Source organism: Bos mutus, chromosome 9, assembly GCF_027580195.1.
Source record: "Bos mutus isolate GX-2022 chromosome 9, NWIPB_WYAK_1.1, whole genome shotgun sequence".
Taxonomy (NCBI): Eukaryota; Metazoa; Chordata; class Mammalia; order Artiodactyla; family Bovidae; genus Bos; species Bos mutus.
Window position 1 is genome coordinate 41,073,984 of NC_091625.1, and position 530,685 is coordinate 41,604,668.

The 530,685-nt window shown below is 40.7% G+C and overlaps 3 protein-coding genes across 12 annotated transcripts; 1 reads left to right on the forward strand and 2 right to left on the reverse strand.

Moving 5' to 3' along the window:
* Window positions 1-9,008: 9,008 nt before the first annotated feature.
* On the reverse strand, window positions 9,009-107,822 carry CEP57L1 (centrosomal protein 57 like 1). 7 transcript variants are annotated; one of them, XM_070376502.1, is made up of 12 exons: window positions 107,673-107,822; window positions 92,478-92,547; window positions 46,178-46,343; window positions 44,443-44,622; window positions 41,770-41,891; window positions 34,297-34,413; window positions 33,081-33,158; window positions 32,498-32,584; window positions 27,513-27,590; window positions 27,156-27,397; window positions 26,011-26,155; window positions 9,009-23,873 (listed from the first exon to the last, which is right to left on the reverse strand). In XM_070376502.1, exons 3-12 carry the CDS (start codon window positions 46,338-46,340, stop codon window positions 23,655-23,657), a joined length of 1,431 nt encoding a protein of 476 aa, XP_070232603.1. In that variant the 5' UTR covers window positions 46,341-46,343; window positions 92,478-92,547; window positions 107,673-107,822; the 3' UTR covers window positions 9,009-23,654. The 7 variants fall into 7 exon arrangements, with proteins under 7 accessions (XP_070232603.1, XP_070232605.1, XP_070232604.1 ...); XM_070376504.1 differs by lacking the exon at window positions 107,673-107,822 and adding an exon at window positions 107,452-107,469; XM_070376503.1 differs by lacking the exon at window positions 92,478-92,547.
* A 767-nt stretch (window positions 107,823-108,589) lies between these two features.
* On the forward strand, window positions 108,590-235,962 carry SESN1 (sestrin 1). Of its 2 annotated transcripts, none has more exons than XM_070376499.1 (10): window positions 108,590-109,218; window positions 206,249-206,314; window positions 207,188-207,388; window positions 208,267-208,449; window positions 211,333-211,575; window positions 213,560-213,707; window positions 216,074-216,186; window positions 218,532-218,722; window positions 220,509-220,653; window positions 221,325-235,962. In XM_070376499.1, the coding sequence occupies exons 1-10, from the start codon at window positions 108,940-108,942 to the stop codon at window positions 221,409-221,411; spliced, it is 1,656 nt and encodes a 551-aa protein (XP_070232600.1). In that variant the 5' UTR covers window positions 108,590-108,939; the 3' UTR covers window positions 221,412-235,962. The 2 variants fall into 2 exon arrangements, with proteins under 2 accessions (XP_070232600.1, XP_005905904.2); XM_005905842.3 differs by lacking the exon at window positions 108,590-109,218 and adding an exon at window positions 199,336-199,556.
* Window positions 213,495-355,366, reverse strand: ARMC2 (armadillo repeat containing 2). 3 transcript variants are annotated; one of them, XM_005905837.3, is made up of 20 exons: window positions 355,084-355,357; window positions 349,854-350,114; window positions 349,309-349,381; window positions 339,782-339,953; window positions 332,637-332,841; window positions 319,306-319,382; window positions 315,518-315,616; window positions 309,889-310,064; window positions 305,201-305,303; window positions 303,644-303,867; window positions 284,285-284,430; window positions 277,738-277,837; window positions 263,416-263,731; window positions 249,932-250,054; window positions 249,507-249,620; window positions 247,676-247,808; window positions 247,183-247,343; window positions 235,692-235,960; window positions 215,780-215,836; window positions 213,495-213,656 (listed from the first exon to the last, which is right to left on the reverse strand). In XM_005905837.3, the coding sequence occupies exons 2-18, from the start codon at window positions 350,069-350,071 to the stop codon at window positions 235,803-235,805; spliced, it is 2,598 nt and encodes an 865-aa protein (XP_005905899.2). In that variant the 5' UTR covers window positions 350,072-350,114; window positions 355,084-355,357; the 3' UTR covers window positions 213,495-213,656; window positions 215,780-215,836; window positions 235,692-235,802. The 3 variants fall into 3 exon arrangements, with proteins under 3 accessions (XP_005905899.2, XP_070232598.1, XP_070232599.1); XM_070376497.1 differs by lacking the exons at window positions 215,780-215,836; window positions 235,692-235,960 and having other exon boundaries at window positions 355,201-355,358; XM_070376498.1 differs by lacking the exons at window positions 213,495-213,656; window positions 215,780-215,836; window positions 235,692-235,960 and having other exon boundaries at window positions 247,223-247,360; window positions 355,201-355,366.
* Window positions 355,367-530,685: the final 175,319 nt, after the last annotated feature.

Below are 530,685 nucleotides of genomic sequence, written 5' to 3' on the forward strand. Positions count from 1 at the left end.
GTGCAGCACTTTACAGCATCCTCTTTTGGAATTTTAATAGCTCAGTTGGAATTCCATCACCTGCACTAGCTTTGATCATAGCGAGCTTTCTAAGGCCCACTTGATTGCACACTCCAGGATGTTTGGCTCTAGGTGAGTGACCACACCATCATGGTTATCCAGGTCATTAAGACATTTTTGTATAGTTCTTTTGTGTATTCTTACCACCTCTTCTTAATCTCTTCTGCTTCTGTTAGGTCTATACTCTGTTCTTTATAGTGCCCATCTTTGCATCAAATGTTCCCTTGGTATCTCTAATTTTCTTGAAGAGATCTCTAGTCTTTCCTATTCTATTGTATCCCTCTACGTATTTGCATTGTTAAGAAGCCTTTCTTAACTCTCTCTGCTATTCTCTGCAACTCTGCATTCAGATGGCTATATCTTTCTTTTTCTCCTTTGCCTTTTGCTTCTCTTTTCTCAGCTATTTGTAAGACCTCCTCAAACAACTATTTTGCCTTTTGGCATTTCTTTTTTCTAGGGGATGATTTTGATCACTGCCTCCTGTACAATGTTATGAACCTCTGTCCATAGTTCTTCAGGCACTCTAGCAGATCTAATCCCCTGAATCTATTTGTCACTTTCACTGTATAATCATAAGGGATTTGATTTTGGTCATAACTGAATGACCTAGTGCTTTTGCCTATTTTTTTCAATTTAAGTCTGAATTTTACAATAACGAGCTCATGATCTGAGTGACAGTCAGCTCCAGGTCTTGTTTTTGCTGACTGAATAGAATTTCTCCATCTTTGGTTGCAAAGAATAAATCAATCTGATTTCAATATTGACCATCTGGTGATGTCCATGTGTAGAGTTGATTCTTGCATTGTTGGAAGAGGGTGTTTGCTATGACCAGTGTGTTCTCTTGGCAAAACTCTGTTAGCCTTTGCCCTGCTTCATTTTGTACTCCAAGGCCAAACTTGCCTGTTACTCCAGGTATCTCTTGACTTCCTACTTTTGCATTCCAATCCCCTATGATGAAAATGACATCTTTTTTTGGTGTTAGTTCCAGAAGGTCTTGTAGGTCTTCATAGTACTTGTCAACTTCAGCATCTTCAGCATTAGTGGTTGGGCATAGACTTGGATTACTGTGATGTTGAATGGTTGTCCACCAAGATGGTGGAGAAGGACGTGTGCTCATCTTCTCCTGCAAGAACACCAAAACTGCAGCTAGCTGCTAAGCACAATTGATAGGAGAATGCTGGAACCCACCAAAAAAGATACCCCATGTCCAAGGACAAAGAAGAAGCCACAAACAGACGGTAGGAGGGACATAATGCTGTTTAAAATCAAAATACCTGCCAGAGACTCTTAGAGGACACAGACAAAACCTTGTGTGCACTAGGACCCAGGGAAAGGAGCAGTGACCCCCCAACTACAGTCTGAGCCAGACCTGCCTGTGAGTGTTTGAGGGTCTCCTGCAAAGGCATGGTCAGCAGTGGCCTGATACAGGGACAAGGCCACTGGCAGCAGTGGTCCTGGGAGGTGCAGCATGTGACAAAGTCCTTTGGAGGAAGTTGCCATTAGTCCCATCATAGAGCTGCCGGGCTGGCGATCCACAAACTGGAGAACAATTATACCAAAGCAGTTCTCTCACTGTTGTGAAGGTTCTAGGCCCCACAACAGACTTCCCAAGCTGGGGAGCCAGCAAAGGGACTGGGAATCCCCACAGAACCTGACTTTGAAGGTCAGTGGGATTTGGTTACAGAATTTCCACAGGACTGGGGATAAAGAGACTCTTGGAAGAACAAAACCTTGTGTGCACTACAACCCAGGAGAAAGGAGCAGTGACCCCATTGAGTTAGACTTGCCTGTGAGTGGAAGTCTCCAGCAGAGGCACAGGTCCATTGTGCATGGCTCAGGGTCAGGTTCACTGGCAGCAGCATTCCTGGGAGACATGGTGTGTTGGCATAAGTCCTCCTGGAGGAGGTTGCCATTAGGTTTAGCACAGAGACTATAGCCCTTCCATAGAGACTACGTACTGCAGAACTGGGCTGCCTCAGGACAAACTACACGAAGGGAGCACAAACCCACTCATCAGCAGAAGATTATATTAAAGATTTGCTGAGGATGGCCTTGCCCACCAGAGCAAGACCCAGTTTTCCCCATAGCCAGTCCCTCTCATCAGGAAGCTTGTACAGCCTCTTATCCACAATCATTACAGGGCAGATGGAATGAAAAACACAATCACAGAAAACTAACCAAAACGATCACATGGACCACAGCCTTGTGTAATTCAGTGAAACTATGGGCCATGCAGAGTGGGGCCACCCAAGACAGATGGGTCACGGTGGAGAGTTCTGACAAAATGTGGTTCACTGGAGAAGGGAATGGCAAACCACTTCAGCATTCTTGCCTTGAGAACTCCATGAATAGTATGAAAAGGCAAAAACATGACACTGAAAGATGAACCCCCCATGTCAGGTGTTCAATATGCCACTGGAGAAGACTGGAGAAATAGCTCCAGAAAGAATGAAGAGGCTGAGCCAAAGCAGAAATGACACCCAGCTGTGGATGTGTCTGCTGCTCAAAGTAAAGTCCAATGCTGCAAAGAACAATATTGTCTAGTAACCTGGAATGTTAGGTCTATGAATCAAGGTAAATTCAGTTCAGTTCAGTCGCTCAGTCATGTCTGATTCTTTGCAACCCCATGGACTGCAGCACGCCAGGCTTCCCTGTCCATCACCAACTCCCAAAGCTTGCTTAAACTCATGTCCACTGAGTTGGTGATGCCATCCAACCATCTCATCTTCTGTTGTCTCCTTCTCCTCCTGCCTACAATCTTTCCCAGCATCAGGGTCTTTTCCAATGAGTCAGTTCTTCGCATCAGGTGGCCAAAGTATTGGAGCTTCAGCTTCAGCGTCAGACCTTCCAATGAATATTCAGGACTGATTTCCTTTAGGATTGACTCGTTGGATCTCCTTGAAGTCCAAGGGACTCTAAAGAGTCTTCTCCAACACCAAAGTTCAAAAGCATCAATTCTTCAGTGCTCAGCTTTCTTTATAGTCCAACTCTCACATCCATACATGACTACTGGAAAAATGATAACTTTGGCTAGATGGACCTTTGTTGGCAAAGTAATGTCTCTGCTTTTTAATATGCTATCTATAGGTTGGTCATGGATTTTCTTCCAAGGAGCAAGCATCTTTTAATTTCATAGCTGCAGTTACCATCTGCAGTGATTTTGGAGCCCCCCAAAATAAAATCTGTCACTGTTTCCATTGTTTCCCCATATATTGTCATGAAGTGATGGGACTGGATACTATGATCTTAGTTTTCTGAATGTGAGTTTTAAGCCAACTTTTTCACTCTCCTTTTTCACTTTCATCAAGAGGCTCTTTAGTTCTTCTTTGCCTTTTGCCATAAGGGTGGTGTCTTTGGGGATCTGAGGTTATTGATATTTCTCCCAGCAATCTTGATTCCAGCTTGTGCTTTATCCAGCCTGGTCTTTTGCATAATATACTCTGCATATAAGTTAAATAAGCAGGGTGACAATATACAGCCTTGACATACACCTTTCCTATTTGGAACCAAGGTAAATTGGAAGTGGTCAAACAGGAGATTACAAGAGTGAACACTGACATTTTAGGAATCAGTGAAGTAAAATGGATTACTATCATGTTGAATGGTTTGCCTTGAAAACAAACTGAGATCATTCTGTCGTTTTTGAGATTGCACCCAAGTACTCCATTTTGGACTCTCTTGTTGACTATTTAGGGCTACTCCATTTCTTCTAAGGGATTCTTGTCCATAGTAATAGATAAAATGGTCATCTGAATTAAATTCCCCCATTCCCATCCATTTTAGTTCTATTATATCTATTATACCATTATATCTATTACACCATTATATCTATTACTATGTACAAGAATCCCTTAGAAGAAATGCAGTAGCCCTCATAGAGAGTCTGAAATGCAGTACTTGGGTGCAATCTCAAAAATGACAGAATGATCTTGGTTCATTTCCATGGCAAACCATTCAACATCATAGTAACCCAAGTCTATGTCCTTTCTCTAGCAGGAATTTATCTCTTCACCATGAGACTGCAGATCTTATTATGCCTTTCTTGGACAGTTCTCCAGTTTATTTTATACTCTAGCATTCAGCAAATACCAGTCATTACTTTTCAGAATTTAAATCAAATCTGTCATGTCTGTATCCACGACCTTCAAAAACTCCCCTGGGTTCTCTTTGTTCCAGGAGAGTATCCATGCTAAAAGCAGGGTCACTGTGACCAGAATTGGTAAATGCTCTAAGAAATAAAACAGGGATTGTCAAGTGACCCAGGAAGGGACTTCCCTTTCTGGAATTTTCATTCTTCTAGTTTTCATTGTGTCTATAATTTTCAAATGACTTTAAACATATGACTTTGTAATTTATCTGTTTTAGTGGGAGTGTGGCCTTTCTAAATCTTACCTGAAGTAGAAATCTCAATACTTACTTGAGAACAAATGTATTTTGATATTTTGTATCCTATGTCATTAAATCAAACTTTTAGTCACAACCCACTAGTAATCAATGTTAGGAGCCACTAATGTATCATAATCTGCATTTGGAGAAAAACTGCTCTAATAGATCTCCAGGAAAAACCAAGATGTCTGGCTGTTTGGAAGAGTTCATCTAATAGATATGGATTAAATGGACTTCAATCCTCCTTAATATTACATAAATTCTTGAAGTGTAGAATTCTGCATGTATTTTTCTTTGAAGTATGACAAGGTCGGCTTTTGCATAGAATTAGCCTTCTCACGGAAATATTCTGCAAACGTAATTTTGTTCTACCCCTTCTACATTCTGCAAATGTAATTTTGTTCTACCTCTTTTTTGTCAAGGAAAATCAAATTCTATGATTTGTCTTAGTCATTAGTATTTTAACCCCCTACATTCTAAGTTTCCATTATTTTGTCCACAGGATGACAACTTCTTTCAAGAAAAGAGATCCCTTATATCTAAAGCACCTTCCCTCAAACTTTGGCTTTCCTCTCTGTATTACTGTCTTTCACCTTAAGTAATAATAAACCACCTCATTACTTGTTCATGAAAGGATTTGTAAGTACAAGGACCAGGCAGAAAGGAAGCACGTGTGGAAGCAAAATTGACAAAATGCTTTGCTGCCATTATCAATAAATTTGTACATCATAATCAGAAAATAAAACAACTTGTACCCTGAGAGAACTAAAATAAACAAACACAAACAGGGTCACTGTGCCTAGTTCAGTTTCGCAAAACAAAAGAATCCTTAAGTGAAAGTGAAGTTGCTCAGTTGTGCCCGACTCTTAGCAACCCCATGGACTGCAGCCTACCAGGCTCCTCCGTCCATGGGATTTTCCAGGCAAGAGTACTGGAGTGGGGTGCCATTGCCTTCTCCATCCTTGTCTTTTAGCCACTGCCATTTTGGACTCCGTTTCCCTATTCTAACTACCTAACATTCCCCCCTCAAGAGATGGGAGGCCCAATTCTTTGGGAATAGGGGCGTCGAGGTCTTTCTGGCTACTTCCTGCTGAACTGGGATGGCGAGGGCTATTGGGCCTCCCCCTCTTGCTAGTCTCAGGCCTCAGAGTCCTCATAGCGGTGTCCATCTAAGGGTGAGTGTTATTTTCCATGGTAGGCTGTAGTTTTGTATCTTTGTTGAACTGGGACCGCATGTTGTAGCTTGTTGACCTTAACTGGAGGTCAGAGCTGCATGAGCTTTCTGCCGAGTTCGTTTTTCGCTGTCCTGGTCTCCAGCATGATAGGCCTCTTGTCAGTTCCCTTGCACTGGGTTTTCTTTGCGTTCCGCGCTGAGTTGGGCTCCTGCTGTGCTTGGCTTCCTCCTTGCAGGGGCTGTGCGGAGGTTGTTTCAGCCAGGTTAAATCCGAGTCAGGGCACCAGAGATGTCAGGAGAGTGTATGGTTCTCAGTTCTTGTCTCGTCACAACAATGATTTGGAGCAACGGACATTAAAGCCCTCGGTGCATCACAGCTCTCGGGTCTTGGACAAACCATGTCATAGCTCTTAGACAAATCAGTGTTACAGCTCTATTTTATCTAGAAGATAGCAGGAGAATCCATCCCCGAAGAAGAGAAGAGAGTGGAGGAACGTGCCAGCTTGTGTGCGGGGTGGGGATGGGGGGCAGGGGTGGGTTGAGAGAGAGAAAGAGCCTACACATGGGAGAGAGAGTGAAAGAAACCTTAGGTTTGGTTTATAAGAACTGACTTCCTAATAATAGTAACTTTGGGGACTTTCCTGGCAATCCAGTGGTTAAGACTTTGCTTTACAATGCAGGAGGTGCAGGTGGTTGGGGAGCAAAGATCCCACATGCCTTGGGACCAAAAAACCAAAACATTAAATATAGAAGCAATATTGTAACAAATTCTATAAAGACTTTGAAAATGGTCCACATCCAAAAAATCTTAAAAAAAAAAGTAACTTAGTCACCAACTTTTTGTAATATTGATAGTTGAAGATCTGTGATAATCTTTGTGGCTTTAACAATGGTATGAGAAAATTTCTGTCTTTTCTACCATGGACCGACTAATTGCAAACTTGGTAATGTTGGTAATTTTGTGGAGTTTTCACCCTCTTTTTTGTATATTTTAATTTGACGAACCAGTTTTTCTAAAGCTTAAGAGTTTTGGACTTCCCTGATGGTCCAGTGGTTAGGAATTCACGTGCCATTGTAGCAGATATGGGTTCAATCCCTGGTCCAGGAAGATTCCATATGCCGTGGGGCAACTAATCCTGTGCGCCACCACTACTGAGCCCATGCTCCAGAGCTTACACATTGCAGCTACTGAAATCTATATGCCCTAAAGCCTATGCTCCACAACAAGAGATGTCAATACAATGAGAAGACAGCACACCACAACTAGAGAAAGCCTGTGTGCAGCAACAACGACCCAGTACAGACGAAAAAAGAAAAAAAAGAAAAATCCTTGGAGTTTCTTGCAAACTTTTCTTGGAAGTAGACTTTTCTAAATGCTTGTATATGACTATTCCTTTGACAATTCTAGAGGTTCTGTCAAGATTTTATGTATTTATCTACCAGAGGTGCATTCATCAGCCAGAGCCAAGTAAACTGCACTGTCCACGAGGAGCAACTCAAGGGTTCTTTGAGGTATATTGTTTTTCTAGTTTTAGGGTGAATCTCCTGTGGGAAAATATTTTTTTTTAATTGAAGAATTGGTGAATTACTATACTGAGTTAGTTTCAGGTGTACAGCACAGTGATTCAGTTATACATATGTACATATATTTTCAATTTTTTCCATTATATGTTATTACAGGACATTGAATATAATATAGTTCCCTTTGCTATAGTAAATCCTTGTTGCTTATCTATTTTATATATGGTAGTATGTATCTGTTGGGGGCTTCCCAGGTAGCTCAGTGTTAAAGAATCTGCCTGCTAATACAGGAGACACAGAGGTGCTAGTTCAATCCCTGGGTTGGGAAGATCCCCTGAAGGAGAAATAGGCAACCCACTCCAGAATTCTTGCCTGGAGAATTCCATGGACAGAGGAGCCTGGCGGGCTACAGTCCAGGGGCTGCAAAGAGTTGGACACAACTGAGCAACTAACACATAGAAGCACCTCAATATATAAGGCAAATACAGACATAAAAGGTGAAATTGATAGTAACACAACAATCGTAGAAAACTGGACAGCTATGTGTAAAAGAAAGGGATTAGAATACTTCCTAATACCATACACAAAGATAAACTCAAAATGGATTAAAGACCTACATGTAAGACCAGAAACTATAAAACTTTATAGAGGAAAACATAGGCAGAACACTCTTTGACATAAATCACAGCAAGATTCTCTATGACCCACCTCCTAGAGTAATGGAAATAAAAGCAAAAATAAACAAGTGGGACCTAATTAAACTTAAAGCTTTTTGCACAGCAAAGGAAACTACAAACAAGGTAAAAAGACAAGCTTCAGAATGGGAGAAAATAATAACAAATGAAACAAGTGACAAAGGATTAATTTCCAAAATATACAAGCAGCTCATGCAGCTCAATAAAAGAAAACAAATAACTCAATCAAAAAGTAGGCAGAAGACCTAAACAGACATTTCTTCAAAGAAGATATACAGATGGCTAATAAATACATGAAAAGATGTTCAACATCAATCAGTATTAGAGGAATGCTAATTAAAACTACAATGAGCTATTGCTCAAAATGTTCATCATCAAAAAATATACAAACAATAAATGCCAGACAGAGTGTGGAGAAAATGGAACCCTCTTGTACTGTTGGTGAGAATGTAAATTGATGCAGCCACTATGGAGAACAGTATGGAGATTCCTTAAAAAACTAGGAATAAAACTACCATACAATCCAGCAATCCCACTACTGGACATATACCCTTAGAAAACCACAATTCAAAGAGACACATGTACCCCAATGTTCACTGTAGCACTATTCACAATAACTAGGATATGGAAGGAACCTAGATGTCCATTGACAGATGAATGGATAAAGATGTGGTACATACACACAATGAATATTACTCAGCTATAAAAAATAATGCACTGGAGTCAGTCCTAATGAGGTGGATGAGCCTAGAGCCTATTACACAGAGTGAAGTACGTCAGAAAGAGAAAAACAAATATTGTATCTTAACACACATATATGGAATCTAGAAAAATGGTACTGATTAACCTATTTTCAGGGCAACACTAGAGATGCAGACATAGAGAATAGACTTGTGGACACAGTGGGGGATGGAGAGTGTGGGATGAATTGAGAGAGCAGCATTGAAACATATACATTACTATATGTAAAATAGATAGCCAGTGAGAATTTGCTGTATGACAGGGAGCTCAAACCTGGTGTTCTGTGACAACCTAGAGGGGTAGGATGGGATGGGAGGTGGCAGGGAGGTTCAAAAGGGAGGATACATGTATATACCTACGGCTGATTCACATTGTTGTATGGTAGAAAGCAACACAAGAATGTAAAACTATTTTTTTTTCCTTTGTAAAAAACCAACTTTAATTTCTTTTAATTATAGTTTTTTCCATTTCTTGTTCCATGACCATATGGTAATTTTGTCTAGGTAGTTTCAGTGATCAGTTTCAGAAAAAAATAATGATATTTTCTTTTATTAGCACTGAAAACAGATAGAGCTTTCTTTTCAGTTTTGGACAGCTTGGACTATAAGAAAAATTTACTATAATTTAATAAAAAATAGCTTATACATCTAATTTATTTATAATCTCCACCTTGACGTCTAATATTTTTGTATTCCAGTCATCAGAGGGCAATGCTTCTCTTCTATGCAGAGTCCTTCAATCTTGTCAGTCAATTATATAATATCAATGAATGCACCATGATTTGGTGTTGGAGAAGACTCTTGAGAGTAGCTTGGACAGCAAGGAGATTCAACCAGTCCATCCTAAAGGAAATAAGTCCTGAATATTCTTTGGAAGGACAGATGCCAAAGCTGAAACTCCAATGCTTTGGCCACCTGATGCGAAGAACTGACCCATCCGAAAAGACCCTGATGCTGGGAAAGACTGAAGGTGGGAGGAGAAGGGGATGACAGAGGATGAAATGGCCGGACGGCATCACCGACTCAATGGACATGAGTTTTATCAAGCTCCGAGAGTTGGTGACGGACAGGGAGCCTGGAGTGCTGCAGTCCATGGGGTTGCAAAGAGTTGGACATGACTTAGTTACCATACAACAACAATTGTATCAGAGCTTTTGAAATTGCCAAAGGGCATCTCTTGAACGCTCTACAAATACTTGAAACACTTCTTTAAATTTGAGTTATAAAAATACAAATATGATATACAAAATCACTAAACCCATATTTTATGGCAAAATTTTACATAAACTTAAACTAAGCATCCCGAACATGGTGTTTCCACATGGAACTGGCTATATCCTAAAGAATGTGTGCTAAACCTATTTCCTTCTTCCTCTTTCTGTGCCTCAAATGTGAATCCTACTGTATCTTATAAAATTGTATTTTCACTTTCAAAAAATCATGGAAGATTTTCATTTTGGGGTTTTATTTCTGTCTCTACCTATTTCTGATCTTAACTCATAGATATGAACCCATATTGTTACTCATTTCAGCATATGGTGTTTCTTTTCCTACCAGGCACTGCAACTCTCTCTGATCTTGTAACTTCATGATTTCTACTCTCAGTATCAATAGAAGTGTTTCTTATTCTGATATTTACAGCAAGAACTTTATACTGATAATTGTTTGAATGAATCTTTCAACGGACAGTGAAGGATTCTCTGTAAAACTTCTCTTTGTTATTTCTAAATATCTTCCATGTTGAAATATATATATATATATATATATACACACACATATACAATTATGATGGGTCTTCATTGCTTTCAGTGGGCTTTCTCTAGTTGCAGAGAGCAAGGGCTACTATCGTTGCACTGTTCAGGCTTCTCAGTGTGGTGGTTTCTCTTTTGTGGAGCACTGGCTCTAGGGCCTGTGGGCTTCGGTAGTTGCAGTGCATGGGCTCAGCAGTTGTGGTTCCCGGGCTCTAGAGCACAAGATCAGTAGTTGTGGCACATCAGCTTAGTTGCTCCGAGGCATGTGGTATCTTACAAGACCAAGGATGGAACCCACTTCTCCTGCATTGGCAAGAATGTAAAACTATTATCCTCCAATTAAAAATGAATAAATTTTAAAACATTCAGAAAACTAAGATCATGGCATCTGGTCCCATCAATTCATGGCAAATAGATGGGAAAATAATGGAAATAGACTTTTTTTTTGGCTCCAAAATCACTGCAGATGGTGACTGCAGTTATGAAATTAAAAGACACATGCTCCTTGAAAGAAAAGCTATGACCAACCTAGACAGCATATTAAAAAGCAGAGACACTACTTTGCCAACAAAGGTCTGTCTAGTCAAAGCTATTGTTTTACCAATAGTCATGTATGGATGCAAGAGTTGGACCATAAAGAAAGCTGAGCACCAAAGAATTGACGCTTTTGAACTGTGGTGCTGGAGAAGACTCTTTAGAGTTCCTTGGACTTCAAGGAGATCCAACCAGTCCATCCTGAAGGAGATCAGTCCTGAATAATCATTGGAAGGACTGATGCTGAAGCTAAGCTCCAATACTTTGGCCACCTGATGCGAAGAAATGATTCACTTGAAAAGATCCTGATGTTGGGAAAGATTGAAGGCAAGAGGAGAAGGGGACAACAGAGGATTAGATGGTTGGATGGCATCACTAACTCAATGGACATGAGTTTGAGTAAACTCCGGGAGTTGGTGATGGACAGGGAGGCATGGTGTGCAAGCAACTGAACTGAACTGAACTGAAAAAAAAAAAAAAAAAATCTAGAGACTACTTATTGCCTACTCTGTCCAGAAAAAATCTAGAGACTACTTATTGCCTACTCTGTCCAGAATATACATTTTCTCTCAAGGTGATAGTTAAATAAATCTTCATAACATGATTATGGGTTATTTCAGGAAAAAAGGGATTTTATTCTTCATTAATTGATCATTGTTGGCTACTACAAATTAATATGAGTCACTGAGTCTTCTCCAGGCTTCCCTTGTGGCTCAGCTGGTAAAGAATCTGCCTGCAACGTGGGTAACCTGGGTTCAATTCCTCTGTTGGAAGATTCCCTGGAGAAGGAAAAGGCTACCCATTCCAGTATTCTGGCTTGGAGAATTCCATGGACTGTATAGTCCATGGGGTCACAAAGAGTCGGACACAACTGAGTGAACTTCACTTTCACTGAGTCTTCTCCATAGACAGTTTCTGCTTTTTCCTTACATTTGCCTGGTCTGAAGTCCCTATAATGAGCTACAAAGACCAGAAATTGGGTGTTCTGGCAGAAACATGAAAACAGTGAAAGCCTCAGTAAAGACTTTTATCATACTCATAACTATTGACTCTACAGGGAGTAGACTATGGAAACAGACTTTTCAGTGTAAGCTGATATCAGGATGACAGACAGATACCTGTCAGACTACCAAAAGATTAGAGTCAGGATTTCTAGGACTCTTTAAATCCAGAAGCAGATGACTTTGTGAAACTGATTGCTTCACCCCAAATCAGAAAAACAAGAATTTTTTACCCAGGACTAAATTAGTTAATTATGACTAATGTCCTGTATCTAATGGACATATAAGAAGAATTCCATTCTTCTTTATTTCAAACTCTTATTTGGCCACACTTGTATAAACTGGAGGCATTGTTCTAACAGAAGTTTTGGAATTCAGAAAAAAAAAATCTGTGGAAATCTTAATATAGCTTATCAGTAACAGATGGTTCAGTTCAGTTCAGTCGCTCAGTCCTATCCAACTCTCTGCGATCTCATGGACTGCAGCACGCCAGGCTTCCCTTTCCATCACCAACTCCCGGAGCTTGCACAAACTCATGTCCGTAGAGTTGGTGATGCCATCCAACCATCTCATCCTCTATCATCCCCTTCTCCTCCTGCCTTCAATCTTTCCCAGCATGAGGGTCTTTTGCAAATGAGTCAGTTCTTTGCATCAGGTGGCCAAAGTATTGGAGTTTCAGCTTCAGATCAGTCCTTCCAATGAATATTCAGGATTGATTTCCTTTAGGATGGACTGGTTGGATTTCCTTGAAGTCCAAGGGACTCTCAAGAGTCTTCTCCAACACCACAGTTCAAAAGCGTCAATTCTTCAGTGCTCAGCTTTCTTTACAGTCCAACTCTCACAACCATACATGACTACTGGAAAAACCATAGCTTTGACTAGAGGGACCTTTGTTGGCAAAGTAATGTCTCTGCTTTTTAATATGCTGTCTATAGGTTGGTCATAACTTTTCTTCCAAAGAGCAAGTGTCTTTTAATTTCATGGCTGCAATCACCATCTGCAGTGATTTTTGGACCCCCCAAAATAAAGTCTGACACTGTTCCCATTGTTTACCCATCTATTTGCCATGAAGTGATGGAACCAGATGCCATGATCTTAGTTTTCTGAATGTTGAGCTTTAAGCCAACTTTTTCACTCTCCTCTTTCACTTTCATCAAGAGGCTCTTTAGTTCTTCTTCGCTTTCTGCCATAAGGGTGGTGTCATCTGCATATCTAAGGTTATTGATATTTCTCCCGGCAATGTTGATTCCAGCTTGTGCTTCATCCAGCCAAGCATTTCTCATGATGTACTCTGCATGTAAGTTAAATAAGCAGGGTGGCAATATACAGCCTTGACGCACTCCTTTTCCTATTTGGAACCAGTCTGCTATTCCATGTCTAGTTCTAACTGTTGCTTCTTGACCTGCATACAGATTTCTGAGGAGGCAGGTGAGGTAGTCTGGTATTCCCATCTCTTTCAGAATTTTCCACAGTTTGTTGTGATCCACACAGTCAAAGGCTTTGGCATAGTCAATAAAGCAGAAGTAGATGCTTTTCTGGAACTTTCTTGCTCTTTTCGATGATCCAACGGATGTTGGCAATTTGATCTCTGGTTCCACTGCCTTTTCTAAATCCAGCTTGAACATCTGGAAGTTCACTGGTCATGTACTGTTGAAACGTGGCTTGGAGAATTTTGAACATTACTTTGCTAGTGTGTGAGATGAGTGTTAATTTGTGGTAGCTTGAACATTGTTACAGAAACATAAAAATTATGATTCTGGAGAATACATATAAAACTACCCCAAAATAGTTTAAATGGTTGAAATTACACAAAATACCTTTACTTAGCTCCTTTACTTTTCCTGGCCATGTAGCTGTTTTACATTGTTGCTGCTGTTCAGATGCTAAGTTGTGTCCAACTCTTTGCCATTCCATGGACTATAGTGCACATGTTTCCTTGCTATTTTACACAGGTTCAGTAAAAAGATTCTCCTTTCTGTAAGGCAGTTATTTAGTAATTGCTTTTGTAACCATGGTCATGCCTCAAACCTCATTAAATTACATACAGAAAGCCCATTATTAAACAACAAGGTCCAAGCAACTTGCTTGAGGTGAACTGGATGGTTGTTGGTTTCTTGTCTTTGTATATGAGCTGATAAGAGTGATATTTTACATGTAAAAATAATGACAACCTTATGAACTTTACAAAGTTTCCAGATAAAGATAACTCCTAAATTTTAGTGTCATGTGACTTTAATTTTATTAACCAAATTACAAGAAGGTTTTTTGTATATATGTGTGAACTTTCATCACATTTACATAATAAAAACAAAATATCCAAGTAATGATACTGCAGTAGAAAATCACTAAACAGGTTTATGCAGTCAAAGTCATGCCTTAGGAGGAAATTTGAAGGCAAAATTGACACTGTAATTAGAGTAAGAAATGCACATCACATTCCAAAGTCAGAAAATGGAATACAACAACCGTGTGTTGTAAAGGATTAACCTTTCACATTCCAAAGAAAGGTTTTACCCTTGCTCAGCTCCTGGGAGATAACCTCTAAGACCATGGAACAGCCTGCCTGATAAAAACACTTTTAGTTTACCTAGGAGCTTCATGCTCTGCAAGATAGTCTTCACTAACAATGTGATTTATGATGGGGCTTTCAGCCATTTGGTACCAGCTTTGGTGGCTCAGACAGAAAAGAATCTGCCTGCATGCAGCAGTCCCGGGTTCAGTCCTTGGATTGGTAAGATCCCCTGGAGAAGGGAATGGCTACCCACTCCAGTATTCTTGCCTGGAGAATTCCATGGACAGAGGAGTCTGGCAGGCTACAGTCCATGGAATGCAAAGAATTGGACATCACTAAGCGACTATCACTTTCACTTTTTCAGAGGGACTGGAGACTGAAGGTCAGTCACATGGGCAGTCAGCCATGCTATGTGACCAGCCCACAATAAAAAAATTGGACACCAAAGCTCAGAGGAGCAATACTCCAAGCATATCATACATCATTGCTAGAATTGAGTGCTATCTGCATGACTTCACTGGAAGACAAGTTCTAGTTCATGCCTGGTGTTTCCTGGACTTTGCTGTGCTGTGCTTAGTTGCTCAGTTGTGTCTGACTCTTTGTGACCCCATGGACTGTACCCCACTAGGCTCCTCTGTTCAGGCTCCTCTTGTTCTCCAGGCAAGAATACTAGAGTGGGTTGCCATGCCCTCCTCTAGGGGAATCTTCCCAACCCAGGGATCAAACCCAAGTCTCCTGCATTGCAGGCGGATTCTTTACTCTCTGAGCCACCAGAGAAGCCCAAGAATACTGGAGTGGGTAGCCTAACCCTTCTCCAGGGGATCTTCCTAACCCAGGAATCGAACTGGGATCTCCTGAATTGCAGGCAGATTCTTTACCAGCTGAGCTACCAGGGAAACCCTAGACTTCCTGAACTTTACCTTATGTCCTTTTTTGAGTTGCTGATTTAAATTTGTATGTTTTTGTTGTAATAAACCATGAGTATAATAGCTTTTCTGAGTTCTATGTATTCTTTTAGTGAATCACTGAGCCCAAAGGTGACCTTGAAAATTTGCAACCGAGATAAAGTAACATCAGCAAAAACAGTCAATTTGTCTGATTCTTGTTCCCTCAGTAAATGAAACCTTGAGTCTTTCCTATAAGATATTCCCCGATAGAAACAAATATATCCCTGATTTTGACAATGCCAATGTCTGAAGATATGTGATGATCTTTTTGGATATGTCATATCCAAAAGCTGTTTTCTACCTTAAAGAGATTAACAGTAAACTTGATGACCTTGGTATATTTGTAAGTTTTTTTCTTTCAAATACTTGTCATATCTTTAATTTGTGAAAGCTATCCTTTTATATCTTGGACTCCCTCACAAATCTTGTTGGCATATAAACCCTTTTCTTTTTAAATGCTTTAATCTCTGAGTGGTTTATGTTTTACTTCAGCCAGTGGTAGTTTGTATCAATAATATTTTACTAGACTGGTTAAGAATCAAACTCCACTATTTGTGGCATATCCATAGAAATGCTCAGAAGTGGATCTGAGAATTAGAAACCACAGGAAAACATTCTATTCAAATAGCAAAGGCAAAGCTCTCACTCTGCTTAAGAGCTATACTATAAAAGAACAAAGAGAAAATGACCCTCTCTGAAAATTTACTTAGGCTTAGGTGTCCAATATTTAAATCACACCACAAGAGAGAAGCAGCATATATAATACTGATATAAATTCTTTCAAGTTTATCAAATCAAAGAGTTATATACATAAAATCACAGAATAAGCTTTTAAAAGACAAGTTCATTTTGAAATTAAAGTAAAAGTAGAACTTCTTAACCCAGAAATATTTCTTTTAATTCTGATACTGAATTTCCCAGTTTTAAATTTGTGGCTTAGCTTATTTTGGGGAAAATGAAGGTAATAATTTTGTGCTATATTCAAGCATTCAATATTTTAAAATATTAATAGTGCTATTCTTTCACATGTATTATTACAAAGTCTGGGGTTAGCTATCTCTGAAAATACATTTTTAAGGTATTAAAGGTACTTTTTCTTTTGCTAGAAATTATAAAACCAAAAATGTTCCATAGAATTCTCAAGAGTGTTTTAAAATTTAATTTTAAATGGGTTTCCTGTGTACCAATAGGATTTATGTTTTAAATAACACACTTGTGAAGTTAAAAGAACCTACAGTGATGAAAAGCGAAATAGTTTCCAATTTAATGAGAAGATTCTGGACAACTGCCTTGTAAACAACAATCTTATATTTCAGGCAAGAAATGATTCACATTCTGTACTAGTTCAGTAATAGATTTTTCTAAGAAATATCCCACAAGTCATTGTACATTTAACTTTAAAGAAAATTAACCAAAGAAAAACTTTCAAGGTTTTTCAAAACTTATCCTAAAATTTACTTGATCAGATTAAGCAAAATTAGGTCAAAAGAATATTTTAGCTATGACTAGAAGGTCTGGCTCACTTTATAATCTTCTTTTCATAAGGACTAAAATCTATTTAACAATTTAAGCACTTTTAATACTTTGTAGTGGTGAACAAACTTTTACAAGTGAGTAGAATCCTATTATAATGAACATCACCCTGATGTTCGCTTCCTTATGGCACTTCTTCCTATGTTCTGCTGCTGCTAAGTCGCTTCAGTCGTGTCTGACTCTGTGCGACCCCATAGACGGCAGCCCACCAGGCTCCCCCGTCCCTGGGATTCTCCAGGCAAGAACACTGGAGTGGGTTGCCATTTCCTTCTCCAATGCATGAAAGTGAAAAGTGAAAGTGTTCTAACCACAGCCAAAATCTGACACGGCCTGAAGAAACATGTTGAACAGGATATCAAAAGTCACAGAACCACAGCCTGTCAGTTGGCAATAATTTCATTTAATGAAGCTGTTTTTCAGGTAAGATATTTATATACTCCATTCACTCTTTTCAAAATATTTTATCAGTTCAGTAAAATGACATGTCTTTAAAGACTGTCCTGTTGGTAGTACATCAGGTTTCAAACTTTTTTAGTGTTGTTGACTGCTGATGCTCAAACAAATAGGGTTTCTCACAGGATAAATCTTTGCTCATTTCAGATTCAAGACATGCACACAGTTTTTCCTCTCACAAATCTCACTTCTTTATGCATTTTAAAACTGTCTCAAGCACCTACAGAAATGATTTTTTTCCTAATCATAAAACCCCTGCTTGATTAGATTCCACACAGAGGCAGTGACAAGACAGAAACAATGGCTGAGGAATAATTGAGGCCTTTTGTTAAAGAATTCATGGTGAATATATTTATTTGTATCCACATTAGAAAAGTAACACTCCTCTAATGTAGGTTGGCTAGTGTTTGAAAAGAGTATTCTATAGACCAGCAAATGTAAAGGTATTGACTAAAGTGGGACTTTTACCTGTAGAACATACAAAACACATTTGAAATGGTATTTCTGGGATCAACAGTAGACTGCACAAGTCATAGTAGGGAACTTGAGAGTATTCCTATTTTATACTGGCTATCTCACTGTCCTCCACAACATTTTTCAAATTCATTCCCTTTGAAAATTTATTAAAAGCTGGCTTTTACTTTTCCAAATAACATTTAGAAATTATAATTTTACATTTTAAATTATAATTTTGCATTTTAAATTATAATTTAGTACTCACAAAATTTCATAAAACAGCACTACCTTCTCTATGTGTGAAGTGCTCTGACAGTTTCAATGCTATTCTATATTATTTTTAAAAATGTTGACAGTGATCCACTAAATTGATTTCACAATCCATTAATAGGATATGATCTACAGTTTGAAAAATACTGACTTGGCCTAAGTGATAAAGAAGATGAAGTATGAGGAAATTGAGAGGGTTAAATTCATAAGGAAAGTGACTGGAAATTATTTGCATAATTCTGTGAAAATCAATAATTGGCCTTTAGTATATAATTTGCCACTATATTATTTTTCTGTTGCAGTGTAAATCCTTGTTGTTTGACTTTTGCCCCAATTACTCTCCACTCTCTTCCCATATACTTGTGTTTCATACCATTCTTTTGACTCATGTCTTTGAATTTGGTGCTGGTTATGTGACAGTACGTGTTTGAGACTACTGGGTGGACTGGTTTCCTCAATCAATAAGTTATGGAAGATTAAGAATCTGAGACCAATTCTGCCATGAGGAAATAAAGCAGAGGAGAGCCATATATATATCAAGATAACAAATGAAGAAATACAAACAGGCTGACTTCATCTATGAATGGATGAAAACAAAGGTTTGGTAGACAAATATTTTTTGAGCATCTGCTCTATGCTGATCATTATACCTCTGTGCCACCTACTGTTTTCTTTCTTATATGTTTATGTATGTCTTATCTCTACTATCAGACTATAAGCAACTTAAAGACATAATCCATGTATAATTTCTTTGAATCTTCTATAGCAACTAACACAGTATCCTAGGATCAACAAATTCTTGATTATTAGAGATCAATACTTGCTGAATGAACATGTCAAACACACCAATATACAAGTAAAGAACTACCTTGATTCTCAAACCTCTTCCTCTTAGCATCATAATATCAAAGAAAGCAACATTCTGAGTGCCTGTTGTCTGTGTTGCCCCCCCAAAAAATAATAAAATACTTAAATATTCTTAACTAGTGGTTATATAAAATATGGTCACATATCCTTAAAAGATGAAACAACAGAGTAGTTGAACTGGTGCCTGAAACAACAGTACTTGATCCAATATGCTCATTCCAAATGAGTTCACCAAATAAGGTTAATGTATTTCCATGCAGTATAATTATTAAATATTTACTGAGAGGCCACTTATGGGCCAGGTACTATGCTGGGTTCTTGGCTACAGCGGTGAACAAGGAATGATCTTGCCTTCAGGGAGCTTTCAATCTATGGGAAGACAAACAAACAAATGATAACAAGAAAATGTGCGAAGTGCAAAGACAGAGCAAGTACCTAGAAAAGGCAGCTAAGCCAGATTTGGGAGCAGGTAGGGATGTGAAGAAGACGCTTAAAGAGGGTTTCTTAGAGGCTGCAGTAAATTGAGATCTGAAGAATTAAGGGAAGCTAGATAAGCAAAATCTAGGCAGAAAGTATGGTGGATAACATCATACTTATTTTAAAAGATTATTCTAGAAAGCTGATTATACCAAATAACTTTTTCTGTCTTTCTTTGATAGAAAATTCATCATGCCCAGCATTCTGCCTACAGCCTGGATCCAGTCTCTCAACATTACAAAATGATGAACTGGCATTTATAAGTCTTACATGGTTGAAAAACAGAAACAAAAAATACCTCAGAGTGTAAAGTAACAAGAGATCAGTTTACTTCTTTTCTGTTAAAACTGTTAAACAGATATAATACAAGGAATACAATAGATCATGCATATATAATAAAAAATACATTTCTTCAGTGGGGGTATCCTAGTTTATAATTTTAATAATTGTCTATGGCATCTAATAAGCTTTTGAGAATGCAATGACACTATACTGGTATGGAGAACATGCTCAAAAACCCATCAGGAGGGTTTTCCTGGTGTTTCAGCAGTAAAGAATCTGCCTGGCAATGCAGGAGACACAGGTTTGATCCCTGATCTGGGAAGATTCCACATGCTGTGGAGGAACTAAGCCCAGGCACCCCACAACAATTGAGCCTGTGCTCTAGAGCCTGGGAGCTACAACTACTGATCCATATGCCACAATTACTGAAGTCCATGTACTCTAGAGCCCATGCTCTGCAACTAGAGAGCAGCCCCCACTTGCTACAACTAAAGAAAAGCCCTCTCAGCAATGAAGACCCAGCATAGCAAAAACAAACAAACAAAAAAAAAACCCATCAGGAGAAAAAATCGACCTGATTCTTTACGTAAACACTTCATAGCTATAATCAAAATAAACTCTGGTCTAGACAATATTTTAAACTTTAAACTTTACCATTTTGCTATATCTAATTCTCTCTATATAACAAAACACCAAAAAAAAAAAAAAAAAGGAGGAAAGTTAAATAAGTACACAGGTTATGAAGAATAAGGCTGAGGTACTGGCAAGGTCTATTTACCAAGAAGTGAATTTATTTTCACACCGGTGACAGTCAATTATTATTTTTATTTATCCTCGTTTTACTTTAATTAAAAGGTGCCATGGCACCCATAAAGAGTTTTTTTTTTTAATCTCAAGATGCTATGCTATGCCTTAGATAGGTTTGTATTGTTGTACATCTGGGAGTCAGCTTATACTTATCTAAACTTCACATACAATTAAATTAAATGTTCTCTGTAGGTACAGCTTTAGTTACAGATGAATAGAGTTCCAGGAAAACTCCATTAGGAGTTTCACTATTTACACTATACCAACAATGGCAGCTGGTGCATTTTTGGCCACACTGAGCACTCCTTCCATTGCTCATGACCAACCCACCCTTTCCCCCTAGTTTGATATCTCACAAGTCAAGTTTTGATTTACATTTTGATGTCTTATTATGGATTAAGAATACTACTCTACAGTTAAAATTTTATTTTTAAAGGAAGAAAGCTTTATACATAACTAAAAAATAAGTTTCAAGCATACCATCCCAGCCAGTTAGCACACTGTATTAAATATTTCCTTTAACCTTGTACTGTTGAAAATAGGGCATTTCCCTCTAATCTTCCTATCTTTAGCTACAACTTAATAAAAATGGTCATATTCCAATGACCCACACAAATACAGTTAATTCAAGATTCCAACTCCTATTTCCAGGATTAGAATAGTCACTACTGCTTCAAACACTCAAACTTTCTAGTTTCATAGTTGCATCAAAGTTGAGACTTGTCTTGGATAAAAGTTCTAATTTCATTTTTTTCAATTTATGATTAAATAAACAAGCAAACCTGTTTTTCACTTAAGTGAACAAAAATCTATGATATCCTACCGAGTTTCTGCTAGGCAGAGCACAGCTGCGGGGTTGCTACAGCAACTCTTGTACACTGACCATAGACAGCCCCATCCAGGAAGGAAATCGTTTGCTCCACCCCCTGAGGAGTCAAAGGCAAGCAGCAGTCTGTGAGCAGAGACACATTTTCAGTTCAGTAATTGTGATGGAGCAACAGGAGACCATTCTTTATCATCTTTCCTAATACATGTCACCCCAACAACCCAAACAAACTTCAAATCAAGTTGCTATGAGTACATATTTCCACATCATGGTAGGATTATATTCTTTACCCAACCCCCACTAGAAACCTGAGCCAGGGAACAAATCAAAGCAATTTCATCCTAGGCATATAGAAAAAGAAAAAAAAAAGTAAATTTAGAATATTCTCACTTTTATGAAGAGTACCTTTTGGTTCTTGCTTTCAGGCTTTAACCCCTGCAACTCAGGATCTATGACAATTTTTTCTCTTTTTGGCTGCTCAGATATAACATTTACTGAGTTTTTATTCAGTGCCAACCCTTCTGCTGGGTGCTTTGACATGTTATTTCAGTTAATCTCACAACAACCCTATGAGGTAGGTAGTAATACAATCCTACTTTTACAAATGAGAAACAGAGGTTCCAAAAAGTCATTTGATTGTCTAAACTACTAAGTGGCAGAATCAACATGAACCCAAGTTTCCTATTTCCGAGATCTATGTTTTTTCTACTACATTGCACTGGTTTTGGAAGAAAATTCACAATTCTTAGTTAAAATATTCAAGTGTTCCTTAAGTGATTTTAATTTTTTATGGTAATTTGTTTTAGTAAAACATCTCCACAAGTAATGACTTTACTACTGGTAAATTAAAAATATTCAGCCACCATCTTAAGTGCATAGAAAACAAAGGCATATCTGGGTGAGTTTTTTGCCAAGTATAAACTACGGCACTCACATTCTTGAGAAAAGATAAAGTAGAAAAATAGGTAAGGTGATGAAACTGAGTTTAGATGAAGCAGTCTGTGGAACATCTCTTGGGTTGAAGGAGCTGTAAGGGGAGAGGGAGTGAAAGTGGGTGAAGGACAACATTTAAACCAGAGGCAGAGAAACGTTTATTTCAGTCATTAGTTACTTTCAAGGACAATTCCAAGTATAAATCTGCCCATTTTCAGTCATATCTCCACTTCAGGTATGGAAAGGTCTTTGAGAAGCACCTCTTTTTCTCTTCATAAGAATGAATTATAGTTTTTCTCTTTCCTCCACAAAGAGCCCACAATTACTCTCTTTCTCCTACATATAATCTTTGGGATTTCCTAAGAGGATATAAAGACTATCTTTAAAAAAAATTGCATTTCCTAGCTCCCCAAGATCTTGATCTTTTTATTCTTTCATACCTATAGCTTGAATATCCCCCAGCTATAGATAAAGATGTACCTCTAAAACTGTCCCTTTGGAATCACCATTTTTTAAATTGCTATCCTATCTTCTGAGCTCCTCCCTTCTGTTATGCTTTTTGTGTCAGTCTTCTAGTTCTACATCAGGTGGTGACTCCAATTCTCTAGTTGCCCCAAAGGATTCTGGTGAGAAACAAAGTAAGTTCAGTAGAGTTGTACTAGTTTCCACACGTTTCTGGAAAGACAGGTCAACAAATGGAAATTCACTATAAAGCATATATGTACAAAGAAATATCTTATGGCATCACTAATCAAAGCATAAAAATATAGTTATAAAGGAGTCAGATTAAAAAAAACAAGAGCTAGATTTATAAAAGAGAATGGGAATAGCAGAGAAAGGCTTTCACAGTTAGATTACTGTCATCTAAGAGTTAGTTAACTATGAGTTCCTATTTGTAATTGTCACATTAAAAAATGGACTAAAGGACTCTTCACAAAGCTTTTCCCTTTCCAAAAAAGAAAAACATTCCCCAGCTCTAAAACAAGACAGGGAAGAAGCACAAGAAAAGTTAAAAGGCCTGTCCATACTCTGTTAATTTTATATTTGTTCTTTATAATCTTCTTAAGGTTACAAGCCTACTAAATGAAAAAGTGGAATGGCACTTATATCTCAAATTCAACTCAATTTTAAATATCATCAGTCTAGTATAATGTTTTAAACTTAATGTATCTGCAAAGTGAACAATGTTTCTAAAACATGGTATGCTGAGGTATTTTAGTCAATAAAAAAGAACAGGAAAGCAATCATTTATTATTTGGGTTTCTTAGGAGGTCATTAGGCATTCATTTAAAAATACTACAATTTGATACTTTATAGAGGCTAGAAACATAATGCAAAATTTCACAAAGGTATATTAAATTAAAACCACTTTAGACAGTTCAAGATCTCATTGACAAAGTTCATTCAAGATGATAGTTTTGCTATTGTGTTACTGTTCCCACATAATATCATCTCGTCTCAATTTCATCTGAAGATTATGGACTCGTACTGGACGACAGTTGTTGTTCTTTTGAAGAGAGTTAGTTAGCAAACATTTTCTGGAGCTATTTTTTATATTCTTCGTTCCTTTACAGTTGCTATCTTCTTGCTGAATAGCTGAAGTTTCACTCATCTTTGAATTCTGAACTTTTTGCTGCAGTTTGCGGACCTGGAAAGAAAAAAATCTAATATTTCAGTCAAAAATATACTCAAAATATACCTTATAATAGAGGATTGGATTGATGGTTTAAAGATTACATGAAATTAAAAAGTTTGGTAAGTCTTTATTTATTGAATCCTTATTGCATACCTAACACTGTGCTATTTACACAGAAACATAATGAATAAAACAATCATTGCTTTCAAGAAGCTTATTGCTCTTATTATTAGAGAAAAAAAAGCATATATGTGACAACTAGAGAATAATTCAAGCCAGAATAACTTTGAGTAGGACAAAAAGTGTATGTCTAAGAAGGATAAAGAAGGACAAGATCGATATGGGCTGGAGAAGCTGAGAGAAAGAAATGTTTGTTTTTGTAAGATAAGAAACGGGAAAAATCAGGAGAACATGGAGAGAGAAGGACCTTTCTGGTGACATTAACAACAAAGCAAAAATTTGGTTCTAGGAGTGAACATCACGTTTATAGAGTCTATATTTTTTCTTTAAAGTATTCCTGAATTTAAAGCACTACTGAATGCCAGTTTTGTTTTGTTTTTAAAGGCAAAGGAATAAATAACCTTTTCTCATTGAGGAGTTTCTAGTAATGATTGGGTTGACAGATTTAAACAAAACAAAATCTATAAACTTGATAAGCCCTTTTCTTCCAAGCCCAGTCCATTACTGAATCTTTTAAACAATTATTTATTTTGGCCACATTACATGGCTTGTGGGATCTCAATTCCCCAATCATGGATGGAACCCATGTACCCTACTGAGGAAGTGTGGAATCCTAACCAATGGACCGCCAGGGAATTCCCCACATTACTTAATCTGTTTCACTTAAGCATAGCCTGATTTGTAGAGCTGGTCCAGACACTGGCTAAGTATCTGGTGTTCTGTTTACCTAAAAATTCTTAAAAATTTTTACTTTATAAGCTATTATATATATATATATATATATATATATATATATATATATATTTTTCAAAATATAACTTATGTACATACTGCCTAAATTTTAAAAATATGACTACTCTTCTATTCCTTTCAGGTTTCTCCTATGTGATTCTAAGAAAGTATACAAGTTACATAATTTTCACCCTAACACAATCATATAGAAAGTTTACTTACTATAGCTTTAAAAGCCAGTTAAGTGAAAATGTTTGCTTCAAAATTTCATTTCCTTCTGTCTTTCTTTATTGGCCACAGAGGAACAAAGGCAGTAAAATTCTGCATTCTTTATTACTTTCCTATAAAAGTGGGGAAGGCTTAATTGTGAGGTTAATATATTACCAACTTATATGAATGCTGATTAATCCATTAGCAGATAGCTACATGATATGACCTGAAGGTTCCTGGAAAGATTCCCTCTGCTTTCTGTTTCAGGAGCATAATAGTCCTAAGAGTGAATTCATTGTCTTGGGATAAAATGTAATATTCCATGATTTTTTTTGTCAAAATATTAAGACTATTATGCCATTCTTAGTTACTACGAATTTATACACAAGGATAGAGTCCTCCTCATCACCTCCACTAGAGTGAGCTAAGCATAGGTTCCCAAGGAATGCAACACAGCATGGCTTGTTCTGAGAACCTGGAAATAGTGGTTTTAGAGATGGGGTATGCTTTAGACACCTGTTGACATAAGGGGCTTCAGTAAGGCATTAGGAAAGAGAGGGATAAGAGGAAAGAATGCTAAATGGACAGCTGGGAGAGATGTAAAGCAAATTTAGCCTACCTCTTAATTTTCCCAAAGTTACTTCTGAATACATAATTAAACTTTCTCTGTTTTTTCTCCCTTTGGCTGTGCCGTGTGGCTTGTAGGATCTTAGTTCCCCGACCAAGGACTGAACCTGGGCCCCAGCAATGAAAGCATAGAGCTCTAACCAACTGGACGGCCAGAGAATTCCCTATAACTAAATTTCTTTGTTCTCTTTTCTTTATATTATATTAAGAATTATGTAGCAGACCATGTTATTTCAATGTACAGATGACTCTATTTTATCATAAGTCTAAGTGACTCCTATCTATCATCTTTTCACTAAGCCACACATACAGGCCTCAAATTTGGAAGGTCTAGAGAAACGTAACATTGAATCCAGATCTATTATCTTTTTATTAAAATTTTTTACTAAAACTTTCTTACGCTTTCTTGATGCTGCATTAGTTTGGAAATTTGTTCTCCTTTAATTTCCATTTTCTTGACTAAACGCTCTAGTTCACATTCTATATCTTCACAGACTGATTGGCTTTCAGTTTCTTTCATTTGATTCAGCAGGTCTTGGTACCCCCTTTGAAAGAAAAGCAAGTATCAAGCACTATTACAGTTTATAGTATACAAACTATATATATATATATATATAATATATATATAAACTATATATTAATCTTTGTCACAATTAAGCAATATTCTGCTCAATCATAAACTTTAATCAGAGTTAAATATTAACCTTCAAAGACAGCTTCTTTTTGTAGAGTTATCAAATTAAATCTATGGTCATTATAAATAGGCTCTTATGATTTGAGATTAGATATATTTAGAAATATCTCAGACTTAGGATCTCAAAGAATCTTAAAAAATGTCTGAATTCTTAGTGTTCATAGTTAAATGTAGTAAAATATTCTGATGTCCTTAGCTAGAGGCATTAAGGGACTCTTTTTCATTCCAAGTTTGGAATTCTTAATGTAGAATCTTTGGAAGAATTCCAGCTATAGAAGTATTTGCCTGAGAAATTCCTAGATTTCGTGAATGCCTGCTCAAAAAAACTACTGCTAATAGAACTAGTTATATCTTCTACAGAGGTCTTAGTTCAACTGATTGGCCACCCAAGTCACATATTTTCTGGAATATTTGTTGAAAAGATATTTAAACTTGAAGCTTAAAATATGTATCCCATACAGAATCTTTGAAGCATATGGATGCTTCAAACATGCAATGCAGACAAGCCAGAATGGAAAATAAGAAACTGCATTCCTATTTGTCTAATGAAATCATTCACTTAACTGAAAAGATTATAAAAAGCAGAAGGAGCATCTTAGAAAAGCATTTGTGAATTATAATTTAAGGTCACCAGACCCCATTTGTTAGAATGACAGAAATATTTGTCTATCAGTTCAGATCTTGGGAATACAGAAACACTTTAAATAGAAAAAAGTAGTAATCTTCAGATCAAAATAAGTTCAAAAGGCTAAGTAAGGTTTTTACGAATTTGTAAGTGACATTGTTTGAAAGACTGAGAAGAAAAAAAGATACCTAAATTTGTCTTGCTACTTCTTGTGATAAATACTTACATAGTCATTTGGTCCAGCTCATCTTGCATTGCCATCAAAAGTTCAGACAAATTGTGGCAAATAGAAATGGACTTTTCTGAGTCAGAAGGTACAGCTTTACATTGAGAAGTTGTTCTAGAAGGCTTGTAGAGACATCTAAGCTCAGTAACTTCAGCCGGTTTCTGAAGGATATGTGGCCCAGAATGTTGCACTGTTTGGAGGCTATGTGTACTTGCATTTGCAGAATGGCTTGCACTGGCAGACTTTGGGGGAAAAGAAATAGCTGAGAACGATCTGAAATAACTGATGGCATTTAAATAGCACTTATACCAAAGCATGAATTTATCTGAACAAGTATCCTCATTTTTCCCTTCTCACCTTCTCAGCCATAATAGGCAGTGTTTCAAATTTTGAACAAATTTGCTGAGGTGGTCTTCTCTTTAAACATTTAATTTTCTAAATATTGACAAGGAAAAAAGTAAACAAAAAATATTTTAAAAGACATTTATCAAATTAACACTATTACACATTAAGATATGCAAGTTACAAAGAAATATCACTATAACCTGTTAGAATGGTTAAAAAAAAAATGTGACAACACCAAATGCTAACGAGGAAATGGAGAAGCCAGATTGCTCATACACACAAAATAATGCAGCCACTTTGGCAGACAGTTTGGAAGTTTCTTGTAAAATTAAATATTTATTGATAGCTATCATATGATTTAGAGATTTCACTTTTAGATATTTACCCCAGGAAAATGAAAAATATGTTCACACAAAAACCTGTACACAAAGTTTATAACTGCTTTATTTGTGATAGCCTAAAACTGAGGCAGCTTCCTTTGTAGCTCTGTCAATAAAGAAGCTGCCTGCAGTGCAGGAGATCCAGTTCAATCCCTGGGTTGGGAAGATCCCCTGGAGAAGGAAATGGCAACCCACCCCAGAATTCTTGCCTGGAGAATCCCACGGACAGAGGAACCTGGAGGGCTATAGTCCATGGGGTCGCAAGAGTTAGACACGACTTAACGGCTAAACTACTACTGCTGCTGCTAAGTCGCTTCAGTCGTGTCCGACTCTGTACGACCCCATAGACGGCAGCCCACCAGGCTCCCCCGTCCCTGGGATTCTCCAGGCAAGAACACTGGAGTGGGTTGCCATTTCCTTCTCCAATGCATGAACGTGAAAAGTGAAAGTGAAGTCACTCAGTCATGTCCGACTCTTAGCGACCCCATGGACTGCAGCTCACCAGGCTCCTCTGTCCATGGGATTTTCCAGGCAAGAGTACTGGAGTGGGGTGCCTAAAACTGAAATCCCATGGACAGAGGAGGAACCTGGTGGGCTATATAGTCCATGGGGTTGCAAAAGAGTGGGACACAACTTAGCAACTAAACAACAACAACAAAACTGAAAACAACCCAAATCTCCTTCATCAGGTAAATGGTTCAACTGTGGTACATCCCTAGCATGGAATACTACACAGAAACTTTTAAAAATGCATCAATACTTAGATGGATTGGCTGAATGAAACAAGCCTCTCAAAAGGTTATATACTGAGTGGGTTGCCATTGCCTTCTCCGAAAGGTACACTGTACCTCCCTTTATATTTTTTTTTTATCACCTCTAATCTATAATTTTTCAAAATAAAAAGTGAAAAACAAAAAACAAAAAAAGACACATGGTTAGGATATGGAACAATGGTAATTGCTGATTGGAACATAAACTGGTCTTATAACAATATCTTATAAAGCTAAGGTGCATGACACTTATGGCCCAGTATCTCAGAGAAACTCCTGAACACTTACACCACGAGGCATGTACAAGAATGTTCATAACAGTGTTGTTTATAATAACAAAAAGTGAGAAACAAACCAAATGATCACTGAAAGGAGAAGGGAAAAAGAAATTTTTAGCAATAAAAAGCAATGAACCATTCATATATGCATCAATTGGAAGAATCTCATAAACTTAATGTTGAGTGGAAAAAGAAAGCTGCTGAAGAACACAAATACAGTAAGTCCATTATATAAAGTTCAAGTGTAAACCCAACAAATATATTTCTTATAAATACTTATTTGGCAAAGCAATTTTTTTTTTAAAACCAGGAGAATGATAAAAACAAAATCAGAATTGTGGTTACTCCTTGGATGGAGGGAATACAATTTAAGAAAGGTACACACTGGGCCTTAACAGTGCTGGTAATGCTCTATTTCTTAAGCTGTGTGGCAAGTACTCCAGTGTTAATGTCATTATTATCCTTCGAGCAGACATTTTTTGTTATATTAGGTTGGCCAAAAAGTTTGTTCAGGTTTTTCAGTAACATTTTATGGAAAAACCCAAACAAACTCTTTGGCCAAACCAATATGTACTCCTCTGTGAATCATTTTTAAAAAGACACTGCTAAGCTACATTCTTAAAAGTAAATGATTTTACTATTTTTGTTAGATGGATTGAACTAGGGTGACCAATTGTCTCAATCTGCCCATGATACAGGATCTTTAGTACTAAAACCAGTTAAGTCATAGGCAAACTGGGGTGTCTTGGTCACTCTATTTAACACTTTAGCAAGAGAATAATCAATAAGATGAGGATATTCCATAATAAAAAGAAAACAAAATATTCCCAATTCTAAAGGAAAATTTAGATATCTTAACTATCATAAACATTAATTTTTTTAAATTAAAAAAATTAAGTTGCTTAGAGGTAGAGATATCACAAGTTTGTGAGTCAGTTCTTATTCACTCAGATTTTCTTGGTGATTCTGGACAATCATTCAAGCTCTGTACCTTAGGAATGATAATTTCAAGTAATAAAAATGATGATTTGATCAAAGTCTATTTTAAGCAGTTAAATTAGAACAAAAGAAATGTAATTTTTTTCAGTCACTATACTGAATGAGATTTCTGACTGATAATTACATCTATCCTTTCAAAAGAATAATGAAAACCTCACAGGACAGGCTTCTATTATCTTGCTTACAATATGCAAACAGTCTGATTCTTTACTTCCAAGCTCACCTTATGCTGTTGTTGGTCATTATCTAGAAGTATAGCTCTAATCATGTCTCTATAAGCCTTCAATGGTTTGCAATGATTTATAGAACAAAAGTTCAAATTCTTAACATGGCATTGAAGATCAGTCATAATCTCACTTCAAGCTATAGTTTCAAGTCTCACATGGTACTACTGCTACTGCTGCTAAGTCGCTTCAGTCGTGTCCGACTCTGTGCGACCCCATAGACGGCAGCCCACTAGGCTCCCCGTCCCGGGATTCTCCAGGCAAGAACACTGGAGTGGGTTGCCATTTCCTTCTCCATCATATGGTACTAGTACTGGACAATTATTTACAGTTTCATGTAAAAATCAACTATACTCTCAGACTGTGACACACCTTGCCTCATCTCTATCAATACTTACTCATTTTCCAAGTCTGCCTTTACTACTTCTTGTGTGATCTTTTCACATATTCTTTATGTGTACAGCACCAGAATACTTTGTTTATACCTTTATTAAATTTTTAGTACACTCTGTCTTATATTTGTATTTTTATCTGCTTCTCTGTAAATTCCTGTGTTATCTTTTTAATACCTGTGAAGTGAAATCACTCAGTCGTGTCCGACTCTTTGTGACCCCATAGATTGTAGCCTACCAGGCCCCTCTGTCCATGGGATTTTCCAGGCAATAGTACTGGAGTGGATTGCCATTTCCCTCTCCATCTTCTCCTGGAATCTTCCCAACCCAGGGCTCGAACCCGGGTCTCCCGCATTCTAGACAGATGCTTTACTGTCTGAGCCACCAGGGAAGTCCTTTCAATACCTAAAGGTACTAGTATCTGGGGTTTTTTGTTTGTTTTTTAAGAGACCTTTGTGAGATTCCTGCTTGTCTCACTGACACTTACTCCATATCCTGGACATAGTTCATTCAACTCGATATGGAGTAAGTGTCAGTGAGACAAGCAGCAATCTCACAGAGGTCTCTTAAAAAAACCCAGATACTACCTTCAGCAACATTAGTGCTCCTGTTACCTTTAAAAGGAAGCATTATTACTTACAGATCTATGAACTTGGAACTTAAGCTAACTGCTTTTATAAAGTGGTTTTTGCTGTCAATTATTTTTTCTTTTCTTCCAGGAGCTACCTTTTCTTTCCTTCATTTCTTTTACTTTGTTTTTCCCTGTACCTTATTAAAAAATCTTTTCCACCAGCTCTTCAAAGGATGTCATAAAACATAACTACAAAAATAAATCAGTATTTTTCCACTTGTATAAATTACTTATAGTGATTCTCTATTTAGCTTTGCAGCTTCTAATCTTATTGTGGAGATAAGACACAAAACATACTTAAGGAAGGAAATAAACTAAAAAAATATAAACAGCATTGGGAAAATATTCTTCATTACTATAGTTTGCAAATTCTTTGAAAGAAAAAAATCTGTGAAAAATGCATCCAAACTACTGAATTCTTATTTATGGAATAAACAACTAGCTAAAGTTAAGTATAATGTTTCCTCCATTATTGTATCCACAGGGTGAACCTATGGCAGTGGCCAGAATTCACAAATAGCATGCTTGGTTCGTACAGCAAATAGCACATAGAAACACTACATGCATATTGAATAAATAGTAATAATGGTCATCAAAACTATAATTTCAGAATCATAAGATTAAAAGGGACTAACATTTTCTTTACCATTATAAATAAAAAAGTTTAATATAATAAATCCAAAACATCAATTTAACAAAACAAATTATTATTGGTAAAGCTATAAAGTACTCATTCCCCAATCTTTAGGCAAGTCCAAAGGATATTAGTATAAAGAAATAAAGAATTTCTCTAGAGAAATGACTATAATTTAATTTAATATTATAATTTATAATACAATATAATTTAATAGTATATCTTGTCTTTTTATTGTGCATGCATTATATAAAACTGCTTCCAGAATCTATTGTGCTGTATCTATTGTACTGTTTAGTGCTTCTTTTAAAAAGTATCCAAAATGCATTTCTTTAACAGTTTAGTACTAGCAATATGTTTGCCTTTCTAGAAAAATTAGAATGCTTATTGTTATTTCACAAATTTAGATGTATTGCCCATTATATGTTCCTTTTTGCTTTGGATGTCAAGCAAACTCAGAGCTAGGTTTTGTGCTCAAATGCTGCTACTTTAACCTAGGTTTTATGGAATTTTCTGTCCTCACACCCCAAATCATCATTACTTGACTTATGTTTTTAGGTCCATTTCATAGAATTATTTCATGTCTTATATTATAAATATCTTCAAATTCTTTTTAAAAAATGCACAGGTATAATTACTAAAAGGATGAAGAAATAAGCACTAGAAATAAGAATAAAGTATTTGCATACCTTTGAAGATTTCTTCTTTTCCTTGAAGTGCCTTGGATTTGTTACTGAAGACATTAAAATTCTACTGATTTCAAGTCCAGTCTGAAGCTATAATAGTGAAAAAAAAACCTTTACTATTACTTGACTTTTAACAAATTTCTTTTTCTTCAGAAACATTATAATGAGGGATCATATATCAGTTAATAAAGATAAAAATGTTTTTTTGAAGAAGAAAAGAAAATCCAAAAATTTATTTTTTTGTGTTAAAGTCACCAAGTCTACTGGTAATTACAATCATTTTCTGTTTATAACAGAATGAGTTATTTTATATATCTCAAACTGAAAACAATTGATAGCATGAGTTCTTTCAACTGAGAATATATGCATGTTTCTCAGAATTTCAAAAGACCAAAAGATCTTTGGCAATACATCCAAGTCTATGAATATACTTGCTGACTTATTGAAATTTCATTATTACAGCAAAAAGAGACAAAACTGATAAGTTAGGAAGCATAAATTAGAGTCTAGAGTAAGGCTTCAGTTAATAAAGTATAATAAAACATATGTGATTTTAAAGTGCCAGATGATACAGTGTTCTGTTTACCTGAGAAGCTTTATCTTGAAAAAGCTTACGCTGATGTTCTTCTTCCTTTAGTTTTTCCTCTAAATGTTTAATCTTGTCCTACAAAAGAATTGAAAAACCGAGATTATTATACAAAAACTAGAGCTAAATATCTTTTATTCCTTTTCCAAACAAATAGAGCCCTCAGGGTCTTGATTCTTAATAGTTTGGTAAATTAAAGCAGAAAATAAGAAAACGGAATGGCAAAAGATACTAAGTTTTCCTTGGCTTTCTTCATATGATTCTTTACCTACTTTATTTAAGAAAGACAAAGGAGAAGCAAAGAATTTATATGCATAGGCTCTATTAATGTTCATTAACAAAATCATAATACTGAAAATTTGGGAGGTTTTAAAGGTCTAGAAGGTCAAACAATATAGTCTTGGGTCTCAATGTTTCATTCAAAATATAGACAACTTAGAATAAAAGACCATGCTGTACTTAGGGAAAAGTGAAAGTGAAATCGCTCAGTCATGTCTGACTCTTTGTGACCCCATGGACTGTAGCCTGCCATGCTCCCCTGTCCATGGGATTTTCCAGGTAAGAATACCGGAGTGGGTTGCCATTTCCTTCTCCAGGGGATCTTCCTGACCCAGGGATCGCACTGTAGGCAGACTCTTTACCATCTAAGCCACCAGGGAAATAAGACTAATATATATGAAACAATATGATTTGACCCAGGTCATGAATATATATGTATAACCTTATACACAAAAGTATTTCATTGTATATCCATGGTATAGTTTGGAATAGGAAGACAGTACTATCTCAAAGGGAGAACTTCCTGAGTGTTCAAAACCTCAAGGAAGGCTTCATAGAGGAAGCAGAAATGGGAGAATCCTACAAAATGGATAGGATTCACTTGGAAAAAGAGAGGGCATTTCAGGATAGGATCTAGAAAAGGCATAACTTACTTGCAAGTGGTGAAAGGCTACCTTTTCAATATCCTTTAGGTAAATCACCTAACAAACGAAAATATTCTACCACTGCAGAAGAAGGTAAACTACAATTTCACATCAAAAAGCAAACTCATTTATGCTGTGGTCTATAAGCAATAACTCATATCTGGATTACTAAAAGCTATTAATGAAGTTTTACAAATCTAATTTTATTGCATATTCATATACAGGGTAATTACACAAAACATTAAAGATTTATTCCTGGTATCACCACTTCAAAGAAATAAGTTGAAGCTTACCTCAGCAGTTTTCTGAGTTGTTGTAAGTTTAAAACATTCTTTTTCTAAGACATCAAGCTTTGCAAGTTTTGCATGAAGCTTCATATGATCCTGTTCTTTTTCCCTTTGAAGCTGGGCCTGGAAAAGAAAAAAACAAAACCTAAGTTTGGCAAGTGAAGCCGATTGCTCAAGAATAATACAATTTCTGAGAATTCAAAGCACAACATAAATTGTCATAAGAAACACATAACAAACATGCACATACTTTAGGTACTTTGAAAGCAAAAAAAAAAACAAGAGAAAATAAAATCCTTTTCAAAAACAAAGAAACTGTGCAAAAAAATATATTAGATCAATGGAACAAAATCTTCTATGTATCTTTATATAACATTTCTACTATGGAAAACATCATCAGTGAAACATAGTAAATAAACAAGGTGTTATCACAAGGTGATCAAACCTACTTATTGACTTACCCTCTCTCTAACTATAACATAGAAAAGCAGCTATCAAAGGACTAAAGCATACAGAGAACTTGAAGAAAAGGAAAGTTATACATATATATTTACTGGTGTTGAGTTGCTAAGTTGTGTCCAACTCTGCGACACCATGGACTGTATAAAGACTGCCAGGCCACTCTGTCCATGGGATTTCCTAGGTAAGAATACTGGAATGAATTGCCATTTCCTTCTCCAGGGGATCTTCCTGATCTAGGGATTGAACTTGTGTCTTCTGCACTGGCAGGTAGATTCTTTATTGCTGAGCCACCAAGGAAGCTCTACACATATATATGCATACCTACGCATTGTCTTGTAATGGTATTTATTACCACACTAATGCAAGATGTTAATGACAGGGGCAACTGTGAGGGGGCAAGAAGTATATGAGAATTTTCAGTATTATCTGACAAATCTTCTATAAACTTAAAACTGCTCTAAAAAATAGTTTATTAAAAATAAAAAAACTGAAACAACAAATAAATAGAGTTTTGGTGACCTGTGGTCTAACATTCTATTGGAGTTACAGAAGGAGAAGAGAGAGAAGTCAGACAAGAATAATTATTTGAAGGCTAATACCTAAAATGTTCCAATTCTGATGAAAAATATTAACTGACAGATTCAAGAATCTAAAATGAACAAACAAAATATAACCCAAGCAGAATGAATACAAAGAAAACCACATTTGGGCATATTATCAAATGGTTGAAAACCAGTGATAAAAGGGAAAAAACAGCCTAAGAAATAACACACTATACACAGAGGAATGAAGATAACAATTCTCATTAGAAACTATGAAATCAGGCCTCTCTGGTGGTCCAGTGGTTGAGGATCTGCCTGCGAATACAGGAGACGTGAGTTCAGTCCCTAGTCTAGGAAGATTCCATATGTCACAGAGCAACTAAGTCCATGCACCACAACTACTAAGCCAGCGCTCTACAGCTCAAGAGTCACAACTTCTAAGCCCATGCACTGCAACTACTGAAGCCTGTGCACCCTAGAGCCTGAGCTCTGCAACAAGAGAAATTATCGCAATGAGAAGCCCACAAACTACAACTAGAGTAGTCCCCACTCTCCACAACTAGAGAAAGGCCGTGCACAGCAATGAAGACCCAGCACAGCCAAAAGTAAATAAATAAATCTTGGGGGGAAAAAAAAAATCAACTAGAATTTTATACCCAGTGAAACTATCCTTCAACAATGGTGGTGAAATAAAGCCTTTTCCAGACAAATACATGCTAAGAGAATTCCCAGCATACTTTAAAAAGCACTAGAAATAGTAAAAATGTGGATAAATATATATTACTTCTTATTTCTTAATTTTCTTTAAAGGAAAATTGATTATTTAAAGGAGAAACAGAAACAATGTATTGTGAGCTACATAACACACATAGAAATAAAATGTATGAAAACTGTAGCATAAAGGGGGACAAATGGAATCATTATGTAGTAGGATCTTGTATTACATGTGAAATATTTTAATGCTAATTCACGATAGACTGTAGTACATTAAGAATACATAACTTTAACCTATACAGTAGCTACTAAAAAAGAGAAGGGGAAAAATACCTGGAGAAAGAGAAGTCAGCAAAATCTAAGAAGAAACCACTAGGGAATAGGGAACTTAAAAAATATTTTTGGTTGAAAGAATGAAAATACAAAATGTCGAAATCTTTGGGATGCAGGTAAAGCACAGTTTAGAGGGAACTTGATAGTTTTTAATCACAATATATTACATTTAAAAAGAAATAATAAAACTTCAGTTATTCAAATTGCAGTTATAATTTACTTTCAGATCTATCAATAAGAATTAGAATATTTAGTACAGCTTGAGTTTGAGGTTCTTTGCTTAGTAATTATATAACACTGTCTTTTCACAGGCCATTTAAAAAAGTTCATCTTCATTTCCCAGCCCTCTTATCCTATTAACTGGAAGCAGCCAAGACTAAAGCAGTTCTTTAACTGAATAAACTCTCTAACAAAAAAAAAAAAAAAAAAGGAATAATAAAGTTTTAAAATCAATAATCTAAGTTTCCAACATCCAAAGCTAGGGAAAAAATAGCAAATTAAATCCTACATTAGTAGAAGGAAGGAAATAATAAAGATAAAGTGGAAATCAATGAAATAGAAAATAAAAGTTTTTATAAAGATTTATTTTTTAAAATCTATAAAATTTATAAAGTGATATGTAGGTTGATAGTTTTAAAAAGAGCACAAATACAATTTACTAGTATCAGGAATACAAGAGGGAACATCTCTAAAGACACAAGAAAAACAGATAATCTGAGTAGCCAAATCTCTGTTATAAATAAACTGAACTTATAATTAAACACTAGATATTTAAAGAAAACTTCAGTCCCAGATAGCATCTATCAAATTTGAACTCTATCAAACATTTAAGGAGGAAATACAACTATTCTTATACAAGGTCTTTCAGAAAATAGAAGGAATCTTCCCAACTAATTTTATGAGGTCAAACAAAATCATAATACCAAAATGAGACATTGTGAGAAAAATACAAACGAAGATGGCTTAAGGACGAAGTCACAAAAATTGTTAAGTGAAATCTTTGCAAGCTGAATCAAGCAATATAGAAAAATGATACTACATCAAGATCGATTGAGGCCTATATCAGGAATGCAATGTTGGTTAACATTTGAAAATCAAACAATGTAACTTACCATGTTAACAGAAGAAATGAGAAAAATCATATGACCCTTTCACTAGATGTATAAAAAGCAAATCGCAAAATCATTCACAGTAAAAGTTTCCAGCAAACTAAGAATAGAAAGTAATTTCCACATTTGATAAGGGATAACTATGAAAAACCTAGAGATAATAGTCTAGTGAAAGACTAGCATCTTTCTCCCAATGACCAGAAACAAAACAAGGATGTCAGTCTTTACCACTTCTAATTAACACTGTACTAGCCACAATAACCAGTGCAAGAAAGTACAAAAAACGAAAGCCATAAAAATTGAAAAGGGAAAAATAAAACTTTATTTATTCATAGATGACATGATTATGTATATAGAAAATCCCTAGAAAATACTGAGTTCCAGAAACAGACTTGATCTATCTTTGTCAACTGTTTGTTGACCAAGGTGCCCAATCAATTTAATGGGAGAAAAGAAATCTTTTAACAAATGGTGCTGGGACAATTGGGCATCCACATGGAAAAAATTTAACCTTGAATAATTTTTTCTCACTATACAAAAATTAATCCCAGATGGATCATAGAACAAAATGAAAATTAAGAGCTTTTAGAAGAAAATATTTTGGAAAATACTTTGATAGTTTCTTATAAAAATACACCTACCCCGTGGTTCAGTAATTCTACTATAATTTCTCTTTATCTAAGAGCAATTAAAACATATGGTCACAAAAAAGTTTGTACAAGAATGTTTGAAGTATCTTTACTTACAACACCTCCAAACTGGAAAAAAGGTCAAATATCCATCAAATGAAAAATGGATAACCAAATTGTGGCATATCTATATAATGAAATTCTACACAGCAATAAAAGGAATGAACTACTGATACATGTAACAACATGGATTAATCTAAAAAACTGTATGTGAAACCAAAGAACCAGACACAAAAAGAACATTTTCTATCATCCAATTTATATGAAGTTCTAGGACAGGTAAAATTAATCTGAAGCAAAATAAATCAGAATAGTAGTTGCATTGTTAGGAGGTGGGGAGAGAGCAGGGAATAACTTGGCAGAGATATAAGAAAATTTCTGGGGTGATAAAAATGTTCCTTTATTTGGTAGCACTGCAGATTACATTAGCATATTCATTTATCAATAATCACTGAACTACTGTATATTGTCAACCTTGCTTATTTAACTTATATGCAGAGTACATCATGTGGAATGCCAGGCTGGATGAAGCACAAGCTGGACTCAAGGCTGCCAGGAAAAATATCAATAACCTTAGGTATGTAAATGACACCACCTTTATGAGAAAGCAAAGAAGAACTAAAGAGCCTCTTGATGAAAGTGAAAGAGGAGAGTGAAAAAGCTGGCTTAAAACGCAACATTCAAAACACTAAGATAGTAGCATCTGGTCCCATCACTTCACAGCAAACAGATGGGGAAAAAGTGCAAACAGTTGACAGATTTTATTTTCCTGGGCTCTAAAATCACTGCAATGGTGACTGCAGCCATGAAATTAAAAGACACTTGCTCCTTGGAAGCAAAGTTATGACCAACCTAACAGCATATTAAAAAGCAGAGACCTTATTTTGCCGACAAAGGTCTGTCTAGTCAAAACTATGGTTTTTCCAATAATCATGTATGTATGTGAGAGTTGGACCATAAAGAGAGCTGAGTACCGAAGAATTGATACTTTTCAACTGTAGTGTTGGAGAAGACTTTTGAGAGTCCCTTGGACTGCAAGGAGATCCAACCAGTCCATCCTAGAGGAGATCAGTCCTGGGTGTTCATTGGAAGGACTGATGTTGAAGCTGAAACTCCAATACTTTGGCCACCTCATGCGAAGAGGTGACTCACTGGAAAAGACCCTGATGCTGGGAGAGAATGGGGGCAGGAAAAGGGGACGACAGAGGATGAGATGGCTGGATGGCATCACCAACTCGATGGACATGAGTTTGAGCAAGCTTCAGGAGTTGGTGAAAGACACGGAAGCCTGGTGTGCTGCTATTCGTGGGGTCGCAAAGAGTCGGACACGACTGAGCAACTGAACTGAACTGAACTGAACTGAACTGTGATTTCTTTTATCCTGCAAAATGCCTCTTCATAACTTTGCCCATTTTTCTACCACTGCTTTGTACTTTTTGTATCTTGCTTAAGAAATCTCTCTTAACTTCAAGGTCATAAAGGCATTATTCTGTATTTTCTTATAAAAATTCTAAAGTTAACATATAAGTCTTTAATCCATCTGGAATTTATTTTTGTGTACAATGTGTGGTAGGGATCCAATTTCTTTCTTTTTCTCTCACATAGATAATCAATTTCCCCCACATATTTACTGAAGTCTAGAATTTCAATAATGTTACGCAATGGCATCCTTGTTTTATATTGTCTTTCCATATAAACGGGTCTGACTATACCCTAATCCTTTATTCTGTCAGTCCACACAAATATCATGCTAATTTTGACAGTATCAATATGTCATAGGGCAAGACCTCATCTTATTCTTCTTCAGAATAGCTTGGCTACTTTTGGACCTTTCCTTTTCATATAATTTTAGAATCAACTTTTCTAGTTCCTTGAGAAACCTATTAAATACTTGGCCCATTAAAATCCAGTATTGACTGGTACTTCTACCCATTTTTAACATAAAGCAAAGATCTTAGAACACTTAAACTGTATTTATCAGTTCTAATTTATAAGTTACTATTCTCATTAATTTTAATCCTTTATATATATTTAAATATATAAAATAAAACATAATTATTGCTGTTATATATTTATTTACCTATATATTTACCATCTTCATTGTTCTTCATTCCTTCCTGCATCTCTGACCTTCTATCTAAGATACTCTTCCTTCTGTCTGAATGATACCTTCAGTGTTTCCTTTAGAATGTACTTCCTAGTAACAAATTACCTCAGATTTGGTCAGTCTTAAAATGTCTTCACTTCACCTTTATTTCTGGAGGATATTTTCACCAGGCATTGGACTCTAGACTGACAGTTATTTTCTTTTAATATCTTAATTATAATCAGTTGTTTTCTTCCAGATTCAGTATTTTCTATTGAGAAGTCAGCTGTCAATTTAATTGTTGTCCTTTTGAACATAACCCTTTTATTTTCCCCAGCAGCTTTTAGGATTTTATTCTTGTCTTATTATTTATTTTATTTATTTTTATTTTTGCTGCTTTGGTTTTATAGGGTTTCTTAAATCTGTGGTGTGATTATTTTTTTAGTCAATTTTTTAACTTCCCAGCCATTATATCTTCAAACATTGTTTCTGTCCTATTCTCTCTCTTTTCCTTTTGGAATTCCAATCACACATAAATTTGACCTCACTCTAACTTATGTCTCTTGTTCTCTTTTCTAAGCTTACCATTGTTTTGTCTCTTCATTGATCTGGATGGTTTCATCTGCTAATTCACTAATTATCTCTTCTGATCTGCTGTTAGATGCACCATTAAGTTCTCAATTCCATTTAATGTATTTTTTTACAATATTGCAATTTTTATTTGGTTCCTTTTCAAATCTGCTGTGCCATTTTATGGTTTCTAATGTTCTGTTGAAAATTTTGATTCTATTTTCTATCTCCTTGATTATATCAAGTGTAATTATTTTAAAGTCTGTATCTTCTAGAGCCAGGATCTAGCTGGAGCTAACTTGTGAGAGTGTTTATATATAGTCTGTTAAGTATGCTATTTCTTTTGATAGTGTTATCTCCTTCTGCCTGGTCATCTTTCATTGCAAAGTTTCTCACTGTGTAGAAGAAAGGTTTATAGAAATAATTTGAGGACCCTGGGAACATTAGCCATTAAGGATCACTTTAATCCAATTTCAGGGACTAAGATTTTCTAGATTACTCTGATAATCTAGAGCTGAGCTGTAATCTATCTTGTTTTCCTTTTTGTTCATCATTACAAAGCATTCAGAGCACAGAATATTTACCAGGGTTCCTACCCTTGGCAGATCTTGAACTCTTAACTTTAACTTCTTTAGCCCCATAATGAGGCTTTCAAAAGCACTATTTAGCCTTTCAACTGACTCTTCTGGAATCAAAAATGTCCTAAAAAGGAAGGGACCCAAAGCCAACCACTCTGGAGGTCAACTTCTTTGAATTTAACTATGCACACATACTTCTTTTCTTTTTTAATATTCTGTCCAGTGTTTGTGTTTCCTCTATAGAAAAGTTGGTTCAAATGACTTAGTGTGCATCACTGTAACCGGAAATTTCCTACATACAGCTTTATATCTTATTTAAATTACAATATGACAATTTTCCCATGACATTAAATATTCTTCAAAAACATATTATATTACTATAGAAAACATAGTCACCTGTTGTTCTAGGATCATATTCTTCTCTCGTTCTACATTGAGAACCATTCTCTTTGTATATTCTAGTTGCTTCTCTAGGAGGATGCAGCGAGACTGGGCTGAGCTTAACTGCATACTTATATCTATGAAAAAGAAAAAGTAATAATGAATCATATCAGAGAGTTATCACAAGACATGTATTATATGAATTCAATCAAAAGTCAGAAGTTCAAAACTTCTTTACTTCTAAATAATGAGTCTCCGGAAATTAACATAAAATTTGTGAATATCTCATTAATTATATATAACTAATTTAACGCTGACTCATAAAGACCCAGAGAGTATACTTCTGAAAGGGAAGGATGTCAGTGACTTGTGGGATCACAAAAACCTGGCTATTCCTGGGAAATAATATCATCTGGAAAATAGAGGACCTAAGGGAACATTTCATATAAAGATAGGCACAATAAAGGACAGAATGGTAAGGACCTAAGAGAAGCAGAAGATATTAAGAAGAGGTGGCAACAATACACAGAAGAACTATACAACAAAGATCTTCATGACCCAGATAATCATTATGGTGTGATCACATACCTAGAGCCAGACATCCTGGAATGCAAGGTCAAGTGGGCCTTAGGAAGCATCACCACGAACAAAGCTAGTGGAGGTGATGGAATTCAAATTGAGCTATTTCAAATCCTAAAAGATGTTGTGAAAGTGCTGTACTCAATATGCCAGCAAGTTTGGAAAACTCAGCAGGGGGCATCGGACTGGAAAAGGTCAGTTTTCATTCCAATCCCAAAGAAAGGCAATGCCAAAGAATGCTCAAACTACCGCACAACTGCACTCATCTCACACACTAGCAAAATAATGCACAAAATTCTCTAAGTGAGGCTTCAACAGTACGTGAACCATGAACTTCCAGTTGTTTAAGCTGAGTTTAGAAAAGGCAGAGGACCCAGAGGTCAAATTGCCAACATCTACTGGATCATCAAAAAATCAAGAGAGTTCCAGAAAAACATCTACTTCTGCTTTATTGACTATGCCAAAGCTTTGACTGTGTGGATCACAATAAATTGTGGAAAATTCTTAAGAGATGGGAACAGTAGACCATCTGATCTGCCTCCTCAGAAATCTGTATGCAGGTCAAGAAGCAACAGTTAGAACTGGACATGGAACAACAGACTGGTTCCAAATTGGGAAAGGAGTATGTCGAGGCTGTATATGATCACCCTGTTTATTTAACTTATATGCAGAGTACATCATGAAAAATGCTGGACTGGATGAAGCACAAGCTGGAAGCAAGACTGCTGGGAGAAATATCAATAACCTCAGATGTGCAGATGACACCACCCTTATGGCAGAAAGTGAAGAAGAACTAAAGAGCCTCTTGATGAAAGTGAAAGAGGAGAGTGAAAAAGTTGGCTTAAAGATCAACATTCAGAAAACGAAGATCATGGCATCTGGTCCTATCACTTCATGGGAAACAGATGGGGAAACAGTGGAAACAGTGGCTGACTTTATTTTTCTGGACTCCAAAATCACTGCAGATGGTGTTTGCAGCCATGAAATTAAAAGATGCTTACTCCTTGGAAGGAAAGTTATGTCAAACCTATACAGCATATTAAAAAGCAGAGACATTACTTTGCCAACAAAGGTTCATCTAGTCAAGGCTATGGTTTTTCCAGTGGTCATGTATGGATGTGAGAGTTGGACTATAAAGAAAGCTGAGCGCAGAAGAATTGATACTTTTGAACTGTGGTGTTGGAGGAGACTCTGGAGAGTCCCTTGGACTGCAAGGAGATCCAACCAGTCCATCCTAAAGGAGATCAGTCCTGGGTGTTCACTGGAAAGACTGATGTTGAAGCTGAAACTCCAATACTTTGGACACCTGATGCAAAAAGCTGACCCATTGGAAAAGACCCTGATGCTGGGAAAGATTGAGGGCAGGAGGAGAAGGGGACAACAGAGGATGAGATGGTTGGATGGTATCACCAACTCAATGGACATGGGTTTGGGTAGACTTCGGGAGCTGGTGATGGAGAGGGAGGCCTGGTGTGCTTCAGTTCATGGGGTCACAAAGAGTCGGGCACGACTGAGCAACCGAACTGAACTGAATAATACGTGAATTTTGTTGGTATTCTGAAAATACTATAATTCCTAAATACAACTTGTGTAAAAACTTAATTTTTCTTTTAATCTCAATAATTTATGAACTGGGATAACAGATAATATACAGGCAAGTTTAAAATTATATCCATTTAGTGCAATGGCACCCTACTCCAGTACTCTTGCCTGGAAAATCCCATGGACGGAGGAGCCTGGTAGGCTGCAGTCCATGGGGTCGCTAAGGGTCGGACACGACTGAGCGACTTCACTTTCACTTTTTACGTTCATGCATTGGAGAAGGAAATGGCAACCCACTCCAGTGTTCTTGCCTGGAGAATTCCAGGGACGGGGGAGCCTGGTGGGCTGCTGTCTCTGGGGTCGCATGGAGTCGGACACGACTGAGATGACTTAGTAGTAGTAGTAGTAGTAGTAGTAGCGCAAATATCAAAATATCTGAGAACAAGCCCACAAGGTTTGAACACATATAAGAACAAAGATATTGAGTAAACCTTAGACTGGGCTTTTTATTTTCAAGTTGTAAACTTTGGTAACCTCTTCCTTCTGAGAATTATTGAATTTTCTTACCTTTTTTCTGCTTTATCAGTTCCTCGTGTGCCAGATTTCTCTCACTTGTTTCATTCTCCAAGGCCTTTTTATATTGTGCCGCTTCTCTGGAAAGAATGTTCAGGTTATCTTCAGCTTGTGTTCTCTCTAACTCTAAACGATGAATCTTTTCCTGAAGAGTTTTTAATGCTAAAATAAGAGCTGTTGAAAAAATTGTCTTGATATTTTAAGTGAGAATTTTTGAGCACTTATAATCATAGCAGCATATAAAAGTGAGCAGTATATTTTTATTACTTAAGTAAAAAAGAAAAAGCAATTTATATTCCTTATAAAAAAGAAAAATGACTAAAATTCTAAAGAGGGACAAATTCTAACACGTCTTATAAAATAATATATTTATGATTATATTTAGTAATTTTCTAAGTTTGAGATGTAAGAAAGCTAATAATCACATTTTAATTTAAGAAAGCAAATATGTTCAAAACATATGCAAAAAAGATATATATGTATATATGTGTGTGTGTATATAGAGAGAGGGAGAGAGTGAGAGAGACAGGAGTGTGGGAGGAAGGGAAGAAGCAGGTGAAGAAGGCAGGAAGAGAGGGAGCATGGGAGAAAGGAGGGGAAATTTGAGGCATACAAGTCTGAGCATGGATAAGGAAAATTAAAATATGCTGTTCACTAATTAACAAGGAAATTTAGGTTTAAAGTTAAAAATTTTCTCAGTTCTTGATGTATTCAGTTTCAGTCAAATCACATTTATTGTTTCTTTGTCCAAGATATTATGTTAATTATTAGGACATATGAGGTAGAACATTGCTTCTTCCATCAAGAAAAAATTACAATCTAGTGGTTTAACTGATGTCAGGCTTGAAAAATTGTGATACACATGTACTACTATAATTATTATTCAGATACATTAATATCTTCATAATTCAGATAAGCTCGAGTTATAAAATTTTCAAATATTATCTTATATGTTCTTTTCAGTTACAACTTCAAATTGTAAAACTAGAGATGAATGGAATATAAATAAATGTTCAAGATTAACTTTCATATAGTTCATATCCAATTAGAAAGATGTTTGTTAGAGATTATTGTTTGATTTGGATCAATATTTCTTGTAGTTGCTTTGTCCACAAAGCTATAGTCTATTTATAATGGCAACCATTATTATAAAAGATTAAAAAACACGACTATCAGCATCTTAGAAAGTAATGTATATGGTACAGATATGCCTGGAATCATAAATGTTTTTCTAATTCAATTTTAAGATTCTCCTAAACTTATATTTTAAAAGTTATAATACTTGTATCTTATAGTTACTCCAATGAACTGGATTCATGAAGAATTTTCAAGGGTAATTTTGGATGCAATTTCTGAATTTAATCCTTGAATAAGATTAAAATCAACTTAATTCTTTAATATTCTAACCATCTTATTCATTAGAAGGATTCTCCAAATCTGACCTTTTATTCTTCAGAATATTTTCCTATTTTTAATGACATTTTAAAGATAAATCTGCAATATGTGCCTAGCTGTTTATATTAATCTTCATCTTATAGCAAAGAAGCCAAAATAAAAAATGTTAAGTAACTTAAATTTAAAGAAACTTTAAGCAACAGAGTCAAAATTAGCATTTTACTAAGATTAGTTAAACACACAATCATCTTATTTTCTACATAAAAATGAAAAGTTTTATATAACATGCTTCCTAATATCCCTAATTTTAAATATGATTTTTTATTAGCATTACCTTGGCTATTTGGACTACGAAGCATTTTAGAAGATGTAAGTTCTAAGTTCACAGAGTAGTGAGTCTGAGATGATTCATCACTCTGAGTGATGGATGGAACACACACTCTTTCTGGAGGTTTAAGATAGCTTCCGACTATACTATGCATTAATTCAGAATCCATTATCTGTAGAGAATAAAGGAAAGATATAGTATAGCATCATTTTTTTCCTATGTGAATAACAAAGATATCAGAAAAAATTCAGGTGGAAGTTTTAACATAAATATATAGTCATATACTGTGGAATTGTGTTTTTATAAAGTTTATTATCACAAGTTCAACCATAATAAGTTCACTAGTAAAAGAAAAAAATGACGATTTACTCTATAAACAGTATAGACAATTCTGCCTGATTCTCAAAGAGTATATGCTCTGAAGTGAGCATTACATGAGTGGTGTGAATTTGCTGGTTTCTCACTTGATTGTAAGATCATCATCTGAGCACTCCTCTACAAAGTTTGACTCTAGCATTCAAACATAAAGTACATATTCTAAAAGACATAACTTTGAAACAGAAGCCACTCATATAATGATTCTCTAGACTCCAATATGACTTCCTAAGGCATTTTTAAGCGTAATTTTGGATATATCAATTTCTGAATCTAAGCCTTGAATTCTACAACCCTATTTAATGCACTAGCATTCTAGTCAGCTAGTTTTGAAGGATTCCAAATCTAAAAATCTAAAAGAGCTTTATCTTGCCATTTTGAGTTTTTTTTGTATGTTGGCTGGAGAGCCATTTTAAATATCTTAGCAGGTAACTTTTAAAGTTTCCTAAGTCATTTTATTTTTCTTTCTGTAATTTGAATATTTTAGAAATGTATTATACTTAATAGATTATAGTCAATGTTAATAACCACACTGAAACAGAAAATTGTTTATATACAAAACAATTCACCAGCACAATTTTTTTTTGCTGTTTCTTTACTATTGTTTTATTTTTATTTTTTTTAATTTTTTTATTATTTATTTTTTTATTTTTTAAACTTTACATAATTGTATTAGTTTTGCCAAATATCAAAATGAATCTGCCATAGGTATACATGTGTTCCCCATCCTGAACCCTCCCTCCTCCTCCCTCCCCATACCATCCCCCTGGGTCGTCCCAGTGCACTAGCCCCAAGCATCCAGTATTGTCACCAGCACAATTTTTAAAAATAACGTTGCTTTAAAGCGGATTCATTTCAATATTTGGCAAAACTAATACAATATTGTAAAGTTTAAAAATAAAATAAAATTTAGAAAACACTAAAATAAATAAATAAATAAAATGTAAATTTATAATTTCTTTATATAAATTAACCTACTTTAATTTTTGAGAATTGCAAATTTTCATTGATTTCACTACCTTCCCAATTCACAAGGCAAGGGAAGACACTTCTATGACTGTGTTTCCTGTGATGGCAGGAAACATACTTCACTCAACAGGGTTTTCTGCTTAGCCACTGCCATGATGTGTTGTCATCAAGGACATTCTTTATCAGTCTAGATTACAGGTTACATAGCCTAGGAAGATTTGCCAGAATACTTGATGCTCTTAAATCTTGAAAGGCAATCATTTTTCTATTGTTATCAGCACTGGCTACCATTTACTAAACGTATCTCTGTCTCTCTGGGTTCTTGCTCCTCAGACACTGTCTGCTCCCCATGGGAGACTGCATCTATCTAAACTGTTGTTCCCTCAAAAAATAAGAGAGCAAAGTTAGGTAGAGCCCCAAAGGGCAGATGTTCTGAACATGATTGTACATCTTCAGAGAGAGGGATGTGTTTAAAGCTATCCAAAGAACCTTGGAGTTACTCAAGATACTTGATTTAGTTTTCAGCTCCTGTTGAGTCTCTCCAATAATGAAAAAAATAAAATGTTGGATTAGTCACTATACACTGAAGTCCTTGGGAAGAGTGTCTGCTTCCTCTGTCTCAAATATGGTATTATTTTACTAGACGAATTTTTGCATGAATTAAAAAACAATTTCAAATTAAAAAGTTTTAATATATATGAAATGATTACTCAGAAGATACCAATAAATTAAAAATTAGACCAAAGTTTATTTAAATTAAGTGTGTAAACACATCTGAAAGTAGGCATAAGCAGAATAAAAACCCACTAGAGGTTATGATGAAAAGAAAAAGGAAACAATAAATGAGAGAAAAGTGCCATGAGTTCTCACAAACTTGGGGTTCCAGCTTAAGCCTTATAACCTAGTCCTATATTGTAAGTGAGTGCTTAAAAACTGTTGTTCAGTTGCTAAGTCATGTTTGACTTTTTGCAAACTTCTGGACTATGGCATGCCAGGCTCCTCTGTCTTCCAATATCTCCCTGAGTTTGCTCAAATTCATGTCCATTGAGTCAGTGATGCTATCTAACCATCTCATCCTCTGCCACCTTCTTCTCCTTTTGCATTCAATCTTTCCTAGTATCAGGGTCTTTTGCAATGAGTCAGTTCACATCAGTGGTCCAAAGTATTGAAGCTTCAGCTTCAGCATCAGTCCTTCCGATGAATACTCAGGGTTGATTTCTTTGGGACGGACAGGTTTGATCTCCTTGCTGTCTGAGGGACTCTCAAGAATCTTTCCCAGCACCACAATTCGAAATAATCAATTCTTCAGTGCTCAGCCTTCTTTATGGTCCAACTCTCAGATCCATACATGACTCTGGAAAAACCGCAGTTTAGAACATACAGACTTTTGTCAGCAAAGTGATGCCTCTGCTTTTTAATATGCTATCTAGGTTTGTCATAGTTCTCCTTCCAAGGAGCAAGAGTCTTAATTTTAACGGCTGCAACCACTGTCTGTGGCGATTTTGGAGCCCAATAAAACCTGTCACTGCTTCCACTTTCCCCCCCCTTCTATTTGCCATGAAGTGATGGGATTGGATGCCATGATCTTAAGGTTGTTTGAATGTTGAGTTTCAAGCCAGCTTTTTCACTCTCCTCTTTACATCAAAAGGCTCTTTAGTTCCTCTTCGCTTTCTGCCATTAGAGTGGTATCATCTGCATATCTGAGGTTGTTGGTATTTCTTCTGGCAATCTTTTTTTATTTATTTTTATTTTATTTTTAAACTTTACAATATTGTATTAGTTTTGCCAAATATCGAAATAGATTCGCCACAGGTATACATGTGTTCCCCGTCCTGAACCCTCCTCCCTCCTCCCTCCCCATACCATCCCTCTGGGTCGTCCCAGTGCACCAGCCCCAAGCATCCAGTATCGTGCATCGAACCTGGACTGGCAACTCGTTTCATACATGATATTTTACATGTTTCAATGCCATTCTCCCAAATCTTCCCACCCTCTCCCTCTCCAACAGAGTCCATTAGACTGTTCTATACATCAGTGTCTCTTTTGCTTCTGGCAATCTTTATTCCAGCTTGTGATTCATCCAGCCTGGCATTTCACTGATGTAGTCCGAATAGAAGTTAAATAAGCAGGGTGACAATGTGCAGCCTTGTCATACTCCTTTCCCAATCTGGAATCAGTCAGTTGCTCTATGTCCAGTTTTAACTGTTGTGTTTTGACCTATATACAGATTTCTCAGGAGGCAGGTAAGATGGTCTGGTACTTCCTTTTCTTTAAGAATTTTCCACAGTTTGCTGTGATCCACACAGTTAAAAGTTTAAGCATAGTCAATGAAGCAGAAGTAGATGGTTTTTCTGGAACTCCCTTGCTTTCTCCATGATTCAACAAAATGTTGGCAATTTGATCTCTGGTTTCTCTGCCTTTTCTTAATCCAGCTTGAACATCTGGAAGTTCTCAGTTCACGTACTGCTGAAGCCTAGCTTGAAGGATTTTGAGCATAATCTTGCTAGCATATGAAAAGAGTGCAATTGTATGGAAGTTAGAACATTCTTTGGCATTGCTCTTCTTTGGGATTGGAATGAAAATTGACCCTTTCCAATCCTGTGGCTACTGCTGTTTTCCAGATTTTCTGGCATATTGAGTGCAGCACTTTAATAGCATCCTCTTTTAGGATTGGAAATAGTTCAGCTGAAATTCCATCACCTGCGCTTGCTTTGTTTGTAGTAACGCTTCCTAAGGCCCAGTTGACTTCACACTCCAGGATTTCTGGCTCTAGATGAGTGACCTCGCCATTATGGTTATCCAGGTAATTAAGACATTTTTTGTACAATTGTTCTGTGTATTCTTGCTATATCTTCTTAATCTCTTTTGCTTCATTTAGGTCCTTACCGTTTCTGTCCTTTATTGTGCCCATCCTTGCATGAAATGTTCCCTTGATATCTCCAGTTTTCTTGAATAGATCTCTGGTCTTTCCCATTCTATTGTTTTCCTCTATTTCTTTGCATTGTTCATTTAAGAAGGTCTCTTATCTTTCCTTGCTATTCTCTGGAACTCTGCATTCAGTTGGGCATATCTTTCCCTTTCTCCCTTGCCTTTTGCTTCTCTTCTTTTCCTCAGCTATTTGTAAAGCCTCCTCCTCCAATCACTCTGCCTCTGTGGATTTCTTTTTCTTGGGGATGGTTTTGGTTACCACCTCCTATATAATATTATGAACCTCTGTCCATAGTTTCTCAGGCACTCTGTCTACCAGATATAATCCCTTGAATCTATTTGTTATCTCCACTGTAATCATAAAGGATTTGATTTAGGTCATACCTTAATGCCCTAGTGGTTTTCCCTACTTTCTTCCATTTAAGTCTGAATTTTGCAATAAGAAGTTCATGATCTGAGCCAGTCAGCTCCAGGTCTTGCTTTTACTGACTGTATAGAGTTCTTCCCTCTTTGGCTGCAAAGAACATAATCAACCTGATTTTGGTACTGACTGAAGCTGAGGTACCACTGCATAAAGAAACTATCCCCCACCTGGAGAATGTGTTAGACAAAAAAACTTAACTGCAAAGCATTTTCACTTGCTCTTGAGGGAAGCAAATGTTCCCAAATGGTCTGTTTAAACAACCAATGTCTATACTTGCTGGTGGCTGACTGTGCCATCATTATTGCATAATCCCAAAGGACTACTAGGGAGACAGCATTTAGGAGGCAATCAGAGATACTACAAGAGGGTCTTGAAACAGAGGACTCTCTGTTTGGTATTTCGCTGGTAATACTTGGTAATTTGCTGGTAATTCTTTCAGTTTAGATTTTTCTTTAGAGAGACTGGAGAAAGGTCAATAGTTCTGTTTCTTTTATCTGGTTTTCTTTGTGTATGCATATAGGAAAAGGCAATGGCACCCCACTCCAGTACTCTTGCCTGGAAAATCTCATGGATGGAGGAGCCTGGTGGGCTGAGTCGGACATGACTGAGTGACTTCACTTTCACTTTTCACGTTCATGCATTGGAGAAGGAAATGGCAACCCACTCCAGTGTTCTTGCCTGGAGAATCCCAGGGACGGGGGAGCCTGGTGGGCTACTGTCTGTGGGGTCACACAGAGTCGGACACGACTGAAGCGACTTAGCAGCAGCAGCAGCAGTATACAACCTGGAGAAGGCAATGGCACCCCACTCCAGTACTCTTGCCTGGAAAATCCCATGGACGGAGGAGCCTGGTTGGCTGCAGTCCATGAGGTCCTTAAGAGTCAGACACGACTGAGCGACTTCACTTTCACTTTTCACTTTTATGCATTGGAGAAGGAAATGGCAGCCCACTCCAGTGTTCTTGCCTGGAGAATCCCAGGGACGGGGGAGCCTGGTGGGCTGCCGTCTATGGGATCGCACAGAGTCAGACACGACTGAAGCGACTTAGCAGCAGCAGCAGCAGTATGGGTTAACTTATCTAAAGAACAAACACAGTAAAGGTTAGCCTAACTTTATTTTATTGTTAATGTATATTATTATACTTTAAAAAGTACTCTTACAACTGAGTAGAAAAATCTGTGGTTAAGAGATCTGCCTTACAGGTTCTCTAATAGATATTACAATCTATTATTTATAATATGTAATAATTAAAGTGTTAAGATAGTGATATAAAAATGAACTGGTCAATAGAAATTAGTAAATCTAAGAACTTCACATAAACACTTCCAGAGGATTCAACAAATGATTCATTTGTTGTTTGTTCAATAAATGATGTTACAAAAAATAGGGGGGGAAATCCAGTTAAACATTTACCTGACTGAACAATCAGTATAAAACTTCAGATACAGTACAGAGTTAATTTTCTTTTATTAAAAAAAAAACTGGATAGTTAAAATAAACTTAGAAGAGGGTAAGACATTTTATGTTTAAAAGCAGGGAGAAAATAAAGATAAAGATGTAAAGCCTACATTAAAATTCATACCACAACATATAGAAATTATGAACAAAATTGAAAGACAAAAGGAAAGCAGAATATGTTATTTGCAATGCAGCATTCTGTCCAGGAATGTGTTACCTGAATAGCACATCACATAAGCCCCAAATGAAAGACATTCTATTTTTACAAAGGGGGGGACTGTTTTCTTAAAAAATGTCAATGTCATAAAAATGATGACACTTCTAAGTATATATATCCAAAATAATTGAAAGCAGGGTCTCAAATAGATATTTGTACACCCATATTCATAACAGCATTATTCTCTACAGTCAAAAGGTAGAAATAATCCAAACATCCATCAATGAATAAACAGATAAACAAAACATATAGACATACAATGGAATACTATTTGGCCTTAAAATGAGAGGAAATTCTAATACATTCTAAAACATGGATGAACATTGAGGACATTATGCTAAGTGAAATAAACCAGTCACAGAAAAACAAATACTGTATGATTCCACTTATATGAGGTATCTAGAGTTCAGTTGGAGAAGGCAATGGCACCCCACTCCAGTACTCTTGCTTGGAAAATCCCATGGATGGAGGAGCCTGGTGGGCTGCAGTCCATGGGGTCGCTAAGAGTCGGACACGACTGAGCGACTTCACTTTCACTTTTCACTTTCATCCATTGGAGAAGGAAATGGCAACCCACTCCAGTGTTCTTGCCTGGAGAATCCCAGGGATGGGGGAGCCTGATGGGCTGCCATCTATGGGGTCGAACAGAGTCGGACATGACTGAAGTGACTTAGCAGCAGTAGCAGCAGAGTTCAGATCAGTTCAGTCGCTCACTCCTGTCCGACTCTTTGCGACCCCATGAATCGCAGCACGCCAGGCCTCCCTGTCTATCACCAACTCCCGGAGTTCACTCAGACTCATGTCCATTGAGTCAGTGATGCCATCTAGCCATCTCATCCTCTGTCGTCCCCTTCTCCTCCTGCCCTCAATCCCTCCTAGCATCAGAGTCTTTTCCAATGAGTCACCTCTTCACATGAGGTGGCCAAAGTACTGGAGTTTCAGCTTTAGCATCATTCCTTCCAAAGAAATCCCAGGGCTGATCTCCTTCAGAATGGACTGGTTGGATCTCCTTGCAGTCCAAGGGACTCTCAAGAGTCTTCTTCAACACCAAGGTTCAAATGCATCAATTCTTCGGTGCTCAGCTTTCTTCACAGTCCAACTCTTGCATCCATACATGACCACAGGAAAAACCATAGCCTTGACTAGACGGACCTTTGTTGGCAAAGTAATGTCTCCGCTTTCCAATATGCTATCTAGGTTGGTCATAACTTTCCTTCCAAGGAGTAGTCAAACTCATAAAAACAGAAGTAGAATGGTAGCTGAGGGGAGAGGTAAATGCAGAGTTGTAGAGTTCCAGTTTTCCCAGATGAAAAAGTTCTGGAATATTAGTTGTACAACAATGTACAGGCTGTACAACAATGTGTGGTAGGGGAGACAAATTAAAAACAAGATATGATTCAGTGGGATCAATTCCATAACAAAAGCATACATAGAGTGTCACAGGAGCACAGAAGAGACATTATCTAACTCTCTTTGCTAGACAGAGAGATAAGTAAAGCCAGAAATAATTTGGCATTATGAACAGTTTGGAAAGAGTAGTTTAGGTAAATATGGCAGAGTGAACATATACACTGACTTTTGCTTCCTCTCTAAACCCACTAAAATAATATTAAAACTTTAAAAAAGTTATAAACCTACAAGGACAAAGAAATCAGAAAAGGTGACAACAACACAATTTTGGAAAATGGAAAAGAGATGTACAAGTAATAACAGACTTAGCTAATGCAAAAAAGGCAAATTCCTAACTCAAGTAAGACTCTGATGCTGGGAGGGATTGGGGGCAGGAGGAGAAGGGGACGACAGAGGATGAGATGGCTGGATGGCATCATAGACTCGATGGACGTGAGTTTGAGTGAACTCCGGGAGTTGGTGATGGACAGGGAGGCCTGGCATGCTGTGATTCATGGGGTCGCAAAGAGTCGGACACGAGTGAGCGACTGAACTGATCTGAACTCTGCTGCTACTGCCGCTAAGTCACTTCAGTCATGTCCGCTCTGTGCGATTCATGGGGTCGCAAAGAGTCGGACACCACTGAGTGACTGAACTGAACTGACACATCCAAGTGGAGATGGGAAAATCCTTATCAAGGAACTATGACTAGCCCAAGGTAACTAAGATACTAAAGACAATAAAATGAATGGATTGGATAAATTTGGAGTTTTCAATTTTTAAAAAATTATAATTTTTTTTAATCTTTGGTCATGCCATGCAGCACATGGCATGTTAGTTCCCTCACCAGGGACTGAACCTGCACCCCTTGCATTGGCAGCACAGAGTCTTAGCCACTAGACCACCAGGGAAGTCTCCTAATCAGTTTTTTAGTGCTCCATTATTAAATGGAGGTTAAGTTGTTTAACCAAGGCTTACCAGACATTGAGGAAAGATATGAAAGACAGAGATCAAAACAAGCAGACAATAAGAGGCTTAACAGGAATATAAAATTTGCAAATACGTAATTATTGGAGATAGAAGTATAAACAAGGAGGGACATGGTAGATCCTAGTGAATTTGGTTGGAGCACACTAAATAAATGTTGGCAATAAGAGATGGCTAGAAGCTCTTAGAGGAAAACATAGGTGATACACTCTTTGATACATATCCCAGCAAGATCTTCTTGGAACCACCTCCTAGTGTAATGGAAATAAAAACAAACGTAAACTAATGGGACATAATTAAACTTAAAAGCTTTTGCACAGCAAAGGAAACAATAAACTAGATAAAACAAAGATAACCTTCAGAATGGGAGAAAATAATTGCCAATGAAACAAGTGACAAACAACAAAATATACAAACAGCTCACGCAGCGCAATAAAAGAAAAACAAACAACCCAATCAAAAAATGGGCAGAAGACCTAAACAGACATTTCTCCAAAGAAAATAAACAGGTGGACAACAAGCACATGAAAAGATGCTCAGTATTAGAGAAACGCAAATCGAAACGACAATGAGGTATCACCTCACACCGACCAAAATGGCTATGATTAAAAAAATCTACAAACAATAAATGCTGGAGAGGATATCGAGAAAAGGGAGCCCTTTGCACTGTTGATGGGAATGTAAATTGATACAGCCACTATGAAGAACAGTATGGAGATTCCTTAAAAAACTAAGAAATAAAACTACCATATGACGCTACAATCGCACTAGTAGGCATATACCCTGAGGAAACCAAAATTGAAAGAGATACATGTATCCCATTGTTCATTGCAACACTATTTACAATAGCCAGAACAAGGAAGCAATCTAGGTGTCCATCGAAGGATGAATGGATAAAGAAGTTGTGGTACATATATACAATGGAATATTACTCGCCATAAAAAGGAACGCATTTGAGTCAGCTCTAATGAGGTGGATGAACCTAGAACCTATTATACGGAGTGAAGTGAGTCAGAACAAAAAAGATGAATACCATATTCTAACACATATTTACGGAATCTAGAAAAATGGTACTAAAGAATTTATTTACAGGGAAACAATGGAGAAAGAGACATAGAGAATAGACTTATGGACATGGGGAGAGGGGAGGAGGGAGTGAGATGTATGGAAAGAGTAACATGGAAACTTACATTACTATATGTAAAATAGATGGCCAATGGAAATTTGTTGTATGGCTCAGGAAACTCAAACAGGGACTCTGTATCAACCTAGAGGGGTGGGACGAAGGTTCAAAAGGGAAGAGATATAAGTATACCTATGGCTGATTCATGTTGAGGTATGACAGAAAACAGCAAAATTCTGTAAAGCAATTATCCTTCAATAAATAATAAAGAAATTTTTAAAAATGGGCAGAAGACCTAAACAGACATTTCTCCAAAGAAAATACACAGATGGCCAACAAACACATGAAAAGATGCTCAACATTATAGAAATGCAAATCGAAAAGACAATGAGGTATCACCTCACACCGACCAAAATGGCTATCGTTAAAAAATCTACAAACAGTAAATGTTGGAGAGGATATGGAGAAAAGGGAACCCTCTCGCACTGTTGTGGAAATGTAAATTGATACAGCCACCATGAAGAACAGTATGGAGATTCCTTATAAAACTACCATATGACCTAACAATCCCACTACTAAGCATATACCCTGAGGAAACCATAATTGAAGCAGACACATGTACCCCAATGTTCATTGCAGCACTTTTTACAACAGCTAGGACATGGAAGCAACCTAGATGTCCATCAACAGATGGATATGGAAATTGTGGTACATACATACAGTGGACTATTCAGTTCAGTTCAGTTCAGTTCAGTTGCTCAGTTGTGTCCGACTCTTTGAGACTCTTAGTAACAGTGGACTAATAGTAACAGTGGACTATTACTCAGCTGTAAAAAAGAATGCCTTTGAGTCAGTCCTAATGAGGTGGATGAAGCTAGAGCCTGTTGTACGGAGTGAAGTAAGTCAGAAAGAGAAACACAAACATTGTATATCAACGCATACATTTGGAATCTAGAAAGATGAACCTATTTGCAGGGCAGCAATGGAGACACAGACATAGAGAACAGACTTGTGGACGCAGCAAGGGAAGATGAGGGTGGGATGAACTGAGAGAAGAACATGGAAACCTACACATTACCATATATAAAATAGACAGCAAGTAGGAATTTGCTGTGTGACACAGGGAGCTCAACCCAGTGCTCTGTGACAACCTAGAGGGGTGGGATGGAGAGGAAGATGGGAGGGGGATTCAGGAGAGAGAAGACATATGTATTCAGTTCAGTTCAATTCAGTCGCTCAGTTGTGTCCGACTCTTTGCGACCCCATGAATCGCAGCACGCCAGGCCTCCCTGTCCATCACCAACTCCCAGAGTTCACCCAGACTCACGTCCATCAAGTCAGTGATGCTATCCAGCCATCTCATCCTCTGTCGTTCCCTTCTTCTCCTGCCCCCAATCCCTCCCAGCATCAGGGTCTTTTCCAATGAGTCAACTCTTTGCATGAGGTGGCCAAAGTACTGGAGTTTCAGCTTTAGCATCATTCCTTCCAAAGAAATCCCAGGGCTGATCTCCTTCAGAATGGACTGGTTGGATCTCCTTGCAGCCCAAGGGACTCTCAAGAGTCTTCTTCAGCACCACAGTTCAAAAGCATCAATTCTTCGGCGCTCAGCCTTCTTCACAGTCCAACTCTCACATCCATACATGACCACAGGAAAAACCATAGCCTTGACTAGACGGACCTTTGTTAGCAAAGTAATGTCTCTGCCTTTGAATATACTATCTAGGTTGGTCATAACTTTCCTTCCAAGGAGTAAGCGTCTTTTAATTTCATGGCTGCAGTCACCATCTGCAGTGATTTTGGAGCCCAGAAAAATAAAGTCTGACACTGTTTCCACTGTTTCCCCATCTATTTCCCATGAAATGATGGGACCAGATGCCATGATCTTCATTTTCTGAATGTTGGGCTTTAAGCCAAATTTTTCACTCTCCACTTTCACTTTCATCAAGAGGCTTTTGAGTTCCTCTTCACTTTCTGCCATAAGGGTGGTGTCATCTGCATATCTGAAGTTATTGATATTTCTCCCGGCAATCTTGATTCCAGCTTGTGCTTCTTCCAGTCCAGCATTTCTCATGATGTACTCTGCATATAAGTTAAATAAGCAGGGTGACAATATACAGCCTTGACATACTCCTTCAAAGATAGTGGAGGTGATGGAATTCCAGTGGAGCTATTTCAAATCCTGAAAGATGATGCTGTGAAAGTGCTGCACTCAATATGCCAGCAAATTTGGAAAACTCAGCAGTGGCCACAGGACTGGAAAAGGTCAGTTTTCATTCCAATCCCAAAGAAAGGCAATGCCAAACAATGCTCAAACTACCACATAATTGCACTCATCTCACACACTAGTAAAGTAATGCTCAAAATTCTCCAAGCCAGGCTTCAGCAATATGTGAATCATGAACTTCCTGATGTTCAAGCTGGTTTTAGAAAAGGCAGAGGAACCAGAGATCAAATTGCCAACATCTGCTGGATCATTGAAAAAGCAAGAGAGAGAGTTCCAGAAAAACATCTATTTCTGCTTTATTGACTATGCCAAAGCCTTTGACTGTGTGTATCACAATAAACTGTGGAAAATTCTGAAAGAGATGGGAATACCAAACCACTTGATCTGCCTCTTGAGAAATCTGTATGCAGGTCCGAAATCAACAGTTAGAACTGGACATGGAACAACAGACTGGTTCCAAAGAGGAAAAGGACATATGTATACCTATGGCTAATTCATGTTGATGTATGGCAGAAGCCAGCACAATATTGTAAGGCAATTATCTGCCAATTAAAAAAAAGAGAGAGAGAAATGGCTAATAAGTATATGGGCCAAACCACAAAGGATCTGTATAACACAAAAGGAGTTTGTATTTTATAGGATCAGGCAGTGGGGAGGTAAGAAGGGATATAAAGTGGAACAACATGGTCAGGTTTGTATTCTGACAAGTTTATTCAGACAGCCCTGAGTGGGAAGAAATTACAGATAGACAAATTAAGAGGTTACTGAAGTAAGTAAAATGAGGAAAAATATAAGGCCTGAATGAAGACAGGAGTAAGTGAGATCAACATGAAAGATTCTTGGAAGATACAATCAAAAGGACATAGGAACCAACTAGATATGCGAAATGGAGGAGAGGAAAAAATCAAAAACACTCTCTAAAATTTTACTTGGGCAAGGAAAGAGATAGTAGTGGCATTAACAGGAATAAGGAATAATATAAAATGAGATACAAGTCTGATGAAAACAACAAACTCTGTTTTAGATATAGTTGAATTTGAGGTGCTTACAGACAAGAGCTATCCACCAAATGAATTGAAATACAGGTTTGGAGTTTAGGTGAGCAGTCTAGGCTAGATCTAAAGATATAGATTTGGTTATCCATTAGATTACCCAAGGAGAGCATAAAGATTAGCATGTGGGTATGCATGAAAAGGGTTGGCTAAGATTCAATGCCTTTATTCATTAGAGAGCTAATGTTATCTGTCCACTGTGGTGCCCTTCAGACATGTTGAGGCAAAAATTTAAAAGGTCAAGAATGACAGATTTAGGAGAAAAATGAGTTGAGCTCAAAATGCTGATGACCACCTAGCATTTAGAAGACAAATGAAGAATCAAAGGAGATCAAAGAGGAGGGAGCAAAAATGGAGGGGGCGGGGAGAAGCTGGAGAAAGTAGTAACAAAGTCAAAGTAAGAACAGGTAATTGTTTAGTGTCTACATGTAACATGCTATGCCTTGTAGAAAAAAACAAACAGGGCATGGCTTCTGCTGTCAAGTAGTCTGCAATCTCACTTTTGAAGAAAGATGAGTAAGAGACAATGAGAGCAGGGCAAAACATAGCGGGTAAGTTCGATAGCAGTATATCCAATAAAATCAGTTTGCTTATTTCATAATTATTCAAATTTTATTGAGCATTTTTCAACTCTATTATCCTGCTGCTGCTGCTGCTGCTGCTGCTGCTGCTAAGCCGCTTCAGTCGTGTCCGACTCTGTGTGACCCCATAGATGGCAGCCCACCAGGCCCCACTGTCCCTGGGATTCTCCAGGCAAGAATACTGGAGTGGGTTGCCATTTCCTCCTCCAATGCATGAAAGTGAAAAGTGAAAGTGAAGTCGCTCAGTCGTGTCCAACTCTTAGCGATCCCATGGACTGCAGCCTACCAGGCTCCTCTGTCCATGGGATTTTCCAGGCAAGAGTACTGGAGTGGGTTGCTATTGTCTATTATCCTAAATGAGTCTAAATAGAAGAAATATGATTACATTAGTACAATACCCAGTTTTTGAAAGAGTGCAAAGCAATGCCAATCTTTTGTAAATTATAATACAGCATCTAATTGTTATGTGCACAATTAATTCTCACTGCCATGATATAAGTGTTACCTAATTTCCAAGCAAATGTAACAATTTGTAGATTTAAAAATCTAGACTTACAAACATTTTATTTAATAAGTAGAAAGTTAGATTTTTCCTTACCGAATTTGAATACAGCAAGTTTAAAACAATGTCTGAGATTATGTAAGTGATTAGACTCTCCATCACCTTTACCTGTACTTTATCTTGAATATTCAGTTTGGAGAAATGTTCTTGATTTAATATAAAGTGAATAAAGGACATAAAATTATATAATTATAGCTCGATTTTTATGAAAGACAAAGATAAACATAGATAAAAGACTATAAATGTACTGCTGCTAAGTTGCTTCAGTCGTGTCCGACTCTGTGCAACCCCATAGACGGCGACCCACCAGGCTCCCCCGTCCCTGGGATTCTCCAGGCAAGAATACTGGAGTGGGTTGCCATTTCCTTCTCCAATGCAGGAAAGTGAAAAGTGAAAGTGAAGTCGCTCAGTCGTGTCCAACTCTTAGCGACCCCATGGACTGCAGCCTACCAGGCTCCTCTGTCCATGGGATTTTCCAGGCAAGAGTACTGGAGTGGGGTGCCATTGCCTTCTCCATAAATGTACTAAATAATAGCAAATAATATCCATTATATTATATAATAATAATAATTGCAAATATATTAAATGTTACTAGAGGGACAACAGATTTTTCTTTTGTTATTTTGACAGAGGATGAGATGGTTGGATGGCATCACTAACGTGATGGACATGAGTTTAAGTAAGCTCCAGGAGCTGGTGGTGGACAGGGAAGCCTGGTGTGCTGCAGGCCATGGGGTTTGCAGAGTCAGACACAACTCAGTGACTGAACTGAACTAACTGATGTCTACTTTCTTACACATTCTCTACAATAAATAGATATTAGTTTTATAATAAGAAACAAAATTTCCTAGTTTCTTTTTAATTAGATTTCTGCAAAGGTAGAAAACAGCGGAAGACATACAGAATCAATGGTTTATATTGATATTTTTAGAGGCACTTATATCTTTTCATTTTTAAAGGTCTTCAGTTCAGTTCAGTTGCTCACTCGTGTCTGACTCTTTGCGACCCCATGAATCGCAGCATGCCAGGCCTCCCTGTCCATCACCAACTCCTGGAGTTCACCCAGACTCACGTCCATCAAGTCAGTGATGCCATCCAGCCATCTCATCCTCTGTCGTCCCCTTCTCCTCCTGCCCCCAACCCCTCCCAGCATCAGAGTCTTTTCCAATGAGTCAACTCTTTGCATGAGGTGGCCAAAGGACTGGAGTTTCAGCTTTAGCATCATTGCTTCCAAAGAAATCCCAGGGCTGATCTCCTTGTAGTCCAAGGGACTCTCAAGAGTCTTCTCCAACACCACAGTTCAAAAGCATCAATTCTTTGGCGCTCAGCCTTCTTCACAGTCCAACTCTCACATCCATACATGACCACAGGAAAAACCATAGCCTTGACTAAATGGACCTTTGTTGGCAAAGCAATGTCTCTACTTTTGAATATGCTATCTAGGTTGGTCATAACTTTCCTTCCAAGGAGTAAGCGTCTTTTAATTTCATGGCTGCAGTCACCATCTGCAGTGATTTTGGAGCCCAAAAAAATAAAGTCTGACACTGTTTCCACTGTTTCCCATCTATTTCCCATGAAGTGATGGGACCGGTGGTCTTATGCCTCTTAAATCAACATAAATTCAGGGAAGGCAATTATGTTATTTCTTCTGTGAGTTCCTACAATCTAAACTTCTATGCTCTGCAAGAGGGCACTGTATTCTCAGGACCTAATCCAAAAAATACTTGTAAAATGAATTCCCTGAAACTAGTTTGGTAGGTCAACAACTTTTCCCTACCTTCTTACACTAACATTTGTCATAGTTAAACCGAACAATTCTATAAATACTGCCCTACATTTTAAAAAAATCACACATTCAGTTCAGTTGCTCAGTCGTGTCCAACTCTTTACCTTGGTATATACTTTTGCATACAGTGTTTAATTTAATATCATTTTATTTAAGAAAGTAAATAATAATTATTAGAATTTTAAAGTATTACTGATATTTCTTCAGAAAGTTTTCATTTAAAAAAGTGATTTTGAAAGAGTTTCAACATTCTTATGTTTATTATATTTACCTGTTGAACTTTGTTTCTAATCATTTGTCTTCTAAATAGTTAATTAACAGAAACTTCAATTAAATAGAGTAGAGAGATCAGAAGAGGGAGCTCTCACGCTCTGTGACATGGCTGAGTCCAACAGGAAGAAAAATTACTCTTCTTTCCTGGCAAGGATTCAGCCAATGAAAAGCCACAGACTCTTGGTTTACTACAGCCCTCCCAACTTCCCTTTCTCCTCTATAAAAGAGTTTTTCCCTTGCTCTGCTGAGACTTGCACAGGGCCTACCACAACTGAAGACTCCAAATTGTAATTTTGTGCTGATCCCAAATAAATCCATTTTTTCTGGAGAAATATCTGGCAGTCTATTTTTTTGGGTCAACACCCTTTAGAATGATTGATGGCAAAGTTATTAAGTGTATAAAGAATTTAGAAATTGAGTCAACAAATAACGAATTTTAAAGTTAACAGTACTCAGGTTAGTTGCTATAAACCTTCCTTGGCTTTTACTTTATTTCTCTCCCACAGATTGAGCACACTCAATATTTGGAATTAATTATGGGAGTACCGATTAGTCACACAACCCAAGGGGGAATGAGGTGATGGACAATGATAAATAACTAAAGTTTATCTATTTAATTGCCAAATTTTATTTCAACTAGTTTTAAAAGAAATATTTCTAAAATGTTTAACCTATTTTTCTTCCTTTCAGGCAGAGTATACTCAACACAATTTAACCTTTGGGATGACTTAAGGATATCATAATAGCATTTTAATTATGCATGATGGTACTTGAGAATCACACTGATAACTGTTGATTTGCCTGCCTTTTTGCTGGAAAGTTCCAGAGTGTTACAGACTTTGCTTTCTGTCTTTTCACCTCTTGCTCTCTCTTCCCTTCCTGTCGTTTCATGAACTACTTGATGCAAGCAGAATATCCTTTCCCTAATTACTTTCCCAACCTATAACAAATAAGAAACAATAAAACAATCACATTTCATTTATTAGCCATTCAAAGATGAAAAGCATAGTCCCTGGCAGTCCTTAAAACATTAACAGTTTAATTATACTAAAAAGGGTGCCATGAGAACCCAGAGGATGGCCATCTAAAAAGTTCGGGGGTTTCAGAGATGGCTTCCTGGAGGATCTAGTTCTTAAACTGAAAAACAAAGGATGAGTAAGTAGGATTTGACAGGCAAAAGAAAGTGAGAAAATGGATAGAGAGGAGGATCAAGTGTACAAGCAAAAGAAACAGCATGGTAATAACAAAAATAATGATACCTCATCTTTATTACTGGAGGGGTTAATTTACTAAAATCCACCTAACAACTCTATGAGGACAATTATTTTCATTTTAAAGATGAGTAAACTGTGGCACAGAAAAACTGTTTTGTGCAAGGTAACACAACTAAAGTAGCAAAGTCAGAACTTGGGCGGCTTGACTCTAAAGCTCACACTTTTAACCACCATGCTTTATTGCTTATTTATCCAAAGTTATGAAATCTAGAGAGAATGTGATGTTTTGGGAGAGCTACTACAAGAAATGTTGGAAGATTGCAAATGTGCCTAAGTATTGCAGAAGAGAGGGCAGAAACCAGATCTGAGGAGCCTAGTAAGCCAGGCACAGGTGTTTGGATTTTATCCCATGGGCAATGAGAGTCACCCAGCAGAGGAGTAGCAGTATCACATTGCCTTTGATAAAGATTTCTGAGAGTCAGAACAGAGAAAAACAACCAGAGGTTAGACTTCCAGACAGGAGACTATTCTAGAATGCTATGTGTGAAAATAAAGATCTGAACCAAAGCAACAGAAGTGGGAATGAAAAGAAGGGGACAAATTAGAGATAATTAGGATATTGAATTTATAGAATGTATGACTGGGATGAAGAAAATTAATAATAGGGAGAAATTAAATATAGCTCTAGTCAAAGCAGAAAACAGATTTTGAGGGGTGTCAAGGTTAATATAAAAGGTTAACTTTAGACATGTTTGAAGTGTTTGTCGGACAATGTATATGTGTGTGTGTGCACATGCTTAGTTGCTCAGTCATGTCCAATTCTTTGTGACCCCATTAACTGTAGCCCACCAGGCTCCTCTGTTCTGGCAATTTTCCAGGCAAGAATACTGGAGTGGGTTGCCATTTCCTACTCCAGGGGATCTTCCCAACCCAGGGATCGAACCCGTGTTTGTACCTTCTGCACTGGCAGATGGATTGTTTACCACTGAGCCACCTTGGAAGCCCTCTTTGTAGGACAATAGGAAGAAAGTGAAGGGGCTCAGTTGTGTCTGACTCTTTGAGACTCCATGGACTGTAGCCTACCAGGCTTCTCCGTCCATGGAATTTTCTAGGCAAGAGTACTGGAGTGGGTTGCCATTTCCTTCTCCAGGGTATCTTCCCGATCCAGGGACTGAACCTGGGTCTCCCGCGTTGCAGGCAGACACTTAACTGTCTGAGCCACCAGCGAAGCCCTTGTAGGGCAATAACAACATAAAAACAGTTACCACTTACACTGAGCTAATACCAGCCACCGGCCAAAGATAATTTACATATGTTGATCCACAGAATTGCCAAAGCAACCCTCTAAAGTATTCATATTAATTTCATTTTACTTGAGGCAACTAAGAGGTTAAGTAACTTTGCCAAAGGTCACACAGTTATAAGTGGCTGAGCTGGGACTTAAGCCCATGTACCCTAGATCAGAGTGTATTCTGCCTTTAATAGAGCCATCAAAGAAGAATGGCTTAGACTAAAGATAGGATTTGAAAGTCATCAGTATACATAGACAGCAGCTCAAGCCATGAATTTTCATTTAGATACAGAGTGTGCAGTTTTTCTCCAAGTATGGTCCTTCAATCACTTAGGTATAAACACCTTGAGGATATTTTATAAAGTGAGGATTCCTGGGCATCCCCTAGGTCTATGTAAATAATCTCTGGGATAAGATGCAGAAATATGTAATTTTCACTCTCTAATTGATTCTTATGCAAAAGTTTGAAGATCACTGATAGGAATGAGCAAAGAACGGAGTAACAATGACATTGAATTTATTAGAACTATGTCCACAATGGAAGCAAACAAGTTCTGAAGAAGTATAGTAAGGGCCTAAGCAAGCATCTGGAGAAGGCGATGGCACCCTACTCCAGTACTCTTGCCTGGAAAATCCCATGGACGGAGGAGCCTGGTAGGCTGCAGTCCATGGGGTCACCAAGAGTCGGACATGACTGAGCGACTTCACTTTCACTTTTCACTTTCCTGCATTGGAGAAGGAAATGGCAACCCACTCCAGTATTCTTGCCTGGAGGATCCCAGGGATGGGGGAGCCTGGTGGGCTGGCGTCTATGGGGTCACACAGAGTCGGACACGACTGAAGCGACTTAGTAGGAAGCAAGCATCTGATGGATTTTTTAAATCAAATCTAAGCTACCATGTATTATAAGATGCACTAGTCTCTTTTATACCACAAGAAGAGAAAAATAGGAAAGCTCTCATGTAAAGCCGGAACAACAGAAGAGCTAACAAATACAATGTAGAATACATGGAAACTAAAACCACAATGCAAAAAGAGACAACAAGAAAACTTGCAAGTCTCTACCTTTTAGGTACTGGGCACCAGCTAGAGGGAATTTTATCCAAAAGACAGTTCTTACACAGGTTTATGATCTGAATTCACACTACCAGCGGGGTATAAAACAAAAAAACCTGTAATGCTCAGAGAATTTAATTTAAAACGGTCTCAGGTAGCAGTGCAAATGACTGCTAGAGGCAAATGCAAGTCCTTTCTGAAGTAATCTGATTTCAATCTAGGACAATAATGACTACAAGATGTACCCCTATTTTGGAAGTGTTTTAAATGTGAAAAAAATATGTTTTAGAATTACAAAAATACAGTAAATGGCATGTAAACCAAGGAGTATTCTGAATACCCAGACACTTTGGGATGGAGTGTCAGTGGAGTGGCTACTTTCTGGCTCTTGAGCATACTTCACACATAATTTCATATAGGTGTTGATTTATTTGTAAAAGAACTACCAAAAAAGATTATTAAAAATTATAAAAATCCTTTTCCTCCCCATCACAGTAAACATTTTAAATCATCTCTTTAAATATAAAAAGTCTCATCCATAAAAAAATATAAACCAAACACAAACAAAACAACCAACAAGTGAGATCAGACAACTTGTACCCCAGAGTCCATGTAAATGCTTCAACATTCTCTGGAACTTTGAGAACTAGATTGCAAAATTCACCACAGGCCCTGGTAACTGTCCAGACATGACAGGAGGAAGAGAAAACTTTGCTCCTGCCAAGGAAGATGATTTACTGTCCCAGTCCAACACTTGGGGTTCTTTCTTTCACTCACAGGCCACAAACATACTAACTTAATATTTTCATTATATCCAGAATATCCTGGCCCCTTTTAAGAAAAGCTGATCACTTCTCAACAAAGCCACCATGAAAAAAAATTTCTTTAGCGCTTTCATAATTTTCCAGAAAAGGAGTGTATTCCTGGTTCAGACAATGCACTTTTCATCTTTTCCAAGGGTAGTATAAAGTGAAGTTGCTCAGTCGTGTGTGACTCTCTGCGACCCCATTGACTGTAGCCTACCAGGTTCCACCATCCGTGGGTTTTTCCAGGCAAGAATACTGGAGTGGGTTGCCATTTCCTTCTCCAGGAGATCTTCCTGACCCAGGGATTGAACCTAGGTCTCCCACATGGTAGGCATTGTAGGCAGATGCTTTTACCGTCTGAGCCACCAGGGAAGACCAAGGGTAGTATAAAACATTGCACAAATCACTTGCCATGACTGCTCTGGGATCTTATAGAACTGCAAGTTCACTGAATAGAAGCATATCATCCAAATAGGTTGTTAGAGGACTAAATGGCTTTAGAGTGAAAGTTAAGCACTAATTGATCACTGTGAGAAGTCCCCCAATTCAAAAGTGTGACTTACAAATATACTAATTATATAGCCAAACTGCTGCCTTCTCCCTGCTTTTAGTAGACAAAGGTCCTCAAAATCTCTCTCAGAGTGCAATCTATCTAGAGCAACTGATAAAAGAATTCTAATCTGATTCTCTTGCCACTCCCTACCACAGTACTTTCACTAAGGAAAGCTACTTCCTTTCCCAGGAGCAAATGTATACATATACGTATGTACACGAATACAGGGATTTTCTAAGACTGCAGAAAGTGAAGTTTCCGACACCCCTATCTGCAACTTAATATTAACTTTCCCACAGAAAAAAGAGAATAATGGTTTTATATAGTGCCACTACTATTCCAAGCATGTCATAAAAATAGTTTCTACATCTATCTGTTGAAATGTGTTTTTGTGTGTGTGTATGTGCAGGAATTGTTTCATCCTCAAAACAATCCTCTGAGCCAGAGGCTATTTCTCTCTCTCTCTCTTTTTTAATATAAATTTATTTATTTTAATTGGAGGCTAATTACTTTACAATATTGTATTGGTTTTGCCATACATTGACATGAATCTGCCACGGGTGTACATGTGTTCCCCATCTGAAACCCCCTCCCACATCCCTCCCCATCCCATCCCTCTGGGTCGTCCCAGTGCACCAGCCCCAAGCATCCTGTATCATGCATCGAGCCTGGACTGGCGATTTGTTTCACATATGATAGTATACATGTTTCAATGCCATTCTCCCAAATCATCCCACCCTCTTCCTCTCCCACAGAGTCTAAAAGACTGTTCTATACATCTGTGTCTCTTTTGCTGTCTCGCATACAGGGTTATCGTTACCATCTTTCTAAGTTCCATATATATGCGTTAGTATACTGTATTGGTGTTTTTCTCTCTGGCTTACTTTGCTCTGTATAATAGGCTCCAGTTTCATCCACCTCATTAGAACTGATTCAAATGTATTCTTTTTAATGGCTGAGTAATACTCCATTGTGTATGTGTACCACAGCTTTCTTATCCATTAGTCTGCTGATGGACATCTAGGTTGCTTCCATGTCCTGGCTATTATAAACAGTGCTGCGATGAACATTGGGGTACACGTGTCTCTTTCAATTCTGCTTTCCTCAATGTGTATGCCCAGCAGTGGGATTGCTGGGTTGTATGGCAGTTCTATTTCCAGTTTTTTAAGGAATCTCCACACTGTTCTCCATAGTGGCTGTACTAGTTTGCATTCCCACCAACAGTGTAAGAGGGTTCCCTTTTCTCTACACCCTCTCCAGCATTTATTGCTTGTAGACTTTTGGATAGCAGCCATTCTGACTGGCATGAAATGGTATCTCATTGTGGTTTTGATTTGCATTTCTCTGATAATGAGTGATGTTGAGCATCTTTTCATGTGTTTGTTAGCCATCTGTATGTCTTCTTTGGAGAAATGTCTATTTAGTTCTTTGGCCCATTTTTTGATTGGGTCATTTATTTTTCTGGAATTGAGCTGCAGGAGTTGCTTGTATATTTTTGAGATTACTTCTTTGTCAGTTGTTTCATTTGCTATTATTTTCTCCCATTCTGAAGGCTGCCTTTTCACCTTGATTATAATTTCCTTTGTTGTGCAGAAGCTTTTAATTTTAATTAGGCCCCATTTGTTTATTTTTGCTTTTATTTCCAATATTCTGGGAGGTGGGTCATAGAGGATCCTGCTGTGATTTGTCACAGAGTGTTTTGCCTATGTTCTCCTCTAGGAGTTTTATAGTTTCTGGCCTTAAACGTTTAGATTTTTAATCCATTTTGAGTTTATTTTTGTGTATGGTGTTAGAAAGTGTTCTAGTTTCATTCTTTTACAAGTGGTTGTTCAGTTTTCCCAGCACCACTTGTTAGAGATTGTCTTTTCTCCATTGTATATTCTTGCCTCCTTTGTCAAAGATAAGGTGTCCATAGGTGTGTTGATTTATCTCTGGGCTTTCTATTTTGTTCCACTGATTTATATTTCTGTTTTGTGCCAGTACCATGCTGTCATGATGACTGTGGCTTTGTAGTAGAGCCTGAAGTCAGGCAGGTTGATTCCTCCAGTTTCATTCTTCTTTCTCAAGATTGCTTTGGCTATTCGAGGTTTTTTGTATTTCCATACAAATTGCGAAATTATTTGTTCTAGCTCTGTGAAAAATAGAATTGGTAGCTTGATAGGGATTGCATTGAATCCATATATTGCTTTGGGTAGTATACTCATTTTCACTATACTGATTCTTCCGATCCATGAACACGGTATATTTCTCCATCTATTAGTGTCCTTTCTTTCACCAATGTTTTATAGTTTTATATATACAGGTCTTTTGTTTCTTTAGCTAGATATATTCCTAGGTATTTTATTCTTTTCATTGCAATGGTGAATGGAATTGTTTCCTTAATTTCTCTTTCTATTTTCTCATTGTTAGTGTATAGGAATGCAAGGGATTTCTGTGTTGATTTTATATCCTACAACTTTACTATATTCATTGATTAGCTTTAGTAATTTTCTGGTGGAGTCTTTAGTGTTTTCTATGTAGAGGATCATATCATCTGCAAACAGTGAGAGTTTTACTTCTTTTCCAATTTGGACTCCTTTTATTTCTTTTTTTGCTCTGTTTGCTGTGGCCAAAACTTCCAAAACTATGTTGAATAGTAGTGGTGAAAGTGGGCACCCTTGTCTTATCCTGACTTTAGGGGAAATGCTTTCAATTTTTCACTACTGAGGCTAACGTCTGCTGTGGGTTTGTCATATATGGCTTTTATTATGTTGAGGTATGTTCCTTCTATTCCTGCTTTCTGGAGGGAAATTTTTTTTTTTTTTTTAAGTAATACTATTCACAGGTCAGGAAGCAACAGTTAGAACTGGACATGGAATAACAGACTGGTTCCAAATAGGAAAAGGAGTTCCTCAAGGCTGTATATTGTCACCCTGTTTATTTAACTTATATGCAGAGTACATCATGAGAAACGCTGGACTGGAAGAAACACAAGCTGGAATCAAGATTGCTGGGAGAAATATCAATAACCTCAGATATGCAGATGACACCACCCTTATGGCAGAGAGTGTAGAGGAACTCAAAAGCCTCTTGATGAAAGTGAAAGTGGAGAGTGAAAAAGTTGGCTTAAAGCTCAACATTCAGAAAACGAAGATCATGGCATCCGGTCCCATCACTTCATGGGAAATAGATGGGGAAACAGTGGAAACAGTGTCAGACTTTATTTTTCTGGGCTCCAAAATCACTGAAGATGGTGACTGTAGCCATGAAATTAAAAGACGCTTACTCTTTGGAAGGAAAGTTATGACCAACCTAGATCAGATCAGTCGCTCGGTCATGTCTGACTCTTTGTGACACCATGAATCGCAGCACACTGGGCCTCCTTGTCCATCACCAACTCCCGGAGTTCACTCAGACTCACATCCATCGAGTCAGTGATGCCATCCAGCCATCTCATCCTCTGTCATCCCCTTCTCCTCTTGCCCCCAATCTCTCCCAGCATCAGAGTCTTTTCCAATGAGTCAACTCTTCACATGAGGTGGCCAAAGTACTGGAGTTTCAGCTTTAGCATCATTCCTTCCAAAGAAATCCCAGGGCTGATCTCCTTCAGAATGGACTGGTTGGATCTCCTTGCAGTCCAAGGGACTCTCAAGAGTCTTCTCCAACACCACATTTCAAAAGCATCAATTCTTCGGCACTCAGCCTTCTTCACAGTCCAACTCTCACATCCATACATGACCACAGGAAAAACCATAGCCTTGACTAGACAAACCTTTGTTGGCAAAGTAATGTCTCTGCTTTTGAATATACTATCTAGGTTGGTCATAACTTTCCTTCCAAGGAGTAAGTGTCTTTTAATTTCATGGGTGCAGTCACCATCTGTAGTGATTTTGGAGCCCAGAAAAATAAAGTCTGACACTGTTTCCACTGTTTCCCCATCTATTTCCCATGAAGTGATGGGACCAGATGCCATGATCTTCATTTTCTGAATGTTGAGCTTTAAGCCAACTTTTTCACTCTCCACTTTCACTTTCATCAAGAGGCTTTTGAGTTCCTCTTCACTTTCTGCCATAAGGGTGGTGTCATCTGCATATCTGAGGTTATTGATATTTCTCCCGGCAATCTTGATTCCAGCTTGTGCTTCTTCCAGTCCAGCGTTTCTCATGATGTACTCTGCATATAAGTTAAATAAACAGGGTGACAATATACAGCCTTGACAAACTCCTTTTCCTATTTGGAACCAGTCTGTTGTTCCATGTCCAGTTCTAACTGTTGCTTCCTGACCTGCATATAGGTTTCTCAAGAGGCAGATCAGGTGTTCTGGTATTCCCATCACTTTCAGAATTTTCTACAGTTTATTGAGATACACACAAAGGCTTTGGCATAGTCAATAAAGCAGAAGTAGATGCTTTTCTGGAACTCTCTTGCTTTTTCAATGATCCAGCGGATGTTGGTAATTTGATCTCTGGTTCCTCTGCCTTTTCTAAAACCAGCTTGAACATCAGGAGGTTCACAGTTCACATATTGCTGAAGCCTGGCTTAGAGAATTTTGAGCATTACTTTACTAGTGTGTGAGATGAGTGCAATTGTGTGGTAGTTTGAGCATTGTTTGGCATTGCCTTTCTTTGGGATTGGAATGAAAACTGACCTTTTCCAGTCCTGTGACCACTGCTGAGTTTTCCAAATTTGCTGGCATATTGACTGCAGCACTTTCACAGCATCCTCTTTCAGGATTTGAAATAGCTCCACTGGAATTCCATCACCTCCACTAGCTTTGTTCATAGTGATGCTTTCTAAGGCCCACTTGACTTCACATTCCAGGATGTCTGGCTCTAGGTCAGTGATCACACCATCGTTTTTATCTGGGTCATGAAGATCTTTTTTGTACCGTTCTTCTGTGTATTCTTGCCATCTCTTCTTAATATCTTCTGCTTCTGTTAGGTCTATACCATTTCTGTCCTTTATCGAGCCCATCTTTGCATGAGATGTTCCTTTGGTATCTCTGATCTTCTTGAAGAGATCTCTAGTCTTTCCCATTCTGTTGTTTTCCTCTATTTCTTTGCATTGATTGCTGAAGAAGGCTTTCTTATCTCTTCTTACTATTCTTTGGAACTCTGCATTCAGTTGTTTATATCTTTCCTTTTCTCCTTTGCTTTTTGCTTCTCTTCTTTTCACAGCTATTTGTAAGGCTCCTCAGACAGCCATTTTGCTTTTTTGCATTTCTTTTCCATGGGAATGGTCTTGATCCCTGTCTCCTGTACAATGTCACGAACCTCATTCCATAGTTCATCAGGCACTCTATCTATCAGATACAGGCCCTTAAATCTATTTCTCACTTCCACTGTATAATCATAAGGGATTTGATGTAGGTCATACCTGAATGGTCTAGTGATTTTCCCTACTTTCTTCAATTTAAGTCTGAATTTGGCAATAAGGAGTTCATGGTCTGAGCCACAGTCAGCTCCTGGTCTTGTTTTTGCTGACTGTATAGAGCTTCTCCATCTTTGGCTGCAAAGAATATGATCAATCTGATTTCAGTGTTGACCATCTGGTGATGTCCATGTGTAGAGTCTTCTCTTGTGTTGTTGGAAGAGGGTGTTTGTTATGACCAGTGCATTTTCTTGGCAAAACTCTATTAGTCTTTGCCCTGCTTCATTCCGTATTCCAAGGCCAAATTTGCCTGTTACTCCAGGTGTTTCTTGACTTCCTACTTTTGCATTCCAGTCCCCTATAATGAAAAGGACATCTTTTTTGGGTGTTAGTTCTAAAAGGTCTTGTAGGTCTTCATAGAACCATTCAACTTCAGCTTCTTCAGTGTTACTGGTTGGGGCATAGACTTGGATTACTGTGATATTGTATATTCAAAAGCAGAGACATTACTTTGCCAACAAAGGTTTGTCTAGTCAAGGCTATGGTTTTTCCTGTGGTCATGTATGGATGTGAGAGTTGGACTGTGAAGAAGGCTGAGCGCCGAAGAATTGATGCTTTTGAACTGTGGTGTTGGAGAAGACTCTTGAGAGTCCCTTGGACTGCAAGGAGATCCAACCAGTCCATTCTGAAGGAGATCAGCCCTGGGATTTCTTTGGAAGGAATGATGCTAAAGCTGAAACTCCAGTACTTTGGCCACCTCGTGCGAAGAGTTGACTCATTGGAAAAGACTCTGATGCTGGGAGGGATTGCGGGCAGGAGGAGAAGGGGACGACAGAGGATGAGATGGCTGGATAGCATCACCGACTCGATGGACTTGAGTAAACTCCAGGAGTTGGTGATGGACAGGGAGGTCTGGCATGCTGCGATTCATGGGGTCACAAAGAGCTGGACAGACTGAGCGACTGAACTGAACTGAACTGAACTGAATTATCATTGATGTCCATAATACTGAGAAACCACATAATCCAAAAATCGGTCTTAACTATCAAAACCTAAACTATATCCATCTTATCCTAATATTATGTCATACTATGAAGTTTGCCAACAGGTACTCTATAAATGGTATATATGATGACTTTTCACAAAGTGAACTCACAAAGTGAATTTCCCACAATATTTAACTTACTTATAGTAGTAACTTTACAATACTGCTGTACAAACTCGATTTTCATACCTAAAGCCTTCTCTACATTAAGTCCTCCTCAAACAACAATATTACTTTGGGGGTTGTCCTAATATATTTGTCTTTTATTTCTACTCAAGATGATAATTTATTTCTTATCAAGTACTGACCACCATTTCTCTGAATTTTAAGAGTTCAAATCTACCCAGATGTCCCAAAGGCACCTCAAATTCATATCTGATACTTAGTATATCATAATTCCCCTGAAAACTTTTTCTTTTATGTTTTTAATCTCACTTAACGGTACCATTCTCCCTACCCCTCAACCCTCAAGTCCTGAGGATTTCAACACCTTAAACATTTCTTGAATCATCTATACCATTGCATTCTTACCACCACTAATTAGGTGTCTTAGCCTAGGCCTTCATCATTTTTTTCCTGGACTACAATGGCCTCCTAAAGTGATTTCCCTGTCACTGATCTTGTTCCACTCAAGCTATACTCTTCTCTGCCTCTAGAGTGACCTATCTAAAATTATAATCCAGTCATGTCACTTAAGAGAAGGAAATGGCAACACACTACAATATTCTTGCCTGGGAAATCCCACAGACAGAGGAGCCTGGTGGGATCGAGTCCATGGGGTTTCAAGAGCCAGACATGACTGAACGATTGAACCACCACCATCACCATGTCACTTCAATGTCTAAAACACTTCAGTGACTCCTCACTGCTTTCAGGATAAAGATCATACATGTTCTCAGGGCATATAGGGCCCTCCATTACCCATTCTCTGTCCATCAAGTTCTTTTCTTCTGCCTACACTGCGTGAACATATGTTTCTAGTGTTCATATTGTCCTTTTTCCCTGGAATAGTCTTACCTATTATGCAAGACATAGTTTATCAGTTAATCTGTCCATGAGGCTTTTCCTTTGCATACCTATATGCTTAATATATTATATTGAAATAATCTGATTATGTCCTCCCCATTAAACTGAAAACCAAGAGGACAGGGATCAAGTCTCATTCATCTTTATGACCTTAGTACCTAATTCAATACCTAATAAATGCTTACTAAACTGAAATGAATTAAAAGCCTAAAAGCCATGCAGAGTTTCAAGATAAATCCTACTGACAGGTCATCTCAATATGAGGTAAAAGGACGATGTCTATACCACTGAGACAAAAGAGGGTTTGAATGACTAACAGGAATGCCTGAGTTATTCTTTCAAAAAGCAACACACCTAGGATTGTCTCCTTAGCATCCAGAGCTCAATATTCATAATTCTAGTTCTTTTTCCTATTAGCAAGTTGCAGTATCTTAACCACATCGACTTTTAACCCATATGCCTGAAGTGAACAACTGTTCTAAAGGGCTGAAGTAATCTATTGATGGACAGAGTTGTTGACAGGCTAATCTGTAAAGAGACACCATTAAGCCCTTATGTTTTTTTCAAACTGGATTTGTTGGCACAACTGTTAAGGTCTTAACATGAGAAATAGCATATGTTATTGAATAACACAGAGGGCAAAAGGACAAAACCAGATTTTCCTGCCTAGCTGAGGCAGAAGCTTAGTTAAGATGTCAAAATACATTTTACTTAAAATGCATCTGTGAAAATTTATATTACCCTCCTCTTAAATTTTCCAATTCTTCATTAGTTTTCAATGTGTATACTTTATTCTAGCTAACTATATATATCATTCTAGCTAACTATAACTATATAGCCAAATGTAGATGTGCTGAGGGTCTCTCAGTGTTTCACTAGCAGCCAAAGTACAAGAGGCATAGAGAAGACCCTATTATGATAGCTAAACATAAGATAGCTTCATTGTTCCTAAGAACTTTTCGTGCATCCAAACAGCCTACTTCTGTGACTGTGTCTACATAACTCACTTAAGACTCAGATGACTTTTTAGTAAAGCTAATGCTAGGAATCTGCATAATTTTCAGATTTCATTCCACTTCAGTTCTAACACCATTTGCTGAGTGCCTAAATGTGCCAGATTTCATGCTAGACATGGAGGTAGAAAGAGAAAAAGGCCACAGTCTAAGGGGAAATAAATTCAATGTCTAACCAACATGGGCCTTTGAACTTACTCTAAGCTAGTACGAAGCTGTTGTTGTCGTTCAGTTGCTAAATTGCGTCCAACTCTTTGTGACTCGGTGGATTGCTGCACACCAGGCCCTTTTTGCCTTTTCATACTGTTCATGGGGTTCTCCTGGCAAGAATACTGGAGTGGTTTGCCATTTTCTCCTCTAGTGGACCACATTTTGTCAGAACTCTTCACTATATAGATCTATCCATTTTGGGTAGCTGTACACAGCATCGCTTACATCTTCATTTAATTACCCAAGACCCTTCGTCAGACAAGGGAAGTACTTCCCTTGTCCCTTCCCTTCCACGAAAGGAAGTACTAAGCTGGCGTCCCACAAAACATGGGGTTGACCCTCCAATGCTGCTTTCATTGTGGTAACTGACCAGGTGTGCCAGTCCAACTCAAATGAGCTCTAAGACAGACTCAATTTCCTTTAACATGACTAACTTTCATCTTTGAACTAAAAACTTCCTATTGGCTGCAAACTAGATTTCACTGAAAGATATACAAGTGGTGCAGCACAGCAAAACCAAAAGGCACAGCCAAGAGTATCTGCAATGATAAGTTCAATAATTAATAATATCATTCTTATGTACATGAATATAGCTAACAACTTCTTATAATTACATTATATATAAATCCATGATACTATGCTAGCTGAGAGATTAGAGTATTTCGAAAGAGGTTTGACAAAAAACCAAAAACAATAAACTGTTTTATCCCCCTGATTACAAGAGTAATACATGCTCATTCTACAAAATTTGGAAGTCACAGAAGAAAATAACAATCACTATAAACTCTAGCAGTCTAAGACTGTTAAGGTATTTATATATCATTTTGGAGAAGGAAATGGCAGCCCACTCCAGTGTTCTTGCCTGGAGAATCCCAGGGACAGGGGAGCCTGGTGAGCTGCCGTCTATGGGGTCGCACAGGGTCAGACACAACTGAAGCGACTTAGCAGCAGCAGTAGCAGCAATGTATATGTTTCAATGCTACTCTCTCAATTTGTCCCACCCTCTCCTTCTGCCGCTTCCCTGGTGGCTCAGATGGTAAAGCATCTGCCTGCAAGGCGGGAGTCCTGGGTTCGATCCCTGTGTTGGGAAGATCTCCTGGAGAAGGAAACAGCAACCCACTCCAGTATTCTTGCCTGGAGAATCCCACGGACGGAGGAGCATGGTGGACTACAGTCCATGGGGTCGCAAAGAGTTGGACACGACTGAGCGACTTCACTTTCACTTTGGTATCTACGGTAGCTCAGACAGTAAAGAACCTGCCCGCATTGCAGGAGACCTGAATTTGATCCTTGGGTTGAGAAAATCCCCTGGAGAAGGAAATGGCAACCCATCCAGTATTCTTGTCTGGAGAATTCCATGGACAGAGAAGCCTGGTGGGCAACAGTCCAAGGGGGTCTCAAAAAGTTGAACACAACTGAGCGACTTTCACCTTCTTTGGTATCTATCAAATCAGTTTTTATTATTTTAACCAAAGTTCAGTCAGTTCAGTTGCTCAGTTGTGTCCTACACTTTGAGACCCCATGGACTGCAGTTTGCCACCAGGCTTTTCTGTCCATCACCAATTCCCAGAGCTTGCTCAAACTCATGTCCGTAGAATTGGTGATGCAATCCAACCATCTCCTCCTCTGTTGTCCCCTTCTCCTCCTGACTCCAATCTTTCAGCATCTGGGTCTTTTCTAATGAGACAGTTCTTCTCATCAGATGGCCAAAGTAGTGGAGATTGGCTTCAAGCATCAGTCCTTCAAATGAATATTCAGGATTGATTTCCTTTAGGATGGACTGGTTGGATCTCCTTGCAGTCCAAGGGACTCTCAAGAGCCTTCTCCAACTCCACAGTTCAAAAGCATCAATTCTTTGGTGCTCAGCTTTATAGTCCAACTCTCACATCCATACATGACTACTGGAAAAACATTAGCTTTGACTAGACAAACCTTTGTCGGCAAAGTAATGTCTCTGCTTTTTTAATATGCTGTCTAGGTTGGTCATAACTTTTCTTCCAAGGAGCGTTTTTGAATTTCATGGCTGCAATCACCATCTTTGGTGATTTTGGAACCCAAGAAAATAAAGTCTCTGTTTCTATTGTTTTGCCATCTATTTGCCATGAAGTGATGGAATCAGATGCCATGATCTTAGTTTTCTGAATGTTGAGTTTTAAGCCAACTTTTTCACTCTCCTCTTTCACTTTCATCAAGAGGCTCTTTAGTTTTTCTTTGCTTTCTGCCATAAGGGTGGTGTCATCTGCATTTTTGAGGTTACTGATCTTTCTCCCAGCAATCTTGATACCAGCTTGTGCTTCATCCAGCCTGGCATTTCACATGACATACTCTGCATATAAGGTAAATCATCTGGGTAACAATATACAGCCTTGATGTACTCCTTTTCCTATTTGAAACCAGACTGTTGTTCCTTGTCCAGTTCTAACTGTTGCTTCTTGATGTGCATTCTGGTTTCTCAGGAGGCAGGTCAGGTGGTCTGGTATTCCTATCTCTTTAAGAATTTTCCACAGTTTGTTGTTATCCATACAGTCAAAGGCTTTGGTGTAGCTAATAAAGCAGATGTTTTTCTGGAACTCTCTTGCGTTTTAGATGATCCAACAGATGTTGGCAATTTGATCTCTGGTTCCTCTGCCTTTTCTTAATCAAGCTTGAACAACTGGAAGTTCTCAGTTCATGTACTGTTGAAGCCTCACTTGGAGAATTTTGAGCATTACTTTGCCAGTATGTGAGATGAGTGCAATTGTGCACCAGTTTGAATATTCTTTGGCATTGCCCTTCTTTGGGATTGGAATGAAAACTGACCTTTTCCAGTCCTGTGACCACTGCTGAGTTTTCCAAATTTGTTGGCATACTGAGTGCAGCACTTTCACAGCATCATCTTTTAGGATTTGAAATAGCTCAATTCGAATTCCATCACTTACACTAGCTTTGTTCATAGTGATGCTTCCTAAGGTCCACTTGACTTCACACTCCAAAATGTCTGGCTTTGGTGAGTTATCACACCATCGTGGTTATCTGGGTCATGAAGATCTTTTTTGTATAGTTCTTCTCTGTATTGTTGCCACCTCTTCTTAATGTCTTCTGCTTCTGTTAGGTCCATGCCATTTCTGTCCTTTATTATACCCATCTTTGCATGAAATGTTCCCTTCATATTTTTTCTTGAAGAGATCTCTAGTCTTTTCCATTCTATTGTATCCCTCTATTTCTTTGCAATGATCACTGAGGAAGGCTTTCTTATCTCTCCTTGCTATTCTTTGGAAGTCTGCATTCAGATGGGTACACCTTTCCTTTTCTTCTTTGCCTTTTGCTTCTCTTCTTTTCTCAGCTATTTGTAAGTCCTCCTCAGACAACCCTTTTGCCTTTTTGCATTTCTTTTTCTTGGGGATGGTTTTAATCACCACCTCCTGTACAATATCATGAACCTCCTTCCATAGTTCTTCAGGCACTGTCTATCAGATCTAATCCCTTGAATCTATTTGTTACTTCCATTGCATAAATGTAAGGGGTTTGATTTAGGTCATACCTGAATGGTCAAGTGGTCTTCCCCACTTTCTTCAATTTAAGTCTGAATTTGGTAATAAAGAGTTCATGATTTGAGACACAGTCAGCTTCCTGTCTCATTTCTGCAACTGTATAGAGCTTCTCCATCTTTGGCTACAAAGAATATAATCAACTTGATTTCAGTATTGAGCATCTGGTGACGTCCACTTATAGAGCTGTTTTTTGTGTTGTTGGAAGAGGGTGTTTACTATGACCAGTGCATTCTCTTGGCAAAACTCAGTGAGCCTTTGCCCTGCTTCATTTTGTACTCCAAGGCCAAACTTGCCTGTCACTCCAGGTATCTCTTGACTTCCTACTTTTGCATTCCAGTCCCCTATGATAAAAGGACATCTCTTTTTGGTGTTAGTTCTAGAAGGTCTTGTAGGTCTTCATAGAACCGTTCAGCTTCTTTGGCATTAGTGGTTGTGGCATAGACTTGGATTACTTTGATATTGAATGGTTTGCCTTGGAAACGAACAGAGATTGCACCCAAGTACTGCATTTTGGATTCTTTGGTTGACTATGAGGGCTACCCATTTCTTCTAAGGGATTCTTGCTCATAGTAGTGGATATAACGGTCATCTTAATTAAACTCACCCATTCTGGTTCATTTTAGTTCACTGATTCCTAAAATGTCAATGTTGACTCTTGCCGTCTCCTGTTGACCACTTCCAATTTACCTTGATTCAAGGACCCAGCATTCCAGGTTTCTAGGCAATTGTTCTTTACAGTATCGAACTTTACTTCCATCACCAGTCACATAAACAACTGGGCATTGTTTTTGTTTTGCCTCTGTATTTTCATTCTTTCTAGAGTTATTTCTCCACTCTTCTCCAGTAGCATATTGGGCACTTACTGACCTGGGGAGTTCATCTTTCAGTGTCATATCTTTTTGCCTTTTCATACTGTTCATGGGGTTCTCAAGGCAAGAATACCGAAGTTGTTTGCCATTCCCTTCTCCAGTGGACCATGTTTTGTCAGAACTCTCCACAATGACCTGTCAGTCTTGGGTGGCCCTACACAGCATGGCTCATAGTTTCAATGAGTTAGAAAGGCTGTGATCCACGTGATGATCACTTTGGTTAGTTCTCTGAGATTGTGGTTTTCATTCTGTCTGCTCTCTGATGGATAAGGATAAGAGGCTTGTGGAAGCTTCCTGATGGGAGAGACTGACTGTGGGGAATCTGGGTCTTGTTCTGATGGGCAGGACCATGCTCAGTAAATCTTTAATCCAATTTTCTGTTGTTGGGGAGACTGTGTTCCCTCCCTGTAATCTGGCCTGAGGCCAAACTATGGTAGGGGTAATGACAGTAATGGTGACCTCCTTCAAAAGGACTTATGCCCACACTGTTATATTCAGTGCCTCTGACCCCACAGCAGGCCAGTGTTGCCTCATGCCTCCGCTGGAGACTCCTGGACACTCACAGGCAAGTCTGGCTCAGTCTCTTGTGAGGACATTGCTCCTTTCTCATGGTGCACCCAAGGTTTTGTTTGTGCCCTCCAAGAGTCCATTTCCCCAGCTCTGTGGAAGTTCTGTAGTCAAATCCCACTGACCTCCAAAGTCAAACTCCCTAGGGGTTCTCAGTCCCTTTGCCAGATCCCCAGGTTGAGAAATCTGTTGTGGGTCCTAGAACTTTCTTAACAGTGTGAGAATTTCTTTGGTATAATTGTTCTGCAGCTTATGGGTGGCTGGTGGTGTTCTGCAGCTGCTTGGTGGCTCTATGGTGGGACTAATCGCAACCTCCTCCAAGAGGACTTATGCCACAGGCTGAGTGTCCCAGATCTGCTGCAGCCAGAGTTCCTGTCCCCGTGGAAAGCCACTGCTGACCCATGCCTCCGCAGGAGACAGTCAAACACTCAAAGGCAGGTCTGGCTCAGTCTCTGTGTGGTCTCTGGGTTCTGGTGTGCATAAGGTTTTGTTTGAGCTCTCCAAGCATCTCTGGAGGGTATGGGGTTTGATTCTAAATGCAGATTGCATAATATAAAATGTTTATGCAAACTGCCTTTCTACTTAATAATATATGATAAATATTTTCTTGTATCATTAAATATTCATTTAAAGTATATTTTTTTAGTAGCAGTAGATAAATATTTATGTAAACTACCTTTTTTTTTTTCATTAAGATACAGTCTAGAAAATAGTATTAAGTTAAAGACAGTTTGATGCTTCTGATACACACTGTCAAATTGCCTGGGGTTATTTTAGATGAAGAGGTTACTGTTGCTTAGACTGAGACAAAGTCTTACAGTTCACAATTCTCACCATGTCTTGAGACTATTTCTCCAATTTATAATATTCTATTTTAGGCAAAGTTTCTATTAGCTTCTTATTAAAACTTTACGACACATCAGATTAATAAAAAAAATAGAAACTATACATATGTAGAATTCAGTTCAGTTCAGTCACTCAGTCGTGTCTGACTCTTTGCAACCCCATGAATCGCAGCATGCCAGACCTCCCTGTCCATCACCAACTCCCGGAGTTCACTCAGACTCACGTCCATCGAGTCAGTGATGCCATCCAGCCATCTCATCTTCTGTCGTCCCCTTCTCCTCCTGCCCCCAACCCCTCCCAGCATCAGAGTCTTTTCCAATGAGTCAACTCTTTGCATGAGGTGGCCAAAGTACTGGAGTTTCAGCTTTAGCATCATTCCTTCCAAAGAAATCCCAGGGCTGATCTCCTTCAGAATGGACTGGTTGGATCTCCTTGCAGTCCAAGGGACTCTCAAGAGTCTTCTCCAACACCACAGTTCAAAAGCATCAATTCTTTGGCACTCAGCCTTCTTCACAGTCCAACTCTCACATCCATACATGACCACAGGAAAAACCATAGCCTTGACTAGACGGACCTTTGTTGGCAAAGTACTGTCTCTGCTTTTGAATATGCTATCTAGGTTGGTCATAACTTTCCTTCCATGGAGTAAGCGTCTTTTAATTTCATGGCTTCAGTCACCATCTGCAGTGATTCTGGAGCCCAGAAAAATAAAGTCTGACACTGTTTCCACTGTTTCCCCATCTATTTCCCATGAAGTGATGGGACCGGATGCCATGATCTTTGTTTTCTGAATGTTGAGCTTTAAGCCAACTTTTTCACTCTCCACTTTCACTTTCATCAAGAGGCTTTTGAGTTCCTCTTCACTTTCTGCCATAAGGGTGGTGTCATCTGCATATCTGAGGTTACTGATATTTCTCCCGGCAATCTTGATTCCAGCTTGTGTTTCTTCCAGTCCAGCGTTTCTCATGATGTACTCTGCATAAAAGTTAAAGAAGCAGGGTGACAATATACAACCTCGATGTACTCCTTTTCCGATTTGGAACCAGTCTGTTGTTCCATGTCCAGTTCTAACTATTGCTTCCTGACCTGCATATAGGTTTCTCAAAAGGCAGGTCAGGTGGTCTGGTGTTCCCAGCTCTTTCAGAATTTTCTATAGTTTATTGTGATCCACACAAATGCTTTGGCGTAGTCAATAAAGCAGAAATAGATGTTTTTTTGGAACTCTCTTGCTTTTTCGATGATCCAGCGGATGTTGGTAATTTGATCTCTGGTTCCTCTGCCTTTTCTAAAACCAGCTTGAACATATGGAAGTTCACGGTTCATGTATTGCTGAAGCCTGGCTTGGAGAATTTTGAGCATTACTTTACTAGCGTGTGAGATGAGTGCAATTGTGTGGTAGTTTGAGCATTGTTTGGCATTGCCTTTCTTTGGGATTGGAATGAAAACTGACCTTTTCCAGTCCTGTGGCCACTGCTGAGTTTTCCAAATTTGCTGGCATATTGACTGCAGCACTTTCACAGCATCCTCTTTCAGGATTTGAAATAGCTCAACTGGAATTCCATCACCTCCACTAGCTTTGTTCATAGTGATGCTTTCTAAGGCCCACTTGACTTCACATTCCAGGATGTCTGGCTCTAGGTGAGTGATCACACCATCGTGATTATCTTGGTTATGAAGATCTTTTTTGTACAGTTCTTCTGTGTATTCTTGCCACCTCTTCTTAATATCTTCTGCTTCTGTTAGGCCCATACCATTTCTGTCCTTTATCGAGCCCATCTTTGCATGAAATGTTCCCTTGGTATCTCTAATTTTCTTGAAGAGATCTCTAGTCTTTCCCATTCTGTTGTTTGCCTCTATTTCTTTGCATTGATCACTGAGGAAGGCTTTCTCATCTCTTCTTGCTATTCTTTGGAACTCTGCATTCAGATGTTTATATCATTCCTCTTCTCCTTTGCTTTTTGCTTCTCTTCTTTTCACAGCTATTTATAAGGCCTCCTCAGACAGCCATTTTGCCACAATAAAGGACAGAAATGGTATGGACCTAACACAGCAAACAACATTAAGAAGAGGTGGCAACAATACACAGAAAAACTATACAAAAAAGATCTTCATGATCCAGGTAATCATGAAGGTGTGATCACACACCTAGAGCCAGACATCCTGGAATGTGAAGTCAAGTGGGCCTTTGGAAGTATCACTTTGAACAAAGCTAGTGGAGGTGATGGAATTCCAGTTGAGCTATTTCAAATCCTAAAAGATGATGCTGTGAAAGTGCTACATTCAATAGGCTAGCAAATTTGGAGAACTCAGCAGTGGTCACAGGACTGGAAAAGGTCAGTTTTCATTCCAATCCCAAAGAAAGGCAATGCCAAAGAATGCTCAAACTATTGCACAATTGCACTCATCTCATACGGCAGCAAAGTAAGGGTCAAAATTCTCCAACCCAGGCTTCAACAGTACATGAACTGTGAACTTCCAGACATTCAAGCTGGATTTAGAAAAGGCAGAAGAACCAGAAGTCAAATTGCCAACATCCATTGGATCATTGAAAAAGTGAGAGAATTCCGGAAAAAATATCTATTTCTGCTTTATTGACTATGCCAAAGTCTTTGACTGTTTGGATCACAACAAACTGCGGAAAATTCCTCAAGAGATGGGAATACCAGACCACCTTACCTTGCCTCTTGAGAAATCTGTATGCAGGTCAGGAAGCAACAGTTAGAACTGGACATGGAACAACCGACTGGTTCCAAATAGGAAAAGGAGTACGTCAAGGCTGTATATTGTCACCCGGCTGATTTACTTTATATGCAGAGTACATCATGAGAAATGCTGGACTGGATTAAGCACAAGCTGGAATCAAGACTGCCGGGAGAAATATCAATAACCTCAGATATGCAGATGACAACACCCTTATGGCAGAAAGCAAAGGAGAACTAAAGAGCCCCTTGATGAAAGTGAAAGAGGAAAGTTGGCTTAAAACTCAACATTCAGAAAACGAAGATCATGGCATCCGGTCCCATCACTTCATGGCAAGTAGATGGGGAAACAGTGGAAACAGTGACAGACTTTATTTTTCTGGTCTCCAAAATCACTGCAGATGATGACTGCAGCCATGAAGTTAAAAGACGCTTGCTCCTTGGAAGAAAAATTATGACCAACCTAGATAGCATATTAAAAAGCAGAGACATTACTTTACCAAGAAAGGTAAACCAACAGTTTTACCAACAAAACTAGATTTACCAACTAGTTTTACCAACACAACTAGACATAGTATCTAATCAAAGCTATGGCTTTTCCAGTAGTCATGTATGGATGTGAGAGTTGGACTATAAAGAAGGCTGAGCGCTGAACAACTGATGCTTTTGAACTGTGGTGTTGGAGAAGACTCTTGAGAGTTCCCTGGAAAGCAAGGAGATCCAACCAGTCCATCCTAAACGAACTCAGTCCTATTAACTCAGGACTGATGCTGAAGCTGAAACTCCAGTACTTTAGCCACCTGATGCAAAGAACTGACTCACTGGAAAAGACCCTGATGCTGGGAAAAATTGAAGTCAGGAGGAGAAGGGGACAACAGAGGATGAGATGGTTGGATGGCATCACTGACTCAATGGACATGAGTTTGAGCAAGCTCTGGGAGTTGGTGATGGACAGGGAGGCCTGGTGTGCTGCAGTCCATGGGGTCGCAAAGAGTCGGACATGACTGAGCGACTAAATCGAACTGAACTGAATATTCCATTGTGTATATGTACCACAAGTTTCTTATCGATTCATCTGCTGATGGATATCTAGGTTCCTTTCATGTCCTAGCTATTGTAAATGGTGCTACAGTGAACACTGGGGAACCTGTGTCTTTTTCAATTCTGGTTTTTTCAGGTTATATGCCCAGTAGTGGGACTGCTAGATCATACAGTAGTTTTATTCCTAGCTTTTTAAAGTAATCTCCATACTGTTCTCCATAGTTTTTGTATCATTCTGCATTCCCACCAACAGCACTCTTTCCAGCATTTATTCTTTGTAGATTTTTTGATGATGACCATTCTGACTGGTGTGAGAGGATTCCTATAGAAGACACTAATGAAAGAAATCAAAGGTGACACAAATAGATGGAGAGATACAACATGCTCTTGGATTGGAAGAATCAACATAGTGATAATGACTATACTACCCAAAGCAATCTATAGATTCAATGCAACTGCTTTCAAACTACCAACAGTATTTTTCACAGAACTAGAGCAAATAGTTTTACAATTTGTATGGAAACACAAAAGACCCCAAATAGCCAAAGCAACTTCGAGAAAGATGAGGGGAACTGTAGGAATCAACCTTCCTGACTTCAGACTGTACTACAAAGCTTCAGTCATCAAGACAGTATGGTACCAGCAAAAAACAGAAATACAGACCAATGGAACAAGATAGAAAGCCAAGAAATAAATCCACATACCCATGGGCATCTTATCTTTGACAAAGGAGGCAAAAATAAACAATGGAGAAAAGACAGTCGCTTCAAGTGGTGCTAGGAAAATTGGTCAACTACATGTAAAAGAATGAAGTTAGAACACTTTCTAACACCATACATGAAAATAAACTCAGAATGGATTAAAGACCTAAATGTAGACCAGAAACTATAAAAACTAAGTCTTAGAGAAAGACACAGGCAGAACACTCTCTGACATAAATCACAGCAAGATCCTCTATAGGACCCACCTCCCAGGGTAATGGAAATAAAAACAAAAATAAACAAATGGAACCTAATTAAACTTAAAAGCTTTGCACAATGAAGAAAACTATAAGCAAGGTGAAAAGACAACCCTCAGAATGGTAGAAAATAACAGCAAAGGAAACACCTGACAAAGAATTAATCCCTAGAATAAACAAGCAGCTCATGTAGTTCAATACCAGAAAAACAACTCAATCAAAAAAGTGGGCAGAAGACCTAAATGGACACTTCTCCAGAGAAGACTTACAGATGGCTACTAAACACATGAAAAGATGTTCAATATCACTCATTATCAGAGAAATGCAAATCAAAACTACAATGAGGCAGGAGGATTCCTTCCCACTGTGCCATCTAGGAAGCCCCTTGGAAATCACCTGGGAAGTCCCTGGGAAATCCCAAGAGCTGCAAGAGACATGGGTTCAATCCCTGGGTCAGGAAGATCCCCTAGAGTAGGAAATGGCAAACCCACTCCAGTATTCTTGCATGGAAAATTCCATGGACAGGGGAGGTTGGTGCGCCTACAGTCCATGAGGTCGCAAAAAGTCAGATGACTGAGCATGTACTCACAGTAAAGCTCATATTGTTATTCAGTCGTATCTAACTCTCTGCGACTGCATGGACTCATAAATACAGATAAATTGAAACTGCTAAACTCAATTCTGCAGAATATTTATAGTCTTTTATAGCATATTCTTCATATCTGTACTAAAAGGCAAAAATCTAAAAATTATCAAGCAATACTTGAAAAGTATTTATAATAATTTACAAAGCCTTTATACATCAAATCTTGTTCTAACAAGTTTAAAAAGTGGCACTACTTTTATTACAGTTATTTTTTAACACATGAAGAAAAAAGCAAGATTAAGTGACTTGTCTAATAAATGGTAAAAACAGTATTCAAATCAGGTCTCCAGACTCTAAATATGGTGCCCTTTCTGTTTCTGTACTGCTTTCAATAAATCATAGAGGATCTAATTTTCACTATATTTGTCCTCAGATCACAAATAATATTAACAGATTTATTTTCCTAATGTTATTTGTTTGAGCCAATATTAAAATAAGTTTGCACTCCCTGAGTACACACACTGATAATGGAGGGGGCAGTAACTAATACAACTGTTGAGAGCAGAAAGATGCAAGCTTAAGGTTAACACTTTGCCTTTGTATAAATCCACACACAAACATGTCTGACTGAGTATAATTCAATTTCCAAATTCTTTTCCAAAGAAAACAAACATTTTATCTAACAGAACTATTTTCTCTTCAAATATACCACTATGAAGATAACAACGGAGAAAAATATATCTTTTAAGTAAATTCTATTCTCGCCTTTAAAAAAAAGCACACACATATACTCAAAAATAAATATTTCCTTCCATTTTTCCCTCCTACCCACCAAGCCCCCAACTGCCTCTAACAATGAAAGAATAAAAAAATTAACAATAGATGGGTTTAATTGGTGATTTTCAACTTTAACAAAGCCATCAATTGTCATTAATTTAGCATTATCTTTAACACACTTGTTAATTATAGTTTGTGTAATTTGGACGTCAGTTTGAGTGAACTCTGGGAGTTGGTGATGGACAGGGAGGCCTGGCGTGCTGCAATTCATGGGGTCGCAAAGAGTCAGACATGACTGAGTGACTGAACTGAACTGAAGAAACTTAGCTTTATTTTAGCAAGATTTGGACATACCTGCCTTCCTTTATGGAGAAGGCAATGGCAACCCACTCCAGTACTCTTGCCTGGAAAATCCCATGGATGCAGGAGCCTGGTAGGCTGCAGTCCATGGGGTCGCTAGGAGTTGGACATGACTGAGCGACTTCACTTTCACTTTTCACTTTCATGCATTGGAGAATGAAATGGCAACCCACTCCGGTATTCTTGCCTGGAGAATCCCAGGGACGGGGAAGCCTGATGGGCTGCTGTCTAGGGGGTTGCTAGGAGTCGGACACAACTGAAGCGACTTAGCAGCAGCAGCAGCCTTCCTTTATAGTTCCTTAAGAGCAGAGACATTTTATTTTTCTATTATCCACTGACCTATTATAAGATAGTCATTCAGTAAATATTTGTTGCAGTGATTCAATTAATGTAGAAATACATAAAATGAAACACATCTAATAATTTATAAACATTTATTAATATATGTAATGCATATATCCTACTACTCTGAAATCAGGATTTAACCTTAAATTGTATTTGGCTTTTGCACAGCAAAGGAAATCACTGACAAAATGAAAAGACAGCCTACTGAAAGGGAGAAAATATCTGCAAATGATATGACCAATAATATCCAACACATATGAACAGCTCATACAACTCAACACCAAACAAACAACTCCATTAAAAAATGTGCAGAAGAATGAACAGATATTTTTCCAAAAAGGAAGACGTTCAGCATAGCTAATCATCAGGGAAATGCAAATCAAAACCATAATGAGATATTACCTCACAGTTGTCGGAATGGCTATCAACTAAAAGAACACAAAAAACAAGTGTTGGTGAGGATATGGAGAAAAAGGAACCCTCATACACTGTTTATAGGAATGTAAATTGGTGTAACCACTAAGGAAAACAGTATGGAGGTGTCTCAAAAAACTAAAAATAGTACTGCATATTCCTATATCTGAAATATATATATACATCATATATATCTGAAAAAAATAAAACAAAAGCACTAATTCAAAAAGATGCATGTATCTCAAGAGAAAAACAAGTATTGTATGATATTACTTACATGTGAAATCTAAAAATTACAACTAGTGAATGTAAGAAAAAATAAACAGCTTCAAGATACAGAGAACAAAATAGTGGTTACTAGCGGGGAGAGGGAACGGGGGAATATCAAGATAGAGGATTAAGAGGTAAACCTATTATGTATAAAATAAACTACAAAGATATATTGTACAACATGGGAAATATAGCCAATATTTTATAATAGTTAATGGAGTATAACCATCAAAAATATGAATCACTATACAGTACACCTGTAACATATAATATTGTACATCAACTATACTTCAATAAAAAAAGAAAATAAATAAATAGATGAGGCGAGCAACAAGCAAATGAAACCAAATGTTAACAAATTTTTCATTCCAGGAGCTAGGTGAAAGGGTTTTATTAATATTATGCTATTCTTATTTTTTGTTTGAAATATTTAGTTTTTAAATGACACAAACTTTTAATAGCTTATCTCTATATATGTATATATTCACATAAAATATGTGGATAAGGAAAACAAGAATAGAAAAAAAAATGAAACCAGCATTGAAATTTGTTTATAAAATTTGTCATAAATTGTGTGTAGCTGCCTAGTGAGTTGATTCACAAATATTTCATTAAGGGCAAAGTGAATATAGATTTTTAAAAACCATAATTTAAAAAAATCTATTAAAGTATGCCAGAAATACAGGCGATTTAGACACTTAAAACATATTGCAGTAAATTCGGTAGGCTTTCCAATGGCTCAGTGGGTAAAGAACCTGTCTGCCAATGCAGGAGATGCGTGCTCAATCTGTGGGTCAGGAAGATCCTTTGGAGAAAGAAGTGGAAACTCACTCCAGTGTTCTTGCCTGGAAAACCCTATGGACAGAGAAGTCTGGTGGGCTACAGTTCAAAGGGTCACAAAGAGTCAGACACAACTAAGCACGCATGCATACTGCATAGTAAATTTGGTAACATCAGATGAACTAGAGAAAAATACTAAAAGGGAAAAATTTACTAAAATAGTAAATCTGATTTAAGTGGTTCATTCATTCTTGAAAAATAGGAACAAAATAACACAAAAAAGAAAAAGAAATGCTTTTCTAAGAATAGTATGTATGATAATGTTTTAGGAAATAGGTGTTTTAAGGGTGAAAAGAACATAATTCAAATCAGTCTTGTTAAGGGAACAATTCAAATCAATTTTGTTACAAACACCTTAAAAATAAAATCTAAAGATTCAAAATTTAAAAACCTTTATGATCCATCTGGACAACACACACACATACACACCAAGGTACACACATACTAAATAAATGGTTGATAAACTATTTTTCTACAAGCCAAAATTAAAAAAAAAAAAAAACACCTAGTATTTGGAAGTAAATCTATTTATGTTACTAAATGATAGATGATTAGGAAAATTTCCTTTAAAAACATAAATTGAAGTCAGTCAAAATATAGAGAGATAATATTTAAGGTTCAGACGGCTTCAATATTTCACAGTATAAAAAGGTGAAAATACTGGAGAGAAACCACAGGTGGGCTTTTGCAAGCCTATATGACTAGGCAAGGGCTTCCCTGGTGGCTCAATGGTAAAGAATCCACCTGCCAATGCAGGAGACATAGGTATGATTCCTGTGTTGGGAAAATCCCCTGGAGAAGATATGTTTAAAACAAGACTGATTTGAATTATGTTCTTTTCACCCTTAAAACACTCCAGTATCCCAGTGACAGAGGAGCCTGGCAGGCTATAGTCCATGGAGTTGCAAAACTTAGCAACTAAACAACAACAACTAGGCAAAGTTGCAAAGAAATCTCAAATGAACAAATAACAGGGGGTTTTGATTGAAGCAAAATATTCCTAATTGTAGGCAGTCTTTCCAAACAATCTGCGCATATACCACTCAGCCAGCTTAACAATATATAACAGTAGAGTACTGAAATGGAGCTGTTAGTCCAGTCTCCTGATTGTTCCAGATAAAGCTCTCCCTGACCCCATCTTTGGGTTGACTTCAAGTCTCTTGCTCAAGGAACACTTTGGAAGAACAAAACTTACATAGTGGTAAAGATTCAGCATATGATTTGTTCTTTCTAAATTTCTGTCACCTTTTAATATTATTGATCAAAATGAATAATTTCAGATCAGAAGGAACTTTATTAATAAAAATATAAGTGCATCAGACACAGATCTTATAAGAAAAAAAAAGTTGCTCAGTTGTGTCTGACTCTTATATCTTTCACCAAAAACACTCTACCTCGAAACATAAACCTGTAGCACAAAACACAAAGCTATAAAACTTCTAGAGGGTAACACAGGAGAAAACCTAGGTGACTTTGAGTTTGGCAATGACTTTTTAGATACAACACCAAAGGCATAATCCATGAAAGAAAAACTGACATGTTTGCCTCTATTAAAATTAAAAACTTCTGCTTTGCAAAAGACACTGGCAAGACAATGAAAAGATGAGCCACAGACTGGGAGAAAGTATTTGAGAAACATATCTGATATAGAACTTGTGTCCAAAATATACAAAGAACTCCTAAAACTCAACAACAAAAAATCAAACCAATCAGTTTTAACACTAATCTTTAAAAAGACCTGAACAGACACTTCACCAAGAAGATATACAGGTGGCAAATGAGCATATTAAAAAATGCTCAATATCATATTTCACTAGGGAATTGCAAATTAAAATGAGATATCGTTATTTACCTACTAGAATGGCTAAAATCCAAAACAATGACAAACACCAAACGCTGAGAAGGATGTAAAGGAAGACGAACTCTCATTCATTGCTGGGGGAATGCAAAATCGAAGAGTCACTTTGGAAAATAGCTGGGAAATTATTACAAAGCTAACCATAAGTGATCATGGTGTGGCCTAGAGCTAGATATCCTGGAGTGTGATGTCAAGTGGGCCTCAGGAACCGTTACTACAAACAAAGCTGGTTCACGTGATGGAATTCCAGCTAAGCTATACCAAATCCTAAAAGATGATGCTGTAAAAAGGCTGCACTCAACATGCCAGCAAATTTGGAAAACTCAGCAGTGGCCACAAGACTGGAAAAGGTCAGTTTTCATTCCAATCCTAAAGAAAGGCAATGCCAAAGAACATTCAAACTACCATACAATTGTGCTCGTTTTACATACTCACAAATAAATGCTCAAAATCCTTCAGGCTAGGCTTAAGCAGTATCGAGAACTCCCAGATGTACAAGCTGGATCTAAGAAAAGGCAGAGGAACCAGAGATTAAATTGCCAACAACCACTGGATCATAGAGTGAAAAAAAGGGGGGGAATTCCAGAAAAACATCTATACCTGCTCCACTGACTACACTAAAACCTTTAACTCTGTGGATCATAACAATCTGGAAAATTCTTAAAGAGATGGGAGTATCAGACCACCTTACCTGTCTCTTGATAAACCTGTATGCAGGTCCAGAAGCAACAGTTAGAACTGGACATAGAGCAACTGACTGGTTCAAAACTGGGAAAAGGAGTACTTCAAGGCTGTATATTGTCACCCTGCTTGTTTAACTTATGTGCAGAGTACATCATGCAAGATGCCAGGCTGGATGAAGCACAAGCTGGAATCAAGATTGCTGGTAGAAATATCAACAACCTCAGATGATACTACTCTAAGGCAGAAAGCAAAGAGGAACTAAAGAACCTCCTGTTGAAGGTGAAAGAGGAGAGTGAAACCACTGGCTTAAAACTCAATATTCAAAAGCTAAGATCATGGCATCCAGTCCCATCGCTTCATGGCAAAAAGATGGGAGAAAAGGGGAAACAGTAACAAATTTTATTTTCTTGGGCTCCAAAATCACTCCAGATAGTGACTTCAGCCATGAAATTAAAAAACACTTGCTCCTTGGAAGAAAAGATATGACATACCTAGAAAGCATATTAAAAAGCAGAGACATCATTTTGCCAACAAATATCTATATAGTCAAAGCTATGGTCTTTTCCAGTTGTCATGTACGGATGTGAGAATCAGATCAGATCAGATCAGTCGCTCAGTCGTGTCCGACTCTTTGTGACCCCATGAATTGCAGCACACCAGGCCTCCCTGTCCATCACCAACTCCCAGAGTTCACTCAGACTCACGTCCATCGAGTCAGTGATGCCATCCAGCCATCTCATCCTCTGTCGTCCCCTTCTCCTCTTGCCCCCAATCCCTCCCAGCATCAGAGTCTTTTCCAATGAGTCAACTCTTCGCATGAGGTGGCCAAAGTACTGGAGTTTTAGCTTTAGCATCATTCCTTCCAAAGAAATCCCAGGGCTGATCTCCTTCAGAATGGACTGGTTGGATCTCCTTGCAGTTCAAGGGACTCTCAAGAGTCTTCTCCAACACCACAGTTCAAAAGCATCAATTCTTCGGCGCTCAGCCGTCTTCACAGTCCAACTCTCACATCCATACATGACCACAGGAAAAACCATAGCCTTGACTAGACGGACCTTTGTTGGCAAAGTAATGTCTCTGCTTTTGAATATGCTATCTAGGTTGGTCATAACTTTCCTTCCAAGGAGTAAGCGTCTTTTAATTTCATGGCTTCAGTCACCATCTGCAGTGATTTTGGAGACCAGAAAAATAAAGTCTGACACTGTTTCCACTGTTTCCCCATCTATTTCCCGTGAAGTGATGGGACCAGATGCCATGATCTTCGTTTTCTGAATGTTGAGCTTTAAGCCAACTTTTTCACTCTCCACTTTCACTTTCATCAAGAGGCTTTTGAGTTCCTCTTCACTTTCTGCCATAAGGGTGGTGTCATCTGCATATCTGAAGTTATTGATATTTCTCCCGGCAATCTTGATTCCAGCTTGTGCTTCTTCCAGTCCAGCATTTCTCATGATGTACTCTGCATATAAGTTAAATAAACAGGGTGACAATACACAGCCTTGACGAACTCCTTTTCCTATTTGGAACCAGTCTGTTGTTCCATGTCCAGTTCTAACTGTTGCTTCCTGACCTGCATACAAATTTCTCAAGAGGCAGATTAGGTGGTCTGGTATTCCCATCTCTTTCAGAATTTTCCACAGTTTATTGTGATCCACACAGTCAAAGGCTTTGGTGAGAATAGGACCATAAAAAAGCCTTAGAACCAAAGAACTGACTTTTTGAATTGTGGTGCTGGAGAAGACTCTTGAGAGTTCCTTGGACAGCAAGGAGATCAAACCAGTCAATGCTAAAGGAAATAAACCCTGAATATTCACCAGAAGGACTGATGCTAGAGCTGAAGTTCCAATACTTTGGCCACCTGATGCAAAGAGCCAATTCATTGGAAAAGACCCTGATGCTGAGAAAGATTGAGGGCAGAAGAAGGAACAACAGAGGATGAGATGGTTGAATGACATCACCTATGCAATGGACATGAGTTTGAACAAACTCCAGGAGATAGTAAAGGACAGGGAAACCTGGCATGCTGCAGTCCATGGGGTTTCAAAGAGTCAAAAATGACTTAGTGACTGAACAAAAATAACAACCGTTAAGATTACCATATAATCTAGCAATCATGCTCCTATTTATCCAAATAAAAACTTATATCCACAAAAAAACCTGCCCAAGTGAAAACTTATGTCCACAAAAACCTGCACAGAATGTTCACAGCATCTTTACTCATGACTGACAAAAACTAGAAGCAACTAAGATGTCCTTCAACAGGCAAATAGATAAACTACAACCACACAATGAAATATTATTCAGTGATAAAAATAAACAAGCTATCAAGCCATGAAAAAAACATGGAGGAGCTTTAAATGTAGTATATTTGCTAAGTGAAAGAAGCCAGTTTGAAAAAGCTACATACTGTATGATTCCAACCACGTGACATTTTGAAACAGCAAAGCTATACAGATAGTATAAAGATCAGTGGTTGCCAGGGGTTCAGGGAGGGAGAAAGTGTTAGTCGTTCAGTCATGCCCGACTCTTTGCAACCCTATGGACTGTAGCCCACCAGGCTCCTCAGTCCATGGGATTCTCCAGGCAAGAATACTGTAGTGGGTTGCCATTCCCTTCTACCAGGGGATCTACCCAAGCCAGGGATTGAACCCAGGTCTCCTGCACTGCAGGAGAGAGAGGGAAGTGTGAAAAGATTGGAGCACAGGGAATTTTTAGGGCAGTGAAAGTATTCTATATGATACTGCAATGACAGATAAATGACATTATGCATTCGTCAAAATCCATAACATGTACAAGTGTGAACCCTAATGCAAATTATGGACTTTGTTAAGAAAAAAAGAAAAAAATATATAGTCCATCTCCCCTCATTTTACAGCCAATGTCTCTGAGGCCCAGAAAGACCAAGAGACTTGCTAAAAATTACACAAAAAAAGAAGAGCTCAGGCCACAGCTGCGATCTGTTTTTATGGATAAAATTCAAAAACTGCACTGTGATGGATATCAGGAGTTGTTAATTCAGCCCTGTTAAAGCTTGAGCTGGGCTACTATTAAAAGTTAAGACCCTTGAGGCTTTCTGACAGTGAGATATTAAACACAATAAGGGTACAAAGGATAAAGAATTCAGCTTAAGTTATGATTCTTTCATTTTAAGCATAACTGTAAAGAAGAGGCTAAACAACTGGAACTGATGAGGTGGCACCTCAAGAAAGTAGAAAGCTTTTCTTTAGGGAAGGCTGAATGAACATCTGAGCTCTAATTTGGTATTTGAGCTCTATACTTAGGACCAAAAAAAAGAAAAGAAAAAAATCTGCAATGAGAAAAAAGTTACCACTAAGTTCTTTATCAGGAGGCAGATAGGTATGGATTCCAATTCTGGGCCTGCCATTTATTAGCTGTGTGTTATGGGGAAAGTTATTTCAACTCTCTGGACTGAGCCATCAGGGAAACCCAAGAATACTGGAGTGAGTAGCCTATCCCTTCTCCAGGGGATCTTCCCAACCCAGGAATCGAACCGGGATCTCCTGCGTTGCAGGTGGATTTTTTACCAGCTGAGCTATCAGGAAAGCCTATGCTGCTGTATACTCATTGCCAAACATAGAGTGTGGCCATACTAGGTTTTCAATAAATACTGAAGTGCTGTTTAGTCACTAAGTCATGTTGACTCTTTTCGACTCCATGGACTATAGCCCACCAGGCTCCTCTGTTCATGGGATTTTCCAGGCAAGAATACCGGAGTGGGTTGCCATTTCCTTCTCCAGGGGATCTTCCCTATCCAGGGATCGAATCCTCGTCAACTGAACAAATGAATGCAAATACTGGGCTTTCATTTTTCCATTCCCCAACAATGAAAAAGGTCACTGATGTAACTGATGAAGGAAAATGGCATTGCTTTCTTTAATAAATAAAACTGAGATCTAAGGTTGACAATGAAAGAAGAATCTCTACACACAGAAGGGCAATTTATGAGTTAAATCCATGAGCTCCAGTTCTTGTCTTCAATATTGACTTTCCCCTTGGAGATCTCATTATCACTGTCCCTCCTCACTGGCTTTGTTGGGAGAAGAGTGTTGCTCTCCTTATAATGCTCGTGCCTTGTTAGATCTATAATTATGACTCCCTTATATATCTTGATACAGCAAAGATAAAGTTATAATATTTAAATAAAACTTTACCAAGGCCAGAAGATAATAAACTAGAAGAAAACACAGACATCAAAACAGAAATCAGGCAGTGAATCTTAAAAGTTAGGATTTTTCTCTCTGGGGCTTTTAGGCCCTATTCTATGATAGTTCCTGATCTACCCACAACTGGTAAATAAGAATCCATGCTTACCATAACCCCTCCTTAAAGACTAAACCTATGAAAGAGAAGCCCAGAAGGATCCAGGGTTACCTATCCCCACCTAGTTAAATCATTTTACCCAAGCTGTGGTTTCCTGATCTGGAACCTACATTTTTGGAAGAGCTGAATAAGAGAAACGTCAGTCCTTTAGGAGAGACTCTCCTATATTCAGAGAGCTGCTATGGTTTTATACTATAGGCCATCCTAAGTCAGTCAATCTTTATCTCAATTCAGCATGCGTGCGTGCTCAGTCACGTCCAACTCTTTGCGACCCTAAGGGATTTTCTATGCAAGAATACCAGAGTGGGTTGCCATTTCCTTCTCCAGGCAATCTTCCTGAGCCAGGGACTGAATCCGCATCTCCTGTGTCTGCTGCATTGCAGGCAGATTCTTTAGCCCTGAGCCACCAGGGAAGCTCAATATTTCTTGAGCTCAATATTGAATATTAATAATTCAATACTGATATGGGAATATATGCCAGATGCATACACTGCAGGATAACAGAGACTGCCTACTGTCAAAGTGAAAGTGAAGTCGCTCAGTCGTGTCCAACTCTTTGCGACCCCATGGACAGTAGCCTATCAGGCTCTGCGGTCCATGGGATTTTCCAGGCAAGAATACTGGAGTGGGCTGCCATTTCCTTCTCCAGGGGATCTTCCCAACCCAGGAATTGAACCCGGGTCTCCTGCATTGCAGACATGCTCTACCGTGTGAACCACTAGGGAAACCTACTGTCAAACCATTCAGTAATTTTAGCTCTCTAGAAATGTTAGTAGCATTCTACAAGTTGACTAGTCATTTCTTCTTGAAATTTGCAAATTCCTGGTTGCCCATTTCTGGGTTATTCTCTTTCTTCTCTGGTGAGTTTCAGACTCTCACTCATGCTTGTGTCATGCTCAGTCATGTCTGACTCCTTGCAACCCCATGGATTGTAGTCTGTCTATGAATACTGGAATGGTTTGCCATTTCCTCCTCCAAGGAAGAGTCAGGGATTGAGCCCATGTCTCCTGTGTCTCCTGCATTGGCAGGCAGATTCTTTACCACTGAGCCACCTGGGAAGCCCAGTTTCAGACTATCCTGGCTCTTATTCTACATTTTCACCATAGCCAATTGAGTTGTTCCCATGGTTAGAGTATAACACGGAATTGATGCTTTTGAACTGTGGTGTTGGAGAAGACTCTTGAGAGCCCCTTGGACTGCAAGGAGATCTAGCCAGTCCATTCTGAAGGAGATCAGCCCTGGGTTTCTTTGGAAGGAATAATGTTAAAGCTGAAACTCCAGTACTTTGGCCACCTCATGCAAAGAGTTGACTCACTGGAAAAGATTCTGATGCTGGGAGGGATTGGGGGCAGGAGGAGAAGGGGACGACAGAGGATGAGATGGCTGGATGGCATCACTGACTCGATGGACGTGAGTCTGAGTGAACTCCGGGAGTTGGTGATGGACAGGGAGGCCTGACGAGCTGCGATTCATGGGGTCACAAAGAGTTGGACATGACTGAGCCACTGAACTGAAACTGAAACACAATGGTTATGAGTAAGCTTTGGATCAACTCTAGCATTTTTTTTTAAGCTATGCAAGGGTAAAATAATACATGTGCAAAGCATTTAAGAGAGTGCCTGAAACACAGAAGCACATAGACATGGTAGGTTAAAAGCAAAATAAAACAAAATATTCTAATAATTTCCAAATATACATCTCTAGCTCAGACCTCACTGCTGAGCTCAAAATGTATCCCCATATGAAACATGGGGCCTATGAAAACTTAGAAATAAGATTACCCTCTGAAGGCTAAACTATCAATCCGTACATAACGGACCAGAGCAGATATATGCAAAGTTGGCCTATACAGACAGAATGGCTCCAAGACTAGAGACTAGGTTACAATATAAATGTTTCAATATATTTAAAGACAGAATGTTTTCATCAAAAAGAAGAGTTGTCAAAGAATGGAAAAAGCAGCCTAGAGAGGCAAAAACTGGAGGCAATCTGAAGTTCTGCTGTAGAGGTTCTCATAGCTTAATGTTACCAAGTGACCACAACATATATCTAATTTCCTTTGTTCCGATTCTAAGCTCCTAAGCAACCTGGTGATTTCTCATATAATTTTCCTACAGAGAAAACCCCTTACTCAGAGAATCAGTATGCTATCTACTTGACAAATATCTCAAAGTATATCAATAATTTGGCATCCTAATAAATTCATCAGTCAAGTGTGTATATGTATCTCACAAACTCTGGTGCACTTACCAAGACTGTGTTTGTAAGTGCACAAGACTTAGGAGCCTTGTATAAAGCCCAGAGATAAATCCATGCACCTATGGACACCTTATCTTTGACAAAGGAGGCAAAAATATACAATGGAGAAAAGACAATCTCTTTAACAAGTGGTGCTAGGAAAACTGGTCAACCACATGTAAAAGAATGAAACTAGAACACTAACAACATACACAAAATAAACACAAAATGGATTAAAGATCTAAATGTAAGACCAGAAACTATAAAACTCTTAGAGGAAAACATAGGCATTATACTCTCTGACATAAATCACAGCAAGATCCTCTATGAACCACCTCCCAGAGTAATGGAAATAAAAACAAAAATAAACAAATGGAACCTAATTAAACTTAAAAGCTTTTGCACAACAAAGGAAATGATAAGCAAGGTGAAAAGGCAGCTTTCAGAATGGGAGAAAATAATAGCAAACGAAACAACTGACAAAGAATTAATCTCCAAAATATACAAGCAGCTCATGCAGCTCAATACTAGAAAAATGAACAACCCAATCAAAAAGTGGACCAAAGAACTAAACAGACATTTCTCCAAAGAAGACATACAGATGGCTAACAAACACATGAAAAGATGCTCAACATCACTCATTATTAAAGAAATGCAAATCAAAACCACTATGAGGTATCATCTCATGCTGGTCAGAATGGCCACCATCAAAAAGTCTACAAATAGTAAATGCTGGAGAGGGTGTGGAGAAAAGGGAACCCTCTTACACTGTTGGTGGGAATTCAAACTGGTACAGCCACTATGGAGAACAGTGTGGAGATTCCTTATAACACTGGAAACAGAAATGCCATACAACCCAACAATCCCATTGCTCAGCATATACACCGAGAAAACCAGAATTGAGAGAGACACATGTACCTCAATGTTCATTGCAGCACTGTTTACAATAGCTACGACATGGAAGCAACCTAGATGTCTTGTCCATTGACAGATGAATGGATAAGGAAGTTGTGGTACATAAACACAATGGAATTTTACTCAGTTATAAAAAAGAACACATTTGAGTCAATTCTAATGAGGTGGATGAACCTGGAACCTAGTATATGGAGTGAAGTAAGGCAGAAAGAGAAACACCAATAGAGTATATTAACGCATATGTATGGAATTTACAAAACGGTAATGACGATCCTAGGTGCAAGGCAGCAAAAGAGACACAGATGTAAAGAACAGACTTTTGGACTATATGGGAGAAGGCAAGTGTGGGATGATTTCAGAGAATAGCACTGAAACATGTATATTACCATATGTAAAACAGATGGCCAGTGCAAGTTTGATGCATGAAGCAGGGCACTCAAAGCCTGTGCTCTAGGACAACCCAAAGGAATGGGGTGGGGAGGGAGGTGAGAGGGGGGTTCAGGACGGGGGGCCAATGTGCACCTGTAGCTGATTCATGTCAATGTATGGCAAAAACCACCACAATATTATAAAGTAATTACCCTCCAATTAAAATAAATAAATTTATTTTAAAAAAACACTGATCACAGATCAGAATAACAAATATAATAATAATGATTTTAAATACTGCAACAATTACCACAATGTGACAGAGACATGAAGTTAGCAAATGCTGTAGAAAAAATTGTGCCGATGTACTTGCCCAATACAATGTTGGGCAAGTATATAAATGTCCAATTTGTAAAAAAAATAAATAAATAAAAAAGCATTACTTGTGAGGAACAATAAAAACAGGTATACCTGTTTAAAAAAAAAAGACTTAGGAGCCGTGGTTTTTTAATGAATTTCATAGTGAAGGCCTCTTGTTGGAGTACAGCCATTCAGCCTTTTCCTTGACTAGAGTACTGTTCATTTAAAGCAGGAACTCCTCTACATATCCTCTACTTTGTGTTCAGTCATGCCGGACTCTTCGCGAGCTCATGGACTGTAGCCCACCAGGCTTCTCTGTCCATGGAATTTTCCAGAATACTGGAGTGGGTTACCATTTCCTACTCTAGGGGATCTTTCCAACCCAGGGATTGAACCCACATCCCTTGTATCTCCTGCACTGGCAAGAGGATTCTTTTCCACTTAGGGCTACCTGAGAAGCCCCATCCTCTACTCTATACTATAAATACATGTGACTATCTTATAACAGGATGAGATACGTAGGAACATGGTAAAAATTATTACCAAATCCAATTTCAGGAGGGTGAACACTACAATTTACTAGCAATAAAAGTTTGCTCTGTTAAGACTACTTTTCTAAAATGTTGCATTATAAAATACCTTCTTCCATTCATTAATTATCTCATGTTTTTGTGAACAGATAAATATGCAACACCTTTGAAAATTCTGACATTAACATTTTTCTTCCATTCTTTTTTTTTTTTAATTTTATTTTATTTTTAAACTTTACATAATTGTATTAGTTTTGCCAAATATCAAAATGAATCCATCACAGGTATACATGTGTTCCCCATCCTAAACCCTCCTCCCTCCTCCCTCCCCATACCAGCCCTCTGGGTCGTCCCAGTGCACTAGCCCCAAGCATCCAGTATCGTGCATCGAACCTGGACTGGCAACTCGTTTCTTACATGATATTTTACATGTTTCAATGTCATTCTCCCAAATCTTCCCACCCTCTCCCTCTCCCACAGAGTCCATAAGACTGTTCTATACATCAGTGTCTCTTTTGCTGTCTCTCGCATACACGGGTTATTGTTACCATCTTTCTAAATTCCATATATATGCATTAGTATACTGTATTTATGTTTTTCCTTCTGGCTTACTTCACTCTGTATAATAGGTTCCAGTTTCATCCACCTCATTAGAACTGATTCAAATGTATTCTTTTTAATGGCTGAATAATACTCCATTGTGTATATGTACCACAGCTTTCTTATCCATTCATCTGCTGATGGACAACTAGGTTGCTTCCATGTCCTGGCTATTATAAACAGTGCTGCGATGAACATTGGGGTACACGTGTCTCTTTCCCTTCTGGTTTCCTCAATGTGTATGCCCAGCAGTGGGATTGCTGGATCATAAGGCAGTTCTATTTCCAGTTTTTTAAGGAATCTCCACACTGTTCTCCATAGTGGCTGTACTAGTTTGCATTCCCACCAACAGTGTAAGAGGGTTCCCTTTTCTCCACACCCTCTCCAGCATTTATTATTTGTAGACTTTTGGATCGCAGCCATTCTGACTGGTGTGAAATGGTACCTCATAGTGGTTTTGATTTGCATTTCTCTGATAATGAGTGATGTTGAGCATCTTTCCATTCTTTCAAATATTTAGTAAGTTCATTCTGTGAGGTACTGTACTCAGAGCTGGAGGTGATTTGCAAAAACTGGCACAGCTGCTACTCCTGCTTGCTAACACTTAGAAGCAGACATATTTCAATCAAATTATCATACTAACAACTTTAAAACTACATTTGTAACTTACTAGCAAGTAAAGGTGGAGAAGGAAATGGCAACCCACTCCAGTATTCTTGCCTAGAGAATCCTATGGATGGAGGAGCCTGGTGGGCTGCTGTCCATAGGGTCGCACAGAGTTGGACACAACTGCAGTGACTTAGCAGTAGCAGCAGCAAGTAAAGGTATAGGGCACAATAAGAGTATGTAATAGGGGCATTTAATCAAATAAGGTAAATTTCCTGACCCAAGGATCGAACCCAGGTCTCCCACATTGCATGCAGATTCTTTATGGTCTCAGTCACCAGAGAAACCCCAAGATTACTGGATTGGGTAGCCATTCCCTTTCTCCAGAGGATCTTCCTGACTCAGGGATCAAACCCAGGTCTCCTGCATTGCAGGCAGATTCTTTAGCGTCTGAGCTATCAAGGAAGCCCATAACCTTCTCTGAGAAAGTGATATTTCACTCCAGATCTAAGCACAGGAGTCAGAGAGTCTTTGTTGCTGGACAAAGAAAATGGTACCAGAGATGCTGCATCCATATTCAGTGTCTCTAGCTCTTCTCCTGAAAGTTGCTCAGTTGTGTCGGATTCTTTGTGACCCCATGGACGATAGAGTTCATGGAATTCTCCAGGCCAGAATACTGGAGTGGGTAACCTTTCCCTTGCTCCAGGGGATCTTCCCAACCCAGGGATTGAACCCAGGTCTCCCACATTGCAGGCGGATTCTTTATCAGCTGTGCTACAAGGGAAGCCCAAGAATACTGGAGTGGGTAGCCTATCCCTTTTTCAGTGGATCTTCCTGACCCAGGAATCGATCTGCAGTCTGCCGCACTGCAGGTGGATTCTTTACCTACTGAGCTATCAGGAAGCCCAGCTCTTCTTCTATTCTCTCTTAAATAAAACACCCTTCTGGCTTTCAAGATCCTCAGTGAACTCCATGTTGCTGTATGCAGGGATCAGTTATCCTTATACCACTTGACTTAAAGCAGCATTTAACATAGCATTCCTTCCTCCTCAGCCACTTTCACTTGGCTTCTAGGATGTCATGCTCTAGGTTTTTCTCTCTGTTCACTGGCCACTCTCGCATAGTCATCAGTTGCAGGTAACTCCAAATTGACCCAGACTCCATGGAGTGCCTTTCTGTGATATCAACTATTCTCAGTCTTTATCTACTATCAAAACACTACTGGGGGGTGGGGGCAGACGGGCAGGGAACTACTGTGAAATCCAAAATTGTATCTACAGCCAGATCTTTACCCTCATCTCCAGACTCATTTACCAAACTGACTACTCCATATCTCTACTGTAAAATCTTAGAGTCATCTCAAACATAAAATAGCCTAACTAAACTCCTGATCTACCCATTTACCCCCAAACACAAATCTGGAGACTTTCCCATTACATTGGCAATTCCTTCCTTCTAGTTGCTCAAGCTAAAAAACTGTAATTATCTTTGACTCTTTTACTCTCAAAACCTCATAGCCAATCTGTCAGCAAACCTGTTGGCTCTACTTCATAATACATCCAGACTCTGGCCTCTTCCCTCTGCCTCTACTGTTACTACCCTGGCCCACTACTACTGACATTTTTCACCTGGACAATTATCTTAGCTTACTGTTAGTGTCTCTGCTTCTGCCCTTGCTTCTCTGTGGTCCACGATCAACACAATTTAAAAGAAGTAATCAATTTAAAAAGTCAGATTATGCAACCCATCTGCTCAAAACGTTCCAACAGCTTCCTGTCTCAATCAAACAAGTCAAAATTTCTTTCAGTCATCTATATGACCTCCTTCCTCTGTGACCTCATGCTATTCTCTCTTGCCACACTGCTATTTGTCAAATGCGAAGACCTGCACGTCTTTGTACTGGCTGTTCTCTTCATAGAAACATTCTTACTTCAGGCCTCTGCATGACTTTCTCCTCCTATTTCAGATCCCCTCAAATGTCTGCTTCTTGATTAGGTCTTCTCTGACCACCTTATTTAAAAGTGAAACTTGCCCCCCAAAACCTGGCACTCTCCATTCCCCTTCTGAGTTGGTTCTTCTTTTTCTCCACTGCATTTGTTTTCACTCCCAATATGTCACATATTTATTGTCTATATCTCCTTACTAGAATGCAAAATTATGAGTAAGGACTTTTGTACATTGTGCTCAGTAGTATAACATCAATGTCCTATTACATAGTAGGTACTCAACAGATAGTTGTTGAGTGAACAAATGGATAAAAAGGAATAGGAGAACCAGCGACTGAAAGATCTGTATGACTGAAGCACATAAAGTTGGAGAGTGGTATGCTAGGTGAGGTGGAAAGGGGCCAAATGACATTAGGCTTTATAAAGAAACTTTGCCTTTAAGATTAAAGTAAGACATCACTACATAGTTTTAAGAGAAATTTACATTTCAAAAAGATTATTCTGGCTGCTGTGTGGAGAACCAATGGAGAAACCCCAGGCTGAATAATCACTATTGCAATGGTTTTGGTAAGAGATTATGGCAGTTTAGAAAAGACTGCTTATGTAGATGCAGGGAAAAGGATGGATTTGACGGGTGTTTGGGAGATAAAATCGATAAGACTTAACAATAATCTGGCTACACATGTATGAAGGTGTAGGAGCAAATTAACCAAGATGGTGGTGGTCAAGCTCTCTTGCCTCCACGGCCTCTCGCTATTGCCCCATGTTTCGTAAATACATGGTTATGTAACAGCTGAGATCACTTACAGCAGTGCACATGCAGGTCAAGATGTACCCGCTTGGCCACCAGCCACTTTTTGCTCTGTAAACACATATAAGCTCCATCTGAAAAGCCGTTGCAGCTACATTATAGCTGTGTCCACCGGGTCAACCATGAGAGAATCCAGTGCGTCTGCTGTTATGGTTGCTACGCCAGTCAGGAGAGAATAAACGTATCTGTAGTTTCTATGGCTCCTTGAGCTTTCTTCCAGCTTTCCTGCTCGTGCCTTGCCTACCCTGGGCTCAATGAACAGTGTAAACAGTGAGGCACAGTGAGGCAGAAGCACATTAAGAAACCAAGAATAAAGATTAGATTTCAAATTTTCATCACAAGTGGTTGGAATTATCCTAAAGCGAAATATGGAACACTGGAGAACAATCAGAGGTGATAACCATGCATTTGGTTTTAGGCCTGCTGAGTTTGAAGTGCTTGTGAGCTATCCAAGACCTATCTTGGAAATGCATATAACAAAGCTCAAAGGTAAAGCTGGATGGAGTTATACATTTAAGAGTCATAAGTGGTGGTGAAACCACAGCTACGAATGAGATCATATTCAATTACACAGTAAAAAGGAGACTTGGACTTAAGAAACTACCCTACACTTTGTGGGTTGAACAAAGGAGGATGAGTCCGTCAAAAAGAAAAGAAAAAAACAGCTTTTTTGGATTCTGAACCATACTCATAAGTTCTCTTTTTTAAAAAAATTTGATTTAAACCAGTAATCTCAGAATGTTGAAGGCTTCCCAAATTAAACCAATTCATCAGAACTCTTTTCAAAGATAGGTCACTTTCAGAAACCATCTGGAAAATTCACAGTACCATTCTACTTGCTGCTTGAAAATACATCAATATACAAAAAGATATCTATTCCAAAATATATACGACCTCGGCTTATTGCAGTTTCCTGAAATTACCTTCTCTCTCTTTTGCTCAGGGCTTCACCATATGCTGTTCTTCTGGCCCTCTTTCCCCGCGATGAAGATTTCCCTAACTTTCCAAAACTTGGCTAAGTGATCTTTTTTCTGTCCATCCCAATAATATGTCATAGTGCTGTATGTTTAATGTGTATACTGTGTGTTTAACCATTAATTAGATGTCTTTTCCACTGTTGTATATTTAGTACCTAACAAGGCTAAATTTTTAGAGATACATCTATTCTGCAACTTTAAACAGTTAAAATCTAATTTGGTTATCAGTCCATTGCCTGGCGTGCAGCTGTCCATGGGGTCGCAGAGTCAAAAAGACGGAGCGACTGAACAACCACTGCTGCTGCTGCTGTAAGTCGCTTTAGTCGTGTCCGACTCTGTGCGACCCCTTAGACGGCAGCCCATCAGGCTCCTCCATCCATGGGATTTTCCAGGCAAGAGTACTGAAGTGGGTTGAACAACCACTGACAACCGTTCAAACGTTGACCTTCCTCTAGAGGAATGACTCAAATGGTAACTTGTAAACAAACGATTGAATCTTTAAAACATACTCAATTTTGGAGATTATTTTCATACGGTATCCTTAAGGCCTGCAAAAATTCATATTTAGGAATACCAGGGATTCTTTCCCATTGAGTCTCATACAAAATGGATTTGACAGCTCTCTTTGAATGCCTGGCTTGGGATGTCAAAAATTTCAGCAAGTAAAGCACAGAACACCCCTGCACAATGGCAAACAAAGCCCGCAATTGCACAGGGATACCCAGTCCATCACGCGCGAGCCCGCTTGGCAGGACGGAAGCAGAGGCAGCAGCGTGGAGCACCGGTTTCCACAGCATCCCCCTTGTCTGGCCTTACGCCGCACCCTCCGACCCTCAGGGTAGCGACCATTCCCAAATTCTCTCCTCGACGCGGGAGAACTGGGCACCCGGACTAGTCCTTCCCAACGTAGATTACTCATAGAAGTCCCTGGACTAAAGCTTACAGTCCTAGATGGCTCGGTTTCTAAACTAGAGGAAATGGAGGAAGGGAAAAAATCTGTCAAGGAAAAGTGGCAGCCAAGCCCACAGTGCTCACCAAGCCGACGCTCTCAGTCAATCCTCGTCAGCGCTAACCGTTGGCTAGCAGGCCGCCAAAGGCAATGTCGCAGTGGCTCTTGGGGGCTGTAGTTTTTGTCGCAAACGAAAGGCGCAGACAGCACCCAAACTACCTTTCCCAGAAGTCAATGCGAGCACGCCCTGCTTCTTTAAATCTGGGGTTTGGCGTAATAAAGACAGCGTTCTTATTTTTAGACTGACCTTAAACTTAGATTCAGGCACTTCCAGGTGTACGTCTGTGCACACTTTCTTTTCCCTGTTTGTGTTGTCTGTGATAGGTACTTCAACCTCCCCTTACTTTCTTTTTTTCCCCTTTTTCGGTCCAAAGAAGCCAAACGCCAGGGGATTGAAAACGCTGCCCGGCGCAGATTAAGTGCCTATTAAAGCGCATGCGCCTTGCTTGCTGTCACGCTTGCGTAGCAACCGGCAGCGGTTGGCGGCCGCGCGCGGACCTGGGGTCTGGAGGTAGCCTGTGGGTGGGCGGGGCTTTTTCCAATGGCTTTGCCTCCGCGGGTCGCGTCTACTAGGGCGGGGAAGAGGGCGCAGGGGCAGGGGCGGCTCCTGGTTTGTGCCGGGAGGAGAAAGGGGAGGGGCTGGGGGGTGAGGACCCCATCTTCCCTCCCCGCTCCCGCCCTCTGGGCCGAGCCCCACAGATGAGGCTGGGCGAAGGGGCGGGCTCTGCGCCGCGGACCCCGCAGCTCCGCCAGCTTCGCGGCCCAGCCCTGTGCTCGGGGATTGCGGGGCTGCCCTGTGCCCGTCTGGCTTTGGAGGCGGTGGGCGGTGGACGCAAGGATTGGAACAGAAGCGGCGTCTGTCCAGGGCACCCGGAACCGACAGAGCAGGAGACGCTTTTCCTCCAACGCTACAGAGACAGCGGCTGCACAGGGCTGCCGCCCCCCGGGAGCGTCAGGGTCTCTGGCCGTGGCGGCCAGCGAGCCAGGGTTCCGCAAGCCTTCCCAGCCAGCGCCCGGCCGAGAGGGAGGAGCTGCAGAAGGCGGGGACTGGTGCCGGAGGAGGGGCGGGGTGGGAACGCTCCCGAGAACACCGTGGCTGCACTGACAAAAAACACCGAATGGCTGGAGAGCGTTCAACTGTTACCAGCCTTTTTGGGCAGAGCACGGGTTTGACAGCTCCTCAACGTGAGGATATCCGCTGACCCCGCGGGTCGCAGAAGAACACTTTCCCGACACTGGCTGTGCAGCAAAGCCAGCGCTGTAAGGTTTCAACTTGCCAACTTTTTTTTCCAGTCTCTGGCCAGAAGACTGCCCCTCTGGGTAGGAGAGGGCGAGCTCTGTCTTGTAGCTCGAAGAGACGCTTCTGGTTCCAAATGTCACCCAGACGTGTTTTTTCATGACGATTCTAGTTCTCTGATTTCATTCTTATATTTCTCGTTTTAAAAATATAAAGTGCTTTGGGGGGCATGCTGAAAGTTAACTGAAGACGGCAAAGAAAAAACTCCACGGTTGTCATGGCTGAAAGAGAGAATGAAGTGAGATGGGATGGACTGTGCAGTAGAGATTCAACTACTAGAGAGACAGCTCTGGAAAACATTAGGCAAATCATTGTGAGAAAAACCGAGTGTCTTCGTTTGGTGAAAGAGACACCTTATCGTCCAGCAGACGGCCTTTCAAATGCGGTTTCTTTGGATGGATTGAATAAGCTTCTTGCTCATCTGCTTATGCTTTCTAAGAGGTGTCCCTTTAAAGATGTGAGAGAGAAAAGTGAGTTCATCCTGAAGAGCGTCCAGGTAAGAAAGAGCATTTTAAGTACAACTGTTTATCTAGTACAGTGACGTTTACTTGCAGATAATCACTTTGTAATTGCTTCAAGTAAGTTGTTATATTTGAATTACCTTAAATTTAGAGTGTTCTGTAAAACGTTTAAATTGGGGTTAAAATTGGACAAGGTGAACTAATTTTCAAGTACAACTAAATAAGTATTGTCTTTCTAGAGAGTTTTAGCAGAAATGCATTCTTCCTGGGAAAAATACGTGAAAATTACAGTTAATTACAAGTAAATACTTGCATTTCTTTACATTCATTTTTACATGTTGTTGGAAACTGTAGCCAGTATGCTTTTCATATTGTTACAAACAATGTTCTATGTGGAAAGTTTCACGTTATTAAAAGCTTCTAAAATGATAAAGGATATTAAATGTTTCCTAGTCAGCTTGTTCAAGATAACTGGTGAAACAATTTTCTCTTGTTCTTAAAAACAAAACAAAAAACCCCAGAATCTGTTTCCTAAATGCAACCTTTCTTTTCTGAAAGAAAGAATTATATAAATAATAAAAGCCCATGTTGTAAAGGAGCTGACATCTGCAGATTGAAAAATTGGATCCAGGTTGAGTGACTGATAGACTCTTATGGTCAATTACTTAACTAGCTTTCTCTGTGTTTGCCTAAGTTTGATTCTTTTCTTTCTTACATACATTTCTATTTAAGTTGTAAAAGATTAAGAATGTTTCCTTCTGCTTGTACATATTGAGTTTATCTTTTTTTATTTGAAGGTTTTTTTTTTTAAATAAGGTTTTTTGGAAATTAAGAATGGTCAAAATGCTCTTTATGTTTCTCTGTCTAAATTACTCAATTCACATGTGTTCAAAGTCATGGTACGAGAAGTTTTTTAAATGTATGATTTACTTGGGTATATATATATATAAGCTAAGATGAACAGTTTTTCTATTCTGGTTTGAATTCAGTTTAAAGCAACAAAAAAATAATGTGCATAAAACAAAGACTCTTTAAAATCTTAGATATTTTTTTTCACAAACAGTGGAAACAATTGTTACAATTTACATTTATCCAGAGTTACTGCTGCTGCTGCTGCTAAGTCGCTTCAGTCGTGTCCAACTCTGTGCGACCCCATAGACGGCAGCCCACCAGGCACCCCTGTCCCCGGGATTCTCCAGGCAAGAACACTGGAGTGGGTTGCCATTTCCTTCTCCAAATCCAGAGTTACTAGAGAGGAATTATTATTCCAGCACTTGAAGTTTACCCTTTTAAGCATCAAGTTATTTCTCTATCTTAGTGACGACAACAACCATTTCTTTTTTCATAATGGGATCATCATTTTGCATATCAAGTACGTACTGTTGTACAGTTGAGGGTGGAATATATGTATAGGACTCTGTGATCCACTTTGAATTTGTGTGTTCAATTTTTATAGTTTTTCTGTCCCTTCCCTTGCTGTCAGTATTCTTCATTTCAGCCTCTTCTTGAATGCTTTATTTTGCTACTTTTAAAAAGTACTAGAATGGGAAACCAGATAGCCAATTTTGTTAAGAGTTAGATTGAAAACTGAAGTAATTAGGCTCTGGAGATTACAAAGTCAAAGGACAGACATAATGGTAAGTAAATGGGTACTGGTATTAAACCTGGGCTCAGATTCTCCTCCTTTATTAATATACTATATAACCTTGAATGAGTTATTTGACCTCTCTTAGCTTGGATTTCCACATCTATAAAATGGGTATAATAATACAGAGGTGTGTTATTATAGTAAATTAATATTATAAAGGAGATGTAAAATGCCCTATATGTAATGTATACTCTTGTCCTCTTCCTTATTTCTTAAAAAACATTTATTTATTTGTCTGGATGGGTCTTCATTGTGGCACTCAGGACCTTCAGTCTTCCTTGAAGCATGTGGGATCTAATTCCCTGAACTGGGACCTAAACCCAGGCCCCCTGCATTGAGAATGCAGAGTTTTAGCCACTGGACCATCAGGGAAGTCCTTCCTCTCCCCTTTCATAAATGAAATACATGGACTATGTGATATGTATTTTAAGACTCATTCATTCTGCAAAAGGAAGCAAGAATCTCTACTATGAAGTTTTCCTGTCAGTTTATACCTTCATTTTCATCTCTGCATCTATTGTACGTCATTCCAGCCACAATTCTAACAGGCGCTTTACTTATGTTGGGTTATAATCACATATTTATGTGTCTGTCTCCCCTAGGAGGGCTAAAAGTTCTCACGAGTATTGACTGGGACTTGCAAGCTACTAAATAAATATTGTGTCTTAGTCTGAATAGGTGAAGTTACTATTAATAGATATGGGATTTTCCATCCCTACATCATTCATTGCTGCCTTCATTCAACAAATGTTAATTGAACCCCTGCTAAATACCATTCTAAGAACTGAGAATCAGTGGTAACAATTTTGACATTCTACTGAAGGGAAACTGACCATAAAGAAGTAAACAAACAATGTAATTTTAGATAATATAGGAAGACTTCCCTGAAGAGATGGCATTTAAGCAGAAATGAATAAGTATTATCTAGGCAAAAATGAGATTATGAGGGGGACATTCCAGATGTAGGGAATAATATATGTGAAGGCCTCATGGTAAAAGAGATCAGGTGAATTTAGGAGTGGAAAGTAATGCAGTTTGAGGAGAGTGTGAAAGTTTAAATACATGCTTAGGAGTCAGAGCTGACTCCAATACTTTATTAACTCTACAACCTTTGGTAAGTTACATAATCTCTCCTTGACTCAGTTTTCTTATCTGCACAATGAGGATGAGAATAGTTCCTGCTTAACAAAGAGAATAAAATGAAATAATGCTTACAAAGCATAGCACAGTGCCTACTGCTAAGTCGCTTCAGTCGTGTCCGACTGTGTGTGACCCCAGAGACGGCAGCCCACCAGGCTCCCCCGTCCCTGGGATTCTCCAGGCAAGAACACTGGAATGGGTTGCCATTTCCTTCTCCAATGCATGAAAGTGAAAAGTGAAAGTGAAGTAGTTCAGTCATGTCCGACTCTTAGTGACCCCATGGACTGCAGCCCACCAGGCTCCTCCATCCATGGGATTTTCCAGGCAAGAGTACTGTGCCTAGCAAATAAGAAACACCATAAAGCTAGGAATTCTTACTGTTTTTAGGCAGGAGCCAGAGAACAGACCATGTTAAGAGTTATAGACTTCATCCTAGGAACAATGAGAAGCCACTGAGGGACGCTGAGCAAGATGGTGACATGATACATGGTGTATTAGAAGCATCACTTTGGAAGAAATTTGGAGAATGGATTTCAGGGGTCAAGACTGAATGTGCAACAGTAAGGAGGTTGTTCACTGCTGCTGCTAAGTCGCTTCAGTCGTGTCCAACTCTGTGCCACCAGGCTCCGCCATCCCTGGGATTCTCCAGGCAAGAACACTGGAGTGGGTTGCCATTAGTCCAAAGCAAAAATGGTGGAGTAGGATGTAGTAGACAAAGTGGGAAAAGGTGACTAGGTTTGGGAAGTAGTTAGGAGTTAGAAACCATTGGATATAGTATTTAATTGGATATAGGAGATAAAGTAAAATGAAGGATGGCTCTAAAGTTTCTAGCTTAAACTCCTTGGTGAATAGTTAAGTCATTTCAGGAGACAAGAGTGGTAGAAGGTTAATTTAGGGGAGTGATGAGTTCTGTTTTACACAGGTTGAATTAAGTTGCCTTTGATAAATCTGATTAGAAATAGCTCTTAAAGGGATTTCTGCCCCTGACACCACTGTTCTACTTCTGACATTGATATCTCTCACTTTGCCAGACTTAACCTGTCCTCCACCTTTCTATCCATCCTCTCTTTAATTGCAGAGCTCTTTATCTAAAACAGAAATTTGACCATGTTTCTTTCCTCCTGAAAACCCCTTAGGTTAGAATCTAAACTTCTTAATGCCTAGCATCATCTGGTCCATACTTGATGCTGCACCTTCACTTCTCCACACTAGCTTCACAAGGGAAACCAAGTAATGTAGTGCTCCATAATACCTTCTGTTGTTTATTAGTAAGCAGCAAAAGCCGAACTGTATTTGCAGTTTTTGCAGCTATTCCTGATGGCACCCTTAATTGCTATAGGTCATGTTGTCAAGGAGACATGGTAGGATGGATTCAACTCAAAATGATTAAACATGTAAAAATGGGCACTTTGAGAGGTAGCATTCTCTGTTTGTATTCCTATTCTCAATTTATTGATTTCAAATCAACATACTTAAATCTGTTCAACACATTTTTGAGAGCTCTTCTTTGCTAAGCAGTGTACTCAGGAGTGAAAGATCAATTAGATTTATTCCCTGCTTTTGAAGAAGGTCTTCTGTTCTCATAGAAGGAGTTGTGCTGTTGTTAAACCTATAATACATTTTGGATATGCTTGATTCCCTAAGCAAAGAAATGGACTGGCCCATTATACTAGTATAGTCTACCTGTGAGCTATGGTCTTTATGATGCAGGAAATTAAGGGAGAAAATGTGTGTGTATATATTCATCAAAACATCATGAGGTGTATCTGGAATAGCCAAGTACTTTTTCAAGAATAGTCATTTGATCCTTTTCATTTCTGTACCATGACAAAAGAAAACTTAGACTTTCTTATATGTCTGCCAGCAATGAACATTGTCTGAAAGTAACTTGGCTTAAGGTAGAAAATTTAGACCATGCAACAGAGTATTTGTCTTTGTTATGTGGGATGGAGGAGACTTTCATTTAGTGACGTGATTGTTAGCAGCATCTCCCCACCTGCCCAGGGAGAAATGAAACTTTAACTGTTGGGTATGGTGCACATTTATAGTTGTTAAAGTTGCAGTTGAAGTATCCAGTTGGTATCCATTGGGTAATATATAGTTTGTGGGTTTAACAATAGAGGTTAATAAATCTCTTTTTCACATGGTGAGTCTGGAGGTTGGGCTGTTTCAAGCTTGAATGATTCATTAGCTGAACTACATTACCCTTTTGCCTTTTATCATTTTGTTCACCTTTGCTCAGTGTAGTAAGGGCTGTCTTAGCTCATGGTTGCAAGGTTGCTACAGCAATTCCAGGCAGCATGTGCAGTCATTGAACATTTTCAGCTTAGGAGGAAAAGAGTTTTTTCCTGTATATCTATCAGGGAAGAAAATTTTTCCCCAGAAGCCCTCCAGCAGTGTCAAATGCCCTTTACCAAGCCAGTAACTGGCAACGAAACTGGGCATTTATGTTTTTGGTTTGGATTAATCCACATCCAGCCTCTAAGAGCCAGGAGAGCCCCCATCTTGAGAACAAAGATTCCTGTTGTTGAGGAAAAAGAGGGATGGAAGATAGGTTTAGTTAGAGGCTGTCAATAAAACTTATATTTAACTAGATAATATATTGCATTGGTCAAGTTATAATTTAGATTCTGTAAGATTAGGAACATAACTAATTTATAATGATTCTATGAAATACAACAGATTGGGAACATTCTAGAAACAGATTTGGCCTTTTAAGATGATTTTGTTTTTATTTCTGTTTTACTGCTGTGACTAGTCAAAGTCACACATTTAAGGTAGTCCATCTGAAACATTCACTGCTGACTCTTATGTATCACAGCAGATATGAAAGTGCTCTTTCAGTATCTACACTGAGTTTCTTCCATATACACTGGTTTTTGGCCTTCCTTACTTTACTGATACACTGAGAACTCAATCCCTTTCCCTCAGAAAGCTTACTGGCTTGCTTCTCTCCTCTGTGCTTCCTCTTATTCCTATCTCTGACCACTTTCTTTGCTTTTGAGCACAGAGGAGAATACTATCTACCCTCAGGTTGTCCGGACTTCTTTGAATGAAAAATGTAAAGAAATTGAAGCAAACCTTTAACTTTTTCCCCTAAATGGTTTGAAAACAAAGTGAAGAGCCTGTGTTCTTTTTAGCCACTGGCTTACAAACATGAATAGTAGCTACGCTCTCTACCCTCAGTGTCCTCTTGAAATATATAAATCATCCTGTCCTCTTTCTTTGATTTGACTTTTAAGAAAGATTGAAACTAACAAGGATTCTTTTTTTTTTAAGTTTTCAGATTTCAAATATTTTATTCCTGTTTTAGTGTCCCAGATGGTCTCTAGCATAGAAACAAAAAGGCAGAATGATTAGTTCTTAGAATAGTTTTTTAATGTAGTTATTGTTTTGTTTATAAATGGGATATAATGTTTGGTAGGAAAATGGGATGTTAAATATTTGCCTATTAGATTTCAACTTAAGGTCTTGGATAGTCTGTATTAGGAGGACTCCCTGAAAAAATAGTTTAGCTTAATTAGAATTATTTTATCTTTAACACTTTGTGCCCTTAAAGTACTATACAGATCATTCATGGAGTAAAAGACAGCAAATAGATGTGCTGGTCTTTGTTTTAGAGTTATATTAATTTTCTTTTTGGTAAGCCATTAGAAATTTGCAGGATATCTTTTAACTATTTGAGTAGATAATAACTCAGACAGCCAATTTAAAGATTCGTTGAAACTTTGATGTGACAGAAAATAGCTGCAGACTCTTGGGTCTAATGAAGAGTTAGTGATCAGAGCCCTATTTGGTGTTATGTCTTCAGTTCAGGTCAGTTGCTCAGTCGTGTCCACCTCTTTGCGACCCCATGAACCGCAGCACTCCAGGCCTCCCTGTCCATCACCAATTGCCGGAGTCTACCCAAACCTGTGTCCATTGAGTCGGTGATGCCATCCAACCATCTCGTCCTCTGTTGTCCCTCTCTCCTCCTGCCCTCAATCTTCCCCAGCATCAGGGTCTTTTCAAATGAGTCAACTCTTCGCATCAGGTGGCCAAAGTATTGAAGTTTGAGCTTCAACATCAGTCTTTCCAATGAACATCCAGGACTGATCTCCTTTAGGATGAACTGGTTGGATCTCCTTGCAGTCCAAAGGACCCTCAAGAGTCTTCTCCAACACTACAGTTCAAAAGCATCAATTTTTTGGTGCTCAGATTTCTTTATAGTCCCAACTCTCACATCCATACATGACCACTGGAAAAACCATAGCCTTGACTAGATGGACCTTTAATCATAAATAATTTCATATCTAAAAACAGTGTTTATAAGTAGCAAATTAGCAGGTACTGGAGGAACCAGAGACATGGGAAATTTTAGAATTTGTGGAAGGACAGGGGAGATACTGGTGAAGGGAAGGCAGTGCCTAAAATTCATAAAGAGATGAAAGTTACGCTGGACGTATGTCAGTTCGTATGTCCAGCTCGTACTAGCAAGCCTCACCAAAAGTTATAATGTTCTTTGTCACAGTTTCTCAAATCAGTCTATTTTTTTCACACCATGGTAAAATATTTTCTTTTTAATTGAAGTCAATGGAAAAAAGGATTTACTTTAACCCAGCTTTTCTAGATCATATTTATTACATTAAGAGAGAAAGACCTTAATTAACCTTGATGATATGACCTAGTACTTCAGTGACACTGGCACAGTATACTCTGGGGCACCTGAGGATTCTTCAGAATATTTGATGATGGTATTACTGCCTGCTGCTGCTAAGTCGCTTCAGTCGTGTCCAACTCTGTGCAACCCCATAGACGGCAACCCACCAGGCTCCCCCGTCCCTGGGGTTCTCCAGGCAAGAACACTGGAGTGGGTTGCCATTTCCTTCTCCAATGCATGAAAGTGAAAAGTGAAAGTGAAGTCACTCAGTCATGTCTGACTCGTAGCGACCCCATGGACTGCAGCCTACCAGGCTCCTCCATCCATGGGATTTTCCAGGCAAGAGTACTGGAGTGGGGTGCCATCGCCTTCTCCGGGTATTACTGCCTACAAAGGGCAAACTGGAAATTTAAGTCACACTATGGCAACACTGGGGCTTCCCTGGTGGCTCAGAGGTAAAGAATCTGCCTGCAATGCAGGAGACCCGGATTCGATCCCTGGGTCGGGAAGATCCCCTGGAGGAGGGCATGGCAACCCACTCTAGTATACTTGCCTGGAGAATCCCATGGATGGAAGAGCCTGACAGGCTACAGTTGTAAAGAATCGGACACGACTTAGTGACTAACACACAAACATGGAAACATTATTTTATGCTTTGCTTTTTTTCCTGTTGGTTACTATACCAAGTTAAACTAATGTCATTAAAGATACATTTACCATGACATTTGTGTATAGAGTAAAAAGTACTTTAAAAGATTCCAGGTTTTTTTTTTTTTTTTTAATGGTTTTTCACTGAAGATACTTAGGAAGTTTTTGTAGGATGACTGCTAGGACCATTTATTGGATTTTCACAGTAGCCATTTTTATTGCTGAAAGCATGTGCACTACTAATGGACTGTCACCATTTGTGACATGAAAAGTTTATATGAAAAAAACTTGTGAAATTTGGCTGTGAAAGAATTGTCTTCTCATATTCTAATCTCTCATATAATTACTTAAAAGAATCTAATTCAATTGCAATGAAATCTGGAATTACCTTAGGAAAAAATGAGATACTTTTAGTGTTATGCTTTAAATTTTACTCTTTTTTAATTTTAAAAGGGAAAGGTCTTCATAGGTTTATAAATTATTACTTATAAAATTACCTTCAAACTACTTCCTAAACTTTTAAACCATACTAAAGGAAAATAAAGTTTATGAAGTGAGTTTTGTTAGTCTTATTACCCAAATAAACTTTCATATATACATATTCATTAAATGAATAGTATTAGTGTTTTAACTTAAATATATGTATGTTTTTTTAAAAAGTTACCTAGGATAATTTGTCAGTCCTGTGTGTAATGGTTCAGTAAAGTCTAATTAGAATCTTAGTTTACTCTTTCTCTAATTAGAATTTTAGTTTACTGGTAAAAATGAGCATTTACTGTTCTGACGCTTTAGTGTTTGACAGGCATTGCACAATCATCTTTAAACTTTACATGATTTCATTTTCTAGCAAGTTGGCAGGTGTTAGCTGTCTATAATTATAACTGAGTAATTTTTCAAATGCTATTCATAGCCTAAACACAGTAAGAAATTCTTCCGATCATGTGATAAAGACCAAGCCTTGCAAAATAGTGGTAGGGTGATATGTTCAGTGGTACTAAAGGACATATTTAAGAGAAGCCTTTCAAAAGTGATTTAAATGATAGGGAGATGGGTTTTCTCAAAAAATAAGATCTCTCAAAGTCATTAATAGTGATTATACCTCACCAAATTAAGGTGTGTCTCTTTTTTCATCTAACAAGTAATGCATAATTTGACAGACTTAAAGGATAAAATCTATATTCAGTTTTGTTGATGACAGAGATTGAGTATAAGAAATAATTGAAATTTTATTGAGGCAGTATAGATTTTACCATTGAACCTAGGGACTGATGTCTTTTCAGTTTATGCATGAGGTATTTACTCTGTACCTGCTATATGCCAAGCACTGCGCTTATATATCTTTTGACATATCAGAGGAAAGGCTGTAAGCTTCTCTTAATTTTAATAATGATTCGACTTTAAAAACAAGGGAAGCTATTGCTTTCTTTTCCTTGATTTTTTTTCTTTTCTTATCTTCTATTTTAAATATACAAGAGTTTCACTTTGACCAGAGATGCTACTTCAGAAGGTTTAAAGATCGGGGATGTGCTTTACTAGCTATACGCTCATGAATAAATTAACCTCTGTAGTCTGTTTCTTCATCTGTGAACTGACATAATTTTAATAATATGCCTCATGATGTGATTATAAAAATTAAAGATCATATTGGTAAAGCATTTTGTTAACTTTAATATACTGTACCAACTTAATTACAAATAAATTTTGAGATTATTCATCTGCAATATGTGGGTAATAACAATACCACTCTCATAGGGTAGTTTCAAGAATTAAGTGAACAATTAAGTGTGTAGAAGTGGGCATGGTTCATAGTAAGTGCTCAGTAGATATTGGTGATGGTGAATACTGATGATAATGAAGGTGAAGATGATGAACTTATCTAGGTCTTTTAACATGAATCAAACTCCAAACTGGCATTACTTTAGGATTATTATGTCATATATCCCACCTTTTGTGTTCACATGTATTTACACCTCTAATTGCCTTTTGTATGGTAAATTTTAATATATTAGCTGATTAATGCTGACCTCCACTTTACCCAAGAGTGCTTCTAACCAACCACTGCACAGGGTAAGTGGTAGCCTTACCCAGAAGCTTGCCTTATGAGTGAGGCAGATCTGTGGCATCCATCCCCTCCTTGGAGTTGTCTCCCTTTCTAGTTTGTCAGCCTGGCACCGGTAGGGAGGGGCTGCAGGCAGTTACACGTGTCATCCGGATGCTTCACTGCCAAGGCCTATGCTTTAATTATCTGTACAACAATAGGAGAGAATGGTCAAAACCATGAGCTTTGGAGTTAGTCAGACCTGGCTGTAAATCCTACTCTGCCAAACTTTGTGACCTTGGGCAAGTTATATAACCTCCTTAAGCCTCAGTTCCCTCCCAGAGTTGTGAGGATTAAATGAGGTAACATGTGCAATGTTTACTGTAACTCAGTAAGCACTCAGTGAATATTAACTATTAGTCTTCTGATCTGCCCTCACAGTGTGATTGGGGGAGCAGAGATGGGAAGTTGAGCCCTCTGGTACCATCTGTCCTTTAGGGGACCAAGTCTCTGGGATACTGGAAAAGTTTTAACCTGCTTTCAGGGCCCTTGGCCCTATAGAATAGCAACTTAGAAGAAATAACACCTCTAGGAACCAAGGTAAGGGTTTTGTGAATATTGTTTTAGCACTCTTGGAAACTGATTTCTCCCCTGAGATCATGCTCATTTATTATTCCACTTAGGAACATTTGACTTTCCAATGTATCTTCAAGGATATAAAATATAGAAAAGCAAATGGTGGCTTGTCAAGCAACTGAATCCTCTGTGCCTCGTCCATTCACGTCTGATACTTCAGGCGAGTTTGCTGCAGAGACTGCTTGCCTTGAAGGTCTACTGAGGAGATTAAAGCTGCACCATCAGTGTTCCTGCTCTGCATCCCTCAATGGGAGCTTGAGATATTAACCAAAAAGTCCCCAAATGGTCCTTTCACTCTTGTGGGATAACTGGCCTGGCCTAGACAACTTGATATGATTTTAGAAACAGAGTAACTAAGCAAAGATTACATTGCCCTAAAGATACCCCAGAAGTGACAAGGCTTGAAGAGATTTTGTACCATGTTTGATTTGAATTTGCTTCATTGGGTGTGGCAGGTGTCTTTCAGGTTCCTGATCTCCCATACCTGCTCCCTGCCCACGCTCTGCCACACATTGATACAAAGTTATCTTTTCTTCAGCAATCTCAATCTTTCTAGTTTTGTAGAATGTGTATTTTTGAATGTAATAAGGATAGGCATTCTGTATGTGAAACCTAGTTCTTAACTCTCTTCATATATTCTTAACCCTTTTCATTTAATCTTTACCACACTGTAAGAGTAGGTATTATTATCCCCATTTTATGCATCAGGAAAAAAAAAAAAAATCAAGGCTCAGATAGGTTAAATAACTTGCCCAAAGTATCATAGCTTAGTAAGAAGAAGAGCCAGGTTTCAAACCCAGGCAATGAGACTCCAGAGTCTAGGCTTTTCAATGTTATACTGCATTATCTGAATAAAACTTTAATATCAGCTTCCTAATAATGAAAATATATAATGTTTTCTTTTCCAAATTATTTTTCCTTCAGGATGAAATGTGAAACCACATTTCTCAAGTATTATTGAATTGCATATCAAATTCCTTTTAAGCCCTGACCCATCTTGAGATTGTATTTGAATCCTGATGAATCTTTGTGTTTCACTGTGGCACATAATTTTCATTATGTCGTCATTATAAATTTCAACTGATTGCAAGAAGGTGCTAGACTGTGATCTTGGAAATATGATATATAAAAGGCTTATCTTTACATTAAGAGATTACCAAATAAGATGATTTCTTTAGTGAACTGCCTAAAAGAAAATTTGGTATATTTCCATGGGTAATAGACTCAAGATTAGCTTTGAATGTTAAAAGAGCATTCTCCTAGCTAGTTCATTGTTGCCATGACAGTGCTGGCAGTGCAACTGTTGTAGTAACTCCTTGCAATGATCTTATTTTAGACCCTAATGTTTGCAGTGCTGAACATCCCCTTCCCCGCCCCACAAGTAACTAGTGGAAAAGTACTGGTTTTATAACTGGCTTATGGCTTTGTAGCTGAAAGACTGCACTATTGTGGGCTTAAAAAAAAATAGTGTAGGAGTGTTGAGTGTTTTTCCCGTGGATTATAAATGTTTGAAATTTCCCAAAATATGGTATTGCATTACATGTCATACAGCAAGTTGTTTACAGCTAAAAAGAAAAGGGGCCTCTATTGTCTTTTTAAGAAATCGAGCCCAGATTATATCATGACTTTGAGCTCGTGTATTAATAGAAATCATTTTTCCATTTGTATGTTTCATGTGCATATTTTAAAGTCTTTAGATTGTTTTATTTAGTTATTTTGGAAAATTATCATTAGAATCATAAAGGATTATGTTTAAATAGTGTAAAAGGTATTTTCTTCTTGTCCTTTCCATAGTTCAGCATTTATCTGATTGAATTGGAACATTTTAATCTTGATTTCTCAAATTATGAACTAGAGTTATGAAATGATTTTAAGAAATTACCCAATTTGAACTGTGTACTTAAACTAACATAATTGTTTAGGCATTCTTAGCTTTGTTGCCTGTAAGTTATAAATTCGATTTTTAAATATTTCATTGATATTTTCTAATTGTAAACCCCATTATAACTATACTTTTAAGCACAAAATATTTTCAAACCTGTAATAGTAAGTGCCATTTTGTATACTTTTGCATACCCTTTATTAGGTCAGAGTTTTGGTATCCATGGCATGTGCACTAAAAATACAGTATAGCATGATGAAAATAATAATTATGGCAGTAAATCTTATCAAAGAAGATGAAAAGTCTAAATATTATACTTCTTTCATTGGTGTGACAGCTATAAACAAATGATTACATTTGCTTTTTTTTCCCCTAAATGCTGTATTAAAAGTTTACTTCATCTTCCATAGATGCTGAAAGTTTAAACAAATCTTGTGTGATTGGGCCTGTACTGAGTGTTGGAGTATGGGTGTCTGGCAAGCCCTTTTCTTTTTTCATTCTAACATACACATTTCTAAACAAAAACTTGACTCCAAGCTAAAGTTGTGTTTGGCTCTTCCATCAGGCAATCAGTATTTTAACCTTTATTTTATTATTATTAGTTCCTTTAGTGCATTTTATTATTATAAATAAATCCTTAGTGGTGGTTGTTCTGATTAAGATTCTAATTCCAATTTATACCGGTGTTTGGCTCCTTCTTTGAACTTGGAAGTGGTTGTGTAGTCAAATGTGAAGTCAAACCTGTACTACATATTTGTATTGAATGCTTTTTATTTTTGGAACAAAACTAAATTATAGTTCTTTTTCCTTTCACAAAATAATTAATAGCAGGATTTTTTTCCCTGAACCTCAGTATACCTCTAGCTGACCTCCCTCTCCATTCAAAGCTGAAATGGAAATACTTTTTTAAAGTAAGAATTCATTTAGAATTTTTCTTTGTGCCTAACACTGTTATGAGATATAAAGAGAAGCTGAAAACATCACTACTATCAAGAGTTTTGCAGTGATTTGGAGAAAAGAGATTAAGAACAAATCAACACTTTCACTAAAAATGTTAAATTTTATGATAGTGTGTTGACAATAGTGTGACGACAATAGTGTGACTCTTAATGGGATTGTATGTGCATAGTAACAATTCCACATCTAAGAAATCATCTGAATTAAGATTTATGTATAATAATCTCTATAGTCTCATTTATGATATAAATGTGTTGTATTTATCCATTATTATATATAAGTTGGTAACCTAAATATCCAATAACTGTTATTAAATTATGGTGCACTATATAAAGGACTTGAACAGTTATTGAAAGTTGTTTTAGAACGTATAAGAAAAGAAAATATATACATATATTTAAGTCGAAATGCAACTTTTAAAATAACAGACCACACACACACATATATATATATATTTATAGAGCAGGGAAATGTCAGGAAACCTGCTTGTACTAAAACAATACTGAAAGTCTGGTTCTCTTTTAGAGGTGGGATTGTTGGAGATTTTAATTTTTCTTTTTAGAATAATCATTAATAAATACTTAATTTTATTGAGTGCTTACTATATGCCAGCCTTTGTTATTAGCTTTTGGCATACAACATTTGCAAGATTTGCAAATGGGTTATGGGTTTTTAGGAAGCTATCTTCCCAAAACAAAACAAATATACAAATATGGATACCCTCCTTGCTGGGAGATTAGATTAAGTTTCTGCTTTATTTAGCTAAGGAAACAGGAACATCTCAAAAGCTAGGCTGTCTCATGGAGAAGAAGCATTTAGAGCCGGCTTGGGTGCTGCTTTCCCTGCCCCTGATGCTCCTAAAGATGGTGCAGCTGCTGGTGACACTGCCTGTGTCAAACCAGATCTGCAAAACTCACTTTTTACTGTATTACTGCCTTTTTGTATTTGAAGTTTACATTTGCATTCTGGAAGAATTTTTACAAACTACCCATGCACTTCCCTTGAAGGCCCGTTTCACTGCAATATCTAGTTTTGTAGATACAGCCATTCTCTGATGTGAGTTTTACATTTTATAGATGAGGAAACAGATTAAGCAACTTAACTCAAGTAGTGAATACTGAGAGTCAGGAAGTGAAGTCTTACTCTTCATCCTCAAGCACTAATCTGTTTTCCTATAGCTTTTTGTTTTTGTTCTTGAGCACACATTACTTTCATATTAGAAAATGACTTAAAATCAATGTGAAAAAATTTCGTGACATATAAGTGTTAAAGCAGTTCAGCGCAAGGAAAGATCAGAATGGGTTGGGTCATAAAGACAGCTTAGTGGAGCAAATAAATTTTAATGTAATAATTAACTTTTCTTCTCAGCTTATCTGTTTGTTTACACAAGTACACACTGCTGCTATCCCCAACATGCCCAAACCAAACCTCTCATGACTGGCTGTAACTAATGCTCTGTTGTTCTTTCCTACAGACTAAGTTTTGGCCTCATTTTTGTTTCCTTTTTGTGGCTCCCCCACTCCTTTTTTCCTTTTGCTGTCTGTCAGTGCATGTAAGAATATATAACTATGACTTTTGTCGAAGCTTCTTCTCACTATACTGTTGGGCATTATAAATAAAACCCCTTTAGCTTGGCAGTTTCCATGTGGTGATACTATCATAAAGACTGAGCTGGCTAAAAGGAATTGTAAAAATTACATTAACTATGTTTAAAAACTCATTGAAGGAAATAGAACTAAGATCTTAAATATTATCTGATGATCTAACCTTACAGCATAAACTAGAGCTGATAGCCAGTTTGCGCTGGCACAGCAGTACTTGTCAAAACACTAAAGTATTTTCATACTAGTTGGTAAATAGTAAACAAATTCCAGAAAGCAATAAAACTAATAATTTATAGTCAGGATGAGTGTTTGTCTTAGAAAACCACACATGCACCTTAGATTCATAGTCTGGTCACTAAAACATGGAGCTAGGAGTTTTGCTCAGGTGTTCTGTTATTTATTTCAGATGTTGAAGGTGCAAAAGCCCTTGGGTAGGAAGGAGAGACCAGGCAGGTGAACTGAGGAGAACCTAATCTGTAAACCCACAAAAGAAATGGCCAGTTGTGCCAAGGGGACAAGCCAGGTCCAGGCTTTTGTGTGACTAGCGAGGCTGCCATAAGCCAGCGACAGAGACTCTCAGGGTATAGTCTCTCAGGTGGGCCTGAGAAGTCTCTTTGTGTAACAGCTGAATTAGTTATCTATTGCTTCATAACAAGTTCACATGCTATGGGAAGGATTCAGTTCCTTGAGAGTTGTCAGATTGAGAACCTCAGTTCCTTGCTGGTAATTGACTGGCAGCTCTCTCTGTTCGTTGCCATGTGGGTCTCTCCACTTGCTTCTGCAGAGAGAGCACCTGAGAAGAGCCAGAGACAAGGTACCAGCGAATGAATGCCAGCGTGGTCTTTTGTAACCAAATCTTGGAAGAGACATGTCATCACTTCTACCTTAATCTGTTCACTAGAAGCAAAACACAAGTTCAGCCCATACTCAAGGGGAGCATATTACACAATAGAGTGAATGACAGGAGACAGGGCACAGATCCTTGGGAGTCATTTTAAAGCAACTTACCACAACAACTTATCTCCTAAACTAGGTGCTGGGGAGAATTGACCTCCCTGCCTACCATGAAGAGAGTTATGCGTTAGGTTATATGTCCAGGAACGTAATTAATGCCTGGAAGAGAGTGCAGTCCAGCAAGTGATAGTGTGAGGCCAGGCTCTGCCCCTCTCCTCAGCCTTGCAACCAGTCTCCAGATAAAGGAGCCTCACACCAGGGCCCACCAAGGTTCAGTTGGAGAGGCCCGTCCACCTCTCTCTGGCAGCTTCTTGGTCTTTTTTTCCTCCATCTTCCCCCATGACTCTTCTGACCCTGTTATTCCCATGTGATCCTAGGAAATTCCCTGATTCCCACTCTTTGTCCCAATATAAAAACAGCATTTGTCCAAAAGGTAGAAAGTGGCAGACAGCTTTCTTTTCATCTTTCAACGACTATCTAATAAGTTATGAATCAAATCTCAGCTGTATCTATGATTTGAGGGGAAAGGGAATTAAAGCCAAAAACACTTATATTGTTGTCCAGTCGCTCAGTCATGTCCAACTCTGCGACCCCATGGATTGCAGCATGCTAGGCTTCCCTGTCCTTCACTGTCTCCTAATTTGCTCAGACTCATGAACATTATGGTGTTGATGATACCATTAACCATCTCATTCTCTGTTGCCCCCTTCTCTTCTTGCCCTCAATCTTTCCCACCATCAAGATCTTTCCCAATGAGTTGGCTCTTTGCAATAGGTAGCCAAAGTATTGGAGCTTCAGCATCGGTCTTTCCAATGAATATTCAGGGTTGATTACCTTTAGGATTGATTGTTTTGATCTTGCAGTCCATGGGACCCTCAGGAGTCTTCTCCAGCTCCACAGTTTGAAAGCAGTTCTTCAGCGCTCAGCCGAAATGGCAACCCACTCCAGTATTCTTGCCTGGAGAATTCCACAGGCAGAGCCTGGTGGGCTGCAGTCCATGGGGTCGCAAAGAGTTGGACACGACTGAGTGACTAACACACCAGCCTTCTTTATGGTCCAGCTTTCACATCTGTACATGACTACTGGGAAAACCATAGATTTGAGTATGCTGCTGCTGCTGCTAAGTCACTTCAGTCGTGTCTGACGCTATGCAACCCCATAGACCACAGCCCACCAGGCTCCCCCGTCCCTGGGATTCTCCAGGCAAGAACACTGGAGTGGATTGCCAGTTCCTTCTCCAATGCATGGAAGTGAAAAGTGAACGTGAAGTCACTCAGTTGTGTCCGACTCTTAGCGACCCCATGGACTGCAGCCCACCAGGCTCCTTCATCCATGGGATTTTCCAGGCAAGAGTACTGGAGTGGGGTGCCATTGCCTTCTCCAGATTTGAGTATACAGGACCTTTGTCAGCAAAGTGATGTCTCTGCTTTTTAATATGCTGTCTAGGTTTGTCATAACTATTCTTCCAAGGAGCAAGCTTCTTTTAATTTCATGGCTGCAGTTACCATCCATGGTGGTTTTGGAGCCCAAGAAAATAAAATTTGTCACTGTTTCCATTTTTTTCCCATCTGTTTGCCATGAAGTAATGGAACCGGATGCCATGATCTTAGTTTTTTGAATGTTGAGTTTTAAGCTAGCTTTTTCACTCACCACTTTCACCCTCATCAAGAGCCTCTTTAGTTCCTCTTTGTTTTCTGCCATTAGAGTGATATCATCTGCATAGCTGGGGTTATTGATATTTCTCCTGGCAGTCTTGATTCCAGCTTGGGATTTATCCACCCCGGCTTTTCAAATGATGTACTCTGTATATAAGTTGAATAAGCAGGGTGACAATATACAGCCTTGGTGAACTTCTTTCTCAGTTTTGAATCAGTCTGTTGCATGTCTGGTTCTGACTGTTGCTTCTTAACCTGCATACAGGTTTCTCAGAAAACTTTTATGAGCATTCTCAAATTGAATAATAATAATATTGTTATTGAATATTATTTAGTTGAATAACAAATAATTATCATTTAATTTAATAACAAACATTATGGCAAACCTAAATTTTTATTCAAATATCCCAAATCCAAATTGGTATGCTTTACTATCAATTTTGTAGTTTCTAAGACAGAAAAGATGAAATAATTTCTTTTTTCATTTTATAAGCCCCAGTTCTTATAGATTTTGACTATTGTAAAACCGGACCAAAATGATTATATAACTGAAAGCAATTTTAAAAAATTGTACTCCACTGAATACAATGTTAAGTTGAGGCTAGGTTTCTTTTTTTTTAATTGTAGAGAAATCTTTTAAGTTTAAAAGATTATTTATAATTTTTATCATATTTAATTTTTAGTATTTTGGCCAAATATTTGGTGAAAATTAAAATATTTTCCATGTATATTTTAAATCAAGGATCAGTTCAGTTCAGTCTCTCAGTAGTGTCCGACTCTTTGCGACCCCATGAATCACAGCATGCCAGGCCTCCCTGTCCATCACCAACTCCTGGAGTTTACCCAACTCACGTCCATCAAGTCAGTGATGCCATCCAGCCATCTCATCCTCTGTCGTCTCCTTCTCCTCCTTCTCCCAATCCCTCCCAGCATCAGGGTTTTTTCCAATGAGTCAACTCTTCGCATGAAGTGGCCAAAGTATTGGAGTTTCAGCTTCAGCATCAGTCCTTCCAATGAACACCCAGGACTGATCTCCTTTAGAATGGACTGGTTGGATCTCCTTGCAGTCCAAGGGACTCTCAAGAATCTTCTCCAACACCATAGTTCAAAAGCATCAATTCTTCAGGGCTCAGCTTTCTTCACAGTCCAACTCTCACATCCATACATGACCACTGGAAAAACCATAGCCTTGACTAGACGGACCTTTGTTGGCAAAGTAATGTCTCTGCTTTTGAATATGCTATCTAGGTTGGTCATAACTTTCCTTCCAAGAAGTAAGCGTCTTTTAATTTCATGGCTGCAATTTTAGATATTGATATTTCTCCCGGCAATCTTGATTCCAGCTTGTGCTTCTTCCAGCCCAGCGTTTCTTATGATGTACTCTGCATATAAGTTAAATAAACAGGGTGACAATATACAGCCTTGATGTACTCCTTTTCCATTTGGAACCAGTCTGTTGGTCCATGTCCAGTTTTAACTGTAGCTTCCTGACCTGCGTATAGGTTTCTCAAGAGGCAGGTCAGGTGGTCTGGTATTCCCATCTCTTGAAGAATTTTCCACAGTTTATTATGATCCACACAGTCGAAGGCTTTGCCATAGTCAATAAAGCAGAAATAGATGTTTTGCTGGAACTCTTTTGCTTTTTCGATGATCCAGCTGATGTTGGCAATTTGATCTCTGGTTATATGTAAAATCTCCAAATGCTAACAATAGTTACCTCTAGGCTGTGGTTCATACTCTTTTACACTTTTCCAAAATGTTTATGATGGATACTTCTGTTTCTTCTCATAAGACCAATGAACATATCCCATTGAAAGGAAAACAAGCTCAGTGCACCCCTCACAGCAGGATGACCTTTATGGTATGTAGAACTTGAGCATACTCTCTGAAGTGTTTCTTCAAATATGGTATATACTAAGTTTTACAGATTTAATTCTTTAATTTTCTATAGAAATACCTTTCTTTTAAAGACCTTGGCTGTTGATAAAGCAGATTTTCTTAATGAATTTTGCATTTATAGGGTTTTTTGTCTTCACACTGAAAATTTACTCTGAATTTTCAGCTTGTTGTAGCTTTTATGAACACTAGATGGCACTCTTACTCAACTGAAATCCAGCTTATCGATCATATTTTGGTGCTGTGAGCCTTAGAAGCGTTGGATGTGCAACTGAAGAATGCTTGTTTCCCTTTTGTTTTTAGAGGGAGGGAGTTTGGGGAGAAGGGGAAATTTTTCAGGTTTAAGTAGCTGAGCTTATATGGTTCCGTTTTTTTTTTTTTTCATCTATCCAGAAATCACCATGTTGATAATAGTGGTATCAGTCCTTCATTCCACAAATATTTATTGAGCACCTGCTGTTTTTAGCACTATTCGAAGCACTATGTACTGGGGAAGGAAATGGCAACCCTCTCCAGTGTTCTTGCCTGGAGAATCCCAGGGACGGGGGAGCCTGGTGGGCTGCTGCCTATGGGGTCACACAGAGTCAGACACGACAGAAGTGATTTAGCAGCAGCAAGCACTATGTACATCAATGGGCAAAAGAGATTTAAAAAATCTCTAACCTCATATAGCTTACATTCAGTGCTTGGACTGTTTCTTCGTGTGCCATTCTAAGTACTGTGCTTGTATTCATCCATTACCTTACCCATTTAATAAGAGGAAGCTTAGGCACAAAGAGGTTATCTAATTTGTCCCTATTCACCTGGCTAGTTGTATACATGACAAAGCTAGAATTCACATTCAAGCATTTAAGTCTCTGAAGTTTATTCATTGTAACACTATTCTGACTCCAAAACCAAAGAATATTTTATGATTGATTCTGTTGAATGTAAATAATATAAATTTACCTGTTTATATTTGTCCTCTGCCTATGGAATTGTCTGGGCAAGAATACGGGAGCGGGTAGCCATTCCCTTCTCCAGGGGATCTTCCCAACCCAGGGATCAAATCCAGGTCTCCTGAATTGCAGGCTATTTGGTTTTATATTTTAGTTTTATATTTTAGTAGTACTGTGTTTATAAAGAAAATAGAGTAAGGCCAGTAGTACGCTATGAAAGTTTGATGATTTGGGGGAGGAGTGGGCAAATTTACCTTCCTCTAATAAAAAAAAGTTTTATGTAACTTAGGATAATTTATAATTATACTTGTATTTCTGAAGGACCAGAGTTGTATTTAACAACATACTTATTGTAAGCCACTAAGTGTAGAGGGAAAGTTAGCCACCACAGAATAAAAATATTGATGACTAATTCATATACAGATAATTGATAGTAAAACTTGTCTTCAGGGAAGTGGAAATAATTAGTTCTTAACAGCTAGCGAGGTGCCTTTTGTTTTTTTGCTGCAAAGCTGTATTAGATTACAAAACTGTATTTTTGATTTGATTGGGCTTCATGGGTGGTTCAACAGTAAGGAATCTGCCTGAAGTGTGGGAGACTTGTGTTTAATCCCTGGGTAAGGAAGATCCCCTGGAGAAGGAATTGGCAACCCACTCCAGAATTCTTGCCTGGGAAATCCCACGGACAGAGGAGCCTGGTGGGCTGCAAGAGTCGGACACGACCAAGTGACTAATGATAACATGTTTTTGATTGCTAATAATTAGAGTTCATGTTCTTTTAATTAAATGAAATAATTAGTAAAAGAGAATCACTGTTGTTCACCAGGGAATAGATAGAAGTTTTTGCACAAGAGATTGATTTTGGCAGATGCTACAGTTTACAGATTCTTAAATTGGGAATTTTGGCTTTTCTAGGGCCCTGTGTAGCCTATAGATTGAATGCAAAGCTGTGTACACTGATGAGCTTTATTTCTTGGGGGAGAGCCCAAGTTTTATCAGATTTTCCAAGACGTTATAACCCTAAAAGATTAAGAACTACTGCAAAAACTAAGTGACCCACTGCATATTAAACTTGCTTTTCTTAAACTTTAGAGATAAGTTCAAGTGATTGAAATCTGGGAGTTTTATACCAACAAAGGGAAAATTTTGCTGATTCAATGTTAGCTTATCCCTCTTGGTCTGCTGATCCTCTTGTGGTATATCTGGTGATATTGGTACTTGAGTTACTTATGTTTGTCATAAACTGGGGCAGGCCCACACCTGGCAGTTTAGATATTAAAAGTTCAAGTCTTGCTTCAAGACTGTTAAGACCCAGAGAGCCCAGCTGAGCACAGCAGCACTGCCAGCCACTGAAATTTGGGGGTTGTGGTTTTCCTCAGCAAAAGTTCACTAATACAGAAGTTGGAAATAGTCATACTGGCAGGGTCCATATCCTGGTTCTTCTAGCTGTTTAACCTTGGACAAGTTACTCAACATCTCAAGTTTTCAGTTTTATTACCAGCAAAATAAGACAATAGCGCCTCATATCAGTGAGATAATAGCACCTTTATCTCTAAGGTTCTCAGCATAGTGCCTACCTTGGTACTTAGTATGGCAAAAACGTTAAATCTATCCTTGTATATGACTCAGTTGTCTAAAATAGTGAGTCTTCTTACCTGCTAGCTCCTTATGTTGATTTATTTTTCTTCTTAGCCCCAAACACTACCTGACATTGTTACTAACTTAAGCTTACTTTTTGATTCTATCTGCCCTACTAGGTTGTAAGCTCCTTGAAGATGGAGACTTTTTCTTGTTCATTTCTAGGCTCCTTAGGATAGTGCTAGCAAATACAAACAGATGTCCAATTAACTAGCAATGTCCGTCTACCCTCCCATCTGCCTGTATCAACTGCAGCTTCAAAATGAGGTAGGTAGACCAGGAGGAATGTCTCTTTCCCTAACTGGGATAGCTGAAATTATAACTTAAAAAGAAATAGTAATCTCTTTAGGCCCTCTACTGCGGCCTATAGACCAGTAGCATCTGTGTCATCTAGGAAGTTGTTAGAAATGCAGAATCTCATCCTCACCCTAGTCCTTCTGAATCAGATTTGAATCCCCAAGTGACTGTAATGCACATTATAGTCTAAGAAGCACCGTGTTGACCATTTTAAGGATTTTGGATTTTATCTGAAAAATAATGGAGAACCCACTACATTTTAGGTTGGAGATTACATTTTCAGATTTGTCATTTAAAATGATCACTCTTGTGTCAAAAACTGGTTGTCTTTGGAAAGGGAAACCTTTTGACTGGGGACAGAGTTGGGACTGATGCTTTTTTCAGTGTACTGTTTCCCAGATTCACTCTGATACAGCCAGCACATAGCCTGCTTACCCTGTCCTCCTATTCCAACCCCACTCTTTTGACTTATACCAAGAAGGCTAGACACCTGCCCTCATATCAGAACTCTATGCACACCACACATATAGCTACCACTTGCCCACTTCCTGGACCTAGAGATGTCCTGATGGGCCCTGTGTTCAGCCAAAAGGAGGACAAGCCATAAAGCCTTGGAAGAGGGCTTAGCCCATTTGGGTGGAGAGTCCCAGGATTCAAGTACTTGGAACATGATCTGGATGAATATGTCCTTGACTCTGTGTATAAGTGTAAGTGTAGTTGCTCTGTGGTGTCCGACTCTTTGCAACCCTGTGGACTGTAGCCCACCAGGCTCCTCTGTCCATGGGATTCTCCAGGCAAGAATACTGGAGTGGATTGCCATTTCCTTCTCCAGGCGATCTTCCCGATCCAGGGATCAAACCTGGGTCTCCCACATCACAGGCAGATGCTTTACCCTCTGAGCCACCAGGGAAGTGCTCTTCAGCTATTGGAGGGGTGCACCTGAAAGAGGCCTGTAATGAGCCCTCTAAAGTGCAGGGACACCACTGTTTAGGTCTCAAAGATGTAATGCCTTTTTGTACCTTCTATTTTCAATGTATTTTTTAATGTGAATATATTACCTACATTAAAAAATAAGATATAATATTAAATCATAATAAAATTACATGGGCTCCTGTGTGGGAATGGATAAGAGGGGTACAGCAATGCAAGCACAAAAACCAGTTAAAAAGCTATTGCAGTGTTTCAGTAATAATTGATACAATGTTTTGGACTAGCAGGCTTCTCTGATAGCTCAACTGGTAAAGAATCCACCTGCAATGCAGGAGACCCAGGTTTGATTCCTGGGTTGGGAGGATATGCTGGAGAAGGGATAGGCTACCCACTCCAGTATTCTTGGGCTTCCCTTGTGGCTCAGCTGGTAAAGAATCTGCCTGCAATGCAGGAGACCTGGGTTCGATCCCTGGGTTGGGAGGATCCTCTGGAGAAGGGAAAGGCTACCCACTCCAGTATTCTAGCCTAGAGAATTCCATGGACTATACCCATGGGGTCACAAAGAGTCAGTCAGACATGACTGAACGACTTTCACTTGACTTAGCAGGATAGTAATGAAGATGCAGTTTCAACTGCTTTTTCATTTGAGTATTTCACTGCTAGGTTGCTTAGATTGCATAAACTCAGTATAATTTTTTCTTCAACAGTATGTGGGATTTAAGCATTTGACCCTTGGTTATTTGTGTTTTTACTCTGCCCTCAGGTTTTATTATGGTTCATTAAAATTCCAGACTAAAATCATTTTCACAGAACTGTGGAGATGTTCCATCATTTTCTAGCACCAAGCCACTCCAGTATTCTTGCCTGGAAAATCTCATGGACGGAGGAGCCTGGTAGGCTGCAGTCCATGGGGTCGCTAAGAGTCAGACACGACTGAGTGACTTCACTTTCACTTTTCACTTTCCTGCATTGGAGAAGGAAATGGCAACCCACTGCAGTGTTCTTGCCTGGAGAATCCCAGGGACGGGGGAGCCTGATGGGCTGCCGTCTATGGGGCTACACAGGGTCGGACACGACTGAAGCGACTTTTATAGTGGAGAAGGCAATGGCACCCCACTCCAGTACTCTTGCCTGGAAAATCCCATGGACGGAGGAGCCTGGTAGGCTGCAGTCCATGGAGTCGATAGGAGTCGGACACGACTGAGTGACTTCACTTTCACTTTTCACTTTCATGCATTGGGGAAGGAAATGGCAACCCACTGCAGTGTTCTTGCCTGGAGAATCCCAGGGACGGGGGAGCCTGGTGGGCTGCCGTCTATGGGGTCTCACAGAGTCGGACATGACTGAAGCGACTTAGTAGCAGCAGCAACAGTGTTTATAATGAGAAATCTTATGTCAGTCTGAGTCTCATTCTTTTTTAATGAAACCTGTTTTTGTTTGTTTTATTTTACCTTTCTCTGGGAACCTTTTCTTTTGCTCCAACTTTAAAAAAAAAAAAAAAAAAAACTCTTGAACAGATCAATGAATAATGTAGTAAATACCAAGTATCCTTAATTCATAAATTAACATTTTGCCACAGTGCCTTTCTCTAATTTTTTTCTCTCCTTTTGCTGAACTTCTTGAAAGTTACAAGCACTTCTCCTCTAAAATACTTTATCCTATATTTTCTAAGGACAAGGATGTTCAGGGAACTTAAGATTTTTTTTTCATCCTTAGAGTTTTGAAATATTGTTAGTATGTGTTAGAGTGTGTGTGTGTCTCTCTCTCTACCTATCTTTTATTATTAATCATTGCAAGGGCTTCCCTTGTGGCTCAGCTGGTAAAGAGTCCACCTGCAATGTGGGAGACCTGGGGTCAATCCCTGAGTTGGGAAGATCCCCTGGAGAAGGGAAAGGCTACCCACTCAAGTATTCTGGCCTGGAGAATTCCATGGACTGTACAGTCCTTGGGGTCGCAAAGAGTCAGACATGACTGAGTGATGTTCACTTTCACTTTCTCCTTCTTGGTTATATATACCCTCAAGCAAATCTCTCACGTGTTAGAGTGTGTGTGTGTGTCTCTCTCTACATATCTTTTATTATTAATCTATTGCACTCCATGTCTTTCAATATAAAGATTTGAATCTCAAACTATTCTTTTTCTTCATTATCTCTGTTATATCTGTCCTTTTGGACCTACTGTTAGGTGAGTATTAGAGCTCCATCTTAATCTTTTCCCATATGTCCTTTTTTTTTTTTTTTTTTTGTCTTTTTTACTCTACACCCTGGAGAGTTCCCTCAAATTTGTCTTCCAAATTATAAATTAGCTCTTCAGCCTGGTTCTGTTCTTTAATGCTTCTGCTGATGTGTTTATTCAGTGGTGGTGGTTTAGTCCCTAAGTCGTGTCCAACTCTTGCAACCCCATGGACTGTAGCCTGCCAAACTCTTCTGTCAATGGGATTCTCCAGGCAGGAATACTGGAGTGGGTTGTCATTTCCTTCTCCAGGGGATCTTCGGAATCCAGGAATCAAACCTGGGTCTCCTTCATTGCAGGCAGATTCTTTACCATCTGAGCTACGAGGGAAGCCCTGTTTATTCAGTAGTAATGTTTTTAATTTTCAAGAACTCTTTCTTATTCTCTGATTGTTCCTTTCTCAGAACAACCAATTCTTGTATTATGAATATTTCATTCTCTGTAATCTCTCTAAGGATGCCAATATAATTTTTAATTAGTTTCTTTTCCTCCCTGCTGAATCAGCCAGGATTCTGGCAGGAAATGATGGCACACTCAGATGGGGTGTCTGAAGAGAATTTAATGAAGGTGTGGGCAGAGTTAAGGGAAACCAACAAGATAATAATCATTTTGAACTAGCTATGAACGTAAAGGGACAAGGTCTGGAAGAAGTTACTGGAACTCCATGAAATTTACAGCTATAGGAAAAGTCTGCCCGCTTAACAGGAATCGTGGCCTTCAGTAGAGGAATATATTCATTGCTAGCCCTCAGCCTGGCAGAGAGTAAGTGGAAGAATAAATACCCTGACCTTCTTCCCCCTGCCTTTTAATTTGTTAGTGCCTCTCACTGGAAGAGTGAAATTATAAGCCAAATGGCAAGGGAACCCCAGTGATACAGTCCATAGGTCAGAGAGATGATTTAGAGAGGCAAATAGAGAATATATGACATGCCTATATTGTGTCAGTTTCACGGTGTTTAGGAAGACATCTTGATGGGTGGATTGGGCTGTGAAAAGAGTAGCACTTTGGGCTGATGTGGTGTGGTAGAATATCAGTCAGTCAGTTCAGTCACTCAGTCATGTCTGACTCTTTGCAACCCCATGGACTGCAGCACCCCAGGCTTCCCTGTCCATCACCAGCTCCCAGAGCTTGCTCAAACTCATGTCCATCTAGTCAGTGATGCCATCCAACTATCTCATCCTCTGTTGTCCCCTTCTCCTCCTGCCTTCAATCTTTCCCAGCATCGGTCTTTTCCAGTGAGTCAACTCTTCATATCAGGTGGCCAAAGTAGTGGAGCTTCAGCTTCAGTCCTTCCAATGAATATTTAGGACTGATTTCCTTTAGGATTGACTGGTTTGATCTCCTTGAAGTGCAAAGGATTCTCAAGAGTCTTCTCCAACATCACAGTTCAAAAGTATCAGTTCTTTATAGTCCAAGTCAGACATCCATACATGACTACTGGAAAAACCATAGCTTTGACTAGATGGACCTGTGTTGGTAAAGTAATGTCTCTGCTTTTTAATATGCTGTCTAGGTTGGTCATAGCTTTTCTTCCAAGGAGTACACATCTTTTAATGGTAGAAGATAGAAGGTAGCAGCAAGAATAAATTGTTTGGGTGAATAGTCAAGGTGAGAGCAGTTGGGAGCATTATTATTATTATTATTTTTAAAGATTTGAGGATTCAGAAACAAGGGAAGAGAGGGAGGATAAGATTGGAATATAGCTATTGGAATGAGAGTCTGCCGGTGAAATGGATCCCTTTGAAGTGTTTACATTCATTCTTATTTGCATTTGGAGAACAATCATATTTAGCATTTAGTTTTAGGAGAACTTCTCGATTCTTACAAGACTTTTACACTCAGTGACTATCTGTTAGTGATGCTTTGGAGATTGATGGTGGGGTGGGCACTGTGCAGGGGGAATGCCATGAGAGCTCGAGGAAGTGTGTTACAGTGTGGAGGAGCCCACAGTAAAGGTGACACAATTCCTTTGTGCCCAGATAAACTGGATCTCTGTGTTTAAGAAGCAGAAGTTATATAGTTTGAGATTCAAGTTTTTGTTGAATAATAAGGGCTGCAAGACAGTGGGACATCCAGAATGCAGGCTCTTGTGGCCATATGATCTTTTAGTCATCAGAAAAGCAGCTAGATTAAATGGTATTAGGATGAAGATTTCAAATAATATATTTTAAGTAAATCTAAGGGAACAATTGCTTTTCTTAATATTGCACCAGAATAACTGTGTCCAAGGAGGTGAGATGATAATAGCTTTTTGTCCTCCCCACCCCACCCCTCCCCCCACCCCCACCAGATCTGTTGGTTTTGTATTCTGGTAGTCCCTTGGACTTCAAGGAGATCCAACCAGTCCATTCTGAAGGAGATCAACCCTGGGATTTCTTTGGAAGGAATGATTCTAAAGCTGAAACTCCAGTACTTTGGCCACCTCATGCGCAGAGTTGACTCATTGGAAAAGACTCTGATGCTGGGAGGGATTGGGGGCAGGAGGAGAAGGGACGACAGAGGATGAGATGGCTGGATGGCATCACTGACTCGATGGACGTGAGTCTGAGTGAACTCCAGGAGTTGGTGATGGACAGGGAGGCCTGGCGTGCTGCGATTCATGGGGTTGCAAAGAGTCAGACACGACTGAGCGACTGATCTGATCTGATCTGATCTCTTTACTACTTCATATGTGATTTATGTTAGCTGTATTGCAGGTCTTCATTGATGCTTGACCCAAAGAAATCAATTTTTCTCTGCATGGACTCTCAAACTTTTAACAGTTTTACTGTTGTAATGTGTTTCCTGTGAAAGCAGTCACTGTTTCTTCTTTTATCCTTTAAAATAGTTGATTTATATCTATTGGATATTCAAGGAGTTTAAGAACTTTCACCATTTTAGATGTCTTCTTGGACCCCTTGCAACCTCTACTCCCCTTTTGGTAGTTTTTAATACTTGTTCCTTAGACTTAAGTTAACTTTAGAGTTACATTGTTGTTGTTCAGTCACTAAGTTGTGTCTCTGACTCTTTGCGACCCCATGAACTGCAGCACACTAGGCTTCCCTGTCATTCAGTATTTCCCTGAGTTTGCTCAAACTCATGTCTATTGAGTCAGTGATGCCATCCAACCATCTCATCCTCTTTCGTTCCCTTATCCTCCTGCCTTCAATCTTTCCCAGCATTGGTCTTTTCCAGTGAGTCAACTCTTCATATCAGGTGGCCAAAGTAGTGGAGCTTCAGCATCAGTCCTTCCAATGAATATTCAGGGTTGGTTTCCTCTAGGATTGACTGGTTTGATCTCCTTGCAGTCCAAGGGACTCTCAAGGGTCTTCCCCAGCACCACAGTTTGAAAGCATCAATTCTTCAGCTCAGCCTTCTTTATGGTCCAGCTCTCACATCCATACATGACTACTGGGAAAACCATAGCTTTGACTTTTGTCAGCAAAGTAATGTCTCTGCTTTTTACTATGCTGTCTAGATTTGTCATAGCTATTCTTCCAAGGAGGAAGCATCTTTTAATTTCATGGCTGCAGTCACCATGTTGATTGGAGCCCAAGAAAATGAAATGTGCCACAGTTTCCACTTTTTACCCATCTACTTGCCATGAAGTGATAGGACCAGATGTCATGATCTTAGTTTTTTGAATGTTGAGTTTTACTCTTATTTCTTCTTCAGAGTTATATGATATTCTTAATTTTATCTTGTTATGTTTTGGTCTGCTTTTTATTGATTCCGGTAGTTTGGTTGTTCTATGATAGATTTTCTAAAAGTGAACATTTATTATTCTGTCATCTTCCTAGAAATCCCACTGGCTCTTTAAAAAATTTTTAATTGGAGGATAATTATTTTATAATATTCTTATGGTTTTTGCCATATATCAACATGAACTGGCCATAGTCATACATGTGTCCCCTCCCTCCTGAACCTCCCTTCCCACCTCCCTCCTCACCCCATCCCTCCAGGTTGTCACAGAGCACCAGCTTTGAGTTCCCTGCATCACACATCAAATTCTCATTGGCTTTTTTTTTACCCCTAAAATTAAATAACTATTTGATAATTTTCTTGGGTTCTAGTCTGCTGCTGGGTTATTTAAGCACTTTGAATCTTTTTTTTTTTTTTTTTTTTCATTAATGGCTCTTTCAGAGCTCCCTCCAAGATAAATTCATTTTCTTTACATCATATCACACATTCCTGAAAATAGAAGACTATCTAGTTGACTTCTTTGGCTTCATTTTTTATTAAATTTAAAGGCCATCAGATAATCTCAGTACTATGATACATGTCCAGATCTTAGTTACCAAATTGGTTTAATTTTCCTAAGGGAAATAGAATAGACCCACATATGAATAATACCTATTTTCTTTTTCATCCTATCCCAGAGGGTTTCACATGACTTTCTTATCCTCACTACAGGGAAGAAAGAGAAGTAGTAACCCTACCCCTTCCAAAAACAAAAACAAAACAACAACAACAACAAAAAACCATAGTAACTAATCTGTGCTTCCTAAACAGGCTTATGCTTGTTTTTCCCTTTATTAGGAAGCTACAGCAAAGGATCTAGGGGGAAAGAGATATGAACAGAAATTGTAGGTTTGTGTCTTTTTATTAATTTATAGATATATTAACCTAAAAATCAAGATATGATATCTAACAAAGTATTACCTGTGAATATGAATATTAGAATTAATTTGGATGTAAAAGCAGAATTTCTAGAGTATTATCTTAGTTTCATAATTTTACCTTCCACTCTGTATATATTAGTAATTGTTTTATCTGTTTGGAAAATGTCTTGTTCAGAATTTGAGGGGCAATCTCATTCTTAGCTACCTTAGGCTCTTTACCTTACATTAGACTAAAAAGAGTTCTTATAAGAAACCTTCAGTGTTTTGGTTTTAGACTATAATTATAGGTAGTATTTTGTATTATAATAGAAAAAAAGGTATTACTATATTTTAAAGAAAATAAATTATATTTTTAAGTTTTGTTATTAATATTTTTATTTCTTTAGTAAATGGACACTATTTTGTGATGCTGAGAAAATTACTGTCACTCTGTCCACACATGTCTGAAAGACAAATGTGTGATTCAGAGCCTTTCTACACCTGAGTACACAGGTACTTTATTTTGGCTTGTAAGCCTTGTCCCTGTTAAGCCCAGTAATCTTGTTTTTTCTTTTTTTCAATCCTCTAGTCATCTCATATTACCTTTGAAGCCACTTTAGAAAGAACAACTCTGCTTCAGAATTTCCTCTCCTTGTCTCCATGATCATAGAGAAAGGAATGTGTGAGAGGGTCAATTAAATGATTTTAAAAACTTAAGTGAGTTTGTATTTTAGTTATTTAGAGCACAGTAGATTACTATTTTTAAATTGAATAATAAAAAGAAACAAGTCTATGAAGATTGAATGAGTAAGTGGAAATAGGAAAAGAAGTTACTAAATACCAACATTCTTATAAAGCTGAGAGAGGCACTATAATAATAACAGTATCGGGGAAAACAATATTTTTATAAACCTGGAAGAACACTGATAATATTGGATTGGCCAGAAAGTTCTTCAGATTTTCCCATAAGATGGTACAAAAACCCTGAATGAAGTTTTTAGGTAACCCAATAATGATTCTCAAATATGCCTATACAGTTAAGGAATATAAAAGTTTATGAAAATTAAGGCAATTGATGTGAAAATTAGGGATAATAGGGAAAGAAAATTTTAAAGGGTTAATTCTCTATTAATTGGGGGGACTGAAAAGGAAGAGAGATTGAAATAAGTATAAAATACTAAGTTTGGCAGCTCAGGAAGTTGGTTCAATAACAGAAATTGTTGGGATACATATTAGGGTAAACTACCCAAGTTAATTCATATGTCTTATTCAAATAACACAGTTTCATATGTGAAAGGTAACTGTATGTCACAGTTAATGAAAAAACTAAGAGCATACAGTACTGTTATTGGTAACTATTTTTATATTGTTACAGCATATTTGGTAATCTGAAGGTTTGCAGATGATAGATGGGTGTATAAAGTACAAAAGAGAGGCCAGTTTGTTGTTTTGCCTCTGTTACATAAGTAGAGAACAAAGTGTCACTAGTTTATGAACACAGATTTTGCCAACATTATATTATCAGTGATGCATATTTGTTACATTCGATATACTCTCTATGGTTTTCTTTTTTCCTTTGCTTTCTTTTCCTTTCCTTCTCCTTTTCTTTCTCTCTCTCCCTCTGCCTCCCTCCCTCCTTTCCTCCTTTCCTCCCTCTCTCTCTCTCTTTCTAATATTTGATATTCTCTAAGCTTGTCAAAAAACTAGCTGGTTATGATCCATGTTTTGATTTGGTGATTGATGATGGCTTGTGGCTTTCAGATCTTGCCTTTTGTTCTCAAGTACTACATGCTGTCCTTAAATCACTTTCCATTTTGTTATCAATTAGTATGTCACGGGGCAGAATATTATCTGCATAGCTGAATCCATGATGCTTTAGGGTCAAGTATACTAAGGCAATGGCACCCTACTCCAGTACTCTTGCCTGGAAAATCCCATGGATGGAGGAGCCTGGTAGGCTGCAGTTCATGGGGTCACTAAGAGTCGGGCACGACAGAGAGACTTCACTTTCACTTTTCACTTTAATGCATTAGAGAAGGAAATGGCAACCCACTCCAGTATTCTTGCCTGGAGAATCCCAGGGACGGGGGAGCCTGGTGGGCTGCCGTCTATGGGGTCTCACAGAGTCAGACATGACTGAAGCGACTTAGCATAGCATACTACCTCCAAATATAGCCTTATATAGGGCCTGAATCACCTTTAGGTTTTTTATTGACTCTAAGCATATAATTCAAGAATATAAAGGTATAGCTGTTTAATTATTTGGAATGTTCATAGCCTATAGGAAAAAAGGGGGTTGGGAGAGGAATCCTAAAAGTTTGCAGATATCAAGCCAGTTTAATGACCAGGCTAAATATTAGTTCACAAAGATCCTAAGACTATTTCATGATGATCTGACCATTTGTTGTTAGTTTCCATGTTGTGAATTTCAGTTAATTCTTTGGATCCAAAATTATGCACATGGCTCGGTCTTATTCTATTTAGTTGAGCATTGATATAGAGTCAAAGGTTGAAAGTTAGGGTGAAATAGGAGAAAACCTAAAATTTTCAAGGTTTTTTTCCTTTAAAAGTATAACTCTTTTCAGGTATTTTTAGATACCAGATGTGAAAGTTTCTTTTTTCCCCTCCATAAAATGCTTTATTTACTTCACAATATACAATGAATATCTTTCTACACAAATGTCTAAAGCTCCCCTGATAAGGGATTTATAGACTGGAGGGAAGATAATCAGATTAAAAGGTGTAACACAAGACTCACCCAATGAAAAGTATATCAAAAGATTAAATCAGCAAAGGTACACCCAAAAGATGCAAAGGGAAAACAGCAGTGGTCACAGAATTAATCTCAGAGACCTCAGGATTCAAAGATTAGGCAAATGGCAGGAGAGTGAGGAGGCATAGAGAGTTCCTTGGTAGTACTATCCTAAACTTTCTCTTGATAGTTCTCCTCTCCTTCATGAACATTTCCACATCCTCTTCATCCCCTCCCATTCATCATTGTCATTGAACTGCATGCTGGGAAAGGCCCATGGGGAATTTGGGGCAAATAATTGGTCTACTTCCTGCAGCCTACTGGCCTTTCCCTACCCTGGTGGCTCTGGGTAAAGCGGTAGTAGTATCTTTACTACTACTAAAGATGGTAAAGCGTCTGCCTACAATGCAGGAGAACCCAGGTTCAATCCCTGAGTTGGGAGGATCCTCTGGAGAGGGAAATGGCAACCCACTCCAGTATCCTTGGCTGGAAAATCCCATGGACGGAGGAGCATGGTAGGCTACAGTCCACGGGTCGCAAAGAGTCGGACATGACTGAGTGACTTCACTTTCTTTCCGTTAATGTCTGTCCTCCACTAGTGTGAGGCTTCCTGTAGGTAGAGATCCTGCCAGGTTTTATCATCATTTATTTCTCTATCACTCAGTTTTTGTTGTTGTTCAGTTGCTAACTCATGTTTGACTCTTTGCAACCCCATGGACTGCAACACACTAGGCTTCCCTGTCCTTCACTATCTCCCTGAGTCTGCTCAAACTCATGTCCTTTGAGTCGTGATACCATCCAACCATCTCATCCTCTGTCACCCACTTTCCTCCTGCCCTCAGTCTTTCCCAGTATCAGGGTCTTTTTCAGTGAGTCAGCTCTTCACATCAATCAGGTGGCCAAGGTAGTGAGCTTCAGTATCAGTCCTTCTAATGAATATTCAGGGTTGATTTCCTTTAGGATTGACTGGTTTGATCTCCTTGCAGTCCAAGGGAGTCTCATTAGTCTTCTTCAGCACCACTATTCAAAAGCATCAGTTCTTTGGTGCTCAAACTTCTTTATGGTCCAGCTCTCATATCCATATGTGACTACTAAAAAAACCATAACTTTGACTACAGGGACCTTTGTCAGCAAAGTGATGTCTCTGCTTTTTAATATGCTGTCTTGGTTTGTCATAGCTTTCCTTCCAAGGAGCAAGAGTCTTTTAATTTCATGGCTGCAATCACCATCTGTGGTGATTTTGGAACCCAAGAAAATAAAACCTGTCACTGTTTCTCCATTGTTTCCCCATCTATTTGCCATGAATTTATGGGACTAGATGCCGTGATCTTAGTTTTTTGAATGTTGAGTTTTAAGGTAGCTTTTTCACTCTCCACTTTCACCCTCATCAAGAGGCTCCTTGCTTTCTGCCATTAGGATGGTATCATCTGCACATTTGAGGTTGTTGATATTTCTGCTGGCAATCTTCATTCCAGCTTGTGATTCATCCAGCCCGATATATCAAATGATGTACTCTGCATATAAGTTAAATAAGCAGGGTGACAATATACAGCCTTGAAGTACTCCTTTCTCAATTTTGAACCAGTCCATTGTTTCATGTCTGGTTCTAGCTGTTGCTTCTTGACCTGGATTCAGGTTTCCCGAGAGACAGGTAAGGTGGTCTTGTATTCCCATCTCTTTAAGAATTTTCCACAGTTTGTTGTGATCCACACAGTCAGAGGCTTTAGCCAGTGAAGCATAAGTAGATGTTTTTTCTGGAATTCCCTTGCTTTTTATATCCAATGAATGTTGCCAATTTGATCTCTGGTTCCTCTCCCTTTTCTAAATCCATCACTCATTAGGCACATAGTAAAAGTTAAATAAATATTTGTTAGATTAATTAATTTGGAAGAGAAAGACAAAGTCAAGTTTACTACGTAGCCCAAAATATTTAGGGAAAATTAATTCTGATATATCCACTTAATTTTTAAAATAATGCATTTATGTTTATAATTGAAAATGTCCAAAATTTTAGAATTTTTGTTATATATAAATAAAAAGTTCTAAGACTTTAAATTTATTGGAAAAAACAATTTTTGGTTCAAGACTGTTTCTTTTCTTATATAACATGCCTTTCAATTATTTAGGTTTAATCTGTGCCTTCAGATGTGGCTCACAAGTCTCTGTGTAACTAGTTGGCTCATTGTCCTTTTTTTCTGAGGGAACTTTAAATTAAAAAAAAAATTATTGTTGCTTTGATTTTATATTCATATTTTAAAATCAGTTACACATCTGAGTTGTGAATAATATGTATAAAATATTTCAGAATTGATTGTATTTCAAAGAAAATGTTAACTTTCTATTATTGTTATAGCAGTTTTAATCACATTAAATCAAGGCTCATGCACATTTAGTGAATCAACCATTTAAATTTATTTGATTTGAAGTCAGTCTATCCTGATGGAAAAATTGGGAGGGGAAGTTAGTATATACTTTCCCTTTTGAGACATTCAAAGTGTCTGGCATAAATGTAATGAAGAGGGAAGGAAAAGCATGTGATTATTTTTTATTATTTTGGTCACATGTCTTGGGGGAAAAATTGTTACCTTCCAGTAACAAATTTTTTGAGGTTTACTAAATTTCTCCATGACACAGTTAGTACTGATCTCATTTAATCATAATTTAAATAAGATAATTTAAAGTATTCTATGTAGTTAAAGTAGGATGGAGCATCCAACAGATACTGTACTAATTATAGTCATTAATGGCCTACTTTTTCTGACCTAAAAAGGTAAGGAGGGAATTGTCTTTGTTTCAGGGATTTTCCCTCTAAAAGATATCAGTTCACTGTTATTGCTCTTTATTTTCACATGATGCTTATCTAAAATCCTTCTAAAACTCCACAGTACTGAACTAATCCATGGCATCTTCTCCTATAGAAAAAGGCTTGGCAGGTCAGACTTCTCTCACTTGGATTAGAAATTGTGAGGTTTAGGGAATTTCCTGGCCGTCCAGTTGTTAGGACTTCACACTTCCACTGCCAAGGGTCAGGGTTTGATCCCTAGTTAGGGAACTAAGAAACTGTGAAGTTTTATAAACAGGCTCTTTATTAAAAGAATGTAGATGTAGATTGGATCTATGAATCAGCAATCCACACATAAAGTGTTAGTATGAAAATGCTATTACAACTTTCCAGGAATAAAAAAAACTCAAAAAATTACACTTTGTTAATGTTTTATTTAGTAGTGTGAGCTTTTTCACAAATTAGGTGATATTTACTCCTTAATATAAATGTGCATGTGTGTTGTTGTTGTTCTCTTTTATTAATGTGCAATGCTTAACTGAAACCTAGCTTGGGTGCTTTTAGGCTCAGAACTAAAGGGGTGATTTGTAGAAAGCCAAAGTACATCAAAGAGTACCATGGTAAAGCAAAGGGGAAGTCCCCAAGCTTACTCATGTTGTCTTGCCTCTGTTGGAGTTCACTTTCATTGTTATGGTCTAGATCTGTCTTCCTGTGAATGGAAGAAAAATCAAACTGAAGAAAAATCTCAAAACAGTATCATAAGTAACTTTTTAGAATAATATGTTATTAGTTATTGGCAGGACTGGTGGGGGCAGCATAAGTGGGAATGAAAATTAGAACTGAGTTTAACCCTAAATTTTACAGATCAACAGCAATAGTATGCATAAATAGATAACTTCTCTAAGTATAATACAAAGAGTGCTGTGTGGGTCTTTGTGGAATGGAAATTATTAATAGTATTTCAAATTTTGCCAGCCGGTTCTGCTTTTTTACATGTTGTAGAAATGACCATGTTTTAGGATGAAGGAATCAATCCATTTCATATTAGTTCTGAACATATGCAATTGAATGAACATTCTAGGCAAGTCTACTGATCATTGGAATAGCAACTATCACATGTCTGTGAAACACTATTTTGTGCCTGCTTTACTTCACTAATCTACTGTTAGAATCTAGGAATGTACTTCAGCTAGCTTCAACCATCCTAGAATGCTTTTTACATCTTAGAGTGAAAATGAGATTTCCTTAAAATTAAATTTTAAGAAATTTGGGAAACTAAATTTGGTGTTTCCTCAAATGTAGTATGCTAGTATCTTGGATCATGTTTTCTCTTACAGTAGAAGATTTCTTTTCTGGCTAAATTTCCTTTCTTGGGTTCTTCCCCTGCTTTACCTTTTTTAAAGGCAAGAGACCTGTGAAAGCTAAACCTTTTAGAGCTCAGAGTTGTTGAATGTACTTTCTCCCATCCAAGTAACTAACCAGGCCTGACCCTGCTTAGCTTCCAAGATCAGACGAGATCGGGTGCGTTCAGGGTGGTTGGCCATAGACGAACTTACTTTCTGTGCTTATAGTTGCCAAGAACTGCTGACAACTTAAAAGCTATCATATGAGTGAATACCAGTTGTCTGGTTTTTTGATTTTTGGACAAGTGTGAATCAGGATTTCCTGTAATTTTTCTTCCTCTTCTGGGGCTGTGTTGCCTCTATCTCTGAGCAGTTTTACACTTGGAAAGAAAAAGCAAGGTCACTGGATCTAAATTACTTTTACTTCTGTGCCAGATGAAACTTTCCTTCTGTTATGTGTTACAGTTTGGGTATCTTTTGGCATCTAGAGAGCTTACATTTGGAAAGGGGAGCATGGGGGTGTTTAGGAGAGGAGTTTGTTGTTTTAGCTTAATCCTCACTTTTTCTGTACTTCATTCAGGATAGACAGCCAGTCCCTGCTCTTTGGCTGACACATGGTCCTAGAATCCATATGATAAAGCAGAGCATCCTAAGAGAAACCAGTGTTCCTGTGGATTATAGAATCCAGCAGTATAGAATCCATTCCTGAATTCTCTGTTTTGAAGTGTAGCTGAATGGATTTTTAAAAAGGATCCATCAAAAGAAAGATTTATTTGAAGATTAGGCATACTACTTAAAGAACTGTAATTACTGCCTAAGTGAAGGCGGTAATTCTAACCATTGCCTTCAGATATGAGGAGTATCTGCTGTTCAGTCTGGATATTTTTTCTGGATCAGAGAATGAACAGCTGGGTTCCAGAAGATAAGAGAAGTATGAATTTCTGAGCAGAGGCATAACTTTGAATAAAAGGAACCTCTCTTTGAAAATTATAATTGGGTTTGGGGCAGTGTTGAGTGTGTTGCTTAGGAATGTGTTTGGCTGCAGATAACAGAAAACTTTACCATGTGGCTTAAACAGATGGAGGTCTTCCTCTGTAGGAAATCTTAATTGAAGTAGTTCAGAGCTGATGATCATGCTTAACTATATTAATATTGACTTTATACCATCTATAGAATGAGGTTCTCATCCTCAAGGTCACCAAAGAGCTATTATATTTTCAGTCATCACTGTGTTTTTTAATCTGTTGTCACATAACAAATTACCCCAAAGCATATCTTAAAGCAACAAACATTTATTATCTCATACAGTTTCTGAGTGTTGAGAATTGAGAGTGGTTTCTCTGGGAGGTTCTGGCTCAGGGTCTCTCATGAGGTTGCAGTTCAGATAACAGCTGGGACTATCATCCAGTTAAGGTTTGGCTGAGCTGGGGATCTGCTTCCAAGCAAACTCACATGACTTTTGGCTGGAGACTTCAATTCCTTACCACGTAGACCTCTCCATAGGGCTGCTCATGACTTGGCACTGGGCTGTGCTGTGTTGTGCTTAGTCGCTCAGACATGTCTGACTCTTTGTGATCCTATGGATTGTAGCTCGCCAGGCTCCTCTGTCCACGGGGATTCTCCAGGCAAGAATACTGGAGTGGGTTGCCATGCCCTCCTCCAGGGGATCTTCCCAACCCAGGAATTGAACCCAGGTCTCCCTCATTGCAGGCAGATTCCTTACGGTCTGAGCCACCAGGGATAGTGGAGTGGAAGCCTATCCCTTTTCCAGGGGATGTTCCCAACCCAGAAATTGAACTGGGGTCTCCTGCATTGCAGGTGGATTCTTTACCAACTGAAGTACCAGAGAAGCTCTGGTAGTGGGCTACCCCAAGGCAAATGATCCAAAAGGGAAGGGGAGCAGTCTTTTTATAACCTCAACTTGGAAGTGAGATATCATCACTTCTGCCTTATTCTGTTGGTCACACACCCTGATACAGTATGGGAGGGAACTACACAAAGGTGTGAATAAATAGAAACAGGAATTACCGAAGCTGCCTATTACACATCACAAATATGTTCCTGTCAATAAAAAGTAAAGGAAAGAAGCAATGCTAACAGACATCTATTTGTGTCTCACTGGCCAGAAATGTGTAACAGGTCCTCTCAAGGGAGGCCAAGAAATCAAGTGTTTAGCTCTTGGAGCCTCTGTTGTAGAGACAGCTAGGGGAGAAGTGGGTGAGAAATGGAATTTGGGCTGGCCTGATGTCCATTGTCTGCCACTACTGGAGATTTAAAGACTATAACTACTTTTAATTGGTCTGTATTGCCCATTCTAAGATTTAACAGTTTCCCAGGAGGAGATTTAATCAATAAAAGTGTGAATAAGTGGCACCCGGAAAAAGTTTTTTGAACTTTTTAATTGGGGTATATTTGACATGCTATGCTACTGCTGCTGCTAGGTCGCTTCAGTCGTGTCCGACTCTGTGCGACCCTGAAGACGGAAGCCCACCAGGCTCCCCTGTCCCTGGGATTCTCCAGGCAAGAACACTGGAGTGGGTTGCCATTGCCTTCTCCGTGACATGCTATAGTAGTTTCAAATATACAGTGTTATGATTCAGAATTTGCATATATTACAAAATGATCACCACAGTATATTTAGTTAACATTCATCACCATACAAAGTTATAGAATTAAAATTTTTTCTTTTTAATGTAGTGATTCCTTTAATTTTACAGAAATAAAGCTCTTAGTGGTGGCTTGCAACCAGAAATTATCAGCCATTTACTTAATTATGAATCATAATGAAGTTTATTATGAAGAAATTTTAGGTTATTTTCTCCTATGTATTGTTTTTTATTTGTTTGAACAGAATGTTCTGACATTAAAAGTTCTGAAATTTGAAATTATTCCTGGTGTCTGTATTTTCAGACCTAAAAAGATAAATGTTTCCCTTCAACAAACATCCACTGAGGGCTTATTGTATAGCATATATAATTTGATTAGTAACATAAAATTTTTGGAAAATCTGAAGTAATCTCTGCCAGGCACTGTTTCACTGGGTGGTCTTTTCCTTTTTATTGGTTACTGAATTGGGGGAACCATTTTGTTGATTGGAATAACCATGTTTGTATTTCATATATTCTTTCAGTGATTAATACCAATTAAACACCTGAAAAACGCCCTACAACTTGAAAACGTGAGAGTAGAATCTGAACTTAACCCGGGGACCCAAGGAGGACTGGAGAGGAAGGTGGAGGAAGCTGGATGCCAAGAAAATTAAAGGGAGGTTAGGAACAGAGTTATCCTACGCTGTTTTACCCAGAGACCTATTTTCTCTCTTCAGAAAATAGGCTGTAAAATATACTGTAAAAATCTAATGGATGAATCAAATCTTCATTGTAAAATTTATGGTAAAAGAATTTATTTCAATGAAAGTCATTTCAGGAAATTGAAAAAGTTGGGTAAAATGTAACTATCAGTTCAGTTGCTCAGTTGTGTCCAACTCTTTGCCATGGACTGTAGCACTCCAGGCTTCCCTGTCCATCACCAACTCCCGGACCTTGCTCAGACTTGTGTCCATCGAGTTGGTGATGCCTTCCAACCATCTCATCCAAATGTAACTATACTATATAGATAATTGTTCATAGACTTTAGTTGCTTTAGAAAGTATACTCTAGATGAAATTGATTATCATCATAATTAATAAAAGTTCAGAAGATAGAGTCAAAACATTCTGAACCTATGGGATCCAAAGGACTATGTAAATGAATATAGCAACTAATCTACATGTTTATGGCGATTACAAAAGATTTATTATCCAAGGGTCAAATTCATTGAAAGTAACATAGTTTCTATATGCTATACAATCTTGTTATATTAAGATTGTTGGCATATAAGGAGCTATAAATTTTAAAACTTATCTTGGAAATACCTTTTACATTAACTTTCCCTTTACCCTACTTCCCACAACCTGATGAATAGCCCAGGTTTTTCCAGCCTATTCTCAATGGTATGTTTCCATTTTCATAATTTGGATACCATCATTTCTTGACTCTATTAAGTCTGAAATCTGTGTCAACTTTTCCCTGCTTCTAGCTCAGACTCAGGGCCTCCATATGCCTCTGTATTAAATATCAGCTGACTGACCCTCATCTATTACAACCTAGACCAGAGCCATTTTCTAGTAGTATCTCTTTATAAAATTCTTTTCTTTAGTTGTACATCAGATGCAGAAGGAAAAAAAAACAAACCTCTTTTAGATTTGTCCATATTTTAGTTTATTTTTAAAGGTATTTAAAAGCCTACTTTTGTTCCTAAAGTATTTAGACTTATTGATACAGATATGATAGGTACCAGAAAATATTTTTAAAACTGAGCAGATCTTTGTCCTTCTGTTCCTTCCTTCATTAATCCAGCCTTTGTGAATTTTCCACCTTTAAGTTTTTAAGTTTCAAATAAAAGAAATAAAAATGTCTTGTGCCTTCTCATAGCATTTAGGATTAGAGCCAGTATTCTTAATGTGGCCCATGAGGGCTTTCACTGCCTGGGTCCTGCCTATTCTTCCATCAGGGGCTTATTAGTTGTTGCACATGGGCCCAGACTCACACAACATGTGGAATCTTCCCAGACCAGGGATCAAACCTGTGTCCCCTGCACTGGCAAGTGGGTTCCTATCCACTGCACCAGCAGGAAAGTCCCTGCCTATATAAAGTAAATCATTTGACTTCTCCCTGAGACTCAATTTCTTTATCTGTAAAATGGGGGAAAATAATTGACTCATAAGGTATTATGATTATTAAATGAGAAAATGAGAATAGCCATGCAATGTACTCAATTTAGGGCCTAACATTGAATAAAGTACTCAGTAAATGTAGATAAAAGTATTCCCAACCCACCTTCAACTCCCAGTTCCTGATACATACACACATATTACCAAACAGTCTAGGCCAACTCTTTTGCTATTATGTAGAGACATGTTATATTCGTCTTATTCCTAACACTTAAAATTCACCACCACTGTGTTTTTAAATTCATTTGTTGATTGGTTAATTAACTAGTTTATAAGCTCAATGGGAGCAGTAACTCTAGTTTTGCTTACTGTATCCTTATATTACTGTTTTTGTTCAGTCACAGAGTCATGTCACACTCTTTGCAACCCCACAAACTGTAGCATACCAGACTTCCCAGTCCTTCACTTTCCCAGAGTGTGCTCAAACCCATATCCATTGAGTCAGTGATGCCATCCAACCATCTCATCCTCTATGGTTCCCTTCTCCTCCTGCCTTCTGTCTTTCTCAGCATCAGGGTCTTTTCCAATGATTCAAGCTCTTCACATCAGGTGGTCAAAGTATTGGAGCTTCCGCATTAGTCCTTCCAGTGAATATTCATGGTTAATTTCCTTTAGGATTGACTGGCTTGATCTCCTTGCCATCCAAGGGACTCTCAAGAATCTTCTCCAACACCACAGTTCAAAAGCATCAATTCTTTGGTGACCAGCCTTTCTTTATGGTCCAACTCTCATATCCATACATGACTACAGGAAAAACCATAGCTTTAACTAGATAGTCCTTTGTTGGCAAAATAATGTCTCTGCTTTTTAATATGCTATCTGGGTTTGTCATAGCCTTTCTTCCAAGGAGCAAGCATCTTTTCATTTCATGGCTGCAGTTACCATCTGCAATGATTTTGGAGCCCAAGAAAATAAAGTCTGTCCCTGTTTCCATTTTTTCCCCGTCTATTTGCCACAAAGCGATGGGACCAGATGCCATGAACCTAATTTTTGAATGTTGATTGTTAAGACAGCTCTTTCACTCTCTCCTCTTTCACTTTGATCAGAGCCTTCTTTAGTTCCTCTTTGCTTTCTGTCATTAATATGGTATCATATGCATATCTGAGGTTGTTGATATTTTTCCCAGCAATCTTGATTCCAGCTTGTGCTTCATCCAGCCAGGCATTTTGCATGATGTACTCTGCATAAAAGTTAAATAAGCAAGTGACAATATACAGCCTTGACGTACTCCTTTCCTAATTTGGAACCAGTTTGTTTTTTCATATCCAGTTCTAACTGTTGCTTCTTGACCTGCTATACAGGTTTCTCAGGAGGCAGGTAAGGTGATCTGGTATTCCCATCTCTTTGAGAATTTTCCACAGTTTGTTTTGAACCACACAGTCAAAGGCTTTAGTGTAGTCAATAAAGCAGAAGTTGATGTTTTTCTGGAATTCTCTTGCTTTTTCTATGATCCAACAGATGTTGGCAATTTGATCTCTGGTTCCTCTGTCTTTTCTGAATCCAGCTTGTTCATGAAGAATTTCTTGGTTCACATACTGTTGAAGCCTAGCTTGAAGGATTTTGAGCATTACTTTGCTAGCATGTGAAATGAGTGAGAATGTTCTTTGGCATTGCTCTTCTTTGGTATTGGAATGAAGAAAACTGACCTTTTCCAGTCCTGTGGCCACTGCTGAGTTTTCCAAATTTGCTGGCATACTGAGTGCAGACTTTAACAGCATCATCTTTTAGGATTTGAAATAGCTCAGCTGGAATTCCATCACTTCCACTAGCTTTGTTTGTAGTGATGCTTTCTAAGGCCCACTTGACTGCACACTGCAGGTTGTCTGGCTCTAGGTGAGTGGCACCCCACTCCCAGTACTCTTGCCTGGAAAATCCCATGGACAGAGGAGCCTGGTGGGCTGCAGTCCATGGGGTCGCTAAGAGTCGGGCACGACTGAGCGACTTCACTTTCACTTTTCACTTTCATGCATTGGAGAAGGAAATGGCAACACACTGCAGTGTTCTTGCCTGGAGAATCCCAGGGACGGGGGAGCCTAGCGGGCTGCCGTCTATGGGGTCGCACAGAGTCGGACACGACTGAAGCGACTCAGCAGCAGCAGCAGCAGGTGAGTGATATCACCATCTTGGTTATCTGGGTCATTAAGCCCTTTTTTGTACAGTTTCCGTGTATTCTTGCCACCTCGTTTAGGTTCATACTGTTTCTGTCCTGTGTTACGCCCATCTTTGCATGAAATGTTCCCTTGGTATCTCTAGTTTTCTTGAAGAGATGTCTAGTCTTTCCCATTCTATTGTTTTCCTCTATTTCTTTGCATTGTTACTTAAAAAGGCTTTCTTATCTATCCTTGCTGTTCTTTGGAACTCTGCATTCAGATAGGTATATCTTTCCTTTTCTCCTTTGCCTTTCACTTCTCTCTTCTCAGCTATTTGTAAGGCCTCCTCAGACAACCATTTGGCCTTTTTGCATTTCTTTTTCTTGGGGATGGTTGTGATCACCACCTCCTATACAATGTTACAAACCTCCGTGCATAGTTCTTCAGGCACTCTATCAGATCTAATCCGTTGAGTCTGTTTGTCACTTGCACTGTATAATCATAAGGGATTTGATTTAGGTCATACCTGAATGGTCTAGTGGTTTTCCTTACATTCTTCAATTTAAGTCTGAATTTTGCAGTAAGGAGCTCATGATCTGAGCCAGTCAGCTCCCAGTCTTGTTTTTGCAGACTGTATAGAGCTTCTCCATCTTTAGCTACAAAGAATATAATCAATCAGATTAAGCCAGTAATAAATATTTGTTGAGTGGATGAACAGATGAAAGAACGAGAGATATATCGTGTCTCCTCTCAAAACAGCATGCTACTGCTGCTGCTGCTAAGTCGCTTCAGTCATGTCCGACTCTGTGCGACCCCATAGACAGCAGCCCACCAGGCTCCCCCGTCCCTGGGATTCTCCAGGCAAGAACACTGGAGTGGGCTGCCATTTCCTTCTCCAATGCATGAAAGTGAAAAGTGAAAGTGAATTTGCTTAGTCGTGTCTGACTCCTAGCAACCCCATGGACTGCAGCCCACCAGGTTCCTCTGTCCATGGGATTTTCCAGGCAAGAGTATTGGAGTGGGGTGCCATTGCCTTCTCCCAAAACAGCATACTAGATGGTAATTTTTCCTGTAGGATAATCTTGCTTTTAAGCCCATAAATCACAAAAGTCAACACCAATGACTAGAGAATAAACTAGTACCAGTACCTTACATAAAACTTACTTGTCACTAAAAAATGTATTCTGTTCTTTTTGAATATAATATTTTAAAAATATTAAAGAAGACCCTTGTTTTCATCATTAGAAAAGGCTTACAAAAATGTAAATGTACAATGAAGGCTAGATCAGTTCAGTTCAGTTGTTCAGTCGTGTCTGACTTTCTGCGACTCCATGGACTGCAGCATGCCAGGCCTCCCTGTCCATCACCAACTCCCAGACTCATGTCCATTGAGTTGGTGATGCCATCCAACCATCTCATCCTCTGTTGTCCCCTTCTCCTCCCATCTTCAATCTTTCCCAGCATCAGGGTCTTTTCAAATGAGTCAGTTCTTCACATCAGGTAGCCAAAGTATTGGAGTTTCAGCTTCAGCATCAGTCCTTCCAATGATATTCAGGATTGATTTCCTTTAGGATGGACTGGTTGGATCTCTTTGCAGTCCAAGGGACTCTCAAGAGTCTTCTCCAACACCACAGTTCAAAAGCATCAACTCTTCGGCACTCAGCTTTCTTTATAGTCCAACTCTCACATCAATACATGACTACTGGAAAAATCATAGCTTTGACTAATCAGACATTTGTTGGTTAAATAATGTCTCTGCTTTTTAATATGCTGTCTAGGTTGGTCATAACTTTTCTTCCAGGGAGTAAGCGTCTTTTAATTTCATGGCTGCAGTTACCATCTGCGGTGATTTTGGAGCCCCCCAAAATAAAGTTTGTCACTGTTTCCACTGTTTCCTCATCTATTTGCCATGAAGTGATGGGACCAGATGCCATGATCTTAGTTTTCTGAATGTTGAGTTTTAAGCCAACTTTTTGACTCTCCTCTTTCACTTTTATCAATCAAGAGGCTCTTTAGTTCTTCACTTTCTGCCATAAGGGTGGTGTCATCTGCATATCTAGGTTATTGATATTTCTCTCATCAATCTTGATTCCAGCTTGTGCTTCATCCAGCCCAGGGTTTCTCATGATGTACTCTGCATGTAAGTTAAATAAGCAGGGTAACAATATTACAGCCTTGACGTACTCCTTTTCCTATTGGGAACCAGTCTGTTGTTCCATGTTCAGTTCTAACTGTTGCTTCCTGACCTGCATGCAGATTTCTCAAGAGGAAGACTAGATAGATTAGTTTAAATAATGTTTGATCTCAACTCTAAAAATATGCATAGGAAAAAGAGCTGAGAGTAAATATATCAGTATGTTAGCAGCAGCTTTGTTTGAGTGGTAAAATTGTGATCAACATGCAGGTAACTTTCTATACTTTCTTACAGCAAAAATATTAGTTTTACATTAACAAGAGTTATCTTTAAAGCTTCTTAAATATTTCTGAAATGTGTAGAGGATTACTTTTCATTCAGTTGTTTATTCAACAAGTATTTATTGAGTTAGGTGCAAAGCACCAAGCACTGTTCTAAGCCAAGTGGATGAGCTTATAATAGAATAAGCAAAAATCTTTGTGGAATTTCCATTCTGATACATCGCAGCTATCTGTGTGGCTTTGGTTTGAAACTTATTTTTCCCGTCTTTCCTAAAAACTTCTGATATCACATTAGTGATTTATCATTTTCATCCTGTATTCAGGTACAGAAAAAAAAAAAGAAAACCATAACTGCAGTTTCTAAACTTTTTGCAATTCTTCAACCCTTGTAATGTTTTTCATACTTTGGAATGCTATCTTTGACATAATAATAGTCCTGTGTAAAGTTGATAAGAAGGACCCAATTTAAACATTCCTTAAAAGGTTACCTTTTCTCTTTCAAAGAATCCATTCAGTTATTAGCATACACTGCTGCAGTTTATCTGACTTCTTTAATGTTAAAAATAGTCAGCTGATTTGTTATATCATCACTAAAGTAGCACTGAAGTAGCCCCATTATAGTCTGACTCAGTTCAAGTGTTCAGTAAATAAAAAACTATTAAATCTAATTTTCTTTGAAACTTCTTGAAACCCTGCTACTACGTAAAACCAACTTTAAAGCTACTGATACAAAAGAATTTTAAACTGTTAAACTAATCTCTGAAATGAATTCCTCTTTTTTAACAGGAACTAGTTTGTAAATCAGCTATTTAGGACTCACCTTATATTTCTGTGTATAAGAGGTATTAATACTTGGTGATTAGTTTCAAGGATCAGCTCACACAAAGTGTTCAGCCCATTCTTACTTGAAAAGTTATGATAATTGAACAGTTTTTACCATAGCAAACTACCGCTTCCATTATTCCTATGGAAATGGATGTTTTGAGGAGCACATCTCCCCTACCCAGGCAATAGAAGCTGTCCTTTTGCTTCTTCCGTTTCCTTTCTAGACTGGGATACAGAGACATGAAAGAGGGTTTGGAAAAGAAGGGAGTCCAGTGGTGAGTGATTATTTGTTGACACTAGTATTTGGTTAATTCCACATGCTTACTAAAAGAAGATAGCTCTCTTGGAAAGTTGCTTTTCCTGTGGTCAAACTGGAAGACAGAGCATTTACCCTTAGGCCTAGAAACCTTGGTTAAGGGTTGTGTATGTCTGCTGTTGGTGATTTGGGAGATGGGAGGGAACTACTACTGTTGCAGGAAGGGGGACCCCTTCCAGGGCCCGAGGGCAGGCAGGCTTTTGTCCAATGCTCAGAAATGAATTGTCTGAGGAGACACGTGCTGACAAAGCAAGAGACTTTATTGGAAAGGGGTGCCTAGGCAGAGAGCAGGAGGGTAAGGGAACCCAGGAGGACTGCTCTGCCATGTGGCTTGCAGTCTTGGATTTTATGGTGATGGGGTTAGTTTCCAGGTTGCCTCTGGCCAATCATTCTGACTCAGGGCCCCTCCTTGTGGTGCATGCATTGCTTAGCCAAGATGAATGACAGCAAGACGGATTCTGGGAAGTGGTAGAACACATGGCATCTCCTTTTGACCTTTCTCAAACTCTTCTGGTTGGGGATGGCTTATTAGTTCCTTGTTCCTTATCTCCTGTCATAAAATAGCTCATGCAAATAGTTACTATTCGTGCCTGGCCAGGGTAGGCAGTTTCGGTCAGTGTTTCACCTAACTCTACTGCTTGCCCACTTGCATAGGCAAAGAATTTGAAAATTGGAAACTGCTTTGGTATTTGTGTGCCTCCCTTAGGAAGTGAATCTCATCAATCTTTTAGATCATTGCAACCAACTTGATTCCTCTTGCAGTTTAAACTCTGCTTTTTAATATTTAAAGGCTTGCCATACTGTCTCTATTCTTTAGCAAGATGGTAAATCTATGACTATAATTGAAATGATTTTTTTTTTTAATCCATTTGTCTTTTCTAGGCTGGGGATGTATTCACTGCTACCTAAGGTACTGTTGCAGACAGACACCACCTCAGCTAATAGCACAGTTGATCAGTCTTTGGGCAGACCAGTTATTACTCTTATTTGGACACATTTAGATTTGAAGTTTCTCCTTTCCACTGGCTGTCTCTAACATGTGATTAGAAAAAGATTGTGACATGCCACAAAACCTGTTGAAAATTGAAAAAGTAGTTAAGTCAGATGCCTGATAACCAATTTCACTTTGTCACTGAACTGGCCAATATTTTTACTTCACATATAGAGAGGCTTAATGGGGATGCAGACATGGAGAGCAGACTTGTGGACACAGCATGGGAAGGAGACGGTGGGGCAAATCGAGAGAGTAGCATGGAAACATGTACATTGCCATATGTAAAATAGATCAGATCAGATCAGTCGCTCAATTGTGTCCAGTTCTTTTCGACCCCATGAATCGCAGCACGCCAGGCCTCCCTGTCCATCACCACCTCCCGGAGTTCACTGAGACTCACGTCCATCGAGTCAGTGATGCCATCCAGCCATCTCATCCTCTGTCGTCCCCTTCTCCTCCTGCCCCCAATCCCTCCCAGCATCAGAGTCTTTTCCAATGAGTCAACTCTTCACATGAGGTGGCCAAAGTACTGGAGTTGCAGCTTTAGCATCGTTCCTTCCAAAGAAATCCCAGGGCTGATCTCCTTCAGAATGGACTGGTTAGATCTCCTTGCAGTCCAAGGGACTCTCAAGAGTCTTCTCCAACACCACAGTTCAAAAGCATCAATTCTTCGGCGCTCAGCCTTCTTCACAGTCCAACTCTCACATCCATACGTGACCACAGGAAAAACCATAGCCTTGACTAGACGAACCTTTGTTGGCAAAGTAATGTCTCTGCTTTTGAATATGCTATCTAGGTTGGTCATAACTTTCCTTCCAAGGAGTAAGCGTCTTTTAATTTCATGGCTTCAGTCACCATCTGTAGTGATTTTGGAGCCCAAAAAAATAAAGTCTGACACTGTTTCCACTGTTTCCCCATCTATTTCCCATGAAGTGATGGGACCAGATGCCATGATCTTCATTTTCTGAATGTTGAGCATAGCCAGTGGGAATTTTCTGTGACACAGAGAGCTCAACCCAGTGTTCTGTGACAACCTAGAGGGGTGGCAGAGGGTGGGAGATGTAAGGGAGGTTTAAGGAGGAGGGGCCATATGTACACCTGTGGCAGATTCATATTGATGTGTGGCAGAGACCAGCACAGTATTGTAAAGCAATTATCCTCCAATAAAACTTTTTTAAAAATCAGTTTTTCCTATACTTACCTTTCTTGCTGTTGTTGTATTTTACAACACTGTTTTATTTATGAATCATCATTTCAAATTTTCATTTAAAGCTGTTGCCTAGGTTTCAAACCAAAGTCAGGCATGTAGTTTTATTTATATATGTACGCTTCTCTGGATATTTATGTTTTTTAAAAAAAATTTATATTGGAATATAGTTGATTAATAGTATTGTTAGTTTCAGGTGTATAGAGAGTGATTCAGTTATATGTATATATGTATCTATTTTTTTCAAATCCTTTTCCATTTAGGTTATTATAGAATATTGTTCCTGGTGCTATACAGTATGTCCTTGTTGTCTATTTTAAATATAGTAGCGTGTACAAGTTACTCTCAACTTCTCAATCTACCCCTCACCCCTTATCCTTCCCCCTAGTAACCATAAGTTTATTCTCTATGAGTCTGTTTCTGTTTTATAAATAAGTCCATTGGTATTGTTTTCTTTTTTAGATTTCACATATAAGCAATATCATATGGTATTTGTCTTTCTTCACTTAGTGTGATAATCTCCAGGTTCATCCACGTTGCTTCAAATGGTGTTATTTCATTCTTTTTAATGGCTGAGTAATATTCCATTGTATGTGTGTGTGTGTATATATATATATGTATATATATATATAAACCATATCTCTATTCATTCATTTGTCAGTGGACATTTAGGTTGCTTCTATGTCTTGTCTATTGTAAACAGTGTTGAAATCAACACTGGGGGGCATGAATCCCTTTGAAATATGTTTTTCTCTGGATATATGCCCAGGAGTGGGATTGCTGGATCATGTGGGAGCTCTATTTTTAGTTTCTTAAGAAACTTCCATACTGTTCTTCAAAGTGACTACCTACTTACATTCCCCCCAACACTGTAGAAGGGTTTCCTTTTCTCTGCACCCTGATGATGGCCATTCTGACCGGTATGAGGTGATACCTCATTGTAGTTTTGATTTGCATTTCTCAAATAGTTAGCAATATTGAGCATCTTTTCATGTTCCTCTTGACCATCTGTATGTCTTCTTTGGAGAAATGTCTATTTAGGTCTTCTTCCTTTTATTTTTTGCTACTGAGTCACATGAACTGTTTGTAAATTTTGGCAGTTAATCATTTGTCAGTTGCATCATTTGCAAATATTTTCTCCCATTCTGTGGGTTGTCTTTTCATTTTGTTTATGATTTCCTTTGTTGTACAAAAACCCTTAAGATTAATTTAGTCTTATTTATTTTAGTCTTTATTTCCATTACCCTAGGAGATGGATTGAAAAGGATATTGCTGCAATTTTATGTCAAAGAATGTTCTGCCTATGTTTTCCTAGTTTTATAGTGTCCAGTCTTATATTTAGGTCTTTAATCCATTTTGAGTGTTTTTTTTTGTATGATGTTAAAGAATGTTCCAATTTCATTATTTTACAGGTAACTGTCCAGTTCTCTCAGCACCATTATTGAAGAGAGTGTTCCCTCCATTGTGTGGTCTTGCCTCCTTTGTCATAGATTAATTGACATAGGTGTGTGGGTTTATTTCTGGGCTTTCTATCCTGTCCCATTATTAATGTGGCTGTTTTTGAGACAATACCATATTGTATTGATGATTGTAGCTTTGTAGCATAGTCTGATGGAGAAGGCAATGGCACCCCACTCCAGTACTCTTGCCTGGAAAATCCCATGGACAGACCAGCCTGGTAGGCTGCAGTCCATGGGGTCGCTAAGAGTTGGACATGACTGAGCGACTTCACTTTCACCTTTCACTTTCATACATTGGAGAAGGAAATGGCAACCCACTCCAGTGTTCTTGCCTGGAGAATCCCAGGGACGGGGGAGCCTGGTGGGCTGCCATCTATGGGGTCGCACAGAGTCAGACACAACTGAAGTGACGCAGCAGCAGTAGCAGCATAGTCTGAGGGAGCCTGATTCCTCTAGCTCCATTTTTCTTTCTCAAGATTACTTTAGCCATTCAGGATTTTTGTGTCTCCATATACATTTTAAGATTGTTTGTTTTAGTTCTGTGAAAAATGCCACTGATAATTTTATAGGCATTGCGTCTAATCTGTAGATTGCCTTGGGTAGTATTGTTGTTTTGACAATATTGATTCTTCCATTCCAAGAATATGGCATATCTTTCCATCTGTTTGTATCATCTTCGATTTCTTTCATTAGCATCTTATAGTTTTCAGAGTAACACTCTTTTTTTTCCCTAGGTAGGTTTATTCCTAGGTATTTTATTATTTTTGATGTGATGGTACATGGGGTTGTCTCTTTAATTTCTATTTCTGATCTTTAGTTTTTAGTATATAGAAATGTAACAGATTTCTAGATATTAATTTTGTATCCTGCAACTTTATCAGATTCATTTATGAGCTCTAATAGTTTTCTGGTACATATTTAGGATTTTCTATGTATAGTATTATATCATTTGCAAAACAATGACAGTTTTACATCTTCTTTTCCAACTTAGATTATGTTTCTTTTTCTTCTCTGATTGCCATGGTTAGGACTTCCAAAGGTATACTGAATAAAAGTGGTGAAAGTGGACATCCTTGTCTTGTTCCTGACTTTAAGGAAATGCTTTCAGCTTTTGATCATTGAGTTTGATATTAGCTATAGGTTTGTCATATATAATCACTACAGTATTCTGGCCTGGAGAATTCCATGGACTAGTCCATGGGATCACAAAGAGTTGGACATGACTAAGTGACTTTCACTTTCACATTCACTTTGTCATGTATGGACTTTATTATGTTGAAGTATGTTCCCTCTATACCCACTTTGTAGAGAGTTTTTATCATAAATGTGTGTTGAATTTTGTTGAAAGCTTTTTTTGCATCTAATGAGGTAATAATATAGTTTGTATTCTTAATATGGTTGAGTGCTGTGTCACACTGATTGATTTATAGATACTGAAAAATCCTTGCATTCCCAGAATAAAATCCCACTTGATCATGGTGTATGATCCTTTTAATGTATTGTTGGATTCAGATTGCTAGTATTTTGTTGATGATTTTTATGTCTGTGTTCATCAGTGAAATTGGCCTGTAATTTTCCTTTATTATGGTAACTTTATCTGATTTTGGCATCAGGGTGGTGGTGGCCTCATAGAATGAGTTTTGGAGTATTACTTCCTATGCAGTTTTTTGGAATGGTTTCCAAAGGATAGGTTGGTTGACTCTTCTTTAAATGTTTTATAGAATTTGCTATGAAGCCATCTGGTCCTGGACTTTTGTTGGGAGTTTTTAAATCACAGTATCAATTACATTACTTCTGATTGTTCTGTTCATATTTTCTATTTCTTCATAGTTCTCAGAAGATTATATATTTCTAACTGCCCATGAATCCTAGGTCTCTTTGCCCTCGCTGCCAGAGAGGATATCATTGGGCGAGGGACTGTAGGTCAAGATCTCATAAAAATGGAACCTTTTTAGGCCCCGACCAGCACTCGGGAAACGGGTTGAGGGGCTGAGGCTGCCCCATCTAACGATTTGTCTATTTCTTCCAGGTTGCCCATTTTACTGGCATGTAGTTGCTTGTAATAGTCTTTTATTATCCTCTGCATTTCTATGGTGTCTGTTGTAACTTCTTTTTTTATTACTAATTTTATTGATTTGAGCCTATGGTCTTTTTCTCTTGATGAGTCTGTCTAAAGGTTTATGAATTTTTAAAATCTTTTAAAATAACCAGCTTTTAGTTTCATTGATCTTTTCTGTTGGTTTTGTTTGTTTCTATTTCATTTATTTCTGCTCTGATCTTTATTATTTCTTTCCTCCTACAAACTTTGGATTTTGCTTATTCTTTTTTCTAAAACTGCTTTAGGTGTGAGGTTAGGTTGTTTATTTGTGGTTTTTATTGTTTCCTAAGGTAAGATTTTATTATTATAAACTTCCCAATTAGAACTGCTTTTGCTGTGTCCCAAATGTCTTGGATCATTGTGCTTGTGTTTCATTTGTCTCTAGGTATTTTTGATTTCCTCTTTGATTTCTTCAGTGATCCATTGGTTGTTTACTAGCATATTGTTTAGCCTCCACATGTTTGTGTTTTTTTACAGTGTTTTTCTTGTAGTTGATTTCTAACTCATGGTGTTATGGTCAGAAAAGATGCTTGATAAGATTTCTGTTTTCTTTAATGACTGGGCCTTGCTTTGTGGCCCAGTATGTGATCTGTTTAAAAGAATGGACATGTGCGCTTTAAAAGAAAAGCATGTGCATTTGCTGCTCTATAAGTTAAGTCTATCTTGTATAATGTGTCATTTAAAGCCTGTGTTAACTGATGTTCTTTCTGGATGATCTGTCCATTGATGTAAGGGGGGTGTTAAAGTCCCCCAGTATTATTATGCTACTGTCAATTTCTCCTTTTATGGCTCTTAGTATTTGCCTTCTATATTGAGGTGTTCATATGTTGGGTGCATATATATTTACAACTTACAATTCTCATCTCTTCTTGGATTGATCCCTTGATCATTGTGTAGTGTCCTTCTTTGTCTCTTGAAACAGTCTTTATTTTAAAGTCTATTTTGTCTGACGTAAGTATTGCTACCCCAGCTTTCTTTTAATTTCCATTTGCATGGAATATCTTTTTCCATTCCCTCATTTTCAGTGTGTATATGTCCCTAGATCTGAAGTGGATCCCTTGTAGATAGCATATATATAAGTATTGTTTTTGTATCTATTCAGCCAGTCTCTGTCTTTTGGTTGGAGCATCTAATCCATTTACATTTAAGGTAATTATTGATATATGTATTCTTATTGCCATTCTGTTAATTATTTTGGATTTGCTCCTGTAGGTCCTTTTTCTTCCTCTTTTGTTCTCTTCTCTTGGGATTTGAAAACTAACTTTAGTGTTGTGTGTGATTTCCTCTGTGTGTGTGTGTGTGTGTGTGTGTGTGTATCTGGTTCCTGCCCACTGATGCCTGCCCACTGGTAAGTTGACTTGGATCTTATCCCTCTGCTGGGCAGGACAGTGCTCAGGAAGACTTTAAGCAGCCTGTCTGCTGTTGCGTATAGCTGTATTTCTGCCCAGTTGGTGGTTTGGCCTGAGGCATCCCAGCACAGGAGCCTGCAGGCTGTTGGGTGAGGCTAGGTCCTAGGGAGAAAAATGGCACCTTCAGGAAGGCTTATGCCAATGAATATTCTCCAGAACTGCCACTGCCAGTCTCTTTGTCTCTGCAGTCAGCCACAGCTGCCCCCTGCCTCTGCAGGAAACCCTCCAACACTGGCAGATAGGTCTGGCCCAGTCTCTTATGTTGTTCGGTTACTAAGTCATGTACAACTCCTTGTGACCCCATGGACTGCAGCATGCCAGGCTTCCCTGTCCTTCACCATCTCCTGGAGTTTGCTCAAATTCATGTCCATTGAGTCAGGGATACCATCCAACCATCTATCTCATCCTCTGTGGCCCCTTCTCCTCCTGCCCTCAGTTTTTCCCAACATCAGGATCTTTTCTTATGAGGTCACTGCTTTTTCCCCTGGGTCCTAGTGTGCATGAGACCTTGTGTGCATCCTCCAAAAGTAGAGTTTCTGTTCCCCCCATCCTGTGGAATTCTTGTGATCAAACCTTGCTTTCACTCCTGTGGGAGAACTTCTATGGTATAATTATTTTCCAGTTTACATGTTGCTCACCCAGTGCATATTGGATTTGATTTTATCATGATGGCACAGCTCCTACAGTTACATTGTGGTTTCCTCTTTGTCTTTGGATATAAGGCATCTTTTTTGATAGGTTCCAACATTTTTTTGTCAATGGTTATTCAGCAGTTGTAATTTTGGTGTTTTCATAAGGCATGAGCTCATGTCCTTCTACTCTGCCATCCTGAGACTTTCTCCCCTTTATGCTTGATTAGATATTAATTACTATGATGGAGTTTTCTTCTTGAAAAAATAATTTAAAAGTTCTTATGTAAGTTAACTTCCTTTCAGTTCTATATTTTAAAAATATTTGTTAATATATATAATTGACTTCAAACACTATATATTAAATACTAGTGTATAGCATGTTAATATAAATAATAAATATCCATTCTTCTCTGTTTCCTGCTCTGATGTGCCAAGATGTTTTCCAAGTTTTACAGAAGTTTTGGCTATCATTCACTTATTCATTCAACCATTCATACATTCTACAGATGTTTGTTGAAAGGCAACTCTGAGAAGTATGCCAAGTAAAAGGAAGGGAAATACTATGTCCTAGCTCCTGTCCTCAAGAGACTAGCTATTTAGTGGAGGAGATAAAATAGTAAACAGTTAAAATGTTTAAAGTACTCACCCCCTCACTTTTTATAGTTCTCAGCTTCACAAATTGGAATATTATTGCAGCCTAGGATATGTGGCTGTATGTCTGTGGAGTAAATATATGACAAGTTATAACTTGAATCTATTGCCTTGCCTTTATTACATGTAAATTTTGAGTTACGTGACCAGTGATGTTGGTTTTATTTTGTGTTTATAGGGTTTTCTATTAATAATTAATGCACCTCTTATAGAATGCTTCTATTTGTATGTCAACAAATGCAAATTTTTCTCTTGTTTAGCCTACAACCCTTTTGGTACACTTAGCAGTTGATTTCCGTTGATGGTTCTCTTTCTTAGTGTTTTAAGTTGGAATCTAGTTTGCCTCATGAACATTTAAATTATTATTTTAAGTTTCTCCCAGATGAAGTACTCTCATCTAACATATGCTTGGAATTGTGCCACTTCCAGTCATATGCCAGCTATACCATCCTCTCCAGTATGATATTTCTGTTGCACCTTGTACTGAAATCTGCATATCTTCTTTCCCACCTAGAATAAATGCAATGTATCTCCCTGGAATTTAAAGTGGGATGGCATTTACAGGGGGAACTAGAGATAGGTAATTTAATTGTTAAGTAATTTTAAACATTATTTTAGGTTAAAAATAAGAATGGCTATATTAGGGACTAAGATACAAAGTTTGACATAAGTAATTATCCTGCTTTGGGCCAACTCCTCCTGTGTTGGTCACTGGTTTATCCCCTGTGGAAAGAGTTCTCGCCCCTAAAAGATTAGAAATGCCTCTGTGGAAAATTTTGAGAGGCTCTTCCTATCTGATGTTACAAACTTGTTGGTGTTAAAAGGAAAGGCTAGAGAAGGTAGCTGCCTTTTCAAAGCCTTATTTCTTTGATAGTTGCTACATTTTAACAGCTGTCCTATAGAAGCAGTTCCACTGCTTTGTTGACTAAATCCAGTGGAGCAGTACTGATGGTGCAGATCTCAAGCTGAATAGGCAAGGTAAGCAGAGGAATGTCTATGGTAAACTCCTGCACTACCTATGAGCAGGGCCAGTTAGGGGCAGCTAAAGGTTTATTTAAAACAAAAGATGTGGGGAGGCTGTTTATAATGGACATTCTTCTTATCATGGTCTCAGTGAATTTTGAGAACAAAAGTATTCCATCAGATTTTTTAAAGCCTTGTAACTATAACATTTTTTACTTATGTTCCACACTGGATGAATTATTGAATGTTGAGGCACTGGTTTTTCTTTTAGAGCAAAGGATGGGATACACTTTCTTCAGTCCATACAGATTCAAAATCAAATTCTCATTTTAATTAGGATTTTTCTACATCATGCCTCACATGAGTTTATTTATTTAAGAAACATTATTGAGTATTTACTCTGTGTACTGGGAAACAAATAAGGCAAAGGCTTCACTCTCAGGGAACTCACAGACAGGTGGGAGAAGTGGACAGGTAAAAAGCAGTTGCAATACATAGTGGCAAGTGGTCTGAAGGAAGGTAATCATCCAGGAAAATGACTAAGAGGGGCAAGACCTCTGGTGGTGCTGTGGTGTGAACATGTGCTCGACCCCAGAAGTATATGGGTAGTAGAGGAGGCTTTGGATGATTGAAAATGAGGGGACTCAGATGAAGAGTGGTCAGAGGAAGGCCCTATGGAAGAGTATAGCCTCAACTAAAGCCTGACTGAGGAGTACCTAGTTGAAGAGGTAGGAGATAGGGTGCTCTCATCAGAGAGATTAGCATGTGCAAAAGCACAGAGTCATGAGAGTTAGCATGATTCAGAAGGCAACTGTATTCGATGGGAGGAATCTGAATCTCATTCTAAAAGTTAAGGGGGAACCTATGAAGGACTGTAACATCATCAGACTTGCAATTTAGAAAGACTTTTCCAGGATGGAGAATAGGCTAGAAGGTGGCACAAACAATGAGACAGAAGGCTGTTGCTGTAACAAAAGAGAGACTGGAGGTAGAAGAAGGCAGCCATGGAGTAGTGAGAAGAGGAAACCCCTGAAACAGCTGACAGATATTCATTGGGAAATGTGGGCAGGCCAATCTGCAAACAGTAGCTGAAATTGGGAGGAATTTTGCTTATTCCCAAAGTAGATGAGTGCAAGAGATTCACTGTAAGAAGAACTGAAGAGGCTGGAACAGCTTTTATGAACTCTTAAAACCAACCTTTCCATGACTTTTTTCTAAAACAGAGTCCCCTATTGAAAAATAGTTGCTAGGAGTGGGATAACAATTAAGCAGAATAGGGACAACAGAGATGAAAGGAAAAGAAAGTCTATGAGAGAGGAGAATGGAGCCCCCAAAATTGCAGAATGCAAGTTGTCACACTACTCAGAAACAACAGAAAATTCCATATAGTTAGAAAATCAGTTCTGAGCCTGTCTCATTCAAGCTTATTTCACATAAAAATGAGCAACATACAAAATTATAAATGAGAATAAGGAGTTGAATATTATCTACAATGAAAGCATACTTGAAAGATTAGTCAAATACTGTAACCTGCTATTTAAAACAAAAGACATTAGGAAAACAATAAATGAAAGAACAACAAAAACCAGAATTAGAAAAACTCATAAGTGAGGTAATATAACGCTGCAAAAAAAAAAAAAAAGAATCATTTGAAGTAACGCATTAAACTGGAAAGAACATAAATCCAAATAAATAATACCATAAGAAAAATAGGTGAAAAATAAGCTTTAAAAATATTAAAGAGATGAAAAAAATTTTTAAGGATTTTTGAAAAGTGACAGATATGAAGAGTAGACAGAAGAGCCAACATAGATAACAGCCACTAGAAAAAAATCAGAAGAAGGGGAAAAAAATGAGTACTAAACAGTACAATTCAAGAAACTATTCTTGAAATTAAAAAGAAAGAAGCTACATATTGAAAGAATATATTGCATGCCTAACAATATTAACCCAGAATGACCATTACCAAGACATAGTCATACTAACTTATAAGGGAAAAGTTACATTATCATCAGACTTTTCAATAGCAATATCAAAAGAAAATAGAGCAGCATATTTAATATATTCTAGGAAAGAAAATGTGAGCCAAGGATTTTCTAACTTTCAAGCATAAACAACAAACATTTTCAGTATTTCAGAGCTGGAACTTCCCTGGTGGTCTAGTGGTTGAGAATCCACTTTGCAGTGCAAGGGGACGAGGATTTGATCCCTGGTTGGGGATCTAACATCCCACGTGCTGTAGGACAACTAAGCCTGCGTACCGCAACTACTGAGTCCACATGATGCAAGGAAAGATCTTGCATGATGCAGTGAAGATCCCACATGCTGCAGCTAAGACCTGTCACAGCCAAATAAATAAATATGTAAGGGAAAAAAAGCTCAGAGAATCTATTTCCTGTGGTCACTTCCTATAGAATCTACCTAAGAATGAGCTTCAGATTATTAAAATGACCAGAGAGACATCAGCAAGATGTGCCTATTGCTACTAGGGTGTCATTCATTGGTTTTAGGCCCTCTTGGCAGACAGAGCAAGGAAATATATATGTGTGCACACACCTGTATATGTGTGTTAGTCACTCAGTCCTGTCCAACTCTTTGTGACCTCCTAGACTGTAGCCCACGAGGCTTCTCTGTCCTTTGAATTCTCCAGGCAAGGATACTAGAGTGGGTAGCCATTCCCTTCTTCAGGGGATCTTCTGACCCAGGGATAGAACCCAGGTCTCCTGCACTGCAGACAGATTCTTTACTGTCTGAGCCACCAGGAAAGCCCTATCTATATACATCTATAAATACTTCTGTATATAACCATCTGTATCTGTATTAAGCTAAACATGAGTTTGTAGTGATATTTCTAACTCTAATCAGTTACCACATGGACCATTCTAGATTTCTCCCCTTATCTGTAATTTCCCTCCTCCAACAGTGGGACATTTGGCTCACACCAGTCACAATTCATTTACTTATTCAATTGTAGTATATATGTATAGCAGTATAGAATTGTTGACCCATATTATGTGGAAAACAACTTTAGCAATGACAGTACAGTGCTTACATACAATTCCTTTTGCTTTAGTCTTACAGACTCTTACTTGTTTTCAAAGTTACTTAGGTCAGCACATTTTTTCCTGTTATTTAAAAAATAATCTCAGTGCTGTATTGATAGATTTTGTTATGAAGTTTTTAAATAGTTCAGGAATTATGATATGGTTTAAGGGAGAAGAAATCCCAGTATTCTTAGTTAAGCAATCAATTCTGAACTTATCAGTGCTAGATTATTAAAGTATTTTATGTTATTCACATATTAATTATGGGTCCTATTGTTTTCCCATGACATGAGGAATTTTGTGATTGAACCTTTATTTCTTATGTTCTGAAAACTTCTACTATGTCTTCATTGCCCTCAAAATCCCTCTTTTGGATCATTAGTTACTTGTTAGTGGCACAGGTACTTGTACAGATAAATGCTAGGTTGTCCTTGGAGGGAAGAAATTGTAAAATGTTTGAGATTGTTATGTTTCTTTTTTTTTTAATATAAATTTATTTATTTTAATTGAGGCCAATTACTTTACAATATTGTATTGGTTTTGCCATACATCAACATGAATCCGCCACAGGTGTACATGTGTTCCCCATCCTGAACCCTAAGAGATTTTTAAGTTTCAAATTAAAATGAACACTCTGCAAACTTAGGATATGTTATTTTAAAAAAATTTATACTAGTTTGCCATTTAGGTGGTTTTAACATTTCATTTATTTATTTATTTTAAATTAATTTTTTATTAAACATTTTAAAAAGTGCTTATTTATGTGGCTGCGTTGGGTCTCAGCTACAGCACCTGTCTCTCTACTTGTGGTGCGCAGGCTCCAGAGCTCACAGGCTCAGTAGTTGTGGTAATGGCTTTAGTTGCCCTGTGACTTATGGGAGCTTAGCTCTCTGATCAGGGATTGAACCCTTATCCCCTGCACTGGAAGGCAGACTCTCAACCACTGGACCACCAGGAAAGTCCCCACTTTTTTTAAAATTTATTTTTAAGAAGCTAAAATAAAATCAAGGAAGTGATACCAAGGACTTCTGTTTTAATTTAATAATCGTAGCAAAACACCTAATGTAATTTGCTGGAGTTGCCTTAAGAGTCCTTGGACAAATGTTTACATGAAGAATAAAGTAGCACTACTAAAGTGATAAATTTGTAATAACTCCTCCTCACTAAGTTGACAGAGAAATCAGAAGTCTGAACATTAAATTCAACCCTTTCATCCTTTCTGAAAACCCATCACAAAAAACCTTCAGTTTAATACCTTTGTGCCTAATTAAAGAAGTTCATTTAAGTACAATTAAAAAAGGATATCAAATAAGAGATCTGCCAAATTATTTCTTTTGTGGAAGGGAGAGTTACTTTTGTTGCTGAAATAATTTTCATTAGTGCCGTAGCTGCTGCTGCTGCTGCTGCTAAGTCGCTTCAGTCGTGTCCGACTCTGTGCGACCCCGTAGACGGCAGCCCACGAGGCTCCCCCGTCCCTGGGATTCTCCAGGCAAGAATACTGCAGTGTGTTGCCATTTCCTTCTCCAATGCATGAAAGTGAAAAGTGAAAGTGAAGTCGCTCAGTCGTGCCCGACTCTTAGTGACCCCATGGACTGCAGCCCACCAGGCTCCTCCGTCCATGGGATTTTCCAGGCAAGAGTACTGGAGTGGGGTGCCATTGCTTTCTCCGAGTGCTGTAGCTAAAGACTAGCAATTCAAACAATAATCTCTAATCCCAGAACTGGGGTTTTCATGCTAAAGATAACACCTGGTATCAATTGGTCATGTGTTTCCAGTAGTTATTTTCCCAATCATGGTTCCTAAGTGAGCTCAGCCATATGTGGTACATACACATTTGTGAAATCCCAGTCACAGCCATGGTGCAGTGTGTGGCCACAAAATAATCCCTCTCATTGTGTTTTCTCCTCTCACCCATCCCTGTTTCCTTTGGATTTATTTATTTATTTATTTATTTTTGGCTGTGCTGAGTCTTCGTTGATGTGTGTGGGCTTTCTCTAGTTGCAGTGAATGGGGGCTGCTCTCCCGCTGCGGAGTGCAGGCTTCTGATTGTGGTGCCCTGTCTTGTTGTGGAGCACTGGTTCTAGGGCACACAAGCTTCAGTAGTTGCCTAAAGCACAGGCTCAGTAGTTGCGGCACATGGGCTTAACTGCTCCACAGCATATGGAATCTTCCCAGACCAGGGATGGTAACCATGTTCCCTGCATTGGCAGGCAAACTCTTGAATATTGGACCACCAGGGAAGTCCCTGTTTCCTCTTTAGATTTGAAGCCATAATAATCCACTTGACTAGTATATCTTCTACACGAACAATAGTTTAATTAGGAAAAAAGAGGACTATCAACAAGCTTCTTAAAGAACTGAATCTGTGGCCAAAAGAACTCTTAATAGAAACTTAGTTTGTAAATTCATGAAAATACTTGTTCCCATTTCTGTCAACTTCATTTTGCTCTTTGGGTCAACCAGTTTAGAATCTGTACATGTAAACTGTCTTTATCTAATATGGTAACAGGATTTTTACTATTAATGATAGGACTATGATCCCTCCACTTCAGACACTTTAGCAGTGGTTAGCTCTCAGCAAGAAGCCAGCACTTGCTGGCAGTACTCAATAGAGAAGCCACAAGACAAGATAACACTGTGACTTACAAACTTGATATTCTCACCTCCAAGTTCTATTTTTTAAATTGGACCTCATCTTGAACGGAAAACAGTAAAATATAAATATTGATGTGTGTGTGTCCTTAGTTGCTCAGTCTTGTCGGACTCTTTGTGACCCCATGGACTGTAGCCCACTAGACTTTTCTGTCCATGGGGATTCTCCAAGCAAGAATACTGGAGTAGGTTGCCATGCCCTCCTCCAGGGGATCTTCCCAACCCAGGGATCGAACCCAGGTCTCCCACATTGCAGGCAGATTCTTTACCATCTGAGCCACCAGGGAAGCCCCAGTATAAAGATGATATTTTCACACTAATAGCTACTGTGTGCACAAATTCTCTGTAATCTATCATGTTTGAGAATATTGGATATTATGGTTAATAAGCTCTTGTGACTTACAAGCTTTATGCAGCATATGTGTACCTATATTCTAAACAGATTTGTGAAGTAGGCAAAATTTACCTTCGACTGTGGTAGATCCACAGTCAAAGGAGTAGATCCTCTGACTACTACTTCTAAGGAGTAGATCCACCCTCCGTGAGATCTTTCGTTGTTCACAAAGAACTTGTTCTTTTCTCTGTTGCTCTAATAGGCCGTCAAAACCTGGTCTTAAGGAAAGAACTGACTGTTAAAATAGCATTACATCCTTCATACATTTAACTTATGTAAATTTAACTATTCTTACTCATCAAAAGAGTTTTCAGTGTGAGGCAGAATGTATTTTAATATAAATATCATGGGCAATTCTGCCTAACATTATACTCAGTGAGCATCAGCTCCTGAGTGAGTGTTAAATAAAAAGTGGGAATCTGCTATGTTCTTCCTTGGTCTGAGTTCCTGCTCACTTCTTATAGAATGACCACCTGATCATTCTGAGGGTGTTTCAAGTGTTAAAGATGTATGTTTTACACGAGGCTTTTTTTATACAAGGCTCCTAAACACAAACCAATGACTCCAACAGATGTTGAACCAAATAAACAGTCATCAGCTCTAATGCTGAGGGACACACTGCCTGTTTTGGACTTAGTAAGAAGTGGTTTAATCTGTCTTCAGTCTGGTACCTTCTAAAGAGATTTTCAATGATAATTTTACCTACATGATTTTCATCTTACATGTCTGTGTAAGGTTTGAGTCCATTACATGGTTTGAGTTTTTTCTTTTGTATGAGTTTTATATTTGCATTTTAATTGAATTAATAGAACTGATCTGCTTATAGAATTATTAAATCTCAACTAAACATGAAAAAGAAAGATAACTAGATATCATTTTACTGTTTTCATCTTGAGGGAGAAGTTGAGTGACACATTTTTATGTGGTTGGGGTTTTTGATTTTTTGTTTTTTGGTAATAGCACTTCTAAAATTACACCAAGTAAGCACTCATTTACTCTATAAAACCCAAAGACCAACCCTGATTTTACACACAGGTGCCCAATTTTTTCCAAAACTATAATATGATAAATACCTCAACATTAAAACTATGTATTTCGCCTCTGGTTCTCAATTTTTGCATTTATAGAATGAAAGCATTTGTACTTAGACACTTTCCAAATTCCAATTCTAGCTTCAGTTTATAATTATTTTACCTCTGAAACCTATGATTATTACATCAGATGTGGACTAGATGCTGAATACAATTGTGTTGTTTAATCAGAGGAGATTTTTAACATCTTGTAGTACTACAAAATCATCCTCATGAATTAAAGTTGCCATAACTTTTGCTGTGCAAAGATACCAATTAGTAGAGATTTATAGTTTTTAAAGCCTAATGAGGTTTACTGTGTGAAATAAAAACGTACTTTTTTCTACTCCCTAAATCCAATTTGAAAGAATAAAAAAAAAAAAGCTAGATTTTTAAAACTTTTCTGTCCAACATTTGAGCTGAGATTTTCATTGAAAGAATACATTTTTATAGAAAATAGCAGTGCACATCACAGAGTCTTAAATAGCATGGTTCATAAACAAGGAAACTTGTTTTTCTGAACTTATGGTCCATTGGGGAAGAAAAGACTGTCTTTACTACTTAGAATGTTTTCATGCTTTTTTATGCTGTATCAGGAATATATTAATAACAATCGTTATTTTTTGGCTGCATGTTATGGACAAGGGCCCTGTAGAAAAAGGCAAGGGACCCTGACCAGTAAGAGTTTCCTGACTCAGGTGCTAAACAAAAGCCAAAGAAACTTTTAAAGCATCCTATAAGCCTTTTGCTAGTACTTGTGGAACAGTGTTCCTGTTTTTCTCTGTTTTAGATTTATAATTGTTTCATTATTTTACCATAATTATTTCATATTAATTTTTATATACTGTAAAAAATTTTATTAGGTTAGAGAGTAAACATATGATACTTTACTAATGGAGAAATATTGAGAATAATATTGCTCAAGTGGAAACAAAAAAGCTAAAATTGTGGTAGCACTTCCTCCAGGTATTTAGCTTAAGCTTAAGCAGAGTTGTCTGAAAAGTTAACAGGAAAAGAAACTACTTGCGAAGTGTTAAAACCACAATCTAAGAAAAAAAATTCATAAAGTTGTATTATAAAGTATTAAAACTAAATGTCACAAACTTGTTTAGTAGTATTTAATAAATATACTTTTCCTTACCTAAGATAACAACAGCAACAAAAAGCACCAAAATCCCAACATTGGTGGCTGCGTTTGGTGTTTTGTTTTTGTTTTTTCATTTTTCTGGAACCATGTGTCCAACAATAGTACTATCTTATATTACAGGCAAAGAATGATTTTCAGGTTTTCTGTATCTGACTGTAGGGTGACAATCCTAAGGTAAAATTCATATTAATTATTTGAAACTTTGAACTTATTTTTTCAGTCTGGCAAATCCTAAAGACAACCCATAAAAGCCAATTTTAACTGCTTTATTGCCAGACAAAAGAGTTGGTAACAAAAATGATATTTACATTCTATTTTAGCAGTGTTTGAATGAGAAAACCAAACCTAAATTTTCACTGGGGATTTCAACAGTATTTCCTCCCCATTCTACTGAATCGCTTCTTCCCTCAGGAGACCCTGGCAGAAGAAGGTTCCAGAGAGAAGTGAGAAGGGGTAGAAGTTCTAAATAGGTTGCTGGGATTGGGAAACAATAATGGAGAACCTTTTGAGGATTTCTGAAGGTCTTTGCTTTAGCAATGCACACAGCAGATATAATAAGGACAGCAGTTGCTATGCTCTAAAGGTTCCAGAAGTTTAACAATAAGCTTGTCCCTGTTAATCATTAACACATGAAAGAGGTTGTGAGGGTATATGAAGCCCCGTAAAATTCAGTGCATGTGTGTTCCTTTCCCTTCTGCCTTTGCTGTACAGTTACATCTTTGCCTTTGTCCCCGAGAATTCTCCTCCATCCCTCCCTATTTCCTGCTCCCTCTCCATATATCTGCTTTCTCCCTATCTTTTACATTTACTTATCTTTTTCACTTTGATCCTTTGTAAAATTTGGGACCATAGAGGTATAATACATAAATAATAAAACAAAGTTCAATCTGCATTTTAAGATATTGCTTGACTTAGCTCTCTGAAGTCAGGGTCTGTTTTATTCATCAATTAACAGAATACAGTAGATACTCAAAATTTGTTGAGTGGGTGGTGAACAAATAAATGCTTTTTCTGAGGACAGTTCTTTAATGGAGTTGAAATTCTAGGATGAAGAGGAAACTAGACTCTAGAGTGGATGGAGGTAGACTAAAGGTAGATAAGGAATATAGTAACTGAGAGTGGTGAAAAGAAGGTGGGCTTCCACACTAAAGGTCAGGTTAGGAATAGAACAACTGGTGGTGGTGGAGCAACTGAGAACTCACTCTCTCTCCCTCCCTTAACACCATGGAAATGAACCAAAGGTAATATTTACACCATGGAAATGAACCAAAGGTAATATCTACAGGGGTCCAGGAGTTTACAGAAGGAATAAGAAGAAAAAGGGTATAAAAAGACCAGGCATGTATAAGATGAGAACAAATTTGTTAAGGAAACAAGTGAGTTTAAATCTTGACTTTCATTTTGTCTGTATTTTTTAGGACTTGATTACATTACGTTGCCAGTTTAGAAAATTCAATGTAAGACTTCTAATATGAGACAGTTTCTTACTTTCTCATATAAATGATGGTAGTCCAGGGCTGATTTAGAAGCTTCATATAATCATCAGGTGCCTTTTTCATCAGCCTCAAGACATGGCTTCCATCTCTAAGACAGATGTCCAGAATGGCTGCCCTAGCTTTAAAATCACATCCACGTTCCAGACAGAGGGAGAATTTACCAAGAGGATAAGCATATGCTTCTTCACTTTAGTGACATTTATTGTGCACACTCCATTTTCCTTTATAATCACATTGGCCAAAACTTTCCAACTCAGTCACACCAAGGAAAACTGGATAATTTACTTTTATTCTGAGTGGCAATATACCCAACTAAAGACATGGGTTTTTATTAACCATAGAAGAAGCAGAGAATCCACACTAGGAACAACTAACCATCTCTACCACATTGACCAGTGGATTTTCTTGGAAGAATATCAGTAATAAAAGATGGACAAAGAGTTGTTAAAAGAAGCACTGTATTGTTTTTAGAATATAGGTTATCTTTTTTAAAATTTATTATTTATTTTAATTGGAGGCTAATTACATTACAGTTTTATAGTGGTTTTTGCCATACATTCACATAAATCAGCCATGGGTATACACGTGTACCCCATCCTGAACCCTCTACCCACCTCCCTCCCCATCCCATCCCTCAGGGTCATCCCAGTGCACCAGCCCTGAGTGCCCTGTCTCATGCATCGAGCCTGGATCGGCGATCTGTTTCACATATGATAATATACATGTTTCAATGCTATTCTCTCAAATCATCCCACCCTCGCCTTCTCCCACAGAGTCCAAAAGTCTGTTCTTTACATCTCTGTCTCTTTTCCTGTCTCATATATAGGGTCATCATTACCATCTTTCTAAATTCCATATATATGTGTTAATATATTATATTGGTGTTTTTCTTTCTGACTTACTTCACTCTCTATAATAGGCTCCAGCTTCATCCACCTCATTAGAACTGATTCAAATGCATTCTTTTTAATAGCTGAGTTAATATTCCATTGTGTATATGTACCGCAGCTTTCTTATCCATTCGTCTGCTGATGGACATATTGGTTGCTTCCATGTCCTAGCTATTGTAAACAGTGCTGTGATGAACATTGGGGTACACATGTCTCTTTCAATTCTGGTTTCCTCAGTGTGTATGCCCAGCAGTGGGATTTCTGGGTCGTATGGGAATTCTGTTTCCAGTGTTTTAAGGAATCTCCACACTGTTCTCCATAGTGGCTGTTCTAGTTTGCATTCCCACCAACAGTGTAAGAGGGTTCCCTTTTCTCTGCACCCTCTCCAGCATTTATTGTTTATAGACTTTTTAATAGCAGCCATTCTGACCTGTGTGAGATGGTACCTCATTGTGGTTTTGATTTGCATTTCTCTGATAATGAGTGACATTGAGCATCTTTTCCTGTGTTTGTTAGCCATCTGTATGTCTTCTTTGGAGAAATGTCTGTTTAGCTCTTTGGCCCATTTTTTGATTGGGTCATTTATTTTTCTGGAATTGAGCTGCAGGAGTTGCTTGTATATTTTTGAGATTAATTCTTTGTCAGTTGCTTCATTTGCTATTATTTTCTCCCTAGATTCTCTTTTAATGTGTAAAATTGTTGAGGATAGGTTGTGCTTGATGTTAAATTATTTGCAGATATTTAGTAAACATTGCAATTAGAAGAAACATAACATTACAGATACTAAATTTTAAAAGTGTATCAATACCTAGTAATTTTAATCTTAAATACACATTGTTCTAGCCTAGAACACCAAAAGGAGGAGTAAATTTGAGTATTTCACAAATGCCATGCTAAAGAATGATTTAACTAATGATTTACCTTTAAAAACAAATTTTGGCCACATTGTGCAGCATGCAGGATCTTAGTTCCTGAATCAGAGATTGAACCCATCCCCCCTGCAGTGGAAGTGTGGAATTTTAACCACTGAACCACCAGGAGAGTCCCTTAATTTATATTCTCAATAAGACAGGGCTGCTGGTAGTTCTTACTATGTAGTTCTCAAAGCAAATATTTACTGACGATTTACTATTCCAGTCACTGTTATGTGATTTCATGTAATCCTCTGGCCTTCTAAAGTCACTGAAGTATCATTCCCATTATACAGATGAGGACATCAAGGCTAAAAGAGATTTAATTTTTCCTTGGAACCCAGGGTTGTTGGACTCTAATGCCAGTGCTTTTAGTCATTATACTTTACTGTTTCTTCTTTATAAACGTTTAATAGTATAATTTGATGGTCATCTTTTATCTACATAGAAAAAGATCTCATTTTAAGTATTCTTTTCACTTAATCATACTGCTTTAAGTTCTAAAGATAATTGCAGAGGGACATTATGGAATAAAAACAGCTGCAGGCATTTGTTCATAAGTGAACCATCACAAATAAAAGCAACCTCAGTATCCTATCCATAAGCGTCTCATCAAAACTGTCTTAGAGAATGCCACCTTTGTCTTATATGGTATTTGCTTAGTTATAAAGTGGAAAGAAGCAAAGGTTTCTTTGGAGATATATTTTCTTTCCATAAGCCATTTTCTTTCCATAATCCAGTTTTGAGGAGGCATCATCTTAGGGATGACCCCCTAGGTAAAAATCTCAATTTTTACCTGCTAAAAAATTCAGTTCACATTAACAGTAAGGATTCAGGCATTACTTTGACTCATTTTCCTTACTCATAAGTTTACGACATTCATAACCAATTTTTAAGAGTCTGCCTTCTTGACTTTCAGAATGTTTCCTACATGCATTTCTACCCTCATCATTCTGGCTTATGTGTCAGTTACCCCTTAGCTATACCATTACACTGTCTTCAAGTCCACCTGCCCTTAGCTTCTCCTCACAATTCACTATCTTAGAGGCTTCTAATCTTCTAACATTGAAGACCAATCATCTCTTCTCCCTGCTTGACACACTTTTTTATGGTCTCTTGACTTCTTCCCCTCATCTGAATCTATAGCACTACTTATACTTTTAACTAAATTCCACCTTATGTAGTTCTTTATTGGATTATAAAGCTCCTTAGGGCTGGAATTATGTTTCTTTCATCTTAGTATGCTCAGAAATACCTTGTGTGGGTTCTTGCAAAGCACTGTGCTCCCTGTAGAGAGCTGTTAAATGAAAGTTGTTAAATTCTTTGCTCCCTTTAAGGCCAAAATGTGGTTTAAAAAAATTACAGCCTGTTTCCCTCTAGCAGTGGTTATAAAAAGTATATCTTCTTCCTACCTTTGTCCTGACCCTGATTCAACCCTCCCCTTCCTTGAGGGGTTTAGGTAGATAGAAGAAAAGAAGGCTTGGAATGTCTCTTTTATTGAGATTGAAGTCATCTTCCAAATTACATTCTTCCTTATTTAAGCATGCCTATACATGTATCTGTCTTTTTACTTGTTCATATAACTTTAAGGATATGTATGTGTGTTAGTTGCTTAGTTGTGTCCAACTCTTTGCAACCCCATGGACTTGGTAGCTCACTAGGCTCCTCTGTCCATGGGATTCTCCAGACAAGAATACTGGAGTAGGTTGCCATTCCCTTCTCTAAACTTTAGGGACGGTAAGCCCTAATTCTGTTTCTTGATCTTATATCCCTCCTTTCTTCCTCTGATTCACTCATTATGTGCCAAAGGACTCAGTGCTGGACAACATGGGTCATTTCTTACCCTTGGAACTTTCAGTTTCATAAGAGAGACTGGCTAACCCACTAGGAATTACAATTCAGAGATAAGTGCTTTAACAAGGGAAATATTTAAGGGAGATATTTTACCCCAGGCATGGAGGGGTCAGGGAAGGCTTCTCCAAGGCAGTGACTTCTAACTTCAGACTAATGGTGAGAAGTAGGCTTGGATTAGAGGAAACAGAATTGTAGTCAGAGGTAAGAGCCTGTGCACAAGTCTAGGAATGATCCCTGTGGGCAGACTATGAAGTTTGGTAAAGTCGTAAGGCTGAAGGAGGGGAATGGTTAGTCTCACTATCTCTTCCTTAGATGTGCACAGGTTTCCTTTGCCTGTACTCATTTTGTACACTTAAGAGAGACACTGCTTTCACCACTTTATGCCACCACTCAGAAAGCTTTTAGGGCTCCATTATTGCTTTTTGCTTTCTCTTGTTTTCTCTTTCACTGGCTTTGTAGGCTCCCTAAAACTGACCCTAACTTATTTCTCACTGCTTACCAACTCATATCCCCTGCCAGGGACAAGACAGTCTCCTTATAGTCTTCAGGAGTTCATCAAGCTTGTTCTCTACCCTATGCCATTCCCCTCTACCCATCTTTCAAGACTTCACTGACACTCTTCCTGCATATTTCTAGTGTTGGCCTCATTGTTTCTGAGTCTTTATCATCAACTGGATTGTAAGCTCCCTGAGACCTGGCTCAGAAGCTACATTTTAAACTATTGAGTAAGAGAAAGGAAGGGGCATTGCACCTGAAGTCAGACAGACCCACCTCTGACTCTATCTCTGCCACTTAAAGGTTGGCTGGTTCCTTGTTGGGTAATACAAGAATAATGAGCTCCATTTCACAAGGTTGTTGTGAGAAATTGCACAAGTCACTCCATGTGAAATTTATAGACTATAACACTCTATATACACTTGCATTTTGTTTCACAGTTCTATAGAGTTATAGTCATTACATAATGTGTGATTTTATGGTTCCTTCCAAGACTGGATCTTGAGAATTTCAGACAGTTATTTTTCCTTTGTGACATGAAGGAGTGAAGTGAAAGTCGCTCAGTCGTGTCCGACTCTGTGACCCCATGGACTATAGAATCCATGGAATTCTGGAGAATTACTGGAGTGGGTAGCCTTTCCCTTCTCCAGGGGATCTTCCCAACCCAGGGATCAAACCCAGGTCTCTCGCATTGCAGGTGGATTCTTTATCAGCTAAGCCACAATGAAAGCCCAAGAATACTGGAGTGGGTAACCTATCCCTTCTCCAGCAGATCTTCCCAACTCAGGATTCGAACCGAGTCTCCGGCACTGCAGGCGGATACTTTACCAACTGAGCTATCAGGGAAGCCCGGATATGTCCTTTGTGACAGATTTCTTTCTAATCCAGGTCCTGGTCATTTTTATTTTTTCTCTTTTTCACCTGTTTCTACCCTGTTCTCAAACTTATGGATGAAATCACTTTAGGCAGCCAAGAAAATAGGTTGAGACATGAAAAAGTTCAGTTTCCTAATTTATCAATACACTGATGAAATCTACTGTCTTCTTCCCGTAGCATACACTGCATGCATAAGAACCAATTACTTAGCATCCACACCTTTATGTGAATGCTCTGGACGTAAAACACTGCTCAGGCCACTGTGGGCATTTGTAGTCCTAAGTAGTTTTTCTGATATCCCTGCTTCCCCAGGACCCATTATTCTTATTTTTTATTTTTATGCCTCTCCTCAGATGATTCTCAAATCAAAGGGTTCTATCAGTAACTTCTTGTCAGGTACTAAAGCTCAGATTCTGAGGGTTCCAGAGCTAGGGATCTTGTTTATGCTTTTGCAGGACCAAAGAATGAGGAAACCCGAGGAAGCAGACACATGCCTCTAATCCCAAGTGTCAGGGAAAGCTATGGCCAAGTTAAAAGGCCATTTATTAATTTTTACCTTCCACAATACTAGAGGGAAAGAAGGGACCCAACATACTGATGTTGGTTACCTTACTAAGAGCTTATATTTTCTGTCAGTCTTTGACTATATCTAAGAACTTTACTGAGGGGATTGAAGAAGCTCAGGAAAATAGACTTTAATTGAATGCAGATTTATATAGGAAAATAATGAACACTTCCTTCCTTACTAAAAAATCTGCTTATTATTGGGGAGAAGGAGTGTTTCAGTGGGATAGGAGGTGGTATAAAAATGGCAACATCTAAAATTCAGCATTCATGGCATTTTAGGCAATAATTCACCCTCAGGAAAAGTATTTAATAAAGCAGAATCAAACCTGCTGCTCATAAGAATTTTTCTGAAAAGTAAAATTGCCCTGAATCAAGTGCACTTAGTCTGGAGACCACCTTTTTGGTACAATTATTGTATTTTAAACCATGGTTTCATTGTTCCTAATAGTGTCTTTAGTCATGAACAGCTAGGAAAAAAAAATATTTCTAGGACATGGAGCTTTGCAATCTTTAGGAAGTGTAGCCCTCTGAAATCCCTCATAGAACTCAAGACCATTTTTGCCACTTTAGTCCCCCATTTACTGCTTACATTATTGCACATGTTTAAGAATAAATAATTTTCTTAAGCAGAGAGGATAAAAAGTATCTTGAGTTCATCATTTTCATATGCTAAATGTGTTTGAGTAATCATGAAACTGTAAGAAAGTGAATTTAGACTCTAAATGTATAGACAGTGTACATTTTCAAGGTAATCTTCACACCCAGTTCAAAGATGCCTTCTCTCATGCTGCCAATAGGCACCACTGTGCCATTCCAGTGCCATTTTTTCATTTCTTCATCTGCAGAGTTTTTTGAAATATTTTTGGTGGTATTATTTTCTGATACAAATAACCATTGTTTAGGGACTGTTAGTATCTCTTTGTTCAACATACTGCTTACATGCCCCGGTGTTTGTTCTGTCCCAGGTCCTAGGCTTAAGGGAATCATTTTTAATTATTAGATTCTTTGTCCCTGTGGTAGGTGCTACCCAGTTTTCCATGTGTTATCAACTAATACTGCGTTTTAGGAAGTGCTTTTTTATGACCCAAGGATTTTAAAAGCAAAACTGTGTTACTTAGCTCAATCTTACTCCAATTTCTGCCTGCTCTAGTCTCTGGAAGAAAGATCACTTTACTTTTTGCCATATTGAGTTATTGAATTTTGATGATTTGAGAAAATCATCAAAACAAGACATAGACTGAAAGAAAGTATTTACAACACATATATCAGATAAAGCACTTGTATACAGAGTAAAGAGCACTTTCAACTCAGTAACAAGACTCCCAGCCAAATTTTTAAAAAATGAACAAAAAATTTGAACTGACACTTCATGAATGAAGATATATAAATGACCAATAAGCATATGAAATGATGTTCAATATAATTATCCAAGATATGCCAATTAAAACCACAATACATTTTAATTTGCTTTATACATAAGGGCTTCTCAATTTCAGCACTTGACATTTTGGGCCAAGTAATTCTTTGCTGTGAGGGGTTGCCCTGTGTGTTGTAGGATGGTTTGGCAGAATCTTTAGCCTCTCCCAAGTACGTGTCAGTGGCAGCCCATCTACCTACCAGTTGTGAAAACCAAAAATGTATCCAGACATTGTCAAATGTCCTCTAGCTGGGCAAAATCACCCCCAGTTAAGAACCATTGCACTACATCCATTTGATTGAAATGAAAAATATTGACTATGCTAAAGGTTGGTGAAGACGTGAAGCCTCTGGAACTCTCTGGTACACTGCTGGCAGTAAAATCTAAAAATGATACAACCACTGTGGAAAACAGTGTGGCAGTTCTTGCATCCCCGGTGGCTCAGAGGGTGAAGAATCGCCTGCAGTGCAGGAGACCTGGGTTTGATCCCTGGGTCAGGAAGATCCCCTGGAGAAGGGAATGGCAACCCACTTCAGTATTCTTGCCTGGAGAATCCCATGGACAGAGGAGCCTGGCAGGCTACGGTCCATGGGGTTGCAAAGAGTCAGACACACTTGAGTGACTAACACATGCTTATTATATGAGCTGGCCACTCCACTCTAAGTGAAGAAAATGAATACATACATTTATACAAGGCTATTTCAGATCTTTAAGGAATATACTATCCTACTTGGGTGAAAAGCTTTTCATTTCACAGGTTTTTTCTTTGTTGACATATAGTTTCCATACTAAGATCATTTGGCTTACTAGGATCATTTTGCTTCTTTGTGAACCAAAGCTCCTTCAGTGAGGATCTACTGGTGTAGATTCTTACTTTTTTTCTTTTAAAATGTGTTTCTTCCATTCAGTTTCTTGAAAGATAGTTTCATATGTGAATATAATTCAAGAATGTACATTTTCTCTCGGTGTTTCAAAGACACTATTTCCCAATTTCTGACTTCCATTGTTAAAATTAGGTTATTGGTTTAGTTTTTCCTTTGTAGGTAATCTGACTTTTCTCTTGGATAACCTTTAAGATCTTTCCTTTTTCTTGGAATTTTTCAGTTTTACTCTGTCAAAAGATATATATTTCCTTTCAGTTACTCTGCATGGGATTCATTATGCTTCCTGGAAAAATGAGGATTGGTGTCTTTAATCAGTTCTGGAAAATTCTCAACCATCATCTCTTAGAATATTGCTTTTCTCCTTTAAGAACTCATTAGATTTATATTAGACCTTCTATTCCATCTTCCATGTTTTTTAATTTTGTCTTTCATATTTTCCATCTCTCTGTGTTATGTGCTACATTCTGGAATATTCAGATTTTCTAGTTTATTAATATTTTTCTCATCTATGCTAAATATGCTGTTTATCCATTGAGTTTTGTTTCAGTTATAAAATCTATATTTAATCCATTTTTAAATCCATCTTTTTTTATGGTTTATTGTTCCTCACCCATACTTTCCATTTCCTTTAAAGATTTAAGAAATGTATTAAACTGGTATTCTGTATCTATAATTCTAATACCTGAAGTCTTGAAAGTTTGAGTCAGGTGATCATTGTTTCTTCAGACCTCAGTAATGTTGTTTTTTTCCACAGTATGTTTTATTATCATAAGATCATATTCATTGGAATTTTATCTCCTTCAGACATAATCTGCATTTCTGACTGGAGCCTGGGGGACATAACCAGTCCACTTTAACTGAATCCTTGCCTTTTTTGATCGTTAGTTTTCAGTCCAGGTAGGTAAAGGGATTTTAGGCCCCAGCTCCTTACGTGTGAGCCACTTTGTGTTTGAAAGTTTTCAGGGGAGATTTCATCCCTTCAACCAAGAACAAAAGTTGAAACAGGAAAATTTTCTATTTCCTTTTGTAGCTGAGGTGTTTTTCCTAGCTTCAGTGATAGTGTAGCCCTTTGAGGTTGGCATTATGATGGGGTCTCTTGCCCACCCTCCAGTTTCCCAAGTCCTAGGCTTTGCTATCTGTTCCCAATGTTGCTGCTCTGGGTTACTGGGGATTTATAGCTCCCAGCCTATGAATAATCCCTACCTCCTTGGATTCCTTCTATTGGTCATTTTTTACTTCTGAAGATTTCTGTTACTTTGCCAGTTCAGCTATACCTTTTAAATTATATTTCTTACAGAAATATTTGTAGGTGTTTTGTACAACATGAGAAAGAATCATTATTTTGGAGGTTAGTTATTACCCTAATCTGTCAGAGAGTGGTGCTATTAGAGTTCTTTAAGGCTTAGGTCAGAGTGCACTTTTAGTAAACGGCTTGCTACTGTGCTGTCCACATTCTTATTTCTGCTTTTTAGAATTTTTCTGACCGTTTGCTTGTGATCAAATGATTGACTATCATTCTTTTTCTGTCAGTTCAAACAGTAGTCCCTACTTCCTTCTAAATTACTGTGGACTTACAAACTAAATAAATAAGCTAGTTATAATTTTGTACAAAATAAAAGTAAATTATCTCTAAGGTAAACCAAAGGTTTTCCTCTGAGTGCAGTATGTACTCTTTGGTATTAATATATATATTCTGTGGCATCTGTTTAACTTTTTTTTTCTTGCTTATTCTGGATTCTCAAGCTTGTCAAAAAAAAAGTCAATTCAGGTATAAAGAGATATTACTATATTAATAGTCTATAATAATCACCTATTTGGCCAGAATTACTGATTTTCAAATGTAGAAGAAAATATTTTAAGGGATTTTAATCCCTTAAAATATGTATGTGTAAATACATACATAAAATATGTATAGTGAAGTCACTCAGTCGTGTCCGACTCTTTGCGACCCCTCAGGCTCCTCAGTTCATGGAATTTTCCAGGCAAGAGTACTGGAGTGGGTTGCTATTTCCTTCTCCATGGGATCTTCCCTACCCAGGGATCGAACCCAGGTCTCCCGCATTGCAGACAGACACTTTACCGTCTGAGCCACCAGGGAAGTCCAAAATATGTATGTGTATGTGTAAATAATCACTAGATATAATCCTACTAAATAAATCACTCTGAATTCTATATTTTTTTTTCAGTAGGCAATATGATATTTAGCCACTAAGAAAAGTTACCATGTTTTCTTATGTTTGAAGTCTTTCATACTGACTGATGATAATTGTGTGCCAGTTTGTCTTCATTTATGTTTTCCTTTTTCTCTTTTATATAAAATGTAATGTTTTCTAGATGTTATAGAGCATTTTTATTCTGGCAGTAGCATCAATGGAGAGTCAGTCTAGATTTCCTGGAAAGGGATGATGTTCTAATGAATTGGGTGGTCACAGAGAGTGGGCTGAACAGTCAGTTATACAAAAGAGATTGCAGAGAAAATAGAACAGGGAAGATAGGAAGAGATGAAGAGGAAAGTTCATGGTCCATTGACCTCTTTCCTAATCGACATGCAATCACTGGAATATTAACAGTGAAAAGAATACTAAATCTATGAGATCATCATGGTATAGTAGAAAGAACATGCCCTTGGAGGCAGACAGACTTAAGTTCTAACCTTCACTCAAGCCCCTTGTTTGCTCTGTAAACTTAGGTATTTAACCTCTTTGTCTCGCAGTTTTTCATTTCTGAGGGGCATCCCTGGTGGCTCAGTTCAGTTCAGTTGCTCAGTCACGTCCAACTCTTTGTGACCCCTTGGACTGCAGCATATCAGGCCTCCCTGTCCATCACCAACTCCTAGAGTTTAATCAAACACTTGTCCATTGAGTCAATGATGTCATCCAACCATCTCATCCTCTGTTTTCCCCTTTTCCTCCCGCCTTCAATCTTTCCCAGCATCAGGGTCTTTTCAAATGCCAGCTCTTCACATCAGGTGGCCAAAGTATTGGAGTTTCAGCTTCAGCATCAGTCCTTCCAATGAACACCCAGGACTGATTTCCTTTAGGATGGACTGGTAGGCTCTCCTTGCAGTCCAAGGGACTCTCAAAAGTCTTCTCCAACACCACAGTTCAAAAGCATCAATTCTTCGGTGCTCAGCTTTCTTTATTGTTCAACTCTCACACTCATACATGACTACTGGAAAAAACTATAGCCTTGACTAGACGGACTTTTGTTGGCAAAGTAATGTCTCTGCTTTTTAATATGCTGTCTAGGTTGGTCATAACTTTCCTTCCAAGGAGTAAGCGTCTTTTAATTTCATGGCTGCAATCACCATCCGCAGTGATTTTGGGGCAAAAAAAAAAAATAAAGTCTGTCACTGTTTCCACTGTTTCCCCATCTATTTGCCATGAAGTGATGGGACTGGATGCCATGATCTTAGTTTTCTGAATGTTGAGCTTTAAGCCAACTTTTTTACTCTTCTCTTTCACTTTCATCAAGAGGCTCTTTAGTTCTTCTTCACTTCCTGCCATAAGGGTAGTGTTATCTGCGTATCTGAGGTTATTGATATTTCTCCCAGCAATCTTGATTCCAACTTGTGCTTCATCCAGCCTGACATTTCGCATGATGTACTCTGCATATAAGTTAAATAAGCAGGGTGACAATAGACAACCTTGATGTACTCCTTTCCCAACTTTGAACCAGTCCACTGTTCTATATCTGGTTCTTACTGTTGCTTCTTGACCTGCCTACAGCTTTCTCAGAAGGCAGGTCAGGTGGCCTGGTTTTCCCATCTCTTGAATTTTCCACAGTTTGTTGTGATCCACACAGTCAAAGGCTTTAGTGTAGTCAATGAAGCAGAAGTAGATGTTTTTCTGGAATTCTCTTGCTTTTTTGATGATTCAACGGATGTTGGCAATTTGATCTCTGGTTCCTCTGCTCTTTCTAAATCCAGCTTGGACATCTGCAAGTTCTTGGTTCGCGTAGTGTTTAAACCTGGCTTGGAGAATTTTGAGCATTACTTTGCTAGCATGTGAGATGAGTGCAATTGTGCAGTAGTTTGAACATTCTTTGGCATTGCCCTTCTTTGGGATTGGAATGAAAACTGACCTTTTCCAGTCCTGTAGCCACTGCTGAGTTTTCCAAATTTGCTGGCATATTGAGTGTAGCACTTTCAACAGCATCATCTTTTAGGATTTGAAATATTTCAACTGGAATTCCATCACCTCCACTAGCTTTGTTTGTAGTGATACTTCCTAAGGCCCGCTTGACTTCACACTCAGAGATGCCTGGCTCTAGGTGAGTGATCACACCATCATGGTTATCTGGGTCATTTTCTGTACAGTTCTTCTGTGTACTCTTGCCACCTCTTCTTAATGTCTTCTGCTTCTGTTAGGTCCATACCATTTCTGTCCTTTATTGAGCCCATCTTTGGATTAAATGTTCCCTTGGTATCTCTAATTTTCTTGAAGAGATCTCTAGTCTTTCCCATTCTATTGTTTTCCTCTATTCTTTAGCAAAACCTAGAGTTAGTCTCCAAATATATTTTAATTTCTCTCTAACTTCCTAGGGATGTATAGAATACAATGAAATATTGAGAAGAAGTATACATACATGTATACATTTTTTACAGCACCCTACACTATTGGTAGGAAATCTCCCTATGTTTAGTACATGGTAAGTTCAGGAGACAACTGATATGGCAAGTCAAACTGATGTATTTAAAGTAATTATCTTTTTAGGGAGCTAAAACTTGCAAATGATTTAAGCAGTACTTAAAAAAACAACAAACAAAGTTGTTCTTGAAGATTTTTAGGGAAAATATTAGAAACTGCTTTAGAATACTTTATAAATTTGGCAAGCCAAAAACAGAATGAAGAAAATTCTTCACTATTGTTTCATTGTGTTTTTATGTTTCTACTTCAAGTAACTGTCAATTTAAGCAAATACTTAGGTTTGAGCTAAACATTACAATGGTGAAATCTGTAACTCTGAAAAATTTCTTCTAAACCCTCAAACTTTCTTCTCTCAAGGATATGTATTGAGTAATAGAAATGAAAAAATTTTACATAGAATGACACTGTACAATTTGTTGTTTGCTTGCTTGTTTCAAAGATTATATTTGTATGTGGTTGTTTTTAATCATATTTTACATTTTTGGAAATGGACTGCAGCATTTTCTTCTTTGGTAGGTACCCCCTCTCGAATCCCCTCATGAATTTTAGAACCAATATTAGGGAATTTAAAAAGAGAAGAATCTTATACATATTCTTACCCTTATCCTCCATCCACAAATAAGAAAGAAAATTTCCCACAAAATTCTATATACTATTACAAATACAAAAATATTTTCAAGATAACTTTAATGTATACAGTGTCTGGCACAATAAAAATGAAAATGAAATTATCATGACATTATTAAAATTGGATATATTTTGTTAAAGGTTGATGAAAGGATTTTATCTTTCTTTATGTTACTTTTAACCCAGGACACTCTAATCTGTTATATAACTTGTCTCTGCTCTGACTCTGTATAATTTAAAAACAAAAAAACACACATTGAAGGTTGGACTTCTTTGGTATGTGGAGTGGTTGAGGCCTTACCTCTTTGTCTGCTTTCTGATTGGCTGAAAACTGTTGCTAAGCTTGTTTCTTTGTTCTTTGGGAAAGTCAAAAGTTGAGTGTGACCTATTTGAACTGTATCCTGCTGCTTTTGACTCTGCTTTTGCCTTCCTCCTGATCCATATGCTTTTTTCTGATATTTTTTGAAGTTTAGATTTTTTTAACCCATCAATTTGTAAATTTAGTGTTCTATATTTTAAGGTTTTAAGATTTTAGTTGTACCTTTATAATGCACAAATTACTATGGTTTAATTTTTAAAAATCTGGTTGAATACTTGAAAGTTGAATTTTCTGTCAGAAAGCATGTTCTCATTGTAAAGAGTAAATAGACTATTTAAAGACCTGCCTGTCACAAACACAAAAGATTAGCTTGGAGATCAATAATATCCTTATTGTTAATAGAAACAATTCCAAAGATCATCATTGAAAAATTTAGTAGGTCAACTTTTTGTGTTTTAGGTTAAAAGCTACTATTGATCATATTGGCATGTATGTTACTGAAGGATAAGACTGACTTTATTCATGTTTCTGGAGAAGGGCTAGAAGAATTGATAGTCCTTTCAGTTATAGACCAAATCCAGGACAGCTTAAATAAAAGTTGTACTGGAAGACAAGTTTGGTTTTTCATTCAGTAAACAATAATCAAATCATTGTGGTTATAAGAGTCTTTCCTCTAAGGCTCTATTTGGCATTGATGGGAATGAGACTTTGATCTAGATTTTCCCTAGCACTCCTTTAGAACCAGCATAAATCCTAGGAACATTCTCTGAACCTTAAAGCCTGACCTAAGCCTTGGATGAACAACATTGGGAGCTACAGACTAGACGGATTTTCTAAACCTACTGGGAGTTCTAGTGAACAGAACAGGAGATGTGGCATGTATATAAAAGTAATATTCACGTCTGATTTTTTTTTTTTGTCAGCATAGTCTTTAGTGAAACAATATTATCAGGATTCTGATTTATATACAATATCTAAAACTGGTGTTTTACTAATAAATGATCTCTTTAAAGTTCATATAAGTTATATTATTAAGCCAATTAGTGAGAACAATGAGGCTATCTTATGTTTTAAGCAAATTTGAAATAAAGGGGTTATGGATTATAGTTACTGTATTTCTGTATTTTCTTATATTCATAATATCAGAGAAGTCTATATTCACACAGCAAAGTACCTACATGCTGTGGCAGCCCACTCACTACTATAATTTTACTCATTGAGCAGAGGCAGACAGGCATGAATTTTTTTTAAAGGAAAGAACACACAAACTATACCCTTCCTTGTCACTGACAAATTTATAAGAATGTTCAAACGTGTACTCACAGAGAAGATGGAAAAAGTTTTATTTACTCCAGTATCTAAATTATTATTTTGATGGTTTCCAGTGCATTTAATGTTTATATATGTTTGTAGGTTACCTTGAAAAAAAAAGCTCAAAACTAATGTTTCATAATATCTTTAAAGTACTTGCAAGAAATACAATTCTGAAATCACTAGTAATGTACAAAGAAGCCTGGTATAGGAGGAGGCCAGGATCTGGTTAGCTTAAAGCATATAGTTCTTGATAAAATCAGGAATTATATTCACAGAGTAGAACTTTAAAGCTGAAGTAAAGTTTGAGAGCTCAAGAAGTTCAGGAACCCTTCATTTTAAATTTGAGGGGATTAAAACTAGAAGGGTTGTTAAGAAATTGCCATACCTTCTGGGTTTTTGTTTTTCTTACTTGTTTGGTACCCACCCCCCCCCCCGCCTAGAGTTGGACAGTAAAGTAGATGATTCCCTATTTAATGCTCCCTGACAGAATCCCAAGCTATCTGCCAATCTGTGTGACTTACACAAGAGGTTTAAGTCTAAATAAAATAGATGTCCAGTCTCAAATTAAGATATTTCTGCTTGCCCATAGATTTAAGAAACTAAATGCATATAGTTGGCATTCAGTAAATATAGATAATTGACTGAATACTAAGTGTTTACATAGTATTAAGATTTCTGTTAATTGGTAAAATAACAGCACTGACATCCATACATAAATCTATGCCCAAATATATTTTTTTAATTAAAGATATAATGAGTTTAAAAAGAATACTACCTTCTCCAACTTGTAACGTCTGAATAAAATCCTATTTTTGTATTTTTCAATTATTTGCCAAAAATTAGGAAAATCAGATTTTTCTATCACTACAAATGAAATGATCTTGAATTCTGTTTAAACTTAAACTCATGTAAAAAAAATAATTTTTAAAGTTGCATTATTCTTTTTTTGAGTATTTTTAGCTAAACAGAAAGATAGTAGTAACAAGTGAAAATAAATTTATATGTGAACTATGATGTCCTGAATGTACTCACATCCTTTGCACAAAGGGAAACGTGGCCTGCAGAGGTGCAGTGAGGGTTTTGGAGGGCAGAAGAACAGATGAGAAAGTACAGTGAAATGCCGTTATTTCTGAAACACTTGATAGCATGCAAGTAGTTTGTAGATGTGGCCTTGTACTTTGTGACCAAGTTAAAGATCTACAACTTAATACCCTCTTGAAAAACAGGAGATCTCAGGAGGTGGCAAAGAAAGAAGGTGATTTAAAGGATTAAAGGACCTTCAACTAAAGATTGTCACAAAGGAACTGAGGGTTCTTTGAGCTATGTTAGAAAAACATGTATTATTGAACTCTATTCACTGCTTGGTAGTACTAATCATGGTGAAGGGGCATGGATAGAGAGGTCAGGATAGCTGTTATAAACAAAAAATAACTTGCTTAAAAGATTTAGAACATTGTCATTAGGATTTTGTTTCTTTGAATGAAAATGATCTCTAGTATGAATGAAACATTCAAAATTCAGACATGATTAAGCTGATGACTTACTAATATGCATTTAGCCTAAACTCTTTAACTATGGGTAAATTCAGTTCTATAAAGTCTGTGTGGGCTCAGGATAAGTTGAAGACACTAAGTTTGATTTTATTCTGTTTTGGAAAGACAATTTTTTAATATTATGCCAGACCAATATATTCCTTGGACTTAAAATTATAGGTTACATATGTAAACCAGTTATTGCCTAGTGCCCACAAAGAGAAGCATTTTGAGAATTTAAAAATATTTTCACATATGTTTTTAGGTAGAGATTAAATCTGGCCCCTCCAAAACTACTTTAAATATAACATATATGCATAGTCTGAGAAATATTTCTACGTGAACATGTCATACATTAAGTATCTTCCATTACTTTTTTTTTTAAGTTGGTATCTTACCAACTTAAGTTCATAAGTTGAACTCCTAAGAACATATGGGAAAAAGTCCTAACTCTCAACTTCCCACTACACTCACCTTTTTCCTGAACCTTGTCCTATTCCAAGTTAAACCTTTTCCTTCTTATTTACCTCAAAACAATGCTGAAAAGTAATTAGCCTCTAAAAGTTGTAATGAATAAATTCTTCCATTTAACTTTGGTATCTCAACTGTCACTTTCTTTCCTGATATTTCACTTTAGATAAGCCTGTGGATGTTTAAGGCCAGACTTGGGCTTTAAAATGTTCGTAAATTTGTCAAACAATGGTATGAATACAGGCAGTGTCTGACTTGTAAGTACCTGCCTGACTTAACAAGTGAGCCATATGTACCATTGCCCAAACCTTTATAGCCTCTATCTTGGCAGTATAGGAGAACAGGAACAGAAAAATCAAAGGAGCTTGGGAATACCTGGGGTTCCTGATGAGAAGAGACAATGAAAAATAGAATTAGCTTGTTAGAGCTGGAAAGGACAAGTTGATTCCTAAGCAGAGCCTGCCTGCCTGCCTAAATAGTGACCGCAAAGCCTCCAAGAGTGTTTGTCTGGATGGCCCAAATCTTTTATAATATGAATGTTGAAATTCATTTTTAAGCTTTCAGTTGAGTTAAACTTCTTTTTCAATGGAATCATCTCTGTGGTGTTCATTCATTACATTCTTATTGAAGGTCTACTGTGTGCTGGGCACTAAGACATTGGAAATACAGCAGTGAACAAGACAAATATTCTGATATTACATTCTATTGAGACAGACTAAATTAGCATGAAATGTCAGTCCCTCATACAATAATAGGTATGAGTTAGTTTAAGAAACCTATTCTCTTTCTAATACCTACCAGTTATTCTAAGAAAAAGAGTGGTAATGTGAGGAGCAGGTAGGAGGTTGGGTAGACTCAGGTGAGTTATGTAATAGGGGAGTTTGGGGTAGCATGAAGTCAGCAAAGGTCTGGGAAGACACTGAGGAATGATAGGGATAGAGAAATAGAAGAAAGCAGCTCTCAAAGACCAAGACCACTGATTGCATGATTGCTTTTTACTTTTCTTTTTTTTTTAAACCAGATCTCACCCTGAGATAACTAGATCTCACAAAAGGGATACATTTTTCTTTCTTCCTACCTTCTTCTCTTGCTATCAGAATCAAGAACTTAGGCTAACACACAATTATTCTAATTTTTAAAATATTCATTAAAAGCAGCAGCCTAGCTTATGCTGCTTTGGATTCAGACAGACCTAGGTTCTAAACTCAGTCTACTTTTACAACTTTGGATGAATTACCAATATTTTACATTTCTGTTTTACAGATTTTTAAAATAGAAATAATTGTATCTGCCTTACATGTGTAAAATCCTTAGTGTCTGATATTTTGGTCTTATTATCATTAGTCTGGAAAGCCTGACCATGACTTAGCATGCTTATTCTTTTAGGAAAGGGATTTTCTAATTTAAAACTACTGACACTATTTGGAATATTACTTGTTTACAAATATGAGTGCTGGTCTGTTTCTAAAACCCTATATAAAAATTTAAAACTGTTCATTTCTAAAAGAAGAAACCCTGAAGGAGAAAAGAGAGCAAAAATTTATCAACATTCTTGCTTCTTTATAAGTAACATAATTCTAAAAATTAAATTGAAGAAGTGAAAAAAGTAGAGGACAAATAAGAGAAACGATCTCAATGTACCCAAAACATGCTGTTGAAAGGAAAAAAGTGCTTAGCAGGCAAGCTATATATAAGAAACAGGAAGATATCAACTAGAGGAGGAAAATCTAGGCAAAATTAGTAAGCAGAAGTAATATTATAAACCAGAATTCATTCCAAATAAAAAATGTTTTAAATGACAATAGGGCATTTTTTTCAAGAAGCTTAAACTACATAAATCTAACAAATCCCACTCCCATTCTTAAAGGAGTTGTTTGGTTTAATGGCTGAAATCATTGTTATGTGTGTCTAATCAATTATTAAATATTTCTATTCTGAAGAATAGATCTACATATCTACAGTACTTTAATTCACTTTCAATTTCTTTAGTTAATAAAAAAAAATTCAAGGTTTAATATGTGGCCAATGAAAGTGTAATTACACCTTTTGCCCTGACTAGTATTCTATTAAAATATATCTATTCTTTTTCATGAATTGACTATATTTTTAAAAGTCTAATGGGTTTAGGGAAGCCACTTGGTCAAGAGAGCATACAATTTGAGATTTATCTCCTGAATTTCAAAAACAAGAGTATAAGGCATCATTTCCTTTCTCAAGTGCATGGTGGTTGCATGCTTAGTCATGTCTGACTCTTTGTGACCACGTGGACTATAGCCTGCCAGATTCCTCTATCCTTGGGATTTCCCAGGCAAGAATACTTGAGTGGGTTGCCATTTCCTACTCCAGGGGATCTTCTCAACCCAGGGATTGAACCCATGACTCCTGTGTCTCTTGGATCAGCAGGTGGATTCTTTACCACTGTATCACCTACGTAGCCCCAAGAGAGACAAATCCACCTTCATCCCTGCACTTTGCTTCATTTCCATTGTTCTTCAGAACACCATCTTGCCTTTGCCACAGTTACCTCAACAATCTTCATAACACATCTTTGTACCTCTAGTTTTGCCTGAACCTTAGCTGAAATGCAAATTTGATGTCATTACATTCTTTAAAACTTTTAGTAACTCCACAGTACTCTTAAGAATGAAATTTATTGTCTTTAATGAATCTTAAACAAGGTCCCTCCTTACTGTTTGACCTAAACTCCATCCATTACTCTCCAAACTCTCTGCTCTAGACACCAGTGAGTGAGTGAGTGAGTGAGTGAAAGTTTCTCAATTATATCCAGTCTTTGCTTCCCCCATGGACTATACAGTCCATGGAATTCTCCAGGCCAGAATACTGGAGTGCGTAGCTGTTCCCTTCTCCAGGGGATCTTCCCAACCCAGGGATCAAACCCAGGTCTCCCGCATTGCAAGTGGATTCTTTACCAGCAGAGCCAGCAGGGAAGCCCTCCAGACACCAGTTGTTGTTGTTGTGTTACTCGCTCAGTCGTGTCTGATTCTTTGCGACCCCATGGATTGTAGCCCACTAGGCTCCTCTGTTCATGGGATTCTCCAGGCAAGAATACTAGAGTGGGTTGCCATTCCCTTCTCCACCAGACACCAGTGAACTTCCTTTATTCAGCTTCCCTCTCCCCTGCCTCTGGGCCTTTGCACAGTGCTAGTTTCTTTGCGTAGAACTCTGTCTTTACTCTCCCAAACACTCCACCAATTTTCTTTCCAAGGCCTCTCTATTAATCCTCTAAGCCCTAGCTCAGATATCACTTACTTCAGGAAGCCCATCTTGAACCACCAGTCCAAGTCTGGACTCTAATGCTTCATGGGTCTCTGCTCAGATCAAGTCATTTGACACCACTCTTGTTTTTCACATGGGCGTACCATGGGTTTCCCTACTAGCTCAGACAGTAAAGCGTCTGTCTGCAATGCAGGAGACCCAGGTTCGATCCCTGGGTTGGGAAGATCCCCTGGAGAAAGAAATGGCAGCCCACTCCAGTATTCTTGCCTGGAAAATCCCATGGACTGCGGAGCCTGGTAGGCTATGGTCCATGAGGTTGCAAAGAGTCCAACACGACTGAGCGACTTCACTTTCACTTTCACCATCTTGTTCTGGGGCAATTAGCATTGAGATCATTATTATTAATGTCAAGTGCAAAAACCTCACTTTGATACAGTTGAGTTGGGTAGGTTAACCCCCAACATTTATGTATGTGTGTGCTCAGTCCGTCCAGTTGTGTCCAACTCTTTGTGACCCCATGGACCATAGCCTGCCAGGCTCCTCTGTCCATAGGATTTTCCTGGCAAGAATACTGGAATGGGTTGCCATACCCTCCTCCAGGGGATCTTCCAGATCCAGGGATCAAACTTGCTTCTCCTGGTCTCCTGCATTGCCAGGTGGATTCTTTACCACTGAGCCACAAGGGAAGCCCATTTATGTATGTATGTATGTATGTATGTATGTACGTTTTGGGCCATGTCTCATAGCTTGCAGGAGCTTAGTTCCCCAACCAGAGATTGAACACACATTCTCAGCAGTGAAAGCATGTGGTCCTAACCATGTAGCCACTAGGGAGTGCCCAGAACATTTTTAGAAGAAAGGAGAAATTCAGAATTACTATTACTTCTTGGATTAGATGTCAGGATTCTTCATTGAAGAAATAAAATGTTGAAATGAAATGTTTAAATAGCAGACTTTGTAAATAGCTGCTAGCCTATAATGATAGCCTATGGTAAATATCAAAAGCATAGTCCTTTCCAATTACTAATTGGTGTTCAGGAGATTTATTACATGCTTAGCACTGGAAGTTCATTAAGAGAAGCACCTTCAGGATATCTGGCCAACTCAAGTAGTGAAATCTTTGGAAAATACAAACTCTTTATTAAATGATTTGTAAAAAATCTCAGAAATGAGATCTGCATAATATTTGCAGGTCAATACAGTTGTTGGAACTCTTGGTTAATAGATTTATTTGGAGGCAACCTTTTTATGTTATAGAAGAGAGTGACTAATTCAGTTACTGCTCGATCAAAAAGCAAAAATTAGTACTATCTAATGACTTGAAGGGCCTCGATAGGACTGAAATAGAATATATTAAAATTAATTTTTTTTTATGTAAGGCAGCATCAAAATAAACTGAAATTTTCTTAAAAAAAAAAAAAAAAAAAAATCCTAATGGGAGCTTCCTATTAAATTTCAACATATGTATCTTCAAAATTTATGAATCATGAAGTATCAGATATGAACATATATATATATACACACATATGAATATATACACATGTACACACACAGTTTGCAGTTCTAATTTGCATTTAAATGTTTTAAACCACTTTTGCATTGGCTAGATACATGCTTTTCCCTTGCCTCTCATTAAAAAAAACAGTAAGGCAAACCTTCTCCATTTTGCAAATAATATAATTTTAATATCAGACAAGGTTATGCCCAACTAGACAACTAACCCTCACTGCTGTTTTCTTTCCAGAAAATAAAATCACAGCTCAACTCTTCTAGAACCAGAGTCATCATTTTTCACATACTTCCCTCATTAAGTAGCTTTATCGCTCACAACCCTTACATCAAGTCATTTATGTTTCCAAGTTACTCATGTACAATCAGTTTATCTTGGAAGGTATGTCATATAGCTGCAAATTGGATGATTTTCTGTGTTTACTTTTGCCTGTTTGTGGCTGAGTGGGCATTAGATTATACAGTTTTGTTGTTGTTGTTTTGTGGCTCTGCTCAGAGAAAGAGCACTTGGACGTCTCTGTAGCCTTATTCTGTGTTAATTATTAACCTCCAATTGCTTTTCTTGACCACGTATTTGGGTGCTTCAGCAATTTATAAAAAGTATATTAGAACATATAATCTTATTTATCTGGAGACGATAAATAAAAAGTAACCATTTTAACATTCTGCTTTTAAAATGTGACAGTTTAAGAGCTAAAAAAGTAACTCAGTTTTCTCTGAGACATTGTAACCTCTAAGACTGAAACTTAATATTCATCTATGAGCCCTGGTCCATATTCATTGACTTAAACTCCACTTGTTTCTGATAGAATGTTCCTACTTTTTTTTTTTTTTTAACCTGAGCATGTAAGGTTGAAAATACAGGGCAAACATGCAAAAAGAGATCTAATTTAGGAGTTAATTTATTTTTTTTTAAAGAAGTTAATGGAGCCCTAAGCTAACAGTTATGACAGAAGACTTGAGAGATTTGTGTTTCAGATCCAACAATGTCAGTTGTGTTCCTTTATGAGTTGTTTTTTCAAGTTCCTCATCGGGTTTCAGAGAGAGATTCTTTCTTTAGATCCAAGGTACTTATGAGGAAACATTAGAAATTTAAATGCTTTCGAATATACTTGGGAAGAAGAAAATTTAGAGATCTGCTGCCAAGGCTTATTATCTGTGTAGGAGAGTTGATACTTAGTTTCTACATAGTTTACCAAAAATAATTTTTAACTGAATGTAGGTCATGGTCTCCTGCTTGTTTCTGTATTTTATGGTCCAATCAGCTTTGTTTGGGCATTTTTTGGAAAGAAAGAAGGGAAATTTCAAGACTTCATAAAATGTGAAGCAAATTTGATTTCCTCCTAGTGGTGTCGGAGTCAGCCTAGAGGTTGGTTGCCCTTTGGCAGGTAATTGGACCTGAACGGGTGGATGGAGGGCAGGCTCTCGGCTGCTGATGCTGGGACAGGGGTACACATTTGCCTTTCACTGAAGCCCGACAGTTCAGGGTGCACCTTCCAGCCACACTGTAGGCCCACATCCCGGCAGACCAAGCCCACTAGGGACCAGAGGATTGAGCTCCTTGGGGGAAGTACAGTCCCTCTACGGTCCCTAGAGGTTGTTTTTTGCCGGGCCGTACTGACTGCCCCCGCCAGGGCCCGCCCCTCCGCGCCGAGGAGGCGGGGCGCCGCGGCGCTGAGGGCCCCCACTGGCTATCGCGGCCGCCGACTCAGCTGAGTGACGGCAAGGGCGGGGCCGCGTGGCTTGTTTGTTTGCGCCGCCCCGTTCCGCCCCGCGCGGCCTCGGCGGTCAGCGCTGACTGAGGCTGCAGCTCATATGTAGGCTGGCCGCCAGCCCAGCGCTCTCCTCTGCGCTGTTGCGGTACCTCTGCGCATCCGCCACTGTCCCTGCGCCGACATGCGCCTGGCTACAGCCGCGAACGAGGCGTATACGGCGTCTCTGGCCGTCTCGGAGCTGCTGGGCTGCAAGCAGTGTGGTGGAAGCCGCGGCCAGGACGAGGTACCCGGGCGAGGGACCGGGCGAGAGGGCGGGTACCCAGCCGACTGTCTGGGCTGCACAGAGTCGCGTCGCTTCTCTGCCCTCGCACCCTAACAGCTTCGGAGAACGCTCCCCAGGGAGGGCGCCTCTGGAGCAACCGCCCGGCCGGCGCCCTGCCCAGCGGGGCGTGGCGGGCTGGCCCGCGCCCCTCAGGTGAAGGGGCGGCCAGTGGTGGGTTGGGGGGGACGTTTGCCACTGCGAGTCGTCTCCGGGCAGAAAGTGCCACGGCTGGAAGAGAAAGCTGTCTGGATCATTTAAATGGAAGTCTCCAAAACGTAAATAACGTTGTCTTCTGTACAAGTCTCCACAAGTCAGAAACCAAACAAACTCTAGTCCCCGGGTGGAACAGCCTATGGATTTTTTCCCCCTCAACGTCTTGTCAAAACAGATTATTTGGTGACCCTCACTCTTTGCCTTTTACTTTAAAAAAGAAAAAAAAAAAATGCATCTCAGTCAGTTTTGCCTAGAATAACTATGTTCTGCCAGCTCTATGACGTTATGCACAGCGTTTACTCTTGTTTATTAATATTTCTTTTGTGTCTGAATTGGCCTTCGGAAAGAGCTATTTAATTGTGACATTTTGTATTTTTACCAAGTGGTTACAAAGAGGGCACCAGTTGAATATCCTGCTGCATGCAGGATCTAGTTCCCTGATCAGGGATTGAACCCAGGGTCCCTGCATTGAGAGACCAGAGTCTTAGCCACTGGATCACCAGGGAAGTCCTGTAGGACCCCAATTGAAAGTTACGAGTACAACTTTAACTCAAATTTTAGCCTTTAATTCAAATGGTAGCAAGGGAGAAAGAGAAATAGTAATTAAAATTGAATTGAAATCAGATTGTTTTAAGTATTGACTTAGTTCAAGAAATGTAAATACCAGGTAATTTCTTTGCACTATTGCCCACTAAAATGACTGTTAGTTTTATATGTTTTTTTGTAAATGGAGTCAACACTATGAGTATACCACATATATTCAATATAAACATAAATGAAGAACACTTTCTCCTGAAGGTTGTAGAACACCAAACACTTCTGTATTTTAACATTCATGTTTACATAGCGTGCTCCTTGTTTTCAGATAATACAGCAACCTAAAAAGTGTCTCATGACTGTTGCTTTGAAACTTTACTATAGAGGGAAAACGGTTCAAAAGTGTTGAAATAGCATTTACAATTTCTGTTTGCAGGCCATAACAGATCTTTTGTCATTTTGAGAAGTGAGCCTCATGATTGTGCTTGAATCTGTTCTTTCTTAGTGGTATTTGTGTGTAGAATCCTGGTTCTTGCCCAGATCTAGAATCTCTAAATATAGCCATGTAAACTAGAAGATAAAGAGATACATTTTATCTTACACATTGATTACAGAGCCTATGGGATTGTGTTCAGGAGACCAGGCAGCTTTGTGTAGTTGTATTTCATTTTTGAAACGTCCAACATGTGGGAAGATAAATTAGGAAGTAGTGCTTTATAAGAAAACTATTCACTTTACAAAAGAATTAATAACAGAACTCTTTCAAATAGCAAACTTCCACAGTGCCTTTAAGTTAAAACACCTTCCAGAAATGGAACCCTGACTAAAGTGTAGGGCACACATAAGAGCCTAAGTCAGCCTTATAAATCCAGTACTTTGAAGTCAGTTGAGTTATTTTTCTAGGATGTAGTTCATAGAATACCAGACACTGGGAAAAGAGATACCTGAACTTTAAATATTTCTAAATTCCCTATAAGAGTTAGTGACAAATTTAGAAGAAGCATTAGTACATTTTGTTTTAGTACATAGGAAGATTTCTTTATAAAGCCTTAGGATTTCTTCATTTCTATTTAAAAATTTCAAATGTCAAAAGGCTAGCACCCAGCTATAGGCAATGATTCTCATAAACAAGGGAGAGTGGGATGGGAACTCTTATTTTTTTACACAGTATATTTTTGCCTTGTTGAAATGTGTTTCAAAAAGAACTGCTTTTGTAATGTTTTACAAATCAAAGTTAGCATCATTGTTGCTATTACCAGTATTAAGAGATCTAGATAGTTTTAAAATGCACCAAGTGCAGTGAGAAAAAATAAAATGATTCAAGAGATCTGATTGTTGTTACTTTTCAAATGGATAGATGTGTAAGCCAGTAAATGCTCTCATTTTGCGTTTGTGACAAATTGTCCATTCCTTTGCTAAAAGATATTTATATAGATTCATAAGTGTATCTGACGAACTTGAAAAATCTGATTAGAACAATACATTCAGTACATAAACAGATTTACACAGTGAATATATTACAGTCATCAGTCATTCTGTGGTATTGTCAACATTTGCTGAGAATTTTCATGTTGTGAAAATTAGTATGTTAGTATCATACACTGGAGAGGAAACAGATACCACGTCAGAGATTTGCAGAAATGTTGTGATAGCAGAAGCTGTTGCTGTCTCTTTCAAAGATGCTGATTAGGAGGACTGTTGAGAGGAGAACTGTTAGTTCCCATGTTAGATTTCCCAGCCACACTTTCACCAAGAACCAGTGAGGTTTTGTGCTGTGATTAGCATATACATCTGCTTCACAAGGTCATTAGCCGTTGGCAACTTCTGCCTCCTTGAGTCTAAATTGGCCAAAATTTGTTCTAAATCTGTAATTCAGTTTCTTAGATACGTATGAAGGCACAATTGAAGTAACCTTTAGGAAGTTATGAAAGGCACTTAGTTTGGCTTTCCATAAGCCAACTATTGAATACCCATAGTGCCTTAAAAAAAAAAAAATCAACACCTGCTAGAAAACAGGGTAGCAACTATTTTGTCATGTGACTAGGAAAAGAAGTGTTTCAAAAGTGAGTTTTCCAGTAAATTGAAACTTTTAACCCTTTAGAAGTTGAGAATGCTATTGTATAACAACAGTGGTATCTAAAAGGACCTTTAAGTATCAAAAACTCTTAAAGAAACTCTTGAGAGTAATTAAAGACAGGAACTCTAGAAAACAGACTTCATGGATGTTTTCAAGATAACTGTCACCTGTTTACTTTTTCCAGAAGTTAGAGAACAGTTTGTGTGCAATGGGAAGCTAGATGGAATCAATTATCTGCTTTCTGATAGAATCTGAATTAGGATAAATTGAGATACAGCTCAGAGCTCATATAATTGTTTTACCTAGAACTAGCCTTAAGTAAAATAATGAAATTAGAGTATTGAATATCAGAGACTCCTTTCCATTCCTTTCCTTCAGTTTTTCTTTTCTGTCCCCTGCTTTCCTGTTAGACTGGTACCTCATCAAGGAATGAATGTGATCTTAACACTGAGAGGTTATTAGCATAAAAAGTGAAAGTCGCTCAGTCAAGTCTAGTTCAGTCATGTCCGACTCTTTGTGACTCTGTGGACTGTAGTCTGTGGAGTTCTCCAAGCCAGATTACTAGAGTGGGTAGCCTTTCCCTTCTCCAGGGGATCTTCCCCACCCAGGGATGGAACCCAGGTCTCCTGCACTGCAGGTGGATGCTTTACCAGTTGAGCCAAAAGGGAAGCCCGGTTATTAGCATAGTAGGTCTATAATCCATTCCTAAGAATGTTTGCTTTTTCTTAACATCCTGTTTTAAAACAATTTTTCACTCTTAAAAAAAAAAAATTTGTAAAGGAACTGGGAAGGAAAGGTTTGACCTGTGAAGGCAAAGAAGAGGGGAAACAGTGATACCAATATAGCTACTAAATTTGGCTATAGGGATAGACTTTCAAAGACTTGAGAATTATGTAGGACCCCCTTGGCATACCTATAGGAAAAGATTCCATTTCTGAAACATTGATAGGCACTTGCTTAGAATTATAAAGCTGTTGTAATATTAATAGTTTGATATATAAACTATTTGGTATAGAAATAAAACCAAAATAATATACTTCAATCCCTTTGTTTTGAAGCCTGTGTACTAACAATCTGGTCTTATTTTTAAAAATACACACATACACACAATCCACATACTGCTAATGTATGTGGTAAGATAAAGTCCTAGAAATGGAATTTCTAATTTTTTTCCTTTCCTCACAAATAGTAATATATGCACTTTGCCTTTTTCCCCCCTACATAATATATCCTAGAGATCTTTTAAAGCCAACTTGTATACAGCTGCTTCATTCTTTGTAAGGACCTCATGCTGTTCTAGTCTATGGTCATACTAAACTTTATTGAAACAGTCCTCTATTGATGAGCACTTAGGTGGTTTTATATCTTATATAATTGTGAACAGTGTGACAGTGATTATACTTTTACATATGACATTTCAAAAATGTGAGCATAAGTTAATGTCTAGGATGGAATTGTCAATTAGGGTATGTAACTTTTAAATTTTGATCAGTATTTCAGATTGCCCTCCTGGAAGTTGCAGTAATTTGTACTTCTTATATATTTCTTGATCTTTTTTCCTTACATTTCAAAACAGTCCCATCAGAGATATATAAGTGTTGAATAGCTCTTTCTCTACCCCTTCTCCAACATAGTCTATCATCAAACTTTTTGATCTTAAGCAGTCTTTTAGGTGAAAAATTGTATCTCAGTGTAGTTAAACAGCAGTTGTTTTGTGAAGATGGACCATTTTTTCAGACGTTTATATTTCCTTTTCTTTGAACTGTTCATGTCCTTTGTTCATTTTTTTCTATCAGGTTCTTGGGGGGTTTTCTTAGTGATTTGTCATTATGTATTTTTTTAAAAAGCCCTTGTCTGTGTGAGTTGCAAACGTATTTCCAAGTTTTCTGTTTGTTTAACTTTATATAATGTTTATTTTTCCCATATGAAAGTATATTTATGTCATCAAACTTATCAGTCTTATGTTTTGTGACTTCTGGGTTTTGTTGCATTTTTAGATCTAACTCCACAAGTATTTTCTTCTAATATTGTAATTATTTTTTAACTTACATATGATTTATTGTGAAGTAAAGTATGATTTAAGGTTCCAATTTCACTTTTTTCTGAGTGGGTCTTCAGTTGTATCAAAATCATTTTTTGAATAATCCATTTCTCTTCCTTTGAAATGACATCTTTTTGTATACTAAAGTTGCAGGAATAGTATAAAATGAATAATAAATCCCTGAAAAGTGGGGTGTGTTGCTAAAATGCATTTTGTTTAAATAAGATGGTAAAGAAATTAAAAAGGGTAAATATTAATTTTAGCCTTGAAATCTTGTCCAGAATATTTTCTTTGAAATGTATGTAATTAGATCAGAAGTTCAGCAGTTAGAAAGGCCAACAGAGTCATCATTTTATATAAATAGCTGCATTTGTGCCAAGATTCTGTATTGAATAGAAGGAATGTGGGTTTTTTCTTGCATTTATTATAGTATGTTAAATTGAGACACATAGATAGCTGGACCAGTAAATTTAGTGCCTCCTCAGTGAAGGATATGGTTATTAGACATTACTATCTTCAGTATAAGTCTGTAATTATCAGAGTAAAAAATCACTGACCTCTAATACAAAATTATTTGAAACCTATATAAAATTTTAGTTTGCAAATGGAGCCTACTTCAAATCTGAACCTCGAGTTCTACTGATTAAGATTCTCTTCGATTTTTTCCTGCCTGCCTAAATCAATTCTGCTCAAAAGGTTTCCATTCACTTGGACCAAATTTCTTGAATTGCTGCCATATGTTCTTCTCTGTCTGCATCACTGCGCCCCCACCCCCGCCCCCCACACACCTTTTTTTCTCCTTTAAAAGAAAAGCATCTGGTTTATATCATGAAGGACTTTTGGAAGCAGTAAAGAGAGGGTGGAAATAGTATTTGTATGTAATTATATAAGCAAGGGTTAATATTTAGTTGTTAAAGAAGGTGGGGGTTTGTTTGCCTAGAGACTAGATAGATAGGACATGAACTCAAAAAAAAAAAAAGGCTGAATTACATTTTGGTTTTGTTTCTATAAGCATATTACATTGAGGGGAAAGCTGGTATGGTAGATTGTCAGTTTTTGTTAACCATACTACATTGTCACACAAATTACAGAATTCTAGGTTCCCTATGTCAAAGGGTAGAAAACCATTTATTCTTAATTAGTTGAGCTCAAAAATATAAGTGAAGTCAATGAGATCCTATAAATTAAAAATTTAAGGAAAACTCACAAAATTAATTTCTCTCAAATTGTTTTACTCAACCACAGAGAAACTGTGTCCTGTAGCACTTTCTCTTTTGTGGGTTTAAATAATCTTTATTTTTCATAATATTTCTGTTCTTGTGAAGTATTATTGTAGATGCAATAATAATTATACTTCTTTCAGTTTAAGACCTCTAGGTAGAGGTTATGACTTTTTCATTTCCTGACAAGACGCACAGGGATTGATATTTTGGTTGGTTGGGTTTTGGATGTATAACCACATTGGTCTTATTTTGTATCACTGTCAATCCACAGGGTTGGCTGCTATGTGCTGAACTTTCTGTCCTAGACTTTCTGCCAAGTACCTTATGTAAAACTCTGGTTTTAGTGAAACAGGTTTTATTGTTTTTAGTCAGAGTCTTATTATAAACTGTTGTCAGTTATGTGATGCAAAAAGAGGAGCTGATATATATATATGGTCATGAAAACAAACCACCAAAACAAGCCAGGCTCTGTTCAACTGGTTGTTTTTCTCTCCCATTCCTGTGGCCTCAGTTCATGTTGTTTACTGCTAGAGGCCTGAGATGGGGTAATTTTCTTTTCTAGGAACTTGGAATTAGAATTCCTCGACCACTAGGACACGGACCAAGCAGATTCATCCCAGAAAAGGAGGTATGTTGTTTGTGAAAGTACATAGTGAACTCTATGCTTTTAAGGAAAAGCTTTCATGACCCACATCTTGGCATCTGAACAACTGTTGGTCAACAATATGCTTTACACAGAGTTGATCATTGTTAATCATCATGCTTTGGCAGTGAATCTGTGGGATTAGAAAGCTATTATAGTCCCTTTGATTTCTAGTATTTCATGGCACTTTTCTAACACCCATAATTAGTCAAGCAAAGGCAAGACTTGTTTTTGACCAAGATATGCCACCTGCTTATATTTAGATGTTATTTAAGTGTGCCCATACGCTGAGTTACTTGGTCTTGGCCAACTCCACAGGCTGGTAATCAATGCTAGCTTAGATCTTTAATTCTAAATATGTAAATGCTTCTATGCTTTGTTTTCACAAGGATTGTTTACTGTTAGTTAATTTTGGTTCTCTGTAAATTGTGGGAGAGTAGGTGTTGTTAAAAGGAAAGGCATTAGTGTCTGCAAGCTCTGCAAATTTGATAATCTAAATCTGCTTCTTTATCTGGATTCTGGCCAAGCCTACAAGCAGCCTATCTAGATGGCCTTTGTTGTTTCTCCCCTGCTACATGATATGTGACTTTTATTCTTCTATCTTGCAACCAGTTGAGTTAAACTCGTAGAATTACAACCTCCCTTTTTTTTTTTTTTTTTTATTTTATTTTATTTTTAAACTTTACAATATTGTATTAGTTTTGCCAAATATCGAATAACCTCCCTTTCTTAAGCCAAATTTAAGCTGCTTCTGAATGACACACACAATGCAGTGCATGCATGCTTTATTTCTCCCCCTTCCGTGTTTAACACCGATTTACAATTTCTGTAACCGTGGTTTTCCTCTCTTTCATACAGATTCTCCAAGTGGGGAGTGAAGACGCACAGATGCATACTTTATTTACAGATTCTTTTGCTGCTTTGGGTCGTTTGGATAATATTACCTTAGTGATGGTTTTTCACCCACAGTATTTAGAAAGTTTCTTAAAAACTCAACACTATCTACTGCAAATGGATGGGCCATTACCCCTTCATTATCGGCACTACATTGGAATAATGGTTTGTAAACATTCAGTGAAAAATTCTTTCTCCCTGTTTTTATTAATCTTTTTAAGATATGGTTAATGCTTCAAACACAGGAATAAATACTTATATTCCAACTTCCAATTGGATTCCTGTTAAGTAGTACCTATTTTTCCTCTTTCTAAATAATAGGAAAACTAATATGTATTTACACTTTGTTGAGTCCCTGGAAATCTCCAGGCCAGAATACTGGAGCGGGTAGCCTTTCCCTTCTCCAGGGGATCTTCCCAGCCCAGGGATTGAACCCAGGTCTCCCGCATTGTGGGCGGATTCTTTACCAACTGAGCCACCAGGAAAGCCCAAGAATACTGGCGTGGGTAGCCTTTTCCTTCTTTATCAGATCCTCCCAACCCAGGAATCAAACTGGGATCTCCTGCATTGCAGGTGGATTCTTCACCAGCTGAGCTACCAGGGAAGCCCTTATTGAGCACCATTTTCTACTAAATAAGAAAATAAAGTAGGAAACAAGATTATTTCACTACTATATAAATAGTAGTTCAGATCGACATAAGTGGTTTTCACTCATGTTCAATTTATAAATAAGATTCCATTATTTTATGGTTGGCATCTTAATGAAGTTTCTTAATCAGGTTCTGACAGTAGGTATAAAATTTTTCTAAAATTCAAATACTTTTATCAAATATTTTTTGTTAATGGGATATTTTTGAGGTGTTTTCTATAGCATACGTGAATTTTTGAATGTTTATATGAAAACTTCATTTCTGTAGTACATGGAAAATTTGAGAACATACTAATCAAAAAATTAACTGTTTTGTACATTGTAAAGAAAAAAGACATGTAGTTGTTCAAGATTTTAATATGTATAGTTAGAATCATCTTTTGTTTTCTCTTAGGCTGCAGCAAGACATCAGTGCTCCTACTTAGTGAATCTCCATGTAAATGATTTCCTTCATGTTGGTGGAGACCCCAAGTGGCTTAATGGTTTAGAGAATGCTCCTCAAAAACTACAGAATTTAGGAGAACTTAACAAAGTGTTAGCCCACAGACCTTGGCTTATTACCAAAGAACATATTGAGGTAAGCAGAGAATATATCTAGGGTGTCTTTTTTATTTTAATTAATAGACTATTTTTCAAAGCAATTTCAGGTTTACAGAAAAATGGCATAAGGAGTTCCCATATTCTACCCACTTCAACTTTCATCAGGAGGCTTTTTAGTTCCTCTTCACTTTCTGCCATAAGGGTGGTGTCAACTGCATATCTGAGGTTATTGATATTTCTCCCGGCAATCTTGATTCCAGCTTGTGCTTCTTTCAGCCCAGCGTTTCTCATGATGTACTCTGCATATAAGTTCAATAAGCAGGGTGACAATATACAGCCTTGACGTATTCCTTTTCCTATTTGGAACCAGTCTGTTGTTCCATGTCCAGTTCTAACTGTTGCTTCTTGACCTGCATATAGGTTTCTCCGGGTTGTTCTATGTCCAGTTTTAACTGTTGCTTCTTGACCTACATATAGGTTTCTCCAGGAGTTGGTGATGGACAGGGAGGCCTGGCGTGCTGCAATTCATGGGGTCGCAAAGAGTCGGACATGACTGAGCGACTGAACTGACTGACTGACCCGCTTCAACCCTCCACTCCCCCGACACACACATTGTTTTCTTTATTACTAACTTCTAGTATTAGCATGGAGAAGGCAATGGCACCCCACTCCAGTACTCTTGCCTGGAAAATCCCATGGACGGAGGAGCCTGGTAGGCTGCAGTCCATGGGGTCGCTAAGGGTCAGACACGACTGACTTCACTTTCACTTTTCACTTTCATGCATTGGAGAAGGCAATGGCAACCCACTCCAGTGTTCCTGCCTGGAGAATCCCAGGGACAGGAGAGCCTGGTGGGCTGCCGTCAATGGGGTCGCATAGAGTCGGACACTACTGAAGCGACTTAGCAGCAGCAGTATTAGCATAGTACATTTGCTTCAATTGATGAATTAATAATGTCTGTAATTTACTTTGGAAAAGGAAATGGCAACCCACTCCAGTGTTCCTGCCTGGAAAATCCCAGGGATGGGGAGCCTGGTGGGCTGCCGTCTATGGGGTCGCACAGAGTCGGACACTACTGAAGCGACTTAGCAGCAGCAGTAATTTACTTTGGGGTTTACTGTTTGTGTTGTACAGTCCTATGGGTTTTGACAAATGCATAATGTCATGTTATCCACCATTATGGTGTCATACAGAATAGTTTCACTTCCCTAAAAATCTCCTGTGCCCCCCCATTCATCTCTCTCCCTTCCCCCTGAAACTACTACTGCTTTTATTGTCTTTATAGTTTTCCCTTTTCCAGAATGTCATATAGTTGGAGTCATACAGTATATAACCTTTACACACTAGCTTCTTTTATTTGTCAGTATGCATTTAAGGTGCCTCCATGACTTGATGGCTCATTTCTTTTTACTGCTGAAAAATACCCCAGTGTGTGGATGTACCACAATTTGTCCATTCACCTACTGAAGGACATCTTGGTTACTCCCAGTTTTTTGGCAATTATGAATAAAACTTCTACAAACATTGACATGCAGGTTTTTTGATGGACATTAGTTTTCAGCTCAGTTGGGTAAATAACTGGGATTGCTGGATTGTATGGTAAGCTTGTGTTTAGTTTTGTAAGAAACTGTGAAACTGTCTGATGAGGTGACTGTACGTTTGTGTTCCCACCAGCAATGGATGAGCATACTTGTCAGCATACTTGTCAAATTCTTGTCAGCATTTGCTGTTGTCAGTGCTCAGATTTTAGCCGTTCTGATAGATGTAAAGTGCAATCTTGTATATCTTTGCAAAATACCATCTTAAACTAGTTTCTTCTGGTTCTATTTATTGAAAGTGTTAAATGCTCATTCAAATCCGACTCTTTGTGACCCCATGGATTAGAGCACGCCAGGTCCTTTTTCCATGGAATTCTCCAGGCAAGAAAACTATAGAGTGGGTAGCCATTCCCTTCTCCCAGGGATCTTCCCGACTCAGGGCTCGAACCCAGGTCTCCTCTATTCCAGGCAGATTCTTTACTGTCTGATAATAAAGATAATAGAATAAAAGTAGATTGACTTTGTCTAAAAGAATCTGCCATGCAGTAGAAATTTTTAAATTTTTATTTATTTTTTTATAATTTATTGACCATTCCACGAGGCTTGTGGGATCCTAGTTCCCCAAGGAAGGGTCAAACCTGTGCTTCTTGCAGTGGAAGTTCAGAGTCCTAACCACTGAACTGCCAGAGAATTCCCTAGAGTATTTTAGATACTTTTATATAATTGAAGCATCTTATTTTCAAGGAGATATAAGATTTGAATATGATTAATGCAATGTCTGTTATATTGTCTAGTAACATAAAATTATACAATACTATGAAATAGATAATGAAGCAGAATGGAAACAGATTTGTAGACTTTTAAGGATTGTAGACTTCACCTTGAGCATAACTTTTTAAATATAATTTGATGATTTAGACATATTCAGAGTCAAGTTGTTCAAACCACTATCTTAAAAATTCCTTGAGGAAGCCTGATATTAAAGAAAAATAGGCATATTTTCCACAGTAGCTTCTACTTTAAACTCAAATTTATTACATTTGGTTTGAGATGTCACACTAACAACATAGTTAATGCGTTCATAATCCATTATCTGAAACACAGCAACTGCCTTAAAATGTATTCTACTGCATTTTTAAATCAAGATTTCAGATAATCAATAATGAATTAGTCATTATCAGATTATGTTAAGCTCAATTTTTGAATATATACTCATAAAAATTAGCAAATTCTGAGTTCTACATGCCTCAAATTGTCATTTTATCCTAAGTTTTATACAGTAACTAATCCTGTTTTCAATAGATTAAATACCAAGATGAACTATGTTCTTTCACCAACACCATACCCCAGTATAAAAATATATTCTCATTTTTTTCCCCAAGGGACTTTTAAAAGCTGAAGAGCATAGCTGGTCCCTTGCAGAACTGGTACACGCAGTAGTTCTACTCACACACTATCATTCTCTTGCCTCGTTCACATTTGGCTGTGGGATCAGTCCAGAGATTCATTGTGATGGTGGCCACACATTCAGACCGCCTTCTGTTAGTAACTACTGCATCTGTGACATTACAAACGGCAATCACAGTGTGGATGAGATGCAGGTCAACTCAGCAGGAAATGTTTCGGTAAGTATCTATTTGTTACAGGATTGTCGTAAGACTAATCACAGTAATTGCTGTTGTATTATTTTTTTACTTGGCTTTTAGGAAAATTTACCCTGTTAAGTCCAAAAAGGTATTAGACCCCCCAGTCTATTCATTCAGCAAGTATCTGACTGCCTCCAAATGCTGAGCATTATAGTGTCTGATGCTAAGGGACATAAACAAAATTATATGACTTATATATAAGACCCTCCAGGAGACTACATTCGAATAACTTCAGGATTGGAAGCCACCAGGATGTGCCAGAGCCAGCTAGTATTGAATGGCTACTGAATGTGAGATACCGGAAGACTGAGGAAAGAGGAACTTAATGATACAAACTGCCTGCTGTTGATCACATCCCATCCTTCCTTTTTGCACGAAAGAAACAGGCTGTCATCTCAATTGTTTCTCTTTTAGAAGAGTTAATCAGCTTTGATCTGGAATTTCTCCTTTTAAAATACTCCTTCATGTTTTAACTTCTCACAAATATATATAGAAGTGAATGTAAATATATTAAAATGCTTTTATCTCTATTCCTTCTCTTCTCTGGCATTTATATTTTCTCAGCTTTGTTATTCCTTGGAAAACAGATCACAATGAGTTGAATTTTCTATAAGCAAGTTTTAACTCCTATATATGATATTTCAAAACTCCCTCTGCATTCTTTAGCTGTAGTGAAAGAGCAAGGGTTTATATTTCCAAATAGAAACATTACAGCCTTCTCAATACTTCATACAGATTTTCTCAGTTTTACTATTACTTTAAGACAGATTTAGACAGGTTGAATTTATATGTTTGACTTTAACAAACACTTGACTGTTAACATATGATTTGACTGTTGGCAAGTTATCTACCCTCCCTGACCCCCCATTCTTTCATTTCTAAATAAAGGTCAAACACAAGGTTATTGCAAAGTTTAAGTGAAATGTCTCTAGAGAGGTAAAAGGGCTAGTACAGTGCTTAGCATTTATCAGGTACTAAATAAGAGGTAGCATTTACATACGGTGAGATTAGCACAGGAAGGAAAATCATTTTCCCAAGGTTGACTGCTGTGCTGTGGTGTGTTGATAAGGCCCAAGACCGTCAGTTTCACCCTCTTTTGAGCTATCTGGATTCATGTGAGAGGCCCGCATATGGCCACTGATTATTTATCAAAGTTTAAAGGTTATAAGATGGACTAAGGGTGAGTACATCAGTTGCCAGGATGCTGAGAATTGGATTCTTTCCCCACCTTTGATTTAGTACGAGGCTAAAGAAGTACTGTTCCTAGTTATCCCTCAATTAAATAATAGTGAAATAATATAATTTTTTAAAAAACTTCTCTAGTACATAAGCTCCCTATTCCCAGGTGTTAAGTATTTTTAGTAATGAATTTTTTAAGGTATGTACATTGTTTTTTAGACATAATACTATTGCACACTTAGACTACTGTATAGTATAAATATAACTTTTTATATGCATTGGAAAACCAAAAAAATTCTTGACTTGCTTTGTTATGATACTCGCTTTATTCTAATGGTTTGGAACTGAACCCACAATATATCTGAGGTATGCCTGTCTATTGACAATATGCCCAGTGTACAATGTTGATGTAAAACCACTTTATATTTTGTATACCTTATTTGTTTCACTGAGCAAGTAAAAGTGTAACTCAGTTCTGTTTTAAACTGACAGTGTTAAATTTTAATTTTTAAAACTTAATGACAGTAATATTACTAACTTTTGAAATAAAAATTTAAACATTAGAATATGTTCTTAAAATTTTTTCTATTGTTTTAAATTTTAAAATTTATATCTGTATATATGATAGGCCAAAGTAATTGTTTTTGATTCATTCATGTGCATTAAAGTTATAAGATCTATTTTTCTTATATTGTATTAAGATGCAAATTCTTATGAGATAGACTTAATAAAATTTATTCCATATTTGACATATGTAACAACCTTAATTGCACTTTTGTTTCAGGTAAGTGATTCCTTCTTTGAGGTTGAAGCCCTCATGGAAAAGATGAAGCAGTTACAGGAATGTCGAGAAGAAGAGGAGGCAAGTCAGGAAGAGATGGCTTCACGTTTTGAAATAGAAAAAAGAGAGAGCATGTTTGTCTTCTCTTCAGGTAAAAGCAAGCATTACATAGTCAATGTCTATTTTGAAGAAAAAGCCCAATTTTTAAAGACAATTTAAATAAGTTTTTCGTATGGGAATACAGTTGATTTACAATGTTGTGTTATTTTCAAGTGTACAGCAAAATGAATCTGTTATACATATATCCACTTTTCTTTTTTTTTTTTCATATATCCACTTTTAGATTCCTTTCCCATACAAGTCAGTACAGAGTTTTGAGTAGAATTCCCTGTGCTATGCAGTAGGTCCTTATTAGTTATCTGTTTTATATATAGTAGTATGTATATGTGAATCCCAATCTCCCAATTTATCCCTCCCCCTACCCCGGCTGCATCCCAAACCCTTGGTAACCACAGGCTCTCTACAACTCCACATATAAGCTGTATTGTATGATATTTGTCTTTTTCTTTCTAACCTCACATAATATGGGTCCAGGTCCATTCATGTTGTGGCCAGTGGCATTGTTTAATTCTTTTTTATGGCTGAATAACAGTCCACTGATACATGCACTACATCTCTGTCTACTGCTGTCAGTGGACATTTAGGGTGCTTCCGTGTCTTGACTACTATAAATAGTGCTGCTGTAAACACAAGGGTGTGTGTGTCTTTTTGAATTATGGTTTTCTCTGGACATATACCTAGGAGTGGGATTGCTGATTAGATGGTAGCTCTATTTTTAGTTTTTTGAGGAACCTCCGTACTATTATCTGTAGTGACTGCATGAATTTACATTCCCAACAACAGTTTTGTAAAATTTATTGTTTGTAGATTTTTTGATGATGGCCATTCTAACTGATGTGAGGTGATAACCTCACTGTTGTTTTGATTTGCATTTCTGTAATAATTAGTGATATTGAATATCTTTTCATGTGCCTATTGGCCATCTATGTCTTCTTTGGGGAAATGTCTGTTTAGCTCTTCTGCCCATTTTTTTTTTTTTTGATGGGGTTGTTTGGTTTTTTAATATTAAGCTGCATAAGCTATTTGTATTTTGGAGATTAATCCCTTGTCAGTTGCTTTGTTTGCAAATATTTTCTCTCATTCTGTAGGTTGTCATTTTGTTTAGTTTATGGTTTTCTTTGCTGTGCAAAACTTTTAAGTTTAATTCTAATATGTCTTTCCTTTTAGAAAGGCTATTGCATAGGTATTCCTACTTCCAAAAAAGGAAGTTAAAGTGAAAATAGACTAAGAGCAAGGATTTGATTTAGGTCCTAAAATCACTGCTAATAAACTTTGTGAATGTTAAGTCATTTAGCATTGAGCATTCCTTTTTTTTTTTCTTTAAAATGAGGAAGTTGCATTCATAAAGGCCTAATAGTACTTCCAGCTTTAAAATTCTATAATGTGTGAAAAGGAGCTACTTATTAGATAACTAACAGCTTAAACCCTTTGTTAGGCCTTTATCAAATGTAACCTATAGGATTTAATAAGTAAACTAGGTAATTTAAAGGAAAAAAGTTATAGTGTCAATATATTTTGACAATAATACAGTGGAACAAAGAGTACATTGGTTTTAATAACCAATTTTCTTAATAGCAAAGAAAAAATCAAATTTGTATAAATGGAGGTTTGATGTTAGCCTGAGGAGAAGTCTTTGATTCTATTTACTTGAAACTAAATAATCTCATCAACTCCTAAACATGAAAATAATCTAAAAAGGCTTAGTGAGCCTCTTTTCTGTATTTATTTCAGAATTGTTTCTAGGGCCTTTGAACTGTTAGTGTTCGTTGCTCATTTGTGTCCAACTTTTTGAGACCCCCACAGACTATATAGGCCACTAGGCTCCTCTGTTCATGGAATTTCCTAGGCAAGAATACTGGAGTGGGTAGCCATTCCCTTCTCCAAGGGATCTTCCTGACCCAGGGATCGAACCCAGGTCTCCTGCATTGCAGGCAGATTCTTTACCATCTGAGGCATCAGAGAAGCTGTTAAAGAGATCATTTTACATATTGTATGACATTAATATTCAACTAAAAATGTCCAAGTGCTAAAGTTTAGAATACAGCTGATTTGTTAGTACCATAAAGATTATTTCAAAAGGGTATTCATACTTGGAGTACATACTTTTAAGTAGAACCTCACATCTATAAACTAGAGAGAGGACACAGAGGAAGAGAGGATCTGTGAAAGAGAGGAATGAAAAGCACAGTAAATGCAACCATGAGTATGTTTTTTAACCTTTATATTCCATTTATTAAGCAATTTCTTTATAGTTTTAAGACTTTATTTTAGTTGATATTGGTTACTAAGTATCAGAAAAAGGGTTATCCTATTTTTACTTGTTATAGGTAAAATGAATTTTAACTAGCATCCTGTGTTTGAAAAGCTTTCAGTAGCTTTTTTAAAAAATTATTTCAGATGATGATGAAGTTACACCAGCAAGAGATGTATCACGTCACTTTGAGGATACTAGTTATGGCTATAAGGATTTCTCTAGACATGGAATGCACGTCCCAACATTTCGAGTCCAGGTAAAATCACAACTTGTATGTACATGACTGGTTAGAAATATCTCAGTCTGACTTAAAGTTAGAAAGAACCATCTGGATTTGAGAACAGAAAGCATTGCAGAGAGAAATAACTTTTCTATGTACATGCAGTTCCTTAGATATAAGTTCATAAATCAGTTGCTCAGAATTCAAAACATATTCACCCATAAAACAAAATTACAATAGTGGTTAGGTTCCCAGATGGTATACTAAAACTCAAAGTTCATAATATAACTAAACAGTAAATAGTTGTGTTAGAACCTAGCTAGCATTTATAGCATTGTTTTACAGAGCACCAGTGTTAAAGTGAGGCCATTTCTGTGACAAGAGAAATGTCCTCAACATTTCAGGCATTATGTGTGTGTGGGTAGAAGGAAAGAGGATGAGAAAATCAGAGTGAAACATGTGCTTAAATTAGAACTTTTAGGGACAGCAAATTTGTTTTCTTTTAATTTGGGTGAGTTCTTATAAATCTCATATAAAATAAGTCATAGTGATTACAATAACCTAATTCCCTGGTAAAATATGAACTGAATGTCATTTGAAGCAATGAGAATTTTTGAGAGTTTCAAACTTAAATCTTGAAGAGGATTTTTATATAAAGATATCTTATTCCAAAATTAAATAATGCCCATCTCTTAGAATAAAGTTTTAGTGAGGTAGAGAGTCAAATTATTGTTGGTAGACCCAGTTTGTTTAGCTCCATAATCATTAACTTTGAAATACACAGTAAAAATTCCCAGTGCAATTCTGTGTATATTGAGTCCATGGAAACTTAGGGACCTTGTCATTCTCCAGGATACCAGCCTCCTTCTCTCTTATTGCTTTTCCAGGAAGCTAAGTGCTTTGCAAATATATTGCAGGAGCAACAATTGCTGTATCTTCTAGTTCCAGAATAAAAGTTGAGGATCATCAATTAGGAAACATTTATTTATTCTATGCTGTAGTTTTCTAAGACTGCTTCCAATCCATTACTAGACACACAATGCATTTAAAATGTATTTCTTAAACAATCTGTTATGAGTTGATAGTTCTAACTTTCCCAATTATTGCGAAGGGCTGCTGTTGCTAAGTCGCCTCAGTCGTGTCCGACTCTGTGCAACCCCATAGACGGCAGCCCACCAGGCTCCTTCGTCCCTGGGATTCTCCAGGCAAGAACACTGGAGTGGGTTGCCATTTCCTTCTCCAATGCATGAGAGTCAAAGTGAAGTCGCTCAGTTGTGTCCGACTTGTAGCGACCCCATGGACTGCAGCCTACCAGGCTCCTCCATCCATGGGATTTTCCAGGCAAGAGTACTGGAGTGGGGTGCCATTGCCTTCTCCAATTGTGAAGGACTAGTATTAAGTAATAACTTTTAGCAGAATTATGAAAATATTTGGGAACCATGAGATTTTTTTTTTCTTGACTCAAGGAACTAACATTATTTAAGGAGGCAAATTAGGCACAGGAAGAAATATAGAATATGTTACGTGGTAGTGAAGTTGTGTCATGAAATATAATACATTACAATTGGAGAGATCATGTAGACTAGAAAAATTTTTTTGGAGGCAGATTAGGGTTTGACAGATTTGAATAGTTTAAAAGCATGAATATTGTAAGCAGAGACGACTGTAGGCAATAATTGAGCCTAGGTTAAAGGACAGAGTGAGGGAAGGTATCATAAACTGGCTGGGCTGCTGAAAGCTTCAAGCAAAGGATTTTTCTGATTAGTTGGAAGTTACTTTAAAATTGATCAGACTTGGACGTTTTGACCACAGTGATGGCATGATATCAAAGAGGTGTTTTAGGAAAACAAATATGGGAGCAACGTAGAAGTAGAGGCTTATTAAGTTTTGTTTGAGATAGAAAAAAGGAAACAGAGATTTAATGTAGGAAAACTAATTAGAAGACTTAACAGAGCTAAGAGGAAGGGGGGTTAGGAGGAAAAAGAATGAGTGATGGATGTGTTGAATTAAAAATTTACAAAATTTGAAGACACTTGAATGCCTGCAGCAATATAAAAGGAGAGTGGCCTCCCAGGACGAGTCATCTCTGGAGGCTGACAGGGGAAACAGTGAGAGAAAGCAGAGTACAAGTGATGTGTGTGTAAGGCAGAGATTCCACTGGTTTTTAAACTTGGTGAGTTGCAAAATTTAACTTTTGCATATTGCAGTACAGAAATTGAAAACATCAAACTGGAATGCAAATGAAACGGAAAGCTAGGGATGTTCTAGAAAGGGAGTGGATTTCAACTGCCAGTAGTCTCACTGCACCACAGAGCAATAGACATAGAACTGTATTTGACCACATTTTAATTATTCACATTTGTTCTGTTCTCTGTATTTAGGACTATTGTTGGGAAGACCATGGTTATTCTTTGGTAAATCGTCTTTATCCAGATGTAGGACAGTTGATTGATGAAAAATTTCACATTGCTTACAATCTTACTTATAATACAATGGCAATGCACAAAGATGTTGATACCTCAATGCTCAGACGGGCTATTTGGAACTATATTCACTGCATGTTTGGAATCAGGTTAGTCTGTTTTCTTACGTTTATGAAGAGATATTTTCTTTTAGGGAAATCATTCAGGTGCTTGAAACACATATGCAGATATACATGTTAATATACTCAGAACCATCCCCTCCCTAAGAGCTTATTTTTATGCTTTTTATGCTTTAGAAACTTGATTTTTTGCAGCTTAGTGTGTTTCCTCTCACCTAGCTAGGCAGGAAGAAGGAGAGTTAGGAACAAGAGTTAAACAACAAGCAAGGTTGTCCAGGAGCATGGAGAAAAAGGAAAAGTTTGTCTCTAAACATTTATGTGTTTGTATCATTTTTATCTCCTGAGACACTTGTACTTCTGCCTTCGTGGAACTTAGAGTGCCCTTCTAAAGAGTACCTACTCCCATGATACTTCATAAAATGCAAAACTTTATCAGTATTATGCTATTTATATACACATACTATACATCACCTTCTAACATACACAAACACCCACACTATGGTCCTTCCTAATTATTTTAGCTGTAAAGTCAGACTTTTCTCTTGGTTATTCATTTTTTCAGTAGCCAGACTATTGACTTTAGACTCCCGGATGGTTATATTATGGACCAACTTTACAAGAGTTTTCTCCCTTTTCCACTAAAAACCAAATAGGAGACTGAAGATCCTTGGATGTTGTAGAAAGTATTCTCCAGTGGGGCAGAGCAGACACTGGTGCCTATGACCATCCTGGCCTAAAGCAGAGTGGCCTAAGTGTAGACACTGTGAGGCCATCTTAGGGACCAATTCTTTCCTCATCTGACCCCAAGAACTGCTAACATGAGAAAATATTTATACAAGTAGATTATAATTTATATATCATGGGATATATCAATATTGTCTAATTTGTTAACTTCTTAATATCATCAATACTCAAACTGTTTCCAAAATTTGTTCCTCAGTGTGGTTGCTTATTCATGATTGTAAATATATACTGTTACTTTGCACTAGCAAATTTTTTGTTCATCTCCCTGACTTCTCTATTTCTTACTCCTTTATACTGATTCATCCACCCCCATTTAAACATTGTAAAGCTCTTATTTTAGGGGACAGCTGCCTATATAAAGAGGAGAAAAGAATATAACATTTACTATTATATCTGTACTTCTATAAAAAAACAGACTATCACATCAGATCAGTCGCTCAGTCGTGTCCGACTCTTTGCGACCCCATGAATCGCAGCACACCAGGCCTCCCTGTCCATCACCAACTCCCGGAATTCACTCAGACTCACGTCCATCGAGTCAGTGATGCCATCCAGCCATCTCATCCTCTGTCGTCCCCTTCTCCTCCTGCCCCCAATCCCTCCCAGCATCAGGGTCTTTTCCAATGAGTCAACTCTTCACATGAGGTGGCCAAAGTACTGGAGTTTCAGCTTTAGCATCATTCCTTCCAAAGAAATCCCAGGGCTGATCTCCTTCAGAATGGACTGGTTAGATCTCCTTGCAGTCCAAGGGACTCTCAAGAGTCTTCTCCAACACCACGGTTCAAAAGCATCAATTCTTTGGCGCTCAGCCTTCTTCACAGTCCAACTCTCCCATCCATACATGACCACAGGAAAAACCATAGCCTTGACTAGACGAACCTTTGTTGGCAAAGTAATGTCTCTGCTTTTGAATATGCTATCTAGGTTGGTCATAACTTTCCTTCCAAGAAGTAAGCGTCTTTTAATTTCATGGCTGCAGTCACCATCTGTAGTGATTTTGGAGCCCAGAAAAATAAAGTCTGACACTGTTTCCACTCAAAAATATAGTAATTCTCACATTGTCTTTTAACAGATACGATGACTATGACTATGGTGAAATTAACCAGCTATTGGATCGTAGCTTTAAAGTTTATATCAAAACTGTTGTTTGCACTCCTGAAAAGGTTACCAAAAGAATGTATGATAGCTTCTGGAGGCAGTTCAAGCACTCTGAGAAGGTATGTACCTGTTGTGTTTACTCTGTAACTTAGCAGTGGTTCTTATTCTCCTTCACCTAAACTAATGGGTCTCCAGCCCTTTCCATCACCTCTACTGACCCAGAGAAGAACATTCCAGAACAGGTGTCTTAGATATGCCTTGGAAGGGAACCTCATTATGGTTTAAAGCAGGGGTCCCCAACTTGCAGACGAGGGACTGATACCTGCTGCCAGATCAGCATGGCATTAGATTAAATGTAACGTGCTTGAATCATCCAGAAATCAGTTTCCAGTGCCAAAAAGGTTGGAGACTGCTGGTTTAACGTAAAAGAAGAATGACAGGGAGAACAGATCTGCTGGCCTGTCTTCAAAGTTCAGGCTTAGGAGAAAGAAGAGAATCCTTGAACCGTCTTTACGGAAATTATTGAATGATGATTTGGCAGGGAAAGTTTATTATTATAACAAACCTTCAAAAAGAGATGTGATCAAATACAAGCTCAAAACATATTTCCGAGAAAGATCAGATGGCTTTTGTTTTGAGAAACTGATACTCTGTTCATCAAACCCAAGACTTGTGTTAAGCTATTCAGTGGTACACATACATTACTTATATTTGGTGTTTATTAAATGCACTGAAACTGATTGTAAATGCTTATAACCATATCTTAAATAATGTTGTGTTTTATATTCAGGTTCATGTTAATCTGCTTCTTATAGAAGCTAGGATGCAAGCAGAACTCCTTTATGCTCTGAGAGCCATTACCCGCTATATGACCTGACGCCTCTCCTCCGTTAAAGATGATGGAACGATCAGCAGATAGAGTCTACAAGGGGAAGGTACTCAGCCCCAGGACCAATGGTAGATAAAGAATTCAGAATCCATTGTGCCATGATTCCTTTAGTTTCTGCTATTTTACTGTGGAAACGCCACTGCTGGCACAAGCAGTGAGTGCTCGGCAGCTTCAAGTTTAGAGCTGTGAAGAAGGGCTGCTGTTCACAGTATTTTGCTTTTTGACAGTACAAGATGCTGTATAACTTTTAATACAGCAAATAGTATCTCTCCAAATCCTGTTGCTTTTATGTTAACAAAAATTGGAGCATGCAAAGAATGGGACTTTGATAATGATGTAAGCTTTTATACATAAAGAATTTTAGATATTGGTGCTGCTATTCCTGCTGGTGGAATGAATAGAGTGGCTGTTCGGTTAAGCTATTAGTAATAAGGTGAACACTGCTACTATCTGAGCCTACATACGTAAAATTTGTGTGGTTTCAAATTAAACTTACATATATGTGTTAATTTTTTTGCATCTAAAATTACTCACAGCTCAGCAAAGACCATTATGATGGTAACAGCTCATTTTTTTCATATAGTTTTTTTTTAAATTCAGTTATTGGATGATATTAAATTACAGTGGCATTCTTAAAGACTTCTTCAAAAAGCAATCTTACATGAAAAATGTATAAATTATCTTTTGATATGCTGTTTCCCAAGGTTCTGTGACACTGGAGGGCAGCTGTCCTGTGCGGTGTTTTTGTTTCCAGCACCGAAGTTATGGGAAATATTGTGTAGCTGCTGCTCAGTCCCAGGTGCATTCTGCCCCTGCCCACCTCATGGTCCCCCCTTCAAAGATTGTGCAGCTCCTTAAATAATAAAGCTGGAAAATATTTTTAGTCATCAAATTTGATTTACAAAAAATGCTAACTTTGAAATGCAAACAGGCTTGAAAAATGTATTAAGTACTTTGTATTCTGGAAGCGTGAATTGCTTTTGAAGTCTGTCAGTATTATTAGTATTTTTCAATAAAGAATAATTTTTCTCCAATTTTATTTGCTGTCTCAAAAAGTCATGACTTAAACAATCAGTCACTATTCTCAGTTTGTATTGATTTTCATTAGCTATCACACTTAGATAATTCTGTAGTCAGGTGAGACTATTATTTAAATGGCAAACTCTTGCAGTCATGAGAGCTACAAGAAAAGTTTTATCTTGGATAACTGATACAGTCCCATGCCTTGTCCATTTTGAACTGAGATGTTTTAAAGATCAATTATTAAGAATTATTAGAAACAGGTTAAATTAGGGAGTCACTACAGAACAAAAAATGACACTGTCAAACAATTAGTTCTAAATTTAATCAAAGCTTTTGTGATAACTGAGCTCAATAAATGTTTTGATGAGTAACAAGATAGTGCCTATAAAATATAGTGTGGGGTGGGAGCTGGGAGGCATAATTTTGAATGGAGGTGATATAGCTACCTTCATGGCTACATACCCTAGTGAGAAGATAATACTGTCATCTTAGATAAAAACTGCTTTCAATATATTTTATAAAGAAATATATCAGCCCATTTCTAGTTAGCTTACAATAATATACAAATGGTCTTACCTGTTGAATTTGCATCATGCCTCTGCCCTTTTTTGTCTGCTGCTGGGTTATTTCATCATAGCAATACAGGTGAATCCAACAAGTAAGTTTGCATTGGATAAATTTTTACTCATTCTGCTTCTGCTCTTTGTTCTTGGCACTTCCTCTTAAAAATACAACATTTCTAATAGAAGTTCTAATCAGTAGTAGGATGATTAAGAAAAACTGGGTTTATTACCTTATTCCACTTAGAAATCATGAGACGAAATGAAAATTTTAATGAATAAGAAAGTATGCTTGTACCTAAAGTAATAAAGGATTGCCTGTGATACAAAGTTGATGTTTCAGCACCTCCATCTTAACAGGTGTTTCCTGTTAATGTTTTCTCAAAACTAAACATACAGGGTTTTTAATATTGCTATTTATCTTTGAAACTGTTTCCAAAATAATTGAAGGTGGTAAAATAGAACATGGGATATCAAAACTTTTCCCCACAAGAGGAATTATTTTTCTTAAATAACCATGAATAGATTTCTAGTTGAGGTTTCCAAGATTCAATTTTTTAGATCACTTTTTTAGTAAAAATTAGGGAACTTTTTTATTAGGCAATACTTAATTCAGTATCTCTTTAAGAATGAAATTCTAAACACATTTACCACAGTTATTTAACTCCATATAAATACTGGTGATATTCTTAACTTAGAGGAATAATCTTAGCTTTTAAATGAATTTTAACAGTTTACCTATTTCAAATTATTCTGATAAAGGACCACTGGTAGATAAGTAAATAAAACTTGTTGGATAAGAATGTTTTCCAGGCACTTTTCACTCATTAAGATACTCTGAAATTTTGTTACGTATTTGTGACTAGTGAATATCAAGGGAAAGCAAAGGCAGGTAGATGGGGAGTGACATTACCTATGATGTACCAGGTCCTTATTCCCAATGGAGACACTGAGCTAACAACAATATAAAGACCAAATACCTTTGTGAAAATTCTAGAAACCACTTGGGAAGCTATAGCTCAGGCAAACACAAACCAGGAGGAGGCTGCACCAAAAGGTATAGGTAAATTTGGGGCATTTTGCTTGTCCTAAGCTGGTGTACAGCACGACGGCAATTGAGAGGAAACTCCTAAGTCCCAGCTTCTCCCTTGGGACCAAAAGAAAAAAGGTGAACTTTTGTGTTTGAGGGACTGGATTCTATCTCACCTGACTTGGAGCACTAGTAGGAATGGTAGAATGGTTTGGATGCTGGTTGTAGATCACTGTGCTCACAGAAGTGAGCACAGAGGTGCATTAGAACAGCAGGGAATCTACAGTTATGTAGGCAGGTGCAGGGGATCCAAAAGAATACAGATAGGAATAAAACAGAAATTGGAACAGGAAGCTCCTGAGAAGAAACAGAGGCAAGCCTCTTAGGGAAATTAAGACAGCTAAAAGCAGATATTATATCCTGGAATAAAAACATATACACTCATCCAAATAAGTTACATCCCTGGAAATGGTAGCTATTTTTCAAATGCCCAAATCACAACAAACTTTGCAAGGTATATATATATGTGTGTGTGTGTGTGTGTATGCAGGAGAATGTGGCAAAATCTAAAAAACAAAATAAATCCCCAGAAACCAACCCTAAGGCAATGTAGGACTCTGAATTACCCCACAAAGAATTTTAGGGATTTTACCTGGCAGTCTAGTAGTTAAGAAGTCACCTTCCAATGCAGAGGGTGCATGCTCAATCCCTGGTCGGGGAGCTAAGATTCCACCTACCTCGGGGCCAAGACCCTCTCCCAAAACATAAAACAGAAGCAGTATTGTAACAAATTCAATAAAACCTAAAAAAAAAAAGATTTTAAACAACTGTCTTAAAGATGCTCAGTGTACTAAAGAGGGAGAACAAGACTGACATATCAGGAAAATGATGCATGAACAAAATGAGAATATCACCAAAGAGACAGATTCTGGAGCTGAAGAATACAATAACTGAATAAAAAAACTGACAACAACAGGCAATTTGATCAGATAGAAGACAGACTATGGAGAGTTATTGATATTATCAATAATAACCTCAGAGGTTATTTGATATTATCAAGTCAGAGATAAAAATGAAAAGTGAAGACAGCCTAAGGGACTTGTGGGGACATAAAGTAGGGAGTGTGCAGAGCTGTAAAGGAATGGAGTTTTGTATGCAAATCAACTTATCAAAATAAACTTATAACTTTAACATTTTTAAACATAATCCCCATGGTAACCACAAAGAAAATCTCTTCAGAATTTACACAAAAAGAAATGAGAAGGAAATCAAATCATGTAACTCCAAAAAAAAGTCAATGAAACACAAAGGAGGAAGAGGGGGACTGAGGTACAAAAAAGCTACAAATCTTGCAGAAAACAAAATAGCAATAGTAAGTCCTTCCCTATTAGTAATTATATCAAATGTAATAAATGGATTGAATCCCCCAGTCAAAAGACTCAGATTGGCTGAATGGATAAAATAAAAAAGAGGATCCAACTATTTGCTGTCTATAAGAAACTTAACTTTAGATCTAAGAACACATATAGGCTGAGTGTGAAAGGACAGAAAAAGACATTCCATGCAAATAGTAACCAAAAGAGCAGAGGTAGCTATATGAATATCAGAGAAAAGGGCCAATTCACCAGGAAGATAAAACAGTTATAAATAGATAGGCATCAAATACTAACACTCCTAAACATAGGAAGCAAATGTTGATAGAATTGGGGAGAAACAGGTTTGTTGTTGTTTAGTAGCTAGGTCATGTCTGACTCTTTGCAACCCCATGAATTGTAGCCTGCCAGGCTTCTCTGTCCATGGGATTTCCCAGGCAAGAATACTGGACTGGGTTGGCATGTCCTTTTCCAGGGGATCTTCCTAACCCAAGAATCAAACCTACATCAAACCCCATCATGCATTGGCAGGCAGATTCTTTACCACTGAGCCACCAGGGAAGCCCAGGAAATAGACAGCAACACAATAATAGTAAGAGATTCAATGTCCACTTCCAGGGACTAACCTGGTGGTCCAGTGGTTAAGAGTACTCCTTGCAATGCAGAAAACACAGGTTTGATCCTTGTTTGGGGCACTAAGATGACACATGCCACAGAGCAACTAAGACTGCATGCTGCAGCTACTGAACCCATGCACTCAGGAGCCCATGCACCACAACTAGAGAGCCCACATGACACAACAAAGATCCTGCATGCTGCAACTAAGACCCAATGCACCCAAATAAATATTTTTAAAAATACTCACTTCCAAAAATGAATAGAACCAACATAAGATAAATAAGGAAAAAGAGGACTTGAACACTACAGACTAGTTGAATCTATCAGATGTACACAGAAAATTCCAACAATAGGATATACAGTCTTCTCAAGGGCACATGGAACATTCTCCAGGATTGCCACAAATTAAGCCACAAAACAAGCCTTAACAAATTTTAAAAGACTGAAATCATACAAAGTATCTTTTCTGATCATAATGGAATGAACCTTACAATCAATTGCAGAAAGAAAAGCTGGAGAGTCCACAAGTATGTAGAAATGAAACAGCATACTCTTAAAAGGCCACTGCAAAGAAGAAATTACAAATGGACTTAGAAAATATCTTGAGATAAAAACACAACACACCAATATTTACAGATGCTGTGCCAAGAGGGAAGTTAACAGCTATAAACTCTTAGACTATAAAAGCAAAGACAATCTCAAATCAACATTGTAACTTCGTCAAGGAACTAGACAGAACAATCCAAACCCAGAGCTAGCAGAAGGAAAGAAAGATCAAAGCAGAGATAAATAAAAAGCACAACAGAAAAAATACAACAAAATTAAGAGCTGTTTGAAAAGATCAACAAAATTGACAAACCTTTAACTGCATTAAGAAAAAAAAATCAGAAATGAAAAATGAGACATTCCCAACCAATATTAAAAAAAAAAATAGGATAGAGAATATTATACACTGTACATCAACAAACTGGATAACTTAGAAACACACAGCCTACCAAGAAGGGAATCATGAAGAAATAGAAAATCTGAAAAGAACTATAACTAGTAAGGAGACTGGAATCAGTAATTAAAAACTCAACAAAGCCCAGGACCAAATGGTTTCACTGAATTATACCAAACAGTTAAAGAAAAGTCAACACCAAACTCATCCAAAAAATTGAAGACAAGGGAATGTTTCTAAACTCATTCTATGAGGTCAGCATTATCCTGATAACAAAGCCAAAGCGACTGCAAGAAAACTACAGACCAATATCTATAATGAATATTGTTGAAAAAATCCTTAATTCTAGTAAAGAAAACTCAACAGCACATTTAAAAAATGAAGTGGCGAACTTCCCTGGCGGTTCAGTGGTTAAAGAATCTGCCTTCCAATGCAGGGGATGTGGGTTCGATCCCTGATTGGAGAACTAAGATCCCACATGCTGCAGGGCAACTAAGCCTGCATGCTGCAACTAAGACCCAGTGCAGCCAAAACTAAATAAATCAATAAAATACTTTTTTAAAAAAATGAAGAGGGATATATTCCTGAAATGCAAGTATATATATTCCATTTATAAAAATTGATCAGTGTAATATACCACAATAACAGAATGAAGGGTGAGAAAACAAACACATGATCATATCAGTCGATGTAGAAAAATTATTTGGCATAATTCGGTAGCCTTTTCATGATAAAAAAAATACTCAACAAACCAGAAGTAGAAGGAAACCGTCTCAGTGTAATAAAGGCCATATGTGAAAAGCACATAGCTAATATCATACTCTGTGAAAGATAAACTGTTTCCTCTAAGATCAGGAACAAGAGAAAAATATCAACTCTCACCACTCATAGTATACCAGAAGTCCTACCTAAGCAATTAGGCAAGAAAAAGAAAAAACGTTCAAATTAGAAAGGAAATGTAAAATTATATATGTGTATGTAAATAACATGATCTTATATTAGAAAACCCCAAAGATTCCACACCAAAAAACAAAAGTAGAAAAACCTGTTGGAACCATAAAAGTCAACACAGAAAAGTCAGTTGCATTTTTATACACTAACAGCAATCAAGCAAGGAAACTAAGGCAACAGCTCCATTTACAGTAGCATCAAAAATAATAAAATCCTTAGAAATAAATTTAACCAAAGGAGTTGAAAGACTTGACAATGAAAACTACAAAACATAACTATAAGAAAATAAAGAAGACACAAACAAATGAGAGACATCCTGTGTTCATAGACTGGAATACTTCCTATTGTTAAGATGTCAATACTACCTAAAGCAATCTACAAATTCAATGCCTTTTTCTCCTGCAGAAATAGAAAAAGCCATCCAAAAATTCACATGGGGTCTCAAAAGACTACATAGCCAAAACAATCCTGAATAAGAACAGAGTTGTAAGTCTCACAATGTCCTAACTTCAAAACATTTTCCAAAGCTACATTATCAAAACAGTATGGTACTTGCATAGACATACACCCAGAAATAAGCCTTCATGATCTTCAATAAGGATGCCTGGACTATTTGATGAGAAAAGAACTGTCTGGGAAAACTAGATATTCACATGCAGAAGAATGAAGTTAGACCTTTATTTTAGAAACATATACAAAAATTAACTAAAATGGATTAAAGACCCAAGTGTAAGAACTAAAACTATAAAGCTCCTAGAAGAAAAGATAGGCAGCATAGCTTCAGGACACTGGATTTGGCAATGATTTATTGGACATAATACCAAAAGGCAAAGGAAAAAAATAGACAAATAGAACTACATCAAATTTACTTCTGTGCATCAAATGGCATGAAAGTGAAAGTCACTCAGTCGTGTGCAACTCTTTGCGACCCCATGGACTATGCAGTCCATGGGATTCTCCAGGCCAGAATACTGGAGTGGGTAGCCTTTCCCTTCTCCAGGGTATCTTCCCAAACCGAGGACTAAACCAGGTCTCCTGCATTGCAGGCGGATTCTTTACCAGCTGAGTCATAAGGGAAGCCCAAGAATGCTGGAGTGGATAGCCTATCCCTTCTCCAGGGGATCTTCCTGACCCAGGAATCGAACCAGGTCCCCTGCACTGCAGGCGGATTCTTTACCAACTGAGCTATCAGGGAAGCCCAAAGGGCATGATCAGCAGTTTAAAAAAAAAAAAAAAGTAACCTACAAAATGGGAGAAAATATTTGTTAATCATGTACCTGATAAAGTCTTAATATCCAAAATATATAAATAACTCCTTTAAATCAATGACTACCACAAAAAAAAAAAATAGCTTGATTAAAAAATAGATATCTTAGAGTTTTCAGAATATAGGTCTTTTGGCTCCTTAGATAGGTTTATTCCTAGGTACATTATTCTTTTTGATGTGATAGTATATGGAACTGTTTCCTTAACTTCTTTGTCTGTTGACTTTCTACCTTTACTATATGTTTGCCTCTACTTGTGAACTTCTCTGTTTCATAATTTTCTTGATTTTAGATGTGGTCTTAAAAAATATATTATTTGGTCACACTGGATCTTAGGTGCAGCATGCAGGATCTTCAGTTGCAGCATAGAGAATCTTTTAGTTGCAGCATGTGAACTCTAGTTTCAGCATGTGGGATCTAGTTCCCTGACCGGGGGTTGAACCCAGGTTCCTGGGCATTGGGAGTGCAGAGTGTTAGCCACTGGATCACCAGGGAGGTCCCTTGATGTAACCTCATCTATTTAAAGAAGTTCCTTTAGAATTTGTCATAAAGCTGGTTTGGTCATGCTGAATTCTTTAAGCTTTTGCTTGTCTGTAAAGCTTTTGATTTCTCTGTAACCTCTTATGGAAAAACCCAAATGAGCTTTTTGGCCAACCCAATACAAGACCTGTACTCCATAAACAGTAAGATGCTAATGAAAGAAGTTGAAGATGACACAGATAGAAAGATATACCATATTCTTGGGTTGGAAGAATAAATATTATAGAATGACCATACTAACCAAGACAATCTATAGATTCAATGCAATCCATTTCAAATTACCAACAGCATTTTTCATAGAACTAGAACAAAAATTTTTTAATTTCTGTGGAAACACAAAAGACTGCAATAACCAAAGCAATCCTGAGAAAGAAAAATGGAGCTGTTGAAATCACACTCTCTGACTTTAAACTATATTACAAAGCTACATTAATCAAAGCACTATGGTACTGGCACAAAAACAGACACAAAGATCAATGGAACGGAATAGAAAGCCCAGAAATAAATGCTAACATCTATAGTCAATTAACATACAACAAAGGAGGCAAGAATATACAATAGAGAAGAGACAGTCTCTTCAACAAGTGGTGCTGTGAAAACTGGACAGCTACATGTAAAAAAAAAAAAAGAATTTAAAACATTTTTTAACACTATAGACAAAAATAAACTCAAAATGGATTAAAGACGTAATGTCAGACCTAAATGTAAGACTGGATACTATAAAACTCCTAGAGGAAAATTGCAGCAATATTTTTTAATCCCTCTCCTACAGTAATGGAAATAAATAAATGGGAAACAGTTAAATTTAAAAACTTTTGCAGAGCAAAGGAAATTATAAACAAAACAAAAAGTTAACCTATGGAATGGGAAAAAATATTTGCAAATGATGTGACAACAAGAGATTAATTTCCAAAATATACAAACAACTCATACAGCTTAATGACTCAGGAAACTCAAACAGTGCTCTGTATCAACCTAGGGGGCGGGGATGGGGAGGGAAATGGGAGGGAGTTTCAAAAGGGAGGGGATATATGTAAACCTATGGCTGATTCATGTTGAGGTTTGACAGAAGACAGCAAAATTCTGTAAAGCAATTATCCTGCAATAAAAATAAAAATAAACAGCTCAATCTATTTAGAAGCCTTAAATGGACACTTCTCCAAAGAAGACATACAGATGGCCAACAGGCATATGAAAAGATGCTCAACATCACTAATTATTAGAGCAGTTGAAATCAAAACTAAAGGGAGGCATCACCTCACTCCATTCAGAAAGGCCATCATCAAAAAGTGATCAAACGGTAAATGGAGACTGTGTGGAGAAAAGAGAGCCCTCCCACACTGTTGGTGGGAAAGTTAATTGGTGCAGCCACTATGGAGAACAATATGAATGTTCCTTAAAAAACAAAAAGAATTATCATATGATCCAGCAATCCCACTCCTGGTCGCATGTTCAGAGAAAACTGTAATTTGAAAAGATACACGCATCCCAATGTTTATAGCAGCACTACTTAAAATAGCAAAGACATGGAATCAACCTAAGTGTTCACTGACAGATGAATGGATAAAAAAGATGTAATATATACACAAGGGATATTACCAAGTCATAAAAAAATGAAATAATGCCATTTGCAGCAACATGGATGGATCTAGAGATTATCATTTATTATATGTGGAAAGAATCTAAAATAAAAGCATACAAATGAAATTATTTACCAACAGAGTCACAGATATGGAACGCAAACTTATGGTTGCCAAAGGGGAAAATGGGGTGGAAGAGGGATAAGTTAGGAGTTTGGGATTAACATATACACACTACTATATATAAAATATTGGGTTGGCCAAAAGGTACATTCAGATTTTTCCATAGCATCTTATGGAGAAATGCAAATGAACCTTTTGGTCACCCCAGTAGATAATCAACAAAGACCTACTATATAGCATAGGGAACTATATTCAATATCTTATAAAACCTATAACAGAAATGCATCTAAAAAATGTATGTGTGTGTATCTGAATCACTTTGCTACACACCTGAAACACATTATAAAACCAACTACATTAAAAAATTTTAATAAATTTTTAAAAATAAATAAAAATATAATAAAAATATAAAAATTTGAAGTGGCAAATGACTTCAACGGGCATTTCGCTAAAGATGATATATAGATGGCCAATAAAAATGTGAAGATACTCAATATCATTACTTATTAGAGAAATGCAAATCAAAACCACCATGAGACACCATTTCACAACCATTAGAATGGCTACTACCAAAACAACAACAGAAAACAGGTGCTGGAGAAGATGTAAAGAATGGGAACCCTTGTGCACTGTTGGTGACGTGAAATGATATAGCCTCTGCAGAAATGAATACAGACATTCCTCAAAAAATTAACAGTAGAACTACTATATCATCCAGTCATTCCATTTCTGGGTATACATCACAAGGAACCGAAAGCAGGATCTTGAAGAGGTATTTATACACCCCTGTTCATAGTCGCATTATTCACAATAGCCATGAGACAGAAGTAACCCAAATGTCCTGATGAGTTAACAGATGAAAAAATATGATATAAACATACAAGAAAATATTATTGAGCCTTAAAAGGAAGCAAATCCCATCACACACCACAACATGGATGAACTTTGAAGACATTATGCTAAGAAAAATAAAAGTCACAAAGCGACAAATGCTGTATGAGGGACCTAATCAAATCAAATTCATGGAAACAACGTAGGATGGTGGTTGCTAGGGGCTGGAAAGAGGAGGAAAGGAGGAGTTGTTTAATGGGTACAGAGTTTCAGTTTTGCAAGATGAAAAAGTTCTGCAGAAAAAGTTCTGCAAAGGAAGAACCTTGCAGACAAACATGAGTAAGCTTAACACCACTGAAACATTTAAAAATGGTTAAGATGGCAAATTTTTTCACTGTAATTTTTAAGGTAGACAGATAGTTCCAAGGTAGGCAGAGTTCACGTGAGTCTCAGTGAACTCCGGGAGTTGGTGATGGACAGGGAGGGCTGGCGTGCTGCGATTCATGGGGTCGCAAAGAGTTGGACACGACTGAGCGACTGATCTGATCTGATAGTTCCAATAATAAGGTAAGCATATAGGCAGAGGAACCAGAGATCAAATTGCCAAAATCCGCTGGATCATCAAAAAAGCAAGAGAGTTCCAGGAAAACACCTACTTCTACTTTTTTGACTACACCAAAGCCTTTGTGTGGATCATAACAAACTTTAAAAATTCTTTGAGAGATGGGAATACCAAACCACCTGACCTGCCTCCTGAGAAATCTGTAGGCAGGTCAAGAAGCAACAGTTAGAACTGGATATGGAACAACAGACTGGTTCCAAATCAGGAAAGGAGTACGTCAAGGCTGTATATTGTCATCCTGCTTATCTAACTTCATGTGAGATGCCGAGCTGGATGAAGCACAAGCTGGAATCAAGATTGAATCAAGATCTCAATCAAGATACTGAGAAATATCAATAGCCTCAGATACGCAAATGACACCACCTTTATGGCAGAAAGCAAAGAAGAACTAAAAAGGAGAGTGAAAAGGTAGGCTTAAAACTCAACATTCAAAAAACTAAGATCATGGTATCTGGTCCCATTACTTCATGGCAAATAGATGGGGAAACAGTGGAAACAGTGAGAGACTTTATTTTCTTGGGCTCCAAAATCACTGCAGATGGTGATTGCAGCCATGAAATTAAAAGACGCTTGCTCCTTGGAAGAAAAGTTATGACCAACCTAGACAGCATATTAAAAAGCAGAGACATTACTCTGCCAACAAAGGTCTGTCTAGTCAAAGCTATGGTTTTTGGTGTTAGAGAAGACTCCTGAGAGTCCCTTGGACAGCAAGGAGATCAAACCAGTCAATCCTTAGGAAATCAGTCCTGAATATTCATCGGAAGGACTGATGCTGGAACTGAAACTCCAATACTTTGGCCACCTGATGCAAAGAACTGATTCATTGGAAAAGACCCTGATGTTGGGAAAGACTGAAGGCAGGAGGAGAAGGGGACGACAGAGGATGAGATGGTTGGATGGTGTCACCGACTCGATGGACATGAGTTTGAGCAAGCTCTGGGAACTGATGGACAGGGAAGTCTGGCGTGCTACAGTCCATGGGTTTGCAAAGAGTCAGACACAACTGAGCAACTGAAATGAACTGAGATAGTTCCACATGGTCCAGCTTGCAGATGAATCTGAGGGAGAGCAGTTTAATACGGAGAACAAATATAATGGTATTCTACTATGAGTTATTATATTAATTATAAATACCGAGGGGGCTCTTTTAGGGGGAAGAGAGTTTTATCTTTTTCACTGAAAGTAGTATATATAGCCTGCTATGGGTAAAAATGGGCTTCCCTGGTAGCTCAGAGGTTAAAGCGTCTGCCTGCAATGCGGAAGACCTGGGTTCGATCCCTGGGTCGGGAAGATCCCCTGGAGAAGGAAATGGCAACCCACTCCAATATTCTTGCCTAGGAAATCCCATGGATGGAGGAGCCTGGTGGCCTACAGTCCACGGGGTCACAAAGAGTCAGACACGACTGAGCGACTTCACTTCATGGGTAAAAATACTTAGATCTTCAAATGTTTTTGAGAGATTAGCCTATCAAACTTTTAAAAAATGTTTCCAGGGACTTCCCAGGTGGTCCAGTGGTTAGGACTCCACACTCCCAATGCAGGGGACACGGGTTTGTTTGATCCCTGATAGGGGAGCTGGATCCCACATGCCACAACTAAGACCCAGTGCAGCCAAATAAATATTAAAAAAAAAAAAAAAAAAAAAAGATTTCAACTGTTGGAGTGAATCTCGTAGCATATACTCATGGATGACAGACTACAGTGAGTGTCTCTAGATGATTTTGCTGAGCCCCAACCTGGGATGAGCCCCAAACTAGAGGAGCCCTTGGAAAGTCTATTTGCTTCTGGAAATTTAGGGTTTTTCTAATAGACTTATAAGAGTCTATCTAGTCTCTTAAAAGCCTGCCTTTATCTCATTAGTCTTGGTATCTTGTTAGGGTAAGAGATGAGTTTTTATGTTATTAATGGTTCATCTCTAACCCTACAGAGCAGAGTATCAAATCTACTTTTATTCTGAATCTTTCTTTGGCTAATTTAGGATATCAATGGTTATCTCAATTTCTTTGGTGTTGGTCATTTATTCAAAGACCAATCTTACCCTACAAAGGGTGGAAAACCATAATTTATTGAGTACCTATTACACATCAGTCAGCATACTGGACAATTTGCCCATTTTTGTTTGTTTGTTCCTAAACTACATGATTACACTGTACACTTAAGCTAAAAATATTAAGTTAGTTGCCCAAAACCTAGGCAGGGGAGAACTAGGATTCAAACTGAGATCTGCCATATACTTCTAGTATATTAGGTCACCTCTATAATCACAGAGAGTTATAAGTAGAATTGTCTGGTCTACTGTTTATTTCAAATAAAAATAAAAAGGGAAAATTCTCTCTTTTTTATCTATTTTACTTATTTAATAAAGAATAGATGGCCCAAAGCAGTCTTCTCTAAATTTTTCTGCTTCCCCCTCCTCTCAATGTGACAACCAGAAAAATAGTGGTGCCTAACCAGAAGACTATTATTAAAAGCTGTAAAAATTAGTGCAGATGCTTATGTCGTAATGTATTCCTAATAGTGTTGACCACTATTCTTTCTGTACATAAAATCTGTCTTCATTACACAGTTCATTGACTGAACTGACAAGCAATTAAATTCTAGAATTGTGACATCAGGATTTTAAGACTAGAACTAAATTATTCAATAGAGAACAGAATAAAAAGTCATTTACTTAGAAATATCATGAATATATTTTCATCTTAAATTTCTCATAGCAGGAAGCACCACATGTATATTCATTTTTCCACAATACCTGACAAGAAGAAATGCTTATTTCTTTTAATACACTAAGACTACTCACTAAAATAAGTACCTGAAAAACTTTGAATATTTGTTAATATTGAAGAAAAAGTTCATGCTTGTTACCACTTCTTAAGAATGATGGAGACCTGACTTCCTGTTTCTGTTGTTAATCTGCATCATGTTAGAAAGAAGGAATAGGCAGAGGTTCCAGGAAGGTGTGATGATTCTTAATTCGGTTTAGAAGCTGCTGTGCCACCGGTCTGAATTCTGTTTCCCAGTGGAGTTTGTGATAGTTTTTTAGGTCTTGGTCAAAACTCCCATTCAATGCTAGTTCTTCATCTGCATCAGAAAAATTAAAATTACAGCAATTATTTAGAAATGTAATCCTACTGAATGAAGTTTAATTTTTGATGGCATGAGTTAAACTCATCCTGAGTCATCTCTAATTGCAACAAGGGTTTTTTACAGGAGTAGTTCTTTATAGAAAAAATTTTAAGTAAGTGTATGATAGTTTCTTAATTTAAAAAAATATATAATCTTGAGGACTTCCCTAGCAGTCCAAGTGGTTAAGACTCTATGCCTCCACTGCAGGGGGCCTGGGGTTGGATCCCTGGTCAGGGAACAAAGATTGTGCATAGTGTGTGGTGTGGCAAAAAAAATAATAATAAAAGAGATAGCAATCTTCCTTAAAAAAAAAAAAAAAAAAACCCTAGACTGAATTGAGTTCTTACTTCAATTTATCCCTAATGTTACATCTAACTTTATATCCAAAAGATAGATCACAATTTCTCAGAATAAACAAAGTATGAATAGATTATTTCTTTATCTGCACACTAAAAATGTTAATTATTCATTCTTTAGTGGTTGACAAATATAAAAGAAGTTAGGAAATCTTTTGGGAAAGTAGCACAGTTGAATCTGACTGCAAATCAACTTTGCTCATTTCAGAGCAGCCTGGACAAACTTCTTTGAAAAGATAACACCTCCCTCCTCCTGCCACCTTATGCTCTCCACAATGAAAGTGAAAAGTGGAAGACTGAGAATCCTAAAAATATAAGAATCCCAAGGGAATCGATGTATAATGCAGAAAAGCACTTGTTAAAAAAATGCAAAATTACAACCTTGATTTGTTTCTTAATCCAACAGCACTTTCAATTCTGTGAATATCGTGAAAGTATATCCAACCCAAGTTGGAAGACAGATGGCTACTGAGGTTTCTGCACCGACCTGCCACTGCATTTCTCTCTGTTTACACTGGAACCCATGAGAAGGACTTCAGGAAAATACACTGGCCTGCCAGTCAGAAGGTTGGCTCTGCCACTTCTTAGGTCTGAGGCTGAGGCAGCCTTCTTAAGTGGTAACCACTAAGTCCTAAAGTGACCACAAATATTGCTGCTTGCATAATTTCCAAACTTCTTTCATAAGGTCCACTAAATCCTACCATCAAACACTTCCTTGGTGCTTACATCAAGTTTCCTACCCTGAATGTTCTCGGTACACACAAAGTGCACTGTGTGTGCTTTGGCACTACGGGTGTTGGTGTCACCACCCAGAATAAGATAAGTCTGGAATCCCAGTTTGTACCTTCCCGTCCTCTCCCCCAGCCAATTGGATAGCTATGCAACTCTGAGATAAGTTCTGGGCAGACACAAACAATTCAGCAAAGCTCTCCATGGAGACCCCTGTAAGCAAACCTGACTCTCCCCACCCATTTGATAATCAAGGCCTTGAAAGGAGGAGAATCCAGATGGTGTCTGATGCCTTGAAAGGCCTTCCTGTTGGGCTATTTCCAAACTAAAGCGGTCTGTGTGACTCTGAGTGCTCTTCAATTCCTAGATCTACTTCCTGCTCACTCTTCTGCAGATGTTCTGAGTACTAAACTTTCGTTAAAAATGAATTCTCTTTTTTTATGCTCTTTTTCCAAAGCAGCTTAGGACTGATGGCTGCCCAGGCAACCTGCAGTCTTTCTCTCAGTCCAGGACTTTGGCTGGGTTTGATGATTTTAGCCAAGTCACTGTTTTGGTGTCTGGGGTTTCTTAATCTAACATTGAGACTATATTACTTTTCTTGAGGCTCAACGTATAATTAGTTAATCTACACTTGTACCCTATTAATTGTAAATTGGGTTAGGCAAGATAACAAAAGTGGCCAAATAACTATAGATAAGACAAAAGCAGTATCAAGTTGCAAAGTGAATACAGCAAATGCATAAAATATGTCATATTACACTAGGTGTTAAATTTGGAACTTGTATTGCAATGAACAGCAGAGGCTAACCCAAGAAAACCTTAGATCTATGATTTTCAAACTTTTTTTTTTTTTTTTACTGTAACCTAGGAGAAGTCCATATTACATGATGACTATATACACATATTTACATATTTATAAACAAATACAAATGTTTCATGACAGAATACTTATCTTTTCTACATGTAATATATTCTGATATTCTCTTTGTTTGCTGCTTCATTTTTCAAACTGGTTACAGTGTGAAAAGTACTGATTTAGATAACCAGTTATTGTTCAACTTTCTTTGTACACAGCACACTTCCAAACACTAGAATTTTAGGTAAGGTTTTAGAAAGGATTAAAAGGCAAAAAGGCAGAAACTGAAAGATGAGCCCCGCAGGTCAGTAGGTGTCCAATATGCTACTGGGGAAGGGCAGAGAAATAGCTCCAGAAAAAATGAAGAGGCTGAGCCAAAGCAGAAACAGTGCCCAGCTGTGGTTGTGTCTGGTGGTGAGAGTAAAGTCTGATGCTGTAAAGAACAATATTGCATAGGAACCTGAAATGTTAGGTCCATGAATCAAGGTAAATTGGACATGGTCAAGCAGGAGATGGCAAGAGTCAATATTGACACTTCAGGAATTAGTGAACTAAAATGGATGGGAATGGGTGAATTTGATTCAGATGACCATTATATATCTACTATTGTGGGCAAGAATCCCTTAGAAGCAAAGGAGTAGCCCTCATAGTCAACAGAAGAGTCTGAACTGCAGTACTTGGGAGCAATCGCAAAAAAGACAGAATGATCTCCATTTGTTTCCAAGGCAAATCATTCAACATCAGTGTAATCCAAGTCTATCTCCCAATCACTAATGCTAAAGAAGTTGAAGTTGAACCATTCTTTGAAGACCTATAAGACCTCTTAGAACAAACACCAAAAAAAGATGTCCTTTTCATCATAGGGAACTGGAATGCAAAAAGTAGGAAGTCAAAAGATATCTGGAGTAACAGGCAAGTTTGGCCTTGGAGTACAAAATGAAGCAAGGCAAAGGTTAACAAGAGTTCTGCCAACAGAACACACTGGTCATAGCAAACACCCTCATCCAACAACACAAGAGATGACTCTACACATGGACATCACCAGACAGTCAATATTGAAATCAGATTGATTATATTCTTTGCAGCCAAAGATGGAGAAGCTCTATACAGTCAGCAAAAACAAGATCAGGAGCTAACTGTGGCTCAGATCATGAACTCCTTATTACCAAATGCAGACTTAAATTGAAGAAAGTAGGGAAAACCACTAAGCCATTCAGGTATGACCTAAATAAAATCCCTTATGATTACATAATAGAAGTGATGAATAGTTCAAAGGACTAAATCTGGTACAGAGTGCTTGAAGAACTATGGGTGGAGGTTCGTATCATTGTACAGGAAGTGATGACTAAAACCATCCCCAAGAAAAATAAATACAAGAAGGCAAAGTGGTTGTCTGAGGAAGCCTTACAAATAGCTGAGAAAAGAAGTGAAAAGCAAAGGACAAAGGGAAAGATAAACCCAACTGAATGCAGAGTTCCAGAGAATAGCAAGGAGATAAGAAAGCTTTCTTAAGTGAACAATGCACAGAAATAGAAGAAAACAATAGAATGGGAAAGACCAAAGATCTCCTCAAGAAAATTAGAGACACCAAGAGAATATTTCATGCAAAGATGGACAGTATAAATGAAAGAAATGGCAAGGACTTAACAGAGAGTGTTCAAGAAAAACATATATTTCTGCTTTATTGACTATGCCAAAGCCTTTGACTGTGTGGATCACAATAAACTGTGGAAAATTCTGAAAGAGATGAGAATACCAGACCACCGGACCTGCCTCTTGAGAAACCTATATGCAGGTCAGGAAGCTACAGTTAGAACTGGACATGGAACAACAGACTGGTTCCAAATGGGAAAAGGAGTACATCAAGGCTGTATATTGTCACCCTGCTTATTTAACTTCTATGCAGAGTACATCATGAGAAACGCTGGGCTGGAAGAAGCACAAGCTGGAATCAAGATTGCTGGGAGAAATATCAATAATCTCAGATATGCAGATGACACCACCCTTATGGCAGAAAGTGAAGAAGAACTAAAGAGCCTCTTAATGAAAGTGAAAGAGGAGAATGAAAAACTTGGCTTAAAGCTCAAGATCATGGCCTCTAGTCCCATCACTTCATGGGAAATAGATGGGGAAACTGTCAGACTTTTTTGGGGGGTCTCCAAAATCACTGCAGATGGTGATAGCAGCCATGAAATTAAAAGATGCTTACTCCTTGGAAGGAAAGTTACAACCAACCTAGATAGCATATTGAAAAGCAGAGACATTATTTTGTCAACAAAGGTCCGTCTAGTCAAGGCAATGTTTTTTCCAGTGGTCATGTATGGATGTGAGAGTTGGACTGTGAAGAAAGCTGAGTGCCAAAGAATTGATGCTTTTGAACTGTAGTGCTGGAGAAGACTCTTGAGAGTCCCTTGGACTGCAAGGAGATCCAACCAGTCCATTCTAAAGGAGATCAGTCCTGGGTGTTCATTGAAAGGATTGACTCTGAGGCTGAAACTCCAATACTTTGGCCACCTCATGCGAGGAATTGACTCATTGAAAAAGACCCTGATGCTGGGAGGGATTGAGGGCATGAGGAGAAGGGGACGGCAGAGGATGAGATGGCTGGATGGCATCACCGACTCGATGGACATGAGTTTAGGTAAACTCTGGGAGTTGGTGATGGAGAGAGAGGCCTGGCGTGCTGCGATTCATGGGGTCTCAAAGAGTCGGACATGACTGAGCGACTGAACTGAACTAACAGAAGTAGAAGAGATTAAGAAGAGGTGGCAAGAATACACAGATGATCTGTACCAAAAAGGTCTGAATGACCCAGATAACCACAATCATGTGGTCACTCACCTAGAGCCAGACATCCTGAATGTGAAGTCAAGTGGGCCTTAAGAAGCATTGCTGCTGCTACTGCTAAATCGCTTCAGTCGTGTCCAACTCTGTGTGACCCGATAGATGGCAGCCCACCAGGCTCCCCCATCCCTGGGATTCTCCAGGCAAGATTACTGGATTGGGGTGCCACTGCCTTCTCCTTAAGAAGCATTCAGTTCAGTTCAGTCGCTCAGTCATGTCCAACTCTTTGCGACCCCATGAATCACAGCACGCCAGGCCTCCCTGTCCATCACCAACTCCCGGAGTTCACTCAAACTCATGTCCATCGAGTCGGTGATGCCATTCAGCCATCTCATCCTCTGTTGTCCCCTTCTCCTCCTGCCCCCAATCCCTCCCAGCATCAGACAAAACTAGGGAGGTGATAGGACCCCAGCTGAGCTATTTCTAATCCTAAAAGATGATGCTGTGAAAGTGCTGCACTCTATGCCAGCAAATTTCGAAAACTCAGCAGTGGCCACAGGACTGGAAAAGGTCAGTTTTCATTTCAATCCCAAAAAAGGCAATGCCAAACAATGTTCAAACTATCATACAGTTGTACTCATTTCACACGCTAACAAGGTAATACTCAAAATCCTTCAAGCTAGGCTTCAACAGTACATGAACCAAAATCTTCCAGATATACAAGCTGGATTTAGAAAAAGCAGAGGAACCAGAGAGCAAATTTCCAACATCTGCTGGGTCATAGAAAAAGCAAGGGAATTAAAAAAAAAAAAAGTCTACTACTACTTCATTGACTATGCCAAAGCCTTTGACTGTGTGGATCACAACAAACTGTGGAGAATTCTGAAAGAGATGGGACTACCAGACCACCTGACCTGTCTCCTGAGAAACCTGTATGCATGTTAAGAAGCAACAGTTAGAACCAGATATGGAACAGTGGACTGGTTCAAAATTGGGAAAGGAGTACATCAAGGCTGTATATTGTCACCCTGCTTATTTAACTTATATGCAGAGTATATTATGTGAAATGCCAGGTTGGATGAAGCTCAAGCTGGAATCAAGTTTGCCGGGAGAAACATCAACTTCAGATATGCAGATGATAGCACACTAATGGCAGAAAGCAAAGAAGATCTAAGGAGCGTCTTGGTGAAGGTGAAAGAGGAGAGTGAAAAAGCTGGCTTGAAATCAACATCAAAAAACAAAGATCATGGCAGCTGATCCTATCTCTTCATGGCAAATAGATGGGGGAAAACGTAGAAACAGTGACAGATTTCATTTTCTTGGGCTCCAAAATCACTGCAGCCATGAAATTAAAAGATGCTTGCTCCTTCAAAGAAAAACTATGACAAATCTAGACAGCATCTTAAAAAGCAGAGACATCACTTTGCCATCAAAAGTCAGTATAGTCAAAGCTATGGTTTTTCCAGTAGTGATGTACAGTGTGAGAGTTGGATCATAAAGAAGGTTGAGTGCCGAAGAATTGATGCTTTTCAACTGTGGTGTTGGAGAATACTCTTGAGAGTCCCTTCAACAGCAACAAGGAGATCAAACCAATCAATCCTAAAGGAAATCAACCCTGAATATCCATTGGAAGGAGAGATGCTAAAGCTGAAGCTCCAATACCCTGGCTACCTAATGTGAATAGCTGACTCACTGGACAAGACCCTGATGCTGGAAAAAACTGAGGGCAGGAGGAGAAGGTGGTAACAGAGGAGGAGATGGTTGGATGGCATCACTGACTCAATGGACATGAGTTTATGCAAACTCCAGGAGATAGTGAAGGACAGGGAACCTGGTGTGCTGCAGTCCATGGAGTCACAAAGAGTCGGACACACCTGAGTGACTAAACAACAACAACAAAAGGACTCAAAACAACTCTGTCAGTGACCGTTATAACATGGTCTCTACTACAGTTTAAGGATCCTGTGCATCACTGCACTCTTTCCTAGCCTAGTGTTCAGCACCAGGTAGCTACCAGGGGTTTGATTACTGTTGTAACTCTTATAAGGCACAGTTCTCACATGTTCTAGAAGCACCTGATGACTCTTTGGCATGAGCATGATGATGTGACCCTCTACTTTGAACACTGGGGCCCCCTCTATCTCTTATCACATAACCTAGGTTCTAAGCTCCACATATCTTGTTATTTAGTTGCTAACTCGTGCTTAACTCTTTGCAACCCAATGGACTGTAGCCCACCAGGTTCCTCTGTCCATGAGATTTTCCAGACAAGGATACTGGAGTGGGTTGCCATTTCCTTCTCCAGGGGACTTCCTGACCCAAGGATCGAACCTGTATCTCCAGCATTGGCAGGCAGATTCTTTACCATTGAGCAGTCTGGGGAAGCCCTCCACATACCTCAGATGAATATAAAATAACCCAGAGTCATTTACGTTCACAATAGCAAACTGTACACACTAATCACCAGTGTATACTGGTGATCACCAGTTGCCAGCAGCCCTGAGAGAAGCTCATGGTAGTGTGCCAGGGCACACCACATAAGAACTTCAAGATAAACAGATTGCTCATGAGTTTATGAGAAGTGGCTATAGCACATCAGGAAGTTTTAGACAACATTCTTTTTAAGCCACTTTCCTAAAAGACTGTCAACATCCCAACCACACTGAGTCCCATTACTTTCTTTTTCCAGCTTCCCATCACGAAAAAGTTGGGTAACTTACATTGCTATATCAATTGCCCTGCGGTGATTTCTAAAAACAGTGCTCACACTACATTGTGGGACTTTTGTGATATAACAGCTCATCCTGTTTTCAAAATGGCCTGTTGTTTTTTTAACCTATCGCTGTTAAAAAAATTGAAATTTAAGTATACTCTCACTCATATATCCATTTCAATTGCTGCCACCCAGCTGGCCAGACACAACTACAGCCCGTGTCAGAAGTAAGGCTCTGAGGTCCACACTGTGGAGAGAAGAGCCAGGAAGTAGCCGGTCCTCACGGCTTATAAGCAGCACTCGTGATCACATGAGAAGTGCATGCCACGCTCTGATGATGACCTGGCTCCCTGGTGGACTGTATTTATTTTTCTTACCTGTGCCTCCATCCCCTTCCAGGGTTGGGTGGGATGGGGTGGGGTAAGGGCATACTATGTAATGGAACAGCAGAAAAATACAGGGGCTCAATGTTTACTTTCTGATGAAAAGCCCTGGCTTTGCTACAGTATGATCTTAGGCAAGTCACTTAACCCTCCTAGACGTACCTACCTCCACTGTCACCTAGCTGATGACCTTGGATCTTAGAAGGATAGAATGAACGTCCTTTTAAAAGCATACAGCACTATTAAAGATACCACCATTGTCAGTTAATCCACAACCATCTATCAAGAACCTGCTTTGCCCAAGGCAATATCCTTTCCTTAAAGTGGCTCTGTTGGAGTGGGCAAACAAAAGGTACCAAACAATAATACAGAGCAAGTTACACAGCTCATGATTAATTGCTATGTAAGCAGTACAGCTTCCCTGTGACTGTGGGCTTGGAAAGCTCACAGGAAGGGCCTGCTAGGACCGGCAGCCTTGGGCCAGGCAGGTAAGAGACCTGGCCAGAGCAAAGGGGCAAGGTTAGGGAAGCATGAGGGGAACCCTAGTCCTGCTCCAGGGAGGGCTGACGGGGGGAAGAGGCAGGAACAGGCCCATTATAGTCAAGGGCACGCCAGGTGCGCTGCCCGCGTGTGAAGCCAGCCATGCCCACATCCCTTCTTAGGTGGTGCACACGGCCCCACCAGTTTGCTACATATGGTTGACTGTCCCAGCCTGAGGTGCCAAAGGAAGCCACAGACAGCCTGTAGTGGAGGCAGCTGCTGCCTGAGGCACGAAAGCCTAGAGCCCAGGAGATGACTCATGGAACCAGTCACATCTTCTCCCCAAATGGGAGACAGAAAGTCGTGCCAACAGCAGAGGAGACAGAAGCCCACTCACGACAGCACCAAGAAGCGGCCTTGAGACAGCTGGAGCCATGGCCACGCAGGAGCCTAGAGGCAAACGAGGGGGAGAAAGGCCTTTTTCCTTAAGAGAGGAGACAGAGCACTGCTGGGTCTCAGCAGGGTTGGGTAGATGATGCCTGCTACTCATGGGCTGCCTTCCACATCCTGAGTGCTGGTCCAGCAGGCTCTGCGCAATGCGCGTGTTTCCCAGCTTCCTTCTTTCCAGGGCATCCTTCCCTTCAGCTCCTTCACTAACTAGGGTGGAGTTCTCAGTGCTGCCCGAATAGCAAACTCACCTGTGGAACTTTTTAATGATGCAGATAATTGGCCTCCCCCAGAGCTCCTGAATCAGAATTCCTAGGGATGGGGCCAGGACAAGTGTGGTTTTTTTGATTGATTTTTCTTTTTAATTCCATATATTTTGATTCCAATGTTCTGCCCCAGTTGAGAACTGAATTAAAGCAAGTTGAGCGCACTTCTGCTCCCAGCAATCCAAGAAAACTTCAAGTCCACAGAGCAGAATGTGAACCTCAATCATTTAAAAATGTGCTCATTTTGAGAAGGGAACCCTCCTACACTGTTGGTGGGAATGTAAATTAGCACTGCCACTATGGAGAACAGTATGGAGGTTCCTTAAAAAACTAAACACTGAACTATCATATGACCCCACAATCCCACTCCTAGATATCTAACTGGAGAAAAACATGATTTGAAAGGATACATGAACCCAAATATTTGTTATAATAGCCAAAACATGGAAGCAACCTAAATGTCCGACAGAGGAATGGATAAAGAAGATGTGGTACTTCATATACAATGGAATATTACTCAGCTATTAAAACGAATGCCATTTGCAGCAACATGGGCGGACCTAGCGAGTGTCATACTGAGTGCAGTCAGGGGAGAAATACAATATGACATCCCTTATATGTGGAATCTAAAAGGAAGTGACACACATTACCTTACTTATAGAACAGAAAGACACTCACAGACTTAGAAAATGAACTTCTGGTTGCCGGGGGAAGGGACGGTTAGGGACCGTGGCAAGGTCATGTACACACTGCTATATTTAAAATGGATAACCTACAAGAACCTATTGTATAGCTTTCTTTCAAACAGCTCTGGTCCGGAGTTCCTGTTTAATAACATATTGTTACAACAATAGAATTTCCCAAGCATTTTCACAACCGTGTTTTGAGAACTAGCTGTGTGTCAGGTTCTATGTGAATTTCTTTGTGCAAGTCTATTCATTTATCACCCTAACAACTCTGCAAGTGAAAGTGAAGTCGCTCAGTCGTGTCCGACTCTTTGCCACCACATGGACTGTAGCCTACCAGGCTCCTTCATCCATGGGATTTTCCAGGCAAGAATACTGGAGTGGATTGCCATTTCTTTCTCCAGGGGATCTTCCCAACCCTGGGATCAAACCCCGGTGTCCCACATTGAAGGCAGAAGCTTTACCGTCTGAGCCACCAGAGAAGCCCAACAACTCTGCAAAGTGGATGTCAATCATCCCCACCTTAGACATGAGAAGATATACATTCAGAGGTTAATATGCCCTGAGTTAAAACCTTGCATGTGATAAAGTGAGACCTTAACTCAGAACTGCCTGACTACAGCCTCTAGTCTTCCTGGAATGCTCTTAGGATGCTTGTTTGATTCTCACAACTCCCTGCAACACAGCACAGATATAACGCCCCCACTTTACAGATGAAAAGACAGGTTCTGAGAGAGTCTTATGTCGAATCACACCATCCCAGAGAGTCAGAATTTGAACTCACAGCCTCTGGGTCACACTGAGCCTTTCCGCATGGCTTTGCTGAGCTAACACGGTGCTTGGGAGATGATAGGCACATATTCATTTTGAAAATGAAGATTTTCCACTCACTTCTGACCTAAATCACTGCTATTAGACCTAACCCAGGATGAGGAGAACTACCCTAAAAATAGAAACTTTTGCAATGGAAGACACTCTCATCTTTCCTTTGGTTTGTATCAGTGATTTCCTACCTTTCAGTGTATGTCGGACCACATAGTAATGTCAAATAATTTCACAGACTTTCCCCACATAACACAATCATATATGCATAGGTTCCTTAAAAGCATGACTTATTTCAGAGTAGCTTTTAACCATATTTTCTCAATTACAACAATGTCTATATACTTTTTAAACAACAGCAATACATTTATGCCCAGATCGTCTATTTATGAAGCTTATAGAAAATTCAAAAAAAGGGGGAAAGCCACAAAAGAAATCATGACAGCACCCAATGAGTTAAAAGTCCTCACGTCCCCACTGTATTTAAGATTCAGCCTCTTCCAGGTTATCTCCAAATTATAATCGTCTTTAACGTCTCTTGCTCCTTATCGAAAAAAAGCTACCCAAAGGCCTACCGATCTTTATCCACACAGGTCATAGGAAACAATTTTTCTCATTTTGATAAGATTCACAGATTCACAGTCAGGAGTCTTACCTAAAAATGATGACAGCAGGGCTAAGAGTGTGTTGGCAGCCTCATCTCCAAAACAGGATGAAGCATTGGTAATGTTTTCACTGAAGTTCCATAGCGTTTTGCAAACCAAGGAGGCCAGCTGCCAATCAGTAGGCCCAAAATCTCTTAAACAATCCACTAACCTGAGTGAAAAGTCAAACTGAGAAGTTACCAGGTCAGCATCTCTTTTATATTTTTAACATGATGATTAACTTTCTTTGATACTGAATATACATTTTATATATAATTCAGTGTTATTAAAATAATTTCACATCTACCAATTTAAGTAATTAACAAATTTAAGCAATAACCTACTTCTGAATTATTTTCAGTGTCCAGTGGAATCTAAATCCCCTCTTTAGCCTAGCTAGGCACTTCCAGATGGAGAAATCTCTCTGCCTGGGAGAAATGAGGAGAGGGGCCTAAGCTCTCCTGTGAATCCTGATAGAGTCAGGACTCCGTGCCTTGAACTTACTTTTTAATGCCGCCTCCTTCTTTTAGGATGAGTCGCTTGTCTCTATCCACTGTGAGGTTTAGGAGAACACCACAGGCAGAAAAGCAAATATCCTGATGCTTAGCATCCAGCAGAGCAATCATGAACTTGTGGACTGGAAAGGGAGAGAACAAATGCAGACCAGTGAAGCGCGGGGCCCAGCTGTATTTCATTCCTCAAATGGCAGAGGGGAAATGGGGGCAGCTTGTGAAACTAGAAAGCCTGCTAGGGGATTCAGCCCACTCTCTGTAGGGCCTCCCCACTGCCCAGTGGGGAAAGTGCCTTCACCAACACCCAACACCCGTCACTTCAGAACCTGCTCCCCGCCCCCCAGGGTCCCTGTTCCCAGGTACTGCTGTATCCACCGCAGCATCAGCTCTCCCTTCCAGTGGTAAAGTCCCTGCCCGTGGAGAGGAGGGAACCACCTCCTTCCAATCACACAGGTGCCATTCATTTCATCTCTAACTTCTGGTTGTTCTCAAGGGCTCTTTTGAACCTCCAGCAGGAATTTTCTTAAAATACACAGCCCTGGAAGCGGGGCAGGGGGAGTAGGCTTCAGTGATCTTCCTGGGAAGTCCTCCAAGGCCATAGCTTGTAAGAGAAGACTTGCTCAGACTGCTGGAAACCAGTGCGCAGGGAGGCCAGACTTTCAGTGTAGGGGACGTCTTATATCAGGACAGGCTCCCCCTGCCCCCACCGCTTTCCCTTACTCCTAGAAACAGAACTGTTTGTCCTGTTTGCTCATTGCCCCCAGCAGGGGTTGGGGGAGAATGAATGGGTGTGTGCTCCTGTTCCACTGCTCAGCTGAGAGGCAGCCCCGCCACGCTGACCTTGGCCTACTGATGGGTCAGCAGTGAGCTTGGCAAAGGCTGAATCACATATGTTTTTAAAAGTTTAAAGAATATACACCAAAATTTAACAATTATCTCTGGGGAAGTGTTTTTTTTTTTTTATCTGTATTATATAAATTTTCTATCACGAACATGAATAATTAGGTATTTTTAGTTACTGTTTTTACATGAGATACTTGAGAAAAATAGTATGTTTAGTATACACTGTTATGTACCTCCTACACAGTTTAAGAAATAAAACATTACAGATCCAATTTTATATTTGGGCCATCCATTCAAATGTAACTTTGTCTTAAATGTGGAGTTTCTAATTCCAAATGCATTTATGCCTTATTCCATTAGCACATGAGCACATTACATAAACAATACCCAGGACCGTTTCGCATGTTTTAATACAATATTAATGGTATTATTTCACATGTGTCCTCCTATTACTACTAGATTGTTTGCTCCTATAGTATGTGTTTGAGGTTGATGCATGTTGATACATGAACTTCTAGCTCATTTATTTTAACTGCTGTAAAAGTTTGGTTGCATGAATATACCATAATATATTTATCCTCTTACCTGTTGATGGACATTTAGGTTGTCCCCATTTTTCACTATTACAAGCAGTACTATAATAGACATTCCAGTGCATGAAGGAGCATGTCTTTTGAGTCCATTCCCATGGACAGAAATGATGTGTATAGATTACTCGTTTCACTTAAACATAAACACATACACACACCATCTCAAAACTCAAAAGACCACTCATCAGGGAGAGGGAAACCCTGAGAACACAGCCCAGATCTATCTTGGCATCCTGAGCCAAGAGCCTTACAGATAGATGGAACAGAATGTAAAGCACCGCTTGTCCCAAAGCAGAAACAAGTGTCATGTTCTTGTGACCCAAGCTGCGAAACCGCTCAGTTGTTTATTGCCAAGACGTGACTGCTTTTGAATGTGTGTCATTAACTCACCATTTTTCTGCACTATGAAATCGCAGATGTCATGGTCCTGGGAGAGATTTCCAAAAACACGCACTGCCTCCAGGATTCCATCCATGTTGTTACTCACGAGGAGCTTTAAGAGCACTGGGTTTGGTGACCAGAGAAATAAAATCAGTGAATTTAAGTTTTAAGTTAAAGGCTATTAGAAACCAATACCATGCTAAATACTGTAACTTAAAAATTAAAAGTGATAATAAAATTCCAACGATAGAGGACATAAGCAAGAACTAAGAAACTAATGTATCCTCATATTCAACTTTTTTAGAATTAAATCAGGCTCTTAGATACTTGTACCAGAAGTCAGAAACTATAAATGCCTCTAATTCTGTGTTTAGTTAATAAAGTCAAAACCTTAAATGAGCGTGCATCTACCCAAACCCAACTCTGAACCTTACATTCAGCAATATATAGCTTTCTGTCTTGAATTATGGAATTCTTCACTTTGTAGTAAGATAAGTTGTTGATAGTTGCCGTAGTGTTGATCACCAGCTCCTCACAATCATCAATTGACTTGGATTCTGAAATAAAGTGAGCATAAGGGTATCAAAGACTCGCTACAGGGCAGAAGCCACGACCTCCTAACTGCAGCCCAGCTGGTGCAGGGACGCGCCGCTGTCCCAGGCAAGGTCTACACCAACGCCGTGTTGTTGCTTTATTTCCCGTGACTCTTCCTGCAGGGAAATGCGCCCACGGCCGGGGACCACTCCAGGCCAGCATTTGGAACCCTCTAAGCTCAGTCCCTCTACCCAGGGGTCTGGAAAAGTCAGGCTGATCTAGTCCCTGTATGCAAAGGTGATCAGAGCTGGTACGCCCTGACCCAGAACTATCCTGGGGCCTGCACCTTGGGAGTCTGTTCCCCGGACCCTCGACCTCCCAACAGAATGGCCCTGGGTCTTAATCCGTCTATAATTCCTATCAGGGCTGCCTTCCAAACACGCAAGCTCTGGCCGCCTCTCACCTCCTCTACCACCACCTAGTCCATCTTTCACCTCCTCACTGGCTTCTCTTCTTCGCCTTGGCCTCCCTGAGCCTGCCCTCAATGTGCAGACCCTTTAAAAGTCAGTCAGACAACGTCACTCATCACCCCCGGCTCATAGGCCTGACCTGGCTGCCCAGTCCTTACCTCCCGCGCCTTATTTGCTGCTCCAGCCCCAGGTCCCTGATGCCAACCACACCAGTATTTCCCTCTTTTTGAGCATTTCAGCCTGAGCCTGCCCAAGAACTTTGCACTGCTAGTCCCCCTGTCTGGTGTATTCCTTCCTCCAGTTATCCTGGCTCACTCCTCATGTCCTTCTGGCTGCTGCTTAGCTATCACCTTACTGGACACAGTCTCCTCAGCCACTCTGTTTAAAATAGCATTGTTATGCACATCCCCTCCCCTTCTTCCCTATAACACATGGGACCACCTGGCTTATGTGTTTAATGTCTGTCTTCCAGCTCTAAGGTGTAAGCTCCATGAGACTAAGGACTCGTTCTTTTCATCATCACATTCTCAGCATCTAGAACAGTATCTGCACAGAGTGATGCTCAACAGATAATGAGTAAGAACCTGCTGTATACCACAGGAACTCCACTACACACTCTGTAACGACCTGTTTGGGAAAAGAATCTAAAAAAAGGAATGGATATGGTGAACAGCAGTGAAGAGGGCTGGGGTGTCCTCTGCTCCTGGGCCTTCTCCAACATTGGTTCCAGCCTTCCCAACACCCCCATCCTGGCGACTCCAGTAGGGCCTCTGCCTCGGCCCCCGGGCAGCATGCAGACCAACATCCAACAGCCAGTGAAGGTTTACACACTCGACGAGGGCCAACAGTGGCGCCAGGAATGTCATCTAGCAGCGTGGAGAGGCTGAAGGGCATGTCCCAGCTAGTCATGACAAAACGTGGTCCACTGGAGAAGGGAATGGCAAACCACTTCAGTGTTCTTGCCTTGAGAACCCCATGAACAGTATGAACGGGCAAAAAGAACACTGAAAGATGAGCCCGCCTAGGTTGGTAGGTGTCCAATATGCTACTGGGGAAGAGCAGAGAAATAGCTTCACAAAAAGTTTAAGAGGTAGAGCCAAAGCAGAAACAACACCCAGCTGTGGGTGTGTGTAGTGGTGGAAGTAAAGTCCGATGCTGTAAAGAACAGTACTGCATAGGAATCTGGAAATGTTAGGTCCATGAATCAAGGCAAATTGGAAGTGGTCAAACAGGAGATGGCAAGAGTGAACATTGACATTTTAGGAATCAGTGAACTAAAAAGGATGGGAATGGGTGAATTTAATTCAGATGACCATTATATCTACTACTGTGGGCAAGAATCCCTTAGAAGCAATGGAGTAACCCTCACAGTCAACAAAATAGTCTGAAATGCAGTAGCTAGGTGCAATCTCAAAAATGAAAGAATGATCTCGGTTCATTTCCAAGGCCAACCATTCAACATGACAGTAATCCAAGTCTATGTCCCAACCACTAATGCCGAAGAAGCTGAAGTCGAATGATTACATGGAGACTTACAAGACCTCTTAGAACCAACAGCAAAAAAAGACATCTCTTTCATTACAGGGGACTGGAATGCAAAAGTAGGGAGTCAAGAGATACCTGGAGTAAAAAGCAAGTTTGGCCTTGGAGTACAAAATGAAGCAGGGCAAAGGCTAACAGAGTCTTGCCAAGAGAACTCATTGGTCATAGCAAACACTCTGTTCCAACAACACAAAAGATGACTCTACACATGGACATCACCAGATGGTCAATATTAAAATCAGATTGACTGTATTCTTTGCAGCCAAAGATGGGAAGCTCTATGCAGTCAGCAAAAACAAGACCTGGAGCTGACTGTGGATCACATCATGAGCTCCTTATTTCAAAATTTAGGCTCAAATTGAAGAAAGTAGGGAACACCACTGGGCCATTCAGGTATGACCTAAATCAAATCCCTTATGATTATATAGCTGAGGTGATGAATAAATTAAAGGGACTAGATCTGGTAAATAGAGTGCCTGAAGAACTCTGGAAGGAGGTTCATACCATTATACAGGAAGGAGATGGTGACTAAAACCATCCCCAAGAAAAAGAAATGCAAGAAAGCAAAGTGGTTGTCTGAGGAGGCCTTATAAATAGCTGAGAAAAGAAGAGAAGTGAAAGGCAAAAGAGAAAGGGAAAGATATACCCAATTGAATGCAGAGTTCCAGAGAATAGCAAAGAGAGATAAGAAAGCTTTCTTAAGTGAACAATGCACAGAAATAGGGGAAAACAATAGAATGGAAAAGACGAGAGATCTCTTCAAGAAAATTAGAGATACCAAGGGAATACTTCATGCAAAGATGGGCTCAATAAAGGACAGAAACGGCAAGGACTTAACAGAAGCAGAAGATATTAAGAAGAGGTGGCAAGAATACACAGGGCTGTACAAAAAAGATCTTAATGACCCAGATAACCACAATGGTGTGGTCACTCACATCCTGGAATGTGAGGTCAAGTGGGCCTTAGAAAGTATTACTATGAACATAGCTAGTGGAGGTGATGGGCTTCCAGCTGAGCTATTTCAAATCCTAAAAATGATGCTGTTAAAGTGCTGCACTCAATATGCCAGCAAATTTAGAAAACTCAGCAGTGGCCACAGGACTGGAAAAGGTCAGTTTTCATTCCAATCCCAAAGAAGGGCAATGCCAAAGAATGTTCAAAGTATTGCACAATTGTACTCATTTCACACATGAGCAAGGAAAGACTCAAAATCCTTCAAGCCAGGCTTCAACAGTATGTGAACTGAGACCTTCCAGATGTTCTCAGTTGAATTTAGCTGAATTTAGAACAGACAGAGGAACCAGAGATCAAATTGCCAACATCTGCTGGATCATAGAAAAAGCTAGGGAATTCCAAAAAACATTCTGCTTCACTGACTATGCTAAAGCCTTTGACTGTGTGGATCACAACAAACTTTAAAAATTCTTAAAGAGATGAGAATACCAGACTACCTTACCTGCCTCCTGATATATCTGTATGCAGGTCAAGAAGCAACAGTTAGAACTGGACATGGAACAACAGTCTGGTTCCAAATCAGGAAAGGAGTACGTCAAGGCTGTATATTGTCACCCTGCTTATTTAACTTGTATGCAGAGCATATCACGCAAATGCCGGGCTGGATGAAGCAAAGGCTGGAATCAACCCTGAACATTCACTGGAAGAAACTGTGTTGAAGCTGAACCTCCAAGACCTTGGCCACCTGACACAAAGGGCTGACTCACTGGAAAAGCCCCTGACGCTGGGAAAGGTTGAGGGCAAGTGGAGAAGAGGATGATAGAGGAGGCGGTGGTGGCATGGCATCACCGACTCAATGGACAAGAGTCTGAGCAGACTGCAGGAGATAGCGAAGGACAGGGAAGCCTGGCGTGCTGCAGTTCGTGGGGTCAAAGAGTGGGACACGACTTAGTGACTGAACAGCAACAACATACATATAACTAATTCACTTTGCTCTACAGCAGAAAGTCACATGACAAAGTCAAGTAACTACACTCCAATAAAAATTTTTTAAAAAGTAAGAACTTGAACCTCCCTGGAAATATCAACTTACAAAACAGAAAGCTGTAGCATTTCAGTGTCTTGGGGGTGGATCAGGATAAAGTTTATATGAAAAAATTTGAAGCTAGTAACAATAATAGTAATAAACTCCATTGTTGTAAAAAATAAGTGGTTAATGAATGCAAGAATGAGTGAATGAATGAATGAACGAATCCTTTAGCTTAGCAGATAAGACCCTCAGTAATTTTATCCCTGCCTTCCACTCCACCTCCAGACTCATCTCCTGGTGACTTAGGCCACAGTACAGAGAAGGGCGGATGTCGGGGACCAATCAGGAGGTGGGGGTGATGGCAGAGATGGAGCACAGAGGCCAGGCTGCAAAACTATTTAGGGAGGAAAACAGACAGTACGTGGTGAAGGCTGGATTGCGGGATGAGGGAGAGCAACCACCCAGGATGACCTCTGGGTTTCTGGATTACAAAATTGGATGGACAGCAATCCCATTCTCTGAATTAATAGGAAGAAGGTCCAGTTGGGGGTAAGGTCATGAGTTAGATCTCTTGGGGTACCTCTGAAGTAGCCATGGTTGATGAGATTAGGTAAGGCAGTTAGGTGGACATACAGGTCTGGAAGTCAGAGGAAAAGTCAGGAGTAGGGTTATACTAAACTGGCTGCAGCAGTCTCTGCTTCTCTTCGGGCACAGTGCATGGCCCCCAGAGCCTGGAGAACGTTCGGCCCCCTCGCTGCCTGGCCATCAGTCATCACCTGCCTGGGAAGGAGTCACCTCAGTGCCTGTGCATGTCTTGGGCCCTGACTTGCCCACTGGGTTCTACTGGTTAAGTAGTGCCTTTTACCTCTTAAAAAAAAAAAAAAAGAAAAACTGAATATAGTTGATAAACAGTATTACATCAAATGTAGAACACAATGATTCAATGTTTTTATAGATTACACTCCCAAAGGTATTATAAAATAACTGGCTGTAATTCCTGCCCTGATGATACATCCTGTTGCCTATCTATTTTATACATCACAGCTTGTGCCTCTTAATCCCATACTCCTACCTTGCCAGCCCCCCACCTCCAGACACTTCCATCTGCCCACTGGTGACCACTAGTTAGTTCTCTATTTCTGTGAGTCTGTTTGTGTTTTGTTGTCTTCATGTGTTTATTTTTTTAGATTCCACAAATAAGTGAAATGAGGACAGTATCTGTTTTTCTCCGTCTAACTTATTTCACTTAGCATAATATCCTCCAGGTCCACCCATGATGCTGTGAATGGCAAGATTTCGTTCTTTGTTATAATTAAATAGTATCTTTTATCTCCTGTATGAAGCCAAAGCTCCTCAGGGATAAGAGGGAGGTTGTGAGCTGAGCAGGAGGACTGTGCTAGCTCTTACACTTTGATTTAATTATCTCTCCTTTTGGCCTTCTTTTCATTAAAGAGAATGATCTTTTTATAGTCTACTCTATTCAAAGGGAAATTCAGTCATTTGTTACCCTACAGAGAACACACACTGGCCCTTCAGCCAGTGGCCCCTCTGCCCCACCCCAAAGCAGCCAGCATGGGTCCTGTACCTGGTAGAAACTCAAACAATATTTGGAGAAAGCAAGAATAAATGAGATTCTAATTGCCTGTTTTCTTAGTTCAAATACATGCAAGTATTAGTCGCTCAGTCGTGCCCAACTCTTTGGGACCCCACAGACTGCAGACCTCCTGGCTCCTCTGTCCACGGGATTTTCCAGGCAAGGATACTGGAGTGGTTTGTCATTCTCTTCTCCAGGGGATCTTCCCGACCCAGGTGTGTCCGTCTCCAGAGTATCCTCGCTTGCTTGGCCGTGGCTCTGGAGCTGGAATCCTGATTGTCTACCTGCTGGCTGTGTGACTGTGTGCAAGTCACTTAACCTCCTTGGGGCTCAGTTTCCTTGTCTGCAAAGTGGGGTAATAATCGCAGCTACATTACTAAGTTTAAATGTGTTAATACATGTAAAGGGCTTATAAAACTGTATGGCACGTTGCAGGTGCTAATTAAACATCTGTGAGATGCATGGACGGGCTACCCAGAAAGATGGCTCCTGGGGAATTATTTGGGTGAGTGTCTAACACTTAGCAAAGAGGAAGTTTCAGCCCCAGTTCTCTCTGTCATGGGACTGATGATGCCAGATCTTGGGCGGTGTCCAGGGATCCATTTTTTCTCTTGCCTTGGTGGGAGAATTAGTTAGCTTGCCCAGAAAAAGAAGGGTAGCTCTTATGTATCACCACCTAAGAGGTGAGGTCCCCCTGTAGGACCTCACGTTTGGGAGCAGGAAGAACATCTGGCATCCGAGACAAGACAGGAGGCATTCACAGCTACCAGGCGTCTACCATGAAGGGCTCCTAGCACTTTACATGCATTTCACCCCACAAAAGTTAATTTTTAATAGTGCTTCTATTCAAATGCACTTACAAGCATTTGTACTGAGATTAGTCACTCAGTCGTGTCTGACTCTTTGCAACCCCATGGACTCTAGCCTGCCAGGCTCCTTGACCAGCTCCCTTCTGCAGGGTCTGGTCACTATACTTCACTGAAGCAGAGATACCAGGTGGGAACCAGGAGAGATCAGCTGAGGGGACTTTGTAGAGCTCAGAGCATTCATCCCTGCAGCTGAGCTGCCAGGGGGAGGGTGGTGTATGATCCTCTATCAAGATAACTTTACCCCTCGCCCCCATAAAGCTCTTTGAGGGAGGTCAAGTCGTTCTGGAGACAGAAAAGACAAGGGATCCCTCTGCTTGCCCTAATGACTGCCCACCACCATGGGCCAGGTAGAAGGCTTTCTCCACATGGGCTTAACCTCAGACGGCACTGAGCTCTAACACAGAGACTGAAGCATTCTCCAGTGAGACCACTCACCACCTGCATTGGGGCTGGCCAGGGAGAGGGAGTTCGAAAAAGAAAATGCAGATTCCCGGGTTCCACACCTCATTTGATTAGTCACAGCCTCTAAGGGTGGGGTTTAGAATCTGTCTTTCATGAGCTCCCTGCATGATTCTTATGCACAGTTTTTGAAGTGCCAGATTTGAGTTTCATTGGTCACTTTAGAGCAAAACAAAGAAAGTAGGTTATGTGTAAGTACCAGTAACCTCAAGACAGTATACTGGAGAGACCTCACATGGAATCCCCCAGTGACAGAGGCAGAGTAGCTACCCTCCCAGAGGACTTGATGATGGAGGTACAGCAGGGACAGGCCCCAGCCCCTGAGGACTCTAGCTAGGCCCCCTTGGTTAATTAACCCTAGAGCTAAAAGCTCTGGCCCAATCTGCTCTCTGCCTCTTTCTCCTGCCTCCAAAGCATTACTTTCCTAGAATTCAAACTGAAATTATCCACTGTATTATGTTTTTAGTTAATAGGTAGAAATGTAATTTCTAAGCTCATAAAATATATGTAAGACCAAGAACATTCTCACTTCACATATGAATAATTGCAATAAAATGAAACATGGAGCTTTCTTTCTTGACTATCCACAATGATGTGCTCCCAGTCCAGGTATCTGAGGGCAGGTCCTCAGGCTCTCCCCAGGTAGCTACAGTCAAGTGAAGCAATTTGGCCTGCCAACAGATGAGAACTCATCCGGTGGGTTTCAGGGTCCTGCCAGCTCCTCACTAGCCAGAGAGGCTAAAGGTGGTTCTCTGAGCACTGGGTCTCAACAGTTAAGGGGCAGAAGAATCACCTGGGGCAGGGGGTGCATATTTCAACCCATCCTGCAGGTAAAGAAAGGTAAGACCCAGAAACTAGAAAAGGAATCCTAATGAGCCCCATAGCTGATTCTGAGGCAGGTGGATCCCTGACTTCTGGGTGGAGAAGAACTGATCCTCCAGAGGCAGAACCAAGACAGGGAGATACTAGAGTCCAAGTGCAAGGTTTGAAGTTGTTCAGTTCAGTTCAGTTCAGTCACTCAGTTGTGTCCGTCTCTTTGCAACCCCATGAATCACAGCACGCCAGGCCTCCCTGTCCATCACCAACTCCCGGAGTTCACTCAGACTCATGTCCATCGAGTCAGTGATGCCATCCAGCCATCTCATCTTCTGTCGTCCCCTTCTCCTCCTGCCCCCAATTCCTCCCAGCATCAGAGTCTTTTCCAATGAGTCAACTCTTCGCATGAGGTGGCCAAAGTACTTGAAGTTGTTAGAGAAACTCAATTTTTGGAGCAGCTCAATACAGACGGTATAATGTGCAGTCAGCAGCTTGGAAGAGAGTTCTAGACTAATGTGTAGATTTTGAGTTATCACATGGAAGCAATATGTCACAAGGACAGACCTTAATCAGAATTTAAGAATCTTGGGAATTCTCTGGTGGTCCAGTAGTTAAGAATCCACCTTGCGATGCAAGAGGGGCATGGGTTTGATCCTTGGTCGGGGAACTCAAAAGCCCATATGCTGCAGAGCAACTAAGCCCATGTGCCCCAACTATTGAGCCCACGTGCCACAACTAGAGCGTCCATGCACTGCAACCAAAGATCCCACATGGTGCAATGAAGATTCCATGTGCTGCAACTAAGACCCAGCACAGCCAAACAAACATTTAAAAATATAAGAATTTAAGAATCCTTAAGATCAGCAACATGTGAGTAACCCTGCCACTTACTAACTTTGTGACTTTTAAAAGTCACTGCATCTCACTGAGCCTGTTTCCTCCTCTGTGAAAAGGCCTAAAATAACAACCCACTCTCATGTGGCTGCTCACATCAGGGAACAAATGTGAACACGCTTTTTACACTGGGTAGCTCCAATGGCGATCATTTTGTAATGCACAGAAATATAGAATCACTGTGTTGTAATCTGGAACTAACATAGTGTTGTAGTTCAATTATATTTCAAAAAACAAATTTAGAAAACAAAAAACAAAAAAACTACGCAGCTCCATAACAAGGGAAGGCAAGGTCAGTTATGGTCTACACACCAAAAGCTATGCTCTGTGGCTCGGTCCTCTCAGCCTCCACGCTCTGTGTGTACTTTGTTATGGGCACTTTTCATAAGCTTTTGTGTATACGCCTGATATTCCTCCACGATGTACCCTGTTCCTTGAAAGCAGATACCAACCTACACTTTCTTAAACCTTGTGATGGGTGGAGTGTTTGTGTCCCCTTCAAATTCATATGTTGAAGCTCTAACCCCCAAAGTGACTGTATTTGGTGATAGGGCTGGTGAGGTATAAAAGTTAAATGAGGTCGTGAGGGTGGGGCCCTCATCCTATACGACTGCTGATGCTGCTACTGCTGCTAAGTCGCTTCAGTCGTGTCCGACTCTGTGCAACCCCAGAGATGGCAGCCCACCCGGTTCCCCCATCCCTGGGATTCTCCAGGCAAGAACACTGGAGTGGGTTGCTATTTCCTTCCCCAATGCATGAACGTGAAAAGTGAAAGTGAAGTCGCTCAGTCGTGTCCAACTCTTAGTGACCCCATGGACCGCAGCCCACCAGGCTCCTCCATCCATGGGATTTTCTAGGCAAAGTACTGGAGTTGGGTGATATGACTAGTGCTCTGATAAGACGAGGAGGAGATGCCAGAGCTCTCTGCCCATCATGTGAGGACACAGTGAGAAGGGGGCCATCTACAAGCCAGAAAAAGGATTCTCACTAGGTATCAACCCTTCTGGCACCTTGACTGGGACGTCTAGCCTATGGACTGTGAGAAATAGATTTCTACTGTTTAAGCTATCCAATCTGTGGTGTTTTGTTATGGCAATCTGAGCAGACTAAGAAACCTCTTTTTATATGAGCACAGCACTGACTATGTAGTGAGGTTATACAAAGGGCTAAAGTTCAAAGGTTACCCCCAAACATTATTTCCATCAGACATTAACGCTTCTTTCACAACAACAAAATCTTTCAGTGGTAAGTAGTGGCAAAGTAGATATCTCTGGATGGCAGTTCATTTCCTTGCACACTGGTAGGCAGAGGTGCCCATGGGAAATGACAAGACCTAAAAAGTGGAAGGCAGGGGTGCTACAGACTGAACTGTGTCCCTCCCAAAGTCATATGTTGAAGCCCCCCCACCCCCAATGCAGCTTTTAGGAGATAACTAGGGTTAGATGAGATCGTAAGGGTGGACTCCTTTTCTGATAGAATTGGTGGCTTTAGAAGAGGAAGAAAAAGGAAAAATGCAGCCATCTATGAGCCAGGAAGAAAGGCCTCACGGGAACCACGCCAGCACCCTGATCTCAGACTTCCAGTCCCCTGAAGTAAGAAGATAAGTTTCTGTTGTTTGAGTCACAGCCTCTGTTATTTTGTTACGGCATCCTAAGCAGATTAAGGCAGGTTTGGGTGCTTAGCAGTAGGGTGCTGCTGTAACAAATACCTAAAAATATGGGCAGCTTTGAAACTGAGTAATGGGTGGAGGCTGGAGGAGTTCTGAGGGGTATGCTAGAGATATGAATGTTAAAGGTTGTGAAATAAAATTTATATTTTATGGCAAGATAAGAAAAATTTAAACACAACTCTTCTCTGGCCTCTCTCTCCTCACTGTGCTCTGTATATCTGCCAAACCTCTCCCTCAGTAGGAATATCTGCTCAACCATAAAGAGCCACATTCTTCTAGCATCAAGACAAGTCCCTCCTTAAAAGATAATAGTCCTTCTTGACCGTGTAAGGGGTCACGTGACACACCAGGATGATGCTTAGACCTGGATAATGTAAACTGTCAATAACACATCATTTGATGTAGAGCCCTCTGTCTCAAAAATATCTTATACAACCGTGCCTTGATTTCTAACCAGCAGAAAAGTTCTCAAGAGCTTTCTGAGATGTTCTTCCTGGGATACAATCCTCAAATTTGGCTTGAATAAAATTTTCCAATTCTTTCTTAGATTCACTGATTAATTTTTCATTGACAAGGTGATTCTGGCAAAGGCTGAAAGACAAGAGACAGCTGGAGAGAAAGCTTCCATCTTCTTAAAGAACACAGAAATAGTCATGAGTACAATGCCGTTAGAGAAATAGACATTAAAGGCCACTCTGGCAAAGTCTCAGATGGAAAGGAGGAGCTGCAGGAAAGGAGATCCTTGTTATAAAGTGGCAAACAACTTGGCTGAATTGTATTCTAGTGTTTTGTGGAAGGTCTAACTTGCGAGCAATGATACTGGATGTTTAGCTATGATTTCCAAGCAGAGTGTTTAAGGAGAGGCTTGGCGTTTCCTGACTGCTTATATTAGCATGTAAGAAGAGAGAGATGGGCTTCCCTGATAGCTCAGTTGGTAAAAAATCTACCTGCAATGCCGGAGACCCCGGTTCGATCCTTGGATTGGGAAGATCCTCTGGAGAAGGGGTAGGCTATCCACTCCAGTATTCTTGGGTTTCCCTTGTGACTCAGTTGGTAAAGAATCTGCCAGCAATGCTGGAGACCTGAGTTCAATCCCTGGGTCGGGAAGATACCCTGGAGAAGGGAAAGGCTACCCACTCCAGTATTCTGGCCTAGAGAATTCCATGGACTGTATAGTCCATGGGCTTGCAGACTCAGACACAACTGAGTGACTTAAGGGATGAATTGAAGAAGAAACTTTTAACCAATAGGAGCTAGAACGTGAAGACTTGGAAACTTCTCAGCCTGGCCATATTGCAAGAAATAAGAAAGCGTGTACTGGAGGGAACACCACATGTGTGGTTGTCTTATTATCACTCAGTACAGAGTTTGAGAGATTATGTGAGTAGAAGCACTGCCATCTGAACTGAAGGGGGCAGAGACAGGACCGAGTGAAGGAAGCTGTCAGATTCCTTGGACTTGACAGGACAGAGTGTGGAGCTATTTAGATGGGAATATGCACCATTTTGCAAGTAGAGGAGAGAATGACCCCAGCAGTGATTCAGAGATCACCAGGGCCACTGCCTCAGTTTCAGCAGGTCACACTGGTCTTCATCCCAAAGCCTTAAGGGCAAGACTGCCCTGCAGAGCCCTGGTGGCCTAACTGACAGAGCTGTGGAGGCAGGCCACTGCCCCAGTGGGTCTGGAGGGAATAGCATGTAATGAAAGAGGATTATTCTCAAGCCTTAAGATCTTATGGAATTCACGTCACTAGGCTTGGGACTTGGTGAGGACCCATCACACTTCCCTTTTTCCCTATTTCTCTCTTTTGGAATAGGACCATCTATCTTGTGCTGGTCCTGCCATCCGGCTTTGCATATAACTTGTCTGGTTTCTCAGGTTCAAGCAGGAGAGGAATCGTTCCTTAGGATGTCTTATATCTCACAACTCATGATAGCTGATTTAGATGATATTTAAATGAGATCTGGGACCTTAGACTTCAGAGTTGATGCTGAAATTAATTAACAACTTTTGAGGCTGTTGAGATGGAATGAAAGTATTCTGCACATAGGAAAACCAGGAATCTGGGGAAGGGGGGATCAGAGGTAGGATATTATCAACTGCATTGTGTCCCCTCCCCCAAATTTATATGTTGAAGCCTTAAACCCTAATGTGATTATTTCTGGAGACAGGACTTTTAGGAGGTCAAGTTAAATGAGATCATAAGGGTGGAGTCTGTATCAGATAGGACTGATGGTCTTACAAGAAGAAAAAGATCATTCTCTCACGTGTACCCACACACACTGAGGAAAAGCCACAGGAGAATGAAGCTACCTGCCAGTCAAGAAGAGGGCTCTCACCAGAACAGAATCAGCTGGCACTCTGATCTTACAATCCTAGGTTCCAGAGCTGTGAGAAGTATGCTTGTGTTGTTTAAGCCACCCAGCCTGCAGTGTTTTGTTATGGCAGCTCCAACTGTCTAATACAGGGGAAAAGATGGGACCTGGAGTCTATAATTGTGGATAATGTAAAAAGCTGAGAAAATAAAAAGACAAATAAACTTTAATTATGTGGACTAATCCAGGAAAAATCTGCAATTTTAAACTCTGTGGTTAATTGGCCAATTTTGATAATTTGATTGGCAAGCTTTTTTTTTTTTTAATAAAAGTTGTGATATAATTCACATACCATAAAATTCACTCTTTTAAATTGTAGAGTTCAGTGGGTTTTAGTAATAATTCTGGTAGCTCAGATGATAAAGAATCTGCCTGCAATGCAGGAGGCCTGGGTTCGATCCTTGGGTAGGGAAGATACCCTGGAGAAGGAAATGGCAACCCACTCCAGTATTCTTAGCTGGGAAAACCCATGGACAGAAGAGCCTAACTGGCTATAGTCCATGTGGACACTAGAGTTGGACACGACTTATGATTTCAGGAGGATGTATTACTATTTTTGCTCCTTTTTTAAAAAGCTGGATTACTTTTGAGGCAGTTCCGAACAGAAGACAAATGAATTTCCTGTCACAAATGAGAAGTCTCATTAAAGCGAGCAGGTTGTACTGCTAAAACCCTCACAGAACCCCAGTCCCTCTAAGGCCGCGTTTCTTACCCAGTGTGGCGAGGAGAAGGCCAACGATGTGTGAGTGGGCGGCAATGGCCGGGCCCACGCCTGGGTGGATGGCCAGGTTGGCGAGCACACGCGTCAGTTTGATGAGCACGTCCTCTGCCTGGGCCGGCCTCCGTGCCTCGGGACGCTCATCTCCTTCCCCGCAGCGCTTCCCAGAATGCAGATCCAGCTTGTAGAAAGTGTGGAATAAAGACAGCAGAGTTGGGATGCTCCCTTTCTCCTTGGAAAACTGCTCACGAGCCTGGTTGTTTTTTGCTGTCAGGTTGCCAAGAATAAAAACAACGCGAACAACTAAATCCTGCAATAAATTAAAGACAAAGAGTTACGAGAGCAAAGGGGCTGGGACAAGTTGGTGGGAAGAGGACAGTATTTAATTAATTCATGATTTAATTAATAGTAAGATGGAACACGTCTCGTTTCTGCTGACTTGTACAGTATTTGATTCCCAGGATTGGTGCAAAGTGACAGAGGAGATTAAAAGCATTTGGCAGCAATGAAAGAACAGAAACTGATTGATGCTGTTAGCAAGGTCTATTAACTTCAGATCCTTCATCTGAAATTCAGGCTGGCTTTTTTTTTTCCTTCAGAAAACAATTAGTTGAGTGAGATGACATTACTAACAATGTGTTATATAAATCTAAGCCTTGAGACAAACAGGTTTCTTGAGCACCGAAATCTTTTCCTAAAAGTTCACCTCCTGCTCAAGCACTGTGTTTCTCAAAGTGGGGTGTCTGTCCCATAGGGGCAGTCAGTTTGTGTTACATCAGACTTTCTCAGCCGGGGCACTGCTAATTCTTTGTTATGGGGGGCTGTTTATGTTTATGTTTTGTTATGGGGGGCTGTTTATGTTTATATGGCACCCCTAACCTCTCTTACTAGATACCAGAAGCACTTCCTCACATACCACAACCAAAAATGTTTCAATGTCCCGTGGGGGCAAAATTGCCCGCAGATGAAAACCACCATTACAGAGTATTTACCACTTTAAAGCAGTATTTGTTTTTCTTGAGCAGGGTAGTGGTTACATGGCTGATGCTTTTATAACTGTTTGCTAAATGGTACATATGTGTTTTATGCACTTTTCTGTATATAAGCCGTTGTTGTTGTTTAGTCGCTAAGTTGCACAGGACTCTTTGCAACCCAATGAACCGAACTGTGCAAGGCTTCTCTGTCCATGGGATTTCACAGGCAAGAAGACTGGAGTGGGCTGTCATTTCCTTCTCCAGTATATAAGCTATATTTAATAACAAATAAACGTTTCTTTAAAATCTCAGCTGAGAACAGTTTATGACTGCACAAGAAACAGAAACAACTGTGCTCTTAATTTGACAACAGTGGGCAGACAGACCAGTTCTGCTGTTAAAGGAACACTTACTGAGGGGCTACAACTAGCCAGGGTGCTGATACTCATTGCGCGGGTGCTGTTTACAGACAAGAAACAGGGTTGGAGGAGCCGCCCTTGTCACAGCCAGTGAGGGGTGGAGTTAGGATTTGAACCCCGGGTTACCCAGATCTGGCGTCGTTGGTACACTAGTGCCTCCCAAGTGGCTCGTTATTTACCTCCTCCTTTGCCTTGACTGCTTTCTGAGCAGTAAAGGAATTATCTCCTTTCAAATGCAAATATGAGGAGGAATTCCACAAACCCTACCTTATCAGATCTGTAGTTAGCAGCAGCCTTAAGGAATTGGGACAGAGGGCAAAAGGCTGGGCCGGTTTTTCTCCAGGTGGGACCTGGGGGATGGGAGCAGCCCCAGCACTGCGTGTGGCCTAAAGACAGTGGAGGATCCTGGACAAAGGGCAAGATGCTGGGGCTTGCCTGGGTCTGCTCTGCCAATACCAACTTGTTCCTGCTTGTTCCTGAAAACGTTTTCCCTGGCCCCGGTGGAGCAGCAGCCAGGCTGCTGCTTGTGCAGCTGTGAACCATTTGCCAACATTAAGAAAGGACAGAGTCTAACACGATGTGTGCTGGCCCAGGAGAGTTCACACCCAGAAAAACCTCAGCTGGGCAGTGTGCAACCCATCACGCAGGTGGTCCAGGCACGGGACTCACTCCTGCCCCCACCACAACTGGAACGCTAGTCCTTGGGTACGTTTTGAATGCTGGGGTCTAGGGGAATACACATACATACAAACAAGGATGAGGCAAGGTGCTCTGAAGAGTTCACCATCTACTTGAGAAAAAAAGGCTAATAAGTGGAGAGACTGCAAAGACTGAAAGGGCTAAGGAAGAAACTAGACACCCAAGGGGATTATGGTTCCCAGCCAGAGAGCCAGGCAGCCTGGGTCGCACTTCACTTGGCCTTTCTGTCTCTCGATTAACTCATCTGTAAAATGGGGAAAATACTGTGATGCAAAATTAAATTCATAATGTTAAAAAAAAAAATTAAATGAGACAAAACAGACAAAGCACAGACTGTAGTGAGTGATGATTCAGGCACTGTTCTGAATCCTTTACTATCAGTAAAATATTAGTAGCGTTAACCTATGTGGGAAAGACACAGAGGTTTTAGAGGAGCCTAGATAAGAGGATGCTCAGCGAACAGGGGGTGGCAGCGGGAGAGGTTAGCAAAATTATGACTATGGTTTTGAGTTCAACCTTGATAAGTTAATAAAAGCAGATATGTGGTGTGGAGGATAGGTGAGTTGACACTGGGGAAAGGAGCATGTCCTGAGAAAGAATACCTGGGGCAGTCCCTCTCCTGGTCTGGGGTCACCTTGTTTGTGTCTGATCACCAGACAGTTCCCTAAAGAAGCTGAAGCAGGTAGGTCTTAAATCTAAACCAAGCTCACAAACTTGTGTTATAAAACTCCAGTTTCCCTTCACGTGAAACCAGTGGTTACTTCATGTAATTCCCAGTGGGCCAGGCCTCTCCCTGGGCTCTGGAAAGACAGTACTCTCTCCCTCTCTTGTCACACCCAACAGCAAAGCAGACCATTTTCCAACCAAGACAGAGGCTGTTTCTGAGAACTAGGCTCCTTGAAGGAAAATTCCACTGTGTTTTCTAAACTGAGGAGCAAGAGTTTTTCCCATAAACTCTGATACACAATTTCTGATTAAAGACTGCACTAGCCCTACCTCTGAAAATTGTAATAATTACTATTATTACTAATAGTAGTAGCAGCAACTAATACTCTGTGTTTATGATTCACCAATCACTGTTCCAAGCACCTAGGTACACAAATCGACTAATTCTCTGAAGTGACGATCTGCAGTTCCTTAATTGGAACAAAATGTTCCCACAATTCGGATAGCCACCTCCCTCATGCCCTAGGCAGTAGTTATGGCCAACATTTCTAGACTTCCCGGTGTTCCCTGGACTTGCTCTTATTTCCACAAAAGCACATTAAGCAAGACAGGAAAGACATGATCAGTGTTTTTAAATGACTTCTTAAAGCACACAATATATAGCTGCATTCTGTTGGCTAAATCATCAAGAGCATTAATTTACCTCCTAAGATTTGTCTTCTGAAAGATGCTAGACTATTCATTCCACCCCTCTCCCTCTTGCTAGCTCTGCCCCTTCACCTCTACCTCCAATGTTTGTTTTTCTGGTTGGTCTAGCTCAGAAGACTTCTCTGGCCCTGTACCACCTCCAACCGTCACTGCTGATTTGCTGACCAGATCTCTGGCTGCAGGTAAAAGCAGGTTTCCCCCTAGGTCCTCATTCTTCAAAATTCAAATTTCTACCCACCATCACATTTGGTCCCACAAGGGAAGACTGGGTGCTGCTTTTCCTGCTTGAAAACCTCCCTCAGGCCCTTGCCACTTTTAAAATTCTTTGATTCAAATATCTCTGTGGGTCCTAATATGGCACAGGTTATTAAGCCTGACACGGGGATAAGAAACTCTAGGCTTTAGGGCAGGAAGAGTTAACGCTGCCGCAGTGCCTCTCTCCCTGCCTTCAGATGGAAAAAGGAGGGGGTGGTTCCTGGCAGCAGCGGTGCCAACTGAAGGATGGCATGCAGAATCAACAAATGGGCTGGCAGATTGCACTGTGTGCACCACCAAACTTCCAGCAACTGCTATGCTTGCTACTTCTGTCCTCTTTCTCAGGGTTGTCTAAAGCATCGTCTTCTTTTTCTCCCCTCAACCCTTCTCAAATATGTTCTCCATGAATCTCGAAAGAGAATGGAATAGGCCAGAGCAGGGGCAGGCTCACAGGCAGCTGGCTGAGGTGGTGTTTCCTTACTCCCCTGCCAGTGCTTGTCTGGACTCATCGGGAATTCTGAACGAGGGGGCTGAGCAAGAGGGCCCCTTAGCTCCCCCCACGGGTGGTCTGTGCTCTGTGAGGTACCCAGCCCCTGAACGGTGTTACCGTGAGGTTGTTTATTGTTCCACAGCCCAATCAAGCTCAAGTCTACTAAATATCACTTAATTAAAATCCTATAAAGATTTGAAAAATTACACAAAGGCTGAGATCATCAATTTGCAGAGAAATAACTCGCAAAAAACAATTTCATCATCATGCCAGTCTCCTTTGAGGTACAGAGCCTCTCCTTTATTCTAAGACAATATCTGAGAACCACCTATAAATCAACACTGTTACAGCCTTTTTGTTAAATTGAACACAAAGTTGCATGTTCAGACCACAACTATGTAGTTTTGAAACAGCAAAATGAAGATGAATCAGGAGAATCTCTTTTTTTTTTTTTTTTTTAAGAAGGCAATCTAGTATAACCAGTTCACATAGACTTTCTAATTTTGCTTAAAAAGGAGTCAGCCCAGCAACAGCTCTGGCCAACCAGAACTCAGACAGGTTCACGTACTGGACGAAGCCTGACCTCAACTGTGCGTCCCAGGTATAGCCGGTAGAAAGCTGAATGTTCTCTTTGGTTTAGCATAAGCTGTGCCCTCATGAGCAAACATGTTACTCAGTCTGAATAGGCTCCACACGCCTGTAAATCAAATTACTTTAACTGGAACAAAACAAGGAGCAGGACACTGCTGAACAGAGTGGTCTCTGTCAAGTTCCAGCAACAGCCTCTGTGTTGACTGTTATTTTCCATGTGAGAAACACTGGCCTAAAGTCAATGAAGGAGATTTCTACCTACTCAGAGATGTAGAAACTGAGGCTTGAAGAGGCTCCCTGGCCCCAGAGTCCCACACTGGTTAAGAGAAGAAGCAGGACTCGGACAATCACTTCTGTACTCACAGATGGATTCCCAAACCACTTCAACCCTCCTCCTCATTCCCATGACCCTCGTCTTCCCCAGGCTCAGCCCCAGCGGCATCTTCTATTCTTCCCTCTCTCGGTCACCAAGCTCCCTCCACTCTGTCATCTCAGAATCTCCCCTGACTCCCACTTCCCACACCCACTCTGGCTAACCCAGTCTGTAGACTCTTGTCAGAGATCCTTGACGGGCTCCTCCCTCTGTGACCAAGGTTAACACCACTTCTAGAAGCGCAGCTCTTACATCACCCCCTTGTTCAAAATCATCCACTGCCTATAAAATGCCAAAGCCAGCATCTAATTACCATCCAGCCCCACGTGACCACTTCTGCCATTACCTCACTTTACTCCCCACCCACTGTCCACTCTTCCCTGACTCCACACCCTTCCTACCCACAGAACCTTAAAATAACCCATGTACATAATGTTGACCATGGGGAAGGAACCATATCAAGATGTCACAGAAAGAATCAACTATATTCAGCAGGCTCCATTACTTACTTCAGAGAATACTTGTCCTAAGTCAAGGAAAACACTTTAGAAAGGTTTTCAAAAATGGGTTGAAATTGAAGGGGTTGTAAATGTGCTCAAAATTGGAACCCTCCTTTAACCAGAAAATTAAACTCATCAAGATGCCCTCTTTAAATTTTGGTTAGAAACTTCTCACGCAATCTGGATCTGAGAGCTCAATCAGGATTTGCAATTTGCAACATTTACCCAACTTCCCACCCTCAGACAAAACTCCAGTGTTAATCGAGCTTACAGGTGGCTTGAAGAACAGATAAATTTTACCACTGGGAAGACAGACAGCAGTGCTGCAGAAATGCTAATTAACCCCAGGCTACTGAAAGTGGGTCAACAGTTTGCCCAAGTGCTGAGCCATACAAATCAGAAGAATCTGAGAGATGTTGGAAGCTCAAAACCAGAATCGAAGTAGAAAATCATTTAAAAATCAGAAGAGATTATATGTGATGCTTCCATCCATCTATCCATCCCACCAACATCCCTTAATTGAGCGCCTACTGTATGCTTCTGAACGCAGCTATCACTCAAAAGCACCAGGGCGATGCTAGAATTTCACTGGGCTCTGTTCTTTTTTTTAAGTCAACAGACATAAATCAGGCATTTGGGTTCTGTGCTGAGTCGGAGAGGGTGGGCGGGAAGAGCCAGCTCCACAAGGGCAAAGCGGCAGGAGCTGGAAAGAATGAACAAGCTAAGGGCTTTTTGTGCCGCCCGCCCGGTCAGGGGTGCAGACCAAGGCCAAGGCCGAAAAAAGGAGCGAGCTCAGCCAAACGCTCACAGCACCCACTGGGAATGTGGCTGCCGAGGGGCTGGGAAGACAGCCACAGGGCCCTCCTGCCAGGCTGGAGGAGGAGGGCAAGCGGGGAGCCAAGTCACCATATAAAGGCGCCGGGGAAGGGGTGGAGGCGCCTCCCTCGCCAATCCTCTGTGGCCCCAAAGAGGATGGAGGAGGGGGAGAAAGGTCGCGCTATCCTCTGGCTGTGGTTGCACTGAAGAGGAACAGCTCCAAAAGGGGCCAATGTTTTTTGCTTTCAGCCCTACCCTCTCCAGACATTCCGAGTCCCGTTTTCAACAGCAGGATGCCTGAGCACTCTGAATCAGACAGCGTTCACATGCCTTGAAGACCGCCGCTTGCCCTGGACGAGAGAGGCTCAGCTTAACAAGCAGTACAAGCACGGACACGCTGGGGGATTCCCAGACAGCGTTCTCTGAGGCTGACGATTGCCTTGCATCGGGAAGTTCTGTTTCACAAAAGAAGCACAAGGAACTGAGTGTATCTAAAAGTGGGGAGGATTAGACAGATAGCTGTTTAATGGACAGGAGTGATGGGAATGTAGATAAAGGTTATTATTTTTTTTTTTTTGGACTGTGACCTTTGCAAAACATTGCCAGACTTACAAGTCTTATTTGAGGGATTTTACCTGATCTCCTGCCCAGTAGATATTTATAGAAGAAATGGGGGAAAATCCTTCCGTGCTATCCAAAAAAACAAACCCAAACATATTTTGGTGAGCTGCTAAATGTGGCGACGCTGATGTCAGAAGCACCCCTGAGGCAGGTCTGCTTTGCAAGGCTGCCACAGACCCCGCTCACGCCTTCCACACTGGGCCCATCTGCTTGCACATTTGGTTGTACCAAATGCAGTTTACACCATAAAGCATACAATATGTGCATAGTTCTTAAATGAGATTTGTCATTTCACTGAATTTCGGTCAGCATTTTAAATAGATACATTTCTTTGTGCTCTAGTCTAACTTACAAACTGCACCCGGCTGACTGCAGTGCTGTGTTTTGGTCTCAGTTTTTGTGTGTGTGGGAACTGGGAGTTACCAGTTGGACCATGGATCCTGGACAAATCAACCTCACAGACAGACATGAGCCAAAGAAGTTGCCCTTGTTCTCCCTGAGGAAGTCCTTTGTGAGAGCTGGGAGGAGTGGATTCCTTTTCTCTGAGACTGCCGATGAAACCCTTGGCTTGTACCACAGCCATCATATTCTGACAAGCTCGCGTCACTGAAGGGCTATGGGTGAACAGAGTTGTTGTGAACCCAACCATGCGTTATTTAAAATGAACAAATTGTCCTCAGCTTTGTTGCAAACTTAACAAAGGTTAGATATGGAGATATACTGAAATTTCTCAAAGCAAAAATAAAATTCGGTGGTTGCTTCATTAGCAAATGAGTCAAGAACAACTTGTGGCTTGTCTAGCTAACCAAGGATAAGGAATCCTCCCTTCCACTGCCAGTTCAAGGATCCCCAGGGCTCACTTCTCCTCAGTAGCCCAGTGTGACCAGTGTCGGAAGCCCCATTTGTGCAATGGCTTGGTCTCAGTGTCATCTGTTTTGACACAAGTCTGGCAGAGAAAGTCCCTGGAAGGGTCGAACGGCCCATCTCCTTTTCTCTGGCTAAGCAAGTGCTCCTTGGCTACCTTGTGCCTCAGCAAAAGGCACAAGGCAGGTGGTTATCACCACTTACTGGGGAAATCTACACCAACACCTGGCCTGTCTTGCTGATTTGGTTCCTACTTTGTAAGGGAGATTCACTTTCAGCCACATGCCTGAAGATGAAGATTGACCCTGTGTGGCTGCTTTGATTAATCACTTTAAAATCTCTTGAGGATTTGTACAAAACCCTCCGCTGTCAATTTTGGGGAAAACAATTTGTTTTAAGGGGCCATCTTAATAATTTACACCACAGGTTCCCACACCTGCTCTTCACCTGAGGTACCTATTAAAAATAGGTTCTTGGGCTCTGTCCCAGATCTGAATCAGGCTCTCCCAGGGTGAGGCCTGAGAACCTGTATTTTTAAAACTCCTCAAGTTTAGGAGACAATGATTCAATGATTCAAATCAAGAAAGAATTCAATATCTCACCACTTTAATACCTAGTGTTTTTATATCATGTTAAAAAACTATGAATCCATGTTTCTTTTAAATAATTCTCACAACACAGACAGGTAGAAAATAAAGGTGAAAATGCTCTCCCCACCACCTTTCATTATCAACTGACCTAATAACTGAGACAGATTAAGGGCACTCCAAAAAGACCAATTTTCATATGCTGAAGTCAGACTTTTCCTTGAAAAGAGATGAATATGAATAAGGTGTGGAAAAAAATAAACAGGAAAAAATTTTTTACTTTTGACATTTTCTCACTTTTTCTTTTTTTCCCTTTAATGGAATGCACCACCAGATGGGGGAGGAAAGATTCCACTTCTCCCAGCAGCCATCAGCTTTGGTGCTACCTGGTTCCAAGCAGCATCTCCCCCTGGTGGACGGGGGAAGCGGCTGGCCACAGTTTCCTGCTAAGCTCCTCACCTGGGTGATCAAAAAACACTCAAAGAGGTGTGTGCAGGTGACAGTTCATTTGTCACTAGAGAGGGGTTTTCTTTCTTTCCTTCTTTCTTTTTTTGAGATTTTTGTTTCTATGTTCTCCAAAAATACACTAAGTCATAACGTGATTAAATTTAAAAATAAGTCCCAGAAAAATGAAATCTCTGCCAATTATCAACGTAGCCTTCAAACTTTTAAGACAAAGGCAATGCTAACCTCTCAGGACAAAGATAAGGGCTGCAGACTGATTGCTGAGTCCCTGGGTGACAGCTCTGTACACTAAGAGACTATAACGGGTCCAAAGTGTGCATGTGTCTATAATCCAAGCTGGCCTTGGAGAAACATTTCCTAGAACTGAAACAAAAATAGTTCTAGGAAGTAATAATTCCAGTTTAAAAGCTGCTGGATGACTGGGGTACATTTCAAAGATCAGTTCAAAAGTCTCAATGTCCAAGTAAAGCTCAGGTGGAGCAAAATCTGAGCCACCAAAGATTAAAACACTCACATCAGGATGTGGTGTGCGGTTTCTGTTTCTGGAAATCACTTCTATCTCTTGGGAAAGAGGAAAACAAATCTTATCCAACTAGTCACCTGGGCCAAAGGGAACAGGAACCTAAGATGCTGTGCTGGTCTGAAGTAATTTAAGATCCAGCATTTCTGTTTTGCTGCTGTGTATGGCAGCCCATCAACAAGAAAAATGTGGGGAAAATTATTATTTCCTCCTCCAAAGTAGGAAGAGGAAAGTAATATTTAAGGAAGAAGTACTAGAGGACTAGAAAAAAAAATATATTGTATAACACTTTACAGATTCCAAAGCATTTCACATACACAAAATTCATTCTTTCAGCACTTATCATGAGTCTGTTACGCCAAGAATCATCTCAGGTTTATAAAGACAAAGCCTGTGTCCTTAGGAAATCCCAATAGTGCATAAGGCAGCTACACAAATGATAACTACTTAGAGAATCACAAAAGAAATATTTACAAAGATCTCTAAAAGCCTTTGGTTAACGATTTTAGGAAGTGGTTGGGACACATAACTATTTCCTTGTAGCCTGAACAATTTCCCTGCTCTTCTAAAGCATTCTGGTTTTGAGGAAAATGTAAAATATATATATTTTTCCTTACTAGAAAATATCAAAGATGATTCAAAACTGTAATATTTCCTTCTTTTGCATAAGTAAAAGACAATACAAAGTCAAAGTATAATTTATAAAAAGTTAACCTGGCTCTCACAGAAATATAAAATGAACACATTAAAAGAATTATTTATCTCATTAATGAAGGAAGCCAATACAATGATAAAGTGGGCTCCAAAAACAAGAACTGGGTGTTTACAAGCTTTAAAAAGAATGTTAGAGGAAGACTACTAGTTAGAATCATACCTGGCTAATGGCCCTAAGGTAACAAACCATAACTTTGAGGTTATCTTGTCTACCAGAGGAAAAAATGTACAAATTAATGTGTAACTTTATAGTGTCTGGGTTCTAATCAAATAGTAAACAGCAAGTTTAAACAAAGATATATTCTCCTTGGGAATTAAGCCCTGTTGGTTAAACAGTGCCCCAGTATGACTTTGTCAGAATATACGGGCTCCTACCCCGCACTCTAGCTCTAAGTTTTGGATGATTTTTCTTAATAATAGTGAAATAGTTAGGGTCAGAAACATACGGCTTGGGTCCTCAGCTCTGACTGTATTAACTGGGTGCACTAGCTACATTAAAGGGTTTAAAATCATGCATGCAGTATGTAACATTTGGGGACTGGCTCTTTTCACTCAGTATAGTTGGAGATTTATCCAGGATATAGTATATATAAATAGCTCAGTCCTTTTTTAATGCTGAATAGTATTCCATGGCATAGATATTCCACAGTTTGCTTAGCCATTTATCCAGAGAAGGACATTTGGTTCTTTCTAGTTTTTGACTATTACAAATAGAGCTGCTGCTGCTGCTGCTGCTGCTACTGCTAAGTTGCTACAAACCCTTAAAAAATAAAAATTAAATGATGCACTAATGAGGAAAAAATTGGCTGGTCTTAGAAGGCTTCATAGAGAAAGGAACACAGAGCCACACCTTGAATATGAATTGGCTTTTGAAGATAAGAACAGCTGAGAGAAATTTCATCAAAAGTCCCTCAGGCTCTTCTCACTCAGAACCTATTCAAAGTCAGTGTTTAGACTCTTTAGGTGTTACTTTTAAGGTTGGTTATGAGGTTCCCCTACTAATTACAAATCATTGCAAAAGACAGGTAATGATTACCAAAGCAAAGTTAATAACAATGGAAAGGGAGAGAGAAATCTACACAAAGATGACACAGGCATTTAAAGAAGTCTATCAACAGACTCATGCCCCCAAAGTAGGACAAACAACCTCTAGAGTAATAATTACTGCTTGTAATATTGACCTTTGGCATTGATAAGAGGAAATTATTTTTAATATCTTCTAAGAGAGCAAGGAAATATGTAATATAGTTGAATATGATTTTTACCACAATGACTAAAATAATTTTAGTGAGGGCTTCCCTGGTGGCTCAGTGGTAGAATCTGCCTGCCAATGCAGGGGACACAAGTTCCATCCCTGATCTGGGAAGATCCCACATGCCATGGATGTGCCACAACTATTGAGCCTGTGCTAGAGCCTGGAAGCTGCGCCTGCTGAGCCCACATGCTGCAACTATTGACCTGTGCGTCCTAGGGCCCGCACTCGGCAACAAGGGAAGCCCGTGTGTTGCATCTGGAGAGTGCCCCTGCTCGGCACAAGTAGCATAAAATGCGAGCAGCAGTGAAGACCCTGCCCGGTCTAAAGTAAATAAATAAAAAATTTTTTGAAAGTTTAAAAAGGTAATAACTTTGGTGATTAAGGGGATAAATCGCACATTTCCTTGGTGGTTCTAAAAACAACATGTTACTGTACTTACTTTGCAAGATGCTCTTTATTCATTTTTGGACCAAAATAATTTTAGCAGGAATACAAAATTATAACGTAAATCAATAGAGAAAAATATGGCCTTTAAATACCAATTTTGCTTTATAGATAACTACCAGTCCAAAGTGAAAAGCAATTCAGTAAGAAGTGTGGTTAAATTTTATGCCAATTAAACTTTAAGACATTTAGTCCCTTGAACCAGAAAAAGCATACCCTTAACTATACTCACATCTCAAGTATCTCATTATTAACAGCCAGATGCCAGAACTTTCTACTTTCTATTAAACACAACCATCATCTAAATTACAATTAGAGAAACAAACAGTTATGTACCAGTAATACTGTAACAAATAGGGCTATTTGTCAGTACTGAACTGATGGGTTTTCTTCTTTTTCAAAAAAAATTACCGGTTATGACATAACTTGAAATCAAACTGTTAAACAGAAATGTTTTCTTTAAATCCACATTTGAAAACATCTTCTCCAGTTACTGTCCAATCTAAGTCATCCATGATCAAAACACCAAAGTAAAAAAGAAACTATGATGGTAAATTAAAATTAAAACCCATAAAGTAATCCCATAAAACAAAATTACAAAATAAAATCCATAATTAAATCCATTTATAAGTATAATATTGAAAAGTTTCTTTTAATGTTACAGCAAACTATCTTTTCTACCCTTTTCATTTTTTCCTTAAAAAAGAAAACCAGAACTAGGAGTATCCAAGCTCTTAGGGGGTTAATTCACTTGTCTAAAGATTAGAGTTCTGATAGTATATTTTACCAAAATCTAAATCAGTAAATGCCTAATGGATACTTAAATTAACAGCACTGTGAATACTGTAAGGTAATCAAATTCATTCTTCAGCTGACACAGCAAATTCCTATGCCATGAAATCTTTCAAAGTATGTAATTTAGAGAAAATACAAAATACACAGGGGAAAGCATTTGTAGTCCAAATACTCAGAATCAGGAACCCAAGTGCATATCTGTAAATTTTTTAAAGTGAAATAGAGACATTAACACTTTCAGCAAAGTTTATCATCTTTAAAACTTACAGGTGGTGCTAGTGGTAAAGAATCTGCCTGCCAGTGCAGGAGACCCAGGTTCAATCCCTGGGTCGGGAAGATCCCCTGGAATAGGAAATGGCAACCTGCTCCAGTACTCTTGCCTGGAAAATTTCATGGCCAGAGAAGCCTGGCAGGCTACAGTCCTGCCGCAAAGACTCAGACATGATTGAGCAACTGAGCACATAATACATAATGATGTAATATGAACACAGAAATTTCTCTTTATCAATATAACCAAAATGAGACTAGCAACCTTTTAATAAATAGCTGATAACAGTGTAAAATATAACAAATTTAGTCATTCTCAGCAGAAGTACTTGGCTAGGTAAGAATAAGTTTAGCGCTATTTGTGGCAAACAGGAATTATATTTTGAGGTGGTTTTGATATGGTTAATATAAACAAACACAAAGGTTTATATTAAAACCATTTTAGAATATATATAATTTGATTTTAAACTGGTGAGGCCTACTATGTAATTTTGAAAATTTACCATACTGGAAATTAATACCTATTTTCATGTATAAACCATCCTCACTAAAGAGTTGATGTCACTTTAATCATTTATAAAGGCAAATAAAACTAGCCTGCATTTAATGACTATTCAAAACTGATAATATCATAAAAATTAATGTTTGTATTAAGTATTATAATTTTATTAAGGGAAAGTCATTTGTGAATTCTTCCTTTTTTTAAAACAGTTGTTACATTTTTGTCCAACTCATTAAAACCAAATTATTTCCTTTAAATACTTAACCTTGAAATGTCATCTTCTAAATACAACAGTGTCAAAAAATTAGAAAATTTCAGGGCTAGCAGAATCTTCAGAGTATACCCAGTGTAGGGGATCCCAAACTTTAGTTTGCATTAGAAGTCCCTGCAGTTCTTGTTAAAGTGCAGGTGGCTGGGCACATCTGCACCCACCTGGCTCAGTAGGCCTGGGTTGGGGCCTGGAAATAACCAGTGTAACCCCACCCCACTCAAAGGTGCCTCCTGTAGGAGGCGTCCACAGAGCACTAGGAGAACAGCACCCACCCTTCACCCAACATCGTGAATCCTTATACTGCACGCACATCCTTCTGAGGCCATTTCTGCCTCAAATTACTTCCTCCCCACTTCCTCCATGGAACTCTCTGCCTCCTGGGGGCAGCTCGTTACATATCTAATGGAAGCTTCTAAGAGAAAATTACGCATTCAAAACACAAAATCATTCAACGTGGCCTTATTACACAAATACATCAATGCAAAGACACACTGAAGAGTTAAATGTATAAAGAACTGACCTGCTTCTTCTGGTATTTGTTTATCAGATTCAAAAACAAGGCATAACATCTGGAATAGCTGGCCAAGGCTACACAGCAGTCATGGTAAGAAGTAAGTTTGCTGTAGAAATGTCAAATGGAAAAAATAAAAGTCAGCTTTGTTTTTCAATAAAACTCAAGTCCGCTTTAAATGCAGACCTTCAAAGCATTGTCCTGTGCATGAAAAGCAGTCTGGAAATACTCTATACACTGGCCCAGAGATGCCTCAGGGAGCTGGTCACCTGCTCTAGATTCCAGGAGCACAGGGTGGGAGCAAGGAAAATTTCAAGTTCTTTGAAAAAGAGAAAGCTGAAACCTCTAACGCAGGTGGTGGTGGTTTAGTCACTGAGTCTCGTCCGACTCTTGCGACCCCATGGACTATATCCTGCCAGACTCCTCTGTCCATGGAATTCTCCAGGCAAGAATACTGGAGTGGGTTGCCATGCTCTCCTCCAGGGATCTTCCCAACACAAGAATTGAATCCAGGTCTCCTGCATTGCAGGCAGCTTTTTTACCAACCGAGCTTGTGGTTCAGAAAACACAAGATAAGAAATTTACACAATATCTGGTAAATTTCAATCTGGTAGAGTCAATCTCCTGGAACTTCAGCACAAGCAAATGTTAAACTGCTCAAATATGCTAGGTATATTAATTTCACAGAGAAGGCAATGGCACCCCACTCCAGTACTCTTGCCTAGAAAATCCCATGGATGGAGGAGCCTGGTAGGCTGCAGTCCATGGGGTCGCTAAGAGTCAGGCACGACTGAGCAACTTCACTTTCACTCATTGGAGAAGGAAATGGCAACCCACTCCAGTGTTCTTGCCTGGAGAATCCCAGGGACGGGGGAGCCTGGTGGGCCGCTGTCTATGGGGTGGCACAGAGTAGGACACGACTGAAGCGACTTAGCAGCAGCATATTAATATCAAGTATATCAAGTATATTAATATCAGGCAAAATAGACCTTAAGGCAAAAAACCTTGAAAATGGCTTCAAATTTTCCAAAGTAAGCAAACAAACTAACATAACCCACAAGGTGGAACTCACAAACCTATATCAAATTAATAGATGTTCATAAACCTCTCATTAAGTGACAGATTAATAGAAAAAACATCACTAATATTTTAAAAACTTGATCATGTGCCTGGCCATTAACAAGTCTCAGTAAATTACCAATGTTTTAGATCACATTTTAAAGACATACTTTTGGAAATTTAAAAACACATAACTTATAGGTCAAAGAAATAAGAAAATAAAAAACCACATATCTGAATAATAACAAAAAATACTACAGATCAAAATTTAGATGCGGCTGCAGCAGTAGAGGAAAATTCACAACCTTAAGAAAGCTGACAGCAAAGGGATTTCTAACCAACATAGAAGGAAATATGTGCTGTGTTTAGTCACTCAGTTGTGTCCGACTCTTTGTGACCCCATGCACTGGAGGCCACCAGGCTCTTCTGTCCGTGAGGATTCTCCAGGCCAGAATACTGGAGTGGGTTGCCATGCCCTCCTCCAGGGGACCTTCCCAACCCAGGGATCAAACCCAGGCCTCCCCCACTGTAGGCAGATTTTTTAGCATCTCAATCACCAGGTAAGTCCAGAAGAAAATATAATATATGCAAAAAGAATAGAAGAATTACTAAGGCTAAGAATGAGGAATACAATAGGAAAGAAACTTATAATAGAGTGGTTTGATAAATCTACTGGTTCTTTGCAAAAACTGATAAATTGGCCAAACTTTGGTAAGACTGATGAAGAGAAAAAGAGAAATATCATAAATCTTCAAAATAAGGAATGAAAATCAACATCAAAATGAAGAGACAGTGTGACATAGAAGTTAACCATGTACATTCTAGAGCCAGACTATCTAGTTTAAATCACAGCGGTGCAACTCTGGGAAAACTACCAAACTTCTCTATGCCTAGCCTCCTCATAGGTAAAATGAAGATAATAATAAGTACCTACCTCTTAAAGCCGTTATAAGGAATAAATGAATTAGTATTTAGAAAGTGCTTAGAACACTGCCTGGCACATAGTAGGCACTGCATAATATTTCTTAAATAAATAATATAAATAAAAGGGGTATAATTAGAGAGGCAACAGAGATTAAAAGAATAACAGACGAGATTGGGCATACATAGACAAGCCACATGTAAAAAAATGAAATTAGATCATTCCTTAACTCCATACACAAAAATAATGGATTAAAGATCTAAATTTCAGACCGGACACTATAAAACTTAGAGGAAAACATAGGCAGAACACTCTCTGACATAAATCACAGCATCATCTTTTTTAATCCAGCTCCCAGAATAATGGAAATAAAAGCAAAAATAAACAAATGGGACCTACTTAAATTCAAAAGCTTTTGCATAGCAAAGGAAACAATAAACAAAACAAAAAGACAACCCACAGATTGGGAGAAAATATTTGCAAATGATGTGACTGATAAGGGATTAGTCTCCAAAATTTACAGCTTATGACACTTAATATCATCAAAACAAACAGCCCACTCAAAAAATGGGCAGAAGATCTGAACAGACATTTCTCTAAAGGGGACATACGGATGGCAAACAGGCACATGAAACGATGTTCAAAACTGCTAATTTCCAGAGAAATGCAAATCAAAACTACAGTGAGACATCACCTCACACTGGTCAGACTGGTTATCATAAAAAATCCACAAACAACAAATGTTGAAGAGGGTGTGGAGAGAAGGGAACCCTTCTGCACCGTTGGTAGGAATGTAAATTGGTGCATCGACTATGGAGAGCAGTATGGAGGTTCCTTAAGAAACGAAAAATAGAGCTACTGTATGATCCTGCAGTCCCACTCCTGGGCATATGTCCAGAGAAAGACATGGCCCAGAAAGATACATGTACCCCAGTGTTCAAGGCAGCACATTGTTTACAAGACATGCAAACAACCAAAATGTCCATCGACAGAGGAATGGATAAAGAAGGTGTGGCGGGTGCACACACACACACACACACTGGAATATTACTCAGCCATTAAAAAGAATGAAGTAAGGCCACTGGCAGCAACATGGAGGGCTCCCTGGTGGCTCAGCGGTAAAGAATCTGCCTGCAATGCAGGAGACCTGGGTTCAATCCATGGGTTGGGAAGATCCCCTGGAGAAGGGCATGGCAACCCGCTCCAGTGTTCTTGCCTAGAGAATCCCATGGACAGAGGAGCCTGGCACGTTGCAGTCCACAGGGTCGCAGAGTCAGACACGACTGCAGTGATTAAGCAGCAGCAGCATATATTGACTCTAAAAAGAAACAATACAAGTGAACTTACACAACAGAAAGAGATTCACAGACGTGGAAAACTCATGGATGCTGGGGCGGGGATAGAAGGGATAGTTAAGGACTTTGGGCAAGACATGTATACACTGCTATATTTAAACCAATGAAAACCTATTGTATAGCACATGGAACTCTGCTCAATGTTAAGTAGCAGCCTGGATGAGAGAGGGGTTTGAGGGAGAAGGGATACATGTATATGTGTGGCCGAGACTCTTCCCTGTTCACCTGAAACTATCACAACATTGTTAATCAGCTATATCCCAATACAAAGTGTTTTTGGTGTTAAAAATAAAAGGATAACAGAATATTTGGAATGCCCTTATATAGTCTGAAACTTAAATGAATGAATCCTTATAAAAATATAACTTTTAGAAACTGAACCAAGGAGAAGGAAATGGCAACCCACTCCAGTATTCTTGCCTGGAAAAGTCCATGGACAGAGGAGCCTGGCAGGCTGCATGCAGTCCATGGGGTTACATGACCGAGCATGTGTGCATGAGGGTGGAGGATGATGGGTTGGCAGCAATAAACTGGTAGAACTGAAAAAAAAGAAAAAAAGAAACTGAACCAAGTGTAAATAGGATATGACTAGACCATTACAGAAAGTGAATCAGTTGTCAATGATATTCACACATGCATGCACACACACACATATACACACAACAGGATAAAACAGCTTTTCAAGCAGATTCTACAGACTTTTCAAGAAGCAGATAAGTTTAACTTTCAGAAATTCTTCTAAAAGAGAGAAAATGTTGGAATATATCCCAGTTAATTTTATGAGGCTGATATAAACTGGACATTAAAACCAGACAAGGACAGTACAAGAAAGGAAATATATAGGTCAATCTAACTCATAACCATAAATGAAAAATCCTTAACAAAATATAAGCTGAGCAAACCTAGCAATATATAATGGTTTAACATGAGAAAACCTGTTAATGTAATCTACTACATTAAAGAATTAAACAAAGAAAATCCATATAATCAAAACATATTCAAGAATTCAAGGAAATTTAAAATCCATTAAAGGGAAAAAATTGTTCCTTAACTGTTAAGGGGTATCTACAAAAACCACAATTTAAACTGGCAAAACTACAAAAACATTTCCCTTAAAGTCAGGAGAAAGTCAGCCAGCCTAATACTCTCACAACTTTATATCGGACATCCTAAGCAATGTACCCAAGGAACAGGTGAGGACAGGGGCAGAGCTGTAACAATGGGGGAAAAAAAGAATATACGTATATGCATATATATATATATATATATATATATATATATCCCTGGTAGCTCAGCTGCTCCAGAATCTGACTGCAAAGCAGGAGACATGGGTTTGATTCCTGGGTCGGGAAATCCGCTGGAGAAGGGATGGGCTACCCACTCCAGTATTCTTGGGCTTCCCTTGTGATTCAGCTGGTAAAGAATCTGCCTGCAATGTGGGAGATCTGGGTTGGATCCTGGGCTGGGAAGATCCCCCAGAGAAGGGAAAGGCTACCCACTTCAGTATTCTGGCCTGGAGAATTCCATGGACTGTATAGTCCATGGGGTTGCAAAGAGTCGGACACAACCAAGTGACTTTCACTTTCAAGCAATGCACCCAAGAAATAGGTGAGGACAGGAACAGAGTTGTAATAATGGGCAGTGGGGAACAAACTATACTTGTTTGCAAATTACTTGCATAGAAAATCCAAGAGAATCTATAGACTCTTGGACCTAATGTTAATTAAGGTGTTCTGGATAACAAGGTTAATAAGCAAATATCAATACTGTTCATATACACTAGCAACACTCATTAGAATTGTTTTCTTAAAAGATGCATTTATAATTGCAGCAAGAGTCATGAAGGAATACATCCAACAAAAGATGTATTTTTTCTCCGGAAAGACAAAATTTTTTAAGAGAAAATTATAAAATTTTATGAAAAGAAGAAACATCACAACTGTTTATGGATGGAAGACTTGATATCACAAAGATGTCAATTCTCCCCACCTCTGTCCCAGTTACCCCAAATACTGAGTATAGTTTCATGAAAAAAAATCCAAAGTTTCTTTCATGGACTTTTTAGCTGATTCTCCAGTTCATGAGGAAGAGAAAATAAAAATTTGGATTTTAAAGGAGAAAAGTGGAGGATTCATCTTATTAATATGTTATAGCAAGACTTAAACCCATAACAGTAAAAAAAACAACTTGGTACTAGTCTGAGGATGGGTCAGACAGAGTGTTCAGAAACAGACCAGCAAGTATATGGAAGCTTGCATTCTCCTGAGTCGGCATTCAAAAGCAATGAGAAAAGGATGGCGTGTTCAGTAACATGTGGTGGGGAAACTGTCCACAGGGAAAAAAAACTAAATTGGATCTTTACATGCTGCCATACACAGAAATGAACTCTTTATGATTTTATGTGCTTCAAAATGGGACTAATTAAGTACCCACAATTAAGGACCCAGATAGGAAAGTACAGTGCTAAAAGATCAAAGCTGGACTCACACCCTCATGTTGGGGTCAATTACCAATTCAGTCTTCAGGAAATTTTGTAATTTGTCAAACAGCTACAATATTACAGTTCAAGAAAGGCCCAGGTCTCTTGAGAAGGATCATTATGTCAAAACACTGGTGAAGAGCAGTGAAGGGCGAAACGTAAATACATAATTCAGAGACAGTTCTGAAATTTAGTCACATCTTGTTTTGAGGCAGCCTAGATTCAGGTTATCATTGCTTCTGCAGCAAAGTAAGTATAAACATGACTACTGAACGTGTGAGCCGAAGTTCAGCCAAACAACCGCAATAAAATAACCTGCAATTATAAATTAAGCCAGGTCAGACTTTCTAAGCAACGGCTCGTCTTTTCTGTCAGAATCCTTAAGCACTGTTTCCAAGTGCACCAGTAGGTTTGCCGGATTTTGTGATACAGCTCTTTATCTCCAATAAGCTGAGAGTTTTCTTTCTTTTATAAGAACACTAGGACAAGTCACAACTTTAAAGTAACTTAAAATCAGTAAGTTTAGAATCACATTAGAAATACGTAAGAAATGAAGTCAATAAAATAAGGTTTAAGTCACTTATTTCAAGCGTGGGCCACTAGGTCTACATTTTCTTCTAGGTGACATAAAAAGCAAAAACCAGAGTCTTTGCCGCTTACACACACAAATACCAAAGACAACTCCCGAATCTAAACATTAGCGTTATTGTAAGGCTGCTTTGTATTCCTCCTCTACCTTACCTGAATATTCTGGCAATATTGGTACAGACATCCTTGTCACCTATGTGCTGTTCCATCACTGTGCAGAGCTGGGGAAGGGCGTTGATGCTTAGCAACTTACTTCTTGCTAGTGGTGAATCAACCAAGTTTCTCAGTGTAGCAGTCATCTAGGGAAAAAAGCATGTAGTGGCTTTTTTTTTTTTTTTTTAAAGAAAACACTAATACAGCAATACTGATCAGTGCAGGAGAACCCACACCATAAGCTTTTGTTACATCAGTAGCTAAACCAAGGCCCCTTTATGCATCACCCATCAAAGAACCTGGGCCTATGCACAAGGAGCAAGAAATGAATACAAAGAAAGCCTACTTTGGTTCAAAAGTAAAATAATGCAACATGAACTTATTAAAATACATTTTAAGCCTTAAAAAAAAGTAATTAATGAAATATTCCTGTTAAGAAGCAATTAATATACCAAAACCTGTAAAAGTCATAAGGTAATTAATTGACCCTGTGACATGCCACTTGAGTTCCACAGATCAGAAACTTCTTGTTCCATATTCTTATAAATACCATCAAATAATAATGCTGCAGCCAAAGGATATTCAAGAATGTTAGTCTCTTTCTCTTCCTAGAGGCAAGAACTGACGTCTTGCAAATTTGTCTTGTTTTGTAAAAAACAAAACATTCAGAAAAACTGTGTACTTTAACCCTTGTCTGAAAGTGGAGAAGAGAACAATTTTAAAAAATCTATAAAATGAAAGCTGCTGTTATCTAATAGTTTTACATATACGCAAGGTGTTCTTTCCTCTTGAGATGGTACAGGCAGGCCCCGGGTTAAGGGAGTCAGCTTGGGAGTTGGATGGCCTGGTCAAATTCCAGCCCCGCCCTTCATTGGTTTAGGCTTAGTTAGTTAACCTCTCAGAGCACATTTTCCTCATCAATAAAGTGGGGATGGTGACAGTTGCCCTGGCATTGTTAGGATTCAATGAGATGAGATGTGTGGCTGGCATTGCCAGTGCCAATTAATTAACAGGAGTTCAAAAATCACAGGTTCCATCCCCGCCTTTGTTATGGGTCTTCACATCCAAAATGCAGAAGGAGGGAGATCACTAGCGTTAGACTCAAATGATGGATAGTCAAGTCCCAAATCTCCCAAATCTTCCTAAATACGTGACTGAGGCACTCAGTCATTCTTCAACTCCCCCATTCCTTGTCTGTGAAAAGGGGATTACAAACTCTGCTCACCAGTCAAGGTTGCGTGTAACAGGTGGAAAAAAAGGTAACACTGTTTTTGTACACTGTAGAGGATTATGTAAATAAAAAGCATCATTATAGCCATAACAAATGAACTTTAACACTTAAGATGACATGTATGTTTGATTAGTTTTCTTTTGTAACAAATTGCAACAAAAATTTTTTTTAAAATATAGCCAACCAACCAGGTTCTCTCTAAAGCAGAAAACATAAACATAATACTTCAAACAAATGTATGCAAGTCTTTTGTAGTTGATTCAATTACACAGTGATTCAGTAAATTCTTCCCTGAAAGGTTCAGTATCCAAAACACTGCAGGGGAAACAAACTATTCTAGCATTCCACTTGACCTACCAATGTAGTCTCTTAAGCTAAGGAAGGTTAACAAGCCATTCGAGGCATTCCAAGCCATCACTGCCATAAAATGGAAAATTCCCATCATCTGTCCCCGACTCTATCCTGTCCACCCTCTTCAGAGACAGCCCAGGCACTGGAGCACTGCTGGTTTATGTCAACCCAAAGGATGTCTCGCAAGCTTCTCCACTCCTTCATCAAAGAGCACAGACGCTCGCGCGAATCCTGGCCGGAACCAGACAGGAAGAGGCCGCTGCAAGACCGTGCAGCACTGATCCCACCCACTGTGCACACAAACACCCTCTTCCCTGGATCCCGAGGCTTCACAGATCCGGTACCTCAATCTGTTGTCATCTTCTCACTCCCCACAGCAGGAGGGACCAGAGCTTTCTTAGGAGCTTTTATTTTCTTGTTTCAAATTCAGTTTTGTTTTGTTTTTTTCCCCTCTCCCTTTCAACCTTTTTCCTCAGTTCACTAGTAAAAGTCAAGACAGTTCAAGGTTCTTTTGCCCCAAACACATAACTTTTACAAATGGCCCAAATCAAGATGTGACATATCACCTGATTTAAAATCAGTATCTACTGCCTGGATCACATTGTGTGGAGTGCAAGGAGCTGAGCACGATATGATACCTGGGATGTTTCCATATTTCTTGGTTGTGATGCTACTAGAATCACATACATGAAACATACACCATGCACTTGAAAAATACATAGTACTGACGCCTCAGTTCATGACACTACCATCAACACAGCTGTTTAAGTTGCAAAACTCAGAGATATTCCAGAACCCAGCCTTTCTGCTTTCTGTTGCCCTAAGCCCTACTGGCTTTTTGTCCATTGCTCCTACCATACGATTCTATTTCCTGACTTTGGTCTACAAGGCCTGGTATGGCCTGACTCTGGCCAACCCCTCAAACTTCATCTCATACGACATATGACAAACTACTTTATTTTAGGTTACTTAATATTGTGTTTTACTATTTCTTTATTTCTCTATATTAGAAGCTTCAGTGAAGGTACACATTTTGTCTTTTCACCATTGTACCCTCAGGCCCAACTCTAGTGCCTGGTACACAGTCATTCAGTTCAGTTGCTCAGTCGTGTCCACCCCTTTGTGACCCCATGGACTGCAGCATGGCAGGCTTCCCTGTCCGTCACCAACTCCTGGAGCTTGCTCAAACTCATGTTTATTGAGTTGGTGATGCCATCCAACCATCTCATCCTCTGTTGTCCCATTCTCCTACTGTCTTCAATCTTTCCGAGCATCAGGGTCTTTTCCAATGAATCAGTTCTTCGCATCAGGTGGCCAAAGTATTGGAGTTTCAGCTTCAGCATCAGTTCTTCCAATGAATATTCAGGACTGATTTCCTTTAGGATTGACTAATTTGATCTCCGTGCAGTCCAAGTGACTCTCAAGAGTACACAGTGGGTCCTCAATAAATATTTGTTGATGGAATGGATTACTGGATCAGTATCTACAAAGGTACCACTGGTATACATAGAAAGGTTGGGATCCAGAAAACCATGGATGAATCAGACAGTATCTCTGAGGGAGATGGATTTTAAGATGATTAATGAGCATCAAAGAATTGATTCAGAGAGCCTACCAGTCCATCCTAAAGGAAAGAAGAATTAATCAGAGAGCCTACCAGTCCATCCTAAAGGAAATCAACCCTGAATATTCACTGGAAGGACTGCTGTTGAAGCTGAGGCTCCAATACTTTGGCCACCTGATGCAAAGAGACAACGCATTAGAAAAGGCCCTGATGCTGGGAAAGACTGAGGGCAGGAGGAAATCAGGGAGACAGAGAATGAGCTGGTTGACCGGCATCATTGACTCAGTGGACACAAATGTGAGCAAAATTCAGGAGATAGTGAAGAATAGGGAAGCCTGGCATGCTGCAGTCCATGGGGTCACGGACCCATGGGGTCCAACACTCCAAAGAGTTGGACATGACTTAGTGACTCAACAACAAAAAGGAGCAAAGAAATAAATAACCGATGAAAGAAAAACAGACTTCCTGGAGGGGCCCTAGTGTATTCCCTTTTCATTTCATCCATGACAGCAGCTCCTTCCTGGGCTCGTAACTCCTCTCTCCCCTTCCGTTTCGACACCTGACTGGTCACCTGTTCCACCTCTTCTTCCCACCTCCAGGGTTGCTGGTTCTGTTTAAGCCTACTTCATCTCTTTCCCAAAGTCCGCACCCCCTGAATGGGCTCCTTCCCTCTCTGCCCTGGTGAGCTCACCTCCCACAGCCTCTCTCTGCTGTCAGGGGAAGCATCCGGAAACCCATCCTTCCCTGTTCATACTTCCTCTGATTTCCAGTGGCCTACTGGGCGAAATCCATATCCAAAAGGCTCTTTGCTCTGGAAAGCACAGCTTACCCCACCAGGCTCATCTCCTTCATCTCCCTTCCTCCCTTTCCCTGCACATGGGTCATCTTTCAGACTCTGCACCAAACACAACCTCCTGGTCCTTCCACAGTTCCAAGCCTCTGAATGAACCACTGCCTCTGCAGAATATCCTCCTCCAACACTCTCCTCCGCTCCTTCTCCAATTTGTTCATCTCCTACTCAGGATTCTGAACCCAGCTCAGGCTCACTTCCCCTCTGTTGAAGGCTTTTCAGTGGTTGATTGTTCCCCCTCCTAGGTAAACAAACCTTCCTGTTCACACCTGTTTCACACCTAGACCCCTTACAACTGGTATCAGACACTTTTTCTCCCACTGTGAGCTCCTCTAGGGTCCAAATAGTTTCTTATTCCTCTATCTGGAGGACAATAAATACGCTCATAAATACTAACTGGATAATAAGCAGGAGGGGAAAGAAAGAGGGGATGAGGAAGAGAAAGAAAGAAAGGGGGAAGGAAATGAAGGGACAAGGGAGACAGGAGATAGAAAAGGAGGCTTTTCCCCTTTAAGAAGCCTCTGGCAAGAAAGTGCTGGGATTAGCAGAGGCCTGGTGGTAAACCAGAACTTAAACACCCCCAGGGAGGAGGAGCAGGAGGAGGTCACCCAGCAGATGCAGCAATGAGAGCCCCCCATTTTGAGGAGCTGGCTGTGAGCCAAGGGTCTCACTGTGGGTGGGGCTGGGACTGAAAACAGCAGACAGACAAGTGGCTTCTTCTGGGAAAAACATAAAGAGGGCAGTGGGAGGAGAGCCTAGCTAAATACTGTGGTAACACGAAAGGCAAATTCCAAGTCAGCCCACTTAACTCTCAGCCTTGCTCCAACTTTTAACCGAGATATATTTGCGGAAATTGTTAATGGGATGTGTGCTCTGCAGCTGAGTCTGTTTTCCAAGCCCCCCGCCCCCTCACAAGAAAGCCCACACACTGGGCCTGCCCTTGAAGAGCAGGAGTTCAAAGTCCAAGCTCCCTGCTTGGAGAAATACATCCATTTCTTTAAGTTTCTATTCTAGTTTATATGGTTCCTCATTCCGCTTAGTGATGTATTTTTCTATTTTATTGTATATAATGTTTTAAACCATCTCAAATACTTTATGACCAAAACAAAAACAAACAAACCAAAAACCCAAAATTAAAGTTAGCTGCATACATAGATGCTTGTTTGGACTCTAAAGGGATTACTGGAACAATTCCCAACCTCTTAACGGTCATCTCATCAAGAAATAGTAAACTGAAAAACAAGTTTCAATTATTCTTTTTCCCATCTCTTAATGTGCAGCCCCTTGGGACAGACATGCTGAGTCAGAAGGCAGCCAGTGGGAAGAAGAAAAAGGAGAAGAATACGGACCTGGCAATCCACAGAAAGGATGGATAAAAATGTAAGTGTCCTCACTAATTAGCAGTTTTTATTTGATGTCTGGGACAAAAGGGGATCTGAATGTTTGGTATATATCAGGGAAGAAACATTCTAGCGTGATTTTGGTTGCAAATCTACTGCTGAAGTGACAGAGCCGCACTCCACAACCTTGTGGTGCTCACTCTTCCTGAGGCAGCTTTTCGTGTGTGTGTGTGTGTGTGTGTGTGTGTGTGTGTGTGTGTGTGTGTGTGTGTGTGTGTGTGTGTGTGTGTGTGTGTGTGTGTGTGTGTGTGTGTGTGTGTGTGTGTGTGTGTGTGTGTGTGTGTGTCGCACAGTCGTGTCCAACTCTTGGTGGCCCCCTGGAATGTAGCCCGCCAGGCTCCTCTGGCCATGGGATTCTCCAGGCAAGAATACTGGATTGAGTTGCCATTTCCTACTCCAGGCGATCTTCCCAACCCAGGGATTGTGGCTCCTGCATTGGCAGGCAGATTCTTTACCACGGAGCCACCTGGGAAGCCCTGGGTTTCCCCAGATTCCTTGATCATTGGAAGACTGTGCCCCGCCCTCAATCAGCATCTCCAGGTAAAACGCCTGGTGAGTTTGGCAAAGCTATCCCATCTCACACTGAATTAGTCGGGTCTCAAAGTTCTCACTGTCAGTTAAAAATGGGAGACCCATTTTAAAGGGAAAAACTATAACAAGTAGTGATCAGATAATTTATAAGGGCTCAAACAGCATTTTAGTAAAGCAAAATTAGAATTCAAAAGATTTAGCACTTAAAAAAAATCAATTTAGGTACTTTATTATCAATTTCAAATTATGTTTCCAATTATTAATATTTGAAAAATCTTAGCAAACACATTGAAATCTCTGCCTTAAAGCGTGAGTCCCTCCTGATTTAGATCACTGAACTTAATGATGATAACGCAGGGTCAGCAGCTGCGGCCCCACCCCCAGCATTCTCTACTGCACTGGGGTGGGCCCACGTTGGGAGGGCTGGTTGGTCCCCCTGAACCTGCACAGAACGCTCAATTCACCAGTGCATGACTTCCCTCTTCCTTTGCACTCTCCCACCATCAGAGTCCTCAGGCCCCAGGGAACTCAGCGGATTCTGCCCCAGGAGGCATTCGGCCATCAGAGCTGGCCCAGATTAGAGGGGCTTGTAGCTCACAGCGCACCACAGAATTCCCATTTAGGTGCATCAGAAACTGAACAGGCTCTTTGGCTAGGCCAGGAACTTCACCGTCAGTCATGGCATTGTTCCTTGGAGAAATATCTTCCCAATTTCAAAGAAAACATTGGAACATAATGCAATTGAAAATTGTACCACTAACAGTCTGAAAGTTATTAAGCTTCCTCTACCAAAACTGACATCAAGATTCATTTTATTTTTATATATTGAATGCTGTCACAAAAAAAAAAAAAAAAATTGAGCGGCTTACTTTGTTTTTTATAAAGCTATCTTGTGAGCTTGATCGCGTTTGCTCCTAAATTTGTGGACAGCAAAGGTATTCTGAGCTCCACTTTTCAGATGAGGAAACTGAAGCTCAGAAAGGCCGCCAGCTCCAGGTAGGTGGGCTTCCAGGACCCCTCTGACTCCTCATCTGTTGTCTCCCCTGCTCCATTTGACTGTCTCCTAAAAGCATTCATTTTATTGCTCAATCATCTGGAATAGCCATAACCAAAATCCCTAGAGCTTTATCTCAACTCGACTGCCAACTGCAAAATGGTTCGCTTCCCGATGATGACGTGAAAGAATAAACACAGCCGCCAGAGACCACAAACAGTGTCAAATGATTCAAGACCAAAGCCACACCATTTTTCCAACCTCAGCAAAACCATCTCCCTCTATTAATGAGAGCATATTCATTTTCTGGATTTGTGCCCAACTGAGACCACATATATGCCAAAACCAGAGCCTCTGTGGTAACCCAAGGAGTTTCATATTGTCTCATATATTAATATGAATAGTACAGTTCTGGCTGAGATAAAAGAAACCAATTATAAGATGCCATTATATACATGAAACTGCTAGTCCCAAATATTCCTCGGCCTTTCACTGGAGTTAAGATACATGTATGTGAAAGTAATACTAGTTCACAATCCTCAGTAACGCTTAGTGCCTGGCTGGCACATTCCTACCACAGGGGTCCTACTTCAGCGGGCAATGATTCTGCCCTCCTCAAATCCTAGCGCCCTCCTATTTTGAGACTCTACTTAATGTCTGCCTATGTTTATTATTGTTTCTCCATTCACCACCACTATGTCAGTTGGACTTCCCTGGTGGCTCAGACAGTAAAGTGTCTGCCTACAATGCGGGAGACCCGGGTTCTATCTCTGGGTTGGGAAGATCCCCTGGAGAAGGAAATGGCAACCCACTCCAGTGTTCTTGCCTGGAGAATCCCAGGGACGGGGGAGGCTGGTGGGCTGCCGTCTATGGGGTTGCAAAGAGTCGGACACGACTGAGCGACTTCACTATCTATCTATCTATGTCGGTTACCTTGATAAAACGAGTAGGCAACTGATTCTTCCAGTTGTCGCTATTATATGTATCAGTTCAGCAGAAATTTGAACGTCTCTAAACTATACAGAATGTCAGATCAGTAAAACAAGGAAAATGAGTCTGAAAAGATAATGCTTTAAGAACTACAGAGTAATAACACTGATTTTCAGAATTACCTGTTACAGTTAGTGATGTTTCTTTATTGCCACAGCTAACAATGTCTAAAATGAAGAGCTGAGACTGAGCAGATATGACAGCAACTGAAAAGCAAAGGTTCTCCCCAGAAGCAGGTGGTGTAGGAATACTTATTTCCCACACTTGATATTCCTTCCTTGTGAGGAGACATCCCTTAGCATAATCTCCTGGTCACCTCACTTCCTGCTTGGCGAGCACAGGTGTTCTGCCCTGCTCCACCGAGGCAGGCATGGCCTGTGACCAGGTGGGCAAATCTCATTCGGGGCTCAGGATTAGAAAGCACTCCCTCCTCAGCTATAAATGACAGCCTTCAATTTTCCTCCCCATCTGCCTTAGTCTCTCTTCATTTCCAAATTCAAAGGCCGTTAGATGTTTGGGATCCCTGACTCTCCCCAGATCTTTAGACATGTCATCTGAGGAGAATCAAAGGGGAACACAAGTTGTTTAAATGCAGTCCCTTCCCAGGAAAGGGAAGAGTAGGCTCTGACTACCCATTCTCTCAGGCCAGATGGCTAAGTGAGTGATCAGTTCCACTACTGGGTATTTCTTTATAGGAAGGAAACCTCATAAGCAGAAGTAGCTCCCCTCCCCACAAACAAATATATCATCAAACAATTAGCAAGGGACTTCCCTAGGGGTCCCTAGTGGTTAAGAATTTGCCTGCCAATGCAGGGGACACAGGTTCAATCCCCAGTCTGGGAAGATTTCACATACCAAGGAGCACCTAAGCCTGAGTGCCTAGAGCCTTTGCTTCACAAGAGAAGCCACCAAAACAAGAAAGCCACAAACCACAACTGGAGAGGACGCCCCGCTCACTGCAACTAGAGAAAGCCTGCACGTCGTAACGAAGACCTCGTGCTCCGGCTCAGTCCCTCAGTCATGCCTGACTCTGTTGCGAGCCCATGGACTGTAGCCCACCAGGATCCTCTGTCCATGGAAGTTTACAGGCAAGAAATACTGGACTGGGTTGCCACTTCCTACTCCAGGGGATCTTCCTGACCCAGGGGATCGAACCTGCGTCTTCTGCATTGGTAGGCAGATTTTTTACAACTGAGCCACCTGGGAAGAACAGTGAAGACCTACAGCAGCCAAAAATATAAATAAACAATTTAAAAATTGGCAAGCCTAATAACCAAAGATTGTGATGAAAAGTTTCACCCAATCACATAAACAATATGCAAATAAGTAAAATAGCTAATTGCATTATACCTGTATCAGTTTCCTACTTTTAATAATGCCCTATTGTGATGCCCTTCATGGATCACTGCCTTGTCATGGTGAAGGGGCTTGCATAACTTAGTGAAGCTATGAGCCATGCCATGGAGGGCCACCCAAGATGGACCAGTCACAGTGGAGAGTTCTGACAAAACGTGATCCACTGCAGGAGGGAATGGCAAACCACTTGAGTATACTAGCTGTGAGAATCCCATGAATTTGCCTGTATAAAAAGGCAAAATGATATGACACCAAAAGACGAGCTCCCCCACCCCCACCCCGAGGTCAGAAGGTGTCCAATATGCTACTGTGGAAGGGAGGAGGACAACTGCTAACAGCTCCAGAAAAATGAAGCGGCTGGGCCAAAGTGGAAATGACACTCACTTGTGGATGTGTCTGAAAGTAAAATCTGATGCTGCAAAGAACCATATTGCGTAGGAACCTGAAAAGTTAGGTCCATGAATCAAGGTAAACTGGACATGGTCAAGCAGGAGATGGCAAGAGTAAACATGAACATCTTAGGAATCAGTGAACTAAAACGGACAGGAACGGGTGAATTTAATTCAAATGACCATTAGGTCTACTATTGTGAGCAAGAATCCCTTAGAAGAAATGGAGTAGCCCTCATAATCAACAAGAGTCCGAAATGCAGTACTTGGATGCAATCTCAAAAACGACAGAATGATCCCTGTTCATTTCCAAGGGAAACCATTCAACATCACAGTAATCCAAGCCTCTGCCCCAAACACTGCTGCCGAAGAAGCTGAAGTTAGTCAGTTCTATGAAGACCTAGAAGACCTCCTAGAACAAACACAAAAAGAATGTCCTATTTATCATAGGGGATTGGAATGCTAAAGTAGGAAGTCAAGAGACACCTGGAGTAACAGGCAAGTTTGGCCTTGGAGTACAAAATGAAGCAGGGCAAAGGCTGATAGAATTCTGCCAAGAAAACGCACTGGTCATAGCAAACACCCTCTTTCAACAACACAAGAGATGACTCTACACATGGACATCACCAGATGGTCAACACCGAAATCAGACTGATTATATTCTTTGCAGCCGAAGATGGAGAAGCTCTATACAGTCAGCAAAAACAAGACCAGGAGGTAATTGTGGCTCACATCATCAGCTCCTCATAGCAAAATTCAGGCTTAAACTAAAGAAAGCTGGGGAAACTACTAGTCCAGTCCAGTACGACTTAAATCAAATCCCCTATGAATATACAGTGGAAGTGACAAATAGATTCAAGGGATTAGATCTAGTAAACAGAGTGCCTGAAGAATTACGGACAGAGGTCCATAATACTGCACAGCAGGCAGCAAACAATACTATCCCGAAGAAAAAGAAATGCAAGAAATCAAGGAGACTTTACAAATAGAGAATCGAAAAGCAAGGGAGAAAGGGAAAGGTACACCCAACTGAATGCAGAATTCCAGAGAACAGCAAGGAGAGCAAGAAGGCCTTCTGCAATGAACAGTGCAAAGAAATAAAGGAAAACAGCAGAAAGGGTAAGACTAGACATCTCTTCCAAGAAAATTGGAAATATCAAAGAAACATTTAATCCAAGATGGGCACAAGAAAGGATAGAAATGGCAAAGACCTAATAGAAGCAGAAAAGATCAAGAAGAGATAGAAAGAATACACAAAAGAACTGTACAAAAAAACCTTAATGACCCAGATAACTACGACAAAAAAGTGAGAAGTCACGTGGGCCTTAGGAAGCATTGTTGCCAATAAAGCTAGTGGAGGTATGGAATTCCAGTTGAGCTATTTCAAATCCTAAAAGATGATGCTATTAAAGTTCTATACTAATATGTCTGCAAATTTGGAAAACCCAGCAGTGGCCACAGGACTGGAAAAGGTTAGTTTTCACTCCAATTCCCAGGAAGGGCAGTACCAAAGAATGTTCAAACCACTGGACAATTGCACTCATCTCCAGTGCTAGTATGGTTATGCTCAAAATCCTACATGCTAGGCTTCAGCATTATGTGAACTGAGAATTTCCAGATGTCCAAGCTGGGTTTAGAAAAGGTAGAGGAACCAGAGATCAAATTGCCAACATTCGCTGGATCATAGAGAAAGCTCTAATTTCTCTTAATAAAAGTATCATTTTCTGAGCCACCCAGGATCAACCTCTGTTTAATTCACTTTCCTTTCCCCCACACTTCAGAGCCAAAGCGGAAGACAGGGACTGAAAAAGGGTGGGAGGGCTGACCTTTCTGAGAAACTTCCACTTAGAAAAAGGAAGGATGGGAAACTGGAGGTGTACAGAGCAAGAAGGGGGCAATATTACAACTTGAAGGACCCTCTGGGAAGAAGCTTGCAGGCTTAGGGGTCGGAGAAACCAGGTGTAAGAAGAGGGAAAGAAATTATGTTATCTGGGGTAGGGCGGGGGCATGCGGGACAGTTCCAATCTCAAAAATGTGAAATTCAAAGCAGGGAAAGAACATATTTCTCTAAGGATTAAACTCAAAATTAAAGAATAAAAGGCTGTAAAGAAGAAAAGATTGGAAATACAAAGGAATCCATAAAAATAGGAACATTAGTTTAAGTCAATCTGGGTTTAATAGTTATGCTGTTATTTAGTCACTAAGTCATGTCTGACTCTTCTGCTGACCCCATGGACTGTATCCCACCAGGTTCCTCTGTCCATGGGATTCTCTACGCAAGAATACTAGAGTGGGTTACCATTTCCTTCTCCAGGGGAACATTCCAACCCAGGGACTGAACCCTAGTCTTCTACATTGGCAGGCGGGTTCTTTATCACTGAGCCACCTGGGAAGCCCAATAGTTACGTTATATACTTACAAAGTACTTAGCTGTGAATGTGAGTGCCTTGAGATTTTCTTCAATTACTGTGTCCTCAAGACACAAGAGGACAAATGAGTCACTGGGGCATTGGGGCCTGTTTGTGACTATGACACATACAAGAGACTCTTCCCTGGTGCCCAGAAAGGGGGCGTGATGGAAACCACAACAAACTTTCTGATGGAGGGGACTCCAGGAATTATCCTTGGCTCCTTCCTAATTGTTGGCCCTTACAAGTCCGGCCAGACATTAATGTCTGGCGACTCAGACGTTAAAAAATCTGCCTGCAATGCGGGACGCCCAGATTCAATCCCTGGGTCAGAAAGATCCCCTAGAGAAGGAAGTGGCAACCCACTCCAGTATTCTGGCCTGGAGAATCCCATGGACAGAGGAGCCTGGCGGGCTACAGTCCATAGGGTCACAAAGAGTCTGACACGACTGAGCGACGAACACACACGTCAGAAATGAACCCTAACATCTTCTGATAACCCTCTGAGATTAACATTGACAAACCCCTATTTCATCTGTGTCACCTCCCTAGGAGATGCAATTTGCTGCTGGAATCTAGGGGGGCCTAACCTTTCAGCTGGTCTGTATTTCTCTTTTTCCAAGTTTTAAGGAGCTCTCTCAAAACTCTAGCATTCTGGAATTTAGTGATCATGCACAGATTAACTTTCTTTATGCTTATGATTTTTCAGACCAACTCTTGTCTCTTGTTTTGCCAGGATTAATACTTTTACTTGGTGGAAAGTGGTGCTGGCCCCTTTGAATATCAACAATCATTCTCTCAACCTTCTCAAAATGCTACTAACATCAAGCTTCTGACAGTTTGAACTGAACACATGGGTTCAGTTCAGAGTTTTGCAGAAGAATAGGGCATCAGAATACTATTATCTGGACACGGGGACACCAAAAAGCAGGCCCCTACTGGTGTTTTCTTCACCACCCAGAACATACCTGACATCGAGCAGCCACTGCACAAACACTGGTGAGGTCAGTGTCTCAAAGTCAGGTGTGCAGTGATAAACATATGCGTATGTGTATACATATATGTAAGAAGTAACACAAAGACAACTTTTTTAAAAATCTCAACACTTCAGTGGTTTCCTCTAAGCATCATTAGCCCCTGGGCTGTGGAGGAGCTTTTTCATCCCTTTCACATCCACTTCTGGCTCTCGCTCCTTTAGCACCTTTATAATCAGGCTAAAATCTAATAACTACAGCAATGTCTCTTATTTGGGGCTGCTGTGTGTGAGATCTGAATCCTCCCATCTGACCGTACCCCTGACACACTCCCCTCCCATCATATTTCAGTTTTTTGGTCTTTATCCATTTACTGTCTCGTGCACACTCATCTTTCTTTCTGCCGCTCTGATCTCATCTCCTCCCCACGCACAGACCTCCTGCTCTGTGTTACTCCAGGTCCACACTCGGCAGCCTGATATTCAAGGCCCGTGACCACAGCCTTGGAATCTCACCTCCCAGGCCTCCCTCACGCCACTCTCTGCTCTGGACAGGCCACCTCTTCAGCAGTCCCCAAATGCACCTTGTCCCTTTCCCTTGGTACCAGTTTCCTACATCCTACACTGCCCTCAGAGTCCAGCTTCAGTGCTTTCTACTCACTCAGTGGCCTCCAACAGGGCTGCGCAAGGGCAACAGGAGGCCCCCAGAACTGCGCTGGGTGGGATACATGAAGCTTCACAGCACAAGGCAAAACTACTGAGGTTTTCGGGTTGAAAATCATAAAGGAGAGGACGTCCTGCCTTTACCTTTTCGCCTTGCGTGTTCTCTCTGGTTTACAGATATTACTCCATTAGTACAGACACAGGTTATTTATTTACTTTTTCAGTTGAACAAAGTTGCTTTCAAAAAACATCTCATGAGCTGCAGCTACCAGTTCCAAAAGCTGGTGTAATCAAACAATGCTACCTGTGGCCAGATCTGTTTGGTTGAATATGCACAGGAGTGAGCTAATAAAAGGCCAGGCAGTGCGACACACTCACTAGAGATTTTCATCTGTTCTTACAGTGAAGTCAAGTTGCTTACATTTTCTCATCCAGATGATACAAAAGAGCTTTTCTTTGTCTTAATTAAACACAAGGGAATGCCCAGTCCAGAAAATTCTGCAAATGAAATGGCCTAAAACGATATCTCCCTTCCCCAACACGTGTAAACACACACACACACACAATGACTGCACAGGGACACACATGGCTCCACGGGAGGAGCACGTTCTCAGGTGGTGGCAATAATGGGCCACACTTTCTCCTGCTGGACCGGGATGTGAGTGCTGACTAGGCTCCAGGGAGAGGCCTCGGGCTGTGTAGTCCCCACACCCCCATGCCAGATGCCAGGCAGCTGGAGAGGACGACTGTGGAGACATGGCAGTGCCGGTGAGGGCTGGGGGGGCAGTGTGGACAGAGTTACTATACCCTAGAGGGCTGCATTCCCACCCAGAGGGATGCACTGATGTCTGGAAAAGAAAGGGGCATCTGTTCTAGTGAGTCAGTTTGCACCTGAGGAGGCTGAAGCAAGTGAAGAGGGAAAGGAGAGGAATGTGGGGAGACATGCACGGCACTGACTGGCATGCCAGAGGTCCTAGCTCTGGATCTGATGTATTTTGGGTCACGGGTGTGTGTGTGTGCTCAGTCACTCAGTTGTGTTCGACTCTGCAATCCTACGAACCACTGTCCACCAGACTTCTCTGTCCATGGGATTCTCCAGGCAAGAATACTGGAGTGGGTTGCCATTTCCTCCTCCAGGGGATCTTCCTGACTCAGGGATCAAATCCACATCTCTTATGTCTCCTGCCTTAGCAGGCAGGATTTTTTTTTTGTTTGTTTGTTTTGTTTTGTTTTTTAAACCACTAGGGCCACCTGGGAAGCCAATTCTCCTTTATACCAACTGATTTTATTTGTATATTTTTATTATACATTACAGTAATCCAAGTCTATGGTCCTGACCACTGAGGCTGAAGTTGACTGGTTCTATGAAGACCTACAACACTTTCTAGAACACCAAAAACAAGATGTCCTTTTCATCATAGGGGATTGGAATGCAAAAGTAGAAAGTCAAGAAATACCTGGAGTAATTGGCAAATTTGGCCTTGGAGTACACAATGAAGCAGGGCAAAGACTAACAGAGTTTTGACAAAAGAACACACTGTTCATAGCAAATAGCCTCTTCCACCAACACAAGAGATGACTTAACACATGAACATCACCAGATGGTCAATAGTGAAATCAGAATGATTATATTTCTTGCAGCCAAAGATGGAGACGCTCTATACAGTCAGTAAAATCAAGATCTGAAGCTGACTATGGCTCAGATCATGAACTCCTTATTGCAAAATTCAAGCTTAAATTGAAGAAAGTAGGGAAAACCACTAGACCATTCAGGTATGACCTAAATCAAACCCCTTATTCAGTGGAGGTGAAAAGATTCAAGGGATTAGATCTGGTAGACAGAGTACCTGAAGAACTATGAATGGAGGTTCATAACATGGTACAGAAGCCAGTGACAAAGACCATCCACAAAAAAGAAAGAAGTGCAAGAAGGCCAAGTGGTTGTCTGAGGAGGCTTTACAAATAGCATAGGAAAGAAGAGAAGTGAGAGACAAGGGGGAAAGAAAAAGATATACCCAACTGAATGTAGAATTCCAAAGAATAGCAAGGAGAGATAGGAAGGCCTTTTTAAATGAACAATGCAAAGAAATAGAGGAAAACAACAGAATGGGAAAGATTAGAGATCTCTTCAAGAAAATTGGAGATATCAAGAGAACATTTCATGCAAGGATGGGCATGATAAAGGACAGAACGGTAAGGACCTAACAGAAGCAGAAGAGATTAAGAAGAGGTGGCAAGAATATAGAGAAGAACTACACAAGAAAGGTATTGATGACTTGGATAACCACAGTGGTGTGGTCACTCACCTAAAGCCAGACATCCTGAAGTGTGAAGTTAAGTGGGCCTTAAGAAGCATTACTATGAATAAAGCTAGTGGAGGTGATAGAATTCTAGTTCAGTGATTTCAAATCCTAAAAGATGATGCTCTTCAAGTGCTGCACTCAATATGCCAACAAATTTGGAAAACTCAGCAGTGGCCACAGGACTGGAAAAGGTCAGTTTCATTCCAATCCCAAAGAAGGGCAAGGCCAAAGAATGTTCAAACTACTGTTGATTGCACTCTTTTCACATGCTAGCAAGGTCATGCTCAAAATGCTTCAAGTTAGGCTTTAGCAGTATATGAACCAAGAACTTCTAGATGTACCAGCTGGGTTTAGAAAAGGCAGAGGAACCAGAAATCAAATTGCCAACATTCACTGGATCATGGAGAAAGCAACGGAGTTCCAGAAAAATAACTACTTTTGCTTCATTGACTATACTAAATCCACTGACTGTGTGGATCACAACAAACGGTAGCAAATTCTTAAAAAAACCGGAGTACCAAGCCACCTTACTGGTCTCCTGAGAAGCCTGTATACAGGTCAAGAAGCAATGTTTAGAACTAGACACAGAACAACAGACTGGTTCAAAGTTGGGAAAGGAGTACAACACAGCTGTATATTGTCATCCTGCTTATTTAACTTCTATGCAGAATACATCCTGTGAAATGCTGGGCTGGATGACCCACACGCTGGAATCAAGGTTTCTGGGAGAAATATCAATAACCTCAGATATATAGATGATACCACTCTGATGGCAGAAAATGAAGAGGAACTAAAGAGCAGTGAGCAAACTCTGGGAAATAGATAGCATCAGCGGACTCAATGGACTCAATGGACATGAATGTGAGAAGACTCTGGGAGATACTGAAGGGCAGGAAGCCTGCGCGCTGCAGTCCATGGGGTCACAAAGAGTCGGATACAATTTAGTGACTGAGCAACAATAATTATATATAAATACATTTCTACACTTATTTCTGAATTTATAAATTATATATAAATGTATGTACATATATACAGTTGCCCTCGTATATTTCGCATCTGCAGATTTAGTCAACCATAGATGGTACACTGTATCCACGAATACAAGGTCCAAGTATGCGACCTGACCACCTGTGGACTTTGGTATGTGGGGCAGGTCCTGGATTCAATCCTCTGCAGATACTGAGGGACAACTATATGCTTATTAAAGAGCTTTCTAAAACAAAACAAGAATTCTAGAAGCTTTTATGTGAAAATTAAAAGCAGAGTACCTCCTCAATAGAAGAATGCTTGAGAATTTGAGGTATAAAATTTTCACCACAGAATATTATGCTGCCAATAAAAAGAATAAAATAAGTCTATAGAGTTTTTACTATGTATTGTTAAATGAAAAAAGAGACGTGAATAGCATATTCCATTTTTGAAAACCTATGGGTGTATTAAAGGGCGCTGAGCACACGTGTCGTGTGGACTAGGAGGAGAAACACGGAGGAAAGAGGGTGATGCAAAATAAGCAACAGCAACTGTTAGAATGAAGAAGTTCATGATCAGAAGCAAAAACTATACATATGTAAGTATATATAACACATATGCATGTAAAATGCATGGAAGAATGGTTATTAAAAGTTGGAGGTACATTACTTCAGGGTGAAAATAATTCAGGTGATTTTTGCACTCTTACTTTTTGCATTTTAACAAGAAACGTAATTATATAACCAAAATAACTATTTTCATTGAGGGAAAGTTTGAATAACTCAATAACACTGTCAGTATGAAAATGTTCCTTATTTCAGTCTTCCTAGCCAAAAAATCAAAGAAGGCAATCGCACCCTACTCCAGTACTCTTGCCTGGAAAATCCCATGGACAGAGGAGCCTGGTAGGCTGCAATCCATGGGGTTGCAAAGAGTCAGACACGACTGAGTGACTTCACTTTGACTTTTCACTTTCATGCATTAGGAGAAGGAAATGGCAACCCACTCCAGTGTTCTTGCCTGGAGAACCCCAGGGACAGCAGAGCCTGGTGGGCTGCCATCTGTGGGGTCGCACAGAGTCGGACACGACTGGAACAACTTAGCAGCAGCAGCAGCAGCCAAAAGATGGCACATCCAGTAGAATATTTAATCATTCATAACAGAAGGAGGTTTTCACAGTCTTTTTCAAAATGGAGACAGACCACAAAGTCCAAAATTAATAATCATCATTAACACTTTAAGCATCTTAAAGGCAGGAGATAAAACTAATTTTTAACATGCCTTCCTGAAGGCTTCAAGCACTCAGTCTTTGATCAATCCCTATTAATTGACAAGGACATTTCAAACCTCATAAATTATTACATCAAAGATACTATTAACTGATATTCAAATGCTATTAAAGAGTACAGTCTCATCTAAAGAATGGAGACCTGAAGCAGCTCCAATGAAACTAATTCGACTATGAGATTTAATCTGCTACAAAAGTAATAAAACTGTAACACATACACATTTTTCCTTCCTGCCCTGGTCATTCTGAATGGATCTGGCTTTGCTACCATCATTCCTGTAGTCTCTGGCCTATGTGTCATCTACATATCCCCTCAACAGCTGTCCACTCAGTGTCATTAACTTCTGATCTTTACTGCAGATAAAAGATGCATGACAGGAGCTACCAATCATCGTGGGCAATCTCCAGCCTAGACCTGGCTTCAAAACTCTCAAGAGTTAGGGGCTTCCCTGGTGGCTCAGTGGTAAAGAATCCACCTGCTAATGTAGGAGACATGGGTTCAATCCCTGATTCGGGAGGATCCCACATGCCACAGAGCAACTAGGCCCGTGTGTGAGCCGCAACTACTGAGCCTGTGCTCTAGAGCCCTGGAACCACAACTATTGAGCCCTCATGCCCTAGAGCTCGTGTTCTGCAACATGAGACCTCTGCAATGAAGAGTAGCCCCCACACGTCACAATTAGAGAAAAGCCCGCACAGCAACCAAGACTGAGCAGTAAAAAATAACAACAAATAAAATTATAAAAAAGAAACTCTAAAAGTTCAAACTCTGCCTGTTAAAATTCTGATTATAACATGCAGTTGAAGAGGTGCTAAGTATTCATTTTTCAGGCCTGCTCTCTCTGTGGGGTAGCAGCAGTAGTTGTCCACAGGCTGGAGACCTGCTGCATATAAAAAGCCACAGAATAGCCCTTTCAGAGGAAACAGGCACACACAGGGCGGAGGTGGGGCTGGGACTGCCGCCCTGATCCCCGAGGCCAAGCACTCCCACCTGGGTATAGATAACAGCCCACCTGTTACACCCACCTGGCAGGTAAGTGATATTAGATAACATGAAAACTAATTTTACAAGTCTAACACTTTCAAGTAAAATACTTACTTGAACTAACAAGTGGCCTGAATTAGGCAAACATGTCCCAGATTTCTTGGTGTTCTCGTTTACTTGCTTTATCAGACTCATCAATATTTCAACAGCACCTTTGCCCATCATTTCATGAAGAAATTCTGGATTTCCAGAAATGAATTTGATGGTCCCCATGCAGTACAGGAAAGCTTCGGTGTTAGCTTGCAGGTCTTCACTTCTCAGGACCTCCAATAATGATTCTGTCAAAAAGATGAATTATTACAAATGTATGAGTAGAACCGCTGGAGAGAGAGAGATTAAAGCACTTTTATGTGAACATCAAATATGATTTGTAAAATGTTAGCCAGGATCCACGTTCAAATGTTTGTTAAGAGTTACTCATAAGGCATAAAGAGGAAAGCTTAAGAGACAAATCTCTGTAACATTAATGATAGCAAAAGATGGGATTATTAATATGTAAATAAGAAAGTGTTCTTTTAACTGAATGCCATTCCTAGCCTCTTATTAATATTGGCTAACCTGTATTTTTGGTTAAAAACAGTTTATTACAGAATAACTAATAATTAAAGTAATTTAAGAGTTAAATTTCAACAAACCTTTAAGAATATACTGGCTGCTGTATGAACAGGAAGTTAATCAAGATAGGAACTTAAAAAAATATCTCAACCATAGAAAAGGATGCTTCAAATATAACATCCGCCCTTCCCTAAGACAAGAACATCCATCCAAATAACATACAATTACTAGCTTTTAGGATAATCCAAGCAGCTCTGATAAGGTTAATTATGCCTATCTCACATTAATTTTTCTCAGTGTGATTATCTGTCAGAATCTTTATTTTTAATCTATTATTCTCAACGAGCTTATTCAGCATTATACATTTCTTTCAGTACTGGCTTTGTCCCCGTCTGCTGAGATTTAAAAAAAAAAAAGATCATTTATCCTTAACAAAAGACTTAGGAGTATTTTCCATGTTGTTGCCTTAGATCAACAGTACTAATTCATAAAAGATTTCTCTTTAGGTAACTATTTAAGCATCTTAATTATTTAAGGATATATAAAGAGTTACACATTGTTAGCTAGGCAGTTAGGATGTATTACAATACCTAACCACATATTTGAAACATTTGACACACTTTGATGTCAATTTTCTACAACAGTTATATATGTCTTCCAAGTTAATTATCCCTACCATATCAAAAGATCAAAAATGTCAGTTATGTCAAGTGCTACTAAATGTAATTTTTTAGTAGATCCAAGACCAGGGAATAAATTTTTAAATAGGAAACACTTTGTAAAGTTACATATTGTTACTACAGGCATTTAAAAATATAGCAGGGTATCCTCCTAGGCTCCAAAGGATACACTAAGTGCAACATGGAAAACACAGAGAAGGACAGAGAAAAAACAGGCATTACCTAACTTTTGCATATGATAAGAAATTACTTAACTTCTGCATATGATAAGAAAATAAAATATTCCAGCTACCATTAATTATAACTCTGCTCTCCACACTTTTCAATCATATTCAAGTGTAACATTTGCTTAATGGTAGTACTGAATAATACTCACCCAGAATGCTGTCATTTCGAATCAGAGAATCATTCTTCTCACTTCTGCTAATTTTAAATATAAGTTTGCAAACATTAAGAAGATTCTTTCCACTCACTTTAAGCTGCAGAGAAAGAAGTCACATTACCATTGCAGAAGGAAATAAAGACACGCTGTAATTTTTCAACACAAACATCTAATTTAGAAAGTGCAGCAAGAGTGTATCTAAAACATAAAAAGAAGGTCTAAAGAAATCAACTTTCAAAAGATTTGGCCACATATTTGCCAATTATGGTATCTAATTAGCTCATAGTAAATACAATATAAATGATATTCAGAGTAAGCACATTTTAATGATAAGCATTTATTTCTTATTTCATAAAGCCTCATGCTTATATGTGAAATTATTACTTTTTAAAGAATATTTGAGGAAGAAGAAAGGGCTGATGTTGATAAATTTAATTAAATGGAGTAACTACTTTTCAAAATAAAGAAAGATGAATACTAAAATTTCAGATTAAACTAACCTAGAAAAGAACACATCGTAGAGGTGAAGGAGAGAAAAGAAAGGGGAAAAGTACAATTCTACTTATCATTTGTATAAAATAAAATGAAGAAGTAATACTTTTGATTAGATAATACATATGTACTTATTATTTAAGCCTATTTCTGAAATGCTTTGAGATAATTGCAAGTAACATTCAAAGGTTAAAATTACCTTCTAAATCACAGAAAAATATTCAAGTAAATAAAGCAATAAGGAAGTACACTCTTTAAAAAAATAGTCTAGGAGGACTGAGTCAAATGGTCGAAATGAGCTGCATACTTATGTAAAGTAGTAAAAATTAAAATTAAAAATCCTAAATGTCCACTATTTGGGAACAGTTTAATAAACTGGAACATCAATACAATTCATGTTAAGCAGTCACAAAAGTATAATTGAACACTATGCATAAAAAGACATCTACAATCTACTGTAAGATGGAAATACTGTGTGCCTTCATTGCAAGAATGTAAAATATGTTTGTAGGAATGAGGTCATCTGAACAAACATATCTGTGTGAAAAAGATGACATATGGTTCATTAATTTATCATTAAAAAGTATCCTTAAAATTATCTTCAATATTGTTTACTAATGAGTCTTCACTTAGTAAAAAAGACAAAGATAATGGAATTTGTCATTCTGTGTTTGATTCACAAATATTAAGGAGCTCTTGTTGTCTACCAGGCACTGTGCTGTTCCCTGGTGTTGTTCAGTCACTAAGTCGTGTCCGACTCTGCGACCCCATGGACTATAGCCCACCAGGCTCCTCTTTCATGGGATTCTCCAGAAAACAATATTGGAGTGGGTTGCCATTTCCTTCTCCAGCTGTTCCCTGTAGGAAATACCAAGGTGAGTATGGTTGGCCCTGAGCTGGAGAGGAAGGGAGAGGTGAGTACTGTCCATGAAGCATTATCCGTTATCTGTCTGCCCCCCTGCTCTGGCCCTTTTCATGACACCTCATAGCTAACCCTGCAGATTAGGTTTACTTGTTCCATTTTGCAACCACGGAGTCTGCTCCTCAGACGGGTCATGTCATCTCATCTCAGTATCAGCTGAGTATGTATTAGAAATGCATGGTCTCAGGTCCCAGAAGCCCTACTGAACCAGAATGTGCCTTTTACAACTTAGCCAGGGGATTGAGTGCACATTCAAGTCTGAGAAGCTCTGTTGTGGAAGCCTCATAAACTGTCACATGGGCAGAATGGAAATTTCCTCTGTTCTCAGGATGAAAAGAGGAAATGGAAACTTAAAAAAATTTTTTTATTATTATTTTTAAATTGTTGTTTAAAAACCCAGAAAAAAAAAAGTGACTAGAGAGAAAAAAAAATCTGTATCAAGGGAAATATATTGCCCTTTATATCTGGGAATATACTTTAATCTGCTGGCAATCTCCCATTACATTATGAGCCTTTGAGGTCAAAACCATGGTTTATTACTCTTTCTGTGTGGGGAAGGTACCCTGTGCTATGTATTCAATCAAATTTGTTGAATAAATGAATGAATACAACTAACCTCACTCCCAAGTCTTACATTTTTAGTAAAAAGCGGCAGAGGACAAATAAACAAAAACACCTAGTGTCAGAGTTTTCATTAAAAGAAAATCCCAACAAACCACCATTTCCAGGCCTGCTGAAGGTTAGTTTACATTCAAAGCAAATTACTATACCTTCTCTTTGGTAACTGTAAAATTATGACTTTGAGACACAAAAAGACAGTAAAACATTGTATGTGAGGAATGCAGACTGCTCTGTGTAAAACAGTACTTCCTCCCAAAGCGGGCCATTCCCTCTACTCTGCTCTATTTTCTTCTCACAGTGCCCATCAGCCCCGTTGGCACTCCAAGTGTTTACTCTCTGTCTCTGCTGCTACATGGTCGGCCTGGAGGGCAGGGGTTATTTTATTCATTTTATTCCCAGTGTCAAGAATCCCTGGTGCCAAGTGGGTTCCTGCAGTGGGGAAGTTTACTTTTATGTTAAACATAGTAGTTTACTTGATTTAAAGCAAATTTGGAAAATTAAAGGGAAGTTTAGAAATCACTCATAACACTGCCACTATACATAATCACCGCTGACTTTTCTGTTTTCCCCTTTGTATACGGTGCTAGATTGTCTTCCTTTTCCGAATATAGTTGCATTTACACATTGCATATATGTCTGTACTATTTTTTTAAAATGTCATAAAATAGGCAGATACATTTTTGTAAGTTCTTCTGATACAAAAGTTAAAATGAAAGTGGCTGTCTGGCAAAGCCCCACCTAACCAAAAATGCAAGAAACCTGAACTAACAGTATACTCACTGGACTTTTTAAAACTACAAATAACTTTAAATGTTTGAATGATAATAGTCAACTGGTACATAAAGTCAATATTAGCAGAAAGAAGAGGCTATTACAAAATTTTAGTACTATGTATCTTCAGCTTTTTTGTCAATTTTTTTCTTCCAACAGCTTTTTATAATGTCTTTTAATTTACATAGAACCCCATCACCGAGGTCTAAGGGAAGCAATGCCTTGCCCGCAGCATTATAGAAGATTCTGGTGGCAGATGGGAAGTTGGACTTGTTGGCCTTGAAGGTTGTTCCTGACCTTGCGGTTCCACAGTCAAGCAGAAGGGACGGCCTACCCGCCTCTGCACTCTGGACTGTAGCCTGGAGGAGTCTTGCCCCTGATTCAGCAAGGCGGTCAGTGTCATAGAAAGGGCTTTATCGAAACATGTTTCATTCAGAATCTGTTCACTGCCTGGCAGATAACTTATTCTTTTGCCCTAAAGTAGTTAAATTGTGCCATGTATATAATTAATTTGAATGGCACCTTTAATAACCAAGATGATATTTTCTCTGCAGAGTATTAACAAATTCATGACATTTTCCTTCTTTCTTTCTCTATTTATTTTTGGCTTGCTACAGAGCACAATGTCTCAGATCCTGATAAGAGACCAAGGCAGTCCCTGGGCAGCTGGCCACTTGGGTCCTGCCCAGGTCAGCTATACCAAGAGAGCCTTCCAGTCTCACACTGGGGCTCTCCCAGGCCAGGAGGGGCCCCAAATCCAGGGCCAGAGAAGAAACTGAGCAGGCATGCAGTCACCTTTTCATCTCTACTTATAACTTCTGGCTGTACATCCTCCCTGTGCCTTTTCTTTCTCACTAAAGCTGACTGATCAATTATCACCAATGAGAGGGGATTAAACTACTACTAAAATCTCTATTTCAAAGAAATGCTGCTTTCTGCATCACATATAATATCACCGTTTTTACAAAGAGGGTGAACAGTTTAGGGTGGCAGCTAAATAAGAATGTACCCCCTCCAAAACTGCAGAGAATATGTAAAGACTTTATGAAAGACTTCGAAATAAGGAACAGTGGGCACCCTCACTAAACCATCACTAAGTACCAATGCTCACCTTCACCGTGTACTCTAAGATTTTAAATTATATGAATTATGGGTTTTAACATAATAGCTTTTATTTTTCTGAAACCAGGTAAACAAAGCTTCATTCGTTTCAGCGGCTCTCTTAGAACATTCTATAATAATTGTGTCTTATCTTTTGGTTCCAACTGTTTATGGCTGTGACCACAAAGGGCTGCACTCAAACAATGATATCATTTTGTTTGAGACAGAGTTTCTATAGAGTTTTATTTGGTGTCTGGCCTTTTCTCTAACACCTCACAGAAGCTTTCTATGGCCACCTTTCCGTGACCACAAAGCAGCTGGTTCTCTGTTTCACGCGGCCTCATAAAGCACCTGGGCACTATGTCCACAGCCCAAGTTATCTGAAGTTATTTATTAAACCATGTGACAGAAGCACCAAGCGCCCAACAGAAACCATAGGGCAGAAACCACAGTCTGCACTCTCTGATACTGATCTCCAGTCAAGTTACTTGAGTTTCTGTTTTGAATGCGTTTGCCTATTTTTAAGAAAAAAAAAAAACCTTGCCACAATCCACGTGTGAACATTTATTTGTTTGAACATTTTCTCTGTACTCAGTCTTATTTCTTTGGTACTTTCTGGTCAGATTCTGGGGTGTCAGTTCACCACCTCGATTCTGTTTTCAAGATTCTAAATGAACACCTTGCATTTCTAATCTTTGTAATGTTTTACAAACAAAGCATTTAACAGAACTTGTATGTGCTACAGTCTATGAGACCAGAGAAAAGAAAGACTTACTGCTAGAATAATTTTTGCAAGTTTAAGGCTCAGCAAGTCCGAGCCAACATCAACTAGTTTATATAGGGTCTTCAGGAGAACACTTCTTCTCTTAAATTTATTTCCAAGCATGTTTCCTTCCTCTAAAGCATGATGAAGTTGTGTGCAAGTGGCACAGACCATTTCAATGTTTTCTTCTGTTGGGGCAAAGAGAGTAAAGCAGAACTTACTCACTGAGGTCAAGTTTTTGAGTGTGTCAAACACAGACTGTACGCAAAACCCCATAATTACCTCCCTGAACATCTTCAAATTCCTGAACTATGTTGTTTTCTTCCCCTTTTCATTTCCATCTGTCTGATTTTTTTTTTTCTATTTTGTTGCTCCATTTCCTACCATGTTGACTTCTTTACTAATCAGTTAGCTTATCTAGAACACACAGTCTTTCAGAGAGTGTACTGAGGAGGGGAACTCCCGATTTCACTGGCTCTCCTTTATTCCTCCTGCCCGCCACCCACCAGGGCTCTGCTCAGGGCCCTGGAAGCTTCTGCTTTGCATCTCCACCTTCACCCCTCTGTCACACAGTTCCAAGGACCCAGAATGTTCTCCTTACCTTCATCCCTACTGATTTTGGTCCTTCAAGGCCCTGTTTATGTTCTGGCTCCTCCAGAAAAGGTATACAATGCCACATTCAACAAATACTATTATTTTTCACACATATATGTATGCTGTTCATTTTGCATGCTAGTAAGGTAATGCTCAAAATCCTTCCAGCTAGGCTTCAGCAGTATGTGAACCGAGAACTTCCAGATGTACAAGATGGGGTTAGAAAAGACAGAAGAACCAGAGATCAAATTGCCAGCATTTGTTGGATCACAGAGAAAGCAAGGGAATTCTACTTCTGCTTCATTGACTACACTAAAGCCTTTGACTGTGTGGAAAATTATTAAAGAGATGGGAATATCAGACCACCTTACCTGTCTCCTGAGAAACCTGTAGGTGGGTCAAGAAGCAACAGTTAGAACTGGACATGGAACAACTGACAGGTTCAAAATTGGGAAAGGAGTACATCAAGGCTGTATTTATCACCCTGCTTATTTAATCTACATGCAGAGTAATCATGTGAAATGCCAGGCTGGATGAATCACAAGCTGGAATCAAGATTGCTGGGAGAAATATCAACAACCTCAGATATTCAGATGATACCACTCTAATGGCAGAAAGCGAAGAAGAACTAAAGAGCATCTTGGTGAAGGTGAAAGAGGAGAGTGAAAAAGCTGGCTGAAAACTCAACATTCAAAAAATTAAGATCATGGCATCTGGTCCCATCACTTCATGTAAAATAGATGAGGGAAAAGTGACAGAGTTTATTTTCTTGGGCTCCCAAATCACTGCAGATGGTGATCATAGCCATGAAATTAAAAGATGCTTGCTCCTTGGAAGAAAAGCTATGACAAACTTAGACAGCATATTAAAAAGGAGAGATATCACTTTGTTGACAAAGGTCCATACAGTCAAAGTTTGGTTTTTCCAGTAGTCATGTATGGATGTGAGAGTTGGACCCTAAAGGAGGCTGAACACCAAAGAATTGATGCTTTTGAATTGTGGTGCTGGAGAAGACTCTTGAGAGTCCCTTAGACTACAAGATCACATGAGTCAATCCTAAAGGAAATCAACCCTGAATATCCATTGGACTGATGCTGAAGCTGAAATTCCAATACTTTGGCCACCTGATTCAAAGAGCTGACTCATTGGAAAAGATCCTGATGCTGGGAAAGATTGAAGGCAAAAGGATAAGAGGGCAGCAGAGGATGAGATGGTTAGATAGCATCACCAATTCAATGGACACAAATCTGAGCAAACTCTGGGAGATAGTGAAGGATAGGGAAGCCTGTTGTGCTATATAGTTCATGGGGTCACCAAGAGTCAGATATGACTTAACAACGGAACAACAACAACAAATGCATCTGTGTTACATGCCCAGTGTCCTCAAAGAGGTACGCTGAGTAGGAACCGTGTCTTAGACATCTTTGTACCGACAGTACACAGTACAGGGAGAATACTGTACTGACAGCCTGTAACAAAGTTTAATGCAGATTCACTTTCTATTAATAATATGCCTATTGATGAAAACAATGATCAATATCTTCTTATGAGAATAATGCTCATTATCTTAGAAAAGAAGGAGCAAGTGAAACAAAACCTCAAAATGTCAGCATGTCCACCATTATTTGGAGGTGAGTATTAGCAACTTAAGTTAAATGAAAGTTGCTCGGTCATGCCTGACTCTGCGACCCCATGGACTATACAGTAAGGCCATGGAATTCTCCAGGCCAGAATACCAGAGTGGGTAATCTTTCTCTTCTGCAGGGGATCTTCCCAACCCAGGGATCCAACCCAGGTCTCCCACATTGCAGGCAGATTCTTTACAAGCTGAACCACAAGAAGCCCAAGAATACTGGAGTGGATAGCCTATCCCTTCTCCAGGAGATCTTCCCGACCCACAAATCGTACCAGGGTCTCCAGCATTGCAGCCGGATTCTTTACCAACGGAGCTATCAGGGAAGCCCCAAGTATTAGCAAAGAAGATAATAAAAAGTAGACTTTCATCAGGAAGCAGGGGAGTGCTTCATTTTATAATCAGAATTCCGAGGAAAACAATTTTTGAAACTGGTAGCCAATTTTTGAAACTGGTAAACCGAAAGTCATACATGGAAGAAAAGCTGCACACAAAATAGTACATGAGGGGAAATGCAAGGACCCAGGGTATAAGACATCCAGCTGAAAAATATTATCTCTGATAGATTTCGTCACAAAATTTAAAAGTAGGAAACCAATCTTAAATAAATACCATAATGTGCTCTTGAAAGCCCACATAGAGGAAGTGTGCGCCTGCAGAAGGAAATGACTCAGGCCATTTTTAGCTCTTTTCAACAATAACATCTAAGAAAAAATTTTAAACCTCAATAGTTAAGTAACCTTCCATGCCTTTCAGTTAAGCACTTAAATAAAATGAATTGATGGGAAATGACTGAGACTAACTTTAAATAAAAGGAAAAAAACTGAGTTCTATTGTAAGAAAAATACTTTTGTTTTGTTGTTTCATTCTTCTGTTACTGGCAGTTTCTTCACAAACCCAAGTCCAGGCTGCAGGCTACTCTGTAGACATCAAGGTATTTTTCTAATACTTCCCTCCACACACTCTTCAGCCTGCTGGGTTCTACTCAAGAGTAGCTGTTTTAGCTTAAAAGAAATTAAAAAGGAAGGCACCAGGGTCAAATTCTAAACTACCAATCAAAATACCTCTTTCTACTGGTTGGTTTGTTATATCTGCCAGGTAGCTTCAAAAAGACAGCCTGAACCTAAAATCAATCAAGATCCTCGAGGGACTAAAGCTAGTGGGTGAAAGTTTGATGAGTAGCAGAAAGCAAGGTAGACTCTGCAGTAACTTTTCCCCATAAGAGACCTATTAACTACAAAGGGAAAAATAGTAACTTTACATTGAAAAACCATGCAGACACCACCTTCCCCAAGTGATCAAAGTCCACATCACCAGTAACGGACCAACTCAGCATCCCGTGCCTCCTGATAATCATATACCCAGGAAGGACACAGAACCACTCAGGCTGCACGCCTGCCCAAGTGCCTAACCACCATCAAATGGTGAGAGAGTACCAGACAAACTCAATGTGTGGGGGCAGTCTATGCAATAACTGGCCTGTGCCCAAGGACATCAAGATCACGAAAGGGATGTGACAAGTAACTGTATTCAGGATTTTCCTTCCCTATGAACAAAATTATTAGGATAACTGGCAAAATCTAAATTGGGTTTGTATAGTGTTGTATGGTGATTTCCAGATATGTAATAGAATGCCCTTACTTCTAAAACTACATGCCAGGGTACTTAGGAATATGGGGTGTCATAATGGCAACTTATTCTCAAATGGTTCGAAAAAGGGGAAAAAATGTGTGTGTGTTGAGTAGGGGGTGTATAGAGAAAAAGAGAGCAAGAGAGAGAGAGGGAGGAAGGGGGAGAAAGAATTATAAAGCAAATGTGGTAAAATGTTAGTATTTTTGGAATCTGGGGGAAGAGTATACAGGATTTCTTTGCACTATTCTTGCAACTTTTCTGTAAGTCTGAAATTATGTCATAAAAAAAGGCAGGAAAAAAAGGAGAGAGAAATAAAAAGGAATCTCAAAGGGTCAAGTAACCTGTGTTGGTTTGAATTTGCAGGTGTAGAACCCGCGGGTATGGAGGGCCAGCTATACAATACCATTTTATACACAGGACTTGCGTATCCACGGATTTTGGTATACTCAGGGGTCCTAGAACCATACCCTGTGGAAAACTGCCACCGTTTGCTGTTTTTCAATTTGTCTATGGAAGAGATACCATTCTTCAGCATTTAATCATCCCCTGAGAAGGGAGATTCATCTACATTTCGAATCCCAAACTCCTCAATTTTCTCTGTTGTGACAGAGCCCTCAGAACCCTCTTAAAATCCTTCTCCAAGACAGGCCTCTGTGCTGCTCGTCACCTGCCCTGCTGTGCTTTCTTCTTTACCACCAAGCACCCCCAGAGAGCCCAGGATGGGCGAGGCTGTTCGAACCTTCAAGGAAGTAGGTCTTTTGCACAGCTTTCCTGGTGGGCTGGTGGCCAGGACTCATTTACCCTGCTTCTTCTAGGGTTTCTTCCTGTGGCTACCATGCTGGTTTGCTCATCCAAGGGGCACTGGTTTCACAGTTGCTAGTGATGGCCTCATGTGTGCTGTGGGCCAGGACTACAGCTCCAGAAGAGCCCATTTCAACTTCAGAAGTGGAATCCCTGAAGAGTGGCAAAGGGGTAGAAAGCAGGAGCAGGGGCGTTTCCCTGCCAAGCTGTCCACAAGGTCACCCTGGCAGAGGCCCATGGGTTGTAGGCCTTCACTGCTGGGGCGTTCCAGAGTTCAAGGGCGGGGCACATCCAAGCCCACTTCTCTCTCTGAGTGGCATCCCCGACAACCATGTTCAGCCTTTGGAAAACTGGATATACAGCCCTTCCTCAGGAGCCACAGGGTATTGGCTCTAGGACCCCTGAGTATACCAAAATCCGTGGATGCACAAGTCCTGTGTATAAAATGGTATTGTATAGTCGGCCCTCCATATCCACGGGTTCTACATCTGCGAATTCAAACCAACACAGAATAAAGTTCCACTTACAGCTGATTGATTCCGTGGATGTGCAGCCTGAAGCTTTGGAGGGCCAACTGTATACACCTGGATCTAGAAAACCATGGGCATACCTGCCAAGGATGTCATTCTGTGAGACTTAGCCAATGTTTCAGAGGATTGAAATCTATTTTAATTTTGCACTGTTATTCATGAACTACCACACCAGAGAGTTCAAACTGGCATTTTCTTGGGCAGAAGTAGTGGTAATTTATATTCTAAAGGGACTTTAAGAAGTAGGTTCTCTTGTGGTATTTAAAGTATAATTCTAAAATTAGGTTTACATGTAATATTGAATACATACATTACTGGGTAAATAGATGATTTCACTTGTTTCTGAACAAGTTCACAGAAATGACAAAGTGTACTGAAAATATTAGGGCAATGGGGAACATACAAATAACTGCAGATATTTTCGATCTAAAGCTACTTTTTTTTTTTTTACCTTTTTCTAAGTCATGCAAAATGGGTACTATCCTTGTATTCCAAAATACTTCATCTACTTCTATTTCTGTATTCTTTTCTTGCAAGTCAGCTTTTGAGCCTGCAACAGAAAAACAGAACAAGAGAAAGAGCCGTGAAAAAGGAGTTACAACTAGAGCACTGCCAAGGAGACTTCGTTATCCATCCCTAAAATTAATAAACTCTGGAATTACATTACACTTTGCCCCCCCAACCCAACTAATTCTAATGAGAATTACATGTCTTCTAATCAAATCAAATTAAATTCAGTAAAGATCATGTAAAGAAATCATAACTTTAAACTCTGATTGGGACACTGCATAAAGCCTTCAGCTTTGTAAATGTTGATATTATTGTCAGCGAGGCACTCTGGAGTTCTGGCTTGTTTCTGCTTGTTTGTTTTTTCTTTTTAAACATATCCCGCTATAACATAAAATAAATAGAAAACTGTAGATATGTAAAGAACAAGGATTTTGAAAATGTTTTAATGGAAAATTTTCTGAGAGGGAGGCCTGCAGGGACTTTCTCTCCTACAGAAAATAAAATGTTCACATTATTGTGGGGCCAGTGCTTCTCACACCAGTGGTTTTGTGTGGGGCAACAGGAAGCCTGAGCTCTGGGTGCTGACAGACCTCAGTTCAAATCCCAACTCCGTTACTGACGCACTGGGTGACAGGGTCTGGTTTCTTATCCTTTCTGAGCCTCATCAGCAAAACAGAGATTAAAATATTTGCCTTCAGGGTTATGAGAATTCAAAGACACGATGTAAGCAAAGCTCTGAGCCCAGTGCCTAGCATCTAGAAGCACTCAGTCAGCATGGTTTCACTTCCCTGGTTAAAAAAAACCAATAAAGAGGTCATCCCTGTCTGAAGTGTATCAGGCTGTGTGTTATCACCAGAGCACCGAGAGAGAGGCAGCCTGAGGAGGCAGCTGTGGGCGAGTCAGAACTCCCACAGATGGTGTACTTTAGATCCAGCAGGTCTGCATTTTTGTCACAACACTCTCAGGAGGTCCCCACATTGTCACTATTTTCCAGATGAAGAGAGGGGGGCTCAGGGTTATTAAGTAACCTGGCCAAGGTCACAGAGCTTCACAGCATTGCACTTGACCTCTTCGGGGGCTATTCTGCCCTGAAGCAAACTGGCAAACTAAAAGATAACTTCGGGGAGAAACGTAAATCGCATTAGAAAATGCAAATCACGATTACACTGCACACAGGCAAGATCTAAAACAAAGACTGTCTAGCCAGGAGTGGCGGGGGTGCTGCCGGGCCAGACACTCAGAAGCAGTGCTAGAGACAAAATCCACAGCCTTCCTCCTCTGAAGGCCTCGCCCTCAGGCCCTCAGGCTTTCCAGGTGACACTAGTGGTAAAGAACCTGCCTGCCAACGTAGGAGACGTAAGAGATGCGGGTTCGCATCTTGGAGGAGGGCCTGGCAACCCCCTCCAGTATTCTTGCCTGGAGAATCCCATGGACAGAGGAGCCTGGAGGGCTACAGCCCATGGATCTCAAAGAGCCAGACATGACTGAAGCGACTTCGCATAGGCACACGTGGTGCTTACCCTGCTTTACATATTACTGCCAGCACAGTCTTCTGAGGCAGCACCCTGCAGCAGAACATATGACTATAACACACTAAAGAAACAAAAACGAGCACTGGACTCCCACCAGCGCAGGTCAGGCACTGTCACTAAATGAGTTTATACAGTATCTCAGCTCTCAGAGCTCCCGAGGTTCAGGACCTGCAGGAAAAGGATTGCAGACCACCACCTCCATCTTCTGGCTCATTACTCTTACAAATCTTCTCTGACACTGATAAATCACGGATATGGATCCTAAAAGTAAACACGACTATTCAAGCTGTATAAACAACATAGTTGCTCATATTCCCAGGTGTCGGACACACTCAAAGTCCAAAGTATGAGAAATAAAATCAACATACATCAAGGCAAGGGGAAAGCCCAGAGATAAGAAGCCAGACAAATAATATAATAGACAATTATCCATGACAAACTTAAACTTCTTAGAAATACAGACTTCAGTGAGTCCAAATTTCACTGATTTCAGTTGAAATCAGGTTTGTTTGTTTTTTACCTTCTATGCAGTATGCTCTCTTAAGCAGAACCACTCTGTGAGAAACCACAATTATCAAACCGTTTGTCAGGACAAACAAAATTGATAACGTGTTCACCCCAGGAAGAGCTGAATTACAGGGGTGAGCCAGAAATCACAGAGCAGTTTGTTTAACCTTTGGAAAGGAAAGGCCCTCACAGGCCCTTCCGAGCGCTTCCAAGACTTGTTTCTTCTCAGAACAGAAGTTAGCCAGACACTGTGGCGTAAGAGTTTGCTTTCAACCCTCTCCCAGGAACCCCCCTGTGAGCTGGGGTGTCCAGCCATGGCCTTTCCCCTCACGCACCTCCTCCAACTCTGCGCTCTCAAGAAATCTCATTTTATACACTAACCCAGCTCCTACCCTAGAAACGGAAGCCTGGAGTCATGTGATCACTTTTTAAGATCACCAGATGATAAATAAATACAATTTGTCTCAGTCTTGGGCAACAACCTAACATTCTAGAGAGCACTTTCATCTAGGTTCACAGTTTGCTAAATATAAAAATTATGATTCAACAGGAAATTGGGTAAGTCAAGCAGAAATTTCAGCATGTTTTTTTGAAGATTTTGCTGTCTCAGTGGTTATAGTTCTTCACCACAGCTTTGAGTTCGGGACACAAAAACTTAACACAATGTTTATTGGCTGCTGTTTTTAGCATGCACATGTAAGATGCTTAGCAACAATGCTGACTGGGAAATCAGTCTAAGATTTTCTTGACTACTACAGAAATTCCTGCTGGTCACAAAAGTCATTTTATTGATAAGAAATTAGTTTGGAAGATAAGAAAATATTTTTTGAATTATTAGCTTGGTTTCATAAAAGTTCATGTGCACCAAAAAATTATACGAAGAAGGTAATGAACACCTGTGTGTCCACAAATAGTCTGGTCAAATATTAACTGTATTTTCCTTCTCTTCATTTCAAAGAAATAAACATTACAGATATTGTTAATGCCCTCTGTGTGCCTCCCCCAACCATCCCCCTCCCCAAGGGTTACCACCACGCTAAACTGAATGGTTATTTTTATCACATTTAGCACATAGATCTGTATCCATAACAACACATGCCTTTGTTTTTGCAGCTTAATTTTTTCATGTGATGTTATGTTTATATTCATTTCATTCAGTATTATAAATGTACTCCAGGTCATTTTTCTAAGTGCTATATCCCACTGCATGAATATATTCTGTAGCATTTCTAGCCTGTGATTTATATTGTTACGTATTTCCTCAAACAGTTTAAAGCCTCAAAGGGCTGGTTTGATGTAGCTAATACAGTGTCATTTAAGTAAGCCATGATTTTGACTCCTTTTCAATCAACTTAAGAACTGTGTAAATGTCACGTTTTGCAACCTTCCAAATGCTTCTACAAAATAATTTCCGTGCAGTCGTCTGTGAGGAAGTATAAAATCATTTATGTGTAGACTACAACCTATAGATGCTTGAGGCACTGGAGTCGAGTAAGGGTAAAGTGCTAAGACTGTTGTGAAAATAATAAAAATTTATAAAAATAAATGCTGATGTGAGACCAAGCTGGATAAAGTTCCTGGAAATTTCAGAGTGAGGCAACATCAGACATCTTTAAAACAAAAGATTATTCTACAGATGGAGATGCTGAGGACAAGATGCTGGGGACCTCTACGAACGCAGGAGCCTCACCTGCTCTGATGTCCAGCCTGCTCTGGTCTGGGCTGCGGGAGCTTGAGGAGGCCCTCGGACGCCTCTTCCCCTGGTCTCTGTGAGGAAGATGAATACACACAGCACTCAGCACAAAAGCCAAAGCGGTTCTCTTTCTGTGTCAAGAGTAGGCTAAATACAATTTCTGAAGAAACCACAGAGACTTGCTTATGAAATGGAGTTTGGTGCTCTTACTACCTCATTTTAATCAACCTCTGATTTTCAGCTGAGATTTACCTTTTAAAGACAAGTCAGGATGGGGAACACATGTATACCTGTGGTGGATTCATTTTGATATTTGGCAAAACTAATACAATTATGTAAAGTTTAAAAATAAAATAAAATTAAAAAAATAAAAATTAAAGACAAGTCAGATTTGCCTTACAATACGAAATACAGTTACTTAGAAACAACAACAAAATAAATCCTAAGTTTACTTTGCAAACCAAAAAAACTGATGAAGGATCTATACCACAAGAGGTCACTGTTACAATAAGAAAGAACTCTGCTGTGCTTGAATAACAAAAGCCGAGCGTTCAGGAGACCTCTTTCTCTTACACTCTGGTCTCTCACACTCTGGTCAGGAGACCTCTTTCTCTCACACTCTGGTGCACATGTGCTGCAGGCAAGAAAACTGTTCCCAGTTAGATCAGATGTGTCCAGGAATCACACAGGGGGGTCAGATCTGGAACCCAGGTTTCATAATGTCCAATTCACTGCTCTTTCCACCAAATTGCCATGTCTCCAATCTCTATTTGAAAATTAATATTCTATGAAAAAAATTTTAAAGAAATATTTGAAATGTTAAAAAATAGAAAGTAAATTCAGGCAGTCCCCAGATGACAAGTATTTTGTGCTTCAGATGAAAATTTGGTGGCTGGCCAACAGCAGAATTATATGCTTAGGTTTCGTTTGGAAGGTTATATATAATGTGGAAATGGTCTAGGAAGGACATAACTTCTCTTTAGCTAGAGCTGATGCTTAAACTAGTTACTTTTAAATATCTGTACAAAATTCCAAGGTAAAAAAACACAAAACACCAAGAGATTGATAGTGCAAGTTTTATGACAAAATTTCATTTTTATCATCAAATATAATATTTGCCACAAAAATCATGAAGAATGCACACACACGTGGCCATGGTCAGCCAAAAGCATCCGTATGTCTGTCTGTCCACTGCTCCTGCTTCCGCCGGAGTAAGATTCCCAGTGAATGTTCAGTGCTGTGTCTTGGCCCTCGGCCTTGACTGCTGCCCAAGGATTAGTTTCTCCCAATATCATTTTTTCCGTAAACATTTCCTTTTTTAAAAAACACTAGATTTAACATTTCCTCTTATCGTGCAATAGAGAAAAGATCAAGTTACTCTTCCCAAAGAGTCTGACTATTTAATACTCCAAAACAATTGCTTTATTTTATACACAGCAACAAAACAACAGATCTGGCAGCAAGAAGTCCTGGTCAGAGAAAGAAATGGGGATGGAATCCTTTTCGTCAACACTCAAGAGTAGAGATCCAAATGGAGATCTCGATGAAGACAGAAATAAAGGAAATCAATCCTATGAAAAGGCAAAATACCAAAAGTTTGGCAGGGTGTAAGGCCAAATACATTCCCAGACTCAGCACTCCTAGAAATGATAAGAAAATCTGAGGACCATAGAGGCAAGCCTTTCTTTTCATCGTTGTCCTAACAGCTACTGAAATCAAGCAGGATAGTTTGCACCTAACGGCCTTCCAAGTCCCTGATCCCTCCTCCCTGAGGACATGGCCATGACAAGGCTGCCCCCCTAAATACCACATTTGTGTGTCCCCACTTGGGGGGGATGTTTAAGAAGGGTCCTTCTTATCAACCATCAAACCTTGACAGTGTTGGATCCTACTGGTTCTCAAGAAGAGCTCAGGGTTGAACGTGAAATTGTTGGTCACTCAGTCCTGTCTGACTCTTTGCAACCCTATGGACTGTAGCCCACCAGGCTCCTCTATCCATGGGATTCTCCGGGCAAGAATACTGGCATGAGTAGCCATTCCTTCCTCCAGGAGATCTTCCCAACCCAGGGATCGAACCTGGGTCTCCTGCACTGCAGGTAGAGCACAGGGCTGGCCTTGGCATCCACTAATCCTCTGTGTGATCTTCACGGTACAGTGCTTGAGGGGGTGCAGGCTCTGGATCCAAACTACCTGGGATCAAAGGGGTCCAACCCTTGTCTGCCACGTGGCCTGTGTAAGTCACTGAACCTCTTGCCTTGGTTTCCTTTTCCTAAAATGAGGGCTATGTTTCTACTTAGCACACTGACTGCTGTGTTTGAAGAACTTAATAAATTGTCAGTATTCTTTTGCTCTTTTGTTCTGAGTCAACAAACACTTGTCTGAGCAATCCAGTGGTGGGTGTTACTGTGATAAAGAACATGTAAGGTGTTGCCCAGAAGACAATCAAAACCTGCTTCAAGGAACCAAAGAAGCTTTTATTTAAATGGAAAACTCTGATGGAGTCTCTAACCAGATACTAGAACGAGAAATTCAGCAGGTTATAAGGACAAGAAAAGTGCTGAGGATGGAGTGATTACTGAGAGGGAGACGTGGACCACCGGGTGGGACTTAAAGGAACAAAAGTCAAACCAACACACGACAACACTGCTCTCAGGAGGGGAACAGCATGAGCGAAGGTGAGGAGGAGTGGGAGAAGCCTAGTGGGTAGGGTGTGTGGGGGCAGTGACTGTATAGGGCCAGTAATTTAGGAATAAGTTTCTGCTGGGAGGTATTGGGAACAGCCGCTTGAAACCTTGGGTTGAATAAAGACCCAATTTGATGGTCAATAAGGATCTGCCCTAGGTTCTTAAATAAGGAAATGATGAGATCTGAAGTTATGTGATGACGGTGGTATTTAGGAGACTTGGAGGGAGGTAACAAGCACTAATTCTTTAAGGGTGATGGTGGGACTGGAGAAGGAGGAACAAATTCAAGAGACTCTATAAGTGAAAAGTCAGTAGGATTTGGTGGTTGATTCCAGGCTGAAGAAAGACGAGAAGGCAGACACGGAGGAACAGGACAGCAGGGCCACTGTAACAGAAGTGGGGAGGTGAAAGAGCAGCACAGTTTGAGGAGTAAAGCAAGTTTGTGTTTTGCCAGGTTGAGTTTCTGATGATAAGTGGATCATTGGCAAAGGAGACGTGAAAATCGGGAAAGGAGCTCCGTTAAAGGTCCAAGCAATACACCAGGATGAGAAGCATCAGAACAGTGGCCCCAAGACCAGAATCTCAGGACATGGCCTTGTCTCAGACAGTCAGGGTAAAGAACAGAAAGGGGAGAAGGGGTCCAAAGGAAAGAGAGAGAGACAACATATGCTCTCATGCAGTCCAGCATGTTGAGAAAGTGAGCATGATTAACAAGTCCAAGAAGATGAGGCTGGAGGAACAACTTTCCAGTCTGGCGAGGGTGGCTCTAATAGGGTTTCTGTGGCACAGTACAGCCTGTGTCTCACAGAGCGCATGAAGCAGAGAGGGAGGCATCCAGGAAAATTCCCCCTCTGCTAAAGAGAAGACTAGATGGCCTTGTACTCAAAGAAGAACCGTCTCACTCTAACTTCTACCCACTGATCCTGGTTCTTCTAATGAAACAAATCTTCATCCTTCTTCCTCTTGACAATCCTTCAGATACTCAGAATATGTCATGGTCACCACTTCAGTTCATCTCCTGTGGCATTAATCCTATGGTTCTGCGACTTCTTCAGGTAAGTTTTTAACCGAAGTTTTGGTTTCCCTATCTGATATATGTGAAAGTGAAAAGTCAAAGCGTTAGTCTCTCAGTCATGTCCAACTCTTTGTGACCCCATGGACTATAGCCCGTCAGGTTCCTCTATCCATGGAATTCTCCAGGCAAGAATACTGGAGTGGGTTGCCATTTTCTTCCCCAGGGGGGGTCTTCCTAACTCAGGGATTGAACCCAGGTCTCCTGCATTGCAGGCAGATTCTTTACCGTCGGAGCCACCGTATGAGGGGGTGGTAAATGACAGTGCCCCTCAAAGTAAGATCGTTGTGAGGATTAAACGATGTGATGTGGAATCGCTTAGCACAGCTCTGGCACACAACAAGTACTCAGTAAGCTTTTACTGTTATCATGGCTGTATCAGTGATGTCATTAACAGACTCCAGTCCTTTCATCTGCTCCTCATATGATATGGTTTCAAATCACTTTACCAGCCTGTTCAGTTACTCTGAGTGTCAGTTTGTCTGGATTCCTTTTAAAGTCTGCAACCCAGTGTTGAGCTAAAGGTGTGGCCTGAGGAGCAAAGAGAAGAGGTTCTAAATGATGCAGCCTAAAATCGCATGAACAGTTTTGGTGGTGACATCACGTCTTGTCTTGTCTTCCATATGCAGCTAAAGGCAGATTTCCCCATCTACACTGGACTCCTCATTAAGTTTCACAGTTATACTTGGCAAAGAGTTCCTGCCTATTAGATGTTTCTAGATCTTGATTCAGTCATCCAGTATAATTGTTCTTCTTCTCAGCTTTCTGTTTCATGCTGTTAAAGACCATAATTAGATTTTTTGGAATATCTTCCGATGTACCAAGAATAAAACAATTCCAGAAAATATTCCTTAAAGCTCTTTTGTGAAATCCTTCTTAAAGCCAGAATAAGACCATTTCACTGGGATATCTTTGTCTACAAATAACAGAAACCTACTTCTGACTTAAATAGTACATGGAATTAATTGGCTCATGTAACCCAAAAGGTGAGTGCCAGGGGTAGGCTTCAGGTTTCAGGTGTGGTGTGATCAGGGCTTTGGCTCTCTCTTTCTGCAGTTCTCTCAGCTCTGCCCTTCCTCTGCTTTCGCCTGTAATCAGGTTGGAGTCCTGAGGAAAGCAGAGTGGGAAAGGCATTCCCAGGACCCTCCTCTGCAGCCCATGTTTCAGAGCAAAAACAAGGTTCTCTCTTCCCAGTCATTAACAAGACCCACCTTTCATTCTGAACCACCAGAACCAAGCTCTGTAGACAACGTAACACCACATCCGGCCTGGGTTACGACTGCCCATCCACACGACCGTCATATTGGCAGCGTCTACTTCTGGATCATTTATATTCCAAAGAAAGAAAAGTATATTTCTTTGAAGGTCTTCTAAAATTCACATCTTGCTATAATTCAGACAATTCTTCCCATCACTACGACCAAGGTTCTTTAGGCAGAGGTCAACAAACTTTTTCTTAAAGAGCCAGACAGTATGTATTTTATACTTTGTGGGTCAGGTGGCAAAAAAGAGGCTATTATATAGATACTCCTGTGACCATTTAAAATGTAATGATTTTTAAATGTAGGGAAAAATTTTTTCGGCTCAAGGGCTGTAAAAAATACATAAACAAAATCGGTGGTTGGCCAGATCTGGCTCTAGGGCTATAGCTTGTTGATTCCTTCTTTGGAGTAATAACTAAAAAAGATATTAAGAAGTAGATAAGTGGGAGGATTTGGAATTAGGGGAGATTTTTCCATTTGGGAAATAATTACATGTGAAAATGGAGAAGAAAATTTTAACAGATACACATGATAAAAAGAAAATTTAGCAAATTTTGAGCTAACATTTTCCTTGCCCTAAGAAGACGACTTTTCATTTTTAGAACTAGACTCAAGCTGTATAGATTCAAGTCAGGCAGTAAACATCTTAGGCTCTGCAGTCACACAGTCTCTGTCACAAATACTCAGTTCTGGGGCTGTAGTGTGAAAGCTGCCAGAGACAGTAGATAAATGAATGGGCGTGGCTGTGTTCCAATAAAACTTTATTTACAAAAACAAGTAGGCTGGATTTGGCCCATGGGCCTTAGTTTGCTGGCCCCTGCTCTGCAGTCTCTTTGATTTTTTGACTGCAGTTCAAGAATGCCACCACCAAAAGGTGTTGGTCTCTTTATCATGTCTTCATAGCCTGAAGCCCCAGACACACAGTTCCCAGACACTAGCACTCTATCTTAATAACTAACACTAAAATTGAATTCTACATAAATGGTTACACAGAAACAGTGAAATTAAAGAATATGATTTTAGAGGAATGGTCAGAAGATCAAAATTTTGAGAGAATAGCTTTGAGTTGGTGGTCCAAGATTTAAAATATACATTTTCAGAGACTATGCATATATATACTCTTGCACCTTTTTCAATAATCACTAACTGGTTATGGTTGTTCAGTTGCTCAGATGCATCCAACTCTTTGTGACCCCGTGAACTATAGCCCGCCAGGCTCCTCTGTCCATGGGATTCTCCAGGCAAGAGTACTGGAGTGGGTTGTCATCTCCTTCTCCAGGGGATCTTCCCAACCCAGAGGCAAGCCTGCGTCTCCTGCATTGCAGGTGGATTCTTTACCAGAGCCTTCAGGGAAACCCAAGTGGTTATTATTCAAGTTCTGTATATAGAAAGTTGATTTGACACTGCTTTGTAGCTAATCACATTAGCTTAACTTAGGCTTAAATTCCCTTACTTAAGAGTGAAAGTCCACAGTTCCATGCTCCCCTTCACCTTTTACAGCTCCAGTTTCAAGGGGTTTCACATGAAGAGCCCTGTAGCTTCTCACTATGGCAGCAACGAGTACATCAGCACAGTGGAGAGTTGCTGGCATTTACCCTGTTCCACAGTGTTTCTGAGGAAATGATTCCACATGGTTTTGACGATCTGCTCTCCATTCCCATGTCCCAGTGGGCTGCTCCAGCTCACACATTATCATCTTCCCACTGGAACGGCTACAACTCCTCTTCCCTCTCCAACTGTCCTTCATGCAGCTGCCAGCATCACTCCCCTGAAAACCTCTCAGCGCTCCATGTACTAGTCTACAGCATCAGGACCCATGTGTCCACTACAACAGGCCATCTGCCTTTCTCTGAACCCACCACCAAGTCAAATCCCCCCGTGGCTTATGCTGCTCCTGTAGCAAAGAACACAGAGCCTTCCCACCCCGCTTTTGAAAATCATCCTCAAGGGGCATCCCAAACCCCACAGACGCCAGGAAACCTTCCCTGATCTCCAAGTCAGAGATAGGTTCTCGCACCTCTAAACTCCCAAGGCCCTTTTTTCCAGTTCTTTCACTCCTCTAGTGTTAATCATTGAACAGTGCTTCTGAAACTTTTGTGTGTATTAGAATCACTTGGATACCTTATAAAATGCAGATTCTAATTCAGCAGGTCTGAGACCCTGCACTTCTAACAAGCTCCCAGGTGATGCAGATGCTGCTGCTCCAAGAACTGCGCTTGAGCATCAGAGCCTGACATGTCAGGAAGGGCCTCACGGATGGGGATTATTTGTGTATCTCCCAACCCCACTAGTCCAGGGCTTTGCTCATCATGAAATCCTTGTCAAATAGATGCTGTCAAAGAAGGTGGGACTCCACAAAATCATTCTGGTCACGTCTGTCTTTCCCAAAGCTAACAGTTTCTCAGTCACATTTACTTAATTTCTTAAAAGAATAATGACTTCATTATGTTTGGAAAAAATGATATATTTATTATTTTTAAGGCCAGGCAATATAAGAAGTACAAACAAGATTTAGAAAATCATCTAGGACCCCACCACCCAGAAATAAATAGTTAATATGTGGCAAACACCATTCCAGATATATTTTGCATATATTCAGGTGAAAAGACAAAAAGAATGAGGGCAGGTAAAAGATACATATAAATGGGATTTGACACACAAATACTATATGTGTCAATGTAATTAAAAGTATAAAGTATAAATTTTACTTCAATATGACAGAGAAACAGAAACTGAAGGAATTGTAGAGCTTCAGATGAATGGGTCTTCACAAGAGATATTAGTTTCTAAAAGATCTCTCTAAAGTTAAGAAAAGAAAGAATAAAAAGCATTAGGATGCTGAAATCACTCTTTCAGCTACATATTTCAATTTCAGACTGCAGCTACTGACACATCTATTCACTCACACTTTCTCCCAGGAACCAGTTTTGGTTATTTATGCTAATATTACAATCGTCAAGGTTTCTGTTCCGTAACCATCATTTTCAGAGTTGTTTAGTTTTAATTCAATATGAAAACAAAGTCAATACTCACCATGGATAATTTTATGATAGCTCCCTCGTTTCTCAGTTCTGAAGTTTGACTCATCATTTTGTTGTCAAAGAGTTCTCTACAGAGTGCGTGAATACTGTAGTCCCCCAATCCATTCACAATGAAAAGGTCTGTTGCCTTTTAACTGAAGGACAACGTGGCTGGAACTCAGGACTCCATAGGCCTTACTCCACTGTCTTCCAGCACTGAGAGAAACTCTAATAAAGCCAGAGGCAGCCAGCCTTTTTCTCCTTCTATGGGACTTGCGTGTTCAGCCTGATCACCATAGGCCGCCTTCTTGCATTTACGCACTCAATCAGCAATTTCTAATGGGGTGTGTTCTACGTACTGGGCACGGTACTAGTGCTGAACACTGTTAGAAATGTCTTCGTGTGGATTATTCCATGTCAAATTTTATTGGGACATGACGTGTCCTTTTGAGTTTCGGATTTGAATCTCTATTTCAGAACGTCATCTTCTATTATGTCAATATTTTTCTTGTTCCCATCTTTTCCATTCTCAGTGGGTTGTTGTGAATATCAAATGAGTTAATATATGTAAATCACTTGGAAGAGTGCCTGGCACTTAGTCAAAGTAAGATGGGGGAAGGGAAGAGAACTCTCCCCTTCAGGAATACAAGTGCCATGCCTCTCATTTCTATCTCAGTCTCTCTAATCATTTTCCTATTTTCTCATTCACTCCTCTATGTTTGATTTCCTCTAGCTTAACCACCACATCTGACTGCATTTTCAGCTGCTTTTACTTCTGATATGGCTTTTATCTCCATGTTTATACATTTTTCTTTCATTTCTTTTTTAAGAACTGTGAGTGTACTCTCTCTCTTCATGAGATCAAGGACTTAAAATCTCTAATTTGCATTCTTACAAGCCAACGGAGAGCTCTTTTCCCTTTTGTAAAACTCCTTATTCTCAGAGGGCAGTTCCTTTTGCGACCCATTTCCTTCATCTGTCTTTTGTTATGTTCATTACAAAGTTATGCTCGGGTTCCATGTTCACTCTTGTCCTAGCGTTATTTATCTTGAAACAGAGCCATGGATTTGTTGAAGAATGAAAACAGTCCATGGAGGGCGAGAACTGGGGTGCTCTGTAGCTTCAACTTTTCCCTGAATATCTATCTGAAAAGTCTGTCCTTTTTCTCAACCTGAAGCACGTGTACAGTATGTAGCAGGTTTCGTGACTCACAGAAAAGCCTCTTCACAGGCTGGGTTCCTTAGGTTCTAATCTATCAAACTCCCTCCCCCATAAACACACACACACAACTGGCTGGATCACACGAAATGAGGAGAGCGTGTCACTCTCAGCTCCATTTCCCCTGTCCTGCTTCACACTTCAGCTCTTTGCACTTTGGCCACACCGCACGGCTTGTGGGATCCTAGTTCTCTGACCAGGGACTGAAACAGGACTCTGAGCAGTGAAAGCATAAAGCCCTAACCACTGGACAGGGGGTTCCCCACACTCTGGCTCCTGAATGAGGCCTTGACTGTGGCTTCCCCATTTCTCCTGTGGCTTGCTCACATCCTTACCTCTCTTTTCTCTAGTTAAAGACTGCTGGATACATCTCCCTTAACGGAGAGGCTCGCTTTGTTTCTTGCTTTGTCCTTGTCTTTGTCTCTATTTCACAGAGTCTAACAGGTTAACAAGACTCTTGGTTGCCATATTCCAAATGACAAAAAACTAAAGTACCATAAGCTGTTCCTGTCAAAGTAAATAAAGGAAGGAAGAAAGAAAAGAAAGAGGAAGGAAGGAAAGAAAGAAGAAAGGAAAGAAGGGCGAGAGAGAGAGAGAAAAGAACATATTGTGGATGTGGTGGCCTCACGCACAGCTGGATTTAGGGGCTTATATGTCATCCTTGAACTTAGTCACTGTCTCCATTCCTTGGCGCTGCTTGTTTATATGTCACTTCCTGTCAGTCACCCTCTACAGGCAATGAAATAGCCACTGTTGGCTCCAAGACTATGTCATTCTTTACAGCCTGGGAACCTTGAGGAAGAGCGCTTTCCCCAAAGGCTTTGGCAGAAGTCCCAGGGAAGGATTCAATTGGCCTGGTGTAGATCACATGCCCACCTCTGAACCGACTACTCTCATTTCACAGCTTTTGGTGAGTGCTAGGAGGACACAGGGGTGAAAGGAGCACAGCTTATAGATTAGAAAACTGAGCCCTTGGAAGTGTTCAGAGGCTTGTCCAAGAACACAGAGCTGAGGACTTCCCTGATGGTGCAGTGGCTAAGACTCTGACCTCCCAATGCAGGGGGGCCGGGTTCAATCCCTGGTCAGGGAACTAGATCCCATGTGCCTCAACTAAGAGTTCCCATCCGCAACTAAAGAACTGGCGTGCTGCAGTGACAACTTGGCACAGCCAAGTAAATAAATTTAAAAAAAAAAACTTTTTAAAAAAAGAACATACAGCTGAATCAAGTGGCTGAGAGAGAACTGATTCTGAACCCACAGATTCTGACCCCCAAAGAGTTCTGAACCCCCCCCCAAGTAACTGCTCTTGGACTTTCCTCCTAAAAATCACATTTCCAAACCACAAGAAATTGAACAATATTTACACAGAAACTCTTAGAAGGTTTTTAAAAGCAGATGTATAAAAGGGTTCATCAGATAGAACCACTGGATAGATGATGGAGATACACACACACATATGTATTTTGAAGAAAGCTATTTTCAAAACATATAGCAACATAAAGCAAGAGAAGATGGGGTGTTGCTGATTGCAGGCCTGCCAAACTTGGAATCCTCGCATGGACACACAGGCTGTTGCTGATTGGCACATGGTTTGAAGATGACAGTTCAGTGAGGGCTGGAGAGTGCTTTTCTCGTCTGGAAAGTTAAACAGTGCCCACTTCCCCACCCCCAACCTTGTCTGCAACGATGCCTTGTCTAGCAAGTGCTTTTTCCATCACGACCAACATAAAGTTAAACTCCAGTCCACCCCAGGTCTGAGTTTGTTCGAAATTAAGGGTTTCCCTAAAATCAACATGGTTTCACCAAATTAAACTACTCCTTTATCTCGCTAGGCATGAAGCACAGGCATGAAGGTGGCGGCTCCCACGCCAGATCAGCAGCAAAGACCCTGTGCAGAGCCTGACCTCCCTTCCTCCGCCCTCTCCTTCTCAGCCCTCAACCCCCTGTCAGCTCTAGTTACGCAATCCCTTTTCTCCCTTCTCCAGCCAGCTCAGCTCACTGACAGGAGTCTTCATTTCCCACTTTCTGGTCTAAACATGAAAACATGTTAATTGAGGGTAGGGCTTTAGCATCAAGACTGGGAATACTCCACTACACAGCAATGATCATTTCTTGGAATTATTTGCTTAAATGTTTACCAGAAACAACCATCTCAAGTGTTCCAGATTGATTCATGAATGCAATTAATGAAAGAACTGCTAAGAATTTCCATTTTCTGGTTTGTTTTAATCCTACTGTATAAAAAAAATTTTTTTTCTGGCACCACCTCAACAAAAATCCCATCCAATGATTAAAGGGGGTAAAGATTCATAAAGCCAAAATGTTACTGGAAATTAAACCTGCCAGGGTGTATGACAAATCCAGGGCAGACACAATTCACTGAACGATGCAAAAGACATCCTAACAAAGCGAAAAGAAAGCAACCAGTGCTGCCGCCCAGCACCTCCTAATTCTGGACCGTCAGGAAGAAGTGCCACCAGTCCCTAACTGATTTCTCCTCTGCTGTGTGTGAGATAAAAATATGTAACTGAAAATGCCTTTGCTGTCCCAGACTGAGGAATAAATACTGAACCCTCCTAGATTATTCCACAACATTTGAAGGCTTGCAAAAGAAGAAAAAAAAAACAGCTCTTGTCTGTTTTTTCCTAGTCAACTTTAATTACTGTAAGGATGGGTGCAGCAAGATAAATGTTTCCGTTTCAGTTCAGCGCTGAAAGAAACACAAGTTCTCCTGCTGCCTTTTATGTTTAAGCTCTGAGGTTCGCAGCCTATTCTTATTCACCAACTGGAAAAGATTTGTTGCAATGGCCAGTTTGATGTTTTGTGCTCAACTCCCAAAGTCCCAATTTGAAGTCCTTCTCTTCCACTTAAGGAGACATTTCATTTTTCCTTTAATTTAAAAAAATGTTCTGAATGCAAAGCGACATTACGAGGACTACTAGGTTGCCTAATATAAAGTCTGCGTGTGCAACGCTCTTCAGGCTGTGTCAGCAGACAAGGTCAGTTCAGCTAAACTAACCAACTGCCAAGCAGCCAGTAGGGGTGGAGGCAGTATTAAGCACCCGGCATACGTACAAGCCAAAGTCAGACCCGAATCTAAAGTGAGGGCAACAAGCACTTGGTCTTAAAATGGCCCATGGAATTTAATCTTGTTAAGCAAATCCTAACTGGGCAGTTGTTCACAATGACCCAATGGAAAATCACAGAAAAATATCTCTGAGTGACCCTGTCCAGTTCAAGACCTCCTGCCCGTCTTAGCACCACTGCTGGCTGGGACTGGAAACCACAGTCTGCTCTCTTTCCCCCCCTGGTTCCCCAGTTATTCAAGGCTTCCTTAGGAAAACACCAGTGTAAGAATTCACAAAGTGCACATTTCTCTACAAATCCTTAATATGGTAGGAAAATGCTAGAAAACCATATCTAGGAACATGGTGTGAACTTAGGGGTTCTTACATAGGTAGGGGCTGGTGAAAGGGTCAACACAGACCGGGGTGGAAAAAAAAAGCCTTCTCCAGGAATGTGGTATGAAACAGAGTAACTCCTGATCGTTCATTTCACAAGGGATTAGTAGTGAGGTATTACAGATAAGCGAAATCCACAGGACTCTCCTGTTTTAACTCTAGTTTGCAAAATAAATATTTTAATCCAAGTTTCTACTGGAAAATAAGATAAATCAAGTTTGGTGGAGTCCACAAGAGTGAACTAACCTAAAGGGAGGTAGTGAGAAATTCCAGGCCGGGCAAGAATCCCACATAACACAAACAGTATGATCAGTCATCACTCAAGGGCTGGCTGGAACAGCCCAAATAAAGCAGAGACTTTAGTCTGACAGCCCTATCAAAGCAGCATTTTGGCAGGTACGAATAAATGTTTTCCTGAGGAGTAAAGAGGGAGACGTAAAATCAACCCCATTCAGCCCTGAGAAGAAATCTCTCCTACTCATGCATCATAAATTTAAAATTCGTTTACATAAAAGGGAAAAATGCAAATCAATCATCTACATAACAGAGCGAACAAACTGGTAGATGACACAGTTGCTCTGACCTGGAAATTAAGTGACAAGAATACTGACCCTCCACTTCTGAGATGAAACGGCACGGACGTCGCCCCTTTAAACATTTCTTGCTCCGTGATTTTACTGAAGTCTCCATCATATGTTAGCTGAAGTGGATGACGCTTTAAGTGGCCAATGGCCTTTGATTCTGTTAAGTAAATCCCATTTATTTTCACCACAGAGTCCCTTGTCGTAACTGTTTCTTCGGATTCCACTCTTGTTGCTGTAATAACCAAGGAAATGTTTTGTCAAAGCATTTATTTTAGGATTCACCATCTTTCAATATTTTTTTTAATCCAAGAATTTATACAATTTAAAAATTATATATTACTTATAATTGAGTCTGGAATTATATGCACAAAACCTCCCTGAACAGCTTTACTTAATAACAATATATCAATATTGGCTCATCTAGTGTAACAAAAGCATTACACTAAGGCAAGATGTTAACTAATAGGGGAAAGGAGGTGGGAAGTGGAGGGTGTGGGAATTCTCTGTACTTCCTACTCACTTTGGCTATAAAATGAAACCTAAAACTGCTCTAAAAAATAAAATCTATTAATAAAAAAGAAAATCTCCCTGAATACATGCAAGGCCTCATCACTAATTCAGGCTTGACATCATCAACTCAGCAGGTAAAAATTAATAGATCTTAGCTCTATTAGCTTAGAGTTTTGTTGTTGTTCAGCTGTTCCGTGACTCTCTGTGGCCCCATGGACTGCAGTTTGCCAGGCTTTCCCTGTCTTTCACTGTAGGCAAATACTCAAATTCAGGTTTATGAACTACCTAGTCCACATAAATACCTCTGTGTCCCATAGCAATGCTTCTTCCTGGATTTGATCATGCTGGAACTTTTTCATTCAGAAATATCAAGTGTTTTCTTGATGTCAGGCATTGTCCTAAGCACTTGGGGTGCGTTAGTGACAGAGCAAAGATCCCTGCCCTCACAGAGCTTACATCCTTACAGTACACCTGTTTACACAACAGACAATAAGTAACAGACCATAGTAAGTGAAGTATGTAAGAGGGTAGGTGCTATGGGAAAAAACAAAAGCAGAAACGTGGAGAAGGGGGAAGAGGGGCTTGGGATTGGGAATGGGGGCAGGGAACAAATTTTAACAGGTGGGCATAGTAGGTAAACCCTTACTGGAAGGGAGGCATCGAGCTGTCAGATGACGAGGGACTGTGTTTCTATCGCAGGGAACTGGTGGTGCAGACACCCAAAGGCAGGAGTGAGTCTGGGGCCCTCAGGGGACAGCGTAAGTGGCGTGTGTGACAGGGTTGGGAGGAGAAAGGTGGTCAGAGGAGCAGGAGCTGGCTCGGAGGGGCCCAGCAGACCATTTTCCAGCAGGGTTAGAGGAGGGCACCTGAACACTTGGAAGGCGGAAGGCTTTCTCAAGAGAAATAAGAGTTGCAAAGAAAAGGACGTCCAGTCTCTGAACCGAAACATCTACTGTGTTTATAGTGGCAAGATCCTAGATTTAAAATATAACACTGCTTCTTCCTCAGCAAATTGACATTAGGAATAGCTGACCCATGATGCTGCTACTCAACTCTAGTTCCTGATAACACATGTTTTTCAAAGGGGCAAGGAGGATGAGCTATTTCTCATACAGAAGTAGTTTTGCAAGCTTTTCCAAAATGACTCAAGGTTTCCTTTTCTGTGCTTGAACCATCAAACCAATAAAAACCCAACAATAACAAAACCACCTCTGACTAAGCTCTGTGCTTTCAAAGCACTGAATTTTACAGCAGAAAGGAACTTTAAAGATTGGCTAGTCTAGCCTTCATTTTTCAGATGAGAAAACTGAGAACCCAAAAGGTGATCAGTCCAAGGTCACAGAGCAAGTTTGAGGAGAGCTAGGATATATGGCAGGGAAAGGGCAGGCTTGGCATTCTATCAGACTTGGGGTCAGGTACAGGCTGTGGGATGCGGGCAGCTCCCTCAGCTTCTCTCCTCTTTCTCAGCGGTCCCCACCTCTAGGAGACGTGGGGAGAATTAAGTGATCTGGCCTGGTAAAGTGGCTTCCATAGAGCTAGCACACTCAACACCCAGAAGTCGTGGTCATTATTATTCATGGAACTCAAGTCCAGGGCTCTCTCCATAGCACCACACATCCTTAAACATCTTGAGGACTGAATTACAAAGCACATACTCCGTTTCAGATTACAAAGCATTTTTAGCCTGTCCCTATATTTTAGTATTCGTTTCTTTCACTTGTTCGCTCCATAAATATTTATGAAGCACGCGCTGCCATGTGCCAGATGCTCAGGGGCTGGTGGCTTAGGGGTGAGGTGAGAAGTCCCAGCCGCTATGGAGCTTCTGCTCTAGAGGGGAAAACGCAACCCTACGTGAAGACGGAGGAGCAGCAGCCTCTGTGTTCACAATCGAGGAGGGGGCAGTCAGTTAGCACGACAGCAAAGAGCAGCCGGGGCTCACTCTTAATTCTGCCTGAGGTCCACCCTTCAACCGAGCCTGAGTGACGAAGCTCGGGTCCCTCTGGCAAATACATGCAGCATGCTGTACTCATCTTGTAGTAGATCATGGATACATTTCAAAAGGATTCAACAATCAGTAGCCTTACCATGAAAATAGGAACTGTCCTGCTTCAGGATATTTCTTTGGCACTTACTGCAGACTACACCCTGTTTCAGGCTCCTGGGCTTCAAACAGAGAAACCCCCTTTTCCACTCAGTCTAGTAGGGGAAAACAGAGAGGCAGATCTGTCCAGAGAGAAATGCAGAGCAGTGTGGTCTGCGCCAGGTAAGGAGGAGTGCACGGAGAGTCCTGAGGGGTTAGAGTTGCTCAGGGAAAGATTACAGAGAAGGTGGAGCCTGAAAAGCATTCCAAAGGGTTAGCAGGAGCACCCCCCTCCAAAAAAAATTTTTTTTTCTGAGAAAAAGGAGCAAAGGTCTGGGATGAGAGCTGGCTTCACGTGGGTCCAAGCTGGACCTGAGTCAAGCTGGGCCCCAGGCTTACAAGGGCCTCACACTTGGCTTAATGCTTTGCTGTTGCCATCGTGAAGTTCTAAAGAATTTTTGAACAAAGAGCTCCACATTTTCTCATTTTTCACTGGGTCCAACAAATTATATAGCAGAGCCTGCATGAAGCTCAAAACAGCAGGATGGGTTAGGGGAACTGCAAGGGTTCCATACTGCTGGTGCATGGACCAGGGGTGGGGAGCGGGTGGGCGGGCAAAAGAGAGGACTGAGAAGGGCCTGGAACGTGAGGCTGGGGCGGAGCTGTGCACACTGGAGGGGGAAGACTTCACCCGTGAACCACGAGTCACTCAACTGCAGCCCCACCAAACCTGGCCTACCACCTGCCTCTATGTAGCATGCAAGCTAAGAATGGCTTTTATATGTCTGGATGATTGATCAAAAAAAAAAAATCAAAAGAACAGTACTTTGTAACGTGAAAATTATATGAAACTTGAAATTTCACTGGTCAGTCTACGGTTGCTTTCCCACTGCACTGGCAGAGTTGAGAAGGTTGACCAGAAGATTCTGAGGCCTGGAAGGTTTAAATTATTCACTTGCTGGCCCTTCACAGAAAAGTTTGCCAACTTCTGTGTTAGGTCACTGTTTCCCAAACTGTGTTTTCCAAAGACATAGTCCATAGCCAGGTAGGTCTGGGAAATGCTGGGCTAAAGTAAAACTAAACAGGGGACTTCACCAGATGGCCTTCCCCATCCTGTAATTGCTCACATCCATGGCAACAGAGCACGGGACCTTTACTCCAAGGAAAAGTTGCATTTTTGCCAAAAGTGTTCCCTGGAACTTAGTTTGGCAACCACTCCTTTAGACACAGCAAGGGCTCTCTGAAGGGTTTTCAGCAAGAAGATAAGCAATCTGATTTTTATTTGCTTCCTGACCTCTTGTTCCTTATGGCACACTGAGAGAAAGTCATCATTTTTCACAGTCCACCAGGATAGAAGGACAAGGCTGCTGCTCACAGCCATGTCTGGGTGGGCGCTCAGTGTGATCAGGCTCTGACACCTCCAAGGGCCGAGGGTTCCAACGCTGACCCACACGCAACGCTGACCCACACGCAACCCCTAGCAAGCTGAAGGTGGAGCAAGACAGGAGTGCTAGATGACCAGGGATAGGGTGAGAAGCGATAAACGTGGCGTGGCATCAGTGGGATGGAGAACACAGAGTCCGGGGACATTCAGGAAGCCCATGCAGGATGCCTGTCTGGGATGGCTAAGATACAAGGGCTGTGAGAAGGTGGAACCTGCTCGGAGGTCTCCATCTAGCTGGAATAACCAGAGTGACACGGTCACCTTCAGCCAAAACCTCTATCTGAACAGAAGAGATTACACTGCTGGCCCCATGAACGTGACTATACACATCTCTTCTCTCATTTTCCTCTATCAGGAATTCCAAACCTGCCACCACGCCCCCAACTCTGCTGGGGGAGTTGTCAGCTACTAAAGACTTCATACCAGGGGAAGGGACACACCCTCTGGCCCCGTCTGCACAGCAGCCTTTACAGCCTGTTTCTCAACAAAAGATACCTTTTCTTAAACAATAGGGATTCTGAGACAAGCCCGGGGAGCTCCTGTACAAAGGACAGGTAGTCCAAGCCTGGAGCATTAGAACACTTTTTTAAATTGGGTGATGTGCGCTTTCAAAAAGACAATGACTTTTTACTGCCGTTGTTTTCTGGGCGCTGACGCAGACTGCCAGGGTTGGTGGGAATGGTGAAGGGGGCAACTGCCCACAGGGTGGATGGAAGAACCCAGACAGAGACACGCTTCAGCCGGTGGGGAAATGTCCACCTCTCCTGGTACCTCCACATGACGTGGGAACAGCTCAGCAAGCAGCCCGGGTTTCAAGTGGGAGCCACCAAGAGTTAAATGTGTGTGGCGTTTGGGCTCAGAAGCAAAAACATTGCATAAACAACAGCTCTGCCCTCCTGTTTACGAGAAGCGGCGCCCTTCCTATCTGAGTCTGACCTCACTCCGCACCGTGTGGCTGCCGGAGCCCATCCCCTCTCAACTTGGCTCCCATAGGTACCAACCCTTTCTGATGTAACTGGTCTGCTGGGGGCCTTGGTGGAGCAACATCTGAAAAGTTCCTCGGTGACTCTAAAAGTGCAGCGTCTATTGAGAAACAGAAGCCCAATGATGTCTCTCCCTTGCTTAAATCCTGTCTTGGCCTCTCACTGCAGCAAGGATAAAGCCCTGGCCACATCCTCCCACTGGCCTGGCCCCAAATGGCTCTGGGACCTCAGTTCCCTCCCCCTTCTGGCCACACAGGCCTCAGGGTCCACCAGCCGAACTTGTACCCCCCTCGAGCCTCACTGCCCCTTCAGCCTGGGCACTGTGCTCACAGATTTCTACCTGGCTGTCTTCTTACCATTATTCACATTTCAACTCAGATACCACCTCTTCAGGGACACCTTCCAGAGTTGACACAATTCCTTCTGCCACAGTCACTCCCGTCCCACGATCCAGCTTATCTTCTTCCTAGCACTCATCGGAGCCTAATTATCTTATCTCTGGGTTTTCCTGTTTACTGTCTATCTCCCCTTTGAGGGCAAGACTCTGTTGGCCTAAACTGGTACCTGGCAGCTAGTAGGTGCTCAATAAATAGCCAGTTGCCTATTAGAAGAGAAACAAATGGGGACAGCGAGGTAACGCAGAATGCCTAATTACACACTTCTTACAGCATCGAGCGTGGCCCGCACACCCTGTGCTGCCTGCCCCTTCCTTTCCCCCTGATTCTCTCTCTTCAGCTGTGTCAGGGACCATAGGGACCAGACAGGAAAGTGAGTGCAGTGTGCTGGGGAGGCCCGGGAACTGCAGATCACACACCAGGCTAATGGGGCTGAGGGCTACTCACATAAACAGTCATGCATCTAGAGTCCTCCATGAGATCTACATTTATGCTGGTGACTAGTTAAGAGAAAAGGCTTATATGTGACACAAGTAGGATGCTTAGGGAGTGGCTTCTACCGTAACTTCTGGGATCATGTGCAGTGTCTCCTCTCTGTGAGTGTAAACCTGCTCTTTCTTCATCAATTCTTGTCGACAGAAGGATGGCTGGTTCTGTCAGCCCCAGCTAAACTGGATTTTCAACTTTCAGGAAATGTATAATATGGTGTAATTTTAGTAATGAGAAATGTATAATATGGTGTAAGCATGATGTATAGTAAATTTATAATATGATACTGAACACACATATGAGGCTGAAGTGAAATCCTTAAAGACATACTAACGTTCACGGTCTGCAATGTGTTCTGATATTTTCCATTCCATTTTATCCTACTTCATATTTTAAATGCTGGTGTGATCCACTAAATTGACTGTCACCCCACTAATGGAGTATTTGCTACAGTCTGTAAAACTCTTAGTATGCTCTGGACAAGGGGTGATTCCAACTGCCGGGACACTCCTTAGAATCTGAGGTTTTTATCTTCTCTGTTTACAGGTTTAAGACACCTGCCAACATTTCTTGGAGAAGGCAATGGCAACCCACTCCAGTACTCTTGCCTGGAAAACCCCATGGATGGAGGAGCCTGGTAGGCTGCAGTCCATGGGGTCGCAAAGTGTCAGACACGACTGAGCAACTTCACTTTCACTTTTCACTTGCATGCACTGGAGAAGGAAATGGCAACCCACTCCAGTGTTCTTGCCTGGAGAATCCCAGGGACGGGGGAGCCTGGTGGGCTGCTGTCTATGGGGTTGCACAGAGTCGGACACAACTGAAGTGACTTAGCAGCAGCAGCAGCCAACATTTCTGGGGCTGTAGGAAAAGTCCCATTCAAGTTGTGTTTCTAATTTTCACATGGGATCAGAAAGGTATTTTCATGAGTGTACATTATATAAATCTTAAATATGCCTAATGAAATGAACAACTTTTGGAATTCTAATTTAGAAATTACTTCCAGTGTAGGTGAACTCATTCACTAAAAAAACACGTATCCTAAGATTCTTTTTCTACCAAGTAACATTAAAAAAAAAACAAAAACTAATATTTAGGTATTCTTCATAGACACCCAGAAAAATATACAAATGTTTCTTAACCAGCTTTTGCACGATACTAAGTCTTAGTTAACGTAAAAAATCATATACACATAGTTCCTGTGTGTAAATTCAAGAAACATGCTTGCCCCCAGGTTTTAAAGTATATTATGTTTTAAAGATTTTCCTTACGCTGAATGGGAAGAAGGGTCCTGGCTGGCAGAAGAGCTCCCTGGGAGGCCGCCCTGAATAAACGCGCCCGGGCACTGCTTATTCTTCTAATCTTCGCGGGGTCCAATGGGGGTTTAGGAAAGGAAAGGCAGAAATCTTCCACTGTGTCAGGAGATGCTGGAGCTTTCGGTTTCTGGAAAGAGATTTTTTTTAAACGACTGGCCTGAATTTCTGTCTTGAATGAGACTCACCACCCAGAGCTGACCCTGACACTTCCAGAGGAGTGCACGGCTTCCGGCAGGGCTTCTCCCCAGCCCCTGATGCTAGATCTCAATGCATCAGGTATATGACACTTTTTCATTGCTTTTGTCAGTTATATTGTATTAAATACTCTACTGTCCTGCTTGGTATATTTAAAAAAAAAAATTTACCCATGCCAGCAAACAAATCTAATTAAGAGACTATAAAATATGGTATAGTACATTTAACCTACTTTGTAAATCTTTGTGTTCGATCTGATTCAGTTCAGAAAACATGTACTGGGCAACCAAGAACTATGTGAAATATAAATACAACCTTTATATATTTGGGACTACACAAAAGTAGTTTTTAATAATATAAAAGTTTTAAAATAATTTAGGCTAATAAATCACAAAAGAGCAAGCAGTAGTCTTGGACTTATGAAATGTTAGTTTCTCCATCTTAAAAATTCTAAACATCCATATAGTAAAAGCTATGGTTTTTCCAGTAGTCATGTACGGATGTGAAAGTTGGACCATAAAGAAGGTTGAAAACCAAAGAACTGATGCTTTCGAATTGTGGTGCTGGAGAAGATAAGTCCCTTGGACAGCAAGGAGACCAAACTAGTCAATCCTAAAGGAAATCAACCCTGAGTATTCACTGGAAGGACTAATGCTGAAGCTCCAATACTTGGATCACCTGATGCAAAGACCCAACTCACTGGAAAAGACTCTGATGCTGGGAAAGCCTGAGGGCAGGAGGAGAAGGGGGCGACAGAGGATGAGATGGTTGGATGGTATCACCGACTCAATGGACATGAGATTGAGCAAACTCCAAGAGATAGTGAAGGACAGGGAAGCCTGGCATGCTGCAGTCCATGGGGTCACAAAGAGTCGAACACAACAACAACCATTAGAAAAGGGACATTAGTGGCAAAATTCCAATTCCCTAAAGACTTAAACATACCTGCAACCACCCAGAGCACCTTCAGGTCTAACCTCCAGATGGCAGTGACCTCTGACCCAACCTGGGGCCACAACCTCACAGAGGCCTGGACTCCCACTTTTAGTGTTGCCTGGTGGTCCCTCCTTCCCCCCACTCTATCTGGATTCTCTGTCTATGAAAGAGTAATCTTATGGCAGCAAATGCTTCCAGCTCTCTAGTCAAAAATAATCAAGTTAAAGTTCCTGAAATCACTTATATAATAAATAAAGTGATTCTCAATCCAATAGATTAATCAACAAATTCTTTTTAAAAATCCAGTGTGAAGTTCAAGTCAGATAATTTGGAAAATGGGTGAGCTCATTTATCATATGACACATCATTTCAAATGCTGGTTTTCTCATATACATTAATAGGATAGACATCTTTATCAGAGTTCTCTTAAGAAGTTGCTTATTTCAATAATAAGACATTTTTCAAAAATATTTTTACATCCTTCTGTTCATTTGCAACCATAATCGGTTCATAAACCAGAGCCCCCCTTAAAAAAATCAGTTTTATGACTATAGAGATACATTCTTCTAAACATAGTCAGAAAAAAAAAAAAATAATCAGCATAATAGGCAGGATGAGTCACTGACTGGGATCAAACCCACTTACTAGTTATGTGAACTTGGGCAGGCCATATACTTCTATGAGCTTGCCCATCTATCACATGGAGTGAGTAGCCCCCTTTTTGCAGGGACACTCAAGTATAGACAAGTCCTGTTACGGAGGCTTGAGAAATGCTAGCTCCCCCTATGTAAGCTGCTCACCCTTCATGTATGTACCAAATTTAGTTCCAAGTTACTTTTAAGTCTCAAAAGCTAAGGCCATAGACCCTGATGCAACCTTGCTGGAAAACAGATCCTGAATCCAGAGGGTCTATTTTGAAGGAGACAACACTCACCTGTCTGTATAAATTATGTTATATTTAACAGTCCCTTCACTTTTCAGTCTCCTTAATTTACTGCAAAATATTCATAAGAATGTGACTTAAGTCATGAAACTAACAACAAAGCTAAGAGTATGATACAGGAAAATAAGTGCTTTACATGTAATTATGAAAGATGAAATACATAAGGATAATCTCAATACTGAATGTCGATTCAAGGTTTTCTTATCTCAAAATGTCTGTGCTCTGTAGGTGCCTTGAATCTGAAACAAAGATTGAGAAGTCTATAAAACAGTAATGCAGATAAAGTAAATGGCTGATTTTACAGATTCTTTAACTATTAGAAATGTTTGGGGGTACTAAATAAAATATCTTATAAAACAGAAAATATGGTTTTGCAATGCGAATTTCTACCCAAACAGAACAATCTAATTGTATCTGGATGGCAAGATAAATCCCTTTAACTGCTCCTTGATAAAAGGTATCATTTTCCTAGTGAAAAATAAGTCGTTGTTTGTATATAAAAATTAGTTCCATTTTACTACTGACCTTTACTAAATTATTCATCCCATTTAAACATATATCTCTCTGGACTATTTAAAATACAAAGTGATACGTGTGAAGCATTTTTAATTCTCCAAGGGAAAATGAAACAAGCCACCAGTTTCTATCACACCAGGTTCTACAAAATGTTCTTTCACCTTGTGGAGCAAAATGGCTGTTTTGAAGCACAACAGTAAATTTTTTTCTTGTAAAATTCACCTTATTTTAGAGTACAGAGAATGCTGCAAGTGGGTTTAAATCTTCACTTAAAAACTCCACTTGCCTCAAGGTCTGTGCCAAGATACTAGCCAGTGATGGGGGTACAACCCAAATACTGGGAAAGTCAGAGTTTAAGATCTGTCCTGGGTGAGAAAATTGCTAGAGTCCCTGAAGACCGAAAGACTACTGTCATACAACACCACAATCAAAGAAGACAAAAATGTCTAGGACATTTAAGGCATCTGGCTGTCCTTGACTCTCATCCAAGCATGGGGGCAAGGGAGCCTTAACCAAGTTCTGACCTAGCTCCTCCAGATTACCAGCTGGGAAGGTGAAGTCCCACTCTTCATGAAGACTAGAAAAAGGGGGTCCAAGATCTCCAACCTCAGAAAGTCACCATGATTTAATTTGTACAGCCATGGCACCCACACGCGCACACCCCACCCACCCCAACCCTTCTTGGAAGTCCCAAAGTGAGCACATATTAAAAATTCCCCCAAGGACACAGCCTTTGGACGTGGCAATTGTAGGTGCATTTCTATTACTATGATTTTCTCCACAGGTCCTCTGGGCTCCTCTGTCACTCTCAGCATGCGACTCACTGCAGTAATATCACCATTTGTTTCAGAAATAGTGAAAGAAAAAACACTATTTGACATTCTCATTCTGCACTTTCTTACCCTGGATCTCCCCCAGCCCATAGGGACATATGGGCTCCTAAGTCACTTTCTCTTTAAAATATATATTCAGTTTTGTTCTACTTGTTAAATACTATAAAAGATATGAATGCTCCCCTGGTGGCTCAGACAGTAAAGAATCTGCCTGCAATGTGGGAGACCTAGGTTCCATTCCTGGGTTGGGAAGATCCCCTAGAGGAGGGCATCGCAACCCACTCCAGTATTCTTGCCTGGAGAATCCCCATGGTCAGAGGAGCCTGGCAGGCTACAGTCCATGGGGCTGCAAAGAGTCAGATATGACTGAGTGACTAAGCACAGCATAAGATATAAAAACTGGCTGAAACTAATCTATGCTGTGAGAAGTCAGGACAGTGGTTACCCTGGGAAGGTGGGTTTTGGGATGCTGGAAACTACATGTTATTTCCTTTTCAGTGCTGGTTACCTAGTATGTTGAGTTTGCATAAATTTATGAAGCTGCACTCTTATGATGTGTGTCTTTTCTACAGGTCAACAAAAAGTTTAATAAAAATGTGTATGCTCAGTTGCTAAGTCATGTCTGACTCTTTGCAACCCTATGACTGTAGCCCACCAGATTCCTCTGTCCATGGGATTTCCCAGGCAAGAATACTGGTGTGGCTTGGCATTTCCTTCTCGAGGGGATCTTCCTGATCCAGGGATCTAACCCGCTTCTCCTGTATTGGCAGGTGGGTTCTTTACCACTGAGTCACCAGGGGAGCCCAACTTGGAACTTAAATAACTAGGTTTTATAAGTTTCATAAACATAAGGAGAATTCTGTTTTGACAATAGTGATGAAGTAACTACCACCACACAACAGCCCCACATCTCAGAACTGCTGTGAGAAAGGGGAGAAATACTAAGAGAAAGTTGTTTGCAGCTCACCTACATAGTGGGTGTATATAAATGCTCGTGGCATACTGCAAACTGCAGTGCTTTCCCTTTACTTGACTTCCCCGGTGGCTCAGACGGTAAAAGTGTCTGCCTACAATGCGGGAGACCTGGGTTCGATCCCTGGGTTGGGCAGATCCCCTGGAGAAGGAAATGGCAACGCACTCCAGTTCTCTTGCCTGGAAAATCTCATGGATGGAGGAGCTTGATAGGTTACAGTCCATGGGGTCACAAAGAATCGGACACAACTGAGTGACTTCACTTTCTTTCCCTTGACGTATAGGATTACAGGTGCCGATGGGAACCCTGGTGAGTGAGCCAAGCCCAGTGTGCCCTGAGTGTAGACAGCCCACTCCTGCTGAAGGCTATGGTGGGGGCCCCCGGGGAGGGGCCGTGGGCACAGGACAGACAGGAGGGGAGAAACAGAAGGATCAATGTACAAGTGTGAAGAGCTGAGAGGATTTGTTAAATGCAGGAACTGGAATGGGCTGCTCTTCCCAGGTCCTTCTTCCCTGCTGGACTGCTGGTTGAGGAATTATTAAAAGGCAAACCAGCCCGAGAACATATCTCAGATCAAAAAAGGGCTGAAATTCAATTGCTGAGGTCTTTACAAATTCAGCAACTGCATCCTTAAGGGACTTGAGTAAGCACCACCCCACCCCCAGCCTCCAGGGGTCACTACTCCCTTCCCTTTCCCTGGGCTCCCATTGCTCCAGATCTCCTTCCTGCTTGTTAATTTAGTGGTTGCAGCACCAAAGAATTCTTTCAAAGGTGATTCGGAAAGGAGGAAAGAAAGTGGAAGGGGAGGTAATTATGAGGTCGCTTTCAGAGTTTTTTTTGACTAGGAGCTCCAAAGTTTATTGTTTGAAAGGAAATATGCCCAAGACCCTTACATAATTCAGCATAACCAAAAGAAAAAATTCAAACTAACAGAGTTACTCCTCGCCTGCTTTGACTTTGCACATAGCACCCAACCATCCTACAGTAAAGGAATTTAATTGCAGTGACCTCAAACAGGGGCAATGCCAACATTATCTCTGCTTAACAGGGACCAAGTGAACTCTAGAAACTGAGATTTGTAGGAAAGAGTAGGCCCAAATTGAGCGAGTCCCCCAAAATTACAGCAATATTAAAAACAAACCATGGGAGTCAAATGGCAGAACGGTAGAATGGACAGCCACTTAGCAACAAGGCAGACTGACCACTCAGGGGGCCCTCTTGCTGTAGCTGGTTCAAAAACAAGTGGTTTCCAAGGTTGTAGGTACAAGAAGACGTGTCAACAATGGTTGAGAAAGTACTTATTGCACATTGGTTCATGCTTGCTAATTTGGTATCTTATTTTTGGTCATCTGCAATATAAGAACAAGTACAGTCTTCCTCACAGAGGCATTTTGATGAGTATTTGGGAATAAAAGATGCATTTTGAAACAACTGGGGTCATTTGGATATGGACTGTACATTAAATAACACTACTGAGTAATGTTAACTTTCTGAGCTTTGATGATAGCATTGCAGTTGTGTGGGAGGCTGTCCCTATTCATATGAGATGCACACTTAAATTTTTGTGGATGAAGTCTTATAAGGACTACAACTTCCCTTAAAATAGTTCACAAAAAACATACATACACACAAACATATTCACAAGCATGCACACACATAAACAGTAATAAAAATTGAGAAGCTGCTTGACTGACACACTAATTCTATGAAAGTCTAAGGAACTGGTATCACCAGGTATCTGAAATATCTGCCTGAAAAAAATGTGTCTGAAATAAGGAGAATTGGTTGAAAGTCTGGGTAACTCCTTCCCTCCCAGCTGCAGGCAATCAGGCTACTGAACCCAGGAACAGATGGGAGGTCTGTTCTCCAGAGAGGGTAAAACAGTGTCTCTGGCTAACCAGGCACTGTTGAGGGTCAGGGTACTTAATGTAAACATAGATATTAACTGGATGTTTATGCGGTGAATGCTAGGCATTTGTACCTTCTTCCTCTCGGCTCCTGGGAGTTGGTCTATGGTCAGGCCACTCAACATGACTGTTCTCTACGTCCCCTGCCAGAATAGCATCTATTTTACCTGCACTCTACTTACATGACAGACCTTCCGACTTGCTCCCTCCAAGCTGGTAACCTTTCTACTCTTTAGATCAGAATATCTCCACCTGATAGTTAATCAAACTGGCAGTGAGGGGCAGCCCCTCTGCTGGTTTCCCTGGTAACTAACAAGCCTGGGCTTTCCCAGATGGCTCTGGTGGTAAAGAACCTGCCTGCCAGTGCAGGAGAGATAAGAGATGTGGGTTTGATCCCTTGATTGGGAGGATCCCTTGGAGGAGGGCATGGCAATCCACTTCAGTATTCTTGCCTGGAGAATCCCATGGACAGAGGAGACTGGTGGGTTACAGTCCGTGGGGTCACAAACAGTCAGAGATGACTGAAGCAACTTAGCGTGCATGCAATGAGCCAGGGAAACTGCCCCCTATAACTGATGTCTTTGTTGTTGACTCTGGGCTCTTTCTTTGGTATTAAAGCTGGGAAAGTACAGCCCAATAGTTAGCACTCAGGCTTTATCCTCCAGGAAAAACTTTATAGAGAACTGACTAGCTCACAAGGAAAGCCCTAAACAGATATGCTGTTGAGGGTTTTATAAACAACACAGCCCAGTCAAACTCCGCTAAATGTAGGTTTGGGTAGGTATCAGCTAGGGATTGACCAACCCGTTCCACATGCTTCTACTCTCAAATAAGAACAGCCAAATAAGCAGCATGAGCTATCAGAGGAGAATCTCTGATAAGAAAAAAGAGAGACAAAGACAAACATAAAACTGCAACAGAGACATAGAGGACGGACCATGTAAAGACACAGGGAGAAGACGGCCGTCCATAAGCCAAGGAGAAAAGCTGCAAGAAAGCACCAGCGTTGCCACCTTGATCTTGGACTTCTCATCTCCAAACCCGTGAGAAAATAAATTCCAGTTGTTGAAGACACATATATACACACAAAAGCAACAGAAGTTTTAAAAGAACACTTAAAAAACCAAAACTACCATTAATATACTAAGAAAAGATGCTACTTTTCTTGAGAGTCCCCTGGACTGCAAGGACTGCAGTCAATCCTAAAGGAATCAACCCTGAATATTCATTGGTAGGACTGATGTTGAAGCTCCAATACTTTGACCACCTGATGCAAAGAGCTGACTAACTGGAAAAGACCCTGATACTGGGGAAGACTGAAGGCAGGAGGAGAAGGGGATGAGGATGAGATGGTTGGATGGCATCACCAACTCAACAGACATGAGTTTGAGCAAACTCCCAGAAATAGTGAAGGACAGGGAAGCCTGGGGTGCTGCAGTCCATGGGGTCGCAAACAATCAGACATGACTGAGCGACTGAACAACAGTAAGATGCTATGACCGTGAAATAAGAACAGAATACCATTACTAAGAAAAAGATAATTTAGAGGAGGAAAAGCTTTTGGAAATTAAAAATATCATCCTAGAAATGAAAAGGACCCAACAAAAGGATTAGAAGACAAAGTCTCATTCAAAAAATGATGGGAAAAAGAAAAGAGAAAAATAAAAAAACTGAAGTGCAAGTCCAGGGGATCCTACACATGAATAATAAATTCCAGAAAGGGCAAACAGAACAGACAGGAGGGAAAAACACATCAAAATAACTCAAGAACATTTCCCAGAGCTGAAGGCCACTAGATTTTACATCAGAAGGGCTCAGTAACAGGACATTTCAGAACACTGGGAACAAAAAGAAAAATCCTACAAACTTCCAAAGAGAAAAAGCAGCAACCAAGGTCTCAAATAATTTATCTCCCATATATCCTCTCTCAAGAAGTTATGGGAGGGAGTACTCCGGTAAAATAAGAGTAAATCAGGACAGAAGAGGACTTGGGATACAGGAAATAGGAAAGCCAGTACTGGAAACAGGAGTGAGCTGTGTGCAAGATGCCAGGACAAGTATTAGAGGAAGGGATTGTGGAAAGTTCTCCAAGGAGATGAATCAAAAAATATCTCATGTGCCTGCATATATGAAGGAAGTTTAGGCCTGAAGAATTTAGAACTGAAACAATAATAATATAATACTATTAAAACAAGGCAACTATTAACACCAGGGAAAACAAAAAGTGGTACAGATAAGGACAAGTAATCATCACCAATCATTAGTTCAAGGCTCAGCTATAAACAGAATTTATACAATCACAGTCAGAAAAAAGGGTTCTAACCAAAATTTTGCTGTATCTATATAGTGAGCTGCAGCGGAGACAGAAACGGTGAATGTGCTGTGAGGAGACACTGGAGGCAGACAAGAGTTAAATCTTCCTCTTTCCTACTGGGAAGTCATTAGATAATTCCTCAAGCTTACAAGTCAGAGAGCAGCAAGACACTGTGTTATTTAAAAATCTAGATGTAAATACCAAAAAAAAAAAAGAAAAAATGAGCCAATAGAGTTTAAAATGAAAGCCACTGGGGAGTGGAGAATGAAAAATAAGGGGACAGGAGACTGCTGGAGGGTGTTTTATTTTTTGACTCTATGTACATGCGTCTATAATTTATTTGTGTACATAACTATTGAGAATATAATACACGTGCATAACTTTAAAAATATTGTGAAACATTCTGTTTGTCAGTTATCATATATTTCTAAAATTCTTCATTATCAAACTATAAGTGTATGCATTCTCAGATGCTTCAGTCGTGTCTGATTCTTTGTGACCCTAAGGACTGTAGCCTGCCAGCTCCTCTGTCCATGGGATTCTCCAGGCAAGAATACTGGAGTGGGTTGCCATGCCCTCCCTCCAGGGATCTTCCCGAACCAGCAATCAAACCTGCATCTTCTGAACTGCAGGCAGACTCTTTATCCACTGAGCCACCTGGGAAGCCCTATCAAACTATCAGTGGATAATAAAAGCGTTTCATTAGGTACTAACGATTATATTTGGAAAGACATAAAAGAATATTTCATATTAAATTATTAATACATTTAGGTCTATGTGATCATTCTCTTAGAATATACATGCTGATTCCAAGTACTGTGGCGAATTCTATTTCACAACACCCATGGTAATATAAAGTACTCACAAACTCCAGTGGACTGAGACGTGTGCCAGAGATGGGCCTGGAATCAGAGAACTCAAAACTGGATGCATGGACGCTAGCACAGGGGATGGAACAGAAACACAAGTTTGTGAATAATCATTTTTTTATTTCTAGTATATACTAGTTAACTCTAACCCCACAACAAGTAAAAGCATTCAACGCATAAGCCTTGAGGAAGACAGAATTTTTTAAAATCATAGTACTTTAAACATTTTATTAATAACTCTTCTCTTGCTTTTAGGATGATTAAAAATAGTGAATAATTCAAAAATGGAATGTATATAGTGATTTTTTTAAAGCTTTGTTCACATGACTTTATAAAGTTGGTATAACAACCATTATTAACCATTTCCAACCACAGCCAACTTCTTGGACCCAAGGTCTGGAATTATCTTTAGAAATCTTGGACAGATATAATTAGCAGAAGTCAAACTTAGGAAAGCAACTATCCGAACCTAGAATTAAGGGAAAATGTCATCTGGTGAATATACACATTTGAGTGTATAGACAAGAGAAGAGCTAAATACCTGAAGGAGGATGGAGGTCTGTTTTCTGGTGTTCTTGAAGATGCAGGCCCAAATAGTTTTCTTTGGTCTTCCCATGGTGTAAATGGTCTTTGGGTCCTAACAGCTCGTAAGGCATTTCGCGCTTCACTCACGATTTCTGCACTGGTCTTCTGCTTGGACAGTGAAGGTAGGTAAAATGGATCCAGCTTTTCTAACTTTTTATCATTTGGAGACAGCATCTTTCCTTTTAAAGTACAATGTTCTTCAGGAAGACACCACACCCTGCATATACCGGACACAAAATACCAACTATTTTCATCCAGTCATTTAGAAAGGATACACGCTTACACCATCCGTGTACATTAAACTTGAAAAAAAAATCACAACTTTTAATTAAAAATCGACCAGGCAGTTACACTTTGAAGATCAGGATGGGAGAAGAGCTTTCAAAAAAACAAACAAAAAAAATAGGCTGCTGTGCACATTCATGCCTTAGAAATACATGCAATTGAGGGAATGACAAGCAGGGAGGAGACACAGCATGAAAGTTTAACCTGGAGGGAAAGAAGATAAGTTGTGAAAGAAGACACCCTAGGAAGGGAAAACCATCTCAAGGTCTCCAATCATTTAAGAGATGGGAGATCCACAGGCAAGGTTCTGTTAACTGAAGTATGTGGTCCTGCTTAACTGATGTTTCCCTTTCTTTCCCACTGCCCTCCACACAAAATGCTAGCGTAAGATTAAAGTTAGTCAGATGGGGTCTCTTTCCAAACTATACTAGCTTTTATAACTGTAGAAAGGTTCAGCCTTACTTTTGCCTATGATATATCTGAATGAGTTGATTCAAACTGCCTTCAGTTTGAGTTAATGTCCTACATGAAAAAATAACAAAATATCAAATGATCTTTTCCCAAGACACCGCCCTCAGTTAAAGAGGTACAGTCACGCACAAGGGCCATGAGGATACACATCCCTCTTTTTAAATTTTTTAAAAATTGGGGTATAATTGCTTTACAATGTTGTATTAGTTTCTGCCATACAACAGTGTGAATCAGCTATAAGTATACATGCATCTCCTCCTTCTCTCGCCTCCCTCCCACCCCACCATCCCATCCCTTGAGGTTACACATTCTTCTTAATGTTTGTGTGCCCCACAGAGGCCTGGCTAACTTGGCAACACAACTTTGACAGCTTTACACTTTAAAACAGTTGAGATTTTAAAAACTTAATTCTAATTAGTACATGGTATTAAGTATTCATTCATTTAAAATAAAAGAAAAACCAATCTTCTGAAAATGTTTTATCTCTAGGGGGACTGAAGTCTTTAAAATTATTCATATATTTCTGTTGCCCAATTTTAGAATAACTTCTGCAAAAAAAGAAAGTTTTGTGAAATATATCCAAGGAAACTGAAAACAATCCATTTCTGTAAGTAGAATAAACAGGTGACTCCTTAGACAGCCAAAGAGGATTTACTATATTATGATTCTGTACATTAAGGTGTTACTTAACAACAGGCAACAAGAACATTTGTTTAGTTCTATCCACTCTGAGAGTTTTTGAAGAAAAGAATATAATAATTACAAACAATATGCCATTCTTTTCACAGGGAAAGGCCAGAGGGTAAAGTAAAAACAAAAAAAAAAAAAAAAAATTACTAGATAAGCAATACTATTCTGGAAATGTTTGATATAGGCATTTGAATGTAAGCAAGGTCTCCAGGATTATGTACATTAGAACAACAAAAACTAGTAGGCCTGGTACATTTATTTCTAAAATGATATGATAGACTCTTTACTAAAAAATATTCAGTGCTAATATATATATATAAAATTTCAGTGGAAACGATGTACATAATGGGTTTAAAAACCTTTTTGTCTGTAAATTTTTACCATCAATTCTAACCCGACTTTCTCCCTTTTCCTCTCCTCTGCAACTCTCACTTCAGCAGTTACACTGTGAGAAACCCTTTCAATAATGTAGTATCTGCACAGTTAATCTATTTTATCAATATTAATATAGTAATAACCAAATCAAACATGGAAATGTTCGATAATGCAAGTGAACTGAGTTAGAAGTGGGTTTGAGGGGGTATTTTCTTTATAATTATTAAATTGCAAATTCTTATTAGAGATGGTTTTTGCCAATTTAAAAAACGATCAGTACATCTATTACAGTAAAGCATGCCTGAGCCATAACACAGTAGGATTACAGAAATTTTAACTTTACAAAAATTCTCCTGAAAACTGGAACAAATCCATTTAGCTGTTTCCTCCATTTGGATCTCTGGGAATACAGACAGGAATAAACACTGTCTTTACTCTCAGGCAAGGACCACTAAGTCTAGTTCAACATGTACTTTAATACCAAGCAGTGTGCTAAGTACTCTCAAGTACATCATCTCACTTAATTCTGTGAGATGGATAAAGTCTTAAGCAATTGCACACATGCACACATGTTCCCAGAGCTGAAGATATTCAAACTATTACCCACTAGATGGGGTGGTGGAAGGTGGGACACTCAGAGGCCTCATGGCTGCAGCTATTTACACACTAACACAGAAACATGCATGTGTCTTCACAAGCAGAATAGACTTCTTGGTGTGAACCAGCTGAGTATCAACCCTGCTTATGCCCACATGCTTTTAATACAAGGTAGAAACTGATGGGGGCAAAAAAAAAAAAAAAAGTAAATAAAGATAAACTACCATGTGATTAGGAAAGAGAAAGAGATTTCTGATTGGGAGGTGACAGGTAGACTTCCTGGAGGAGATGATGTTTGAGCTGGGTTCTGGAAAATGGTCTGAATTTGAGCAAATGACAATGGCTGACACTGAGGCTGGAGTAGAGAAGGAGTTTCTAGCCAAGTCAACGAGTGAGCCAAGGCAGAGTATCAAGGATGCACCAGGTGTGTGCTGGATAAGAAGGAACCCTGGAAGTGAAGACTGGAGTTGTAGCAGGGAGAGACCTGAATGGCAGGTCAAGAAAGTAAATAAAAGCTGATAAGCAAATTAAAAGATGTTGTGGCATGAAATGATGGCAGGGATGGGCAGGATGGAAAAAACTAGAAGGACAAAATCAGGCAGTTTTTATATAACCCAGCTATCTCCTAGAGGTCCTCAAGAAAGCTTTCCTGGACAAGCCTCTCCCACCTTCCGAGCCTCAGTCAGCGGTCCCTCCCGCATACTCCACGAGGTCCCCTGTGGTCTCCTCCCTCACCGGGCTAGAGCTGCCTGCACACCTGGTGTTGCCCCACCAGGCTCGGAGCCTGTTCTTCATGAGAAGCGCAGCTTAAAGTTGGCATTTGTGTAATCACTGGACTCCAAATACAGACCCTAGCTAGAAAACATCCAGATGAAGGTTGCATGGCTTCTGAACTGGAGGCATTTGTTATAGTGGATTAAGAAAACATATGGGGCTTTATTTCAAGTGGCATCTGATTCTTGATGCTATATGGCCATAGGAGATCAAACTTAATCCCTTTTTGCTTTCTTGCTTTCACTTTGAGTTGCTCAGCATGGAGTAAGACTTGATAAACATCATGATTAGTGGATGGGGGTATTAAAAGCCTGAAGTATATAGGAGTAAAGGTGAAACAGAGGTAAGAAGAGAGATGAGAACAAGTAAGTGGCACCAAGAACATGAGAACCATGAGAAGCAGGATCTGGCATCTGAGAGGGCAGGAAGGGGACAGAAATGACACTGGGTATGCAAACCTTGGGAGGGCAAGGTGACCTTTTAAAAGAAAATAGGAGATGTGGACTACAAAGGGAAAGCAGCAGCTGAGTTCTGTCCTGCATCACTGTCTTGAGTTTATGATGTCCACAGAAATTCTAGGGGATGAACACCACCAGCAGAAGGAAATTTGAAACTGGAGACCTTTTCAAACAAAATATTTATTGGTTAGGGGAAAGGTTGTAAGTCATCATTTATCAGTTTATACCTAATTATAAACATCTGTCTTTACCTCTGCTGTTAACAGTCATCTGAAACAGAGCCTTCTTGCTAAATGCAACACTGCACTATCAGGGTGTTAGCAACAGGAGAAAGACTTGTCATGTCCATATTCTTTTTTTTCCTGCAAATCAAATACTCAAGAACTTTACCATGCTTTTGAATGACTTTTGTGACAATATGAGCATCCAAACAAGCAGTGATTAAATGCTTAGATGCTGGAGTTAAAGTTCAAATACTCTTAACAATTTGCAGCTGTGTAACCTTGGGCAAGGTTTCTAACATCTGTAAGCCTCAGTTTCCTCATCTATAAAAAGCATGCTGTATAAAGTAATTGCCTCATAGGGCTGTTTTGAAAATTAAATGATGTAATTAACATAAAGTGGGTTAGCATGGTGACTGGCCCTTAAAAAATGTTAACTACTGTCCCAAAGCTATGTGATAAAAGGATACAACAATTAATTTTCTCATGAATGAAAAGTCGCATTTCAAAAAAGAAACTGCAAAAGAAAGGAAATGCCATTTGTTTATTTTTTTAAAATATATTTTAAAGTTTTAAAATTTAAACCACGGTATTCTGCTTTGTGAGAAAAGAATCTTAAGAATTTTATTGCCTATAAGCTGTGTCAAAACAATCAGAATTTTATAAATCTACAAAATAAGATATAAATAAGGTGTGGTAGTTGCTTTTCTACCACGTGAAATAACTATAAATAAGGATGAGACAGAAGGTCTGCTGTGATGCTAGTAGGAATGGATGATAAAAGACATTATGATAAAAGATAAAATATGATATATTTTAACGTATATTGATATACATACGCTTATTTATTTAAGACCCTATCTGTTGCCTAGAGGAGCCCAGGTACAATTTGTGTGACTTTGGCTGGGTCACTGTTTGCCTAAACAAAGTCCCTTTGTCTATCACTCTCTCATTCAACAGATACTATTGAGTTTCAACTAAGCACTACGCGCTTGGCTAAACCTCAGCGTATAGAAATAAAGACATCTGCGACCCGACCCCGAGAGCAAGCACAGTTCACTCTCATCACCTCTCTCCCCGATCCAGGGACAGAAAGGCGACGACAGAAGAAGGGGTCCCCGGGGAACCTGCAGGGGAAGCCTCACCTCCCGCACGGCCAGTGGCACCCCGACTCCTGGCAATGCCCCTCCTCCACAGGTCCAGGCCAGAGCAGAGCGCCGCAGCATCTTCACCCTGCCCGCCCGTCGGTCTGCCAGCCTGCTCCTCCCGGCCGGCCGGCCTGAGTCTCCATGGTAACCGTACACAAACTACTTACTCAGGCGGCTGGGCCGCCTCCCTGCAGAGCCAGGTAGCTGCTGGACAGGCGGAGTGGACCAGAGACTGAGTTGGGAGTGGGCGCAGGGAAGGGGGCTTCCGGCCAGACTCAAAGTACCTTGTGGTTAGCGCTGGAGACAAGTTTAACAACTGCGGAGATTCCGCTCATCCTCCAGCTTTTCCTCAGGCAGCAGCCTCAGCCGCGAAGGAGAGCAGGCGGGGCTCAGCAGGGTGGGGCTGGATGAGGACGGACTGACAGGTCCCCCGGCGCCGCTCGGCCACTGGGCCTGAGCAGACCGCCAGCGCATGCGCAGAAACGCTGAGGCGTGGGCGCAGCGGGCGGAGGAGTGGGAGGAGCGTGGGCGAGAGCTGGAGGCAGGGACGGAGCGTGTCAGGTGCGGCCAGAAAGGGCGAGGGGGACCGCGTGGAAGAGCCGGGGTGAGAAGGCATCTGCTTTTAAGTTAGCAATTTACGGAACCACGTTCGTTGAGCCCGTGTGAGATCAGCGCCTCTATTAAGTTACAGTACACAGAAAGGGCAGCTTAGTGTTTAGGGGTAAGATTCAGGATTTACTGGTTCAAGTTGAGGTTCAATGTAATCTTGAACTAGATGCTTAACCCTCCCAGTCTCTCCTCATCTGTAAAACGGAGGGAATAATAGTACCTAGCTAGGTCTTGTGATAGTTGTGAAGACTGAGAAAAGAGATTTCAAGTGCTGTGCATGTGGCAGTCAACGAATGTTAAACCTGCGATTATTAAGACCTTGCATGGGTGAAGCACTTCAGAGTTTACAAAGTGTTTCACTGTGTATTATCTTTTTGAGCGTCCCTGACACTCTGATGAAGCCACCCCGGCATCCCTATTCACAGGAGAGGAAATACAGGCCCGAGGTCTAGTGAGTGATAGCGGTAGATTCAAGTCTAGGCCTCCGGTCGGCAGTTTTTGTGCTTACTGTTGACTGGTGAAAAGAACCCCATTTATGTTTCTGGGCTAAATTCTGTTTTCTCCTGTTAGACCATTCAGCAACACTTTACAGTGTTAAATACAAGTGAGACCATAATCACTCTTCATTCAGGATTGCACCACGTTTTTTGAATATGGCGATTTTTCAGCTAAAGTGTTGTTGTCAACACTGGGAAAATGCCACATCCTTTGGTGCTAAGTATCTTGTAAAGAATAATTAAATTGAAAATATTTGGGGGCACATACTATGTGTAAAGCATAGTGTTAGATGGGGGAAATGATATTAACCTAAACTAAAGGAAGCTAAGTGGTATTCAAAGTACTCAACAGGATTTCACGTATAATAAAACAATAAATACTTATTAGTTGATTGGGTAATTTTAGGGCCTAACACAAAGTATTTGCCTTCTTCTGGGCTGAAATCTTTCCCAACTACTCAGCATGAATTACTGGTTGCTTTCAGTTCCTTTCCATTCCTTAGAAATCCAGGATTTGCTCCAGCCCCTTTAGATGGGTCTCAAGAGGTCCCCATATATCTCTTATCCCTGAGACTCAGAATGAAGGCTCATGTCGCCCCCTCCATGCTGTCCCAGGTTGGAGCTTTAGTTTTCCCTGGACCATCTAACTGCAGTCACTGGGAAGACCTCTCACTGAGTTTGAGATGAGGGAGGTGGCACCCCTACCCTCCTCTTCAAAGAAATTGTCTCATACATTCTCCCCTCTTCCACTCTCTGACTCCTTACTTTTAGCCTCAGCCTGGTCCCTTAGGGCCAGAGAGTCTGTATGTTTCTTTATAACTTGACCTATGGAGCTTCACCTCACTTTCAGTTTGGAACTAATGATTATACAATTACCATCGCAGTTGAAACTTCAGTTTGAAACCATGTTGTACATCCAATTACTAACTATGGTCTTTGCACCTAGGATCTTGGGCTAAAATAGACCTTGCAAGCACACTGCTAGAACGTGAATCTGGCTGGCTCAGTCAGAAAATGTCTGCCGGGCAGGTCAGAATGATTGAGAAGAATGACAAGGGCAGAATTATAGGCAGCAATTATTTAAAAGCAAGGAAGCTGCCCAGCTTACCTTACTGAGGGACACGACATGGGAAAATATTGCGGATATCATAGCAATGGCCTGGTATACTGACCTGATGGCTATTTAACAGATTTGACATAGTTAAGCTTGTAAGTGGAATTACTTTAGAAACAAAATTGTTGACATTTCTTATACCTTAAAGAGGAAAACATTTAGTCTCTGACATTTATAAAGCACTTTATGGTTTCTAAACTGCTTTCATTTGGAGCATTTCCTTTTTATTACTTTATTTAGAGTTTATAATAGGCCTGAGAGGTAGTTGGTTTAGAGATTATCATTCCAATTTGAGAGTAGACACAACTCAGGTTCAAAGAGGGTAAATAACCCACAGTCACACCGCTAGTAAGATCTGAGATCTGGTGTTTTTGATGCCATCCACCACTGCTGCTGCTGCTAAGTTGCTTCAGTCGTGTCCGACTCTGTGTGATCCCATAGACGGCAGCCCATCAGGCTCCCCTGTCCCTGGGATTCTCCAGGCAAGAACACTGGAGTGGGTTGCCATTGCCTTCTCCAATGCAGGAAAGTGAAAAGTGAAAGTGAAGTCGCTCAGTTGTGTCCGACTCTTAGCGACCCCATGAACTACAGCCTACCAGGCTCCTCCGTCCATGGGATTTTCCAGGCAAGAGTACTGGAGTGGGGTGCCATTGCCTTCTCCGCCATCCACCACTATACATGAATAAATGTTATTTTTCAGGCAGAGGCCTCTTGTTCACAGCAGTGAGAAGTACCTCCTAGGCTATTGACACTGTTAAGATATGCTTCTTATTTTCTCCCCTCTCTTATCTCAACGTATTTCCTGTATGGGGCTACCAGAACAAGAATCTTTATGTTCACCTGAAAATGTTGGATTTCTGACTTTGGAGTTGAGGTGAGAATTATATAGGTGGCAAAACAGGTAATAATAAAATTTTATATACCCTAATGATGCAAAAGTATAACAGAATGATAGCTATTTTTAACCACAGATTACCAGTGGGTTTTATAATTTATACTATAGTTTATATTACATATACTTAATATTTAATATCTATAGCTTATCTTTAAGAGTATATCATTAGACATACTCTTGAAAAGATAAAAGTTAAATAAATACTTCTTTCATGCTCATGATTTCAGTGATTTTTATGACAATAACAAAGATGACTCAGAGAGAAAAAAAATTGCTTCTGGCATGGAATAAAAATCACCAGTTTAGAATTCAGATATTCAGTTTGAGATACTTTCTGCTTTTGTCAATATGGAATCTCAGTGCTTTAATTATTTTTATCCCATAATTCCTGTGAAGCGTTCATCAAATTGATAGCCCATGCAGACTTTAGATATAAATTTAAAGGCACAACTACATCAGAATGCAACTTGGTAAAAAACTACAATGCAATGGAAATTAAGTAATTTCATGGAACTAGATAGACACAAGACAGAGGAAAGGTCCTAAAATGTATTCACTGGAAAAAAAATGACATAAAAAGCCAAATGGAGCTCAGCTTTTACCTGTGCACCTCCAGTCTTACTTGCCTTTCATTACCACAACACCACAACCACCTGCACCACATTCAGCAGCAGCAGTCAGGTCAGGCATCACTGGGGATGGTAACAGAGAGGGTCCACTTAATTACTGGGTGATCACAAAGAGTCTCTGACTACCTAGTATTTCATTGGGCAGAAGGGGGTTCTAGTTTTCGGGTTTTGAGTTGGGAGTCTTAACTACAGATTGCTTCATCTTAAAAAACTGCTGAAGTACCTCTATAGGCTGCTGCTGCTGCTAAGACACTTCAGTCGTGTCCGACTCTGTGCGACCCCATAGATGGCAACCAACCAGGCTCCTCCGCCCATGGGATTTTCCAGGCAAGAGTACTGGAGTGGGGTGCCATTGCCTTCTCTGACCTCTATAGGAGAGACCATCAAAAACCTCCTATTCTTTGTCAGACTCACCTGTGAGGCGTTACTGAATGAGATGTCTATATCTTTTGGAAGCTTTCAGCTGTGAATAACAGGATAACCACCCCCCTCCCCATGAAAAGTAGTATAAATAAATACCAAGGACATTTAGCATTTTATTTCACTATAAATCTCAAAGCGTGCTGTTTCAGGGTTGGCCCTGCAGCTGAGGGGTGGCATTAAGGAATATCAGTCCCAAGACAGCAGTAGCAGCACTGACTTGTGCATCCTCACACAAGCCTCTCGGAGCAGGGAAGAGAGGGGAGAGGCCAAGCCCTTTTCACATGCTCTTTACACTGAGAAGGGAAAATTTCCCAGAAGCGCCTCCACTGTATTCTTCCTGTATTTCGTGGACCAGAACTGTGTCATACCCACACGGCAGTCTCTGGAAGAGATGAAGAGGATTACTATGACCGTGATTGATTTAGATCAATCAAATTTCATCCCCTGGGGGTTGGGAGAGGAGCCCCTCTTCTCTGATGCCACGACCTGAACCAACTGGAGTCTGTTCAGCAAGAGAAGGGTCAACTGCCATTGGGTAGATGCTGACAGCATCCGCCACAATGCCTGGGTAGAACTAATGAAGAATGTCTTCGGATAGGCAAGAAATTCTGAGAACTGCTCATCCAGACTGGAATGAAAGAACCGAAAGAGTCACGCCCAAGCAGGGTGCTGTTTGGTGTCAAGTCCTGAAGTGAGACTGTGGTCCCTGGTCTGACTGCTGCCCAATCGTGGCTGCCACATTAGAACCACCCAGAGAGCTGCAAAAAGCACCTCTGCTCTGCATTCACCCCACTTTTGGTCAGTTGCCAGGGGAGGAGAGCACAGGGGAAAGGGTTAAGTGTTTTTTGCAGCTGTCGAGAAAGCTGTAACATACATACAGCAGCCTGCAGGGAGGACCCCACCCCTGGTGCAGGTCAGAGCTCCTCTGTCCGAGGGCCTCAGCCAGGATTAACAGGAGGCAGAGATGTCACTGGAATCCTTGGCTTCAGAGCAGGAGGAAAAGAGAGGATGCTAATGATGCATGACCCAGAGACGAGACTCATGGACCTGGGATGCTGTCCTCGATGTCTCCCGCTCCTGTTACCATGCCTTCTCCACCTGGTCACTCTGACCCCACTGCATTCTCCTCCTGCTCCAAGTCCACCCTACAGGCAGCAACCCAAGTGACTCTCACAGACCACAGTCCTGGACCTACCTTTCTCTGACCACAAGCTCTCAATGTCTGCCCACGCGTACTTGCATGCATATTCAGTCATGTCCGACTCTTTGAGACCCCATCGATTATAGCCCACTGTTCCTCTGTCCATGAAATTTTCCAAACAAGGATACTGGAATGGATTGCCATTTCCTCCTCCAGGGGATTTTCTTGCATCTCCTGCATTGGCAGGTGAATTCTTTACCACTGAGCTACCTGGGAAGCTCAGTCTGCCCATTGACCACCAAAGTACATCCCAGATCCTCTGGGTTCTGTACCGCAGCCTCTGCTTCTACCTTATTATAACTAGGATTTATTTGGGGGTTATAACAGGCTGTGTGCTAAGTGCTTTCATGACTTTAAATGAGCAAATCTTTCAACCCTAAAGTTCTAAAATTATCCTTATTTTACATGCAAGGAAACTGCGGTTTCGTTTCTTTACTTGCCCAGGTCACACAGGTGGTCAAAATGGTGGACCTAGTCGGGACATTGCTGTGGCTTTCTGTACAATATGCCATGGCCCAGGAAGAGGAGCGGAAATAGTGTGTATGGGGACAACCAGAGCTGGGGGTGGCCCAGAGGATGGGATCTGAAGGGATGGGCTACGGGCCCCCAGGCCACGTGGGGAGCAGAGGGAGAGGAGGCTGTGCTGGTCTGGGAGGTGTGGGGAGGGTGGGGGACAGAGGTCACATGAGGGCACCGAGCAGATGAGGTGGTTTGAGGGAGGGCATGAGCAGTGTGCTAGGGTAGTATAGGAGCCCCAGGTGGGAGTCAGGGAGCCTTGCCTCAGATGCCACCCCTGACACTCCTGAGCCCTGGCCTGTGAGCACCTCACTGAATAGCTGTGCTTTTCTCATCTGTGGGATGTGCAGGGTGAACTAAATGACTCTTGAGATACAGCCAAACCCTAGCAGTCCCTGGCAGGAGGTTGTGGTCAGAGAGGCAGCTGAGGGTTAGATTTTAGAGGTGGCTCAGTGGTAAAGAATTCACCTGCCAATGCAGCAGATGTGGGTTTGAGCCCTGGGTCCAGAGGATCCCCTGGAGAAGGGAATGTCAACTTACTCCAGTATTCTTGCCTGGGAAATCCCATGGACAGAGGAACCTGGTGGCCTATAGTCCGTGGGGGTTGCAAAAGTGTCGGGCACAACTTAGCGACTAAACAACAGTTGTGAGAGCCAGACAGTGAGGTCCAAGGTGTGGCCTGGCTGGTCACCTCCATGGGGAAAGTGAGAGGCCTGAGGAGGCTGGAGGAAGTGTCCAGGTGTCTCCCCACAGAGCCTGGCAGCCCCAGAGAAGGCTGTGGCCCCAGGACTTGAGGGTGTAGGAGAGAGAAACGTTTCAGTGCCCTTGGGTGATGATGGCAGTGAGTTGCCCTGAGGAGGAGCCCCCAGCCAGCCTGGAGACCCATGGCTTAGAGGAGCTCACCCAGGAGGCTTACTTTGTTGCTTCTTGGGGCTCTCAAATTCAGTTTGTTTGATTTTCAAAACAATGTACTTCTGTACTATTGAGTTTTGATAGCCCAAAGATATATTATCTTGGCAATATGACAAGAAGGAAAATTTAAATAGAGGGCAGAAAGTTTAATTTAGCTTAATTTGGAATTCATGTATTCAAGGAAATGCAGAGTCCAGCTTTAGGTTTCAACATTCAGACAGAAGGATTCCTAGCAGGTCCCAAATTTAGCTGATCACAACTGGGCTGCTGATAGTAATATCTTTAGGAGCTAAAGATGCTAAGGACCTATGTTCATTGAGATGAGAAGAGCCATACAATTCTTTATGCTATTCAGTAAAAGTTATTACATAAATTGGGTCCAAAATATTATCTACCAAGAATGCAAAGGTATTAATAATAGCCATGGGACTTCCCTGGCGGTTCAGTGGCTAAGTCTCTGTGCTCCCAATGCAGGGGGCTGGGTTCCCTTCCTGGTCAGCAAACTAGATCCCACATGCAGCAACTTGAAGACCTAGCATGCCTCAACTAAGACCCAGTGCAGCCAAATAAATAAGATAAATAAACATTTAAAAATATAACAGAAGCGATAGCCACAAAAGAGTGAAAACCTCATGATAATCACTGTGCACTTGAAAGCATTTTGCATCCGAGCTCCCAACACTTCACATTTCACAGAGGTAAATACACAACCCCCTGCCCCCCACCAGAAATTGTGGATAAAAAATTTCCGTCTGAAACTTGAAAACGCTGACCTTGCCTGATCAAGAAACTTGAAATTTCAGCACTGAAAGTCTCAGCGAAATTATTCTTTCTGTGTGTTTTCTGTGTTCACACTCAGAGATTGTTAAAACAAATGGTGTATCAATTGGATTATTTTTTTTAATTTCATTGTGACAGTTCTTGTTAGGGTATGGATAGAAACAGAAGCTTTTCAGTTTTTGAGCCATTTTGATTTTGAGAGCTCAAACTCAACTAAGGGAAGGAATTTTCGGCATAGGTGGCAGTGTTCAAAGCATTTTTTATCAGGAGTGGAAACTCCCTGGTTCCTCAAGGCCTCCACTTCTGTCTGCCTGTTGGCTGCAGCTGCGCCAGACCCCCCACTGGTCTTACCTTCCTCTGCCCTCTAATTAAGCTGCAGGAGCCAAGCCCCCAGCCAACCATTGCTCATCATACGATGTGCCACGTCCTGTTTCAGCCTAGCACCTAGTGCTAAAGATCTGCCAGGCTTTGAGCTAAGTGGCTTAAGTTCTTAGGAAGCCATGTGATTGCATCTTGTACCAGCTGGTCTCCTAAAACAGCTCCAGACAGAGTGCACTGTAGTTCTCCAGATAGGACCCACTCTGGGGTCATGATTTGCTATGAGAAAAGCTCATCCAACATGGAACAGCATCATTTTATGTCCTCTGAGCCCTCAGTACAAGCCTCCCGTGCCCCAAGAGTCCTTACTCTCAAGGATCTCACCAAAAAGAAAGATTAATGCCTCTGTAGGGAGTCCTTAAAGATGCTTCAAGCCATCTCTTTTTTGGTAATTGTTTTTCTCACTGTATGTTACCCTTCTCGTTCACTTGGGTCCCAGAGAGGAGAAGCCCAAGGAGAAGAGAATGGAATTGCATAAGCTAAGCAGGATAGTAAGCACCTGAAAACAGAAGGCTTTTCCTTCTTGCTCACCTTTGGGTATCCTTGATACAAGAATGGTAGTCTGTATTGATTTGATCTATCAATACAGATCTATACTGATCTATATTGAGCATATAAGTGTTCCATAAATACTTGCTGAATAAATGAACGAGTGAATGTGGGCTTGAGAAGATGATATTCAGGGTCAGTGTCATGATGTAAGACCCATATGTTCCAGGGTATCAGTCCACTGACAGTCACCCCCAGCCCCTCTAGCCCCAATCACCACAGTCTCTTGCCAGGTACTTCTGGGAGTGCCTATGGCTGTGCTGTCTTACCTGTGCTCGGAAACAAGGTCCATCACACCCTTGATTCACACCATCTCAAGGGCCCCTCGCTGCCCCAGTTGTGGGAGCACTTCCTTTGGGAGGGTGTGGTCTGCCCTCCTGCCCACTCTTGCCACCCTGGGGTGGGAGTGGTAGGGTGGGCTCTCCTGATTCTGTGCATACCCCATCTCCAGGCCCCGGAGCAGCACAGTTTCCCCCAGAGCCTTACTCAGCCACTCACAAGTGGGGCATCCTCACTTCTCACCTGCTTCTCACTCCTGGGGCTCAGAACCAGTCCACGGGCCTGGCTAAGGGTCAGACTCCCCCACCCCCAACCCCATCCCTCTCTTTTTCTTGTCTTTCTATTCCTTTTGGCCCCAACAAACTCCTTTCCCATCAGCGTCAGTGTAAGCCAAAGCGCTCCTGCCAATCAGCTCCTGCAGGCAGGCACCTGCAGGGGTCACCAGCCTCCCAGATGTAGTCAGCCAAGGCCCAGTGGGAACTACCCAGGAAAGAGCCCTGGGCTTAGGGCCTGGAGTCTGAAGTCAAGCCTCACATCTTTCCCCTGACTACTTTGTAACTTGGGAGAAAGAATCTATGGGAGATTCCTGGGCCTCCCTTTCAGGGTCTGTGAAGGCAAGTGGGTTCTAGTAGTCTGTGGTACCAGGTGATATTTGAAGGAGAAGACAGTGAAGACAAGAGGCCCGGGAAGGAGACAGAGGTGTGAGAAATCAGTGGTTACCCAGGCCAGGCAGGTAAGGCAGTGTTTCTCTGGGAGGAGACAGTCCACCACAGAAGATGACAGGGGCAGCTTTGGTATTAAGTGCAGAGATACAACACACCTCTTAGGTAGGGTTGCCTCTTTGGTTCTGTGGTTCCAGGAGCTTCATCAGGATGAAGAGCAGATGTCATCCTTTTGTGCAGTCACACAGGAGATGACCAGGGTAAACGGTGACATTTTATGAATCAGTGAACTAAAATGGACTGGAATGGGTGAATTTAACTCAGATGACCACTATATCTACTACTGTGGGCAAGAATCCCTTAGAAGAAATGGAGTAGTCATCATAGTCAACAAAAGAGTCCGAAATTCAGTACTTGGATGCAATCTCAAAACTGACAGAATGATCTCTGTTCATTTGCAAGGCAAACCATTCAATATCACAGTAATCCAAGTCTATGCCCTAACCAGTAATGGTGAAGAAGCTAAAGTTGAATGCTTCTATGATGACCTACAAGACCTTCTAGAACTAATACCCCCCAAAAAATGTCCTTTTCATTCTAGGGGACTGGAATGCAAAAGTAGAAAGTCAAGAGATACCTGGAGTAACAGGCAAATTTGGCCTTAGAGTACAAAATGAAGGTCAAAGGCTGATAGAGTTTTGCCAAGAGAACACAAGGGTGGTCATAGCAAACACCCTCTTCCAACAACACAAGAGAAGATTCTACATGCGTGGACACCACAAGATGGTCAATACCAAAATCAGATTGATTATATTCTTTGCAACCAAAGATGGAGAAGCTCTATACAGTCAGCAAAAACAAGACCGGGAGCTGACTGTGGCTCAGACCATGAACTGCTTATTGCCAAATTCAGACTTAAATTGAAGAAAGTATGGAAAACCACTAGACCATTCAGGTATGACCTAAATCAAATCCCTTACGATCATACAGTGGAAGTGAGAAATAGATTCAAGGGATTAGATCTGATAGACAGAGTGCCTGATGAACTATGGACGGAGGTTCATGACATTGTACAGGAGGCAAGGATCAAGACCATCCCCAAGAAAAAGATATGCAAAAAAGCAAAATGGTTGTCTGAGGAGGCCTTACAAATAGCTGAGAAAAGAAGAGAAGCAGAAGGCAAAGGAGAAAAGGAAAGATATACCCATTTGAATGCAGAGTTCCAAAGAGAGAGACAAGAAAGCCTTCCTCAGGGATCATTGCAAAGAAATAGAGGAAAGCAATAGAATGGGAAAGACTAGGGATCTCTTCAAGAAAATTAGTTACCAAGGGAACATTTCATGCATAGATGAGCACAATAAAGGACAGAAAGGGTATGGACCTAACAGAAGCAGAAGATATTAAAAAGAGGTGTCAAGAATACATGGAAGAACTGTACAAAAAAGATCTTCATGACCCAGATAACTATGATGATGTGGTCACTCACCTAGAGCCAGACATCCTGGAATGTGAAGTCAAGTGGGCCTTATAAAGCATCACTATGAACAAAGCTAGTGGAGGTGATAGAATCCCAGTTGAGCTATTTCAGATCCTAAAAGATGATGCTGTGAAAGTGCTTCACTCGATATGCCAGCTTTCATTCCAATCCCAAAGAAAGACAATGCCAAAGAATGTTCAAACTACCACACAATTGCATTCATCTCACATGCTAGCAAAGTAATACTCAAAATTCTCCAAGCCAGGCTTCAACAGTATGTGAACCATGAACTTCCAGATGTTCAAGCTGGTTTTAGAAAAGGCAGAGGAACCAGAGACCAAATTGCCAACATCTGCTGGATCATGGAAAAAGCAAGAGAGTTCCAGAAAAACCTCTATTTCTGCTTTATTGACTATGCCAAAGTCTTTGACTGTGTGGATCACAACAAACTGTGGAAAATTCTGAAAGGGGTGGGAATACCAGACCATCTGACCTGCCTCTTGAGAAACCTGTATGCAGGTCAGGAAGCAACAGTTAGAACTGGACATGGAACAACAGACTGATTCCAAATAGGGAAAGGAGTACATCAAGGGTGTATATTGTCACCCTGTTTATTTAACTTACATGCAGAGTACATCACGTGAAATGCTGGGCTGGATTAAGTACAAACTGGAATCAAGGTTGGTGGGAGAAATATCAATAATTTCAGGTATGCAGATGACACCACCCTTATGGCAGAAAGTGAAGAAGAACTAAAGAGCCTCCTGGTGAAAGTGAAAGAGGAGAGTGAAAAAGTTGGCTTAAAACTGAACATTCTGAAAACTAAGATCATGGCCTCCAGTCTCATCACTTTATGGCAAATAGATAAGGAAACAATGAAAACAGTGACAGACTTTATTTTTCTGGGCTCCAAAATCATTGCAGATGGTGACTGCAGCCATGAAATTAAATGATTCTTGCTACTTGGAAGAAATGCTATGACCAACCTAGACAGCATATTAAAAAGCAGAGACATTACTTGGCCAACCAAGGTCTGTCTAGTCAAGGCTATGGTTTTTCCAGTGGTCATGTATGGATGTGAGAGTTGGACTGTGAAGAAAACTGAGCGCTGAAGAATTGATGCTTTTGAACTGTGGTGTTGGAGAAGACTCTTGAGAGTCCCTTGGACTGCAAGGAGGTCCAACCAGTCCATCCTAAAGGAAATCAGTCATGAATATTCATTGGAAGGACTGATGTTGAAGCTGAAACTCCAATACTTTGGCCGCCTGATGCGAAGAACTAACTCATTGGAAAAGACCCTGATGCTGGGAAAGATTGAAGGCGGAAGGAGAAGGTGACAACAGAGGATGAGATGGTTGGATGGCATCACCGACTTGATGGACATGAATTTGAGCAAGCTCTGGGAGATGGTGACGGACAGGGAAGCCTGCCATACTGCAGTCCATGTGGTCGCAATTAGTTGGACATGATTGAGCTACTGAACTGCACAGGGTGGCTGCCCATACTCCTAGTCAAAACTAGGTTTCTTTTGCTTAAGCTTTTGGTGTCATATCCAAGAACCCATTGCCAAATCCAAGGGCATGAAGATTTTTCTCCTCTTTTCTTCTAAGGGTTTTCTAATTTATATCTTACGTTGTAAAGTCTTTTGTCCACTATGAGTCAATTCTTGAATGGTGTAGGTAATGGCGAAACTTCATTCTTTTGGTTGTGACTCTCCAAGTTGTCCCAGCTGTTGAAGAGGGCTGAGAGACTTTTGTGAGGCAATAATACATTGTGTCACGTAAATGTCCTTTGATCCAGGGCCCAGGGAAACTGAAGAGAGATCAGGACAACGGGCTGTAAGATTCTGAGGGTACAAGCTTACCAGAGAGTGCACGGTGGTTGCCATAATGCATTAAAGAAACAAATTCCTTTCCTTCTCAGTGGGAATGGCTTCAGCTGACACCGAAGGGGGACATGAAGGTGCGGGCAGCAAGGAAGGGCTGGTGGCTTTGGGGCAAAAGGTTAAACAATGTGGAGGCCGCAGTTTCAGCCTGAAGCCACCAGGGGGCACCAAGTGGGAGCACCTTAAATGGCTACCATGATGCAGGTTGTCCAGAGGGTCATCTCCTGGAGGAAGAGAAGAGCTTAGAGCACATGGGTTTTAGCATTTCCATTGATGGACACTTGGAGCCAAAAACTATTTTTGTTACTTTTTGTTTATCCTCCCCCAAGATGGCATGGACTGGAAAAGCAAGAGTTACAATTAATCTCCCTTTCCAAAGCGCAGTTCAAAAAAGAACATTCTGTTTTTCAGGACCCCAGCCCTCTGTAAGAAATTCTATACTAGCATTCAAAATGAAGCCATGTTTGCCAAAATGTAAATTTCTTTTAATGGCTAATTTTTTTTTTAAGTGACTGCTTATGTTTGCAGCAGAGAAAATAAGAGAAAAAGAGGTATAATTTATCTAAAAAATAGCAGTTCTATTTTGGGGAAGGGATGTTACAGAGAACCAATGTAATTCTGTAATATTAATCTATTTCAAATTTTTCAAATGTCAAAAATGCAGTTTACATTTACTGCCACAAATTCAGTGAACATTTTTCATTATGCACTAAGCAGAAAATTTGAAATTAAATGTTCAGCAATGTTCAAACAAATGAAGAAATCCCCTCCCCCAGGCTATCCTTTGACATAACTAGGACAATCCAATATAATAACCCTCTAAAAGGATTAATTCTGCCTAAAACCAGCTCCTGAAAAAAACCACATGGCACTTTCTGAAACATTCTTGATAATGTGAACACCATTATTACATTTACAACCCAGGAGCCTGGTGCTGACTCTGTCTTGGAACATTCTATGATAATGCAGAACAAGGGAGTCTTCACAATCAGAGTCACAGGAAAACCTAAATAATAATTAAAATATACAAAATAAAAGCAATAAGGTTGCATTTTGCTTCTTTAAATTAATAAGATATTTTAAACATACTTGCTGCTGGCAGTGTTGGAGCAAAAATGGCTCACATGTACACTGCTGATGGCAATGCAAATCAGCAGTGCCAGGCAAAGCCATTCAAAATCTTTATCTGATTCAGTGATTGGCATCATTCATCGGAAGAACAATGTTTTACACCTGCTTAATGCAAAATTATTATAAGAACGTTTGTAAGCTTGGAAGCCTCCTAAATATCTAGTGAAGATGGTTGATGATTAGGTAAAACATGAGGTACCCACTCAATAGGGGGATTCCCTCATTGCTTAGTTGGTAAAGAATCTGCTTGCAATGCAGGAGACCCGGGTTCAATTTCTAGGTCAGGAAGATCCTCTGGAGAAGGAAATGGCAACCCACTCCACTATTCTCGCCTGGAGAATCCCATGGACAGAGGAGCCTAACAGGCTACAGTCCATGGGATCACAAGAGTCGGACATGACTTAGCGACTAAAGCACCCACCTCATGAAAGGCAGAGGGCATCAGAAGGCAAACACACTGAAACCATACTCACAGAAAACTAGTCAATCTAATCACACTAGGACCACAGCCTTGTCTAACTCAATGAAACTAAGCCATGCCCACGGGGCAACCCAAGACAGGCGGGTCATGGTGGAGAGATCTGACAGAATGTGGTCCACTGGAGAAGGGAATGGCAAACCATTTCAGTATTCTTGCCTTGAGAACCCCATGAACAGTATGAAAAGGCAAAATGATAGGATACTGAAAGAGAAACTCCCCAGGTCAATAGGTGCCCAATATGCTACTGGAAATCAGTGGAGAAATAACTCCAGAAAGAATGAAGGGATGAAGCCAAAGCAAAAACAATACTCAGTTGTGGATGTGACTGGTGATGGAAGCAAGGTCCAATGCTGTAAAGAGCAATATTTCATAGGAACCTGGAATGTCAGGTCCATGAATCAAGGCAAACTGGAAGTGGTCAAACAGGAGATGGCAAGAGTGAATGTTGACATTCTAGGAATCAGCGAACTGAAATGGACTGGAATGGGTGAATTTAACTCAGATGACCATTATATCTACTACTGCGGGCAGGAATCCTTCAGAAGAAATGGAGTAGCCATCATGGTCAACAAAAGAGTCCAAAATGCAGTACTTGGATGCAATCTCAAAAACGACAGAATGATCTCTGTTCATTTCCAAGGCAAACCATTCAATATCACAGTAATCCAAGTCTATGCCCCAACCAGTAACGCTGAAGAAGCTGAAATTGAATGGTTCTATGAAGACCTATAAGACCTTTTAGAACTAACACCCCAAAAAGATGTCCTTTTCATTATAGGGGACTGGAATGCAAAAGTAGGAAGTCAAGAAACACCTGGAGTAACAGGCAAATTTGGCCTTGGAATACAGAATGAAGCAGGGCAAAGACTAATAGAGTTTTTCCAAGAAAATGCACTGGTCATAACAAATACCTTCTTCCAACAACACAAGAGAAGACTCTATACATGGACATCACCAGATGGTCAACACTGAAATCAGATTGATTATATTCTTTGCAGCCAAAGATGGAGAAGCTCTATACAGTCAACAAAAACAAGACCGGGAGCTGACTGTGGCTCAGACCATGAACTCCTTATTGCCAAATTCAGACTTAAATTGAAGAAAGTAGGGAAAACTACTAGACCATTCAGGTATGACCTAAATCAAATCCCTTATGATTATACAGTGGAAGTGAGAAATAGATTTAAGGGCCTAGATCTGATAGATAAGAGTACCTGATGAGCTATGGAATGACGTTCGTGACATTGTACAGGAGACAGGGATCAAGACCATCCCCATGGAAAAGAAATGCAAAAAAGCAAAATGGGTGTCTGGGGAGGCCTTACAAATAGCTGTGAAAAGAAGAGAAGCAAAAAGCAAAGGAGAAAAGTAAAGATATAAACATCTGAATGCAGAGTTCCAAAGAATAGCATTAAGAGATAAGAAAGCCTTCTTCAGCGATCAATGCAAAGAAATAGAGGAAAACAACAGAATGGGAAAGATAGGGATCTCTTCAAGAAAATTAGAGATACCAAAGGAACATTTCATGCAAAGATGGGCTCAATAAAGGACAGAAATGGTATGGACCTAACAGAAGCAGAAGATATTAAGAAGAGATGGCAAGAATACACAGAAGACCTGTACAAAAAAGATGTTCACGACCCAGATAATCACGATGGTATGATCACTGACCTAGAGCCAGACATCCTGGAATGTGAAGTCAAGTGGGCCTTAGACAGCTCACTACGAACAAAGCTAGTGGAGGTGGTGGAATTCCAGTTGAACTATTCCAAATCCTGAAAGATGATGCTGTGAAAGTGCTGCACTCAATATGCCAGCAAATTTGGAAAACTCAGCAGTGGCCACAGGACTGGAAAAGGTCAGTTTTCATTCCAATCCCAAAGAAAGGCAATGCCAAAGAATGCTCAAACTACTGCACAATTGCACTCATCTCACATACTAGTCAAGTAATGCTCAAAATTCTCCAAGCCAGGCTTCAGCAATATGTGAACCGTGAACTTCCTGTTGTTCAAGCTGGTTTTAGAAAAGGCAGAGGAACCAGAGATCAAATTGCCAACATCCGCTGGATCATGGAAAAAGCAAGAGAGTTCCAGAAAAGCATCTATTTCTGCTTTATTGACTATGTCAAAGCCTTTGACTGCATGGATCACAATAAACTGTGGAAAATTCTGAAAGAGATGGGAATACCAGACCACCTGATCTGCCTCTTGAGAAATCTGTATGCAGGTCAGGAAGCAACAGTTAGAACTGGACATGGAACAACAGATTGGTTCCGAATAGGAAAAGGAGTTCGTCAAAGCTGTATATTGTCACCCTGATAATTTAACTTATATGCAGAGTACATCATGAGAAACGCTGGACTGGAAGAAACACAAGCTGGAATCAAGATTGCCGGGAGAAATATCAATAACCTCAGATATTCAGATGACACCACCCTTATGGCAGAAAGTGAAGAGGAACTAAAAAGTCTCTTGATGAAAGTGAAAGTGGAGAGTGAAAAAGTTGGCTTAAAGCTCAGCATTCAGAAAACGAAGATCATGGCATCCGGTCCCATCACTTCATGGCAAATAGATGGGGAAACAGTGAAAACAGTGTCAGACTTTATTTTCCTGGGCTCCAAAATCACTACAGATGGTGACCACAGCCATGAAATTAAAAGACACTTACTCCTTGGAAGGAAAATTATGACCAACCTAGTTAACATATTCAAAAGCAGAGACATTATTTTGCCAACAAAGGTTCGTCTAGTCAAGGCTATGGTTTTTCCTGTAGTCATGTATGGTTGTGAAAGTTGGACTGTGAAGAAGGCTGAGTGCCAAAGAATTGATGCTTTTGAACTGTGGTGTTGGAGAAGACTCTTGGGAGTCCCTTGGACTGCAAGGAGACCCAACCAGTCCATTCTGAAGGAGATCAGCCCTGGGATTTCTTTGGAAGGAATGATGCTAAAGCTGAAACTCCAGTACTTTGGCCACTTCATGCGAAGAGTTGACTCATTGGAAAAGACTCTGATGCTGGGAGGAATTGGGGGCAGGAGGAGAAGGGGACGACAGAGGATGAGATGGCTGGATGGCATCACTGACTTGATGGACGTGAGTCTGAGTGAACTCCAGGAGTTTGTGATGGACAGGGAGGCCTGGTGTGCTGCGATTCATGGGGTCGCAAAGAGTCAGACACGACTGAGCGACTGATCTGATCTGATCTGAATGAAAGGCACAGGTATATGCAAATGAGACAGTGTTAAGAGGCACAAGTAGCTCTGTTGAGGCAGGGAGAGGGGCAGAATTGTAAATGTAGTTTTTTTCTTCTGCTGTTGAAAGTTTCCTTAATGTTACCATAAATTTATTTGTTGGCTTAATAAATATGTTAAATAAATTGCAAGCAAAGTTCCTTACCTTTTGGTTATTTGTAAAAGGAGATACAGTCATGCATATGACTGTGTCATGCATCTCTTTTTTCTTAACCTTTTTATTTATGCTTGACTTGACTTGGCTAGATTGGTCTGTGATTTCTTCCACACAGTATTAAGTTACACCCACCCATTAGGCCCAAGGAAGGGCGGCGGGAATTCTCAGAGTATGAAGCCATTTGAAACTGCTTAAAGAGGAAGGCGGTAAGAACAGATTTCCGGAGGAAAGGTAGTAATCCTGAAACTATCCCAAGGAGGACAACCGAGAAAGGAAGCCAGGTCTGGCAGCAAGGCACAACTCCTGGGGTGTTGTTCACATGGTATTTTCTGTAAGGGGGTGTAGCCCCACAAAATCCAGCCCCCTGGTAATTTGCAGTGCTGACTACCTACTTTTTGAAAAGTATTTATTTATTTGACTGCTCTGAGTCTTAGTTGCAGCATACTGGATCTAGTTCCCTAACCAAGGATCAAACCAGAGTCTCTTGCATTTGGAGTGCAGTCTTAACCACTGGACCATCAAAGAAGTCCCCCAATTACCTACTGATGCCCTACTGTAGTAGACATGGTTTTGTGCACCCAACAGCCATTCTTTATTTCTTCCTTGCAGAGTTCCTGGTAATGAACAACAGCACCATCTCAAGCTAGTTTAAGCTAAAAAGGAGTTTATTTATGGACTCAGGGAGCTCACAGAACCCCTAGGAGGGCTGGAAAACCAGGCTTGAAGACTATATAACCTGAAACAATACCCAAATTATACTACCAAACTGCTCCAATGGAGATCTGTGGCCACTGCCCACTATAACATGGATGTGATGCACGAGATGTTACCACTCAGCTGTTTCTAAAAACTGCACTGTCTACCTAAAAGTTTCCCCCATCTTCACTGGAAAAAAAGAAACTGCCTGGCCCCTAATTCCTGCCTTTGCTCAGTTCTAAATTCAAGTCTTGTGCAGGTGTATCTAGTTGGTGGAGTCCAGGTAACATACCTGTACCCAAGCTTTCCTGCCAATTGGGAAGGAGAGTTCTATTTCCATCTGGGACTCATAATGTGTGGAATTTCTCAAATATAAGGAGCCACCAATGTGACAAATGTCCACAAAATTTCACCCAACTTTGTTCAGTTGTCGATTTTACTCTTTGTGGCCACAAGGTTTAGGGAAGGCTGGCCTCATATCTTGATTAAGCCAGTTGTGGCGATGCCATTTTCCTTCATGGTAACTGGCCCAGAAAGGCACATGACCCAATTCTGACCAATGAAGCACAAAAAGGCATCTGCTGAGGGCCTTCCGAGAACGGTTTCTTAGCTCTTAAAGAGACACAAGGACACAATAAGCCCTTTTTCTGCGGGGATCTGAACACTGGAACTGCGGCCACTGTACCGTGACTGGCACACTTAAAATGAGATAGCAGAAAGGTGGAATTCATCTGGGTCCTTGATAATATTGCTTAGCCTCTGACTCGACCAAGCCATCCTATCTCAGGATGACTTGCTGTGTGAAATAACCTTTCCTGTATTGTGTGAGCCAGGTGAGGCTCTCCGTGCAGCCCAAAGTATCCTGAGCGACCCACTCTGTCCACCGCTGCAAAGATTACTGAGAATGATCAGGATCATAAGACATGGCCATCTTCTTGGATTGGAGGAGCCTGAGGATGTATAGCGTAGATGAAGCAGACAGGGAACATATGGCCATGTTAGAAAAGTCCCTTCTGAGCAGCTTCCCCTTCTCAGAAGTGGACCCATCTGTCCCCTCACTGCAACAAAACCCTCTTGCTTCTTGTGAATTTCATTTCCTCCAGTATGTTCAGTAATTGGAGACACCCTGTCCTGCCACAGAGAAGGCTGAAGGAGTTCCTGAAGGTTCTTCCTGGTAGAAACTTCCTGTCACCACCCCCACTTCCATCCTCCACCCCCAACAGCCAGCGGCAGGCTCATGGCCTCACCTCAGGCAATCAGATTCTTTCTCTCTAGACCTGACCTCTCCAACCAAATGCCTCAATGATGGAAAACAGTAGGCATTCATTCATTCCAGAAAACTCTCCCTCCAGCTGTATTATCTGGCCAGGACTGCTGAGTCCTTCCCGCTGCCTCGTTGCCCTAAACTGCCCTGGAGGAATATCTGTTCTGTTTCAGAAACCACAGAGTTCCCGGGAAACAGAGATTTCAAAACTACCCAAGTTGCCCAGCCAGAGACATTCCAGTGTGAAAGCTTATACTCTTGAAGAACTTCCAAATTAAAACGTTATGAAAAGTCAGTTCTACAATGCCATCTTTTCCTCTAAGGATTGCTTCAGTGAATTTATACTGAGATGTTCTTTATACATGAAAGCAATCCTATTTCTTCTTCTTCTGGCCCTCCACCCCCAAATTGGGAGTTTAAATTATGAAATAAAAAGGTTGATATAAACAAGCTGCTAAAATTAAACTCATCACGAAGTTTACACATGAAGAACTGGTTCATGAAGCATTTCTGTTTATAAATTTCAGGGAATATTGGTATCCTGGATCTTTGCTTGTTGGGAACTTGAGGATAATTATTTGAAATATTTTAAAAAGTATTTCACTTCCCGGAACTGTAATGAGTACCATGTGACATCCAAGGGCAAGAGAAATAAATATTGAGTATGTGGAGGAAAAAGAAAACCATTTTATCTCTTCATGTGGAACATTTTTGCTTACATAAAAATTTTTTAATTGTGGTATAAGCACATAGTATCCTAACCATTTTAAGTGTATAATTTAGCAGAATTTTTTTAAAAATCAGCCAATTTAATGCTGGAGTTTATCAAATATATTCTTATACAACTTGCTAACATGAGCAGTTGTTAATTTTCTGATAAAATTAGCCTTCTTTCGTCTGCTCTCTGAGGAAATGTTAGTAATAAAGTTTAATACGAGACCGCACTCCGTGATGACCTCTGTTCTATTTTTGAACTCTGAAACAAATGAAAATGATCCAAGAAATAAAGAGAAACACATTCATGAGCAAAGCCACTTAACTTCTCGTTTTAACCTCCAGCTAGTTAAAAATACTAGATAATGTTCAGTGGGTCTTGCTGTAGTCAAAAGGAATTGTATACTATTAAATTTTTAAACTTCTATTTTGTAAAATTTCCAACATATACAAAGTGAACAGAAAATGAGCTCCCATGTACCCAACCTCCAGCTTGGTACCATTTAATATTAAACAGCTGTTAATATTCTGCCATCTTTGTTTCATCTGTTTTTCCACTGCCCACATACATACTTAATTACAATTATTATCATTCATTCTTTTAGGTAATTTCTACACACTAAAATATACAATTTTTCACTGTACAATTGTGGCAAATGAATACTCACACATAATCTACATCCCTATCACAATATGGAACATTGTCATCTCCCCAGAAAGTTCCTTGTATCTCCTGTTACTCATCCCCCATTCAGAGACAAGCCACTGTTTTTATTTTTTAACTTGTGATTATTTTTTCCTGCTCTAGAGCTTCACATAAATGAAACGATACTCCTTTGGATCTGCCTTCTATTATTCAGCATACTATTTGTGAGACTCATCCGTTTTGCTGAGTAATTCCTTCTTGTTTATTGCTGTACGGTATCCCATTGTGAGAACGCTGGCTCTTACAGTGGAAGAACCACTGTTAGATGGTATCTTACTATCTGGGTGATGGACAGTGAGTTGCCTCCATCTTCTGCTTGCTTGCTTCACTTCAGTTGTGTCCAATCCTTTGCCCCTACAGACAGTAGCCCCCCAGGCTCCTCTGGCCATGGGATTCTCCAGGCAAGAATACTGGAGTGGGTTGTCATTTCCTACTCCAGGGGATCTTCCCAACCCAGGGATCGAACCCACATCTCTTGCATCTTCTACATTGGCAAGTAGGTTCTTTACCACTAGCACCACCTGGGAAGCCAGCTTTTGGCTATTGTGAAAAAAAAAAAAAACTGCTATGAACAGTCTCGAACAACTGTTTTGTTTGTGTGTGTGTTTTCATTTCTCTTAGATAAATACCTAGGAATGAAATCGCTAAGTCCAAGTATAACTCGATATTAGTGGTATGATACTGTCAAGCCATTTTCCAAAATGGTTGTACCATTTTAAAGTCCCACATATATCAATTTCCAGATGTTCAAGCTGGTTTTAGAAAAGGCAGAGGAACCAGAGATCAAATTGCCAACATCCGCTGGATCATGGAAAAAGCAAGAGAGTTCCAGAAAAACATCTACTTCTGTTTTATTGACTGTGCCAAAGCCTTTGACTGTGTGGATCACAATAAACTGTGGAAAATTCTGAAAGAGATGGGAATACCAGACCACCTGACCTGCCCCTTGAGAAATCTGTATGCAGGTCAGGAAGCAACAGTTAGAACTGGACACGGAACAACAGACTGGTTCCAAATAGGAAAAGGAGTACATCAAGGCTGTATATTGTCACCCTGCTTATTTAACTTATATGCAGAGTACATCATGAGAAACACTGGGCTGGAAGAAGCACAAGCTGGAATCAAGATTGCCAGGAGAAAAATCAATAACCTCAGATATGCAGATGACACCACCCTTATGGCAGAAAGTGAAGAGGAACTAAACAGCCTCTTGATGAAAGTGAAAGTGGAGAGTGAAAAAGTTGGCTTAAAGCTCAACATTCAGAAAACGAAGATCATGGCATCTGATCCCATCACTTCATGGGAAATAGATGGGAAAACAGTGGAAACAGTGTCAGACTTTATTTTTGGGGCTCCAAAATCACTACAGATGGTGACTGCAGCCATGAAATTAAAAGACACTTACTCCTTGGAAGAAAAGTTATGACCAACCAGATAACATATTCAAAAGCAAAGACATTACTTTGCCAACAAAGGTCCGTCTAGTCAAGGCTATGGTTTTTCCTGTGGTCATGTATGGATGCGAGAGTTGGACTGTGAAGAAAGCTGAGTGCCAAAGAATTGATGCTTTTGAACTGTGGTGTTGGAGAAGACTCTTGAGAGTCCCTTGGACTGCAAGGAGATCCAACCAGTCCATTCTGAAGGAGATCAGTCCTGGGTGTTCTTTGGAAGGAATGATGCTAAAACTGAAACTCCAGTACTTGGCTACCTCAAGGGAAGAGTTGACTCATTGGAAAAGACTCTGATGCTGGAAGGGATTGGGGGCAGGAGGAGAAGGGGACGCCAGAGGATGAGATGGCTGGATGGCATCACTGACTCGATGGACGTGAGTCTGAGTGAACTCCGGGAGTTGGTGATGGACAGGGAGGCCTGGCGTGCTGCAGTTCATGGGGTCGCAAAGAGTCGGACACGACTGAGCGACTGAACTGAACTAAACTGAACTGATATATCCGACTACATACAGCAACATATGAGAATTCCAGTTACTCTATATTCTCATTAACATTTAGCTTTATAAATCTTTTAAATTTTAGCCATTCTGATGGATATATGATAGCATCCTATACCAAACTCTGCATCTGACTCTTTAACCCAGCAAGACTGTGGATTTTTGCTGCCTCTAAGCTGTCCAGAGGTTGGGAAGTTATCAAAAGCAAAAAGCTGCTGCAAAAGCAAATCTCATCCGGGTAGGTTCTTGTCTAGTTTCTCTCAGTTTTTGGTTATTCTTTGGTGTTTTCTAATAGTCATTTTTATTAAAAATTTCCCCAAATTTGGGAAGGTTTGCCCAACCAAAATACTCTGTTACTATTAGCTATTATTTTAAAATATATTAAAAATACTGGAAATTATTTCTTGAGAAACTAAAAATTAACCCAGATGTTCATAACGAACCTAGCTATACATATTGAAAAGTAAAGCACAGTGTGGGCCTCAATACAAAAAATGGCACAGAATGAATACACACACACACACACACACACACATATCTATACACATAATGGGCTTCCCAGGTGGTGCTAGTTGTAAAAAACCCACCTGCCAAAACAGGAGATGTAAGAGATACAGATTCCATCCTGGGTTGGGAAGATCCCCTGGAGGAGGGCATAGCAACCCACTCCAGTATTCTTGCCTGGAAAATCCCATAGACAGAGAAGCCTGGCAGGCTTCAGTCCATAGGGTTGCAAAGAGTGGAACATTGCTGAAGTGACTTAGCACACACACATACACATACACCCCTCGCCCCCACGCACATGTATCTCCATCCACAAGGTGTTGTCCCTTGATGATTGCTGTTGACAGTTTTGCCCTGACTGACAACTGATGTAGGACAAAGCAGTCCAGGGCAGGTGGGCCATGCCCATCTACCTCTTGAGTGTTAGCAGGGAGTCCTCCACAGGTAGTCCCTTGGCATAACTAGCCAACCACCAGGCTTATAGCCTCAATTATGGGACAATAACAATCAGAGAGATGTGCGTGGAAGTGGGACAGTAGAGTGGTAATGAGCAGACACTGTATACTGTCCAGAAACAAAGCAACTTCAGGCAGGGTGGGAAGAAGATTGCTTTTGAGGACATACAATTTCAAGCATGAAACCAGTTGTTTTTCTGGTTTACATTTGACGAAGGGATGAGGGAGGGAGGGTGACTAATAGGAAAAGAGGGAAGAAAAAGTGCTCCTATTAAGTTCATGTCCAAATTCCCTGAAGTAACTTCTATTGTTATTCCCCTTTATCAATTAAGACAAGCATAGTGAGGTAACTGCTTAAGTGACTCCAACATGTTTCACGTATCATTAGGGCAACAGTAGTCAGTTTTTAGAAGTTGGCACTCAAGCTGCTAAATCCTTTGCTTTTGATGGATGATGAAATGGTCACTAAAGGCATGCAAGACATATAAAGAAGGTGTCATTGTTTCAAAAGCTCTAGCTGTGCTTTGCACGCACAATCTGTTAATCAATCAACCCTCTCGTCAGTTAATTAGAGTTTTAAGTGGGTTAAAAAGTCACTCTTAAAAAAATACAACCTATTCCTGGGTGGTGTATATATCCGTCATGCACATCAATGTATTAATTATTTTACTTGCGTGACTTTCCTCCTAATGGCTATCTGAGAGAGAAGTGTGTCATCTTTCTTTTTTCCCTTTGGAAAAGAAAGAGAGGCAGTTGTGAAGCCAGGGCACTTGGCAGGGGACTCTGGGGAAAGCAGGGCCTTTAGGCAGCAGAGAATATCATGGCTTCTGGAGGGCAGAAAGAGGAAAGATGTTAATTGTCAAGAAGATGTTAAAGACTCTTTTGTCTCTTTGAACTTTTCTGGGGTCTTTTTGGAGACAACCCTCATAAGTCTGATCACCACTGAAAACCCTGCATGCGATGCCAGCGCAGAGAATGAGTCCATCTCCTTCTGATTTATCTTTCTCATCCTCACTGCGTGGACTCTTGAAATGAATGGGCATTGTGCTTACAGACAGTTGATCCACAGGCTAAACTGAGGGCTCCTCCCTATCCTGTGGTTTCAAACCCATGTGGCATACAACGGTGGACACCAGAATGACTAACCCCAAAGAAAGCCATAGAGAGGTGGGGTGCAGTATCCAGTATGCAGACACTGAGGAAGCAGGCCTTGATTTTAAACACACTGTGAAACCTGTCCATTGTGTTCTCTTCTTTGCCTGTGTCCCCAGGAAACTCAGTTCAAACTCAAAAGTTCAAGAATTTCTGACATGTATTTCTGCATCCTAACTTTATCCTTGTCTATCTTACTATTCCACTTTTATTTTCCTTTTGTCCTCTCTCTGTTTGTTCTTAGTTTGATATATTGTGCATTTGTATAAAGTTGACTCAATTCCTTTGGGGAGTAAGGTGGGGGAAATAAATAAATAAGGCCTCTTTAGATTGTCTTTTAATAGCCAGAGTGCACATCATTATTTGGCAAGAAGAGTTAGAGCTGTTTGTTGTCCTTTGTCAAATGAGTTATTGAGCAAGGCATGAGTCTTGCTTTTAAGTAGGAAAACAGTTTTTGTATGTGCCCATCTCAAAGCCAAGTCTTTTTCTTCTTTTTGATTGCTTCCTATTGAGACCCAATTGCTTACTAGCCTTTCTGGAAAAAAAAAAAAATCTTACTTAATATCTCTCTCCAAGCTTATGAAGGGTCAACTAGGTTTTTTCTAACTTAATGGAAGTTGAAATTAGAGAAAAATTTTAAAATTTGCAGAAGCATTGTCCTTCAGTTTAAAACAATGAAAGCTTTGTTCTGAAAGTGATTCAGTTTAAAAGTGGGCTTACATGGTAGGCTGTGGAATTCCTACTGTCTCCGGCTCAAACAATTAGCACAGATAACTCCCATGATTGGTTTTTAGGTACAACTATCTTCTTAATGTCCTTAATAAAATATTTCTGGCCCACCACTAACCAACATATATCTATCATCTTAACTACTTTCAAGATACTATTCACAGCACCCAGGGGATTGCCTCTGGTGAAGGAAATAGCGACCCACTCCACTGTTCTTGCCTAGGAAATCCCAAGGACAGAGGAGCCAAGTGGGCTACAGTCCATGGGGTCACAAAGGGTCCAACATGACTTGGTGACTGAACCAAGGGATTGCAGAGATAACCCCAGTTCTTGCCCTCTGAGACCCTATGACATGGGGGCTGGGAGATAGTATGTGTGGGGAAATAGAAAGATAAGTAAATCCATATATTGCTGGACAAAATGAGAGCGGTGCCATGATGAAGAACACGCATTGTGAACGTAGGAGAGGGTCTTGGCAAGCAAGATGGGCGCTGGTTTCATGGAAGATGGGAGGGGGTTGTGGGGAACAGTGAGAAGAACCAGTGAGGCCCACTGAGACCCACCGTATGGATCCTGGAACTCAGGCTCAAGGCTTTTGTCCTCAGTTTTGCAGTAAGGGGGATGGGATGTGGGTACGAAAGAATTTACAGCTGAAGAATATGAGAGCAAGGACATTTTAATCTCATTTTATTTAGATACCACATACCTCCAGATTAGATTTTGTGGTGGCTTAGGACAAAAACATAAAACTTTTTTAAAAAAAGAAGTAGAATGAAAAGCACAAGTCCTAACTCACACTCCAGCAAACTGATACCAAGCCAGCCTGTTCTTGACCTACCATGGCCTTGTTTGGATTCAACAAATTACCTTCGTAACTTGAATCATGGAGAGAAGTAACCAGAAGTCAGACGACACGTATGGGAGGGCAGTTCCCCGTAGCTCAACATCCTGACATTTTAACCTGTCTGCTCTCATTTCAGCTACCTGGGTTCACCTCCGAGAATAGTGCAGACACTGTAATAGTATTGTTACACAGTAAGCTTCCTTTGACTTTACCAAATTTCCCCCCTAACTTGCAACTTTCCTGACATGACCGAATTCCCCATCAGGAATGGCCCTCTAATTAAATTGCTTCCTTCACTGCTCCAGCCCCTGAAGCTAGGGAAACAATATGTTTCTAATTTCTCCTTGGGGTTCTTATTCTCAAGTCAACCCTTCTGCTCTAGTCATATTATTGATGTGGCATTTTATGTCCCCAAAATACCTCGTGGCCTTTCTAGAAAATAATACCTCTATTAACAAAAAGGATGGTTCCAATGGCATTTCCTTGGCAGACATTTTATTAGTAGAGGGAAAAATGAAATCAGGGGAGAAGAGGAGGTAAGGTATACGAAATAAGGCCAGGAAGGTTAGTAGCAAGAAATCATTAAATATGACTGAAAATGCTGTCACTTATATGAGAATGTATGTGTCTAGGAGTCTCGGGTCGGAGAAGGACATGGTAACCCACTCCAGTGTTCTTGCCTGGAGAATCCCAGGGACAGAGGAGCCTGATGGGCTGCCGTCTATGGGGTCACACAGAGTCGGACACGACTGAAGCGATGTAGCAGCAGCAGGAGTCTTGGGGTTAAAGTAGGCAAGACATAGACAGATGGGGAAAGATGGGAAGGAGGTGGGGCTGTCTTTAGGGAGGGAATGAACACGAGAGGCTGGCAAAGAGGCCCAGGTTCCCCGTCTCACTGATTCTCTCAGGGCCAGGCCCCATCCTGCTGGACCTCCCAAGCTGGAGGAAGCAGAGGACTCTCAGGTTCTGGCTCACTATCCAGGGTTCCCTAAAGGCCACCCTATCACCACCAGGCCTGGGACAATTCCAGGAGCACCTACTAACCCAGGACCATTGTCCTGAGAATGAATGGACATCTCCTCCCCTATCTACAGAGACCTGAAATCCTGTTAAAGAGAGAGACAGCTTTTCATTCCAGTTAATGACAGAAGTCTTGAAATGAAAGATTGGCAGGGTAGCACTTTCTGTGAAAAGACTGATTACCTTAACCTTCACTATAGCCAAAAGCTGTTACAGGGAACTGGACATTGACCAGAGGTGAGCTATGGAGAAGGAGAGAGAGAGAGAGAGAAAAAAGCTTGTTAAGTGGAGACTCTGTGATAGAAGATGGACCTGGAAGGCATCTTGACTTTGGGGAGTCACCCTGTTACCCTCAGTGGGCCCAAGACAGCATATGCTGTGCCCGGGTTTGGCCTAGGGGAGAAGTGCCGGGTCACACAAACTTTCTCTTCTTGGTTACGTAAATTCACCCACTTATTGCAGGTATCAACGTTTCCAGTAGGCCCTTCATCCTCTTCAGTCATCTGATGGCAGATTGCACAGTTACAGCATATGTGACTGTGCTGGTCCAGGTACCCCAGCCCCAGGGCCCCCCAGCTCATCTCTTCACTTTGGTTTTGCCAAAGAAGAAGCAAATGCACTTGGCCTGCAGGTTGATTTCAAATTTCTTCGTCATTTTCCTGAGAGAGGCACCATAACCAGTTCCCTGTTTGCAGATGACATGAAATTTCTGGGTGCGTTCAGCCCTGCCTCCACAAGCTGCCCCCTAGCCCAGAGAAGAAACGACCCCCTTTATTGTAATGTCAACCAATAAATGTATAGATTGACTTCATCTCCAGGAAATTTGATAACTGAGGTAACATAATATCTGGGCTTCCCTGGTGGGTCAGCCAGTAAAGAATCTGCCTGCAATACAGGAGACCCAAGTTCAATCCCTGGGTTGGGAAAATCCCATGGAGAAGAAGAATCCCATGGACAGAAGACCCTGGCAGTCCACTCAGTCACAAAGAGTCAGACATGGCTGAGCAACTAACATAAACTCTCTGTTCCTAGGAATTCAGCTTTTTTAGATATTCCCCTTTTTTTCCTGGCCCCACTGTGCCTCCTGACCAGGAACTGAACCCAGGCCACAACAGTAAAAGCACCGAGTCCTAACAATTAGACCATCAGGGAAGTTCCCAAAATTGCTATTTTTAAAAATGACTTGTTGGTCAAATCAGAGAGTGGTATTTCAGTCACTGAAACATTGATAAACAGACTCAGAAAAAGCAGAAACCGGGCACAGGCCTGGATCCAGCACTGCATGGGGAAGGGCCAGGGTCTGGGTGAGAATTCTCAGGGAGGAATCCTACCACTTCTGCTTCATTAGCGAAGGACACTTCTGTCCTCTACACACTAGGATCCTCCCTCAGAAAAGAGTTGTTTGCTTTACAGAAAATCTCATCAACTGTCAGCACATCCTCTGAGGCGGGTATCCTCCTCCTGGTTAGGCAGCGGTCAAGGCCCTGCCCCAAGCCACACCACCACTAAGTACAAAGCGGAGGCTGAGGCGGGCCTGTGAGACTATGGAATCACGGTTCACACCATGGGGACCGCCCCCATTTGTGCCAGGGCCTGAAGAAGCAGCATGCTGTCTAGGGGGTGGGGGGGGAGGTCTACCCCTGTACTCCACCTCCAAGACGCTAAAGGCACAGGCAGAGAGAGGGTCAAGCTTGCTTCTGAAACACCTTTTTGCCCCCCACTCCAAGCCAGGAGAGCTGCCAGGGCCCCTGTGTGGCCCCCAATTTGCTGCTGTGGGTGGTAGCTTGGCCAGGGCCCTGGGGAGAGAGTGGCAGGGATTCAGGGGGGTCTGTGATGATGGAGAGTCATCACATCCACAGGGAGGGGCCACGGGTCTACAAATAGGCTGAGAAAGAACACAGCAGGAATTCATAGGGAACTGAGACCAGTAAAACACCAAACCAGCCTGACCACAGCTTAGGGATCACAGAGAGTGTACACACACATGAACCAGCACGAGACCAGGGGCCCGTCTCACTCCCAACTGTCATGAGATCTTAAAAGAACTCTGCTGCCACCCGTCCTTCTAAGAGAGGAGCAGAGAACAGGGATAGGGGTGGGAGCTTGACAGATTGAGCAACATGGAGACACGTCGCCCTAAAGAGAGTGTAGTAATCATTGCATCAAAGTCTAAACTGATTAGACTCAATCTGGCTTCTCTTCACCACCGTCCAGTGGGTAGGGGCCTCACCAGGACCACAACAGATATTAAGTTGCACTCGTGAGCTCTGTGAGCCCATCAGAAGTCCTGCTCCTCACTGCAGTCATGCCTAGGCTACACTTGGCAACCTCGTCTCATTTATTCTCCATAAAGTACATCACGTGTTTCTCCTAGAGGAGATCTGGTGCCCACCTGGGATTCTGTGTGGGCTGTCAGGCCTTCCCGGGCGCCAGAGCCCTGCCATCTTCAGGATCGGGGTGGATGCAGGGCTCTCTCAGGGTCCTAATGCTCCCCTCTTATCAAGTTTTATGTTTAACACATCTTGAGGCACCAGGGCCCAGTGTGTCCCTCTCTACTTGGGTTTCCAGAGCGTGAGGGTAGAGGGTGTAGAGAGCTCTGGCTGGGCTGCTAGGCAGGTAGTTGTAGGAGGCCCAAATCACCAAGAATTCCAGGCCTGAGGGGGTTCATCTATGCCAACGTTGCCACTTGAACAAACCAGGAAACTGAGGCTGACCTCATCGTAAGGCCCAGACTGAGCCCCAGCGTGGGGCTCTCTGTCCTTGGCAGTCCTCCCCTGGGGTCCAGGGAGGGCATGTGAGGAGGCCACATAGGAAGGACTAGTGGAGCTGACCTGCTCACCTTCTGTTTTCCTTCAGGCCAGCCTGCAGCATGAGACGCATTTATAGTTCTAGTTTGCTCTTCTCGCCTTCCTAAAGAAAATTTTAAATGAACTTCACAGTGTTAATTAACCTTCCCACTGTTCGGCGTCACCCTGGTCCCTGTGCTCTGTACTCCCCCAGCAACAAATCACACTGTTTGCCTATTGATTGGCTATAAATCAAACCTTTTACAGCCAATTAAATCATACCAGTGCGACTAGGTCATCTTTGCAAAGTCAGCATTTTGGACGAGCAGGGTTGTTTCTTCTCCTCTACCAGTTTCAGAGATGGGTAGAGTTCTCCGTGTGGGGAATGGGGGATGTTGACCTTGGAGCTGAACAGTGTTTGAGGGTCCAAGCTAAATTTAGTTGGACTCTCCCGGTTGGTTGTTATTCCAGCAACTAAATGTGGGCTTGCCCAGCTGTATTTCAAGCTGAGACCCAATTTCCCTCTGTTTGGTTTTGTTGTATTCTACAGGACTTTGGTTTAGTTACCAAAAATATAAAGGGTTTTCTTGTGAGCTTTGAAGTAAGTTCAACCAGAGAGAATGAGAACCGTGTGGTACTGACGTGGAGTCATATGATCTGAAGGGACTTGTCTAGCTAGTGTAGAACATTTTTTGACCCCCCTCCCAAGTTAATTGTCTGAGACCAGGCAAGAGGGAAGAGCATGATTGCTAATTTGCACATGCAGAAAGCTTACTATTTTTGTATGTCAACTATACCTCAACAAAACTGAAATTAAAAAAAGAAAGAAGACTTATTATCAAGAAGCTCTTCCAAAATTTTCAAAACCCTGTGCCTAAGTACTAAACCATATACACAATATGCTACCATCTGTGTAAGAAAATAGAAAATATACATTTGCATATGCAAATACGATTTCTGGAAGCATTCACAAGGAACTGGCAATGCTAGTTGTGTCTGGAGAGAAAAACTGGAGGACTGTAGATCAGAAGGGTCACGTTAGAATTTTTTCCCGTGTGCACAGGTTACTTACAGTTTTTATGCTTAAAAATGTATTATTTGGCCAATGCATTCTGTATCCATACATGTGACATCACTGCTTCGTGATTCCATTATTACCAGAGCAGTTTGTAACACAGCACCTTCCAATTTGGAAACTCTGGGAAAGAGCAAGCAAAAAGCCACAACTGTTTGAGCAAGTATGTGTGTGTGAGTTCATATGGTGCACACACACAGTGACATACATCATATTTTTTTTTCACATAATTCCACAGTGTAGGTTTTAAAAACTGAGTACTGAATGAAAAGGCTGGAAACAAATATGCCCACATTGTTAATAGTAATTAATTCTGCATAATGGAAATACGGGTCACTGCTATTTTCTTCTCTATATTTGTGGGCACTAAAAAATATCAACCCAAAGTTTCTACTTAAACGTAGATCTTGACCCTGTGTTAAAAAGCAGTGTCTTAAGTACAGGAAGATGGTAAAGGAATTCCCATGACCACAGTCTCCAAGTGCTAACATTCACTCTCTTATAAGAAGCATTGGAATTTCTTCTCATTTCACTTATTTGACAGCATTCAGGGATGACTCATATTTGTCCATGTCTTTTCCTTAGATCTGCTCATTTCAGTTCAACAAATGCTTATCGAATGAGTGTGATGGGCTGGGTGCTGGGGGATACGAACCACTGCCATTTCTCCCACCTTAAAAAAGAGAAAAGAAAATACTTTTCTGGACTCATCTTTCTCTCCAGCTCCATGCCTCCTACTCTCCTTTGCAGCTAAATTCTCTCCATCAGTTGTTTACACTCTGATTCCTCTCTTTTGAACCTCCTTCAGTCAACCCCCGCCCCACCCCCCTCCCACCACCACATTCTTGTCTGGTCACCTGTGACTTGACCCGGCCAAATCCAATGGATGGGTCTTATTCCTCAATGCCCTTAGCCCTGTTGTAGTAGCTCCTCTCCCTGGAAACACTCTGGGACACAGCTCACTCCTGCTTTGCCTCCTCCCTTGCCAACCACTCATTCATGCTCCTTTGCTGGTCGGTCTTCTTCTCCCCTACTGTAAAGTGTGAGGGGCTCCAGGGCTCAGGCTCCAGCCCCCTTTTCTCCCTGCACTTTCTCCTATGTGATCTCATCCATTCTCACAATCAAAGTGCAACTGATCTGCTGAGAACTCACCCATGTATGTATTCGTCCTGGGTCACTTCCCTGAACTCCAGTATCTCATAGCCAACCACCTACTGGATATCTAAGCACTTGGGTATCTAAAGGCATCTCAAGATTAGCATGTCTAAAACTGATCTCCTAAATTCCTACCCAAAACCACTCTCTTGAAATCTTCCCCTCTCAGCAGCTCCATCCTCTTGCTTATGCCCCAAACCATGGTGCTATCCTTGCTTCTCTCTCTCTCTCAGTTAGTTAGTTAAGTCACTCAGTCGTGTCTGACTCTTTGTGACCCCATGGACTGCAGCATGCGAGGCTTCCCTGTCCTTCACTGTCTCCCAGATGTTCATCGAGTCAGTGATGCCATCCAACCATCTCATCCTCTGTCGTGTTCTCTCACATGCCACATCAAATCCACAAGTATATTATGTTGACTACACTTGCAAAATACATCCAGGATCTAACCTCTTCTCGTCTCCTCCACTGCCACCACTCTAGCCCAAAAGCCCAACACCTATTACTGCCATAACATCCTTAACGTTCTTCCAGCGTCTCCTTTCTCCTTTATCTGTCCATTATCAATACAGGAACAAGACCGGTTAGTTTAAAACACAAGTCAGATAATGTTACTTACTCCTCTAATCAAACTTCAGGAGCTTCCCATGTCACTTAGAATAAAGGTCAGAGTTCCTCCAAAAGTCCGCTGATGAGGCCTCCTGTGATCTGCCAGCACCTCCTGTCTACCTCTCGTCATCGCCCTGAACTCGTCTGCCACTGGCCCCCTTACTCGTCCTGCCGCATTGACCTCCTTGCTATTCCTCTACACACAAGCGTGTTCCCACCTCGAGGCCTCTGCCCTCTCTGTTCCTTCTACCTGGATCACGCTTCCAGGAGTCAGAGTTCCCAGGCACCTCCTTAAGGTCTTATGCCCAAATATTATGTCCTCACCAAGGCTTAGCTTGACTTACCCTGTCGAAAATGGCAACACCCAGTGTTCCCTTTCCCGTTCCATGTTTTTCCTCTTTAATACTATAGGATACTCTATTTTACTTATGTTTTTCACCATTAGTACTATCTACCTCTCACCATAAAACATAAACTACTCCAGGGCAAAGACATTTGAACATTTCTTACTCACTCCGTACCATCCATTAGTGCCTGGTATGTGGTAGGTGCTCAATAAATAATTGTGGAATGAGTGCTGTTGGCAGAAATATTTGGACTTGGTCTTGCAGGGACAAGTGGGGATCAGGATGAACCCAAAAGCCCATGTTCTCATTCTACACCTACATATTCGACTAATCACCTCTATTTAGAGGAGTTTTTTTATCCCCATCTCTGATCTTCAAATGCATATTCCCAGTGTCCAATTAATACATCTATGAGAAATTCAGAATGCACATATTCTGAGCTTATACTTCTTTTGTGTTTCTAATCTCAGAAGTAATAGGTCATTAGCTACCATCCGTCCAGCTATTCAGATAAGGAACAGTGATAAATTACACTTGTGTAAATGTGTGTTGAGCACTTATCTTGGGGCATCCGGGAGGCCATGCCCCAGTCACACAGGGCAGTGCACATAGTCCTTTCCTTCAAGAGGCCAAGTTTGGTGTAGTTATCACTGTGATGAAAAAATGTACAGGGTGCTATGGCTCATTTTTCCAAAGTAGAAATATCTAGTTTTTATGATTACTAAAATAATGTATGCTCATTATAAATAACTTGATTAAATAAATAAGTGAAATAAAAAAATAAAAGTCATCTTGAATCTCACATTTGAGAGAGAACGGTTGTTTAACAGTTTGGTGTATATTCCTCCAGACATTTTTCTACATGTATTTAAAGATAACTAACAGTAACTTCCGGAGAAGGCAATGCCACCCCACTCCAGTACTTTTGCCTAGAAAATCCCATGGGAGGAGGAGCCTGGTAGGCTGCAGTCCATGGGGTCGCTAGAGTCGGACACTACTGAGCGACTTCACTTTCACTTTTCACTTTCATGCATTGGAGAAGGAAATGGCAACCCACTCCAGTGTTCTTGCCTGGAGAACCCCAGGGACAGGGGAGCCTGGTGGGCTGCCATCTCTGGGGTCGCACAGAGTCAGACACGACTGAAGCGACTTAGCAGCAGCAGCAGCAACAGTAACTTCATATCATAAACTGAATATCATGCAATGTGATTTAAAGTTAACTCTTTTTAAACTCATAATCATCTGTCTGAGGTAGGTGCTATTATTATTCCCATTTCATAGATAAGGAAACTGAGATTTAAAGAAGTTAAACAAGATCCCATTGGTTGTCAGATGTCTATAGTCAACCCAGACTGAGTGATGGCTATAGTAACAGCATCTTTGATAGCTCAGTGTCTGACACTAACCAAGGTTTGTTTCTTGCTTATGCTAATGAGCCATGTCAACCACAGTTGGCTCGGCTCCCTGCTGTCTTCATCCCAGGACCCAGGCTGAAGCCAAAGGAGCACCTCTATGTGGTACTTAGCTGATCACTGGAATACAGAGAAAAGAGAACACAGATGAAGCCAATGACGGCACTTAAAGCATCTACTCAGAAGACACACACCTCGATTTTGCTCTCATTTCATTGGCCAAAGCAGGTCACAGGACCAGCCTGGTATCAATGAACAGAAAAGAATAACCTTCCCCCAGGAAGGCTCAGAAAATATTTTTAACAATAACACAATCCACTGAAAGTACTAAGCTTAGATTTTAATCCAGTCTGCCCTTAGAGCTTAAATGTTCAACTACTAAGCACATATATACATATATATTATGTATATATATATTTTAAACCCTAATTCTAAGTACATTGCTGAGTGACCTCTTTTTATGTAGTCTATATTGGACAGTTTGTGCTATTTCTTCATATAGACTCAGTTTTCTTTTTTGAAGGTTGCAGAGTTTCACATGCAGTATCCCCCATTCTGCATGCTGAAATCCTCCTTATTCCTCAGGTCCACTCAGAGGCCTCACCCCTGGAATGAATCATTGCTTCTTCAGATTTCTCATTGCATTTTATTTACACTTTTGCCACATATGTGCCTTGTCTTACAGTTACTTGTATACACATCTGCTTCCTTCACTAGATTTTGAGTACCTCGAAGCAGGAATCGTGTCTATCTAGAGATGAAGATTTTTATCTCTTTGTGCCTGGGCGTGCTTGGAGGAGATGAGATAATGTCTGTGGATTTTACAATATCATGGAATTATACTCTCTTTCATCTCCATCATTTCATTACCTATACTGATTCTCCTCTGTCATTTAAATTCACTGACCTCTTCAGAATTCATGCAGAATTTGTTGGGTAAAGAGGTCTTCATGTAGTTTGCCTTCTCGTACTTGTTAAAATTATAGCAGCAGTAACAACATTAGGGAAACAAAATGGCAAAGAGATATTAATACATCCCTGCTTATGCCTTAAAGGAAGAGTTTTGCAAGAGAAACACAAACCAAATATAATTGCTCAGAATTCATATATCATCATCAAGGTTTCCCCTCCTCGCTCTACAGTTACTAACGAAGGACAGTTCATCTTGAAGAAAAGAGCCGTCGGAACAATGCTGGGGTGGAAGCCTGGAATAACGCTCAAGTGCTGGGAGCACTTGCTCATTATCTTAGAGAGGGTCTTGCCACAAGTACTCAAACATGCAGAATCCTGTCAGGGTTGAAAAGCTCCCTTTCTTGTGCCCAGAATGTTTATTTTTCAAGAGTGGCAAGTTAAAACGGATTCCCTAATCTGCATTGCAACTCTGGAGCACCAGACTTGGAAGGAAAACCCTTCCCTGACACAAAGGGCACGGCCATCTGGAAGAAAAGCCACCCTTTTAAGCAGATCAGCTGCAGGTCCCATAGCACTGGGTGGATTTGCCCGGAAACAGGCATCTCGCCATTATTAACTTACCCACTTATTAGCAGTAATCAGTGTGTCTTCTCCATCTAATTCTTACTGAGCACCTGTGTAAGTGGCATGGCATGGCCTCTCCCTGGGAGACCCAAAGGGAAAACGCTGCAAGCCTCTTGTCTACAGGAGGTGCTTTGGAAAAGCAGGAGTGAGCAGGGCTTAGAACAACTAAAACAGACACAATTTTTAGCTGCATGATGTGTGCACAGGTAGATTGTCAAGTCCTGGCTGACAAGAGGTGCTCTCAGGAGCCTCACCTCCTTCCTCGTGGCCTGACCCTCTGCCCGAGTCCCCCAGGGGCTTGGCCAGATTTCCGTTCTCACCCTGAAGTCTGATGAGGCTCCTCCTGCAGGGGGGTTGCCGGTGGGGGGCAGGGAGAGGGCGTGTTGGAACTGGAGTGTGAAACCAGCTCCCTGCCAGGCCCCAGGGGCCGTTATCACCACTCACCACGCTGCTTCCGTCATGTATCCTGTGCCAGCGCTGTGTCAGGCCCATCTTACATTTTTCAAAATGCCTTTAGCATCATTTCCTGAGCCTGAACATTTTGCTCGTGCTGCAAAACGGCGTCTAAGCTGAGAACCATTTTTGCAAGTCTCACGCTGGGTTATTGGGACCACAGACTTCCAGAGGCGGGAACAAACGCTTTTCTCTTATCAGCGGGTGTGAGTCGGACCAGCTTTCCGGTAAAACCCCAGCAATGTGCAAACCAGAGCCGGTTTGTGCGTTTTTATCTAAGTAGAAAGCTGCTCTTCCAGTTGAAAAAAAAATCATGTAAGAATTAAGCTCTCCCCGTCTCATTTAGTGTCAAATTATTTTCTGCAGCCATTCCTCCTTTCTCGAGGCTGAGAGGAAGCAGCTTGGAGGCGTGAGGAGTTTGGCTCAGGGCACAGGTAGTGGGTGTGTTGCTCTCTGCTTAGCCTCAGCGCGGGTCTCTGTAAATAATGCGGCCTGACAAGATTCCTCCTCTCCTTTAGCCTTGCTCCTAACCCTTTCAGCTCCGCTTGCTGACATCATCCTGGATGGATTTAAATAGCTAACTGTGCCACGTTCTCCTGGATACAGACCGCCCGATTGGCCACCTCCCCGGCTGGCCTCTACCTACTGAAAGGCAGAAGGTAGAGTTCTGGGGCCAATGGCTGCCGGAGCTTAACTGCTGCTGGAGTCCAATGGGTTTTCTGTCACTAAGAGGGGGAGAAAAGTGGAAGCACCAGAGGTCTGTCCTGTGCATGGCAATACTTGCATGCCCAGGCAATGATCTGTGTGTTCTGCTAATCTTACTGCATCCCGGGCATAAACGGAAAAGAGTGTGTACATCTTTGGTTCCCTTCTGTTGAACTGCAAGCAGATTATAAAATCAGACTCGGTGGCTAACTGATGGAATAATTTCAGTTCAAAGAAAACAGAAAGAAAGAAAAGATGGATAGAAAATCTCAGAAAACTGAAGTCTTTCCCAAAAGGCTTTTTGAGCGTAAGTTAGCTACATCCTTGGAGCAGAGAGACATCACATCAATATCAAGCTGAGTTTAAGATCTTTGTGCTTACAACGAATACTTTATATTATTTTAGTGTTTTCTTAAGTAATAAGTTAATAGTTAAGCAGTCTGCTGGGCTGTAGTCATCTCCAATAATTCTAGCAAAGAAAAATACTATAAGAGAAAACTAAATGAGGAAGGTAAAAGTAAGACTAATGTAACCCACTGGAATTGTATCATTCTAGAATTTTAATTAAGTAATTTTAAAAGCACTGGAGAGCCATCTACACAAATACTAGGCCGAAAGTTATAAGGTGTGTTTAATACTGCAAAATCATTGTTTGAAGGAAAACTAAAAAATCTTAATCCTAAATGTGCAACATGCAAGAAAGTGAACACAGTGGGAGCCGGGGATGGGGCACAGAGAGAACCCTGACTTCCTATTCGGAAAAGCATTATTAAAATCCCTGAAGAAGGTATGAGGTCTATGATACACTATAGTGGAAATTATTCCTACACATATGCTTTTACACGGAAATTAAACCAAAATCAATTCAAAAACTAAGAATAAAATTAAAAGCTCATTCCATTGTATACAGAATAAAATTAATCCTTATGAAGTCATTTACTCATACAGCTGGATACTTGGGGTAGACTCTGTGTGGGGGAAATAATCACTTCTTAGCTAATTCAGGTCTCTTGCCAGCCCCCACACTTTGTCAGACTAGGCCTCAGTCTTCTTGCTGTTTAGGGGCAAGCAAGACTTTATTTTTTCTGGGCTCCAAAATCACTGCAGATGGTGATTGCAGCCATGAAATTAAAAGACGCTTACTCCTTGGAAGGAAAGTTATGACCAACCTAGACAGCATATTAAAAAGCAGAGACATTACTTTGCCAACAAAGGTCCTCTAGTCAAGGCTATGGTTTTTCCAGCGGTCATGTATGGATGTGAGAGTTGGACTATAAAGAAAGCTGAGCACTGAAAAATTGCTGCTTTTGAACTATGGTGTTGGAGAAGACTCTTGAGAGTCCCTTGGACTGCAAGGAGATCCAACCAATCCATCCTAAAACAGATCAGTCCTGGATGTTCAGGACTGATGCAAAGAGCTGACTCATTGGAAAAGACCCTGATTTGGAGAAAGATTGAGGACAGGAGGAGAAGGGGATGACAGAGGATAAGATGGTTGGATGGCATCACCGACTCAACAGACATGGGTTTGGGTGGACTCCGGGAGTTGGTGATGAACAGGGAAGCCTGGCATGCTGCCATTCATGGGGTCGCAAAGAGTCAAACACAACTGAGCGACTGAACTGAACTGAACACCGAAGAAGCATATTAAGCAACACACTGGTGATGGGTTAGAAATACAATCCACTTTGGACATTGGTGAGGCTACTAGGTACAACACATGTACAATCATAGCAACACTTGATACAGGCTTCCAGATCATAAAACAAAATGAGATAACATCCTCATTCCAAATCATTAGTACATAACATATGAGTTAGTGACCATACACTTCATTGCTTCCTAAACAGAAGGTGATTTTCCTGGCTGAGATGTAATAATGCTGGGCAGAGTTAGTTACATTCAGTTCAGTTTAGTTCAGTTGCTCAGTCATGTCCGACTCTTTGTGACCCCATGGGCTGCAGCATGCCAGGCCTCCCTATCCATCTCCAACTCCTGGAGTTTACCCAAACTCATGTCCATTTAGTCAGTGATGCCATCCAACTATCTCATCCTCTGTTGTCCCCTTCTCCTCCTGCCCTCAATCCCTCCCAGCATCAGAGTCTTTTCCAGTGAGTCAACTCTTCACATGAGGTGGCCAAAATATTGGAGTTTCAGCTTCAACATCAGTCCTTCCAATGAACACCCAGGACTGATCTCCTTTAGGATGGACTGGTTGGATCTCCTTGCAGTCCAAGGGACTCTCAAGAGTCTTCTCCAACACCACAGTTCAAAAGCATCATTTCTTTGGCACTCACCTTTCTTTATGGTCCAACTCTCACATCCATACACGACTACTGGGAAAACCATAGCTTTGACTAGATGGACCTTTGTTGGCAAAGTAACATCTCTGCTTTTTAATATGCTGTCTAGGTTGGTCATAACTTTCCTTCCAAGGAGTAAGCATCTTTTAATTTCATGGCTGCAATCACCATCTTCAGTGATTTCGGGGCCTACCAAAATAAAGTCAGTCACTGTTTCCACTGTTTCCTCATCTATTTGCCATGAATTGATAGGACCAGAGGCCATGATCTTAGTTTCCTGACTGTTGAGCTTTAAGCCAACTTTTTCACTCTCCTCTTTCACTTTCATCAAGAGGCTCTTTAGTTCTTCACTTTCTGCCATAAGAGTGGTGTCATCTGCATATCTGAGGTTATTGATATTTCTCCCAGCAATCTTGATTCCAGCTTGGCTTCAATTCCAGCTGGGCTTGATTCCAGCCCAGCATTTCTCATGATGTACTCTGCATATAAGTTAAATAAGCAGGGTGACAATATACAGCCTTGATGTACTCCTTTCTCTCTTTGGAACCAGTCTGTTGTTCCATGTCCAGTTCTAACTGTTGCTTCCTGACCTGCATATAGGTTTCTCAAGAGGCAGGTCAGGTGGTCTGGTATTCCCATCTCTTTCAGAATTTTCCACAGTTTATTGTGATCCATGCAGTCAAAGGCTTTGTCATAGTCGATAAAGCAGAAATACGTTTTTCTGGAACTCTCTTGCTTTTTCCATGATCCAGCAGATGTTGGCAATTTGATCTCTGGTTCCTCTGCCTTTTCTAAATCCAGATTGAACATCTGGAAGTTCACGGTTCACATATTGCTGAAGCCTGGCTTGGAGAATTTTGAGTATTACTTTGCCAGCATGTAAGATGAGAGCAATTGTGCGGTAGTTTGAACATTTTTTGTCATTGCCTTTCTTTGGGATTGGAATGAAAACTGACCTTTTCCAGTCCTGTGGCCACTGCTGAGTTTTCCAAATTTGCTGGCATATTGAGTGCAGCACTTTCACAGCAGCATCTTTTAGGATTTGAAATAGCTCAACTGGAATTCCTTCACCTCCACTAGCTTTGTTCATAGTGATGCTTTCTGAGGCCACTTGACTTCACATTCCAGGATGTCTGGCTCTAGGTGAGTGAGCACACCATTGTGAATATCTGGGTCATGAAAATCTTTTTTGTACAGTTCTTCTGTGTATTCTTGCCACCTCTTCTTAATATCTTCTGCTTCTGTTAGGTCCATACCATTTCTGTCTTTTATTGAGCCCATCTTTGCATGAAATGTTCCCTTGATATCTCTAATTTTCTTGAAGAGATTTCTAGTCTTTCCCATTCTATTATTTTCCTCTATTTCTTTGCACTGATCACTGAGGAAGGCTCTGATCTCTCCTTGCTATTTTTTGGAACTCTGCATTCATCTTTCAGTGTCCTATCTCTTTGCCTTTTCATACTGTTCATGGGTTTCCAAGGCAAGAATACTGAAGTGGCTTGCCATTCCCTTCTCCAGTGGACCACGTTTTGTCAGAACTCTCCACCATGAGCCTTCCGTCTTGGGTGGCCCTACATGGCACTGCTTAGTTTCATTGAGTTGGACAAGGCTGTGGTCCATATGATCAGATTGGCTGAAAAGTTACATTATTCTTTACATTTTTTTGAAGATTTAGATTATCTCACAGCTTTTAAACTGTACATACCATTTGATCCAATAAGTCTACTTACAAGGATTTATTCTACAGGCATGCTTATATAGAACCATTGTTTAAAGTAACAGAAGACTGCAAACAACCTAAAAGTTCTTTAGGCAGAACTGGTATAGATACTATGCTATACCCACACATGGGGGAAACTGAGCTGCCCATCGAAAGAATGGGATAGTACTGACTGTAGTGACACGGAATCATCTCCACAATATGTTATTAAGCAATGAAAGCAAGAAGAACAGACTGGACAAAATACTGTCGTTGGATTTTTTTTTTTAAAGATCATAAGGAAAAAAAATAATAAAATAAAGATCATAAGGGCATGTAGGGAATCTCTCTGGAAGGCTATACCCCACTCTAACAGCAGTGGCCTCCAGGGAGGAATAGGGAGTGTGGGGACAAGAATGAGAGGAATTTGCCTTTAATATCATAACCAGTTTTTTTTTTTTTTTTCTAGTTTACATCAGCTGTTTTGGGATATATCATTTGATGAGTTTTAAAGAATGAATGTTATGCCCCTCGTATTCTTTGGTTTTGTGCATGTACTGCAAAAATTAATTTTAAGGAAAAGTATCTGTTTGAGCTAGATTCTTCAAATTTTCTATAGAATAAGTATTTACACAAGATACTTTCTTTGGTCTATGAACTAGTGGTAGAAGGCAGCCACTTTTTGAGGATCAGTTATTCCTATCTTAAAGATGAATGTCCCACATGGTAGTGAATCACCAGGAGAAGTATGAAGGCCCAGCCCACGGAAGAGGGGTAAGCGGGGAGAGGAGAAGAAAGGTGACCCAGAGAAAAGAGAGCCTGGGGGTTGTTCTCATTCTGAAGAGCCAAAAGGTCCTCCCCCTATGTTATAATCTGAATGACTGAGTCCCCCATGATTCAGTTGGTGAAGCCCTAATCACCCCAATGAGATGGTATTAGGAGGTGGGGGCCTTTGGGAGGTGATTAGGTTAGATAAGGTTATGAGGGTGGAGCCCTCATGATGGAATTAGTGGCCTTAGAGGAAGAAGAAGAGATATCAGAGATTCCTCCTTCCACTGTGCAAGGATACAGTGAGAAGATTGCCATCTCCAAGCCAAGAAGAGGACTTTCACCAGAACCCAAATATGCTGGCACCCAGATCTCAGACCTTCCAGCCTCCAGAACCATGAGAAATACATTCCTGTTGTTTAAGACACCAGTCTATTGCATTGAACTGTGGCAGCACAAACTGACTGATGCCACCTGGTACAGAGGATGAGACTAGAAATCTATTTTATAATCATGATGTCAAAATTTAAGAAAGTTTTAAAAAAAATTTAAGAAGGTCCTTCTGGAATGCTCACTTATGGCCCAATGTTTCCAGACCCCTCTAAAGAAATATAATAATTAGTCTATGTGTTAATGCAAGTTTACCATTCTAACTGTACCTTCCATCAGCTTGGGAGGTGGAATTTTACCTCAAGCGATTTGAAATTTATAATGTAAACTTAGTCAGGGTCCTTTGGCTTTTGCTGTATCAGAAAGGCCCTATGAGGTATGGGTAACAGAGCTGGGGGACAGGCACAGTCAGGCAAAGGGCTGGGAGGGTCACGGCATGGAACACGGTGTGTTAACTCCACCGGAGAGAGGTGGCTAGAGGCCCGCTGGGTGTGAGGAAGAAGTTGGAGATGTCTTGCTTGCACTTCATCAGCTTGTTCCCAAACATTATTGGGTCCATCTCTAGTTGTTTCACATTTATGCAGCCTGTTTCCTGACCTAGAACACAAGCTTCCCTAAGAATCTCTTCTCTTCCACTTCCTCCTCTTTTTATGCCCAAGCCCTGAGCAAGCATGAAGAAATAGGAAGGAAGGAAGGGCAGAGGAAGCAGAACTATTGCCTAAGTGCCAATAAAATTCAGGTAAGTAAAATGTAAGGTAAGTATACAATTGAAATTAAGCAAGAGCTAAAATTTCTGAATTTCAGTCGTTTGACAGTATATCTAGAGGCGTTTTCTACAGTAGACTGGTGGGTAGAAGCATGACTCTAGGAATCACTGAGCAAAGAGAGGGGGCAGCCCTGCACCTTCACGTTTCACCGCGTTCACATGCTGAAGGGAAGATGGCTTCCTGATGGCTGCAGCTCTACCACTGCCCTAGCTGTGCAAGCTTGAGCACCTAACTCCTTGGGCTTCATTTTCCTCAATTGTAAAATGGGGCTAAAAGTACCTTCCTCATAGAATTATGGTGAAGACCAAATATAATATATATTTAGTTCAGTTCAGTTCAGTCGCTCAGTTGTGTCCGACTCTTTGCTACCCCATGGACTGCAGCATGCCAGGCTTCCCCCTGTCCATCACCAACTCCCGGAGCTTGCTCAAACTCATGTCCATTGAGTCAGAGATGTCATCCAACCATCTCATCTTCTGTTGTCCCCTTCTCTTCCTCACTTCAATCTTACCCAGCATCAGGATCTTTTCCAATGAGTCAGATCTTTGCATCAGGTGGCCAAAACATTAGAGTTTCAGCTTCAGCATCAGTCCTTCCAATGAATATTCAGGACTGATTTCCTTTAGGATGGACTGGTTGGATCTCCTTCCAGTCCAAGGGACTCTCAAGAGTCTTCTCCAACACTACAGTTCAAAAGTGTCAATTCTTCGGTGCTCAGCTTTCTTTATAGTCCAACTCTCACATCCGTACATGACTATTGAAAAAACCATAGCTTTGACTAGTTGGACCTTGCTTGGCAAAGTAATATCTCTGCCTTTTAATATGTTGTCTAGGTTTGTCATAGCTTTTCTTCCAAGGAGCAAGCATCTTTTAATTTCATGGCTGTGGTCACCATTTGCAGTAATTTTAGAGCCCAAAAAACTAAAGTCTGTCACTGTTTCCATTGCCTCCCCCCATCAATTTGCCATGAAGTGATGGAACCGGATGCCATGATCTTAGTTTTCTGAATGTTAAGTTTTAGCCAATGTTTAGTTTTAAACTTAAAAAGTTTAAGCCAACTTTTTCACTCTCCTCTTTCACTTTCATCAAAAGGCTCTTTAGTTCTTCACCTTCTGCCATAAGAGTGGTGTCATCTGTGTACCTGAAGTTATTGATATTTCTCCTGGCAATCTTGATTCCAGCTTGTGCTTCATCCAGCCTGGCATTTCACATGATATACTCTACATATAAGTTAAATAAGCAGGGTGACAATATACAGCCTTGATGTACTCCTTTTCTGATTTGGAACCAGTCCTTTGTTCCATGTCCAATTCTAACTGTTGCTTCCTGACCTGCATACAGATTTCTCAGGAGGCAGGTAAGGCGGTCTGGTATTCCCATCTCTTGAATATTCCACAGTTTGTGGTGATCCACACAGTTAAAGGCTTTGGCATAGTCAATAAAGCAGAAATAGATGTTTTTCTGGAACTTTCTTGCTTTTTCAATGATCCAGCAGATGTTGGCAATTTGGTCTCTGGTTCCTCTGCCTTTTCTAAATCCAGCTTGAACATCTGGAAGTTCACAGTTCATGCACTGTTGAAGCCTGGCCTGGAGAATTTTAAGCATTACTTTGCTAGCGTATGAAATGAGTGCAATTGTGCAATAGTTTGAACATTTTTTGACATTGCCTTTCTTTGGGATTGGAACGAAAACTGACCTTTTCCAGTCCTGTGGCCACTGGTGAGTTTTCCAAATTTGCTGGCATATTTGAATGCAGCACTTTCACAGCATCATCTTTTAGGATTAAAAATAGCTCCACTGGAATTCCATCACCTCCACTAGCTTTGTTCATAGTGATGCTTTGTAAGGCCCACTTGACTTTGCATTCTGTGATGTCTGGCTCTAGGTGAGTGATCACACCATCATGGTTATCTGAGTCATGAAGATCTTTTTTGTATAGTTCTTCTGTGTACTGTTGCCATCTCTTCTTAATATTCTGCTTCTGTTAGGTCCATACTATTTCTGTCCTTTATTGTGCTCATATTTGCATGAAATATTCCCTTGGTATCTCTAATTTTCTTGAAGAGACCACTAGTCTTTCCCATTCTATTGTTTTCCTCTATTTCTTTGCGTTGATCACTGAGGAAGGCCTTCTTATCTCTCCTTGCTATTCTTTGGAACTCTGCATTCAGATGGGTTTATCTTTTCTTTTCTCCTCTGCCTTTCACTTCTCTTTTCTCAGGTATTTTTAAGGCCTCCTCAGACAACCATTTTGCCTTTTTGCATTTCTTTACTTAGAGATGGTCTTGATCAATGCCTCCTGTACAATGTCACAAACTGCTGTCCATAGTTCTTCAGGCACTCTGTCTATCAGATCTAATCCCTTGAATCTATTTGCCACTTCTACTGTATAATCATAAGGGATTTGATTTAGATCTTACCTGAATGGTCTAGTGGTTTTCCCTATTTTCTTCAATTTCAGTCTGAATTTTGCAATAAGGAGTTCATGAATGAGCCACAGTCAGCTCCCAGTCTTGTTTTTAATGTCTACACACAAATATATATATTAATATATGTGTGAGCTCAGCATATGATTAGACACATAAGTGTGTGTGCATGCGCTCAGTCATATCTGACTTTTTGTGACCCCATGGACTGCAGCCTGCCAGGCTCCTCTGTCCATGAAAGTTTCCAGCAGGAATACTGGAGCAGGTTGCCATTTCCTTCTCTGGGGGATCTCCCCGACCCAGGGATCGAAACTGCATCTCTTGCATTTCCTGCTTGGCAGGTGGATTCTTTACCATTGCGCTACCTGGGAAGCCCCATCAGGCACACAAGACCATATGGTACATATTATAATTATTAACATCACTAAATTATTAAGATTTCCCCACCTTTAATAGATATTAACAGTAGGGTTACTATTTTGCCAATGGTTCAAGCATTCTCTGGGCCCTGAGTAATGATGACATGTATAACATGTATGACATGTATAACATGTATAACAGGGGCTAATTGATGTTGTTTAATAAAGATGAGACTTATTCTACATTATAGTGGCTGTACAATCAAGGTCCATGAAAGATCTGAATATACTACACATATAGGGGTGCTAGTCACTAAAATGTGCTTACAGGAAAAATCCAATTTCCTGCCATAATTATTGCTAGAAAAAGAATTCATTAGAACAGCCTTGTGAAGGCAGTACTTGCCATCACACCATGAGTGCAGGCAGCCTCAAGTTTTGGAGACACTGAATGCCCCCACCAAAGGCAGCGTAATTCCTGCATCAATATATTATATTCATCCCCTGGACTCATCTATCTAATGTGAATTCAATTTAGAGGATGCTGCCAGACAGAATTAAATATATTAGTTTGAAAAATCACAGAGGAAGTGTGTTTATAGCTGTTCCATTTGATTGAATCAATTTTCTAAGTGTTTATCTTTTAAGAGTCCTAGAAATCTTGCTTATAGGGTGTGCCTCCAAGACAGACATTGTGTTCCCATCTGCTACAAGAAAGAACCCCAGAATGTTTTATTTTGGGCCTTCAGTAGCTGCCCAAGGGGACTGTTGCAGGAGAGAAGTGCATGAAATACCACTTATCAGACATTTCCACAAGCAATTATTCCATCGCTTACCTGGGTTAATTATTAATCTGTGTATTTTAGGAGATCAAAGTTATAGCAAAGGGGTTATGATGAGACATGCCTAATGAGAAGATCGCAAATACTGAATAAGGATAACTCACATGATGGCACCAGCTCTAATTAAGATTTTTATGCAAGAAATAATGATAATCCTTTATGAAGCACCTGCCATTGGCAGACTATGCATAAGGTACTTCACATGCACCTTATCATTTGTTCCTCATGTCAGTGCTGAAGAGTTTATTTTATAGATGATTAAATTAAGATTCAGAGAGACTCAGCAAGGTTAAAATTAGTTGTCCAAGTCCCACATCTAGTTAATGGTGGAGCTGGCACTGGAACTCAAGTCTGGTTGACCCCAAGCATATGCTCTTTGGCATCCTACTGATCCATCAGGTTCAACAGGTAAGAATATGAAATATGTGATTTTTCCCTGCAACATTTTCAGAGATATTCCCTTAGCATAAATCCAAAAAGTTAATAAAATATTTACATTCAAAACATTATAGCCACCTTAGGACAATTCTCTATATTTAAAGGATATATTTGAAAAAGGTATGGTATCTTCTTTATGGAAAAATTTCCCCCAGATGAGTTTTTAAGATTTAATATTCTTTTTGAGGAGAGTTAACTCCTTTTTTTGTAGTAAATAAAAAATCATAACAAAAAAACTGGAATATGGATCCAAGAAGTATTCAAAATACAATTCAGAATGAGTCTTTATGATGAAAATAATAGAAAATAAAATGAGAAAATATAATATTTAAAGAGGTCTAGAAAGAGATTAGAGAGAATGAAATATTCAAATAGGTAATAGCTGAGAATATTCTAGAATTAAAAAACACAAATTTTCACACTGAAGAAGCACAGCAAATATTGAATAAATAAAATAAATTATCACTAAGATAAACATCACTAAGATACTAAAAGGCAGAGGAACCAGAGGTCAAATTGACAACATCTGTTGAAGCATAGAAAAAGCAAAAGAGTTCCAGAAAAATATCTACTTCTGCTTTATTGATTATGCCAAAGCCTTTGACTGTGTAGATCACAACAAACTGTGGAAAACTCTTCAACAGATGGAAACACCAGCCTGCCTTACCTGCCTCCTGAGAAATCTGTATGCAGGTCAAGAAGCAACTGGACATGGAACAAAGGACTGGTTCCAAATCGGGAAAGGAGTACATCATGGCAGAAAGTGAAGAAGAACTAAAGAGGAGGGTGAAAAAGTCAGCTTAAAACTCAACATTCAGAAAACTAAGATCATGGCATCTGGTCCCATCTCCTCATGGCAAATAGATGGGGAAACAATGGAAACAGTGACAGACTTTATTTTTGGGGACAGCAAAATCACTGCATATGGTGATTGCAGCCATGAAATTAAAAGATGCTTGCTCCTTGGAAAAAAAGCTATGACAAACCTAGACAGCATATTAAAAAGCAGAGACATTACTTTGCCAAGCAAGGTCCAGTTAGTCAAAGTTGTGGTTTTTCCAGTAGTCATGTATGGATGTGAGTGTTGGACTATAAAGAAAGCTGAGTGCCAAAGAATTAATGCTTTTGAACTGTGGTGTTGGAGAAGACTCTTGAGAGTCCCTTGGACTGCAAGGAGATCCAACCAGTCCATCCTAAAGGAAACCAGTCCTGAATATTCATTGGAAGGACTGATGTTGAAGCTGAAACTCCAAGGCTTTGGTTACCTGATGCAAAGAACTGACTCACTGGAAAAGACTCTGACACTGGGAAAGATAGAAGGCAGGAGGAGAAGGGGATGACAGAGGATGAGATGGTTGGATGGCATCACCGACTTGATGGACATGAGTTTGAGCAAGCTCCGGGAGTTGGTGATTGGCAAGGAAGCCTGGCATGCCAGAGTCCATGAGTCAGACATGACTGAATGACTGAACTGAACTGAAGATACATATGGGGTAATGGTGGAACTTCAAAACATTAGCAAAATTTAAAATAATCAGTAAAAAACAAACAAACAAAAAAAAAAGTTACATTGTTTGACAAGGAACAATTAGGCTGAGAGCTGTCATCTCAGCAGCAAAAATTGAGCCAAAATAAAATAGGAATATATCTTAAGAACTGCTGGCCTGTAATTCTATACCAAGTTAAATGATCATTTAAGAAAATAAAGAGCTTCCCTGGTGGTCCAGTGGTTAGGAATCCACCTGCAAATACAGGGGACACAGCTTCAGTCCCTCTGGAAGGATCTCACATGCTGCAGAGCAGCTAAGCCCATGTACCACCACTACTGAGCCTGCACTCTATAGCCTGTGAGCCACAACTGCTGAAGTCCTGCCCACGCTCAGCCATAAGAGAAGCTACCGCGGTGAGAAGCTGGTGCACACAGTGAAGAGTGCCCCCACTCTCTGCAACCAGAGAAAGCCCGCGTGCCACAACGAAGACCCAGCACGACCATGAATAAAAGCAAACAAACAAATCTTAAAAAAGAAAAGAAAGACATTTTCACAGAGGGACTAAGAGAATTTTCCAAATTATGAAAAATTTCACAAATTATGAAAAAATTCCATGAAGATGGGAATAGGAAATATGAACCAATGAGAAAGGATTCAAGAAGCAAACAATTTACAATGAACAGGCTGAATATAACATTAAAAATAATTCCATTTATACTGGCATCAAAAAGAGAAACTACTTAGGGATAAATTTAACAAAAGTATAAAAAATTACAAAAATTTGTACCCTGAAAACTATAAGATATTCTTAAAGGAAGGTAAAGAATTCCTAAATAAATGGAAAGACAATCCATGCACATGGGCTTAATATTATTAAGATAACAATAGGTTTTTTAAAAATTTATTAGAAGGTAATTGCTTTACAATATTATGCTGGTTTCTGCCATACATCAGCATGAATCAGCCACAGGTACACATATGAAGATAATACTTCTATATTCATCTATAGATTTAATGCAATGCCTATCAAAATCTCAGCTAGCTTTTTGTTTAGAAATTGAGAAGATAGTACTAAAATTCATATGTATGTCCAAGGCATCCAGAATAGCAATCTATGAACAAGAAAAATAAAGTTGGAGAACACACCCTTCCGGATTTCAAAACTTATTACAAAGTTACAGTTATTTAATGTTTGTTATTTTTCTTCAATGTGAAGACTTGTGTTTTTTAAATCTAGAATATTCTCAAAACTTATTACAAATGAAGACAGTGTGATACTGGATTAAGAATAGACATAGAGATCAATGGAAAGCATTCCAAAAACTAACTCTACACTTAAAGTCAATTGATTGTCAACTAGAATGTGAAACATTCAATGGGGAAAGAATAATCTTGGATAACTGGATAGCCATATGTAAAAGAATGAAGTTGACCTCTTCACTGTACACACAAAAATTAGCTCAAAACTATCATAGACCTAAATGTAAAAGCTAAAACTATAAAATTCCTAGGAGGAACATAGGGATACATTTTCATGACCTTGGGTTATACAAATGGCCAATAAATACATGAAAAGATGTTTAACATCATTAGCCATCAGGAAAATGCAAACCAAAATCACAAGATGCCACTTGAAAACATTAATTAAAAGAAACCAGTCACAAAAGACCATATATAATTCTGTTACTAAGAATGTCCCAAATAGACAAATCTATGGATATAGAAAGCAGGATAGCAGTTGCCTAGGGCTGGGAGGATTGGAAGAAAAGGAGGAGTGGCTGCTAATGCGTATGAAGTTGATTTTGGAGGTCATGAAAATGTTCTAAAGTTGATTCTGCTATTGGTGGTGAAACTCTGTGAATATACTAAAAACCATTGAGCTGTAAACTTTAAATGAGTGAATTGTACAGTATGTGATTTGTATCTCAATATGATGTTTTAAAAAGAAGCAAATGGAAAGTAAAAAATTTGATAAACATTTAGTAAACCTAAACAAGCACTGAATGTCTAAAATAATAGTAACAAAAACACTAACAGAAGTTTTAAAAAAATGGAGCTAAAGGACTAGAAACAATAATATGTGCGAAGAGAGGAAGGATGACTAGAGATGAAGCATCTTAAGGTCAATGTTTTGTTTGAAAGGATAGTGAAGTGTATTGATTAACCTACAAGACTGTCAAATAATATGCTTGTTAAATTTAACAATAAAGTAGAAATATTATTGCTTGAAAGAAAAAAATGGAGGAGGGTTCAGGATGGGGAACACATGTATACCTGTGGCGGATTCATGTTAATATATGGCAAAACCAATACAATTTTGTAAAGATAAGAAAAAAAAGAAAAAAATGATCAATTTAATAGAACTCAGAAAAAGAGAAAAAAAGAACAACATAGTGAGTGGAAAGCATAACATAAGATTAAAGAATAAATTCATCATAATAGATAATCACAATAATGTAAATGTGCCAGTTAAAATACTGAATCTCAGATTTATTTAAATAAATCCTGCTATAATATATATATACACACACACATATATGTGTGTGGTGGTTTTTTAAAATTGCATTCTGACTGTTTGTTCCTGATAATTAGGATGAAATTTTCCCTTGTCTTGTTCCTGACTTTAAGTGGAATGCTCTTAGCATTTCACTATAAAGAAAAATATTTGTTTAGGATTATGGTAGATACTCTTTTTCAGGTTAAGGAATTTTCCTTCTAATCCTAGTTCACTAACAGAAATTATATTTAGAATATTGAGAGAAAATACCATCAGTTTAGAATTCTATGCACAGTTAAACTATCATTCAAGAATGAGGATAAAATAAAAATATACCATTTACAATAGTCTAAAAAACTATGAGATACCTAGAAGTCTAACAAAAGATGTGAAAAACTTCAATGGAGAAAACTCTAAAATTTTATTGAAATACATAAAAAATAACAAATGGGGAGATATAACATATTCTTAACAGTACTTAACTGCTACTGCTGCTTAACAGTAGCAGTTTTCCTAAATTTATATCAAAAACTTAATAAATTCTATTAACAATTCTGGGGGAATTTTTTTATTGACCTGTATAAGCAAATCATAAAATCTACTCAGAATAATAGAGGACCAAGAACAGCCGAAACAATTCTGAAACAAGAAAGGATGCACCCTAGCAGATGGTATCAAGATTTATCACAAAGTTATGGTAATTATGCAGATGACACCATCCTTATGGCAGAAAGCAAAGAAGAACTAAAGAGCCTCTTGATGAAAGTGAAAGGGGAGAGTGAAAAAGTTGGCTTAAAACTCAACATTCAGAAAATTAAGATCATGGCATCCGGTCCCATCTCTTCATGGCAAATAGATGGGGAAGCAATGGAAACAGTAAGAGACTTTATTTTGGGGGCTCCAAAATCACTGCAGGTGGTGACCGCAGCCATGAAATTAAAAGACACTTGCTCCTTGGAAGAAAAGTTACGACCAACCTAGACAGCATATTAAAAAGCAGAGACATTACTTTACCAGCAAAGGTCCATCTAGTCAAAGCCATGGTTTTTCCAGTAGTCATGTACGGATGTGAGAGTTGGACTATAAAGAAAGCTGAATACCGAAGAATTGATGCTTTTGAACTGTGGTGTTGGAGAAGATTCTTGAGAGTCTCTTGGACTGCAAGGAGATCCAACCAGTCCATCCTAAAGGAAATCAGTCCTGAATATTCATTGGAAGGACTGATGCTGAAGCTGAAACTCCAATACTTTGGCCACTTGATGCGAAGAACTAACTCTTTGGAAAAGACCCTGATGCTGGGAAAGATTGAAGGTGGGAGGAGAAGGGGACGACAGAGGATGAGATGGTTGGATGGCATCACCAATGCGGTGTACATGAGTTTGTGTAGGCTCTGGGAGTTGGTGATGGACAGGGAAGCCTGGCTTGCTGCAGTCCATTGAGTCGCAAAGAGTCAAGACACGACTGAGTGACTGAACTGAACTGAACTATGATAATTAAAATACTAGGATATCATCCTTTGGATAAATAAATAGATCCATGGGACAGGTTTCCCAAAGCCAAACCACTAACATATACAAAGGAATCTGTAATATGACAGAGGTGACTCTACAGATCAGGGGAAAAAGGATGACTATTTAATAAATGGCCCTGTAACTATTTGCTAATAATATTTTCAAAGGGAAAATCAGATTTATATCTCACAGGCTGCACAAAAGTAAACTTTAGACATGTTAAGGGAAAGCTGTACACATTTAGACTATGGAAACTATATATACCATCCTAGAAGGGCACAAAATGAAAATCATCATGAAAAAGTGATACATTGAACTATATAATTTTAAAACACTTGTCCATGACAAATGACATTAATTACAAAGTAAAAAGGCAAACACAGACCTAGAGAAAATATTAGCAACCTACATTTCCAACCAAAGATAATTATCCAAATTATAGAATAAGTTCCTAAAAATAAGCAAGCAAGAAGAGAAATTACCAAATAGCAAAAAGGCATAGAATATGAAGGAGCAATTAATAGAAGAAGGCATTCAATGGTCAATAACTCTGACAATACCAACAATACCAGCTGTGAGAATGGAGAAATGAAAAACTTTCATCCATGCCAGGGGAAGTATAAATGATCTAACCACTGCAGAATGCAATTGGGCAAAACCTGGTAAAGTTAATCCATGTATAACCTTGGATTATTTCAACAATTTCACCTTTATGTGTTTAGAAGTTTCTGAGAGATATATGGGCCCAAAGAAATTAAAAAAAAAAAAAAAAGAATGTTCTTTTCAGCATTCCAGATAATAGCTAAAAAGTGGAAACAAGCTATTTGACCTTCAGGAGTAAAATGGGAAAATAAAATGGGAATTATTTGTACAGTACAACCTTGCACAGCAGTTAACCTGAGTGAACTAGATCTGTATCATCTACACCATTAAAGCTAAAATACATCATGATAAGCTAAAAAGATCCCAAGTAAATATTTATATGTAATACCACTGATGTAAAATTTTACATAAATGACACACTGGCACGTAGTATTTACCAATACGACACTGAAAATACCAAAATCTTCTTGGTTACGATTCAGTTCTCTAAGGTGGAGAGAGGGGTATCTCCCAACCCAGGTGTTCTAACACTACAACGTCTAAGAGGTCCTTGAATTTACACATCATTGAAGTGGAGAAGGAAATGGCAATCCACTTCAGTATTCTTGCCTGGAGAATCCCATGGACAGAGGAGCCTGGCGGGCTATAGTCCACAGGGTCTTAAGAGTCGGACATGACTGAGCAACTAAACCACCACCAAAGGTCACAAGAATGACTAGGCCACTGACGAGAATTTAGCACTGTTACAGGTTTATACACAGAGAGGTCCTAAAGGATATCTGGAGGGTTCTGATATCAACAGCGAGTTCCTCTTTCCTCAGGAACTGATGATAAAAACCCTCTTCTAGTGGGGCCAAGAGATTGGTTCTGGCTCTGCTTTGTGTGGTCTTCTGCAGGTCCTGGGTGGTTCTCCTTTACCCAGCCTGGTCTGTGCTGGGAAATCTCTCTCCTGCTTCAGATAGACTCATTCCTGTGTTTCCTTCTGGCACTCACCAGAAACACAGACCTAACACTCCGAGTTTCACCTGATGATTTCTGTAGAAAGTTCTATAGCCCACCTCTGCCTCTTTGATCCATGCCCAGGCCCTATGGTGGGCTTAACTTTCCTCTAGGGGCTGCAATGCAGGACACAGGGCCTTTAAACCTCGTTTGGCTTGGAGTCACAGAACAATATTCCTTTCCAAGTTCCTCCATTAAACACACACACACATTCATATACACATAAACACATGCTTACATACACATACACAGACACGTTTATATACACTATGCACACATGTGCCCAAACTCATACACACAAAGAAACACACACACATATATTCCACTCCTTTTTCTCCAACAGAAGTCAGGTTGCTTCATTAGTCAAAATCCAATATTATGTAAATATTGTAGGGCAGATCTGATTTTAGGAATGGGAAGAATAGAATTTGCAATTCACGAACACATCAAATAGCAAAGGACAACTATGTGATACCGTTGGAACCACTATAATACAATAGATTTCCTTCTCATACAAGCTGAAATTCTGTCAGTTTTCTTTTTTCGCTTTCGGAGCAGAGTTGATTCAGTTATACTCTTCAGTTACCATTACAACATGCGAGGCCCCTCTCTGGCTTCATTTTACTTTGCTTTTTCCTTTGTGCCCAATCTCACTCTCATGTCCCATCCCTCTCACCCCTCACAAGCATCCTCTGTGATGTGCTGGATGTCTGTTCGATTGTTCTTATACCATAGCTTCTTTACTAAGATGGCACAGCAAGACGATGCTCGTCTCTGATTCGTTACACCAATTCATTTTTGTTGAGACGCCATAAAATGGTAGGTTTATATGGGAGTGGCATCTGCTGTGGCACCGAGTGGCCGAATGACGCACGCGTGCATGGCTGTTTAATGTGACAGTGGGGGTCCAGATGTGCCTATCATATTGCCTTCTTTATACACAGAAATTAGCTCTCAAGATCATACTCTTGTGAGGGGAAAACATTTAAATCAGGAAAATGCTAATTTGTTGGGAACAGGTTGAGAGTTTTTGTCTATGAGCAGAGAGTGGGGCTATTAGCAGCTGCATGAAGCCTCCTTTCCCTGTGGAGTCTCTGGCTGAGACCCACATGTGGGCTCCCTGGAACCTGGCCCGTAGGTGGCAGTCTCCCTTCATCATTGCTGGACCGCAAACCTCCGGAGGGCAGACTGCCATATCGGGCTCCTTTGCATTTTCCTTGGGGTTTCCTAAGATTTAACATTCCCGCTGCTCAACTTCTCCTCCTCCCCACACGGAGGGCCCAGGGAGTGGAGCTGATGACCAGAGAAACTTCGTCTACACCCGGCCCAAGTCAGAAGACCCAGTCATGCCCCGCTCTTGGCAGTTGTTTGAGAGTTGTCCTGGAGCCCTCTTGCAGAACTGCTCTGTAAATGACAAGGAGTGCCTTTCTCTCTAAATATTATAGAAAGTAAAGTCTTGCAATTTGTTGTATTTCTTTAATTGTCATATTTTTAAAAAGCAACCATGTTGATGCAAATCTTTATCTTCTCTGTTTCGTCTTGCCCTCCAGCTCTCTGCCAACACACCCCCACAGATTTGGGGTTAATCTTTAAGAGTAGGTTGCAGCCAGACATTCTTCCCCCAGTATGCCCCAGGCTTCACCCAGCCCTTCAGAGAGCCTGTTTGACAAGACAGAGAATAGTCACAAGCAGAGATGTGGAGTGTGCGCTCGCAGGAGTGTGAAATCCTCTTGCCCCATCTCCTGAGCAGAAAATTCTAGATGGAGGATTCAGAAGAAAACCGAGAGATCAGGAAAAGGTACCACTTCTCACCTTCCTTCCACCTCACTCACCCTGCACCCAAGAAAGGAGGCAGGTGGAGAACCACCCCAGCCCCAGGCCCTTTTGGGGAAGGCGGCCCAATGGGCTTCTAGTCAGCCAGTACTGTGCATCTTGGCCCGGACTGTTTTTGGAGCTGAAGGAAGTTTTAACCATTTGTAAGTGTCAAATTGCCTGAGGATTGTGTCCGCCTGGGATGCCAAGTGGAGTGGTTCATTAGCATTTGTAAAATCTGCCTCAACTGAAACTATAGAACCCAGTACTGGAGTGGGTTTTGTGTATTCCACTTGAATTAGCAAGTATAGTAACTTTTTAATCTCATCAACACCTGTGTTCTAAAAGGAAGGGGCTTCCTTGTCTTTGCTGGAAGGAGGATCTCTCTGGTTGTAGGTGTTTCTCCTCCTCAGACTAGAGATCTGGTTAGATGCCCTGTCCCCTCTTCCTTCCCCAGAGGTGAGAGGAGGGCTCGGAGATTGCTGCTTCGGGTAAGAAGATACAGGAAGTCCTGAGGGTTACAGTCTGCTTTCCTGAATCAGAGGTAGCCGGTGGTTGGCCTACTTTAAAGGGGGGCAGATTCATGTTCCTCCAAAGGACTAGACCCTGGGGTGGGTGGGGTGGAAGGGCTGGTGGAGGTAAGGGTGGTGCACCACATTCATTTATGACACAGGAGAGACAGACTGAAACCGATTTGCAAAGACGCTGTGAATGAAAGTGCTGTAAAGAAACAGAATTTCAGGTTAATTTCTATCTGAATCAAACCTTCAGATCACATCAGATCAGTCACTCAGTCATGTCCGACTCTTTGCGACCCCATGAATCGCAGCACGCCAGGCCTCCCTGTCCATCACCAACTCCCGGAGTTCACTCAGACTCACGTCCATCGAGTCAGTGATGCCATCCAGCCATCTCATCCTCTGGCGTCCCCTTCTCCTCCTGCCCCCAATCCCTCCCAGCATCAGAGTCTTTTCCAATGAGTCAACTCTTCACATGAGGTGGCCAAAGTACTGGAGTTTCAGCTTTAGCATCATTCCTTCCAAAGAAATCCCAGGGCTGATCTCCTTCAGAATGGACTGGTTGGATCTCCTTGCAGTCCAAGGGACTCTCAAGAGTCTTCTCCAACACCACAGTTCAAAAGCATCAATTCTTTGGTGCTCAGCCTTCTTCACAGTCCAACACTCACATCCATACATGACCACAGGAAAAACCATAGCCTTGACTAGATGGACCTTTGTTGGCAAAGTAATGTCTCTGCTTTTGAATATGCTATCTAGGTTGGTCATAACTTTCCTTCCAAGGAGTAAGCGTCTTTTAATTTCATGGCTGCAGTCACCATCTGTAGTGATTTTGGAGCCCAGAAAAATAAAGTCTGACACTGTTTCCCCATCTATTTCCCATGAAGTGATGGGACCGGATGCCATGATCTTCGTTTTCTGAATGTTGAGCTTTAAGCCAACTTTTTCACTCTGGATTGTAATTCCCCATTGCTTTACCATTCTTCATCTTCCACTGATCTTGGAGATACCTACCAACGTGGGAAATGAACGCATAAGATCTAAGAACATGCAATCTTTTTGGACTCTTTTCCTTGAAAAGCTACCTCTGAATTAGGATTTTTCTTTCCTCATACGTCAAAGAACTGCTTAGTGGCACCACTAATCCTCAAAGTCTATCAAATAAAGCCTTGGCGGGGTATTTAAATTCTGCTTGTATCTGAGCGCAACAGCCTTTCCCACTTCATCTCCCATCACTGATGTGTTATCAGACATATCCCAGTTCTCCTACTAGTTCCAGGAGTGTTTCCACACCTCCATTGTCTCTGTCCATCCCTCAGCCTGGATGCCCTCTCAACCTACTCCACGTAATGGGATCCTACTTATTCCTCAAGGCCTGCCCCAAATCTGGCTTCCTTCCTGAAGCTGGTCCATCTGGAGTGAGTTAACCAGCCCCACCCTGTGCTCTCATGGGTGAACCTCCATCCCATATGTGCACACAGCCTGGTGGGTCAGTAGGCTGTGCATGTGCCTGCCTTTCTCCTTCTCAACCCTGAGCGTCCTATGAGAGTCGTCCATGTCTCACTTATCTCCTCTAATACCCAGCCCGACATTGCCCAAGGAGTAAAGCTCGACAACGGTTGGTGTAATTTGCAGTCCAGTCATGTTAGCTTATAAAAATAAACATAAATGTCAGGCCTAATTCTCCCCAGTTCAATGTAAGAGGCCCCATGGATTCACTTTTAACAGAGGAAAATTAGCAATTTAAAACTAGAAATGAATTAGTCAGTGAAGAGAAAGGTAAAGAATGCTCAACCTCTCTGGAATTCAAACACTTGTTTGTGAAAATAAGGAAATGCCATACTTGGCAAATCAAATAGGCAAATTTAGAAGAAATTACAATGGTCATTGTTGCCAGAGTCACAGTGAGACATACACTGTCAGGGCTGCTGGCAATGCAATAGGTACAGTCTCTCTCAATGTAATTTTATGAAATTTCTCAAGAACCTAACAAAACTTTGTTCACTTTGATCCAGCAACTCCAACAAGAATGTTTTGTAAGGTTAAAAACTGTGATGTGCATGAAGAATTGTGTTTATTAAATTATTTCATTGCAGAAGGCAATGGCACCCCACTCCAGTACTCTTGCCTGGAAAATCCCATGGACGGAGGAGCCTGGTAGGCTACAGTCCATGGAGTCGCTAAGAGTCAGACATGACTGAGCAACTTCACTTTCACTTTTCACTTTCATGCATTGGAGAAGGAAATGGCAACCCACTCCAGTGTGCTTGCCTGGAGAATCCCAGGGATGGGGGAGCCTGGTGGGCTGCCGTCTATGGGGTCGCAGAGTCGGACACGACTGAAGTGACTTAGCAGCAGCAGCAGCCAGCATAGTATATACACTGAAAAGTTGATAATAACCTAAGTATCTAATAATATGTAAATAGAGCTTCCCTGGTGGCTCAGTGGTAAAGAATCTGCCTTCAGTGCAGGAGATGTGGGTTTGATCCCTGGGTTGGGAAGATCCCCTGGAGAATGAAATGGCAACCCACTCCAGTATTTTTGCCTGGAAAATTCCATGGACAGTGGAGCCTGGTGGGCTACAGTCTATGGGTCACAAAAGAGTCAGACATAACTTAGTAACTAAGCAACAACAACAACAACATGTAAATGGTTCAATAAATATTGGATCTGTGTACCAATATGCTGTGCATTAAGATAATTTTTTAAAAATATTTTCTATCATGGGAAATTCATATAATGGAATGTTAACTGAAAAAAATAGGACACAAAACTGAATATCCATTAAGATCTCAAATGTGATGTTGTATGTATATATCAGTTCAGTTCAGTTCAGTCGCTCAGTCATGTCCGACTCTTTGCGACCCCATGAATCGCAGCACGCCAGGCCTCCCTGTCCATCACAAACTCCCAGAGTTCACCCAGACTCACGTCCATCGAGTCAGTGATACCATCCAGCCATCTCATCCTCTGTCGTCCCCTTCTCCTCCTGCCCCCAATCCCTCCCAGCATCAGAGACTTTTCCAGTGAGTCACCTCTTCACATGAGGTGGCCAAAGTACTGGAGTTTCAGCTTTAGCATCATTCCTTCCAAAGAAATCCCAGGGCTGATCTCCTTTAGAATGGACTGGTTGGATCTCTTTGCAGTCCAAGGGACACTCAAGAGTCTTCTCCAACACCACAGTTCAAAAGCATCAATTCTTTGGTGCTCAGCCTTCTTCACAGTTCAACTCTCACAACTATACATGATCACAGGAAAAACCATAGCCTTGACTAAACGGACTTTTGTTGGCAAAGTAATGTCTCTGCTTTTGAATATGCTATCTAGGTTGTATATATCTAGGTATGTATATATATGTACATATATATGTTCCTATATGTATGTATATAACCTGCACTATCTAATACAACAGACTCTAGCCACATGTACCCACTGAGCACTTGAAATGTGACTAGTCCGAAGTGAGGGGTGCTATGTGAAATATATATGGGGTTTCAAAGACTTAGTAAGAAAAAATAATGTAAACTACTATGTTAATAATTTTTATATTGATTATATATTGAATGATGATATTTTAGACATACTGGGTGAGATAAATTGAATTATTAAAATAAATCTCACTTGTTTCTTTTTACTTTTTAAAATATGGCTTCTAGAAAATGTAAAATTACATATATGACTCACATTCTATTTCTATTGGACAATGCTGTGTTTGGCAATTACATTTTTTAAAAAAGATGAAGAAAATTGCTAACTGAGGTTATCCCTGGGTTTTAGAATTATAGGTGATTTTAGCTTTGTTTTTTAAACTCTTCTGTTACTGTTTTCTCAATGAGCATATATTTCTAGTGTTTTACTTCTCTTGGGGATCTTTCTCCAACCTACCAAACTGGTGTTAGATGCAGGCATGACTCTATACTTTTTCTCTGCAGCACTTACTAGAGTTTGAAATTGTATGCTGTCTGATCATTTGATTCATGTCAGCCTGCTCGGCAGACCATAGAGTCCACAAGTCTGGGTCCCATGACTGATTTGCTCATCTTTGCATTCCCAGCTTTTAACGCATAGCATTTAGTAAGTATTTAATAAACACTGGTTGGATAAATGAATGAATGGGTGAATGATTAAAGAGAAAAATGTTAAGCAACCATAACCCAATTAATTTTTTTAAATAAGAAAAAATATAAGTATGCAAAAGCAGAAAAGTCCAAGTCATTACGACTGCAAAATCAAAATAAATCATCGTATAAGAGAAGAATTTGCAAACTTCAGTAAAGGGATGGCCAGATAGATTTCGGATCTGCTGCCAGGAGTGCAACTGATCAAGGGCTCTGCCTGTTGCACTCTGCATTCATCCACAGTTCTGAGGCTGCCATTCCCAGTGCTGCTCCCAGCCAATGACTAAGCAGGTCAGGGATACTAGGGCACACTCATTCCTGTGGGAAGCAGGACACTTCCCATGGGTGGTTTTGGCTCAAGGACTTCCATTGGCCTTGTCAGAACTTCATGCCTTTCCTGTCTTCTCAGGGGTCAGACCTTCATCACCATCTGGGGGCTTTCCCTGTTGCCTCTGGCTCCCTCCCCATGTTCTCTAATAAGTCACTTGCATGTCTGATTTCATCTTGTGGGTTTGTTTCTCAGAGGATTCAAATAATGCATTTGCTTCCAAAATTCTTAAAAGTATACTATTTACTTTTTTTTTTTTGCACAGCAAAGGAAACCAAAAACAAGATGAAAAGACAACCCTTGGAATGGAAGAAAATATTTGCAAGTGAAGCAACTGACAACGGATTAATCTCCAAAATATACAAGCAGCTCATGCAGCTCTTGGAGAAGGCAATGGCAACCCACTCCAGTACTCTTGCCTGGAAAATCCCATGGACAGAGGAGCAGTCCCCTGCCAGCCTACCCTGGTAGGCTGCATTCCCCGGGATCGCTGCGAGTCGGACACGACTGAGCGGCTTCACTTTCACTTTCATGCATTGGAGAAGGAAATGGCAACCCACTCCAGTGTTCTTGCCTGGAGAATCCCAGGGACGGGGGAGCCTGGTGGGCTGCCGTCTATGGGGTCAAACAGAGTCGGACACGACTGAAGCGACTTAGCAGCAGCGGCGGCAGCAGCATGCAGCTCTGTCAAAGAAACTAACAACAGAATCAAAAAATGGGTGGAAGACCTAAATAGACATTTCTCCAAAGAAGACATATGGATGGCCAACAAGCACATGAAAAGATTCTCAACATTATTCATTGTTAGAGAAAAGCAAATCAAAAGTACAGTGAGGTATCACCTCACATTGGTCAGAATGGCCATCAAAAAAAATCTACAAAAAATAAATGCTGGAGAGGATGTGGAGAAAAGAGAACCCTTGGCACTGCTGGTGGGAATGTATATTGATACAAACAGTATAGAGTACTTTAAAAAACTAAAAATAAAACTACCTTATGACCCAGCAATCCCGCTCCTGGGCATATACACTATGAAAACCATAATTCAGAAGGACATATTACCCCCATATTCATTGCAGCACTATGTACAATAGCCAGGACATGGGAGTAACCTATAATGTCTATTGACAGATAAATGCATAAAAAAGATGTAGTATATACATACAATAGAATATTACTCAGCCATAAAAAGGAATGAAAGTGGGTCATTTGTAGAGATGTGGATGGACCTAGAGCTAGTCTGTCATACAGAGTGAAGTCAGAAAGAGAAAAACATACATTGTGTATTAAGGCATGGAATCTAGAAAAATAATACTGATGAACCTATTTGCAGGGCAGGAATAGAGGTGCAGACGTAGAGAATGAGCTTGTGGATGTGTGGGGTGGGGAAGGAGAGGGGATGAATTGAGAATAACACTGACACATACACCCTAGCGTGTGTAAAATAGCTAGTGAGAGCTGCTGTTTAGCACAGGGAGCTCAACTTGGTGCTCTGTGATGACTTAGCGCAGTGGGAGGGAGGCTTAAGAGGGAGGGGATATACGTGTATATATAGCTGATTCATGTTGCTGTTCAGCAGAAACTAACACAACATTGTAAAGCAATTGTGAATGTGTGGTGCACTCAGCTACTCAGTAGTGTCAGACTCCCTGCGACAGCGTGGACTGTAGTCCACCAGGCTCCTCTGTCCTTGGGATTTTCCAGGCAAGAATTCTGGAGTGGATTGCCACTTCCTTCTCCAGGGAATCTTCCCCACCCAGGGATCAAATCCACATCTCTTGTTTTCTGTATTGCCAGGCAGATTCTTTACCACTGTGCCACCTGGGAAGAACTTGGCATCGTACAAAGCAATTATACTCCAATTAAAAAAAAAATCATTATAATCTATAAATGGTATTTTATGATAGATGTTAAAGGTGATTAAATTATAAATATATATACTATTTACTTTTTCATTGGGCAATACATGTACACAGTAAAAAATTCAAAAAGGACAAAATGTAAAAGGTGGGCATATAAGAAAAGGAAGGGATTTTTTTTGCATCCTTTTCCTACAGCCACCTGTTTATCTTCCGAAATTCCTATTTTTTCCCTAGAAGTTAATCTCTGTGCTGCTCTTCCATATACTTGTTGAAAACAACAGGCCCCAAATGGTGACACTTATGCTAAGCCACATGTCACCAAACTGAGACACCAAATTATTTACAGTCTCAGCCTTTTCTAGAAACAGAATCTTAGACCAGTCAACCAGGAATTACTTGACCAGCACTAGTCAGGCAATCCACCTGAGAGACCCCTGCCATTGCCAAAGGAAAGTGATCTGCAATAACGAATCTAATTTTTGCTAGTATAACTTCCTTGTTCCCACTCTGTTCTGCCTACAAAATCTTACACTTTGTACAGCTCCTCAGAGCTCCTTTCTATCTGCTAGATTAGATGCTGCCTGATTCATCAATCATTGAATAAAGACAATAGGACCTTTAAATTTTGCTCAGATGAATTTTATTTTTTTAACACTATATATACCTGGTGGCTCAGAGGTTAAAGCGTCTGCCTGCAATGCGGGAGACCTGGGTTTGATCCTGGGTCAGGAAGATCCCCTGGAGAAGGAAATGGCAACCCACTCCAGTATTCTTGCCTGGGAAATCCCGTGGATGGAGGAGCCTGGTGGCCTACAGTCCACGGGGTCACAAAGAGTCGGACACGACTGAGCAACTTCACTTTCACTTTCATACCATTCTTACATTACTTTTGTGGCGTAAGAGTGTGTCTTGACTAGTATTCCATGACTTTATGAATCACATCTTACTCTTGTCATGGCTCCACAGTACTCCCCTGTTTTTCCACACTGATGAACATCTAAGTATCTACAATCTTTTGCTATGACTATTGTACTGTTGTACATTTATAGTCTTTTCATTTATGTACATCCATACATAAATTCCTACGGATAAATTCCTGGAAATGGACTTACAGGATCAAGGTCAAACATGCTCAATTTTACTGTTGAATTGCTCTCCATAGAGGTTAGACCGATTTATAACCCCATTAGCATGACTTCATGCCCTTGCCAACACAATGTGTTAACTATCTTTTCATCTTTACCAGTCTGACAGGTTAAAAATGTAACCTTGCATTTAGCTTATTATATAAATGAAGCAAAAAAAATCTTTTCACACTTTTAAGAACCATTTTATTCCTTTTCTGTGAACTGTCTGTTCACGTCCTTTGCTCATTATTCTATTGCTCTTTTAAAATCGCTCTTTTTAAGTTCTTTAGACTTTAGGAACTTTACACTTTGGTTAAGATATCAATCTGCTAGATTTTTCCCAATTAGAATTTGACTTGTCTTTACTTTCCTTTCTGCTGTTTTTCTTTGTCAGAAAGAATTTCTTAGATTTAAAACTAGTTGAATTTATCACTCTTCTTTTTAATACTTTCTACACTTTAAGTCACATTTAGAAAGGCCTTCTTCATTCAGAGATTTTTTAAAAATAATTATTAATTTTTTTCTGAAAATTATCTTTTAAAAAATTCTCCAATTCACGATTTCTTATTCTTTCCTTCCCTTTTTCCTTTCTCTCATCCTTTTAAACATTTTACTCTTTCATTCCTTTATAATTAATTTTGGTATAAGGTACAAAGGATTCATGAAAGAGATTGCTAATATTAACCCAATCCATTTCCTCTTCCTCTTGAGTGCAAAACTTTTGTTTCTTCCCTTGAGTTCAGTTTGGTTCAGTTCAGTTGCTCAGTCATGTCTAGCTCTTTGCGACCCCATGGACTGCAGCAAACCGGGCCTTCCTGTCCATCACCAACTCCCAGAGTTTACTCAAACTCATGTCCATTGAATCGGTGATGCCATCCAACCATCTCATCCTCTGTCATCCCCTTTTCCTCCCACCTTCAATCTTTCCCAGCATCAGGGTCTTTTCAAATGAGTCAGTTCTTCGCATCAGGTGACCACTGGAGTTTCAGCTTCAGCATCAGTCCTTCCAGTGAATGTTCAGGACTGATTTCCTTTAGGATGGACTGGTTGTATCTCCTTGCAGTCCAAGGGACTCTCAAGAGTCTTTTCCAACACCACAGTTCAAAACCATCAATTCTTCGGCACTCAGCTTTCTTTATAGTTCAACTGTCACATCCATACATGACTACTGGGAAAACCATAGCTTTGACTAGATGGACCTTTGTTTGCAAAGTAATGTCTCTGCTTTTTAATATGCTGTCTATGTTGGTCATAACTTTTCTTCCAAGGAGCAAGTGTCTTTTAATTTCATGGCTGCGGTCACCACCTGCAGTGATTTTGGAGCCCAAAAAAATAAAGTCTGCCACTGTTTCCACTGTTTCCCCATCTATTTGCCATGAAGGGATGGAACCAGAGGCCATGATCTTCGTTTTCTGAATGTTGAGCTTTAAGCCAACTTTTCCACTCTCCTGTTTCACTTTCATCAAGAGGCTCTTTAGTTCTTTGCTTTATTCCATAAGGGTGATGTTATCTGCATATGTGAGGTTATTGATATTTCTCCTGGCAATCTTGATTACAGCTTGTGCTTCATCCAGCCCAGTGTTTCTCATGAAGTACTCTGCATATAAGTTAAATAAGCAGGGTAACAATATACAGCCTTGACGTACCCCTTGCCCTATTTGGAACCAGTCTGTTGTTCCATGTCCAGTTCTAACTGTTGCTTCCTGACCTGCATACAGATTTCTCAAGAGGCAGGTCAGGTGGTCTGGTATTCCCATCTCTTGAAGAATTTTTCACAGTTTGTGGTGATCTACACAGTCAAAGGCTTTGGCATATGCATGGTCATATGACTGAGTTTTCACACTTCACGAAATGTGAAGGACTCATGCAACCCTCCTATCCTCTCTCTTTCTCTGTCTTCTTTACCATGGGAAGGCTTTGACAATGAAGAGGGCTACATGGCCCAGATTCTGGGAGGCTTCTGCTGCTACTGCTGCTAAGTCGCTTCAGTCATGTCCGACTCTGTGCGACCCCATAGACAGCAGCCTACCAGGCTCCCCTGTCCGTGGGATTCTCCAGGCAAGAACACTGGAGTGGGTTGCCATTTCCTTCTCCAATGCATCAAAGTGAAAAGTGAAAGTGAAGTCGCTCAGTCGTGTCCGACTCTTCGTGACCCCATGGACTGCAGCCTACCAGGCTCCTCCGTCCATGGGATTTCTCAGGCAAGAGTACTGGAGTGGGGTGCCATAGCCTTCTCTGGCTGAAGCTTCTAGGAGCTAACAATTCCTGGCTGACAGCCAGAAAGGAAATGAGGTCCTCAATCCTACAACCAAAAGGAACTAAACTGTCAACAGTCTGAATAAAACTGGAAACAAATTCTTACCCAGTCCATCCTCTAGAAGGGAATACAGCCTCACTGACTTCTGAATTCCAGTCCCCCTAGACCCTGAGCTGAGAACCCTGTCACGCTGTGCCTGGGCTTCTGACCTACTGAACTCTGAGCTCATAAGCAGGTGTTACTTTAAGCCATTAACTTGGTGGTAATTTGTTTTGTGGCAGTAGAAAATGAATACATCCCTTATATCTTTTTTCCCTCAGATTTTTCTTCTGGTTACTAATTATTTTTCTCAAATAAACTATATAATCAGCTTATCTAATTCTAAAATAACATTCTGATAGCAATTTTATTGTCATTGTTTTACGTTTATAGATTAACTTGGGGAGAATTGACATCTTTACAATGTTGAATATTCCTATCCAAGAACATAATATGCCTTTCCTTTTTCAAAAGGGTTCATTTGCATTTGAAAGTTTTCTCTTCTTAGTCTTTGCACAATTTCCTTTTAAAGTTATTCTGAACAATTTATTTTTTTGTTCCTGTTGTACATGAGGTCTTTTTTATCACATTTTAACTGACTATTGTTTCTACATAATTATTAATTTCCTAATGTTAACTTCATGCCAAACTTTCTAAATACATTTTATTACTATTTATAATAGATTTTGAGTTGAATCTCTTGGATTTTTCAGGTAAACAATGTTATCTTCAAAAGAATGGTAATTTTACCTCCTACTTCCAAGTTTTTGGACTTCTCTTGTGGCTCAGCTGGTAAAAGAATCTGCCTGCAATGCAAGAGACCTGGATATGATCCCTGGGTTGGGAAGATCCCCTGGAGATGGGAAAGGCTACCTACTCCAGTATTCTGGCCTGGAGAATTTCATGGGATTGCAAACTGAGCGACTTTCACTTCACTTTCCAAGTTTTATAGCTCTATTTTTTTTCTTCAATTATGTTGGCTAGTGTTTCCAATATATTGTGAAATAATAATGGTAACATACATATTGATATCAATTTCTTTTATTCTGGATTTTTATATCTTATTCACAGGTAAGATTCAGTCAGTTTAGTCGCTCAGTCATGTCCGACTGTTTGCAACCCCATGGACCACAGCACACCAGGCCTCCCTGTCCATCACCAACTCCCAGAGTTTACTCAAACTCATGTCCATTGAGTCAGTGATGCCATCCAACCATCTCATCCTCTGTCGTCCCCTTCTCCTCCTGCCCCCAATCCCTCCCAGCATCAGGGTCTTTTCCAATGAGTCAGTTCTTTGCATCAGGTGGCCGAAGTACTGGACTTTCAACTTCAGCATCAGTCCTTCCAATGAATATTCAGGACTGATTTTCTTTAGGATGGACTGGTTGAATCTCCTTGCAGTCCAAGGGACTCTCAAGAGTCTTTTCCAACACCACAGTTCAAAAGTGTCAATTCTTCAGTGCTCAGCTTTCTTTATAGTCCAACTCTCACATCCATACATGACTACTGGGAAAACCATAGCCTTGACTAGATGGACATTTGTCGCAAAGTAATGTCTCTGCTTTTTAATATGCTGTCTAGGTTGGTCATAACTTTTCTTCCAAGGAGCAAGTGTCTTTTAATTTCATGGCTGCAGTCACCACCTGCAGTGATTTTGGCCCCCCCCCCACAATAAAGTCTGCCATTGTTTTCACTGTTTCCTCATCTATTTGCCATGAAGTGATGGGACCAAATACCATGATCTTAGTTTTTCTGAATGTTGAGCTTTAAGCCAACTTTTTCACTCTCCTCTTTCACTTTCATCAGGAGGCTCTTTAGTTCTTCGCTTTCTGCCATAAGGGTGGTGTCATCTGCATATCTGAGTGTTATTTATATTTCTCCTGGAAATTTTGATTCCAGCTTGTGCTTCACCTAGCCCAGCATTTCTCATGATGTACTCTGCATATAAGTTAAATTATCAGGGTGACAATATACAGCCTTGACATACTTCTTGCCCTATTTGGAACCAGTCTGTTGTTCCATGTCCAGTTCTAACTGTTGCTTCCTGACCTGCATACAGATTTCTCAAGAGGCAGATCAGGTGGTCTGGTATTTCCATCTCTTGAAGAATTTTTCAGTTTGTGGTGATCCACACAGTTAAAGGCTTTGGCATAGTCAATAAAGAAGAAATAGATGTTTTTCTGGAACTCTCTTGCTTTTTCAATGATCCAACGGATGTTGGCAATTTGATCTCTGGTTCCTCTGCCTTTTCTAAATCCAGCTTGAACATCTGGAAGTTCACGGTTCATGTACTGTTGAAGCCTGGCTTGGAGGATTTTGAGCATTACTTTACTAGCGTGTGAGATGAATGTCATTGTGCAGTAATTTGAGCATTCTTTGGCAATGCCAAATACAGGTAAGATTAATCTATGATTTTATTTACTTTTGATGCTATTTTTTGGGGGGGTTGACATCAATCTTACACTCATGAAAGAATTTCACCTTTGATTCTTTTCCTTCATTCTGAAACAGTTTAAATAGCATTGAAGTTACTGGTTTCTTTAAAATTTCATAAAATTTGCCTGAGGGACTATATAGGCTCATTGCTCTTTGAGTGTTACGTTCTTAAAAACGTTTTCTAATTCCTTCATGTAAATTTGGTCTGTTATGATTTTTCTTTCTGTTCTGAGAATTCTGGCCATTTTTATTTTCTAAGAAAAAAATCCACTTAGCCATTTATTTGCATATTTAAGCAAAGCAGCCATTTGTGTTTCAATTTCATTCTGTAAATTTGTGTTTTTGCCCCTCTTCTTGATTAGATTACCTAACATCTATACATATTTTATTATTTCCCCCCTAAAGAACCAGACTTTGGGTTGATTTATTTCTTAGTATTGCCATCTTTCTGTTTTCTAATGTAGTAAGTTAAGCTTTTATCTTTAGTATTCTTTCCATCTGCTTGCATTGGTTTTGTTGTTCTTTTACTAACTTTCAGAACTTGATTCTTAATTTATTTTTATTCTTTCTTGCTTAATGATATTAATATTTAGGACTTTGAATTTCTTTCTGAGTACTATTTAGCTATATACCATAGGTTCTAATATGTCACATATGTGTTACCATTACTTTGTAGATTTTCTATGCTTTCTAATTTCCTCTTTGATCAAAGAGGAAATGGAAAGTTTAAATTCTCCAAATGATGATTTTTAGATTTGTTATTATTTAAAAAGCAATTTCCAGTTTTATTAAATATTGCTAGAGAATCAGGCAGATGTATGCTGCCCCTGTAACCTCGTACCAGAAAACATAGAGTGTAATCTTGGCCTTACTCCATTGGCCAACCAGTCATTACAATTGGTCAACAAAACACTAAGGCCCAGATTCAAGGGGAGGGAATATTCACCCTCCCTCTCAATGGAAGAAGTATCAAAGAATTTACAGATTTGTTTTAAATCCACTACATTTTCACTGCTCATCACTGGGTCTGTCTCTTATCTCTGTCTCTCATTCTCATTTTCTCTGTCTCGAAAACATCACAAACAATCACACCCATATTCACAGACTTACATATAGTTGCTTGTGGATACACTAGCTATCAGTATCAGAAACAAAATTGTAGTGATAGTTGTTGTGGTACTTTGTAAGTAATGACAGCTAAATTGAAAAAAGTGAAATATGTTGGTTATTAACTAATAGCAAATATAAGATTATTCCATTTCCCGAAATATCCACAAATCATAAGGACAAAATTTTTGAATAAAGTCATACAACATAAAGCTCAGAGTCATTAGGAGATTGTAACTTGCCTCCTGTTTAATTTTCCATGTGCTGGGTGGGCTCCCTGGTTTCATCTATATTGGCTTTTTCCTTAAATCTCCCATGGTTTCTTTCTTCCTTGACATAAGGATTACGTATCTTTTGCTAACATTTACTCTGAAAGGATGCAGTGTTTTCTCTCGCCCTGATCCTACGACTGTTACCTTTGCTGTCCCCACACTAACCTCGCACCCGTTACTATTGCTTTGCTTCCCCTATACAACACTTCGTTTAGAATGCCAGGCCCCATGAGCTAGTAAGCCATTTCATCCAAGTCTGGAAGGGGTGGGAGGAGCCAGAATCTACAACATGCTGCCATTTGACATGACAGTGAGGTGGCAGCCAAGGAGGACGGTCTGGCATAATCACCCAAATGCAAGTATATTCAATCACCTGGTGATGACCCCATTTAGAGCATTTGGTTGAGGGTCCAAGAGGCAGTGGTGTCAACAAAATGTGTGAGGGTGCATAATACACATGTCCCATCCATCTGGTAGCTCCCAAATCTATATGTCCTTTGATGTCTCTCCTCATCCTCAGACCTATGACTCTAAAGTGCCCAAATCCTAATTATTTTACCCCTTCTACCAAAACATGCTTCTGAACCATGTACCTTAACCCAGTGATGGGTGTCACCATCCATTTATAACTAAGCCACGAACATGAAGTTATCATGAATTCTCTTTCATCACTCCTAAATTATCAAATCATCAAATACTCCATATTTTACCTCCTTAATAGCTCTCAAAGTAATATAGTTGTTCCCATCCCATTTGTCATCATCCAGGTATAGCATTTAAAATGACATCTGACACCTAGTAAGTATTGCCATCTCTCAGCTGTATCACTGAAACAGATTTCTAACTGCTCTCTGCCTATATACTTGCTCTCTCTGAGTCACTCACCATTTTGATCTATTTTTCTATAGTTGAGATGTTATGTTTGAATTACTGTAGTTTTAATATAAGGCTTCATATTTGGTAGTGTTCAAAAATGTTTTTTCTTCTTCAGTATAGTTTTTGCTATTCTTGGCCTTCTGCCTTTCCATATAAATTTTAAAATTAGCTCATCAATTTTCACCAAAATCTGGGCATTTGATTGGAACTGTATTTCATTCTCTCACAGATAATCCCCTACAATCCTGGCTGCCTTGATGTTTCTCCATGTTGTCAGACAACAGTGTTTATAAGTATAGATTTTATGGTTGCTTTTGACAGGAGGATAGTCTGGTATCTGCCACTCCCTGGAGCCAGAAGCAGAAACACTTTGCAAATCTTCCCAATTTTCTATGAAAAAAGAGATTCCTTAGAAGAAGTTTATGTGACAAACCTTGACTCTGCCAATAGTTAATATAAAGTTAAAGTATGACTTTGTGAAACTTGGTCCATCTGACCACAGTTGAGAAAAGACGTACGCCAAGTGGGTTATGCAGCAATGACCACGAAGTGTTGGCTCCTGTAACTGAAGTTTTCAGGGAGAAGGTTGTTACAAACAGGATTTTGAATGAAGTTTATCAAGATCCAATTTTACCTCCATCTCTCTGCTCACTTCTTGTTGAATGTTGAAGCCATTCTGAAGCTCATGTCCATCAGATAACTGTCAGCAACTCCCAGAACTACACACTTCCGGGTCCACACCCGGCAGAAAGTGGGTCTTTGTCCTAGAGTATTGGGAAAGTCGCATTGGCTCTAACTGGATCGCTAAACAAATCACATTGCCTAAGGAAATCTGGTGCAGTGATTAGCTTAGGCCCAGGTCAGGTTTTTGATTCCTGGGCCAGGGGTCAATTTAGCTCCTCCAGAGACCCATAGGTTGAGAACAGGGTTAGTGGTAGTTTCCAAGTAGGAATTTAGGTTGTGGTTAGCAGGAGAAAAGTGAACAAATGCTTGACAACTAAAAGGACAAATATCCACCTGCCAAATCCGGTCTCTAAACACACATCATCTGAAGGTACCCGAAAGAACAGTGTCTCTCTGCTCTGGTCCTCCAAGGCTATTTCCAGGATCCTGCTTCTTGGATCATGATCCTATTCTCCTCACACTGCCACCTGCTCTATACCCATCCTCCCCACAAAACACACTGAGCTGTTTTGTCCCTGGCATGTCCCTCCTCATGTGCTCTCTTCTTCCTATCATTCTGAAGTCTTAGCAAGAGTTGAGATAGGAGGAGGAGGAGGAGGAGATGGTTTCCATTTCTTCATTGTCTCCATTTTCTGTCTCTCTCCTTACCTCCTCAACAGAACAAGAATCAGAAGATCAGACTGAGCTTCATCATTCTACCATTTACTGCTGTGATTCTGAAAAAGTCACTTCACTACTCTCTCAATTTCCACAGTTGCAGATGGAGCTAATGATATCCACTTCACCTCTTTCCAGGCAATAGCTCTAAAAAGAGTAGTATAAATGAGGGCGAGTAAGAGGGTGACAGGTCTGGAGACTAAATCCTTTTAAATGACTGTTGAGATTGCGGGTGATGCTTCTGCTAGAGAAATCTTAAAATGTGTTTTTTTTTTTCCCCCTCAAGCATTTCAGTGATTGTGAAGGCTAAATGAAATATTTTGAAAATGTTTATAGACTCTGAAGCTCTTAAGAGATGCTGAATTGTATTATGGGCCTCATACAGATGATTATGAAGCTCTTATTCCACCCCAAGTATTGTTTGTGCGTGTCACTTGCCAAGGGTTTCCACCTAGGGAACAAAAGCACAAAAGTTGCACTGAAGCCCTCTGGCCTAATCCTCTTAAGAGTCATTGAAGCCTCTTTGAATTGATCCAAAGGGAGTCAAGTACCTTTTTAAGACAGAAGGTTATTTTAGATTTCCTCACTGTTCCTGGTTCTGACAAGCCCACTCAAGTGTTCACTGCTACACACCACTGTTGCCATGCACCACTCGGAGCCAGAGATTTTGTCCAAGATCACAATGCCAGGAAATGGCTGAACAGAGATCTTTCTAGAATCCACCGTCCTTCCACACGGCCAACAAACACAGCACAGTCACAAGGGGCACTGTCAAGTCCAAGGCTTCAAAGGCTTTCAGAAAACAGATTTTGACTGCACTCTGCAGGAGGAATGGGACAGCGTCTGAACAAGGGTTGTGTGTGCAGGAATGAGTGGACCAGGAATCAGGAAGATCAGCTCTTAGCCTGGCGGGGGTGCCTAACCCAGGACTGAAGGTAAAAGACCAAATGTTTTAATGATCATTGCATTTGCAGAGCCTAGCACAGCAGCTGGCTTCAGGGATGCTCTGTTGAGCTGATGGTCCAGGTGGAAAGGAACAGATAGACTTTAAGAGGTGGCCTGGAGAGGAGACAGCTAAAATTTGTGACTGGTTGAACATGAAGGATAAACAGTAACTAAGTAAACTCTGATTTGGGTCTGGGGAACTAGCAGACACAGGGACAATTGAGTGAGATGATTAAGAGTTCAGTGAGTGGCTTTAGTTTGAAGTGATGGTAGGTCAGCTGTGAAAACTCTATCAGAGACTTACAACATGAAGTGGTTTCTTTAATGAAAAATTTATACGGAATTCTATAGGTTTTGACTATAAAACGTTAAGCCAATAGAATGTCTTATAGAAACTTTTCCTTTCTGTGGAGCACAGACCATTAGACAGATGACCTCCCAATGTTTCCCTTACTAATGAAACTCTACTTTTGACTGAAGCATTAGTGAGCCTGACTCAATATTTCCATATTCCAGTTTCCCTTGCCAGATGACTATGGAACTAAACCTAGCCAATGAGACATAAGTAGAAAGTCTTGGACAGGCCCCAACCAACTGGTGTGTACATTTTGCTCTTGGACTTTTCCTTTTTTCCCCACTTCCAATATGGAGCTGATGGCTGGAGCTCCAGCAGCCTTCTGATGACCACAAGGTTGGAAACCATGCTAAAGATGGCAGATGGAAGGAAGCTGAGTTCCTCGTGGCACTGTGAAGCCATCATACCAAGCCCTGGATGCCACTGTGTAACTTCTATTTAACATAAGAAAGAAAGCCTCTAATTTGTTATGTCTTTGTTTTTCAAGTCTCTATCTGTCAAGGCCAAATGCAATTGCTTTAAAATTGCACTTGTCATTAAAATTATGAAAGATCTTTGCTTTTCTTCCAGAATGAGTTTTAGTCTTTTACAAAAGTAATAAGGCTTTAGTCCTTGATTTAAAATAATGTTTCAACCTTATAAGCATGACCATCATTTATAATATCTGAAAGGCACTTTTGGGAGACTGGTGAAAACAGTTACAAGTACAGCCCATGGCCTACTTGTACCTTTTTTCAAAAAGACTTAGAGAACAGCATGTTTCAAATGCTACACAAGTCAAGATTCTAACCCCTGCTCATGACCACTACTCTGCACTTAAAACAACCCACTACTTTTAATCCCAAATAGCCTAATAAATACAAACAGCATCCTGGTTTTCATAGTGGTGGAATCTGTGAAAATAGATCCACTGTGAGCAATCTTGTCCCAGGGAGATCACAGTTGTTGAGGCGAAGGAGGGAGATGCCAGGCACCCACAGCCACATAGCCTCTCTCTTAGTTATGGTAACTGAACAGGATGTTTTTGTTTGATTGAAAGCACACGTCAGACAATGGCTGCTTCAACTCTGCCCCCCTATCTCAAGCCCAGCTCCAGCCAGCCGCTGACCACCTGACTGGCCAGGCCTAACGCCATTTTCCAGGAGAGAGTCTTTGCTTAACCCAGCCCACTTTGTACAGGGGTTCCTCCCAGGTCCAGGGTGCGGCAAGGACTTTTGGTTTGGGACTATCTCCTGTGGTTGGCTAGGGGCTGTAGTGATTCTTAGCGCAAGGGGTATGGGGTAGGGGAGGGTGTCCAGATATGAGGAACGAACAGCAGAGGTGGGCACACCACAGATGCAAAATGCAAAGTCACCCTTCAGGAAAGTTCCTCAGTCAAAATCCCATCTGGTTTCATGCCTGAAGCTGTGGGCTTCATTTCCACAGTGTTCTCAAGCCTAAGAGCTTCATTTTGTCAATTACCTTCACGGATACAGAGTTCATTACTCAGCACCTGAATAGTAGTTCTGTTTGAAAGATAAATTTCTCCAGATTTGTTCAGCTGATCTATTAGGTAACCCAGAAACCTCTAAAAAGAAACAGAAAAGAGAAAAACCTCAACCTTAATTCTGTAGATCCAAAAGGGAAAAAAAGATAACCCAGTAAAGCCAGGCTCACAGAGCTTCCAGCTAATTTGACTTGCTTAGAACAGACTCCCTCCCAAGGGGTGAGCCTTGTCTGGAGCTTTCTCAGAATTCCTCCCCTACCCTGAAGTCTTTGCTACTACTTCAATGTCCCCAGGTGGGAAATGGAAATATAACACACTCAAAAACCTTGGCAAAGCAACATTCTGGTCTCCATGCCTATTCAGAGGAGGGGCAGAGTCTAGAGACGGATCCTAAACTAGAGGAGAGCTTCTACTCCTGCCCAAGACAGTGGAAAGCATTGATGAAGGAAGGCCCGGGCGTGACCCCATCTCCTCAAGCAGAACGAACTTACACTCACAGAGCATGTAGAGTTTGCATCACATGCATTCTCTCATTTCCCACATCACTGGAGGCATCTCCCAGCACCAATTCCACACGGGGCAGGAACCCCCCATCAGAAGGTCAGGCTGCTGCACAGCTGATGGGCAGGAACTCACCACTTCGTAAGGCCTCCAGCCCCCATTTTTACATCTAAACTCTGCATCCCTCTGGTTTTCATTCACTAACCTGGTTTTCATTCCAGCCCTGCAGCTCTCCATGTAGATTATGCACTTCCACATCCTCCTGATCATTTAAGTATGTGACGACCACTATCATGTCACTCCAGTGAGTATTCTCCTTTACAGGCCATATGAAAGTGTTAAGCAGTCAGTCATATCCGACTCTTTGCAACCCTGTGGACTGTAGCCCGCTAGTAGCCCACAAGTCTCCTCTGTCTATAGAATTCTCCAGGCAAGAAAACTGGAGTGGATTGCTATTTCCTTCTCCAGGAGATCTTCCCGACCTAGGAATGGAACCCAAGTCTCTTGCATTGCAGGTGGATTCTCTACCATCTGATCCTCCAGGGAAGCTCCTTATAGGGCCCTGACATAGACCTTGATTTCTTCTCCACTTACCCTGCCTCCAGCTTGTCAATGACCCTCTTGAAGAGCGTTGTTATGGAGGCCCATGTTCATTTGACTGTGCATGCAAGTTCAAGGTGAGTCTTCCTAGGCCCTACACCTCTGTCAATAGAGTCCGTGGTTGTACTAATGTGTTTGTCATCCCCAGTCACACTGAGCCTCTGGTCAACTAAAACTCATAAATCTTCTCCAGTCCAAACATGTGCCTTTCACTTTCTAAGAGTGGGACTGATGTCGATCAATAATGAATGTTGCTCCTGATGCAATTTTTGTTAAACCCAAGGAGAGTTCTGTCCATTTACCTTAGAGGGTCCATCCTGATGTTCCAACTAGTCTCAAGACCTAGAAAACTGATCTGTTCTTTGACATTAGCTACACTCTTCAGCTTTGTGGCAATCACAAGCTTGTGGACCTGCTTTGTATTTCTTTGTGTCATCCATGGCTACATTCCAATGGAAGCCGACTGTCTCTACCAAGGGGTGAGCCGAGGTGACAGACTCTATCTTACATGGGGTTTGCCCGAGGTCAGGCAATAGACCTATGCCCTGTGGAACTGGCACTGGAATTCTGGTCTCCTGAAGCCCAGGGTGGAGATTTCCCCAGAGGGCCATGGGGCAGCTGCAAGGGATGCTTTTCTCCCCCAGGTCCTGCCACACCTGCTTCGTGCTCATCAGCCACTCTGCAGATAGAATCTCCACGTGGTTTTCAGGGTGAGAAACTGTGTTCATTACCTTGTGTTGGCTGACTCAAAAGGCCAGAGCTACTGACAAAGTTGCTCTCCATTTGCATTCACTTCTAGACTTCAAGGGTCTCTGATCAAACCCAGCTAGACCTGCCTCCTCCATGGACCTGCCTGTATCACCCAGCCTATATCACCTCGACAGCTATGACCTAGGCACTAAGACTGGGATCCTAACGCTCATTCCATCATGTTTAATTCTTTGACTTTGAGGCAAGCCATTTCACCCTCCTGAGCCTCAGTTTTCTCATTTAAAATAGAGGACACAGCATCCTTCCTTTCAGGGTAAATTTGAGCATCAAAGGAGAGAATGAATATAAAAATTTTTTGAAAACTCTCCAATGCTTTGCAAAGTATATTGTTATTATCAAATGGGTACAGAACTCCAAAATGAGTCAGAACCACTTAAAATTCCTTTTTTAAAGCAGTTCATTGTATCCTAACCTATTTATTCATTTCTTTCTCTTTTTTTTTTCCCTCTTAAATTCCCAGTAAAAACTGAATATTAAGAATGCATGCAGGGAGAGCACTGAATACAAATTAACTATGTAATGTTCTTTAGTCACTTTGGCAGGGAAACGATACACCTATTAAAATACCCCAGGCAGAGCTGGCACGTACTCTGCTGATAACCCCAGCAGAGAATGACCTTGGCACCATTACAAGGGCAATATTTTCAAATGGATGAACTATTCTTGAACAAAGTGTCCAGTGTACTAGGAATAAACAGGCTTTTCATCAACAAAGCTGTGTGTTTGCTGGTTCCAACAACCTTTCCCAGAGACAGTGTCAGAGAGTGGGGAGGAGCAGGAAGCAGCACCTCCAAGCTGCCTGCCCAGTCTTGCTCATCTCTCCTCGAGAATCCTGTGACTGAAAGGGCCTTCAAACCTCCCTCCTCTCTTTCGAAGTTGTCATGATGACTTGTCTGCACTTTCACACAAGTAGAACCTGGTGCTGTCCACTGCGCTGCTGGGCAGACCTCAGTGAGTGCGTGGCAGGACCCTGCAGTGTCAAACAGGGCCCCGGAGCCTCACGAGCAAAGGCTGTGCTGGGGACTCATGTCCGATGTCACCAAGGGTGTCTAAGAGGCCAACTCCATCAGGAGGAGACAAGTCTCCCAGGCAGTTCAAAACAGGGTACACGAGAGGCTTTGAAGACAAGATCCTTGTGACAAAATTCACAAGGAGAGCAAGAAAGGACTCTCATTCACCAGGAATAAGGCACACATGTGCCATATGTAAAAGAGACAGCCAGTGGGAATTTGCTGTTACTCAGGGAATTCAAACCGGGACTTGGTAACATCCTAGTGGGGTGGGATGGGGAGGGAGGTGGGAGGTTCAAGAGGGAGGGGACATAGGTATACCTATGGGTGGTTCATGTTGATGTTCTGCACAAACCAACACAATATTATAGAGCAATTATCTTTCAATTAAAAATAAATTTAATTATTAAAAAAACTCAACTGGTGAGACTTGCTTCCTCTCCTGGGCCCAACAAGGCTGGTCCATTTAGCTATTCCTTCTTTCATTCATTTCAGATGTTTTTTTGAGTACCTACTGTGCACCTAACATTGTTCTGTGTTCTGGGGACACAGAATAAAGAAGATGGTCTGTTCTCCTTACATTCTGGTAAGAATAGGCAAACAAAAAATAAGCCTATGTCTAGTCTGCCAGGTGGTATAAAGTGCTAAGAGGCACAGGGAGTACAGGGGTGGGTGGGCATAAGTTTATATCGGGGAAGGCCACGCTGTGGAAGTAAATTTGACTGCAGGTTTAGAGGAAGTGCGAGAGTGGGCTGTGACTATCTGAGCAAGTGTATTCCAGGCAAGAATATGCTTCAAACAGCAAAGAAGATAGTGTTACAGGAGGGGAGCCAACCAAGGAGAGAGTCAGAAGAGATGAAGTCAGAAAGGTGATGGGAGCCAGTCCATGTGGGGCCTGAGAGCCATTTCAAGGGCTTAGGTTTTAATTCTGAGTGATCTGGGGGCAGGGCGAGACTGGAAAAGTAAGATACTCTGATTTCTGGGTCTAAAGATCATCCTAGATGTTCTATTGAGAACAACATGGAGACAGGCAGAATGTGAGCAGGAAGAGAATTAGGAGGATATGGCAAGAGTGTCAGCAAGAGAAGACAGCGGTGGCTGGAACCCAGACAGCACCTACACAAGGGTGAGATGAGGCTCACGGTGTTTTTTAGGTAAGATCTGTAGGAACTGATAATAATGGGATGTGGGAAATAAGGATTAGTCCATTGTTTTGACTTAAGCATCTGGGAGGACAGAGTTAACATTTTATCAAGAAGGAGAAGACGATGGTGAAAGGTGACTAAAGGCACCAGGAGTCTGGTGCGGGACATGGTGCGTTGGATGTGTGCATGCATGTGAAGTCACTTCAGTCATGCCTGATTCTTGGCAACCCTATGGACCATATCCCTCCAGGCTCCTCTGTCCTTGGGATTCTCTAGGCAAGGATACTGGAGTGGGTTGCCAGGCCCTCCTCCAGGGGATCTTCCTGACCCAGGGATTGAACCTGTGTCTCTTGTGTCTCCTACATTGGCAGGCAGGTTCTTTGCCACTAGCACCACCTAGGAAGCCCCATTGAGATGTCTAGTGGATGCCGAATGGAGATGCCTTGTAGGCAGTTGGATAAGCAAGTCTTAGGTCCAGGCTAGAGATATAAACGTGGGGATCATTATTGTAGAGAAGGGAAGGGACAGTCCATGTCGAAGCACACCCTTGCTCAAATGCCTCAGCCTGAAGGTTCATGCTCCCATACCAAGAACTAGTCATCTGGGCTTATTTACATGCACAGATATTGAGAAATGTCAGTTAGTTGTGTCTCCTGAAAGAAGAAACAGTTGGGTGACCATATAGCCAGTTTCTGCCAAAATGGCCTTAGCAAGTTCATTTTAGGGGATGGTGGGAGCAAAAGACTGATGGAGGGGATGTTAAGAGAAAGAAGGAAGTAGAGAAATGGGGTGGTAGCTAAAGTGGGATTTGGAATCAAGAGAGGTTGTGTGTTTTGTATCCAGCCTATATACAGGATGGAACGGAAATTTATCTATCCAAAAGAAGAAAAAGTGCGATGGTGCAAAAGAGAGAGGGAGCCACCCCAGGGGATATTCCTGAGCAGGTGAGAGAGAAAGGGTTCTAGCTAAGTGCTTCTTAAATTTCATTGTCCTGAAGAATCACTTGGAGAGACAGTTCCCAGGCTCTACCCCACAAATTCTGATTCAGCAGGTCTGGAGTGGGCTGGAGAATTGGTAGTTCCGATCACCTCCCAGAGATGCTGATACTGCCAGTCAGGAGCAAGGACCACACTTTGAGTACTGCTGATGGAAGCTTGGGAAATTCACCCCAGTGCCAGCAGGGAAGGCAGACCAGACATGCAGTGATGAGGATGGGTGGGTGGGTGCGGTGGTGGGGAGGTGGGACTTGTCAGTTTATTGTTCTATAATCCCCCTGAACTAGGAAGCAAGGTCATCAGCTGAGAGTGAGCATGGGGGAGGAAGACTGAGGGTTTGAGAAGGGAGGAGAAAATGGGAAATCATTGTCTTACAGAGTGGGAGAATAATGGTGTAGGGAAATGGAATAGAGGGACCAGGCCAGCACCAAGGTCCCACCTGAAGTTCAACCACAGCCAGTGGCATGCTCAGCCTTGCTGGTGCAGACACAGTGGACAGAGGTAGATTCAGCCAGGCCTCTCTGGTCTTGCCAAGAAGGTGCAATGAAGGAAGAGGTGGAAGGGAGTTGAATGTGTACTAGTGGCCAGGGTGATAATGAGAAACCATATAATCTAAGAGGGTAAGGAGGGCAGTGAGGACTTGTGGGTGACAATGGGGGTGGTGGGCAACAGTGAAAGGGTGATAGGTCCATTGACTGTGAATCTCAATGAGGTGGAAGAACCACTGGACAGAACAGAAGCCTGAACTGCAAGGAGAAAACTATGATGAGAGGGTGGAAATTGAGATTACGAAGGGAGTACGACTGTTAGTAATGGCAAGGTCAAGGGCATGGCCAGGGGCATGAGTGGCCAAAATACCATAATGAATCAGTGGAACAAGATAGAAATCCCCCAAATAAACCCACACACCTATGGTCAATTAAACTATGATGAAGGAGGCAAGAATATACAATGGAGAAAAAGTCTCTTCAATAAGTTGTGCTGAGAAAACTGGACAGAATGTAAAAGAATGAAATCAGAACATTCTCTAACACCATATACAGAAATAAACTAAAAAATGGATCAAAAACCTAAATGTAAGGCCGGGCACTATAAAATTCTTAGAGGAAAACAGGCAAAACACTCTTTGACATAAATTGCAGCAATATCTTTTTTTCTCCACCTCCTAGAGTAAAAAAAAAAAAAAGCAGAAATAAGCAAACAGGATCTAATTAAACTTAAAAGCTTTTGCACAGCAAAGAAAACCATAAACAAAACAAAAAGACAACCCACAGAACAGGAGAAAATATTTGCAAATAAACTGAACAACAAGGGCTTAATCTCCAAAATATACAAACAGCTCATGCAGCTCAATATCCAAAAACAAAAACTCAACAAAAAAATGGGTAGAAGATATAAATAGACATTTCTTCAAAGAAGACATACAGATGACCAAGAGGCATGTGAAAAGATGCTTAATGTCACTAATTATCAGAGAAATGCAAATCAAAACTGCAATGAGGTATCACCTCATGCTGGTAAGAATGACCATCATCAAAGAGTCTACAAATAACAGATACTGGAAAGGATATGGAGAAAAAGAAACCCTCCTACATTGCTGGCAGGAATGTAAATTGGTATAATCACTATGGGAGGTTTCTTTAAAAAACTAAAACTAGAACTACTAGATGATCCAGCAATCCCACTCCTGGGCATATATCTGGAGAAAACTATAATTTGAAAAGATACATGTACCCCTATGTTCATTGCAACACTACTCACAATAGCTAAGACACGGAGGCAGTCTAAACATCCATTGACGGAGGAATGGATAAATAAGATGTGGTACATATATACAACGGAACATTACTCAGCCATGAGAAAGAATAGTCAGGGGAATGTTTTCACCAACTTCCCATGTGCCCCCATCCCCTCCCACCTCCTGCGTCAATAACCTGGAGCAAGAATCCCGACTTTGTCATTCCTCCCCCAGTCACATGCTTCTGTGAGCAGCCCATGCTGGGGCCTCGGGCCAAGTGCCCTGACCATCAGACCTGCCCCAGCAGTTTCTGAGGAGACCAGCCACGTGCCCAGAGAAGGATGAATGAGCTTCTGCACCTCCAGCCTGGCAGGCAAGGGAGACTCTTGTCTTTCCTCCTACCTTGGGTAACTCACCTGCATGCCCTCCACGGACACACCTGTGTTATCCCCTCTCCTGGGGACAGGCCAGGTAGCCTAGAGAGCCACTTTCCCATCTGCAGGACAGATACTGACACCACCTTACAGAGTCAAAATGCCTATTAAACCAGAATGTGCTTAAAAACTTCTCGGTGCCATGTTTAATTTAAAAAAAAAAAGTCTTAACAGTGAGTGTGCGACAGTGCCTATGTCCCAGATGCTGTTCCGGTGCTTTCCACACATCATCTCAGCTCTCAAGATGCTCAGGTCATCTCATTAACATTCCAGAGCAGGGACTTGAACCCACCGCTGACAGGGTCTCAGTGCATGCTCTCAGCTGCTGCTTCGCTGCCTCCCTTTGCAGACCAAGTTTCTGTCCTGTTCCATCCTAGCGTGCCCTCTCCTAAATCTGCCATCTGGATGACCAACCAGTTAAGGTTTTGAGATATGTGGTCAATTCTAATGAAACTGGTAGAAAATCCTACTTAAAGAGTGTCACTGTCATTTCCTAGTGGCTTCCCAGATGACTCAGTGAGTAAAGAATCTGCCTGCAATGCAGGAGACACGGAAGATGTGGGTTCGATCCCTGGATTAGGAAGATCCTCTGGAGAAGGAAATGGCAACCCACTCCAGTATTCTTGCCTGGAAAATTCCATGGACAGAGGAGCCTGGCCAGCTACAGTTCATAGGGTCACAAAGAGTCGAACGTGACTGAGCGACTAAGCAAAAAAGAATGAAAGAATGCCATTTGCAGCAATTTGTATGGACCTAGAGATTATCATACTAAGTCACCCAGAGAAAGACAAATATCATGACATCACTTATATGTGGAATCTAATTTTTATAAATGAACTTATTTACAAAACAAAAATAGATTTACAGATTTTCAAAAACAAAAAAAAGAAAAATGTAGGGGGGTGAGGTGGGGTGGATAAATTATGAGCTTGGGGTTAAAATATACACACTACAATATATAAAATAGATAACCAACCTGTACAAGGACCTCCTGTATTGCACAGGGAACCCTACTCGATATTCTGTAATAACGTATATGGGAAAAGAATCTGAAGAAGAATGAATATATATGTATGTATATATACACACACACACACATATAATATATATATATATATATATATATATATATATATAAAACTGAATCATTATGCTGTAAACCTGAAAATAATACAAGGTAAATCAACTATTTACCAATAAAATTTTGAAAAATGAATGAAAGCAGTACTCTATATGAGATAGACATATAAAAATTTTTTTAAAGATGCCATAAAGGATAAGATCACCGGGAGGAGGAGAAGTTGAAGAACTGGAAGACAGTATTAGAAAGACCACATTTGTGGATATTGAAATTATCAATGATTATTATCAAGAGCATTTTTGGAAGAGCACAGAGAGCTATTGTTTTCAAACTCTCCTGACAGAATCTGGTGCTCTAATGAGGGGAAGAAGTTCTGAAATATAAATTCTGGGCCCCCAAGCAAAAGTTTACCCGTGAGTCTCCTTCCAGTGCTAATTGCAGAATAAACAGATGAGCCAGCAGGGCTGCCGGTGAAGAGGCTGAGCCAGCAGAGAGGATTGCTCTAGCTGGCCAGTGCAGAGCCCAACTTTTCCCAGCTCTTTTCCTGTTTAATCTGAAGAATTCAGAGTGATACACTGTTAACTGGCTATGTGCGTGCTTGTGCTAAGTCGCTTCAGTCATGTCCGACTCTTTGCAACCCCATGGACTGTAGCCTGCCAGGCTCCTCTGTCCATGGAATTCTCTAGGCAAGAATATTGGAGTGGGTTGCCTTGCCCTCCTCCAGGGATCTTCCTGACCCATATCACCTGCGGCTTCTGCAGTGCAGGCAGATTCTTTGCCACTGAGCCACAGGGGAAACCCCCAACTCAAAATAAAAAATTTTTTTAAAAGAGTGGTGGGGAGATGTTGAGAACCTGAGGTGATTCATCAGAGCCTGTGAATGTTGGTGATGTCTCCTCATGCATTTTATATGAAACAGGAGGCCGATGGTTTATGATGTCTTGGATTTCATATTTAACTATTATGCATGTGCTAAGGCAGAAAAGACTAAATACAGACTTCAAATTAGGAGATCTAAAGGGAATACCAAGGCAGCATCAAGGGTGAGCAGAGGAACCAGGAATTAGACTGGCAGACACTTGGCAAGAGACTGGTATCCCTACCGGAGGCCCCCCACTCCATGACAGGGGTGTCCCGAGAGGAAATTAGTGGCTTCAATACATGGCGGAGAACAGACATCCTTCATTCGCCTGAGCAGAGCTGAACTCCCGAGTCCTCACTGTGTGGGACACACTGAATCCTACTCAGAATTGTGGAGCCGGCTCCTCCCCCCTCGCACCCCATCAGATCCATCCGTCCCTGAGACAGAAAGGGGGCCTGACTCCACGCTGTCCTCTCCATTACCCTCTAAGCCAGAGAATCCACACACAAAACCCAGCCCCTTCTGCAGTGTAGACACTGCTGCAAAGCAATGGGGATGGGCGTGGAGGGCAGGGAGGGTGGAAGAATGGCCATGACTCTGGCCACGTATGACTCCCGCCTGGGACCTTCCACGAGTGTCTGTAGGGCAGGTGGGGTTCACATCCAGAGCTGGCTGTCCTTATCTCTGGGTGACAGGATTGTGGGTGACTTTTCCACTTTCTCATCTGTATTTTCTGAAGGAGTGTGTAGTACTATTGTACGTGGAAAACCCCCAATAAATTTGTTTTCTTGTTTATAAAACACTTAGTTAGATGGTTTGCCTGGACGAGGAGCACATCAATCACGCGAGCCCACTCCAGGAAAACAGCTAAGGATTCACCTGGCACACACCGGGGCTCAAGTGTGGCATATGGCACATGGCAGTGGCAAGTGTAAGAGGTGGTGATTCACTGCTAGCGTCACCTGGCAGGAGCCCTAAAACCCAAGGCTGGAAAAGACAAAGAAGCGAGGAAGGCAGAGCTGCCCTCAGGACGGGGAGGACCCTTAGTGTCCCTCTACCGGGTGATTCTCCATCTGGCCCCAGGCTGTGGGCACCAGGGCATCTTCCTGTGGATCAGCTGCCTCGTGAGCAAAAGGACAAGGTGACATTGCACAGGCCAGTGTTACAAAGGAGGACGCTGTGTCACCCAGTAGGACAGATGTTTCATTTTTCCCACCTGGTTTGGGTTACCCCGGATGTCACATTGGCTTTGTCCTGAAGGTTGAGGTCAGGTTCAAAGACACCTGTGTTAGTCACTCTGTCATGTTTGACTCTTTGTGACCCCATGAACTATAGCTTGCCAGGCTCCTCTGTTCATGGGATTCTCCAGGCAACAATACTGGAGTGGGTTGCCATTCCCTTCTCCAGAGGATCTTTCTGACCCAGGGATCGAACCCTGGTCTCCTGCATTGAAGGCAGATTCTTTACTGTCTGAGCCACCAGGGAAGCCCTCAAAGACCTCTGGTCTAGTAGAAACACACAATGACCTCGGATCCAGGGCAGAACCCAGGTAAAACTGTTAAATGAATAAAAGGCACCTTTGGACATCTCCCTAAAAAACAGCAGCTACTTCTCACCAGGTACCTCACTTTCTAGGGTCCCCTGAGGGTAGCCGCAGCAGTAGCCCCCCATTCTGAGTCCCGATCCCTCAGGATTCTTATTCGGGAAAAGCTCCCTAAACTGAGCCCCTTGTGCAGAGGCTCAGGTGGTGTAGCCCAACACGTCACACTTCCTGCCATATCCAAATTATATCTGAGCCAGAGCCTCTTTCTAGAAAGACATGGCTTTACCCAAATAACCAAAATGCTAATGATAGAAATTTCAGGTTGATTTATAGGGGTGCAAATCAAGGAGAATTGGGGGGATAGGGATAGCACCCCCCTCACTAAAATAACACTTTACTTATTTTGCAATGTGGCTCTATCAATAAGAATGTTGACTTACTGGAAGAGTAAGCTACTTTAAATCCTTTATGGAGCAATGAGGAATTTTTAAATGGAAAGAAAAAAGGAGGGAAGAGAAGAGAAAGAAAAGGGAAAATAAGGAATTAGTAGAATGAAAGACTGATTCTTAAAACACATTCATGCTCTTTCATTCGATTTCCTCCTGTCCTTCAAGAGGACAAGACGCTATTTAGCCCATGATCCTGTCCTTCAAGCCTTATTTTTAATATATTATTTGCTAGGACATCAGTTCTCAAACTGTGTTCCAGGAAACCCTGGAGGGTATCCTTGAGTCAAAGTTGTTTTCCATTTTAGTGCATTCTTGAGGTCAAAGCTATTTTCATAACAATACATCAAATAAAATTTGCCTTTTTTACTTGATTGAGTTTTCCAGAAGCCACATGATGTGTGATGACATCAATGCATGAAAAAACGCTCCATGTTCCAAAAGGTTTAGGAAATGCTTTTAGACTCTTTTAGAAAATTCACAGTGTCCACTGGCATATGGAAGGCTCTGAGAAGTTCTGTGGTAAAAGCAATTCTGTTTAACTTGTTTTAATACAACATTGCACATTTGTTTGACCATGGAATTTCTTGCTTAGCTGTAGTTTTGGTTGAAGCCTTACTTTAGTACCTTGTACCATCATGTTTTGGGAAATGTCCCTCTAAGGGTAAGATATCAAGCCAGGAATCCTCTGGCCAAGGAATTTATTAGAGATCCTTCCTCTGGACCATAAGTGAGTAAAGACCGCACGCTAGTATGTCAGGACTGTGCAGGGGTCAAGAGCAGAGCCAGACTGCCTGAGTTCACGTTCTGGTTCTGCCAGTCACCAGCTGTGACTTTGGGCAAGTCACTTAACATCTCTGAGCTTTGTACTCCTTATGCATAAAATGGGAAAGATAATATGCACACAACCCTATACATATTTTACAACAGCACCATGCACATAGTGAACTAAACAAGAGTTTTTGTGTGTGTGTGTGTGTGTGTGTGTACACTCTTGCTATTATCTATTACTATGCCAAACTTGCCAGCCTAGGGTCAGGACCTAAAGCTAGTCACTAATTAGTGATGTGCCCTGAGACTTGTCATCTCTCTGCCATGGACTTCGTTTTATCCAAATGTCAAATTAGAAAGTGGGATGAGGCAGTCTCTGAAGCCCCTTGTGCTGCTGATATTCTCTGATTCCACTTGCTTCTTACAGACTGTGGCACTAACCTGGAGCACGACTAGAGAAAGAGCACAGAAGGAGAGGGCAGTCTAAGAACCCTCAGGTCCTGGGCAGCATCGTCTGGAGATGAAGGGGTCCACAAGATGGGATGGTCAGCCCTTGAGGATGGAGTCCTTCAGTTCCGGAGTGCTGCCTCCCACTGACTTGGCTTCTCACCCTGCACAGGCATGAAGGAGAAAGAAGGTGGGGTTTTATTCCCACCACCTTGACCCCACCCTTATGGCATGACTACCATTTAAAACTGGCTGCTTGAAGACACGGAGAACAGACTTTTGGACATGGCAGGAGTCGGGGGCAGGGAAGGAGAGGGTGGGACGAATGGAGAGAGCAGCACGGAAACATACACTACCATATGTAAAACAGGCAGCCAGTGGGAATTTGCTGTATGACTCCGGGAGCTCACACTGCGGTTCTGTGACAACCTAGAGGGGTGGGGTGGGGTGGGAAGTAGGAGGGAGGCTCAAGAAGGATGGGATATATGTATACCTATGGCTAATTCATGTTGATAGATGGCAGAAATCAACACAATATTGTGAAGCAATTATCCTTCAATGAAAACTAAATAAATTCATAAAAAAATGGAAAAAAATTGGCTGCTTGAGATGAGGGCCTGGCTACAGAGAGGAACAAGTTCTTCATAAAGCATTAACAGGACACAGGACTTTCAGCTTCTCAGCAGGTTTTTCTGCTCTCTTCTAAAGACCGTCCCTACCACCCCAGCCCCAGGGAAGCCTTTTAGACACCTTTGGTTGGTAAGACACAACAGTGACTGCCTCTATAAAAATTCCTCCAGGGTAACTTCACCACCATTGGGAGTGAGGAGAATACCTAAATTTAAAAAACTGAAAATGTCTGTACAAGAAAGAGCTTTGGATTGCTGGCAGCTGTGGACCAAGGTAGAGGCGCCCAACATAATGCTTCAGAGGCTAAATTGGGAACATTCGAATGCTTGGTTTTACTTGTGCTTAAAAAAGCCAGTGGCAGCTCAGCTGCCAGATGTTGGAGAACTTCAACATGTAGCTCGCGGGCATGGAATCGGCGATGCTGTCGCAGGTGACCACGAGTCAAAGGGATATGATGACTTGCTTTCCTAAAACTGCTTCTAGGGAGGGAGCCCAGCGGCTTTCATTTTTCACTTTCACTGAAGAAGTTAAATTTGGGAACACCAAAAAGATTTCACTTAACTCAGAGAGTATTGACACCAGGGCTTGTCAGCAAAGGAAGAATTTCTGAGAACGGTGCCTTTATAAGAGCTCAACTCCCTGTAACTAAGGCCTTCGAGTTTATCATCTAATTCAGTGTATCAGCTAGAAATTGCTGTTAGTTGCTAGTAATAGGACTGGTTACAGTGACTTAAACACAATGGTCTGTGTATTGTTTAATGTGAAATGAAAGTGTGGGTAATTACTGGCATTAGATCAGTGGCTTATGAATCAATTAGAATCAAGAAAATTAGGACCGAGTCTTTGTGATTCTTTTAGTCTCTTCTTTGTGAACTCAATATGGTTCTTGCAGCTCCAGCCATCACATCCACACCCCAAACAAGGCAGGTAGGATGGAAGGGCAAGAATGTCTTTCCCAGAAGTTTCACCCAACAATTTCTGCTTTCATCTTCTACAAAACAGGCAGAAAATCATAGTCCTTTGACTGACTACATGCCACCTGGAATTACATTGTATCTCTGTCTCTAAGAAAGAAAGAGAGTGGATACCACATAGGAAGCTAGCACTCTCTGTATAGGGCTTTCTAGAGAGATGTGGTTAGACCAGAATGTCTTAACTGGTTTTTCTGGGAGAATTTGTTATGTGAAACAGCAGGCATCTAGGGGAGCCTCAGTTCACCCATGAGACTGACTTCCAGACCTCTCTCACTACGAGAGGAGGGGAAGCTAGTTCCCTTAGTTCCCAAAGCAACTTGGTTGGGGAAGAGAAAGAGGAGTCAGAAGACAGGAAAATCTCTGAATAGCAGTGGATTCATTTCTTGGTCAAAGGCAGGGTGCTCAACATTAAGTCTACAAAGATGAATGGATGTGGACACAGGAGCGACAAGCACTGCTTGCTGATGGAGTAAGGCAGGTAGTGAATGAAGAAAACATGGTTCAGACCTTCCAGAATCTTATCGTTTAGAAGAGAGAGACAAACATGTAAACTAGACAATGAAAGAGGTTGCTATAGATTGAATATTTGTGTCTCCCCCTCACCAAAATCCATATGTTGAAACCCAGCTCCCCCAAATGATGGGGCCTCTGGGAGGTGATTAGATCGTGAGGGTGAATGGGGTTGAATGAATCCCGCATGAATGGGATTTGCCCTCATAACAAAGACACCAGCCAGCTCCCCCAGCCCTTCTGCCATGAGAGGATGCAGCAAGAAGACACAGCTGTCTGTGAACCAGGAAGCAGGACCTCACCTGACACCATATCTTCCGACACCTTGATCTTGGACTTCCCAACCTCCAGAACTGTGGGAAGTAAGTTTCTGTTGTTTATACGCTACCCAGTCTGTGGTGTTACAGCAGCTTGAACAGACTAAGACAGAGGCTAAGTGGAGTCAGCACCAGGCACAGAGGCGGGGAATGGACATCACCAGCAGGATGCTCCCAAAGAGGTCAGAGAAGAGGGGAAAGATGCAAAGGTTGCTGACCAGGTGGGGGAGGGGGGAGGTGGCAGGGGAGGGGAAGGGGTGGGTTTTGCTAGCTACACAGTGGGGCTCCGTCAACTGGCAAGAGAAGCAGCCCTTGGCCTGAATTCCCAAGGGCCACCACGGATCTCAAATAAGCTGTCATCCCGACATTTCTAGCTCTCCATCCAGCCCCATACAACAAAGAAGAGGAATTTAAGGTCCAACCAAAACTGGAAAAGGAGAAGGAAAACTCTCACACTGATGTGTGGGGGATGGATTGAAGGTGAGGAAATAGTTTGTTCTGGACTTTCTTCAGATTTGGGAGTGAAAATGGGCTGTGGGAAGAGATGTGAAGGGCAGGAGTAGTACAAGAGGAAGACAAATACTGCATGTAATCACTTCTAGAGGAATCTAAACAATAAAACAAGTGAATTAATATAACCAAACAGACTCACATATTAGAGAACAAACCAGAGGTTACCAATGTGGAGAAGGAAGTGGGGAGGGCCAGAGAGGTGGAGGGAATTAAGAGGTTAAAAACTACTAGGTATAACATAAATAAGCTACAAGGATATATTGTACAGTACGGGGAATATAGCCAATATTTTCTAATAATTTTAATGGAGTGTAATCTATAAAAATATTTAACTACTATGTTCTATACCTGAAACTAATATAATATATTGTAAATCAACTATACTTCAATTTTAAAAAATTGTGTGTTTCTTTTCACACACACACAGAAAGAGAGTAGCCGGTTTGTTCCTTAAGTCTATGGTTTCCAACTGCTATTCGGTACTTCCAGCAGTTACCATATGTTCACAGATTCTAGAATCACAGTAAGCGTCAGGGTGAGCTGCAGTGCAATAATTCCCAGCTTTGTTCACTTTCCAGCACCGCCCCCCACCCATCAGATCACATGGCTTAAATAAGGACTGGCCCACCCTCCCCTTGCGCATTAAGTGCGTGGCTCCTCTCTGCTAATGGCAGCAAGAACAGCCAGTTTTACTCCTGTGGGAGTTAGGAGGCATGCAAACTGACCGGTGAGCTTCGAATGGATCATGAAACCTTCTGTTGCTAAAACTTGCTTTTCCAATGGTTAGACTTTAAAAATAAGTTTTCTCCCTAGTAGCATCTTTTAAATGATCACAGCACACTAAAGCAAAGACTGATTCCACCCTGTCCTGCATCGTGAGAGGCCGATAACCTAGGAAGCAGTTGGGGGAGTGACTCTGGAGGAGGACTATCTGTGTTCAAATCCTGGTTCTGTCACTGATTTGCCCTGTGAAACTGGGCCCAGTATTTAACCAGTCTGTGCCTCGACTTTGTTTGTAAAATGAAGCTAATCGAAGTGCCTACCTTGTAGCGCTGTGAAGATTAAATGAACTGACAAGTGTAAGCGGATTAGAACTGTGCCAGGAACAGATGCCGGTTATTATTATTAAGTAACTAGCCGTGAATGTAATCACGTATTTATTTGCCTTGGTGGCTTCTTAAGGGTTAATCCTTAAGGCTCAAGTCCTGCAGGGACCTGCAGTGGGTTTGCCCACTTAGATGCAGGTAAGGCCTGCTCTTCTGCACACCTCCCCCCTTCTGCCCTTTGCCCTTCCCACCACCAGCATCTTCCACAACACGTGGAACAGACCTCCTGGCAAGTTACTGGCTCCTCCGTGTCCAACAGCACAGGAGGGTGGAGGAAAGATGGAAGGAGGGCACAGACCTGAGGGGCAGAAGTGTCCTCAGCTCAGGGTTCTTTTCTCTTTTCTGCAAGCCTGGTACACCTTTGCAGTCTACCTATGACGGTCAATTATCTGTACATCTGTTTGAAAAGCGGCCTGCTCCTGGGGGCAGAGGCGAGCAGGCCTGGCCCAGCTCCTTGCGACACCGAGCAGGCTAGCACTGCTCTCGGGAGCCTTGCCCAGTGGTCTGGCCTTGGAGGAGCTGCCAGCTCCCCCGAGAGAGTTGGACCTTTTCCACGTAACAAGATTGACTCAAAAAGAGCAAAGTTGCTCTCAACACCTGCTCACCCTCTCACAGCTTTGAAGGCCAAGACTGGAAGGAGTAATTGCAGACCATGGGCAATGAAAGGAAAAGGAGGAAAAATGTCAGCAGCCCTTAGTTCAGCATCTTCCCCACTGTCCTTTCACGGGAGGAGATCAGCGCAGGACTCACCGTGTCTATCTCTGGGTGGAGAGCTGGGAAATAGCGAAATGGCTCAAAGGGCAGTAGGTGGGATGGGACAGAGGGATCCAGGAAAGCAAACCCAGAAAAAGTCTCCTACTCTGCTGAAGCTAGCTTGAAATGGGTTCCTACGACTTATGCATGTGTGCATGCTCAGCCGCTTCAGTTGTGTCCGACTCTTTGTGACCATATGGGCTGCAGCCCACCAGGCTCCTCTGTCCATGGGGATTCTCCAGGCAAGAATACTGGAGTGGGTTGCCATGACTTTCTCCAAGGAATCTTCCCAACCCAGGGATTGAACCCATATCTCTTATGTCTCCTGCATTGGCAAGTGGGTTCTTTACCCCTAGTACCACCTGGGAAACCCTCCTATGACCTTTACCCACTCACATTTGCAAGACACTTTGTGAGAAATGAACAGGGTTCCCCGAGCACAAGCAGAACAGCCTGGTCCCACTTCAGCTGCAGGGTGACTTCTGGGCCCCCAAAGCATCCCACAAGCCCAGCTCCACTCTCTGAGGGACCCCCAGCATCACCGTGGTTCACTTTGCTTGGCCCCAGCTCCCAGCCAGGGCCAGGCTCCACAGGGCTCACAGGACAGGACTCACAGAAGACAGCGGAGACAAGGACAACATAAAAGGAGGTTCTTAAAATCAAATGCCACCCTTCCATTGACTGATGTAATCAGACCACTAGATTTTGCCATCATGTTTGTAGGGGGCACCTCTCCTGGTGCCTGTCCGCCAACAGGGATGGACAGAGGATGACGTTTATCGGTGTGACCCCTGCCCACACTCATGACTTAGCAGACAAGGCATGATCGCCTGCCCAGGCTGAGCCATAAGTGAGGACGTGAGAGAAAAGCCTGGGCTCATGGTTTAAACAGAGGCATGTAATCACAGGTGCCACGGGGTGACCATATTTGGCCTGCAAGCCAGAGCAACAGAAGTCAGCCTGCAGAGAGGGAGGGGTGTCAAGACAGATGGACATGCAGAGGAGCCAGAGGGAGTGAGCTTCCAGCTCTCCAGACCCCATTTCTGCATCCAGGCTCACTCCCTGACCCTGGTTTCTAAGAGATTTCCCAGTATCCTTTCAACAGTGCCTTCTTTCTGTTTTTTTTGTTTGTTTGTTTTTGCTCATGTATTATGTTTTCTATTATGTACATCCAGAACACCTTCCAACAAGGGCGGTGATTCACACTTACTGAAGGCTCACTTGCTATCTTGTTTGGATTTCCCTGTTCACGCTACTCCAAGGAGAAGACATGGGAATCACCATCGACATTTTATGGCCAAAGAACCCCAGGCAACTGGCCAGCCCTCAAGGTCTCCCAGGAAGGGAGGCGGTCTTTGACCCAGACCCAGTGTCGCCTCCACCATGCCTCCTTGACCTTGAAACCATGCCTCCTTGATCTTGAAGGCTCCTCCAGAAAAAGGAACACTGGCTCCAAGGCATAATCAAAGGAGATGTGCAGCATTCCTAAGCACAGTCAGACATTTCCTGGGAGTACAGGAGCTTCAGCTTGATCATTAGTTGTCACAACTTCACTGGCCTCCATCAGCAGAGCTAGCCATGCCTCTGACTTTGAAAACAAAGGATGCAGAAAAGCAGAGATGCCTCCCACTTATAAAAGTATGTGAAGCCTGTACTCTGACGATATTATTTTAGTATCCATCATACAATACTTTCTAGGAGAAGGCAATGGCACCCCACTCCAGTCCTTTTGCCTGGGAAATCCCATGGGCGGAGGAGCCTGGTAGGCTGCAGTCCATGGGGTCGCTAGGAGTCAGACACGACTGAGCGACTTCACTTTCACTTTTCACTTTGATGCATTGGAGAAGGAAATGGCAACCCACTCCAGTGTTCTTGCCTGGAGAATGCCGGGGATGGAGGAGCCTGGTGGGCTGCCGTCTATGGGGTCGCACACAGTCGGACACGACTGAAGTGACTTAGCAGCAGCAGCAGCATACTTTACATCTTTCTCCCTTCCTCCAGGGCACTTGTAAACAAGGGATATATATGTTACATTTCTCCTCCATGCCTTGGTCTAGTCCTCACTCTGACATTCCCAGCCAAAGTAGATTAACTCAGAAGTTGGCAGTCTCTCCTGCTGGCCTGTGTCCGTGCTTATACATGTGTGTGTGTGCACACACACACACACAACTCATGGATATCAAAAATTTAAAAACCAGCTTAAGATATAAATTCAGATACCATACAAGTCACTTCATTTAAAATGTACAATTCAATGGTTTGGAGTATATTATACTATTTTTAAACTGTGGTCAATATGTACATATAACCTAAAATTTGGAGTTTGAGCAAATTCTGGGAGATAGTGAAGTACAGGAAAGCCTGGTGTGCTGCAGACCATGCGGCCGCAAAGAGTCGGACAGGACTTACTGGCTGAATGACAACAAGTGTACAATTCAGGCATTAATTATATTTGCAACATTGTGCAATAGTCATCAGGATTTCTAACATTTTGTGCTCTGTCTCCCTCCCTTCCTGCCTTCTGTTTTTATTTTTTAAGGAGAGAGGGAGAGTTCACCTCTCCTCCAGCCCTGGCTTCCCCACGTGTGCTAACCCTCACTGCACTGCTTCACTTTACATTCCACTATTAACCAACAGAGGCCAAGACTTGAAGGCAAGATATTGACTTAAGTGTGAATTTCTGCCTGCTCCCAAGTCCCCACAATGCAGAGAGAATAACCTGCTTCTGGGAAGTCTCCTGGGGGCCACACTCCCCTGCTGAAGGGGAACTGCTAGAGGTCAGGGCTATGTATCCTCAGGGGCTCAGCAAATGTCTGCAGAGTGGCCTTGGGGCCATGGTGGGCTGTCCTCTGCACTGGCCAAGAGGCAAGCACCTCAAGGAATGTACATAGATATGTAGAATTCCTCAAGGAATTCCCCCTTGCTGAAAGTTAGGTTTTTGTTTTTCCTTGTTACTTATTAAGTTTTATAGAAAGAACACACCTAAGTATCATTCAATCGGTGATGACAATTGAACAATACTCATAAACCATAATTCTTGAGTAATAATTATCAAAGATTATAATTGTACAATATTGAGAAGTATAGAACAAAATACAATTATTGGAGGACAATTGCTCTACCCATGCTTTATTCCTTCATCACTTTCGCTTGCCTCCTATTACTTTGCACATGTCCTAATTGGTGTGAGAAAAGAACCTTCTGGAAATTCAACCTAATCGGGTGCTAATGCGGGCTTAGCATTTTCATGTGGTTGCTGGTGGCCAGTGGGGGAAAGTGGGTCCTGATACTGTATTAGGTGCCAGATCCTTACTTTTGGGTTCTGGAGGCAGGCAGTGCCCCCCTTCCAGAATCCACTCAGAGAGGAAGAGAGGGAGGCAGGAAGGTGGCTTTTCAGAGGAAAAGCGCAGTTCTTAAGCAGTCTCAGGGTCTCTGCACAGGAATGACTTATGAACTTGTCTGGAAGGCTCCCAGCGAGGCCCATCCCCTCCACCAAAAGCCATCGTCGGGGATATCGTTACTGTCATTCATCATGCATGTGGACAATCAACAGCCCAGTCTCCTTGTGAGAGTTTTCTATGTAATTAAATGTGCTAGCCTGACACCACCCCTCCCAAAGAAAAGACAATATCTTCTGGATGTAAAATGGCTTTTATTTCATCCCAAGGAGCAGCATGCTGTTGCTAGGTGCCTATTTTTCTGCCTCTCAACTATAAAGTGACTAATGGGGTATATTTCATAAAACATCTGCAAGGATGTAGTTATTCTTATACTTCAGTGCCCTTTAAGATATTATTATCTGCCAACACTTGGACTAGGTGCTATTATGCAAATTATGCATAATAAAGGAAGAAGGGAGAGGTTCTTTGCTCCTGAAAAATCATATTTATAAGGTTAATGAGATTTATGTATATTACATCAGGGAACTGGGGTTAGAATGCAAGACTTTTTGAAATGTAGTAGTTGGCAACACTAAAGATTTGCTAGTGTTTTTCCCTGCACAAGATCAAAACTTTTCATCTCCGTTGAGGTTTAATGAGATGAAAAAAAAAATTCCCACAAAATCAAAACACATAGAATCCAACTTCAAGAACAAGGCAGACATTCTAAGTTGAATGTTTTCAATTAGTAGTGCCAAGAACAGGAGAAGGGTTTTAAAAACACATAATTTTGCATTAAAAAATCAAGTTAAATATTTCAATGAGATATCCATTGAAGCCAGGAAAGTGGACACTTTTATTTTTTGGATGAAAGGGAAAATACCAGGAAAATTCAATCTAATAAAAGAAAATACACATGTACCCCCTCAAAAAAAAACTGAAAAAATTTATATACATATGTACATATATGCACACGTTATAGAACTATGAAGTATTCTATAAACAAACAGGAAAATGTTCTGAACTCAGTCTGGTCAAATAATGGGAAGTTATAATTTAGCAAATATTCTGATTATAGGGAACTGTATTTTAGAGCATATGTCTATTTAGTATTAAAATAGAAACACAACTAAGTTTGTACTTGCTAAAGAATCAGATATCAGCAAAATACACTCAACACTAAAATAATTCTGATGATTAAGTTATCAGTGATGACTCAAAGGCACTTCAGGATCTTGTAGCACTTGGGACCCATACTACAGACATGAAGTGACAGCTGTCTTTGTAGCTATCATATGCGAGCTCTGAATAACAGAGTTCCAGTCGATAGGATGTTGGATTAATCAAATTTAGGTGTTCTGGAAAGGTTTTAGAGGCCAGTAATGGTGGATCCGCCCAGATCACCCAGAAGTGGGTCAGGGCTGGGCCAGTTTTGCTCCTTACTGAGTACACATGCACATAATCCTGGGCACGTGGTTCTCCTGGGTGTTTACTGAATAAATATTGTGGATGAATGAATTAGTAGTGAATAACAGAAGGTTAAATTGGAATTTTTCTGTTGAGAACTTTTGCTGAGGCTCAAAGCAGAGCTGGGTAACAAGTGGCCCAAAGAGAGATGCAGCTTCCATGTAAGCCTTGTTAGGAGTTGGCCAAAACAAGAGAGATAGACGATAGAGGTATACAGATATGATTTTAGATGGACTACAGGGGAGTTCTAATAAGAAGTATTGTGCATTTATTTTCCTTTTCCTCTCATCAGAGGAGGGGAGGGAATGCTTCCCCCATCCAGGTGAAGTTGGCTCTAAGAGGCCCATTCAGAGAGTAGGGAAGTCTGCCAAAAACAGAGATAAAATCTCACTTCTTGGTGGATGCTTGCTGAACTGCAGGGTCTAGAGACAATACGTGAGAATTCCTCTGTGGACCATGTGGATCCTGAGAATGGTAGCTGGGCTTGAGTCCTCTTAATAGGACTGGCCAAGGGCCTTGACTGCCACAGGGAGGTGAACCTGGCATTAGATGGCCATATGGGGTATCCCATTGGTTTGGATCTGAAGGGGGGTCCTAAGAGTCAGCCAGAGAGGGTGGGTGGGAATGGGGCAGGTCCAAGGAGCCCATGAAAGTGTCTTACAAGAGAAGGAACCAGTACCCAAAAACTTCGATATTCAGAGGACATCAGTGGCTGTGTTACAGCAGACCCCACCAAGTAAAAAGACATTTTTGCTTCTTCCCCTTTTCTCCCTACTCTTCCTCTACCTTGGAGAGTCAGAAGCAGATAGTGAAAGTCAAAAGACAACACAATAATCAAAGACTGTGCAATCTTTTTGAGCTTGGGTCAATCCTGAGCTGAGGGAAGATGAAATAGCTTTGAATTTGGCAGGAAACAGTTGTAAAATGTATATCGGACTGGGCTTTTTAATACTTTAACATGAGGACAGTTTATTAATAACTTGAAAGGGACTGAATAGTTCTGAGATCTGCCTGAGATATTGCCCAATGAAAGAAGGTTTGACAGCAATTTGGAAGGGCAGTGATAAGAGAAAAAGAAGCCATTTCCTGGTTATATCCCACCAAGTCCAGCCCACTTGATCAACTAGTTACAGACGAGTGAATGAATGAATGAATGAGTGAAGTCATTTCTGTATTATTTAGCTGGCACTATGTCCACCTGTCCAGCGCCCTGTTCAGCTTATCTGCCTCCAGATGACGTCTCAGCTATAGGTAGGGGATCCGTTGAGACCTCTTCCCCAGCTTCAGGGTGTGGCTGGGAAAAGTCACCCTGTTGGTGAGTCAGGGAAGGTTGACTTCTTGCATTCCTGATTTCTCTCCAGTGTACTGTGGCTTGATCACTCATCACCATCTTATCAAACACTATGATTGCTAAGTATTACTTTGGCCCCAGTAAGAAATGACTCTCAGCAGGCACGTCAGCAAAGTGCCTGGGTGACATCACCCTCTGTTTAGTACAGGACGTCTCCACTCCAGGCTGCTCAGGACACTCCCCAACACAGTAGGCCTGAGAACTTACTGAGAAGTGTGGGAACCCCTCTGTCCCAGGTCTCTGGGTGTTGCGGGGACCAACCCTGTGCTGGAAGGCTGAACGGTCCCTGCTTTTGCCATCTCTCCCTAGATGAGCACAGCACAGGTTCTTTTGTTGAGGTGCCTGTGAAACGATGTTGACAAGAAGATCCATTCTAACCCTGATCTTTAAGTGCAGGGCTCACAGTAGTCTCCAGGGCATCCTCCCCATTTTTCTCTTGTAACTTAATTGCATTGCCCAGAACTGGCTGATCACTGGTCTCTCTCTTCTTCTAGGGCTGGGGTTTCTCATTAATCATGATTCTTCCTTCGGGTACAGAGTAGAGCCTCAAAAGATGCTGGTTCAGTAAATGAGACTGATTTGCCCTGTGGGGAAATCAGTCTCCTGGAGACAGGTGGAGTTAGGGAGAAGACACATCCTCCAGAGGGAGTGGCAGAGGCATAGGTAGGGTGTGGGGGAAGGGCTCGGCCAAAGGTCCGCGGTGCAGCAGGAGGACAGGTGAGCACAGGGCAGAGTGATGAGCCTCGAAAAATAAACATGAGTCAAAAGCTAGTTGCCTGGAGGTCAGGGTGCCTTCTCAGGGTACGACTCTTAGTCCAGAGCCCTGGATAGCCATGATGTCACCGCCTGTTTAGTGGCATTTTACAGGCCATCACCTCGCTTTTCACAGCAGCCCAGAGAGAAGAAGACGTTATTCTCTGGTCCAGAGAGGTTAAATGCCATTCCTGATGATGCACCCCTACTAGAGGGGGAAGTGTGATGACCTCAGATCACGTGATCCCATATCTGTGAGCTTCCCACCCGACCTGATCAAACCCAACTGTACAAGAGCTTACAGAGCATTTCAGGACCCCTCAGGTGCCCCTTTTAAATAGTTTCAGGGCAGTGTTACAAGAGATGTTTCTCAGTTTTTATATCTACTTTAGAGGTTCCTTCAACTCTGCCCTAGCAGAGCCCACTGGGCCAGGCAGCGCTCTCATTCCCAGAAAGAGCCATACACAGTCCCTCTGCCCAGGTCCCATTGGTGACACAGGAGCCTGTTGCAGAATCCAGCTCCAGATTGGGCTCCACAGCTTGTGCTGGGCCTGGACGGGGACAGATTGCTGGGATCCGGAAGTGCCTCTGCAGCCAACACACTTGCCGTATGGGAGAGGCTGCCGTGCCAAGGCTGTCATTTTCCGCTCCAAAATGTTGGGTGAGAAGTGAGGCAGGCAGCATCCTCTCCTCAGTGCCTCAGATGTGCAAGCTTTCCTTTCCACTGGTAACACCCAATGTATTTCATTCTCTTCGGAGGGTTGTCTCGGCATAAAAAGAGTTCCTGAAATTTGGCATCCTCAGGGGTCTGATTTACAAAGTTGGGACCAGAAGGTGGAATTGCTTTCGAGGTTTTGTTCAGATTGTTAAAAGAGATGCCAAAAGATGTCTTTTTTATGTTAAGTTGGCTTCTTCTTTTAATGTCAATACCAGCTTAATGCTTTTAAGGTAACAAATGGCACGCTGTGATACCTTGCCCAGTTAATTTTTAAAAGGAAATTTAGGGGGAGAGCCTGAAATTACTTTTTGTTTTTTAATGACAAAGCATATTTAGGCAGGCTAAATGTGGCAAAATAAAAAACAAAAAAAAAGTAAATATCAGTTCAGAGACTTCTATTTACTGAAACTCATTTTAAAAGCAAGAAGAGACATGAAAGGCAAAAATTCTACGCAAATTCAAATAGTTTCCAAGGAAAATTCCTGTAACCTTGAAGAATAATAAAGGCTCACGGATATATTTGGAATTTCTGAATGGTAGGACTGTTTCCTGAGAGCATTTTAAACATCCCAAGTGAAAAATGAGAACAAGGCCTAAGTTGTTTGGTGAAGAGCAAAGAACTCTTCTTTGGTTTGAGAGAAAAAGAGGGGACTCTAAGAGTCAAAAATGCTGGGAGGGTTGGAGTTTCACATAAAATATGATTGACAGTAGCTTTTTGCCAAAAAACTTTTTGCTAGATGCCATATGCAAAAAAAAAAAAAAATGTATGTTATAATCATTTTTTTAAAGCCCATTTCATGCCATCTTGCATTCTCTGAGCTTTTCCCTTTGCTTTTTAGCCCTGAACAAGGTGTCAGGGTCTGAGCCTCTGCTGAGTGGGACCTGCCAGGTACACTCAGCCAAGCCCTTCTTTTGTCTTTGCAGGATCCTGGGCATCTGCAGCCCCATCCCTGCCCATATCTGTGTTCATTTCAAGGCAGTGGAGCTTCTTTGCATTATTTTATACTCTTTCCAGCATTTCTAAGCCACTCAAACCTCAAAATTGGACATTACACTGAAACCTAATAAGGAGGATACTGGGTAGACTGACATACACAACTGCCCTCAAGTAGTTTATAATCCTTCGGTGTAGACAGTATCATGTGGTATTCCCACTTCTGTTCTTGGGTTATTATAAGAGGTGCAATAATAGCCAGCATTATCTAATACATGTAACAAAGTCTAAGCACTTTGCAAATGCTAACAGGAGAGCAATTAATTCCATCTGAAAGGAGGGGAGAAGCCTTCATTCAAGCAGCATCAGTGCAAAAAGAACCTTGAGAGATGAATTGGGATTTAGCAGGGAAAGAGAAGCAGGCGGAAAGATCGCCGGGGAACACAGGCCTGGAGCCTGGATGTGCCTGGCACCTTAGGGAACCTCCAGCTCCTCTGGGCCTGGTACCAACATGCAGAGTGGGACCTGGGGCTAAGGGGGAGGTTGGGCTGTGCCTTGGGAGGTTTGAGCACTGTGCTAAGGGCTCAGAGTTGATTCTGGAGGTTAAGGGAGCAAAGAAATTATGAAACTCAGGGGACCTGGGAGGCATGTGAAACTGCATCTATTGCTATGCTCTACATGATGTGTGTGGTGAGTAGGAAGATATGTCCATGGCTTTGTCTAGTTTCTCAAAGGGTCTCACTGTTCTGAAGCCAGGTGTCAGAGCCAGGCTGGAAGAGAGGCTCGCTGCCATCCTCTCCGCAGAACCCCCTACCCCACGCATCTACAGTCAAGACACAGGCACAGAGGAGGCCTCCAGTGCACCTAGCCCTGGACAGGAATCCAGAAGACCTGCGGGCGCTGGTTCCCTCCTCTGGGACCTCCTTGTGGTACTGCATTTCCGCACTACCTAAGGGTGTTTATTTACACATTTTAATGTCAAATGAGTGGACAACTGTCCAATAACTTCAGCCATGAGATTCAGATTTCTAACTTTCTCCCTTTGGCAACATCATCTCAATTGTTTAAAACAAAGCAGCAGACTCTCCATGATTTCCCTGCTCCTCCCGTGGCTCAACACCAGACCACAGCCTCCTGTCCGTCTCTGACCATCACCACTGTCCCCAGCTAGCAACCAATGAAACCCTGCTGGCCTTGTCAACCTTTCATTTAGTGAGAATAAATGTGTCCTTCTCCCCTTCACCCCACTCCTCTCACACTTTTCCTTGGGGGCCAGGCTGCAAATCTTGTCCTCAGAGCCCTCTGCTCCATAGACCAACAGTACTGATGGAGTTTTCCAGAATGAAGCCCATGTTCTACTTGAGATACATTCTGGCTATTTTACTACAAACATTAACTGTTGGAAATCGCACCAGGTTGCTCATGAGAAGCCCTCCACATCTCAAGCAGTGGGCTGCGGGAAATGGGGAAGGAACAAAGTCAAGGCCCCTTGAAGACTGGAGAGAGATGGGCCTCACAAGCGGTGGCTGCTAGGCTGTCAAGGCTGACTTTACAAGTATGGAGGTTAGGCTCCAATTCAAATAAATAATTTTTTTTTTTTAAGACGTATGGAGGCTCGGAACCTGAACCACCACTCAGAAACGAGTATTTCCTGGATTCAAAGCATGTAAAGTTAACCAACAAGCACATGTTACTATGTGCCAAGCAGTGGTCAGATTTAGAGGCTCAGGAGCCCGGAAGTGTCTGCCCCCCTCACCCCCACAGGTGTCTTTCCTCCCCACCTGACTGCGATCTTGCAAGGTGCAGGTGCCCGATTCACTTGTGACCCCACCCCCAAACCCCCTTCACTCACAGTCCTGGGTATGGGTCTTGTACATGGTGGACATCAGTGACTGTGTGCTAAAGAGCACTGGCCTGGGCAAATGTTTGTTGAACTCTCCTGATGTACCAGACACTATATCAAGCCCTGAAGACAGACTTAGATAAATAAAGCCCAGTCCCTGCAGTCCAGAGGCTAAATGACCATGGTATATGTGAAGGGAAGACCTAACATTTAGGTAAAATGACCTAAGACCTAAACAAAGGTAGAAGTAAAACAAATGAACAGGCGTAGAATGAGTCTGGCAAAACTTTGCTTTGATTGGCAGGGCAAAATTGCTCATATTAACTGGACCCAGGGCAAGGAGCTCATCTACTTACTTCCTCCTCGTCTGGTAGAGCCAAAAGAAAGAAAACCATGTCTTTGCCCCAGCAGGAGAATGTGCTTGGACACATACTCCTTCTTCTCTCTCATCCCATCTCTGCATCTCTGGCAGCCAGACACTCAGAAACACAGAAGGTAGGACACACACCACCATAGTTTAGCTCAGAAACACAGAAGGGTCAGGACAAATACACTGAAAGAAGAAGATAGGAGGAGGTTGATTTGCAGGGAAAGTCTGGAGATAGAACTGCAGGTTTTCAGAACTTTCTAAAAGTTAAACGTGTGCACACACATGCACAGACACAATGTATCTACTTACCCTTATCACCCATGCCCTTTCCTCTTCGCTTTTAAAAGTGAAAATGAAGATACAGATGGCCAAGCAACACATACAAGATGCTCAACATCGCTAATTATTAGAGAAATGCAAATCAAAACCACAATGAGTTATCACCTCACACCAGTCAGAATGTCCCTCATTTAAAAAGTCTACAAATAATAAATGCTGGAGAGGGTGCGCAGAAAGGGGAACCTTCTTACACTGTTGGTGGGAATATAAATTGGTGCAGCTGCTATAGAGAACAGTATGGAGATTCCCTGAAACTAAAAATGTATTTATCATATGATCCAACAATCCCACTACTGGGCATATATCCAGAGAAAATCAATATTCAAAAAGATACCTGCACCCCTATGCTCACAGCACCACTATTTACAATAGCCAAGACATGGAAACAATGTCCTAAATGTCCATCAACAGATGAATGGAGAAAAAAAAAAAGGTGTGGTACATATATACAATGGAACATTACACAGCCATTAAAAAGAATGAAATAATGCCATTTGTAGCAACATGGATGGACCTGGAGATTATCATAGTGAGTGAAATAAATCAAAGAAAGACAAATATACCATATCACTTATATATAGCATCTAAAAAAATGATACAATTGAACTTATTTACAAAACAGAAACAGACTCAGTCTTTGAGAATGGAACTCATGGTCACTAGTGAGGAAGGGTCAGGGGTGGGGAGAGATTGGGAGTTTGGGAGTAACATGTACACGCTATATTTAAAATATATAACCAACAAGGATGTACTGCAGACAGCACAGAGGATGCTGCTCAATGCTGTAATAACCCAAATAGGAAAAGCATTTGAAAAAGAATGGACCTATGTATAACTGAATCACTTTGCTGTACACCCGAAACTAACACAACATTTTCAATCAACTATACTCCAATAAACATTTGTTTTAATTATTTTAAAAAGAGAAGTAAAAATGAAGAAAACAGAGGGGAACTGAGGCTATTTATGGGGTGAAAGGAATTGGGGCTGGGTCAGAGGTGGAGCTTCCTGTTTTGTTACAAACTCTAAACCAAGACCATGGCTCTCTTCTCACCCTCTCCTTGGACTCATACCCTGCACCCCACCCCCTGCTTTGCTCCTCTTATAAAAATCCCTGGTTTCATGAGAAAAATGAAAGAAAACACATATTACAAAATCTGTACAGTCCCATCTAATTTGCGTTTCTTTCTGAGTAACTACCGTCATTCCTACATTCACTGCCCTCCTCCCACATCAAGACTTTCTAATTTTAGAGTTAAGAGCATGGAACTTGACACTGGATATGTTTCCATTTACCATGAAAGGCATGTTTCTTCACAAACAACTGGAGGGCAGGCTTGGAAAACAGGTTTAAAGACCAGACGTGTAGAATTTTGGCACGCAATTCTCTGGAAATGTCCACCAACCAGGCAAGAGGCAGGAAGCACTGAGAACGAATATGTTCTCTGGCTTCTTTCAAGTGAAATGATTTAATTTTAAGACTTTCAATTCATAAAATAGCCTCAGCTAATTTTCCAAGGAAAAATTAGCGTATTTTGTTTTTCTTCATTTTTCAAAGAATATTTGGGCCATGAAAAAGAATTTATACTGACTTTCCTTAAAAGACTTAATTGGGTACTGACCCAGTGCTTTAGGAATGAGTATAAAATAGTGAAAGAAGCAAGTTTACTAGGGATAGAAATCTTTTTGTGACATAGAAATTAGAGATCAGTTCAGCCTTCACAAATAAAAATTAAACCAGAAGAAACCTGTCAGCTTGCTGTAGTCCATTTCTATAATTTTGTAGATTTATAAATTTAGAAGTAGAAATAGCTTCTATTTCTACAGAAGGAAAGGCCAAGTCTTTGACTGTGAAGCTAACATTTTTATATCTCCATGGATGTCCTCTTTACCTAAACTGTAGGTCAGTGCCTTTTATTTCCACTTATATAGTCAAATTATCAATATATTTTCCTTTAATCATCATTTTATAAGAGGAAGAGTCAGAAATCACTCAGTGTAGTTTTAAACATGTCATTTTTTTGTTTTTAATTTATTTTTTTATTGACAGATAGTTGCTTTACAGAATTTCATAGTTTTCTGCCAAACTTCAACATGAATCAGCCATAGGTATATACATATCCCCTCCCTCCTGAACCTCCCTCCCATCTCCCTCCCCATCCCACCCCTCTAGGTTGATACAGAGCCCCTGTTTGAGTTTTCTGAGCCACAGAGCAAATTCCCCTCAGCTATCAATTTTACATATGGTAATCGGACACGACTGAGCGACTGAACTGAACTGAACTGAATGTAAGTTTCCATGTTACTCTCTCCATACATCTCACCCTCTCCTCCCCTCTCCCCACGTCCATAAGTCTATTCTCTAGGTCTGTTTCTCCATTGCTGCCCTGTAAATAAATTCTTCAGTACCATTTTTCTAGATTCTGTATATGTGCATTAGAATATGATATTTATCTTTCTCTTTCTGACTTACTTCACTCTGTATAAATAGGTTCTAGGTTCATCCCCCTCATCAGAACTGACTCAAACATGTTCCTTTTTATGGCTGAGTAAGCTGAGCGTCGAAAAATTGATGCTTTTGAACTGTGGTGTTGGAGAAGACTCTTAAGAGTCCCTTGGACTGCAAGGAGATCCAACCAGTCCATCCTAAAGGAGATCAGTCCTGGGTGTTCTTTGGAAGGAATGATGTTAAAGCTGAAACTCCAGTACTTTGGCCACCTCATGTGAAGAGTTGACTCATTGGAAAAACTCTGATGCTGGGAGGGATTGGGGGCAGGAGGAAAAGGGGATGACAGAGGATGAGATGGCTGGATGGCATCACCGACTCGATGGACGTGAGTTTGAGTGGTCTCCAGGAGTTAGTGATGGACGGGGAGGCCTGGCGTGCTGCAATTCATGGGGTCGCAAAGAGTCGGACACGACTGAGTGACTGAACTGAACTGAATTGATTCTGACTGGTGTGAGTTGATATCTCATTGTAGTTTTTATTTGCATTTGTCTAATAATGAGCGATGTTGAACATCTTTTCATAGTGTTAGCCATCTGTATGTCTTCTTTGGAGAAATGTCTGTTTACATCTTTTTCCCACTTTTTCATTGGGTTGTTTTTCTGGCATTGAGTTGTGTGAGCTGCTTATATATTTTGGAAATGTATCCTTTGTCAGTTGCTTCATTTGCTATTATTTTCTCCCATTCGGAGGGTTGTCTTTTCACCTTGCTTATAGTTTGCTTTGCTGTGCAAAAGCTTTTAAGTTTAATCAGATCTGACTTATTTACTTTTGTTTTTATTTGCATTACTCTAGGAGGTGGGTCATAGAGAATCTTGCTTTGATTTATGTCATCAAGTGTTCTGCTTGTGTTTTCCTCTAAGAGTTTTATAGTTTCTGGTCTTACATTTTGGTCTTTAATCTACTTTGAGTTATCTTTGTGGACATCACCAGATGGTCAACACCAAAATGAGATTGATTATATTCTTTGCAGCCAAAAATGGAGAAGCTCTATACAGTTAGCAAAAACAAGACCAGGAGTGGACTGTGGCTCAGATCATGAACTCCTTATTGCAAAATTCAGACTTAAATTAAAGAAAATGGGGGAAACCATTAGACCATTCAGGTATGACCTAAATCAAATTCCTTATGATTATACAGTGGAAGTGAGAAATAGATTTAAGGGACTAGATCTGATAGACAGAGTGCCTGATGGACTATGGATGGAGGTTCATGACATTGTACAGGAGACAGGGATCAAGACCATCCCCATGGAAAAGAAATGCAAAAAAGCAAAATGGCTGTCTGAGGAGGCCTTACAAATAGCTGTGAAAAGAAGAGAAGTGAAAAGCAAAGGAGAAAAGGAAAGATATACCCATTTGAATGCAGAGTTCCAAAGAATAGCAAGGAGAGATAAGAAAACCTTCCTCAGCAATCAATGCAAAGAAATAGAGGAAAACAATAGAATGGGAAAGACTAGAGATCTCCTCAAGAAAATCAGAGATATCAAAGGAACATTTCATGCAAAGATGGGCTCAATAAAGGACAGAAATGGTAGGGACCTTACAGAAGCAGAAGATATTAAGAAGAGGTGGCAAGAATACACAGAAGAACTGTACAAAAAAGATCTTCACGACCCAGATAATCATGATGGTGTGATCACTCACCTAGAGCCAGACATCCTGGAATGTGAAGTCAAGTGGGCCTTAGAAAGCATCACTATGAACAAAGCTAGTGGAGGTGATGGAATTCCAGTGGAGCTATTTCAAATCCTGAAAGATGATGCTGTGAAAGTGCTGCACTCAATATGCCAGCAAATTTGGAAAACTCAGCAGTGGCCACAGGACTGGAAAAGATCAATTTTCATTCCAACCCCAAAGAAAGGCAATGCCAAAGAATGCTCAAACTACCACACAATTGCACTCATCTCATACACTAGTAACATAATGCTCACAATTCTCCAAGCCAGGCTTCAGCAATACATAAACCATGAACTTCCAGTTGTTCAAGCTGGTTTTAGAAAAGGCAGAGGAACCAGAGATCAAACTGCCAAAATCTGCTGGATCATCAACAAAGCAAGAGAGTTCCAGAAAAACATCTATTCCTGCTTTATTGACTATGCCAAAGCCTTTGACTGTGTGGATCACAACAAACTGTGGAAAATTCTGAAAGAGATGGGAATACCAGACCACCTAACCTGCCCCTTGAGAAATCTGTATGCAGGTCAGGAAGCAACAGCTAGAACTGAACATGGAACAACAGACTGGTTCCAAATAGGAAAAGGAGTACGTCGAGGCTGTATATTGTCACCCTACTTATTTAACTTATATGCAGAGTACATCATGAGAAATGCTGGGCTAGAAGAAGTACAGGCTGGAATCAAGTTTGCCAGGAGAAATATCAATAACCTCAGATATACAGTTGACACCACCCTTATGGCAGAAAGCGAAGAAGAACTAAAGAGCGTCTTGATGAAAGTGAAAGAGGAGAGTGAACAAGTTGGCTTAAAGCTCAACACTCTGAAAACAAAGATCATGGCATCCGGTCCATCACTTCATGGCAAATAGATGGGGAAACAGTGGAAGACTTTATTTTGGGGGCTCCAAAATCACTGCAGATGGTGATTGCAGCCATGAAATTAAAAGATGCTTACTCCTTGGAAGGAAAGTTATGACCAACCTAGACAGCATATTAAAAAGCAGAGACATTACTTTGTCAACAAAGGTCTGTCTAGTCAAGACTATGGTTTTTCCAGTAGTCATGTATGGATGTGAGAGTTGGACTCTAAAGAAAGCTGAGCACCGAAGAACTGATGCTTTTGAACTGTGGTTTTGAGAAGACTCTTGAGAGTCCCTTGGACTGCAAGGAGATCCAACCCATTCATCCTAAAGGAGATCAGTCCTGGGTGTTCATTGGAAGGACTGATGTTGAAGCTAGAACTCCAGTACTTTGGCCACCTGATGTGAAGAGCTGACTCATCTGCAAAGACCCTGATGCTGGGAAAGATTGAGGGCAGGAGGAGAAGGGGATGACAGAGCATGAGATGGTTGGATGGCATCACCAACTCAATGGACATGAGTTTGAGTAAACTCTGGGAGTGGTGTTGGACAGGGAGGCCTGGAGTGCTGTGGTTCATGGGATCGCAAAGAGTTGGACAGGACTGAGCAACTGAATTGAGCTGAACTGATAGAAAGTGTTAGAAAGTGTTCTAATTTCATTCTTTTACATGTAACTGTCCAGTTTTCCCAGCACCATTTATTGAATAGGCTGTCTTTGCAACATTGTATATTCTTGCCTCTTTTGTGAAAAATAAGGTACCCATAGGCGCATGGGTTTATTTCTGGGCTTCTATCTTGTTCCATTGGTCTATATTTCTCTTTTTGTGCCAGTACCATACTGTCTTGATGACTGAAGCTTTGTAGTATAATGTGAAGTCGGGAAGGTTGATTCCTACAGCTCCATTCTTCTTTCTCAAGACTGCTTTGGCTATTTGGGGTCTTTTGTGTTTCCATATGAATTGTGAAATTGTTTGTTCTAGTTCTGTGAAAAATGCCATTGGTAATTTGATAGGGATCACATTAAATCTGTAGATTGCATGTGGTAGTATAGTCATTTTCACAATATTGATTCTTTCTTCCCAGGAACATGGAATATCTCTCCATCTGTTTATGTCATCTTTTATTTCTTTCATCAGTGTCTTATAATTTTCTGTGTACAGTTCTTTTGTCTCCTTAGGTAAGTTTATTCCTAGATATTTAATTCTTTTTGCAATAGTGAATGGGATAGATTCCCTAATTTCTCTTTCTGATTTTCCATTGTTAGTATATAGAAATGCAAGTGATTTCTGTGTATTGATTTTGTATCCTGAAACTTTGCTAAATTCACTGATTAGCTCTAGTAATTTTCTGATACTATTTTTAGGGTTTTCTATGTACAGTATAATGTCATTTGAAAACAGTGAGAGCTTTACTTCTTCTTTTCTGATCTGGATTCCTTTTATTTATTTTTCTTCTCTGATTGCTGTAGCTAGGACTTCCAGAACTATGTTGAATAATAGTGGTGAAAGTACACACTCTTGCCTTGTTCCTGATCTTAGGGGGAATGCTTTCAGTTTTCATCATTGAGAATAATGTTTGCTGTAGGCTCATCATATATGGCCTTTACTATGTTGAGGTAGGTTCCTTCTTTGCCCATTTTTTGAAGTTTTAATCATAAATGGGTGCTGAATTTTGTCAAAGGCTTTTTCTGCATCTATTGAGATTATCTTATGTCTTTTATCTTTCAATTTGTTAATATGGTGTATCACATTGATTGATTTGTGTATATTGAAGAATCCTTGAATTTCTTTTTTTTTTTTAGACTATCACAAGTGGAATTTTATTTTAAAATAGCCTTGGTTGGTAAATTTCTGATTTTAGTTTATTCTTTTTTTTTTTTTAATTTTATTTTATTTTTAAACTTTACATAATTGCATTAGTTTTGCCAAATAAACCCAACTTGATCATGGTGTATGAGCTTTTTGATATGTTGCTGAATTCTTTTTGCTAAAATTTTGTTGAGGATTTTTGCATCTATGTTCATCAGTGATATTGGCCTGTAGTTTTCTTTTTCTGTGTTGTCTTTGTCTGGTTTTGGTATCAGGGTGATGGTGGCCTCATAGAATGAGTTTGGAAGTGTCCCTTCCTGTTCAATTTTTTGAAAGAGTTTTAAAAGAATATGCATTAGCTCTTATCTAAATATGTTTAAATAAAATTCTCCTGTAAAGCCATCTGGTCCTGGGCTTTTGTTTTGGGGGAGATTTTTGATCACAGGTTCAATTTCAGTGCTTGTAATTGGGTTGTGCATAATTTCTATTTCTTCCTGGTTCAGTCTTAGAAGATTGAACTTTTCTAGGAATCTTTCCATTTCTTCCAGATTATCCATTTTATTGCCATATAGTTGTTCATAATAGTCTCTTATAATCCTTTGTATTTCTGCATTGTCTGTTGTAACCTCTCCTTTTTCATTTCTAATTTTATTGATTTGATTCTTCTCTCTTTTTTTCTTGATGAATCTGGCTAAAGGTTTGTCCATTTTGTTTATCTTTTCAAAGAACCAGCTTTTAATTTTATTCATCTTTACTACTGTTTCTTTCATTTCTTTTTCATTTCTTTCTGCTTGGATCTGTGATTTCTTTCCTTCTACTAATTTTTTGGTTTTTTTTGTTCTTCTTTTTCCAGTTGTTTTAGGTATAATGTTAGGTTATCTAGTCGATATTTTTCTTGTTTCTTGAGGTAGGACTGTATTGCTATAAACATCCCTCTTAGAACTGCTTTTGCTACATCCCATAGGTTTTGAGTTGTCATGTTTTCATTGTCATTTGTTTCCAGAAATTTTTTGATTTCCCTTTTGACTTCTTCGGTAACCTGTTGGTTATTTAGAAACGTGTTGTTTAATCTCCATGTGTTTGTGTTTCTTACATCTTTTTTTTTTTTGTACTTGATATCTAGACTCATAGCATTGTGGTCAGAGAAGATGCTTGATATGATTTCAATTTTCTTAAATTTACTGAGGTTTGACTTGTGACCCAAGATGTGATCTATCCTGGAGAATGTTCCATGTGCACTTGAGAAGAAGGTGTATTCTTCTGCTTTTGGATGCAATGTCCTGAAGATATCAATGAGATCCATCTCATCTAATGTATCATGTAAGATTTGTGTTTCCTTCTTAATTTTCAGTTTTGATGATTGGTCCATTGGTGTGAGTGGGGTGTTAAAGTCTCCTACTATTATTGTGTTACTATCAATTTCTCCTTTTGTCTGTTAGTGTTTGTCGTATGTATTGAGGTGATCCTATGTTGGGTGCATAGATATTTACAATTGTTGTATCTTCCTCTTGGATTGATCCCTTGATCATTATGTAGTGTCCTTCCTTCTCTTGTAATCTTCCTCATTTTAAGGTCTATTTTGTCTGATATGAAACATTGCTACTCCAGCTTTCTTTTGCTTTCCATTTGCATGGAATATATTTTTCCATCCTCTCACTTTCAGTCTCTATGTGTCTTTAGGTCTGAAGTCCGTTTCTTTTAGACAGCACATATATAGATCTTGTGTCTTTTGCTTGGAGCATTTAATCCATTTACATTTAAAGTAATTTTTGATATATGTGTTCCTATTGCCATTTTCTTAATTGTTGGGGGTTGATTTTGTAAATCTGTTTTCTTCTCTTGTATTTCTTGACTATATAAGTCCCTTTAACTGCTGGGGTCCAGCCCCGGCTGATCCAGGATATCCGAAGCGGGGACGGCGTCGGCGAGGGTCAGGATACAATAGCTTCAATTAGATATTAATTAAAGATATAAAGAATAATAGAATAAGGATAGCTCAGTAGGAAAATTCAGTGGAGAAAAGAGGCTGAGTAGCTTGGTTTACGCGGGAGACCAATAAAACTTCAAGACAAGAAGGTTGCACCACTTACGTAGGCCACAGGCATCCTTCCGTTCTCCCGAAGGAGAGGAGACACTGAGGCCTCCCCAGTCGGATCTTAGAAGCCCAGGCATAATTAGTAAGCATGGCGGGTTCCGCACTCCAGATGGAGACTCAACCAGAGTGAGAGAGAGAGCGACATGGGGAGACCAGTATTTCGAGAAACTGATCCCAATTCTTTATTTTCCAGAGTCTGTTTTTATACACTGAGATGTTATACAAAAGTCACGTGGGGACAGCAGTCCTGACTTTTATTAAAGTCAGGTGCTTCACACAAATGTATACAGAGGTCTTAGGGGTGTTACATCATCTTCTGGCCAGGGGAGGCCTGCTGACAATTTACAACCCTCTCCTTGTGACAATGGTCAGTCAACCAGGACACTTATTTCTCCAGGGGTGATTATTCTTAAAACAGACGCCACCCAAATAAAGTTACATTCCTACAGGGTGAGGGTATAGTGGGTTTTAGTTAAGGAAAGAATTTACTTAGCCTAAGGTCTAATGTGATTAATATCAAAGGTTAATACTTATTTCTTCTATATATTCATTAATGTGTGTAAGGGCAGGGGATATGGAGACTTAGCAACAAACATTGGCTCAACAAATGAAAAACCCTTCACCAACACAATTTCTAATCAGCCCATTATACTTATACTAATAATTTTCTAACTTTTCTAAGGAACCTGTTTTTAGAAGGTTTAAAGCATCTCGTGCCTCTCACGGTTGGGAGGCTGTGAGCAATCACATGTGGCCGGACAAGCCTGTCAGGCAGGCCAGAGAACCTTCAGAGGAGTTTGTAGGTTAAAACACTCTTATCACGCCCAGGAATTATTATTAACTGGAGCTCTAAGTTAACTCCTTTTCCAAAAGAAGTGGTGGGGTACAGCCCCCCGTAAAGTCAGAGGTGTAGGTGAGAGCACAAAGTAGTAAAGTAGGCAGGCTCTGGTTAATGGGGGTAGATGCTCGAGGATTTCCAGGGGGACTCCTGAGGCTCGATCCCACCTTTGCGTATGTTGAGCCTCCTTCCTCATGACCTTTGCCATGGGCGGAGTACCTCACTCTGGCCCCCAACATTTAACATTTGTTGTAAAGCTGCTTTGGTGGTACTGAATTCTCTTAACTTTTGCTTGTCTGAAAAGCTTTTTATTTCTCCATCAATTTTGAAAAAGATCCTTGCTGGGTACAATAATCTTGGTTGTAGATTTTTTTTCCATTTTAGTACTTTAAATATATCTTGCCATTCCCTTCTGGCCTTCAGAGTTTCTGCTGAAAGATCAGCTGTTAAGAGTATGGGGTTTCCCTTTTATGTTACTTGTTGCTTCTCCCTTGCTGCTTTTAATATTCTTTCTTTGTGTTTAGTCTTTGTTTGCTTGATTAATATGTGTTGCAGCATATTTCTCTTTAGGTTTATTCCATGTGGGACTCTCTGTGCCTCTTGGAGTTGCCTATTTCCTTTTCCATGTTGGGGAAATTTTTAACTATAGTCTTTTCAAAAATTTTCTCATACCCTTTCTTTTTCTGTTCTTCTTCTGAGACCCCTATAATTCGAATGTTGGTGCATTTGATATTGTCCCAGAAGTCTCTGAGACTATCTTCAGCTCTTTTCATTATTTTTACTTTATTCTGCTCTTCAGAAGTTATTTCCACCATTTTATCTTCCAGCTCACTGATTCACTCTTCTGCTTCAGATATTGTTATTGATTCCTTCTAAAGCATTTTTAATTTCAGTAATTGTTTGTCTCTGTATGGTTATTCTTTAATTCTTCTAGGTCTTTGTTAATTGATTCTTGCATTTTCCCCATTTTGTTTTCAAGGTTTTTGATCATCTTTACTATCATTATTCTGAATTCTTTTTCAGGTAGTTTACTTATTTCTTTTTTTGTGTTTCTAGTTTGTTCCTTCATTGGTGTAGTATTTCTCTGCCTTTTCATTATTTTTTTTAACTTATTGTGTTTGAGGTCTCCTTTTCCCAGGCTTCAAGGTTGAATTATTTCTTCCTTTTGGTTTCTCCCCTCCTAAGATTGGTCCAGTGGTTTGTGTAAGCTTCATATAGGGTGAGATTTGTGCTGAGTTTTTGTTTGTTTGTTTTTCTTCAGATGGGCAAGGCTGAGTGAGGTGGTAATCCTGTCTGCTGATGATTTGGATTGTATTTTTGTTTTGTTTGTTGTTTAGATGAGGCATCCTGCACAGGGTGCTACTGGTAGTTGGGTGATGCTGATTGTTGTATTCAGGTGGTTTACTTTGTGTGAGTTCTCACTATTTGATACTTCCTAGGGTTAGTTCTCTGGTCGTCTAGGGTCTTTGAGTCAGTGCTCCCACTCCAAAGGCTCAGGGCTTGATCTCTTATGTTTTGTAAACAGTGATATTGCTGACCTTGGTAGCACTTGGCCTGCATGCCCACTTGGCAATGGGCCACTTTTGTCTGTCTTAGTGTATCAGTAGTCTTTGAAGATTCCTTGCTGCTGCTGCCCAGAGAGAATAAACATGTCTGCAGTCCCCACAGCTCCTCGAGTCTTCTTCCAGCTTCCCTGGTCACACTTTATCTACCCAGTGCACTGCTGCACAGCAGCCAAACCGTAGCTCCCTCCATCAGTGCTAGAAGGCAGGTGCTACACTGATGACACATGTCATTTTAAACGGGACTCCTACTTGTTCAGTGTCTATGTCACCTGCCTGTGCCCGCCCCCCCCCACACCTATCCTCCCAGGAGGATGGCACAATGCCCAGTACACAGGCCCAGGTGTTTGACCTGCTTTTCTTTCCAGTCCAGAGCTGCTACAACCAACAAAGAGCACTTTCTTCTCCTGTGACCAGCTCTTGGGAAAAGCAAAGTCTCCCCAACTCCTCTCTTCTACCTCATCCCTTAAAACAAGCAAATCAGCAATCAGCTCCCCTTTTAGAGAACTTACTAATTCCTCTGTGGAAATGGACGTCAGGCACTGAAAATGATGAGCAGGAAGAAATTGGGGAATCTCCTCAGCTCTCCAAGGCTCTCCCTGATTAGAGCCTGACATTGTCCTTCTTACATGGCTGGCAGGAGCTTCTTCCAGTCGGTATTGGATGCTGAGAAAACCTGTAGAGATTGGAGGCAAAATTAAATTTGATCTAGCTTACCTGCTAGATGAACTGATCAACAGAATTCTTAGCTATTGTGTAGGTACCTACCCAGGATGGCAAACTCTGCAACCTCTCTACCCCATGTCCAAAGCAGACTTGGCTTAACAATCACGACTTCTTTCCTGGTGAGCCTGGATGCCACCCAGAATGCTTTTTAACAAGGTGCTAGAGGCGACCACTAGAAACTCTTTGGATTAGGCCTGTGAGATGGACTTAGTTGTCATTTCTGCCCCACCCTGTCCCATATCCTGGGTGCTCTGCTGTATCCACCTTGCAGGAATGCTTGGCTTCTTCTTCTCTTAAGAACAAGAGAGAAGTATTAGCTTTCTTGACCCTCTCCTCCACTGGGGTGTATCAGGTCTCAGGTTTTTAGCAAATCTCAACATTTACCCAATTAGTTTGTGCATATGAATTAGTCAGGGGCTAACTACATGCCTATCAGAAATTTAAGATATTGGTCTAAACGTGGGCAAAGGAGTTCTTATATGTGGATGGGACATTTTATTCAAGTTAATGGACAGGCCAGTGGGCCCACTTTCTGCTAGTTCCTCATCAGGAGGCCTGTGAGCCTGGCGGCTGAGGCTCCTCACAGATATGAAGAGGAGGAGGAGGTGATTGAGGCAGTGGTTTTCTTCATGCTCGTGCCCTCCTCTGTGGCCCTTTATGAGGCACTTGGAAGAGTGCACACATCTAGTCTGTTTTCACGCAAACGGCAGGGTTTGGAGAGCTTGGGAGATTTCCTATGCTGCTTCCTCAGATGTGGGTCTTGTTAGCATTGACGTACTCTGACAAGCCTACCTTCTTACAATGGTATAAATCATCTGAAGGCAGGGAGTGTGGCTCTAGGGAGGAGAGCATTTCTCATGTGAACATGGAAATACAGGCGTCCTGTTCACTCAGGCATGTGGTGGTGCAAGAGGACTTAGAAACAATCTTTCTTTCCCTGAACTGCCCAGTTGCCACTGTGGCACAGATTTGAACCACTGAAGCCTTATTTGGGGGAAATGAAGTCGTAACTGAAGGAGAGTGTCACAGATTAGACGGTGTGAATCACACATACATCTCTCTGGCCAGCCTCTGGAGTTGAAGCCCAGGGGGTGTGGCTGAATTATCAAGCATGCGTCCCGCGACAGTGACTCAGGCTCACTGGACTGGCCACCTAGATGACACCATATTTCTGGAAACTTGGAGCTCCATCGCAGAACATGAATTACTGCTATGAGCCAAACTCTATGCCTTGCTTATATCATAAATCAACTGGAATGAAGTTAAAAGTCACCACTCATAATGTAAACCTATATCCAGAACTGAGATGTGGTTTTGATTTAAGACATACCATTGTCCTGAGAAGAGTTCAGCCTACGAAGCACCAGGGATCTCTTTATCTGATTAAAGACGAATTGTGGGCCTTTGATTGTATATTAGGATCTGGAAAGGGAGGGTTGGACTGTTTTGTATTTCTGATAAGTATCTTCATGTTCAAACAGCTAAAAACATTTGCCATTTCAAATTTTCATGCAGCAAAATATACCACATACTGATTTCTGAGGCAATGATTTAAAAATGAAAAAAAAAAAAAAACTAAACACACTCCTCTCTTAAGGTAATGCCTGGGCCTGATTCTACATATTTGACATATTCCAAGTCTTTAATCCTTTTAACTTTTTAAAAATTTCCAGCAAAATATTTACTTAAATGAAAATATCCTAAGGCTTAGGTTCCTGATTCCAGTATGAAAGAAAGTCCTCCTAGGTTCACTGCCATTTGCCAAGCTGCAATGATTGACGCATGCTGTGACTAAAAAGGGCCTCCTCTTCCCTGTTTCAGAGCATCAGCTCCCTCCCCCTCCTAAGGCCTTCGTTTTCTGCAGTGACTCACTATCCTCCTCATAGGCCTCTCCCCTTCCTGCAAGTGAGCCTTTGAAATTCCCATTTTAAGGGGTAAAAATAGAAGAAAAAAAAAAAAAAAGAATTCTGCCAAGACAAAGAGTCCTCTCAGTATATCTTTAACAGGAATACCTTAGCCTTCATTCTGAAGCTCTTGAGAACATAGAACCATTTCAGGGCAACTTTCTAAGCACTAGAAACCATTCCCTCTGCCTTCTTACCTTCCATTCCTAGACACTAGTGAGACCTGACTGGCATCTTCCATCTCTCCAGGCTGCATTCTCTGGCTTTTCTATGTGCTTCTCTGCCAAATGGGTCCTGAGTCTCCAGAAAAGTTGGCTCCTTTTTCCACCCTGGTGTATAACAGAAAGAATGGGGAAAAGAGAATTTATTCAAAATGAATCCAGACAGTTCATTCCTGGACCTGGCACTGAGTCTCTCTGTGGTATTGAAAAGTTCAGGGCCAGTGTCTCTGGTTTCACTTCCTCATATCACATAGGAGGGACCAGAAGACCTCCAAGGCCCCACCCAGGTCTAGCAGAATAGAATCTAGCCTCCCTCGCAAGCCCTGGAATTGGGCTCCATGGAACTGATCACTTCTAGCTGGAGCCAAGTGGCTGGTTCTGCTCTAAGAATGTGGTGGGAGGGGCAGGAAGAGGGAAGTGCAGAATTACAGAAGTAGGTGGGGCAGTCAGCTAGTACTTTGCAAAAGGACAGACAGAACAGTAAGGAGGGAGGAAAACAGACACTATGGGCTTCCCTAGTAGCTCAACTGGTAAGGAATCTGCCTGCAGTCCAGGAGACCAGGGTTTGATCCTTGGGTTGGGAGGATTCCCAGGAGAAAGGCGTGGCAACCCACTCTAGTATTTTTGCCTGGAGAATTCCCATGGACAGAGGAACCCGGAGGGCTACACCAGTCTACAATCAATGGGGTCGCAAAGAGTTAGACAAGACTAAGGGACTATATATATATATATGCACCCTCTCATTATATGTGACATCTAAAATTACCAAGCTCATAGGAACAGAGAACAGATTGGCAATTGCTAAAGGGAAGGGTGTGGAGGTGGGAAAATGGGTGAAGATGGTAAAAAGGTTTTTATAAACTTTCAGTTATAAGATGAGTAACTTCTAGGGATGTATTATACAGCATGGCAACTATAATTCACAATACTGTATTGTATATTTGAAAGTTGATAAGAGTATATTCTAAAAGTTCTCATCACACACACATAATGTAACTATGTGAGGTGGTAGATGTGTTAACTAACCTTATTTTGCAATATATGCATGTATCAAATCACTACCTTGTACACCTTAACTTTACATAATGTTGTAAGTCAATTATATCTCAATAAAGCTGGGGAAAAATAAGGACAGAAATGGGTGCATGGAAAGATGTTCAACATCGTTAATCATCAGAGAAGTGCAAATCAAAACCACAAGGAGATATCACCTGAGACTTGTTAGAATGACTGTCATCAAAAAGGACACATAACAAATGTTGGCAAGGATATAGAAGAAAGAAAACCATTGTACATTGTTGGTGGGAATGTTGGTGTAGCCTCTTTGGGAAACAATATTCAGATTCCTCAAAAAACTAAAATTAGACCTACCTATGACCCAGAAATTCCACTTCTGATCATATATATCTGAAACAAAAGTACTAATTCAGAAAGCTACATGCACCCCAATGTTCATAGCAGGATTATTTATAATAACCAAGATATGGACCTAGATAGCATATTAAAAAGCAGAGACATTACTTTGCCAACAAAGGTCCATCTAATCCAGGCTATAGTTTTTCCAATAGTCATGTATGGATGTGAGAGTTGGACTATAAAGAAAGCTGAGCACAGGAGAATTATGCTTTTGAACTGTGGTGCTGGAGAAGACTCTTGAGAGTCCCTTGGACTGCAAGGAGATCCAACCAGTCCATCCTAAAGGAGATCAGTCCTGAGTGTTCATTGGAAGGACTGATGCTGAAGCTGAAACTCCAATACTTTGGCCACCTGACGTGAGGAACTGACTTATTTGAAAAGACCCTGATACTGGGAAAGATTGAAGGTGAGAAGAAAAGGGGACGACAGAGGATGAGATGGTTGGATGGCATCACCAATTAAATGGACATGAGTGTGAGTAAACTCCAGGAGCTGGTGATGGACAGAGAGGCCTGGCATGCTGCAGTCCATGGGGTCGCAGAGAGTCAGACACAACTGAGTGACTGAACTGAAGATATGTAAACAACTTTAGTGTCCATCAACAGATGAAAGGATCAAGAAGATGTGAACACACAACAGAATACTACTCAGCCATAAAAAAGAATGAAATGCTGCCATTTGCAACAACATGCATGAACTTGGAGGCAATTACACTTAGTGAAATAAGTCAGAGAAAGATAAATACTGTATGATATTAGTTGTATGTGGAATAAAAGAAAATAAAATAAACTAGTGACTATAACAAAGAAACAGACTCACAGATATAGAAAACAAACTGATGGTTACCAGTGGGGAGAGAAGTGGGAGGAGAGAGATAGGGGTATGCAGTTAAGAAGTGCAAACTACTATGTATAAAACAAGCTACAAGTATATATTGTACAGCACAGGGAATACAGCCAATTTTTTATAAGTGTAAATGGAGTATGCGTGCTTAGTCACTTCAGTCATGTCCGACTCTCTGCGACCCCATGGACCATGGCCAGCCAGGCCCTCTGTCCATGGGATTCTCCAGGAAAGAATACTGGAGTGGGTTGCCATTTCCTTCTCCAGTGATAAAGTATGAAGTGAGTGAAGTGAAGTCGCTCAGTCATGTCCGACTCTTTGCAACCCCATGGTCTGCAGCCTACCAGGCTCCTCCATCCATGGGATTCTCCAGGCAGAGTACTGGAGTGGGTTGCCATTTCCTTCTCCAAATGGAGTATAACCTTTAAATGGAGTATAACCTTTAAAAATTGCAAATCACTGTCATACACCTGACACAGAATACTGTAAATCAACTATACCTCAATTTTTAAGTATGCTATTTAAAAGAAGAAACTGAAAAAAACAATTAAGGATGAACATATACATGGCACTTCATAGTTCAGAGCTTTCACTTACATTGTCTCATTATTATCTCATGCGCAGAATTTCTTAAACATAAGAAGCAGATCTCTCTGTTTAAAAAAACAATCCCTCAAGCCTCTTATCACTGATTTAAATTATTTCACTATGTTTCTTGACTATATCCAAACTAAATATAAGCTAGATATGAAATTTAATTAAAACCCCTTAAACTTTATGGTACTTAGGTAAGTGTCTGGTTTTGCTGAAACTAAATTGCCAACACCAATTAAATGGAAGATTTAGTGTGGGTCTGCGTTGGCTTCTGCACTTGGCCATAGAAACTCTATTGGCAGAGGATGCCTGTGCACTGGGTACATGGTGGGAAATAGCATTAATAACTGCAGACCTTTTTTGCCACTTCAAGATCATCACTTTCATATTAAACCAAAGTTCTGCCAGGAGCGAGCCTTGAAAGCCACCTCTAACTGTGGCCATCCGAGACCTCTGCCTCTTCCACTTAAAGATAAGGTTCGTGCCTTGCTGGCCAATTCTTGCTACAAGCTGTTAGATAAAGACAGGCGTAGAGACACAGGTGTGTGTCTGCATGCCTGTGAACGCGGGCTTTGGCTTCTGGCAGGCTTTTCCTGTCACATCCTCTGGGGAGGCCCAGGTCTCCCACCTCACTAGGGGTACTGCCTTCACAGCCTGCAGGCCCCAAAGAGCCAGGAGGCACTTGAGGCTTGGTGGTCACCCAAATGACCCAGAAGTGGTTCATTTAATTTGGAGGATCATCACTGCAGAACTCTCAGTGCTACATAGACCTGTTGAGAAGCAGTGGTCTGAGCTATAAGATGTCACATTCTGTTTTAAAGCCCTGCTCCTGCTTTTTGTTAACTGTCATTTAATCCCAAGTCACCAAACCTCCCCACATGTCAATTTTTTTCTCTGAAAGATGGAAACATTAATAACACCTGCTCATCTAATCTTACAGGAGTGCTACAGTGCAGTGGTTCTCAAAGTGTGAGCCCCAGGACAGCCCACGAGCAGCACCTGGAAATGAAAAATGCAAATTCTTAGGTCCCACCCCAGACCTACAGACTCGGCACTTGTGGGTTGTGGGCAAGCAATTTGTGTTTGAACAAACCCTCTAGGTAATTCTGATGCCTTCTAGAGTCTGCTAAAAAGAGAGGAGATAATGAAGGCAAATAGCATCTGCAAACTGCAATGCCTGTGTCCTCACTTTGAGAACCACAAGTCTCCAGAAATGCTGGTGGCTGTTCTGCTACCCAGGCTCTCGTTAAAATACCAATAGCCCTCAGTATTTGTATAACAGTTGTCAGTCGCTCCCAATAAGCATGGAAGGCAGTTAGGTGAGAATAACCCTTTCCAGAACAGACCAGAAGGCTGAGAGTCTCCATGGCAGACAAGGGGGAAGGAGAAAGGAGACAGGGGTTTGGAGCTGCACAGATGGAACATATTCCAGCTCTGCCACTTACCAGCTACATGACCTTAGGCAAATTACTTAAAGGACATTCTAATGGTGCTAATGACCTCCAAAGGGTTACTGAGATTAAATGACAACAATACATGCCAAGCACTCAGCTCAATGCATGGCTCGTGCAGGAATTCAATATATGACACCTATCTTAAGTAACAGGGTGTCCAGGCTGTCTGAGGTTCCCACCAGGACCAGTCCTCTCTCCCACATTGCTCAAGTTCCTCCCTACCGTCCTGTCTCTTGTTATACTCATCACCACCAGCCACACCCTCACCCTTGCTTCCCTGGAGCTTCCTGACCTTAGACTTAAGACCGCCACCCTAAAGTGTCCCAGAAAGGTTAACCACCAAGAAAGGAAAGGGGACATTTCCCAGAATGGCAAAGCTGCCTCCAAAGACAGGTCAGGCCGTGCTCTGAAACCTGAGAGATGGCAGGCAACCCACGGAGCAAGTCTTTCCTCTGCATCCTTCCCCTTCTCTGACCTGGAGGTGTGGCAGGTACAGCCTGAGATGGGTAGAGTGGACAGCAGCCGACCCACAGCCTTTGTCCATTGTTAAGCCCACCCACCCAGGGTTTATCTCTCAGGTGGCTCCCACCTATCTGCGCAGGTTCAGACCTCTGAGATGGGTCATATGAACTCAGCTCATCTTCTCTGGGATGACTCAGGGTCTGACTCAGGACCTCCTGTCCTCCCAGAAAGGACAGGAGGTTAGATGCCTTCCGGTTTAGTAAGGGCACTCCTTGAGGCTGCCTTTTGTCACCCATCCATAGTGGGAATTCTCCTTCTGTGAGCAGGGAGCCACACCCTTCCCCAGAATGGGGGGTGGGGTGGGGTGGGGTGGGGTGGTCTTTCCAGGTGGCACGGAAGCAGGGTTGGTTTCACAATGGCCAGCCCACAGGTAAGGGACCAAGGGCAGGCCTGGCCCCAGCAGCCGAATGGGACACGGCCTCCTGAACCTGCTTGGTCAGCCCTCCCCAGGCCTCCCTCCTGGGCCGCACCTGCTTGGTGCTCCGCCCACAGGAACAGCAGGGGAGAGAGGCTACAGCTGGCAGGGGAGGCAGAGGAAGGACAGGAGAGTTGGGGTAACTGAGTGCTCCATGATGCCTGCAAACCAAATGAAGCTGCAAACCGCCAGGCGGTGCTGGGCCACTCCTGATCATCCAGCTCTCCCCCGAGAGCCCCGGAGAAGCCAGACCGCCATGCGGTGTCCCCGGTTTACACACATGCTCACACAGTGCCTCACTTTTTTTAAACCTACCAGCCACAGGAAAGTAGTATGGACCTTATCTGCAGCTCAGGAAGGTTAATGACATGTCTGGGTTATATGAGGATAAAGGAAAGCACTTTCGACTCAATCCCGTGAGGTCCAACTCCAAAACCTGTCCATTTTCTACTAAGCCACTGGTTTTTAAGCTTCTTTTGAAAAAAATTGTGAACATTGAAAAAGAACATAAAATTCTATGTTCCTTGCTGTACTATCTTTGCACCTTTCTGTAAGTCTATAATTATTCCAAAATAAAAAGTTTTAAAAAACCTATGTGAGGCCGCAATGTGCAGAATGTATCAATGAGATACTATCAGAAATCAAGAGCATGGCTCTCCTTTTGAGGGCAGCGCTCAAAAGGAGCACCAGGGGGCTGGAAACGTTCTGCTTCTAGAGCAGGGTTGGTTCCACACATGCACAGGGTCTGTAAAATCTCACTGAGCTGCACATTCCAGATAGGTGCACTTTTCTATGTAAGTGTTAAAAATCTTTAAAGGTTAAAAATGTATCGAAGTGGAGGTACTCTGGTTGAACAGGAAGAGAGGTTGGGATTTGCTTCTCCCTCCTTTCCCTCAACCCCCTGAACACCCCAGGGTTCTGTGGAATGCAGGTTGGAATCTGTGTCCCGATTCCTGGGTCAGAGGACCGCAACTCTCCAGGGCTGGCTCTGAGCTCGTTGTCCGAGTGCCATTTCCCATTGCTGCTGTTGATGTTTAGTCACTGAGTCATGTTTGACTCTTTTGCGACCCCTTGAACTAGGCTCCTCTGTCCATGGGATTTCCCAGGCAAGAATACTGGAGTGGGTTAGCATTTCCTTTTCCAGGGGATCTTCCCGACCCAGGGATCGAACCAGCATGTCCTGCGTTGACAGGCAGATTCTTTACCACTGAGCCACCAGGGAAGCCCTGGGAAACGAACATGTCCATTCAAAGGCATGTGAAGAAGAGCATAATCCTGGATGTGGAGGAGACCCCAAAAGGATGCTGAGTGATAAAGCAAACAGCAGGCTCTAGGTTTCCCACTTGGATAGGGCAGCCTTACTCTGAAACTCTAACTTAGAGTGAAAGTTCCAAAGAAAACTGGGTTGTTGCGGTTTTAAAAAGGCTTTATGCCTTGAAAGGCACTGGTTCAGACTTATAATCACAGGAGCTGAAAATAATGGCTATTCAATATATTCTGCAAATAAAAAGCACCTGACAACATAAAGCAAACAAGCAAACCTCCCTCCTGATCTAAGTTGGCCGTGCACTTCATTTCCACTTGATTTGGCTTTTGTGAAGACTTCTGGGAGGATGGTGCACATTTGCTGGGCGATGCTTCAGCAGGTTGTTGCTCCCCCTCATGCTTGGAGGATATGGTTAACATTTGTTCCTTTAATCCACCAAGTTAATTTCCACTGTTACCTGCCCACTACTGTACCTGGAATCAGCAGTAGCTGCCAACACACAGCTAAGGGCAGAAGTTAGCCCAGTGTGAGGTTAATTGGACCAAATTGAAGCCATTACAGCTTACCAGATCTTCTCAGAAGTCTATGGGAGGAATGCTTAAGTGGGCTCCCCTGAGACTTTGGGAAGTTTGGAAATGACCTTGCTCTTGCTGTTGACTAGAGCAGGGGCCCCAGTAATTACGTGTCAAACAGTCACTGTCCAGGCTACAGTGGGATGAAGCTGTTAGACAAAGAAGAATCTTTTATGAGCTCCCATATGTAGAAGAGGCTACTTCCTGAGGGGATTGCTGCTGCTGCTGCTAAGTCACTTCAGTCGTGTCCGACTCTGTGCGACCCCATAGACGGCAGCCCACAAGGCTCCCCGGTCCCTGGGATTCTCCAGGCAAGAACACTGGAGTGGGTTGCCATTTCCTTCTCCAATGCATGAAAGTGAAAAGTGAAAGTGAAGTCACTCAGCCGTGTCCGACTCTTAGTGACCCCACAGACTGCAGCCTACCAGGCTCCTCCGTCCACGGGATTTTCCAGGCAAGAGCACTGGAGTGGGTTGCCATTGCCTTCTCCAGGGCATCTTCCCAATCCAGGGATTGAACCTGGGTCTCCTGCATTGCAGACAGACACTTTACCGTCTGAGCTAAAGCAGTGACTAAGACTAATGACACAACTGAGCGGGGGAGGGGAGGTGAGGAGAGGAGTGAGGCATGCAGGTGTCAGGGTCTTCTACTTGGCTTTTCTGGGAAGTTCTTTCCTGTTCAGTAACAATCCACTTCACTTCAAGGAAAATGGGGGTTTCTTTCACTGAATTTTCAGGCTCAGTGGAAAATTATTTTTTGGTACATCATTTGTCATTGGAGCACCATATTTTCTGTGATTTCTGCCCAGAGCACTCTGTACCTGAGCACCCCTCCTCTGCAGAATAAAGGCAAGGAGGTTCCAGTTGGTCAAAGGTAAACAGACAGCGGCAGCACACAATTCTTGTTTTAGAAGCCAGCCCGACAGAGACAGCCTTCATCAAAGGGCTCATCTAATAAGGCAGGTAAGAGCGTGGTCCTTCTGTGCTTCCAGGACATCTGGCTTGTTGGGTGCCATTGTAAGAGGCTTATTTCAACACTGACACACTAGAGTCTTCCCAGAAAAGAGCCCAGAGTGGTAACAAGTCTGAGAGCAGGGTCAGTTACAGCGAAAGGGCATGCACAGCCCAGGGAATAGAAGACTTCTCTGGGGATGGGGTAGTCCCTGGGGGAAGAGCTCTGACCTCAGAGTTATGGTTCTGAGGAATTGTTCAAAACCAAACTCCTAGATTGGGTTTCCCCATGCCCCAGTCACAGATCTAAACACTGCACATACCACGAATTCATTTAATGCTCACAACAGTCTTATGGAGGTACTAGCTCATACTATCATCCTTGTTTTACAGATGTAAAAACAAGTTAAGTAACTTGCCCAAAGTCACACAGCTATATATGATAGAATTGGAATTCTGATCCAGCTTTCTTACTAGACCAGGGTTTCTCAATCTTGGCACTCTTGACATTTGGGGTTGGGTAATTCTTTGTTGTGGGGGACTGTCCTGTACAATGTAGGATATTTGATAGCATCCTTGATCTCTGTCCACCAGACGCTAGTATCATCCCTGAGTCATGACAACAAAATGTCTCCAGACATTGCCAAATGTTTCTGGGAGGGCAAAATCCCCCAGTTCAGAACCAGTAAGCAAGAGTCTTTGGGATGGAACAGCCCGTGTCATGCTGGAGATGGTGTCCCCGGTGTCCCCTCTAGCTCAATGTGGGGGCCACCAAGGACCTTTCCACCTCAAGACTTTAATGATGCCCATCTTAACAGAACAAAGTTCTACAATGGACCTTGTATCTGCCTAGAGAAGTCCTGGCACTAGAGGTGAATTTGCAACATTTCCAATAGTGATCTTTCAGTTCAGTTCAGTTCAGTCGCTCAGTCGTGTCTGACTCTTTGCGACCCAATGAGTCACAGCACACCTGGCCTCCCTGTCCATCACCAACTCCCAGAGTTTATTCAAACATGTCCGTCTAGTTGGTGATGCCATCCAGCCATCTCATCCTCTGTCGTCCCCTTCTTCTCCTGCCCCCAATCCCTCCAGCATCAGGGTCTTTTCCAATGAGTCAACTCTTCACATGAGGTGGCCAAAGTACTGGAGTTTCAGCTTCAGCATCAGTCCTTCCATTGAACACCCAGGACTAATCTCCTTTAGGATGGACTGGTTGGATCTCCTTGCAGTCCAAGGGACTCTCAAGAGTCTTCTCCAACACCACAGTTCAAAAGTATCAATTCTTCCGCGCTCAGCTTTCTTTACAGTCCAACTCTCACATCCATACATGATCTTTAACATTTACTAATTTTATTGCCATCTGGCCCTGTGTCTCAAAATGAAGGCCAGGGAGACACAGTTTCAATCCCTGGTCCAAGAAGATTCTACTGAGCCCAATTGTCCTAGAACCCGTGCTCCCCAACAAGAGAAGCCACTGCAATGAGAAGCTCATGCGCCAACTAGAGAAATGCCCGTGCAGCAACAAAGACCCAACATGGCCAGAAGTATATAATTAATTTTTTTTAAATGAAGGCCAGAAAGCAATTCGGACTCACTGGGGCAAAAGCTGAGGAAAGGCCTAAATTTACACAATAAAAAGGCATAAATCCTTATAATAATCCTACTAGGGTGGATATTTTTAAACTTTTTATTTTTACTGGTGTGTAGCTGATTAACAATATTGTGATAGTTTCAGGGGAATGACTCAGCCTTACACATACATGTATCCATCTCCCTCAAACTCCCCTCCCATCCAGGCTGCCACGTAACACTGAGCAGAGTTTCCTGTGCTATACAGTAGGTCTTATTGGTTATCCATTTTAAATATGAGTGTGTACATGTTGATGGGCTTCCCTGGTAGCTCAGCTGGGAAAGAATCTGCCTGCGATGCAGGGGCTAGATAATTCTTTGTTGTGGGGACTGTCCTGTACAATGCAGAATATTTAACAGCATCCCTGACCTGCTTTTGATTCCTGGGTCAGAAAGATTCTCTGGAGAAGGGATAGGCTATCCACTCCAGTATTCTTGGGCTTCCCTGGTGGCTCAGATGGTAAAGAATTGCCTGCAGTGCAGGAGACCTGGGTTCAATCCCTGGGCTGGGAAGATCCCCTGGAGGAGGGCATGGCCACCCACTTCAGTACTCTTGTCTGGAGAACCCCAGGGACAGAGGCACCTGGTGGACTACAGTCCATAGGGTTGCAATGAGTCAGACACGACTGAGACTAAGCACACAGTACATGTCAATACTTTTATGCCCAGTTTACAGAGAGAAAACTGAGGCTCGGAAAGTTTGGTAACTTAGCCGTAGCTGATAAGTAATGGAGCCAAGATTTGTAGCCAGATATGTTGAAAATCCAGACACCTTTTTAAGGGACACAGATTAGAACAATCAGAGAGAAGCTCAGACACTCGATGCTTACAGTCAGACTGGGACAGGGGCAGACAAGGGGCAGGAGACCTGTTGCCTCCGCTGTCCCGCGAGACAAAGTGGTGTCACAGGCTATGGTGAAAGGGCCTGAGGCCAGAGTTGGGGAGCACATTACAGAGGCTCCGTGCCTGGCCCCCACCCTTGTCCAGCTCAGGCCCTGATCTCTCTCTCGAGGGCCTACCAGACTCCTTAGCCTTCAGCATCTCAGTGGGTGGCCGTGCCTTCCTCTGGAGGATCTTTCTGACCCAGGGATTGAATCTGTGTCTCTTACATCTCCTGCACTGGCGGGCGGGCTCTTTTCCACTAGCACCGCATGAGAAGCCTGCCCACGTCAGTCCTCTGCTCTAATCCTCCACTGTTGCCCTCCTCTCAGAGCCAAAGCCCCAACCACCAAGTCCAGACTCCTGCAACCTCTTGGCCACCTGCCTTCATGTCCTCCAACCCCCACACACCCTCCTTCTAGCTCTTTCTGGAACTCCATGTTCTCTCTTGTATGCTAAGTTCTTCATGTCAAATCAAGGTTTTGAATGAGGTATTTGTGAGTATGTATGTCCCACTGATTTTCTTTCTTGTTTCAGCTCCAGGTGGCTCAGGAGCCTCCTCCCAAGATCAATCTGTGCAGGACCAGCTCAGTGCCTGTTACACTGTAGGACTCAATCGATTTCTTGCTAAATGTATATCAAACAAGCATATAATGTATGTTCTCATTTAAGTCACTGATGGAATGCCAAGCAGTGGCAGATGGCTGTCAGCAAACACTACCCTCTGGGTGACGTCAGGTCCTTCATCCACACCATCTGGGTCATTCAACCTCCCGACGCCATCCACCTACATCTTCATCAGTCCGTACACCTCCGTACCTCCAGGTTCTGTTTACCAGGCACCATGAGAGCCCAGAAAGGCCTGCTAAAGTCCCTGCAACAGGGGCCAGCATGCTCCTTTGCTCTCCCACACCAAGAACCCTTTTAAAAAAGAAAATGACTCTAATTTTCTTGATAGAACTTCCTGCCTTTAATGGTCCTTCTTTAAGTTCTCAAAAGTCCCTCTGTTATTGTATTACTTATGATCTGATTCTTAGGAAACTAGGAACAAGCTCTGAACACATGGGCCAGGACAGGTGTGATCTTTTCAACTTTACTAAGGTAACTGACATTCAATAAACTGCAAAAATTAAAACTGTAAAACTTGGTGCGTTTAGGCAAATGTTTATCCCATGAAACTATCACCTCAGTCAGAATAATGAACATTGATTTCCATAACCCCAAAAAGTTTCTTTGTGCCCCTCTGTCATCTATTCCTTTCTCTACCCCCATCCTGAGGCAGCCACTGATCTTTCTATCATGACAGCTTAGGGTACATGTTCAAAAACTTTAAATAAATGAAATCATATTATACGTATTTTTAGGAGGAGGTAACTGACTTCTTTCAGTCAGCATAATTATTTTAAGGTTCATCCATGTTTGTGCATGTAGTCATTGTTCTTTTTTATTTTTTTATTTTTTGCTAAGAAGCATACATACCATTATGGGCTTCCCTGGTGGCTCAGACAGTAAAGAATCCACCTGCAATGCAGAAGACCTGGGTTCGACCTGGGTTGGGAAGATCCCATGGAGGAGGGCATGGCAACCCACTTCAATATTCTTACCTGGAGAATCCCATGGACAGAGGAGCCTGAAGAGCTACAGTCCATGGGTTGCAAAGAGTCGGACATGACTGAGCATCTACACATAGCACAGCAGCATACATACCATTATGTAATATACCACAACTTCTTTTTCTATTTACCTATCATGGACATTTGGGTTATTACCCATTTGGAATCATTTCAAATAAGACTTTATGGACATTTGTGCACAAGCCTTCTGTGAACACATTTTCATTTCTCTCATTTCTTTTCTCTTTTATTTCTACTTGGGAGTAGAATGGCCAGGTCATTTGACAGATGGATATTTAATTTTTTAAGAGAATATGAAACTATTTTTCCAAGTAGTTGCACTTGGCTATCCTGATTACTATAGATAATGTCTTAAAATCAGAGAAAGTCCTCCAACTTTTGTTTTTCAAGTTAGCTTTTGTTATTCTATGTCTTTACATCTTAATATACTTTTTAGAATAACCTTGTCAATCTTTACAAATGATCTTCCTGGCATTTTGATTTAGAATATGGTGAATCTGTAGATCAATTTAAGGAGAATATTGAGTCTTCCAATCAATGAGCACAGTGTAATTTTCCATTTCATTATATATTTTTAATTTCTCAGTGATGATCTGTAGTTCTCAGCATGGAAGGCTTGAACATTTTTTATTAGTTATAGTTTTAACTATTTTAGGTTTTGTGGTACTGTTATAAAAGGAAGTGCTTTTTTAAATCTCATTTTCAAATTTTTTGCTGCTAGTGTATAAGAATATAATTGATTTTCTTATAATAATTTTGTATTGTGTAATTGTACTAAATTCACTTATTAGTTCTTATTTTGTGGATTCTTTGGGATTCTACATATAAGCAATCATAACATCTGTAAGTAGAGACAATTTTATTTATTCTTTCTTTTTTAAATATATTTTTAAATTAATTAATTAATTTTTGCCTGCCCTGGGTCTTTGTTGCCGTGCTCGAGTTTTCGCCAGTTTTGGTGAGTGGGGGCTGCTCTCCAGTTGTGTTGTTTGGGCTCCTCATTGCAGTGGCTTGCCTTGTTGAGACGCACGGGCTCTAGAGCGCAGGCTCAGTAGTTGCGGCACACAGGCAGAGCTGCCCTGCGGCATACGGGATCCTTCTGGACCAGAGACCAAACTCATGTCCCCTGCATTGGCAGGGGGATTCTCAGCCACTGGACCACCAGGAAAATATTATTTGTTCTTTCTTGATCTTTATGCCTTTTATTTCTTTTCATGCCTGATTTCAATAGCTTCTGCTGCTGCTGCTAAGTCGCTTCAGTTATGTCTGACTCTGTGTGACCCCATAGATGGCAGCCCACCAGGCTCCCCTGTCCCTGGGGTTCTCCAGGCAAGAACACTGGGGTGGGTTGCCATTTCCTTCTCCAGATTTCAATGTCTAGGACCTCTAATACAACATTGAATAGAAGTGAAAGCAGGCATCCTTGCCTTGTTTCTGATCTTCGGGAGAAAGTCTAATCTTTCACCATTAAGTAAGATGTTAGCTATTGGGTTTTCTGTAGATATCCTTATGAACTTGAGGTTTCTAGTTGCTGAGGGTTTTTACCATGAATGGGTGCTGCATTTTACCAAATGTTTTTTCTGTGTTGATTAAAGTGATCAGATGATTTTTACTCCTAATTATCTTAGTCCTTTCATGCTGCTGTATCAAAATGCCAAAGTTTGGGTGGCTATTAAACAGTAGACATTATTTCTCACAGATGGGGGTGCCTGATGGGCTTCCATCTATGGGGTCGCACAGAGTTGGACACGACTGAAGCGACTTAGCAGCAGTAGCGCTGTAGGCTGGGAAGTCCAAGATCAAGTCACCAGCAGATGAACGCCTGGTGAGGGCTCACTTTCTGGATCACGACTGTGTATTCCCTGTGTCTTCACATGGCAGAAGGGATTAGAGAGTTCTCTGGGGCCTCTTTTAGAAGGGTACAATTCCTGTTTATGAGGACTCCACCCTTATGACCTCATCCCCTCCCAGAAGCCCCAAATGCTACACCATCACATTGGGGATTAGGGGATTAGGTTTCAACATATGAGTTGTAGAGAGCCACAGTCGGTCTATAGCACTAAGACAGATGTAACTTTATGGAGGTAAGAAAAGGTGTGGAGTATGATATCCTGCCACCACAGAAACCTTCAGGCATCTTGGGGAAGAGGAGTGAAGCTGACAAAAGAATTAGAAAGAATACAAGCATTTCAGAGAGCCAACCTGGCCTTTGAAACTCAGTTCTACATCTTACTACAAGCAAGTTAACTTAACAACTTTAAGTCTCAGTCTTCTCATCTGTCAGAGGAAATACCTTCCTTGAAAGGTTGTGCTGAGGATTAAAAAGAAAAATATATGCTAGTAGGGAGCATGTATAAACAACAGATACTCTTGCATAGTAGGGAGCATGTATAAACAACAGATACTCTTGCATAGTAGGGAGCATGTATAAACAACAGATACTCCTGCGTATGTTGTTGGATGTGAAACTGGAGGCATCTGTCCCTGCGTAAAGACAAAGTGTGCACGACTGTGAGACGAAAACAAACAACCCAACCCGGCTTCAGCTGAGGTGGCAAAAAATATGTGAATGTCTGGGTAAAGGTTTCTCTACTTCCTTCTTGTGTGCCTTGATGATCCTAGCAGATAGATTAAAAAAATATGCATCAAAGATGATGGTGTTTTTTTGGTTAAACCAGAGGCAGGTATCTCTGAATCCAAAAGATTCAGAACCCATCCTTTGCAAGAAGTTAATCTTTTTCAATCATAGGTTAAAAAATTTCTGATGACTAAGTGTATAGTCACAGAAACCCCCATTCTGAATTTCCAGTTCAGTTTAAAATCTGTCTCTAAAATTATCACAGCAATTTGTATCATCCAATCCTTGGCTAGGTTACATTAGGAATAGGGCAATTTAATATTTCTCAAAGTGTGTTACATTGAATCTGGGATATAAACAGTCTGACATAAATAGAAGTGTCCATCTTTTAAGTGATCAAATAAATGTGCAAATACCAAGTTTATCATAAACATCCTTTTTAAATCACAGGACTTTAATATACTAATGTGATGTAAACCCCTAAAAGGAATATACAGGCTACAGAGTTTTCCAAACATTTGACTTCAGGACCCTTTCTCAATTAGTTTCCCCTGCTGCCCCCCACTTTAGGAAAGCCTGTTGTAGTTTTACTCATGCCTTTGTGGCATCAAATCTTAAAGGTTTTTAACATCCTAGTCAAACATTAAAAAAAATATTCAGACATATTTACTCCCTGCAGCCTTCCACAGAGCTCAACGCTTAGTAGGCTATTACTTAGAAGGATTATATTATATTATATTATATTATATATTGTTAGGTAGTATTATCCCCATTTCATGAATGAGAGGAACATAACATAGAATGTTAACCTCTTTTACATCCCCCAGCTTAATCATCTCAACACCCCTGTAATGTTGACATCATGGTCTCCATTTGACAGCAGGGGAAGGAAGTTAAATTGCTTGTCCAGGTCACACAGCTAGTGGTAGCGTAAGAAAGGGGGTTCTGTCTTCTGGCACTAGGGTAGCAGGTCACCATGGCTGCCTGCATCCTCCTGAGCTGAGCCAGTCACTAAGAGAAAGATGGAGAGAGATGCAGTGCACGTTCCTCCAGGGGGATGGCACCATGCAGCTGCTGCTGACTCCCCCCACCTCACCGCCCTTCCAGGTGGGCCTTGGAGCGCAATGAAGCACAGGTGGTAAAGAACTCCTGAACAAGAGGGTTTTGTTTTCTGCAGACACCAGATAGCACCAGGAGCTAATCTGGGCTCACAAACATGCCAGCCTGCAGATGTGTAAGGCGTTCTCTGCAGCCCTTGTTGTCGTCACTCCTTCTTTCTTACTGGTGCATTTAGAAAGGAAGTAGGTAGAAATCCTTCACTCAGATGTTCACGTGAATATTCACTACTCTTAGTTCTGAAATTAAAAGACGCTTGCTCCTTGGAAGGAAAGCTATGACAAAGCTAGACAGCATATTAAAAACTAGAGACATCACTTTGCCAGCAAAGGTATGTATAGTCAAAGCTATAGTTTTCCCAATAGTCATGTACAGATATGGGAGTTGGACCATAAAGAAGGCTGAGCGCTGAAGAATTGATGCTTTCAAATTGGGGTGCAAGAGAAGATTCTTGAGAGTCCCTTGGACTGCAAGGAGATCAAACAAGTCAATCCTAAAGAAAATTAACCCTGAATAGCCATTAGAAAGATTGATGCTGAAGCTGAAGTTACAATACTCTGGTCATATGATGTGAAGAGATGACTCATTGGAAAAGACCCTGGTGTTGGGGAAAGATTGAAGGCAAAAGGAGAAGGGGGCAGCAGAAGACAAGATGGTTAGATAGCATCACCAACTCAGTGGGTGTGAATCTGAGCAAACTTAGGGAGACAGTGAAGGACAGAGGGACCTGATGTGCTGCAGCTCAAGGAGTCACTGATTGGACACAATTTAGTGACTGAGCAACAACCCCTAATCCTGCCCAGTTTTAAGCTGAAGAAGAGGGGAAAGGGAGACAGCCCAAGCCTTGAAAATTCAGGAAATCATGGTTAGAGGAGAGTAAGGAAAATGTTAACCTGACATTCAAAATGAAAAGTTGTCATAAGGTGGTTTCTCAATTGTATTAATTGGCAAGTAATTGCCAGGGTGTGGGGAGGAAAATACCTCATCACAGGAAGCCGAGTGTAATTTAGTAATCACACTGAGACATACAGACACTGTCCTCAGATGTTTGGAAATCTGACCTTAAATGTAATCTGTGGGTGGAGGGGGAACTCAGGTTTGCCTTTATTTTGAAGATGCTGAGCACGGCCACATTATTCCAGGTTTAGATTTGAATATCTTAATGTTGGGCAAGGAGGGGAGGAACTGGCAGGGAGGTGTTAGCTTCCCCACAAAAAAAGATAGTTTCTTTCTTAGCTGCAAAAACAGTTCCATGAATCAGCTAGTAGCTTTTTTTGGTACAATGGTCCATTTATAAAGGCCACCCTGAGTAAGAGAATAAAAGCAGAGATCAAAATGAAAAATTAATTGGGAGACTGTAGAAATGGGCCTGTAAAACAAATAGCACCCAAAATTCAGGTTGGCAGTTTTAGCCTCTGTAGGGTGTCCTGGATCCACTTGGCAATTCGATGAACATGAAAATAAATGCACACAACTTTGTGTAAACCTAAGGTGCTCATTGTTCCATGGGGGCCTCACCATAGACCTTCTGGGCATGGAGAGCCTAGATTTAGAATCCCTAATCTTGGCAGAAATCATCTTTATTTCCTGGATAATTTGATTGTCTTCTATGTCCTTTCCTATCTTCAGCCTGCCATGGCTGTTATCTTCTCAAATTTTAGCATTATAACAACAGCTCTCCTATTCAGCATAGTGCTGAATCCTTAGGCAATGGCACCCCACTCCAGTACTCTTGCCTGGAAAATCCCATGGACGGAGGAGCCTGGAAGGCTGTGGTCCATGGGGTCGCTGAGGGTCGGACACGACTGAACAACTTTACTTTCACTTTTCACTTTCATGCATTGGAGAAGGAAATGGCAACCCACTCCAGTGTTCTTGCCTGGAGAATCCCAGGGATGGGGGAGCCTGGTGGGCTGCCATCTATGGGGTCGCACAGAGTCAGACACAACTGAAGTGACTTAGCAGTAACAGTAATCTTGGCAGAAATCATCTTTAAACTGGCAAGGGGCATTATGATTCTGTCCCTTTGAGATAATTAGCTGAGACCACTTTTAGAGCTACATCTGGGACTGCTCCAAGAAATCATTTCACTTAATCATCTGAGGCGGTCTATTAAATATTGGCTGTTCTGAAAAACTGGCCTGCAATCTGCCAATACTGGTGACTTATTAGAATTGATAAAAGACAATCACCTACAGGATAGATGTGGATCCCATTAACCCCTCTCTGGCTGTGATGCAAATATTGAACACGAGGACCTGGAGTAATGAGGTGGGGGTTGGGATGGGATCTTCAAATGCCACCACCTATTGATTCCCAGGGAATTGATTTTGTCCTTAGCAAAGCACATAGCAAGATAGGCTCTGTGTCCCTTGTGGCAATTTGATGAAAGTCATCTTCTATGCAGGAGGTCATCAGCAAACACTGGGTGGGGGACCTCAGGCTCCAGGGGAGATGTTCAGGGATTCTCCATCCTGAACTGGAGTTGGTGTCCCCTTCTCCACTCCTTAGCTATGAACCTACACAGACTCCCAGCCATGACCAAGCTCAGAAGGTGAAACTGAACAACTTTAACACTCCACTCATAGGTCCTGACTGCCTTTTGGGTTCGTTCAAGGAGTGCTGGAGAGAAAGAAGACTTTGTTGACCAGTGACAGAGTCTCTCCATATACCCAGGCAAGGAAAACCTTCCTAAATCCTTTCTATACTGCCAGGTCATTCCAGAACAATGTCCTCTGAGATGTATGTGGGTCATTCTACATGGACCAAGTTCCGTTGCCTGGGGCAACAGTGTTTTCTGAACCAATATGGGGGCTGGGCGATCTCCAGGTCTGGTATGTTGCAGTGTAAATGGAGGGTCAGACAAGTTGGGGCTGGCTGAGTCTTGGAAGCTGAGGGTCACCGTAACCACATCTCACAGTGTCTCTCCTCCTGGAGCAATATCTGAATGGTACACAGCTGGCATCTCAACACCCTTCTACAGGGCAGCAGTTTGTTTTAAGGGCAGAATGACTGGAGCTCTGCCACTTTGTGGCACACTTTCAATTATTCATAAGTAAAATCAATGATAAATCAGATCACACTTCACATTAGAGCCTAGATTCCCATCCACATAAAGGTTTCAGGTTATTTTTAAGAAAAATCTAAATATAAAAATTCTTAAAACTGAAGAAAATTATACCATGACCCTAATTTCCCACTCTCCACCTTCCCCACCCCACCCCATGAATTGAGAAAATACCAGGTTTCTTTGCGTTGGGAACAAATCACTCCAACCTAATGTGTGATGTAAGAGCACTGCCTGGAAGACATTGGTTTAAAGTTTTAATAGAGAACTGAAGGACAAAAACAAGGAGGAAAAGAGAAGGGAGAATTATTTGCATTAAGCATTTTCTTTTGGCCTGTCTTCTTATTTCTCAAAAAATCATAGTGTCTCACCCAGCTTTCCATTAAGTCTAACAATTTAAATCTATTTCTAGAAGTCTGAATGGCAGTCTGGTGTGGACTCTGAGAATTCTTTCTATTTAGATTTTCTGAAAATACTTAAAACAAGAGTTTTAAAGTTATATTTATTTAGGGCTCTCTAGCAATAAGGAGTGGCTGCTGGAGTAATTTTCAGAGGCCAGAGCCATTCTCACCCCAGAATTCTCCTTCCACTGGCTTCCCACCGTGTGTCTAATGTTTCCCAGTACAGTTGTCCAAGAAGTATTTCCAGAAGGCAGGAAGGCATATTAGAAAGATAACAGTATGGAAACACCAAAGACCCCAAATAGCCAAAGCAATCTTGTGAAAGGTAAACGCAGCTGGAAGAATCAGGGTCCCTGACTTAAGACTATACCACAAAGCTGTAGTGATCAAAACAGTATGGTTCTGGCACAAAAACAGACATATAGATCAGCAGAACAGGATAGAAAGCCCAGAAATAAACCCACATACTATGGTCAATTAATCCATGACAAAGCAGGCAAGGATACAAAGGGAAAAAGACAGTCTCTTCAATACATGTTGCTGGGAAAACTGAACAGCTACATGTAAAAAGAATGAAATTAGAATGTTACCTAACACTATGTACAAAAGTAAACACGAAATGGATTAAGATCTTAATGTTAGACCAGATACTATAAAACTCCCACATGAAAGCATAAACAAAAGACTCTTTGAGATAAATTGCAGCACTATCTTTTCAGATTCATCTCCTAGGGAAATGAAAATAAAAATAAAAAGAAACAAATGGGACTTAATCAAGTTTATAAACTTTTGCACAGCAAAAGAAACCATAAACAAAGCAAAAAGACAATCTATGAATTGGGAGAAAATATTTGCAAAGGATGCAACTAATGTGAGCTCAGTTTCTGAAATATACAAACAGCTCATATAACTCATATCAAAAACAAACAAACAACCCAATCAAAAAAATGGGCAGAAACTATGGAAGATGGTATGGAGATTCCTTAAAAAACTAGGAATAAAACTACCATACAACCCAGCAATCCCACTCCTAGGCATATACCCTGAGGAAACCAAAGTTGAAAACGACACATGTACCCCAATGTTCACTGCAGCACTATCTACAATAGCTAGAACATGGAAGCAACCTAGATGGCCATTGAGAGATTAATGGATAAAGAAGTTGGGGTATGTATACACAATGGAATATTACTTAGCTATAAATAGGAACACACTGAGTTAGTTCTAATGAGGTAGATAAGCCTAGAACCTATTACACAGAGTGAGGTAAGTCAGAAAGAAAAATATGAATATTGTATACTAATGCATATATATGGAATCTAGAAAGATGGTACTGATGAATTTATTTGCAAGGCAGCAATGGAGAAACATAGAGAACAGACTTATGGACATGGGGAGAGGGGAAGAGAGGGTGAGATGTATGGAGAGAGTAACATGGAAACTTACATTACCATATGTAAAATAGACAGCCAATGGGAATTTGCTGTACAGCTCAGGAAACGCAAACAGGGGCTCTGTATCAACCTAGAGGGGTGGGATGGGGAGGGAGATGGGAGAGAGGTTCAAGACGGAGGGAATATATGTATATCTATGGCTGATTCATGTTGAGGTTTGACAGAAAACAACAAAATTATGTAAAGCAATTATCCTTCAATTAAAAAACAAATAAATTAGAAAAAAAAATTTAATGGGCTAAAGACCTAGATAGACATTTCTCCAAAGAAGACATACAGATGGCCAAAAAGCATATGAAAAGATGTATGACATCACTAATTATTAGAGAAATGCAAATCAAAACTATAATGAGATACCACTTCACACTGGTAAGAATGGCCATCACCTAAAAGAGTACAAATAATAAATGCTGGAGAGGGTGTGGAAGAAAAGGAACCCTCCTGCACTGTTGGTGGGAATGTAAATTGGGGTAGCCACTCTGGAGAACTGTATAGAGGACTCTTAAAAAGCTAAAAATAGAGTTATCATATGACTCAGCAATCCCACTCCTGAGCGTATATCTGGAGAAGACAAAAACCCTAACTTGCAAAGATACAAATACATGTTCACTGCAGTGCTATTTAAAATGGCCAAGACATGGAAGCAACCTAAACATCCATTGACCGATGAATGGATAAAGAAGATGTGGCCTTCCAGGTGGTTATGAAAGTGTAACCTTTGAGTATTGAGGCTAGAACATGTTCTATTCAGCAGGTATTAGCTTGATTTAGAAGTTTCATGTATTGGGGGCTGTCATTTATACCACAGCCCCCACACATGTTAAGGGTGTGCCTGGGCCAGAGTGGACTGGTTCTTTAACCACAATTTGGGTTCTGATAGTATGGGATTCTATAGGCAAAGAGGGAAAAGGAGGTGGGCTCAGACCCACAGAAGCTCACAGACCAGGGAAGAGCAAGGGATCCACACCCAGGCAGAGCAGTAGGGTCGAGGCTCTGAGTCTGGTATCTGCAGTCCTCTAGAGAGAACTCCCTTTGGCTTTGGGGGACAACACCGGTTTTTTATGCTAATATTTATGGAATACAGCAGACATTGTTCTGAACTTATTTCATGTATTGCCACATTTAATCCTCCTATGAATTGGGTAATATTATCCCATTTAACAGATAAGGAAACAGACAAGGAGATGAGGCAACTTGCCCAAGGCACAGCTGGGATTCAGGCTCAGGAATCTCAAGTCATGCTCTTATCCATATCCTATCCTACATCCTACTCTGTGAGAACTCTGTGAGTACCTAGAGAAGACTCTGACCTCCCTATTCCCTCCCTGGACATACAGAGACCACTTGTCATTCTCCCACACATTTAAAAAGACAGTGTTTGCATCCTCATCTAAGCCTTCTCTTTTCCTGGCTGAACATGACCGTCGTTTTGCTTTTCCTCATGTGGCAGAGCTTCTGCTCTCCTTACTACCCAGCTTGCTCCTCAGTGGGGTCCCTCCATCCTGTTTCATTGTCTCTTTTGAAGTGAGGGACCCAGAACTGAAATCCACATTCAAGTTGTCCAAACTGCCCCGTGTGAGCAGAATTAGAAAATCCTTTCTGCCCGTCACGCCTGTAAAAACACAGCGAAAGACAGGGTTAGCTTTGGCGATAGCCAGACCTTGTCTGCAAATATTTGTTGGGCATGAGAGAGCCCTGGCCCTCAGGGAGTGCACAGTCCCGTGAAGGAGGCAGCAAGTGAACTGGTCACTGGAGTGAAATGTGTTGAGTGAGGGGGCACAGAGGAACAAGGACTCTGTGACTGGGTCCTCAGTGTCCCAAGAGGCTCCACTCAGGCAGAGCTGCTGATCTGGGTCTTGAAGAGTGACTAGGAGTCCATCAGGTGATCTAGAGGAGCAGGGAGAGGGGACAGTGCGTGCAGAGGTGTGGGAGTGTGCAAGAACACAGAACATTCCAGACCCTGTCCAGTGATGGTGGCCAGATCACATATGGATCTGATCCTATGGAAGGATAGAGCACCCTGATGGCAGAGGGGAGCCGTGAGCTCCTTACCATGGCTTGATTCCTATGAACTTAATGGAGATTTCAGTTCACCAAAACCCTGGGTCCTTTTCACCCCATGTCATAGATTTGTTAAACCAAAGTCCAGAACTTTCTACTTATTCTGAATGAGTCTCAAACTATTAGATCCTGCCCGTTATTTCAGTCTGCCTGGGTCCTATTTCTGCATCCAAATTGCTAATGATCTCTCCCAGTGCTGCATCATCTGCCATTGGTGTTATTGATAAAAATACCCAAAATAGCCGGCTCGGGCCAGAGACTTGGTGCCCACCACTACAGACCTCCTTGGAGTCACCATCGGTCAGCATTCCTCAGGTTACATGTTTAATCAACTAAAAAAAAAGATAGCGTTAAGTCATCTCCAAATCTTCCGATCCCATGGACTGTAGCCTGCCAGGCTCCTCTGTCCATGGGATTTTCCAGGCGAGAATACTGAAGTAGGTTGCCATTTCCTTCTCTAGGGGATCTATCTGACCCAGGAATCAAACCCAGGTCTCCCGCATTGTAGGAAGATGCTTTACCAACTGAGCTATGCACAAAGCCCTTAATCAGCTATGCATTCTTCCAAATAAAAGTATCTCTAGCGCACAATTGGCCAATTTTGACTATGAGGAAGTCACGGGAGACATTATCAGCTGGCTTGCTGAAATCAGATATATACCACGTCATCAGCACTTCCCTGATCAACCAGCTCAGCAGCCCTATTAGAAGAGGAAGTGAGGTGAGACCTGGTTTGTTTCAAGTGGACCCTGTAGCTCTTTAGGGACCTGTGCTTCCATTGTTAAGGGGCACAAACCATTTGCTCAGTGGCATACACTGCAGTTTCTCTGGGGCTCCCTCGTACCAGTGGGAATGCAGTATACAGAATCTAAAGTGTCCTCCTTTTGGAAAACTAGGGTCTTGCCCGGCCCTGGAGCTCTTCTCCCCCTTGCTCTGTCTGTGAAAGATTAACGACAGCCTTGGAGAAAGCTAAGCCCTTTACTCTTTGAAGCCTGGGCTGGGGCTGGGTGGGCTGGGTGGGGAAGGGCGCTGAGACTCCCTTCCAACCTTCTCCTGCTCCTCAGGCATGTTCTCACCAACCTTGGGTTCCAATCCCTAAGTTGGGAGCTATTTTTTTCCTGAAGATTACTTTTGAAAGAGAAAAGAGCAACAGGGTTTTGGCATTTTATCATCTTCTCTGTGGTGCTTTGTACTGCAGGCTAAAGAGTTTAAACTCCATCTGGTAAGTAGAGAAATCACTGGAGAATTTTGGAAAAAAAAAGAGTGCTCTGATCCTATTTTAGGTGAAATTTTGAGATTTTCAACTGTTTCACATCATTACTAACCACTTCTAGCCTCAACACTGAACACTGGCAGTTGCCTGTAAGTGTGATAGGCAGTGCAAAATACACTAGCTAAGGTGGATCATTTTATCTTCAGTGAGGTCCAAAGGGGAAAAGGATATAAGTAGGTTTTGGAGTCTGATAGACCTGGGTTTAAAACCAATTCCGTCACTTAAAGACTGGGGACCTTAAGCAAGCATCTTACCACTACTAAGCCTCAGTTTTCTCATCTGAAAAAATGGGAATAAATAATTGTACCCTCCCCACGGAATGGGTGTGAGGATAGAGATAATGAGTGTAAAGTGCCTGGCTCCACAGACAGAGCAAGTTCAAGAAGCCGTCCTTCACTGGCGTCCTTCACTGGCATCCTTCAGCTTCAGTGTTACAATTACAAAGTGGTTACCCTGCAGGACTCCCAGGTGCCCCAAGACCAGAGGGTGTACTCCCACAGCAGCCCGAAGGGAGCGGGGCTCCATGGAAGCAGACATGGAGGTGGTGCCTGCTTGCTGCCCAGCTCTGAGCTGATGATGCCAAGGCCTGGCAGGGCCCCAACCCCTGAGTGACCTGCAGGGGAGGCTGGCACCAAATTCCTAGAGTCCTGATCTACCGTCCCACCCTAATTGGCTCTGCCTAGGTGTGTGTTTTGTCAGGAGCTGCAGGGTTTATGGCTGGAAGAACCGGTTTTAAAACATATCCTCAGGAGTTGGTCTGTGTGACTCTTCAGAGGAGCCTGGATGGGAGGCGCCAGGCCCCAGAACTGGAGTGTGTCCCAGGGCCCCGCCTGAGGTACCCACAGCTTCCTGCACATGTGGCCTATCACCCCCCACACACCTGGGCTGCCTCCTCCCACCCGGTGTGGGTGTGCAGAGAAGGAAAATGAAATACTCCTGGGGACATATTGTTGGGGAGGTGCCAGCCATCCCTCATCCGATTGTCATTCCAGGCTCCAAGGCTGGTCTTCCAGACTTCCAAGCTGAGCAAAATAGCTCTGGATAGCACACAAAGCTACTCCGACTTCTGACCTAGGACCAGCTGGCTCAGGCCATCAGTTTATCCTGGCCAGAAGTAGCCATATTTTCTTTTCACTGAATGCATTTACATCCAGATGCCCAGTTCTTTACTGCAACATGAATTCTCCCATACTCACCTCAACCCTGTCAAGAAGACTGGAACTTTCTAAACACTAACACGGCACATTGGACGAAATGCTGAGGGATCCCACAGGATGACTTGTTCAGTCCTCGCCCTATGCCAATGATGGACTATTACTGTCCCCATTTTACAGATGAGGAAACTGAGGTACTTGAGAGCTCAGACACCTTGTTAAAAAAGCTACATACCTAAGCAAATGGCAGAGTTGAAAATTGAACTCTTGAAAGTTTCCCTGCTCTGTATTCTATTTCCTCTCCTGTGATAAAAATTTGGGGAATTTGGAGACCTGGCAGGGACAAGTGCCAGTCACTTAACCCAGTTCACTTCTTCTGGTGACCTTGACCTTGTCCAAGTAAAAACAGTCACCAGACTCTCTAGTGACCAGGTTAATTTGGACTTTCAGGACCTTTAGAGGAGGATGTAGGAATGCTCCATCGACCACCCTCACTGCCCCCTAAAAACACACACACACACACACACACACACACACACACACACACCTGGCACTCCTCTTCTTGGGTCCAGACACCAGCAGCCATACCCCTTGGCCACTGGAAGATTAAGTCTCTTTTTTAAAATGTGTTTTAAAAAATTATATTATATATGTATGTATGTGTGTATACACACACACATAATTTAGCATCTTAGCCATTTTTCAGTGGAGAGTTCAGCAGTGTTACTATATTAACATTGGTGTCAAACAAATCTCCAGATTGTTTCCAACTTACAAACCTGAAACCATACCCATTAAACAGCAACCTTTCTTTTCCTTCCCTCTTCCCCAGCCCCTGGAAACTACCACGCATCTTCCTATCTCTCTGAGTTTGACTTCTAGATAACACATATATAAGTGGAAATCATATGGTATTCTGTCTTCTGTGGCGGACTTATTTCACTTGGCGTAATGCCCTCTAGGCTCATCGTGCTGTAGCATGTGACGGGATGTCCCTCCTTCTCAAGGCTGAATGATACTTCATTGTCTGTATAAACCACGTTGTGTTTACCCGTTCGTCTATTGACGGACACCTGGGTGGCTTCCACCTCTTGGTTATTGTGACCAGTGCTGCTGTGAACATGGGTGTGTAAATACCTCTTTGATACTCTGCTTTCAATTCTTTTAGATATCTACCCACAAGTGGGGGTTGCTGGATCAGATGGTCGTTCTATTTTTAATTTTTTGAGAACCTCCACATTGTTATCAGAAGCCACACCATTTTACATTCCTACAAATAGTGCACAAAGTTTACAGTTTCTCCATATCTATGCCAACACTTGTTATTTTCTGGTGTGTGTGTGTGTGTGGAGACTATCCTGTTGGGTGTGAGGTGTGAAGACTTAACTCTTGAGCATGGAGTCCTGCACACACCGACTGGAGGCTTGGACTTCCCAATGCCAGGACTGAGCCTCACACATGACAGCAAGGGCTCTTGTTACATTTTCCTCATGACCAGAGAAGCCAAGAGATTCTTGCTGACTTGCTGAAAAGCCTTGGACATTCCAACTTCGTTTTAGAGAATCCCTGAGGAACTGCCATGGTTCAGTGAACCTTCCTGCATGAGCAGTATTTTCAGTGGGTGCTGGGCAGACATTAATGAATATAAGTTCCCGTGCAGGTGGAGATGTTTGCCTTGGTCATCTCTGCATCCCCAGCACTCAGTACATGAAACATGCTCAAAAAGATTTGTTGAATAAACAAAGAAATGGGTAGCTTTCTAAGTCTATCGAAAGCAGTCCCTCTGAGCTAAGTGGTCCAGAGTGGTAACCTTCTGCAGCCTGCCTCTGGTGGCTTGCAGACTGTTTTTCATGAGAGCCCCAGCTGCCCCTCCCTCCTTGCTCTAAAGCATCATACACCTGGCTTCCAGCGCCAGCCCATTCCTGTCACCCCCTTCTCTACAGAATGACTCTGGACTTTGTCATTCTGACAAGGCTGACAGGGAGAGAGTTTTAAAAGTTTGAGAAGGGATGCCTTTGAGGGAGGTTTTGACAGGCAGTGATAAACTGCCAGCTTTGCTTCAAGAAAAACAAAGTCTATCCTGTCCTCGCTCCTTGCAGGGAAGAGTTTTTAAGCATCTCAGCACTTTTCTGTGCAGTGAGATCTGGCAGTCCACCACCCCACCTCCAGACACAAAGACTGCAGTGGGGAATGAGAAGGAGGGGGTGTCAAGCTAACACAGATACAACAAAACTTGCTTCCTCCAGGATGGTATGAGGAAAGGGCAACAAGAGTGAAGAGGGTTTATGCCTGCCCCGTTGTCACAGTCTGGGGAATTCAGTGAAAGAACCCTTATTGTAGGCCTGGCCTTGTTCTCTGTTCTTGACACATACTGACTCACTTAGGCCTGCCAACAGTCTTGAAGGATGTATATTGATGTCACACCCATTGTACAGATAGGAAAACCAAGCCACTGAAAAATCAGGTCATCTGCCCACAGTCATATAGTCCACGGGATTTGGATCCAGATGTGCAGTCCCAGAGTCTGGGCTCTTATCTGTGAACCAGGTCAACTGTCTTGAGTGTGTTATCAATTCATTTGCTAATTCAACAACCATTTCTAGAGAGCCTACTGTGTGGCAGGGACCATGCCTAGCAACGAACAAAACACAGGTCTCACCATCCAAGGCTTTCAGTCTAACAAGGACATATACAGGCATCTGGTCTCTGAAAGGACACCAGGGATAGTGGGAATCCAGACCCACAAATCAACAAACCAAATTCAAATTCATTTCGTGCTCAAGAGAGTCCTGACAGACTACTTTCCAGGAGTCGAAAGTTAACCTTTTTTTTTTTTTTTTGAAGTAAACAGCAGTAAGTATAAGGGTGTTTTAGATGGTGACTCTGGCCTCGAAAGAGAGACTTTGGAACATCCGGACTGAAAAGGGAGCCACTGATGCTGCTGCTGCACTTCGCACAGGGCACACCTGCCCATCCAAGAGCCAAGTAATGCCAAGACTTCCTCATGAAAATGCCAAATGAAGTCATGAGAAATATCAACTAACAGCGACCAAATTCCTGTACAGGAGGAGGATGAGAGGAGCTAAGAGCTGCCCTTAGCATCTCTGGGGAGACCAGCCAAGTAGCACTTTCTCATCAACTCAGATAAACCGTGGGTTGTGTGTGTGTGTGCAAATACCCTGCATTCCACAGACGTGTTGGGGAAAGGTGGAACACTCATGCATCTCTACTTGTGGGGCAGTGGGCAGTTCAGAGCACAGACCTGTTTCATCCTGGCCCCACAGCTCATACAGGCAAATCTCTACCTCTCCTTCAGCCTATAAAATGGGACTAATTTCTAATCATGCACCTTCTGCATGGGGTGGATGTAAGGATGAAAGGAGAATCCTATTGAATATTTAGTATGGTGCCTGGCCAGAGAAAGGTACCAGAAGTGTCAGCTAATATTCTCTTATTTATTATCTGCAAATAATTTCACTGACTTTGAAATTCACTACATGTAAATAAATGTGCCATGAACACATGTATTGAACTGTATGCTCAAAGCTAAAGCTTTACCCCCGTGAGACACACGGTAGGGCCAAGGCCCATATTTCTTCCTGTTTTCAATCAGGTGGCAAAAGGAGCAGGACCCTCAACGTCCAGTTCAAGGGTTTGTCCAGTGGCTCAATCTTCCTCCCTTCAGCTCTGGCTTCAGTCCACTGCATCTACTCAAAATCAGAGAGTTTTGCCCACCCCACTCATCCTGACTTCCGGGCCCCTCTTAGGTTGGCTTCCCCAGGAAGCAGACTCTTTTGGGTACAAGTAATTTAGCAAGGAGAGGCTCCTAGAGGAAACCAGCAAGGGGAGCAGTACAGGGAAGGAGAGATGGTCCATCCATGGTGAGGTCTCAGCAGAGCCTCATGGAGGGCGGCTTCAGACTGACCCTGCCGGGCACCTGTGCGTGCACCTGCGTCTTCCCTGCCCACAGGGACAGGAACCTGAAACACAGACCAGGGAAGGACAGGCGGCGGGAGTGGCCTGTTCACCGTCTCTGCCAGTGACCTATTTGGGGGAACCTGGGCTTCCCATTGTCACAGCTTTAGGTTCTGTGGGTCTAGAGAGCCTAATTTCCAGAAGGAAGACTCAGAAACGGTCTACTCAACCTGAATCTATGGCAGCCACTTGGTCATTTGGGGGCTTCTCATGTAGAGAGAGCATCAGGCAAAGAAAGAAGCTGCCACGCCGGCCAGGGTAATTAACCCTGATCGTTAGGAGGAGGCTCTGTCGCTGCTACCACAGGCCAGGCAGGGCTATCTGTGGAACTCAGGGCAACTGGAGGTCACTCCCACGCCCAGGGTTAACTGCAACCCAGCAATCACAGCCGGCATGGCCATGGTAACCAGGGCTCAGACTCATCACAAATGAAGGGCTGGGTCACCCCATCAGAGGAGCAGCCAGCAGCAGTGCCAGCCAGCCGAGGGTGAGGGCTTGAGGAGGGTTATGTAGGTATCCGTTGCCTCCAGTCTAGTTGTAACAGTGAGGTCTATGAGTGGTCCAACTAGCCCACCTCTTGTAAGTTTTCCCTATAAATTGTAGCCAGTCTCCATTGTGAAAACTCCGTGATGAAGTGGAGTGACTGTGAACGTGGGATGTGAGTGAACGATGTCTGTTCACTCCAGCAGGTGCTCTCGGATCCCTTCTTGTGGTTTTTGTTTACCCCTGGCTCCAGTGTGCTTAGCTTCCCAGTCCCACTTTTGAAACCAACTGTCATAGGTTAGGTTCCCCAAAGCAGGCTCCAGACCAGGGTTTGTGTGCACATAACGTGAGGCCCCTGGGAGGGGGCGCAGGGTGCAGGACAGGGTCAGGGAGGAACACAGGCTGGAGCTCACGCAGGGCAACTGGGGCTGACCTGCCACTGGCGCTCCAGGTGTCTTCTCTGAGCAGCCAAGGCAGTGCCAGAGCACCCTCGGGCCATCCTGCCACACTCACCACAGAGCTAGTTTTGGAACAAGGCCTGGGGTGCGCAAGAGGTGGTAAAAAGGGACTGAGGGGAGTATGGATGTAAGCACTGGCATTTTCTGCTACCAGCTTTACTACATAAACGCTCTTTGAGGTGCTTTGCCACCAGTAAGAATGAATTTGGGTCAAAAAAAAAACAAAAACCAGAACCAAGGGAACAAACAGTCAGCCTGTTCCAACAGGACCGGAAAACCACACGTGCCCAGCTTGTCTCTAAGGGCTGGGGGAGCAAGGGAGGGCGGATGCACAGTCCTGCTCTCCGGAAGGTCCCCTCTGGCTGCAGAGAGGAGAAGCCACCTGTGGACTGCGCAAGCCACAGCCCAGCAAGCCCCCAGGCAGCCTGTTATTACAGGGCAGAAGGGAAGTACATGCCCCAGGAGATTAGAGACTGGCGAGGTCGCCCTGAACCTGAGAGGTAGAAAAGCAAAGCAAAATAGACAGAGAACTGGCATTGACAAATTCAAGACACAAGTTGTTTCTTCAAATTACACTTCCTTAAGTTTTGCTTGGACTTGGAGTTATTTTCAAGCCAGGCAGGTTTCCAAGAGTCCAAAGCTGTTTTGAGAGCAAGCGCATTCATTGGTTCATTTCTTGTGCCTTTCTTTCAGTACATGTTAATAGAATGCCTGCTCTATAAACAAGCATGGCGCTGTGAAAAAGGAGACATCAGCCCTGCCCTTATGGAGTTTATGGTTTATAAGGGAGACAATCACTACATAAATAACTCATAGGTATGAAAGTACAGGTTGTGATGGGCGTCTTGGAGGAAAAGTGTAGAATGTCATGAGAAAAAATAGCAGGGTGAACTAAATTAACTTCATTTGTCAGGAACGATCCCTCTGAGGAAGTAACCTATAGATTGAGGCCTGAGGATGAGTAGGAGCTAGACTATGGAGGGGAAGGAGGTTGGGCCTTGGTGGACTGGCCTTCCTGGGCATAAAGAATACTATGGAGTTGGGGAAGATAGGGGTTGATCTGAGGATCACACAAACCAGAGCAAGCAAAGTAGAGCCACCCCAGATCCCCCAGAGGATCCAACCAGAATCTCCAGAATGTTTTTGCATGTATTCAGTAGGTGTAGGGTTTCAGAAGTGGAAGGGGACCTAGAGTGGTGATAAGCATTAGCCTTGAAACCTGCTCTGGTTCGGAGATTTAAATCAGACCAAAACAATCAACCTTTAGATAAAAGACAAGGCAGAGTGGTCTCAGCTTCTAGCACCGCACAATTCCAGGGGGCCCTGTACACGCTGCAACCTTTGTGAAGATGGCCCCCAGGTGTGAGCAACGTGCAGTCTGTGTGGCCATCAAGTGCGTTTAAAACCAGAGCTGTGTGTCTTCCCTGGTAGGCCAGTGGCTAAGATTCCATGCTCCCAATGCAGGGTGCCTGGGTCAGATCACTCGTTGGGGAACTAGATCCCACATGTCACCACTAAGAGTTCATAGGCTGCAGCTAAAGATCCCATGTGCCACAACTAAGACCCCCACACAGCCAAGTAAATAAATAAGATAAATAGTTTTAAGTGAAAGTTGTTCGGTCGTGTCCGACTCTGTGCGACCCCATGGACTATACGGTCCATGGGATTCTCCAGGCTTTCCCTTCTCCAAGGGATCTTCCCAACCCAGGGATCAAACCCAGGTCTCCTGCATTACAGGTGGATTCTTTACCAGCTGAGCTATCAGGGAAGAAATATTTTTTAAAAACAGATTAAAAAATAAAATCAGAGCAAGTGGGAAAGAGGCTCTCTGGAGAAGTCAGTAAAATAGTTTTATCATTGGGGAAAAAGAAGAAAACCTCATCATTGAAGTGATGAGGTTTTATTTTGTGGAGAAGTTGGAGGCCACTGAGGCAGAACAACAAAATGGAAATGTAATATGTGTTGAGAAGAAGAGTTTTTCTCCTACAACAAAAAGGACTGGTGGAGCTTTCTGCCATACAGATAAGATTGAGGAACACAGACAAGGTCCTACCTTCCTAGAGCATACAGTCTAGCAGAGAAGGAAAGACACTAGTATAAATAATATAAAAACACATGTGTCCTTGTACATTGAGAAGGAGCACGCAGGAGAGGCCGTGGGCTGGGGTGGTTGGAGGTATGTCCCAGGTCCTGCGTCTGGAGTGTGTCAGGACACCTTCCTTGAGGAAGCAACGTTTCAGTTGTGATCAAAGCGATGACTGAAGGTTAATCAGGCCAAGGAGGTGGAGAGTCAGAGATTCCTAAACCTTTTTGACCACAGAATGCTTCTATCCCAAGGCATCTTAGTGCACTAGACAAGCCTGTCCGGCAGTAACTAAGGTAACCGGGGCACGATGCTATTTTCCCTTTGAGGACAAAACCAGTAGTTCAGTGCCTCACACTTGACTTGGTGCTTTGGTGTCACTTTAGTTTTACATTTATTTTTAATTGGAGTATAATTGCTTTACAATGCTGTGTTCATTTCTGCTGTTACAACAATGTGGATCAGCTACAGCTTCCCACTAGCAATCTATTTATACATCATTCATCCCATCCTCTCCTTTCCCATCCTCCCCTTTCCACACCATGTCCACAAGTCCATTTTCTCATGTCTGCATCTCTATTCTTGCCCTACAAATACATCAATCAGTACCATTTTTTGAGATTACATAATATGCAGTAATATACGGTTTGTTTTTCTAACTTACTCAATTCTGTGTGACAGACTCTAGATTCATCCATATCACTACAAATGAGCCGATTTCATTCCTTTTCATGGCTGAGTAATATTTCACTGTATATATGTACTGTTCAGCTCCCCAGATAACCCTGCACGGGTGGTTGTGGTATCCCCACTTACAAAGCTCAGACATGTCGAGTGGCATACCCAGTGCCCACTGTCTCACAGCCAGTGAGGTGCAGGCCTGGAACTAAAGCTGGAGACAACCAGGTCATCAGATCCCAGACTGCTCCCACAGGGGAACACAGTGTTGTTAACTGAATAGTTGTAAGGCCGATGCTTGGATCCTCAGAGCCTTCATGTGCTAGCTGAAAAGGCTATGCTTCTGAACCAGACCTGCTTCCTCTTAATAACCTAAAAATGGCTACACTGAATCAGACCCAAGGTCTACATGGCTGTCCTCAGGGAGGTCAACTTCAAAGGCCAGAGCCCTACCCCAAGCATCCTGCTTCTCTTTAATAGCTTGCTATTATGTAAACACCTCACAGATCAAGAAACATAAAGCTGCCTGTGCCTCTTACCCACACAACACCTCCTCTCCTTCCTAGAGGTAACGAGTGTTCTGAACTATTCAGACCTAATAATTCTATTGTTACTGTAACAAATTATCATGAACTTAGTGGCTTTAAAACAACATATATTTATTCTCTTATAGCTCTGGAGAGTAGAAATCCAAAATCAGTCTCATTGGGTTACAAATCAAGGTGTCTGGGGCTTCCCTGGCTCAGAATCTGCCTGTCCGTGCAGGAGACACAGGTTCAGTTTCTGATATGGAAAGATCCCAAATGTCTCGGAACAAATAAGCCCGTGCACCACAACTATAGAGGTTGTGCTCTAGAGGCTGGGAGCTGCAACTATTGAAGCCCAAGTGCTCTAGAGCCTGTGCTCTGCAACAAGAGGAGCCACTGCATCAGAAGCCTGCACGCTGCAGCTAGAGAGTAACCCCCGTTCACCACACGCAACGAGAGAAAAGCCCAGTCAGCAAAAAAGACTCAGCACAGCCAAAAGTTAACTAATTTTTTAAAAAATCAAGGTGTCTGCAGGGCTGGTTCTTTCTGGAGGCTACTAGGGGAGAATCTCTTTCCTTCTCTTTTCCAGCTTCTAGGGGCCTCCTGTACTTCCTGACTTATGACCTCTTTCCAACATCTTCAAATTCAACATCACAGCTCTGACTCTCCTGCTCCCTCTTATTAGGACCCTTATAACTGGACTGAGCTCACCTGGATAATCAAGGATAATCTCCCCATTGCAGAATCCATAATTAAATCACATCTACAAAATCACTCTTTACCATATTAGGTCATATATTCTCAGGTTTAGGGGACTAGGATGCAGATATCTTTGGTGGGGTGGGGGGGGTGCTATTTGGCCTACCACAGACCATAATGCTATAGATTCACTTTGCTTGTTTTTAAACTTCATGTAAATAGAATCACACACTCCTTTAATGATATCTTTTGATTTCAGAAAGCTTTAAATTTTAGAATAATCTAACTTATCAATCTTTTGCATTAAGGTTAGCACCTTTGTGTCTTTAAAGAAATAGTTGCTCACCTCAAACAATAAAGAGGTCTATGTTTCTTCTTGTCGCTATACATTTTTACCTACACATTTAAACCTACAGTCCGCCTAGAATTAGTTTTAGTGGACAGTGTGAGGTACTGATGAAGGTTCATTTTTTCCTGGTATGTATACCCAAACGACTCAGTGTGATTTGGAAAAGATTGCTTTTGCCTCACTGAACTGCCACTTTTGCCTTAATCTAAGCATCTGATTCGCACCATATAACACTGCCTTAATTACTGTAGTCTTTAAAATAAATCCAGACAATCTTTGGTGCAAATTCTCCAATTCTGTACTTCTTCAAGATTATTTTGGCATTCTTGACCTTTTGCATTGTCATAAATTTTAGAATATGTTTACCAATTTCTTTGAATTTGACTGAGACAATGAAACTGTTGATTATCTGAGAGAGCATCTGTACAATATTGAGCCCTCTAACCCCTGAATATTTACTTGGGTTTTCTTTCACTTAACTCAATGACATGTTATTCTTTTGCACAAAGGTGTTTCACATCTTCCATTGGATTTCTTCCTCTAGAGAGGCACTGTTTTCAATGCTCTTATTACAATGCTGTACCATTATTCAAAAATTTCATTTTCTGATTATTTCTGGTATATAGAAATACAATTGATTTTTTATATTGATCTTACCTCCAGCTAGCTTAAATTATTTTACTAATTTATATAGTCTAATATATTCTTTTGGATCTCCTCCCTATAGTTACATCTATATAAATAATACATATATACACACATATTCATATATATTTAGTACATCATCCATGAGGCTGATGAAAAATGGCAGTTTGCTTCTTCCTTTTTCATCCTCGTACATTATTTCTTTTTCTTTCCTTACCACACAAGCTATGAACTTCTAGTCCAATGCTGAATAGATGTGATAACTGACATCTTTGTCTCATTTCCAAATTAGGGGGGATCATGCTGTTTGCTATAGGGTTATCTATAGTTACCCTTTAAAAGATTATGAGAGTTCCTTATATTTCTAGTTTGCTAAACTGCTTTTTAAATGAATGAATACTGAATTGTATTTAAATGCTTTTTCTATAACTATTAAGATGATTATGATTCCCCCCTTTATTCTGTTCATGCAGTAAATTACATTAATTGAATTATCTTAGCTTTTTATTTTGACATAATTTTAGATTTACAAAAGTTTCAAAAACAGAGTTCTCATGCACCCTGTACATAGGTGCCCCTATTCTTGTTTTATGTAACAATAGGACAAGTATCAAAACTCAAGTAATTAGCTACAATACTTTTAACTATCACTTAAGTTCAGTCACACAGTCGTGTCCGACTCTTTGCGACCCCATGGACTGCAGCACGCCAGGCCTCCCTGTCCATCACCAACTTCCAGAGTTTACTAAAATTCATGTCCATTGAGTTGGTGATGCCATACAACCATCTCACCCTCTGTCATCCCCTGCTCCTCCCGCCTTCAATCTTTTCCAGCATCCAGGTCTTTTCACATGACTCAGCTCTTCACATCAGGTGGTCAAAGTATTTGAGTTTCAGCTTTACCCCTAGTCCTTCCATTGAATATTGAGAACTGATTTCCTTTAGGATGGACTGATTAGATCTCCTTGCTGTCCAAGGGACTCTCAAGAGTCTTCTCCAACACCACAGTTCAAAAGCGTCAATTCTTTGGCACTCAGCTTTCTTTATAGTCCAACTCTCACATCCATGCATGACTACTGGAAAAACCATAGCCTTGACTAGACAGACCTTTGTTAGCAAAGTAATGTCTGTGCTTTAATATGCTGTCTAGGTTGGTCATAACTTTCCTTCCAAGGAGTAAGCGTCTTTTAATTTCATGGCTGTAGTCACCATCTGCAGTGATTTTGGAGCCCTCCAAAAAAGTCTGCCACTGTTTCCACGGTATCCCCATCTATTTGCCATGAAGTGATGGGAGCAGATGTCATGATTTTAGTTTTCTGAATGTTGAGCTTTAAGCCAACTTTCTCTCTCCTCTTTCACTTTCATCAAGAGGCTCTTTAACTCTTCTTCACTTTCTGCCATAAGGGTGGTGTCATCTGCATATCTGAGGTTATTGATATTTCTCCTGGAAATCTTGATTCCAGTTTGTGTTTCATCCAGCCCAGTGTTTCTCATGATGTACTCTGCATATAAGTTAAATAAGCAGGGTGACAATATACAGCCTTGACATACTCCTTTTCCTATTTGGAACCAGTCTGTTGTTCCATGTCCAGTTCTAACTGTTGCTTCCTGAGCAGCACACAGATTTCTCAGGTCAGCTGGTGTGGTATTCCCATTTCTTGAAGAATTTCCCACAGTTTGTTGTGATCCACACAGTCAAAGGCTTTGGCATAGTCAATAAAGCAGAAATAGATGTTTTTCTTGAACTCTCTTGCTTTTTCCATGATCCAACGGATGCTGGCAATTTGATCTCTGGTTCCTCTGCCTTTTCTAAATCCAGCTTGAACATCTAGAAGTTCACAGATCACATATTGTTGAAGCCTGGCTTGGAGAATTGGGAGCATTACTTTACTAGCGTGTGAGATGGCCGCAATTATGCGCTAGTAAGGAAAGATATAAGCATCTGAATGCAGAGTTCCAAAGAATAGTAAGAACAGATAAGAAGGCCTTCCTCAGCGATCAATGCAAAGAAATAGAGGAAAACAACAGAATGGGAAAGACTAGAGATCTCTTCAAGAAAATTAGAGATACCAAGGGAACATTTCATGCAAAGATGGGCTCGATAAACGACAGAAATGGTATGGACCTAACAGAAGCAGAAGATATTAAGAACAGGTGGCAAGAATACACAGAAGACCTGTACAAAAAAGATGTTCACGACCCAGATAATCACGATGGTGTGATCACTGACCTAGAGCCAGACATCCTGGAATGTGAAGTCAAGTGGGCCTTAGGAAGCATCACTATGAACAAAGCTAGTGGAGGTGATGGAATTCCAGTTGAGCTATTTCAAATCCTGAAAGATGATGCTGTGAAAGTGCTGCACTCAATATGCCAGCAAATTTGGAAAACTCAGCAGTGGCCACAGGACTGGAAAAGGGCAGTTTTCCTTCCAACCCCAAAGAAAGGCAATGCCAAAGAATGCTCAAACTAACGCACAATTGTACTCATCTCACGCTAGTAAAGTAATGCTCAAAATTCTCCAAGCCACGCTTCAGCAATATGTGAACCATGAACTTCCAGATGTTCAAGCTGGTTTTAGAAAAGGCAGAGGAACCAGAGATCAAATTGCCAACATCCACTGGATCATCGAAAAAGCAAGAGAGTTCCAGAAAAACATCTATTCCTGCTGTATTGACTATGCCAAAGTCTTTGACTGTGTGGATCACAATAAACTGGAAAATTCTGAAAGAGATGGGAATACCAGACCACCTGATCTGCCTCTTGAGAAATTTGTATGCAGGTCAGGAAGCAACAGTTAGAACTGGACATGGAACAACAGACTCGTTCCAAATAGGAAAAGGAATATGACAAGGCTGTATATTGTCACCCTGCTTATTTAACTTCTATGCAGAGTACATCATGAGAAACACTGGGCTGGAAGAAGCACAAGCTGGAATCAAGATTTCCAGGAGAAATATCAATAACCTCAGATATGCAGATGACACCACCCTTATGGCAGAAAGTGAAGAGGAACTAAAAAGCCTCTTGATGAAAGTGAAAGAGGAGAGTGAAAAAGTTGGCTTAAAACTCAACATTCAGAAAACGAAGATCATGGCATCTGGTCCCATCACTTCATGGGAAATAGATGGGGAAACAGTGGCAGACTTTTTTGGAGGGCTCCAAAATCACTGCAGATGGTGACTGCAGCCATGAAATTAAAAGACACATACTCCTTGGAAGAAAAATTATGAACAACCTAGATAGCATATTGAAAAGCAGAGACATTACTTTGCCAACAAAGGTCCATCTAGTCAAGGCTATGGTTTTTCCAGTGGCCATGTATGGTGTGAGAGTTGGACTGTGAAGAAAGCTGAATGCTGAAGAATTAATGCTTTTGAACTGTGGTGTTGGAGAAGACTTTTGAGAGTCCCTTGGACTGCAAGGAGATCCAACCAGTCCATTCTGAAGGAGATCAACCCTGGGATTTCTTTGGAAGGAATGATTCTAAAGCTGAAACTCCAGTACTTTGGCCACCTCATGTGCAGAGTTGACTCATTGGAAAAGACTCTGATGCTGGGAGGGATTGGGGGCAGGAGGAGAAGGGGACGACAGAGGATGAGATGGCTGGATGGCATCACTGACTCGATGGACGTGAGTCTGACTGAACTCCGGGAGTTGGTGATGGACAGGAAGGCCTGGCATGCTGCATTTCATGGGGTCCCAAAGAGTCGGACACGACTCAGTGACTGAACTGAACTTGAGCATTCTTTGGCATTGCCTTTCTTTGGGATTGGAATGCAAACTGACCTTTTCCAGTCCTGTGGCCACTGCTGAGTTTTCCAAATTTGCTCGCATATTGAGTGCAGCATTTTCACAGCATCATCTTTTAGGATTTGAAATAGCTCAACTGGAATTTCATCATCTCCACTAGCTTTGTTTGTAGTGATGCGTCCTAAGGCTTACTTGACTTCACATTCCAGGATGTCTGGCTCCAGGTGAGTGATCACACCATCGTGATTATCTGGCTCATGAAGATCTTTTTTGTATCATTATTCTGTGTATTCTTGCCACCTCTCAATATCTTCTGCTTCTGTAAGGTCCATACCATTTCTGTCGTTTATCAAGCCCATCTTTGCATGAAATGTTCCCTTGGTATCTCTAATTTTCTTCAAGGGATCTCTAGTCTTTCCCATTCCTCTATTTCTTTGCATTGATCGCTGAGGAAGGCCTTCTTATCTCTCCTTGCTATTCTTTGGAACTCTGCATTCAGATGCTTATATCTTTCTTTTTCTCCTTTGCTTTTCACTTCTCTTCTTTTCATAGCTATTTGTAAGGCCTCCTCAGACAGCCATTTTGCTTTTTGCATTTTTTTTTTCTTGTGGATGGTCTTGATCCCTGTCGCGTATACAATGTCACAAACCTCCGTCCATAGTTCATCAGGCACTCTGTCTATCAGATCTAGTCCCTTAAATCTATTTCTCACTTCCACTGTATAGTCATAAGGGATTTGATTTAGGTCATACCTGAATGGTCTAGTCATTTTTCCTACTTTCTTCAATTTTAGTCGGAATTTTCCAATAAGGGGTTCATGATCTGAGCCACAGTCAGCTCCCGGTCTTGTTTTTGCTGACTGTAGAGAGCTTCTCCATCTTTGGTTGCAAAGAATATAATCAATCTGATTTTGGTGTTGACCATCTGGCGATGTCCATGTGTAGATTCTTCTTTGGTGTTGTTAGACGAGGGTGTTTGCTATGATCAGTGTATTCTCTTGGCAAAACTCTATCAGTCTTTGCCCTGCTTCATTCTGTACTCTAAGGCCAAATTTGCCTGTTACTCCAGGTGTTTCTTGACTTCCTACTTTTGCATTCCAGTCCCCTATAATGAAAAGAACATCTTTTTTGGGTGCTAGTTCTAAAAAATCTTGTAGGTCTTCATAGAACCGTTCAACTTCAGCTTCTTCAGCGTTACTGGTTGGGGCATAGACTTAGATTACCATGATATTGAATGGTTTGCCTTGGAAATGAACAGAGATCATTCTGTCGTTTTTGAGATTGCATCCAAGTACTGCATTTTGGACTCTTTTGTTGACCATGATGGCTACTCCATTTCTTCTAAGGGGTTCTTGCCCACAGTAGTAGATATAATGGTCATCTGAATTAAATTCACCCATTACAGTCCATTTTAGTTTGCTGATTCCTAAAATGTCAACATTCACTCTTGCCATCTCTTGTTTGACCACTTCCAAATTACCTTGATTCATGGACCTGACATTCCAGGTTCCTATGCAATATTGCTCTTTATAGCATTGGACCTTGCTTCCACCACCAGTCACTTCCACAACTGGGTGTTGTTTTTGCTTTGACTCCATCTCTTCATTCTTTCTGGAGTTATTTCTCCACTGATCTCCAGTAGCATATTGGAAACCTACTGACCTGGGGAGTTCATCTTTCAGTGTCCTATCTTTTTGCCTTTTCATACTGTTCGTGGGGTTCTCAAGGCAAGAATACTGAAGTGGTTTGCCATTCCTTTCTCCAGTGGACAACATTTTGTCAGAACTCTCCACCATGACCCTTCAGTCTTGGGTGGTCCTACATAGCATGGCTCATAGTTTCACTGAGTTAGACAAGGCTGTGTCCATGTTGATTAGATTGGTTAGTTTTCTGTGATTGTGATTTTCAATCTGTCTGCCCTCTGATGGAGAGGATAAGAGGCTTTTGGAAGCTTCCTGCGGGCGCAGGAGGGCCTAGAGGAGCTATCCCACATTGAAGGTCAGGAAGGGCGGTGGTGAGGAGATACCCCTCGTCCAAGGTAAGGAGCAATGGCTGTGCTTTGCTGGAGCAGCCGTGAAGAGACACCCCATGCCCAAGGTAAGAGAAACCCAAGTAAGACGGTAGGTGTTGCAAGAGGGCATCAGAGGGCAAACACACTGAAACCATACTCACAGAAAACTAGTCAATCTAATCACACTAGGACCACAGCCTTGTCTAACTCAATGAAACTAAGCCATGCCCATGGGGCAACCCAAGATGGGCAGGTCATGGTGGAGAGATCTGACAGAATGTGGTCCACTGGAGAAGGGAATGGCAAACCACTTCAGTATTCTTGCCTTGAGAACCCCATGAACAGTATGAAAAGGCAAAATGATAGGATATTGAAAGAGAAACTCACCAGGTCAGTAGGTGCCCCATATGCTACTAGAGATCAGTGGAGAAATAACTCCAGAAAGAATGAAGGAATGGAGCCAAAGCAAAAATAATACCCAGCTGTGGATGTGACTGGTGATAGAAGCAAGGTCCAATTGCATAGGAACCTGGAATGTCAGGTCCATGAATCAAGGCAAACTGGAAGTGGTCAAACGAGAGATGGCAAGAGTAAATGTTGACATTCTAGGAATCAGCGAACTGAAATGGTCTGGAATGGGTGAATTTAACTCAGATGACCATTATATCTACTACTGCGGGCAGGAATCCCTCAGAAGAAATGGAGTGGCCATCATGGTCAACTAAAGAGTCCAAAATGCAGAACTTGGATGCAATCTCAAAAACGACAGAATGATCTCTGTTCATTTCCAAGGCAAACCATTCAATATCACAGTAATCCAAGTCTATGCCCCAACCAGTAACGCTGAAGAAGCTGAAGTTGAACGGTTCTATGAAGACCTACAAGACCTTTTAGAACTAACACCCAAAAAAGATGTTCTTTTCATTATAGGGGACTGGAATGCAAAAGTAGGAAGTCAAGAAACACCTGGAGTAACAGGCAAATTTGGCCTTGGAATACAGAATGAAGCAGGGCAAAGACTAATAGAGTTTTTCCAAGAAAATGCACTGGTCATAACACATACCCTCTTCCAACAACACAAGAGAAGACTCTATACATGGACATCACCAGATGGTCAACACCGAAATCAGATTGATTATATTCTTTGCAGCCAAAGATAGAGAAGCTCTCTACAGTCAGCAAAAACAAGACCAGGAGCTGACTGTGGCTCAGACCATACTCCTTATTGCTAAATTCAGACTTAAATTGAAGAAAGTAGGGAAAACCACTAGACCATTCAGGTATGACCTAAATCAAATCCCTTATGATTATACAGTGGAAGTGAGAAATAGATTTAAGGGCCTAGATCTGATAGATAAGAGTGCCTGATGAGCTATGGAATGAGGTTCATGACACTTTACAGGAGACAGGGATCAAGACCATCCCCATGGAAAAGAAATGCAAAAAAGCAAAATGGCTGTCTGGGGAGGCCTTACAAATAGCTGTGAAAAGAAGAGAAGCGAAAAGCAAAGGAGAAAAGTAAAGATATAAACATCTGAATGCAGAGTTCCAAAGAATAGCATTAAGAGATAAGAAAGCCTTCTTCAGCGATCAATGCAAAGAAATAGAGGAAAACAACAGAATGGGAAAGACTAGGGATCTCTTCAAGAAAATCAGAGATACCAAAGGAATATTTCATGCAAAGATGGGCTCAATAAAGGACAGAAATGGTATGGACCTAACAGAAGCAGAAGATATTAAGAAGAGGTGGCAAGAATACACAGAAGAACTGTACAAAAAAGATCTTCACGACCCAGATAACCAAGATGGTGTGATCACTGACCTAGAGCCAGACATCCTGGAATGTGAAGTCAAGTGGGCCTTAGAAAGCATCACTACGAACAAAGCTAGTGGAGGTGATGGAATTCCAATGGAGCTATTCCAAATCCTGAAAGATGATGCTGTGAAAGTGCTGCACTCAATATGCCAGCAAATTTGGAAAACTCAGCAGTGGCTACAGGACTGGAAAAGGGCAGTTTTCCTTCCAACCCCAAAGAAGGGCAATGCCAAAGAATGCTTAAACTACTGCACAATTGCACTCATCTCACACGCTAGTAAAGTAATGCTCAAAATTCTCCAAGCCAGGCTTCAGCAATACGTGAACCGTGAACTTCCTGATGTTCAAGCTGCTTTTAGAAAAGGCAGAGGAACCAGAGATCAAATTGCCAACATCCGCTGGATCACAGGAAAAGCAAGAGAGTTCCAGAAAAACATCTATTTCTGCTTTACTGACAATACCAAAGTCTTTGACTGTGTGGATCACAATAAACTGTGGAAAATTCTGAAAGAGATGGGAATCCCAGACCACCTGATCTGCCTCTTGAGAAATCTGTATGCAGGTCAGGAAGCAACAGTTAGAACTGGACATGGAACAACAGACTTGTTCCAAATAGGAAAAGGAGTTCGTCAAGGCTGTATATTGTCATCCTGTTTATTTAACTTATATGCAGAGTACATCATGAGAAACGCTGGGCTGGAAGAAACACAAGCTGGAATCAAGATTGCCGGGAGAAATATCAATAACCTCAGATATGCAGATGACACCACCCTTATGGCAGAAAGTGAAGAGGAACTAAAAAGCCTCTTGATGAAAGTGAAAGTGGAGAGTGAAAAAGTTGGCTTAAAGCTCAACATTCAGAAAACAAAGATCATGGCATCCGGTCCCATCACTTCATGGGAAATAGATGGGGAAACAGTGGAAACAGTGTCAGACTTTATTTTTCTGGGCTCCAAAATCACTGCAGATGGTGACTGCAGCCATGAAATTAAAAGGCGCTTACTCCTTGGAAGGAAAATTATGACCAACCTAGATAGCATATTCAAAAGCAGCGCCATTACTTTGCCAACAAAGGTTCGTCTAGTCAAGGCTATGGTTTTTCCTGTGGTCATGTATGGATGTGAGAGTTGGACTGTGAAGAAGTTTCAGCGCCGAAGAATTGATGCTTTTGAAGTGTGGCGTTGGAGAAGACTCTTGAGAGTCCCTTGGACTGCAAGGAGATACAACCAGTCCACTCTAAAGGAGATCAGCCCTGGGATTTCTTTGGAGGGAATGATGCTGGGGCTAAAACTCCAGTACTTTGGCCACCTCATGCCAAGAGGTGACTCATTGGAAAAGACTCTGATGCTGGGAGGGATTGGGGGCAAGAGGAGAAGGGGACGACAGAGGATGAGATGGCTGGATGGCATCACTGACTCAATGGACATGAGTCTCAGTGAACTCCGGGAGTTGGTGATGGACAGGGAGGCCTGGCGTGCTGTGATTCATGGGGTCGCAAAGAGTCGCACACGACTGAGCAACTGATCTGATCTGATCTGATGGGAGAGACTGACTGAGGGGGAAACTGGGTCTTTTCTGATGGGCGGGCCCATGCTCAGTAAATCTTTAATCCAATTTTCTGTTGATGGGTGGAGCTGTGTCCCCTCCCTGCTGTTTACCTGGGGCCAAACTATGGTGGAGGTAATGAAGTTAATAGTGACCTCCTTGAAAAGATCCCATGCATGTACTTACACTCACTGGAGCAGCGAGTGGTAGAGAGGAAATACCCCCACGTCCAAGGTCAGAGAAACACCAGTAAGACGGTAGGCACTGGAGCAGCTGTGAGGAGATACCCACATCCAAGGGCAAAGGAGGAGTCCCAGCAAGATGGTAGAAGGGGCAAATTCACATTTAGAATCAAACCCTATTCCCACCAGAGACGCTCAGAGGGTTCAAACAAACCTTATACACAGCAGGACCCAGGAACCCCACAGAGACTGAGACAGAACTGTGTTTGAGCATCTCCTGTGGAGGTACAGGTCAGCAGTGGACTGCCACAGGGACAGGGGCTCTGGGTGCAGCAGACTTGGGTACGGCATAAGCCCTCTTGGAGGAGGCCGCCATTAGTCCCACCATAGAGCTGCCAGAACTTACACAGGACTGGGAAATATACTCTTGGAGGGCACAACAGAACCTTGTGCACCAGGACCCAGGAGAAAAGAGCAGTGACCCCACAAGAGACTGACCCAGACTTGACTGTGTGGGTCCAGGAGTCTCAGTGGAAGCGTGGGTCAGAGGTGGCCTGCTGAAGGGTTAGGGGCACTTTTAACTACACTATATACTTTGTTCAGATTTTATTAGTTTTTCAAATGTTTTTCTCTTCCAGGAGCCCATATTAATTACATTTGGTGGTTAAATCTCCTATCTTACCTTTGACAGTCTCTTACTTTGAGTTTTTGGGAAATATTCTATACAGATGATCTGCTCTTCCCAATGCATCACATCAGGGGATACATGGGGATACATGATATCTGTTATTATTGACAATGTTAACTTTGATCACTTGGTTAAAATGGTGTCTGGCAACACAATTATATTTCGAACATTAAACTTTCCTTATGTTCTTGGAATAAACTCAAAATTGGTTATAATAAATTTTCATATATTTTAGGTTAATATTTTGAATAGGATGCTTGCATTATGTTTGTAAGAGAGTTTCATCTGTAATTTTCCTATCCTTTCCTGTAATATGTTTGTCAGGATTTAGTATCAAGGTTAAGCTGGCTTCATAAAAAAGTTACTAAGTATTTCCTTTCTAGTCTCTGAAAGAGTCTATGGTTTATGTAAGACTGCAGCTATATTTCTTCCCAAAATACTTGAAGTATTCATTGATGAAGTCATCTGGGCATGGAGTTTTCCCTGAGGGCAGGTTTTAAGTTATAGATTCAATATATATAGGACTTTTCTATTTCTGCTTTATTGACTATGCCAAAGTCTTGGACTGTGTGGATCACAACAAACTGTGGAAAATTCTTCAAGAGATGGGAATACCAGACTGCCTGACCTGCCTCTTGAGAAATGTGTGTGCAGGTCAGGAAGCAACAGTTAGAACTGAACATGGAACGACAGACTGGTTCCAAATAGGAAAAGGAGTACGTCAAGGCTGTATATTGTCACCCTGATTATTTAACTTATATGCAGAGTACATCATGAGAAACGCTGGGCTGGAAGAAGCACAAGCTGGAATCAAGATTGCCGGGAGAAATATCCATAACCTGAGATATGCAGATGACATCACCCTTATGGCAGAAAGTGAATAAGAGCTAAAAGTTGGCTTAAAGCTCAACATTCAGAAAACTAAGATCATGGCATCTGGTCCCATCACTTCATGGCAAATAGATGGGGAAACAGTGGAAACAGTAGCAGACTTATTTTTCTGGGCTCCAAAATCATTGCAGATGGTGACTGCAGCCATGAAATTAAAAGACACTTACTCCCTAGAAAGAAAGTTATGACCAACCTAGACAGCAATATTAAAAAGCAGAGACATTACTTTGCCAACAAAGATCTATCTAGTCAAGGCTATGGTTTTTCCAGTGGTCATGTATGGATGTGAGAGTTGGACTATAAAGAAAGCTGAGCGCCAAAGAATTGACGCTTTTGAACTGTGGTGTTGGAGAAGACTCTTGAGAGTCCCTTGGACAGCAAGGAGACCCAACCAGTCCATCCTAAAGGAAATCAGTCCTGAATATTCATTGGAAGGACTGATGGTGAAGCTGAAACCAATACTTTGGCCACCTGATGCAAAGAGCTGACTTATTTGAAAAGACCCTGATGCTGGGAAAGATTGAAGGCAGGAGGAGCAGGGGATGACAGAGGGTGAGATAGTTGGATGACATCACCAACTCAATGGACATGAGTGTGAGTAAACTCCAGGAGTTGGTGATGGACAGGGAGGCCTGGCGTGCTGCAGTCCATGGGGTTGCAAAGAGTTGGACACGACTGAGCGACTGAACTGAACTGAACGCAGATTTCTGTTTTCCGTTGTTTCAGCTTTAGTGAAGTATCTTTCAAGGAATTTATCCATTTTATATTTTCGAATTTATTGGCAGAAACATTTATCACGTCTTGAGATTCTCTTTTATACATCTGTATGATCTGTACTGAGTGTTGCTTTTAATCCCTCATACTAGTACATTGTTTATTCTCTTTTTTCTTAATTATTCTTGCCAGAGGTTTATCAATATCATTGATCTTTTTGTAGAACCAGCTTTTGGCTTTTTGGTTCTCTCACTGTACATTCATTTACTACTTCATTAATATTTTGCCTTTATCTTTATTATGTTCTTCTACATTCTTGGGTTCAGTTTGCTCAGCTTTTCCTCCCTAATTTTTTGAGATAGATTCCTATGTAACTGATTTTCAGCCTTTCTTCTTTCTTTAATGTATGCTTTTCATATTAGAAATTGCCACCCCAACCCCCAAGCACAGCTTCAATGGAATCCCTTATGGTTTGATTATATACATGCTTTGATTACATATAATACATATTATACTATCAGATCAGATCAGATGCTTAGTCGTGTCCGACTCTTTGCGACGCCATGAATCGAAGTACGCCAGGCCTCTCTGTCCATCACCAACTCCCGGAGTTCACTCAGACTCACATCCATCGAGTCAGTGATGCCATCCAGCCATCTCATCCTCTGTCGTCCCCTTCTCCCCTTGCCCCCAATCCCTCCCAGCATCAGAGTCTTTTCCAATGAGTCAACTCTTCGCATGAGGTGGCCAAAGTACTGGAGTTTCAGCTTTAGCATCATTCCTTCCAAAGAAATCCCAGGGCTGATCTCCTTTAGAGTGGACTGGTTGGATCTCCTTGCAGTCCAAGGGACTCTCAAGAGTCTTCTCCAACACCACAGTTCAAAAGCTTCAGTTCTCTGGTGCTCAGCCTTCTTCACAGTCCAACTCTCACATCCATACATGACCACTGGAAAAACCATAGCCTTGACTAGACGAACCTTTGTTGGCAAAGTAATGGTGCTGCTTTTGAATATGCTATCTAGGTTGGTCATAACTTCCCTTCCAAGGAGTAAGCATCTTTTAATTTCATGGCTGCAATCACCATCTGCATCCAGATTTTGGAGCCCAGAAAAATAAAGTCTGACACTGTTTCCACTGTTTCCCCATCTATTTCCCATGAAGTTGTGGGACCGGATGCCATGATCTTTGTTTTCTGAATGTTGAGCTTTAAGCCAACTTTTTCACTCTCCACTTTCACTTTCATCAAGAGGTTTTTTAGTTCCTCTTCACTTTCTGCCATAAGGGTGGTGTCATCTGCATATCTGAGGTTATTGATATTTCTCCCGGCAATCTTGATTCCAGCTTGTGTTTCTTCCAGCCCAGCGTTTCTCATGATGTACTCTGCATATAAGTTAAATAAACAGGGTGACTTGGCTAAAATACTGTCTCTTTTTTATCCAAAGATTATTTAGAAGTGTATCACTTAGTGGTGCTGTGAAAACTGGACAGCTATATGTAAAAGAATGAAATTAGAACGTTCTCTAACACTATATCCAAAAATAAACTCAAAATGGATTAAACACCTAAATGTAAGACTGGATACTATAAAACTCCTCGAGGAAAACAGACAGGACACTCTGTCATAAATCAGAGTAATATTTTTTTTGGATCCATCTCCTAGAGTAATGGAAACAAATACAAACAAATGGTTCCTAATTAAACTTAAAAGCTTTTGTACAGCAAAGGAGACCATAAACAAAACAAAAAGACAATCTATGCAATGGAAGAAAATATTTGCAAACAATGCAACTGACAAAGGATTAATTTCCAAAATATACTGTTCAGTTGCTAAGTTGTGTCTCACTCTTTGTGACCCCATGGACCCCAAGTGACCCCAAGCATGCCAGGCTTTCTGTCCTTCACCATCTCCTGGAGTTTGCTCAGATTCATGTCCATTGAGTCAGTGATGCCACCCAACCATCTCACTCTCTGATGCCCCTTTTTCCTTCTGCCTTCAATCTTTCCCAGAATCATGGTCTTTTCCAATAAGTATGCTTTTGCATCAGGTGGTCAAAGCACTGGAGGCCAAAATATATAAACAGTTCAAAAAGCTCAATATCAAAAAAACAAATAACCCAATCAAAAAATGTGTGTGTGTGCATTAGTCACTCAGTTGTGTCTGACTCTTTGATCCCCTGTCCATGGAATTCTCCAGGCAAGAATACTGGAGTGTGTTGCCATTCCCTTCTCCAGGGGATCTTCCCCACCCAGTGATCGAACCCAGGTCTTCTTCATTGCAGGCAGATTCTTTATCATCTGAGCCATCAGGGAAGATCTAAATAAACAAAAAAATGGGCAGATCTATACGGACATTTCTCCAAAGAAAACATACAAATGGTCAACAGGCATATGAAAAGATGATCAACATCACTAATTTCAGTCAGAGAAATGCAAACCAAAACCCCCATGAGATATCATCTCACAACAGTCAGAATCTACAGTGATAAATACAAAATGGGCAGAACTGTCAAAGATGAAACATGTGTTTACAAATGTCCAATCACATCAGTCAGAGAAATTAGATATCATCTCACAACAGTCAGAATGGCCATTACAGTGAGTCCTCTACATACAAAACTTCAAGTTGTGAACTGTCAAAGATGAGAACATGTGTTTACATGTCCAATCACATAAGTTAGTCCACATGTCTGGCATACATTGTCACATGCCTACATCCTCTATAAGTGGTCGTGCTTTTGTGTACTTTGCTGTACAGTACTGTATATAATACAGTATCTTTATTTCAATATCAGGATGTCTGGAAGCAAGAATAAAAGCAGCAGTGATGTAGATGGTGCTGCTAAGAAGTGCCAGCTGTTATACTGTACTATTGTACTTTTCAAGGTTCTGTACTGTAAGATTGAAATGTTTTCTTAATTTTTTTGTGTTTGATTTTTATGTAGTATTTGTGTAAAAAGTATTATAAACCTATTACAGTATAGTACTATATAGCCAGCTGTGCTATGTGGATACCTAGGTTAACTTAACTAACAAATTGGACTAATGAATGCACTCTGGGAATGGAACGCTTTCATATATAGGGGACTTACCATATTAAAATGTCTACAAATATTATAATGAGTGCTGAAGATGATGGGGAGAAAGGGAACCTTCTTACATTGTTGCTGGGAATGTAAATAGGTGAGATCATTATAGAAAACAGTTTTGGAGGTTTCTTAAAACAATAGAGTTACCATATGACCCAGCAATTCCACTTCTGAGCATATACCCAAAAAAAACCTCTAATTCAAAAATATACATGCACCCCAATGTTCATTACAGCACTATATGCAACAGCGAAGACACGGAAAGTGAAAGTGAAAGTCACTCAGTCATGTCCCACTCTTTGGCACCCCATGGACTATACAGTCCATGGAACTCTCCAGGCCAGACTACTGGAGTGGGTAGCTGTTCCCTTCTCCAGGGGATCTTCTTAACCCAGGGATCAAACCCAGGTCTCCCACAGTGCTGGCAGATTCTTTACCAGTTGAGCCACCAGGGAAACCCAAGAATACTGGAGTGGATAGCTTATCCCTTCTCCAGTGGATCTGCCCGACTCAGGAATTGAACCGGGTCTCCTGAACTGCAGGCATAATCTTTACCAGCTGAGCTACCAGGAAAGGCCCTAAGACATGGAAGCAATCTAAATATCCATTGACAGATGAATAGGTAAATATGTGTCTGTGTACACACACACAATGGAATATTCCTTTTTGCATCTTCTTGATTCCTTCTGGGATTCTTTTCTTTCTACCTGAAAAACTGTTTAGTTTTTTTTCTTTGGTGTCTGTTCCGTGAAGTTGCTCAGCCGTGTCCGACTCTTTGCGATCCCATGAACTGTAGCCTACCAGGCTCCTCCATCCATGGAATTTTCCAGGCAAGAGTACTGCCATTTCCTTCTCCAGGGGATCTTCCTGACCCGGGACTGAACCCAGGTCTCCCGCATTTCAGGCAGACGCTTTACCGTCTGAGCTACCAGGGAAGCCCTGGTGTCTGTTCAGTTCAGTCACTCAGTTGCATCCGACTCTTTGCGACCCCATGAATCGCAGCACTCCAGGCCTCCCTGTCCATCACCATCTCCTGGAGTTCAGTCAGACTCACGTCCATTGAGTCCGTGATGCCATCCAGCCATCTCATCCTCTGTCATCCCCTTCTCCTCTTGCCCCCAATCCCTCCCAGCATCAGAGTCTTTTCCAATGAGTCAACTCTTCGCATGAGGTGGCCAAAGTACTGGAGTTTCAGCTTTAGCGTCATTCCTTCCAAAGAAATCCCAGGGCTGATCTCCTTCAGAATGGACTGGTTGGATCTCCTTGCAGTCCAAGGGACTCTCAAGAGTCTTCTCCAACACCACAGTTAAAAAGCATCAATTCTTTGGCGCTCAGCTTTCTTCACAGTCCAACTCTCACATCCATACATGACCACTGGAAAAACCATAGCCTTGACTAGACGGACCTTTGTTGGTGTCTGTTAGCTAGCTATAAATCATCTCAGTTTTTTGTTTGGCTGGAAATGATTTGTTTCACTTTTGAATAATATCTGGACATAGAATTCTGGGTTAGCAGTTATTTTCTTTTAACTTTTTAAAGATGTCATTTTATTATTTTGACTTTAAAAGTTTTGGTTGAAAATTATGTCTCTATATTTTCTTTAGAAAATTTCCTTATTGTGTCTTTATTTTCTTGGGCTCAAAAATCATGGCAGTCATGAAATTAAAAGACGCTTGCTCCTTGGAAGAAAAGCTATGACAAACCTAGACAGCGTATTAAAAAGAAGAGACATCATTTTGCCAAAAAAGGTCCATATAGTCAAAGCTACAGTTTTTCCAGTAGTCATGTATAGATGTGAGAGTGGGACCATAAAGAAGGGTGAGTGCCAAAGAACTGATGCTTTTGAACTGTGGTGTTGGGGAAGACTCTTTCTTGAGAGTCCCTTGGACTGCAAGGAGATCCAACCAGTCAATCGTAAAGGAAATCAAGCCTGAATATTCATTGGGAGGACTGATGGTGAAGCTGAAACTCTAATACTTTGGCCACCTGATGCAAAGAACTGACTCATTAGAAAAGACCCTGATGCTGGGAAAGATGAAAGGTGGGAGGAGAAGGGGATGACAGAGGATGAGATGGTTGGATGGGATCACCGACTCAACAGACATGAGTTTGAGCAAGCTCCTGGAGATGGTAAAGGACAGGGAGGCCTGGCATACTGCAGTCCATGGAGCCGCAAAGAGTTGGATATGACTGAGCAGCTGAACACCCCCAAGTGTTACTCTAAGCAAAGTATAGCTTTGTTGTTGTTGTTTATTTTGTTTTTTAACATAGGCCGCTTCTATAGTTTCTTCTTTGGTTGTTTTCACTATTTTACTATAACGTGCCCGGTGATTACTTTCTTTGTACTTGCCTGCTTAAGGCTTGTAGCACTTTCAGAATCTATGACTTCATGTTTTTTGGGTCAGTTTTTAAATCCTTATTTTCTCTTCAAATCATTTATGCTACATTGTCTCTCTCTTTTTCTTCCAGACTCTAATTACACAAAGTTTACACTGGCTTTCATATATATCGTAGGCTCTTTTTATAAATGTTTTATCTTGTTATTATAGTGACATCTGCATATTTTCTTCTGGCTTATATTCAAATTTATGAATCATCTTCAGTTGTGTGTAATCTGCTTTTAAATTCTTCCATTGAGTTTTTAATTTCAGTCCTAGAATTTTTATTTGATTATTTTTAAAAGAGATTCAACATCAGATCAGATTACTCGCTCAGTCATGTCCGACTCTTTGTGACCCCATGAATCGCAGCACGCCAGGCCTCCCCGTCCATCACCAACTCCCGGAGTTCACTGAGACTCACATACATTGAGTCAGTGATGTCATCCAGCCATCTCATCCTCTGTCGTCCCCTTCTCCTCTTGCCCCCAATCCCTCCCAGCATCAGAGTCTTTTCCAATGAGTCAACTCTTCGCATGAGGTGGCCAAAGTACTGGAATTTCAGCTTTAGCATCATTCCTTCCAAAGAAATCCCAGGGCTGATCTCCTTCAGAATGGACTGGTTGGATCTCCTTGCAGTCCAAGGGACTCTCAAGAGTCTTCTCCAACACCACAGTTCAAAAGCATCAATTTTATATGTTTGAATTATATCTTTTTTCTTAGTTTTCAGTTATTTGGTTCTATCTTCTGGCATGACTGTTTTTTAAATGTATATACTGTGCATGAAAAATTGTAATGATAACTTGAGGCTCTGGATGGTGTTAGCTTCCTCCAAAGAGGATCTACTTGTTTCTGGAAAGCAGATAGCTGGGGGAATATATCCTTAATCAAACCTGATTGAATTGATTCAGATCTGAATTTCAGTCTCTGTGAGTACTAGTCTGTTTTCAGGCTAGCTTTACTACCAGGGTATAGACCTTCCAGGTTTCCAGCTGAAAGAGTGGGGCATTTACTAGAACACCTCCTTTTGGAAAGACTTAAATCCCAATTTTTGTTTCCTTAGGCCTTTGAAATTGCCAACAACCCTGCTCAGCATCTCTGTACTTATTCAAAATTGCAAATACTTTATGGAGAAATCAGCTGTATATTAAGCTACTCACTGCTTTGTGTTTCATTTTTCTCTACACCTTTGACCTTGTCTTAGTTGCTTTCCAGTGCTTCCAAACAGATAATTCTGAGTTTGTTTTTTTTTTTTAATCTAGGTTTTTTCTTGTTCTCACATGGAGGACTGGTCTGCTATTGGGTTGGCCACACAAACTGTTCAGGTTTTTCTATAAGATGTTATGGAAAAACATGAATGAATCTTTGCCAACCCAATATAAGTCTGTAATGTCTGGAAGCAGAAGTCTCCCCCTAAGGAATCTGTAAATAGTACTGCTCTATTTTATCAACCTTGGTCCTGCCCTTTAGGAACCTTTGCTTTAAAACTCAATCTCAGTTGCTAAAAAAAAAAAAAAAAAAAAACTCAGGATAACAAAAATAATTGACGCCTTGGACATTGAGTATTATTTTTCAAATAATATGTTATAATGTCAACAATAATAATAATCAACAATTACTGAATGTTTACTCTGGATTAGGAAGTGTCCTAGGACCTTACATGCAGTAATTTATTAAATGAAAGACAGTGAAATTCTTAATGTAGGGTCCTGTAGTGTATAGGGAGGGCTTGTACTATTCTCATCTACTGGATTCCGCACTTAAGAGGCAGCCTCAGGGGACTTCCCTGGTGGTCCACTGGCTGGGACTCTGCATTCCCAACTCAGGGGACCTGGACTGATCCCTAATCAGGGAACTAGATCCCACATACTGCCAGGAAGAGTTCACTTGCCACAACTAAAAAATCCTACATGTCAGCCACAACAAAGATGGAAGATCCCACATGCCACAGCTAAGACTCAGTGCAGCCAAATAAATAATTAAAAAGAAGAAGAAGAAGAAGTAGCCTCAGGAGTGCTATGGGAGGGGAAGGAAGAGTTGGAAAACATAGGAGTTTCTGTGACTTCATGGGTGAGCATAAGTTTAATCCAACAGCAATGGTGCTTCCAAGGCTGGTATCTAGATCTTTTTAGAGACATCACAGGTCTCAGCTTCCTCTCACCTATGCCTTCCAGAAACACCAAGGCTGAGATGGCCTTAGATTGATCACAAACAGATTGAGACAGGCTGGGACCTGGGGCCCTTTGACCTAGGACTTGCACCTGGACAAACGTTTCCTCAAGCAACAAACTATATGGGACTAACAACAGCCGTGCGTGTACATCTGGGGCAAATTATGGACACAAGACTCACAAAGACCAAGAACCCAACTGCCACTTTGAAAAGCTGGGAGCAAAAGCAGCGTACTGAGCATACCCCATGCACACACCACACCAAATGGTAGGCAAACCACCTAAGTTATACCTCGGGCCTGATCCCTGGACACACCGCTACCTTACCCCAAAAGGTACCAGTGCATCCCCTCCCCAACCCTGTCAGGAAGCGAGGAAGGTAATGTGTTACTTGACTTCACTCCCCTCCACTGCAGCAGCAGCCCCAGTAAAGCCTTGCCTCAATTTCCTGTCTGGCCTCTTAACAACTCCTATTGACTAGCGAAGGCCAAGAATCCTGTCAGTAACAAGATGATGCCTCCCCACCCTGGTGGTTGAGAAGTGCTCCACCATAGAGCTCAGGGACCTCCCATCAAACTCTCCCCAGTAAAGTATTAAACACCAATTATTTAGCTCTTATTGTGAATTAACATGTCATTTCACCCAAACGCATTTGCGAGTCGTTTGAGCCTTACCTTTACCCGATTCTGTCCCCATGAAAGCCAAGGAACAGCACCGTGAAGGGGGCCTGGTGGACAGCCATCTTAGGAGTCAGAAGACCCCTGTCCCCGCTTCCGGTCTCATTAGCTGTGTGGTTTTAGATAATTTATTTTTCCTTTGTTGTCCTCAACATCCTCATTAAAGAGGTCTCTAAAATCCCTTCCAGCTCTAAAACCTCTTATCTACAAAAAGTAGATCCCAGAAATCACCCTCAGGCACCTACACTCATCCCAATCCCAACCTGACCCAGGAAGCTTTCAACAGGACCCGTGTGCCCTCTCACCTGCCCTCCCCACCCCCACCCTTCCCATCCTCTCCCCCTCCAGCAGGGCCCCACCCCCACCCCGCCCCCACCCCCGCCCATCCCGAGCCAGGCTCCCAGGGTGCTGGTAACGTGGGCCCAGCCTCACTGGTTGCCCCTCTTCTCCCCTCCTCTCCAGATCCCTGTTTCCTGTCTGGCAGATTTACGATGCAGTTCAAAGAAGGAAGGATGATATAACGCTTTCCTGCTCCCTCCCTCTCCCAACCGACTTAGGCTAACTGGCTGGGGGCCAAGCGGTTTGTTTTCCGCAGCCTTGAGTTTGTAAAAATACTCCAGGCCCCAACCTCCCGCCTGTGACATGGCGTCAGCTCCCAAACCCACTGGTCAGGCCTTCGCTTGTGGGCGGGAAGGAGGCGGCCCTGCGCTGGGCTGGAGTCTAATTAAGTGCTGAGCAAATAAACCATGGGCTTCAATTTTAGCTCTGAAAATAGCTAGGGCCCAGGATTCCTCTCTCTGGCCTGAGCTGTGAGGCTGGTCCCACCACAGTGACCTCCCCAGCCTGAGCAGTGGGGTTTGTGAGGAGGGACTGAGAGGAGAGGGGTCTGAGGAGCCCATGAAGGCCCATGGGCACAAAGCCATGGGGGACGTCGACTTCAGGGAGAGGGAGACTCCAGCCTGGGGGTGGGCTACCCAGGCCCTGCCTTTGCACTGTGCGGACCGCCTGCCTGCAGGACGCCCAGGAGTTCTGGGTCCCACTGACTGCCTCTCCGAGCCCCATGTGGCTAAGAATGCTAAGCTCTGGCCAACACTGAGGTAATTCTCTAGGCAGATCATAGAATACACATCACAGTTTCATGCATAGTCAATCCTCTTGGGCAATGAGGATGAGGAAAAACATCAACAAATGAATATGTGAAAATAAAAGCTTCTGCGAGTCAACTGAATGTATCACTGGCTCAGTTAGACTGGCTCCTGAGCATCTTCTGGTCCACCCTGCCTGGAAGGAGAGAGGGTGGCCTGCTGAGGGGGCGGGCAGGGGACAACTAACCACCCCACTCCAGGTGAACAAGAGGGTGGGCCGTGAGAACCAGGGCATGTCCACAGGGTCACTGGCTTTGCCTTCTGGGCACCTCCTCCGTCCTTCATCCCATCCCAGCTCTTCTCACGCCGTGCCCTCGTCGGCTGTCCATCTGCTGATTAGACAGTGGATGGACTATCTCCTCCCCTCCCCCACTACGGAGGCACCTGGCTTGAGGGCTTTTGTTCCTTTTCAGCCTCCCTTCTGCAACACCTGGGACTGAATTGGCTTTGTATTGGCATGGAGCCCTCGGACCTCAGCATCAAAGAGGCAGGGCGTGAAGCCACAATCAAGAACAAGCAAAGTGAGTGCGGGGACTTTGCTTATTTGGATGGTGTCTGCATGTCTGGATGACCCACAGGAAGCAGACCTCCAGTGCCAACAGCGGCTGTGAAGACAAGTCACAAGTGCCTCAGACTAAGCCAGTACCCTCTGCTTCTGCGGAATCGTTGGAAGAAAAGGGAAGGAGAAACTCAAAGGAAATCAAACTGCAAGGGCAGGAGTGCAGGCTCTTACCTGGCACTCCTCGGTGAGGGCTTTTCCAGCAAGACAAAATGCCGAGCAGATATTTGGGGGACACCTGCCCCTTCAGCTCACTCTTGCAGATGCCTTCAGAGGTCCTGCTTCTCTTCAAACACTTTCAGTCACTCCATGAGCATGTTTGAAGCAGCTCCCACGGCCGCATGTGGCCGTGCAGCAGGGGCACAGCCAGCCACATGAGTAACGACAAGACGGTCAATTGTGTGACCAGTGCTGCACGGAGGAGGGGACCGGGGGGCCGAGGGAAGACGGCACAGGCACCCACGGCCGCCTGGCAGCCAAGGAAGGCTTCCCCGAGAGGCTGAGGGTGCCCAGGCCTTCTCCAGGCCTGTCTGCTGCTCTTTCCCCCACTTCTCCACTAAGGGCCTGGTCAGGGGCCGG

Excerpts from the sequence above, each read along its gene's own strand:
- ARMC2 (XM_005905837.3), bottom strand. The coding sequence starts at position 350,071 with ATGCTGTCTCCAAATGATAAAAAGTTAGAAAAGCTGGATCCATTTTAC. Across the intron at positions 339,954-349,308 it reads GTCTCAGTCCACTGGAGTTT|AAACCGAAAGCTCCAGCATC; the intron begins GTGAGTACTTTA and ends ATCTCTTTCCAG. Across the intron at positions 277,838-284,284 it reads AATATTGCCAGAATATTCAG|CAAACTTACTTCTTACCATG; the intron begins GTAAGGTAGAGG and ends ACATTTCTACAG.
- SESN1 (XM_070376499.1), top strand. The coding sequence starts at position 108,940 with ATGGCTGAAAGAGAGAATGAAGTGAGATGGGATGGACTGTGCAGTAGA. Across the intron at positions 207,389-208,266 it reads GGCACTACATTGGAATAATG|GCTGCAGCAAGACATCAGTG; the intron begins GTTTGTAAACAT and ends GTTTTCTCTTAG. Across the intron at positions 216,187-218,531 it reads TCCCAACATTTCGAGTCCAG|GACTATTGTTGGGAAGACCA; the intron begins GTAAAATCACAA and ends CTCTGTATTTAG.
- CEP57L1 (XM_070376500.1), bottom strand. The coding sequence starts at position 105,513 with ATGGAGCTTATATGTGTTTACAGAGCAAAAAGTGGCTGGTGGCCAAGC. Across the intron at positions 41,892-44,442 it reads ACTGATAAAGCAGAAAAAAG|ATATAAGTATGCAGTTAAGC; the intron begins GTAAGAAAATTC and ends TCTTTTTCATAG. Across the intron at positions 27,398-27,512 it reads TGCCTATTATGGCTGAGAAG|TCTGCCAGTGCAAGCCATTC; the intron begins GTGAGAAGGGAA and ends TTTCCCCCAAAG.